Here is a 576,716-nt window from a genome sequence, read left to right as displayed (position 1 = left end):
TCGAACAATTGTGCGCCCACAAAAACCCACCCAAAAAAGTCCTATCAAAAATTTACAACCTTCTGTTGATGGATGGCGCCGATGTCAAAAGAGCCTTCATAGGTCTCTGGGAGAGAGATCTCACCATCTCTTTCACGGACGACCAGATTGCCTCTATCTACAACAAATCTCACGGACCCTCACAATGCGTAAAAATACAAGAAAACTCATATAAGGTAATATCTAGGTGGTACCGCACTCCAACCCAACTCCATCATTGGCACCCCTCCACTCCCGATCTGTGCTGGAGATGCCGTTCAGACTCAGGCTCCTATCTGCACATCTGGTGGTCTTGCCCAAAAATTGTCCCCTTTTGGCAAATGGTCTCGAACGTAATCTCTAAGGTGCTAGATCAAAACACTCTCTTACTTCCTCAATCTACTCTCCTTAACCAACCCCTATGGCCCGAGAATTCCCCGGCCTCGAAACTAGCAAGCAACATAATAGCAGCCGGGAAATATCTAATCCCCACTTTCTGGAAATCTACTCTCACACCCACCAAAAGACAAGTACTAGATAAAATTGACCTTCTATACCACACTGCTGAGTTAGTTGCCAATACACAAGAATCCCTCACCTCGTTTAGACTTACCTGGAAACCGTGGATTACCTTCCGCTCCAGTCCTGACTTCTTATCAACATTACCGGAGGATACCTGAATCCACCTCAACCCATCAGATCCTATATGCCGAGCCCCCCCTCATTATCATTCTCGACTTCATCTTTTAATTTCATCTCCACCATCGGTCCTTTTTTCCCCCTCCCTCCTCCAAGCCCCCCCCTTCAGCTCCCTCTCCCTCCCCTTTCTTACCTCACCCCCCCTCTTTCCTATAACCCTCTCAATCTTTCTATTACTATCTTAAAACTTTACTCATGTTTCCACTGTTTCTCTAATCACCTTTGCTAGTTTCCCTTTCTTCTGAATTTATGTCAAAGTTTGATCCAGAACCCTTTTCCAGTTCTTCAAATTTATTGTATTCCTACATCTTGTTGGACTTTTGTTATTGTCCCATTGGATACCTAATGTTGTTTGAAACTTCCTCTGGCTATTTTTCAATTCCTGTTCAATTGTGATTCCTTCTTCTTCAATAAAAAGAAAATTGAAAGAAAGAAAGAAAAGAAAGGAACAAATGTCAGCAATCTCGCTTGTCTTTGGTAATTTCATAAGATTCCTTGTAGCTGTAAGCAATGACAGCACAAAATTAAATACCATTTAATTACCAATAATATTAATGGAGTCCTGGGTTCAAATCCCATCAAGGACAACATCTGCAAGGAGTGTGTATGTTCTCCCTGTGTTTGCGTGGGTTTCCTCCGGGTGCTCCGGTTTCCTCCCACATTCCAAAGACCATACTGATAGGGAATTTAGATTGAGAGCCCCATTGGGGACAGTGATGATAATGTGTGCAAACTGTAAAGCGCTGCGGAATATGTTGGCGCTATATAAAAATTAAGATTATTATTATTAACATATTCTGGGAACAGCAATTCATTGTGCCCTAAAATCTACTATATAAAGCTGAATGTGTGTATGTGTGTGTGTATGTGTGTGTGTATGTCCGGGATTGGCATCTGCACCGTCGCAGCTACAGCCACAAAATTTTGCACAGTCACACGTCTGGACCCTGAGAGCGTCATAGGCTATGTTGTGAGGTGAAATTTTAACCCCGCGCTTTCCAATTCACCAAACAATTTTGCCCCTATCTACATAATGGGGAAAAAGGTGAAAGGAAAAGTGTTGGAGGCGTTGAAGCTACAGCCACAAAATTTTGCACAGTCACACGTCTGGACCCCGAGAGCGTCATAGGCTACGTTGTGAGGTGAAATTTTAACCCCGCGCGTTCCAATTCACCAAACAATTTTGCCCCTATCTACATAATGGGGAAAAAAGTGAAAGGAAAAGTGTTGGAAGCGTCGCAGCTACAGCAACAAAATTTTGCACAGTCACACGTCTGGACCCTGAGAGCGTCATAGGCTACGTTGTGAGGTGAAATTTTAACCCCGCGCTTTCCAATTCACCAAACAATTTTGCCCCTATCTACATAATGGGGAAAAAAGTGAAAGGAAAAGTCTTGGAGGCGTCGCAGCTACAGAAACAAAATTTTGCACAGTCACACGTCTGGACCCTGAGAGCGTCATAGGCTACGTTGTGAGGTGAAATTTTAACCCCGCGCTTTCCAATTCACCAAACTATTTTTCCCCTATCTACATAATGGGGAAAAGTGAAAGGAAAAGTGTTGGAGGCAAATTGACAGCTGCCAGATGTGAACAAGGGGGACTTAAAGAATGAGAGCGATGGCGCCAAAGAGTATATACCGATCAGTTGCTAAGGTGGGGCCCCGACATGAGATACTCACCACACATGGGGATATGAACACACACACAAAATGCGCCACACACTACCACGTGCTTGAACACATATACCACCCTCAGCACACATTTCACCACACATACACCAACCTCGCCACATAAAAGTCGAAGCACAAAAGTCGCCGCTCAAAACTCAACACGCGCAAAACTCGCCACATGCAAAAACTAGGCTCACGCAAAACTCGCCACAAGTGCAAAACTCACCTCATGGAAAACTCGCCACACGCAAAACTTGCACACGCGGAAAAATTGCCACATGCACAAAATTTGCAACACATGCAAAAGTTGCCTCACACAAAACTTGCACATACTCAAAAGGCACCAGACATAAAACTCACCACGTGCAAAACTCGCCATGCGCAAAACTTGCTGCACACAACTTGCTACACTAACCTGTCACATGCAACTCGACACACAAAAAGTTGCTACACGCATGTTGCCACACAAAACTCATCTCACAAAAGTCGCTACATGCATGTCGCCACACACAACTCAACACACACAACTTGACAGACGAAACTCGCCCTAAAACACACACAAGTCTGGTATTAGCCTTCAAAAATAAAAATCTGATTAATAAGCAGACAAACTACAAGAGCAACAAATGTACCATATAGGAAATACAGCAGCTGTCAGTCACATGACCTGTCTATTATGTGTATGTGTGAGCTAATATATACTGCCAGGGGGAGGGCTTCCTGTTGGCTGGGGATTTATCAGGCTGCCAATTTATCTTACAAATACTGAGGTAAAAATACTGAGCAAATAACGTGTTAACGAGGTCTAATACAGGAGATCACACAGGTATATACTATATACAGGGGAGATGACACAGATATATACTATATACAGGAGAGATGACACACAGGTATATACTATATAGAGGAGGAGATGACATACAGGTACATACTATATACAGGAGGAGATGACATACAGGTATATACTATATACAGGAGGAGATGACACACAGGTATATACTATATACAGGAGCAGATTACCTACAGGTATATACTATATACAGGAGGAGATGACATACAGGTATATGCTATATATAGAAGATGACATACAGGTATATACTATATACAGGAGGAGATGACACACAGATATATACTATATACAGGGGAGATGACACACAGGTATATACTATATACAGGAGGAGATGACATACAGGTATATACTATATATAGAAGGAGATGACATACAGGTATATACTATATATAGGAGGAGAGGACATACAGGTATATACTATATATAGGAGGAGATGACATACAGGTATTTACTATATATAGGAGGAGATGACATACAGGTATATACTATATACAGGGGAGATGACACACAGCAGGTATATACTATATACAGGGGAGATGACATACAGGTATATACTATATACAGGAGATGACATACAGGTGTATACTATATATAAGGGAGATGACAAACATGTATATACTGAGGTGAAAATGAGAGGTGTGAGGTGAAAATGAAAAGGTGTGAGTGCAAAATGAGAGGAGTGAGGGAAAATAGTGTAGTGATCGGAAAATGACAGATGTGAGGTCGAAATGACAAGTGTTAGGCGGGAATGAGGAGTGAGGGAGAAAATGAGAGGTGTGAGGGAGAAAATGAGAGATGTGAGGGGGAAAATTAAAGATGTGATTGGGAAAATGAGAGGAGTGATGGGAAAATAAGAGAAGTGACGTGCTATAACTAACCACAGATATTTACTATGCCCAGGCAACGCCGGGCTCTTCAGCTAGTCTGTTATAAAAGTAGAAAATAAAGTGCCAGTGCTTTGTATATATGGTCTAAAAGGCCCCTTTCACACATCAGTTTTTTGCTATCAGTCGCAATCCGTCGAATTTTGAAAAAAACAAATCCAGCGACTGATGCCACCAGATCCGTTTTTCTCATAGACTTGTATTAGCGACGGATTGTGATAGATGGTCTCATGTTTCATCCGTTGTTTGCCGGATCCATCAAAAATTGTCCGGCGGCCAGAGACAACGGACGAAGTAACGTTTTTTGTGTACGTCGAAAAATCAGACAGCGACAGATCCGTCGCCGTCCGTTGTTTGCTCAAGTGGAAGCCTATGGGTGCCGTATCCGTCAAATGATGGAATCTGGCGACAGATTGCATTGTTTTTTAGCTCAGCATGCTCCGATTTATTTAGGATCCAATTAGCCAGATCCGCTAGTCAGATCCGTTGAAAACATGAATCCGTCGCATCAGGTTTTCACAATCTGCAACAGATCCGTCGATCCATCGAGCCAACGGATTGTGACTGATGGCAAAAAACTGATGTGTGAAAGGGGCCTAAGATAAAGGTTACCTATTCATAATTGATGTCCTAGATAAGCCCTTCCTGCCTCAACGCGTTTCCCCAAGGATGGTTCATCAGGAGGCCCGATAGCACAATATCTTACTTCAGATGTTTGAGGAATACTGTGATCTGTACCCTGTTTGTCTCTCTTTATACCTAGCCTGGTTATCTACACATATTTCATATCCGTTTCCCCTGTAGATTATACTGGTGGGTACAAATGACCCCTAATAATTCCTATTAATATTCAGAATGAACAATATCCATACCTTTTCTGGGTCTTTCTGTATGTTCCCACTATTTACGTCATGTCACATCCAGTTAAATATATCCCGCGAACTCTCATGTCTTAAAACACTTTTATATGTGCACACGTCTTTGCAGAAATTTCCTGACCCAAACTGGATTTTTTCCACAGGAAATCCGCATGAGTTTTTTGTGCGTTTTTATCACGTTGTTTGCGCGTTTTTTTCCGGAGCTTCACCAATGCAATATATAGCGGCAAAAAATCCACAAAATTAATGAACATGCTGCGTTTTTTACCGCGATGCATTTTTTTGTAGAAAAAAACGCAACATGTGCACAAAAATTGCGGATTGCATTCTATTAATAGGATGCTTAATGGATGCTTTTTTTTGTTTTATCGTGTTTTTATAGTAAAAAAAACGTGAAAACAACGTGAAAAATCCGGAACATGTGCACACAGCCTTAGACTTGTAAGTCTAACTAGTTGCCACCAGTTAGTTAATTTACTTTGCACATGAAATTTGTGGCATAATTCTGGTGTATATTGTCATTTTAGGTCACACTTTTCTGCTAAGACATTATCACTTGTGGTGCAAGTCATCGTAAATGTCTAAACATGGTGGCACCGTTTAGCATATTAAATCTCCCCATTTGCAAAGCATTAAGCAAAAAAGTTTCTTTTTATAAAAATTAAAAGAAAAACAACAAATCTCAAAAACTCGCTCAATACAAATTCACCATGTCACCACCAATGTCTATTAAATTTGTGAATGTACCGTATAAATGATTAATCAAAGCTAATAAAAATATACACTACACAAAATTCAATTTCTAAAAATAAAAAACCCAGTTGGGAAAACGCTTATTTCTGGTAAGTAATGCTATCTTTGTAATATTTCAGTATTCATTTGCCAAGTTGGCTACATCTTAATGATACAATGAATCTCGGATCTTTTATGTGTCCTGATTATTTCAATTTCATTTTATTAGACTCAGAATGAGACCAATTTTTTTTGTCGTAGATTTTATAATCACTTTTGGTACATTTTTTGTGAGACTTGGGATTCTAAAGTGGCTATAATGTGCACTTTTAATGCCTTAATGGATCTGTTGTAATAAAAACAGAGAAAAATAAAATTGAGCTGCTGCTGAATCACAGAGAAACATATTTTTCTTTCTTGCTGTAGACATTTTTTATGTGCTAAATGGCATGGTAACATTTATGCTTCATATAAAAAAATGGGAAAAAAAACAAATATAATTTTGAAATAAATTTGTGAAATTTAAAAGTAACTCAGTGGAATAAACTTTGAAAAAAAGATATATCATAGAAATTTTATAACAAAAATTCAAATAAATGTAAAAAACAGTTTGTAACAACAAACACATCTTTATGGCACTGAATTATTTTAGTTAATTAAATGCATACTTTTTTTTAGCTAATCTAATATTAATTCTTTACAGAATCCCCTTTAAAAATTATTACTTAAAGAAAACTAATCCCCCCGTTGCCCCCCTGATTAAGCCATTTTTTTTTAAGTTCGCAATAGCCATACAGTTCCAGAAATATTGACATTTTGATATATTGGTAAGTTTTATGGTCTTTACGAAGGGGGTATTAGTCACAGGATAATAATGCAGCGCAGACTAAAGACCCCCCCCCCCCGATAATCCTGTGAGCTGTGCCTCCTTGGTAAATACCATAAAACTTAGCCCTATATTAAAAGGAGGGTATCTCCATACAGGATGGCCATCAGTGCATTACAGCCCTTACTGCTTTATGGGAAACAGTGAGCAGCAGTACAGAGGGGGGCCCGGGCTCACCTCTCAATGCTTCTGCTCTCAGGGCCCCATTGTGCAACAAAGATCTGTGTGCGGCGCACAACTCGGCGGTAGGAGCTTTCTTGGAGCTCCACGGCTGATTAACCTGGACGGCTGCGCAGCTCCTGCTCCCTCCGACCTCTGGACTTCCAGTCAGGTGACGGCGCATACACGATGATGTCATCGTGTAAGTGCTGTCCTGTACGAGGACACCAGAAGCGAGGCTGCACCTGTAGGGAATTGTCAGTGAAGTATGAAAAATGTTTTTGTTTTTTTTTTCTTTATAAAATTAATTAAATGGGTGGGTGGGGAACTGCAAGTGATGGAGGGGGGCTGCAAGTGATTAAGTGAAGGGGAGGGGGACCGCACATGATGAAGTGAGAGGGGGAGGGGACTGTACATAATGAAGAGAGTTGGGGATTGTGACTACAAATGATGAAGTGAGTGAGGGAGGGGGACTGCAAATGATTAAATGAGTGGGGAGGAGAATGGCAAATGATGAAGTGAGTGGGGGAGGGGGACTGCAAATGATTAAGTGAGTGGGGAGGAGAATGGCAAATGATGAAGTGAGTGGGGGAGGGAGACTGCACATGATAAAGTGAGTAGGGGATTGGGACTGCTAATGATTAAGTGAGAGGAGGGAAGGGGACAACAAATGATGAAGTGAGGGAGAGGGACTGCACATGATGAAGTGGGGGGAGTGCAAATGATGAAGTGGGGGGACGGGCAACCATCACCGCAAAGGACAGACGCACGTAGCGTGATTAGTACACAAGTATCGACGCTACTAATGACTATGAGACATGGATATATGTGTCTCTTGCTGCATAAGGCACCTAGACAAATAAAATTATCTCTTTTGACAGCCCCATAGACTGGAAATATCGGCTTGACCGAGCGTTCCTGCAAATGAGGAATTGAGGGTGAGGAACTGCAAATCATGAATTGAAAGTGGGGACGGGGACAACTAATTAGGAGGCCATTCATTTCTATCCTGTGGGTCCACCATTCACTACAATTGGTTTTATATTATCTTTTTATATATAATGCCTGTATTAAATGTCCTGATACGTGCACACATTTCATTTTAAGTATAACTGTTGCTATCAAATAACGATATACAGTGGGGCAAAAAAGTATTTAGTCAGTCAGCAATAGTGCAAGTTCCACGACTTAAAAAGATGAGAGGCGCCTGTAATTTACATCATAGGTAGACCTCAACTATGGGAGACAAACTGAGAAAAAAAATCCAGAAAATCGCATTGTCTGTTTTTTTATCATTTTTTTTTGCATATTATGGTGGAAAATAAGTATTTGGTCAGAAACAAACAATCAAGATTTCTGGCTCTCATAGACCTGTAACTTCTTCTTTAAGAGTCTCCTCTTTCCTCCACTCATTACCTGTAGTAATGGCACCTGTTTAAACTTGTCATCAGTATAAAAAGACACCTGTGCACACCCTCAAACAGTCTGACTCCAAACTCCACTATGGTGAAGACCAAAGAGCTGTCAAAGGACACCAGAAACAAAATTGTAGCCCTGCACCAGGCTGGGAAGACTGAATCTGCAATAGCCAACCAGCTTGGAGTGAAGAAATCAACAGTGGGAGCAATAATTAGAAAATGGAAGACATTCAAGACCACTGATAATCTCCCTCGATCTGGGGCTCCACGCAAAATCCCACCCCGTGGGGTCAGAATGATCATAAGAACGGTGAGCAAAAATCCCAGAACCACGCGGGGGGACCTAGTGAATGAACTGCAGAGAGCTTGGACCAATGTAACAAGGCCTACCATAAGTTTCACACTACGCCACCATGGACTCAGATCCTGCAGTGCCAGACGTGTCCCACTGCTTAAGCCAGTACATGTCCGGGTCCGTCTGAAGTTTGCTAGAGAGCATTTGGATGATCCAGAGGAGTTTTGGGAGAATGTCTTATGGTCTGATGAAACCAAACTGGAACTGTTTGGTAGAAACACAACTTGTCGTGTTTGGAGGAAAAAGAATACTGAGTTGCATCCATCAAACACCATACCTACTGTAAAGCATGGTGGTGGAAACATCATGCTTTGGGGCTGTTTCTCTGCAAAGGGGCCAGGACGACTGATCCGGGTACATGAAAGAATGAATGGGGCCATGTATCATGAGATTTTGAGTGCAAACCTCCTTCCATCAGCAAGGGCATTGAAGATGAAACGTGGCTGGGTCTTTCAACATGACAATGATCCAAAGCACACCACCAGGGCAACGAAGGAGTGGCTTCGTAAGAAGCATTTCAAGGTCCTGGAGTGGCCTAGCCAGTCTCCAGATCTCAACCCTATAGAAAACCTTTGGAGGGAGTTGAAAATCCGTGTTGTCAAGCGAAAAGCCAAAAACATCACTGCTCTAGAGGAGATCTGCATGGAGGAATGGGCCAACATACCAACAACAGTGTGTGGCAACCTTGTGAAGACTTACAGAAAACGTTTGACCTCTGTCATTGCCAACAAAGGATATATTACATATTATTATTGAGATGAAATTTTGTTTCTGACCAAATACTTATTTTCCACTATAATATGCAAATAAAATGTTAAAAAAACAGACAATGTGATTTTCTGGATTTTTTTTTCTCAGTTTGTCTCCCATAGTTGAGGTCTACCTATGATGTAAATTACAGACGCCTCTCATCTTTTTAAGTGGTGGAACTTGCACTATTGCTGACTGACTAAATACTTTTTTGCCCCACTGTATATCTTGTACTATGTTATCTTGTCCGGAATCTAGAGCTCTGGTGGTTGGTCTTTTTCAGTCACTATGTGGCAGTAATAGGTGGTCTGGTCATGGTGTGACTGTATTTGTCCCTTGGTATGGTGGTATTATTGGTATTATTGGTCATTTTTAAAAATGCACGTGACTCATTCCCGTAAAGAAAATTAAATAAAAATATACCTAAAAAGAAGTATTGGATATTTTAAGAAATGTTTTACAAGTTAGAGTAGAGTAGGGTCCAGCCAAAAGAGTCTACCTTGTCATGGTGGTGGCTTAAAAATATATTTTGGCCAAAACAAAAGCTGATGGCTATATATGTGATTTGGTGTTCGATAGGAAGTGTTAATGTGTGATTGTTGAGGACGTGGTGCAGAAGAGGAGTTTTTCCAAGAGTGGGCTGTAGGACTGTGGTAGGTTCGAGGAGTGGATGAGGGGCTGGGGTAAAGCCTGGGCAGGGTCTCAAGGGGGCCCGAAAATTTTGCCAGTATGGGGCCCTGAAATTCCTAGTGGCAGCTTTGTCTCCGTATGCCAGATTTAGAAACAACAAAAAAAATAATACAATACTTAGCGGACCAATGGGAACAAAATATGAGCAGAAACCAGTTGATTCTTGACAGGTCTTCTTTAAGTTGGTTTACTTTTCTCTTGTTTTGTAGAATATAACTGTAGTAAAAAAAATCCCTTTTACTTAATCTTACAGATTTCTCTTGTTACGGGATAAACCCAGTTGTATCGGCCTGTAACACTAAAGATACACTTACTCATAATAAAACAATACATAGTTCCTATGAAGTTGCTGCCCTTTCGGAGAAAAGGTTATTGACTGAGTCCCTTGATAATATGTTTTTAATAAAATACTTTCTATACAATACCTATTTTTTTATCATCCCAGGATTTGTAAAAGAATAAAATTTCATCATATTCTCCAACTTACTTCATGAAACAAGTATATACAGTATATCTTTATAGACTTTTAAGCCTTAAACACTTCTTCTTTTTATAATTATTATTATGATTAGCCAATGATTATGAACAATACTACTGTATATATGTAGCGCAGACATATTCTGTAGTAACAAACTAGCAAATTGAGAGGATAGTCGTTGATAAGTAGAAAGGAATAGATTTCTCTACTCGGACTACAGCTAAAGCAATGTTTTCTTTTAATCAATTTTTATTACAGTGAGAAGTGCAAACATTTCCCAATACCGGCCGTTCTTGTCCACCGTGTCCTAGCAACGACTTTAAGATAAATATAAAATTGGTGTTATCAAAGTACAATCTGAACCACGAGGAAAGAGGTTTAGCTTAGAGAAATGACTAAATTAGTTATTAACGGCTATATGTTAGGTTTATGTTCAGTAAAAGAAGTAAGGTTTATTGGTGACAACGATGACCCGAATATTAATACTGCTATTGGGAAAAGCATGCGATCTATCTATCTACATTGGCATGTAAAAGTTTGGGCACCCCTGGTCAAAATTACTGTTAATGTGAACAGTTAAGGTACCTTCACACATAACGATATTGTTAACGATATCGTTGCTATTTGTGACGTAGCAACGATATCGTTAATGAAATTGTTATGTGTGACAGCGACCAACGATCAGGCCCCTGCTGGGAGATCGTTGGTCGCTGAATAAAGTCCAGAACTTTATTTCGTCGCTGGACTCCTGCTGACATCGCTGGATTGGCGTGTGTGACACCGATCCAGCGATGTCTTCACTGGTAACCAGGGTAAACATCGGGTTACTAAGCGCAGGGCCGCGCTTAGTAACCCGATGTTTACCCTGAATACCATGCTAAAAGTTAAAAAAAAAAAACACTACATACTTACCTAACGCTGTCTGTCCTCCAGCGCTGTGCTCTGCACTCCTCCTGTACTGGCTGTGAGCCGGAAAGCAGAGCGGTGACGTCACCGCTCTGCTTTCCGGCTCACAGACAGTACAGGAGGAGAGCAGAGAAGCAGAGCGCAGCGGTGGAGGACAGACAGCGGTAGGTAAGTATCTAGTGTTTGTTTTTTTAACTTTTAGCATGGTATCCAGGGTAAACATCGGGTTACTAAGCGCGGCCCTGCGCTTAGTTACCCGATGTTTACCCTGGTTACCGGCATCGTTGGTCGCTGGAGAGCGGTCTGTGTGACAGCTCTCCAGCGACCAAACAGCGACGCTGCAGCGATCCGGATCGTTGTCGGTATCGCTGCAGCGTCGCTTAATGTGAAGGGGCCTTTAGGCAAGTTGAAGATGAAATGATCTCTAAAAGGACTAAAGTTAAAGATGACACATTTCCTTTGTATTTTAGGCAAAAAAAAAAAATCAATACATAAATTGTAATTTTTTTTACATTTTAAAAATTACTAAAAGGAAAATGGGCCAATGCAAAAGTTTGGGCACCTTTGGAGATTTGTGTGCTCAGATAACTTTGACCAAGGATTCAGACCTTAGTTAGCCTGTCAGAGTTATGTTTTTGCCATTATCATCGTTAGGAAAGGCCAGGTGATGCAAATGTAAAATCTTTATAAGGCTATGTGCACACGTTGCAGATTATTTGCGGTTTTCTAGCGTTTTTGTGCTATAAAAACGCTATAAAACCGCAAATAATCTGCATACATTAAGCATCCTATCATTTTTAATGAAATCCGCAATCTCTGTGCACATGATGTGCGTTTTTCCGCATGAAAAACGCATTGCGGAAAAATAATGAACCTGCTCATTAATTTAGCGTTTTTTTTCGCGGTTTTCCCACTGTCTAATGCATTGGGAAATGTCCGGAAAAAAACGCGCAAAAAACGCATCAAAAACGCATGCGGATTTCATGTGGAAATCTGCCAGAAATGTCCGGATTTTCACAGGAATTTTCTGCATGAATTCCTGAACGTGTGCACATAGCCTAAAACTCAGCCTCTTCTAACCTTGTTCTAAAAAACTGTAGCCAAGGGTTCTTCTAAGCAGCTGCCTAGCACTCTGAAAATGAAAATGGTGGAGGTGCATCTGATAGATGCTACTGCACAGGTGAGGCTGATGCCATTTTGAGAATGAATTTTTCTTTCTGAATCCATGTTTATCACCAAATATTATAATTAGATGGACATTATACATGTGATCATGCTACAGCACAGTTCCTGATTTTTTTCAAAGCATATTATATTTAGTACATAAAATAGGGGCAGGTGACTGAGGGATCAGTGACCTGTCAGATGCCATACAGATAAATATGTAAGCAAAGTACCACATGAAGAACCCCCCAACAGCATCACCCTCCAGGGTGTGTATGTGCAGAGAGGTGAATGGTGCTGTGTGTGTATGTGTGTGTGCAGAGATTTGAATGGTGCCGTGTGTGTATGTGTGTGTGCAGAGAGGAGAATGGTGCTGTGTGTAGGTGGAGGAGAGGGCAATTATGGGGGTGATGGGGCAGAAGGCAATGATTGGGTTGACAGAGAGGGCAATGATGGGGGTGATGGGGCCGAAGGCAATGATTGGGTTGACAGAGAGGGTAATGATAGGGGTGGTGGGGGAGGAGGAAATGATGGAGGTGATGGAATGGGTATTGATGGGGTGGTGGGGGAGAAGGCAATGATGGTGGCAGTGGAAAGGACTATGATGGGGTGGTGAGGAGGAGGCAATGATGGAGGTGGTGGAATGGGCAAAAATGGTGCGGTGAAAAGGGCAATCATGGGGATGGGGGAGAGGGCAATAATGGGATGTGGGGATTTATAATGGATTTAAGAACGGGGAGGTGGAGGAAGATGTTATTATCGATTATTATGTCTAACACAGTCCCTTAGTACAAAGTGTACTCTGTTACGTATAGCACAGTCCCTTAGCTTTGTCATCTTAAAAAGGAAAATATATATCTTTATAAAGATTTTATACACCTTCTATGCGCCCTGTATATGTGCTGAACCGTATTGGTCTTTACAAAGCACTTATTCACTTTATATGAGCAGATTTTGCACATTATTCATTTTATTTTATTTCCCCCCCCCCCTCCCCAACCCTCCCTCCTTTTTCTTATGCAATATATAGTGCTTCTTGTACAGCCTAAATATTTGAATCCTGGTAAAATTGGAGATTAGAGTGCTGGTTAATATATATAGTCGTATAATCCTCTTGTCACGCGGAAGTGTTTATGTTTTTATATATTTTTTGTTTATGTAACATTTGGCATTCCTTTTAATAAAGCCATATTTTAATATTCCCGTGCCTTGTATATATTTTCCTTTTTTGGTCCGTGTGGTATTGCCTTGTCTTTAGCCTCATTTATGTAGTGGTTTCCACTACAATCGGGCACAGCGCACCCTGGTGGTTTACTATATTCTTTTATTTTATTATTTTTTTAATCTCCTATATAAAGGGATAAGAAAATCATTTTAAACCTACTGTGGGTGTACTGTGTTATTTTATTAAAAGGAGGAGGGCCCAGACACATTTCCTGCACAGGGGCCCCAAGCTGTCTGTGTCCGCCCCTGCTCCAGGCCCACCCAGGAGCAAGAGAATCTCATTAACTGAAAACTGAAAATAAAGATTAAACAACAACCACAAGACCGATTTCATCAACCAAGGTAACATTTTAATCAGTATAACGGCACCAAACTGACACTGTAGGTTACTGTGCCCAATCCTGCTGACAGGTTCCCTTTAACCTCATAAGGAACCAACATTTTTCAGAAAACCCTTTAAACCTGCAGTGGAATGCCTTACTGAGTCACTCTCCAAAGTCACATCTATAGCGATCTAGTTCTCACTTCTACAGCTTTCTCAATGCTCCTGCTAATAAAGCTTCTCAGTTAATAGATGCCTATTTTGTCTCACCTGGTGAGCTAGATCCTCCAAGCCCAAGTTCTGGATGAGCACACAGGCTATGGGCATCAGTGAAGCAGCAGGCAGGTGAGACATACGAGAAGCACTGGAGGTGGCAAGCAGACAGAAGACCAGAAGGCAGACAGCAGAGGTACTGGAGGGTGCAGGCAGACGGGACTCAGGACCACTAAAAGTCTTAATACCAAAACACATGTGTGTGTCTTAGTAGGCATTATATGAGCCCAGGCAAACGATCACATGGGAGCACGCCAAGACACTTGCAAAGCTCAACGTGGAGCACAACAGAATTCAGCAGACTAGAATGAGGGTAGCAAAGCCCGGATCTGGGACAGGTGTGTAACAATGCCATTCCTTGCTGTCTCTGTTTTTACAGCCTCTCCATTAGTTACTATTATATTGTCATACTGTTTTCATACGCACTTATCTCTTATGTCTTCTCTTGGAAAATCTGAAGGTATAAGTTAGATTATGCTACAAGTTACTACTCTTCTATTTTCTTTGAGATTTTCTCCCATTGAAATGGATGACCATTAAGTGCCTCATGCTGTCCATATAAACAAGGTAGGCTGAGTCCCATCATGTAACTAGTAAGCAGTGTCACAGTCTATTGATACTGTAGATAGGCTCATGTATAGGTAGAGTAAGAAAAGTGACAATACCCAGCCAGCTGTCTTAGGTCTCAAGTCATATGCAGTTACAATTAATTTTTAAATATGATTTTATAAAACCATTTTTCTTGCATTTGCAAAAACATGTAGTGGTGTAAATTGCTGTTCTGATAAGAAAAAAAAACACAAAAGTGTGAGTACATCTCCTTAAAAATTGTTAGTTGCAATCAAAAGTATTCAACTCCTGTTGCAAATAAGGTTTATTAGCAACATTTACAAACTTTCTGCTGTTTGCAATAAACCAATGAAAACAGAACAATTTAAATAGCTCAATACAACTAATAAAAACAAGTGGTATCTCAGAAATCAACACAAAATGCCACTTTTACTGACTACTGCAGTCTCAGAATTATTACATTCCTTTATAACATGCATTTTTCTTACTTAGTAGAAGACTTATTTGCTGTTATGACTTCCTTCAAATGTGATCCATAACCAGTCACCGCCTACTGGCAGCGTTCCTGAGGAATCTTCTTACGCTCGCACATATCATGGACCCACTGTTCCATGGACCGAGGAGAGCATGGAGCCCATGATGGTGGGATTAGACTTGGCTCTGGATAGACTACAGGCTCTCCATGCATGTGTTGTGACAGTGAAACAGCCACGACACATGCAGCTGTGGCGCTGGACAGCTGATTAGCAGGAGCGATCCAGGTATTTGGGTTCCCTCTGCAGCTTATTCGGTAAGCGCTATAGCCGAACGTATTCGCTCATCTCTAGTAGACAGGTGCTGTGGGCACCACTGATTTAAAGGCAGGCAGGTGCTGGCAGGCACGGCTGATATACAGGCAGGCAGATACTGGCAGATACTGGCTGGTACAAGTGAAATACAGGAACAGATAAGACCAAGTTCTGACTGGAGGGACATGAACTGCTTCAGGAAGAATTGGGTCACTGGCAGGAAAGGTACTGGACAACAAGTGCAGACAGTCAGGGAACCGTAGATGAGGACAGGCAGGGAACCACAGATGCGGACAGGTACGGAATCGCAGTTGTGGACAGGTACGGAATCGCAGTTGTGGACAGGTATGGAACCGCAGCCGCGGACAGGTACGGAACCGTAGATGTGGACAGGCAAGGAACCGCAGATTCGGACATGCAAGGAATAGGCAGGAAACCCAAGGGGAAGACAGGCACATAACCATTGGTTCTCACAGGACAGACAGGACCAGGTTCACGCAGGACTAACACAAGGACAAGTACATACAGGACAGATAGGATTGGATTCACACAAGGCAAATACAAGGACAGGTACACACAGGACAGACAAAGCCAAGTACACACAGGACAAATACAAGGACAGGTGCACACAGGTCAGATAAAGCCAAGTTCACACAGGGCAAATACAAGGACAGGTGATCAAAGGACAGACAGAGACAAATTCACACAGGGTATTTTCAATGAAGTAGCAAGTGTTCACCCTAACCATTGATGTTGCAGAGCGACAACAGATTAGAGATAGGTACAGATTCAGACACGGCAGATTTAGGAAAGGGAACTGCTACAGCAGGTTTAGGGTAAGGACTGATTCAGATAACAGGTTTGGAGGGAGGAACTGAAATCAGACACAACTGGTGTGGAAACAGGTGCTGATTCTGACCCATTAGGATTCAGAGACAGGTTCTAATACAGACAAGTACAGGTTGAAGGTTCAAGCCTGAGCATACAGACCAAGGGAAGCAGGTTCAGACAAGATCAGTCACAGGTACAGGTTCACAGTTCAGGCCTGGGCATACAGACAGCAAATCCTAACTGGAATTAACCAGCGGACCAAAGTAAGAGAACCGAGGTATCCTTAAAATATCTTACTTTATTGATAAAGTTATTGATAATTGATAAAAGATAAAAGACACAGTACATAATAATAAAAGAAATACCCTGAAGGGGACCCAATAACCAACCTGAAACCATTCAGATATATGAATACAAAAACAGCTCCCCAATGTTTAAAAATTATCCACCCTGGTGCTTAGATAAACTTGATTATATACCGCTATGAATAAGCTTGTAAACAAAGACACAGGGTACTCTGAATAGATACTAATTATCTGTCAGTGCCCAAAGCATTTCTAAATAATTGCCATTCAATAATGTAAAGCCCTGCATAAATGCATTACACACCAGGTATATTGATATTACCTTATCACATAGAGCCGCAGGTGAATCAAATGGTAAGTAGCATAATAAAGGGTGGTTAGGTTGTCCACTCTCGCCCTGACGCGCGTTTCGCCCTTAACTTCTTCCGGGGCCACCATTTGCCAAGTCAGAGTGGTAGCACCTGACATTGATGCTGAAGGAAAGGTGAGTATGAGACAGATCGTTGTTATAGATGCTGCTCATAGTTAGATTGACAGATACTCAGTAGACAAACAGATGGAAAAGAGGGAAGAACAGAAGGACAAAAAATGGAGATAGATAAAAAATAAAAATTAGTCAGCACTTCAATTTAGCAAAGAAAAACAGACCTTTAATAGCCCATGTGGCATGGCAACGTTTGGGTTCCGCAGAACCTTTCTTTTTCTTTCTTGAGAAAGATTCTCTGTAACTGAAATGTCGTCACACCATATGGGCTATGAATGGTCTGTTTTTCCTTGCTAAATTGAAGTGCTGCCAATTTTTTTTAACCTATTTGCAACTAGATAATTTTATGGGAGGCCTTGTGTTATGAACAGGTGTTTCAGAACCACAATGGACCTAGTGGTTAAGAGCACACAAAGTGACCTGATAGTTACTAACATAGGACGAGCTCTGAGACGTGGGAACTCTGCTGACCGCAATCCCTAATCCTATCATACCACACTAGAGGTAGCCGTGGATTGCGCCTAACGCTCCCTATGCAACTCGGCACAGCCTGAGAAACTAGCTAGCCCTGAAGATAGAAAAATAAGCCTACCTTGCCTCAGAGAAATTTCCCAAAGGAAAAGGCAGCCCCCCACATATAATGACTGTGAGTTAAGATGAAAATACAAACACAGAGATGAAATAGATTTTAGCAAAGTGAGGCCCGACTTACTGAATAGACCGAGGATAGGAAAGATAGCTTTGCGGTCATCACAAAAACCTACAAACAACCACGCAGAGGGGGCAAAAAGACCCTCCGCACCGACTAACGGTACGGAGGTGCTCCCTCTGCGTCTCAGAGCTTCCAGCAAGCAAGAAAAACCAATATAGCAAGCTGGACAGAAAATATAGCAAACAAAAGTAACACAAGCAAAACTTAGCTTATGCAGGGCAGACAGGCCACAAGAACGATCCAGGAGAAAGCAAGACCAATACTGGAACATTGACTGGAGGCCAGGAACAAAGAACTAGGTGGAGTTAAATAGAGCAGCACCTAACGACTTAACCTCGTCACCTGAGGAAGGAAACTCAGAAGCCGCAGCCCCACTCACATCCACCAGAGGAAGCTCATAGACAGAACCAGCCGAAGTACCACTCATGACCACAGGAGGGAGCTTGACCACAGGATTCACAACAGTACCCCCCCTTGAGGAGGGGTCACCGAACCCTCACCAGAGCCCCCAGGCCGACCAGGATGAGCCAAATGAAAGGCACGAACCAGATCAGCAGCATGAACATCAGGGGCAAAGACCCAGGAATTATCTTCCTGACCATAACCCTTCCACTTAACCAGGTACTGGAGTTTCCGTCTCGAAATACGAGAATCCAAAATCTTCTCCACTATATACTCCAACTCCCCCTCAACCAAAACCGGGGCAGGAGGATCAACGGATGGAACCACAGGTGCCACGTATCTCCGCAACAATGACCTATGGAATACGTTATGGATGGAAAAAGAAGCTGGAAGGGTCAAACGAAAAGACACAGGATTAAGAACCTCAGAAATCCTATACGGACCAATGAAACGAGGCTTAAACTTAGGAGAGGAAACTTTCATAGGAATATAACGAGATGACAACCAAACCAAATCCCCAACACGAAGTCGGGGACCCACACAGCGCCTGCGGTTAGCGAAATGTTGAGCCTTCTCCTGAGACAATGTCAAATTGTCCACCACATGAGTCCAAATATGCTGCAACCTATCCACCACAGTATCCACACCAGGACAGTCAGAAGATTCAACCTGCCCTGAAGAGAAACGAGGATGGAAACCAGAATTGCAGAAAAACGGCGAAACCAAAGTAGCCGAGCTGGCCCGATTATTAAGGGCGAACTCAGCCAAAGGCAAAAAGGACACCCAATCATCCTGATCGGCAGAAACAAAACATCTCAGATACGTTTCCAAGGTCTGATTGGTTCGTTCAGTCTGGCCATTTGTCTGAGGATGGAAAGCCGAGGAAAAAGACAAATCAATGCCCATCCTAGCACGAAAGGCTCGCCAAAACCTCGAAACAAACTGGGAACCTCTGTCAGAAACGATGTTCTCCGGAATGCCATGTAAACGAACCACATGCTGGAAGAACAATGGCACCAAATCAGAGGAGGAAGGCAATTTAGACAAGGGTACCAAATGGACCATCTTAGAGAAGCGATCACAAACAACCCAAATGACCGACATTTTTTGAGAGACGGGGAGATCCGAAATAAAATCCATAGAGATATGTGTCCAGGGCCTCTTCAGGACTGGCAAGGGCAAAAGCAACCCACTGGCACGAGAACAGCAGGGCTTAGCCCGAGCACAAATCCCACAGGACTGCACAAATGAACGCACATCCCGTGACAGAGACGGCCACCAAAAGGATCTAGCCACCAAATCTCTGGTACCAAAGATTCCAGGATGACCAGCCAACACCGAACAATGAACCTCAGAGATAACTCTACTCGTCCATTTATCAGGAACAAACAGTTTCTCCGCTGGGCAACGGTCAGGTCTATTAGCCTGAAATTTTTGCAGCACCCGCCGCAAATCAGGGGAGATGGCAGACAAAATTACCCCCTCTTTGAGAATACCCGCCGGCTCAGACAAACCCGGAGAGTCGGGCACAAAACTCCTAGACAGGGCATCCGCCTTCACATTTTTAGAGCCCGGAAGGTATGAAACCACAAAGTCAAAACGGGAGAAAAACAGCGACCAACGAGCCTGTCTAGGATTCAACCGTTTGGCAAACTCGAGATAAGTCAAGTTCTTGTGATCAGTCAAGACCACCACGCGATGCTTAGCTCCCTCAAGCCAATGACGCCACTCCTCGAATGCCCACTTCATGGCCAGCAACTCTCGATTGCCAACATCATAATTACGCTCAGCAGGCGAAAACTTCCTGGAAAAGAAGGCGCATGGTTTCATCACCGAGCCATCAGAACTTCTTTGCGACAAAACAGCCCCTGCTCCAATCTCAGAAGCATCAACCTCGACCTGGAACGGGAGCGAAACATCTGGTTGGCACAACACAGGGGCAGAAGAAAAACGACGCTTCAACTCTTGAAAAGCTTCCACAGCAGCAGAAGACCAATTGACCACATCAGCACTCTTCTTGGTTAAATCAGTCAACGGTTTAGCAATACTAGAAAAATTATTGATGAAGCGACGATAAAAATATGCAAAGCCCAGGAACTTTTGCAGACTCTTCAGAGATGTCGGCTGAGTCCAATCATAAATGGCCTGAACTTTAACAGGGTCCATCTCGATAGTAGAAGGGGAAAAAAATGAAACCTTCTGAACACCAAAGAGACTCTTTGACCCCTTCACAAACAAAGAATTCGCACGCAGGACCTGGAACACCATTCTGACCTGCTTCACGTGAGACTCCCAATCATCCGAGAAGACCAAAATATCATCCAAGTATACAATCAGGAATTTATCCAGGTACTCTCGGAAGATGTCATGCATAAAGGACTGAAACACTGATGGAGCATTAGAAAGTCCGAATGGCATAACCAGGTACTCAAAATGGCCCTCGGGCGTATTAAATGCTGTTTTCCATTCATCGCCCTGTTTAATACGCACAAGATTATACGCACCACGAAGATCTATCTTGGTGAACCAACTAGCCCCCTTAATCCGAGCAAACAAATAAGACAGCAGCGGCAAGGGGTACTGACATTTGACCGTGATTTTATATAGAAGGCGGTAATCAATACAAGGTCTCAGCGAACCATCCTTCTTGGCCACAAAAAAGAACCCTGCTCCCAATGGCGACGACGACGGGCGAATATGACCCTTCTCCAAGGATTCCTTTACGTAACTCCGCATAGCGGCGTGCTCAGGCACAGACAAATTAAACAGTCGACCTTTAGGAAACTTATTACCAGGAATCAAATCGATAGCACAATCACAATCCCTATGCGGAGGTAGGGCACTGGACTTGGGCTCATCAAATACATCCCGGTAATCCGACAAGAACTCTGGGACTTCAGAAGGAGTGGATGATGAAATAGACAGAAATGGAACATCACCATGTACCCCCTGACAACCCCACCTGGACACAGACATTGATTTCCAATCCAATACTGGGTTATGGACTTGTAGCCATGGCAACCCCAACACGACCACATCATGCAGATTATACAACACCAAAAAGCGAATATCTTCCTGATGCGCAGGAGCCATGCACATGGTCAGCTGGGTCCAGTACTGAGGCTTATTCTTGGCCAAAGGCGTAGCATCAATTCCTCTCAATGGAATAGGATACTGCAAGGGCTCCAAGAAAAACCCACAGCGCCTAGCATACTCCAAGTCCATCAAATTCAGGGCAGCGCCTGAATCCACAAATGCCATGACAGAATAGGATGACAAAGAGCAGATCAAAGTAACGGACAAAAGAAATTTCGACTGTACCGTACCAATGGTGGCAGACCTAGTGAACCACTTAGTGCGCTTAGGACAATCGGAGATAGCATCAGTGGAATCACCACAGTAAAAACACAGCCCATTCTGATGTCTGTGTTCTTGCCGTTCAGCTCTGGTCAAAGTCCTATCGCACTGCATAGGCTCAGGTCCATGCTCAGATAATACCGCCAAATGGTGCACAGTTTTACGCTCACGCAAGCGTCGACCGATCTGAATGGCCAAAGACATAGACTCATTCAGACCAGCAGGCATAGGAAATCCCACCATGACATCCTTAAGGGCTTCAGAGAGACCTTTTCTGAAAATTGCTGCCAGCGCACATTCATTCCATTGAGTGAGCACAGACCACTTCCTAAACTTCTGACAATATATCTCCACCTCCTCCTGACCCTGACACAGAGCCAGCAAATTTTTCTCTGCCTGATCCACTGAATTAGGTTCATCATACAGCAATCCGAGCGCCAGAAAAAACGCATCAATATTACATAATGCAGGATCTCCTGGCGCAAGGGAAAATGCCCAGTCTTGAGGGTCGCCACGTAATAAAGAAATAATGATCTGAACTGGGTCACCAGAGGAGCGGGGTTTCAAAGCCAGAAACAGTTTACAATTATTCTTAAAGCTCAGAAACTTAGCTCTATCTCCAGAAAACAAATCAGGAATAGGAATTCTTGGTTCTAACATAGAATTCTGAACCGCAAAGTCTTGAATATTTTGTACTCTTGAGTGAGATGATCCACACAAGAAGACAGATCTTTAATGTCCATTACTACACCTGTGTCCTGAACCACCCAAATGTCTAGGGGAAAAGAAAGACAAAACACAGTACAGAGAAAAAAAAATGGTCTCAGAACTTCTCTTTTCCCTCTATTGAGAAGCATTAGTACTTTGGGCCTCCAGTACTGTTATGAACAGGTGATTCAGAACCACAATGGACCTAGTGGTTAAGAGCACACAAAGTGACCTGATAGTTACTAACATAGGACGAGCTCTGAGACGTGGGAACTCTGCTGACCGCAATCCCTAATCCTATCATACCACACTAGAGGTAGCCGTGGATTGCGCCTAACACTCCCTATGCAACTCGGCACAGCCTGAGAAACTAGCTAGCCCTGAAGCTAGAAAAATAAGCCTACCTTGCCTCAGAGAAATTTCCCAAAGGAAAAGGCAGCCCCCCACATATAATGACTGTGAGTTAAGATGAAAATACAAACACAGAGATGAAATAGATTTTAGCAAAGTGAGGCCCGACTTACTGAATAGACCGAGGATAGGAAAGATAGCTTTGCGGTCATCACAAAAACTTACAAACAACCACGCAGAGGGGGCAAAAAGACCCTCCGCACCGACTAACGGTACGGAGGTGCTCCCTCTGCGTCTCAGAGCTTCCAGCAAGCAAGAAAAACCGATATAGCAAGCTGGACAGAAAATATAGCAAACAAAAGTAACACAAGCAAAACTTAGCTTATGCAGGGCAGACAGGCCACAAGAACGATCCAGGAGAACGCAAGACCAATACTGGAACATTGACTGGAGGCCAGGAACAAAGAACTAGGTGGAGTTAAATAGAGCAGCACCTAACGACTTAACCTCGTCACCTGAGGAAGGAAACTCAGAAGCCGCAGCCCCACTCACATCCACCAGAGGAAGCTCATAGACAGAACCAGCCGAAGTACCACTCATGACCACAGGAGGGAGCTTGACCACAGAATTCACAACAGCCTTGCACCTGCTTCATTTTGGTGCTGTTCCATTCTCCTTTCGATAGATAGATAGATAGATAGATAGATAGATAGATAGATAGATAGATAGATAGATAGATAGGAGTGGTGTTTAAAAGATTTTTTATAATTGATCATTAGTCCTGAGGGGAATTTTAGACGATTGTTCCATACAAGACATACATGAACTGCTTGCTTCAGGTCCTTCTACAACATTTCTATAGAATTATGGTTAGGCTTTGACTTGGCCATTCCAAAACGTTCACTTTATTCTTCTTTAATCATTCTTTTACAGAGTGACCTGTGTTCTTTGGGTCATTGTCTTGCTGCATGACCCACATTCTCTTGAGAGTCAGCTCATGGACAGATGTTCTGAAAATATCCTTTACAACTTACCCACGGTATGCAGTATCATCTACAGTCATGGCCAAAAGTATTAACACCCCTGCAATTCTGTCAGATAATACCCAGTTTCTTCCGGAAAATGATTGCAATCACAAATTCTTTGGTATTATTATCTTCATTTAATTTGTCTTAAATGAAAAAACACAAAAGAGAATGAAGCAAAAAGCAAAACATTGAACATTTCACACAAAACTCCAAAAATGGGCCAGACAAAAGTATTGGCACCCTCAGCCTAATACTTGGTTGCACAACCTTTAGCCAAAATAACTGCGACCAACTGCTTCCGGTAACCATCAATGAGTTTCTTACAATGCTCTGCTGGAATTTTAGACCATTCTTCTTTGGCAAACTGCTCCAGGTCTCTGATATTTGAAGGGTGCCTTCTCCAAACTGCCATTTTTAGATCTCTCCACAGGTGTTCTATGGGATTCAGGTCTGGACTCATTGCTGGCCACCTTAGAAGTCTCCAGTGCTTTCTCTCACACCATTTTATAGTGCTTTTTGAAGTGTGTTTTGGGTCATTGTCCTGATGGAAGACCCATGACCTCTGAGAGAGACCCAGCTTTCTCACACTGGGCCCTACATTATGCTGCAAAATTTGTTGGTAGTCTTCAGACTTCATAATGCCATGCACACGGTCAAGCAGTCCAGTGCCAGAGGCAGCAAAGCAACCCCAAAACATCAGGGAACCTCCGCCATGTTTGACTGTAGGGACCGTGTTCTTTTCTTTGAATGCCTCTTTTTTCTCCTGTAAACTCTATGTTGATGCCTTTGCCCAAAAAGCTCTACTTTTGTCTCATCTGACCAGGGAACATTTTCCAAAACGTTTTAGGCTTTTTCAGGTAAGTTTTGGCAAACTCCAGCCTGGCTTTTTTATGTCTCGGGGTAAGAAGTGGGGTCTTCCTGGGTCTCCTACCATACAGTCCCTTTTCCTTCAGACGCCGACGGATAGTACGGGTTGACACTGTTGTACCCTCGGACTGCAGGGCAGCTTGAACTTGTTTGGATGTTAGTCGAGGTTCTTTATCCAACATCCGCACAATCTTGCGTTGAAATCTCTTGTCAATTTTTCTTTTCCGTCCACATCTAGGGAGGTTAGCCACAGTGCCATGGGCTTTAAACTTCTTGATGACACCGCGTAGACACAGGAACATTCAGGTCTTTGGAGAGGACTTGTAGCCTTGAGATTGCTCATGCTTCCTCACAATTTGGTTTCTCAAGTCCTCAGACAGTTCTTTGGTCTTTCTTTTCTCCATGCTCAATGTGGTACACACAATGACACAGGACAGAGGTTGAGTCAACTTTAATCCATGTCAACTGGCTGCAAGTGTGATTTAGTTATTGCCAACACCTGTTAGGTGCCACAGGTAAGTTACAGGTGCTGTTAATTACACTAATTAGAGAAGCATCACATGATTTTTCGAACAGTGTGAATACTTTTGTCCACCCCCTTTTTTATGTTTGGTGTGGAATTATATCCAATTTGGCTTTAGGACAATTAATTTTGTGTTTTTTTCATTTAAGACAAATAAAATAAAGATAACAATAACAAAGAATTTGTGTTTGCAATAATTTTCAGGAAGAAACTGAGTATTATCTGACAGAATTGCAGGGTGTCAATACTTTTGGCCATGACTGTACGCTGATGGCACGCAGATCTACCTATCTGGACCTGACCTCACCTCCTCACTCACCGAAATCCCACACTGTCTGTCTGCTATCTCGGCCTTCTTTTCTGCTCGCTTTCTAAAACTGAACATGGACAAAACAGAATTCATCATCTTTCCCCCATCTCACTCTACCCCTCCACCAGACCTATCTATCAATGTCAATGGCTGCTCACTTTCCCCAGTCCCACACGCCCGGTGCCTCGGGGTGATCCTCGATGCTGCCCTCTCTTTCAAGCCACATATCCAAGCCCTTGCCTCCTCCTGCCGTCTCAAACTCAAAAATATCTCCCGTATCCCCGCATTTCTTGACCGCCACACCACAAAAACACTAGTGCATGCCTTTATCATCTCTCCCCTCGACTACAGCAACCTCCTACTCTCTGGCCTCCCCTCAAGCACTCTGGCACCACTCCAATCCATCCTACACTCTGCTGCCCGACTAATCTACTTTTCTCCCCGCTATTCCCCAGCCTCTCCCCTATGCCAAGCCCTTCACCGGCTTCCTATCACTCAGAGACTCCAGTTCAAAACCCTCACAATGACATACAAAGCCATCCACAACCTGTCTCCTCCGTACATCTGTGACATGGTCTCCCGGTACTTACCTACACGCAACCTCCGATCCTCTAAAGATCTCCTCCTCTTCTCCCCTCTCATCTCTTCTCCCCACAACCGCATTCAAGACTTCTTTCGTGCTTCCCCCATTCTCTGGAACTTTCTATTACAACACATCAGACTCTCACCTACCATAGAAACCTTCAAAAAGAACCTGAAGACTCACCTCTTCTGACAAGCCTACAGCCTGCAGTGATCCTCAACCTACTGAACCGCCACACAACCAGCTCTACCCTCTCCCTCTCCTAGTGTATCCTCACCCATCTCCTGCAGACTGAGCCCTCGCGGTCAGGGTCCTCCCTTCTTATGTACCTGTATGCCTTGTGGTTTTTTTTGCTCATGTTTAATTGTATTTGTCTATATTTACCCCCTTTTCACATGTAAAGCGCCATGGAATAAATCTAATATATAAAGCTGAATATGTGTGTGTATGTATGTCCGGGATTGGCATCTGCACCGTTGCAGCTACAGCCACAAAATTTTGCACAGTCACACGTCTGGACCCTGAGAGCGTCATAGGCTATGTTGTGAGGTGAAATTTTAACCCCGTGCTTTCCAATTCACCACACAATTTTGCCCTTATCTACATAATGGGGAAAAAGTGAAAGGAAAAGTGTTGGAGGCGTCGCAGCTACAGCCACAAAATTTTGCACAGTCACATGTCTGGACCCCGAGAGCGTCATAGGCTATGTTGTGAGGCAAAATTTTAACCCCGCGCGTTCCAATTCACCAAACAATTTTGCCCCTATCTACATAATGGGGAAAAAAGTGAAAGGAAAAGTGTTGGAGGCGTCGCAGCTACAGCCACAAAATTTTGCACAGTCACACGTCTGGACCCTGAGAGCGTCATAGGCTATGTTGTGAGGTGAAATTTTAACCCCGTGCTTTCCAATTCACCACACAATTTTGCCCTTATCTACATAATGGGGAAAAAGTGAAAGGAAAAGTGTTGGAGGCGTCGCAGCTACAGCCACAAAATTTTGCACAGTCACACGTCTGGACCCCGAGAGCGTCATAGGCTATGTTGTGAGGTGAAATTTTAACCCCGCGCTTTCCAGTTCACCAAACAATTTTGCCCCTATCTACATAATGGGAAAAAATGAAAGGAAAAGTGTAGGAGGCAAATTGACAGCTGCTAGATGTGAACAAGGGGGACTTAAAGAATGAGAGCGATGGCGCCAAAGAGTATATACCGTACAGTTACTAAGGTGGGGCCCCGACATGGGATACTCACCACACACGGGGATATGAACACACACACAAAATGCGCCACACACCACGTGCTTGAACACATATTACCCTCAGCACACATTTCACCACAAATACACCAACCTCGCCACATAAAAGTCGAAACACAAAAGTCGCCATTCAAAACTCGTCACGCGCAGAACTCGCCACATGCAAAAACTAGGCTCTTGCAAAACTCGCCACAAGTGCAAAACTCACCTCATGGAAAACTCGCCACACGCAAAACTTGCACACGCGGAAAAATTGCTACATGCACAAAAGTTGCAACACATGCAAAAGTTGCCTCACACAAAACTTGCACATACTCAAAAGGCACCACACATAAAACTCACCACGCGCAAAACTCGCCATGCGCAAAACTTGCTGCACACAACTTGCTACACTAACCTGTCACATGCAACTCGACACACAAAAAGTTGCTACACGCATGTTGCCACACAAAACTCATCTCACAAAAGTCGCTACATGCATGTCGCCACACGCAACTCAACACACAACTTGACAAACGAAACTCGCTCTAAAACACACACAAGTCTGGTATTATCCTTCAAAAATAAAAATCTGATTAATAAGCAGACAAACTACAACAAATGTACCATATAGGAAATACGGCAGCTGTCAGTCACATGACCTGTCTATTATGTGTATGGGTGAGCTAATATATACTGCCAGGGGGAGGGCTTCCTGTTGGCTGGGGATTTATCAGGCTGCCAATTTAGCTTACAAATGCTGAGGTAAAAATACTGAGCAAATAACGTGTGAACGAGGTCTAATACAGGAGGAGATGACACACAGGTATATACTATATACAGGGGAGATGACACACAGATATATACTATATACAGGAGAGATGACACACAGGTATATACTATATAGAGGAGGAGATGACATACAGGTACATATATATACAGGAGGAGATGACATACAGGTATATACTATATACAGGAGGAGATGACACACAGGTATATACTATATACAGGAGCAGATGACCTACAGGTATATACTATATACAGGAGGAGATGACATACAGGTATATGCTATATATAGAAGATGACATGCAGGTATATACTATATACAGGAGGAGATGACATACAGATATATACTATATACAGGGGAGATGACACACAGGTATATACTATATACTGGAGGAGATGACATACAGGTATATACTATATATAGAAGGAGATGACATTCAGGTATATACTATATATAGGGGAGATGACACAGCAGGTATATACTATATACAGGGGAGATGACATACAGGTATATACTATATACAGGAGATGACATACAGATGTATACTATATATAAGGGAGATGACAAACATGTATATACTGAGGTGATGAGTTGAAAATGAGAGGTGTGAGGTGAAAATGAAAAGGTGTGAGTGCAAAATGAGAGGAGTGAGGAAAAATAGTGGAGTGATCAGAAAATGACAGATGTGAGGTTGAAATGACAAGTGTTAGGGGGGAATGAGAGGAGTGAGGGAGAAAATGAGAGGTGTGAGGGAGAAAATGAGAGGTGTGAGGGAGAAAATGAGAGATGTGAGGGGAAAAATGAAAGATGTGATTGTGAAAATGAGAGGTGTGATGGGAAAATAAGAGAAGTGAGGTGCTATAACTAACCACAGATATTTACTATGCCCAGGCAACGCCGGGCTCTTCAGCTAGTGGCGCTATAAAAATGAATAATAATAATAATAACTTGCTGGTAAAATTCTAAATTAATTTTTCCATCAATGATGGCTAGCCAACCTGGACCAGAGGCAGCAAAAGAGGCCCAAATTATGATACCAACTTGTTTCACAGATGGTATGACATCTTTATATTGTAATGTAGGGTTTTTCTTTTTCCAAACCTATTGCGTCTCATTTAACCCAAAAAGCTCTATTTTGGTCCCATATGTTCACAAAACATTAGTCCAATAGCCTTCTGGTTTGTCCAGGGGATCTTTTGCAAAGTGCTAATGAGCAGCAATATTTGTTTTGGAGAGCAGTGGCTTTCTCCTTGAAATGCTGCCATGAACACTAGGTCGCCCACCCACACCTCATCGTCATCCCATTGACTGAAAACACCAGGCTCTAATTGCACCTTGAATTTATCTTCTATATGTAATCGTAAAGGTTCACATATTTTAGCCACACATGATTTTAGTATATTTTCTTCAATTAAGAAAATGACAACATTTTACATTGTGTTTGATTTGGTTCTCTTTATTTACTTTTAAGACTTTTGGGAAAATCTGTTGTAGTTTTAGGGTAAACTTTCAAGGCCTGCTGTAGATAGATATAGAGATAGCTAGATATACATATAGATTGATGGACGGATGGATGGATGAATGGATGGGTAGATGCTGTATTTTAAGTCATGTATTCACATTGTAACCTATTGACCTGCCCATGCTATGGTCACTTTACTCTAAGTCATATGAATTAAAGACTGAAGTATGGATGTATCATCATCAGCTCGGGTTCCAGTATCATTTGTGCTACTCAGTTTACATATTTGACTCTGTGGGCTATTACTGTGCAGTTTTGGACCACTAACCTGGCATCTCTGACAGAATTACTAATGTAGATAAATTGCAATTATTTTCTCAGCCAGTTCTAAAAATTAATATTTAATTTTTCCATTCCGTTTCAGTCCTGCACATTGGTTGCTGAAGCGGGTTAATTAGCTGTCATTTTCCCAATATATCGTATTACTGCCCTGTTCTAGTTCTGTTCTGTTTTAAAAATTCTCCAGACAGATTGAACTATCCTTGTATTACACTTCATTCTTCTACCTTATAATCTCATTATACATTCTCACTTGAGCTATGGCAGATTTTACTAACAGATTTATTACAGAAAAGAAAGGTTTGGACGATTTATTTTGTATTAAAAATATACAAATTAGGGCAATACCGCTAAATTCTTATATATGGAACATTGACATTTTGCGTAAAACATTTCATAGAAGTCTAATTCCTTATTTAAAAAGAATGGTCAGATTGGACAGTCAAATTTTATCAGAAGGGTAACATGAAGGTCATTTTATAAAAGGGTCCCTATGCCCAATCAATAAAATATGCTGGGGAACCACAGAAAAAAATGAAGAATTACATGGTTGACATTAGTGGTCAGAATGACTTGTAGAAAGACTTGGTCTTCCAGTGGTGGAAAGAAGCTTTTTGTAGCTGCTTTCCACTTTGATTAAGGTCCTAAATCAGCTTCATCTCTGCTATAGATAGCTTGTCTTCTACGGGAGATTTGAAACTAATACTGAACTTTTGAAACTTTGCATGTCCTAAACCTGTCTAACTTTATTTTAGTGTACTGTGTGCTAATATACTCACTTATAGGTGTCTTCTCTGGTTTCCAATGCTGCTCTGGTTTTCTTCTGAGTCATGTGACGGCTATTCCGAATTGATGGCTTACACTGGGTTTTATGCGTGAGCCTGAAGTTGCTTTTACAATTTAAGCCTGTGGAGTGTCAGAACGAGGTTCCATGGATTTATGTAAAAACAACTTCCAGCTTACACATAGATTAGTGTAAGCCGACCAATCAGAATAGCCGTTACTAGACTCAGAAGAGCGGAGTGGCGCTGTGAACTGGGGAAGACAGCGATCGGTCAGTATATTACCGTACTTCCACTAGACTACATACACGTTGTGGTAGGTCAGCTCACTCAGCTGCTCCCCAAGGTAGACACAGGAATACTTGATATTAAAGTCTATGGGTGGTTTATTGCTTCATAAACCATAAAGCCAAAATATTAACACAAAACAGCCTTTCTGGCACAAATGAAAATAAAAAGTCCATCCAAAAGTCCTCCCCAGTATGGCTCCAGCCTTCTGGGACAAAAACACACTGCAGCTCCCACTGGAGCTTGAGCCTGGAAACTTCCTCCCTCCAAACACACCTGAGGAAAAAAGAACTGTAGCTGGATATATAACCCACAAACCACACCCTTGAAGTAGAGATATTGTGAGGAGGCGTCTCCCCTCCCCCCCCCCCCCATCTTTTGCACCTACTCACAAAAAAAACAAACCCAGATATCTTCTGATTAAGCCCTCAGCACATAGCATGCTGGAGAGAAATTTATGGGTTTTCATATGACGCAGGATAACAATCTTCGAAACACATATCTCCCCCTCCCCTCACATACAGCGCCAGTGACCCTGTCACATATCCCCACATCTGCCCAAAGCCAGGGGTTTTGGCACCTTCAGACACCAAACAGAAAATTTGGGAGAGGGCATCTGTGTTACCCTGTAACTTCTCGCGTCTATGTTCTACATGGAACCTGAAACCCAGGAGGCCTAAGAACAACATTCTTAACCTTCTTTCCCCTTAACCATCTCAGAGACGCATGGTCAGACACAAGTTTGAACCTCCAAGTATAGTAGGTAATACTTTAGCATATCCACGACACATTTTATATTTAAACGCTCCTTCTCGATAATGGCATAGTTTTTCTCACATGACGAGAGCTTTCGGCTCAGATACAGGATGTGTTGTTCTGCTTCATTTACTTCCTGAGACAGCACAGCTCCCAAGCCGCATTTCAAACGCATCTGTCTGGACCAAAAATTCTTTGCTGAAGTCTGGTGCGATAAGACCTGGAGGTTAACAATGGAATGCCATCTCTTCCTCAGCAGTCCAATTAATTATTGCCAGTTTGGTGCCTTTAAGGAGATCCGTCAATGTTGCAACAATTATGGTGAAACTTGGGATAAATCGCCAGTAACATCCCACAATTTCAAGAAATGCTCTTGCGGCACCCCAGGAGTCCAGATGCCACAGTGGCAATGCCTCCCTCACAGAGGGTGATGACATGCCTGGAAGCCTGAAGTGATTCCCTTAGCAGGTACATCAGCAAGCAACACTTTCCTGACTCCAGACCAGAAGGGGGAGCTCTAAACCCAGTTTCAGGGGAGCTTCCCTGATAAGTTCTGGTCTGGAGGCGGGGTTAGTCAGTCAGAGCTAGTCTGAGGAAGACGAAGCAAGTGAGGAGAATCTGGGGGATAGGAGCTGTGACTGAGCTCACCCCAGGACTGAGTCCCAAAGATCGGACACCGGAGTCCGTGGTTGTTTGGGAACTGCAGGCCCAGCAACTAAAACTGGAGGATCAAAGATTGCAGGTCTCCTGGTCCCTTCTGACACCTGAAGGCACAGCAGCAGATCAGGGCCCAGAGTCACGACGAGGGAGTGACATCTGAACAGGCTGAAGCTGCCTGCCATGCGGGTAATGTACCATTTAATGGACAGACAGTAAGAGGGACTTGAATAGAGCATAAAGCATCAGGAACCCTGAGAACAGTGCATCAGGGAGGCTTCCATCCCCACCTGGCTAGAGGAATTCCTAATTGCTTTCAGGCTGCCTGGATCTCCAACACCACCTGTTACCTGTGCTCCGGACTGCACCTTTGACCAGGAATTAAAGGTAAAGAAAACTGTAGCCCTTGTGTCCTCTACTCCTTTTCCTGCACCCTCAGTCCTGCACCCCAACGTCCACCATCTCTCATAAACTGTACCGGTAGCCCTGGGGCCCTGCTCCGCCTGTGGAGAGCAGAACCATCCCAGCTGCATCACCATCGGCCGCAGCAGACTCCCTAAGCAGCGTTGGCCATTTATAGCTGAATACCCCAGGTGAAGTCACGAACAATCCCCTACAAACATTATTGCACGCCCAGGGCCACGGACCGGGTCACTGCTGCCGTGACCACCCTTTTAAGAACTATGTGACCCAGTTCCGAGTGCTCCACGACCCTAGCCGGTGTTGCACTCACTTGCTTCTTGGAAAGCGGTTGCAGCCACTTCTGAATCTCCTCGACCTTGTTTATTTGTGGCTTGATTTTGCCCCTCCCGATGACATAGCCTAAGTGCTTGGCCTCTTCCTTCCCTATGGCACATTTTTTAAGATCTATGGTGAACCCCACATTTCTCAAAGCATACAGAATCACCTGTACCTTTGTTAGATGACTACCCGGGTCAGGGCTGAAGACCACAATGTCATCAAGGTGCGCTGCGGCATACTTCTTATGCCAAGCGGGGATCCGATCCATAGCTCTCTTTAAGGTTGCAGTCCAAAGGGCATTCTGGTGTATTGAAAACACCCATCAAGCATCGAGAATGCCGTCTTCTCCTTGGCACTCTGGGACATGGCAATCTGCCAGTAGCCCTTCATCTGGTCGAGGGTTGTAATGTACCTCGCGGGTCCACGTCTCTCAATGAGTTCATCCAGAATCGATATGCATGAAAATTGGAGACCTCATTCAGCCTGCGGTAGTCATTATAAAACTGCCAATCACAGTCGGGCTTTGGCACGAGGATGATGGGACTCGACCATCCACTTTTTGACCCCTGTATCATACTGAGGTCTAGCATCCTCTTCACTTCATTTGATATCACCTGCTGACGTGCTTCAGGAATTCTATAGGGTTTGAGGTTCACTGTTATGATACGGTGGTCTAGGAGCAACATGGAACGAGCTCCGAAAAAAGTGGGAACTGTACTGACCGCAGTCCCTAAGCTCAACACAACACTAGAAGTAGCCGTGGAATGCTCCTAACTCTCCCTAGGCATCTCGTCACAGCCTAAGAGCTAACTACCCCTAAAGATAGAAGCAGGAAAGCTATCTTGCCTCAGAGAAAATCCCCAAAGGATAGATTAGCCCCCCACAAATAATGACTGTGAGTGGAGAGGGAAAAGACATACACAGAATGAAACCAGGATGAGCACAGGAGGCCAGTCTAACTAAATAGATAGGTCAGGATGGAATACTGTGTGGTCAGTATAAAACACTACAAAAATCCACGCAGAGTTTACAAAAAATCTCCACACCTGACTAAAGGTGTGGAGGGCAAATCTGCCTCCCAGAGCTTCCAGCAAGACAGAATTAATTCACACTGATAAGCTGGACAAACATAGAAAGCACAGAATGGATAAGTCCACAATCTATGGACAGAAAAGGGCAAGCAAAAACTTAGCTTAGCTGAACTGGTCAGGATAACAGGGAACTCCAAAGAGATGTGAATCCAACCAGGAACCATTTACAAGTGGCACTGGCTGAAGATAGAGCCAGACTTAAATAGCCAAGCAGAAGAGACGATAAGTGGAGGCAGCTGATGACAGCTAACTCCAAGGAGCAGCCATACCACTAGAAACCACAAGAGGGAGCCCAAGAGCAGAACTCACAAAAGTGCCACTTACAACCACCGGAGGGAGCCCAAGAGCGGAATTCACAACAGTTCACCCATACATGCACTTCTGTCAACACGTCATGCTCCACCACCTTCATATGCCCTGTCAACTCCGAACTCTGAGAACAGGTCACGGTTCCACTGCAACAACTCTCGACATTGTTACCTCTGGGCCAGCGTTAGCGTCTCTGCAAAGGTGACATCGTCCAATGTGGTTTTGGGACTGGCTCCCAGCCAAGGGGTTACCAGTGATTTCCGATCTCGCCATGGCTTGAGCAAGTTCCCTGTTGTGAATTCTGTGGCAGAGCTCCCTCCTGTGGTCACAAGTGGTACTTCGGCTGATTCTCTCTGTAAGCTTCCGTTGGTGGAGGGAAGTGGTACTGCGGCTTCTGAGTTTCCTCCCTCAGGTGATGTGGTGAGGTTGTTAGGTGCTGCTCTACTTAACTCCACCTAGTGCTTTGATCCTGGCTTCCTGTCAATGTTCCAGTATTGGACTTGTTTTCCTCCTGGATCGTTCCTGTGGCCTGCTGCTCTGCATAGCTAAGTTTTCCTTTGCTATTTTGTTTGCTTTTCTTCTGTCCAGCTTATCTATTTGTTTGCTGGAAGCTCTGGGACGCAGAGGGTGTACCTCCGTGCCGTTAGTTCGGTACGGAGGGTCTTTTTGCCCCCTTTGCGTGGTTTTTAGGGTTTTGTGTTGACCGCAAAGTTACCTTTCCTATCCTCGCTCTGTTCAGAAAGTCGGGCCTCACTTTGCTAAATCTATTTCATCTCTACGTTTGTCTTTTCATCTTACTCACAGTCATTATATGTGGGGGGCTGCCTTTTCCTTTGGGGTATTTCTCTGAGGCAAGGTAGGCTTATTTTCTATCTTCAGGCTAGCTAGTTTCTCAGGCTGTGCCGAGTTGCATAGGTAGTGTTAGGCGCAATCCACGGCTGCCTCTAGTGTTGTTGGATAGGATTAGGGATTGCGGTCAACAGAGTTCCCACGTCTCAGAGCTCGTTCTATGTTTTTGGATTATTGTCAGATCACTGTATGTGCTCTGACCTCTATGTTCACTGTGGTACTGAGTTGCCTAATCATAACAGTACAGGAAGCCAAAGTACTAATGATTCTCAATAGAGGGAAAAAAGAAGTTCTGAGACCATTTTTTTTTCTCTGTACTGTGTTTTGCCTTTTTTTTTCCCTAGCCATTTGGGTGGTTCAGGACACAGGTGTAGCAATGGACATTAGAAGTCTGTCTTCATGTGTGGATCAGCTCTCGGCAAGAGTACAAAAGATTCAAGACACTATTGATCAGAAATCTATGTTAGAACCAAGAATTCCTATTCCTGATTTGTTTTTTGGTGATAGAACTAAGATTCTGAGTTTCAAAAATAATTGTAAACTATTTCTGGCCTTGAAACCTCGCTCCTCTGGTGATCCAGTTCAACAGGTTTTGATCATTATTTCTTTTTTGCGTGGCGACCCTCAGGACTGGGCATTTTCTCTTGCGCCAGGAGATCCTGCATTAAGTAATATCGATGCGTTTTTCCTGGCGCTCGGATTGCTGTACGATGAGCCTAATTCTGTGGATCAGGCAGATAAAAATTTGCTGGCTCTTTGTCAGGGTCAGGATGAGATAGAGTTATATTGTCAGAAATTTAGAAAGTGGTCCGTGCTCACTCAATGGAATGAATCTGCGCTGGCAGCTATGTTCAGAAAGGGTCTCTCTGAAGCCCTTAAGGATGTCATGGTGGGATTTCCTATGCCTGCTGGTTTGAATTAGTCTATGTCTTTGGCCATTCAGATTGGTCGACGCTTGCGTGAGCGTAAATCTGTGCACCATTTGGCGGTATTACCTGAGCTTAAACCTGAGCCTATGCAGTGCGATAGGACTTTGACCAGAGTTGAACGGCAAGAACACAGACATCTGAATGGGCTGTGTTTCTACTGTGGTGATTCCACTCATGCTATCTCTGATTGTCCTAAGCGCACCAAGCGGTTCGCTAGGTCTGCCACCATTGGTACAGTACAGTCAAAATTTCTTCTGTCCGTTACCTTGATCTGCTCTTTGTCATCGTATTCTGTCATGGCCTTTGTGGATTCAGGCGCTGCCCTGAATTTTATGGACTTGGAGTATGCTAAGCATTGTGGGTTTTTCTTGGAGCCCTTGCAGTGTCCTATTCCATTGAGAGGAACTGATGCTACGCCTTTGGCCAAGAATAAGCCTCAGTACTGGACCCAGCTGACCATGTGCATGGCTCCTGCACATCAGGAGGTTATTCGCTTTCTGGTGTTGCATAATCTGCATGATGTGGTCGTGTTGGGGTTGCCATGGCTACAAGTCCATAATCCAGTATTAGAATGGAAATCCATGTCGGTGTCCAGCTGGGGTTGTCAGGGGGTACATGGTGATGTTCCATTTCTGTCAATTTCGTCATCCACCCCTTCTGAGGTTCCAGAGTTCTTGTCTGATTACCGGGATGTATTTGATGAGCCCAAGTCCGATGCCCTACCTCCGCATAGGGATTGTGATTGTGCTATCAATTTGATTCCTGGTAGTAAGTTCCCAAAAGGCTGATTGTTTAATTTATCTGTGCCTGAGCACGCCGCTATGCGCAGTTATGTGAAGGAGTCCCTGGAGAAGGGGCATATTCGCCAGTCATCGTCGCCATTAGGAGCAGGGTTCTTTTTTGTAACCAAGAAGGATGGTTCGCTGAGACCTTGTATAGATTACCGCCTTCTAAATAAGATCACGGTTAAATTTCAGTACCCCTTGCCGTTGTTATCTGATTTGTTTGCTCGGATTAAGGGGGCTAGTTGGTTCACCAAGATAGATCTTCGTGGTGCGTATAATCTTGTGCGAATTAAGCGAGGCGATGAATGGAAAACTGCATTTAATACGCCCGAGGGTCATTTTGAGTATCTAGTAATGCCATTCGGACTTGCCAATGCTCCATCAGTGTTTCAGTCCTTTATGCATGACATCTTCCGAGAGTACCTGGATAAATTCCTGATTGTGTACTTGGATGACATTTTGATCTTCTCGGATGATTGGGAGTCTCATGTGAAGCAGGTCAGAATGGGTTTTCAGGTCCTGCGTGCTAATTCTTTGTTTGTGAAGGGATCAAAGTGTCTCTTTGGTGTGCAGAAGGTTTCATTTTTGGTGTTCATCTTTTCCCTTTCTACTATCGAGATGGATCCTGTTAAGGTCCAAGCCATCCATGATTGGACTCAGCCGACATCTCTGAAAAGTCTGCAAAAGTTCCTGGGCTTTGCTAATTTTTATCGTCGCTTCATCTGCAATTTTTCTAGTATTGCTAAACCATTGACCGATTTGACCAAGAAGGGTGCTGATGTGGTCAATTGGTCTTCTGCTGCTGTGGAAGCTTTTCAAGCGTTGAAGCGTCGTTTTTCTTCTGCCCCTGTGTTGTGTCAACCAGATGTTTCGCTTCCGTTCCAGGTCGAGGTTGATGCTTCTGAGATTGGAGCAGGGGCTGTTTTGTCACAGAGAGATTCTGATTGCTCAGTGATGAAACCGTGCGCCTTCTTTTCCAGGAAGTTTTCGCCTGCTGAGCGAAATTATGATGTGGGCAACCGAGAGTTGCTGGCCATGAAGTGGGCATTCAAAGAGTGGCATCATTGGCTTGAAGGAGCTAAGCATCGCGTGGTGGTCTTGACTGATCATAAGAATTTGACTTATCTCCAGTCTGCCAAGCGGTTGAATCCTAGACAAGCTCGTTGGTCGTTGTTTTTTGCCCGTTTTGACTTTGTGATTTCATACCTTCCGGGCTCTAAAAATGTGAAGGCGGATGCTCTGTCTAGGAGTTTTGTGCCCGACTCTCCGGGTGTATCTGAGCCGGCGGGTATCCTCAAAGAGGGAGTAATTGTGTCTGCCATCTCCCCTGATTTGCGGCGAGTGCTGCAAAAATTTCAGACTAATAAACCTGATCGTTGTCCAGCGGAGAAACTGTTTGTCCCTGATAGGTGGACGAATAAAGTTATCTCTGAGGTTCATTGTTCGGTCTTGGCTGGTCATCCTGGAATCTTTGGTACCAGAGAGTTAGTGGCTAGATCCTTTTGGTGGCCATCTCTGTCGCGGGATGTGCGTACTTTTGTGCAGTCCTGTGGGATTTGTGCTCGGGCTAAGCCCTGCTGTTCTCGTGCCAGTGGGTTGCTTTTGCCCCTGCCAGTCCCGAAGAGGCCTTGGACACATATCTCTATGGATTTTATTTCAGATCTTCCCGTTTCTCAAAAGATGTCAGTCATTTGGGTGGTCTGTGATCGCTTTTCTAAGATGGTCCATTTGGTACCCTTGTCTAAATTGCCTTCCTCCTCTGATTTGGTGCCATTGTTCTTCCAGCATGTGGTTCGTTTACATGGCATTCCAGAGAATATCGTTTCTGACAGAGGTTCCCAGTTTGTTTCGAGGTTTTGGCGAGCCTTTTGTGGTAGGATGGGCATTGACTTGTCTTTTTCCTCGGCTTTCCATCCTCAGACTAATGGCCAGACCGAACGAACCAATCAGACCTTGGAAACATATCTGAGATGTTTTGTTTCTGCTGATCAGGATGACTGGGTGTCCTTTTTGCCTTTGGCTGAGTTCGCCCTTAATAATCGGGCTAGCTCGGCTACCTTGGTTTCGCCATTTTTCTGCAACTCTGGGTTCCATCCTCGTTTCTTGTCAGGACAGGTTGAGTCTTCGGACTGTCCTGGTGTGGATACTGTGGTGGACAGGTTGCAGCAGATTTGGACTCAGGTAGTGGACAATTTGACCTTGTCCCAGGAGAAGGCTCAACGTTTTGCTAATCGCAGACGCTGTGTGGGTCCCCGACTTCGTGTTGGGGATCTGGTTTGGTTATCTTCTCGTCATATTCCTATGAAGGTTTCCTCTCCTAAGTTTAAACCTCGTTTCATTGGTCCATATAGGATTTCTGAGGTTCTTAATCCTGTGTCTTTTCGTCTGACCCTTCCAGATTCTTTTTCCATACATAACGTATTCCATAGGTCATTGTTGCGGAGATACGTGGCACCTATGGTTCCTTCTGTTGACCCTCCTGCCCCGGTTTTTGGTGGAGGGGGAGTTGGAGTATATTGTGGAGAAGATTTTGGATTCTCGGGTTTCAAGACGGAAACTCCAGTATCTGGTTAAGTGGAAGGGTTATGCTCAGGAAGAAAATTCCTGGGTCTTTGCCTCTGATGTCCATGCTCCCGATCTTGTTCGTGCCTTTCATGTGGCTCATCCTGGTCAGCCTGGGGGCTCTGGTGTCATGATTCCAATGGCAGGGAATCACAAAAGGACAAGCACCACCGAGCTCTAGGGTGATGGAACCTGAGCTGACCGCGACCCTAAACCTGAACACACAAATAACAATAGCCGGGGAACGTGCCTACGTTGATCCAAGACGTCTCGCACCAGCCGAAGATCTAACTTCCCCTATTAGAAGAAACACAGACCTCTCTTGCCTCCAGAAAAATACCCCACAGAAATAGCAGCCCCCCACATATAATGACGGTGAAATGAGAGGAAGGCACATACACAGTATGAAAACAGATTCAGCAAAATGAGGCCCGCTAAAACTAGATAGCAGAGGATACAAAAGTAAACTGCGCGGTCAGCAAAAAACCCTTCAAAAAACCATCCTGTAATTACTTGAACTCATGTTCCAACTCATGGAACATGAGGAGCAATTACAGCCCACTAAAGCAACCAGCAGCAAAGAGACAATTATATGCAAGCTGGACAAGACAAAAATAAAGCAAAACGTGGACCAAGAAAATCAAAACTTAGCTTGTCCTGAAGATTACTGAAGCCGGAAGCTGAGGTAACAAAACACTCTGATAACCTTGATAGCCGGCGGGGAAATGACAAGAAAGCCCGGTTAAATAGGAAACTCCCAAATCCTAATAGAACAGGTGGACACCAGAGACAGCAGAACACAAATCACCCAGTACCATCAGTAACCACCAGAGGGAGCCCAAAAACAGAACTCACAACAGTACCCCCCCCTTGAGGAGGGGTCACCGAACCCTCACGAGAACCACCAGGGCGACCAGGATGAGCCCTATGAAAAGCGCGGACCAAATCATCAGCATGAACATCAGAGGCAACCACCCAAGAATTATCCTCCTGACCATAACCCTTCCACTTGACCAAATATTGGAGTTTCCGTCTGGAAACACGAGAATCCAAGATCTTCTCCACAACATACTCCAATTCTCCCTCCACCAGCACCGGAGCAGGAGGCTCAAGCGAAGGAACAACAGGTACCTCATACCTCCGCAACAACGACCGATGGAACACATTATGAATAGCAAACGATGCCGGGAGATCCAAACGAAACGACACAGGGTTAAGAATTTCCAAGATCCTATAAGGACCGATGAACCGAGGCTTGAACTTAGGAGAAGAGACCTTCATAGGAACAAAACGAGAAGACAACCACACCAAGTCCCCAACACGAAGTCGAGGACCCACGCGGCGACGGCGATTAGCAAACTGCTGAGCCTTCTCCTGGGACAACTTCAAATTGTCCACCACATGACTCCAAATCCGATGCAACCCATCCACCACCATGTCCACTCCAGGATAATCAGAAGGCTCCACCTGACCAGAGGAAAAACGAGGATGAAACCCCGAATTACAAAAGAAAGGAGAAACCAAGGTAGCAGAACTAGCCCGATTATTAAGGGCAAACTCGGCCAGCGGCAAAAAGGTAACCCAGTCATCCTGATCAGCAGAAACAAAACACCTCATATAAGTTTCCAAGGTCTGATTAGTTCGCTCCGTCTTTCATTCGTCTGAGGATGGAATGCAGACGAAAAGGACAAATCAATGCCCATCTTAGCACAGAACGTCCGCCAAAATCTAGACACAAACTGGGATCCCCTGTCAGAAACGATGTTCTCCGGAATCCCATGCAAACGAACCACGTTCTGGAAAAACAGAGGGACCAACTCAGAGGAGGAAGGCAACTTAGGCAAGGGTACAAGATGAACCATTTTAGAAAAGCGGTCACACACAACCCAGATGACAGACATTTTTTGAGAGACAGGGAGATCCGAAATAAAGTCCATGGAAATGTGCGTCCAAGGCCTCTTCGGGATAGGCAAAGGTGACAACAATCCACTGGCTCGAGAACAGCAAGGCTTAGCCCGAGCACAAACCTCACAAGACTGCACAAAAGAACGCACATCCCTCGACAAGGAAGGCCACCAAAAAGACCTGGCCACCAAGTCTCTAGTACCAAATATTCCAGGATGACCTGCCAACGCAGAAGAATGGACCTCAGAGATGACTCTACTGGTCCAACTATCCGGAACAAACAGTCTCTCAGGCGGACAACGATCAGGTTTACCCACCTGAAACTCCTGCAAAGCACGTCGCAAGTCTGGGAAGACGGCCGACAAAATCACCCCATCCCTAAGGATACCAGTGGGCTCAGAATTTCCAGGGGAGTCAGGCACAAAACTCCTAGAAAGAGCATCTGCCTTCACATTCTTTGAACCTGGCAGGTATGAAACCACAAAATTGAAACGAGAGAAAAACAGTGACCAACGAGCCTGTCTAGGATTCAGACGCCTGGCAGACTCAAGGTAAATCAGATTTTTGTGATCAGTCAAGACCACCACACGATGTCTAGCACCCTCCAGCCAATGACGCCACTCCTCAAATGCCCACTTCATGGCCAAAAGTTCCCGATTACCCACATCATAATTCCGCTCAGTGGGCGAAAATTTTCTAGAAAAGAACGCACATGGCTTCATCACCGAGCAATCGGAGCTTCTCTGTGACAAAACCGCCCCCGCTCCAATCTCGGAAGCATCAACCTCAACTTGGAAAGGAAGCGAAACATCAGGCTGACGCAACACAGGAGCAGAAGAAAACCGGCGTTTAAGTTCCCGAAAGGCCTCCACAGCCGCAGGAGACCAATCAGCAACATCAGCACCCTTCTTAGTCAAATCCGTCAAAGGCTTAACAACACTAGAAAAATTAGTTATAAAACGACGATAGAAATTAGCAAAGCCTAAGAACTTCTGCAGACTCTTAAGAGATGCAGGCTGCGTCCAGTCACAAATAGCCCGAACCTTGACGGGATCCATCTCAATAGTAGAAGGGGAAAAAATATACCCCAAGAAAGAAATCTTCTGGACTCCAAAGAGACACTTTGAGCCCTTTACAAACAAGGAATTAGCCCGCAGGACCTGAAACACCTTCCTGACCTGCTGAACATGAGACTCCCAGTCATCAGAAAAAACCAAAATATCATCCAAATACACAATCATAAATTTATCCAGATATTCACGGAAAATATCGTGCATAAAGGACTGGAAGACTGAAGGAGCATTAGAAAGTCCGAAAGGCATTACCAAATACTCAAAATGGCCCTCAGGCGTATTAAATGCTGTTTTCCACTCATCACCTTGCTTTATTCGTATAAGATTATACGCACCCCGAAGATCAATCTTAGTGAACCATTTAGCCCCCTTAATGCGAGCAAACAAATCAGTCAACAAAGGCAAAGGATACTGATATTTTACGGTAATCTTATTCAAAAGACGATAATCTATACAAGGCCTCAAGGACCCATCTTTTTTGGCCACGAAAAAAAAACCTGCTCCCAAAGGGGATGAAGATGGACGGATATGTCCCTTTTCCAAGGACTCCTTAACATAATCCCGCATAGCAGTATGCTCTGGCACTGACATATTGAACAAACGACCTTTAGGAAATTTACTACCAGGAATTAAATCTATAGCACAATCGCAATCCCTGTGAGGAGGAAGCGAACTGAGCTTAGGCTCCTCAAAAACATCCCGATAATCAGACAAAAATACAGGAACCTCAGAAGGAGTAGATGAAGCGATAGAAATCGGAGGTGCATCATCATGAACCCCCTGACATCCCCAGCTTAACACAGACATTGTTTTCCAGTCAAGGACTGGATTATGAGTTTGTAACCATGGCAGACCAAGTACTAGAACATCATGTAAATTATACAATACCAGGAAGCGAATCACCTCCTGATGAACGGGAGTCATACGCATGGTCACTTGTGTCCAGTACTGAGGTTTATTCATAGCTAAAGGTGTAGAGTCAATTCCCTTCAAAGGAATAGGGACTTCCAGAGGCTCAAGACTAAACCCACATCGCTTGGCAAATGACCAATCCATAAGACTCAGGGCAGCGCCTGAATCTACATAGGCATCGACGGAAATGGATGATAATGAGCAAATCAGAGTCACAGACAGAATGAACTTAGACTGTAACGTACTAATGGCAACAGACTTATCAACCTTTTTTGTGCGTTTAGAGCATGCTGATATAACATGAGCTGAATCACCACAATAAAAGCACAATCCATTTTTCCGCCTATAGTTTTGCCGTTCACTTCTAGACTGAACTCTATCACATTGCATTGTCTCAAGTGCCTGTTCAGAAGACACCGCCAAATGGTGCACAGGTCTGCGCTCCCGTAAACGCCGATCAATCTGAATAGCCATAGTCATAGACTCATTCAGACCCGTAGGCACAGGGAACCCCACCATAACATCTTTAATGGCCTCAGAAAGGCCATCTCTGAACTTTGCAGCCAGGGCGCACTCATTCCACTGAGTAAGCACTGACCATTTCCGAAATTTTTGACAATATATTTCTGCTTCATCTTGCCCCTGAGAGAGAGCTAATAAAGCTTTTTCAGCCTGAATCTCCTGGTTAGGTTCCTCATAGAGCAAACCCAATGCCAGAAAAAACGCATCCACATTAAGCAACGCAGGATCCCCTGGTGCCAATGCAAATGCCCAATTTTGAGGGTCACCCCGCAGGAAAGATATAATAATCTTAACCTGCTGAGCAGGGTCTCCAGAAGAGCGAGATTTCAAAGAAAGGAACAGCTTGCAATTGTTCCTAAAATTCAGAAAACTAGATCTATCTCCAGCAAAGAACTCTGGAATAGGAATTCTAGGTTCAGACATAGGAGCATGTACAACAAAATCTTGTATATTTTGAACCTTAGCAGCAAGATTATTCAAGCTGGAAGCTAAACTCTGGACGTCCATGATAAACAGCTAAGGTCAGAGCCATTCAAGGATTAAGAGGAGGAAAAAAAAAAAAAAAATCAGCCTGGCTGCAATTAAGGCTAGGCAGCAACCTCAGAGGAGAGAAAAAAAAAAAAAAAAACTTCCTCAGACTACTTTTCCTCCTACTTCAGCCCAAACATTTTGGCCGGCTATACTATCATGATTCCAATGGCAGGGAATCACAAAAGGACAAGCACCAACGAGCTCTAGGGTGATGGAACCTGAGCTGACCGCGACCCTAAACCTGAACACACAAATAACAATAGCCGGGGAACGTGCCTACGTTGATCCTAGACGTCTCGCACCAGCCGAAGATCTAACTTCCCCTATTAGAAGAAACACAGACCTCTCTTGCCTCCAGAGAAATACCCCACAGAAATAGCAGCCCCCCACATATAATGACGGTGAAATGAGAGGAAGGCACATACACAGTATGAAAACAGATTCAGCAAAATGAGGCCCGCTAAAACTAGATAGCAGAGGATACAAAAGTAAACTGCGCGGTCAGCAAAAAACCCTTCAAAAAACCATCCTGTAATTACTTGAACTCATGTTCCAACTCATGGAACATGAGGAGCAATTACAGCCCACTAAAGCAACCAGCAGCAAAGAGACAATTATATGCAAGCTGGACAAGACAAAAATAAAGCAAAACGTGGAACAAGAAAATCAAAACTTAGCTTGTCCTGAAGATTACTGAAGCCGGAAGCTGAGGTAACAAAACACTCTGATAACCTTGATAGCCGGCGGGGAAATGACAAGAAAGCCCGGTTAAATAGGAAACTCCCAAATCCTAATAGAACAGGTGGACACCAGAGACAGCAGAACACAAATCACCCAGTACCATCAGTAACCACCAGAGGGAGCCCAAAAACAGAACTCACAACAGTACCCCCCCCTTGAGGAGGGGTCACCGAACCCTCACGAGAACCACCAGGGCGACCAGGATGAGCCCTATGAAAAGCGCGGACCAAATCATCAGCATGAACATCAGAGGCAACCACCCAAGAATTATCCTCCTGACCATAACCCTTCCACTTGACCAAATATTGGAGTTTCCGTCTGGAAACACGAGAATCCAAGATCTTCTCCACAACATACTCCAATTCTCCCTCCACCAGCACCGGAGCAGGAGGCTCAAGCGAAGGAACAACAGGTACCTCATACCTCCGCAACAACGACCGATGGAACACATTATGAATAGCAAACGATGCCGGGAGATCCAAACGAAACGACACAGGGTTAAGAATTTCCAAGATCCTATAAGGACCGATGAACCGAGGCTTGAACTTAGGAGAAGAGACCTTCATAGGAACAAAACGAGAAGACAACCACACCAAGTCCCCAACACGAAGTCGAGGACCCACGCGGCGACGGCGATTAGCAAACTGCTGAGCCTTCTCCTGGGACAACTTCAAATTGTCCACCACATGACTCCAAATCCGATGCAACCCATCCACCACCATGTCCACTCCAGGATAATCAGAAGGCTCCACCTGACCAGAGGAAAAACGAGGATGAAACCCCGAATTACAAAAGAAAGGAGAAACCAAGGTAGCAGAACTAGCCCGATTATTAAGGGCAAACTCGGCCAGCGGCAAAAAGGTAACCCAGTCATCCTGATCAGCAGAAACAAAACACCTCATATAAGTTTCCAAGGTCTGATTAGTTCGCTCCGTCTTTCATTCGTCTGAGGATGGAATGCAGACGAAAAGGACAAATCAATGCCCATCTTAGCACAGAACGTCCGCCAAAATCTAGACACAAACTGGGATCCCCTGTCAGAAACGATGTTCTCCGGAATCCCATGCAAACGAACCACGTTCTGGAAAAACAGAGGGACCAACTCAGAGGAGGAAGGCAACTTAGGCAAGGGTACAAGATGAACCATTTTAGAAAAGCGGTCACACACAACCCAGATGACAGACATTTTTTGAGAGACAGGGAGATCCGAAATAAAGTCCATGGAAATGTGCGTCCAAGGCCTCTTCGGGATAGGCAAAGGTGACAACAATCCACTGGCTCGAGAACAGCAAGGCTTAGCCCGAGCACAAACCTCACAAGACTGCACAAAAGAACGCACATCCCTCGACAAGGAAGGCCACCAAAAAGACCTGGCCACCAAGTCTCTAGTACCAAATATTCCAGGATGACCTGCCAACGCAGAAGAATGGACCTCAGAGATGACTCTACTGGTCCAACTATCCGGAACAAACAGTCTCTCAGGCGGACAACGATCAGGTTTACCCACCTGAAACTCCTGCAAAGCACGTCGCAAGTCTGGGAAGACGGCCGACAAAATCACCCCATCCCTAAGGATACCAGTGGGCTCAGAATTTCCAGGGGAGTCAGGCACAAAACTCCTAGAAAGAGCATCTGCCTTCACATTCTTTGAACCTGGCAGGTATGAAACCACAAAATTGAAACGAGAGAAAAACAGTGACCAACGAGCCTGTCTAGGATTCAGACGCCTGGCAGACTCAAGGTAAATCAGATTTTTGTGATCAGTCAAGACCACCACACGATGTCTAGCACCCTCCAGCCAATGACGCCACTCCTCAAATGCCCACTTCATGGCCAAAAGTTCCCGATTACCCACATCATAATTCCGCTCAGTGGGCGAAAATTTTCTAGAAAAGAACGCACATGGCTTCATCACCGAGCAATCGGAGCTTCTCTGTGACAAAACCGCCCCCGCTCCAATCTCGGAAGCATCAACCTCAACTTGGAAAGGAAGCGAAACATCAGGCTGACGCAACACAGGAGCAGAAGAAAACCGGCGTTTAAGTTCCCGAAAGGCCTCCACAGCCGCAGGAGACCAATCAGCAACATCAGCACCCTTCTTAGTCAAATCCGTCAAAGGCTTAACAACACTAGAAAAATTAGTTATAAAACGACGATAGAAATTAGCAAAGCCTAAGAACTTCTGCAGACTCTTAAGAGATGCAGGCTGCGTCCAGTCACAAATAGCCCGAACCTTGACGGGATCCATCTCAATAGTAGAAGGGGAAAAAATATACCCCAAGAAAGAAATCTTCTGGACTCCAAAGAGACACTTTGAGCCCTTTACAAACAAGGAATTAGCCCGCAGGACCTGAAACACCTTCCTGACCTGCTGAACATGAGACTCCCAGTCATCAGAAAAAAACAAAATATCATCCAAATACACAATCATAAATTTATCCAGATATTCACGGAAAATATCGTGCATAAAGGACTGGAAGACTGAAGGAGCATTAGAAAGTCCGAAAGGCATTACCAAATACTCAAAATGGCCCTCAGGCGTATTAAATGCTGTTTTCCACTCATCACCTTGCTTTATTCGTATAAGATTATACGCACCCCGAAGATCAATCTTAGTGAACCATTTAGCCCCCTTAATGCGAGCAAACAAATCAGTCAACAAAGGCAAAGGATACTGATATTTTACGGTAATCTTATTCAAAAGACGATAATCTATACAAGGCCTCAAGGACCCATCTTTTTTGGCCACGAAAAAAAACCCTGCTCCCAAAGGGGATGAAGATGGACGGATATGTCCCTTTTCCAAGGACTCCTTAACATAATCCCGCATAGCAGTATGCTCTGGCACTGACATATTGAACAAACGACCTTTAGGAAATTTACTACCAGGAATTAAATCTATAGCACAATCGCAATCCCTGTGAGGAGGAAGCGAACTGAGCTTAGGCTCCTCAAAAACATCCCGATAATCAGACAAAAATACAGGAACCTCAGAAGGAGTAGATGAAGCGATAGAAATCGGAGGTGCATCATCATGAACCCCCTGACATCCCCAGCTTAACACAGACATTGTTTTCCAGTCAAGGACTGGATTATGAGTTTGTAACCATGGCAGACCAAGTACTAGAACATCATGTAAATTATACAATACCAGGAAGCGAATCACCTCCTGATGAACGGGAGTCATACGCATGGTCACTTGTGTCCAGTACTGAGGTTTATTCATAGCTAAAGGTGTAGAGTCAATTCCCTTCAAAGGAATAGGGACTTCCAGAGGCTCAAGACTAAACCCACATCGCTTGGCAAATGACCAATCCATAAGACTCAGGGCAGCGCCTGAATCTACATAGGCATCGACGGAAATGGATGATAATGAGCAAATCAGAGTCACAGACAGAATGAACTTAGACTGTAACGTACTAATGGCAACAGACTTATCAACCTTTTTTGTGCGTTTAGAGCATGCTGATATAACATGAGCTGAATCACCACAATAAAAGCACAATCCATTTTTCCGCCTATAGTTTTGCCGTTCACTTCTAGACTGAACTCTATCACATTGCATTGTCTCAAGTGCCTGTTCAGAAGACACCGCCAAATGGTGCACAGGTTTGCGCTCCCGTAAACGCCGATCAATCTGAATAGCCATAGTCATAGACTCATTCAGACCCGTAGGCACAGGGAACCCCACCATAACATCTTTAATGGCCTCAGAAAGGCCATCTCTGAACTTTGCAGCCAGGGCGCACTCATTCCACTGAGTAAGCACTGACCATTTCCGAAATTTTTGACAATATATTTCTGCTTCATCTTGCCCCTGAGAGAGAGCTAATAAAGCTTTTTCAGCCTGAATCTCCTGGTTAGGTTCCTCATAGAGCAAACCCAATGCCAGAAAAAACGCATCCACATTAAGCAACGCAGGATCCCCTGGTGCCAATGCAAATGCCCAATTTTGAGGGTCACCCCGCAGGAAAGATATAATAATCTTAACCTGCTGAGCAGGGTCTCCAGAAGAGCGAGATTTCAAAGAAAGGAACAGCTTGCAATTGTTCCTAAAATTCAGAAAACTAGATCTATCTCCAGCAAAGAACTCTGGAATAGGAATTCTAGGTTCAGACATAGGAGCATGTACAACAAAATCTTGTATATTTTGAACCTTAGCAGCAAGATTATTCAAGCTGGAAGCTAAACTCTGGACGTCCATGATAAACAGCTAAGGTCAGAGCCATTCAAGGATTAAGAGGAGGAAAAAAAAAAAAAAAAATCAGCCTGGCTGCAATTAAGGCTAGGCAGCAACCTCAGAGGAGAGAAAAAAAAAAAAAAAAACTTCCTCAGACTACTTTTCCTCCTACTTCAGCCCAAACATTTTGGCCGGCTATACTATCATGATTCCAATGGCAGGGAATCACAAAAGGACAAGCACCAACGAGCTCTAGGGTGATGGAACCTGAGCTGACCGCGACCCTAAACCTGAACACACAAATAACAATAGCCGGGGAACGTGCCTACGTTGATCCTAGACGTCTCGCACCAGCCGAAGATCTAACTTCCCCTATTAGAAGAAACACAGACCTCTCTTGCCTCCAGAGAAATACCCCACAGAAATAGCAGCCCCCCACATATAATGACGGTGAAATGAGAGGAAGGCACATACACAGTATGAAAACAGATTCAGCAAAATGAGGCCCGCTAAAACTAGATAGCAGAGGATACAAAAGTAAACTGCGCGGTCAGCAAAAAACCCTTCAAAAAACCATCCTGTAATTACTTGAACTCATGTTCCAACTCATGGAACATGAGGAGCAATTACAGCCCACTAAAGCAACCAGCAGCAAAGAGACAATTATATGCAAGCTGGACAAGACAAAAATAAAGCAAAACGTGGAACAAGAAAATCAAAACTTAGCTTGTCCTGAAGATTACTGAAGCCGGAAGCTGAGGTAACAAAACACTCTGATAACCTTGATAGCCGGCGGGGAAATGACAAGAAAGCCCGGTTAAATAGGAAACTCCCAAATCCTAATAGAACAGGTGGACACCAGAGACAGCAGAACACAAATCACCCAGTACCATCAGTAACCACCAGAGGGAGCCCAAAAACAGAACTCACAACACTCTGGTGAGGGTTCGGTGACCCCTCCTCAAGGGGGGGGTACTGTTGTGAATTCTGTGGCAGAGCTCCCTCCTGTGGTCACAAGTGGTACTTTGGCTGATTCTCTGTAAGCTTCCGTTGGTGGAGGGAAGTGGTACTGCGGCTTCTGAGTTTCCTCCCTCAGGTGATGTGGTGAGGTTGTTAGGTGCTGCTCTACTTAACTCCACCTAGTGCTTTGATCCTGGCTTCCTGTCAATGTTCCAGTATTGGACTTGTTTTCCTCCTGGATCGTTCCTGTGGCCTGCTGCTCTGCATAGCTAAGTTTTCCTTTGCTATTTTGTTTGCTTTTCTTCTGTCCAGCTTATCTATTTGTTTGCTGGAAGCTCTGGGACGCAGAGGGTGTACCTCCGTGCCGTTAGTTCGGTACGGAGGGTCTTTTTGCCCCCTTTGCGTGGTTTTTAGGGTTTTGTGTTGACCGCAAAGTTACCTTTCCTATCCTCGCTCTGTTCAGAAAGTCGGGCCTCACTTTGCTAAATCTATTTCATCTCTACGTTTGTCTTTTCATCTTACTCACAGTCATTATATGTGGGGGGCTGCCTTTTCCTTTGGGATATTTCTCTGAAGCAAGGTAGGCTTATTTTCTATCTTCAGGCTAGCTAGTTTCTCAGGCTGTGCCGAGTTGCATAGGTAGCGTTAGGCGCAATCCACGGCTGCCTCTAGTGTTGTTGGATAGGATTAGGGATTGCGGTCAACAGAGTTCCCACGTCTCAGAGCTCGTTCTATGTTTTTGGATTATTGTCAGATCACTGTATGTGCTCTGACCTCTATGTTCACTGTGGTACTGAGTTGCCTAATCATAACAGTTCCCATGATATGTTTGGTGCGACTTCCTTCAACCTGACTGATGTACCTTGTAATTCACCTCCCCCAGTTTTTCGACCACCTTGTATGGGCCTTGTCACTTGGCTAGGAACTTGTTCTCTACCATGGGAATAAGCACTAGCATGTGGTCCCCAGGCCGGAACTGCCTCAGCCTCGCTATTCGGTTATACACCCTTGCCAGTGCCTCCTATTTTTGGAGAAGGTGTTCCTTCACAATAGGCATTACTTTCGCTATCATCTCCAACAATTGGGCGGCATTCTCTATGATGCTCCGGTGTGGCATGACCTCGGTTTCCAAGGATTCCTTGGCAATGTCCAGGAGGCCTAGCTAATGTCGACCATAGAGGAGCTTGAACAACAAGAAGTCAGTGGAAGCTTGAGGAACTTCTCTGATGGAGAAGAGCAGAAACGGAAGAAGATAGTCCCAGTCTCGACCATCCTTCTTAATTACCTTCTTGAGTAAAGCCTTTAAGGTTTTATTGAAGAGCTCTACTAAGCCATCTGTCGTCTGTCTGCAGATGATCGACTGAGTTTAGCAACTGGGTAATCTGAAGGACCGTACACAACTCCCTCATCACCTTGCTTATGAAAGGGGTTCCCTGATCTGTCAAACATCTTCTTCAGCAGGCCCATCCTAGCAAAAATATGGACAAGTTACCGGGCAATACGCTTGGCCGATGAGATCCTTAGTGGTACTGTTTCAGGGTAATGGGTCGCATAGTCCGTGACCACTAGGATGTATTGATGCCCTCTTGCAGACTTAACTAGAGGATCTACAGGGTCTATGGCAAGCCTCTCAAATGGGACCTCTATTATCGGTAAGGGGAATAGGGGACTTCGGAAATGAGTAGACGGAGTGGTTATCTGGCAGGTGGGGCAGGACCTACAATAACTCAGGATTTCCTGGTAACATCCCGGCCAATAGAACCTGTGCATTATTCTCTCCTGCATTTTCTCTACCCCTAGATGTCTCCCCAAAACATGCGAATCGGCCATGTCTAAAACCCTCCACCGGTAGGGTCCTGGAACCAACAGCTGCTCCACTATCTCACCTCCCCTCAGTGTGGTCACCTGATACAATAACTCACCATTGGCTGCAAAGTGTGGGAACCTAGTGTCAACCCATGGCTCTTGAGCAACCCCATCTATCACAGACACATTTCCAAATGCCCCTTTGAGCAGTGCTCCTGATACTGATGCTCTTGGCGCTGATGCTGCTCTTGATGCTGCTGGTTTTGCTGCTGTTGACTTAGGATCAGGCTCTTGAACAGCTCTTCCATTTTGTCTCACTGTTGTTCCATCCCTGTAGCCGCCTTCACCTAGGACATATGATTTGTCTTGCTACCCATGTTCCTGAAACATTGCCTGCAACCACTGTTGAGCAATAAACCATAAAGGCTTGTCTCAGTTTTGCCAGAAAACATCGTGAAAATCTTCAAGACTATTGGGAGAATACTCTGTGGACCGATGAGCTAAAAGTTGAACTTTTTGGAAGGTGAACGTGTCATTACATCTGGCGTAGAAGTAACACAGCATTTCAGAAAAGGAACATCATACCAACAGTAAAATATGGTGGTGGGAGTGTGATGGTCTAGGGCTGTTTTGCTGCTTCAGGACCTGGAAAACCTCCTGTGGCAAATGGAACCATGAATTCTGATGTCTACCAAAAACTCCTGATGGAGAATGTACGGCCATGTGTTCGTGACATCAAGTTAAAGTGCACTTGTTTTATGTAGCAGGACAATGATCCAAAACACACCAGCAAGTTCACCTCTGAATGGCTTAAGAAAAACAAATTTAAGCCTTTGGAGGGGTGTAGTCAAAATCCTGATCTTAATACAATTGAGATGCTGTGACATGACCTGAAAAAGGCGGTACATGTTCGGAAATCCTCCAATGTGGCTGAATTAAAACAATTCTGTAAAGATGAGTGGGGCAAAATTCCTCCAGAGTGTTGTAAATGACTCATTGCTAGTGATGAGCGAGCACTAAAATGCTCGAGTGCTCGTTGCTCGGGTCGAGCAGATTGGAATACTCGGGTACTCGGCCAGAACAATGAGCCCAATGTAAGTCTATGAGAGACCCGAGTATTTTTACCGCAATCCCCCCGGGGTCCTTTTAAGGTCTAAAAACATCTGAAAGTGATGGAAACACTGCTCAAATGTCACAGGGATATCATGGGGGTCACCCCTGGAAGAATTTCTAACTCCTAGTTCATAGCTTTAATCGATTGTTTCTGAGATTCATGCCATTTCTGCTCCTTGTATGCACCTATTCACACTAGTTTGGATGTGCCAGTCGTTTTTCTGTCATTTCTATGTTAGCTTACTGACTGCGCACTCCTCCCATCACCATGTGGTTTTTAATTACATCTATTCACACTTGGTTCCGGCCAACCCATATGTAGGCCTTGCTGACAGAGGTGTCCACATTCACCCAGACATACAGACATTGGCCTTCGGTAAGTGTTCACATTTGGACAGGTAGGTCAGGGACCCATCAATTTTAATGAGACTACCTTGACGATGGTTGATGTGCTCATACTATTTGATCAAATTCTGTGCAAAGCATCTCTCAAATATTTTCCTAATGTTCCAAAGCCATTTTGCTATTCATATTTCATGTATTCCATATTAGACATGCTTTGGCACGATAGAGTTCAACCTTTTTTTGGATATTGTGTATGGAGGTAGCTGCTCCTGGTATGCACCTATTCACACTAGTTTGGATGTGCCAGTCGTTTTTCTGTCATTATACAGTATGGAGCGCTGTGGGGCCATTATATGGTATTGAGCATCATGTGTGGCCATTATACAGTATGGCGCATTGTGTGGCCATTATACAGTATTGAGCATCATGTGTGGCCATATTTTTTGTTTATAATTATTATTTATCAAACAGTGTGATCAGCAGTGCTAAATGAGTGTGGTTGGGGCGTGGATGGGTGTGACTAGTTGTGAAATGGGTTTGGTCAGAGGCGTGGCCTAAAATTTGCCACGGCGTGCTGCCCTCTCCGCAAGCTTTGTCCCTCTTTGCCTTCTTCAAAAGTTGGGATGTATGATTAAACACAGCTGGCCTCCAATAAAGGAGTAGAAACATCTCAAGGAGGATCACAAGGAAATGGACAGCATGTCTCTTAAATATGAGTGTCTGAGCAAACGGTCTGAATACTTATGACCATGTGATATTTCAGTTTTTCTTTTTAATTAAAGGGAACCTGTCACCTGAATTTGGCGGGACTGGTTTTGGGTCATATGGGCGGAGTTTTCGGGTGTTTGATTCACCCTTTCCTTACCCGCTGGCTGCATGCTGGCTGCAATATTGGATTGAAGTTCATTCTCTGTCCTCCATAGTACACGCCTGCACAAGGCAAGATTGCTTTGTGCAGGTGTGTACTATGGAGGACAGAGAATGAACTTCAATCCAATATTGCAGCCAGCATGCAGCCAGCGGGTAAGGAAAGGGTGAATCAAACACCCGAAAACTCCGCCCATATGACCCAAAACCAGTCCCGCCAAATTCAGGTGACAGAGTCCCTTTAAATAAGCAAAAAATGTCTACATTTCTGTTTTTTTCAGTCAGGATGAGGTGCAGAGTGTACATTAATGTGAAAAAAGAACTTTTTTGAATTTACCAAATGGCTGCAATGAAACAAAGAGTGAAAAATTTAAGGGGGTCTGAATACGTTCCGTACCAACAGTATATGGAGATGAGGACAAATCTGCAAATACTAAACCTAAGCAACAAGATTGTTTGATCTCTTAGGCCAGAGTCACACTTGCGAGTGCAAAGCGAGAAACTCGCACGAGCCTCTCGCATCAATACCTGGAACTGCCGCCGACACTCGGGAACGGAGCATTCAGCTGCATAGAAATACATGCAGCCGCACGCTCCGGGTCCGAGTGCCAGCGGCAGTGCCGGGTATTGATGCGAGAGATTCGTGCGAGTTTCTTGCAATGCACTCGCAAGTGTGACCCCGGCCTTACCTATATCTCCGCATGTGGGACACTGTACCTGTAGCTTAGGTTTAGCATTTTCAAATTTGTGCGCAGCTCCATATATATTACCTTTTTAATGATGTTTTTAGTGAGAGCATAGTATTGTTTGCTATATATGGATTGGATACTAAATGATCTTTTTTTACTAGATTTTCTGTATGAACTCTATGCTATGAGACTTTCATATACGCAATTTGATCAACTCTTCCCTCCCTATTATTTACGTGTGGACTACATGCCATAAATACCTGAGTCTGTTTACTATTGACATTATAATATATATATTTTTATGCCATATTTTGCTATAAATATAATAAACTTTTAAAATCTATATTGGTGGACTTTTGACTTGATGTTTATGTACAAATTTCCATGTTGGGAGTGTCCATGGTGGTAATTTAAACAGGCTTTTTTATTTTTTTACATATGGCCTTTCTAAATTGTCTGATTATAATATGTTTTCGGTTCAGGTGATATTGTTTCAATTAGGCATTTTCTTTGCGTGATGATTCTCCAGTGTTTTCCTCTGTTGATTCTTTTCTCTCTGAGCTGGGACTCATTTATGATGGCCCAGATAAAGTTGCGATTGTTGAATTAATGATCCATAGGTTGATTCAGCGAAATCGAAAAGTGGAGAACTACTGATCTCTGTTCAGACGCTGGGCAGAGGAGACCTCCTGGAATGACCCTGTAAAATACTTGATATGATGATTTATAAACCCTCTACATGGTCCCTAGATGAGGCCAGGTTCCTGGTGGTGCACCTGGACCGAAGTCTTAGGGATACGGACAGATTTGAGACTGTTTCTGTGATTACCCCCTCTCATCCTATTGATGCAGAAAAGAATCTACGCAAATTGGGGCCTGCAAAGAGTTCAAAGAGGGAGTTGTATGTGAATCATCTGTTCGTTTCTGTTTATATTGCGTTCAAACGGGTCATGTAATGATTCAGTGTTTCAAATACAACAATGAATTTCTTAAAGAAAAAAGAGTATATAAATAAAAAGGCACTGAGAAGGACACTGATCCTGACAGTTTGAGGTTGTTTCTCGTGCATACTACTGGTTGTTTTTTCAAGTTATTTTGGTTACTAAATCTGGAGTTATAATTACCTCTGCATTTGTTGACTCAGGTTCTGCCTTAGATCTCATCGACAGTGATTTTGCTATTGAGTGTTTGTACATAGTGTCAACTCTTGGTCATCCTATTCAAGTATTGATAATTCTCCTCTTACTTCACGTCATGTTACTCCTAAGGATGACAATGTGTGCATGAGAGTGGAAGTGTTACACACAAAATCTATGTGTCTTTCCTTCATTAACAGCTAAAGTAGTGTTAGGTATTCCCTGGCTGGTGAAACACAATCCTTTCATCATTTGGGAGAGTCACGAGGATAAGTCTTGGGGGAATTTTTGCTTTTCTAATTATTTATCTGATTCCCTGGCATCTATGAGATCTCTTCTTCCAGCTTTAATTCAGGATTTTGAAGGTTTTTTTTTCTGTGCTATCGATTTTAACCCTGGGGTCAAATTGCCTAAATCTTGTCTGTTTAATATCTCTCATCTGGAGAGAGATACCTTGAAAGAGTATATTCAAAAGAAGCTCTCCAAGGGTCAGATAAGGCCTTCCACCTCACCAGTTGCCGTGAGATTTTTCTTTGTTAAAAGGAACCTGTCACCCCCAAAATCGAGGGTGAGCTAAGCCCACCGGCATCAGGGGCTTGCAGAATGCTGTAGATAAGCCCCTGATGCTGGTGGGCTTAGCTCACCCACAATTTTGGGGGTGACAGGTTCCCTTTAAGAAAAAAATGGAGATTTGCATCATTGTTTGGATTTTAGAGACATTAATAAGATTACTGTATGTAACCTATACCTGTTGCTTCTTATTCCTGATCTGTTTAATGAACTAGCAGAGGACAAGTGATTTTCTAAACTGGATCTGAGAGGGGCATATAACAATAAAGTTGAAGACTGCCTTCAATACTCCCAAGGGTTAGAATTTGGTGATGCCATTAGAATTGACCAATGCTCCTCCTGTGTTTCAGAACTTCAAAAATTATATTTTTTCTTCTTTCATGGGTAGATTTGTGGTAATGTACTTGAATGATATTTTGATCTACTTAGGTTCTCGTGAGGAGCATCAGGAGCATGTTAGACAAGTGCTTCTGGTTCTTCAAGACAATCATTTGCTTGCCAAACTAGAGAATTGTCAGTTTGAGGTCCAGCAAATTCAGTTTTTGGGTCATTTAGTTTCTGATGAAGGTTTTCAGATAGATCCCGTTAAGGTACAGGCCATCCTTGATTGGGTGCAACCTGCTAATCTTAAAGTTTTACATAGGTTCTTAGGTTTCGCTAATTATTATCGTAAGTTCATTAAAAACTTCTCAGTCATAGTCAAATTTCTTACTTATACTGTATGACTAAGAAAAGTGCTGATTTTACCTCTTGGTCTTCTGAGGCAGTTGATGCTTTTGCTGCTCTCAAGTTAGCCTTCTCAAAAGCTCCTGTCCTCAGTAAAACCAATGTTAATTTGCCTTTTGTGGCTGAGTTAGACACCTTTTCTGTAGAGATGGGTGCTGTTCTTTTACAGAATAAGGATGGTTACTTTCATCCAGGTGCTTTTTTCTCGTGGAAATTCTCACAAGCAGAGTCCAGCTATAATATAGGCGATAAGGAACATTTGGCTGATAAGCGAGCTTGCGAGAAATGGAGACATTGGTTGGAGGGGGTTAGGCCTAGATTAACAGTCTTTACTGATAACAAAAATTTTCTGTATGTTGATGCTGCTAAGTGCCTGAATACTAGACAAGCCTGGTGGGCTCTCTTTTTCTCTTGACTTGATTGCTCTGTGAAATATCTCCCTGGTACTAAGAATGTTAAATTGGATGCCTTATCATGTAGTTTCATTCCAGAGTTAAGGGACAAAAATCCAGTCAAAATTCTTGTGAAGGGGTGGTGGTGGGTGTTTTGGGTATCGGTCTCAGACAGCGCATTATGGAGGCTCAGGATGGTGCACCGGAGGACTTACCACCCAGCAAGCTTTCATGCTTTCCTCGCTTTGTGTTGATCTTAACGAAGTACATGACTTGATGTTGGCTGGACATCCGAGTTCTTCTGCCACCTGGAGAGCTGTTTCCACGTTCATTTGTATGTCCGTAAGTGGAGGATTTGAGCCAGGTCTAAAACCCCTCGCTAAGCCCAGGCAGGGTTTCTTTCTTTTGCCTAATGAGGTTCAGTCTCCACCTTGGACCCTTGTCTATGGATTTTTTCATGGATTTGCCTAATTTTGCCTAATTTGCCTTCAGTGTTCTGTTCTCTGGCTCCACTTCGTCTCCTCGTTCTCTCACTGTCGGGGTACTTCAGGGCTCAGTCCTTGGCCCCCTTCTCTCCTCTCTCTACACGGCCCCAATTGGACAGACCATTTCAGTACCATCTTTATGCCGACGACACACAACTATACACATCATCCCCTGACCTTACTCCCGCTGTACTACAGAACACCAGTGACTGTCTGTCTGCAGTCTCCGAAATCATGTCCGCTCTCTATCTGAAACTCAACCTCTCCAAAACTGAACTTCTTCTGCACCCACCATCTACTAACCTCCCTAAACCTGATGTTTCCCTCTCCGTGGGTGGCACCATAATAACACCCCGGCAGCAGGCGCGCTGTCTGGGTGTTACGTTTGACTCCGATCTCTCCTTCACATCCCATCTACAATCTCTTGCCTGCTCGTGCCCCTTACACCTAAAGAACATCTTTAGAATCTGCCCTTTTCTTAGTATGGAAATAACAAAAACCCTCACTGTTGCCCTGCTCCACTCCCGCCTGGACTACTGTTGTGAATTCTGCTTTTGGGCTCCCTCCGGTGGTTGTAGGTGGTAATGCAGTTGTCCCTGGGCTGCAGTCCTGGACAGGTGTATCTACTGATTGCAATTCTGACTGGGGTATTTAGGTTTGCAGGACTCATTAGTCCTTGCCAGTTATCAATGTTTCTTGGGAAGTGTTTGACCTCTGTCTGGCTTCTCCTGCTTAGCTGCCAATTCAGCAAAGATAAGTGTCTGTTTCTTTTTCTATGGCACACAAGCTGTGTGCTTGTTTTTTGATTGTATTCCTGCTCTGAGTGTAGGAGTCTCTGGAGTTGCAGATATACGTTCCACGTCTTTAGTTAGATGGAGGAATTTTTTGTATAATCTGCTGTGGATATTTTTGGAAGGGTTATAATACTGACCGCACAGTACTCTGTCCTATCCTTTCCTATTTTAGCTAGAGTGGCCTCTTGTGCTAAATCCTGTTTTCTGCCTATGTGTGTCTTTCCTCTCCTACGCACAGCCAATATTTGTGGGGGCTGCCTATCCTTTGGGGTTCTGCTCTGAGGCAAGGTAGAATTCCTATTTCCATCTATAGGGGTATTTAGTCCTCCGGCTGTGACGAGGTGTCTAGGGTTTGTTAGGTACACCCCACGGCTACTTCTAGTTGCAGTGTTAAGATCAGGATTTGCGGTCAGTATAGTTACCACCTACTCCAGTGAAAGTTTTCATGCTGCTCCAAGGTCACCGGATCATAACAGACTACTGCAACACTCTATTAATTGGCCTTCCCCTTACTCGACTTTCCCCTCTCCAGTCTATCCTTAATGCAGCAGCCAGGGTTGTCTATCTAGCTAATCGTTACTCGGAGGCGTCCGCTCTTCGCCAGTCGTTACACTGGCTGCCCATTCATTATAGAATCCAATTCAAAGTACTTGTTCTCACTCACAAAGCTCTTCACAGTGCAGCACCCCCTGACATCTCCTCCCTCATTTCTGCCTATCGGCCTAACCGACCTCTGCACTCTGCAAATGACTTTCGACTAACCTCTACACTTATCCGTACCTCCCACTCCCGAGTCCAAGACTTCTCCCGTGCTGCACCAACCCTCTGGAATGCTCTACCCCAAGATATTAGGACCATTCACAATTTGCATAGTTTTAGGCGCTCCCTCAAAACATATTTGTTCAGAGCAGCCTATCACGTTCCCTAATAAGTCATTTTATGTTTGTGTGTAGCCCATCTACCCCCACTCCCTGAAGATGGCTGGACCATCATTGTAAATACATCATTGTAAATGCACACCTGTACTTTGTATCTCCCCCACCTCATCATAGATTGTAAGCTCTCACGAGCAGGGTCGTCTTATTGTGCTTTAATTATTGTATTGTTAACGTTGCTACTTATGACTGTTGTGTTTGAAACTGTTAAGCTGTAAAGTGCTGCGGAATATGTTGGTGCTATATAAAGATTATTATTATTATTATATATTATTAATTCTGTTGGTAATATTGTGATGTTGGTGGTAGTTTACCATTTTAGCAAGATGGTTAATTTGGTTCCGCTACCAAAATTGCATATAGCTAAGGGTTTAGCTACTTTGCCTATCTCCCACGTCATTAAACTACATTGTATTCCTGAAAACATTATTTCCGATAGTGGGGGTTCAGTTTGTGGCTAGCCGTTGGCTTGGCTTTTGCTCTAGGTTGGGAATTAAGCTTTTTGTTCTCCTCCGGTTATCATCCTGAGACTAATTGTCAGACAGAGAGGATGAACCAGGAAATGGAACAATATTTAAGATGTTTGCTCATCTAATCAAGAGGATTGGGTACATTTTCTTCCTCTGACTGAGTTTGCACTCAATAACTGCACCTCAACTTTTATATTTGTTGTGGGGCTTTTCAGCCAGTTTTCGAGAATTTTCTGGTTTGCAGTCTGCGGTTCCGGAAAAAGAAAGATATTCTTCTCCTTTGGTTGAGGTTTGGAGAGAAGTTTAAAGAGGTCTTTTGATAACTTGCAATCAGACCAAGAGAATTGCCAACCGCAAAAGTAGGAGGGCTCCTGTCTTTGGGGTGGGAGATTTTATCTGGTTAACCCCTAAAAATCTCTGTTCTAATGTTCCATCCAGAAAATTTTCTCCTAAATGTGTAAGACTACATAAGATAATCAAGATCATTAATCTGGTGACTGTAAAGCTCCAACTCTCAGTTGCATGGAGGATAAATAGTTCCTTCCATGGCTCTTTACTTAAAAAGTTTGAAAGGATGTCGGGTCCTCAAAATAGTATTCAGGTGGATGTGGAGAAGGACAAGGAGTGTGAGTTGGAATGAGACTTAAAATCCAGACGTGTCAGATGGCGACTTCAGTTTCTCTCTAAGTGGAAGGGAAGAAATACATGCTGATTGCCTAGTGAGGGAGTTCTATCTACGGCGTCAGCAGTTGGGGATCTTGGTGGGTCCAGTGGCCACTCCTTGAAGGGAGGGTATGGTCATGCTACTGGATTTGAACACTTGATTATGTATTCTGTATTCTGCATCTCTTTCCGCTGAGCCACAACAGATATACCTTTTCTTTGGGTGTTATAGTTCTGTAATATTTATTTCTGTCAGTTGTGGGTAACAGGTATTTTTCATTTACTCTGTCTGTCCTATCACCTTTTGGGTGCAGCTTTAAATACCTTCAAATACTGATGTGCTAATGTTTCCTGCTGGTGATCGACTTTGTCGGATTAATTCACTTTGCTGTAATTTGTGTTGGTTGCAGCTGTTTTGTGTGTGATTCCTTTATTACTTAAGGAACTGCTTTCCTAGGAGCTTCTAAGGACATCCATGGTAAGCCACCATTGAGTGTGACCACAATGGTGTTATCTTAGGGTGCCAACCTCTGCGGTCAAGCAAAGATAGACGAGGGTTTGAGAAGGGCTTTTTCTTGTCTGAACAGGGACCTGTCAGGTTCAGGTATTTTTTCTTCCCAGTTTGTACATTACCCGTGTGAATGTGCTTTCGCAGTCATAACACAGTGTATGTGTCTTATTCTAGTACCTTGGCTATGTTTTTCTGACTTAACCACTAAAATTCTTAGTTGGCTAAATAAAACGTATGTATTAGATATCGGCAAAAATATTAGCCGTTAATAATAACATAGTTCATATAACAGAGTACTGTTTAAAGGGAATCTTTAACAAGGATTTCACACCCCAAACTATTTTTATGTGCATTTAGCTCTTTAGAAGACAAATCCAGCAATAGCTTTACTTGGCGAATCGATTCCACCATTACTGAGAAATAATAGCTTGAATATTCAGTTAAGCCTAAAAAGCTATTTGTACATCTAAAGCCTCTGTCGCTCCAGTTCTATTTCCTGCCTAGTGTTATCTCCTCCTGCTTGAATGACAATACCCTTGCCTGAAATCATACAGCATAATGTCACTATTCAGCTGTCAGGTGACCGGGGCCTGGGGCTCTTTCCCTGTCCCTAACAATGGTGGGTGCCTTAGCTTACCCTATTCCCCATAATACCTCTGAAGGTGAAGATGCCAGGGCCACCATCCATGCCTTATCTCCTGAATCAGCCCTCTGTCTGTTCCCTTCTCCCACCCAGGGAAGAGGGAAGGTGCTGTGCACCGCAGTACACCAACCCGACGAACAAGGTAACATGAACAAGGGTAAATAAAAGCACCAAGCATACAAATATTCACTTGCATACAACAGAGGAATGCAACGGAGTGTGGAGAATGAGGAAAAACCAAAGTACGAGGAGGGAAGGTAATTACAACACTTACAAACCCACACAACAGTCACACATAACTCCTCCAAACTCCTCATATAAACACCTCTCCTCCAAGCCATGCAGCATAAGCTAGCTCTGAAATGGGTTTGAATCAGGACCCAGATTATATAGGGGATGGGAGTGGCTAACCAAGCTCAGCTGAGAGCTCATACTCCCAGAGCTTCCAACATGGCTGATTAACCCCTGTTCTGCCAAAAGAAATATAAACATCATTTAAAAAGAAGGTGAAGTGCTTCTTTTCAGCGAAGGAGTAGGAGCAATCAGATGCTGCGGACTTCTCGCTCCTCTCTATTGCGGTAACCCTGTGACACATAGAGGCTGTCAAACAGGAGGAGGTGGAGCCTGACTGACAAACAGCTCTTCAGCCTTATTTGCATATCAATTTAAACTCTGATTTCTGAGTAAAGGAGGAACGGACTGGCCTTGAACAGGTATGGCCGCACTTGTCTTTGTATAAGTTACATGCACATATAAATAGTTTGAGGTGTGAAATCATACTGATAGATTTCCTATGTTCAAATAAACAAGTTTTTACAGGAGTATATACAGGTTATTTACATGTGTATTACCATTGTGTGAGCTTGTGAAATATATAACATTTGTGTAATAAGTATTATTGGTCTATTACTGTGATGTGTCATCTATGTATTCATCAGAATGCAGGAAAATCCTAGTCAACCACTCTTTCACTAACAACAAACACTAAATTTATCTCCAAAGTGTGGAATGTTGAAAGATGGGTGTAGTTCATGGATTTGCCATTCTAAGAAAATCACAATATGCTTTTTTGAATAGTTGACCTGTATGAAGTGACTCATGTGGATGTCATTTGTTTGCACAGTTTAAATGAGCATTTTAGACTACATTTATGTCATTGAACAAGTTCTGCTTCTGTTTGTCAAAAGAATATAAATCAATTAGTAAAATGGAATTTTTACATTTTTTTATCTTGAGTTACTTTAGGAAAGGTAAATTGTTGTTGTCTAGTATACAAGGAAACCTATCATCACATCTATAGACAGAGTGGCGAATCTACTTACTGCTTCATCAAATATATCTTTATAATGCAGAAAGACTGCTAAATTTGACAGTGTTTGGGTATGTGCACACTTTGCGGATTCTACTGCGGATTTATCCGCAGCGGAATTCCAAAATCCGCAGTGAAAACCCATTGCGGTTTTTACTGCGGATTTATCGCGTTTTTTACTGCGGATTCTTATGCGGATTTTCATCTGCATTTTCCTATTGGAGCAGGTGAAAATCCGCAGAAAAGAAGTGACATGCTGCAGAATGTAATCCGCAGCGTTTCCGGGCGTTTTTTTCCACAGCATGTGCACAGCGTTTTTTGTTTCCCATAGGTTTACATGGTACTGTAAACTCATGGGAAACTGCTGCGGATCCGCAGCGGTCAAATCCGCTGCGGATCCGCAGCAAAATCCGCAAAGTGTGCACATAGCCTAATGGGCAGAGGTGAATTTAGAAACTCTTGGGTCCCAGTGAAAAATCTATACCATGGCCCATCCATTACTGTGAGCTATATCTACTATATAATTGTCACTTCCGTCTTTCTGTCTGTCCTTCTGTCTGTCACGGATATTCATTGGTCGCGGCCTCTATCTGCAGGGGCTGGCTGGCAAATTTTAGCCTGGGGGCAAGCACACAGCAGTGGCCCATGAGTAGCGGCCCATCCTTAAAGGGGTTGTCAGATTTTATGCTACATGTCTACAGTCACTATGTGTGAATCCTCATATCGTGCGCACTGTGCGCTGTGAAGATTCTCTGGTGCCGGCACTGGGAATCGGTGGTCTTGTGACCGCAAGTATGCGATCTATATATTCCGAGCCACATTCCGACTAGACTGTTTCTGGCCTTGCTCAATACAGTTGCATTAGGCCATGCAAGTCTAGTTGGCATGTGACCACATGTATGCAAATCACAAACTTGCAGTCACAAACCCGCCGAATAACCACAGCACTGCAAGCAATGTGAGGATTCACAAGTCTGCATTCACATATGCACAGCCCCACTGTTTAATGACACACACACCACAGTCCTTATATCTGTGCTAGCAGTAAAACAATTTGTCCAATACTCCCTTCCCTCCTCTCCACGTAGCATATAACAGCCCATATAGTATATAGCATAGCCACATAGTATATTACACGGCCTACGTAGTATATAGAACAGCCATGTAGTATATAGCACAGCCCACATAGCATATAACAGCCCATATAGTATATAGCACAGCCACATAGTATATAACACGGCCCATGTAGTATATAGAACAGCCATGTAGTATATAGCACAGCCCACATAGCATGTAACAGCCCATATAGTATATAGCAAAGCCCATGTAGTATATAACACAGCCATGTAGTATATAGCACAGACATGTATTATACAGCACAGCCCCCCTCCCCCCAAGAATGGCCCCATAGTCCAGTACTCACTGTTATAGTTACAAAAAAAAACACTCCTCACCTCTCAACGTGCCCACGCTGCGTGCTGCTCCCTGCTCCAGTCTCGGCGGATGCCGCTGCACTGCCTGACACACGACAAGTGCACGATGACGTCATCGCGCACCCGCAGCGGCAGTGTGAGAGGCAGAGTGCGGAATGATGGGAGAGGGAGCGTCAGGTGACACTCTCTCCTCCATCATTTGCTTTGAACTTTACCGGCAGACGCCGGTATAGTTCAATGCGGCGGCGGGGGAGTTGGCCCTGGCGACAGGCAAGCCCCCCTGCCTCACAGAGGCCCCATAGTGGCTGCTGATGTGCCGCTAGCTGAGGGACCCTGGGGGAGCGGGTGCCCTGTTGTGAATTCTGTTGTCGGGCTCCCTCCTGTGGTCATGAATGGTACTTCGGCTGGTTCTGTCCATGGACTTCCTCTGGTGGGTGTTTCTGAGTTTCCTTCCACAGGTGACGAGGTTAATTCGTTAGTGGGCTGCTCTATTTAACTCCACTTAGATCTTTGCTCCTGGCCACCTGTCAATGTTCCAGTATTGGTCTAGTTCACTCCTGGATCGTTCTTGTGACCTGTATTCCCTGCAGCAGCTAAGTTCCAGCTTGTATTTCTTTGGTTTGCTATTTTTCTGTCCAGCTTGCTATTTTTTGTTGTCTTGCTTGCTGGAAGCTCTGGGACGCAGAGGGAGCGTCTCCGCACCGTGAGTCGGTGCGGAGGGTCTTTTTTGCACCCTCTGCGTGGTCTTTTTGTAGGTTTTTGTGCTGACTGCAAAGTAACCTTTCCTATCCTCGGTCTGTTCAGTTAGTCGGGCCTCACTTTGCTAAATCTATTTCATCTCTGTGTTTGTATTTTCATCTTACTCACAGTCATTATATGTGGGGGGCTGCCTTTTCCTTTGGGGAATTTCTCTGAGGCAAGGTAGGCTTTATTTTCCTATCTTCAGGGCTAGCTAGTTCCTTAGGCTGTGCCGAGTTGCATAGGGAGCGTTAGGCGCAATCCACGGCTATTTCTAGTGTGTTTGATAGGATTAGGGATTGTGGTTAGCAGAGTTCCCACGTCCCAGAGCTCGTCCTTAATTATCAGTAACTATCAGGTCATTCCGTGTGCTCTTAACCACCAGATCCATTATTGTCCTGACCACCAGGTCATAACAGTGCCCTAGGCAGCTGCCTGCCCCTAACGCCGGCCCTGAATGGGCCCCCCTGTCTCGCCAGGGCCCCGGCACTTGCCCGGGTACTCCGGGTGCTGACGCCGGCCCTGACACCACCATACAGTGCCTTCATAACACCATCATACAGTACCTTCAAAATACCACCAAACAGTCCCTCCATAACAGTACCATACATTACCTCCATAACACCACAATACAGTCCCTCCATAACACCATCATACGGTCCCTCCATAACAGCACCATACACTACCTCCATAACACCACAATACAGTCCCTCGATAACACCACCATACGGTCCCTCCATAACAGCACCATACAATACCTCCATTACAGCACCATACATTACCTCCATAACACCACCATACGGTCCCTCCATAACACCACCATACAATTCCTCCATTACAGCACCATACATTACCTCCATAATACGACCATAGAGTACCTCCATAACACCTTGTCCACCACACAGTTTCTCAACAGAACCGGACACTGCCTCACTAACCAATGAACAATGCTTTACTAATACCATCATAATGTGCCTCAGCAAAACCAACAGTGTCTGAACAGTACCACACACACATATCCATATGTACACGCAAGGTCATAAAGTGTGTGTGAGTGTGTGTGAGTGTGTGTGTATGTGTGTACACACACACACACACGGAGAGGTAAGGAGACAGATGGTCTTATCAGTGGTGCTCTGCTGCCCGGGTCACAGTTCTCAGTCCAGTGCAGGATTCTGCTCTGCGGTCGGTCGCTCGCTCTGTCCAAGGCCGGACTGAGACAAAAAAGCAGACTTGCCACACAAATCTCACCAGCACACATACTATAACACGTCCCACCCCCGATCAGTGGATTTTTATTTACCGTATATATAAAATATGCAATCTGCATTATGAATACCTAATCAGAGCACCACAAGAAGACCCCCCCCCACAGGCCGCCCCGAAGTACGAGCATGTCATTATCACAAAACTGAAAATAAAGATCAGATAACAACCACAAGACGGATTTCATCACCAGGTATCATTGTAATCAGTATAACGGCGCCGAGCTGACACTGTCTGTAGGTTACGGTGCACAATCCTGCTGACAGGGGCACTTTAATTATGCCGTTTATGTCACAAGGGATACGCCGGGGCCGACAACTATCCACCAAGCTGGTTCCAGAGGGGCCGACCACTATTCACTACGCGGGATACACCGGGCCGATCACTATTTGCTACGCTGGATACGCCGGGGCCGATGACTATCCGCCATACAGGGTACTCTGGGACTGATCTACTATATAATTGTGTAAGGGTCACTTCCGTCTGTCCTTCTTTCTGTCGCGGATATTCATTGGTCGCGGCCTCTGTCTGTCATGGAAATCCAAGTCGCTGATTGGTCGCGGCAAAACAGCCACGACCAATCAGCGACGGGCACAGTCCGGAAGAAAATGGCCGCTCCTTACTCCCCGCGGTAATTTTCTCTGCTATTGATTGACCACATGGTCAGTTTACCAGCACCTCATTTGTCCCTGACCTGAGTGCACACCATTTTTCTTATTTATTCACCTTACTCCCCGCAGTCAGTGCCCGGAGTCCGCATACTCCCCTCCAGTCACCGCTCACACAGGGTTAATGCCGGTGGTAACAGACCGTGTTATGCCGCGGGTAACGCACTCCGTAACCACTGCTATTAACACTGTGTGTCCCCAACTTTTTACTATTGATGCTGCATATGCGGCATCAATAGTAAAAAGATCTAATGTTAAAAATAATAAAAAAACAAAAAACCTGCTATTCTCACCCTCCGTCGTCCGACGATGCGTTCGCGCCTGTCGCCATCTTCCGTTCCTGGCGATGCATTGCAAAATTATCCAGAAGACTTAGCGGTCTCGATGGCGGCAGCCGCGCGTGTATCGCCGGAGCTTCGCTGGATCCCAGGGTGGTAAGTATATAACTATTTTTTATTTTAATTATTTTTTTAACAGGGATATGGTGCCCACACTGGTATATACTACGTGGGCTGTGTTAGATACCGTGTGGCTGCTATATACTACATAGGCAGTGTTATATACTATGTGGACTGTGTTATGTACTGCGTGGGCTGTGCTATATATTATGTGGCTGCAATATACTACATAGGCAGTGTTATATACTACGTGGCTGCTATATACTGTGTGGGCAGTGTTATATACTACGTGGCTGCAATATACTGCATGGGCTGTGCTATATATTACGTGGCCAGTATTATATACTGCGTGGCCTGTGTTATATACTACGTCGCCTGTATTATATACTGCGTGGCTGCTGTATACTGCGTGGGCTGTGTTATATAGTACGTGGCTGTGTTATATACTGCGTGGCCACTGTTATATATTTTGTGGCCTGTATTAATACATCGGGTATTCTACAATATGTATGTATATAGCAGCCACATAGTATATAGCACAGGTCACGTAGTATTTGTCTGCTATATACTACATGGCTCCTATATGCTACGTGGCCTGTGCTATATACTATGTGGCTGCTATATACATACATAAATACATATTCTAGAATACCCGATGCGTTAGAATCGGGCCACCATCTAGTATAAGGCATAATTGTGTTCCATGTGGTACAGGCACCTTTGGGATCCCTTAAATGAAATCTGTCAGAAGGATTTCACACCTTAAACTATTTATATGCGCATATAGCTCTTTCAAAGACAAAACTTTTACATGGCCATACTTTTCCTATGATATTGAGAAGATAAAGAGCTATTTGTAGATCTGAAGCCTCTGTCACTCCAGCTCTATTGCCCGCCCAATCCAGCCTCTCCTGCTTGACTGATGGATCCTTTACGTAAGAGGATCTCTTCTAAACGCCCCTGTGAACGTATCCCATTTGTGTCAACCTACAATTCAGCTAGCAGTCAGGTTGATAGGATTCTAAAGAAACACTGGCCCTATTTACAGCGTGGTTTACCGTTAGTTTCAGCTTTTGAACATTACCCTATGATGTCATACAGAAGGGGACGTAATTTAGGTGATAGTCTGGTTAAATCAGATTTTGGGACATCTAAAATCTCAATCCAACAGACCTTGAGCACACCCAGGAATGGAAATTTTCCATGCCTGGGTTGCGCTAGTTATAACAACATGCTTAAAGGGGAATTTTTCTATCACCCGCATACGGGTAAAAAGATTTTCTTAAAGGAATGGTATACCTGCACCTCGTGTTTTGTTGTTTACATGATTACGTTTGGTATACGTGGGTGAGACCACGATGGAGGTTTGGCCCGTATCAGTAAACACAAAGGTACCATCAGGACAGGGCTTACTGATTTGCTAATCCCTAAACATTTTCTGGATAACAAACACTCAGTAAACCAATTGTGTTTTACGGTGATTGACAGTGTCCCGACACTAAGAAGAGGAGGAGATAGATTATTGATACTTAGAAAAAAGGAGATGAGATAGATTTATACATTGGGATCTTTACAACTCAGGGATCTAAATTTGGACTTTAAGCTGCAGGCATGCATCCCTAAATAATTCTATTTCCCCTCTAGTGTATAGCTGAGTCATCAGTGTTTTGTTTTTATAGTACTTGATATTTTATTATGTGTTTTTTATATTTTTCTGCTTTTCTCCTGATATAGGTAATTGATGTGACAGTCGGTGGTCCATGGGAGATTCTTGGAAAATGCTATTATGTTTATGGCCTTTTTGGAAATAAATAATACATGGATATGGTATATATATTTATGATCCATTGTCTCCCGACTGCCCCATTATATATGCTTATTGCTTGTTTGGTGTTCCTCCATTTTCTTTTGTAAACTAATTTGCTTGTTTAGATCAGCACGGTAATAGAGGATGGATTTGCTTTGTTTTTTCTCTCTGTGCAGGTTACCTTGGCAACCTGATAAGTGGCCGTATCGGATATATTTTTTCTCCAATCGTCACCTTGGTAACCGGCTGAAGCCGCGCCTTGTGAGTCTGCTGTGGGAGGAGTCGCATGTGCGTCAGTACTGGGCGTACCCATATTGCGGTCATGTGATGTGGGCGGGTCTGATGTGCGACGCATGTGCGCCTTTTGTAAGACCTGTGACCCGGCGGTGAAACCGATGGGGTGACGTGGAGTTATGATGTAGGCATGGATGTACTATGTAACTTAATCTCTGATTGGCTATATAGGGCGCGCTGCAATATATGACATGAAGGGATTGGTTGTCCCTATTTTTGGCGCTGATGCCTTGGATATACCGGATTGGTCTGGAGGATTACCATAAGGGTATATTGATTCGTGGAACATCACTATGGATATGATGATGTCGGACCTTGATAAACACAACACTAATCTTGCATCTTTGTTTAGTTTCACAATTATCTATATTGTGGGTGGTATTTTATTGGTTATTAATCATTCTATGTGTATTTGATGTGTGTTATGTGCTGTATTTTTGTAATAATTAGCGGCCTGGTGGTGATTGGTGCCCTGCGTGGTATCCACACTACTTAAGCCGGCATTTTGTACTGCTGTATATGCTTCAAAAAGACCATATTTTGGTCGAAACGTTGCTGTACCATGGCTAAATAAATACCCTTTTTGATACTATTACACCTGGCTGGAGCGCTGTTCATCGATTTGTGGACTGATGGATCCTTTACCTGAAGTCACACAGCATAGAGGCAGTCAGTCAAGCAGGTTGGGGAAATGGAGCTGAAGTGATAGAGGCTTCAGATCTACAAATAGCTCTTATACCTAATTTAAATAACAATTTAAATGCTGACTTCCCAGTAATGAAGGATCAGACTGGCCATTTAAAGGTATTGACAATGAACAGAGCAAAGGTCTGATCATGCACACTTTTGCTCTATTCAAGATGAGGCTGGATTGCCTCATTTTCGGCATCACTGTGGGTCCTAACCATCAGCTATGTGTTGGATAAGGGATAACTTACTATCTTGGGCATAACGCTTTGAGACCTCATTCAGATATCCATGCTGCACATACATGTTCTGTCCTTGTTTTCCACAGATAAACCATGTACCCATTACGGTCTATTTCACTGTTCACATGTCCATGTTTTTAACTTACCGTGTGTTAATGCAAAACTCATGGAGACATGTCCATTTTTTTCTGGTATCACGGATGACAAGGACCTATACAAGTTTGGGTCCGTGAAAAACATGTAAGGCTGCCGTCACACTAGCAGTATTTGGTCAGTATTTTACATCAGTATTTGTAATCCAAAACCAGGAGTGGGTGATAAATGCAGAAGTGGTGCATATGTTTCTGTTATACTTTTCCTCTAATTGTTCCACTCCTGGTTTTGGCTTACAAATACTGATGTAAAATACTGACCAAATACTGCTAGTGTGACGGCAGCCTAAAGCACACGGATGGCGTCAGTGTAGAGTTAGTGTGCTGCCAGTATTTAAACTCTGAAGTGGATAGGAGAAGCTTTGTAATTTATTTATTTTTCCTTACGTGAAAAATAATGATGACACACTGACCAAACGCTGATCACACACGGTTCCAAAACACTGATGACACACTTATTATTTTTGTGTGTATGGGAAAATACTGACGTCTGAATGAGGCCTAAGGTTCAAAGGAATCTGTCACCTCATTTTTCGCATAGAAGATGCGGCCACCGCCATTAGGGGCTTATCTACAGCATTTTATAATACTGTAGATAAGCCCCCAATGTAACCTGAAAGATTTAAAAAAACAAGTTAGATTATACTCAGCCAGGGGCAGTCCGGGTCCGGCGCCACCCATCTTCATGTGATGACATCCTCTTCCTTGATTCTGTCGCTGCTCATGCGCAGGCGTAATTCTCTGCCCTTTTGAGGGCAGATCGAAGTATTGCAGTGCGCAGGTGCGGGAAAGCTCAGAGAGGCCCAGCGCCTGCGCACAGCAGTACTTTACTCTGCCCTCAACAGGGCAAATCAGTACGCCTGTGCAGGAGCCGAGACACAAAGCAAGGACGATGACGACATCGTATGGAGATGGGAGGCACCGGACCCAGACCGGTGACTCCCATCGGACCCGGAGAGCACCAGACCGCCCCTGGGTGAGTATAATCTAACTTGTTTTTCTTATCTTTCAGGTTACATTGGGGGGTTATTTACAGCACTACAGAATGCTGTAGATAAGCCCCTGATGGCGGAGGCCGCAGCTTAAATGCGAAAAATTAGGTGACAAATTTCCTTTAACTTCCCACAAGGAGTTTTTGACACTTTGTTTTCACTGCGCAAGAAAGTCTCAATTCCAGCAAAATGAATGGGATTTAAAGAAATCTCGTGCTCATTTTGCTTTTCCTATGTAGCGTAAACTGACCCACGATGCGTGTTTGAAATCCGCAATGTCAATATCTTTATAATATGCAGTTGTGCTCAAAAGTTTACATACAGAATTTTTGCTTTTTCGGCCTTTTTTTCAGAGAATATGAATGACAACAACAAAACTTTTTCTCCACTCATAGTTAGTGATCAGGTGAAGCCATTTATTGGGAAACAACTGTGTTTTCTCTTTTTAACCCCCTTCATGACCTTGGGATTTTCCGTTTTTCCATGTTCTTTTTCCGCTCCCTTCCTTCCCAGAGCCATAACTTTTTTTTATTTTTCCATCAATATGGCCATGTGAAGGCTTATTTTTTGTGGGAAGAGTTGTACTTTTGAACGACTTCATTGGTTTTACCATGTCGTGTACTAGAAAATGGGAAAAAAATTTCAAGTGCGGTGAAATTGCAAAAAAAAGTGCAATCCCACAATTGTTTTTTGTTTGGCTTTTTTGCTAGATTCACTAAATGCTAAAACTAACCTGCCATTTTGATTCCCCAGGTCATTACGAGTTCATAGACACCAAACAAGTCTAGGTTAATTTTTATCTAAGTGGTGGAAAAAAATTCCACTCTTTGCTTAAAAAAAAATTGTGCCATTTTCCGATACCCATAGCGTCTCAATTTTTTGTGATCTGGGGTTGGGTGAGGGCTTATTTATTGCGTGCCGAGCTGACGTTTTTAGGAATATCATTTTGGTGCAGATAAGTTCTTTTGATCGCCCGTTATTGCATTTTAATGCAATGTCGCTGCAACCAAAAAAAACGTAATTCGGGCGTTTTGAATTTTTTTCTGGTTAGGCCGTTTAGCGATCAGGTTAATCCTTTTTTTATTGATAGATCGGGCGATTCTGAATGCAGCAATACCCAATATGTGTATATTTTATTTTATTTTTATTGTTTTACTTTGAATGGCGCAAAAGGGGGGTGATTTAAACTTTTATATTTTTTTATTTTTTTCATATTTTTTTAAACATTTTTTTTACTTTTGCCAGCTTTTGCCTCCATGGGAGGCAAAAGCTGACATAGCCTGATCGGCTCTGCTACATAGCAGCGATCATCAGATCGCTCCTATGTAGCTGAATTATAGGCTTGCTATGAGCGCCGACCACAGGGTGGCGCTCACAGCCAGCTGGCATCAGCAACCATAAAGGTCTCAAGGAGACCTCTGGTTACTATGCTGATGCATCGCTGACCCCCGATCATGTGACGTGGTTGGCGCTGAGCGCATTTCCGGCCGCGAGGCCGGAAGCGGTAGTTAAATGCCTCTGTCAGCGTTTGACAGCGGCATTTAACTAGTTAATAGCGGCGGGTGGATCAAGATTCCTCTCACCGCTATTGCACGCACATGTCAGCTGTTCAAAACAGCTGACATGTCGCGGCTTTGATGTGGGCTCAACGCCGAAGCCCACATCAAAGCAGGAAATCTGACCTCGGACGTACTATCCCGTCCAAGGTCAGAAAGCGGTTAAATCATAGTGGCAACCCAAATCATCCAAATGACCCTGATCAAAAGTTGGTATACCCCATTTCTTGATACCGTGTATTGCCCCCTCTAACATCAATGACAGTTTGAAGTCTTTTGTGGTAGTTGTGAATGAGATTCTTTACGTTCTCAGATGGTAAAACTGCCCACTAGTGATGAGCGAATATACTCGTTACTTGAGATTTCCCAAGCTCGTTCGGGTGTCCTCTGAGTATTTTTTAGTGCTTGGAGATTTAGTTTTCATCGCCGCAGCTGAATGATTTACATCTGTTAGCCAGCATAAGTACATGTGGGGGTTGTCTGGTTGCTAGAGAACCCTCACATGTACTTAGCCTGGCTAATAGCTGTAAATCATTCAGCTGAGGTGAGGAAAACATAATCTCCGAGCACTAAAAAATACTTGGAAGTCACCCGAGCGTGCTCGGGAAATCTCGAGTAACGAGTATATTCGCTCATCACTACTGCCCACTCTTCTTGGTAAAATGCCTCCAGTTCCTGTAAATTCCTGTGCTGTCTAGCATGAACTGCGCGCTTGTGATCTCCCCAGAGTGGCTCAATGATATTGAGGTCAGGAGACTGAAATGGTCACTCCAGAACCTTCACTTTGTTCTGCTGTAGCCAGATCTCTCTCCAAATGTAGCGTTTATGGTTGTAGCCAAAAAGTTCAATTTTGATCTCATCACTCCAAATTACCTTGTTCCAAATGTTTTGAGGTGTGTCTCTGTCCTGTTTTGCGTTTTGTAGGTGAGATACTTTGTGGCATTTGCGCAGTAATGGCTTTCTTCTGGCGACTCGACCATGCAGTCCATTTTTCTTCAAGTGCTTCCTTATTGTGCATCTTAAAACAGCCACAACGCTAGTTTTCGGAGAGTCCAGTATTTCAGCGTGGCTTTGTTTTTACAGAGCTCCTGATTTGTTAATCACAGTTTGAACGCTGCTGACTGACATTATCAATTCCATGGGTATCTTTTTGTATCCCTTTCCTGTTTTATACAGTTCAACTACTTTTCCCGTAGATCCGCTGACAATTCTTTTGCTTTCCCCATGACTCACAATCCAGAAACGTCAGTGGCTGGGAGAAGGATGCAAAGGTCTGTCTGGATCCCAGAAACTCATTCAGCTTTTATGCACACACACTGATTACAAGCAAACAGGTCACAGGTGAGCATGTTACCTTTAATAGCCATTCAAACCCATTTGTGTCAAATTTTGTGCATGTTATCAGGCCAAAATCACCAGGGTATGTGAACTTATCGCCCTATATCACTTCTCCCCTTTGCCTCAAAACTACTGGAACAACATGTCCATCTTGAACTGTCCTCCCATCTATCTTCCTGCTCCTTCTTCGACCGCTTTCAATCAGGCTTCCGGTCACACCACTCCACTGAAACTGCCCTAACTAAGGTCACCAATGACCTATTAACCGCCAAGAGCAAGCGACACTTCTCTGTCCTCCTCCTCCTGGACCTGTCCTCTGCCTTTGACACAGTGGACCATTCCCTGCTGCTGCAGACCCTCTCATCCCTTGGAATCACAGAATTGGCCCTATCCTGGATCTCATCATACCTAACTGACCGTACATTCAGCGTCTCCCACTCACACACCACCTCCTCACCTCGCCCCCTATCTGTCGGAGTCCCGCAAGGTTCAGTTCTAGGACCCCTGCTCTTCTCCATCTACACCTTTGGCCTGGGACAGCTCATAGAATCTCACGGCTTTCAGTATCATCTCTATGCTGACGACACACAGATCTACATCTCTGGACCAGATATCACCTCCCTACTAACCAGAATCCCTCAATGTCTGTCTGCTATTTCATCCTTCTTCTCCACTAGATTTCTAAAACTTAACATGGACAAAACAGAATTCATCATCTTTCCCCCATCTCACGCGACCTCCCCAACGAACCTATCCATTACAGTAAACGGCTGCCCACTCTCCCCAGTCCCACAAGCCCGCTGTCTTAACCCTTGACACTGATCTCTCCTTTAAACCACATATCCAAACCCTTTCCACTTCCTGCCGCCTCCAACTCAAAAATATTTCACGGATCCGCACATTCCTAAACCAAGAATCTGCAAAGAGCCTAGTCCATGCCCTCATCATCTCCCGCCTTGACTACTGTAACCTCCTGCTCTGTGGCCTCCCCTCTAACACTCTTGCACCCCTCCAATCTATTCTAAACTCTGCTGCCCGACTAATCCACCTGTCCCCCCGCTATTCCCCGGCCTCTCCCTCTGTCAATCCCTGCACTGGCTCCCCATCACCCAGAGACTCCAGTACAAAAACCTAACCATGACATACAAAGCCATCCACAACCTGTCTCCTCCATACATCTGCGACCTTGTCTCCCGGTACTCTCCTGCACGCAACCTCCGATCCTCACAAGATCTCCTTCTCTATTCCCCTATTATCTCCTCTTCCCACAATCGCATACAAGATTTCTCTCGTGCATCCCCCCTACTCTGGAACGCTCTACCACAACATATCAGACTCTCGCCTACCATCGAAACCTTCAAAAAGAACCTGAAGACCCACCTCTTCCGACAAGCCTACAACCTGCAGTAACCACCGATTGACCAAACCGCTGCACGGCCAGCTCTACCCTCACCTACTGTATCCTCACCCATCCCTTGTAGATTGTGAGCCCTCGCGGGCAGGGTCCTCTCTCCTCCTGTACCAGTTGTGACTTGTATTGTTAAAGATTATTGTACTCGTTTTACTATGTATACCCCTCCTCACATGTAAAGCGCCATGGAATAAATGGCGCTATAATAATAAATAATAATAATAATAATAATAATAATAACTTTTGATCAGGGTCATTTGGATGTTTTGGGTTGTCATTATGATTTAAAATGAGAAAACACAGTAGTTTGACAATAAATGATATTGTTCAGTGTAACGGTACCTTAACCCCTTCCCGACCCATGACGCCACGTAGGCGTCATGAAAGTCGGTGCCATTCCGACCCATGACGCCTATGCGGCGTCATGGAAAGATCGCGTCCCTGCAGATCGGGTGAAAGGGTTAACTCCCATTTCACCCGATCTGCAGGGACAGGGGAAGTGGTAGTTTAGCCCAGGGGGGGTGGCTTCACCCCCTCGTGGCTACGATCGCTCTGATTGGCTGTTGAAAGTGAAACTGCCAATCAGAGCGATTTGTAATATTTCACCCATTATAACGGGTGAAATATTACAATCCAGCCATGGCCGATGCTGAAATATCATCGGCCATGGCTGGAAATACTAGTGTGCCCCCACCCCACCCCTCCGATCGCCCCCCCAGCCCTCCGATCTGGCCGGTACACTGCTCCGGCTCCCCTCCGTCCAGTGCTCCGCTCCCCCCCGTGCTCTTGTCCGCTCCCCCCGTGCTCCAATCACCCCCCCGTGCTCCAATCACCCCCCCTGCACTCCGATCCACCCCCCCCGGTGCTCCGTTCCACCCCCCCGTGCTCCATTCCAGCCCCCCCGTGCTCCGTTCCACGCCCCCCGTGCTCCGTTCCACCCCTCCCGCACTCCGATTCCCCCCCCGTGCTCCGATCCCCCCCCCCGTGGTCCCCCCCCCCGTGGTCCCCCCCCACCCCATCATACTTACCGATCCAGCCGGGGTCCCGTCCGTCTTCTCCCTGGGCGCCGCCATCTTCCAAAATGGCGGGCGCATGCGCAGTGCGCCCGCCGAATCTGCCGGCCGGCAGATTCGTTCCAAAGTGCATTTTGATCACTGAGATATAATCTATCTCAGTGATCAAAATAAAAAAAATAATAAATGACCCCCCCCCCCCCCTTTGTCACCCCCATAGGTAGGGACAATAAAAAAATAAAGAATTTTTTTTTTTTCCACTAATGTTAGAATAGGGTTAGGGTTAGGGTTAGGGGTAGGGTTAGGGGTAGGGTTAGGGGTAGGGTTAGGGGTAGGGTTAGGGCTAGGGGTAGGGTTAGGGCTAGGGGTAGGGGTAGGGTTAGGGCTAGGGGTAGGGTTAGGGTTAGGGCTAGGGTTAGGGTTTCGGTATGTGCACACGTATTCTGGTCCTCTGCGGATTTTTCCGCTGCGGATTTGATAAATCCGCAGTGCTAAACCGCTGCGGATTTATGGCGGATTTACCGCGGTTTTTCTGCGCATTTCACTGCGGTTTTACAACTGCGATTTTCTATTTGAGCAGTTGTAAAACCGCTGCGGAATCCGCACAAAGAAGTGACATGCTGCGGAATGTAAACCGCTGCGTTTCCGTGCAGTTTTTCCGCAGCATGGGCACAGCGATTTTTGTTTCCCGTAGGTTTACATTGAACTGTAAACTCATGGGAAACTGCTGCGGATCCGCAGCGTTTTCCGCAGCGTGTGCACATACCTTTAGAATTAGGCTATGTGCACACGGTGCGGATTTGGCTGCGGATTCGCAGCAGTGTTCCATCAGGTTTACAGTACCATGTAAACATATGGAAACCAAATCCGCTGTGCCCATGGTGCAGAAAATACCACGCGGAAACGCTGCGTTGTATTTTCCGCAGCATGTCAATTCTTTGTGCGGATTCCGCAGCGTTTTACACCTGTTCCTCAATAGGAATCCGCAGGTGAAATCCGCACAAAAAACACTGGAAATCCGCGGAAAATCCGCAGGTAAAACGCAGTGCCTTTTACCCGCGGATTTTTCAAAAATGGTGCGAAAATATCTCACACGAATCCGCAACGTGGGCACATAGCCTTAGGGTTAGGGTTGGAATTAGGGTTGTGGTTATGGTTAGGGGTGTGTTGGGGTTAGGGTTGTGGTTAGGGGTGTGTTGCGGTTAGGGTTGTGTTTAGGGTTATGGCTACAGTTGGGATTAGGGTTAGGGGTGTGTTGGGGTTAGTGTTGGGGTTAGTGTTGGGGTTAGTGTTGGAGGTAGAATTGAGGGGTTACCACTGTTTAGGCACATCAGGGGTCTCCAAACGCAACATGGCGCCACCATTGATTCCAGCCAATCTCGTATTCAAAAAGTCAAATGGTGCTCCCTCACTTCCGAGCCCTGACGTGTGCCCAAACAGTGGTTTACCCCCACATATGGGGTACCAGCATACTCAGGACAAACTGCGCAACAATTACTGGGTTCCAATTTCTCCTGTTACCCTTGTGAATCAAAAAAAATGCTTGCTAAAACATAATTTTTGAGGAAAGAAAAATGATTTTTTATTTTCACGGCTCTGCGTTGTAAACGTCTGTGAAGCACTTGGGGGTTCAAAGTGCTCACCACATATCTAGATAAGTTCCTTGGGGGGTCTAATTTCTAAAATGGGGTCACTTGTGGGGGTTTCTACTGTTTAGGCACACCAGGGGCTCTGCAAACGCAACGTGACACCCGCAGACCATTCCATCAAAGTCTGCATTTCAAAAGTCACTACTTCCCTTCTGAGCCCCGACGTGTGCCCAAACAGTGGTTTACCCCCACTCATGGGGTATTAGCATACTCAGGAGAAACTGGACAACAACTTTTGGGGTCCAATTTCTCCTGTAACCCTTGGGAAAATAAAAAATTCTGGGCTAAATAATTATTTTTGAGGAAAGAAAACGTATTTATTATTTTCACGGCTCTGCATTATAAACTTCTATGAAGCACTTGGGGGGTCAAAGTGCTCACCACACATCTAGATAAGTTCCTTTCGGGGTCTAGTTTCCAAAATGGGGTCACTTGTGGGGGGTTTCTACTGTTTAGGCACATCAGGGGCTCTGCAAACGCAACGTGACGCCCGCAGAGCATTCCATCAAAGTCTGCATTTCAAAACGTCACTACTTCAATTCCAAGCCCCGGCATGTGCCCAAACAGTAGTTTACCCCCAGATATGGGGTATCACCATACTCAGGAGAAACTGGACAACAAATATTGGGGTCAAATTTCTCCTGTTACCCTTGGGAAAATTAAAAAATTCTGGGCTAAATAATTATTTTTGAGGAAAGAAAACGTATTTATTATTTTCACGGCTCTGCATTATAAACTTCTATGAAGCGCTTGGGGGTTCAAAGTGCTCACCACACATCTAGATAAGTTCCTTTCGGGGTCTAGTTTTCCAAATGCGGTCACTTGTGGGGGGTTTCTACTGGTAAGCCACATCAGGGGCTCTGCAAACGCAACGTGACGCCCACAGAGCATTCCATCAAAGTCTGCATTTCAAAACGTCACTACTTCACTTCCGAGCCTCGGCATGTGCCCAAACAGTGGTTTACCCCCACATATGGGGTATCAGCGTACTCAGGAGAAACTGGACAACAACTTTTGGGGTCCAGTTTCTTCTGTAACCCTTGGGAAAATAAAAAATTCTGGGCTAAATAATTATTTTTGAGGAAAGAAAACGTATTTATTATTTTCACGGCTCTGCATTATAAACTTCTATGAAGCACTTGGGGTTCAAAGTGCTCACCACACATCTAGATAAGTTCCTTTGGGGGTCTAGTTTCCAAAATGGGGTCACTTGTGGGGGGTTTCTACTGTTAAGCCACATCAGGGGCTCTGCAAACGCAACGTGACGCCCACAGAGCATTCCATCAAAGTCTGCATTTCAAAACGTCACTACTTCACTTCCGAGCCCCGGCATGTGCCCAAACAGTGATTTACCCCCACATATGGGGTATCAGCGTACTCAGGAGAAACTGGACAACAACTTTTGGGGTCAAATTTCTCCTGTTACCCTTGGGAAAATAAAAAATTGCAGGCTAAAAGATCATTTTTGAGAAAATAATTTTTTTTTTTTTCATGGCTCTGCGTTATAAACTTCTGTGAAGCACTTGGGGGTTCAAAGTCCTCACCACACATCTAGATTAGTTCCTTTGGGGGTCTAGTTTCCAAAATGGTGTCATTTCTGGGGGATCTCCAATGTTTAGGCACACAGGGGCTCTCCAAACGTGACATGGTGTCCGCTAATGATTGGAGCTAATTTTCCATTTAAAAAGCCAAATGGCGTGCCATCCCTTCCGAGCCCTGCCGTGCGCCCAAACAGTGGTTTACCCCCACATATTGGGTATCTGCGTACTCAGGACAAACAGGACAACAATATTTGGGGTCCAATTTCTCCTATTATCCTTGGCAAAATAGGAAATTCCAGGCTAAAAAATAATTTTTGAGGAAAGAAAAATTATTTTTTATTTTCATGGCTCTGCGTTATAAACTTCTGTGAAGCACCTGGGGGTTTAAAGTGCTCAATATGCATCTAGATAAGTTCCTTGGGGGGTCTAGTTTCCAAAATGGGGTCACTTGTGGGGGAGCTCCAATGTTTAGGCACACAGGGGCTCTCCAAACGCGACATGGTGTCCGCTAACAATTGGAGCTAATTTTCCATTCAAAAAGTCAAATGGCGCGCCTTCCCTTCCGAGCCCTGCCGGGTGCCCAAACAGTGGTTTACCCCCACATATGAGGTATCGACGTACTCGGGAGAAATTGCCCAACAAATTTTATGATCCATTTTACCCTACTGCCCATGTGAAAATGAAAAAATTGAGGCGAAAAGAATTTTTTTGTGAAAAAAAAGTACTTTTTCATTTTTACAGATCAATTTGTGAAGCACCTGAGGGTTTAAAGTGCTCACTAGGCATCTAAATAAGTTCCTTGGGGGGTCTAGTTTCCAAAATGGGGTCACTTGTGGGGGAGCGCCAATGTTTAGGCACACAGGAGCTCTCCAAACGCGACATGGTGTCCGCTAACGATGGAAATAATTTTTCATTCAAAAAGTCAAATGGCGCTCCTTCCCTTCCGAGCCTTACCATGTGCCCAAACAGTGGTTTACCCCCACATGTGAGGTATTGGTGTACTCAGGAGAAATTGCCCAACACATTTTAGGATCCATTTTATCATGTTGCCCATGTGAAAATGAAAAAATTGAGGCTAAAAGAATTTTTTTGTGAAAAAAAAGTACTTTTTCATTTTTACGGATTAATTTGTGAAGCACCTGGGGGTTCAAAGTGCTCACTATGCATCTAGATAAGTTCCTTGGGGCGTCTAGTTTCCAAAATGGGGTCACTTGTGGGGGAGCTCCAATTTTTAGGCACACGGGGGCTCTCCAAACATGACATGGTGTCCGCTAAAGAGTGGAGCCAATTTTTGATTCAAAAAGTCAAATGGCGCTCCTTCCCTTCCAAGCCCTGCCGTGCGCCCAAACAGTGGTTTACCCCCACATATGAGGTATCAGCGTACTCAGGACAAATTGGACAACAACTTTCGTGGTTCAGTTTCTCCTTTTACCATTGGGAAAATAAAAAAATTGTTGCTAAAAGATAATTTTTGTGACTAAAAAGTTAAATGTTCATTTTTTCCTTCCATGTTGCTTCTGCTGCTGTGAAGCACCTGAAGGGTTAATAAACTTCTTGAATGTGGTTTTGAGTACCTTGAGGGGTGCAGTTTTTAGAATGGTGTCACTTTTGGGTATTTTCAGCCATATAGACCCCTCAAACTGACTTCAAATGTGAGGTGGTCCCTAAAAAAAATGGTTTTGTAAATTTCGTTGTAAAAATGACAAATCGCTGGTCAAATTTTAACCCTTATAACTTCCTAACAAAAAAAAATTTTGTTTCCAAAATTGTGCTGATGTAAAGTAAACATGTGGGAAATGTTATTTATTAACTATTTTGTGTCACATATCTCTCTGGTTTAACAGAATAAAAATTCAAAATGTGAAAATTGCGAAATTTTCAAAATTTTCGCCAAATTTCCGTTTTTATCACAAATAAACGCAGAATTTATTGACCTAAATTTACCACTAACATGAAGCCCAATATGTCACGAAAAAAGAATCTCAGAACCGCTAGGATCCGTTGAAGCGTTCCTGAGTTATTACCTCATAAAGGGACACTGGTCAGAATTGCAAAAAACGGCAAGGTCTTTAAGGTCAAAATATGCTGGGTCATGAAGGGGTTAATAGAAATCTAAAGGTACCGTCACACTGAACGATATCGCTAGCGATCCGTGACGTTGCAGCGTACTGGCTAGCGATATCGTTCAGTTTGACAGGCAGCAGCGATCAGGCCCCTGCTGTGCCATCGTTGGTCGTTGCAGAAAGTCCAGAACTTTATTTCGTCGCTGGACTTCCTGCAGACATCGCTGAATCGGCGTGTGTGACGCCGATTTAGCAATGTCTTCACTGGTAACCAGGGTAAACATCGGGTTACTAAGCGCAGGGCCGCGCTTAGTAACCCAATGTTTACCCTGGTTACCAGCGTAAAAGTAAAAAAAAAAAAAACACTACATACTTACCTTCCGCTGTCTGTCCTCGGCGCTGTGCTTCTCTGCACTGGCTGTGAGCGCCGGCCAGCCGGAAAGCACAGCGGTGACGTCACCGCTGTACTTTCCGGCCGCTGTGCTCACAGTCAGTGCAGGAAAGCACAGCGCCAAGGACAGACAGCGGAAGGTAAGTATGTAGTGTTTTTTTTTTTTTTACTTTTACGATGGTAACCAGGGTAAACATCGGGTTACTAAGCGCGGCCCTGCGCTTAGTAACCCGATGTTTACCCTGGTTACCGTCATCGTTGGTCGCTGGAGAGCTGTCTGTGTGACAGCTCTCCAGCGACCAAACAGCGACGCTGCAGCAATCGACATCGTTGTCGGTATCGCTGCAGCGTCGCTGAGTGTGAAGGTACCTTAAGGAGGTTATTTGTACAGTTCTCTCTGAATAGAGCTTTCTTCCAATCAAAAAAAAATGTATAGTTCTATACTAAAACATAAATTGCCTTGGAAGATTAATAGCACTGTACCAAAAAACATTAGAAATCTCATTAAAGCAAAAATCGGATTAATTTGCTGAAAGCTGTGCATGCTTTATAGCCTTGATTTATCAAATTATCCTAAGACATTTTCAAAGTAGAACAAATGGAAGTTCCGGCAAATCATGAAACTATTATAGTAAGTAAAGTGTACATGATGATAACACAGTTTTCACCTTGAATCTTTTTAAAATGACTAGTAATTAACCCTCATGATTGTATTTATAGCACTGCTGTCTTATAATGTCACAGTTGGAGCATTGGGTCTTTTCAGGTACCTGGGTCCAGATGTAATATCAACCTCTGTGCTGTCAATTCTAATGTCTCTGGGGCAACATTTACAGATGGTCAGAGTCACTTGTAAGCTAGAAAAGGGGTGCACATTGCCCATGAATCCTTTGTGATCCCACACATCCCTCGTTCTTCATAAAAATATATTTTGTTTTACATTGCATTTTTACCCCCTTTACCCCCTGTACCCCTTTACGTGGTTTGCACGTTAATGACCGGGCCAATTTCTGCAATTCTGATTACTGTCACTTTATGAGGTTATAACTCTGGAAAGCTTCAACTGATCCCGGTGATTCTGAGACCATTTTTTCGTGACATATTGTACTTCATGATAATGATAACATTTCTTCGGTAGGACTTGCGTTTATATGTAGAAAAAACAGAAATTTAGCAAAAATTTAACAATTTTCAAACTTTGAATATTTATGCCCTTAAACCACAAAGATATGTCACACAAATTAGTTGATAAATAACATTTCCCACATGTCTACTTTACATCAGCACAATTTTGGAACCAAAATGTTTTTTTTTTTTGCTAGGAAGTTATAAGGGTTAAAAGTTGACCAGTATTTTTTCATTTTTCCAACAAAATTTACAAAACCATTTTTTTTAGTGACCACATCACATTCGAAGTCACTTTGAGGGGTCTATATGACAGAAAATACCTCAAAAGTGACACCATTCTAAAAACTGCACCCCCCAAGGTGCTCAATACCACATTCAAGAAGTTTATTAACCCATCAGGTGCTTCACAGGAATTTTTGGAGAAAAAAAAATTAACATTTAACTTTTGTAACAAAAAATTGTCTTCAGATCCAATTTTTTTTTTATTTTGACAAGGGTAACAGGAAAAAATGGACCAAAATTTGCTGTTTAATTTCTCCTGAGCATGTCGGTATCCCATATGAGGGAGAAAACCACTGTTTGGGCACATTGCAGAGCTCGAAAGGGAAGGAGCGCCATTTGACTTTTTGAATGCAAAATTTGCTGGAACAATTGGAGGACGCAATGTTGTGTTTGGAGAGCCCCTGATGTGCCTAAACAGTGAAAATCCAACACACGTGACACCATTTTGGAAACTAGATCCCTCAGGGAACTGATCTAGATGTGTAGTGAGCAAATTGAACCCTCAGGTGCTTCACAGACGTTTATAACGTTGAGCCGTAAAAATAGAAAAAAAATCCAATTTTTCCCACAAATATGTTTTCAGCACAAAATATTGCATTTTCATAAGGGTAACAGAAGAAATTGCACCATAACATTTGTTGTGCAATTTCTCCTGAGTACGCCAATACACCATATAAGGGGCGCAAGGCAGGGCTCAGAAGGGAAGGAGCATCATTTGACTTTTTGAATGTAAAATTTCCTATAATCAGTAGTGGATATCTTGTCCCATTTGGAGAGCCACTGATATGCCTAAAAAGTGGAAACCCCCCACAAGTGACCGCATTTTGGAAAATAGACCCCTCAAGGAATGTACTTAGATGCATGGTAAGCACCTTGAACCCCCAGGTGCTTCACAAAAGTTTTGAATGTTGAGCCGTTTAAATAATAAAAACACATTTTCCTCACAAAGGAAGTTTGTTTTTAATTTTTCTAAGGGTTAATAGTAATTTTTTTTACAACAAACTGAGGTCTATTTTTTCCTTAGTGCACCAACACCCTACATGTAATTGGGAAGTATTTTTCAAGCACAGTTCAAAGCTCACGAGCAAGGAGAGCCAGATTTTACTGTTATGGTTTGCAGGTACCATGACACACTGGGAGAGACCATGAGGTACCAGAACAACAGAACCCCCCATATATGACCCCATTTTACAAACTACACCTCTCAACAACACGGGTGTGTCACAGAAATTTATGCCATTGAGCAGTTATGAAAAAAGAAACTACAATTTTACCATCAAAATTTAGTTTATCCTCAGATTTTACATATTCACACAAGAAGTGGGTAAAAATGGAAACAAAATTTGTCCCATAATCTCTACTGAACATGTCAATACCCCATATGTGTATGTGCAGTGCTGCTTAGCCATATGGAGAGACTCAGGAGACATGGACTGCTATTTGCTTCCTGGAGAGCAGATTTTCCTAGAAGAGTTTGAGGACTCCATAAATAGAGCTCATAATTGCGAGAAGAGCAGAATCCCCCCTCAAGTGACCCCATTTTGGAAATTATAACCCTTTGAGAATTTATCTACAGGTGTAGTGCCGATTTTGACTCCATGTGTATTTTCCAGATACAAGCAGCAATGAATGTTGCCAAGTGAAAATTGCAAATTGCTGCTGTAGTGACCAGTACGTTGCAGTCACCAGTACGTTATGCCCATGCCGTGCTTCTGGAGGCATGCACCCATAAGTTGGGCAGGATCTCATTGCTTCAGAAATGCTAATCGTGAATGCTATATGTGGTTTAGGTACATTGTGAGGCTCAGAAGGAAGGGGGGCATTTGGATTTGGGAGCACAGAATTTGCTGAATTTCTTTTGGCGAGTGAGGAGCCATTTCACATTTCTAGAGCCTTCGTGCCACAAGTAATGTGGAAGCCCAATATATTTCCGTTAAAGGATGTCAGACCTGAGTGAGGACTTGCTTTTATTGTAGATTGAGTTGAAGCTTTTAATGGGAACAATTTACATAATGTTTGGGATCACATTTATCCGGCGCTCTGCGCTGAGCACTTACTATGGGGTTTGCATCTAAATCTCTGAGTGACGTGATTCAGATGAAACTCCCGAGCGATCCATTCACTATAATGAGGCAGCAGAGTTTCTCTGGACTCAGTCTGGCCTCTGTTTAGTGGTGCCCTTCTTTTCAGAAGTGGACAAAACTGTGGCCAACAGCACTTTTATGCAATGCTAAAAAGACGGACAACGGTCAGACGTCATCCAGAGTGCCTCCATCTGACTCTTTACAGGGAATCTTTCGCCCGAGTTTCTGTCTGAATCACGTATTTCAGAGATTTACATGGAAACGGTGTAAGCGCTCAACGCAGAGCACAGAATAAATGTGCGCCGAGCCTTAGTGCGATCTTTGGGAGGCAGAATGAAAAAATGAACAGTAGGTGAAGAATAGGTTTTATTTACTTTTACGCTATGATTAGGCAACTTTTTTCTTTGGGTCACTGCGATTATAGTGATACCAGATTTAGATCGGGTTTTTATGTTTGGCTGCCATCACACACTAAAAGACGCTTTTTATTGCAAAAAATAGCTTTTGCATCACCACATTTTGAGAGCTATAATTTTTCCATATTTTGGCCCACAGAGTCATGTTATAGCTTGTTTTTGCGGGACAAGTTGATGTTTTTATTGGTACCATTTTCTGGCACATGACATTTTTTTATTGCTTTCTATTCCGATTTTTGGGAGGCAGAATGAAAAAAACCAGCAATTCAGGAATTTCTTTTTTTTTGGGGGGCGGGGGGGAGGGCGGGAGTTTATGCCGTTCCATGTGTGGTAAAATTGATAAGGCAGTTTTATTCTTCGGGTCAGTACGATTACAGCGATACCTCATATATATCTTTTTTTATGTTTTGGCGCTTTTACACAAAAACTATTTTATAGAAAATAAATATTTTTGTATTGCTTTATTCTGAGAGCTATAACTTTTTTATTTTTCCGCTGATGGAGCTGTATGGCAGCTTGTTTTTTGCAGGACAAGATGACGTTTTCAGCGGTACAATGTTTATTTATATCCATCTATTTTATTACGTTTTTTTCCACTTTTTGTTCGGCAGTATGAGAGTAAAGTATTGTTTTTTGCCATTTTTTTCTATTGTGTTCACCAAAGGAGTTAAATAGTGGGACAGTTTTATAGGTCGATTCGTTGCGGATGTGACGATACCAAATATGTGTACTTTTATTGTTTATATTTTTTTATTCAAATATTTATTTGTAGATACAACATCTTTTGATTCTTAAAAGAAACATTTTTACCATTATTGTATTTTACTTTGTTCCAGCCTGGGACTATCATTTTTTGCAAGTTGATGGCTTCTACAGCTTGGAGGTGCAGCAGCATCCCCATGCTGTAGAAACTGTCAGCTCTGCACTGACAGAGACTTGCTGATCATGATCATCACTGCGCAAGATCAGTATGTTTCCTACCTCTCGTGACCCAGATGCTGTCATGACAACATCCGGTCACCATGGCAATGATCGTGACCTCAAGGTCTCCGATCCAAAGGCAGAGGGGCTGTCATCCCTCTGTTGGCACCCGGAATGTTGCGATCGTGTTTGATCGCAGCATTTTGGGGGTTAAAGTGCCCGGAGCAGTCTGTGACTTAGTGGCGGATGTCAGCTGTCAGAATCAGCACCCCCGTGTGCGCGTGAGAATTGCGCAGACGTAATAATCTGTTCATGGTCAAGTAGGCCCAGGTCTCATGGATTATTACGTCTGATGTCAGAAAGGGGTTAAAGCACTGTCTCATAATAACATCAATGAAAGATGGATGGGCAAATAGCTGATTGCAGCCTCGAATTAGCTGTTATTGTTGGGAAAATTACATGCAAAATATAGCGTTATATACAGGTCAATTAATAGAATGGATGCTTATAGGGCAGGCTTAAAGAGAGACAGAGTCCTGAGTGGAGCTCATATATTTGTGAGACAACCCATTTTACTAAATGGAAACTGGTCAGTTCTATTTTGCTCCAAAACTGGGACTATGCTTTATTATATTTCTAAAACATGGCCATGGATGCTACATCTGATCTAGCCAAATTGTAAAAATCAATTTATAAAGCATTGTGCGCTGTATGTAAATACCTCTAGAATAGTTGCATGACTCATGTCCACGTCATGAGCAGTCCACGCAGTCGCGTTCCAATCTACCCTTCTTGAGCGGTGGCCCAAAACCAAACATTAATTACTCCCTCTGCACATTTTATAATATAATGAACCAAGTAGAAAGTGTGCAGGATGTAAGAAATCCAAAATAAAACATACAAAGTTTTATTAAGTCTTATTATTGTATATATAAATAAATGTGTAAAAAATGGCAAAATACACAAAAGAGATGGTGGGTGACCAATAAATATGTATTTAGCCTGGTAGAGACGTCTTTAATCCCAGCTCTGCAGGGTTTGATTAGATGCACCTGCCTAGTTTTGCTTTGAACCAGGAAATAAATGTGCTGGGGAACAGAGCAATGTGTGGATTATTCTGGAAGCTGCACAGTATTGATTGGTGCTAACTAAACTGAGCCAGGGGAAGCACCATGGTCTGTGTCTGGGAGGAGACATGAAGAGACCTCTTGATGCAAGTCTTTCTCACAGGACTTGAGAACCTGTATGTGCTTGGCCTGTATATGGACTGTTTATTTTGTTCCTTTATGCTAGAGAAAGGCTGCTTGTTTTCCATTCTGCTAGTAGTTTATAAACTTCAATAACCCTCCCTTTTTGACCTGTGTGAACACTACCAGCTGCCTAAAAGTGAGTGAATCCCTACAATTGGTGAAGAATGTGGGCATGAAGTTCAAGAAAGCACAGGCAATTGGAGGAGCATAAGGGGTATTATACAAGGGGTATAGTCAGTTAACTAGAGTGAAACAGTTTAAACCTGGAGATCGGGTGTTGGTGCCCACAGTAGAGAGCAAGTCCCTTGCCAAGTGGAAAGCACCCTATGAAATGGTGGAAAGGGTTGGTGAGGACATAAATCCTATTGAACCCCTGTGGAAAATTTTAAAATTACTGTTGGAAGAAGACACCCTTCAAATATGAGAGACCTGGAGCAGAAGATGAGTGATCCAAAATTCCTGTTGAGAGGTGTAAGAAGATTGTTGATGGTTATATGAATTAATTGATTGCTGTTGTTTATTCCAAGGGGTGTGCAACCAAATATTACGTTAAGGATGACAACAATTTTGTTCTAAATATTTTTGGGGTTTTGTGTGAAATGATGTCTATTTTGCCTTTTTTTCTCTATTGGAACAACACAAAAAAAAACACAAATGAAATAAACGTGTATAACAAATCATGGCAAGGCTTGATAGAGGATCGATATTGACTTTAGGATTGCTGCTTCCAATAGTTGGCGCTGGAATTCTAGTCCTCTTCCTCTCTGAAGAGACAATTAACATAACTTGTAATTGAAATAATTTTCTGGCAGAAATAATTCATTTTCTGGAACAATTTCAAGGATGCCACCATTTTCGGCACGGACAGTATATCTCGTGTAAACATTAATAGTATAGTATAAAGCAGGTAAATGACAGAAAAAGTATGTAAAAAGATAAGGGAATTGATAATAGATCACAGGGTGAAAGAATAAATAGTAAATAGTAAACCTTCTTTCCTTCTCTGTCAAGAATTGTCTCCTCACCTGGGACACCCCCACTTACCACACTTATCGTAATACATATATTATTAATACCCAGCAGCTTATGGACAACCTCCACACATCTTTAGCCCCCAACTCTCCTGTCCAGACTTAGCATTGTCACACTTCAATAATACACTGAAGAATGCCCTGGATGAAGCAGCACCTTCTACACGCAGAAAGACCCGACACAGACAATGGCAGCCCTGGCACACTATGCAAACACGCTTTCTTCAGCGCTGCTCAAGGTGTGCAGAGCGGCAGTGGAGAAAATCTCTCTTAGCAGAAGACTTCACCCACTATAAGTTCATGCTCAAAACCTATAACTCTGCCCTTTCTCTGGCCAAACAATCCTACTTCACCACCCTCATCACCTCACTTTCCAACAACCCAAAACGACTTTTTGAAACCTTAAACTCCCTCCTGAAACCTAAAGTACAGACCCCCATCTCCAATCTCAGTGGTGAGGATCTGGCCACTTATTTCCTAGAAAAAAATCAACCACATCCATCAGGATTTCTCAGCCCAATCTCCTCAGTGCCTGGATCCCCTTCCCTGCCGCACCTCAAGCTCATTAGACATCTTTGAGCCTGTTTCAGAAGAAGAAGTTTCCAAGCTCCTCACTTCTGCTCGGCCTACAACCTGCAATAGTGACCCCATTCCTTCACCTCTCCTGCAGTCTCTCTCACCAGTGGTCACCACTCACCTGACTAAAATATTTAACCTCTCTCTTTCCTCGGGCATCTTTCCCTCCTCATTTAAACATGCCATCATTACCCCTTTACTTAAAAAGCCATCCCTGGACCAGAACTGCACGGCTAACTACAGACCTGTCTCTAACCTTTCCTTCATCTCTAAACTCCTGGAACGCTTGGTCCACTCTCGTCTAATCCGCTATCTCTCGGATAACTCTCTTCTTGACCCCTTACAATCTGGTTTCCGCTCTTTACACTCCACTGAAACTGCCCTCACTAAAGTCTCTAATGATCTAATAACAGCTAAATCCAAAGGTCATTGCTCTCTGCTGATTCTCCTGGATCTATCTGCTGCATTTGATACTGTGGATCACCAGCTCCTTCTCACCATGCTGCGCTCCATAGGCCTCAAGGACACAGCCCTCTCCTGGTTCTCCTCCTACCTCTCTGACCGCTCCTTCACTGTATCTTTTGCCGGCTCATATTCCTCTCCTCGTCCCCTTACTATCGGGGTTCTGCAGGGCTCAGTCCTGGGCCCCTGTTGTGAAAGGTAATTCAGTACCACAATGGACATAGAGGTCAGCGCACATACAGTGACCTGGCAATAACCCAAAAAACAAGAACGAGCTCTGAGACGTGGGAACTCTGCTGACCGCAATCCCTAATCCTCTCAAACCACACTAAAGGCAGCCGTGGATTGCGCCTAACGCTCCCTATGCAACTCGGCACGGCCTGAGAAACTTGCTAGCCTGAAGATAGAAAATAAGCCTACCTTGCCTCAGAGAAATACCCCAAAGGAAAAGGCAGTCCCCACATATAATGACTGTGAGTTAAGATGAAAAGACAAACGTAGAGATGAAATAGATTTAGCAAAGTGAGGCCCAACTTTCTGAACAGAGCGAGGATAGGAAAGGTAACTTTGCGGTCAACACAAAACCCTACAAACACCACGCAAAGGGGGCAAAAAGACCCTCCGTACCGAACTAACGGCACGGAGGTACACCCTCTGCGTCCCAGAGCTTCCAGCAAGCAGAAAAAAAAAATGACAAGCTGGACACAAAAAAACAGCAAATAAATAGCAAAGAGGAATTTAGCTATGCAGAGCAGCAGGCCACAGGAACGATCCAGGAGGAAACAGGTCCAATACTAGAACATTGACTGGAGGCCAGGATCAAAGCACTAGGTGGAGTTAAATAGAGCAGCACCCAACGACTTCACCACATAACCTGAAGAAGGAAACTCAGAAGCCGCAGTACCACTTTCCTCCACCAACGGAAGCTCACAGAGAGAACCAGCCGAAGTACCACTTGTGACCACAGGAGGGAGCTCTGCCACAGAATTCACAACAGTACCCCCCCCCTTGAGGAGGGGTCACCGAACCCTCACCAGAGCTCCCAGGACGACCAGGATGAGCCATATGAAAGGCACGAACAAGATCGGGAGCATGGACATCAGAGGCAAAGACCCAGGAATTATCTTCCTGAGCATAACCCTTCCACTTAACCAGATACTGGAGTTTCCGCCTTGAAACACGAGAATCCAAATTCTTCTCCACAATATACTCCAACTACCCCTCCACCAAAACCGGGGCAGGAGGATCAACAGATGGAACCATAGGTGCCACGTATCTCCGCAACAATGACCTATGGAATACGTTATGTATGGAAAAAGAAGCTGGAAGGGTCAGACGAAAAGACACAGGATTAAGAACCTCAGAAATCCTATACGGACCAATAAAACGAGGTTTAAACTTAGGAGAGGAAACCTTCATAGGAATATGACGAGAAGATAACCAAACCAAGTCCCCAACACGAAGTCGGGGACCCACACAGCGTCTGCGATTAGCGAAACGTTGAGCCTTCTCCTGGGACAAGGTCAAATTGTCCACTACATGAGTCCAAATCTGCTGCAACCTGTCCACCACAGTATCCACACCAGGACAGTCCGAAGACTCAACCTGCCCTGAAGAGAAACGAGGATGGAACCCAGAGTTGCAGAAAAACGGTGAAACCAAGGTAGCCGAGCTGGCCCGATTATTAAGGGCGAACTCAGCCAAAGGCAAAAAGGACACCCAGTCATCCTGATCAGCAGAAACAAAGCATCTCAGATATGTTTCCAAGGTCTGATTGGTTCGTTCGGTCTGGCCATTAGTCTGAGGATGGAAAGCCGAGGAAAAAGACAAGTCAATGCCCATCCTACCACAAAAGGCTTGCCAAAACCTCGAAACAAACTGGGAACCTCTGTCAGAAACGATATTCTCTGGAATGCCATGTAAACGAACCACATGCTGGAAAAACAATGGCACCAAATCAGAGGAGGAAGGCAATTTAGACAAGGGTACCAAATGGACCATCTTAGAGAAGCGATCACAGACCACCCAAATGACTGACATCTTTTGAGAGACGGGAAGATCTGAAATAAAATCCATAGAGATATGTGTCCAAGGCCTCTTCGGGACCGGCAAGGGCAAAAGCAACCCACTGGCACGAGAACAGCAGGGCTTAGCCCGAGCACAAATCCCACAGGACTGCACAAAAGTACGCACATCCCGCGACAGAGATGGCCACCAAAAGGATCTAGCCACTAACTCTCTGGTACCAAAGATTCCAGGATGACCAGCCAACACCGAACAATGAACCTCAGAGATAACTTTATTCGTCCACCTATCAGGGACAAACAGTTTCTCCGCTGGGCAACGATCAGGTTTATTAGCCTGAAAATTTTGCAGCACCTGCCGCAAATCAGGGAAGATGGCAGACACAATTACTCCCTCTTTGAGGATACCCGCCGGCTCAGATACACCCGGAGAGTCGGGCACAAAACTCCTAGACAGAGCATCCGCCTTCACATTTTTAGAGCCCGGAAGGTATGAAATCACAAAGTCAAAACGGGCAAAAAACAACGACCAACGAGCCTGTCTAGGATTTAACCGCTTGGCGGACTCGAGATAAGTCAAGTTCTTATGATCAGTCAAGACCACCACGCGATGCTTAGCTCCTTCAAGCCAATGACGCCACTCCTCGAATGCCCACTTCATGGCCAGCAACTCTCGATTGCCCACATCATAATTTCGCTCAGCAGGCGAAAACTTCCTGGAAAAGAAGGCGCATGGTTTCATCACCGAGCAATCAAAACTTCTCTGCGACAAAACAGCCCCTGCTCCAATCTCAGAAGCATCAACCTCGACCTGGAACGGAAGCGAAACATCTGGTTGACACAACACAGGGGCAGAAGAAAAACGACGCTTCAACTCTTGAAAAGCTTCCACCGCAGCAGAAGACCAATTGACCAAATCAGCACCTTTCTTGGTCAAATCGGTCAATGGTTTAGCAATACTAGAAAAATTGCAGATGAAGCGACGATAAAAATTAGCAAAGCCCAGGAACTTTTGCAGACTTTTCAGAGATGTCGGCTGAGTCCAATTATGGATGGCTTGGACCTTAACAGGGTCCATCTCGATAGTAGAAGGGGAAAAGATGAACCCCAAAAATGAAACCTTCTGAACACCAAAGAGACACTTTGATCCCTTCACAAACAAAGAATTAGCACGCAGGACCTGAAACACCGTTCTGACCTGCTTCACATGAGACTCCCAATCATCCGAGAAGATCAAAATGTCATCTAAGTACACAATCAGGAATTTATCCAGGTACTCTCGGAAGATGTCATGCATAAAGGACTGAAACACTGATGGAGCATTGGCAAGTCCGAATGGCATTACTAGATACTCAAAATGGCCCTCGGGCGTATTAAATGCAGTTTTCCACTCATCGCCTCGCTTAATACGCACAAGATTATACGCACCACGAAGATCTATCTTGGTGAACCAACTAGCCCCCTTAATCCGAGCAAACAAATCAGATAACAATGGCAAGGGGTACTGAAATTTAACCGTGATCTTATTTAGAAGGCGGTAATCTATACAAGGTCTCAGTGAACCATCCTTCTTGGCTACAAAAAAGAACCCTGCTCCTAATGGCGACGATGACGGGCGAATATGCCCCTTCTCCAAAGACTCCTTCACATAACTCCGCATAGCGGCGTGCTCAGGCACAGATAAATTAAACAGTTGACCTTTTGGGAATTTACTACCAGGAATCAAATCGATAGCACAATCACAATCCCTATGCGGAGGTAGGGTATCGGACTTGGGCTCATCAAATAAATCCCGGTAATCAGACAAGAACTCAGGAACCTCAGAAGGGGTGGATGACGAAATAGTCAGAAATGGGACATCACCATGTACCCCCTGACAACCCCAGCTGGACACAGACATGGATTTCCAATCTAATACTGGATTATGGACTTGTAGCCATGGCAACCCCAACACGACCACATCATGCAGATTATGCAACACCAGAAAGCGAATAACCTCCTGATGTGCAGGAGCCATGCACATGGTCAGCTGGGTCCAGTACTGATGCTTATTCTTGGCCAAAGGTGTAGCATCAATTCCTCTCAATGGAATAGGACACTGCAAGGGCTCCAAGAAAAGCCCACAACGCCTAGCATACTCCAAGTCCATCAAATTCAGAGCAGCGCCTGAATCCACAAATGCCATGACAGAATACGATGACAAAGAGCAGATCACGGTAACAGACAAAAGAAATTTTGACTGTACCGTACCAATGGTGGCAGACCTAGCGAACCGCTTAGTGCGCTTAGGACAATCAGAGATAGCATGAGTGGAATCACCACAGTAGAAACACAGCCCATTGAGACGTCTGTGTTCTTGCCGTTCAACTCTGGTCAAAGTCCTATCGCACTGCATAGGCTCAGGTTTAAGCTCAGGTAATACCGCCAAATGGTGCACAGATTTACGCTCGCGCAAGCGTCGACCGATCTGAATGGCCAAAGACATAGACTCATTCAGACCAGCAGGCATAGGAAATCCCACCATGACATCCTTAAGGGCTTCAGAGAGACCTTTTCTGAAAATAGCTGCGAGCGCACCTTCATTCCACTGAGTGAGTACGGACCACTTTCTAAATTTCTGACAATATACCTCTATTTCATCCTGACCCTGACACAGAGTCAGCAAATTCTTCTCTGCCTGATCCACAGAATTAGGCTCATCGTACAGCAATCTGAGCGCCAGGAAAAATGCATCGATATTACTTAATGCAGGATCTCCTGACGCAAGAGAAAATGCCCAGTCCTGAGGGTCGCCACGCAAAAAAGAAATAACGATCCTAACTTGTTGAACTGGGTCACCAGAGGAGCAAGATTTCAAAGCCAGAAATAGTTTACAATTATTTTTGAAACTCAGAAATTTAGTTCTATCTCCAAAAAACAAATCAGGAATAGGAATTCTCGGTTCTAACATAGAATTCTGAACCACAAAGTCTTGAATACTTTGTACTCTTGCCGTGAGCTGATCCACACATGAAGACAGACCTTTAATGTCCATTGCTACACCTGTGTCCTGAACCACCCAAATGTCTAGGGGAAAAAAAAGGCAAAACACAGTGCAAAGAAAAAAAAAATGGTCTCAGAACTTCTTTTTTCCCTCTATTGGGAATCATTAGTACTTTAGGCCTCCAGTACTGTTGTGAAAGGTAATTCAGTACCACAATGGACATAGAGGTCAGCGCACATACAGTGACCTGGCAATAACCCAAAAAACAAGAACGAGCTCTGAGACGTGGGAACTCTGCTGACCGCAATCCCTAATCCTCTCAAACCACACTAAAGGCAGCCGTGGATTGCGCCTAACGCTCCCTATGCAACTCGGCACGGCCTGAGAAACTAGCTAGCCTGAAGATAGAAAATAAGCCTACCTTGCCTCAGAGAAATACCCCAAAGGAAAAGGCAGCCCCCACATATAATGACTGTGAGTTAAGATGAAATGACAAACGTAGAGATGAAATAGATTTAGCAAAGTGAGGCCCAACTTTCTGAACAGAGCGAGGATAGGAAAGGTAACTTTGCGGTCAACACAAAACCCTACAAACACCACGCAAAGGGGGCAAAAAGACCCTCCGTACCGAACTAACGGCACGGAGGTACACCCTCTGCGTCCCAGAGCTTCCAGCAAGCAGAAAAAAAAACTTGACAAGCTGGACAGAAAAAAAACAGCAAACAAATAGCAAAGAGAAACTTAGCTATGCAGAGCAGCAGGCCACAGGAACGATCCAGGAGGAAACAGGTCCAATACTAGAACATTGACTGGAGGCCAGGATCAAAGCACTAGGTGGAGTTAAATAGAGCAGCACCCAACGACTTCACCACATAACCTGAAGAAGGAAACTCAGAAGCCGCAGTACCACTTTCCTCCACCAACGGAAGCTTACAGAGAGAACCAGCCAAAGTACCACTTGTGACCACAGGAGGGAGCTCTGCCACAGAATTCACAACAGGCCCCCTCCTCTTCTCTCTATACACTGCCCCTATTGGACAAACAATCAGCAGATTCGGGTTCCAGTACCATCTCTATGCTGACGACACCCAATTATACACTTCTTCCCCCGACATCACCCCTACCCTAATTCAAAATACCAAGGATTGTCTGTCTGCTGTCTCTAACATCATGTGCTCCCTCTATCTGAAACTAAATCTCTCCAAAACTGAACTACTTGTGTTTCTCCCTTCTAATAACCTCACTCTACCCAACATCGAAATTACCCTGGAGGGTTTAACCATAACTCCCAAACAGCATGCCCGCTGTCTTGGGGTGATATTCGACACCGAACTTTCCTTTACTCCCCATATCCGATCACTCACTCGCTCCTGTCACCTGCATCTTAAAAACATCTCAGACTCTTACTGTTGCTCTTATTCATTCTCGTCTGGACTACTGCAACTCTCTTCTGATCGGTCTCCCTCTTTCCAAACTTTCTCCTCTCCAATCCATCTTGAATGCGGCAGCCAGGGTCATATTTCTGTCCAGCCGCTTCACCGATGCCTCCATCTTGTGCCAGTTATTACACTGGCTACCTATTTGTTACAGGGTCCAGTATAAACTCATCTCTCTCACCCACAAAGCTCTCCACAGTTCTGCACCTCCTTATATCTCCTCTCTCATCTCCGTCTATCGCCCTACACAAGCCCTCCGTTCTACAAATGACCTAAGACTAACATCCCCCCGTAATCCGAACCTCGCACCTCCGTCTCCAAGACTTCTCTCGTGCTGCGCCAGCTCTCTGGAATACACTTCCCCAGACGATCAGACTGATTCCTAGCCCCGACCTATTCAATCGCGCTTTAAAAACCCATCTCTTCAAACAAGCCTACCACATCAACCACTCAGTAAACTAACTTTGTCCTGTTCCCTCCTTCCAAATATTATCTGCATGTGAATCAGCACCCTACTATTCATCTGTCTCCACACCCTCCATGCACACGATAACTGCACTTGATACTTGACTATTGCACTTAAACACACGGGCTGATGACCGGATCATGCAGCTTTATATGAAAATCCCTATTTATTATAATTGACAGACCTGAAATAAAAAGCACTTTTCACCTATTGTGTCCCCCCATTTCCTTGTAGATTGTAAGCTTGCGAGCAGGGACCTCACCCCTAATGTCACTGTTTAAATTGTCTTAACTTGTACTGAATTTATTGTCTGAACATGTCCCAGCTTAATTTTAAAGTGCTGCGGAATATGTTGGCGCTATATAAATAAAAATTATTATTATTATAAGGTCACTGTGGACAAAATAGAGTAACCCTCATAAAGTACGGATTTCATAGGTGTCTAAGGGAACATGAAACAGTGAAGTGGCTCACCCACCATCCACCCAATGCGTGTTTCACAACTGCTTCGTCCGGGGTCCTAGCTTGATTAAAATTTCACTGGTGGTGGTTGCTGGTGAATTACAGGGGCTGAGATGTCAATCAAGCCAAGAGAGGCGGGGACGAAGTGCTGACTTAATGACTGTTGCTGTTCTAGGTGGGATTTTAGGGTGAGCGTTGAAACAATAAATGACTGCAAGCTATTCAAATAGTACACTATATTGATATTATGACATTTCTCATTATTATACAGAGCAAAAAAAATGTTTTTGTATTTTGTAAGGGTGGGAATATAATGTATTACATCATTAAGTAATAATAACCTGGGAGACAGATCATGGCATATCGAACCATTTGCATGCATATGATCAGTGATCTTCTTTATGATCTTTTTGACAGATTGCTGCTTGTAATGAGGTTTCTGGCCTCGTTGCAGCAGATGTCAGATTTTGAGTTCTCTGAGATTTTGTCAATGTTACACCGCTCTTGCAGAGTTAAAAGCCGCATGTGTTGTAATTTGCGTTGCCCTATAGGAATGTGTTTTTGTGTTTCTCAATTGACATTACTTTGATCAGTTTTATTTCTGGTTGAGGAGAATCTGTTGAATCATGAAAGCATGAGCCCCTAAGCAAAACCTGAGATACATCAGTAACAGGCAGCATTTTAGAATATACCAGGCCTTTTCTAGGAAATGAGTGACCTGCATTAAAGTTCTACTCTCATTTGTAACTTTATGTCAGCCTCTAATTTCATTTTTCAAAATTGCTATGAGGATTTAAATGATTGTTTTAACATGGAAAATGTCATTTGCTATTAAAGCGAAAAGGACAACTTCATCACTGGCGGATTTTCTATTAATGATATGTATTCCCTCTCATCTGATAAGCAGCACTAAGGATATCTGTACAGTACGCTTATTTGCTGATAATATTGCCACAGGGTAAATGAGCAAATTTGAGAGCAAAGCCATTACAATTAGCTTTGCAGAAATAGAAAAAAAAAATCAAGCATGAATCTATTTTAGATGAAAATATCAGATTTTCTGGATTTTGGGTAATATTACATAACGCTTACTGTACTACATTGATTCATACTCGTGCGGCCAAATTCACAAATCTGTGAAATACGGATCGTACTCGGGCTATACAAAACGGGACCTGACCTTTGGGCGTGATCTGAACCAACTATATGAGGGGCATATATATAGCAGGTCGCTCAGATAAGAAGACCCTGGGGCCAAGCTGGGTATTGTCAGCATAGTCCGTGTTTCATTGATCTATGCATATGGCCTAATTCTTGCATATATTTATAAAATTAAAGCTCTGATTCATCAAAGTCTTTATGCCAGAAAACTGCTGTAAAACACTTTTAAAAGTGGCAAATTTTTTGTGCAACGCAAAGTTGCACAAAAAATGTTACGACTTTTGGTGTTTTCATGCCAGTTTTGGCCAGTTCTGACAAAATAGGTGGATCTGGGGAGGAGTTAGGGTGGGATGGGGTGTGGCTATGGTCACAGTGAAAATTTTTCAAAAGTGGCGGTATTTCTTATGACAGAAATTTTACACCAGCTCCTCACCGTAGTAACATTTCTGGCAAGACTCAAGCCACTGAAAAGGTGCGCCAAATATATTAAGTGACGTGCGCCTTAAAATGAATTGGCACATCTTATTCATGCAGGCCCATCATTAAGAATAGCATACAAAATGGAAGTCTTAATGAATCAGGGGCCCATGAGTTTAAAATAAATTAAAGATGCAATTACTTAACGATGGCATATGCACAAGCATTTCTATATAAATTACAAAATCCTTTACTCGGCCAGCCACCAAATTAGCAGGACATTAACAGTGATTGTCCAATCTCTCTGACTAGATAGTAATTGTGTGCCATGTATATAATTATACATACTTGGCTGCCCATTAAAAATAAATCTATACCTAATATTGCAGAAGTTTCTCAATTACATTGTGCTCTTCTTCCTCTCTGATGCTGCAGACAAGAGTGGAACAATTGAAAATAAGGGTACCATCACACAGTGGCATTTTGATCGCTACGAAGGCACGATTCGTGACGTTCCAGCGATATAGTTACGATCTCGCAGTGTCTGACACGCTCCTGCGATCAGGGACCCCGCTGAGAATCGTACGTTTTTTGAAACTTTCTTTTGTCATCTAGTGTCCCGCTGTGGCGGCATGATCGCATGGTGTAACAAAGGTGTGCACGATATTGTATACGATGTGCCCATAGTAACCAACGGCTTCTACATCGCACATACGTCATGAAATTATCGCTCCAGCATCGTACATTGCAAAGTGTGACATCTAGTGTTGAGCGATACCGTCCGATACTTGAAAGTATTGGTATCGGATAGTATCAGCCGATACCCGAAAAGTATCGGATATCGTCGATACCGATACAAGTCAATGGGACACCAAGTATCGGAAGGTATCCTGATGGTTCCCAGGGTCTGAAGGAGAGGAAACTCTCCTTCAGGCCCTGGGATCCGTATTAATGTGTAAAATAAAGAATTAAAATAAAAAATATTGATATAATTACCTCTCCGGAGGCCCCTGGACATCACCGCTGGTAACCGGCAGCCTTCTTTGCTTAAAATGAGGGCGTTTAGGACCTGAGAATGACGTCGCGGCTTCTGATTGGTCGCGTGCCGCTCATGTGACCACCACGCGACCAATCAGAAGCCGCGACATCATTCTCAGATCCTAAATTCCTAGAAGGAGGAGTTTAGGACCTGAGAATGACGTCGCGGCTTCTGATTGGTCGCATGGCGGTCACATGAGCGGCACGCGACCAATCAGAAGCCGTGACGTCATGGAAGTCCCTAAACGCACTCATTTTAAACAAAGAAGGCTGCCGGTTACCAGCAGTGATGTCCAGGGGCCTCCGGAGAGGTGAGTATATCAATATTTTTTATTTTAATTCTTTATTTTACACATTAATATGGATCCGATACCGATTCCCGATACCACAAAAGTATCGGAACTCGGTATCGGAATTCCGATACCGCAAGTATCGGCCGATACCCGATACTTGCGGTATCGGAATGCTCAACACTAGTGACAACAGTCTACGACGCTGGAGCGATATTGTTACAATGCTGGAGCGTCATGGATCGTGCCGTCGTAGCGATCAAAATGCCACTGTGTGACGGTACCCTAAGGCAAACAGAACAGGCAATAGTATAAATAAGAAATCATATTACAAAAGGGAAAACATCCCATAAGTAGGGCCTGTGCATGGAAATGTGTAGGACACACTAATACTGACTACAAACAAAACCACAGAATAAAACTAGTGCCATTGTCCAAAGTATATATACCGGTATATGTCCCTGCATATACCGCTATGTTTAAACTGCTGCTCTATATGGCATGTTTTCCACTTGGATTAACCCTTATTGTACTACTGTCTGTATAGATCTTGGTATGTATTTAGCCCACTATGTATCACCTGGCAGCACATACTTAAGTTATATGGAGTGCTTACCACCTGGCTTTTTTGCTTCCATGTCACATGTTGCTACGTACCCCCCATGTTTATGTCCACATCCTTTGTTGTTCTGTATTTATAATACATTTTCTATTATTTGCATATACTTTGGACAATGGCACTAGTTTTATTCTGTGGTTTTGTAAGAGTGGAACAAGCAGATGCAAGCAAGTGACATCAACAACCTCCTGGCCATTCCATTTGTGCTGACGTCTAGGGTTAGGCACTAGGTTTACATTCTTTCTCCTATGGCACATATAGTAAAGAAAGTTGTTGAATGTCATGGCTACATTTATTTAAATGATTATTTAAATATTCATAAGCAGCCTTTAATGGAATTCTAGCGAAAGTTCTATGTCATAAAAGGTTTTCTAAAGCTTAGTGTCTTTTTAACACAGGGGTGGACTGTCATCTGGTCCAGCTCTCAGGCAAATTCCTGATGGGCCACAGTGCTTGGTACACTGACCCTAATTTTCTGACCACCCGCCCTTTAATTTTCCTGTAGATCGCAGCATTTACTTCTGAATGTCACTGCTGCGCACACAACGCTGGATTAATGCTGGCCAGTGCCAGGAAATTCTGGTAGGCGGAGTTAGGTCTGCACTCCTGCATCTTATGCAGCAGTCATAGAGTCTCCTATGTAATATATGTAGTAGCCGCAATGTCTCCTATGTTATATATGCAGCAGTCTGTGTCTCCTATGTGATGTATACAGCAGTCTCAATGTTTCCTATGTGAAGTACATACACCAGTCTCTGTGACTCCTATGTGAAGTATATACAAAAGTCTCAGTATCTCCTAGGTGAAGTGTACAACAGTCTCAGTGACTCCTATGTGTTGCAAACAGCAGTATCATTGTATCCTGTGTGATGTATATACAACAGTCTTGAGGCTCCTATGTGATGTATATACAGTAGTCTCAGTCTTTATTGGCAATGCTGTCTTACTTTGCAGTATCAGGAGCTCACAGTTACAATAGATCACTACTAGTAGTTTGACTAACAGCTGAAAACAAACAGATTACTTAGTATTAAATTTGCACACAAAAAAGGCTTTTATAGGGCGCTGCTCACACACATGTAGTTCACAATAACTGGTTCATTGCCTAATAGTGACGCCCATTCTATTAGATTAGGTGGGCTGCCCAGCACTATAAAGTTCTACAGTTGTGACTCTGTACAGGTCACAATATGACATCATGGTAAGTCATTAGATGCAAGGTCGCAATGTAACACTATGATCTCAGTATTGCGTGAAGCCATAGTTTAAATGATGGGGGAGCTTCATTCATATTTAAAGAGGAAGGTCGCTGTACTCTTCAAGAAGAGATTCTGCTAAAAAAAAATTAGAAACAGAAGTGTGCTTTTAGAAAAGGTGATCTTCAATAGTGATATAATTTATAATTTTAGAACATTATCCCTTATAACTCAGATATACAGAACTGGAACCTATAGTATTTTTAGTCTTTATTTTAAAAATGTAGTTAATTATTACAATATGAAAGACTTATTTTGATTACCTAAAACTAAAGCTCGAAATTGCAGAATTATTTTATTTCCAAGGAAACTATGAGATCTTCGTACAATCCTCTACTTAAAACATAGTTGGTATTTGACATTGAAAATTGAATAAAGGAATAAATCTGGCAGTTTACCATCAGAAGTTATTCGTTGCTTAATTATATTCTATTTCACTCTGCATCCCACCCACGTATAACTTTATATGTTGTGATGTAGCGATGTCCTTGCTGTGCAGTGAATAGGCAGTGACCCATATAAAGTTCAAACAAAGTCTTGTTTATTTCATAGCATACTCACAAACAGGGAAAGAAAGCAAATAAGTCCTTCGGTATGCAGCCGGGAAAAAATAACAACAGTCCACAGTCCGCTGCCGTGAGCGTATTACACCCCCCGTGTACGCTGGGGTGTCTGGCTTTTCAGGCTCTGCCTGGCCCGTGTTTCTCCACACGGAAGGAGCTCTGCACAAGCCTCCTCCTAGGTCTGACTCCCAGACCAGACTGACACACCCAAACTCTCTTGCTGGGTTTTTTTTTCTATCCTCCAGATTCTATGGCCATGGGCCACTATAAGATCTGGGCTGGAGGAAACGGACCGGCCCCACTACCATCCTGCAGTCCGTTTCAAAATAAAAGCCCATACCAGGTTTTCCTGAATAAATTCTGGGACAAATAACTTGACCCAGTTCACACTTACTTTTATTCTTCCCTGTGTCTCACAGGCAACCTGCTGTGAGCACAGGGCACTCCAGCGGATCTAATATGCTTCCAAGCACATCCTGGGGGACACATAGCGACCCTCGCATATGACACCGGTCACTGCCTCACATACCCCCCCCTCTGATCAGACTTGTGGGGTTGAACATTTGTCAGCATACATGGTGCCCGTGACAGGGCATCTGCATTTCCCTGTGATTTCCCAGCTCGATGTTCCACAGAGAAGCTGAAATTTTGTAGTGACAAGAACCATCTGGTGACTCGGGCATTCCTTTCCTTTGCATTTCTCATCCAGACAAGGGGTGAATGGTCTGTTACCAACCGAAACTGACGCCCGAACAAATAGTAGCGTAGGGACTCCAAGGCCCATTTGATCGCCAAGCACTCCTTCTCCACTACGCTATAATTTTTCTCTGCCGGGGTCAGTTTCCTGCTGAAATAGGTGACTGGATGCTCATCCCCGTTCACCTCTTGCGACAGCACTGCTCCTAAGCCTACCTCTGAGGCATCGGTTTGCACAATAAAGGTTTTCTTGAAGTCGGGGCTGATGAGGACCGGCTGTCCACACAACGCCGACTTCAGGGACTGGAACGCTTCCTCTGCTTGAGGATTCCACTTGACCATCACCGTTTTCTTCCCTTTTAACAGGTCCGTTAGGGAAGCCGATTTACCAGCAAAATTGGGTATAAACCGACGGTAATACCCAATGATGCCAAGGAATGCCCTCACTTGTGTGGAACTTAAGGGCTTGGGCCAGTTTTGAATGGCCTCAATTTTGTTCACTTGAGGTTTGATAACCCCCCGGCCGATCACGTATCCCAAGTACCAGGCTTCCGTGAGACCTATCGCACATTTCTTTGGGTTTGCTGTAAACCCTGCGGCTCTAAGAGACTCTAGCACTCCTTGCACCTGGGACAGATGGGTATCCCAGTCGGTACTAAAGATGACTATGTCATCCAAATAGGCCGATGCGTAATCTCTATGTGGTGCTAACACAATGTCCATCAGCCTCTGGAATGTGGCCGGAGCCCCATGTAACCCAAAAGGTAAGACAATGTATTGAAAGAGACCCTCTGGGGTTATAAAAGCAGTCTTTTCCTTCGCTGACCTTTCGTGAGATCCAGCGTGGTGAAGTACTGGGCCTTCCCCAGTCTCTCAATTAGCTTGTCCACCCGTGGCATGGGATACAGGTCAAATTTTGACACTTCATTTAACTTCCTAAAGTCATTACAGAAGCGTAATGACCCATCAGGTTTTGGTATAAGTACAATGGGGCTAGCCCACTCACTTCGGGACTCCTCAATGACTCCCAACTGAAGCATTTGCTTTACCTCGGCCGCGATGGCTTGCCTTCGGGCTTCTGGCACTCGGTACGGTTTCATCCGCACCTTTACCCGGGGCTCAGTGACAATGTCATGCTGAATCACTGAGGTTCGCCCCGGCAGCTCTGAGAATACATCCATATTCTGCTGTACCAAAGCTCGAGCCTCCCGCCGCTGCTGTTTTGTGAGGGCATCATTGACCTTTACCTCACACCTGGCTGTGTCCTTGGCCAGGGCCAGAGGGACCTCCGATTGTATGACCGTAGTTGCATCTGTGACCAAACATTCTCGGTCCTTCCAGGCCTTTAGCAGGTTTACATGGTACAACTGCTCGGGTTTTCTTCTCCCGGGTTGGTACACTTTGTAATTCACTTCCCCCACCTTTCCCCGTATCTCATACGGCCCTTGCCACTTGGCCATGAGTTTACTCTCTGGGGTGGGCACTAGTACCAACACCCGGTCTCCTTCTTTAAAGGACCTGACCGTGACCTTTTTATTATAGGTACGGCTCTGAGCGGCCTGGGCATCCAACAGATGCTCCTTTACGATGGGTTGCACGACTGCAATCCGATCCTGCATACTTGCCACATACTCGATAACACTCTTATGTGGAGTGGGCTCCTGTTCCCATGTCTCTTTGGCTACATCCAGCAGCCCCCTCGGGTGCCTGCCATACAATAGCTCAAATGGGGAGAACCCCGTGGACGCCTGCGGTACCTCGCGTATGGCGAACATTAAATATGGCAACAACATATCCCAATCCTTCCCATCCTTGGCGACCACCTTTTTGAGCATGGCCTTGAGGGTCTTATTAAACCTCTCGACCAACCCATCGGTTTGTGGATGGTACACTGACGTACACAACTGTTTAATTTGGAGCAATTTACATAGCTCCCTAGTCACTTTAGACATAAAAGGGGTTCCCTGATCTGTAAGGATCTCCTTGGGGAGCCCAAGACGACAAAACATGGCAAACAGTTCACGGGCTATTAGTTTAGCCGAAGTGTGCCGGAGCGGTATCGCCTCTGGATACCTGGTGGCGTAGTCTACGACTACTAATATGTGCTGATGGCCCCGGGCGGATTTTACTATTGGTCCCACCAGATCCATCGCTATCCGCTCAAAGGGTACTTCTATGATGGGCAGAGGTACTAACGGACTCCGGTAGTTCGTGGTGGGTGAGGTTAGTTGACACTCAGGACATGTGTCACAGTACTTTGTAACCTCAGCGTAGACACCAGGCCAAAAGAACCTCTGTAATATGCGCTCTAACGTCTTTTTGGCCCCCAAGTGCCCCCCCAACATGTGAGTGTGAGCCATGTCGAGCACCGCCCGACGATAGGGTTGGGGCACTACCAGTTATTCCACCACCTCATCCCGGATTTTATCAACCCTGTACAGTAACTCCTGGATGACCGCCATCCGGGGAAATTCCTTTTCTGCACCAGGTTGTTGTGCCACCCCATTTACCTCGATTACTCTTTCCCTTGCCCGGGTCAGAGTGGGATCCTGGAGCTGGGCAGTCCCAAACTTACCAGGTGACACCTCCAGCTCATGAATTGGTGGATTCTCTTCCACTTCCCCTGCCAATACCTCTAGGGGAAACCTATCGGGATTACACACTGTCCCTATCGTGGCGACCCCTACGGCAGGTGTCCCTGACTCGGGATCTTCGGGTTCTGCACCCGGAATGCTTTTTACCCTGAGAGGGTTAACTCTGGTCTCCCAGAGGGACCAGAACAATGGTAAGTCTCTACCCATCACAGTCCCATATGGAAGAGTTTTTACCACTCCCACCACATGTTTTATCTCTCCACATGGGGTGGAGAACGTGACCTCCGCAGTCGGGTACTCTCGGAGGTCCCCATGTATGCACACTACCCCCACCTTTCGTCCATTAGGACTGTCCCCAGCAACCAGGGACCCGTGTACCAGGGTCACCAGGCTCCCCGAGTCCAAGAGCGCATCTGTCTGGTACCTGTTAACGAGCACTCTGCACAGCTGAGGTTCGGTAGCGGCAGGGTCTGTAGTGGCAATGCAGACTGGCTGGGCATACATAGACACGCGGCGGGTATACCCGCAGTCCATGGGTTCTGTTGTTAGGGGACAATTAGCAACCACATGTCCAGGTTCTTGGCACCGCCAACACGTAACGACTGTGGCACGAGGTAACCTTGGAGCCAGTTTAGGGGACACAGGTCTGTGGTCACTCTCTTTCCGAGACAACCCCTCAGCACGGACTCGGTCCGGTCTTGTCCCAGTGGAGGGCCGTGGACTTTTCTCAGACTCCTGAGCTGGCGGAGCCTTACGTGACAGCCGAAGCGGAGCAGTGTCCCGTATAAAGTCCTGGGTGGCCTTATATCGCTCTATCAGGCCTACAACCTGGTCTAGGGTACCCGGGTCCCCTTGACCCACCCAACGCTGAATGGCCGCTGGCAGAGCCCTCACCAGTCGGTCGACCACCACCCTCTCCACTATCTGACTTGTGGATAAAGTCTCAGGTTGGAGCCACCGTTTCACAAGCTGCAATAAGTCAAAAATCTGAGACCGGGCAGGCTGGGCTTCCACAAAAGTCCAAGAAAACACCCGTTGAGCTCTCACATAAGTATTAACCCCCAGTCGGGCAAGGATCTCACCTTTTAACTTGGAATAGTCCTGGGCATCCTCCCAACTGAGGTCAAAGTAGGCCTTTAGCGCATCACCCCTCAAGAACGGAGCCACAACTTCAGCCCACTGTGCTGCTGGCAGATTCTCCCGTTCTGCCGTGCGCTCGTAGACGGTGAGGAAGGCTTCCACGTCATCTTCCGGACTCAATTTCCTCAAAGCGGAACGGACCTTGTCACGGGCATCGCGACGTTCCGGGGTCGGTGCTGGAGGTGCCTCTCGCAGGGCTGTAATTTGCTGCAGCAACAGATTATTAGTTTGTTGCTGTTGTTGCTGTGTGAGGACTAGCTGCCTCAGGATCTCCTCCATTTTGTCTGTAGGCCTGAGTTGCAATGTAGCAGGCTTAATAACAGACATGCAAATGGTGTTGGGGTATGCCTTAATTCACACTGCTCCGCATTCTCCAACCAATTGTGATGTAGCAATGTCCTTGCTGTGCAGTGAATAGGCAGTGACCCATATAAAGTTCAAACAAAGTCTTGTTTATTTCATAGCATACTCACAAACAGGGAAAGAAAGCAAATAAGTCCTTCGGTATGCAGCCGGGAAAAAATAACAACAGTCCACAGTCCGCTGTCGTGAGCGTATTACACCCCCCGTGTACGCTGGGGTGTCTGGCTTTTCAGGCTCTGCCTGGCCCGTGTTTCTCCACACGGAAGGAGCTCTGCACAAGCCTCCTCCTAGGTCTGACTCCCAGACCAGACTGACACACCCAAACTCTCTTGCTGGGTTTTTTTTTCTATCCTCCAGATTCTATGGCCATGGGCCACTATAAGATCTGGGCTGGAGGAAACGGACCGGCCCCACTACCATCCTGCAGTCCGTTTCAAAATAAAAGCCCATACCAGGTTTTCCTGAATAAATTCTGGGACAAATAACTTGACCCAGTTCACACTTACTTTTATTCTTCCCTGTGTCTCACAGGCAACCTGCTGTGAGCACAGGGCACTCCAGCGGATCTAATATGCTTCCAAGCACATCCTGGGGGACACATAGCGACCCTCGCATATGACACCAGTCACTGCCTCACAATGTAGAATACATTATTATTATTATTAGTTTCAATTTATGGAAAACTGACTATCATTATAAATATCCTCTTCTATCTAACCCAATAAATCCTTGCATAATAAAATTACAAGCCAAAAATGGTAAAGCAGGACTCTTTTACTCCTTTTCTGTACATTTATTATCTTCTGCTTTTGTTAAATAAACATACTGCCTTTTGTGTAATGCCACCTTTTTTACTTTCCAATCAGGTTCAATTAAACTTATATTTCCTGCTCCTTTTGTCCGGTATATTTTCAATGAGTGTCCACAAGAAGAAAAGCCGAACACTGCGTCATAAGGAAACAAGAGTGGAGAGGCACACAATCCAAGCTGCTTGAGGTGTAGTGTGAAGTTTCCACAATCAGTGATGGTTTGGGGAGCCATGTCATCTGGTGGTGTAGGTCCACTGTGGTTTATCAAGACCAAATTTAGCGCAGCCGTCTACGAGGATATTTTAGGGCACTTCATGCTTCCCTCTGCCTACAAGCTTTTTGGAGATGGAAATTGTATTCTCCAGCAGGGCTCTGCACCTTTCCACACTGCCAAAATTACCAATACCTGGTTTAAAAACAGCAGTAGCACTGTGCTTGATTGACCAGCAAACTCGCCTGACCTTAAACCCATAGAGAATCTATGGGGTATTGTCAAGAGGAAGATGAGAGACACCTGACCCAACAATACAGACAAGCTGAAGGCTGCTATCCAAGCAACCTGGGCTTCCATAACACCTCAGCAGTGCCACAGGCTGATCACTTCCATGACACGCCACATTGATACAGTAATTGATTCAAAAGGAGCCCCAACCAAGTACTGAGTGCATTTACTGAACATACATTTCAGTAGGCCAACATTTTGGATTTTAAAATCATTTTCAAGCTGGTGTTATAAAGTATTCTAATTTACTGACATAATGACTTTTGGGTTTTCATTGGCTGTAAGCCAAAATCATCAACATTAACAGAAATAAATACCGTATATACTCGAGTATAAGCCGAGAATTTCAGCCCATTTTTTAATGCTGAAATTGCCCTTCTCGGCTTATACTCGAGTCATTCCCAGGGGTCGGCAGGGGTGGGGGAGCCGCATGTCTAATAATACTCACCTACTCCCTTGACTGCGTTCCAGACTGGATCTATTCATTGAGCGCCTGTGCTACCCTGCTCACCTATTGTGCGCACTCTGTCTGCGCTTATCCTCGGGTGCTAGATAAAGCGCTGCTAACCTATGGTTATTCTGGGGCTGAATGCAGTCAGCCACAAAGGTGTAGAACATTAATGAATATGGATATAGGATGACATTGGGCTGTATAGGCGCATTTAGCTGCATATAGATATGTGTAATAGTAGCTTGATAGATGGCAGCGCTGTAAAGTAGCGCTCCACGTGGCATCCGAATATGAGCGCAGATGCAGTATCCTGCTAGATGGCAGCGCTTTGAAGCAGCGCTTTATCTAGCACCCGAGGATAAGCACAGAGTGCGCACAATAGGTGAGCAGGGTAGCGCAGGCGCTCATTGAATAGATCCAGTCTGGAACGCAGTCAAGGGGGCTGCATTCCACTGAGAGCAGGCGCAGCTCAGGCCACGTTAAGGGTGAGCAGAGCAGCGCAGGCGCACAAAGGCTAACCGGGTTGGAACGCAGTGCGCTCCATACAGAGCAGGCGCAGATTGGACTAGAAACCCAGAATGCATCGGAAAGGGTTGCCTTCCTGCTAAATGAACCAGAAGTAAATTAGCGGCGTACGCACGGAAGCGGGTCTTTTTAAACCAAGGTCAGTGAATAGTTTGGTAATGCATCACTCTATATCGAGACACATGATTGAGGAACGGGCCTCCTGATGAGCCAGAGGAGCGAAACGCGTTGAGGCGAGAGAAGGCGGGCGGCACAGCATACCTCGCTATGATAAGTATCACTGATAATGTATAGTCGCACATGACAAGCTGTGACACCCTGCACCACAGGAAATCAATGTGGGAAAATCCCTGTAATATTAATAAGGGATTGAGGTGCTGGGGTTGATCAGGTGATCAGATGGCTCAGAGACATTCATACTGAAGAAGTTAAAATCAAGAGTATGCATAATTTATATATAGTGCCGACGAGAGCCGAAACACATGTTCTCTATTGTTTTTAAACAGGTTTGGGGGATAAGGTTTTCCTTAGTAATAGCATCGATCTTTGTATAGACGTGAGGGGACCCTTTAGAACCGTATCCTGGGTAGAAGGGCTACTATCCACTGCAGGGTGTATCTAGGGATCCTAGGGTAAGCCATCGTTGAGCGGGGGCGCCACAACGCTCCCCCTAGGGTGCCAACCCCCGCAGATAGGCAGGTATCAGCATAGACAAATTAATAGGATCCAGTAAAATCCTCCCCCAACCTAAGGGTTTTTTTCACCGGATATTTTTTCACTTTTGTTTGCACGTTCTGTTGTGTTCACGGTGATTTAGAGTGTCAGTAGCCACAGGTTGGTCGCATTTTAAGAGTTATATAATAAAAATTGAGTTTTATGGGGAATTCTATGATTAGTGCTATTAATATTTACCCAATTGATAGTATTTGGATTATTGAAAGTTCAGCATTATATGGGCAAATATCTGTATGGGGCCATCTGCAGCATTATATGGGGCAAATATCTGGAGCATCTTATGGGGCCATGTGCAGCATTATATGGGGCATCTTATGGGGCCATAATCAGCCTTTGTGGAGCATTATATGGGGCAAATGTCTGTATGAAGCATCTTATGGGGCCATAATCAGCATTTGTGGAGCATTATATGGGGCAAATGTCTGTATGGAGCATCTTATGGGGCCATAATCAGCATTTGTGCAGCATTGTATATTTTAAGATGGGGCATCATATGGGGCCCATCATTAACTGTATGGAGCATTATATTGGGCTTATTTTGTATGGAGCATCTTATGGAGCCCATCATGAACTGTATGGAGCATTTATGGGGCTCCTGATTCAATATGAATATTCAAAAACACTTAAACTACTGATGTCTCAATTAATTTTACTTTTATTGGTATCTATTTTTATTTTTGAAATTTACCAGTAGCTGCTGCATTTTCCACCCTAGGCTTATATTTCAGTCATTAAGTTTTCCCTTTTTTGTGGCAAAATTAGGGGTCTCGGCTTATACTCGGGTCTGCTTATACCCGAGTATATACGGTACTTGAAATAGATCACTCTGTTTGTAATGACTCTGTATAATATATGAGTTTCACTTTTTGTATTGAAGAACTGAAATAACTTAACTTTTTGATGATATTCTAATTTGCTGAGATGCATTGTATATGCCAATAGAATTACTTGTATGACTAACTGTACGTAATAAAATTTCTACTATTTGATATATATTATCTGCCTCCTTGTCCAGTACGTTCTCCAATTGGCTATATTTTCAATGCAACTGTGTTTTCTGAACATGCTGGCATTTTTTGCTTGTATTTGCACCTTCTGTAGGGACATCACACATGTACCTTTGAATAACTGGGGGAGACTAGTGGAGAACAAAACATCTCAGCTAAAAGGAATGTTTACACTGCTTTCTCCTGTGCGTTCATGTCTCCTTCTCAATCACTGAAAAAAGTATGAAACTGTGGGCTCCATTTATGCCCCTTTCCGAAGATGCCGACTTTCAGATGTACCCATCTGGAGAGACAGGAGGAAAAAGGAGACACCAAGAGCAATAGGGCCTTATCCAGGAGAGGAAATAATTTAGGTGAGAGTAACCCCTTCACCCCATCCTGTTTTCTCCTTCCTGACCAGGCCAAATTTTACAATTTTGACCAGAGTCAATTTATGTGGTAACATCTATGAAATGCTTTTATGTGTCCCAGTCATTTTGAGAATGGTGTTGTAAAAATGAGAAATTGCTGGTCAACTTTTAACCCTTATAACAAAAAAAACCATGATGGTCATGATTAAGGGAGCCTAGTCTCCAGAAACGCGTTGAGATTCTTACCCATATGGTTGTGCTGAAGTCTGTATCCTCCATGTTTAAAGTTTGTTAATAAAGAAATCGCTTTTTTACGGACTCGGTGAAGCTGGACATTCCTTTCTTTTTTTGGATCAGGAAAGTAACCATAGAGGTCCTTGAGACCTCTATGGTTACTGATGCCGGCCTGCTGTGAGCGCCCCCCTGTGGTCGGCGCTCACAGCACACCTGCATTTCAGCTACATAGCAACGATCTGATGATCGCTGCTATGTAGCAGAGCCGATCAGGCTATGCCAGCTTCTAGCCTCCCATGGAAGTAAAAAAAAAAATGTTTTTAAAAATATGAAAAAAATATAAAAAATATAAAAGTTTAAATCACCCCCCTTTCGCCCTATCCTAAATAAAACAATTAAAAAAAAAAGCTTACACGTATTTGGTATCGCCGCGTTCAGAATCGCCCGATCAATCAATAAAAAAAAAGCATTAACCTGATCGCTAAACAGCGTAGCGAGAAAAAAATCCGAAACGCCAGAATTACATTTTTTTGGTCGCCGTGACATTGCTTTAAAATGCAATAACGGGCGATCAAAAGAACGTATCTGCACCGAAATGGTATCATTAAAAACGTCAGCTCGGCACGCAAAAAATAAGCCCTCACCCGACCCCAGATCACGAAAAATGGAGACGGTTCGGGTTTCGGAAAATGGCACTTTTTTTTTTTTAAGCAAAGTTTTGAATTTTTTTTCACCACTTGGATAAAAAATAACCTAGACATGTTAGATGTCTATGAACTCGTAATGACGTAGAGAATCACAATGGCAGGATAGTTTTAGCATTTAATGAACCTAGCAAAAAAGCCAAACAAAAAACAAGTGTGGGATTGCACTTTTTTTGCAATTTCACCGCACTTGGAATTTTTTTCCTGTTTTCTAGTAAAAGACATGGTAAAACCAATGGTGTCATTCAAAAGTACAACTCGTCCCGCAAAAAATAAGCCCTCACATGACCATATTGGCGGAAAAATAAAAAAGTTATGGCTCTGGGAAGGAGGGAAGTGAAAAATGAAAACGCAAAAACGAAAAAGGCCCACGACTTGAAGGGGTTAAAACTGCTACTCTCAAAATGCTCAAAACCACATTCAATAAGTTTATTAACACTTCAAGTGCTTCACAGGAATTAAAGCAATGTGGAAAATAAAATGAACATTTTCCTTTTTTTTATTTAGCACCAAATTTTTTATTTTCACAAGTAACAGGAAAAAATGGACTGTACAATTTATTGAGCAATTTCTCCTGAGTACGCCGATACACCATAAGTGTTAGAAAACTACTGTTTGGGACAGAGGTGTCAAACTGCATTCCTCGAGGGCAGCAAACAGGTCATGTTTTCAGGATTTCCTTGTATTGCACAGGTGATAATTTAATCACCTGCACAGAATGATTCCAGCACCTTGTGCAATACAAGGAAATCCTGAAAACACGACCTGTTTGCGGCCCTCGAGGAATGCAGTTTGACACCTCTGGTTTGGGGGCACAGCAGGGCTGGGAAGGAGAGAAGCACCATTTGACTTTTTGGAATGCAAAATTTGCTGGAATCAGTAGTAGATGGCATGTTGTGTTTACAAAGCACATGATATGCCTAAACAGTGAAAACCTCCCATAAGTGACCCCATTTTGGAAACTACACCCCTCAAGAAACCTTTCGGGAGGTGTGGTGAGCACCTTCAACCCACAGGTGCTTAACAGAATTTTATAATGTTACGCCATGAAAATGAAAAAAATAATTTGTTCCCGCAAGAATGTTGGTTTTGCACCAAATGCTTCTTTTTCACAAGGATAACAGGAGAAAATGGACCATTCTATTTATTGTGCAATTAATCCTGTTTATGCCAAAGCCCCGTATGTGGCGCAAAACTATTGTTTGAGTACAAGGCAGGGCAACTGAATTCTGGAGCTCAATTTTGGCTAGCATATATTGCAGATGCCATGTCACAAGTGACCCTAGTTTGGAAAACTACACCTCTTGAGGATTAATCTATAGTGTAGTGACTATTTTTTTTATTGTATCACATTGGACTGAGTAAATGGAAAATTACAATTTTTTTCTACTAGAATAATGCTTTGTACGCAAGTTTTAATTTTTAAAAGATATAATATGAGAAAATAAAGTGGCACCATTTGTTAACCAGTTTCTACTGAGTAAACCAATACACCAAATGTGGTCAAAACTACTTTTGAGGCATAGTGGAAAGCTAAGAAGGGAAGAAGAGCCATATCTGAGTTCAGATATTGTTGGAATGGTTTGAAGGTACAATGTCACATTGGCAAAGCCCCTTAGAAACCAGAATAGCAGAGCCCCTCCATAAGTGACCACAACTTACAAACTACACCTTGAAATGTCTTAATATAGGGGTGCAATGAGCATGCTGACACCATGTGTCTCACAGAATTTTATACCAATTGGCTGTGAAAAAATAATATTTACATTTTCACTAAAATATTGTTTTAGTACCAAATTATTAATATTTATAAGGGCTAATAGGGAAAAAAATGGCCTCTCAGTTTGTTGTGTAATTTCTACTTAGTACGCCAATACCCTACATGAAATCGGGAAATACCTTCTCAGACATACTGAAAAGCTCAGAAGGCAAGGAGCGCCATATTGTAGTACAGATTTTGGTTTGCTGGAGCCATAAACCACTAGAGAAGCCCTTTAGGTGCCAGAACAGCAGAGTCCCCCCAAATCAAGAAATGACCGCATTTTATAAACTACACTTCTCAATGAATTAATCTAAGGTTGCAGTAATCAGATTGACACCATGGGTGTGTCACAGGATTTTATACCACTGGGTATTGAAGAAAAAATAATTTAATTTTTACCACAAAAATTTAGTTTTAGCCCCAAAATTTACATTTTCACATTAGAAAATGGGTAAGAATGGCACTAAAATTTGTCACATATTTTCTGCTGAACGCAATACCCCATATGGGGCTGTACAGTACTGCTTAGCTGTACGGCGAGACTCGGGAGACCAGGAGCTCTGACTCTTGGAGACCAAATTAGAATAGTTTGCGGACTGCATATATAAAGCCCTTATGTGCCAAAAGAGCAGGATCTCCTCTCACATGACCCCATTTTGGAAATCAGATTTATCCTGCGCTCTACATTGAGCACTTACATCAGGGTTTCTATCTACCGTATATACTCGAGTATAAGCCAATCCGAGTATAAGCCGAGACACCTAATTTTGCCACAAAAAACTGGGAAAACCTATTGATTCGAGTATAAGTCTAGGGTGGGAAATGCAGCATGCTACATAAAGGTTGATGATGGCCCCATAAGATGCTCCTTAGAAAAATATGCCCCATATAATGCTGCATTAAAGGTTGATGATGGCCCCATAAGATGCTCCATAGAAAAATATGCCCCATATAATACTGCGTAAAGGTTAATGATGGCCCCATAAGATGCTCCATACAAAAATATGCCCCATATAATGCTCCATAAAGGTTGGTGATGGCCCCCATAAGATGCTCCATACAAAAATATGCCCCATATAGTGCTCCATAAAGGTTGATGAGGGCCCCATAAGATGCTCATCATATCAGTGGAGATTATGTTGGTATGACTATATCCTATATGCTGCTAATGTTGCAATAAAAAAAATAACATACGGTACTCACCTCTTGTTGCTGGCCGCTGCTCCTCAGTGTCGCCTGCTCTCTGCAGTGACTGTTCAGGCAGAGGGCACACACTAATCACATCATCACGCCCTCTGACCTGCACGTCTCATTCAGAGGACCCGTAAGACACAGCACGGGGGTGGAACGGGGACAGGTGAATATCGCAAGTGCCGGTGTCCTGAACAAGCAGCGGCACAAGCACATGGCCCCTATAGCGCACCGGTGTCCCCGCCAACTCAGGACATCGGCACTTGACCCAGTGCCAACATCGACGGCCGACCCTGTCAGCAGCCACCAGAATACTTACTAAGGCTGCAGGGGAGCGTGGACATGTTCCGGAGATACCGGGGACCTCCGCACTGGGACCGTGACTCATGTATAAGCCGAGGGGGGTCTTTTTCAGCCAAAAAAGGGCTGAAAAACTCGACTTACACACAAGTATATATGGTAAATCTTCAAATTACGTGTTTCAGATGAGACCCTCAAGCGATCCATTCTCTAAGAGGCAGCAGATATACTCTGGATTCTGTCTGGCATCTGTTCAGTGGCGTCCTTTTCAGAAGCGCACAAAACTGTAGCTGACCGCGCTTTTATGCACACTTATAAAGACAGACACTGCTGAAACATAGGCCAGACGGCATACACAGTTCCTCCATCTGTATCAGTATAGAATAACTTCCGCCGGGGATTCCGTTTGAATCACGTAATTCCAAGATTTACACAGAAACCTCGATGTAAGTGCTCAGCGCAGAGGGCAAGATAAATGTGAGCTGAGATTTACTGCAACCTTTGGGAGGCAGAATTAACAAATCAAATCAACATCAAGTGACTTTATTCTTCGGGTTGGTGCAATTACAGTGATACCAGATTTATATTTTTTTATGTTTGACTGCTGTCACACTAAAAAAAAGTGGTTTTTTTTTTCAAAAAGTTTTTGCTTTGCCATATTTTGAGAGCTATTTTTTTCTTTATTTCTGCAAACAAAGTCACGTGACATCTTGTTTTTGGGGGGGAGGTTGACGTTTTTATTGGTACAATTTTCAGCATATAACATTTCTTGATCGCTTTATAGTCCAATTTTTGGGAGGCAGAATGAACAAGAAACAGTAATTCAGGATTTTTTAAAAAAAATTTTCATGCCGTTCACCGTGTGGTAAAAGTGATAAGACAGCCTTATTCTTTGGATCAGTACGATAACAATACAACATTTATATCTTTTTTTATGTTTTGCCGCATTTTCAGAATAAAAACTATTTTATGGAAAAAAATAATTGTTTTTGCATCATAATATTCTGAGAGTTATAACTTTTTTATTTCTCCACTGACGAAGCTGTGTGGCGGCTTCTTTTTTACAGGAGAAGATCAGTGATATCATTTTAATTTACAATCAACATTTTGATCACATTTTATTCCACTTTTTGGTGGCATGATGAAAATGAATAGGTTTTTTGTAACTATTATTTTTTTTGATGGCCTTCACTGAAAGAGTTAAATAGTGTGAGATTTTTATAGGCTGGGTCCTTCTGGACGCGGTGATACCAAATATGTATTTTATATTTATTTATTTTTTACATACATATACCTGTTTATTGGTTTAATATTTATTCTTTTATTTTATGTCCATTTTATAATTTTTAAAAAAATATTTTTTCACCTTTTTTTTTTACTTTTTAGTATAAAAAGCACTTTTAGCACTGCAATGCATTATAACTGAAATTGCTACACTCACAGAAGCCTCTTAGACCATGCTCTGGGCATGCTCTAAACAGGCCTCTATAGCTGGCAAACCTGGAGGTTGTCTTGACGTTACCTTGGCAAAGATCTGGGTATCTCGATGAAGTCGTGGGGGTGCCGATCACATGGGATAGGGAGCGCCCACCCTCTACTAGTCTTAAAAATGCTTGCGATCTCTATTGTTTGGAACATTTAGGGAGTTAAATGGCTCGGCTCTGTGCAGGCACCGCTCTTGGCCATGGCAGGTGGAGCTTGGCTCCTGGCGGTGATCATCCTGCCACTGCTACTGTGCCCGCATGATCGCCTTGACTTAAATTTACATTATTTTGCGGGAACCGCTTCCCGACCATGACGTAAATTAATGTCAAATGTCACAAAGGGGTTAAGAGAACTGCTCACCTGTCAGGGTTGTTTTGACCCACAAGGTAGTTTAGCTGCTGCAGCACCCTCAGACAGGGAATTTGCGTCCTGTAGATTATATAGTGGTAGAATGAGGGTAGTAGCCTGCGCTGCTGATGTTGGACGGAAGAAACCAAGAGACAGTGGTGAAATTAACTAAGCGATTTATTCTCTACACATTTCGAAGTTGGAGCAACTTGTTCTTCAGGAGAACCATAGCAATACATCTGGAAAGATGGACACAGTGTTGATAGATCATTAGTTAATGGACATATGTTGAGCTGGTTTTATTTGGGTCACTAGCAGATGAAAGGATAGCTATTATGGATTAGCAAATAGCTTTGGATAGCTCCTTATCTGAATAGCTATAGCGCTTACTGAATAGCTGCCTCGGTAACCTTGATACCTGGAGTACTCACGATAATCAGCTTTTCGGCGCTGCAGCTGCATGTGTCACGGCTATGTGACAGTCACAACACATGCATGGTGTGTGTTGGGCTATCCATGCATGTGTTGTGACTGTCACACAGCCGTGACACATGCAGCCGCGGAGCTGAACAGCTGATTATCGGGAGTGCTCCAGGTATCGGGCTACCGATGCAGCTACTCGGTAAGTGCTATAGCTATTTGGATAAGGAGCTATCCGAAGCTATTTGCTCATCCCTAATAGCTACATTATATATATATATATATATATATATATATACTGTATATATATATCAAGAAGGACAATTGAAATTGGTGTGTATACTATAGTGAACCTTACCAAAAAGAGAAGATCATTATATGATCAATGATCTCATGAAGTCACTCAGAAAATGGGTCTGATGAACACAGGTTGCAAAGGTCTAGCAAAATTACTGTCACTAAAGCTTCTAGTTCCAAAAAAAAGGTAAAATACTAACAGTGAATAGAAATGATCAGACTTGAAAAGTGCTTCCCCTCATTGATTTGGTGTCACACATTCTCAGTCTCCTCACGATTTTCCATTTAAAGATAAATATCTTTCTGCTCATAACATGGTCTATCAATACCACATGAGTCACTGTCTTGGTGTTAATGAAAGTATAGATTTGTCGCGCTCACAACTTACCTTTTGCATTGCATCTGAGATTCACTTCAGGGCTATTCATGATCTATGCATACGGTATATATGTACAGTATAAATGCATAAATGCTTGAGTTTAGTAAATGACCAGTTGCCCATTCTGGTTATGTGAATTAAAAGATCAAATAAAACAACAGTAAAAATATACTACATACTACAATCCACCATGATAGAAGATGAAACATCAAGTAATTTGCTATGACTGGTTGACTTAACGAATGAGCCATGGAATCATTATAATTTTATTTATGCCTTTAACAATAGTAAACCAACAATTAAAAGTTAAAATCCTAATGGTTCCATCATTTCCTCAACTGAAATCTTAGATTTTCCCATTACAGTCAATTAAGGCTTCAATAGTGGTAAGTGGAGGTGTCAGTGCACGGATAATAATGATTTCGTCTGATATGCCTTAATAATGAATTTAGGGAGTCATTACATTCTAGGAAGGAACAAAGAATAAATGATGCTAAGCAGGCAGTCATATCACGCCACTGGAGTTAACATTACATTATACAAACAAATTGTTAAACTCGCTAATATTCAGGAAGTATAATCTCCTTTCAACTCTGATCGGCTTTTTCAATTCCCAAATTAAGCTTAACAGAAATTTAAACAGATCTCCCTAAACATTCTGGCAGCTGAGCTTATGATTGACTGATTTGGTATTATGTGGTTGTGGAGCAGAAGGTAACAGTACTTGTCAAAAGTTTGGACACACGTGTTCATGCAATGATTTTCCTTGTTGTTAATGGATTGTGCACATTGCAGATTCAGACTGAGGCAGCAAAACCATGAAGGGGAACAAAATGAAGGGGAACAAAAGGAAACGAGGAGCAAGGAAACACGTTTGAAACAAAACAGACTCCTCCAAGTACCCCCATTCTACTCTGATGACAGCTTTAGACAACCTTGGCATTCTCTTAAGCAGCTTAATGTGGTACTAAATATATTACGTTCCAACAAACCTTCTTGTTCTATTGAATAGCAAAATAATTGAAAAGCGGGGTGCAGAATGCCACAGTGATTGCCATGCTAACCTCGCCACTGTGTACCTTCACATGTATTAGCAGCAAGAGGCAATTGCCAAATAAATAGTTATAAATTGCAATGTTATTGTTGACTATCAATTTTTACCATCTTGCAACAGTATATATGATAAATTCATCTCTAGAACGTAAAGCATACTACTGATTTGATAACAACACGACCCAGTGTACTGGCGCACATTGCAGATGGGTGACGTGAATGCTCCTTTTAAATTGATGAGAATGAGTGATAAATAGCGTAGTGCACATTAAATGAATGCTAAACTACACTGGTTATACCAAACCAAAGCGAGAACAGGAGGAATCAGACAGTCAAGGTTGTTTAGATTAGAATCACATACCATAGCCAAGTAAGATATACATCAATGTCATAAAACCTAGCCCATTTATACAGGGATCGCAGCTACATTTACAAAAAAAAATGTCTGGTCTTATAGCAGCGGTGGCTTTGGGGCTGGGAAAGCAAAATGTACAAAAACCATGCAGGGTCTGGTATGCTGCAGTGTAAGAAAACCATATTGTGCGACTGTCTTTTGCTGTGGCCACTGCAGTGCAATAGTGCTTAGGCATTGTGCCACTCAATAACATTTCTAGTTTATTGTTGGCCTACCTCCTGTGGTTATTTTCCAATCTGGCCAGATTGTCAGATATTATTGTGGAGTATCAGCGATTTAAAATGTTATTGGTGACAACCACTGTCTTACTCATGAATATGGATGATAACTTGTCTTTTTATTAGCATCAGTGTATAGTAACAGCATCTTGTTAAATGGACATGCTGCACAACTGTCACTGATTTAGGCCTCTTTCACACGTTCTTGTCTCCGGTACGTGTGGTGACAGTTTTCACACGTACCGGAGACACGTGCACACGTAGACCCATTCAAATGAATGGGTCTGTGCACATGTCAGTGTGTTTCCATGGACCGTGTGTCTGTGAGCATAACACCCTGACGTGTCCGTTTTATACCGTCAGCACAGACAGTAAAACATCCCACACACGTGCACGCGGAGAACACACGTTGATGTCCTTCCTCTGTGTGACACGCATCGGCACAGAGGAAGCGCTACTGTAAGCGTTGTTTGCCGGCAGCAGGTGCTGAAGACAGCTCTCATCATTTTCCCCTGCTCTGAACGACAGCAGGCTTTTTCCCATGGTCCTGAGGTCACCGCAGTTCAGCCTGGCCTCAATGATGGTGAATGATGCTGCGCTCTCAGCAGCTCATTCACCAGTGGTTTTCAGCAGGGATGGTTGCATCTTGGCACCGTCCAGGTTGAAAACTATTTAGCCCCCAGACATGGATTACAGCGTGGGACACAACGACAGACAGGTATGGTATATTGTTGGTTTATTATTTTACTTTTATTACAGGAGATCAAGGGCATCGGGAATTAGGTGTTGCAGTAAGTATGGCTTAATTTAGAATATTAAAGGAATCTGTGTAATTTTTTCAAATAAAGGACTTTATTCTGGCCATGTCTTACAACTATAGGATTAGTAATGGATAGGTGTCTTATAGACGCCTCTCCATTACTAAGCCGTGAGCTTGATGTCACCTAAAAGGTGACATCAACCCCACAAATATTACCTGTTATGACCTGGTGGTTAAGAGCACATGGAATGACCTGATAGTTACTGATAATAAAGGACGAGCTCTGGGACGTGGGAACTCTGCTGACCGCAATCCCTAATCCTATCAAACACACTAGAAATAGCCGTGGATTGCGCCTAACGCTCCCTATGCAACTCGGCACAGCCTAAGGAACTAGCTAGCCTTGAAGATAGAAAAATAAAGCCTACCTTGCCTCAGAGAAATTCCCCAAAGGAAAAGGCAGCCCCCCACATATAATGACTGTGAGTAAAGATGAAAATACAAACACAGAGATGAAATAGATTTAGCAAAGTGAGGCCCGACTTACTGAACAGACCGAGGATAGGAAAGGTTACTTTGCGGCCAGCACAAAAACCTACAAAAAGACCACGCAGAGGGCGCAAAAAGACCCTCCGCACCGACTCACGGTGCGGAGGCGCTCCCTCTGCGTCCCAGAGCTTCCAGCAAGCAAGACAACAATAAAAATAGCAAGCTGGACAGAAAAATAGCAAACCAAAGAAATACAAGCTGGAACTTAGCTTCTGCTGGGAAGACAGGTCACAAGAACGATCCAGGAGCGAACTAGACCAATACTGGAACATTGACAGGTGGCATGGAGCAAAGATCTAAGTGGAGTTAAATAGAGCAGCAAGCTAACGAATTAACCTCGTCACATGTGGAAGGACACTCAGAAACACCCACCAGAGGAAGTCCATGGACAGAACCAGCCGAAGTACCATTCATGACCACAGGAGGGAGCCCGACAACAGAATTCACAACAATTACCCCACTTGCTACCACTACAGGACAAATGGGAAGAGCCAGGCAAAGTGCCGGAAAAGGCGCATCTAATAGATGCGCCTTTTCTCGGCTGACGCAGGCTGCTGTTTTCAGGCTGTGGAGGCCTATATCAATAACCACATACTAACCTGAGAATAGTAGCCACCAGCTGTGAGCTTTAGCAAGGCTGGTTGTCAAATATGGGGGGACCCCACACCGTTTTTTAAATTATTTATTTAAATAATTAAAAAACAGCATGGGGACCCCTCTATTCTTGATAACCAACCTTAACAGAAGTTGACAGATGGGGGTTGCAGCCCCCAGCCGTGAGTTTTGTCTGGTTGGTTAAATAAAATAGGGTGAAACCCACATCTGTTTTTTCATTCATTTATTTCTGGCAGCTGTGGAATAACCCTATCATCTTCACCTACTGTCACTGTTATTAGCAGCAGCAGGTGTCGGATGATGGGGGTAACAGTCCCAAAAGCCCCCACCTGCTGTCGTACAGACTTTAATATAACGCTCATCATTCTTCTCTGCTTGCCGGCAGAGCAGGGGAGAATGATGAGATCCGGCTTCAGCACCTGCCTCCATTGAACAGCGTTTACTGTAGTGCTTCATCCCTGGCGGCCGTCCGTGTGGTACTGATGGCGTACACGGGTGGCAAACGGTTGCCACACATGTGCCACACGTAGTACACACACGGACACACATATCTCCGGTACCGTTTTTTCTGGTACCGGAAATAAACGGACATGTGAAACCAGCCTTAGTAATAGTCCTGGGATGACATTTTCCGTAGTCTGCACTGTTCTAAGATGCCGTCCCATTATTGCCTTAGAAGGGGTTGTCCAGGTTTTTCACAAACTTCTACAGTTACGCTATGTGACTGCAGACTTGTGAATCCTCACATAGCACATAATGCGCGCTATGAGTATTCTCCTGTGCCAGCATGCACGATGTGTTTCTGTAATCAGATGGCACTCACACATACAGGTGCTTCTCACAAAATTAGAAAAAAATCATCAAAAAGTTAAATTAATTTCAGTTCTTCAATACAAAACGTGAATCTCATTTATTATATAGGGTAATTACAGAGTGATCTACGGTACTTCAAGTGTTTATTTCTCTTAATGTTGATTATGGCTTAGGCTGCTTTCACACATCAGGTTTTCGCCGTCAGGCTAAATCCGGCCAATTTAGGAAAAAATGGATGTCGCAAATTGTGAAAAGCTGATGCGATGGATCCATTTTTTTGCCTGATCCGACTAGCTGATATCCGGAGAGATAAAAAAAATTGGAGCATGTTCAGTTTCAAAACACAGAATCCGTCGCCGGATTCCGTCAGTTAACGAATCCGGCGCCATAGGCTTCCATTATAGCAAAAGCGCATGGCGCTAGATCTGTCGCTGTCCGTTTTTTTAGATGGACACAAAAAACGTTCCTCTGTGCATTCTCTCCTGCTGCCGGACTGACAATTTTTGATGGATCCGGCGAAAAACGGATGAAACGTGGGGCCATCGGTTGCAATCTGGCGCTACTACAAGTCTATGAGGAAAAAAAAATCTGGCGGCAACTTTTGAAGGATCCGTTGTTTTTCAAAATTCACTGGAATGTGCCTGACGGCAAAAACCTGATGTGTGAAAGCAGCCTTACAGCCAATGAAAACCCAAAAGTCATTATCTCAGTAAATTAGAACTAGCTATTGAACCCGTTCTACGCCCGGGTGGCGAGCATTTATATTGGTATATGGTCTCCATCCTGGTATGTGCTGCTTCATCCTGCGTCCCCATCCTGTCATGTGCTGCACCCATCCTGCGCCCCCATCATGTCATGTGCTGCACCCATCCTGCGTCCCCATCCTGTCATGTGCTGCACCCATCCTGCGCCCCCATCCTGTCATGTGCTGCACCCATCCTGCGTCCCCATCCTGGTATGTGCTGCACCCATCCTGTCATGTGCTGCACCCATCCTGCGTCCCCATCCTGTCATGTGCTGCACCCATCCTGCGTCCCCATCCTGTCATGTGCTGCACCCATCCGGGGGCCTGAGCAGGCGGGGACACCGGCGCGCTGTGGGGGTCAGGTGCCGATATCGCCGCCAGCTCAGGCCCCCCAGCACTTACTATATTCACCTGTCCTCCATTCCACCACTGGGCGCCGCCATCTTCCCGGTCTCCTGGCTGTGACTGTTCAGTCAGAGGGCGGCGCCGGCGCGCATTAAGCGCGTCATCGCGCCCTCTGAACTGAAGGTCACAGGCCGAAGACCGGGAAGATGGCGGCGCTCAGCGGTGGAACAGAGGACAGGTGAATATGGCCGATACTCACCCTCCTGGCGGTCCCTGCTTCTCTGTTGGAGATCGCGGTGTGCGTTCAGTGTGAACGCATACCGCGATCTCTCGGGAGCGTCACTCTGTGAGGCCCAGACTGCGCCGGCGCTTGCGCAGTCTATAAAGGCTTCGGACAGAGTGACGCTCCCAGCGTTATATTATAGATACTTTATAACATCAGCTTGAAAAATGATTTCAAAATCCGAAATGTAAAAAATGATTTCAAAATCCGAAATGTAAAAAATGATTTCAAAATCCGAAATGTTGGTCTACAGAAATGTATGTTCAGTAAATGCACTCAGGACTTGGTCACGCGTGAATCTAGTCTGTGAAGGATAACCTGGATTTCCCAGTGACGCCTCAGGATGTGATTTCTGGACGTCGTTCACACTCTCAGTACAGACTATGCCATCACCTGACACAAACTCTGCCTGACGCCTGTGAACTCGTCAGGGCTGGAAGTGCTGACTGCAGAATACACGTCAGTGACAAGAGAGGCAGCTGGTCTATGTGCCCCTCTCCATGCAGAGCCCGCCACATCTCATCTCATTATTACCCAGCGCACAGCACACAACACTTATGGCAGACGCTTCCCTTTTGTTCGTTTTCAATAAAGTTTTGTCTGACTGTGCGTGAAGCATTGTGGGAGCTGTAGTCCGTTTCTCTTCCTGTCTGTCTGTGCTTGGGCTGCGCTGTGTTACACACGGTGTCTCCGGCTGCTGTGGGGGTAAAGCTGATTGTTTGCGTAGTACCCGGAGCCATATTCGTGCTACACAGGAAGCAGGAACAGCATCCAGAGGGGGCGCCACTGGTCAGCGACAGCTACACAGGCCAGGTGGGTAGTAAGGAGCAGTGACAGCTCTCGTGTGCACTGCTGGACGGAGGTGGCGCTGTGTGGGCAGGTGCTGGACGGAGGTGGCGCTGTGTGGCCAGGTGCTGGACGGAGGTGGCGCTGTGTGGCCAGGTGCTGGACGGAGGTGGCGCTGTGTGGCCAGGTGCTGGACGGAGGTGGCGCTGTGTGGCCAGGTGCTGGACTGAGGGGGCGCTGTGTGGCCAGGTGCTGGACGGAGGTGGCGCTGTGTGGGCAGGTGCTGGACGGAGGGGGCGCTGTGTGGCCAGGTGCTGGACGGAGGGGGCGCTGTGTGGCCAGGTGCTGGACGGAGGGGGCGCTGTGTGGCCAGGTGCTGGACTGAGGGGGCGCTGTGTGGCCAGGTGCTGGACGGAGGTGGCGCTGTGTGGCCAGGTGCTGGACGGAGGTGGCGCTGTGTGGCCAGGTGCTGGACGGAGGGGGCGCTGTGTGGCCAGGTGCTGGACGGAGGTGGCGCTGTGTGGCCAGGTGCTGGACGGAGGGGGCGCTGTGTGGCCAGGTGCTGGACGGAGGTGGCGCTGTGTGGCCAGGTGCTGGACGGAGGTGGCGCTGTGTGGCCAGGTGCTGGACTGAGGGGGCGCTGTGTGGCCAGGTGCTGGACGGAGGTGGCGCTGTGTGGCCAGGTGCTGGACGGAGGGGGCGCTGTGTGGCCAGGTGCTGGACTGAGGGGGCGCTGTGTGGCCAGGTGCTGGACGGAGGTGGCGCTGTGTGGCCAGGTGCTGGACGGAGGTGGCGCTGTGTGGCCAGGTGCTGGACGGAGGGGGCGCTGTGTGGCCAGGTGCTGGACGGAGGTGGCGCTGTGTGGCCAGGTGCTGGACGGAGGGGGCGCTGTGTGGGCAGGTGCTGGACGGAGGGGGCGCTGTGTCGCCAGGTGCTGGACTGAGAGGGCGCTGTGTGGCCAGGTGCTGGACGGAGGGGGCGCTGTGTGGGCAGGTGCTGGACGGAGGGGGCGCTGTGTGGCCAGGTGCTGGACTGAGGGGGCGCTGTGTGGCCAGGTGCTGGACGGAGGGGGCGCTGTGTGGCCAGGTGCTGGACTGAGGGGGCGCTGTGTGGCCAGGTGCTGGACGGAGGTGGCGCTGTGTGGCCAGGTGCTGGACTGAGGGGGCGCTGTGTGGGCAGGTGCTGGACGGAGGGGGCGCTGTGTGGGCAGGTGCTGGACGGAGGGGGCGCTGTGTGGGCAGGTGCTGGACGGAGGGGGCGCTGTGTGGGCAGGTGCTGGACGGAGGGGGCGCTGTGTGGGCAGGTGCTGGACGGAGGGGGCGCTGTGTGGCCAGGTGCTGGACTGAGGGGGCGCTGTGTGGGCAGGTGCTGGACGGAGGTGGCGCTGTGTGGGCAGGTGCTGGACGGAGGGGGCGCTGTGTGGGCAGGTGCTGGACGGAGGGGGCGCTGTGTGGGCAGCTGCTTGACGGAGGTGGCGCTGTGTGGGCAGCTGCTTGACGGAGGTGGCGCTGTGTGGCCAGGTGCTGGACTGAGGGGGCGGTGTGTGGGCAGGTGCTGGACGGAGGTGGCGCTGTGTGGCCAGGTGCTGGACGGAGGTGGCGCTGTGTGGCCAGGTGCTGGACGGAGGTGGCGCTGTGTGGCCAGGTGCTGGACGGAGGGGGCGCTGTGTGGCCAGGTGCTTGACGGAGGGGGCGCTGTGTGGGCAGCTGCTTGACGGAGGTGGCGCTGTGTGGCCAGGTGCTGGACGGAGGTGGCGCTGTGTGGCCAGGTGCTGGACGGAGGTGGCGCTGTGTGGGCAGGTGCTGGACGGAGGGGGCGCTGTGTGGGCAGGTGCTGGACGGAGGGGGCGCTGTGTGGCCAGGTGCTGGACGGAGGGGGCGCTGTGTGGGCAGGTGCTGGACGGAGGGGGCGCTGTGTGGGCAGGTGCTGGACGGAGGGGGCGCTGTGTGGGCAGGTGCTGGACGGAGGGGGCGCTGTGTGGGCAGGTGCTGGACGGAGGGGGCGCTGTGTGGGCAGGTGCTGGACGGAGGGGGCGCTGTGTGGGCAGGTGCTGGACGGAGGTGGCGCTGTGTGGCCAGGTGCTGGACGGAGGGGGCGCTGTGTGGCCAGGTGCTGGACGGAGGGGGCGCTGTGTGGGCAGCTGCTTGACGGAGGTGGCGCTGTGTGGCCAGGTGCTGGACGGAGGTGGCGCTGTGTGGCCAGGTGCTGGACGGAGGTGGCGCTGTGTGGGCAGGTGCTGGACGGAGGGGGCGCTGTGTGGCCAGGTGCTGGACGGAGGGGGCGCTGTGTGGCCAGGTGCTGGACGGAGGGGGCGCTGTGTGGCCAGGTGCTGGACGGAGGGGGCGCTGTGTGGGCAGGTGCTGGACGGAGGGGGCGCTGTGTGGGCAGGTGCTGGACGGAGGGGGCGCTGTGTGGCCAGGTGCTGGACGGAGGGGGCGCTGTGTGGCCAGGTGCTGGACGGAGGGGGGCGCTGTGTGGCCAGGTGCTGGACGGAGGGGGCGCTGTGTGGCCAGGTGCTGGACGGAGGGGGCGCTGTGTGGCCAGGTGCTGGACGGAGGGGGCGCTGTGTGGCCAGGTGCTGGACGGAGGGGGCGCTGTGTGGCCAGGTGCTGGACGGAGGGGGCGCTGTGTGGCCAGGTGCTGGACGGAGGGGGCGCTGTGTGGCCAGGTGCTGGACGGAGGGGGCGCTGTGTGGCCAGGTGCTGGACGGAGGGGGCGCTGTGTGGCCAGGTGCTGGACGGAGAGGGCGCTGTGTGGCCAGGTGCTGGACGGAGGGGGCGCTGTGTGGGCAGCTGCTGGACACATTTCTGACAACGTATACTGTAGTGAGAAGTTGTCAGGGTACAGGAATCATTGGTAACTTCCTGAGTTTTTTTTTTTCAGTCTTCTGCAAGCTCTCAAATCTGTGGACCCCATTTTGGTCTGGTGGGTGTCCGTTGCGGCACAAGTTGGTAACCAGAGGTGCTGGAGCAGCAGAGAATATAGATGTAGGCAGACATATGCTCGCTTTTCGCTTTTGAAGTCTGGGACATTTTTCTGACCTGCAGCATGACCTAAGTTTCTTTTTTTTCTTTTTCCTTTGGCATTAATGTCTCACAATTTTTGGTATTTGTGATAAGTCTGAAAAAAAAAAGTTACAAAAATGAGTTTGAAAAAAAAAATCCTCTGCTAAAGCAGCCATTAACCTCCAGACGGTGTGGTTATTAACAAAACTGCAGACATTTGTTAGCTGATAATGGACTGGTTTTCAGCCACATGGCAGATATTGCGCTTGAGCTAAAGGTTTATGGGACGATCTTAGAGATGATCCTGGTCGCCTGCCCTTATAATGCGTCATCGCTATTCGACCAGTGGGGGTCTGACACACAGCATCAGCTGGCCGTAACCAGTACAATGGAGCTGAGCGCCGCCGCTCCATCACCGCCGGGTTCTGCAGATCGGCTCCTGTTTATTTGACTAGTAGTGGACGACGCCTCCCTACATGATGGGCGATGCAGAGGCCGTGGTCACCTGATGGAAATTGGCTGTGATTGACAGTCACCCTCCAGGACTAAAGGTACCGTCACACTAAGCGACGCTGCAGCGATACCGACAACGATGTGGATCGCTGCAGCGTCGCTGTTTGGTCGCTGGAGAGCTGTCACACAGACCGCTCTCCAGCGACCAACGATCCCGAAGTCCCCGGGTAACCAGGGTAAACATCGGGTTACTAAGCGCAGGGCCGCGCTTAGTAACCCGATGTTTACCCTGGTTACCGTTGTAAATGTAAAAAAACAAACACTACATACTTACATTCCCGGTGTCTGGTCATGTCCTTCGCCTTCAGCTTCCCGCACTGACTGAGCGCCGGCCGTAAAGTACAGCGGTGACGTCACCGCTGTGCTGTGCTTTACGGCTGGCCGGCGCTCACCAGTCAGTGCGGGAAGCTGAAGGCGAAGGACATGACCAGACACCGGGAATGTAAGTATGTAGTGTTTGTTTTTTTACATTTACAACGGTAACCAGGGTAAACATCGGGTTACTAAGCGCGGCCCTGCGCTTAGTAACCCGATATTTATCCTGGTTACCAGTGAAGACATCGCTGAATCGGCGATTTAGCGATGTCAGCGGGATATCCAGCGACGAAATAAAGTGCTGGACTTTCCCCAGCGACCAACGATCTCCCAGCAGGGGACTGATCGTTGGTCGCTGTCACACATAACGATTTTGTTAATGATATCGTTGCTACGTCACAAAAAGCAACGATATCGTTATGTGTGACGGTACCTTAATGGTGGGAGTGAAAGAAATCTCCATTCCCATCTGTTCATCCCATTCTACATATAAACATGTGATATAATATGATTTAGCAGAAATGATGATCGTGAAGAAATGTTAAACATAATTAAATGAATTTTTATAATTGAAGCGTCTCTCAAAAAATAGGAAATAATCCCCTGTCCATAAAATAGGCAATAACTCACTGATTCTTAGGACTCTCTCTGATCCCGAGAATGGAACTCTGGGACCTGACTGGAGAACCCTTCTTGAAGAAAGAGGAGATGCATATTCAAAAGTATCAGGCATAACGTCATGTTTTGGTAATGGCTCTTTAACGCGTAACTGTTATAATTTTTATTTTATAAATCAATATTACACATGAAAATATGCAACTTTGTAATGTATTATCAGAGAAATCTGCTTCTTTCTCTGTTAAAATTGATCGGTCATTATCAAAATTCTCAATTTTGAGGTAAAATCTGTAGTCTGTGCAGATAGACTTTCCCACTGATGAGATTCTATGTAGAATAGAAGTAGATCTCCTCTCCCTTCAAGAGGTTCTCCAATCATCAGGTCCCAGACTTCCATTCTCGGGATCACCGGAAGTCCCGAGAAGCCGGGTTCACACTGCGTTGGCACATACGGTAACGGGCTGCTGTAACGCAAGTGCCGACGTTTACATCACGCTAGCGCAGATAGAGCATCTGCTAGCTCTATCTGTGCTAGCAGTGACTGACCCGGAAATGCTACAGCCCGCGTCTCAGGGTCCGTCACTCAATGATGGCAGAATTGTATTTTTCATTCATTCTGCTTCTAAGATCTCACTCTAAATGAAAGGTGTCTTATTCCATAAAAGATTAAAAACCTAGAACAGCCTCTGTGTAGTAACGTTCCCCACGTCGGATAGTTCATAGATGAAGCTGTGATTGCTAGAATAACGGACCAGGGTTTGGTACCTGGTCCGCGTTACCTCCATGAATGTCCTGCATGGTTTAATGATATTCTAATAGACACTTTTGGGTTTTAAGCTATAATCCTTGTTATGTGTTGGACACAATTTACATTTTACTTTACAGTATATTGGGTAGAACCCAGACTGTTAACAAGTACAACTGTCGCTGAAGTCAAAGGGAAAACGTTATTTGATTAGTTTTTGCTATTCTCTATTTTGCACTTCTTCAGAGCCGAGGATGTGAAAAATCTCATGGGATCAAAAAAGCTTCATCTAAAACAAGACACTTTGTGGCAAATTTTAAAGCTGTTGTCTCATCTTATTTAATGAATAAAAGAAAATGCAAAGCATTGAATTTGACCTCTTTTTTTAAAGGGAACCTGATAGGACATTGGTGCACCTCAAACCACGGGCAGCATAAATCAGAGGCTGGCTGCTGTATGTTTAGGTGGCATTCTCACATCCGTGTGTCATGGTCCGAGTGATGCACACACTATCCGCTGGTCTCCTGACCTGAACTTGACAGCCTCATATATGTCAATAATAAGTAAGGGTACGTTCCCATAATAAGTTTTACTAGTGTTCTAGACGCAGTGTATTATCGCTGCGTCTAAAATGCTGCATTCAGTACAATTACAGTGGATCGGATTAATAGAAATCTCGTGCACACTGTGCTGCATAAACTCACCTGTGCTGCTTGTTTCCAATCTTCCATATCCTTTTCTCTTGCGGGAACGCCCCCATAGACTTGCATTAGATGCGGAAAATCTGCAGATTAAATAAAAAAAAATAAAAATAAAAAAAAAAGCACATGCGTTATAAGTGTGTTTATGCAGGTGTGTTTAGCCTGGTTTAGCTTAATAAGTAATTTTTAAAACTAACATATGGTTCCTCTATTTTTGATAAACAGCCAAGGTAAAGCAGACAGCTGCGTGCTTATATTATCAGGGTGGGAATGTCCCTGGTTCTTCGACCCTTCGCAGCCTCAAAATACCAGCCCGCAGCCACCCCAGAATTGGTGAATCACATGAGATATGTAAATTCTGGCGATTTGCCGGGTCTTCCTGATTTCCCTGGTATGATGGCAATCGGGGTAATGGCAGATGGGGTTGGACTACTGCGGAGCTTTGTGGGAACATTTTTACAAATAATTTGGTGAACAAGGGACTGACTCCTGTCCCTACATTATGCTGCTCTCAGATTCCATATAAAATAAACCTACTGACAGATTCCCTTTAAGCAGTCGAAATTTTGGCATATTGACTCCATAGTCGTGCTGATGAGATGCCATCTCTAATAAGCTCAGTACCTGGCAGATTATACATGCCGGGGTCTGTCTGACTAGCCTCCATGTTCAGCTATGTCCCTCGTGACTATCAAACTGGTTTTCCCTCAAACGCTGCATCCTCTCAGAACTAATACATGGCTGAAATTATACAGCCAGTATCTGATAAAGATTGTTTGTGGCTCGGGCAGCATGTATCAGCTGTCACATTCCCTTAAAGGGAACCTGTCACCTGAATTTGGCGGGACCGGTTTTTTGTGATATGGGCGGAGTTTTCGGGTGTTTGAGATTGCCTTGCACAGGTGTGTACTACGGAAGACAAAGAATGAACTTCAATCCAATATTGCGGCCAGCATGCAGCCAGCGGGTAAGGAAAGGGTGAATCAAACAACCGAAAACTCCGCCCATATGACAAAAAACGATCCCGCCAAATTCAGGTGACAGGTTCCCTTTAAGGTGTTTATATTAACAGCAATGTCCTGAGTGCATACACAGGGGTGTAACTACAACAGGTGCAGAGGTTGCAATCGCACCCGGGCCCTGGAAATTAAAGGGCCCTAAAAGTCCCTTTTGGCCTATAGAAAAAGACTATTGCTATTAAAGATTTAAATTATTTGGGGGCCCCGTTGGAGCTTTCGCATCGGGCCCATGAGTTTCAAGTTACGCCACTGTGTATACATGTGTTTGTGTATATACCGTATATATATTTTTACTCCTTCTACATAACTGCTGCTCTCTTTGGAGATCCTGAAGCTTATCTGCATGTGTTACCTGTTCCCCGTTGGCTTTTTGCATTTCTTAACCGCTATTACAGCGATGACTTTGGGATATTGCATCCTCAAGCGTGTCTTGTTGAGCTTGCTGTGAAAAGCAGTTCTCATTAAAATGCTGACATCTCACTATTATAAACTGTCCTAGACCATAGTGCGCATAGGTGCCAGCAGCAAAGCAAATTATCTCTGCTGTATGAAGTCTTACTGATAGCTCCAATTCCCACCCTTCACAGAGCCACTCCACTTAACTTATCCATTAGGGAAATCCCTCAAAACCTCCATTAACCTTTACAGCAAGAACAACCTTTTCAAGAATATGTCTTACCTGCTGTGCATGACAATATCTCAGGCTGTCTAAGTGAGGAATCGCTATTCTCAAATGTTTCCATGCATTTTTTTTTTTAAAGACTATATTCTCTTTTCCCATAATTTGTAGGACTGTATAGGGCTGCGTTAAAGAACGTTAGGAAGCAACATAGCAAATTCACGCTGAAGAAGAACTCCAGCAATGATGAGAAAACGCTGGACACCAGACCTCTGATATCCCTCCCCCACTAGTGATAAGGCAAGCACAAAAGCACTTTGGGTCCAATTCATCAAGGTGTTTTCGGTAGAATTCTGGTGTAAAACGCCTTTTAATGTGGCAGCGTTTTTGTGGAAATTGGAGATGCACAATCATTTTGTGACTTTTGGCATTTTTACTCCAGTTTAGCAAAAGTGTACAGAGCTTAGTTGGGGTGTGGTGAAGCCTGCCTGGAAAGTTCATATACATTTATGATAAATTTCCGGCTTACACTTGTTAGTGCCGCTTTCCGCACAGACGGCACAGTTCTGACCATGCAATGACTGACGCTTGATGGAGGAACATGTGACCAGACCTGTCCAATCAGCCTCCAATTATAAATCAGCTTTCCTAAGTACAGTGTTTTTCAATTGGAGGAGATCTGGTCACATGCAGTAATTTTGAGAATAGGAGTCTTTGGCTACTTTCACAATAGCGTCGGAATCTCCCCGTCGCAATGCGTTGGGCAGAGATTCCGACGCTAGCGTTTAACGCACTGCACAACGGAGGCAGCGGATGCATTTCTCCGGCGCATCCGCTGCCCCATTGTGAGGTGCGGGCGGAGTTCCGCGCATGCTCGGTCGGAAAAAGAGGTCCGTCAGGAGCAGAAAACGTTACATGTAGCGTTTTTTGCTCCCGACGGTCCGCCAAAGCACGACACATCCGTCGCATGACGGATGCGACGTGTGGCAATCTGTCGCAATGCGTCGTCAATACAAGTCTATAGGGAAAAAACGCATCCTGCAAGCACTTTTGCAGGATGCGTTTTTTCTGCAAAACGACGCATTGTGACGGATTGCAGAAAACGCTAGTGTGAAAGTAGCCTTTGAGGTAGAAGGACAACGGTTCACAAAGGAGAACATGTATTACACTGATGGCCGGCACCTAGGATGCTGTGACGTAATCTTACATAGATGGACAGCTGTTATGGGGAGACTCTTATGATACTTTGAAAGGGTTTGTCTGTGGCAGAATCACACTTAGTAGTCATCCAGCCGTACTGGATTTTGTTCCAGTAGAGCCAATTGCCTTTTAAGGCCCTGATGCTTTTCTTCTGTACGGCTCCATGTAATATATCTGGCACATGTATGGCATTCTTTCCCCTGTTTACTAAAATGGTTAAGAAGGCATCTGGTTAATATTAAAGGGGTTTTCCCACGAACAAAAGTGAATTTTAATCAATAGATCTTGGAGTAATAATAACTTCTACAATTTGATGTGATTAAATAAAATGTCCCTGTGCTGAGATAATCTTATAAATGTGCCCCTGCTGTGTACTGTGTAATGGCTGTGTTTACCCGTGCAGAGACATGGTCTCAACATACCACAGGTCCTGGGCGGGGGAAAGAAAAAGAGAGTATACAGACAGGACAGCATGGGCTTTGGGAAAATGGCCGCCGCGATCTCTTCTGCGCACGCGCGGCATCCCGCGGCCATTTTCCTGAAGCCCCGTGCAGCAGAGCACTACATCTGCGCACGCGCGGCCCCAGGAAGATGGCCGCCCGCACCGATGAAAGGAATGACAGCGCAGATCGCGCGCTGTGTCTTCACGTGGGCACAGGGAATCCGGACCTTGGACATGCGCACACCACTACGCCACCAACGGAAACCTGGGGAAGAAAAGAACGCTGTGAACACGCCCACCTGACCAGACCAGCCTGATTGACAGGCGAAAACGCCGACTTTGGTAATGTACAGTGGGGCAAAAAAGTATTTAGTCAGTCAGCAATAGTGCAAGTTCCACCACTTAAAAAGATGAGAGGCGTCTGTAATTTACATCATAGGTAGACCTCAACTATGGGAGACAAACTGAGAAAAAAAAATCCAGAAAATCACATTGTCTGTTTTTTTAACATTTTATTTGCATATTATGGTGGAAAATAAGTATTTGGTCAGAAACAAAATTTCATCTCAATACTTTGTAATATATCCTTTGTTGGCAATGACAGAGGTCAAACGTTTTCTGTAAGTCTTCACAAGGTTGCCACACACTGTTGTTGGTATGTTGGCCCATTCCTCCATGCAGATCTCCTCTAGAGCAGTGATGTTTTTGGCTTTTCGCTTGGCAACACGGACTTTCAACTCCCTCCAAAGGTTTTCTATAGGGTTGAGATCTGGAGACTGGCTAGGCCACTCCAGGACCTTGAAATGCTTCTTACGAAGCCACTCCTTCGTTAACCTGGCGGTGTGCTTTGGATCATTGTCATGTTGAAAGACCCAGCCACGTTTCATCTTCAATGCCCTTGCTGATGGAAGGAGGTTTCGACTCAAAATCTCACGATACATGGCCCCATTCATTCTTTCATGTACCCGGATCAGTCGTCCTGGCCCCTTTGCAGAGAAACAGCCCCAAAGCATGATGTTTCCACCACCATGCTTTACAGTAGGTATGGTGTTTGATGGATGCAATTCAGTATTCTTTTTCCTCCAAACACGACAAATTGTGTTTCTACCAAACAGTTCCAGTTTGGTTTCATCAGACCATGGGACATTCTCCCAAAACTCCTCTGGATCATCCAAATGCTCTCTAGCAAACTTCAGACGGGCCCGGACATGTACTGGCTTAATCAGTGGGACACGTCTGGCATTGCAGGATCTGAGTCCATGGTGGCGTAGTGTGTTACTTATGGTAGGCCTTGTTACATTGGTCCCAGCTTTCTGCAGTTCATTCACTAGGTCCCCCCGCGTGGTTCTGGGATTTTTGCTCACCGTTCTTGTGATCATTCTGACCCCACGGGGTGGGATTTTGCGTGGAGCCCCAGATCGAGGGAGATTATCAGTGGTCTTGTATGTCTTCCATTTTCTAATTATTGCTCCCACTGTTGATTTCTTCACTCCAAGCTGGTTGGCTATTGCAGATTCAGTCTTCCCAGCCTGGTGCAGGGCTACAATTTTGTTTCTGGTGTCCTTTGACCGCTCTTTGGTCTTCACCATAATGGAGTTTGGAGTCAGACTGTTTGAGGGTGTGCACAGGTGTCTTTTTATACTGATAACAAGTTTAAACAGGTGCCATTACTACAGGTAATGAGTGGAGGAAAGAGGAGACTCTTAAAGAAGAAGTTACAGGTCTGTGAGAGCCAGAAATCTTGATTGTTTGTTTCTGACCAAATACTTATTTTCCACCATAATATGCAAATAAAATGTTAAAAAAACAGACAATGTGATTTTCTGGATTTTTTTTTTCTCAGTTTGTCTCCCATAGTTGAGGTCTACCTATGATGTAAATTACAGACGCCTCTCATCTTTTTAAGTGGTGGAACTTGCACTATTGCTGACTGACTAAATACTTTTTTGCCCCACTGTATTTCTCGGCATACATGGGGAATCAGGGTACACTACATACACTATAGTAACGCACAGCGCAGGCCCTATTTAACAGTATTTATATCTCAATCTCAAAAAACGGGGTGACAGGTTCCCTTTAACGCATTTCACTATGTAATGAATAAAGATTTTCAACTGGAATTTTTCATTCAGTGATATTTAGGATGTGGTATTTGTGTTCCCTTTATTTTTTTGAGCAGTGTATATATGATGTAATTTATCTAGGCCCACCATATCAATTTGGATCATTAGATGTATAATACTATTGTTACCGAAAAGGTCATTCACTGTGCAGTCCCTCACACAAGAGGCGTTTACTTTTTTTTAATTATTATATGTTGTTTTGGCTGCAGAGGAAAAAAAATGCAGTAAAATCGCTGCTTGTGAACATGGCCTTTCTTTATTTTTTACTCTAGGAATTTTTCTACTTTTTCAAAACCAGTCGGAGAGCTGCTTGCATGAAAGGTTCTCGTTACTACTCCTGTCTTGTCTCTTCTGATTATTCTGCCATGTAACATTCTCTTTTTTATTCCTCTTGGAAATTAATATGTTGACAACTGGCAATATGCTGACATTCTCTTATTTTTGCAACTGGAAACAGCTGTCTATTCAAGTTTCTAGTAGGAAAAACATAGCAGCAGACCGCGTTCTAAGAAAAGATGTTTCAGAATTATTTCATCGCACATACAAATATTTACTAAAACGGACAAGTCCGGGGACCTGACCTGTCGCCTATAATGCCTGCTCTGTGATAATGCTATGCATAGGGTAGTGTATTATTATTACTGAACGCCATCCTAAGCGTGGAGTGAGCTCCTTATCATGTCCTTCATTATAGTGGATCAGTGAACTTCAGATCCCTCATATGCGCTGTAGTTATCAGATGGATATTTTGACCCGGATCATATTGATGGGAAATGTACTTGTTGTATTTAAAGCTATAAAAGCATTCCTGTTAGACACTCATAGTAGCTGTCCAACGCTGCCCCGTGTTTGGCTTAGCTGTGGTCTTTACTGCATTGCAGAAATTGCTACCAACTAGCAGCTGCCAGCAAATAAATCTGCCGGCGTGTTGAATTACTGGATGAGACTGAAAGGGAGATTCCAAGCTGGCGAGAATGACATTGACAAGTAAAGGGAGAGCGCTGGATGCGTTAATAAAAGCTATACGTCTACGGCTAAAAGAATGGGACTGTGGACACGGAAACTGCTGTAGCTTTCATATAGATCATAGCCATAAACGCTGCATTATTTGCGGTACAGGGTATTTTAGCAGAGAAATGACATACTGTGCACGGAGACCTTGCTTGTTAATTAACCTCTTTATAGTTTATATGATTAAAAAGTTACTTAGAATTGTTATATAAATTAATCCCATTAGGAAAGCGGATTTATCATGTAAACCGTATCATGCAGTTATATAAAATGCCTAAATACGGTATGATATGATTGGAGCACATGATGCCATCTTTCACTAAATACTACAACCAAAGTTAACCATAGACTTCACGGTTTTGTTGCCCTTATTACATCACCTGCCTCTGCGGATCCCTCTACTAAATCCATGGGATCACATTGACCTTAGAAATACAGAAAGCCCGGATTTCCTATTCAGAGCAACCGGTGTAATAATGTATGGCCACATCAAGTCTGTTACAATGCGAACCTTTTGCAGGGTTAATTTAGGGCTTAAAGATGAGGTTTGTCAAGATGAGGCAACTGTTCTTAAAGGGGTAAAAGCCTGTAGCTATATATTGGCAATTGTTGAACAGCTATCAACATCCAGACATCCCCAATAATCCTTTCAATGAAGGGGATACATCACTGCTGTATTACTGCATCCCTTTGTTTTTTCAGTGTACCGCAGCTCCGGCGGCTAGAGATGAGCGAATTTGCTCGGGTTCCCTCTTATTCGGCAAGCTGCAGAGGGAACCCGACTTCCTGATTCACGCTGGCTGATCAACTGATCAGAGCCGCAGCCACATGTGTCGCGGGTGTGTCACAGTCATGAAACATGCATGGAGAGCCGGTTTATGTGGCGCAGTTTGGACGCAGGGGACCGCGGTGGCGCAGTTTGGACGCAGGGGACCGCGGTGGCGCAGTTTGGACGCATGGGACCGCGGTGGCACAGTTTGGACGCAGGGGACCGCGGTGGCGCAGTTTGGACGCAGACGACCGCGGTGGCGCAGTTTGGACGCAGGGGACCGCGGTGGCGCAGTTTTGACGCAGGGGACTGCGGTGGGGCAATTTGGATGCAGGGGACTGCGGTGGGGCAATTTGGATGCAGGGGACTGCGGTGGGGCAATTTGGATGCAGGGGACTGCGGTGGGGCAGTTTGGATGCAGGGGACTGCGGTGGGGCAATTTGGATGCAGTGGACTGCGGTGGGGCAGTTTGGATGCAGGGGACTGCGGTAGGGCAATTTGGATGCAGGGGACAGCGGTGGTGCAGTTTGGACGCAGGGGACTGCGGTGGGGCAGTTTTGACACAGGGAATAATGCTGATTATCATAGGAAGGTGTCGGAACACTGATGACGATAGAACTTCCTGCATATAAGGCTGTATAATCGCTGAAGAGTCGGAGACCACGCTGACCTCCGTCCATCAATTAAGGCCACAACTGGACCATGTATCAATGAGAAAAGGTGGCCTGATCTAGAGAATATTGTTTTTGTTTTTTACATTGTGTGGACTGCTGGCTGCTGTGGTGTATTCATTACCTGGAAAGGATAGTGCACCAGACTTCATTAATGGAGTAAGGAAAGTCATGGAGGCAATGTGATGCTCTGCTGGATGGATTGTGGCCATCATGTGGATGTTCTTTTCAGTTGCGTTATTAGCTCAGTTTAAGGAGTTCAACCCGATCAGACATCTGTGTGATGTATTGTATTGGAAATTATGTCAAATCCTTTTCTGTCCCTCCACAATATACAGGACTGCAGTGTCAGGCTCCAACTCAAGAAGTGCAGCAGCAGCAAATATGTAGAGAAGATCACCGCACTCCAGTAGAAAGTGATATTGGCTACAAAGGCTCTTTACTCATCAAACACATTTTCCACTGTTAGACTGCAGAAACGCTAAACCTGCGACATACTTTTACAGTGGCTGAAGTTTAAAGCTTTGTACCTTAACAGTTAACATATATTTGGCCGATATATATTCTATACATATCTATATCTAAGTTTTCAAGATGGAGGCATATACCGTACTTAGTTTTAATAAACATGTATGACTTTGGTTAAAAGGTGGTCTGGCATGGGACTCTTCCTGTGATATGTGCATAATACAAAATGCTTCTTTCAAACTTTGTGTGTTTAATAGGATGTTTCGTCTTCGCTTCTTGCCTGCGGTGGCAGGATTGGCAACTGTGTCCCGTCGGTACCATGGAGTAGCTAATCCAGTGCGCAGCAGACGGAGATTAATGCTTGCTGCTTTTGTGGGAGCAACTGCAGTATCAGCCAGTGCCGGATTACTCTGGAAGAGGTGAGAGGATGCTAAAATATTTTGTCCTTATTGCTGTGTGTCTGTATTTTTATCTGAAATCTTAATTTGATATCAGGAATCATTGCCAGTAGTCCAAACGATTTGGCGTTTTTGTTAATCTAACTTATAAGTTAACTAGATGGTGGCCCGATTCTAACGCATCGGGTATTCTAGAATATGCATGTCCACGTAGTATATTGCCCAGCCATGTAGTATATTGCCCAGCCATGTAGTATATTGCCCAGCCACGTAGTATATTGCCCAGCCACGTAGTATATTGCCCAGCCACGTAGTATATTGCCCAGCCACGTAGTATATTGCCCAGCCACGTAGTATATTGCCCAGCCACGTAGTATATTGCCCAGCCACGTAGTATATTGCCCAGCCACGTAGTATATTGCCCAGCCACGTAGTATATTGCACAGCGACGGAGTATGCAGCACAGAGCCATGTAGTATACAGACTTAAAATAAAAAATAAACATATACTCACCCTCTGAAGTCCTGGCCCTGTGTGCGGTGCACCCGGCAGCTTCCGGTCCCAGGGTTGGTATGGGCGCAGGACCTGTGATGAGGTCGCGGTCACATGACCATGACGTCATGGAAGGTCCTTGTCGCATACCATCTTTGCCACCGGAAACCTGCCGCTTGTATCGAGCGGTCACCGGAGCATCGCGAGGAGCGGGGAAGGCGCCAGAATGTGAGTATATGATGATTTTTTATTTTTTTAATTATTTTTAACATTAGATCTTTTTACTATTGAGGCTGCATAGGCAGCATCAATAGTAAAAAAAAAGTTGGTCACACAGGGTTAATAGCAGCGTTAATGGAGTGCGTTACACTGCGGCATAACGCGGTCCATTAGCGCTGCCATTAATCCTGTGTGAGGGCTGACTGGAGGGGAATAAGGAGAGGGAACTGACTGCGGGGAGGAAGGAGCAGCCATGTTGCCGCCGGACTGCGCCCGTTGCTGATTGGTCGTGGGCGTTTTGCCACAACCAATCAGCGACTTGGATTCCATGACAGATAGAGGCTGCGACCAATGAATATCCGTGACAGAAAGACGGAAGTGACCCTTAGACAATTATATAGTAGATTGAACTTGTATTTTTTTCCATAATTTTGCCCTAAATGGAAAGTTTTGAAACTCTGCAAATCACTTTATTAGATGTAAGTGGCAGTAACCCCTGCTTTTCCCCAGTCTGTTTACCCTTTCAGCTGCATTGATATCAGAATCTACTGGAGAGTACAGATGATGGCAGTGCACATGACACTTTGTGCTCAGTGAAGGAAATACACATCATGTTGGTCACTCAGTACATCTTCGGTACCAATGTGATCAGCTGCAGGAGAATCCTCACCCCACTTTTCAGATGTAAGAAGATGTGCACCTAATGTATATTCTGAATAGATGTGCGAGACACTAGTGGTGACAACCTGCTGTCTAAAATCTTGCAAAATCACCATCCCCATCTCAGGAGTGGTTTCGGAGCAGTTGTCCTAATCCTGGCTCTCACTGCCCCAGTGCTTGTGCAGGTGCCCTGTTATCTCTGTAAATACCGTAATAGCAGCGTTGCCTCAGAACAAACACCGAGGGCAGAATGTGTTACAGCAGATCTTGTGCTGAGCTTTATAGCCCTAATACTACAGCTCTGCTTCTCAACAGAACGGTCACTCAAGTAGGAGTGTCTTCCTTTCTAGGAACCAGCAACTGAAATTACATGCAATAATGTTATTTTTCTGTCTTTTTTTTTATAAGCAAGATAAAATACCCTGCTTGAAGTAATGCGTGAAAATAGTGTATTACTGTAAAATAGAGCAGGTTTACTGGACAGAAAGTCCTCTGCAGTTGTTGGTTGTTTCTGAACCACAAACCAGAAGGCTGCTATAAAGTTTGCTCTGTTCTGTTAGTAGAGAGGACAGATGCGTATTATTGTTTTTTGTGTTTAACACTTGACGTCTTTGTTACTTTGGTCGGCCCCTCTAGGCTCAGAATGACATTTGAATTGATCATACGGTAACTAGAGTATAGAAAGTTGTTAGGTTCACATTGAACATCTACTTTAACAGAACCTGAGACATGGGGTGAATTTATTGTTCAATGTCACTGAAAAATAAAAGCCTGAGTGTTCTCTCGTCTCCAAGCCACACACATCTCGGCTGTCTGGTCTGTGCACAGCTGTGTGACTCCTATTAACCTTCATATATGCCCCCTGGTGGTGGCAGCTCGCACCTACACGATTATTACCCTCACTAGAAACTGGAACATCACATCCTTAGACCTTATTCAGATGTCTGCGTTGAATGGACCTGCTCTGTGTTTTTAACGTATAGAACACGTAAACCTTAATCTAATCCTAGTTTATGCAAAAATCTAAGAGACAAGTCGTTTTTTTTTTTTCCTGGACCACTGATGGAAAATGCCAATACAAGTCTATGAACCTGTGATAAACTCTTGGGATAAGCCGACAGGATCAGAATGATTTCTGATCTGACTGCTGCAAGTGGATGGCATCTATGTAAAAAAACAAAACACAAAGTCATAACCCTTTAGGATGCGACCAATGATGGATCGATCTGTCAGTGGGCATTTAAAGGGTTATTCCAACTTTGCTCATTTCCACATGGTGATGCGAGCAGTGTCTGTGACGGCGTCACTTCTGCAGATGCCTGCTGGGACGTGTGCGAGGAGCAGTTATTGTACACCTGCTGTATTCCTGTGGATAGGACAAGTGCACCATACCTGCCAATGATGCACGTGTCCCAGACGGTATCTGTAAAATGACCATCTCCAGTGCTGCTCACTTCTCTACTGGAATAATCCTTTAAGACCGACCTAATGTTCCAACACTAGAATAAGGGAAACTTAGATTAGATTAGGGAGCAATGGGGAGCCATGTATGTGCATACTCATATCAAGGACTATAATATCAAGTTCACAGGAATAGTGAATGTAAAGTAGGCTTGGTGCATGTTGTTTAAATCAAGCAGGGTGGGACCAATAAGTTAAAATGTAACCTTTAATCGTTATACTAAAAACTGCGGAACAACAAAAGTCCAACTGTGATTACACTCAAACGTGTGCAGCCGATAACATATTTGCCAAAGTGATGAAAACTACCAACTAATATCACAAATAGACAAATCCACGAACAAGTACGTATATCCAAATAAATACAAAAATAGAAATCTTACGACCAATTTAAGAGGACTTGTAAATGGTCCTTCATATTCAGCAACATTTATACGACAATGTGTTTAAACTGTATATACATCAAACAGGAACAATTTCCATTACCAATATAAAGAAAAGGGAGCAATCTCACCTCATATTCTTTTGTTCATTTAATAGAGCGAGAATAGCCCTTAAAAACTGGTGCCATACGAGTAGGGGAGGCACTTCTTCTGTCCATACATTACCCCACGTAGATCACCAGTCTGTAATCATAGCGTCACCCCAAGGTACTAGTTCATGGATTTGTCTATTTGTGATATTAGTTGGTGGTTTTCATCACTTTGGCAAATATGTTATCGGCTGCACACGTTTGAGTGTAATCACTGAGTTGGACTTTTGTTGTTCCGCAGTTTTTAGTATAACAATTAAAGGTTAAATTTTAACTTATTGGTCCCACCCTGCTTGATTTAAAATTTTTTGGACTGGTGGTCATAGTCTTATTTTGGTGCATATTTTTTACCCACACATATGGTCCCCCATTCACTCTTCTTTCTTTATAGTGAAAGTTAAATTGATATTACTAATAAACTCCTCTGGAATATCCCACCAAAATGAAAAAATTGTAGTAGTTTACTATTTTTTTAATTTATTTTACTCGCTTATATAGCACTATTAATTCCACAGCGCTTTACAGACCTTATCATCGCTGTCCCCATTGCTGCTCACAACCTAAATTCCCTATCAGTAAGTCTTTGGCGTGTGGGAGGAAACCCACGCAAACACTGGGACAACATACATCTCCTTGGTGGGATTTGAACCCAGGACCCCAGTTTGGCAAGGCTGCAGTGCTAACCACAGGGAGAACTTTTGAAAACGTTACCACGAAACGAGGATTCTTACCTGGTTCTGTGCAATACAAGGCCAATATGGGTAATTGCTTTATTTAAATTGGGTCCGTATTTTGAGTATGACAATGGGGTGACTCTGTGACATTATTGAAGATTGTCTGATATACTATTTTATCCTCCTGTTGTAGTGAAGGTGGTTTATGACTTGTGTACTTATTGTATGGACCACATTCAACCATTTATTCAGTATGACATGGTCGGTGACTAGATGACACTTTTTTACTTTGCCTGATAAACTAATTGATTCTAAATTGATACTGAAATACTGATTTGATACTGAAACGTGTACTTATTGTATGGACCACATTTAAAGGGAACCTGTCACCCCCAAAATCGAAGGTGAGCTAAGCCCACCAGCATCAGGGGCTTATCTACAGCATTCTGTAATGCTGTAGATAAGCTCCCGATGTATCCTGAAAGATGAGAAAAAGAGGTTAGATTATACTCACCCAGGGGCGGTCCCGGTCCTGTCCGATGGGTGTTGCGGTCCGGTGCTGCGCCTCCTATCTTCATCAGATGACGTCCTCTTCTTGTCTTCATGCTGCGGCTCTGGCGCAGGTGTACTTTGTCTGCCCTGTTGAGGGCAGAGCAAAGTACTGCAGTGCGCAGGCGCTGGGCCTCTCTGACCATTTCCGGCGCCTGCACACTGCAGTACTTTGCTCTGCCCTCAACAGGGCAGACAAAGTACACCTGCGCCAGAGCCGCAGCGTGAAGACAAGAATAGGACGTGATTGTAAGAAAATGCGACGCCCATCGTACCGGGACCGCCCCTGGATGAGTATAATCTAACCTCTTTTTCTTATATTTCAGGTTACAACGGGTGCTTATCTACAGCATTACAGAATGCTGTAGATAAGCCCCTGATGCTGGTGGGCTTAGCTCACTTTCGATTTTGGGGGTGACAGGTTCCTTTTAACCATGATTAGTATGGTAGGTCATGTTTATTGATGAATACTTACACCGTATCTATATTATACATTGATGTTCTATAACGTTTTTTGCACAGGACTGGGACGTTTTCACTCTTCCTTTTAAGTCTTTTGCCATTGTAATTGAGATTTTTATTGTTTTTTCTCTTTTCAATAACAATTAAGAGATTATAGTAAATTATTCCAATTTGTTTTCGCTTTGGTGTCCTATCATGGACTAGTGGAGTAGGCCGCCTGGGAGCAGCCATGCTATGCTGAGGATGACTGTGCGGGACAAGCTTGGAGGAGGTGGAGGCTGCTGCACCAGATCATAAACAAGGACGAGGCATTGGCTGTGTTGTATGCTGCAGACTTTTTGCTGCTGCTGCTTCTCCTCCACTTTGTTTTGACCACGGCTGTCAACTATACCCAGTGTAAATGCGCAGTGCTAGTAGGTAGCAGTGAGCCATAGGCTGGGTAACCATGGCCTAAGGCATTCTTGCTGCAATTACATGCAATGCCATTGTGGTATACAGGAGATTTACTGTAAATTGTTGCTTAATGTTTCAAGTTCTAGCATGTTATGTGCAACCATAATATTAAAAGTCTATCTTCAGGATAGATGCTAAAAATATCGGATCGGTGGAGGTTTGATCCCAGCAACCACAGCGCTCGGCTGTCAGAAGCGGTGTGGACTCCTTTGCTTGCTACATTATCGGGCACAGCTTCCTACCTCTGGTAGTGTCTGTCCCTGGTATTGCGGCTTAATCCTATTCAATTGAAGGGGCATATTTTGCAGTGAGCTACAATAACAGTCACTACCAAAAGTATGGAGTTACAACTGGTTAACAAATAAATGGTATGGTGGAGCCAGTAAGTAGTCGGACCCCTATCAATTTGATATTGATGGCCTATCCCAGGCAGGCAGTCTTTGTTTCAAAGAACCCCTGTAGATTTAAAGATTGGTCTTCATTCACTTAAATGTTGTAAGTTTATAGGTTTAGCAAAAGTCTTGAACCATGAACATCTAGATTTCACAGTTATGCTTGCACAGGTTCCACTGTGTTTTTTGAAGAAAGTTGTGGAAAGGTCTCATCGGTAGGTTTATTATGAAGACTATTTACTCTGTTGTTGGAGCGTTTTAGCTGCTCAGAGGGTAGTTTTCCAGCGCTGGTGTCCAGATCTGACCAAAGACAACCTCTGCATGTTGTTTGTATGTTCTTCCCCTATTTGTGTGGGTTTCTTCCTGCTACTCCAATTTCCTCCCACACTCCAAAGACATACTGATGGAGAATTTAGATTGTCCTCACTCACTGATCACTTTGTGGCTCGCATTCTCTGTAAAAACATAGGCCTATAATAAGTGTTTCTCAACTCCAGTCCACAAGGCCCCTCAACAGATCATGATTTGAAGACATCCTATAGAGATATTTCTGATGCCTTGCAAATAATTCTATCACCTGTGCAATACTAAGGAAACCCTGAAAACATGACCTGTTATGGGGCCTTGGAGTTGAATCACTTGGCTAAATAAGCAATAAAAATCAGTCCTAACAGTCCTAATGATAAATAACTGAGAACTCAAGATATATACTGTACCTGGTGTAGTGGAACCACTGTGCTATGGTCCGAGGAGAGCCTGGAGGGGCATAACTAGGCGAACACCTGACTCCTCAGTAGAGCCCCTGATGGTGGCGTTGGACTTGGCTTCAGAAGGACACCAGATGCTACACCAGGACAGACCACGGACTCACTGCAGCTGACACCAAGGGGCAGGTAGCTGGAAGAAGCAGGCACGGCAGGGACACAGGAACCACAGGTGCTTGCTTCAACGGCTGGTAACTAGGCAGGCACTAGCAGGTGCAGGCTGCAATCCAGGTAGTCACTAGTGGGTGCGGGCTGGATCGCCTGAGAAACAGGTGAGCACGGCTGGTACAGCTGGTATATAGGTGAGCGCTGGCTGGTGCAGGCTGGTATACAGGCAGGTACTGGAAGACCAACTAAAACATAGGACCTGAGAACTAATAAATGTGCAACAAACAGACTATACATGTTGCTCAGGCACCTCCAAGTGTCTCCCAGCCATTGGCTGGGGACACTTAAGGACAGCACGCACTGTCCCTTAAAGAGGATGGGAGTGAGCGCCTTAAGCTCAGTGCTCAGGGATCTTTGAGTCTTGATCAGACCCCGGGCAGCAGGAGGGGATGGAGTAAGTGTGGGACTGGGGCCGCTGTGGTGAGTAAGTCAGCGTTCCCTACTAGGGGAAGTGTGCAGGGACACCGGCGCTACATATACTTTGCAAAACAATACATTATGTTTTAATAGTCCTAAGTTTTTTTTCCCAGCTCTATATAAGGTTATTAAATACTAAGAAACATGGAGTCAATGCAGTCTGTCTATAAATGTACACATAGTTCAGGAATGATTCTTACCCATATAGATCCCTGTAGGACTCAGGACCCACATTCCTGAACCACGTAGTTCACACTTATGTCCCTTATAGATTTATTTGAGTCTATTAACATGCATTAAGGTGAACTGCACTTTAATGATTAATGGTGCTGACACTTGTCCTGATATGTAGACTTTCCAAGGTGCACTCACATACTCTCACTGGGATAGGAATTTTTCTGCTTGATTCAGGAACACTATTCCTCCGATCCTTATACTGTTATGTTGACCCTTGGACTCTTCTTACCCGAGTCCTTCATTATTAACCTTGATTTTTCTCTGTTGCTTTCTGTTCATACTGATGTCTAAATTATGTTGTTATATGATGAAATAATAAAAATATTTTTGTACATTTTATAGACAGATTGCCTTGACTCTGTTTCTCAGCATGTAATCGCATTTATAGGAGTGTTCTGTTGCCAAATGATAATTTTGAGAGCGGCTATTGGGCCTCCATTCACATTTTTTGTGACGATTGTTGTTCTGACATATGAGTTTCTATAAAAGTTTACGTTGTTGCCTTCTGTGACAGGCACAGGGAATTGCACAAAATGAGTACAACCAGCTATGCAAGTCACTACTCTAATGATATTTTGAGGACAGGTTTGGCATGTGGGTCTACATATTCAGTCAATGACCTATGAACCAATGTCTCCAAAGATTCTCATTTTCTTGTTAACCCTCCGTCACATACAATATTCGGACTAACGAGCTCACATACAATGTGCCTGTCAGGCGCCTGCTGGAAAAATACCTATAATATCTAATGTTTGCAATTTCAGTGCTCTAAAAGTGATCAGTGACCTTCATAGGGATGTAATAAAAGAGACTACACATAATCAGTTGCAAAAAAAAACATTTACTTAACATAAAACTAATAACTATGAAATACAAACTTTTCAAAACTCCCGCCAAATAGTCCCCAGTTCGACTCTCTCAAAAAAATGTACAAAGAAAATTTTTGAACACAAACTTAATTTTAAGGTACCTTAAGTACTATTAAAAACATATTCAATCAGAAGTAGATGCTGAGGTTTCCCCAGAAAAGTCACACTTGCAGAGCAAATAGCAAGAATTACACACCATTTTTGCATGTGTCAGGCAAATTGCTTTATGACATTTGAGACATTCATAATTTGAAAGCCTTCTGGTTCCGCTTTCCGTTTGGCAGGTGGTGCATCTCCTTCTTTTGTGAGGTGGTGCAGATGGTGACTTTTCACCATCATCTTCTGGGCGGAACCTTTTGAGCTGAACTTGAAGGCGAGAGGGGATACCGATTGTTTTCATGCTTCTCCTGCGTAGCTCTCCAAGTACTAGTTCTTTTCCAATATAATATGATCCAACTTCTTCATCCTCACCACTGTCTGTTTCAGAATCCAGGACACATTCTTCCACCTCATCATGAGAATCAATCTCACTTTCCTCTCCTAAATCCTCATTCAGTGTGAGGTCTCTATCATCTAACAGCATGTTTGTTACTTCCTCAACATCAAGTTGTTTGGATAAATTGTACATTTTCCTCTCCATTTCAGCAGATAATCTGAAGCAAGAGAAGGAATATGTTAGGGAACTACTGTATATGCCTGAGCAGCACACTTTCTTTTATAAAATCTCCCTTATTTCTATGAAATATCCTCACATTTTGTTCTATACATTCATAAAACAAGCTAAATAAACTATTGTGATGAATAAAAACATAAAATACCAACCTTACTGAATGTGACGTATTCACATACAATGAGCCTGAGAGATCTGTGCAGCTATATCCTCTCCCCTGAAGCTCTGAAATCCAACTGTGATATCAGGTTTCACAGACCTTCAAGAGACAGGAGACTACCTGGAGGGAGGGGGTTTCCTCACAATCTGGTGAGGAAGGAGAAATGAAAGTAAAAGAGAAGCGCCTGTCAGATCAGTTGTATGTGACGGAGGGTTAAGGGATCACCTTTAGTTTATTGCTAACTGTGCTCCCGTCAGTAGCCGTCATTATTCTGAACACTGGCCTTTGTTAATTATTCATAAGGGATTTTGACATAGGCTAGATGACCATCAGGAAGATTTATTAGATCTGTGTTGGCCACCTAGCCAGGGGGTTAAGGAGGTTCAATAGTGTAATTACATTAATAGAGAGAGTCGCATTTAGTGCTCTGCCTGTGTAATGTAACCTTTGATCGGAAGTGGTCCTGCACAGATCCCCAAGATGGCAACATCAACATTTGTCTGTTCATCTGGTGAAAGCAGCTGCCAAGCATAGACTTAATTACAGTGTTCATGTGATTATTCACATGCTGCACAGTCAGTTGCCAATATTTGGGAATATATAACTAGCAGTAGTTGCACAGTCTGAACATACGGTATATTATAGGGGTGCTACATCAACACAATATTTAATGACCAAAAGGGGAAGAAGAAAGCAATACAATATCGATGTGCACATCTGTGTGTAATATCAAATTTATTTTATTGAAAACGTTAATACTCCATAAAAACAACTATAATTCAAAAGAAAAGAAAATACACAACAATGATGTTCCATAAGTATGCATATACATAACATACAAAAATAATAGATAAATCCCATACACACATATGGGTGACAAAATATTCAAGAGTAAACCCTAGGTATGTGAAAAAGGTGCAGGATATTGAGCAAGTTGAAAATACCGTATATGCTCATATTAAAGTGCAAACTTTAAAGCTAATAAAATGGTGATTAAACCTAAAGGCTATGTGCACACGTTGCGGATTAGCCTTAGGAATTTCTGGTGCGGATTCTGCCTTTCCTGGCAGAAAACACACCTGCGGATTTGTCGCGTTTTTTGTGCGGTTCCGCAGCGTTTTTTGTGCATTTTTGCTGCGGTTTTCTTGCGGATTTGCTGCGTTTTTTTACCCCTGTGGTTTTCTATAATGGAATGGGTACAAAAACGCTGCAGATTCACAAAAAAGTGACATGCTACGTCTTTTAAACCGCAGTGTTTCCGCAGCGGATTTTCCGCAAAGTGTGCACAGCATTTTTTTTCCCCATTGATTTACATTGTACTGTAAATCAGTTGCGGATCTGTAGCGTTTCTGCACTGCAAAAAACGCTCCGGATCCGCAGAGAATCCACAATGTGTGCACATACCCAAACACTTACTGTGTATAATATACAGTAGGGAAAATGAGTATTTGATACTTCTGATTTTGCAAGCCTTTCGTAGCCTTTCAGAGTAGCAGAAAGGGGTACGGGTTATTTAAGTGTATCATTGCCATATGGATCAGGGAGGCCATTAGTTTGTCTTACACTGCGCGTGGTACTGAAGGAATCAAGGCTCACTCCACCAGAGCTGTGGCAACCTCCAGGGCAGAAAATGCGGAGGTATCAATTGATCAAATGTGTAAGGCCCCAACCTGGTCCTCACCATCTGCCTTCTTTAGGCACTACAGACTATATCTGTCCTTCTTCAGACTTATCCTTTGGTAGAAGGGTGCTGCAAGCATTGTTCCCTCGCGGTGGTGTTTTAATTCTCCAAAATTCTTTCAGGTGTGCTGGCATGGGTGAAGGGGAAACACAAAGGATACTTACTGGTGGCTGTTTTTTCCAGAAACCATAACAGCACCCTTTTATATCCCCCCCCCCTTTCTCACCAAATGTGTGTGTGTGCACTATAGTTTGGGTGTTTAATGCTGTGATATTGATTGTGTATAAATTAACCTGGAGGTCCTCTCATACTCTGTAACCCAACTGATGCAGGGGAGAGGTACCACCCTTTTATTTCAATAGGTTTCCTGTCATTGCTGGGCGGATCCGTCTCTCAAGTGTGCTGTCATGGGTTCTGAAAAAAACGGCAACTGGTAAGTAACCTTAGTCTTTCAGCAGTGCATCGTCCTTTATATGGAGGACCTATACTACCAAAAACAATGGCTGACTAATACTATACACACTGGACGATCTATTTACATTTTGCTCAGGGTGTATCTGAAGTGCTGTCTGCCTGTGTAAGCCGGCTATTAAATGACTGACTATCACTAAATATTTACCGGTCATTTAACACTGAAACATTGTCTTGAGTAAGCAGACTTTTACTGGCCAATAATTGGTATACAGGCGATCCTTGGGATGCTTGTTTTTTGACCTTTTGAAAAAACAAAGCTTTCATTCATCTGCTGAATGTTTTCAGCCGCACATTGTCCATTGTAAACAGGTAGAGTTCTTAAGAGAACAGTGTTATTCTGTAGACACAGAACTATCATATTACCGATCGTACTGTGCACATGAACTTGTGGTCGGCTCGACCATACAGGTTATTAGATTACCCCGATAAGCTTACATTAAGACTATTGGCGTTCTTTTAAATGGCTGCGATCGGCTAGTCTAATTGCACCCCTGTATCTGAATGGGGGATATGTTGGCATCATCAGACTGTCGAATGTCTAAGAATAACCTCCACAATAAAACATCTCAGATTGTTAAGTTAAAGACAAGTGTTATTCCTCATTGACTTGTAGCAATTTATCTCATCATATATATTTTAGGATTTATTAATGTCACGTAAAGAGGTGATTAAATTGTAATTACACGGGACATTTCATGTAAAAATAAATCTCAGCAATTAGAAATAAATACAGCAATTGTTACATCTTACCCTTCTATTAGTAAAAAATAGTCATACTTCAAATCATTTTAACCGGTGTCGGTCAGTGGCACTGATGTGTAGGTGTGTATTATGTTTCAATTACTCTATGGCACTCTGCAGATATATAATTTCCAAAGATTTCCGCACTTTACCAGCATTCATCTAAATTAGCTGGCCCCGAATGCTGTCTGAAATGACATTTATACAGCCGGAATTCATTTTGCTTATAACGAGTAACATTTGCATAGCAGTTGAAGCAATCTTTTTAGCACCCGTCACCAAATATCATATTAAAACTTTAGGAATATGAGGTTAAGAGAGTTAATCTGAAGCATGAAATGAATACGGAGAGCTCATTTAAAAGGAAAATAATTTAGCAGATTCTGAAATGGAGACAAACACTTGCGTTTAAAAAAAAAAAAAAAAAAAAAAATTGAACCTGTAGTGTTCGGTTTGACTCGTGATATTGGCTCCCGTCTGTCGGAGCACTTGTGGGCCGACCTAGTTCCTGCATCAGAAATTAGCGGTAAACCTAAAGGTACCGTCACACATAACGATATCGTTTACGATATCGTTGCTTTTTGTGACGTAGCAACGATATCGTTAACCAAATCGTTATGTGTAATTTTTTTGCCGGACGAGCTGACGTTTTTAATGATACCATTTTGGTGCAGATACGTTTTTCTCGCTATGTCGTTTAGCGATCAGGTTAATCCTCTTTTCTTTTTTTTTTTTGGATGATCCTGAACACGGGGATACCAAATATGTGTAGGCCTGAAATTTTTTTTTATTGTTTTATTTTGAATGGGGCAAAAGGGGGGTATTTTCAACTTTTTATATATATATTTTTTTTTTTTCATTTTTTTTGTTAAACTTTTTTTTTTTTTAAATTTTGGAATGCTTCAATGGCCTCCATGGGAGGCTAGAAGCTGCCACAACTTGATCGCCTCCGCTACATAGAGGCGATGCTCAGATCGCCCCATGTAGTAGAAATATAGCATTTCTAAGATCGCCGACCACAGGGTGGCACTCATAGCAATCTGGCATCAACAACCATAGAGGTCTCAAGGAGACCTCTAGTTGTTATGCCGATGCACCGATGACCTCTGATCACGTGACAGGGGTCACCGGTGCGCGCATATTCGGCCAGCATTTTTGCTGCATTTTCATTGAAAAAAGCATGTGCAGCAGGGTGTGAAATCTATTTTATTTTTGAGATTTTCCCAAGTTTAAATCAAAATGTCTTGGTATCTTCACATGAGAATGGCAGTTAGAATTAGTGCAATTCATTTACAGTAATGATGTGTTAAAGTAAACAATTGCCTAGGCAATTCAATGGCCGACCAATGTGTGAAACTAGACATTTCCTGACCAATGAGTGAAATTGAGCAATGCCTGACCAACCCAATGGCCCTGACCAATTTGGAGAAAGGTAGTTTTTCAGCACAACCGTCCTGGTAAAATCAAACCGCTTTTGTTGAAAAAAGTTAAAAGATGGTTAAAGGAGAAACCTCATGGCCTGAGGCATTGCTGGCATAGTAGGACGCCCTTAGTCATAAAAGCTATTTGTTGATTTTACCTGCTCAATTGTGCTGAAAAGCTACCTCTTTCTCCAAGTCCTTCCAGCTGCAATGAACAGCAGGTATGGCACCCGCCAGAGGCTTTTTTTTCAGTGCAACAAATCCTCACACATTTGCAGCGTGACCAGCTCCAAACAACCCCACTCTCCCATACCTTTCAGGCCCTGGCCAATGTGTGAAACTAAATAGTATACAAAAAAAGGTTGCACTTTATCGTGCCAAAGCATGTCTAATATGAAATACATGAAATATGAATAGCAAAATGGCTTTTGAACATTAGGAAAAATATTTGAGAGACACTTTGCACAGAATTTGGCCAAATAGTGTGAGCCCATCAACCATCGTCAAGGTGGTCTCATTAAAACTGATGGGTCCCTGAACTCCCTGTCCAAATGTGAACACTTACCGAAGGCTAATGTCTGTATGCTTGGGTGAATGTGGACACCTCTGTCAGCAAAGCCTATATATAAGTTGGCTGGAACCAAGTGTGATTTTTTTTTTTTTTTTGTATATTGTGTATGGAGGTAGCTGCTCTTGGTATGCACCTATTCACACTAGTTTGGATGTGCCAGTCGTTTTTCTGTCATTTCTATGTTAGCTTACTGACTGAGCACTCCTCCCTTCACCATGTGGTTTTTAATTACACCTCAAAGCCGCGACATGTCAGCTGTTTTGTACAGCTGACATGGGCGCGCAATGAGCGCGAGCGGAATCGCGATCCGCCCGCGCCCATTAACTAGTTAAATGCCGCCGTCAAGCGCTGACAGCGGCATTTAACTAGCGCTCCCGGCTGGGAGTGCTCGCACTGCTGACCCCCGTCACATGATCGGGGGTCAGCGGTGCATTGCCATAACAACCAGAGGTCTCCTTGAGACCTCTATGGTTGTTGATGGCAGATTTCTTTGAGCGCCACCCTGTGGTCGGCGTTCAAAGCAACCCTGCATTTCTGCTACATAGAGGTGATCTGTACTTCACCTCTATGTAGCAGAGGCGATCGAGTAGTGCATGCTTCTAGCCTCCTATGGAGGCTATTGAAGCATGCCAAAATTAAAAAAAAAAGTGTTTAAAAATATAAAAAATATATAAAAGTTCAAATCACCCCCCTTTCGCCCCAATCAAAATAAAACAATAAAAAAAATCAAACATACACATATTTGGTATCGCCGCGTTCAGAATTGCCCGATCTATCAATAAAAAACAAAGGATTAACCTGATCGCTAAACAGCGGAGCGAGAAAAAAAATCAAAACGCCAAAATTACGTTTTTTTGGTCGCCGCGACATTGCATTAAAATGCAATAACGGGCGACAAAAAGAATGTATCTACACCAAAATGGTATCATTAAAAACGCCAGCTCGGCACGCAAAAAATAAGCCCTCACCTGACCCCAGATCACGAAAATTGGAGACGCTACGGTTATCGGAAAATCGCGCATTTTTTTTTTTTTTTTTTTTTTAACAAACTTTGGAATTTTTTTCACCACTTAGATAAAAAGTAACCTAGGCATGTTAGGTTGTTAGGTGTCAATGAACTCGTAATGACCTGGAGAATCATAATGGGGGTCAGTTTTAGCATTTGGTGAACATAGCAAAAAAGCCAAACAAAAAACAAGTGTGAGATTGCACTTTTTTTGCAATTTCATCACACTTGGAATTTTTTTTCCCGTTTTCTGTTACACTGCATGGTAAAACCAATGGTATCGTTCAAAAGTACATCTCGTCCTGCAAAAAATAAGCCCTCACATGGCCAAATTGACGGAAAAATAAAAAAGTTATGGCTCTGGGAAGGAGGGGAGCGAAAAACGAAAATGAAAAAACGGAAAAAGCTCCGGGGGTGAAGGGGTTAATAAATTGTCAGCTTTTGAGACCTTTGTGTGCGCTCGTTTTCCTATGTAGGTTGGTACATACACGCAGAGCGAGCTGCTTGTGAAGGGGTAAGAGCCCTGAGTTGTAGGCTCTGAACATAGAAAGCCACTCTTCTGTCAGCTGTAGTCACTCCTGCTAGCTTTTTTCCAAGTCACTTAACCTTTCCTGCCTCTTTGCCAATGTGATTGTTTCCAGAGTATTTTGTTCTCCAGACTTTTACTGTAACTACTCTGCAGTGTTGGGTTAAAGCCCGAGTGCCCTAAAGAAGAAATAAATCCTGCTGTACGATCATGATTATCTAGTATTGTGAGCTAGGTTAGAACCGTAACGTTTATTTGGCTGGGGCAACATGTGGAGAAATTGAAGTCATCATTGGATTTTACAGTAATTCCTTGTAAATGAAAATTATTGTGTAGTCTAAACCTTTCTTTTACACCAAGGCTGGCTTTAGAGGTTTGCTATCAGACTTCAATTTCCGGGCCGACCGCAGTCTTCTGATCCGAAATAAGTCTATGAAGCTGGGTCAGCAGACCTATAGCAGGTTCTTCAGCGAATGAGAAATGTGCATGTGTGAAGCTGGCTTTACTCATTGAATAATTTTAAACCATCTTCATTAAAGGAAAAGTCCAGCATGTTTTTTCCCCCCTTTTATTGCCCTCTTTATTAGCCATCAATGACGTATGTGTGATGTCTTCCTTTCTATACGAGAACCACATTCTGAGACTCATCGACTTTCTTTAAGCCGGTTGGTCACAATATGATACTGGAGGCGCGAGAAAAAAAAAATGCTGGAGTTGCCTGTAATTATTTTAGCAGTATGAGGGAGGTTGTCAGACTTTAGAAAATCAGTCATTTCCCCAAAAGCTGTGCATATCTTGTCTGGTATTGCTCCTCAGCCATGTTCATTGATTCACATCTTGGATGTCTACTGTTTCTGAGGTGATACTACCTTTTTTTTTTTCTAATACCCTCACTTTAATGATTTTTCTGTATGCCAATTTGGCTGGATTAGAATGTGAAGACATGCAATGCAAGTCAAAAACTGGATTTCAAACAAAATTTCAAGCAAGTAGAGGTGAAGGGGACTGAAAGGTGTGGTGGCCCTGCCTACATCAAGCTTTAAAGAGTACCTGTCACCAGTCTGGGGCTGCAATTTTTATTGCCTAAAAAATGAAGATCTCCAGAATGAGTTTTCTAAATATCTATTCACAGAAATAGTCAGAAGTATCCCCAAATGCCCCTTGAAAGGGCCTACATTTTTAGCAATCTAGCAAGAGTCCAGACTTCTGGATTGTTAAACCATGGTATGTAAAGTGAAGACATACGCCCCCACACTCCACAGCCCACACAACCGTTCTTGCCGTGAAAGAGCGAGCGCTCATTCTTTGCACTAACCCCACTGCTGCCATGTTCTTCACTGATTTAACATTGTTACCCTTCAGAATCCACTTACGGTAGTAAAGTACATAGTACCGATGCCCCCGCCAACCTAATTATCAATATCTTTATAGTTGTAAGCCTGCTTAATATATTTCAAGACAGAAACAGAATAAACATATAACCTGCTGTACGTAAATTATTAAAAGCAATAGTACATATAAATAACATAGGGTACTTGTTCAACCCCGTTTTTGATTTAAAAAAAAAAATAAAATAAATCACGTGTGAAAGCCATCCCACCAGCGTCGGTATACCACAATCGAGATGGTCCTAAACCTTATTTTTTTGTTGTTGTTGTTGTTGCGTTTCAGGTTTCTGTGTTTAGTGCGGGTAAGGTTGTAGCCTCCCTTTCTTTGAGCTGGACATAATGTTTGTATAGCTTCCCATTTGCTGAGTATCCATTTGGGACCAGGTCCTGCTCTGCACTTACTAAGTACCCTACGTTATGTATATGCGCTATTGCTTTTACTTATTTACGTACAGCCGGGTATGGGTTCATCTTCTTTCTGTCCTGGGTTTTGTCTTTTTAATAGCCAGTGTGAACATGCTCCTATTTTGCACGCATGCCACCTTATACTCCAAGACATCTACCTCAAATAGGTGTATATGGCCAAATATTTTGTGTAACAGAGCTCTTAGCGATGCCTTCTGCATTGTTAAAGTCCGCTTCTGTTCACATTAATTTACATCCAGCCACCGACCGAGTGGAGACAAGCTTTTATTGCTGGGGATGTTGGCTGTAGGACTCCCATTGATCAGCCAATTATGGCATATACCATGGGTAGGCCATCAATATCATAGCAGTAAAACAATCCTTTAAGACAGGTATTTGAAGTTCTGGCCTAAGTAAATTTCCCCCATGTATCTAGTGTGTCGTTGTCTACTTTGTGCGCATACAGCTGGGATTTGGACCTCTTAAATTCAGGATAAAAAAGTACAAAACAGCCAGCTCACCCATCAACTCATCCAGGACTCCAAGCACGGAAACTGCAGTGCGGCAGGAAACTGCTATCGATCGAATAGATAATCCAGCTTAGTCCGTCCCGTGAAAACTTTTGAATTTTATTGAAAATTTTCTTTTAAGATTAGTAATCAAATATGTGTAAAAGTCACAACCCCCATGTGGGAAGAGTAGCAGGGGCAGACGCGTTTTGAACCTTGCTCTTCTTAGTCCTTGCATTGTATTTTTTTATTATCTATTTTTTGTATTCGGGAGGTGCAAGGGATTTCTGTAACCCCTGGTACCAGATTTTGCGGTCTGGTTTGCCGCTTTCCGGTCATTACATATAGCATTTAGGTGTGATATAAATCCAGGCTGCAGATTTTCTGTTGAAGCCAGACGGCCGCTAAAAAGATGATTTGTCAGGAAAACAAATCCTTTCATAAATGTTCTGCCTGTGTTTTTTAGTATTTTGACGGCTGACATTTGGTTATAAAATAGATGTGATCCATAGCCATCAATCAGTCACTGCTCACACCTACGTGATTTGCTTGAGAGACCATAAATCTCACCCAGTAAAACATAAACATACAAATCATTTCTTGGATTTCTTAAAGTAATGTGAAAAGAAACAATCTCTAGGAGCATAGCACAAGCTGGAATTCTAATGGGAAATAGAGCTAGGAACGGTAAATGTCGACATTACTGCTATAGAAGAGCCTAGTACACAGGGTGACTACATAGAGAAGGACACTTGTACTTAGAAATGCTGCTGGCCCCTCTCGGGGTATGTCCACAGGGGTCAGATACTCGGGTCTTACACAGACCTCTGTGATTTTTCTTGTATGTAAAATAACACGGACCCTTGTTCATCAGTGTTTGACCTGAGTTTCATCAGTTTTTGGTCCATGTCAGTTTTCACCATCAGTGTTTCATCAGCGATATTCACTGTTGAGAAGAAAAAATAAACCTCAAGGTCTGATTTCATTAGTTGCTACTAAATTTAAGTTGAAAATTACTCTTCTCAGTTAAGTTATTTCAGTGACTATTGTGGGTTTTTCTCACTTTGTCAGACGGATACTAAACATTTTGGCCACGTGTGTAATGGACTACTCTTCTTTGTCCCACTAAAATTACACCAATGTAAAGGAGATCCAATCCAAGTGTTCTTCTGGACTCTGATGCATCAATGTCTGATACCTATGTTTTGGGTGTAAAACGTAACCTTCCCCCCTCCATTAACACAGTGGCCTGAAATGTGTGAATTCTACATTCTTCCAGCTCAGTTTCTGCATTACATTTATATGTGTCGTGGTGGAGTGTCATGGTGGTGTTGCCTGCAGCAGGCAGTTTCTGGCCACTTTAGTTACATATAACCCATACAGATGATTCTGCTGCGGATAACAGTGACTACCACAGGTGAACTTCGTATACGCCTTAGTCCTGAGGACCAAGAAAATGTCTTGGGGTGGACTACATTACTGGTAGAAGTGGCTCAGATCTTAACCCCTTCCCGACCTGTGACACAGCGTATGCGTCATGAAAGTCGGTGCCAATCCGACCTGTGACGCATATGCTGTGTCACAGAAAGATCGCGTCCCTGCAGATCGGGTGAAAGGGTTAACTCCCATTTCACCCGATCTGCAGGGACAGGGGGAGTGGTAGTTTAGCCCAGGGGGGGTGGCTTCACCCCCTCGTGGCTACGATCGCTCTGATTGGCTGTTGAAAGTGAAACTGCCAATCAGAGCGATTTGTAATATTTCACCTAAAAAAATGGTGAAATATTACAATCCAGCCATGGCCGATGCTGCAATATCATCGGCCATGGCTGGAAATACTAATGTGCCCCCACCCCACCCCTCCGATCGCCCCCCCAGCCCCCCGATCTGTGGCCCGCTCCCCTCCGTCCTGTGCTCCGCTCCCCCGTCCTCCTGTCCGCTCCCCCGTGCTCCAATCACACCCCCCCGTGCTCCAATCAAACCCCCCCGCACTCCGATCCCCCCCCGTGCTCCGAACCACCCCCCCTGCACACCGATCCCCCCCCCCTGCACACCGATCCACCCGCCCGCACACCGATCACTCTCCCCCATGCTCCGATCCCTCCCCCCCCGTGCTCCGACGCCCCCCCGTGCCCTGATCTCCCCCCCCTGTGTCCTGATCTCCCCCCCTTATACTTACCGATCCTGGCGGGGTCCGTCAGTCTTCTTCCCCGAGCGCCGCCATGTTCCAAAATGGCGGGCGCATGCGCAGTGCGCCCGCCGAATCTGCCGGCCGGCAGATTCGTTCCAATGTGAATTTTGATCACTGTGATATAATCTATCACAGTGGTCAAAATAAAAAAACAGTAAATGACCCCCCCATTTGTCCCCCATAGATAGGGACAATAATAAAATAAAGAATTTTTTTTTTTTTTCACTAAGGTTGGAGTTAGAACTAGGGTTAGGGTTAGGGGTAGGGTTAGGGTTAGGGTTAGGGGTAGGGGTAGGGTTAGGGGTAGGGGTAGGGGTAGGGTTAGGGGTAGGGGTAGGGGTAGGGTTAGGGGTAGGGGTAGGGTTAGGGGTAGGGTTAGGGTTAGGGTTTCGGTATGTGCACACGTATTCTGGTCCTCTGCGGATTTTTCTGCAGCGGATTTGATAAATCCGCAGTGCTAAACCGCTGCGGATTTATGGCAGATTTACCGCGGTTTTTCTGCGCATTTCACTGCGGTTTTACAACTGCGATTTTCTATTGGAGCAGTTGTAAAACCGCTGTGGAATCCGCAGAAAGAAGTGACATGCTGCGGAATGTAAACCGCTGCGTTTCCGTGCAGTTTTTCCGCAGCATGTGTACAGCGATTTTTGTTTCCCATAGGTTTACATTGAAATGTAAACTCATGGGAAACTGCTGCGGATCCGCAGCGTTTTCCAAAGCGTGTGCACATACCTTTAGAATTAGGCTATGTGCACACGGTGCGGATTTGGCTGCGGATCCGCAGCGGATTGGCCGCTGCGGATCCGCAGCAGTGTTCCATCAGGTTTACAGTACCATGTAAACCTATGGAAAACCAAATCCGCTGTGCCCATGGTGCGGAAAATACCGCACGAAAACGCTGCGTTGTATTTTCCGCAGCATGTCAATTCTTTGTGCGGATTCCGCAGCGTTTTACACCTATTCCTCAATAGGAATCCGCAGGTGAAATCCGCAGGTGAAATCCGCAGGTAAAACGCAGTGCCTTTTACCCGCGGATTTTTCAAAAATGGTGCGGAAAAATCTCACACGAATCCGCAACGTGGGTACATAGCCTTAGGGTTAGGGTTGGGTTGGAATTAGGGTTGTGGTTAGGGTTAGGGGTGTGTTGGGGTTAGGGTTGTGGTTAGGGGTGTGTTGCGGTTAGGGTTGTGGTTAGGGTTACGGCTACAGTTGGGATAAGGGTTAGGGGTGTGTTGGCGTAAGAATTGAGGGGTTTCCACTGTTTAGGCACATCAGGGGGTCTCCAAACGCAACATGGCGCCACCATTGATTCCAGCCAATCTTTTATTCAAAAAGTCAAATGGTGCTCCTTCCCTTCCGAGCCCCGACGTGTGCCCAAACAGTGGTTTACCCCCACATATGGGGTATCAGTGTACTCAGGACAAACTGGGCAACAATTACTGGGGTCCAATTTCTCCTGTTACCCTTGAGAAAATAAAAAATTGCTTGCTAAAACATCATTTTTGAGGAAAGTAAAATGATTTTTTATTTTCACGGCTCTGCGTTGTAAACGTCTGTGAAGCACTTGGGGGTTCAAAGTGCTCACCACATATCTAGATAAGTTCCTTGGGGGGTCTAGTTTCCAAAATGGGGTCACTTGTGGGGGGTTTCTACTGTTTAGGCACACCAGGGGCTCTGCAAACGCAACGTGACGCCCGCAGACCATTCCATCAAAGTCTGCATTTCAAAACGTCACTACTTGACTTCCGAGCCCCGACATGTGCCCAAACAGTGGTTTACCCCCACATATGGGGTATCAGCGTACTCAGGACAAACTGGGCAACAATTACTGGGGTCCAATTTCTCCTGTTACCCTTGAGAAAATAAAAAATTGCTTGCTAAAACATCATTTTTGAGGAAAGAAAAATGATTTTTTATTTTCACGGCTCTGCGTTGTAAACGTCTGTGAAGCACTTGGGGGTTCAAAGTGCTCACCACATATCTAGATAAGTTCCTTGGGGGGTCTAGTTTCCAAAATGGGGTCACTTGTGGGGGGTTTCTACTGTTTAGGCACACCAGGGGCTCTGCAAACGCAACGTGACGCCCGCAGACCATTCCATCAAAGTCTGCATTTCAAAACGTCACTACTTGACTTCCGAGCCCCGACATGTGCCCAAACAGTGGTTTACCCCCACATATGGGGTATCAGCGTACTCAGGACAAACTGGGCAACAATTACTGGGGTCCAATTTCTCCTGTTACCCTTGAGAAAATAAAAAATTGCTTGCTAAAACATCATTTTTGAGGAAAGAAAAATGATTTTTTATTTTCACGGCTCTGCGTTGTAAACGTCTGTGAAGCACTTGGGGGTTCAAAGTGCTCACCACATATCTAGATAAGTTCCTTGGGGGGTCTAGTTTCCAAAATGGGGTCACTTGTGGGGGGTTTCTACTGTTTAGGCACACCAGGGGCTCTGCAAACGCAACGTGACGCCCGCAGACCATTCCATCAAAGTCTGCATTTCAAAAGTCACTACTTCCCTTCTGAGCCCCGACGTGTGCCCAAACAGTGGTTTACCCCCACATATGGGGTATCAGCGTACTCAGGAGAAACTGGACAACAACTTTTGGGGTCCAATTTCTCCTGTAACCCTTGGGAAAATAAAAAATTCTGGGCTAAAAAATTATTTTTGAGGAAAGAAAACGTATTTATTATTTTCACTGCTCTGTGTTATAAACTTCTGTGAAGCACTTGGGGGTTCAAAGTGCTCACCTCACATCTAGATAAGTTCCTTTCGGGGTCTAGTTTCTAAAATGGGGTCACTTGTGGGGGGTTTCTACTGTTTAGCCACATCAGGGGCTCTGCAAACGCAACGTAACGCCCGCAGAGCATTCCATCAAAGTCTGCATTTCAAAATGTCACTACTTGACTTTCGAGCCCCGACATGTGCCCAAACTGTGGTTTACCCCCACATATGGGGTATCAGCGTACTCAGGAGAAACTGTACAACAACTTTTGGGGTCAAATTTCTCCTGTTACCCTTGGGAAAATAATAAATTGCAGGCTAAAAGATCATTTTAGAGAAAATAAAATTTTTATTTTATTTTCATGGCTCTGCGTTATAAACTTCTGTGAAGCACTTGGAAGTTCAAAGTCCTCACCACACATCTAGATTAGTTCCTTTGGGGGTCTAGTTTCCAAAATGGGGTCATATGTGGGGGATCTCCAATGTTTAGGCACACAGGGGCTCTCCAAACGTGACATGGTGTCCGCTAATGATTGGAGCTAATTTTCCATTTAAAAAGCCAATTGGCGTGCCTTCCCTTCCGAGCCCTGCCGTGCGCCCAAACAGTGGTTTACCCCCACATATGGGGTATCAGCGTACTCAGGACAAACTGGACAACAACATTTGCGGTCCAATTTCTCCTATTACCCTTGGCAAAATAGGAAATTCCAGGCTAAAAATCATTTTTGAGGAAAGAAAAATTATTTTTTATTTTCATGGCTCTGCATTATAAACTTCTGTGAAGCACCTGGGGGTTTAAAGTGCTCAATATGCATCTAGATAAGTTCCTTGGGGGGTCTAGTTTCCAAAATGGGGTCACTTGTGGGGGAGCTCCAATGCATAGGCACACAGGGGCTCTCTAAACGCGACATGGTGTCCGCTAACAATTGGAGCTAATTTTCCATTCAAAAAGTCAAATGGCGCGCCTTCCCTTCCGAGCCCTGCCGTGTGCCCAAACAGTGGTTTACCCCCACATATGAGGTATCGGCGTACTCTGGAGAAATTGCCCAACAAATTTTAGGATTCATTTTATCCTATTGCCCATGTGAAAATGAAAAACTGAGGCGAAAAGAATTTTTTTGTGAAAAAAAAAAGTACTTTTTCATTTTTACAGATCAATTTGTGAAGCACCTGAGGGTTTAAAGTGCTCAATATGCATCTAGATAAGTTCCTTGGGGGGTCTAGTTTCCAAAATGGGGTCATTTGTGGGGGAGCTCCAATGTTTAGGCACACGGGGGCTCTCCAAACACGACATGGTGTCCGCTAACGATGGAGATAATTTTTCATTCAAAGAGTCAAATGGCGCTCCTTCCCTTCCGAACCTTACCATGTGCCCAAACAGTGGTTTACCTCCACATGTGAGGTATCGGTGTACTCATGAGAAATTGCCCAACAAATTTTAGGATCCATTTTATCCTGTTGCCCATGTGAAAATGAAAAAAATTGAGGCTAAAAGAATTTTTTTGTGAAAAAAAAGTACTTTTTCATTTTTACGGATCAATTTGTGAAGCCCCCGGGGGTTCAAAGTTCTCACTATGCATCTAGATAAGTTCCTTGGGGCGTCTAGTTTCCAAAATGGGGTCACGTGTGGGGGAGCTCCAATTTTTAGGCACACGGGGGCTCTCCAAACGTGACATGGTGTCCGCTAAAGAGTGGAGCCAATTTTTCATTCAAAAAGTCAAATGGCGCTCCTTCCCTTCCAAGCCCTGCCGTGCGCCCAAACATTGGTTTACCCCCACATATGAGGTATCAGCGTACTCAGGACAAATTGGACAACAACTTTCGTGGTTCAGTTTCTCCTTGTACCATTGGGAAAATAAAAAAAATGTTGCTAAAAGATAATTTTTGTGACTAAAAAGTTAAATGTTCATTTTTTCCTTCCATGTTGCTTCTGCTGCTGTGAAGCACCTGAAGGGTTAAAAAACTTCTGGAATGTGGGTTTGAGTACCTTGAGGGGTGCATTTTTTAGAATGGTGTCACTTTTGGGTATTTTCATCCATATAGACCCCTCAAACTGACTTCAAATGTGAGGTGGTCCCTAAAAAAAATGGTTTTGTAAATTTCGTTGTAAAAATGAGAAATCGCTGGTCAAATTTTAACTCTTATAACTTCCTAGCAAAAAAAAATGTTGTTTCCAAAATTGTGCTGGTGTAAAGTATACATGTGGGAAATGTTATTTATTAACTATTTTGTGTCACATAACTCTCTGGTTTAACAGAATAAAAATTCAAAATGTGAAAATTGCGAAATTTTCAAAATTTTCGCCAAATTTCCGTTTTTATCACAAATAAACGCAGAATTTATTGACCTAAATTTACCACTAACATGAAGCCCAATATGTCACGAAAAAACAATCTCAGAACCGCTAGGATCCGTTGAAGCGTTCCTGAGTTATTACCTCATAAAGGGACACTGGTCAGAATTGCAAAAAACGGCCAGGTCATTAAGGTCAAAATAGGCTGGGTCATGAAGGGGTTAAAGAGTAACTTTTGTTTAAAATTTTCCTTACAAAAATTAACAATTCACATGAAAATGAGACCCTTTGTAATCTATCTTATCAGAGAAATCAGTTTCATTCTCCTCCTAGATTAAACTTTTAAGGCCCCTTCACATTAAGCGACGCTGCAGCGATACCGACAACGATCCGGATCGCTGCAGCGTCGCTGTTTGGTCGCTGGAGAGCTGTCACACAGACAGTTCTCCAGCGACCAACGATGCCGGTAACCAGGGTAAACATCGGGTTACTAAGCGCAGGGCCGCGCTTAGTAACCCGATGTTTACCTTGGATACCATCCTAAAAGTAAAAAAAACCAAACACTACATACTTACCTACCGCTGTCTGTCCTCCAGCGCTGTGCTCTGCACTCCTCCTGTACTGGCTGTGAGCACAGCGGCCGGAAAGCAGAGCGGTGATGTCACCGCTCTGCTTTCTGGCTGACCGACGCTCACAGCCAGTACAGGAGGAGTGTAGAGCACAGTGCCGGGGACAGACAGCGGTAGGTAAGTATGTAGTGTTTGTTTTTTTTCACTTTTACGCTGGTAACCAGGGTAAACATCGGGTTATTAAGCGCGGCCCTGCGCTTAGTAACCCGATGTTTACCCTGGTTACCAGTGAAGACATCGCTTGATCGGTGTCACACACGCCGATCCAGCGATGTTAGCGGGAGATCCAGCGACGAAATAAAGTTCTGGACTTTGTTCAGCGACCAACGATCTCCCAGCAGGGGCCTGATCGTTGGTCGCTGTCACACATAACGATTTCCTTAACGATATCGTTGCTACGTCACAAAAAGCAACGATATCGTTAACGATATCGTTATGTGTGAAGGTACCTTAACTCTCAGTTCACGGGTAAAATCTGTGTTCAGTGAAGATAGCAGATGTTAGTTGGTGCTTGTAAAATTCTAAAATTCAGACATTCTGCTGCAATTTCTCTTAAAGCAAAATATTCAGTGTTCCATAGAACTCTGTGCACAACTGCCGTCTCCTATCTCAGTACTGGAAAACCTATATTCACTGAAGACAGATTATACCCATGAATTGAGAATGAATGATCAGTCTGGGACCAGAAAGAAGCAGATTTCTCTAATAAGACATAGCTTCTTATTTTCGATAATTTTATTAAAACGTCGGTTACTCTCTACCTATTTTGCGTCCTACACCTGTTCCATTCTAGTAATGGCAATGTACATAGCTTACCACAAGCTTTGGCAAATGTTATCAGTATGGTTGACAATTTACCTTTCTGCTTTCCCTCATGTACTTGGCATTTTGTTTCCCTTTGAAAGCTTCTCATAGTTCACAAGAATTAAAACATTTACATACCCGTAGTTTGATCTTTGTGCAATGCAGCTTAATAGAATTACATCATACTAGATTAATGTAAAACCTTTTTAGAACTCTATTAATTATCTCCAACCCTCATTCACATGAAACATAAAGCAAGTGTATTAAAAGCCTGTTGGAACGTCTCTAGCTTTTACCCTCGCCAACTGTGACCTGAAAGATTCTTGAGTTCTAACATTAATATGATTGTTTATGCTGAATATTCAGAAAGCTAGATAAATCCACATGGAGAAAGCAGTAACTTTTCTGATAAGATATATTACAGAGTTGCCTATTTTTGTGTACAATTGATTTCTGAAATGGAAATTAGAAAAATAGTTACTCTTTAAGTTTATTTTATTTATTTTTTGAGTGTCATTACTTCCATTTCTCCTTTTCTTGCAACTTTACAATGATGACACTGTCTGTTTTGTCTTGTGCTTAATACAATGTGTTAAGGGAATATAAAAACAGAATAGGGAATATTTGTGTATCATGAGAATTTTTTTTGTATTATTTCACCAGAGCCAATGCTGAAGCACAGTCTTCAGTGAAACACAACTTGAGAGAGGAGAACAATGCCAAGGCGAAGGAGGCAGAGGACCAAGAGAACAGTGATGACCAGGCTGTGGAGTCAAGTGAAGAAGACCAGCAGCCGGAAGGAAAAAAGAAAAAGCAACGTGTAGGATTTAGGGATCGGAAGGTATGTGGACTGATGGTGACAGACCAATGATGAGATTATCAGGTTGAAATATATTTTCTTGTTTGCTAAATATCTCATTTTGATATACAGTCAGAATTTAATATGCGCATTTACGCTTTTCAAATTGCGTTCTGACCACAAGCAGCGCTGGCTTCTCTCTTTTTGTAATATATTTTCTTACATGAAGTATCCTTTAATTTACTAGGGTTATTATTTGATACAAGCCAGTTTGGTGACTTCTTCAAACACTTCAGTATAGTGAGGATCTGGTTCCTCAGATTCATTTGTGTTATCCTTTTCATTTTGATTCCCTTCCCCTTTTATAGCAGAGACTGAAGCTTTGCTGGCTGTCATGCCTCTCCAAAGAGTCTGATTATTTAGACTACCTTATGCACATAGCATTATGTCAGCATTGGTAAGAAACTCACAGTAGTTCTGTTGAAGTCAGCAAAGCTTGCTAATTAAAGATGGAGTACAGCAGTGTGTGAACGGATCAGAGGTTCTGCTGTAGAATACTGAAGTCTGTGTTTGAGACTGTACTCTGGTAGATTGTATGAGGTATATCTCCAATAGAAATATGTTGGTTTACCACCGTATACATCATCGCCCATAATTTTGCGAAGGACCTCTATAACAATGCTCAGTCTGCTAAAAAAAATCAGCATGCCACCGTGATATAGGCCAAAAGGACATTCTTGTGGCTTCTCTTTGGGAAATAGAACTATATCAATATGTTGGGTTTATGGTCAAAGAGCTTTTCCCAGTGCGGGACTCAAGCACAATTGTCAGAGCGCCTCATAGAGCCCACAACTCTTGTGAACCACCTTTTAGATCATAAGTCCTACAGCTGCTTCAGAAGCTCCTATTCGAAAGGCGCAGGGCATTCTGGAGACATTCTGACAGCTATATTAAAATGCATTGGTTTGCAGGGTATTGGTGGCATGCATACATACACTGACACTCACTCTTTCACTCAGTCCTCCGCTTCCAACCCCAGGAGAACCTCTCTCAAATTTGAATATTTCATGGACATATAAAGTGCTTTTGTAGAAGGGAGTATATTTGTTAACTTAAGTAGACCATTGATACACCGGTGGAATTTTTTTCGACTTCTAGATCATTATATAACCATTGTCATGGCACAGAAAAGAAATATGCGAAGGAGTCGTATGTAGGAATTTTTTATCAAATCATCCAAGACCCCCCCCCCCCCTTGCAGACCACACTTGTGTGAAGAGGACCCACAGGACCTGCAAATAGGTTTGCATTAAAATGACTGTCTCTGACCATAATGGCGAGAGTTTGGGACTGGTCCAGACAACATTTATTAACTTTTCTTGAGCTGTTACACATGAAAAGCAAAGATCCAAATCAGAGATGCCCATATTCCGCAGTCTAGTGGTGTAGTAAACTGTGTAGGAATCTATATTGTGTAAGAATAACTTTTGAGCTTTTGAACCAGGACATTTGCAAAGGGCTTAAGGGAAGATGTAGAAAACAATATATACTGTAGGTAAAGGCATGTCTAAGTTAAAAAAGGTCATAGCGAGATTTAAGAGAGTCAAAGGTTTGGAAGCTGGATGAATAGTTTGCCCAAATACTGCAAAGCCAACTCTTGAATGTACCTGAGCTTTGCTCTAGTAAATAGGGAAGATGGCTGTTGTACCACACTGGAGTATTGAAGGGAAATAACAGTGATATCAGGGAAAAGCATGGTTATTTGTAAGTTTCAGGTGATAAAGGCTTTTATATCTGTAAGTGAATTAGATAAAGTCTCATAAGTGTTAATACGGGTTCCATATAAAGCGGAGGCTGTGTTACTCATATCTAAGTCTAGCGACCAGTTTGCATACACTGCTAGATACTGTATTTTCTGGCGTATAAGACTACTTTTTAACCCTTGAAAATCTTTTCAAAAGTCGGGTATCGTCTTATACGCCAGGTGTCGTCTTATAGGGCAGATGCGGAGTAATCTGCGGTCGTCGCATATTGTGGGGGGAGCGACCCCAATGACAAGGTGAGGGGGCACCTCACCGGGAAGGTGTAAGTGAGGCAGAGAAGGAGATAATCGGATACAAGGGTGAGCCAGATGAGTGAAAGAGGAGTGTTTTTCTAGGCACAGCACCACTCTCTCTCTTTTTTTGCATAACCCTGGCATCCCAGACGCTGACAGTTTGCTTCACTTACACCTACCTTGTGAGGTGCTCCCTCACCTCGTCATCGGGACCACTCCCCCGCACTATATACTTCGACCGCAGATTGCTCCGCACCCACCCTATAAGACGACACCCGGCATATAAGACAACCCCCGACTTTTGAGAAGATTTTATATTTTAACTGGAAAAGTTGGGGGTCGTCTTATACGCCCAGTCGTCTTATACGCCGGAAAATACGGTAATTACATATACGAGAAGCTGATACGCCTCCAGAATCCATTGAGGTCAGCAATGTAGCTAGCTTGAATTCAGGGGAGCTTCTTTGCAAAAATTGAGCATAAAAACTTTACAAGGCCTTGGAAGAACTCTTAACGGGAGAAAAATAATATAAGTATGAAACAAACATAGGAATTTGGGAAGATATATAATTTTAAAACTATTAATTCTACCTAACAGGGATAAATAAAAATGTCTATTCTTTTAGTTTCTCCTCTGTACGTTCTATCAAAGGGTTCAAGTTGCCTACACTGCACTAGAATAGTGGAGCTCTGTACGAGAGACACAGTCCAGCTCACCCTTGAGATTCTGTCTAGCAGGTGGTTGTGAGCCGGCATTGGAAAGAGGGCCAGTATTCCCTGGCTAGCGCTAAAGCTAGAGAATATTTCAAATTTCTCCACAAGATCTAGAAAAGCAGTCATTGAAGGCCGCAAATTAGTAAAACTAATGTGTTGTCCGTATTTAAAGATAACTTTTCAACTTTGTCAACCCTCTGGAACACTTCAGTAGAGCAATATTAACATATAGCAACCGCCAAGGGCTCAATTGCCAGTTCAAGGAAGAGAAGGGACAGAGGGCAACACTGTTTAATACCTCTTCCTTTGGGAAATGAGCTAGCTCTATTTAAGTTTGTATGGATTTGAGCTAGCTGTGAGTCATACAATAGCTAAATCCAATATAGAAACTTGAGACCCCAAAGGTAAGACAACTCACCAGAGTCAAAGGGCTTACAAGTATCAAGGAATGCGGCAAAACCCAGGTCTTGTGTTATTCTGTTCGACTTGTGGAAAGAATTTTGGCAACATTTAAATATCAAAGTTAAACAAAGCGCAACCAACTGGGCCTTCCTCATTGAGGCTGGAAGAGCATCCAAATACTGCATAGAGGTAAGTTTTAAGAAGTAATGGCAACAACTCTACTAGATAAAGTTTATGTTGTTTATTAGGCAAGCCAATAAGCCCAGGGATCCTACCTGAAAAAAGGAACTTGCTAGCCTCCATTATCTCATTTTCAATAATAGGGGACTTACACAATGTTGCGTGCTCCTCAGGCAATCTCGAAAGTGACAGATCATCTAAGAAAGTGGCTGCCTCACCTGAAGCAGTGTCATATTTGGTGTTATAGAAATTATAATGGTCATTAAATACTTTAATATCCATTAACTGATCAAAACAGAACCAAGCCTCTGCATTTAACACACCCAGGAAACATAAAAAGGATGTGCTGAATCGGCTAGAAAGTCCAACGTCTTCCCATGTTTATCCCCATTTCAAATAAGATTGCCTAGTCCTTGCCTTTTTTAATACTAACATTTATCTTTGGGCTTCTAAACAAAGACTGCTATTTAAATGAGTAGAATTCATTTGTTTGGTCAGATCAAATTCTTGCTGGATTAAATTTCCTCTATGCACAGCCATCCCATTAAATTGGTTGTCCAGTCTTGGGACATGACTGCAGACTTGAATCTTCAGTGCGCGCTGTCACTAATCTCTAGTGATGATCGTGGGCAGTCATTTGACCACAAGTTTACGATTTGTATACATGCAGACACATGCCGACTAGATGTGCACAGCCTCGCTCAATACAAGTGAGTTGTGAGAGGACGGACAAAACTAGTTGGGATGTGACCACAAATAAGCAGTCGCATACTTGAAGTTGCATGACCGGTTGAACTCGCCACTGACACCAGAGAAATGTGACAGCACATGCTGTGTAGATTCACCAGTTTGCTGTCACATAGAGTGACTGCATTCTTGAGCCCCAAGCCTAGACAACCCCTTTAATTAGGAAAAAAAACACTTTAATAGTTTCTTTATAGGCATCGCATCCTACTAGAGGATCTGGATGCTTTAGAATTTGTCCCCAAAATCCGAATGAATAGAATTAAATTTCTCTTTCACTAAGAGGGACTGCAGCCAAGCAGGGTGTAGTGTCTGTAAACTTTGCCCTGGTCCCACCCACACCAAAATTAAAAGTACCATAGCTGAGTGGTCAGAAATACTTTGTCGGGTATATTTGGTATCTGTAGGAGAAGGTATAAGGAGCACAAGGCCAAATCTTTACAAGACAGATGTATGGGAGCCGAAGAAGACTGTTTAATTGGAAACCTGGATCTCTAGTTTTCTACAATGGTTTGCGAAAGTGTTCACCAACCTTGGCGTTTTTTGTTTTTTTCTACTTCACAACCTGTGATTTCACTGTTTGTGAGGGTTTGCATCAGTTCATGTAAAGAACATACCTACAACTGTGAACATTTTGGTTTTCTTTTTATTGTGAAGAAACATCAAATTAAACAAAATAACTGAACTTCAGTGTGCATAACTACTCACTCTCCCTACAGTCAGTACTTTGTAGAGCCTCATTTTGCGGTTATTACAGCTGCAAGTCCCTTTGGATAAGCATCTATGAGCTTTCCACAGCTTGCCACTGGGATATTTGCCCATTCTTCAAGGCAAAACTGCTCCAGCTCCTTCAAGTTAGATACTTTCTTCTGGTGAACCGCAATCTTCAAGTCTGACCACAGATTCTCAATTAGTTTAAGGTCTGGGCTTTGACTAGGCCACTCCAAAACATTTACACATTTCCCCATAAACCACTTGATTGTTGGTTTAGCAGTGTGCTTTGGGTCACTGTCTTGTTGGAAGGTGAACCTCCAAACCAGTCTCAAAACACTGACAGACTGAAAAAGGTTTTGCTCAAGAATATCCCTTTATTTCTCACCATCTTTCTTCCCCTCAACTTGGACAATTTTTTCTGTCCCTGCTACTGAGAGACATCCCCACAGCATGATGCTGCCACTATCATGTTTCACTCTGGGAAACTTTTTGGAAGTGCATTGAACAGCAAGGTGGATTGCTGCTGAGGGGAAAGAGAGAAAAAATATTCTTTAAATCTTCAGCTTAGCGAGTGTGAACAAGCTGAGTGTGACCTGAGCGTAAGTGTGAACGGCGGTAAGTGTGACTTGTGATTCAGTGAATTTGGATTCAGGGAGTTTCCAAGAGAGGAATTACTGAATTGCTGTCTGTGTTTTATTGATACTTTTGAATTTATTTTTTATTTAACGTTTCTGTCTGGTGCAATCCCCATTAGGAAATGTGCTCTACTATTGTTAATGCCATCCAGTGCACATCTTGCCACATGTATGCAGTCCTTGATCAGCTGGTCGAGGGTGCATTCTGCTGTGCGAGATGTGAGCACGTTGTGCATTTGGAAACCCAGATTCTGAATCTAAATGTGCAGCTGGCAACACTGAGATCCGTTGACAATATGGAAAGGAGTCTTCTGCTCACTGAGCAGACGCTCAATGGGATAGAAGAGGGGGGGATGGTAGGATGGGGCCGCAGGACAGTAGAGTAGCAAGCTGGGTGACAGTTAGAAGGCCGGGTAGAGGGAAGAGTGCCAGGGAGGCTAGTCCTGATCTGGCACACCCCAATAAGTTTGCTGAGTTGGCAGATGAGGGGGGTGCCAGAACAGGGGTAGGACTGCTGCAGCCAGGCATGTCCTCTGAAAGCCGGAGGAGTGACTGCTCCAGTAAGGAGGGAAATAGGAGAGCAGGGCAGGCCAGACAGGTGCTGGTAGTGGGGGAGTCAATTATTAGGGGAACAGATAGGGCAATCTGTCACAAAGACAGGGATCGTCGAACGGTGTGCTGCCTACCTGGCGCTCAAGTCCGACACATCGCTGATCGGGTGGACAGATTACTGGGAGGGGCTGGTGAGGACCCAGCCGTCATGGTGCACATTGGCACAAATGACAAAGTTAGAGGTAGATGGAAAGTCCTTAAAAACGATTTCAGGGAATTAGGCTGCAAGCTGAAAGCAAGGACCTCCAACGTGGTATTTTCCGAAATACTGCCTGTGCCACGCCAGAGAGGCAATGGGAGATTAGGGAGGTTAATAAGTGGCTCAAGAATTGGTGTAGGAAGGAGGGGTTTGGGTTCCTGCAGAACTGGGCCGACTTCTCATTTGGCTACAGGCTCTACGCTAGGGATGGGCTGCACCTCAATGGGGAGGGTGCAGCTGTGTTGGGGGAGAAAATGGCTAGAAGGTTGGAGGAGTGTTTAAACTAAGGAATGGGGGGAGGGTATTCATTTTATAGGAGGGGAAGATAGTGCAGATAGAGACCTGGGCACAAATAAGGACGTTGGGGGTGGCGGTGGCATGGGGGGTTGGGTTAAATCAATTAATTTAAGAAAGAATAGAGGTGCAGAGAGATACATAAAATGTATGTATACTAATGCCAGAAGCCTTGCCTACAAAATGGACGAATTAGAATTAATGTTGTCGGAGCATAATTATGACATGGTGGGGATATCTGAAACGTGGCTGGATGAGAGCCATGACTGGGCTGTTAACTTGCAGGGTTATAGTCTGTTCAGAAATGACCGAATAGATAAACGAGGGGGAGGTGTGTGTCTATTTGTAAAATCATCCTTAAAACCCATCCAGCATAATAATATAGGTGAACTTAATGAAAATGTGGAGTCCCTGTGGGTGGAGATAAGGGGAGGAAAAAATAATAAATTACTGATCGGGGTTAGTTATAAGTCTCCAAAAATAATGGAAGCAACGGAGAATATCCTCATAAAGCAAATAGATGAAGCTGCGACACAAGGAGAAGTCATTATTATGGGGGACTTCAACTACCCTGAAATAGATTGGGGAATGGAAATCTGCAGTTCCAGCAAAGTTAATCGGTTTTTGACAACTATGAGACACAATTACCTTTCACAACTGGTTCAGGACCCAACAAGTAGGGGGGCACTGCTAGACCTAATATTAACCAACAGGCCAGACCGCATAGCAAATATAAGGGTTGGGGGTCACTTGGGGAATAGTGATCACAAAATAATAAGTTTTCAAGTATGCTTTAATAAGATGTGTAGTAGAGGGGTTACAAGGACACTAAACTTCAGGAGGGCAAATTTCCAATGGATGAGAGATGATCTTAGTGCAATTAACTAGGACGATATCCTGAGACATTAAAATACACAAAGAAAATGGGAGACATTTATTAGCATCCTGGATAGGACCTGTGCACAGTATATACCGTATGGGAATAAACATACTAGAAATAGGAGGAAACCAATATGGCTAAATAGAGCTGTAAGGGGCGCAATAAGTGACACAAAGAAAGCATTTAGAGAATTAAAGGAAGTAGGTAGTAATGTGGCATTAAATAAATACAGAAAATTAAATAAATTCTGTAAAAAGCAAATCAAGGCAGCAAAGATTGAGAGAGAGACTCATTGCCAAGGAGAGTAAAAATAATCCTGAAATATTCTTAAACTACGTAAATTGTAAGAAGCTAAAAAAATATTTTTGGCCCCCTTAATAATAGTCTGGGTGAAATGGTGGATGAGGATAATTAAAAAGCCAATATGCTAAATGACTTTTTTTCATCAGTATTTACACAAAAGTTCCCCATTAAGTGTCACCTGCTTAACCCAGCAGGAAGTACGTCGGTGTCTAGAAATCACTAAAATTGACAAATCTCCGGGCCCGGATGGGATACACCCCCGAGTACTGCAGGAATTAAGTACACTCATTGATAGACCATTATTTTTAATCTTTAAAGACTCCATAATAACAGGGTCTGTACCACAGGACTGGCGTATAGCAAATGTGGTGCCAATATTCAAAAAGGGGACAAAAACTGAATTCGGAAATTATAGGCCAGTAAGCTTAACCTCTACTGTGGGTAAAATCCTAGAGGGCATTCTAAGGGATGCTATGCTGGAGTATCTGAAGAGGAATAACCTCATTACCCTCACCTACTGTATCCTCACCCATCCCTTGTAGATTGTGAGCCCTCGCGGGCAGGGTCCTCTCTCCTCCTGTACCAGTTGTGACTTGTATTTTTCAAGATTATTGTACTTGTTTTATTATGTATACCCCTCCTCACATGTAAAGCGCCATGGAATAAATGGCGCTATAATAATAAATAATAATAATAATAATAATAATAATTACCCAATACCAACATGGGTTTACTAGGGACCGTTCCTGTCAGACTAATTTCATCAATTTAAATGAAGAGGTAAGTTACGGATTGGACCAAGGGAACCCAGTGGACGTAGTGTATATGGACTTTTCAAAAGCTTTTGATACGGTGTCAGACAAAAGATTGATCCATAAAATGAGAATAATGGGGATAGGGGAAAATGTGTAAGAGCTGGCTCAGGGATAGGAAACAAAGGGTGGTTATTAATGGAGCACACTCGAATTGGGTCACGGTTAGCAGTGGGATATCACAGGGGTCAGTATTGGGCCCTCCTTTTTAACATATTTATTAATGATCTTGTAGGGGGCATTCAGAGTAGAATTTCAATATTTGCAGATGACACTAAACTCTGCAGGGTAATCAATACAGAGGAGGACAATTTTATATTACCGGATGATTTATGTAAACTAGAAGCTTGGGCTGATAAATGGCAAATGAGCTTTAATGGGGATAAATGTAAGGTCATGCACTTGGGTAGAAGTAATAAGATGTATAACTATGTGCTTAATTCTAAAACTCTGGGCAAAACAATCAATGAAAAAGACCTGGGAGTATGGGTGGATGACAAACTCACATTTAGTGGCCAGTGTCGGGCAGCTGCTACAAAGGCAAATAAAATAATGGGATGCATTAAAAGAGGCATAGATGCTCATGAGGAGAACATAATTTTACCTCTATACAAGTCACTAGTTCGATCACACTTAGAATACTGTGCACAGTTCTGGTCTCCGGTTTATAAGAAGAGATAGCTGAACTGGAGCGGGTGCAGAGAAGAGCGACCAAGGTTATAGAGGACTGGGGGGTCTGCAATACCAAGATAGGTTATTACACTTGGGGCTATTTAGTTTGGAAAAATGAAAGCTAAGCGGTGATCTTATTTTAATGTATAAATATATGAGGGGACAGTACAAAGACGTTTCTGATGATCTTTTTAATCGTAGACCTGAGAAAGGGACAAGGGGGCATCCTCTACGTCTGGAGGAAAGAAGGTTTAAGCATAATAACAGACGCAGATTCTTTAAGGGTATGTTTACATCTTCAGGAAACGCTGCGTGTTTGACGCTGCATAGATACGCAGCGTCAAACTCGCAGCGTCCAGATGTTACAGCATAGTGGAGGGGATTTCATGAAATCCTGTCTCCACTATGCGTGGTAACACGCATCCGGCGGCTCTGCGATTCCGGACATGTGGCGCGTCTTTTTAGATCGCAGCATGTCCTTTTACCTTGCGGCGGCGCTGCGCCGCCGCAAGGTGTAACACAGGGTCCTATGTGTGGGGTACGATGATTCCGGATGTGTGCAATGAACACATCCGGCATCATCGTGTCTCCAGAAGGGGGCGGGGCTTTGGGCGGAGCGAGTTGGCCTCTCTGCCAAAACCGCCGGCCGTCCTGAACGTGGACACGTACCCTAACTGTAAGAGCAGTGAGACTATGGAACTCTCTGCCGTATGATGTTGTAATGAGTGATTCATAACTTAAATGTAAGAGGGGACTGGATGCCTTTCTTGAAAAGTATATTGTTACAGGATATATACACTAGATTCCTTGATAGGGCGTTGATCCAGGGAACTAGTCTGATTTGCCATATGTGGAGTCTCTGTAAGAAAATGTTTTCCCCAATGTGGAGCTTACTCTTTGCCACGTGGGTTTTTTTTTGCCTTCCTCTGGATCAACATGTTAGGGCATGTTAGGTTAGGCTATGGGTTGAACTAGCTGGACTTATAGTCGTCCTTCAACCTTAATAACTATGTTACTATGAGAGACATCCCCACAGCATGAAACTGCCACTATCATGTTTCACTCTGGGAATAGTGTTCTTGCGGTGATGAACTGTTGTCTTGGTGCTAGAAAATACATTCACCTTGATGGCAAAAAAAGTTAAATTTTGTTCTCCCTTGATCACAGCACCTTCCTTCATACATTTGGGGAGTCTTCAACATGTTTTTTGTCAAACTAAAAATGTTGTAACTATGCTGACCTGGAATATCTTGTTGCTGGGTAATTTTAATCCCACAAAGAATGGTGGTATTGGTTATGTAGAGGGTTGTTTTTTAGACAAGGAATATGGTGTGCACTCAGGTCAGGGACAAGGAGGTGCTGGTAAACTGACCGTGAGGTCAAGTCAATCATTCAAAAAAGATTACCGCACACTCTAGACTGGTAAGATGCAAAAGGTGTATGCCAATTTTATTGAAGAAAACAAAACAAAAGAGAAGTGGTTGCCACATTCATATTCATTTGAAATAGACAAAAAACCGACGTTTCGACCCTCCCGGGTCTTACTCATGGGGTTACTCAAGTCCTTTGACATAGATGCATAATAGTGGCAGTGGTAGGGGGTGTACGACCGATCCCTTGTTAAGGCACAACCTTATAATAAAGCCAGTCCGGGCAGAAGTGTCCTGGGAGCACAGAATCTGGGTGGTGAGGGCCGTTAGACACCTAGTGGGTCTGAAAAGGGTCCCTGGGAGGATTAGCGGCGCATCCCGCGCCTTGCTGCGATGTCCTGGGGGGAGACCCGGTAAGTCAGGTTGTGCCTTAACAAGGGATCGGCCGTACACCCCCTACCACTGCCACTATTATGCATCTATGTCAAAGGACTTGAGTAACCCCATGAGTAAGACCTGGGAGGGTCGAAACGTCGGGTTTTTGTCTATTTCAAATGAATATGAATGTGGCAACCACTTCTTTTTTTTTTTTGTTTTCTTCAATAAAATTGGCATACACCTTTTGCATCTTACCAGTCTAGAGTGTGCGGTAATCTTTTTTTGAATGAGGGTTGTTTTTTGTTCATTATATGGAAAAGTGAATAATGCCGTTCAAAGCTAGAACTCTTCCAATAAAAGCAAACCCTTGTATGGCAGTGTTGATGAAAAACTTAAAATAATTTTGCAAAAGGGTGGTTAAAAAACCCCTAAAAATCTGTCTGCGACAGGAAGAGTTTGCAAATGCTTTTTTATTTTAGTTGAATGCATTGACATAGTCATTATTCTAATGTACATCTAAATGTTTGTTTGAATTATGGTGAATTGAAGAATGAGAGCTTGAATAGCCTCTTCTAGTCTCTTATAGCGGTATTATTCTGTTCTGAAGGGTCAGCTGTACAATTATAAGACGCGTCATCTAAGAGAAGCATAAATGGCCCCATACTCTTCCTTGCTGCAGTACATAATCATCGTATCTTAAGAATGGAGATTGAAAATGCAGTCATTCTGGTTTATGCTCTCGAGTTACTTTACATTGTAAGGCTGTTGATAGAAACAGGAAAATTCCAGATAAATCTTAGGCTGAAATTACATTCTGTGGAAAGAACATTCTGCAGGATTTTTATATTAATTTGTTTCAAAGCCATTTCACTTGTTCCATGTTTATTGCGGTATGCTTTATGCATTGTATTTGCTACACCATGCATATGCCTTTTGTGTATTGATTTCAATATGTGAATGTAATACGCATAACATAATAAAAAACTAGCGTGTCGTGCTATGCACATTGTACTGTATTAAAATTACAATAGAACACTCCAGAGAAAAAATAAAAATAGATTGTTTAGTTTGTTGCAAAGTCCAGCATCCATTGCTGTTAGAGGGCATGCATGCTCATGGAGCACAATCATACACCTCTTGTTTTGTTGAGTGTGTTTAGATATGTAAGTCTATGTTCACATGTGGTGTTTTTGCAGCATTTCTTTCTGCACTCCAAACTTGCTCTTGGCTGTAAAAAAAAAAAAAAAAAAAAAGCTGCTTACAAAAAGGCTTGTTTTGCTGTGTTTTTCAGGATCCCAAAGTTCATCTTTGCTTTCACCATGGAAGTATGAACAATAAAGGTGTTATACCACCAAAGCAAGACATGTGATACCATAAAACCATTTTGTAAAAAAGGGCAATTGATCAAATTATTTAGTGGTAAAATATAGCTGCAGATGTTATTGTCTCATTTTATCCTAACTGGTTAAGAGACTCATTGCTTGACATCGCAAGGGAACCAAGGTTCCTCTCTTCTCGGTACGGCCTCTTGATATTCTACAGAGATCTGTGTAGGGACACCTTACAAAAACGAAGAATGTTTCAGCACACTACCCATAGACTGAAACAGGCTGGAATACGGTATAATTGGTACCAGTTCTCTAATCTGAGATTCTTCTTTGCGGCAAAATGGCGCACCTTCTCTTCTCCGGAGGAGGCAGCGGTCTTCCTGAATCGTGCGGGTATAAATCCTCGCGGGCCTTCTTCTGACTCCACTTCCAAACTCAAACCAAACTTTTGTTGAAGATCTTGAGGAATATTTCTCTTTTCTTCTCCATATAATCCACGTCACAGCATGTGATTTGAACCGAACATTTCGCCCAACAAAGTCTGAGGGCCGTCTGAGATTGTCTGGACTTGACAGGCACTTCATATAGCTTCAGCTGCTGTTTTAACCCCTTAGTGACAGAGCAAATTTGGTACTTCATGACCAGGCCAATTTTTGCAATTCTGACCACTGTCACTTTATGAGGTTATAACTCTGGAACGCTTCAACGGATCCCGCTGATTCTGAGATTGTTTTTTCGTGACATATTGTACTTCATGTTAGTGGTAGCATTTCTTTGATATTACTTGCGATTATTTATGAAAAAAACGGAAATATGGCGAAAATTTTTAAAATTTTGCAATTTTCAAACTTTGTATTTTTATGCCCTTAAATCAGAGAGATATGTCATGAAAAATAGTTAATAAATAACATTTCCCACATGTCTACTTTACATCAGCACAATTTTGGAAACAAAATTTTTTTTTTTGTTAGGGAGTTATAAGGGTTAAAAGTTGACCAGCAATTTCTCATTTTTACAACACCATTTTTTTTTAGGGACCACATCACATTTGAAGTCATTTTGAGGGGTCTATATGATAGAAAATAATGAAGTGACGCCATTCTAAAAACTACACCCCTCAAGGTTCTCAAAACCACATTCAAGAAGTTTATTAACCCTTTACGTGCTTCACAGGAACTGAAACAATGTGGAAGGAAAAAATGAACATTTAACTTTTTTTTGCAAACATCTTAATTCAGAACCATTTTTTTTATTTTCACAAGTGTAAAAACAGAAATGTAACCATAAATTTTGTTATGCAATTTCTCCTGAATACGCCAATACCCCATATGTGGGGGTAAACCACTTTTTGGGCGCACCGCAGAACTTAGAAGTGAAGGAGCGCCGTTTGACTTTTTCAATGCAGAATTGGCTGGAATTGAGATCGGACGCCATGTCGCGTTTGGAGAACCCCTGATGTGCCTAAACAGTGGAAACCCCCAACAAGTGACACCATTTTGGAAACTAGACCCCTTAAGGAACTTATCTAGATGTGTGGCGAGCACTTTGAACCCCCATGTGCTTCACAGAAGTTTATAACGTAGAGCCGTGAAAAAAAAAAAATTGCATTTTTTTCTACAAAAATGATTTTTTGCCCACAAATTTTTATTTTCACAAGGGTAACAGGAGAAATTAGACCACTAAAGTTGTTGTGCAATTTCTCCTGAGTATGTCGATACCCAATATGTGGGGGTAAACCACTGTTTGGGCGCACCGCAGAGCTTGGAAGAGAAAGAGTGCCGTTTTACTTTTTCAATGTAGAATTGGCTGGAATTGAGATCGGACGCCATGTCTCGTTTGGAGAGCCCCTGATGTGCCTAAACAGTAGAAATCCCCCACAAGTGACCCCATTTTGGAAACTAGACCCCCCATGGAACTTATCTAGATGTGTGGTGAGAACCTTGAATGCCCAAGTGCTTCACAGAAGTTTAGAATGCAGAGTCGTGAAAATAAAAAAAAAAAATTTTTTCCACAAAAAAGATATTGTAGCCCCCAAGTTTTTATTTTCACAAGGGTAACAGGAGAAATTGGACTGCAATAGTTGTTGTCCAATTTATCCCGAGTACGCTGATGCGCCATATGTGGGGGTAAACCACTGTTTGGGCGCACGGCAGAGCTCGGAAGGGAAGGAGTGCCTTTTTGGAATGCAGACTTTGATAGAATGGTCTGTGGGCATTATGTTGCGATTGCAGAGCCCCTGATGTACCTAAACTGTAGTAACCCCCCACAAGTGACCCCATTTTGGAAACTAGACCCCCCAAGGAACTTATCTAGAAGTGTGGTGAGAACTTTGAATGCCCAAGTGCTTCACAGAAGTTTAGAATGCAGAGTCGTGAAAATAAAAAATATTTTTTTTTTTCACAAAAAAGATATTGTAGCCCCCAAGTTTATATTTTCACAAGGGTAACAAGAGAAATTGGACCCCAGAAGTTGTTGTCCAATTTATCCCGAGTACGCTGATGCCCCATATGTGGGGGTAACCCACTGTTTGGGCGCACGGCAGAGCTCAGAAGGGAGGGAGCACCATTTGACTTTTTGAGCGCAAAATTGGCTGTCGTGTTTTGAGACCCCCTGATGTACCTAAACAGTGGAAACCCCCCAATTCTAGCTCCAACCCTAACCCCAACACACCCCTAACCCTAATCCCAACCTGATCCATAATCCTAATCACTAACCCTAACCATAATCACAACCCTTACCCCAAAACAACCCTAATGTCAACCCTAACCATAACCCTAATCAAAACCCTAAATCCAACACACCCCTAATCCTAATCTCAACCCTAACCTCAAACCTAACCCTAATCCCAATACACCCCTAATCACAACCCTAACCTTAAACCTAATCCCAAACCTAACCCTAATCCCAAGCGTAACCCTAATGCCAACCCTAACCCTAATACCAACCCTAATCCAAACCCTAACCCTAATCCCAGCTCTAACCCTAACTTTAGCCCCAACCCTAGCCCTAGCTTTAGCCCCAACCCTAACCCTAGCCCTAAGGCTACTTTCACACTTGCGTTGTTTGGCATCCGTCGCAATCCGTCGTTTTGGACAAGAAACGGATCCTGCAAATGTGCCCGCAGGATGCGTTTTTTGCCCATAGACTTGTATTGCCGACGGATCGTGACGGATGGCCACACGTCGCGTCCGTCGTGCACTGGATCAGTTGTGTTTTGGCGGACCGTCGTCACAAAAAAAGTTCAATGAACCTTTTTTTTGTACGTCGCATCCGCCATTTCTGACCGCACATGCGTGGCCGTAACTCCGCCCCCTCCTCCCCAGGACATAGATTGGGCAGCGGATGCGTTGAAAAACTACAGCTGCTGCCCACGTTGTGCACAATTTTCACAACGTGCGTCGGTATGTCGGGCCGACGCATTGCGACGGCCCCGTACCGACGTAAGTGTGAAAGAAGCCTAACCCTAAATTTAGCCCCAACCCTAACCCTAAATTTAGCCCCAACCCTAACCCTAAATTTAGCCCCAACCCTAGCCCTAACCCTAGCCCTAACCCTAGCCCTAACCCTAGCCCTAACCCTAGCCCTAACCCTAGCCCTAACCCTAGCCCTAACCCTAGCCCTAGCCCTACCCCTAGCCCTAGCCCTAGCCCTACCCCTAGCCCTACCCCTAACCCTACCCCTAACCCTACCCCTAACCCTAATTTTAGCCCCAACTGCTGTTCTCCTGCCGGCCGGCAGATGGAGACAGATGGCGGGCGCACTGCGCATGCGCCCGCCATTTTCTTCTGCCGGCGGCCAGGAGGAGCAGCAAGAGGATCCAGGGACACAGGTGAGTATGATAGGGTCCCCGAATACCCCTATTTCTCTGTCCTCTGATGTGCGATCACATCAGAGGACAGAGAATTACACTTTACTTTTTTTTTTTTTTTGCGGTCGCCGGTAAACAGTTAATTACCGGCGATCGCAAAACAGGGGTCGGTAAAACCGACCCCGATCATGCTCTTTGGGGTCTCGGCTACCCCCGGCAGCCGAGACCCCAAAGATTCTCGCGGGGCCGGCCGGCGGGCGCACTGCGCATGCGCCCGCCATTTTGAAGATGGCGGCGCCCACCGGGAGACACGAGGAGCATCGGGGGAGATAGGTGAGTATTGGGGGGCTACCTGGGACCCCTTTTCTCTGTCCTCCGATGTGCGATCACATCGGAGGACAGAGAAATTAAAAAGAGATTGCGTTTTTTTTTTTTTTTTGCGATCGCCGGTAAACGGTTAATTACCGGCGATCGCAAATGCGGGGTGGGTTAAAAACCCCCCGAATCATGTTCTCTGGGGTCTCGGCTACCCCCGGCAGCCGAGACCCCGGAGAAAATCCGACTCTGGGGGTCGCTATTCACTTTTTCCACAGCGCCGTTAATTAACGGCGCTGTGGTTTAAGTACCCTTAGCGGCCGCCGTTAAAAGGCGTATCGGCGGTCGCTAAGGGGTTAAAACTATTTCACATGTAGCATTACTTCTGTTATTTCACAGCCTACTACATCCTTCCACGCAGCTTCACAGTTGATATAATCATCCGATATCATCTATACTAATGTACACTTAGCAATATGTATCTTACTTAATTCTTTTTAGGTATGTCAATCTCTTAGCCCACTACGTTACTTCATGTCACCAAATTTACATGCATATTCAACTATGTCATTTTATGCCAAAGTATTATATGATTGCCTCTCCCCCCTATTACTATAGGGGTTTACTTTTCCCACCTCCATATCCCTCCCTTTCCCCTCTGTCCCTTCCTTGCCTTACCTACCCGGTTAAAAGTTAAATTCCCAATAAAGACCTTTAAAAAAGAAATGAGTTTATGAAAAAATACACAATTGCAAATGTGACAGCAGGGGTAGTTGTCGGGTAATTTGTCGGGAATAGTTTACCTAAGACATTAGCAGATCATTGAATATGTAGGACACAGTTTACTTTCACACTTTGGTCAGCCCTTGAGTTAGTGGGGTATTGTTCAAACTCACTCCTTGATCAGCCAATGTTTACGTTACACATATCACTAATTTAATTAAATAATTAAACTGTACCTATCTGCCATTCTAAAGGTGAGGAGGCCAGACATTATGGTTTAAACTTGGGAAAATCACATATTGCTGTACCTGCTTTATTTTCACTAAAAACGCAGCAAAACCTGATAATTGCTTTTTTTTTGCACTTATTTTTTTTCTATGGGTGAAAAAAACGCTGAAAGAAGTGACATGCTGCAGTTAAAAAAAAAAAAAAAAACACTAGTTTTTCAATTGTCAGTGATAAAAAAAAAAAGTATGTGCATGAGATTTCTGAAGTCTCAGCTTTTGCTGGTACTGTAAAATGCAGCTTAAAATTTGCATTAAAAAGCAACAAAAATGCAAAGTGTGAACATAGCCTTAGGGTTTATTCTCATTTCTCACAAATTTATATATTTTATGTGATATTTTTACTTTGTATGATTTTTTTGTTTGTTCCTACAAAGCTGGAAGCTGCCCTTTGTTTATTGAGATGTGGCTTGTTATAAATTTGTGGCATCTTGCTCCAGAAGACTTTTGATCAAGACTGGGCATGATGAATTCCCCCAGTTTTATTTTATATACGTCCGAATTCATCTGTGACGTGAAGTTTCCCTTTTGAGTATGCTTGCACCCCTTTCTTTTTTTTCAGCTGTACAGAGCTGAAGTTATTAGTGTAGTGTCGCACTACAAAGAAACATACCACACTGACACTATTGGTGGCACAGTTAAAGGGATTGTCTGGTCACATCACATCGATGACCTATCCATAGGTTAACAATATTAGATTGGTGGAGATCTGAGATTCAGCACTCCCATGTAAGCTGTTATTTGCTCCGGCAGCCATTGGAACGGAGCTTTAATACATGGCTCTATTCTATATGTATTGGGTCACTGATGGCTGCTGCTGAATAGCTCCTGTTCAAAAGAATAGTAGTACCGTACTTGATTTTCTGTTTGAAATTCAATTGGTCATATCGGGCAAATTTACCAGCAGAACCTTAGTAGTTATTTTCCCCATTTCCCTAGTAGTTCCAAATTCTTCCCCTTCCTAATCCTCTCCTCCTTCCTTACCCCACCTTCTTCCCTCTCTTCTGTTAGTATTTTATTGTATTGTATTGTAAAGACTTCAATAAAAATTAGGTGGAAATAGGCAAAAAAAGAGAGAAGAATAGAAGTTGTTCTGCAGTACCAAGCAGCAGTTGCTACACATTAGATGGAGCTGTGCTCCTGTTTGTAGCTCCATTCAGAGTCTTTACCTCCAGGATGATCCGATCAAATAATAGCTGATTGGTGTTGGATCTGCCTGCTCTGATAGAGATGACCTATCTTGTGAATAGATCGATATGATACAACCAGACAACCCCTTTAGCAGTGTGGCATACAGTTGCATATTTGGGTTTTACGGTACTTTCTGTGCACAAATCTTCCAAAAGTAATAAAGAATGCAATATAAATGGATCTTATATTTTGAACTAAATAAAGAAATATAGAAGAACTAGAGATTGGCTTCTGGGTTTCATGTCTTTTCTTTTTCGTATCAGGTGATGGAATATGAAAATCGGATTCGAGCCTATTCGACTCCAGACAAGATTTTCCGGTATTTTGCAACGTTGAAAGTCATCCATGAGTCTGGAGAAGCAGAAGTCTTTATGACTCCTCAAGATTTTGTGAGATCCATAACGCCCAACGAGAAACAGCCAGAAAGTGAGTGCTAGACACTGATGAGTAAACTGTATGTAACCGCTCTTAGTTATTCCCCAAATGGGATTTCTTCAAATCTACACGTTTCGTAACCCTTCCATTGATATGACGGTGGAGTGCTCTTCTAGGAGCTGACACCGCCAGCGCAGGTGAATATGCCTTTCTATGACCTATTCACATTCTCTGGGAAAAAAAACTACACTAAAGATAATCCGTAGGCAAATCTGTATGTCGGTTCACTGCAAAAATCCAAGGGTAATCCTTGGATTACTGTCACAGATTATCTTCAATCTATGTTGGTTTTACCTAACAGCCATGGCTTACGCTAATAGTAACATAGTAACATAGTAACATAGTTAGTAAGGCCGAAAAAAGACATTTGTCCATCCAGTTCAGCCTATATTCCATCATAATAAATCCCCAGATCTACGTCCTTCTACAGAACCTAATAATTGTATGATACAATATTGTTCTGCTCCAGGAAGACATCCAGGCCTCTCTTGAACCCCTCGACTGAGTTCGCCATCACCACCTCCTCAGACAAGCAATTCCAGATTCTCACTGCCCTAACAGTAAAGAATCCTCTTCTAAGTTGGTGGAAAAACCTTCTCTCCTCCAGACGCAAAGAATGCCCCCTTGTGCCCGTCACCTTCCTTGGTATAAACAGATCCTCAGCAAGATATTTGTATTGTCCCCTTATATACTTATACATGGTTATTAGATCGCCCCTCAGTCGTCTTTTTTCTAGACTAAATAATCCTAATTTCGCTAATCTATCTGGATATTGTAGTTCTCCCATCCCCTTTATTAATTTTGTTGCCCTCTTTTGTACTCTCTCTAGTTCCATTATATCCTTCCTGAGCACCGGTGCCCAAAACTGGACACAGTACTCCATGTGCGGTCTAACTAGGGATTTGTACAGAGGCAGTATAATGCTCTCATCATGTGTATCCAGACCTCTTTTAATGCACCCCATGATCCTGTTTGCCTTGGCAGCTGCTGCCTGGCACTGGCTGCTCCAGGTAAGTTTATCATTAACTAGGATCCCCAAGTCCTTCTCCCTGTCAGATTTACCCAGTGGTTTCCCGTTCAGTGTGTAATGGTGATATTGATTCCCTCTTCCCATGTGTATAACCTTACATTTATCATTGTTAAACCTCATCTGCCACCTTTCAGCCCAAGTTTCCAACTTATCCAGATCCATCTGTAGCAGAATACTATCTTCTCTTGTATTAACTGCTTTACATAGTTTTGTATCATCTGCAAATATCGATATTTTACTGTGTAAACCTTCTACCAGATCATTAATGAATATGCTGCAGCGTCGCTGTTTGGTCGCTGGAGAGCTGTCACACAGACGGCTCTCCAGCGACCAACTTTCCCGAGGTCCCCGGGTAACCAGGGTAAACATCGGGTTACTGAGCGCAGGGCCGCGCTTGGTGACCCGATGTTTACCCTGGTACGAGGGCAGCACGGTGGCGCAGAGGATAGCACAGCAGCCTTGCAGCGCTGGAGTCCTGGGTTCAAATCCCACCCAGGACAACATCTGCAAAGAGTTTGTATGTTCTCTCCGTGTTTGCGTGGGTTTCCTCCGGGTACTCCGGTTTCCTCCCACATTCCAAAGACATACTGATAGGGAATTTAGATTGTGAGCCCCATCGGGGACAGTGATAATAATGTGTGCAAACTGTAAAGCGCTGCGGAATATGTTAGCGCTATATAAAAATAAAGATTATTATTATTATTATGTTGAAGAGAACAGGTCCCAATACTGACCCCTGCGGTACCCCACTGGTCACAGCGACCCAGTTAGAGACTATACCATTTATAACCACCCTCTGCTTTCTATCACTAAGCCAGTTACTAACCCATTTACACACATTTTCCCCCAGACCAAGCATTCTCATTTTGTGTACCAACCTCTTGTGCGGCACGGTATCAAACGCTTTGGAAAAATCGAGATATACCACGTCCAATGACTCACCGTGGTCCAGCCTATAGCTTACCTCTTCATAAAAACTGATTAGATTGGTTTGACAGGAGCGATTTCTCATAAACCCATGCTGATATGGAGTTAAACAGTTATTCTCATTGAGATAATCCAGAATAACATCCCTCAGAAACCCTTCAAATATTTTACCAACAATAGAGGTTAGACTTACTGGCCTATAATTTCCAGGTTCACTTTTAGAGCCCTTTTTGAATATTGGCACCACATTTGCTATGCGCCAGTCCTGCGGAACAGACCCTGTCGCTATAGAGTCCCTAAAAATAAGAAATAATGGTTTATCTATTACATTACTTAGTTCTCTTAGTACTCGTGGGTGTATGCCATCCGGACCCGGAGATTTATCTATTTTAATCTTATTTAGCCGGTTTCGCACCTCTTCTTGGGTTAGATTGGTGACCCTTAATATAGGGTTTTCATTGTTTCTTGGGATTTCACCTAGCATTTCATTTTCCACCGTGAATACCGTGGAGAAGAAGGTGTTTAATATGTTAGCTTTTTCCTCGTCATCTACAACCATTCTTTCCTCACTATTTTTTAAGGGGCCTACATTTTCAGTTTTTATTCTTTTACTATTGATATAGTTGAAGAACAGTTTGGGATTAGTTTTACTCTCCTTAGCAATGTGCTTCTCTGTTTCCTTTTTGGCAGCTTTAATTAGTTTTTTAGATAAAGTATTTTTCTCCCTATAGTTTTTTAGAGCTTCAATGGTGCCATCCTGCTTTAGTAGTGCAAATGCTTTCTTTTTACTGTTAATTGCCTGTCTTACTTCTTTGTTTAGCCACATTGGGTTTTTCCTATTTCTAGTCCTTTTATTCCCACAAGGTATAAACCGCTTACACTGCCTATTTAGGATGTTCTTAAACATTTCCCATTTATTATCTGTATTCTCATTTCTGAGGATATTGTCCCAGTCTACCAGATTAAGGGCATCTCTAAGCTGGTCAAACTTTGCCTTCCTAAAGTTCAGTGTTTTTGTGACTCCCTGACAAGTCCCCCTAGTGAAAGACAGGTGAAACTGTACAATATTGTGGTCGCTATTTCCTAAATGCCCAACCACCTGCAGATTTGTTATTCTGTCAGGTCTATTAGATAGTATTAGGTCTAAAAGTGCTGCTCCTCTGGTTGGATTCTGCACCAATTGTGAAAGATAATTTTTCTTGGTTATTAGCAGAAACCTGTTGCCTTTATGGGTTTCACAGGTTTCTGTTTCCCAGTTAATATCCGGGTAGTTAAAGTCCCCCATAACCAGGACCTCATTATGGGTTGCAGCTTCATCTATCTGCTTTAGAAGTAGACTTTCCATGCTTTCTGTTATATTTGGGGGTTTGTAACAGACCCCAATGAGAATTTTGTTACCATTTTTCCCTCCATGAATTTCAACCCATATGGACTCGACATCCTCATTCCCTTCGCTAATATCCTCCCTTAAAGTGGACTTTAGACAAGACTTTACATAGAGACAAACCCCTCCTCCTCTCCGATTTTTACGATCCTTTCTAAACAGACTGTAACCCTGTAAGTTAACTGCCCAGTCATAGCTTTCATCTAACCATGTCTCGGTTATTCCCACTATGTCAAAGTTACCTGTAGATATTTCTGCTTCTAGTTCTTCCATCTTGTTTGTCAGGCTTCTGGCGTTTGCGAGCATGCAGTTTAGAGGATTTTGTTTTGTTCCAATCTCCTCACTGTGGATTGTTTTAGAAATGTTCTTACCTCCCTTCTGAGTATGTTTTCCTGGGTCGTCTTTGTTCGAGTCTAATGTTTTTCTTCCCGTCCCCTCTTCTTCTAGTTTAACGCCCTCCTGATGAGTGTAGCGAGTCTTCTGGCGAATGTGTGTTTCCCAGGTTTGTTGAGGTGTAGTCCGTCTCTGGCGAGGAGTCCATCATACCAGTAATTCACACCGTGGTCCAGGAATCCAAATCCTTGTTGTCTGCACCATCGTCTTAGCCAGTTGTTTGCATCAAGGATCCTGTTCCATCTCCTGGTGCCATGCCCGTCTACTGGAAGGATAGAAGAAAAAACTACCTGTGCATCCAGTTCCTTTACTTTCTTCCCCAACTCTTCAAAGTCCTTGCAGATTGTCGGTAGGTCCTTCCTTGCCGTGTCATTGGTGCCAACATGTATCAGAAGAAATGGGTGGACGTCCTTGGAGCTGAAGAGCTTTGGTATCCTATCGGTCACATCCTTGATCATCGCACCTGGAAGGCAGCATACTTCTCTTGCAGTTATGTCCGGTCTGCAGATGGCTGCTTCTGTGCCTCTCAGTAGTGAGTCTCCCACCACCACCACTCTTCGTTGCTTCTAGTTGCTAATAGTCATGGCACAGAGGAAGAAAAGCATGGGTGTAGGGACTTGTAAGGAGTGCAGCAGGGACCACCTTGATCAATGTGGAATACATTGCTGGAAAATCAATGGCTACTCTTTTATTTAGCGATTTTATTTATTGAGACTTTAATAGAGGGTGCTTTAATGAAAAAAAAGATTTACTTTAACCCTTTCATGACATCCACTGTACATGTAAGATGCAAGGAAGATGTGGATATAAGGATCGGGCTCACTGGGTGAGCCCACACCATGCCTGGCAGGTCATGGCGATCACATGATCGCATCTCAAAGTCGATTAATAGGTGTGTAGAAAAAATAAAATGTAAATTGTTCTTTTATTCTATAAACTTCTGACATGTCTCCGAATTCTCAAGCAATGAATGTTGTATTTTTTTTCTGACAAAGAAAAATGGTCGAAACTAAAAAAAAAATAATAATAAAAAAAAGAAACAACCCCCCCCCCCCCCCAGGGCTTTCAGACCTCAAGTAATGCAAAGAAAACAAGTTCATAATCATTTAGAAACAACAACACTAATGTTTTATGTTTTAACCAGGGCTATGGAGTCGGTAAGCCAAACCTCTGACTCCAACTCCGACTCTTCAATTTCCATGACACCGACTCCCTCATACATGGCTCATGTTTAAGTTTAAGTGATAAATTTACTGTGGTAAAATGGTAACATCAGGCTTTTAACCATTATGATACAATAATCAAGCCATTTAAATAGAACATAAAATATATTTATTGGAATGCAACTTTAGAACAAAATTTTTAATTTGCATATTTACTATTTATTATACACTCTGCAGTAAGTGGGGAAAAACGTTTTCAACAAAAACATACTGAATAGAATTTGTGCAGTGTATGAATTTGTTCTGAAAAATAGTATCGCCTTCATCAGATCCTCCTTCATAGATGACCTCAAATCTGATCTAATTATTTTAAGGCTATAGAATAACTTCTTTGCACTAACTTGGGTTGGTGGAAAAGCAGTAGCCACATGGGCAACATATCTAACAATTTCAGGGTATAAAGGAATTGCCTCGTGCACAGTCAGTTTTGATGAACGATTGAACTCTTCTACTTCTTTGATAGCATGTGAAACATTTTGTTGAAATATGGTCAATCTGTTTTCTATGGGAGTGGAATCTTTTTCCCTGCAGCAACGCTTTACCTGCTCCATGTCGTCCAAATACTTGTCAAAATCAAACTCCTCATCTGATGAGGATGAAGGAACGGCTAATGCTAATGTAAAAAAAAACCCAAACACTACATACTTACATTCCGGTGTCTGTCCCCCGGCGCTGTGCTTCTCTGCACTGTGGCCGGAAAGCACAGCGGTGACGTCACCGCTGTGCTCTGCTTTCCGGCCGGCACTTACACAGTGCAGAGAAGCACAGCGCCGGGGGACAGACACTGGAATGTAAGTATGTAGTGTTTTTTTTTTTTACATTAGCACTGGTAACAAGGGTAAACGGCACTCCAGCGACCACACAGCGACGCTGCAGCGATCGAGATCGTTGTCTAGATCACTGCAGCGTCGCTAAATGTGACGGTACCTTAAGAGCTGTAAAAGCTGGTCGTGCAGATAATGATAATGGTACACAGTCCTTCACAACAAGCTCGATGAGCTGTCTTTTAAACACATCTGCTGTCATTGTTACAGTAACTTTGTCACTTACAAAATATCTTGTAACTGATGTCGGAGACGCTCTTTGCTCCTTCTTTGCCTTGCGGGAAGTGCTGGTCTCTGGTTTCTTAGTGCTGCTGTGATCTTTTTAAGTCACAGCTTTGTAAACTTCTGGGTGGAAGCGTTGTAAATGTCTTTTTAGATTGGAAGCTCTTGAAGGAGTATTTTTACCACTGCCTGAGTATGCACTGATTTTGGCATCACAGCATTTGTTTTCATCTGGGTCACTTATGCACTGACACAGAGAATGTTTATTATCTTGAGTCACTGTTAAATTCTCAAATACAGCTGACTTCATAAGATGCTTCTTAGACATTTTGTAATTATGTAAATTCACTCTCAAAATAATTTTGTCCTGTAAAAAAAAAGTATATTGTAATTCTTGCAAGAATAGGGAATCATGCAATGTATAATTTGAGATGGAAATAAAACAATATTTCCATAAATCAATAGAACAGATGATAAGTATAAAATTTGTAAAATGTGTTAGGCTACGTTCACATTTGCGTTGTGCCGGGCTGCGTCGGGCGCAGCCGCGGCGACGCATGCGTCAGGCGCCCCTATATTTAACATGGGGGCGCATGGACATGCATTGCATTGCGTTTTGTGACGCATGCGTCTTTTTTGGCGCACGCGTCAGGGCACAGAGGACGCAGCAAGTTGCATTTTTTTTGCGTCCAAAATCATGCCAAAAAAGGACGCATGCGTCACAAAACAATGCGTTTTGCATGCGTTTTGGTTTGCATTGTGCGTTGACTCGCCGACGCAGCACCGCACAACGCAAATGTGAACGTAGCCTTAGATGGCTTTACTCTGAACTTTCCAATCTCAAGGCTTGTCTCAGCAGGGTAAAGCTCACTGAATGGTTCACATCATATGTCTTCACAGTCTATGAAGAGGGGAGGCGGGAGGGAGCATGTTTGTGCTGAATCACATTCCAGAACACACACACACACACACACACACACACACACACACACACACACACACACACACACACACACACACACACACACACACACGTCCTCATTGATCCTGTTTCCAAATTTGAGATGTTAGAAAACAGTTTTTCCCCTTATATTCTATGTATAGTTTATATAAGTCTTCAGAGCTAATTTCTCCAAACATGAGCTAATAGGAAAAACAAACTAAAACATCAAGCATACAGAGACAACATATACTGGACTATTGATTTATGCACAGTTTATTGAAAGTTTAGATATGCTTTAAGAAGTACTTACCTTCCTTAATCCTGCTTTCCTGTTTACTCCAGAATTTCTGAGATGAATGTAGGCTTTCCTTCCCTGTGTGTTTATTTTTTCCCCTTATCTGTAGAGGAGGAGCTTCACTACTTATCATGAACATAAACTGCAGCACAGATTCATCTCAGCTAAAAGTCTAGACCTTAGATCAGGAATAGGACAGACATTTATAGGACATTTCATAACTTTCCCAAATGCTTATGAAAAATGCATTGAACTACTGTACTCAATTTATTATATATTTTAGGAGTCAGTCCATTTTATACCAACTCCAACTCCACCAAAATGGGCTCTGACTCCACGAATTTGTCTCCATAGCCCTGGTTTTAACTCGGGAAGAGTTGAGAAATCAGTATTTTGTGGACTAACTATGATTTTTAATCACAGCTTTCATGCGTCTTGGCATGCTTTCCACCATTCTTTTACACTGCTTCTGGCTCAAAAATTTAAGCAGTTTTTCTTTGTTTGATGGCTTGTGACTATCCATCATCCTCTTGATTACATTCCAGAGGTTTTCAATGGGGTTCAGGTCTGGAGATTGGGCTGCCCATGACAGGGTTTTGATGTGGTGGTCTCTTAATTTTTGTCAGAGCTGTAGTTAAAAAAAAAAAACAACATAAGTTCAAATCACCCCCTTTTCCACAATTAACGGTATCGCCGTGTTCAGCAAAGTCAGATCTATCAAAATATAAAAATAATTAACCCGATCGGCAAAAAAAAAAAAAAAACATTGTCAGCATTGTGATTTTTCACAATTTCTTCGCATTTGAATTTTTTTTTCCATTTTCCAGTACACTATATGGTAAAATGAATGGTGTCATTCAAAAATGAAACTCGTTCCACAAAAAGCAAATCACTCATATGTCTGTGTGGACAGATAAATAAAAAAGTTATGGCTCTTGAGAAGAAGGGGAGGGAAAAATGAAGACACAAAAATGGAAATTGGCACAGTGGTTAGCACTGCAGCCTTGCAGCACTGTAGTCCTGGGTTCCAATCCCACCTCGGACAACATCTGCAAGGAGTTTGTATGTTCTTCTCGTGTTTGCGTTGGTTTCCTCCGGGAACTCCGGTTTCCTTTCACGTTCCAAAGACATACTGATAGGGAATTTAGATTGTGAGCCCCATCAGGGACAGCAATAATAATGTGTGCAAACTGTAAAGCGCTGCGGAATATGTTGGCGCCACATAAATGTAAAGATAATTATTATTAGAGGGGTTAAAGTAGTTGTTTGAAAATCTAAACTTATTTCGTATCCTTACTATGATTGATTGATGAGTTCCTTTTTGAGGGTGGTGTAAACCCTCGCCCCCCAGTGATTTATAAGAACAGTGGTCCCCTTGGTTAATAGCGTGGCGTGCAGCTCACACGGGTGTGCGGCTCCATCATTCAGTCTCCTTGGGAGTGTCGGGCACAGCTGAGTACAGAACAGAATTTTCCTTAGTTCAGCTGTTCACACTTCAAGATTGATAGTACATTATTTTACATTTGTGCTTCGTGTCTCCAAAACTGTTCTTATTCAGGGTGTTGTCTGAAGTTCATAAATAGGTAAAATTGCGTAATGAAAAGGAGAAACATTGCTCTTAACCCCTTAAGAACAGAGCGATTTTATTTATTTATTTTTTAAGTGTACAGCTCATTGCTTAGTTTACCAGCCACCCTGGAGGCCCAGGTTATATAGGCAAGGACCGTGCTGCCCAAGCGGGCTGCGTTCTTTCCACCCTGCGCGTGGCTCTACAGCAGGCTGGATCCGGCCATCTTCAGTGCTTCTCCCATGCGGTCAGTGGAAAGCTGCCTCTGCTAGCAACCTAGAAGAGAGCACTGTACAGACCAGCAGTGCCACCATGTCACCGGTGCGAGTTGTCAATATTCAAGAGCATACCATGCCCCGGCACAGCAGAGGAGGAGCTGGGAGTGTTGAGCTCCTGAAGCGGCATCTTGAGACCAGCCCTTTACATGTTTTTTGGATAGACCTTTTTTCCCCCCACATAATCTGAGATAGATATTATTTGTATGGAGAAACACAGAATGTTTCAGATCTCCAATATGTCCATTATTAACACAATAGAAGTTTATTTCATTCGTTCACAAAGAGAAAATGAAGAAGCCTTTCTAAGGCAGTTGAGTATTTTCATTGGAAGTGACATCGCCGAGTGAGGAAAGAAAGCGGGCACAGCAGCAGCTTCATCATCAGGCAGAAAGTGACAGGTGAAACCCGTAAGAGAGAGACGGGCACAGGAAATATAACAATTATCTCAGCTATCAGCACCGCAGAAGAGCAAACAGACAGCAATTTGTCAGCTTGTGTCCATTCATCCACGCAGGCAGTGTTCCAGCAAACGGCCCAGCAGCTACATTTTAGGAAAGCCTAGCTCCAATACTATTTCTCCAGCTTCTAAGCTGCTGCTTATCTGTCAGCGTCGACCTCTTGGCCTCTCAGCCAGGTAACATTTACTTGATACTAGATTCATTTATGTCTTTAGAGTGGAAAACCCAATCAATCTGTTATCTGTTGACACAACTTTGTAATTATTCCTGTACAGCTAAATGATGTATCCATTTGTTTCCACCTCAAGTAACTAGAGACCAGTTGGGTCCTTCCAAGGTCATTTGGGAATGTCCAAGTGTTATAGTCCCAGTGCATTGTGAAATACAAGAGATCTTGAAGCACTGTGCTTTTGAGACCTTCAGGATGTCTCCTCTATTTTCTCTCAAACTGAGTGCATGGTGTAAGTCCGATTTATTTTGAGCTCAACATAGAAATACCTTTTCCTTGGGTATTAATCAAAGATGGCAAAATGATAGAGGTGTCGCTGAGCAGACAGAATGGCGTGGAGGCAATTCTCTACCCTCTCCCTGTGTATCCTCACCCATCCCCTGCAGACAGTGAGCCCTGCGGGCAGGGTCCTTATGTACCTGTGTGCCTTGTTTTTTGCTCATGTTTAATGTATTTGTCTATATTTGCCCGTATTCACATGTAAAGCGCCGTGGAATAAATGGCGCTATAAAAAATGTATAATAATAAAAAATAATAGTAATTGTCTGCTTACTTGGGTGCATATTCTGTGTCCAGGTGACTAAACATCTAGTAGCTTCAATATGACATAGGTTTCTTGCTTGCATTTAGGGGAAAAAGTGACTTGAAATCTGAAATGTCTTTTACAATTGATTACATATATTTTATATACACATGATGTAGTTGTTGATTCACTTTAATACAAGGAGGCCTAGATGCTTTTCTTGTGAAATATAATATTACAGGTGAGGGGCGCTGGATTCTGTGATGGGAACTAGTCTGATTGACCTATGTGAAGCCCTTATATTGGGTTTATTGGTATCCATGGGGTTTATGCCGTCCTCTTGATCAGCATTGTTAGGTTATAGGTTGAACTCGATGGAATTGTCATCCTTCAGCCTAAAGACTATGATGACAAGTGAAATGCTGTGGACACTTGGACACATTTAGCAATATTTTTTGTTTTCATCTTTACATCCAGTCATAATATTTAGTACATATAAAAGTTATTCGAACCATTTTGCAACGGAAATGAATACTATACTGAGATCACTAGCACAGAGACCATTACATATCTGTCCCCCTTTAATCTGCAGACTATCACACTGTGTTGCCTTGACAACTGATGTGCGTGGGTGAGGTCATCATTCGGGGTGCTAGTTATCACCGCAATTGAATATTAATCATTCCTAGTGGCCTATTGAAACCAGAGAAGGACCTCCTGACCCTGCCTGAGTGCCATTTGTCCTCCTAGAATCTATCTCCTGCCTCTGTGTGGCCCGTCCTGGTTTTCCTGACCTTCCGTTTGCTCCATTCCATGCATTACTGGTAACTTTTGGACGCTCGCTTGCTTGTTTTGCAACATAAGCTATGAAAAACCCGCTTAATTATTGCTCAGAGGAGGAAGACTGCAAGTTGTGTTATGACACAGTCCATTATATTCTATAGAGGGGAAGGAGGAGTGAGCAGCAGAGATGGGAACTCGGAGAGCTCTGTAAACTATTATTCTGTCTGCCTCCAACAAGTGTTTTACCTCACATCAGAGCTTGATTCAGATCAAGACAGCTGAGCTCTGCTGTATAATGCCCTGCATGCTGCTGTAGCTTGTGTCTGAGCTAAAAAGTGAGTGAAGAGCAGGCACGCTCCTCTCTGTGCTGTTTTTGGGTGAGATCATTTCAGCTCATCTCTTCCCCTTGCAAACTTTGAATTGCATTTATAGATACAGTATGGGGAGGGGAAATCCGGTCAGAATACAAAATACAAATCTGGTCAGAAATAATGTTATTTCTCATGTTTACACTCTGGACTTGTTACTTAAAAGCACGGTTGCCCTTCAAAGGGAACCTGTCAGCAGGATTGTGCTGAGTAGCATACAGGCAGTGTCAGGTAAGCGCCGTTATACTGATTAAAATGATACCTTGGTGGATGAAATCCGTCTTGGGGTTGTTGACTGTCAGAAGCCTTCAGTATGAATTCCAAATTAGAGCACCACATGAAGACACTCCCCCCAGCGACCCCATTGGCCACCCCAGAGCACGGGCATATCATTAACTAAAAATTGAAAATAAGGATTACCACTTAACCCCCGGAGCTTTTTTTGGTTTTTCATTTTTTCGCTCCCCTTCTTCCCAGAGCCATAACTTTTTTTCATTTTTCCATCAATATGGCCAAGTGAGGGCTTGTTTTTTGCGGGACGAGTTGTACTTTTTAACGACACCATTGCTTTAACCATGTCCTCGACTTGAAAACGGGAAAAAAAATCCACGTGCGGTGAAATTGCAAAAAGAGTGCAATGCCACACTTGTTTTTTGTTTGGCTTTTTTGCTAGGTTCACTAAATGCTAAATCTGACCTGCCATTATGATTCTCCAGGTCATTACGAGTTCATACACACTGAACAAGTCTAGGTTCTCTTTTATCTAAGTGGTGAAAAGAAATTCCAAAGTTTGCTAAAACAAAAAAAAAAAAAACCCGAAATTTTCCGATACCCGTAGCGTCTCCATTTTTTCGTGATCTCCGGTTGGGTGAGGACTTATTTTTTTGTGCGCTGAGCTGCCGTTTTTAATTACGGTATACCATTCTTGTGCAGATACGCTCTTTTGATCGTCCATTTCAATGCAATGTCGCGGCGACCAAAAAAAACCTTAATTCTGGCTTTCTGATTTTTTTTTATGTCGCTGCGCCATTTAGCAATCGGGTTAATCCTTTCTTTTTTTTTGTGGTCCCATTTTCATGCCATGACTAAGACCTGATGGTCGAAACGCGTCGGCGTTGACCACCTGGACCCCCATCTCTTTTTTGCAAATGTTTGCATTTTAAAGTGTTTTCAATAAATTGACTTTTTAGAAGATCCATGCTGGAGATTATTTTTTCTTTCTTTTTTTTTAATTGATAGATCGTGCGATTCTGAACACGGCGATACCAGATGTGTAGGATTGATTTTTTTTTTTTTTTTTTTTTTGATTGGGGTGAAAGGGGGGTGATTTGAACTTTGTTTTTTATTTTTTTAAATACATTATTTTGTTAAATTTTGGCATACTTCAATAGCCTCCATGGGAGGCTAGAAGCTGCCATAATCTGATCGCCTCTGCTACATAGAGGTGATGCACAGGGTGGTGCTCACAGCTATCTGGCATCAACAACCATGGAGGCCTGTTGTTGTGATGGCAATGCACTGATATTGGATATGCACTGGTATTTCCGGCCCGGTGGCCAGTGGCGCTTGTTAAATGCCGCTGTCAGTTTGACAGTGACATTTAACTAGTTAATAGGCGCGAGTGGATCGCGATTCTGCTGGCGCCCAATGCTGGCACATGTCAGCTGTTCAAAGCAGCTGACATGTCGCGGCTTTAAGGTGGGCTCACCGCCGGAGCCCACATCAAAGCGGGGGATACTGCCAGCTGACATACTAATCCGGCAGCTGGTAGAAAGTGGTTAAACAACCACAAGACAGATTTCATCACCAGGTATCATTGTAATAATCCATATAACGGCGCCGACCTGACACTGTCTGTAGTTTACTCAGCACAATCCTGCTGACTGGTTCCCTTTTAAGAATGAAGGATCCTTGAGACTCCATACCTGATTTTAGTTATCATAAGATCTAGTGCTCAAGGTTTCACTCCTATATGCACCATGTAACCAACATCAGAAGGACGTATGTAATGTTAATATATCTGCATATACATCCTGGAAATATACCCGCCAGTGTCATTTTATGTTGTTACATTTCTTATATTGTGACAATGAATAAAAAAGTCTTATATTTTCTCTTATATTTCTCTGTACAAATAATATTGTGAAAATAAATGTATAACCATTCCCGGCTACAGTATCACTGGTTAAACCACTCACCTTGTAAAACCATTATTTTTTAAAATAACCCAGTAACTAAAAACAAGACTCCCAGCTCCTGAGTGCCGTGTTGGGAAAAGGTCAGGCATGTTACCTGTTAAGAGATGACAAGGTCATTAGTTGTGTCCCTGAGCCCGGTACTGCTCTTCTAGTACCGGTGACAAGTGAAATGCTGCGGCACGGTGAGGAAATGGCCCAGAATACTTTGTATCATTTTGTCAAGGAAGAAATGGCCACCTGTCAGCTGATGGACCGAGCACCTGAAGGATTATGTTCTTGGTTACACATACAGTTGTTTGAATGTTTTGTTTTGCAGGATAGTGTCAACATCTAGTGGGATTAGTGGTCTATTTCACTATCCAGTGACACAATGAAATCTTCTAGGACACTTACATGTAGGCACGGGTAGTTGTTTGACAAAGTCCTTTCATTTACAATATATTGGTCACCAGGGAATTTCTTTTGAAGAATAATAAAATCTCTGAATTAAAATTTTTAAGATTTTATTTTATATTTTTTTATTTTTTATTTTTTTAAATAAAATTAGCAATGAAAAGCCCCTCTTCCATGTAAGGACCGTGCAAAACAACTGGCAGATTCTCACCTTGTGCAACCAAGAGGTGATGGATATTGAGGTTTATTTATGTGTTACTGTAAGTTTATAGTAAATTTAGGCTGATGGCCCTGAATGATCACACTTTCTATTCCAAAAGTGCTTTTCTGTTTTAATTTTCTCAAGAACGCTATAGCATTGGTTGATACAATGCTCTGCCATAGATAAACATGTGAAGGTAACATAACCAAAGTTTGATTGAAATGCATTTTTCAAAAATAGCAAAAAAAAAAAAGCATATATACTCTTTTCAATATTGACCACCAAGAAGAAAAAGTAGTGAAATTATGGAAATCACCGGATTGATAGACATATAATAATGAGATGAAAAGATGGAAGCAACATTTTCAGAATGTTTCAAATTCAGTATAGTGAATGAGCACGTGCAGAGATCCCCCACTTACAGATCTTAGCTGCTATCACTGAGGTTATTAATGGTTGTCTGAGGAATGTCCTGCAATGCTGAATGTACTTGGGCACACAAATCAGCATAATCTGCTGCTGGCAGCTCCTTTTGCGCCTTCAGACCAATGATGTCCCAGATGTACTTGATGGGAGAAAAGTTTGGAGATGCTGCAGGCCATGTTAGGACATTGAGGCCAATCAGGTTGCTCATAAGTTAGTATAAGAAACATGCAGCCTGGTGTTGAATTGGAAATCAGCTCCTGGAACACTTTCAAGGTTCCTGGTGAAGGCCTCTAAATGATTTTGGCTTGGGATGTGACATCCAGTTTCACTTGTAGTACAGAATGGATCACTACGCGCCATTCTTCAGATCCCATTCTTAAGATCTGATGAGACCTTGTGGGCAACACCATGAAGAGGAACATCTTTATCCTACTCTCGGAATTATGTGGCATAACGTCAGGTTGACTGACCCCTCTTGTCTTCTTTCCAGCCTTGGTATTACTGTAGTGGGATGGCTGCTTCTCCAAAAGACCCATCTTTCAACATGACAATGCTATGCCGCATATTCATGCTACTTTGAATGGCCTGCAGGCAGAGTCTGCGGACTTATCCTCATCAGGCACATCTGGGACATCATTGGTCGGCAGTTGCACAGAGAGCTTCCAGTAGTGGACTCCGGCAAATCATCAAGATCTCTTCAGGGTGGCAGAAAATTCCCAACATAATCATTAAAGGGGTATTCCCATCGCCAAGTTGCTATCTCAGTATGTAGTAGCTGTAATCATATTGGCAAATACCTCCAATTAGAAATGTACTATAGTTCTTCTGATAAGCTTGGTCACTTACCCCATATGAAGGGTATTGTAGTAGCATAGGTGTCCATGGTTACGACCACTAATTAACTCACGATATGAGTAGTTGTAACCATGGATACCGAAGGACACATGATGTAAGCGACATAGCTTATCAGAAGAACTATCCTACATTTCTAATTTAATTTGCTAATATTATTATTATTATTACACCTACTACATATTGGGATAGAATATTGTAGATGGGAATACCACTTTTAATAAATTAATTAATTGATGGCATGACAGCCAAGGAGTGTAACCGCATGTATTTGTGTGAGGTGCTTATACTCGCTACTGAATAACACGAAATGTTTTAAAAATTATGATTTCCATAAGTTCACGTCTTTTTCTTGTTGGATATATTTCTTGGGTTGACAGAGAGATGAATGTATACTATAATATTACAATAGTGTAATATATGTGTGTTTAAGCACGAAAACATCTGGTTAAAAACTCCAAAGCTTACATATGTGATCTGGAACATAGTGCAAAATCATCGAAAAAGATCTCTGAATTGGTGACAGATGGATTAGCTTGTAATGAGGGAAATTATTGCATCATTTAGCTAATATTTCAGTGTGATAACTCACCAGATGTTGCTTAAAATGGCGCACCTTATTCCCAGCAGTTATTTATGTAAACTGAATATTTGTTTTACAGTCATATGTAAATCCCAGTTAGCAAACAGAAGAAAGAATACTTTTTATACACAGCAGCTTTGTTTTTATTCTTCCACTGATCAATAGTTTAGCCGGGGTCTTTGAGACTTAGCAATTACTTTGTGTGGTCCTTGATGCTTGGAAATCCTGCCAGGGTCTCTTAGGTCATTTTCACACATCCATGTTTAAACACGTACTTGAAAAAATAGTATCGTTGTCATCAGTGTTTGTCATCCATGTATCCATGTTTCCGTTTTTACCATCAGTGTATCACCGTGTGTTCATTTTTACCATCAGTGTGTCATCCATGTGTCTGTTTTTACCATCTGTGTCATTCATGTTTCCGTTTTTACCATCAGTGTATCATCCATGTGTCTTTTTTCACCATCAGTGTGTCATCCATGTGTCTGTTTTTAAAATCCGTGTATCACCGTGTGTCCGTTTTTACCATCAGTGTATCATCCATGTTTCCATTTTTACCATCAGTGTATCATCCATGTTTCCGTTTTTACCATCAGTGTGTCATTCATGTTTCCACTTTTACCATCAGTGTGTCATTCATGTTTCCACTTTTACCATCAGGGTATCATCCATGTCTCCATTTTTATCATCAGTGTGTCCGTTTTTACCATCAGTGTGTCATCTGTGTGTCCATTTTTACCATCAATGTGTCATCCATGTGTCCGTTTTTACCATCAGTGTGTCTTTCATGGGTCCGTTTTTACCATCAGTGTGTCTTTCATGGGTCCGTTTTTACCATCAGTGTGTCATCTGTTTCCGTTTTTACCATCAGTGTATCATCCATGTATCCGTTTTTACCATCAGTGTATCATCCATGTTTCCATTTTTACCATCAGTGTATCATCCATGTTTCCATTTTTACCATCAGTGTATCATCCATGTTTCCATTTTTACCATCAGTGTATCATCCATGTTTCCATTTTTACCATCAGTGTATCATCCATGTTTCCGTTTTTACCATCAGTGTGTCATCCATGTGTCCGTTTTTACCATCAGTGTATCATCCATGTTTCCATTTTTACCATCAGTGTATCATCCATGTTTCCGTTTTTACCATCAGTGTATCATCCATGTTTCCATTTTTACCATCAATGTGTCATCCATGTTTCCATTTTTACCATCAGTGTATCATCCATGTTTCCGTTTTTACCATCAGTGTATCATCCATGTTTCCGTTTTTACCATCAGTGTATCATCCATGTTTCCGTTTTTACCATCAGTGTATCATCCATGTTTCCATTTTTACCATCAGTGTATCATCCATGTTTCCGTTTTTACCATCAGTGTATCATCCATGTTTCCGTTTTTACCATCAGTGTATCATCCATGTTTCCGTTTTTACCATCAGTGTATCATCTGTGTTTTCCATGAATTGATGGAGAAAGATAGTAGCTTCTCTTATACTTTGCAATGTTAAACTTGACAGATGTCATCCTTGTGCTGTATGTGTTAATCACAGACCCATTGATTTGTATTGGCCCTTGTCATCTGTCAATAAATGGACATGTCTCTGGGTGTTTTGCACGGACACATAATTTGTATAAAACACGGATATGTGAGTAGCACTATAGGATATAGTGGAAACATGTGGAATGCACATAGATATCTCACAGGACGACTGAATGAGGCCTTGGGCATGGCAATTTGTCTTGGGTCCTTTAGGCTGAGCTATGAGGCAGTGGTGCCGGCTACTTAATATTTTTAGTGGATTCTTTGCCTCTTGATTCTCCTCATTGGCTTTTACCCAGTGGACAACTGCAGGCAGTTAAAACGATTAAATACATTTTCTTAACCAAATACTCCAAATTTCTAGCAGAAATGATGCCCCGTATGCCATAGATCAGAATAATGTATTTTTATTACTTTTTACACAATTTTCAGCAGTTTTGAAAACTGCTTTAAAAGAAGGGTGGGTTAGGTAAATAAAAATATTTTGCCTATTTCCCTGCTATTCTGCTTCTGATCAGATTTCAGGTTGGTTTATTTGCTGAGATATAACTTGTGATACCAATCCATGATGCCTAAGCACAGCATCACATGAGCAGGTGGAATAAGTACCATATCTATCCACAAACTCGGCTCCAAGTTATCCCTCGTCAGTGGCTTTAATAAAGTGATTAAACAGTATGAGAGGCTGAACTGTCTTAATTTTTACAGTAGTCTGTTCAAAGACCATTAAAATTCCTTGTTTCTTGTTAATTAACAACAGAGTGACATGAATTCTGTATATGGGATTTACATCTATCAATTTGGTTTTAGCGCTTTATTTCTTTACCAGATGTCAACAGAAAACAAGTCAATAGTTAATGTCACATTTCTGCCTTCTCTTAAAATCTATAATCTAGCAGAATGTGTACGCCAGTTTTTGTTTTAAAGTTTATTGCCTTTTTCTCAATACATATATATATATTTTTTTTTTTTACAGATTTGGGCCTGGATCAGTTTATCGTAAAACGATATGATGGAAAGGTGGGTAAAATCTACGTACTTTTCTAATTCATACGATTACTGATCACTTAAAACAATGCTGGGTAACTGCAGAATATTAAGGATGTCTTTAACCCTTGCAGGAGAATTTATCAAATATGCATATGCTCCATAAAGGCTCCTCCTGTGGATACAGTGTGGCCAGGTAGAGAAAGTCCTGGCTCACATTGTCCCCATCACTTTCTATATGGTTGGTGGTAACCTGCGGAGCGTTAGTCTAATCATACAAGGGGTGGTCTGATACCTAAATTGTTATTTTATAAATGTCTGTGTTTACACCCTAAGTACTTTTACACCCTATCCTGCACTCTGTTTCTGTACCCGCCGGCTGCAGCGTCTTAATGTGAAAGGAGACGTAGTTATGGGGCAAAGATAGAAGTGGAGTGAGTGACCCCCAACTTCGGCCCACAGCTTCTATTACTGCCTTGAAATATGATGTCAACAGGGGGCTGTGATAGAAGATGTATGCGTGACACCAGCCCTGTTCTCTGATGACTGTACATTATAGAGCATGACTGAAAAGGTGAAGTGGCGGTGCTGGTGTCACTCACCCTGCTTCTATCTCTGCCCCCTGATGACCTCTCCTAACACAGTAAGACACTGAATGGTGTTGCTTCCATCACTTCTCCCAAAACTTCTATCAGTGCCATGGATTCAGGACATCTTCAAAGGGCGGTTATGAAAAAAAAATAGTGTAAGTAACCTCACCGATGATGTCCTGCTCCAGGGGTGGTGATAAACGCTGGGGGGAAGTGAGTGCAGCCCCAGCTTTCTGTGATGTCCTGTTTGAGACTCCTCTTAAGCGAAACGACACAAAAAGTGAAGTAAGAAAAAGCATATAAGGATTAGCAGGTTAGGGAGAATCGTAGGCCATTTTTTAATAAAGCTAATTACAAAAGTGCTTCGTGTCTAAAAATAGATATTTATAAATAACATTTTAGGTATCGGACCACTCATTTAATATTTATTTGTATGGTTTTCCAACTTGATATGCTCACATGGAAGTTTCCTTTTTTATTATTATGCTCTGTTATTATTGCATTAGTTTACGCATAAAGGTAAATTACATGTATATTTATAACATAGACTAATTGTATAAGTGTAAACTTCAGTCTGTTAAAGGGTGTTATTACCAATGGTGGCACACGTGGATTTGTGGACCCACTGTGCCACAGGACCGGGCCTGCTTAGGAAGGGGCAAAGCTAAGCAGCTACAAGGTGTTCACTGGAGCTATTGATGGTGGAGACAGACTGGTTGCAGGTATCCACCAGGTACCACTCCTAGGCAGATCCCGGTACTGAAAGTGCTGACCCCAGGGGTCAGGTTCACTGACATGGACTAAGGCTATGTTCAGATTCACCGGTCTAGGATACTGAATCAGGGACTCGCCGCACACAGACCGGGGACAATGTTCAGGCGCTGGCCGCACTGGGACCAGAGGACTTGGGGAACAGGACTGGCTGCCCCACTACTAGGGGAATTCGGGGACAGGACTGGCTGCACCAGGACCAGGGGACAACTTCCAGGTACTGATCGCACTGGGACCAGGGGATGGGTTTCAGGACTTTGACCGCTCCATGACCAGGGATTCGGGTTCAAGACACTGACCTCATCGGGACCATGAGACCTATCAACTGCACTAGTAGAACACCAACTACCTAATGACTCTAGTTGCTTGGCGACTCCCTAAGGGAGAGAGGGCCTTTTACACAGGATGACTCCAGCAGTTGGCTGGAGCCATCTTGCAGGTGTACACATTATGATAAATGCCTCTCAGCAACAGGCTGAGGGCACTTTACAAAATGCGTGCGCTGCCCCTTTAACACTAACAAAAGCGGGAAGCATGCCGGGACCACGCCGAGGGCCGGAGCAGTGAGTAAGCTGGCATTCCTGCAAGGAGGGAGGAAGGGGACACCATGGAGGGGGAAGTAGACACCATGCACGGGCTCCTGCAATAGAGCTGCAAAGAGATTCCATATTTGTATACAATGCTGTTCACACCAGACGTTGTGTGGACATCTCACCCATAGTGCTGCTTGGTGGACAGACTATGTACATAGTACTTTATGCACTGTGTGAAAATTGAAAAGTCTCTGGTATGGAAATTGGGAAATTGTATCTTGTCATCTGTTAGTTGCACTGCAGTTGTTGATGGGACGCAGCCTTTTATAAACTCTCCATGTTTTATTTCTCCTCCTAGTTATATTTAGAGTAGGGTTTCACTTGAGCGCCTTCAGCTGTCATCAGAGTAAATGTGGTGGCCAGTCAGTGATTAAGCTCTACATATCCTTCAGATGATTTGTCCCTGTGATGTGTTACACGGAATCATATTAATCTACTAACATGGCTACAGTGTAAATAAAAGCTGATGACATCACGGTGAAAGCTGTTCATTAATTTGGAAAAGATGGATTAGCTTCTCAATTAGGCAATTATTTGGAGTCTCTGAATTAAAGGAGCAACGTTAGTGATAGAAGTATCATTTATGGTTGTATTATTCCCATTCCCATATTAAGGAAGGTTGTCCTGGGTTAAAGAAACAAAAATGGACAAACAGGAAATGTGTTGAAGTAACAAAACTGTTCCAGTCCAGTGATCACGTGCTGTACTATACTGACGTGCTGACCTCAGCCGTCATGTGCCATCATAATTACATCATTGTGGGGATTATGGTTACATGAATATTGGAGGTGATATGGTCTCTGAAGATACAGAGAGGATGATCAGCAGGGGATTGAATACTAAATTAATGGAGTTTTTCCTATTTTAACACCTTCTATACTGTCTTTTTTTCCTTTTTTAAATACCAAAGAATTTCTTTCAGATCACTGACTTCATTTGTCTATCCATCACTATTTAAGTAACTTTGAGATGTTTGAGGATTAAGAAAATATTTTTATGTTGACATAACTAGGATCCCCACCATTTGTAAATTGTAATAATTATGCACATCAATTAATCTCAGTATCTTCATGGAAAAGCCATGCTATGGGCCAGCTCTTAGTAGTTGTCATAAAGGCTAGCCCTTCCTATGAAGAATACCTGATGAGCTTTTCTTTGTCTTAGATCGGTGCGCACGGTCAGTAATTGGCAGCGCTTTGGACGCAGCACAGGTCCGCTGCCGGCTCTTGAGCGCTGGTGATTCTGCATGTGTTCATTGAACCGTGCGTAATCACAGCGTCCAATACATTGTATGGGTGAGATTTATCTTGTGGAGACTCACGTCCTCACAGACACGGGGAGAACATACAGACACGGGGAGAACATACAAACTCTTTGCAGATGTTGACCTTGGTGTGATTTGAACCTAGGAACCCAGCGGTTCAAAGTATCAGTGCTAACCACTGAGCCATCGGACAAAACTGTTTAATGAAATAACTTTTACCGTTTCTTGGCAGTTTTCAATTAACCAGCTTAACCCTGTATGTTATGTTCACTTACGTGTTTATTCACGGATTTTGATGCCGATCTGCTTCAAAGTCTATGACCAGATCAGCTTCAATTACTCTTTGAATACTCTTTAATTTGGGTTTAAAAACTTTGTGAACATAGCCTTTCTATGTAATTATGAGTTGAGCTTTCTTACCCATCCCATAAATGCAACTCCTCATAACAGCAGCCTATCATTTGTTTCTAAGTCAGTGACCGGCTACAGTTGCCCACGTTTACATGGTGTAAATGTCATATGTCTAATGGCTTATTGATATACTGTATGTCAACATTTAGCCATTAGCACAGATTAAAACTGTACTGAGTCTAAGCTCCCTGACACCCTAGTCCATTCTGGCAGCTGTCAATGGCATTCATTTAATTTTGTATACAAATATACATGTCTGCTATTTAGTAACAGTCAAACGTTTGGACATACCTGTTCATGCAGTGGTTTTCTTATTCTTATGTTGCATGTACTTTCTAGCTTAAGACTGAAGGCAGAAAAAAAAAACATAAAGGACCACGTATGGAAAAAGTAAAAATCACTTGCAAAGCAAAACAGGATGTGTCTTAAACCTCAGATCCCACCTTGTACTTTCATGGCAGCTTTATACACCCTTTACATTCTCTCAAGTGACCAGGAAAGGCTTCCATTGAACAGTTACGTCTCGTCAAGGGTTCACTAGATGTGATTTGCAGAGGCAATGCTGGTATACATTTCCATAGAGCGCTGAGCCTTATTTCACAACTATTCTAAGCCAGAGTATGTCAAATAGCCCTCAATTATGTAAAGGGAAAAAGCATGGCATAATTACCGTACTTTAGGATATGAATATCCGTCGGTCTGGAAATATTGCTAGACCCCTGACGGTATCCTTAGTTGCTGTCATGAAAACCATCAATCTCTATGATGATACTGGCTCTCATGAGGACCTCCTAAAGAAAGGAAGACCAAGAATTACCTCAGCAGAGGATAAGTTCATCAGTTACCAGCATGAAAACTGCAAAATGATAGCACCTCAGGTAACAGTGCTCCTAAATAATGCACAGACATCAAGTAGCAGACATATCTCAACATCAGCTGTCCATAGGAGACTGCAAGAAGCAGGGTGTTATGGTCTATTTGCTGCAAAGAAACCACTACTGAGTACTGTAAGCTAGAAAAAGAGACCTGTTTGGGCCAAGTAACATTTGGACTAAGGATTAGATCAGTGAAAATCTATCTTGCGATTTGATGAGTCATAATTTGAGATAATTTATACCAACTGACATGTTTTTTACACACAGAAAAGGTGAGTGTCTGGTTTCTACATGTGTAGTGCCCACCATGAAGTGTGAAGTGTTATGGTATGGGCGTGTTGCTGGTGACTTTGCCATGATGGGTTATTGCACCTTGGTTTTGAAAAAAAATCAACAACCACAGCGTTCTGCAACTACATGCCATCCCATCTTGTTTGCATTTCGTGGGATGATTATTTGTGTGTCAAAAAGACAATGAGCCAAATCATACCTTTGGGCAATGTGACAAAGAAAGATGGACATGTTTTTGTGTCAGATGATGTGGCCTCCACATTCACTCGACCTCAAGTCAATTAAAAGGGTTGTCCGGGCAAACCGATAAGTCTGCAGTCACTGTGCACTGCGGATATTCGCCGTTTTCAGACCCGAGTCCAGAGGGCATGTATGAGTTATACATACCCATGGCCAGTGGGTGCGGCTTCGCTCTCTGCTAGTTTTTCTCACGGTGCTAGCAGGGATCTACACAGAGGTCACGGCAGTTCAGCCCGGCTTGGAACACAGCCTCAGTGACCGGAAGTAACCTCGATGACGTCACCGCCGGACACTGAGGCTGTGCTCGCAGCACCTCATTCACCAGTGTTCTCAGCCTGGACGATCACATCTTGGCACCGTCCAGGTTGAAAGCTGTTTATTCCCCAGACATGGATTACGCCATGGGACAGAAGGACGAATAGGGAAGGGATATTGTTGTTTTTTATTTTTGTTTTCTTACAGAAGACGATTGCTTCAGTGGAATAGGAGTTTGGTGAGTATAACTGTGTTTATTTTGAAGTAAAAAAGTAAGTGTGTTTGTTTTAAAGCTAATAAAAGACTTTATTCTGGCTGTGTCTTTATGTACCATATAACTATAGGATTAATAATGGATAGGTGCCTTATAGACGCCTCTCCATTACTAAGCTGTGGGCTTGATGTCACTTGACAATACAAAGGTGACATCAACCCCACAAATATTAACTCCACTTACCACCGCTACAGGGCAAGTAGGAAGAGTCAGACAAAGCACCAGAATTGGCGCATCTAATAGATGTGCCTTTTCTGGGCAGCTGCGGGCTGCTATTTTTAGGCTGGGGGGCAATATCCATGGCACCTTACCAGCCTGAGAATACCAGCTCCCAGCTGTGTCCTTTAGCAATGCTGGTTCCCCCCATTTTTGACACCCTAGCCATTTGTTAAATTATTTATTTAAATAAAATATACGGCGTGGGTGCCTCTCTATTCTTGATGACCAGCCTTGTTGTAGCTGACAGCTGAGTGTTGCAGCCCTCAGCTGTGAATTTTGCCTGGCTGGTTATCAAAAATACAGGGGAACCCATGCCGGTTTGTTTTATAATTACTTATTTACAGCGCAGGAGCGGGCTAATGAATCCGCTGACACCAGTGACTGGAGTTAAACTTTATACCTCCGATCACATCTGAGTGCTTGTGCTGTCTTTTGACAGCATGGGAACCGCGGTTCTCTGAACGGCGGGGATGATTTCACCGCAGATCAGAAGCGGTGTTTGCCGCGCTGTGATGCACATGACAGCGTGGCAAACACTGGATGTTCGGGCCCCCATTCAAGTGAATGAGGTCCCGGTACTGTTCTTACCCGAACTTTTTGTAACTTTTCGGCTGACCCGCCGGACCCGAACATCCAGGTGTCCACCCATCTCTATTCATAAGTCTACAGTAACACAGACAGACTGCAGACTTATTGGCTTTGACTGGACAACCCCTTTAAGATGGCTTGGGATGAGTTGGACTGCAGAGTGAAGGCAAAGCCGCCAACAACAGGTGCTCAGCAGTTCTGCGAATGCCTTCACGGCTTTTTGAAATCCGTTTCATCTGACAACCTGAATACAATTGAGAGAATGCCAAGGATGTTTATAGATGTCATCCGAGTAAAACGAGGTTATTTTGAGGAATCAAAGATTTTACCCACATTCTGTTTTTTTAATGAGTGTTTCTTTATACCTTATTTCTAAACGTTTCTCAATGGTTTTGATGCCTTTAGTCCGAATTTACAACTTTAACCTTTCCAATAAGAACAAGGAAAATCATTACATGGAACCGGTGTATCAATTCTTTTGACCGGTACTGTAAGTGAGAGAAAAGCTCCACCAAATCCAAAGCTTCAGTTTCTCTTCAAAATTTCTAGTCTTTGCAAGTCCATAAATGCCATTTTGTTGGATTGCTCATAGATTGTAGGTGGAAATGGATTCCGTTGTAAACATTGATCTTTTTTTGTTTTTGTTCCTACTAAATACTTTGAAGACCCTTGAGCTGCTACATCTCACTGCGGTGCCATACAGAGTGTCCTTGAAGGAACGCTGCTTCTTCTGCAGTCCTCATTAACATGTACATGCATCTCTTCCCTTGAGCTAGTGGGAGACCTCAGGTTTCGTATTAGAAACGTACGCTGCGTCCTCTTTATCGGCGTATATTAAGGGCTAATTACTGAACTTGCTGTCTGCTCTGCACCTCTTTTTATTTTTTTACTGTGTTTTGTAAAGCTGGCATCAAAAATGTAACCAGCACAAAGGAGAATAAAAAACCCGTAACATTTATATTCAAATAACTTCTCTAGAGAGCAGAAGAATGACGAAGCCCATGATTTGCAAATTATTCAGTGCAATCAGCTTTTCCTTACCCAAAACAAATTTTACATTTAGATTGTAGCTGGATATGTGCAGGCACACACACAAGGGAACGCAGCGGCAGCCCACCATATATTGGTGTATTATAAAATACATTGTGGTCTCTTGCAGGATAGAAACAGTTGTATGCAGTGCAGAGATTTCCTACCTATTTCGATTCACATTTCCCTCATTGATCACTGTATTACAGCGGCTAGTTTGGGGCTAGTAGAAAGTTTGAATTTGGCCAGACCAGTTTGGAAAGTTTTCACTCCTAATAAAATCGGTATGTCCTCCTAAAATGCTAATTCTAATAGGCGGTAAGACTTTTTAAAAATCATTATACTTACATTTTGACTGGGTGTTTGCAAAGTAAGTACACCAGCCTCAGCAGGTCTAAGATGCATTTAATTAGGCTTGCAGCTTGAATTGTGAAAATAGTTAGAAAATCTGCATGAAGATTGATTATATTGCTGGCACGCCAAGACTAGGTTATAGAGAATTATTGGGGTATGGTGACTTAAATATTGTTACCTAATCTATTCATTATGATTAGTGATGAGCGAACGTGCTCGGATAAGGTGTTATCTGAGCATGCTCATGTGCTAATAGAGTATCTTTGCCGTGCTTGAATTCTATATTTAAAGGCTGTTCGACAGCCACAACACATTAATGGATCACCTGTTAAGGAATCCCTGCATGTGTTGCGGCTGTTGAACAGCCGTGAGATTTGCAGCCGCAGGGACTTAAACATAATTATTTGAGCACACTGGAGACACTCTGTTAGCACCTGAGCATGCTCAGATAACACCTGATCCAAGCACGTTCGCTCATCACTAATTATGATAATTTAAGGTGATCCTACTTAGTGGTTACTATTGTGTGGTGTGAACCTTTGAAAATCCCATAGGAAATTTTCAATTATTGCGTGCGAAAGTCTGCTAATTTCTTAAGGGAAAAACTGAATTAAATATTTTCCAAGATTTAAATAGGTTAACCACCTCTTCTTCTGAGTGTCAAGCTGTTATATATTGAGGAAGTTTCAAAAGTTAATATATGCAATTACCTTTGTCCCAAATGTTATTACTATTCCTCTAGGTCTCTGGCTGCTGGTAATTATTCCTTGATTATACACTTTACTTTTGGACCTATCTGACATATTAATTTGAATAATTTCCTTATTATACTCACTGTCCTAGCTTGGACTGCATAAAAGACACAATGCACGAGAGTAGCGATTCCAAAGTGAAGTATTGGTAATGGCACATAATAGAGCACATTGACGATGCAATCCAGTATTTCATATATGTCTTCTACTTATAAGCACAGCGGCATGTAAAAGTTTGGGCAATGTTTCTGTAAACAGTTAAGCAATTGAAAATGAAATTATCCATAAAAGGGCAAAAGTTCACGATGACCTATTTCTAGGGTTGAGCGAAACGGGTCGTTCATTTTCAAAAGTCGCCGACTTTTGGCAAAGTCGGGTTTCATGAAACCCGATCCGACCCCTGTGCGGGGTCGGCCATGCGGTACGCGACTTTCGCGCCAAAGTCGCGTTTCAATGACGCGAAAAGCGCCATTTCTCAGCCAATGAAGGTAAACGCAGAGTGTGGGCAGCGTGATGACATAGGTCCTGGTCCCCACCATCTTAGAGAAGGGCATTGCAGTGATTGGCTTGCTGTCTGCGGCGTCACAGGGGCTATAAAGGGGAGTTCCCGCCGACCGCCATGTTACTGCTGCTGATCTGAGCTTAGGTAGAGGTTGCTGCCGCTTCGTCAGAAGCAGGGATAGCGTTAGGCAGGGTCCATTAACCACCAAACCGCTTGTGCTGTAGCGATTTCCACTGCCCAACACCACCTTCGGTGTGCAGGGACAGTGGAAGCTACATTTTTTTTTTTTTTTTTCCTCAGCGCTGTAGCTCATTGGGCTGCCCTAGAAGGCTCCCTGATAGCTGCATTGCTGTGTGTACGCCGCTGTGCAAACCAACTGCTTTTTTCAAAGCACAAATCCTCTTGTTCCTTCCTTTCTGCACAGCTATCTTTTTGGTTTGTACACACTTTTTATTTAATTTGTGCATCAGTCCACTCCTTATTGCTGCCTGCCATACCTGGCTGAGATTACTGCAGGGAGATAGTAATTGAAGGACACTCCCTGTTTTTTTTTTTTTTGTGGGAGATTAAGATTGACATTTCTGCTAGAGTGCCATCCCTGTCTGTATCATCTCTCACTCAGTGGGCCATAGAAAGCCTATTTATTTTTTTGCTTGATTTGGGTTATAAAATCTACCTGAAAAAATCACTACATCAATCAGTGGGAGAAAAATATTGGCCTCAGGGCTTGTGTGCCACTCTTGACTCCTGTGTGCATCATCACTCACTCAGTGGGCCATAGAAAGCCCTTTTTTTTTTTTTTTTTTTGCTTTATTTGGGTTCTAAATTCTACCTGAAAAAATCAATAAATCAATCAGTGGGAGATTAATATTGGCCTTTGGGCTTGTGTGCCAGTCCTAAGCGTGCCATCTCTCTCTCTCAGATAGTGGGCCATAGAAAGCCTATTTTTTTTTTTTTTTTTTTATTGGGTTTATAAATTTGGAAAATTTGGAAAAAAAAAAAAAAAAGTGGGAGATTAATATTGGCCTCTGGGCTTGTGTGCCAGTCCTGAGCGTGCCATCTCTCTCACAAATAGTGGGCCATAGAAAGCCTATTTATTTTTTTTTTTTTGGTTTTATAAATTCTCCCTTAAAAAAAAAAGGGAGATTAATATTGGCCTTTGGGCTTGTGTGCCAGTCCTAAGCGTGCCATCTCTCTCTGTCTCTCAGATAGTGGGCCATAGAAAGCCTATTTATTATTTTTTTTATTGGGTTTATAAATTTTCCCTGGAACAAAAAAAAAAAAGTGGGAGATAAATATTGGCCTCTGGGCTTGTGTGCCACTCCTGACTCCTGTGTGCGTCATCTCTCACTCAGTGGGCCATAGAAAGCCTTTTTTTGTTTTATTTGTTTTCTAAATTCTCCCTGAAAAAATCATTTTATTTTATTTGGTTTCTAAATTCTTCCTGAAAAAATCATTTTATTCTATTTTTTTTTTCCTAAAGTCTCCCTGAAAAAATAACAAAAAAAAAAAACAAATCAGTGGGAGATTAATATTGCCCTTTCTGCTTGTGTGCCAGTCTTGACTCCTGGGTGTGCCATCTCTCTCTCTCTCCAATTGTGGGCCATAGAAAGCCTATTATTTTTTTAGCTTGATTTGGGTTCCAAAATCTACCTGAAAAAATCACTACATCAATCAGTGGGAGATAAATATTGGCCTCTGGGCTTGTGTGCCACTCCTGACTCCTGTGTGCGTCATCTCTCACTCAGTGGGCCATAGAAAGCCTTTTTTTGTTTTATTTGTTTTCTAAATTCTCCCTGAAAAAATCATTTTATTTTATTTGGTTTCTAAATTCTTCCTGAAAAAATCATTTTATTCTATTATTTTTTTTTCCTAAAGTCTCCCTTAAAAAAAAAAAAAAATCAAATCAGTGGGAGATTAATATTTACATTTGTGCTTCAGTGACAGTCCTGCGTGTGTGGCATCTCTCTCATTTGTTGCCACCAACAACAGAGTGTGTAACATTGTGCCTGATTTTCGTTGTGGTCTCACTCACCTGTAAAGGGGTAGCTAAATCATACTGAAGTTATAGCTCACCGTGTAATTTGTGTGACAGCAACAAATACCGTTAGTTTGTTTACGTTTTTAAAACAATGAGGAAGTATGGTGGAAGAGATCGTGGCCGGGGGCGTTCATTGTCAGCTGGTAATGAGGGTAGTGGTAGTGGTGGAGCATCAGCTGGTCGTGGGAAAAAAAATATTGCACCTAAGTCTGGAGCTGTGGAGCCAGGTTCGTCGTCTGGCTACACAAGACCTCGAACGCTCCCTTTTCTGGGAGTAGGAAAACCGCTTTTAAAGCCGGAGCAGCAAGAGCAAGTTTTGGCTTATCTTGCTGACTCAGCCTCTAGCTCTTTTGCCTCCTCTCGTGAAACTGGTAAATGTCAAAGCAGCGCGTCGTTAGTGGTTCACGGTGAGGGACAAGTCGCTTCCTTGTCCTCTTCAGCAAAAACAACAACAGAGAAGAATGCAGCAGGCGACACAACGGGTTACTCCATGGAGCTCTTTACACATACCGTCCCTGGCTTAGAAAGTGAAGCAGTTAACAGTCCATGCCCATTACAAGTTGAATCTGACATGGAGTGCACTGATGCACAGCCACAGCCAGACTACTATGCTGGTCCTTTGACTCAGACCACAACATTGCCCTCGCAGGGTGCTGATCAAGAATCAGACCCTGATGAGACTATGTTGCCCCATCACGAACGCTATACCACCGACCGACACGGTGACACAGACGAAGTTGCACACGAGCTACAAGAAGAGGTAATAGATGACCCAGTTCTTGACCCCGATTGGCAGCCATTGGGGGAACAGGGTGCAGGCGGCAGCAGTTCTGAAGCGGAGGAGGAGGGGCCGCAGCAGGCATCAACATCGCAACAGGTTCCATCTGCCGGGCCCGTATCTTGCCCAAAACGCGTGGCAAAGCCAAAACCTGTTGGAGGACAGCGTGGCCATCCGGTTAAAGCTCAGTCTGCAATGCCTGAAAAGGTATCCGATGCTAGAAAGAGTGCAGTCTGGCATTTTTTTAAACAACATCCAATTGATCAGCGCAAAGTCATCTGTCAAAAATGTTCAACTACCTTAAGCAGAGGACAGAATCTGAAAAGTCTCAATACAAGTTGCATGCATAGACATTTAACCACCATGCATTTGCAAGCCTGGACTAACTACCAAACGTCCCTTAAGGTTGTAGCACCCTCGGCCAATGAAGCTAGTCAGCAATGCAACATCCCTTCCGGCAGTGTAGGGCCACCATTTTCCGCACCACCTGCAGTATCTGTGCAGGTTTCTTTGCCAGGCCAAAGCAGTCAGGGTCAGGGAATCACCAGTTTCGTAGTAGGAAACACTGCATCTAGGGCACCGGTGGCAACAATACCATCTCCCACCGTCTCTCAGTCTGCCATGTCCACCGGCACCCCCGCTAGTTCCACGATCTCCAGCTCTCCAGTCCAGCTCACCCTACATGAGACTATGGTTAGAAAATGGAAGTACTTAGCCTCGCATCCGCGTACACAGGGTTTGAACGCACACATAGCTAGACTAATCTCGTTAGAGATGATGCCCTACCGGTTAGTTGAAAGCGAAGCTTTCAAAGCCCTGATGGACTACGCTGTATCACGCTACGAGCTACCCAGTCGACACTTTTTTTCCAGAAAAGCCATCCCAGCCCTCCACCAGCACGTTAAAGAGCGCATCGTCCATGCACTCAGGCAATCTGTGAGCACAAAGGTGCACCTGACAACAGATGCATGGACCAGTAGGCATGGCCAGGGACGTTACGTGTCCATCACGGCACACTGGGTAAATGTGGTGGATGCAGGGTCCACAGGGGACAGCAAGTTTGGGACAGTTCTGCCTAGCCCACGGTCTAGGAAACAATTGGCTGTAGCCGTTCGCACCCCCTCCTCCTCCTCTTCGTCCTCCTGCAGAAGCGAGAGCTCGTCCACAGACCGCAGTCGCACAACCACTCCATCCGCAGCTGCCACTGTTGCACACCAGGTCTCACATTATGGGGCAGCTACTGGCAAACGTCAGCAGGCTGTATTGGCTATGAAGTGTTTGGGCGACAACAGACACACCGCGGAAGTTCTGTCCGAGTACTTGCAGAAAGAAACGCAGTCGTGGCTGGGCACTGTAGATCTTGAGGCAGGCAAGGTAGTGAGTGATAACGGAAGGAATTTCATGGCTGCCATCTCCCTTTCCCAACTGAAACACATTCCTTGCCTGGCTCACACCTTAAACCTGGTGGTGCAGTGCTTCCTGAAAAGTTATCCGGGGTTATCCGACCTGCTCCTCAAAGTGCGTGGACTTTGCTCACATATCCGCCGTTCGCCCGTACACTCCAGCCGTATGCAGACCTATCAGCGTTCTTTGAACCTTCCCCAGCATCGCCTAATCATAGACGTTGCAACAAGGTGGAACTCAACACTGCACATGCTTCAGAGACTGTGTGAACAGAGGCGGGCTGTTATGTTTTTGTGGGAGGATACACATACACGGGCAGGCAGTAGGATGGCAGACATGGAGTTGTCAGGTGTGCAGTGGTCGAAGATTCAAGACATGTGTCAAGTCCTTCAGTGTTTTGAGGAATGCACACGGCTGGTTAGTGCAGACAACGCCATAATAAGCATGAGCATCCCCCTAATGCGTCTGCTGATGCAAAGTTTGACGCACATAAAGGATCAGGCGTCTGCAGCTGAGGAAGAGGAAAGCCTTGATGACAGTCAGCCATTGTCTGGCCAGGGCAGTGTACAGGACGAGGTAGCGGGCGAAGAGGAGGAGGAGGACGAGGAGGTTGATGGGGATGATTATATTTTTAATGAGGAAGCTTTTCCGGGGCCACTGGAAATTGGTGGTGCGGCAAGGCCGGGTTCTGGTTTTTTGAGGGACACAAGTGACGTGGATTTGCCTGAAACTGCCCCTCAACCAAGCACAACCGCAGATTTGAGAACTGGAACTTTGGCCCACATGGCGGATTATGCCTTACGTATCCTCAAAAGGGACACACGCATAACTAAAATGATGAATGATGACGATTACTGGTTGGCCTGCCTCCTTGATCCTCGCTATAAAGGCAAATTGCAAAATATAATGCCACATGAGAACTTGGAACTAATATTAGCAACCAAACAATCAACTCTTGTTGACCGTTTGCTTCTGGCATTCCCTGCACACAGCGCCCGTGATCGTTCTCACACGAGCTGCAGGGGCCAGCAGACCAGAGGAGTTAGAGGGGCAGAAATCAGAAGTGGCGTTGGCCAGAGGGGTTTTCTGACCAGGTTGTGGAGTGATTTTGCTATGACCGCAGACAGGACAGGTACTGCAGCATCAATTCAAAGTGACAGGAGACAACATTTGTCCAGTATGGTTACAAACTATTTTTCATCCCTTATCGATGTTCTCCCTCAACCGTCATTCCCATTTGATTACTGGGCATCAAAATTAGACACCTGGCCAGAATTGGCAGAATATGCATTGCAGGAGCTTGCTTGCCCGGCAGCTAGTGTCCTATCAGAAAGAGTATTCAGTGCTGCAGGTTCAATACTAACAGAAAAAAGGACTCGTCTGGCTACCCAAAATGTAGATGATCTAACCTTCATTAAAATGAACCACAACTGGATTTCGAAATCTTTTGCCCCACCTTGCCCGGCTGACACCTAGCTTTCCTATGAAAAGGTCTTGCCTGTGGACTATTCTGAATGCCTTTTCCAATCTCGTAATTTTCTGCACCTGATTGTCCAGCATACGACATGTTTACACCTCACTAAATGGCCAAACTCCCCACACGGGGCCGTGGTATCGACACTTGGCGAAAGCACCCGTGAGAGTGCAGTTTGTCTGAAGAGGTGGGTGAGCCCGCTTTTGGTCGACGGCACTGCCACTGGGTCCCTCCTAGTACAATAAAGTGTCTCTGGCGGTGGTGGTGCGCACCCAACGTCAGACACACCGTTGTAATATGAGGGGCCCTGGGCCTGTACCGCCGGCCACAAGACAGTTTCCCCCCACCCCAGCTCAAACAGTGCTCTACCACTTGCAAAATTATCTCACAGCTCCACCAATGTTTAGTCTATGCGCTGACATCCTTCAATGCCTGCCACTGACAATACCATTGTATTGACATTTTTGTTATGTTAGGCCTTCGATGCCTGTCTGCGGTCACTCCTTCCACTAGGCCTCCACTGACCACACCACTGCTGCCCGTGTACCCCTGTAACCAATTTAAAATTGCCTACAGCCATGTGTTATTATTTTAGGCCTTCGATGCCTGTCTGCGGTCACTCCTTCCACTAGGCCTCCACTGACCACACCACTGCTGCCCGTGTACCCCTGTAACCAATTTAAAATTGCCTACAGCCATGTGTTATTATTTTAGGCCTTCGATGCCTGTCTGCGGTGACTCCTTCCACTAGGCCTCCACTGACCACACCACAGCTGCCCGTGTACCCCTGGAACCAATTTAAAATTGCCTACAGCCATGTGTTATTATTTTAGGCCTTCGATGCCTGTCTGCGGTCACTCCTTCCACTAGGCCTCCACTGACCACACCACTGCTGCCCGTGTACCCCTGTAACCAATTTAAAATTGCCTACAGCCATGTGTTATTATTTTAGGCCTTCGATGCCTGTCTGCGGTCACTCCTTCCACTAGGCCTCCACTGACCACACCACTGCTGCCCGTGTACCCCTGTAACCAATTTAAAATTGCCTACAGCCATGTGTTATTATTTTAGGCCTTCGATGCCTGTCTGCGGTGACTCCTTCCACTAGGCCTCCACTGACCACACCACAGCTGCCCGTGTACCCCTGGAACCAATTTAAAATTGCCTACAGCCATGTGTTATTATTTTAGGCCTTCGATGCCTGTCTGCGGTCACTCCTTCCACTAGGCCTCCACTGACCACACCACTGCTGCCCGTGTACCCCTGTAACCAATTTAAAATTGCCTACAGCCATGTGTTATTATTTTAGGCCTTCGATGCCTGTCTGCGGTGACTCCTTCCACTAGGCCTCCACTGACCACACCACTGCTGCCCGTGTACCCCTGTAACCAATTTAAAATTGCCTACAGCCATGTGTTATTATTTTAGGCCTTCGATGCTTGTCTGCGGTCACTCCTTCCACTAGGCCTCCACTGACCACACCACTGCTGCCCGTGTACCCCTGTAACCAATTTAAAATTGCCTACAGCCATGTGTTATTATTTTAGGCCTTCGATGCCTGTCTGCGGTGACTCCTTCCACTAGGCCTCCACTGACCACACCACTGCTGCCCGTGTACCCCTGGAACCAATTTAAAATTGCCTACAGCCATGTGTTATTATTTTAGGCCTTCGATGCCTGTCTGCGGTCACTCCTTCCACTAGGCCTCCACTCAGGGGCGGACACTAATAGCTTGGGGCCCCTGTGCAAGAAATGTGTCTGGGCCCCTCTCCTTCTATGGCGACAAAGCTACATTATATATACATAGAGAATGAGAAGAACTATACTATATTTCTAATTGGAGGTATTTGCTAATATTTCTGATATTATACCTACTACATATTAGGATAGGATGTTGGAGATGGGAATATCCCTTTAAGTTACCATCAGTCAAACATTTGTTAGGACCCCAGCTATTCCAATTCTCTACTATATATGAACACTGAGCTGGCCTAGGAACATACACGCTTCCAATAGGAATGGGGAGTAAATCATTACCAGACACTGATGGTGGATTATCTCACAGGAGAGGAAGATTATCAGTAGTGGACGTTCAAAGAGCCTGATCCTTTGCTCCACCTCTGGGAAGATTCGGGAGGTCCGGTTATACATTAATTGTTGTCTTGGACCGGCAGAAATGATCAAATTGTGTTGACTTCTCTCTAATGTGCACAGAGGCCTTTAGTGTGAGTCTCATAGCTGGTCCAGTGAGTCTTATTGCCCAAGATTCCAAATACACCAGGAGCTGTCATTGTTGGGGGTAGATAGATAATAGATAGATAGATAGATAGATAGATGATAAATAGATAGATAGATAGATAAAGAACACAAAAAGCAGCACCAAAAGAAAACAAGGGGTGCAAAAAATCCTTCCAGGCATGTACCAAACCTCATGCTATTATCCAGAAAAATGAAGGCAGCACTCCAATAGAAAAAATAAAAGTGGTTTATTGGCCCATGTGTGACCAATAAGCCACTTTTATTTTTTTTACTGGAGTGCTGCCTTCATTTTTCTGGACAATAGATCGATAAATCTATAGGTAGATAGACATGAGAGAGATAGATAGATGTGAGATAGATGATAGATAGATAGATAGATAGATAGATAGATAGATAGATAGAAAATAGATAATAGATGATAGATATTAGATAGATAATAGATAGACAGATAGATAGATGATAGATAGATAGATGATAGATAGATAGATGATAGATAGATATGGTATAGATAAATCTATAGACAGACATGAGAGTGATAGATGTGAGATAGATAGATAGATAGATATGGGCTAGACGGACAGATATATGGACAGATAGTAAAATCCCATTTATTTTGCATCTTATTCTCTGGTTCCTTTCCTGCCATTAAGAGTGCAGCAGGTCGCAGAGGGGATGCTCTGCAGTGGACGACCCCCTGCACCTATAGGACTGGAGACCCTGCACACAGCTCCCCTTGAGGACCTGCTGCCAGCCTCCTCCACAGCTGCTGCATCTCCTAGAAGGAGCCTGACCATGCTGGATATGACTGCTACAAAGCTTTGTTTGTAAAGTTTTCCTCTGGCAACAATTTGTCTGTTCTTTGCTATGGCAAGCTCAGTAAAGTGAATAATCCAGAGGGAGTCCCCTTTTCTCCTCACCTCCCCCCAGTACATTCTCCTAATGCCTTCACTGTCCTGTGATTGGCTTCAGCACATCCAGAGCAGGAGTTTGTCTTGAGTTAAAGTGAAGTACAGATTTCAGTCCGGAGTCCACAATCACTGGTGTTTATTGTGCTGCAGAGCAGCGCAAAGGGAAGACGAGCGCACACAGGGGAAGAAGACTGCAGAATCAGCAAACACCTACCTCTCTGTGGATCGCTGGAAGCTTCCTCTCTCTGGCACAGAAGTGCCCAGCCGTGCTGCTGCTGTGTGAGAGACAGGAAGTGCAGGACAGATCACTGCAGCCCTGTTGCCACTTTCTCTTTGAGACAGCGGAGCTGCAGGTATCTCTCCCTGCCCGCCGCACATGAGGGCAATCCGGACAGGGGCCCCCCGGAGCCTTGGGGCCAGTTTGCCCTCACTATTAGCTGTCCTGTAGGGGCCCCCCCTCACCCTCTGGGCCCCTGTGCAGCCGCACCGGCTGAACATGCGGTATGTCCGCCCCTGCCTCCACTGACCACACCACTGCTGCCCGTGTACCCCTGTAACCAATTTAAAATTGCCTACAGCCATGTGTTATTATTTTAGGCCTTCGATGCCTGTCTGCGGTCACTCCTTCCGCTAGGCCTCCACTGACCACACCACTGCTGCCCGTGTACCCCTGTAACCAATTTAAAATTGCCTACAGCCATGTGTTATTATTTTAGGCCTTCGATGCCTGTCTGCGGTCACTCCTTCCACTAGGCCTCCACTGACCACACCACTGCTGCCCGTGTACCCCTGAAACCAACATCAGAAAATATAAAAATAAGTATTTTGCTTATAAAAAAGAAAATACTGGAGAGATATCAAATGCAGACATTTTAACATTAAAAACAAACACATACAACAAAAATCTGGTACAGTACTAAAAATGGCCACCAGCTACAATAACTTTCTCCTGCAAGTAGTTAACTGAAAGGTTTTTTCAATTTTAAACACAGATATGGCATCCACCGAGTGTTGTCCTGTCGCGTCTTCTTTATATTATTGCCAAGAAGATGCAAAACAATGAAAATAATAAAATCATTATTTACCAAAAAAATAGAGTAAGTCAAAACCACATTGCAAATAAACATTCATTACAAATAAAGAAGCAGGGCGCGTCCGAGGGTGAGTATATACCTAATGAGAATATAATCACCCTCGGACGCGCCCTGCTTCTTTCCGACAGCCTTCCTTCCTAAGAATCAGCCCTTCCGTGGTGTAGAGAGAGGGTTTGTTACACTCCAAGGTGTTCCCCAGGTTGCCTTTCCTGAGCTTCGATCTTCCGGCTCTCGTTTAGTAGTTGTTGGAAACTACGCTGCATTGGGCCTACAAATTGGGTATGGGGTGTAGAGAGATGGTGTGTTCCACTCCAAGGTGTTCCCCAGGTTGCCTTTCCTGAGCTTTGATCTTCCGGCTCTCGTTTAGTAGTTGTTGGAAACTACGCTGCATTAGGCCTACAAATTGGGTATGGGGTGTAGAGAGATGGTGTGTTCCACTGTAGAGAGATGGTGTGTTCCACTCCAAGGTGTTCCCCAGGTTTCCTCTCCATTGCTTCGATCTTCCGGCTCTCGTTTAGTAGTTGTTGGAAACTACGCTGCATTAGGCCTACAAATTGGGTATGGGGTGTAGAGAGATGGTGTGTTCCACTCCAAGGTGTTCTCCAGGTTGCCTTTCCTGAACTTCTATCTTCAGGCTCTCATTAAATTGTGGTTAAACGGAACAACTGCATTTGGCGTACTAGTTGGTTTGGGGCCCACTATCGGTGTCTGCCGCTCCTTGCTGTTCTCCTGGTTTCCTGTCCTGAAATTCCGTTTTCAGGCGCTCGTTAAGTAGTTGTTAATGTTAGACTGCATTTGGCCTACTAGTTGGGTTGGGGCCTACTATCGGTGTCTGCCACTCCTTGCTGTTCTCCTCCACTGAACAAAGCTGTGCCGCCTGTTTACTACTGTTGCCAATTTTGAACTGCATTTCGACTACTTACTGATTTGGGCCTACTCTCTGTGTCAGCCTCTCCTTCCAATTGTCCTCCACTGCAATGCCCCCTGATTAGTCCTGTGTTACCAATTTTGAACTGCATTTAGCCCACTTTATTCTTTGGGCCTATATCTGTGTTTCCTCCTCATCCTGCCCATTGCCCAGCCAGTGATAGATGAGTCTGCTGGTACATTGACCCATAACGCAACATTTCCCGTGCACGCTACACTGCAAGATTGTGACCCTGCTGAAAGTCAGGTCCCCCTTCCCGCATACCATACCACCTTACACGGGGACAAACAGGAAGGTGCAGATGAAAGTGCAGGTTCCTTCATCAGGTGGGGGGAGGAATACTAGTTGGCGACGTCACTGGCACAGGGCCTCTCATGGTACGCAAAAGTGTTGCTGCCGGTGGGAGGCGCCCCCGCCGTGCAAACACACCGCTGTACTTTGAGGGGCCCTGTGCCAGTGCCAATGCCAACGAGTGGGCCCCCCCTGCTTGCTCAGGTTCACAGCACTTGCAAAGTTGAAATACTTACCTCTCCCTGCTCCACTGCCGTGACGTGGTCCAGATTTCCTGGGCCCACTAATTACTTGAACCAGCCCTACCCACCACAACTTTAGCCAAATGACCCCCAATTTCAAATGCCTTCCAATTATTATAAGGTAAATTACGCTTGACAAGCTTCATTAAGAAGAATGGATGGTTTTGACATTAAAATGGGCACTCTAGGTGTTTTCCTGGCCCCCACTCACTGCCGACTATGCTGCCCCATTGACTTGCATTGGGTTTCGTGTTTCAGTCGATCCCGACTTTACGTCATAATCGGCCGATTTCACTCGACCCGACTTTTGAGATAGTCGGGTTTCGCGAAACCCGGCTCGACTCTAAAAAGGTCAAGGTCGCTCAACTCTACCTATTTCCTTTGTGTTTTAGGCAAAAAAAAGTCATTTTTTTGCTTACTAAAAATTTACAAAAAGGAAAATGAACCAATGCAAATGTTTGGGCACCCTTGGAGATTTGTCTGTTCAGATAATTTTGACCAAGGTTAGACTTCAATTAATTAGGGTTTTAATAATAATAATAATAATAATAATAATCTCTATTTACATAGCGCCAAAATGTTCCGCAGCTCTTTACAGTTAAACAATTTCAAACACAACAGTCATAAGTAACAGCGTTAACAATAATATAGTGATTAACCCCTTTCTGCCATTGGACGTACTATTCCGTCCATGTGGTGTGGGCCCTACTTCCCATGGACGGAATAGTATGGCATAGGCGATAGCTGATCGTGGCCGGGCGTCAGCTGATTATCGCAGCTGACATCCGGCACTATGTGACATCCTGGCACATTAACCTCCGGAACACTGCGATCAAAGATGATCGCAGCGTTCCGGCGGCATAGGAAAGCATCGGGCAGGGAGGGGCTCCTTTATGTGCTTCCCTGAGGCCCTCGGAGCAACGCGATGTGATCGCGTTGCTCCGAGGGTCTCCTGCCTCCTCTTCCCTGCAGGCCCGGATCTAAATTGGCCGCAGGGGGCCTTCCGGCTCCTGCAAGGAGGTGGCTTTCAAGCGCCTGCTCAGAGCAAGGGCCAGGAAGCCTCCCTGCAGTGCCTGTGTGATCGCTGATCTGACACTGTGCACTGCAAAGTGTCAGATCAGTAATCTGTCACTATAATGTGATGCCCCCCCCCCCCCCCCCCCGGGGTTAAGTAAAAAAGTAAAAAAAATTATATTTACATGTGTAAAAAGAAAGAAATAAAAATCCTAAATAAAGAAAAAAAAGTATTGTTCCAATAAATACATTTCTTTATCTAAAAAAACAATAAAAGTACACATATTTAGTATCACTGTGTTCATAACGACCCGACCTATAAAACTGTCCCACTAGTTAACCCCTTCAGTGAACATCGCAAAAAACAACGCTTTATTGTCATACCGCCGAATAAAAAGTGGAATAACACGCAATTAAAAACACGGATATAAATAATTATGGTACCACTGAAAACATCATCTTGTCCCGCAAAAAACGAGCCGCCATACAGCATCAACGAAAAAATAAAAAAGTTATAGTCCTCAGAATAAAGCGATGCAAAAATAATTATTTTTTAAATAGTTTTTATCGTATAAAAGCGCCAAAACATAAAAAATGACATAAATGAGGTATCGCTGTAATCGTTCTGACCTGAACAATAAAACTACTTTATCAAACGTGCAACAGTATAAGCGCCCTCCAAAAGAAATTCATGAATAGCTGTTTTTTGTTAATTCTACCTCACAAAATAAAAAGCGATCAAAAAATTTCACGTGCCCGAAAATGGAACTAATAGAAACATCAACTCGTCCCGCAAAAAGCAAGACCTCACATGACTCCCTGGACCAAAATATGGAAAAACTATAGCTCTCAAAATGTGGAGACGCAAAAACTATTTTTTTTTGCAATAAAAAGCGTCTTTTAGTGTGTGACGGCTGCCAGTCATAAAATCCGCTAAAAAACCCGCTATAAAAGTAAATCAAACCCCCCTTCATCACCCCCTTAGTTAAGGAAAAATAATAAAATTTTAAAAAACGTATTTATTTCCATTTTCCCATTAGGGTTAGGGTTGGGGCTAAAGTTAGGGTTAGAGCTACAGTTAGGGTTAGGGCTGGGGTTAGGGTTGGGGCTAAAGTTAGGGTTTGGATTACATTTACAGTTGAGATTAGGGTTAAGGGTGTGGTTAGGGTTATGGTTGGGATTAGGGTTAGGGGTGTGTTTGAATTTGGGTTTGTTATAATTGGGGGGTTTCTACTGTTTAGGCACATCAGGGGCTCTCTAAACGCGACATTGCATCCGATCTCAATTCCAGCCAATTCTGCGTTGAAAAAGTAAAACAGTGCTCCTTCCCTTCCGAGCTCTCCCGTGCACCCAAACAGGGGTTTACCCCAACATATGGGGTATCAGCGTACTCAGGAAAAATTGGACAACAACTTTTGGGGTCCAATTTCTCCTGTTACCCTTGGGAAAATACAAAACCGGGGGCTAAAAAATAATTTTTGTGGAAAAAAAAAAAAAGAATTTTTATTTTCACGGCTCTGCGTTATAAACTGTAGTGAAACTCTTGGGGGTGCAAAGTTCTCACAACACATTTAGACAAGTTCCTTGGGAGGTCTAGTTTCCAATATGGGGGTCACTTGTGGGGGGTTTCTACTGTTTAGGTACATCAGGGGCTCTGCAAATGCAACGTGATGCCTGCCGACCAATCCATCTAAGTCTGCATTCCAAACGGCGCTCCTTACCTTCCGAGTTCTGCCATGCTCCCAACCGGTGGTTCCCCCAAACATATGGGGAATCAGCGTACTCAGGACAAATTGGACAACAACTTTTGGGGTCCAATTTCTCCTGTTACCCTTGGGAAAATACAAATCTGGGGACTAAAAAATAATTTTTGTGGAAGAAATAATTTTTACTTTCACGGCTCTGCGTTATAAACTGTAGTGGAACTCTTGGAGGTTCAAAGTTTTCACAACACATCTAGATAAGTTCCTTAGGGGGTCTTCTTTCCAAAATGGTGTTATTTGTGGGGGGTTTTAATGTTTAGGCACATCAGGGGCTCTCCAAACGTGACATGGTGTCCTATCTCAATTTCAGTCAATTTTGCATTGAAAAGTCAAAACGGCGCTCCTTCCCTTCCGAGCTCTGCCGTGCGCCCAAACCGTGGTTTACCCCCACATATGGGGTATCAGCGTACTCAGGACAAATTTTACAACAACGTTTGGTGTCCAATTTCTCCTGTTACCCTTGGTAGCATAATGCAAATTGGAGCTGAAGTAAATTTTTTGTGAAAAAAGTTCAATGTTGTTTTTTTTTTTTTTTAAACATTACAAAAATTCCTGTGAAACACCTTGAATGTGGTTTTGAGCACCTTGAGGTGTGCAGTTTTTAAAATGGTGTCACAGTTGGGTATTTTCTATCATATAGACCCCTCAAAGTGACTTCAAATGTGATGTGGCCTCTTAAAAAAAAAAAAAAAAAAAAAAAATGGTGGTGTAAAAATGAGACATTGCTGGTCAACTTTTAACCCTTATGCCTCCCTAACAAAAAAAATTTTGGTTCCAAAATTGTGCTGATGTAAAGTAGACATGTGGAAATGTTACTTATTACGGTAAGTATTTTGTGTGACATATCTCTGTGATTTAAGGGCATAAAAATTCAAAGTTGGAAAATTGTAAAATTTTCTAAATTTTCGCCAAATTTCTGTTTTTTTCACAAATAAACGCAGGTAATATCAAAGAAATCTTGCCACTATCATGAAGTACAATATGTCACGAGAAAACAATGTCAGAATCATCAGGATCCGTTGAAGCGTTCCAGAGTTATAAACTCATAAAGGGACAGTGGTCAGAATTGCAAAAATTGTCCCGGTCATTAACGTGCAAACCACCCTTGGTGGTAAAGGGGTTAAAGCAAAATAAAACAACCCTGCTTGTGAGAGCTTACAATCTACAATGAAGTGGGGGACATACAAAGTACAGATGTGTATTTGCTATGATGTATTTACAATGAAGGTCCAGCCATTTTCAGGGGGTGGGGGATAGATGGAGATAGTGAATGGGCTACACACACTTACACATCTAATGACTTTGATTAGTGAATGTGATAGGCCGCTCTGAATAAATGTGTTTTGGGGGAGTGCCTAAAACTGTGCAAGTTGTGGCTGGTCCTAATTTCTTGGGGTACAGCATTCCAGAGGATTGGTGCAACGCCGGCGAAGTCTTGGAGTCGGGAGTGGGAGGTACGGATTAGTGCAGAGGTCGAAAGTTGTTTGCAGAATGCAGCGGTTGGATAGGCCGATAGACAGAAATGAGGGAGGAGATGTAAGGGGATGCCGCACTGTGGAGAGCTTTGTGGGTGAGAACAAGTACTTTGAATTGGATCCTATAATGAATGGGTAGCCAGTGTAATGACTGGCGAAGAGCGGATGCGTCCGAGTACCTATTAGCCAGATGAATGACCCTGGCTGCTGCATTAAGGATGAACTGGAGAGGGGAAAGTCGAGTTAGGGGGAAGTCAATTAATAGAGCGTTACAGTAGTCAAGGCGGGAGTGGATCAGGGCGATAGTGAGGGTTTTTTGTTGTTTCCATGGTGAGAAAAGGGCAGATTCTAGAGATGTTCTTTATGTGTAAGGGCAAGAGATTGTATATGGGATGTGAAGGAGAGATTGGAGTCAAACATAACACCCAGACAGCGCGCCTGCTGCCGGGGTGTTGTTATGGTGCCACCCACGGAGAGGGAAATGTCAGATTTAGGGAGGTTAGTAGACAGCGCGAGTAAAAGAAGTTCGGTTTTGGAAAGGTTGAGTTTCAGATAGAGAGTGGACATGTTGTTGAAGATGGCGGACAGTCACTGGCGTTCTGTAGTATAGCGGGGGTAAGGTCAGGGGATGATGTGTATAGTTGTGTGTCATCAGCATAAAGATGGTATTGTAAGCCAAATCTGCTGATGGTCTGTTCAATTGGGGCCGTGTAGAGGGAGGGGGCCAAGGACTGAGCCCCCCTGAGGTACCCCAACAGTGAGAGGAAGACGAGATGAAGTGGAGTCAGCGAACAAAACATTGAAGGAGGAGAGGGAGGGATTAAAGATTGTAGTTAGGTGAGTTGTGACGACTGGAGGGAATGGGGTCAGTAGTGCATGTAGTCGGACGAGAAGAAGAGAGGAGCTTGGAGACTTCTTCTTTGATGGGATCGACTGTGGAGAGTGAGCCAGGGGAAATGCAGGGAGGGATGGGAGTCACTGCACTTGGTGGCTGGGAGCGGATTTTCTATCGGATAGTATCTATTTTCTCTATAAAGTGAGATGCCAGGTCATCAGCACAAATGTCTGTGATAGGGGCTTATGCTTTTGGTCTGAGGAGGGAGTGAAAGGTGTCAAAAAGTTTCTTGGGGTTGTTGGATAGTGAGGAGATCAGGGTGGTGAAGTAGGTCTGTTTAGCGAGGTGAAGGGCAGAATTATAGGTTCTTAACGTAAATTTGAAGTGGAGGAAGTCTTCTGGTGTGCATTATAGCTTGTTCACCATTATTGTTGGGAAAGGCCAGGTGATGCAAATTTCCCAGCTTAATAAAAACCCAGCCTCCTCTAACCTTGTGCCAAAAACTGCAGCCATGGGTTCTTCTAAGCAGCTGCCTAGGTCTCAGAAAATGATGGAGGCTCACAAAGTAGGAGAAACCCATAAGCAGATAACAAACCTTTTTCAAGTTGCCCTTTCCTCAGTTGGAAATTTAATTAAGAAATGGCAGTTAACAGGAACAGTGAGGTCAAGATAAGGTCTGGTCGACCGAGAAAAATTTCTGTGAGCCTTGCTGGTAAGATCTCTAGAGAGTCAAATCATAACCCCCTCTTGACTGCAAAATACATCCAGAAAGATTTAGCATTCTCTAGTGTTGTGGTAGATTGTTCTACTGTTCAGAGATACTGGCACAAATATGACCTTCATAGAAGAGTCATCACAAGAAAACCTCTCCTGCGTCCTCACCATAAAATGTCAGTGTCAGAAGTATAAGAAAGAATATTTAAACAAGCCTTTCACCTTTTGAAACGAGTCCTGTGGACCGAGGAGGTTAAAGTAGAACTCTTTGGCCACAATGTTGAAAGGTACAGTACGGTAATAAGTATTTGATACGGTGACGATTTTGCAAGTTTTCCCACCTACAAAGAATAGAGAGAGCTGTAATTTTTATCATAGGTACACCAACTGTGAGAGACAAAATCTTTAAAAAAAAAACTCCAGAAAATCACATTGTATGAATTCTACATAATTAGTTTGCATTTTATTGCATCAAATAAGAATTTAATTCAATAGAAAAGCAGAACTTAATATTTGGTGCAGAAACCTTTGTTTGCAATTAGAGGTCAGACCATTCCTGTAGTTCTTGATCAAGTTTGCACACACTGCAGCAGTGATTTTGTCCCACTCCTTCATACAGATCTTCTCCAGATCTTTCAGGTTTCGGGGCTGTTGCTGTGCAACAATGAGTTTCTGCTCCCTCCAAAGATTTTCTATTGGGTCCAGGGCTGGAGACTGGCTAGGCCACTCTAGGACCTTGAAATGCTTCTTACGGAGCCCCTCCTTAGTTGCCCTGGCTGTGTATTTTTGGTTGTCATACTGGAAGACAAAGCCACAACCCTTAAATTCTCTTACTGAGGGAAGCAGATTGTTGGCCAAAATCTCATGATACATGACCCTATCCATCCTCCCTTCCATATGGTGCAGTCATCCTGTCCCTTTTGCAGAAAAGCACCCTCAAAGTATGAAGTTTCCTCCACCGTGCTTCACGGTTGGGACGGTGTTCTTGGGGTTGTGGTCATCCTTCTTCCTCAAACATGGCTAGTGGAGTTGATACCAAAAAGTTCCATTTTGGGCTCATCTAGCCACATGACCTTCTCCCATGCCTACCCTGGATCATTCAGAGGGTCATTGGTGAACGTCAAACAGGCATGGACATGTGCTGGTATGAGTAGGGGGACCTTGTGTGCTCTGCAGGATTTTCATCCATGACTGCATAGTGTGTTACTAATGGTAATGTTTGAGACTGTGGTACCAGCTCTCTTCACGTCATTGACCAGGTCCTCCTGTGTAGTTCTGGGCTGATTCCTGATCTTTCTCAGAATCATCATTACCCCACGAGGCGAGATCTTGCATGGAGCCCCAGATCGAGGAAATTGAGAGTAGTCTTGTATTTCTTCCATTTTCTAATATTTGTACCTCAGTTGTTTCCTTCTCACAAAAGGTGCTTGCCTGTAGTCCATCCCAGCAGGTCTACAATATTGTCCCTGGTGTCCTTAGACAGATCTTTGGTCTTGGCCATGGTGGACAGGTTGGAGTGTGATTGAGTGTATGGACAGGTGTCTTTTATACAGGTAGTGAGTTCAAACAGGTGCAATTAATACAGGTAATGAGTGTAAAGTAGGAGTTTTTCTTTAAAAAGCCCTAAAAGGACCGTGAGAGCCATAATTATTGCTGGTTGGCAGGTGATCAAATACTTATTTAATGAAATACAATTCAATCATTTAAAAATCATGCATTGTTGTTTTTTTTTTGGTTTCTACTTTTAAAAAAGGGCACAGAATTTCAGGAAAAAATATTTTGCCAACTGTTAGGCATGGCGGTGGATGAATAATGCTATGGGGTTGTGATGCAGCCAATGGCACAAGGAACATTTCACGGGTAGAGGGAAGAATGGATTCAAATACATTTTGACAAATTCTTGATGCAAATATAATATCTGTAAAAAAAAGCTGAAATTGAAAAGAGGATGGCTTCTAGAAATGGATAATGATCTTAAACACACATCAAAATCCACAATAGACTATCTCAAAAGTCGCAAGCTGACGGTTTTACAATGGCCCTCACAGTCCTCTGGTCTGTACATCATTGGAAATCTGTGGCTAAACTTCAAAAAAGCAATGCATGCAAGACCAGGAATCTCACAGAATTGGAAGAATTTTTAAAGGAAGAATGGATGAAAATCCCACAAACCAGAATTGAGACCCTTAGCTAGCTACAGAAACAGTTCCCAAACTTTTACATGCCACTGTATAGTAGAAAAAAAGGCAATAGTTTCTAACAGCCCAGGTCCTAGAAATGAATGCAAATACCAGGATGCATTAGTAAAGGTGGAGGTAACACAGGTGAAAAATAGTGAAGTAACAACCACTCACAATCTACATTTATACAGCTGACGTGCCTGCAACAGCCGCAGGTGGAATCACGATTCACCTGCAGCTGTTAACTAGTTAAATGCCGCTGTCCATCTCGTGCTTACAGGAAGCACGTCACTAATCCTGCCCATTGGTGACCCCATCACATGGTCGCGGGTCACCGATGGGTCGGCAGGACAAACATAGGTCTGCAGCAGACCGCTGTCGTTGTCATTGCCAGATTGCTATGTGCGCTGCCCTGTGGTCGGCACTCATAGCAAGTGAGCATTTCTGCTACACACAGGCGATCAAAGTACTGCATCTCTTAGTCTTTTGAAGCATGCAAAAATTAAAAAAAAAAAAGTTTAATCAAATATAAACATATTTGGCATCGCCGCATTCAGACTTGCCTGATTTAATATAAACAAAAATTAACCTGATTGCTAAACGGCGTAACAAGAAAAAAATTCAAAACGCCAGAATTGTGTTTTTTGGTCGCCGCTACATTGTATTAAAATGCAGTAATGGGCAATCAAAAGAACGTATCTGCACCAAAATGATATTAATAAGCTTGGCGCGCAAAAATAAACCCTCACCTAGCCCCAGATTACCAACAATGGAGACGTTTTCTCGGAAAATGCAGCATTTGTTTAAAATAAATTTTGGATTTTTTTTTTATAGAAAAAAACATGTTTGAGGTCTGTTAACTCGTAATGACCTGGAGAATCATAATGGCGGGTTTGTTTTATCATTTAGTGAACATTGTAAAAAAAAAATAAAAATAAAACAGCTGTGGAATTGCACTTTTTTTTGCAATTTTATCACAATGTTAAAAAAAAAAAAAAAGTACAACTTGTCCCGCAAAAAAAACCAAGACCTCACATGGCCATATTGGCTGAAAATTTAAAAAAAAAATGATGGCTCTGAAGGGGAGCAATAAACGAAAACGCAAACACGGAAAATGGCTCGGGGGTTAAGGGGTTATATCAGATTGTGAAATGTAAAGTAAATAGCGATTCTCCCAGTGGCCACTAGGCCTAATATTAGACTTGTGTTTCCTGCTGTTTTTCTTGGTGAAAGGTCCTCTTTTAAGGTGTTAAACAATGTCGTTTTCTGGTTATACGTTATGTAACGCGATCATCTGTAAGCAAGCAAGAAGTATATAAAAATGGAAATAAGTTATATTTCATCTCCATTTATCTGCCATAGAAAAGAGCCAGGCACCGCTCAGAGCATTAAACACATTCCACAGTGTCCCCGAGGGCTATCCACCAGCATTAGTATGTGTGATGCAAACACTCCTGATGATGGGCAGCGCACACATACAGCGCCTGCAGAAACACAGGCCACATGTGAATAATTCAGTACCTCCAAATACAAGAGCACCAGTCAACCAATAGTCTTTACTTCTGCCCATTGTCATAAGGCAAGCAAATATTGCATTTCATTCTGAGCACCTCCATGGGGCAGTACTATGCACGTGAAGTGTAATAATCCTGAGTGGTTTCTCCAGCCTTTTATTAGACTGCACCCCGAGAGCAGCTGTGTGCATAATCAATGGTTTATCCGCTAATTGTTTTCCCGATAAACTATTCCTTCAGCATTATTAGGTCTTCCCACTGGCCAGAGAGGCCGCGCTCTAGACAACCAGCTATCCATCTTCTTCTAGCTGCAGGGAAGTGGAAATGTTATTGATTCTGTCTGTGGCCCATTACCCATCTGTAATCTGCTCTGACATTGTACTTGTGCAGCCGGCTGCAGCTGCTGTGTGCCCACGCACCGAAAGGGCACAGATAGAGTGGAAGTTACGCTTCTTTTTCCCTGGTATTCTCTGCCAAGTATTTAATAACCTCATTCTTTGGGCTTTGACAGAAATTAAACAGGATTATTACAGTGTAGGAAATTACATTTTGTTGAAAGGCTAGCCACTTATATACCGTATATATCGTGTTTTTATTCCAAGAACTCTCAGGCAATTAAAGGCTGGTGACATTCATAGTGTTTCTGAATGCTGCTATAATGCTCATATGGGTAAGAGGTACCTCCATGACCCCATCTCCAAGTTTAAAGAAATATAAAAACTACAGTCATAAGCGAAAACTTCTAGATTTAATTTAAACTGGTGAAAATGGGAAGAATTATTTTGTGATGTTGTTTTATTGAACCAGTAGTGATAATTTTTTCCAGTATATATTAGGTTTCTTCATAAACAATGAGAGGACTCGTGGAAGTTCAGGTTCATCATGTGCGACCGAACTTTAGTTCAAAGTTCGGTTTGGGTACCAGAATTGTACCTGAACTTGGACCTGAACCCAAACCCCTTTTTCTCTTTTTCTCTCCCACCTCTCTCTCTCTCTCCCACTTCGGTCTCTCTCTTTCTCCCCCTTTCTCTCTCCCATCTTTCTCTCTCTCCCACCTCTGTCTGTCTCTCTCTCTCCCCACCTGTCTTTCACCTCTCTCCCACCTCTCTTCCCCCTCTCTTCCCCTCTCCCACTTCTGTCTCTCTCCCCCTCTCTCTTCCACCTCTCCCACCTTGCTCTCTCTCGTTGTCTCTCTCCCTCTCTCACCTGTCTCTCTCCCACTTCGGTCTCTTTCTCTCACCCACCTCTCTCTCCCCCTCTCTCTCCCACTTCTGTCTGTCTCTCTCCCACCTCTCTCCTCCACCTCTCTCCCATCTGTCTCTCTCCCACCTCTCTCCCATCTGTCTCTCTCCCACCTCTCTCCCATCTGTCTCTCTCCCACCTCTTCCCCTCTCTCACCTCTGTGTCTCTTTCCCCCTCTCTCTCCCACCTGTGTCTCTCCCACTTTGGTCTCTCTCCCACCTCTGTCTCTCTCCCACTTCGGTCTCCTTCTCATCCACCTCTCTCCCCCCTCTCTCTCTCCCACCTCTCTTTCTCTCTCTCCCACCTCTCTTTCTCTCTCTCCCACCTCGCTCTCTCCCACCTCTTTGTTTCTCTCCCACTTCGGTCTCTCTCTCTCTCCCACCTCTCTTTCTCTCTCTCCCACCTCACTCTCTCTCGCTCTGTCTCTCCCACCTCTTTGTCTCTCTCCCACTTCGGTCTCTCTCTTTCTCTCTCTCCCACCTCTCGCCCCCTCTTGTCTCTTTCTTTCTTTCTCCTTCTTTCTCTCTCCCACCTCTCTCTTGCTCTCTCCCACCTCTCTCTTGCTCTCTCCCACCTCGCTCTCTCTCGCTCTGTCTCTCCCCCTCTCTCTCTCCCACCTCTGTCTCTTGCTCTCTCCCACCTCGCTCGCTCTCTCTCGCTCTGTCTCTCCCCCTCTCTCTCTCCCACCTCTTTGTCTCTCTCCCACTTCGGTCTCTCTTTCTCTCTCTCCCACCTCTCGCCCCCTCTTGTCTTTCTTTCTTTCTCCTTCTTTCTCTCTCCCACCTCTCTCTTGCTCTCTCCCACCTCTCTTGCTCTCTCCCACCTCGCTCTCTCGCTCTGTCTCTCCCCCTCTCTCTCCCACCTCTGTCTCTTGCTCTCTCTCGCTCTGTCTCTCCCCCTCTCTCTCTCCCACCTCTGTGTCTCTCTCTTCGGTCTCTCTCCCACTTCGGTCTCTCTCTTTCTCTCTCTCCCACCTCTCGCCCCCTCTTGTCTTTCTTTCTTTCTCTTTCTTTCTCTCTCCCACCTCTCTCTTGCTCTCTCCCACCTCGCTCTCGCTCTGTCTCTCCCCCTCTCTCTCCCACCTCTGTCTCTTGCTCTCTCTCGCTCTGTCTCTCCCCCTCTCTCTCTCCCACCTCTGTGTCTCTCTCTTCGGTCTCTCTCCCACTTCGGTCTCTCTTTCTCTCTCACCCACCTCTCTCTCCCCCTCTCTCTCTCCCACCTCTGTCTGTCTCTCTTTCTCTCTCTCTCCCACCTCTCTCCCCTTCTCTCTTCCAGGAGAAGTCCGTGTCTGTTGTCCGGTATGAACCAAGAACTTTAGATTTCTGCTTCACTTATCTCTATTCATTATATAGTTTTGGCTACTATAATTAAATCATGGTATTCGAGCTCCCGTAGGTCTGATATTTCTGCTTCTCTGACATCAGCGATCTAGTAGGTCTGACATTTCTGCTTATCTGACATCAGCAATCTACAAACAAAAAAAAACACGCTTTTTTTAGAATATGGATTTTTGTAAAATTTGCTTTACATGGATACTGCAAAATGGCAGCTGCCATTTTGCTAACACGAAGCCAGCCAGCAAAAGTTTAGGAAAAATAATTATGCTCTCCTCACCCCTCATCTGTCTGACCCCTCCACTACCTGCTATCTGGTCGTCACCCGTCCTGTTCATTCTTGGCTGGGATTTCCGGCCATAACCTACGAAGCCAGTCACAGATGGAAGTCATGGTCTGGGGTGAACAGGGCGGGAGATGCGGCTCACTATGGGGAAATAAGAGGCTGTTCTGATGACCAGATAGATGGAAGTGAGCAGCTGCAGGGCTGGACAGGAGAGTGGTGAGGTGGGTACGTTTTTTTTTTTTTTTTTCACATCTTGTGTTTAATATGCTCTAGGGCAGCGGTTCCCGACCTTTCTCACTTTAAGAGCCGCATTTAACTCTGAGAGATGGTCGTGAGCCACATCCAAGCCCACCCACCCTCAGTAGTGACACTCAGAGCCCCCAGTTATCGGTATGATGACATTCAAAGCTTTCCCGCACAAGCACACTGAGACGCTGTGCCCATATAGGCAGAATAATTACACCCAAGGGTTTCCATGTTGCCCTCATTTGGTAGTCTTATATCCAGCACACCCTTAATACTATCACATCACGTCCAGTATAAGCTTCCCTCTAACACTATCCTATCTTCAGCTTACTACATTTATATCTGACCCCATCCCCTACCCCCGCAAGTGTATGCACATCCAGAACTTCTCTTCTATGGGGGCCTACTCGTAAGTCACACTTAATCTTCTCTTCATAGCTGGTTGCTAGACCAGGTGCTAATGCCCACAGCTGGCAGACAGTGGCGAGCCACACATGTTGGGCCTGCAAGCCACCTGTGGCTCCCGATCTACAGGTTGGGGGGCACTGCTCTAGTGTCTAGAGCAGGGGTCAGGAACCTTTTTTCTGCCAAGGGCCATTTGGATATTTATATCATCCTTTGGGGCCAAAGTATGTCCTCACGTTGGCACTAGCTTCAGGACATAATCTTTCATTGTGTTCAGTAGTGAACACCGTGTGCGTGTACTCTTGGAGCGAGAGGAAATTAAAGGCTGGGGGCAGTTGATATACAGCCTGCGGTCCGAGCACTGTGGTTCCCGGCAGTCTGCCCAGAGCCGGAGATAAGGTCGTATACAACCCGAGGGCCTGAGGTTTCCCACCATTGGTCTAGAGAGACCCCAGAGCATAACAATCAGTGATATCCAATTTGTGGAGTATAACTTCAATGCAGGCGCCGGGAAAGGTCAGAGAGGCCCGGCACCTGCGCACTGCAGTACTTTGCTCTGCCCTCAACAGGGCAGACAAAGTACACCTGCGCCAGAGCCGCAGCATGAAGACAAGAAGAGGACGTCATCTGATGAAGATGGGAGGCCCTGGACCGTGACACCCATCGGACCAGAACCGGACCGGGAACGCCCCTAGGTGAGTATAATCTAACCTCTTTTTCCTCATCTTTCAGGATACATCGGGGGCTTATCTACAGCATTACAGAATCCAGGTTCCCTTGAATTATATTGCTAAAACAATTTTGTGCAAAATTGCTAAAAAAAAAAGTGGTCTATCATAAAAGTGGAAAGTTAACATTTTTGGGTGGTCAATAACAAAACCTCTGTATGAGACGTAGGATCCAGCGGATGAACAGCTTAAATCTGTCAGATTCCCATTGTAGTGCAGTGGCTTAGACTGAGCGATGGCGACTAACATACTAATGTTTTTAGTTTGGTTCTTGTGGCATAATTTTTGATGAAAAAGTTATAATGGGGAATTTGTGATTTATACATGGCCAGCATGTATAGATTGCTGGCTAAAGAAAAAAATATTATAGTTTATTTATTGTGCGAAGCGTATAGCTATAATAAAGTGATAACCGAACCCGATATATCCTCTGAAACTCAATGTACAGTAGTTAAATGGAATGTGTCATCAGAAAATGACCTGTGGGTGGTGTAAATCAGGTTTTTGTGTTAAATATACTGTACTTTATAATAAAATTAGACAGTGTGGTTTCCAGTATCATAATTTGTATTGCAAATTAGATCTTGTAATTTTCACTCTGTATAAGATTCTGACTTCCAGTTCTTTGTGTGGATTTCCTGAAATATTAATAACAATCTCTTCCTGAAATCATAGGAATTATGGTCTAAATTCACCTTAGTGGTCACTGTGAACATTTCAAGATTACCCAATTTTTATGTTTTAATACAGATCATGACATGAAAAATAAAAAACCTTTGCCAATAAGTTTTATAAAATGTATGTAACACAAATTCCTGATTTAAACGATTGGTGTTTTTACGATGACACATTCCCCTTTAAACTGTGGTTATTCTTATGTGAAAATTTGATGTGAATTTTTCAGAGAATCAACAGCAGAACTCCAAAAGTCAAAACTCTTGTTTCTGCCAAAGATGTGACAGTGGATCTACACGTGGATTAGCCTACAATCATTGGTGCTAATCCGCGCTGTGACCATGCAGAATTTACTGCAATTATAAATTATAGGTTTTAAAATTGTCATAGCTTTCATCATTCTGGGATGATATTTTCCACTGTTTCAGTAGGGTAAAAATACATTTGCTTCCACTTACTGCTGAATGTTAGTGGATTCTGTCAGGATGTAGGCAAGGACCTTGCTTGTAAATCCTGACAGTATCCTCAACTGAATGTAGCCCTATATGTGGATATGAATGTGTTCTTAGTAGATTTACCGGTAAGTAAAGATCAGATTGCTGGATAGTTGTATTGACGTATTTGTAAATGTGGTTTTGGTACTTCGCATTAATGAGAAAATGGGATACTCCTTGTTACAGGTCCTGAATACACTTTCCTATTAAACCATCTCTTTAGTTGCCTTGTGTTGCTGTGATTTAATTGACTTATCTGTCATTTATAACCCTTTATCATCATTTATTATGGATGTATATGTCTTTACCCTGTGTTTATAACCAAACATTACCTGGTTCTCTTTATCTTCTTTCTAACCTTTACCACATCCCCAACTCCCTCATCAGGATTTCTGGCAGGTACTGACCACAATAGCATGTGTTTGCTTCTGAACATCAATACTGTGCATCATTATTAAGGGACCGGCTGCCTGTGCTCGACCAACAGAGTTGACCCCACTAGAGTGGCGCCATTGGGTTGCCAGTTACACATATGGATAACTTTTTGCCTGAGATCATTTTTTTCATTTACATGGTCATTGCCCAGTATTAAAGAGCATTTCTAACCCAAACTGGTAAATGCCATGATTTTTGTAAATCAGAGGTTAGATCGATATCCAGAGGTCATTTCAGAACGTTTTATTTTATTTTTTTTATTACCCTTCTATTTTTCTATTAGTTTGCAATAGCTTTATACTTTCTCATTGTGAACAGCTGATAAAGTGTTGCAAAGTGTCATTAGCTGCTAAAAAGATCATGTGGAAGTAGAAGCTACTGCCAGTTTGGCTACAGAATACCTGGTTGCCTACTTTGCAATTTTTTTTATCTACATCAAAATAGAGAAAAATTGATTATTATAAGTAGGTCATCAATATCTGATCAGTGGGGTGCAACACCCAGCGCCCTCACTGGCCAGATGTGCTGAGTTAAGGAGCTGGATAGCACAGCTCCATCAACTACATAGTGAGCACAGCCGGGTACTACACATCTGCCCCCAATTTAAATCAATAGGGGGCAAATGTGTAGTACGTGGCCACCGCCACTATTATGTGTCACACCCCCACCAATCAGATATTAATGACCTACCCTAAGGATAGGCCATCAATTCAGTTAGCCCAGACAACCTTCAAATGATCTGTTGGATATTGTTCTAAATTCTGTTATTAATACTATCTGGTCGTTTTTCAGTTTTGGATGGAACTAGTCTTTATTTTGCCTGCTAAGACTTGCTATGTAATATAGTTGCCTTGCTTGCATGAAATCCGAAGCTTGGGACTGTTACTTGAGTAAATAGGCCTGAGTATTAAAGTCAATAGATTTCACAATTTTATTTGGTTTTGGATACTGTTTGTAAAAGACATGTTTTGCACACACATAGATGTTTTATGTAAAGAGATCCTGCCTGCTTTAATTGTGTATTTGTTCACAGTCCGCAGCCTACTGTGATTTTTATAGAAAGCTGTAGGAGTTATTATATATAGGTCGGCATGATGTGAATTTTTTTTTACACTTTATGTTCACAAAAATTCTAAATTGGAGACACAATGAACATGTCATCAGCATGCCTCTTTTTCACCTTTAAAATACTTGTTTTGCAGTGTGAGCAGGTTTCTGTAACTTATTCACAATGTAGATTCCTAAGCATAAATTAAATGGGTTGTCCAATGAAGACCAGACAAGTTGTCACCTATCTGTGGGATCGGTGACAACTTGCTGATTGGTGACAACTTGCTGATTGAGTCCTGCATCGATCGGCAGAACAGAATTTTTATCGCCCGACGGGAATGTCTTGTCCTTGTTAAAAAAATGGAACATCAGGTTGGATGGCTGACCGACCACCGATCCATTAATTTTCAATGGGGTTGCTTCAGAAAGCTGAGCACAACACTCGTCAGCCTTCTAGGCCAGGCAAAGGATGGATGGCGGTCAAGGGTGTGCACTGCTGTCCCATTATAACGTGGATAAACTTGGCAAACGGAGCGGGCCCCAGTCTGCCCCCATTCATCAACAAGTTATAATCTAACCTATGGAAAGGTGATATTTTGTTTTAATTGGACAACCTTGTTAAATTATTATTTCTTTATTATTTTTTTTTCTTTTTCAAATGCTGGGAACTTTACCAGCTTTCTGCATACAGTTCTATGAAGCAGGTTAGTTTCTGTTTTTGAGAGAAATAAAAATGTCCACTTCCACTGGGGAAGAATTTTTTTTATTAGAGATATGTATTCATGCATGAAATACTGAGAGAATCTGGCGATAGAATAGATGTGTGTACATAAAGGGACTAGGTCAGAAGGTTTTTGCTATGTAACCTGATGACATCATGATGTTGGGGTTAAAACACTGAATACAGGGATGTGTCACTTATTGGGATTTTTGATGTTGTTTACTTACAGTTAAGTAAGGTTTTATCACCAGGAAATTATCACTGCGGACTAGGTCTCATACACACTGCTAGACCAACCATGCCTCCTCATCTGATAGCAGCTTATAATGCACATAGAAAGTTGTAGTGTGGGCGGGATTCGCTTTCTGAGCGCTGCTGCATCTAAAAAGTCTGTCACAACGGCTGCACCCATTAAACAAAGTGATACATTGTTGGAATCAGATTCTGTTTTGCTACATTATACTACTCTCAGATGAGGTAGCAAAACCTTAAAAGTAAAAGTTCGTGTTGGTCACACACTTTTACTTGTCAACCAAATGACTTGGCTAACATTTTTTTCCCAACCCCACCTTACACATTGTTTAATATATTTCTTCATTTTTGATAGTTGGCTTGATCGTAGACGTTTTTAGAAGTAGTACCTGTGTATTGCCATTTTAAAGGTTGATTGTTGCCATTTGAAATCTAAAGATCTGTTTGGAATCTAGTAACGCAGCCAGACATTGTAGAATAGTCTAGTAATTGTGTGTGTGACGCAGTGACACTAATGTGCTCTTTATGCTGGATAGGTAGTTGCACTTAGTTAATCTTGAAAATACTGTTTTGCGTAGTACTTGCTTTTAAAAATAAAAGTGCAGTGACAGATTTATGACCAAATAGTTTTTAATATAGTAGGACTTCCCATTCTATAGATCTGGTTTTAGTAATGGTGATTCATATAGCTTATTACTTCTATACTTCATTTTGTGTTGGACTATAAAGATTGTGAATTTGGACAGACGGCCATTAATAAACATTGCCTGAGAAAGCAATGACACCGGGCATAAATGAACTGCTTGAATGCCTTTTAATTTAGTTACTTAAAGGGAATCTGTCAGCAGGATTTCACACCCCACACTGTTTATATATGCATGAAGCTCTTAAAGACAAGTCCAGGAATACCTTTACATGGCCGGTCTGTCCCTCTATTACTGGAAAATCAGTATTTGAATTGATATGCAAATGAGGCTGAAGAACTATTTGTATATCTGAAGCCTCCGTCATTCCAGCTCTATATCCCACCCAGCACTGCCTCCCTCCACTGACTGCTTTTTTTCTGGAAATCACCCCGCACAGAGGCCGTCAGTCAAACAATAGGAGGCAGCTGAGGGGGAGGGATAGAGCTGGAGTGACAGAGGCTTCAGATCTATCATGGTCCTTCTCCCTTATTTACATAAATTCAAAAGCTGATTTCTCAGTAATGGAGGAACGGTCTGGCCATGTAAAGGTATTGCTGGACTTGTCTTTGACGGAGCTACATGCACATATAAATATTTTGGAGGGTGGAATTGCTGATAGAATCCCTTTTAAAAAGCAATATCAAATATCTAAGGCAACAGTGTCAAAATTTATCAAGAAAACAGGCTAAAATGTACCCCTTTTTTATTAGACATGTCACTGATCAAGCTTTGGTACGACATTGTAGCAACAAAAAAAGAAAACTTACTGTATGCCATTTTCAGTCTTTTATTTTCTTTGTTTGTTACCTTCATAGATTAGTGCCTCCCATAGCTTTGGCATAGAGTAGAGCACAATAAGGCCACATGAGAGAAGTGATATATTATAGGATCCAGTAGTGGGAAAGAAACCTTTATTGATCGTGTATTACTCTGCCTGTCATTCCCAACTTTATTACTACAGGGAAAGTCCTGAAAAATATTGTTTCTGGTCCTGGAGAACGGCTAATATCATTTCTACCTCCAAGAAGCTGGATCGGGGGCTGGAAATGAGGAGTTTTCCCTTTTTGTGACAGTGCCTAGTGATGAGTGAATATACTCGTTACTCGAGATTTCCCGAGCACGCTCGAATATCCTCCGAGTATTTTTAGTGCTCGGAGATTGTTTTCCTCAGCTGAATGATTTACATCTGTTAGCCAGCATAAGTACATGTGGGGATTCCGTAGCAACCAGGCAACCCCCACATGTACTTATGCTGGCTAACAGATGTAAATCATTCAGCTGTGGCGATGAAAACTAAAACTCCGAGCACTAAAAAATACTCGGAGGACACCCGAGCATGCTCGGGAAATCTCGAGTAACGAGTATATTCACTCGTCACGAACAGTGACCCATCTTGTTGCGGTGGTCTACAGAACTTCTGTTGGGAAATCTATTGTACAAGATGATGTCTCTGTTTACATGGTGGGAGGACGGATCACATTGCCCTGTGCGGGCACTGAGGTTGGCATGCTATCCCGGAAGCTGAATGGATCAACATGTTAGGGCATGTTAGGTTAGGCTATGGGTTGAACTAGATGGACTTAAAGTCTTCCTTCAACCTTAATAACTATGTAACTATCATCTTTGGAGATGTGGTTTTAATGACTGCAGAATCCAACCCTTAAAAAAAATTATTCTGCATATTTCAACCAAGAAATGCCCAGATGTTAACTTGTGTAATTCGTTATACTGCAGTCGGTCTGAGAGATGAGGCTGAGAAGTCACTTCTTTATTCGTACAATTTTTAGGTGACGGATGTTCATTGTGGCATCATAGAGTTGTCTTAATGAAAGTAGTAGAACATGGCAGGTAAATAGAAGGGGACAAAATAATTTGTAGGCTATGTTCCCGGCACAAAGGGTAGTATTAATAGATGGAGTTGTAGCCAATTCCAAGGGCTGGACCATGTAGTATTGACTACATTTAGTTGACACATTTCTGCTTTTCCAGTGGGGTTACTCTGTGCATGCCTGCCTCCTTTTGCCTGGGGCTCGGGTGCTTGCTCCTATGGAATTGCTATAGAATCTATAGAATGCTGTTCTGTAATTCTGGGCAGTGCTGGTGGTGTGATGGTGATGGATAGCTTCTTACATTGCAAGGTCCAGAATGTAAATTTCCCTTTCCAGTCCAAAGGTCTCTAGGGACAAGTAGGATAGTCATCGATTGCTAGGGGATTAGGGGAAAGCTGGCGTGTGATGGAGATTATGTTCTTGTGTGTGGGCATACAGCCCCCCAGTATAAAGTATGTAAGAATTATTCTTCGAAGATGTCTGTATGATGAATGTCTGTCTTGGCATGTTTTATAGGTCAGACAGGCTTACACATCTTATGGTATTTATTCATAAATATGTCTAGACAAATATTTGTTTTTTTCAACAGTATATACCGTACATTAATTATAATAGATAGCTGTAGATGTCAGAAAGGCGGACCAGGGAATGGCGCTGTCTATGCCACCGAGAGAAATCAAGGTGCAGAAGTTTCAGGCTGCTTGTAGGTAAAAAAATGTTCTTATTTAAACTGATAAAAACTATATACACAACGCGTTTCGGCTGTTTGCAGCCTGCTTCAGGTGTGAGGGCTGCAAACATCCGAAACGAGTTGTGTGTGTATAGTTTTTATCAGTTTAACTACAACATTTTTTTACCTACAAGCAACCTGAAATTTCTGCAACTTGATTTCTCTCGGCGGAAAGACAGCGCCATTCTCTGGTCCTCCTGTCTGGAATCTGCTTTGTGGGATCCTCCTGTTTCAGGGTCCAGTCCCTCCCCACCAGGTTGGCAGCAGCTCAAGCGGGAGTTGTGCCTCAGTTTGCACAACTGTATCAGGCGGGCAAATTCTTATAGATACTCACCAACTCACTTTTGATTGTCTCACTACGCTTAGATAGCGCCACATTTTTCTCCTTTAGGAACTTCAAGGGTAAGTTCACACAGGGCGTTTTTGCTGCTTTTTTTCTGCAGCAAAACCTGATCATCTTGGCAGGAAAGAAGCTGCATCAAAAACGCAGGTTTAGGTGTGTTTTTGTTGCATATTTGGTGCGTTTTTTGGTGCATTTTTTTTCTCTTTGTCCATGCTAATGTCCTTGGATTTTCAGCAGCAAATAATGATACCTGCGTTTTTGCTGCGTTTTTTTCATCACCCATTCAAATCAATGGGTGAAAAAAGCAGCAAAACGGCTGAAATAAGTGACATGTCGTATGTCCAAAAAAGGCAGCAAAGCACAAAATACTGATAAAAAACACCAATGTGTGGGCATGAGATTTCTGAAATCTCATAGGCTTTGCTGGTATTGTAAAAAGCAGCTGAAAATTTAGCATAAAAAAGGCAGCAAAAACGCCCTGTGTGAACTTACCCAACACTGTTCACAAAAGACAGCTGTAGATTTAGTTGTGCATATTGTGCATTGTTGGCTCTCTGCATATTGTTTGTTTTTGAATTACAGCACTCCTAGATTTTAGGTACTCTAATAGGGTCCCACTCCAGAAATGCAAGTTCATGAAACGATTCTGCCACTTTTTAAAGGGAATCTATCTCATTCGGCCTATCTGAACTATTACCGTAATTTTTGGCATACAGGTCACAGAAGGCTGAAAACAGTCCTCCCTGTGTGTCTCATATCAGATGCCTTGTGTTGCTAAATCCTCTTTCATCACTTTATATAAATGACCTCTTCCAGGTTCTGGGGCGGATGGTGCCTGGAGATGACTCTGCCCCCAGAGATTATTTTACATGAAGAGGAGTTACCAGTGTGATGTGTGATGGCCGCTCTCTGCTCTCTTGGTCTCACAGCAGAGCTGTGTGTGATTATACCTGACACATCTGCAGGTTCCTCTCAGCCTCCATCTCACAGGCAGCCAGCATTGTAATATTGTTGCAATATAGCAGAGCTCCGAGAGCTGCAAAAGATGTGTTTGAAGAAGACAGTTTATTTCTCCTTGTCTGTTGGGGCAGTGCTTTAGAAGCAGCAGATATGTGCTGCGTCCAAAACGCTGCATATTCCTGACCATGTGCATGTACCCTTACTGTATTTTGCGGACTATAAGACACACCCCAAATTTTGGGGAGGAATTTAGGAAAACTTTTTTTTTTTAATAAAATGGTGCGACTTATAGTCTGATTTTACGGTAGCTTATTGGGGGCGCCTTGGGTGGAGCGTGGTCACTGGAGGCAGGGTCGCTGCTGCAGGTCTGGGACAATGCTGCAGGCCCTTGGGTGGAGGGGGTGTCCTGGCGATGCGAGGCAGCGGGTCCTGGACTTTCATAAAATGTTGACTGTAAGTGGAGTTCCCTTCGATTTCTCTGCAGTGGGCTTCCAGAAAATTGATGCCAGAAGTGGCACATATTCAGTTTGAGATTTCGTCTCCTGCAGGGAGATCAAAGGGAAGTGGATTCCACTGACCATCAACATTTTATGAAAGCCCAGGGCCACAGCCTCGCATCACCTGGACACCTCCCTTCCTCCCAGCACGGAACCTGCAGTATTACCCCATTCCTGCCGCCCCCGGCCTTCTGTGACCCCGCTCCACCGCATCTGCCCCTCCTTCCCACGGGAAGATACATTCGGGTTATAAGACACACCCCCATGTTCCTCCCAAATTTGGGTGTTACAATAGTGTGTCTTATGATCCAAAAATACGGTACTTGCCTCACACAGGTAACTCTCTCTTCATTTAAAATAATCTCTGGAGGCTGAGTTATCCTCTAAGCTGCATCCTCCCCATAACCTGGAAGAGGTCATTTTCATAAAGTGATAAAAGATGATCTATCCACAACAACAAACCTGATATGAGACACAGAGGGAGGAGTTTTCAGCCATCTGTAACCTGGATGCCAATATTAATAGTATTAGTTAGGTCAAATGTGATGACAGATTCCATTTAAGTTGCGAAGATAATGCTATTGTATTTATGCCCTACAATTCAAAGTGTAATGTGTGATGTTTGTCGTAAACACTAGACGTTCATCAGATCCATGCATTGTGAATAGGCCCAAGGGAAGTAGATAGGAATGGATGCAATGGTGCTAATTGTAATACAATAGCCATGCACCTGCTGTCAGGTTACACTTGGTGCCGCTGTCAGTCTTAACTACTTTCCTCTGAGCCGTTCACAATCCATCTGTCTGATGAAGGTCTAATGTTTAAACAGTAACCATTGTTTTAATTTCTCTTTCATAAATCAAAAGAACATGTAGAAGTAAGAAACTTTGTAATATATTTTATCAGATAAATCTTCTTTTTCCTTCTAGAATAATCATTCATTCTCATTTCTTGGATAAAAACTGTCTTCGTGGAATACAGACTTTCCCATTACTGAGATAGGAGATGGAAATTGGTGCTTATAAAGTTCTATGGATGACTGTAACTGTCATGTCTGCCTCTAGCTCCTCCCTCCATAGAACCTTATGAGCACCAGCTGTCCTCTTCTATGTCAGTAATGGGAAAGTCTGTTTTCACTGTATACAAATTTGATTCATGAGTCAAAGCTCAGTCCTGGAGGAGAAAGAAACAGATTTCTGTGATGAGATACACTTCTGTGATACACATACGATTGTGGGGCATAAATAAAATTTCACCACCGTGGCAACTTACACAGTGCCGAATTCTTTTTGTGTCATATTTGTCTTGGTTGCACCCTGCTTTGTGCTATAATGTTAACTCTTTTTATAGACTTATTTATATCCTATAAAGTGATGGCATCACTTTGTGATTGTTGGGGTTCTGACAAACAATTCTGAAAATGAAGGGGCAACAGCGGTGGTTTAGGCCCATCTGCCCCTCACTGTTTTTCTGTAAACAGCAGCACTTCAACTTTCCCTATTTAATTTGTGCAATTTTATTCTCAAAAATGTCACCATTCATCTCATGATTAAGTCCCAGATATACACACTAAACAAACGGTCCATGGACAGCCTTAGATCTTGGTGACTTATAGTCTGCAGATCAGCCTGTGGGCATCTTTTCCCAAGGTTTAACCACCACTTTCTGGCACATTTTCAAGTTTGGATTGCCACTGCTATGTACTCATTATCGGGCCTAAGGTACGTCTGCCTGCTAACATGGCACCTTGGTATCTGCAATATGTCCTTCACACATCCAACTCATCCACGTACAGTGCTCCCTGGGAAGGGCAACGGCCAGAATGGGCAACGTATTTAGCGTGAAGCCCCTTAAGCCCTTTTGGAGCCATCATAGAAGCTAAGGTGAGAGAGCAGGGAATAGGAGAGCAGGGACAGATGGACCTACCACCTGTGCGAAGACTCAAATTAAGTTAAAAATGGCACTTTGATCTGAAAATCTACTTAAGATGGATAGGTTATTGACCTCTCATATAGCCCCTTCATCGGCTAAGGACTGGAAAGGGAACTACTGTTAAGAATGGAATGAGTTAACAAACTCTTAAGCAGTGACTAAAGAAATGCCCTTCCATGATGTCTATGATATGAGTTAAAATGAGTCCTATCAAAGATTTAAGCCTTGTTTATTATTAATGCCACTATTGATCAGTTCTGTAAAAATTACTATACAAATAGTGACTGCTTAAGAGAAGCATTTTAACGCTTCATGAATGATACAACGTTGCCTTGTCTTGTCTAGTCATAAAAGTCTGCTGTGGTTGCATGGGATGGAAATGGACTTCGTTGTTTTCATTTTTTCCCTGTTTGACTCTACACTTTTAAAGAAATGTTATATTACCCCCAAACTATTTATCTTGTCATTTTATAAAGCTCTCTGCCTCTATGAACTAGGAAAGCTCAATGTCCAATGATCACTATTGACCTTAAATTGTGCCGTAATTTATGTATATAATCCATTATATATTGTATTTAAGAGGTTTTCATCTAATTCTCTTTTTGAAGAAATTCCCTTCGCACCCATGGAATATGTAATTTTATATCGAAACAATTACGAGAGTCACAGTCTAGTTAGACCCTCATGGGTGAGAACAAAAAAATAGCCCAGTTTTCACTGGCTAAAAAAAACAGAATTGGAATTTTGGGGCATGGAAAACAGTGGCATGTAGTACAATCAATATGAAGAAAATCACATGAGGAAATGTTTTCTGTGACAGTACAGCTTTTAGTTGATGTAATAAATGATTTTGGACACGGTTTCAAAATTTCCGGATTTGTGTCGTGTAACCCTGTGTGATCTTCCAATTCCAAGGAATGTGCAGTTTATTTCAGGTGGATGATGATGTTTGCAATTTGTGATGAAATAAGAAGATACACATGTTTTTCTCCATCTTTAAAGGGCCAATATTTGATCTCCTGAACTAATATTCCTACAAATGCTCTTTCTTTTGTCTGTGGTTTTATCGCCTTTTTATGTAGATATAAAAATTGCCCTCGGTCAACAACACATTACATTCAGTATACTACAGACAATAATGGAAAATGTTTGGTAGGAAGGGGAAACTAACAATCAGACTCCTCTCTCGACCATTGTCGGGCCACGTTCCCACTGTGAGTTTTTAGTGATTTTTGGATATTCCAGAATTTCTGTACCAATTAAGTAACTTGGGTTACTTGCTTTTTCTATCATTTTTTTTTTACATGTTCAGTACAGAGCAAAAGTTTGGACACACCTTCTCATTTAAAGATTTTTCTGTATTTTCATGACTATGAAAATTGTAAATTCACACTGAAGGCATCAAAACTATGAATTAACACATATGGAATTATATACTGAAAGGGAACCTGTCACCCCGTTTTTTCAGTAGGAGATAAAAATACCATTAAATAGGGCCTGAGCTGTGCTTTACAATAGGGTATTTTTTGTCCCCTGATTCCCTACCTATGCTGCCGAGATACCTTACAAAAGTGTCCTTTTTCGCCTGTCAATCAGGCTGGTCAGGTCAGATGGGCGTGGTCACAGCGCTGTTTCTCCCCCACATCTTGCTTATGTTCCCGTTGGTGGCGTAGTGCTTCTCGCATGCGCAAATGCCGAATGCACTGCGCAGCTGTAGATAAAGAGCGCGCTCGCCGCTATTCAGCGGTTTCTCGGTGGGCGCGGCCATCTTCCTGAGGCCGCGCGTGCGCAGATGGACATCGCGGCGGCCATTTTCCTGAAGCCGAGATTCGAACTCGGCTTCAAGAAAATGGCCGCCGCGATGTCCATCTGCGCATGCGCGGCATCCCACGGCCATTTTCCTGAAGCCCCAGGAAGCAGGAGACTCCATCTGCGCACGCGCGGCCTCAGGAAGATGGCCGCGCCCACCGAGAAACCGCTGAATAGCGGCGAGCGCGCTCTTTTTCTACACCTGCGCAGTGCATTCGGCACTTGCGCATGCGAGAAGCACTACGCCACCAACGGGAACATAAGCAAGATGTGGGGGAGAAACAGCGCTGTGACCACGCCCATCTGACCTGACCAGCCTGATTGACAGGCGAAAAAGGACACTTTTGTAAGGTATCTCGGCAGCATAGGTAGGGAATCAGGGGACAAAAAATACCATATTGTAAAGCACAGCTCAGGCCCTATTTAACGGTATTTTTATCTCCTACTGAAAAAACGGGGTGACAGGTTCCCTTTAACAAAAAAGTGTGAAACAACGGAAAATATGTCTTATATTCTAGGTTCTTCAACGTAGCCACCTTTTGCTTTGATGACTGCTTTGCACACTCTTGGCATTCTCTTGATGAGCTTCAAGAGGTAGTCACCGAAAATGGTTTTCACTTCACAGGTGTGCCCTGTCAGGTTTAATCAGTGGGATTTCTTGCCTTATAAATGGGGTTGGGACCATTAGTTGTGTTGTGCAGAAGTCTGGTGGATGCACAGCTGATAGTCCTACTGAATAGACTGTTAGAATTTGTATTACGGCAAGAAAAAAGTGGCTAAGTAAAGAAAAACGAGTGGCCATCATTACTTTAAGAAATGAAGGTCAGTCAGTCCGAAAAATTGGGAAAACTTTGAAAGTGTCCCCAAGTGCAGTTGCAAAAACCATCAAGCGCTACAAAGAAACTGGCTCACATGAGGACCGCCCCAGGAAAGGAAGACCAAGAGTCACCTCTGCGTCTAAGGATAAGTTTATCCGAGTCATCAGCCTCAGAAATCGCAGGTTAATAGCAGCTCAGATTAGAGACCAGGTCAATGCCGCACAGAGTTCTAGCAGCAGACACATCTCTACAACAACTGTTAAGAGGAGACTTTATGCAGCAAGCCTTCATGGTAAAATAGCTGCTAGGACACCACTGCTAACGACAGGCAACAAGCAGACGAGACTTGTTTGGGCTAAAGAACACAAGGAATGGACATTAGACCAGTGGAAATCTGTGCTTTGGTCTGATGAGTCCAAATTTGAGATCTTTGGTTCCAACCACCGTGTCTTTGTGCGACGCAGAAAAGGTGAAGGATGGACTCTACATACCTGGTTCCCACCGTGAAGCATGGAGGAGGAGGTGTGATGGTGTGGGGGTGCTTTGCTGGTGACACTGTTGGGGATTTATTCAAAATTGAAGGCATACTTAACCCCTTAATCCCATATGACGTACTATCCCGTCCAGGTGACCTGGGACTTAATTCCCATGGACGGGATAGTACGTCATATGCGATCGGCCGCGCTCACGGGGGGAGCGCGGCCGATCGCGGCCGGGTGTCAGCTGCCTATCGCAGCTGACATCCGGCACTATGTGCCAGGAGCGGTCACGGACCGCTCCCGGCACATTAACCCCCTGCACACCGCGATCAAAGATGATCGCGGTGTGCCGGCGGTGCAGGGAAGCATCGCGCAGGGAGGGGGCTCCCTGCGGGCTTCCCTGAGACGATCGGTACACGGTGATGTGCTCACCGTGTACCGAGCGTCTTCTCCCTGCAGTCCCCGGATCCAAAATGGCCGCCGGGCTGCATCCGGGTCCTGCAGGGAGCACTTCCGGGTCAGGATCAGGCTGCAGCTGCAGCTCTAATCCTGCCCGGCTGTATGTCAGATCACCGATCTGATAGAGTGCTGTGCACACTGTCAGATCGGTGATCTGTGATGTCCCCCCCTGGGACAAAGTGAAAAAGTAAAAAAAAAAATTTCCACACTTGTAAAAAAAAAAATAAAAAAAAAATTCCTAAATAAAGCAGAAAAAAAAAAATATTATTCCCATAAATACATTACTTTACATAAAAAAAAAACAAAAAAACAATAAAAGTACACATATTTAGTATCGCCGCGTCCGTAACGACCCGACCTATAAAACTGGCCCACTAGTTAACCCCTTCAGTGAACACCGTAAGAAAAAAAAAAAAAAAACGAGCCAAAAAACAACGCTTTATTATCATAACGCTGAACAAAAAGTGGAATAACACGCGATCAAAAAGACGGATATAAATAACCATGTTACCTCTGAAAACGTCATCTTGTCCCGCAAAAAACGAGCCGCCATATAGCATCATAACCAAAAAAATAAAAAAGTTATAGTCCTCTGAATAAAGCGATGCCAAAATAATTATTTTTTCTATAAAATAGCTTTTATCGTATAAAAGCGCCAAAACATAAAAAAAATGATATAAATGAGGTGTCGCTGTAATCGTACTGACCCGAAGAATAAAACTGCTTCATCAATTTTACCAAACGCGGAACGGTATAAACGCCTCCCCCAAAAGAAATTCATGAATAGCTGGTTTTTGGTCATTCTGCCTCACAAAAAAATCGGAATAAAAAGCGATCAAAAACTGTCACGTGTCCGAAAATGTAACCGATAAAAACGTCAACTCGTCCCGCAAAAAACAAGACCTCACATGACTCTGTGGACCAAAATATGGAAAAATTATAGGTCTCAAAATGTGGAGACGCAAAAACTTTTTTGCTATAAAAAGCGTCTTTTAGTGTGTGACGGCTGCCAATCATAAAAATCCGCTAAAAAACTCGCTATAAAAGTAAATCAAACCCCCCTTCATCACCCCCTTAGTTAGGCTAGGTTCACATTGCGTTAATGGGTTAACGCTAACGGACAGCGTTGCACGGCGAAAATGTCACAATTAACGCCGTGCAACGGGTCCGTTAGCACAACCATTGACAGCAATGTGATTTTCAGGTGTAGCGCATCGCTAGAGCGTGCCATTTTCGGCTCGCGCTAGCAAGGTGCCATTCTTTTGTGGCGCGCCTCAGACGCTGCTTGCAGCGTCCGCGGCGCGCCCGAGGTCCGATCCCCGATCTTCCAGAGCGGGGACGTTAACGCGACCACTAAACACGACACCTAAAAAGACATTGTGTTAGCGCAATCCGCTAGTGCTAAACGGATTTCCCTAACGCAATGTGAACCTAGCCTTAGGGAAAAATAATAAAATAAAAAAAAAATGTATTTATTTCCATTTTCCGGTTAGGGTTAGGGTTAGGGTTAGGGCTAGGGTTGGGGCTAGGGTTAGGGTTTGGATTACATTTACGGTTGGGATTAGGGTTGGGATTAGAATTAGGGGTGTGTCTGGGTTAGGTGTGTGGTTAGGGTTACAGTTGGGATTAGGGTTAGTGGTGCGTTTGGATTAGGGTTTCATTTATAATTGGGGGGTTTCCACTGTTTAGACACATCAGGGGCTCTCCAAACGCGACATGGCGTCCGATCTCAATTCCAGCCAATTCTGCATTGAAAAAGTAAAACAGTGCTCCTTCACTTCCGAGCTCTCCCGTGCGCCCAAACAGGGGTTTACCCCAACATATGGGGTATCAGCGTACTCGAGACAAATTGGACAACAACTTTTTGGGTCCAAGTTCTCTTGTTATCCTTGGGAAAATAAAAATTTGGGGGGCTAAAAATCATTTTTGTGGGAAAAAAAAGGATTTTTATTTTCACGGCTCTGCGTTGTAAACTGTAGTGAAACACTTGGGGGTTCAAAGTTTTCACAACACATCTAGATAAGTTCCATGGGAGGTCTAGTTTCCAATATGGGGTCACTTGTGGGGGGTTTGTACTGTTTGGGTACATCAGGGGCTCTGCAAATGCAACGTGACTCCTGCAGACCAATCCATCTAAGTCTGCATTCCAAATGGCGCTCCTTCCCTTCCGAGCTCTGCCATGCGCCCAAACAGTGGTTCCCCCCACATATGGGGTATCAGCGTACTCAGGACAAATTGGACAACAACTTTTGGGGTCCAATTTATTATGTTACCCTTGTGAAAATACAAAACTGGGGGCTAAAAAATTTTTGCGAAAAAAAAATAAATTTATTTTAACGGCTCTGCGTTATAAACTGTAGTGAAACACTTGGGGGTTCAAAGCTCTCAAAACACATCTAGATAAGTTCCTTAGAGGGTCTAGTTTCCAAAATGGTGTCACTTGTGGGGGTTTTTAATGTTTAGGCACATCAGGGGCTCTCCAAACCAACATGGCGTCCCATCTTAATTCCAGTCAATTTTGCATTGAAAAGTCAAATGGCGCTCCTTCCCTTCCGAGCTCTGCTATGCACCCAAAAAGTGGTTTACCCCCACATATGGGGTATCGTCGCACTCAGGACAAATTGCACAACAACTTTTGTGGTCTAATTTCTTCTCTTACCCTTGGGAAAATAAAAAATTGGGGGCGAAAAGATCATTTTTGTGAAAAAATAAGATTTTTTATTTTTACGGCTCTGCATTATAAACTTCTGTGAAGCACTTGTTGGGTCAAAGTGCTCACCACACATCTAGATAAGTTCCTTAAGGGGTCTACTTTTCAAAATGGTGTCACTTGTGAGGGGTTCCAATGTTTAGGCACATCAGGGGCTCTCCAAACGCAACATGGCGTCCCATCTCAATTCCAGTCAATTTTGCATTGAAAAGTCAAATGGCGCTCCTTTCCTTCCGAGCTCTGCCATGCGCCCAAACAGTGGTTTACCCCCACATATGGGGTATCGTCGCACTCAGGACAAATTGCACAACAACTTTTGTGGTCTAATTTCTTCTCTTACCCTTGGGAAAATAAAAAATTGGTGGCGAAAAGATTATTTTTGTGAAAAAATATGATTTTTTATTTTTACGGCTCTGCATTATAAACTTCTGTGAAGCACTTGTTGGGTCAAAGTGCTCACCACACCTCTAGATAAGTTCCTTAAGGGGTCTACTTTCCAAAATGGTGTCACTTGTGGGGATTTCAATGTTTAGGCACATCAGGGGCTCTCCAAACGCAACATGGCATCCCATCTCAATTCCAGTCAATTTTGCATTGAAAAGTAAAATGGCGCTCCTTCCCTTCCGAGCTCTGCCATACGCCCAAACAATGGTTTACACCCATATACGGGGTATCAGCGTACTCAGGACAAATTGGCCAACAATTTTTGAGGTTCAATTTCTTCTCTTACTCTTGGGAAAATAAAAAATTGGGGGCGAAAAGATCATTTTTGTGAAAAAATATGATTTTTTATTTTTACGGCTCTGCATTATAAACTTCTGTGAAGCAATTGGTGGGTCAAAGTGGTCACCACACATCTAGATAAGTTCCTTAGGGTGTCTACTTTCCAAAATGGTGTCACTTGTGGGGGGTTTCAATGTTTAGGCACATCAGTGGCTCTCCAAACGCAACATGGTGTCCCATCTCAATTCCTGTCAATTTTGCATTTAAAAGTCAAATGGCGCTCCTTCCCTTCCGAGCTCTGCCATGCGCCCAAACAGTGGTTTACCCCCACATATGGGGTATCAGCGTACTCAGTACAGATTGTACAACAATGTTTGGCATCCATTTTATCCTGTTACCCTTGGTAAAATAAAACAAATTGGAGCTGAAATAAATTTTGTGTGAAAAAAAGTTAAATATTCATTTTTATTTAAACATTCCAAAAATTCCTGTGAAACCCCTGAAGGGTTAATAAACTTCTTGAATGTGGTTTTGAGCACCTTGAGGGGTGCAGTTTTTAGAATGGTGTCACACTTGGGTATTTTCTATCATATAGACCCCTCAAAATGACATCAAATGAGATGTGGTCCCTAAAAAAAAATGGTGTTGTAAAAATGAGAAATTGCTGGTCAACTTTGAACCCTTATAACTCCCTAACAAAAAAAAATTTTGGTTCCAAAATTGTGCTGATGTAAAGGAGACATGTGGGAAATGTTACTTATTAAGTATTTTGCGTGACATATCTCTGTGATTTAAGGGCATAAAAATTTAAAGTTGGAAAATTGCGAAATTTTCAAAATTTTCGCCAAATTTCCGTTTTTTTCACAAATAAACGCAAGTTATATCGAATAAATGTTACTACTAAAATGAAGTACAATATGTCACGAGAAAACAATGTCAGAATCGCCAAGATCCGTTGAAGCGTTCCAGAGTTATAACCTCATAAAGGGACAGTGGTCAGAATTGTAAAAATTGGCCCGGTCATTAACGTGCAAACCACCCTCGGGGCTTAAGGGGTTAACCAGCATGGCTACCACAGCATCTTGCAGCGGCATGCTATTCCATCCAGTTTGCGTTTAGTTGGACTGTCATTTATTTTTCAACAGGACAATGACCCCAAACACACCTCCAGGCTGTAAAAGGGCTATTTGACCAAGAAGGAGAGTGATGGGGTGCTACTCCAGATGACCTGGCCTCCACAGTCACCAGACCGCAGAGTGAAGACTAAAAAGCCAACAAGTGCTAAGCATCTCTGGGAACTTCTTCAAGATTGTTGGAAGACCATTCCCGGTGACTACCTCTTGAAGCTCAACAAGAGAATGCCAAGAGAGTGCAAAGCAGTCATCAAAGCAAAAGGTGGCTACTTTGAAGAACCTAGAATATAAGACATAATTTCAGTTGTTTCACACTCACATGAGAGTTTGAGATGTTGCGGATTTCAGAAGCGCATCACAGGTCATTTTATTCAATGGAACAAAGAAAAAAAAACCACTTTGCTGAAACTGTAAGACCCCTCTTTTTGTGTATTTTTGTTGTGTATAAAAATAAATAAAAAAATCAAAAACTCACCATGTGGGAACTTAGCCCTACAGGTAAACCAAGGTAAACAAGTGCCGATTTGAGTTCTTGATCAAACTGTGCTCAGTATAGGCCGCGCCTCTGACTGAAGGCTGGATTCTGCCTGGAGCAATAAAGTTAATTTGTTCCTGTAGCCGGGCTTTCAGTGCCGCACTTACACAGTTTTAAAATACTATTAACCTTCCGATTACCACATTTTATTTTACGTGACTGGTTCTCTTTAAACCTTGCTAGCTTAGAACCCATGGTCTCCAATACATTTAGTAATTTTCACCAGTTTTCTGTCATAAAAATGCTTGAAATGTTTAAACATTTTTTTCAAAATTCATAGCTGCACAAAAAAGTCTAAAACTTTTGTCATTTTTATGCCGATAGGCAGAGCTCATCAAGGATGGGACTCTAGGAACAGCCAACAAATGCATCATAATTTTCTAAAAAAAAATTTGAGTTCATCCTTTGTGGTGGTTTATTAACAGACACACAACTGTTAGTGAATTTGGTGCATCTTTTGCCAACACGCTGGTCATCAAATGTTAATGAATTAGTGATTGAGAGAGTATAATCTGACTTGGATCTTTACGTAGAGCCACAAAGCCACTCCAAATACTATTTGAATACTAAATCGGAAATCCACATTGCTGTTCGAAAAATTATTTTTTTCCAACGAGGCTTTGAAAAAGTCACTGATAAAAAAATGAAATGTAATTTCATTGTGGCTGGCTCTTTGTGAAACTTCCTCCCAACTTGACACTGTCAAGTGAAAGGCTGCAAAAAAATTATTAATGCATGGAATATAAAAATCTTAAAAAAAAAAAAAAAAAAAAACCCTCACCAGAGCTTAAGATGTTGTCAGAGTAACCTTTTTCATGTGAATTTTTCTTTAAAATCACTTAAAAAAAACTTTGTGAACATTAACTCAAACACTTTTAATATACCACAATGAAAATCATTCCTTTTGCTGAATTATCCTGGGTTGGTGAAAATAAGCATTGTCTTGGTCTCGTGGTTTATTATGACTATATCCCGTAATTGCTGATTCTTTTTTTAGTAAAGAATGTTTGTGGACATGAAAGGGTTCCTATGTCCCATTTTCTTTTTCTAATGATCGCATTAAAAGATTATTTTTAATGTCAGGTCTTGTTCTTCTGCCAACGTTTCTATGCCTTGCAGGTGCTAAGGGAACATAGCCATCATAGATTACATCTAAAGCAATGGAACCACGGGGTCCTACAAATACCCGGCCCGCACAGTGCAATAAATCTTCTATATCTACAGTTTTGTTGGATGATGATTATAAATGCGGAAAGGTTTCTTTTCACAGCAAAGCTATTCATATTGCTTATAGACCTGATTTATACAGCGACCTCTTATATATAAAAAAAAATACATTTTCAACTGTAGCAGAAATGGTCTGCCCATAATTCCAGATTTTAAGAGGTAGTTTTGCTAAATTACGAAAGCGCTCTGATATGACGTGGTAGCACTTCACTGCATGGTAAGTCTGCTAGGTATTTTAATAATCAGATAAGACATTTGTGCTCCAGAGCCGCTGTTCTTTTCAGAACTATGGTCACCTAGTCTAAAGAAGCTGCATTTCCTGGCTAGGTATAGGGCGTTAATAAAGGACAGACATTCAAATACAGGACAGGGTTGCATTGCAGAATAGGGGTAAGGTCAAAAAGAAAATCAACCTGGTGGCCTGAGAATAGGCTACAATTTTGCCAAAAATTTTTCTGGTGTTCCATGTAATAAAGGCCTTACAGTGTTGCTGTTTTCCGGTCAAATTGCATAGATATGGGTCTGTTGACAGCACTTCTACCCATAAATCCTCTTGGCCATTACTAATCAACTCTGAACAGCATGCTGCATTGGTATTTAGCCTAATTTTGGCCCTCAAGTACCAGTTTGTGTTTTTTCCATTGTATGTATATGTGTGTGTGCGTGTGTATATGTATGTATATGTGTGTGTATATATATATATATATATATATATATATATATATATATATATATATATATATATATATATATATATATATATATATATATATATATATTCTCAAATGGTCATATAAAGCAGTTAATACATTTGACATCCAAATATGTAAACGCCGTGACGGTCTTTACGCAAGCTCTGATGAAAACTCCTGCCGATGCTGCATATTGAAGCCGCTCTGGTGCCATTTGAAAGTGTAAGCCTTCTTTTATATCTGCAGGAAAGCCGCGGATCAAAGGCTTTCGTGTAATTCAAATAGTGATAACCTTCTCCATTGTCACGGCCGCTTCTCTTGGCTTACAACAAATAGCCTGAGCAATAATGAAACTGATTGGATTGGATTGTCGAGCAACTCCAGCCATTGTTAGAGAATCCATTCCAATGCTTGTTATTCGGAGCCGTCCGCGAAGCTCTCATAACTTTCACTAACTGATTTATCATCAAGATAAAACTTTACAGCCAGTCTGTTCTAAATGACATGCCAAAGCCAAACTAGACGTCAAGTAACAAATCGTTCTGTTCTCTTTAAGGATTAATTTTTTCATTTTATCTACCTAATAAGAAAGATTATTATAAATTAATAATGTATTTTACTAGTTGTAGTGGCATCATGTAGTTTCAAGGGTAAAGTCCTCATCCGTCATTTCAGGATACAGTTTTGTTACATCTGGATTAATTATTTTTTACCCCAGCCCATTGTAAGCATAGGATGGCAGATGAAAGAAAGAAACAGATGGAAACACCGATAAACAATTCCCTTGATGCAGTTTGTTAAAAAGAAAGATGATTTTTAACCAGATCAAATCGTGCAGCAGACTGCTTTATTTTATTGTTATTGATAAAGTTTTCAGTTGGAATGGAGCAAAATGGATTTGCAAAACTTGCTTTCCCCTCCCCCATCAGTGAAATTTTCACTGGAATCAGAGCTGTTTCAGAGTAAATTCACACATAGGAGATTTGTTGCATAAATTCCTTTTTTTTTAATCTAATAGGTTGCCTAAAATTAGATGTACCGTAAGTTGTTTGATAGTTGATAAGATGTTAGACTGGTTTGCCATTACCAAATGTTTTGCCCAGAGATTTGTCCTTATGAAAAATATCAGAATTAGCGGTACTTCTCCTTTGCAGGTCCAGTGAGGATACTCCACCACTGTGACCTGTCTGTGCCATTCCTGGCTGCATCGGTTACATACCGTAGTTTATATTTATACCGTTAAAAAAGACACATGGCCATAGCGTTCAACAGAGAGATGAGAAATGGTAAAGGGGATCGGTATATGCCAACTATAATTTACCAATTGATGATCCACTGGAGCAAACCTTCAGAAAAGAGCTTTACATATTTACATAAATATATATTTTCTTCTATAAAAGCATCTGACCCCTTTTTTGAAATCCTCAATTGCTATGACCAGCTCTTGAGGTTGACTGTTTCACTAATTAATAGTTCACATGAAAAAGAAGTCTGGTCTCATGTAAAGATTGAGCCTGACTTTCTATAGACCCAGGGACAGACGCATCACTACAATGCACGTGATGACAGCTGCTAATCACTGGACCTGTCGAGGGGGAGTACCTCTAGTTTTATTATTTTTCCCTAGCGCAAGCATATGAACAAAACCTAACAAAATTAAATGGAAATGTGACTTAATTGGATGTTTGCCTGGTGAATGACCGCTCCCCTAATACAGTCAAAAATAGCAGTAGATCTGCAATCCCTGGCAGCAGCAGTCACTAAAGCCGACAGATATGCTATTCAGCTATTAGTCTTTGACATAGTCAAAGGTTGTGTCAACCATACCTTTTTTGTTCATGCAATCTGTTGCTCCATTACTGAAAAAGCACTGTTTTAATTCAAATGCAAATATGGCTTGCGTTCACTGGGTGTGGTCAGAGCTCTTCCCGAGCCTCTGCCTCCCTGGCTCTATTCTTCTCCCATTCCCACGTTTCTCTGTTTGACAGCTCACTGGCTGTTTAATCAAGGTGGTGTGCTGGCAGGCGAGCAGCAGAACATGGTGTTGGGTGGAGACAAGAGATGGGCAGGCAGAGGCTTGTGAAGTGCTCTGATCACGCCCAGACACTTAGCCATCATTTGCAGATGAGTTAAAACATCGATTTTTCCAGTAATGGAGCAACAGGTTGCATAAACAAAGGTATGGATGATATCTTTCACAGAGCAACAGGACCTCATAGATAGTTGATCAATTTCTCACATTTTTTTTTAAAGGAATGTCAGCGTGAGGCGCCCCCCATGATCTATCCACATAAATAACAATTGTGCACTAGTGATGAGCGAGTGTACTCATTGATTGGATTTGCCCGAGCACGTTTGGGTGGTCTCCGAATATTTATGACAGCTCGGAGATTGCGTTTTCATCGCCTCAACAGCATGATTTACAGCTTTTAGCCAGCTTGATTACTTGTGGGGATTCCCTAGCATCCAGACAACCCCCACATGTACTTAGCCTGGCTAATAGCTGTAAATCATTCAGCTGCCGTGATGAAAACTAAATCTCCGAACACTAACAAATACTCGGAGGTCACCCGAGCAACGAGTACACTTGCTCATCACTATTGTACACGTAACAAAAAAACTGACTCAAATTTTTTTTGTGCAATTCAAAAAAGCTCTATTTTCTGGAAGTAGAATGCTCCTTTAAAGAAATATGTCAACGATCCATCTGCTTTTTTTTCTTAGTAAATACATTTGAAAGAAAATGACATTGCTGTGCGGTGGAGCCAATGAATTAGGGTCTTGCCAATGTGATAGTTAGAAAAAATATTGATGAGGCAACCATAGTGTTGGCAAAGATGAGGAGTTTTCATTAGAGATTTACTTTGCTATGGGCCATTCAATGAAGGATTTTATAAGTTTTTCAGTTCCTGCCCCCAAATAGCCCTGCACTTTGACACGGACTACACCTTACAGCTTGACTTCTTCAGTAATGATTGGACTCACACAGCTCTCAGCTCATTTACTGCTGCGCCATTCTTTACACCTACATTCTGCAGTTAGAACATCACTCTCTCGCTGTTCATTAGCGGATAATGGTCGGTTTGTGCAAACTTCTGTTATAAGCACATCACAGAGCGGAACACAAGTCTCCCATCACCAATCACTGCTAACTACCTTGTCCATACACCATGGATCCTGCTAATAATCACTGCAACAATCAATTTCTTTTCCTTTTTACAACACTACAGAAATGACCATAGACCAAATTCTGAGCAAAACCATTACATGTTCAGGCATAGAAAAAGGAGACCTACTCTGCTTGGGAATGCAAGTTATCATTGTGGGCATGTTCCTCATGCAAAGTCAGTGTCATAATAGTTATTCAATATCTTTTCACTGGAGATATTAATAGATTGGATTATATATATTTTTTTCGGTTATCAGTTCTTTATGAACTAGTATTGCCTCTCTATAAAGATACTGATCAGTGTTTCCGGTAGTGGGAACATGGGACTCAGAGCCTTGGCATCACACTGTCAATATTGCATATACAAATTTGATATGTTGGCACGGTGCTACTTTCACAAACAATGATGTGGCAGATATGTCCATCTGCTGACAATCCTTAAAGAAGCACTCCCAACAAAGTTTTTATCCTTAATAAATTGCAATAATGAAATTACCGTATGTAGCACTTTGTGCTTACAATTGCTCATTTTGCCTTTCTACCCTATTTAATTTTGTCTTTTCCATTAGGTCTATGACATCACGTGATTAAGAATTTACTGGCTGAATCCTTGTGAGCTCCATGTGGAAACAAGAGGTCAATTTTCCCTTTATGACTCATAAGTCACTGCAAAAATCCCTGGCGAGGGAGTATGTTGCAGTTGGGTCAGTAGTTGAAGAGGGGAATGTTTTTTCAGGGAAATGGGACGTCCTGTTTCTATATAGAACAGAGGAAAGAGAACAATTAGCTGGGTAGAAAGGCAAAATGAGCAATTGTAAATACACAGCGCTATATAATATGATGACTGCAGTAAATTAAGAAGAAACTTTGATCGGAGTGGTTCTTTAAAGCACGGGCTTATAGAAAAAACATACCATAAAAAAATAAAAATTTTTATGGTATTAGTTTTTTCTATAAGCCCATTCTATAACTAATCCTCTTTACCTGCTTCTTTAACCCCTTACCGGCATCGGACGTACTATACCGTCCGATGCCGGCTCCCCTGCTTTGATGCAGGGCTCTGCGGTGAGCCCGCACCAAAGCCGGGACATGTCAGCTGTTTTGAACAGCTGACATGTGCCCGTAATAGGCGCGGGCAGAATCGCGATCTGCCCGCACCTATTAACTAGTTAAATGCCGCTGTCAAACGCAGACAGCGGCATTTAACTACCGCTTCCGGCCGGGCGGCCGGAAATGACGTCATCGCCGACCCCCGTCACATGTCCGGGGGTCGGCGATGCGTCTCCATTGTAGCCATAGAGGTCCTTGAGACCTCTATGGTTACTGATTGCCCGTCGCTGTGAGCGCCACCCTGTGGTCGGCGCTCACAGCACACGTGCAATTCTGCTACATAGCAGCGATCAGCAGATCGCTGCTATGTAGCAGAGCCGATCGGCTTGTGCCTGCTTCTAGCCTCTCATGGAGGCTATTGAAGCATGGCAAAAGTTAAAAAAAAAAGTTTAAAAAAATGTGAAAAAAATAAAAAAAACATAAAAGTTTAAATCACCCCCCTTTCGCCCCAATCAAAATAAATCAATAAAAAAAATATCAAATCTACGCATATTTGGTATCGCCGCGCTCAGAATCGCCCGATCTATCAAATAAAAAAAAGTATTAACCTGATCGCTAAACAGCGTAGCGGGAAAAAAACTCGAAACGCCAGAATTACGTTTTTTTGGTCGCCGCGACATTGCATTAAAATGCAATAACGGGCGATCAAAAGAACGTATCTGCACCGAAATGCTATCATTAAAAACGTCATCTCGGCACGCAAAAAATAAGCCCTCAACCGACCCCAGATCACGAAAAATGGAGACGCTACGAGTATCGGAAAATGGCGCAATTTTTTTTTTTTTTTTTTTTTTTAGCAAAGTTTGGAATTTTTTTTCACCACTTAGATAAAAAATAACCTAGTCATGTTTGGTGTCTATGAACTCGTAATGACCTGGAGAATCATAATGGCAGGTCATTTTTAGCATTTAGTGAACCTAGCAAAAAAGCCAAACAAAAAACCAATGTGGGATTGCACTTTTTTTGCAATTTCACCGCACTTGGAATTTTTTTCCCGTTTTCTAGTACACGACATGTTAAAACCAATGATGTCGTTCAAAAGTACAACTCGTCCCGCAAAAAATAAGCCCTCACATGGCCAAATTGACGGAAAAATAAAAAAGTTATGGCTCTGGGAAGGAGGGGAGCGAAAAACGAACACGGAAAAACGAAAAATCCCCTGGTCATGAAGGGGTTAAAGCACCACTGGCTGCCCCCTTCCCCTGATTCCTTTGTTAGGTATTACGTATGTAAGTGTAATGCATGTAGTCACATACTCACCGGTCGGCATTTTCATCTGTTTTCAGCCCCACTCCTGTCTCTTTGGCATCACGTGATGGCTTTTGTAAGCCGCTGGTTCACTGACTGTTCCGGAAGTCATTTTTCTCAATACAAGTCTGTGGGACTCATAATAAGGCTACAGAGCCTTGTTCTTAATTCTCATCATAGACTTGCATTGGGAAGATGTTAAAAGTGACTTCTATTTCACAACATACCGCTATGTGATTTGGCCGGTCACAACTGGAGTCACTGATGCTGGAGCGCGGCTGAAAATGGCAGAGGATGGCGAACTGTGAATATTAGACTACATGCATTACACTTATATATGTGATTCCTAGCAAAGGGGTTGAAATCTCTCCCATCCCCACAATGCTGGATTGGTTATTCTCCTTATGCTAAATAGGTTAGAAAAAAAACCTTTGCAACGTGCAGAAATCTTGGATCTCAAAACTGGTGTGATTTTTACATTTTATTATTTACTGCCTGTTGGCCTCGGTTATTAGCCACCGCTACAGTCCAGTTTGAAACGTAATATAATATCCATAGAAATGGGTATGGCACTCATAGAAAATAAAAATCCAAATTTTATTCCATAGGTAAATAGTGATATAGGCATGAGCACTACTACAGCTAGAACATGGCGGCCTTTTTCCTCTTACTTGACTCTTCTTCTGTAAAAAGCGTCATGTGAGATATTTTCATTGAGAGCCATATCTATTTTTATTTCTGTGGATATTACTTGGCGGACTGTGCTGTTTTGTTTATATGTAGGGACGAGTGAATCCGTGGATGTTCGGGATCTGGTACCTGGCCAGAACTTTATTCTAAAGTTTGGTTGGGGCACCAGAACCATACCCAAGCTTGAACGAGAACCCAACGATGGGGACCCAAACTTTGGATCTGGAAAATATTCTGTCTATGAATCTTGTCTTTGTTGAATGCATAAAGCCTTATAAATATCAGGAACTTTCAGCAGACGCATGGCTCCAGACTAACGTGAAACGAGTCCAATACTAACTTCCCTGCTCCCTAACCACCTTCTCATTTTCATTACACAAACATAAGTTACCTAGGATCTATGACGCCGGCTAAACTGTTGATGATTGCAATTTCCTCCTTTGGATAAGTATAAAGATAATACAATTTCATGGACTCCGTGCTGAAACTATACACATCTCGAAGGCTTGCTTGTTTTCCTTCTTCGCACCTGCTGTCACTATGACCCTTTTGTGGTTTCCTATTGTTTTCCTTCATTCCTTGTGTGTCTTACCTTTGCATAACAATAGAAATTTGACGTATCCACCATTACGTTTTCTATTTGTTATTTAGACATTACGTGAAGAACTTTAATAAAACGGAAGTTAAATATATAGTCCTTTCCTCCTCTCACCATTAGTGGTGTATCACACGGTCATTAGAGATGTATCACGGTCTGTTCTCATAGATCATATGCACATGTGTTATCCCTGGAATTCCCTGTCTGCACAGCGATAACATCACTCAGTTTAGAGGTAGCAACACATTCCCCGGTGTAACCCAGCCATCTGGCCAAGACAGCTGCAGGCTTTGAGAATTTCTTGGGTCCAGCCTCCTGGATTTCTGCATCGGTGCTGATTATGTCATAATTCTCTGCCTTCATGTTTAACCAATTTTCTTTCCTTTATCTTGTATATGATTGGATCTCCGCTAGACAGAGGTAACCAAGGGCACAGTTAATGGACTGGACCCTAATGTGATGGTGTTTCTGTTTTGTGTTCATCTACTGGATTCTTCCGTGCTTGTGATGTATAAACATTTCCTGCTCTGGCAGTTGCATGACTTTTCCATTTTACGTTTGCAAGATCCTTTTGATTTTTTTTATAGACCTCCTTTTTTGTATATGAAGTGTGGTTTGTTCTACAAATGTCTATATCTATATGTTTGTTAGTCTTCAAGTAGTCTCTGTCAGAGTTTCAGGATTTAGTTCTTTCTTAGTTTTCAGAGCTTTCTGTGTCTAGTCCTAATTTTTTATTATTGTATAGATGTCCCTATAATGTTACATTACTTTTTTTTACTTATAAAAATGGGAACCTAGCTAGTGTTTATTAGTTCTGGAGTACATCCAATGTTTTATTTTTTTCATAGAAAGCTTTGAAAGCTAAAATGTTACCATTATTCAGTGTAGTACCACGGGACTGGCCTTGCTTTGTGTCCATTTCTAATGCTTGTGTTTTCATTTTATAGAAAATTTCTCAAGAGCGAGAGAAGTTTGCAGATGAGGATAGTATTTTCTACACGTTGGGTGAATGTGGCCTGATCTCATTCTCAGACTATATATTCCTTACCACGGTTTTATCAAGTAAGTATGCCTGGTGAATAAATATGAATAGTATAAGCTCTTGAGTTTTCAAATTGAAAAAAAAAAAAGTTTGAATAATAATGATAAGTGGGAAGTCCGTTAGACTAATATTTTCTTAGGACTCAATGTTGTTCCTAGGTTATTCCACTTTGAAGTGTATGAAACAATTTGACAACTGTGTGTTACGAGTTGGGGGAGTATCTTTGCACACTGTCCAATCATTGCAGACAATGTCAGAAACACCTATTTGGCAAAGGGAATACTAACACCCAACTGTTAATTTATTAATACAGTTCTTGGAGGGGTAATAGATGAGCAACACAACACAGAGCCCCTGATACATCAAAGCAATTTTGCCAAATTTCTGGTGTAACTTGCTTTGAAATTTCACAAAATTTGTGTTCAATTTGAAGTTGCTCAAAAATTTAGCGACTTCTGACCTTTTCACGCCAGTTGCTCCCAGCACCGCCAATATGGGCAGAGCTGGGTCCGGAGGGGCATGCTAAAGAGACATCTCGTCTAATTCTTGAAATAACCCTAATTCAGTCAAGTTTGTGGCGAGGTGCATGGCATTCGTCAGACGCTCCTGATTCATCAATAGGTGTGCGCCTATTAATGAATCAGGAGCATCTGACTCTTTCATGCCCCATCACCAAGATCGGCAAGAAAATCTTTGGGCTTGATGAATTGGCCATTGTTATATGAAGATATGTTCAAGCATGTACTACTGGGTGGTAACCTTTTATGGATTGGCATATTAGGAATTTTTTATCCATGACGAGGAACTTTTATTCTTGTTACAAACAAACAGAGCAACAGACGGAAGGCCTATCGCTGCAACATTCATTGTCTATTGTGCTACTGGAAAGAGCCAAGCGCAGCACTCGGCACCCCCATAGGGAATAAATAAAACAGGTTGAGCTTGCGCACTGCATCGGCAATTTACCATTTAACAGTAGAAAAGGTTTGCCCATTCTACCAATCTGTAAGGATCAACAAGTTCTGTGAATAGGTGATAAAGTGGTTGTCCAGCGACAAAATGTTTTTTTTTTTTCTACACTTTTCTCCTAGAGTTGATTTAAATATGTACATTTTCATGTGCCAAATCTTACTGTTACTTTTTCCAGCTAACATGCAGGTTGTGGTGTATGGATTGTCTATTTCCTGCATGTTTGCCTGATTCATTCGTAGCTAAGGCTCCTTTAACACTAGCGTCGGATTCGGCCTGTCGCATTGCGTCGGGCCGAGATTCCGACGCTAGCGTTTGATGCGCCGCACAACAGGTGCAGCGGATGCATTTCTTCGGCGCATCCGCTGCCCCATTGTGAGGTACGCGGAGGTGGGGGCGGAGTTCCGGCTGCGCATGCGCGGTCGGAAAAAGCAGTCCGTCGGCAGCAAAAAACGTTACATTTAACGTTTTTTGCTCCCGGCGGTCCGCCACAACACGGCGCAATCGTCGCACGACGGCTGCGAAGTGTCAATACGTCGCAATGCATCGGTAATGTTACTCTATGGGGCAAAAACGCATCCTGCAAACAACTTTGCAGGATGCGTTTTTTCCCCTAAACGACGCATTGCGACGTATGGCAAAAAAGCCAGTGTGAAAGTAGCCTTAGAAAGGTTTTGCCATAAATTATGGGCAGAAGCTTTGCTCAGCCCGTGCTTGTCTAATGCTGTGTCTGAGAACTGGAATCCAGATGCGTTTACAGACCGCTAAGGAACATCAAGCTAATGAACTGTATGTAAAAGGGAATGAAAAGCAATCTGCTATTGTCCTCAAGCAGTGACAGCCTACATCCGCTGCCTAATAGCCTGCTACTTATTCTCTCCTGTGATTATTTGTTTTTCTTCAGCATTAAAATATAACAGGTCTGTTCATACTCGGGGTTTACAAGACACCTTGGAGTTCTGTTATTTGCTGCTAAATCAGTGGCTGGTTATAAAATTGACAATATAACCTAATGATAAGGGCCTTGTTGAAAATAAAGACATATTTTTTTTTTTTTAAATATTACAAAAGGTATGCAGACATACATGCAGACATACTGTAGTTATCCCTATGAAGAAACTGCATTTGGGCATACAAATAAGTACTGTATAAAGAATGCAATAGTCATATACTGTATCGGAATGGGGTAACATTGGCTCTGGGGTCATTGTTCATTTACATACTAATATAAAATTTCCCTAATTCATAAATTGGCCTTTGCTTCTATATTATTATAATCCCTTACCGATACATGACATATAGCTATGTCATGTGTTGGCTCCCTGACTTTGATGCGGGCTCAGGAACTGAGCCTGCATCCTTCTCAGCAGATGATGGCTGTGAGTGATGTTCAGCCATCATCTGCCTCTAACAGCTGCCCGTGGACTGCAGCTCCACCCTTGACTGCTGACCTGTTGAATGCCGCTATCATTTAAAAGTACGGTAAATATCCCGAACGGTTAACGGCATAATGAGAATAAAATCTAAACATTGAAAGTAAAAAATATATTGAGACTGTCAAAAATGACAGGTCCCAATCCTTGCTTCCTCCAAACGTATCCATGTTTCAGCGATGGTCAATGGAGCAGATCTGTATCCTTCCAACCGGAGCCGAAGGCTCCATCACAAGATACAATGTATAAGGAAATGGGGGGACACAATAGGTAGAACGTGCTTGTTAGCTATGGTCCAGCCTTTATAATATTAGGGCATTTCAGAGAAGCTGGCAAATCCGCTCATCAGTGGTTTGTTAAATAAGTTGGATAAAATGAAATTGTAACATGACTTTTTAGACACTTTGTAGCGTAGATTTTGGACCATGTGCTCAGGTTGGCCATGAATTTGGTCTCATATTGGTTTTTAGCTGTAGATTGTAATTAGGAACGGTGACATGGCGTACAGAAATACTGCTTCACAGCTCGTATAACGAGGTCTTTGCTTTCTTACATTGCCATTATGTAGTGGAACACTGTGCTGTGGCTGTGAATTATGAAAGTTGTAATAATCATGGTGGAATAATGATTGGCCGCCTGGTGCTTTTTACATCCCGCAGTGCTGAAAGCTGCTTCTCTGAAAGGAATGATGGCATTGTGGGAATAGGCATCCCGGCAGTGACGGAAAGTGGAGAATATACGAGGCGGTGCGGGCTTGTTTCATATGTGCATGCTGTGTGCAATTACCCGTACAATACCGTCACGGGATCCCTTTCGTTTGTAATCCAGTGTGATCATGAGCATTTGTATTCTTAGCTCATATTTCTGGTAAACTCTCCAGGTGACTAAAACATGCTTTCTTGTATTATTATACTGCATGTTTCCGGATCTTGAGCCCTTTATTGTCTTCATTGAAAAATCAGGTGATGTCCCTTCTGACACCATTACTTTGCTTTTTTTTAATCTTTTAACAATGTTTTTTTTTTCTTCTTTTTGTATCTTTGTTGATTTGCATGGTACTTTGCACATGACTGGAGAACAACTCTTGGAACAGGTGATGGATGGGCTTATATCAGTTGAATGATGTCTCTGATGATAGAAAAGTAGAGTTATTTGCTTAGCAATCTACCCTACTATAAAAAGACAAACCCCCAACATGAAGCAAAATGACAAAAAAATCCTATTTTCTGACATCCCATACATCATTATCGAGGCTCCTTGAAGACCTGGGCTGTCATCTGTGATGTGGTATGATCAGACCATGTCCCTGTACAGTCAGACACGGCCATTACACAGTACACAGCAGGGACACATTTATAAGATTATCTCAGCACAGGAACATTTTATTTAAACACATCCAATTGTGGAACTTATTATTATTCAAAGATCTGTTGATTAAAATCAACTTTTGTTAGTGGGGAAAGCCTCTTTAAACTTTTTAAAGAGGACCTATCACCTTTACACATGTTAGCATATATCATAGTAAAGAGGCTGTATGTAAATATAAACATGGAATAATTCACCTTTGAAAGCACAATATCTGTGAATTGAAGAATTATGCAACATTAAATGGTTCTCTGGTGACTTTAAAATTTGGCAGGTTTGGCTGACTCATGTTTTTAACCTTCTCCAAATCTTTTTAAATAACGCTAACACTATCAGAAGGCAGAAGTATATACAGTACCACAGAATAGGGTCACTGTTTGGTTTAATATATATTTACGTCTGCATTTCTCAGACCTGAATATAATGAAATGATTCTAGTATATAAAGAGGAGCTGTGCAGAGAAATAAGAATGTATGTGCTTATGTAAATATGGAAGATCCATCTGACCAGATCAGCATGTCTCATCCCTTTCTGCTTTTGGTACTAAGCAAACCGCTGTGGCCAAATAATTATTTAAAGGGAATCTGTCACCAGGTTTTTGCACCTAATATGAGGGCAGATATCATGATTCTAGTGATGTCCCTTACTGGGCTGCTTACTGTAGTTTTGATAAAATCACAGTTAAATCAGAAGGAGTTTATCACTAGATGACTAATAAATGTGCTGCGCGGTATTTCTGCCTATCCACAGTGTACACAGAGCTGTCAATCAGTGGTTGTGTCAGGGTTATACAGCATTAAGTGAACTGGTACATCTGCAGTAGAGGAAACAGTGATTTTCTTCAAGCTTCAGCAAACATCACAATAAGTCACACACAACTGGGATCAGGGTCTCGGCCCCTACATCTTGCTGGTCTTAGCTGGTTAGCTAAAACGTAGTGACTGAGTCCTATCAGTAATGATTGTGAAGAATTTCCTAATGAATAATTACATTGGAACAGGTCAGCTGAGTTTTCTTTTAGACTTGTCATTGATTTCTGATGTATAAAACTCTGTGCCTCGTTAGTTATTTTTCGCTATTTGATAAAATCCTTTCTGCCACTTTCCTAGCAATACTTGAAAAAAGCATCATAATGATGTGATCAGCTCATTTACTCAGGACCATGAGATCTTTCATATCGTGTCACCTTCTTTAAATCGAGTGTCTCCGTTTTACTGCATAATAATGCTGCGCTCAGCATTTTCCTCCGAGGTGGGCTACGAAATCAATAGCGTGACCTACAAGAGCATTGATTGATTGTAATGTAACAGTGTTTGACTAGAGAAGTCCTGAGATTAAACGCACTGAGAAAATCTCCCATGTTACAGACAATTGAATTTCCATTTTGAAGACTCTTAGATCTCCGTTCGAGATTTCTTAATAAAATACAATTCAATGTGTCTTGGTAATTTCAGTGCCTTGCGAAAGTATTCGGCCCCCTGGAACTTTTCAACCTTTTCCCACATATCTTGCTTCAAACATAAAGATACCAAATGTAAATTTTTGGTGAAGAATCAACAAGTGGAACACAATTGTGAAGTTGAACGAAATTTATTGGTTATTTTAAGTTTTTGTGGAAATTCAAAAACAGAAAAGTGGGGCGTGCAATAATATTCGACCCCTTTCCTTTCAGTGCAGCAAACTCACTCCAGAAGTTCATTGTGGATCTCTGAATGATCCAATGTTGTCCTAAATGCCCAATGATGATAAATATAATCCACCTGTATGTAATCAAGTCTCTGTATAAATGCACCTGCTCTGTGATAGTCTCAGGGTTCTGTTTGAATCACAGAGAGCATCATGAAGACCAAGGAACACAACAGGCAGGTCCGTGATACTGTTGTGGAGAAGTTTAAAGCCGGATTTGGATACAAAATGATTTCCAAAACATTAAACATCCCAAGGAGCACTGTGCAAGTGATCATATTGAAATGGAAGGAGTATCATACCACTGCAAATCTACCAAGACCCGGCCGTCCCTCTAAACTTTCATCTCAAACAAGGAGAAGACTGATCAGCCAAGAGGCCCATGATCACTGGATGAGCTGCAGAGATCTACAGCTGAGTTGGGACAGTCTGTCTGTAGGACAACAATCAGTCGTACACTGCACAAATCTGGCCTTTATGGAAGAGTGGCAAGAAGAAAGCCATTTCTCAAAGATATCCATAATAAGTGTTGTTTAAAGTTTGCAACAAGCCACCTAGGAGACGCACCAAACGTGGAAGAATGTGCTCTGGTCAGATGAAACCAAAATCGAACTTTTTGGCAACAATGCCAAACGATATGTTTGATGTAAAGGCAACACAGCTCATCAGCCTGAACACACCATCCCCACTGTCAAACATGGTGGGGGCAGCATCATGGTTTGGGCCTGCTTTTCTTCAGCAGGGACAGGGAAGATGGTTAAAATTGATGGGAAGATGGATGGAGCCAAATACAGGACCATTCTTGAAGAAAACCTGTTGGATTCTGCAAAAGACCTGAGACTGGGACGGAGACTTGTCTTCCAACAAGACAATGATCCCAAAGATAAAGCAAAATCTACAATGGAATGGTTCACAAATAAACGTATCCAGGTGTTAGAATGGCCAAGTCAAAGTCCAGACCTCAATCCAATCGAGAATCTGTAGAAAGTGCTGAAAATTGCTGTTCACAAACGATCTCCATCAAACCTCACTGAGCTTGAGTTGTTTGCCAAGGAAGAATGGGCAAGAATTTGTCTCTCGATGTACAACACTGATAGAGATATACCCCAAGCGACTTGCAGCTGTAATCGCAGCAAAAGTTGGCGCAACAAAGTATTAAGTTAAAGAGGCCGAATATTATTGCACGCCCGACGTTTCAGTTTTTGAATTTCCACAAAAATTTAAAATAACCAATAAATTTAGTTCAACTTAACAATTGTGTTCCACTTGTTGATTCTTCACCAAAAATGTACATTTGGTATCTTTGTTTGAAGCACGATATGTGGAAAAAGGTTGAAAAGTTCCAGGGTGCTGAATAATTTCGCAAGGTACTGTATATGTTCCATTTGCAGTCAAAGTATAAAATAATCCCATATTTGGTCAAATTGTGTCCTCCTGGCAGCCAGCGGGCTGAAATCTAATGCTACTAAGCGGCAGCAATGTCTGCAGCAATGCAGTCCGCACCTGACCTGCTTAGATCTGCGCTTAGAGAGCGGGATTGTTACAGAAACCAAAAACAGAGATTGACATTGGGACAAGAACAGAGACCATGGGGGCAGATCAGAGTAAGGATTGCAGCCCACAAGGTTCTTCTATGCATTTTATATTTAAAGGGCTTTTCCGGGTTTGAAAAACTCCTGTGCCCCTCTGCCAACCAGCTGCCTTTTTGTTCTTGTTTGAAAAAAACAAACAAACTGCAGTCACGAAACAGGAGTTTCCCAAAACCAGAAAATCCCTTTAAGGTTGAATAATAGATGCGGTATGATTTACTGATATTTATAACATTTATAATAAACTAGATGGTGGCCCGATTCTAACGCATCGGGTATTCTAGAATATGTATGTATGTTCGTCGCGCTTAGCACAGCCGTGTAGTATATAGCACAGCCACGTAGTATATAGCTGTATAGCAGCCACATAGTATATAGCAGCCACATAGTATATAGCACAGCCCATGTAACACAGACAGCCATGTATGTATGCATGTCGTGCTTAGCACAGCCACGTAGTATATAGCACAGCCACATAGTATATAGCACAGCCAATTAGTAGGTAACACAGCTACGTAGTATATAACAGACAGCCTCGTAGTATATACCACAGCCACATGGTATATAGCACAGCCGCATAGTGTATAGCACAGCCACGTCGTATATAGCACAGCCACATAGTATATAGCTATATAGCAGCCACATAGTATATAGCAGCCATATAGTATATAGCACAGCCCACGTAATATATATCACAGGCCACGTAGTGTATAACACAGCCCACGCAGTATATAATACTGCCCACGTAGTATATAGCAGCCAGGCAGTATATAACACAGCCCACATAATATATAACATGCATCGTGTGTTCTAGAATATGTATGTATGTACGCCGCAGTTAGCACAGCCATGTAGTATATAGCACAGCCACGTAGTATATAGCACAGCCACGTAGTATATAGCACAGCCACGTAGTATATACCACAGCCACGTAGTATATAGCAGTCACGTAGTATATAGCACATCCACGTAATATATAGCACAGCCACGTTGTACATAGCAGCCACGTAGTATATAGCAGCCACATAGCAGCAGCTACATAGTATATAGCACAGCCCACGTAACACAGACAGCCAAGTAGTATATAGCAGCCACGTAGTATATAGCACAGCCCACGTATATATAGCACAGCCCACGCAGTATATAACAGGCCACGCAGTATATAAAACAGCCCACGTAGTGTATAGCAGAGGTCCCCAACTCCAGTCCTCAAGGCCCACCAACAGGTCATGTTTTCAGGATTTCCTTTGCATTGCACAGGTGATGCAATTATTACCTGGGCAAGACTAAGGAAATCCTGAAAACATGACATGTTGGTGGGCCTTGAGGACTGGAGTTGGGGACCTCTGGTGTATAGCAGCCAGGCAGTATATAGCACAGCCCACATAATATATAGCACAGCCCACGTAGTATATAACAGCCCACGTAGTATATAACACAGGCCACGCAGTATATTACACTGCCCACGTAGTATATAACAGCCAGGCAGTATATAACACAGCCCACGTAATATATAGCACAGCCCATGTAGTATATAACACAGCCCATGTAGTATATAACACAGCCCATGTAGTATATAACAGCCCACATAGTATATGACACAGCCCACATAGTATATGACACAGCCCACGCAGTATATGACACAGCCCACGCAGTATATGACACAGCCCACGCAGTATATGACACAGCCCACGCAGTATATAACACAGCCCACGCAGTATATAACACAGCCCACGCAGTATATAACAGCCCAAGCAGTATATAACACAGCCCACGCAGTATATAACACAGCCCACGCAGTATATAACACAGCCCACGCAGTATATAACACAGCCCACGCAGTATATAACACAGCCCACGCAGTATATAACACAGCCCACGCAGTATATAACACAGCCCACGCAGTATATAACACAGCCCACGCAGTATATAACACAGCCCACGCAGTATATAACACAGCCCACGCAGTATATAACACAGCCCACGCAGTATATAACACAGCCCACGCAGTATATAACACAGCCCACGCAGTATATAACACAGCCCACGCAGTATATAACACAGCCCACGCAGTATATAACACAGCCCACGCAGTATATAACACAGCCCACGCAGTATATAACACAGCCCACGCAGTATATAACACAGCCCACGCAGTATATAACACAGCCCACGCAGTATATAACACAGCCCACGCAGTATATAACACAGCCCACGCAGTATATAACACAGCCCACGCAGTATATAACACAGCCCACGCAGTATATAACACAGCCCACGCAGTATATAACACAGCCCACGCAGTATATGACACAGCCCACGCAGTATATGACACAGCCCACGCAGTATATGACACAGCCCACGCAGTATATGACACTGCCCACGCAGTATATAACACTGCCCACGCAGTATATAACAGCCCACATAGTATATGACACAGCCCACGCAGTATATGACACTGCCCACGCAGTATATAACACAGCCCACGCAGTATATAGCACAGCCCACGCAGTATATAACACAGCCCACGCAGTATATAACACAGCCCACGCAGTATATAACACAGCCCACGCAGTATATAACACAGCCCACGCAGTATATAACACAGCCCACGCAGTATATAACACAGCCCACGCAGTATATAACACAGCCCACGCAGTATATAGCAGTGTGAGCACCATATCCCTGTTAAACAAAAGAATTAAAATAAACAATAGTTATATACTCACCCTCCGTCGTCCACCGAAGCTGTCCCGACGCACGCGATGCGGCCACCAGCTTCCGTTCCCAGAGATGCTTATTGTAGATTAAAGGGGGAATTACCAGTGTGAGACATGAAATGACTGACGGTCTGCTCTCCTGATCTACATATCTCACACTGGTAATGCCTCTTTTCTTTTAAAATCAGCTCTGGAGGCAGATTCTTAAGGAGATCTATGTCCAGACCATAGATCTTAACAGATCATTTACATATAAGAAAACCAGAGATTTCTCAGGAATCGTGCACCAGATTGTAGAAATTAAGCTATCATTTTATTCATCTTTCTGTTCTGCTTAGGAGGAGGTCTTACACTAAATTTAGAGAGAAAGCTGTATTCACTGTATGTCAGAGCCTCCATTTCACATTGTCACATTTGATAGAAGAAATCGTTCTGAAGTCCCCGGACTCTGATCTGTAGCTGTGCCTGTACTTCATGCAAAGGTTACACATTTGAAGACCTATATGTATTCCCTTGGTATAGATAAACCTTTTGACAACAGGCAATAGTTTATTGTGGATTCTACAACTAACGAAAAAGGCCGACACCACAGATATTAGCATTCACACTTGGGCAGGAGTCTCCATTAAAATGACAGCCTTCTGGACGGAAACAAAATGGACCCCATTTGAGTAAGAGTATGTGCACATGTTAAGTGTTTGGTGCAGAAGTTTCTGCATCTCTTGGCAGGAAAAACGCGGATTAAAATATGTGCTTTTTGTCTTGTTTTTTTACATATATGTTTGGGTTTTTTTTAAATATTTTTCCCCAATTATTAACATGGCTGAAATCTGCAGCAAAAGTACTAAAAGAATTGACGTGCTGCAGATTTACGGTAAATCTGCAAGTCACAAATAAGCAACATGTGCATGACACTTCAGGAATCTCATTCTCTTTGCTGGCATCAGAAAAGCCTTCAGGTTTTGTGACAACTTCTCAGAAAAGAAACCCGCAACAAAAAAGCAACGGGCGCTCATAGCCTACATGGATACAGTCTGCCGTTGTTGGGATTCCTTATGTGATAGCTGTGTTTTTTTGGGGGGTTACATTTTTCTGTTCCTATAATGAAACAGAAAAATGGAATGGTAACTCTACTGGTGTCCTAGGATAATGTGTTCTATACCAATATGGGCAATTTAATGTTCCTAATGGGCCACATGAGAGACCATGAGAGGGTCCGAACCAACAGACCATGAGAAGGTCCGAATAAAATTCTATTTATTATTATTGTTATTATTGCTGTTATTATTTTTATTACTATTATTTTACCTCTTAATCTTGAGCAGAGTTTAGTTTGTTGACTAGCTGATACTGTTAATACTATATCTTACAATAGGACATAAAGTAACATATTTTTATCTGGCTGGTAAGGGACCATTGACATTGGCCCCCCCCCCCAGCCTAAAAATCGCAGACGGCAGCCGCCCTGAGAAGGCACATCTATTAAATGCGCCCATTCTGGCACTTTGCCCGACTCTTCCCACTTGCCGTGTAGCAGTGGCAATTGGGGTTCATATCTGTGGGGGTGATGTCAGGTGACATCAAGCCCACGGCGTAGTAATGGAGAGGTGTCTAAGACACGTATCCATTACTGATCCTATAGTTATGTTGTAAATAGAGACACAACCAGAATAAAGTCCTTTATTTGAAATAAAAACAAAACACATCCTTTTTTATTTAAAAATAATAAGCACAGTTATACTCCCCTAATGCCCATTGAAGCCCTCGTCTCCTGTAATAAAGCAAAAATAAAATACAACCATATTCTTCACCTCTCCTTTGTTCTGTCCCACGCCGTAATCCATGTCTGGAGATAAATAGTTTTCAACCCGGACGGTGTCTAGATGTGACCGTCCAAGATGCAACAATACAAAAGTGACCTCAAACTCACAGATATGAACCCCACTTGCTACTGCCACAGGGCAAGTGGGAAGAGTCGGGCAAAGCACGAGAATTAACCCCATATCTGCAGATTAATAGCATTTTTTTCTGGTTACAGGTTCCCTTTAAGTGTGTTTTATGCCCTACTGTTTCCACCATATTATATGGAATCCTACACCCTCTTCAGTTAACTCCTTTTCATTATCAGCTGTAAGCTAACATTTCTTTTTTAACCCTTAGCTCCTCAAAGAAACTTTGAAATTGCTTTTAAAATGTTTGATCTGAATGGAGATGGAGAAGTCGACATGGAAGAGTTTGAGCAGGTGAGTCAGTGTTTCTTCCATGTTTAACAAACTATTTTAGCTGTATTGTCCATTTTTTTTGACCATACATTATTACCATGTATCCTTTTCCAGAACATGCAGTTAATTTAATGAAAGTGCTCTATAATATGCCAGTAGTATGACTTTATTTAACGTAATCACCGAAATTTTAGCAACCGACATAGGAGTGCCCAAAAAAATCTTTTATTTTTAAAATAGCTTATGTTACCACCTTGATAATAAATAAAACCATTAGCTTGTCTTGTTTAGTTCACTCTGGTTTTAATGTTTTAACCACATCCAACACACAGGAACTTCTGACAGGTACTCATGTTTCACTCGAGGTTTCATATTCGATGAAAAGAACAATCTATTCAATTTTTCTGCTGCCATGATAAACCATCATCGTTTAAATGGAAGATGGCATCTTGTCATGTAATGGGTCGTTTGTTGTAGTGGATGTGATGGTTAGGGTTATTTTTTGAGTTGTATTAAAGGATCAATCAGTGATTCTTGTTCAGCTTCATACAGATTCAGTTAACCCCTTCCTGACTGGGCTATTTTTTTTCTCCTCTTTTTATCGTTTTGGCGCTTTAATTTTTTTCCTTCCCCTCTTCCAAGAGCCTAACTTTTTTTCCATCCACATAGCCGTATAAGAAATTGTTTTTTTTGTTTTTGTTTTTTTTTGCGGAACAAGTTATAATTTTGATTGGCACTGTTAATATTATCAAGTGATGCACTGAAAAGTAAAACAAATAGAATTCCAAGTGTGTTGAAATTGCAAAAAAAGTGCTATTCCAATATTTATTTATTTTTTTGGGGGGGTTCTATTTACCATGTTCACTTTATGGTACAACTGACTTGGCAATATGATTCTCCAGGTCAATACGATTACGCAGACACCAAACATGTATAGATTTTTTATTAAGTGGTGAAAAAAACCCTGGAAATTTGTAAATGTAAATACAGAAATTTGCGTATGATGCCGTTTTCAAAAACACGAAAGGTTTTTCATTTTTGGGATATGGAGCGGTCAGGGATTATTTTTTTGTGCCCTAGATTAACATTTATATGTTTTTGGTATATGAAGTCTTTTTCCATGTAGTTTGTATTATTATTGTTATTACTACTGTTGTTATTTTTAGAGCACCTTTGATTCCATGGTTCTGTACATAAGAAGTTGTTGCATACAAAATACGAATCTAAATAGCGGTGAACAAGCTACCAATGACAGACTGTTGCAGAAAGGAGAGGACCCTTTTTTCCAGGCTCACATTCTACAGGATAATGAGGAAGCAGGCAATAGGGTAGGGGGTTGCAGCAGCTCTGGTGGTGGTGAAGTGGCAGTGTGGTCATTGCAGGTTGTAAGCTTTCTTGAAGAGATGGGTTTTTCAAGTTCCGTCTGAAGATTGAGTGTAAACACGTGATGGTGTCTCCGCGGCTTTTCTACATGCATGAAGATTGAGTGTGGCGGATAATCGGATGTGTTGCGGCACAGAATTCCAGGATGGGGTACAACCAGGAGAAGCCTTAGAGACGATTGCGTATGGAACGTATGAGTGTGGAGGAGAGAAGGAGGTCATGGGAGAACCGGAGCTTGCGTGTTTGAAGTTCTAGTGAGATCTGTTCAGAAATAAGTGAAGGAGACAGATAATGGACGACTTTGTTACAGTTAGGTGGGAGTTTATGAATAGTTATTAATCTCAGTATTGCTAGCATTTCTTGCACTTTATTGCTTCATGCCCTAGGCTACTGTGTTTTAACCCTCACAGTATTTCTGTTGTATCTCAAGGCTTATATAGTGTCCCTTTATTGAAGCCTTCCCTGACATTTTACATATATACTTTTTATGTAAAGTTTTAATAACTGGTGCATGAATCTCTCGTGTCTGGGGATTACACACCCATTTTCCCCAGTCTGAAAGTATTATATATTTAGTGAAATGTTGTCCATTTAATTAGAATTTTTAGGACTACCATGTATAATAAGTAAACATTATAACATTGTATTTTACTCTTCACTTTTATTGAGGTGAGCAAAATGCCATAATAAAAAAAAGTTTAGCCCAATTGCGTAGTTAATGGGCACCTTATCTGTATTCTAAGAGCATTTGTTGATCAGTGGGGGAGCATTCCTCTGATGGAGTCTCTACTGTACGTATTGATTGCACCGATTACCATTATTGATCCAGCCAGTGTGTTGCACATATTAATGTTGGCTGCCCCACATGATAAATGTGCCTGGTCATGACTGATGAAACGGTGACTCTGCATCTTGTTTTCTTGAGTATTAACTTGTAGCCAATTCTCAGGTCAGAAGATTGTGTTTGACTAGGAAAACGTCCCAATCAGTAGAGTAAATTAAATATTACTGGTTACTTAGACGGCAACCATTATTATAACATTTTTCAAACATGTTGCGGTCACTAAGGTGGAGGTAAGATCCGTGCGTTCCAACTGTCCTGGTTTCTACTGATTAGACGCTTGATTGATCAGAATAATAATGTACTCTTCTGGACTGGTCCCCTACACATTTGAAGCAAAAGCTAACTTCAGTTTTTTATCCTCTTAATGGGGCTGTCCTGTATAAACCGCCAAGTCTGCAGTCACTCTGTGTGACTCCAGACTTATGACTTCTCCCAGCGCACGCGCTGTGCACTGCTGTAATTCGCTGATTTCTGAGCTGGAACTGGCGGGTATGTATGAGTTATGCATGTTCCCGACAAAATTCTTTGTTGTGGGCTTTGCTCCATTTCTATAGAGCGAGGCCGCATCCACTAGGATTTATAAATCTGCAGTTAAACTCCGTGGCTGCAGACTTATTGATTTTTAGACCAGACACCCCCTTAAATATATTTGTCATCATATTATATAGCACTGCGTACTTGTAATTGCTTATTTTGCCTTTCTACACAGCTAATTGTTCTCTTTTCTATGCTCCGTGTAGAAACAGGAAATCTCTTGTCCCTGCAGAAGTCATTCTTTCCTCAACTCTTGAGCCAGATGTTCCACTCCTTCCCTTGCTATTGCCTTTTACAGTGATGCCTCGCGCAGGAATGAGACTTCCTGTTTCTACATAGAGCTTAAAAGGATTGAGCCAATCAGTTATTAATCATGTGATATCATAAACTTAATGGCAAAGAGAAGAATTAACTGCGTAGTAGGGCAAAATGAGCAATTGTAAGTACACAGTGCTATATAATATGATGATTGCAATATATTAAGAGGAGGAAAATGTTGATGGACATGCTTCATTAGCTTTCATTGCATGGGTATTCTCAAAAGTTTCTGTAATTTATAAAAAGTTTAGGCAGCTTTAAATGGAGGAAATAAAAGTTAGGGCATTTTGGACATCCTGTTCTTGCAGAATCAGTGGATAAAAATGCAATAAATATTTTTTTCATTGTATTTTTATATTCTCTTTTTAAGTCTTCCATTTCTTTTATGGGTGAGATAAGAATCCTTTAGTCATAGTAAAACACGTTGTACAGGTTTTTTTAATGTGAACTTTTATCTTTTTCATTGATATAGTACACCTAGAATATTTTAGTAAATCTATAACAAAACATGACATTTTGTTAAAGGATGCTGTTATGGCCCATCACTTACAGGTTTTATGAGTCACATTAGCTTGCTGAACATTTTGCACTTTAAAGGGAAAGTGTTTGAGTTGCTGGCATGCTTCAAAATATCATTTTCCCAATTCAAGCCAACTCTTAAAATCGTATTAGGTCTGTCTGTGCCCCTTCAGTTCATGTGCTGCTTTAATTAATAACCCTATAATCTTTGAAGATGATCTAAACAATGTCTTCTTATTCTTCAGACTCCTCTGGAATCTTCCGATAGATAATATAATGATTTCAGTAAGGCCATGTTCACACGTTCAGTATTTGGTCAGTATTTCACATCAGAGTATTTGTCATCCAGAACCAGGAGTGGGTGATAAATACAGAAGTGGTGCATATGTTTCTATTATACTTTTCCTCTGATGTAAAATACTGACCAAATACTGAAGGTGTGAACGTGGGCTGAAAGTATTACATCATTGGAAGGGTGTATTAATGTGAACAGGCTGAGGAGCTGAACCCTCTCCACACAGTGTAGGTGCCTGCTGTCTTATACAGCCACCACCTACCTCTAACAGCAGCAATCAGAGATGGCTCCAAATGCTCCTATTTAACCATATAAATGTAGCAGCCAATCTCTGACAGCAGCAGTTTAACTCCTTTTATGAAGTCCTAATTTTCATCATACCAACACTTGAATAAAAGGCAACTGTAGTACCGTATATACTCGAGTATAAGCCTCCCCCCCCTCCCCCCCCCCCCCTAATTTTGCCACAAAAAACTGGGAAAACTTAACCACTCGAGTTTAAGCCTAGGGTGGGAAATGTCAAAAGTAAAAATAGATACCAATAAACGTAAAATTAATTGAGACATCAGTAGGTTAAGTGTTTTTGAATATCCATATTGAATCAGGAGCCCCATATAATGATCCATAAAGTTTATGATGGGCCCCATAAGATGCTCCATATTAAAATATGCCCCATATAATCCTGCATAAAGGTTAATAATGGCCCCATAAGATGCTCCATAGACACATTTGCCCAATATAATGCTGCACAAATGTTGATTATGGCCCTATAAGATGCTCTATAAAGATATTTGCCCCATATAGTGCTGCACAAACGTTGATTATGGCCCCATACAGACACTTGCCCCATATAGTGCTGAGCAAACGTTGATTATGGCCCTATAAAGACACTTGCCCCATATAGTGCTGCACAAACGTTATGGCCCCATAAGATGCTCCATACAGACACTTGCCCCATTATAGTGCTGCACAAACGTTATGGCCCCATAAGATGCTCCATACAGACACTTGCCCCATATAGTGCTGCACAAACGTTATGGCCCCATAAGATGCTCTATACAGACACTTGCCCCATATAGTGCTGCTCATATGTTCTGGCCCCATAAGATACTCCATACAGACACTTGCCCCATATAGTGCTGCACAAACGTTATGGCCCCAGAAAATGCTCCATACAGACACTTGTCCCATTTGCTGTTGCTGCGATAAAAAAAAAAAAATCACATACTCCCCTCTCCGTCGCTCAGGCCCCCGGCACTTTCAATATTCACCTGCTCCTCGTTCCGGCGCCTCCCAATCTTCACTGACATTCAGGCAGAGGGCGCGCACTAACCACGTCACCGCGCCCTCTGACCTGAGCGTCACTGCTGAAGACAGAGCGGCGGCTGGAACGAGGATCAGGTGAATATCGTGCAGCACTCCCCTCCCCGTTTTACTCACCTGCTCCTGGTGCGGTGCAGTCCCTGCTTCCCGGCGCTGCTGCTTCTTCCTCTACTGAGCGGTCACCGTTACCGCTCATTACAGTAATGAATATGCGGCTCCACCCTTATGGGAGGTGGAGCCGCATATTCATTACTGTAATGAGCGGTACCATGTGACCGCTTAGTACAGGAAGAAGTTGCCGGCGCCGGGGAAAAGACGTGCAGGGACCGCGCCAGGAGCAGGTGAGTATAATTAGACAGCCCCCGCTCCCCCTCCCCTGCTGACCTCTGGGTATGACTCGAGTATAAGCCGAGAGGGGGACTTTCAGCCCAAAAAATTGGCTGAAAATCTCAGCTTATACTCGAGTATATACGGTAATTCATTTTTGAGCTCCTTGTCACTTTTCTTGAATCTGCAATGCTCGAATAAGGGGTTGAAGATTGTGTCCCAATAAATTTGCCACATACAAATTAAAATTGTAAGTAGTAACATGTTTAAAGTACCACTTCAGCATATTGTTTTTATTGCCGCACTGAAATGGTGCTACTAATTTTGAGTTCCTCGCCTCTAGTATTGTACTTAACATACGCTGTTGTCTGCGCTGTTCCGGTCGGTCTTCAACAGTTTGTGACCTTCTGTATCAGTCCAGTGTTTGTTGGGTAATCCGGACATCAGAACTCATTATAAGTCTATGAGAGCCAGAACAAGCTAGTTGTAGACTTACATTGCAAACTTGTGACCGTTACCTCTTACCTCTGGTCAGTCAAAGGTTGCTCTAACAAAATGACGGCGCAGGACCAGAGTGGTGGCTGGTAAGTATAGTAATGGGGACAGTGAACGTAGATTAATTAGACCACTCGAGTGCTGAAATAATAGTGATAAAAAAATGTTGGCGTGATTCTTTTAAATAAATCCTTAATATGTAGGTACAAAACCTGGTACTTTAGCATAGTTCCCCTATTTCCTAGACCACTCTTCATGCTGTAAAATGGTGATAGCTTTTCAGACAAGTTTCCGCACACTAATATTTGGTTGCATGATTGTTGCCTCGTCCATTGAATAGTAAAACTACACTATGCACACTGTGGAATACATTTACAAAGTTAGTCACCAAAATTCTGGCACAATTTGAGACAAAACATGGCCTTGAGTGACTCTTAGGCCATGTTCACACAATGCGTTTTTTACTGCGGAACCGCCGCGATTTTGCCGCTGCGGGTCCGCAGCTGTTTTCCATGCAGGGTACAGTACAATGTTACCCTATGGAAAACAGGAACCGCTGTGCCCACATTGCGGAAATTCACAAAAAAAGCCGCGCTGAATTGCTGCGGTAAAAAAGAAGGACCATGTCACTTTGTGCGGAACTGCAGCGGTTCTGCACCCATAGACCTCCATTGTGAGGTCAAACCCGCAGAAAAACCCGCAGACGAAAAAAAAATCTGCGGGTTTTCTGCGGTTTGTGGTGCAGAAACCGCTGTAGCAGGAAGTGCGTGGGCGGAGTGTGGCTGTCCCCCCGTGCTCCAATCCCACCCCCCGTGCTCCGTGTAACCTCACAGTGATCAAAATAAAAAAAAAGTAAATGACCCCCCCTCCTTTATCACCCCCATAAGTAGTAACAATAATAAAATAAAGAATTTTTTTTTTGTCCCCCACTACAGCTAGAACTAGGGGTGGGGTTAGGGGTAGGGTTAGGGCTAGGGTATTTTCAGCCATTTTAACCCTTACTTCCTAGCAAAAAAAACTTCCTAGCAAACACACAGACAATCTGCAGAGAAAACTGCATAAAAAACGCACTAAAAACCGCACCAAAAACGCACCAAAAAAACGCACCTGCGTTTTCTGCCAAGAGCTGCGGTTTTTAGTGCAGAAAAAACAGCAGGGAAATCAGGAACGTGTGAACATAGCCTTAGGCTGGTTTCACATTTGCGTTTTTTGCCGCTGCGTTTAAACGCATATTAACGCATGTGTTTTTTTCCCCTATATTTAACATTAAAAACACATGCGTTTTTTTTTGTACGCATTTGGCCGCGTTTGACGACTCATGCGTCGTTTCTATGCTTGCGTTTTTTTGCGGAAATGCAACATGTAGTAATTTCTAGAGGCGTTTTGTTGCCACAAAAAAACCGCATGCTTTTTTTGCGGCAAAAAAAGTATTGCTGTCTATGTAAAGGCATGCGTTTTTAAGCACATGCGTTTGGTTGCATTTTTAAACGCATGCGTTTCAATAGAAAAAAACAAGTCTACACACTGATAAGCCACCCCCCACCATCAAGGTGATAAAGGGATCCAAACCCTAACCCTAACCCTAGGGATCCAAACCCTAGCCCTACCCCTATCCCTAACCCTAGGGATCCAAACCCTAACCCTACCCCTAACCCTAGGGATCCAAACCCTAACCCTAGCCCTTGCCATTTCTATTTATAGTGGGTTTTCTACTTGATTTTTATGATTGGCAGCTGTCTGTCACACACTAAAGACGCTTTTTATTCCAAAAAATATTTTTTGCGTTACCACATTTTGAGAGCTACAGTTTTTCCATATTTTGGTCCACAGAGTCATGTCGCACGCCCTCTGTAGTTGGCGGTGTCTGGATCTTGATTTTTCTCTTGTGAAATTTCTCATCATGCGTATCAAAAACGCAAACGCAGGAAAAAACGCATGTAAACGCGTAAAAACGCGGCTTTTTTTACCGCATACGAAAACGCATGTGTCTAAAAAACGCAGAGTTTGCACGCGTTTACATGCGTTTTTTTCACCATCTGCGGATGCGTTTTAAACGCTGCGTTTTTAAACGCAAATATGAAACTAGCCTTAGACACTCTGCGTCTTGCCTGACAAGTATGTGTGGTTCCATTGGAAAGGTGTATTGTTTGGCAGATAGAGGCATTACATAAAAGGGGTTCTCCAAGAATTTGATAAAATGGGCCCCCATCACATATTTCACATTTCATAGCTGGTTGCAGTTTAAATGCACACTGCTCGAGGCATGTATCTCAATGACAGAAGAGCGTTATAGTAAAGACACATACCTCACTCAGGCGCCATTCCAGAACTGTGATAGGAGTTGAAAAAAATCTTCTTCTTTGACTGAGCCAAAGGATTTTTTTTCAACCAACTTAGTTCTCTGTGTGTAGTCAGTCTCTGCGGCCTGCTATTCAAATGTCATTATGACCCAGAAGCATGGGGATAGAAATAAGAATAGAGGGGGATTTAGCAGGAGAGTAGAACCTTTCTCGTCTCATGTAACAGCCCTGTTTCATGGCTGACTGAAGTATGTGTGTTTACTATACTGATCTCCTGTCAGTTTAGACCAGTGTTTCCCAAACTCCAGTCCTCACTGACCCCACAGGTCATGTTTTCAGGATTTCCTTAGTATTACACAAGTAGTGGAAGTATCATCAAGCCATCAGGAATTGTCTCACCTGTGCAACCCTATGGAAATCCTGAAAACATGACCCGTGGGGTCCGTGAGGACTGGAGTTTGGGAAACACTGGTTTAGACACACATCTCGACCTGTGAAATCATCAATAGCGTAGGAGGCATAACCCTTAGAGAATAGTATATCTTGTGTAGGGTGCTATTTCCCTTTGAGCCAACCACCAAACTCCTGTAAGACTGTAGCAGATGGGAAGGAACTGTAAACCAATGGCATGGTCACATACTTTAAATAGGATTTGCTATGAATAGCTCATATCCACTGATTACACCACAGTAAGTACAGAAATAATTAATTTTTCAGGTATAACACCTTTAATCAGACCTATAATCAATGGTCACTGCTTCCCTTCCTGGATATATAATTGGGTACTGCTTGCTCTTTTCATAAGGAAGCCCACCACTTACCCTGGACCTCTCTAACATATGTACATTACTTGCATGTCTGATGAAGGATGTTATACTCCTTACTTATTTCTGTACCTAATGCGGTGTAATACTTACAATAAATCCTATTTAAGGCATCTATACATAATTTTTGGTGTGCTATCTGCTGCGTCTCAAGCTTTGCCTATTCAGACTGCTACCCATCCTGACACGTGACTCGGATGGGTTGCAGTTCGACATGGGAGACAGGGACCGTTTGTCATATTCTTGGAGAACCCTTTTAATGTGCAACACCATGCACCAAAAAATGTTCCAAAATTTGAAAGCAAAGTTCTGGTTTAAAGTAAGCCATTTATTAGGTGTATAAAATTGGAATGGACAGTGCACCAGATTTATTAAACTGCATTCACCGCTCTCATAAATCTAGCACATTTTAAGTCTGTTTGCATGAAGCGTTAGACACTGTTGATAAATATGCCCCAGTGTTTTGTAGATTGAAACCTTGTCCTTTAGTTCTTGATTGGTCCATCCATGAGCAAGGGGACGGTCTTTGACTTAAAAGAGAACGATGTTGCTGTTCCTGGCAGGTGACGTGACTTGTATAAGTGCAGACTGCAGCTTATTGTTTTGTCAGATTGGACGACTGCTCTGACAGAATATTGATGAGCTGCAACCTGAACGTGACACAACAGTATCACGTCATTTCCCAGGAACAGTGGCATCGGCGTTGGAACTGTACCATTTTGGGAGGTTGACTATACACAGTTATTTTAAGTAAGGCATTAACTTGATAAATCTGGCATGTCCATCAGTGGTAAACCCCTTTAACTTATGAGTTTTAATAAATTTCTCCTTTAGTCCAATGTTGCAAAATGACAACCTAAATAGGCCGAAAACCAAAAGGTGTAAACTTCAAAAATGTTTGTATACTGTTTTAATCTTTCTTTTATTAAGCCGTGTCCTATACATTTTGTGGGTGTAGTTGAGCAATGTGTTGTGCATGAAGTTATATTTTTCTTTATTAGTATGCAATTGCACTATGTAATTTCTATAGATGTCTACTCTATTGACGTTGATACCAATTGCCGGTCATTTGATTTCCTGTTTACACAGGCAGGCCAAAGTTGCCTAATCGCTTATACCGCATGGGAAATAGTGTAAAATTTTTAAAAAAATCTATTGTAATCCCACTGTTGATTTGTTCGCTCTGCTTCCCAAATATCGCAGTAAGGCTAGGATCACATTCATTCTGCTCTCTACCCTGAGCGCTTACATCGGGGTTTCCTTGTAAATCTCTGAAATACATGATTCAGATGGAACCTCCAGCGGAGGATTACCTACAATGAAGCCGATGGAGGCACTGTGGACACTTTCTGGCAGCATATGATCTTGCGGTTTCCGTCTTTATTGAGGTGTGCATAAAAGCACGGTCCACCACAGTTTTGTGTACCTTTCGAAAAGGACATCGCTGAAAAGAGGCCAGACAGAGTCCAGAGTAACTCTGCTGCATATTATAGTGAATGCATCCATCTGGGTTTCATCTGAATCACGTCACTCGGAGATGTAGATGTAAACCCCAATGTAAGTACTCAGCGTAGAGCGCCGTATGTATGTGAGCCCAAATATTATGTAAAATGTTCCCAGCAAAAACTTCAATCCAAAAAGAAGCAAATCCACACTCGGATCCATCATCTGTTAATGTAAATATAGGGGGCTTCCACATTACTGGTAGTACAAAGGCTCTGGAAAAGTGCTATAATTTCCAAAATGGGGCACTTGAAGGGGATTCTCCTCTTTTAGCACTTAGGGTCTCTGTATATGGAGTCAACAAACTATTCTAGCAAAATCTACGATCCAGAAGGGAAATAGTGCTTCGTCCCTCTGAGTCTCACCGTATGGCTAAGCAGTACTATACAGCCACATATGCGGTATTTCCACATTCAGCAGAAAATGTGGGACAATTTTTGGTGCAATTTTATCCATTTCCCACTGTGAAAATGTAAAATCTGGGGCTGAAATTAATTTTAGTGGTAAAAATGTAATTTTTTTCTTCACTGCCCAATGGTATAAAATTCTGTGTCTGTGAAACACTTGTGGTGTCAATATGATTAGTTCACCAGTAGACGATTTAATTTGAGAAGTGTAGTTTGTAAAATGGGGTTATTTATGGGGGAGTTCTGCTGTTCTAGCATCTCAGAGGCTCTACCAATGTGGCATGGCACCCTTAAACTAGCTCAGCAAAATCTTAACTCCAATATGGCTCTTCCCTTCTGAGATTTGCACTGTGCCTCAAAAGTAGTTTTCAACCACATATGCGGTATCGTTGTCGTCAGGAGAAATTGCACAAGAAATTTCTCCTTCGCCTCATTGGGGGACACAGAACTGTGGGTGTATGCTACTGCCGCCTGGAGGCTGACACTAAGTAAACATAAAAAAAAGTTTAGCTCCTTCTCTGCAGTATACAACTCGACACTGGCCGCAGGCGAACCCAGTTCATGCTTCGTGTCTGAAGGAGGCACACGTCTGGTTCCCATACCTCCTGGACCCTTTTTTTGGAAGCGAGACAGGGGTGACGGACCCTATTGAAGGGGTCCGATCTCCCCAAACCATCAACGGGCAAGCACGTGGAGTGTCGTCTCCATGTATCTTCTTCCGCGACGTGGGACTTGCCGGACTAAGCCCTGAGAACCCTAAGGCAATGGAACCCTAGGCTGTACAGGTGTGTAAGGATTGTCCGTGCGGCCCCCACTGCATCAACAATGCTAGACAGCAGTGATAAAGGGGGGCGGACGGTCCCTCTCCTCATCCTATGGAAAGGAAGATTGAGTTAGGGTGCCTGCACCGTCTTTTGGTTACACACAGCCCCCTCACACGGGCGCCGGCATTCAAGAAGGGCTGCCTGTGGGGGGCTATGAGGGCTCCTGAGGCGCGCATCTTACCGGGGTTCTGGAGGGCAGAACTGCTCTGCGGGCTCCTCGCTTTCTTGGACGACGCTGCAGTCTGGCTGCAACTGGCGGCCAGAGTTTTTTTTTTCTGCCGGTGGCGCCGTGGAATATATATATATATATATATATATATATATATATATATATATATATATATATATATATATATATATATATATATATATATATATATATAATATACTGCTCAAAAAAATAAAGGGAACACTTAAACAGCAGAATGTAACTCCAAGTAAATCAAACTTCTGTGAGATCAAACTGTCCACTTGAGGAAGCAACACTGATTGACAATCAATTTCACATGCTGCTCTGCAAATGGAATAGACAACATATGGAGATTATTGGCAATTATCCAGACACACTCAATAAAGGAGTGGTTTTGCAGGTGGGGACCACAGACCACATCTCAGTACCAATGCTTTCTGGCTAATGTTTTGGTCACGTTTCAATGTTGGTTGTGCTTTCACACTCGTGGTAGCATGAGATGGGCTCTGCAACCCACACGAGTGGCTCATGTAGTGCAGCTCATCCAGGATGGCACATGAATGCAAGCTGTGGCAAGAAGATTTGCTGTGTTTGTCAGCAAAGTGTCCAGAGGCTGGAGGTGCTACCAGGAGACAGGCCAGTACACCAGGAGACATGGAGAGGGCTGTGGGAGGGCAACAACCCAGCAGCAGGACCACTACCTCAGCCTTTGTGCATGGAGGAACAGGAGGAGCACTGCCAGAACCCTGTAAAATGTGCATGTGTCTGCACAAACGGTTAGAAACCGACTCCTTGAGGTAGGTGTGAGTGCCCGATGTCTACAGATGGGGGTTGTGCTCACAGCCCAACACCGTGCAGGACGCTTGGCATTTACCACAGAACACCAGGATTGGCAAATTCGCCACTGGCGCCCTGTGCTCTTCACAGATGAAGGCAGGTTCACACTGAGCACATGTGACAAACGTGACAGAGTCTGGAGATGCCGTGGAGAGCGATCTGCTGCCTGCAACATCCTTCAGCATGACCGGTTTGGCAGTGGGTCAGTAATGCTGTTGGGTGGCATTTCTTTCGAGGGCCGCACAGCCCTCCATGTGCTCGCCAGAGGTAGCCTGACTGCCATTAGATACCGAGATGAGATCCTCAGACCCCTTGTGAGACCATATGATGGTGCTGTTGGCCCTGGGTTCCTCCTAATGCAGGACAATGCCAGACCTCATGTGACTGGAGTGTGTCAGCAGGTCCTGCAAGATGAAGGCATTGAAGCTGTGGACTGGCCTGCCCATTCCCCAGACCTGAATCCGATTGAGCACATCTGGGACATCATGTTTCACACCATCCACCAACATCACGTTGCACCACAGACTGTCCAGGAATTGGCGGATGCTTTAGTCCAGGTCTGGGAGAAGATCCCTCAGGAGACCATCTGCTGCCTCATCAGGAGCATGCCCAGGCATTGTAGGGAGGTCATACAGGCACGTGGAGGCCACACACACTACTGAGCATCATTTCCCTGTCTTCAGGCATTTCCACTGAAGTTGGATCAGCCTGTAACTTCATTTTCCACTTTGATTTAGAGCATCATTCCAACTCCAGACCTCCAAGGGACATTAGTCGTGATTTACGTTGATCATTTTTAGGTTTTATTGTTCTCAACTCATTCCACTATGTAATGAATAAAGAATTAGAACTGGAATATTTCATTCAGTGATATCTAGGATGTGGGATTTTAGTGTTCCCTCTATTTTTTTGTGTGCGTGCGTGTTTGTGTGTGTGTATATATATATATATATATATATATATATATATATATATATATATATATATATATATATATATATATATATATATATATGTATGTACATATAATATATATATATATATATATATATATATATATACACACTCTTGAAATTGTTCCAGACAAATCACAAATAAAACAACAATTTTTTTTTAAATGAGCAACCTCTTTTAGTCTGAATACAACCAGTGGCGGCAGGGCAGATTTTAGCTGATCAGTGGTGGTGCAAGGTGTTCAACCCACATCAGTCTCAGATGTTAGGTAAAGAGTAGTGATGAGCGAGTATACTCGTTCTTCGGGTGACCTCCGAGTATTTATAACCGCTCGAAGATTTAGTTTTCATCGCGGCTGCTGAATGAGTTATAGCTACTAGCCTGCTTGTTTATATGTGGGGATTCCCTAGCAACCAGGCAACCCCCACATGTACTCAGCCTGGCTAGTAGCTGTAAATCATTCAGCTGAGGCGATGAAAACTAAATCTCCAAGCAGTCATAAATACTCGGAGGTCACCCGAACTTGCTCGGGAAAACCCGAGTAACGAGTACACTCGCTCATCACTAGTATAGAGTATACTTTACACAGTTGCATGCTTTTCTTTGATGAACCTCGTTTGTATGGGTTAATTTTTATGCAATTTTTTTGTTTTATATGTATTATGCTGTTTTCCTATAAGAGCGTAAACCAGGACAGACCCCATTGTACACTGATTGTTAGAAAATTCTGGTGGTTAAGATGCATCTCAGAATTGAAGTTTAGGTAATTCTGTATGACATATTTGACAATATTATACCTCTTTGACTCTAGGTACAAAGTATCATCCGATCTCAGACCAGTATGGGCATGCGCCATCGAGATCGATCCACTACCGGGAACACACTAAAAACGGGATTCAGCTCCGCTCTTACCACCTATTTCTTTGGAGCAGATTTGAAAGGGAAATTAACCATTAAGAACTTCTTAGAATTTCAGCGTAAGCTCCAGCATGATGTGCTTAAATTAGAGGTAAGCCATTTTTCTTTTAAAGTGTATAATCCAGTGCTCATGTTACTCTATGCATTACTGTACAGCGAACATATTAACTTGTATTATTCCTTCACCAATGTTGTAATCTAATTTCTCCTTTTGAAGCACAAAAATTTTTCATCAGTATCCACTTGGCCTCTCCTGGAAAACCTTACCCTGGCGGAGTGATGCTGTCATTTTATGCCCTTTAGAGCGATATTTATCCTTAGGGCAGTAAGCACATTCCTATGGGAGAACTTAGAGGAAGGAAGCCTGCTAGAAGGAGAATCTTCCTATGAGTGCACTTATGAACATTCTATGCAACATCCTGTCACATGACCATTGCAGCCAATTAGTGGCCACTGATGGGCTACAGCTTATCAATATTCTGCATCTGGTCACCAGCTGCTGATTGGCTGCAGCAGTCATGTGACACGACAATGTCCTCTCACCCATTGGGAACACACTGGGAGGGCACTCCTGTGGGAGGTGAGCATACATTGTTTTTCTTTTCTCTCGCCCTTCCCCCATAAAGGACTTGAATCTGCACTACTGTATTGCAGTGCATAGACAAAATGATGCTGTCTTTGAAGCCAAAGCTTGTCTCATCTGAGACAATCGGACTGATTATGCAAATGATGCAAATAAGATCTGATCCTTATTTTCTCAGAGGGTCAGCAAAGTGTGATCTGATTGTCTTGGTGATGAGAGAAGCGGAGCACACTGTGAGGAGAAGATGGAGAACACACTCCATTCTGTCAGTGTAAGTCTGATGTCATCTGAGTGCAGTCTGATGTTTTCCACAAACCCATAGACTTGAATGGGCAAGTGGAATCCGATTTCATAGTGAAATTGCAGCTTGCTGTGATTTTTTTTTTTTTCTGACCAAAACAATTATGCATCAGCAATGCCCCATTATATATAACATTGGTGTGAGTGCTATCTTGTGATAAATCCAATAGTACTCCTCTGATGAGTACACTCGTGTGCGTGAGCCCTTAGGCTGAGCGTCATAGGAGGACCAAGACGGCTGTCCCACCACCACGGCCATTACAACCCATTAGTGCCCCATACGCTGGTCGATGCTGCTAGGTTAAAATAACAAACTCAGATGTTAACTTGTCCAAGTCCAGCTTTGCCTTTCTGCTGCTGCTCTTATGCTTCTTTACAGACTGCAGGAGTGAAATTATATCTACAAGGCACGTAACCGCTGCAGCCAATCACAGGGCTCTGCAATGATGCTTATGCTGTAGACTTCACAGGCCAAATGCCATATGGATTTCCTCCTGGTCCCTTGTTACAGTCTGCCATAGCGATGTCACCAATGCTATGCACATGCGGCATCACAATAGCATAGAAACATTGCACAATTTATTTATTATTAAGAATTTTGAAAAGTTGTTTTCTTGTCTGCGTTTTCTTTAGAGATTTTCACTGATATTATGGGCTGTTTTATGATTTGCTAGAATCACCAAAACCTCTAAGTTTTAGCATCTTCCTTGCAGTAAAAAGTCTCCCGACTGTGACGCAGTGCGGTCTGTTATGTCAGTGTGGTATAATGGGTACCCCACAGCTTGTACCTCTCTAATATTGGAAGCTTGTACGTGATATCTGCAGTGGTGGTCCTACTGTGAAGGTCTAAATGATTAGGGTCATTCCTCTATTAAATGTAATGGCTGCATTTGATTTTTCTGCTTTTTTCAAGATCACATACTAGGAAGCCATTCTTTGAATTTTAGTATCTATTTTTAAAACCACTGTAGGCACGTTTTGTTTCCTCTCCTCCAAAAGTGTCCAAAGTAACGACGCTCGTCTCTGTACCTCAAATCTTGGGGGTATTAACGTTTTCTGCATTCAAGTGGATTGAGGCATTTTAGAGACAATCAGAATTAATACAATTCCTTCTGACACACTCTGAAAACAGAACTTACCTTACTAGCCGAGGCGTAAGTTTTCTGCTAGATTCCTGGTTAGAGAAGCTTAATATGCAAAACTATTGGTTTAATATCCATTCCAGTTGTCTTTCAGTCCGGACTCATTACTGACTTGCTGCCATTAGTCACAGTGGCTCTCCATAGACGTTAGTAAGGCTTCACATGGCGACCATGGTTCATCCAGAGCGTGCTCTGGCAGAATAGGCAATGACTACACCTTACACGTTTACTGCTGGTTAGTGGACACTTAAAAAGTTCTTGGTTACGTCTGCATGACAAAAAAATGTTGTATAAGTAAAAACGATGCAGACATATATGAGTAACTGTGGAACAGTAAAATATATATATACTAGATGGTGGTTCGATTCTAACGTATCGGGTATTCTAGAATATGTAGGTAGTATATAGCATAGGCTACGTACTATATTGCACAGTGACATAGTATATAACACAACCGACGTAGTATATAACAGAGCTACGTAGTATGTAACACAGCATACGTAGTATATAGCAGAGCCACGTAGTATATAACATTGCCACGTAGTGTATTGCACAGCCACGTAGTATATAGCAGAGCCACGTAGTATATTGCACAGGCACGTAGTATATTGCACAGCCACGTAGTATATAACACAGTCACGTAGTGTATTGCACAGCTATGTAGTATATTGGTCAGTGACGTAGTATATAGCAGAGCCACGTAGTATATTGCATAGCTACGTAGTATATTGCATAGCTACGTAGTATATTGCATAGCTACGTAATATATTGCATAGCCACGTAGTATATAACAGAGCCACGTAGTAAATTGCACAGTCGACGTAGTATATAACAGAACCGACACAGCCACGTAGTATATTGCACAGCTACGTAGTATATGACACAGAGCACGTAGTATATTGCACAGCCACGTAGTATATTGGACAGTCACAATGTATATTGCAGTCACGTTGTATATTGCCCAGCTACATAGTATATAGCACAGAGATGTAGTATATAACAGAGCCCACGCAGTAGGTAACACAGCCCACGTAGTATATAGCAATGTGGGCACTATATGCGTGGTTAAAAAAGACTTAAAATAAAAAATAAACATATACTCACCTTCCGAAGGCCCCTTGAAGTCCTGGCGCCTGTGTGCGGTGCACGCGGCAGCTTCCGGTCCCAGGGTTGGTATGAGCGCAGGACCTGTGATGACGTCGCGGTCACATGACCGTGACGTCATGGCAGGTCCTTCTCGCATAGCATCCTTGGCACTGGAACCTGACGCTTGCACTGCCGAGGACAGCGCGCGACATCGGAAGGTGAGAATAACCTTTTTTTTTATTATTATTATTATTATTATTTGTAACATTAGATTTTTTATACGCAGCATCAATAGTAAAAAGTTGGTCACACAGGGTTAATAGCTGCGTTAACGGAGTGCGTTACACCGCGGTCCGTTAACGCTGGCATTAACCCTGTGTGAGCTCTCAGCGCTAACTGCAAGGCAGTAAAGCTGCGGCCATTTCGCTGCCAGACTATGGCTGTCGCTGATTGGTCGTGGGCGTATTGCCACGACCAATCAGCGACTTGGATTTCCATGACAGACAGAGGCCGCGACCAATGAATATCCGTGACAGACAGAAGGACAGACAGAAAGACGGAAGTGACCCTTAGACAATTATATAGTAGATTTTTTTTTTTTTCAAACGCCCTAAATGGATAAATGACTGGTTCACCAGACACTAATCTTGTAGCCCAAATACTCAAGGATATCTTATGTTTATACATACAGGTAATTATCATTTCTCATCAAATGATAAAATACCAAAAAATCCAACCAAAGGGCTTCTTGCACTGGAAGATTATTGTGACTGATTGTTCAACAGATGACTGGGAGCCTAGGAACAATCAAAACGCTGGTTTGGTGAAATAATTTTTTGTGCTGCACAAATGATCATTGTTCTCGGCAGCGCATCATAGTGTGTAAACAGAACAATGGGAGCCTATGCGCCCTGAACTCTTTACTGCAGATTGTTCAGTGCACATCGACAGTACTGATTGGCATTGTTTACTTCCACCGGTCATTAGGTGGAAACTCACCTTTAGGCTCTGTTCAGACCAGTTGTCATACATTTCTAACAAATATAGTATTAAGTAAAACTGTTTGAGTTCATCCATTTATAATTAAAGAACGGGCGCTTTGGTTTATGTTTTGCATTGTTTTTAGCAGTTCGACTCATTACTACAAGTGCTGGGGGTTCATGTTCTGAGACTTCACCGATCTTGCAGGAGACCCCCAAGAAGCGCATAGCTCAGCGGGCAGGGCTGACAAAGCCTGTGCTTTCTACTGATCTGCACTGCTAGTCTGTGTGTGCACTCATACATGAGCTGTGCGCAGTCAGCTGAGCTCACTTCTCAGGGGTATATTGCAAGATCGGTGGGGTCTCAGAACCCGAAACCGCACCCGTCTGCAGGCAATTCAAGAGCCTAATAAATAAGAAAAATAAGTTTCAAAGTGTAGGTACTCTAACCAATGACATAACAGATGACCAGCCATTATGACATGTTTCCCGTAGACTTCGCTGTAAAAAAGAAAAAGCATCCAGTTATGAGGTTTATTTATGGTTAGAAAAAAAAAAGTTGTGCAGACTACATTTTTTTTTTTTTTGTCTTTTTTTTTAATCCAGCTGACAATTTTTTTTACAAGCAAGTGAAAGACATTTTAGTGCATATACAGCCCCATTGACTCCTTTATATGTTTTTTTTTTTAAGTTAATTTTTGGCATCTCAAAATGGAGCTAAAAAACCTGAAATTAACCAGCAGATGTGTGAACATGGATGTATTGGAAACTCTTTGTTGACTTTTTTTCATTTTAGTAATAAGTTCTTTTGTGGCATTGCATTTATGATGTGATTGTCAGCAGATGGTGGCAAAATTAGATACTGTACAAAATTTCATCAAAAACATTGAGGTTTACTGGAAAAAAATAAGATTTGCTCTAATTTTGCTTAACCCTCCTTTGTTTTGGCTGTGTGGCTTTAGACTGGGCTGACAAATCTTTACAAATTATTAACCATTTCTCATTGTATATTATCCTTTTAATGCACTTAACAGTTTTGCAGCTGACCTGTTTCTTTCTTTTTGTTTTTTTTTTTTGGTATTTTTGAGGCATAAAACAATAAATGAATAATTGAAAAAAATCCAGTAGACATTCTCGTCTACCCAGCATTATTCTTTTGACATTGTTCACGTCTGTTTTAATATATGCAGAGTCTGTTAAATATTCTCATGTTCCTTTTCTTCTTTGATGAAGGTTTCTGTCAGAGCAGGTATAAATATGAATGATACCATGGTCTTTACTATTGAAGTAACAAGACGGTTATTAAAATCATCTGAAGATGGATATTAAATTGTGTTATTTGACAAATGGAGTAGAATAATTCTCCAGTCATTACATGGAATCCGTCAGCAGGATTTGATATGTAATCTTAGAGCAGCATCAGGTAGGGGCAGTGAGCCTGATTCCAGTAATGTTTCACTTACTGGTCTGCTTGACGTAGTTTTGTTAGATTCCCTGTTTTTTCTGCTGTGGATGTAGCAGTGCTCAGAATGCTGAGCTTTTTGTAACCCCTCCCCCACCACTGATTGGCAGCTTCATTTATGCCAATATTCACATCTGGAGAATGTTTTACACGTCTTATTGCTGCTTGTTGATCTTTGACAGTGGTTTATCAGCATGATCAATTACGGTACATTGACGTCTACCCGTCACATTGATGTCCCACATAGGAAGAATAACGCACACAGAATCCTCAGGAGCCCATTGACTGACCTGTCGTTTACATCATTAAACATGTCCATATAATCCATGAAAATCACCTTTCCTTAAAGTACTGGTGGATCATTTTTAAGCAATTGGGAGTACCGGATCTCAGCAATTTGATACCATTGCATTGGACACATCCCACCCCAGCGTACCCCTTATTTATTTTTTATTTCCTTTTTGTGCTTTAATTTATTATTTCCTATTTTCACCACTTTAATCCTATTTTTTTTCTTTTTCCTTTATTGCTCCTTTTTCCCCCTTAATATTACTATACATTTCTGTTAAGCATTGATTGGATGTCCAAGATCATGAAAATATTTGCCAGGAAAAGGTGCACAAAATAACAGCATTGACACCCTAAACTGCCTTAGTAATTGCTGCAGCTAATCATGAGATTCTAACTCTGGGATTGTATCTTGTGAGTAATGTGTTTTTTTTGTTTTATACCATTTCTCCCCCTAGCCCATTTTTATCAAAACTTGTTAAAACCAAATTGGAAATTTTAGATTTGCCTTTATTTTTTTTCTGCTGCGGTTTGTTCGCTGGTGTATGGCAGCAGAAGACTACTCCTATCTTTAAATTGTTAGTCTTTTTCCTTTGACATTGTTCATACATGGACATTTTTAAAGGTAATCTGTCAGGTTTTTGCTATGTCATCTGAGGGCAGCATGAGATAGGCGGTGAAACTGCATTCTGTGATGGGTCACTTATTAGGCTCAGTGCTGTTGTTTCAATACTTTGAGTGTTTATCTACAGAAGTGCATCCTAGTAAATAGAAATCTGCTAATCAGGGGTTTGGACGAGGTCAGCTTTCTGAGCTCTGCTACATCTGAAAACTCTGATTATGTGACAACTGTTGCATCCAGAAAGCTATGTCCTGTATTATTGCTTTATATAGAGAAGTAGGAGCTGAGGATAAGAGTGCCAACCTCACTAGCTTGGGACTGTTTTATCTTCTAGAGTGCTTTCAGCTTAACCATTCATTGCACACTCCTTTAAGCTCTGCAGTCTTGAATGTCTTCCAAATAAACATTACTGTTTTGATCCTACAATTTCCATGGTGGTAATGGCTGCACAGCCTAGGGAACCGTAAGAAAATGTACATATGATGCAAGCAGCCCTTGAGTGCAGAGTGTAGAGTCTGAATGGTGGCTGCAAGATGCAGTTTATTTGCCAGCAGCCCTGGCACATCATTCAGAACACATATTTTTATATAAACTTTTTAATAGCTAATTAAGATAGCAGAAACTGCCTGAGGATCACATTTCCATAACCCCCTCCCATCTTCTGACTACTGCAGTGTAATGCTACATGTAGTGATTTTAGAATAATATAGTCTATGCATTTTGACTGTATCTGCAAACATTCTTAGACTAGTGTGGAAAATCTGCTGTAAAAATGATTTCACAACTACAGCAGTTGAAATAAGTATTGAACACATCACTAATTTTCTAAGTAAATATATTTCTATAGGTGCTATTGACATGAAATTCTCACCAGATGTCGGTAACAACCCATCCAATCCACACAGACAAAGAAATCAAACCATCGATATCCATAAATTAAGTTGCTTCATAAGGAGAAATGACACAGGAAAAAGTATTGAACACATGAAAGAGAGGTGTAAAAAAAGCCAAGGAAAGTAATGACACCAGCAGAAGTCTATAAGTAATTAGAAAGCAATCCTGCCACTTAGTGAAAAATAACATCAGCTGGTTCAACTGATGGCCTATAAAAAGGTGCCACACAAGAAACATCTCATGATGAGTAAAACCAGTGAGCTGTCTGAAGACCGTTGCAACCTTATTTTTGCAAAGCATACTGACAGCATTGGTTACAGGAACATTTCTAAACTACTGAACTTTCCGGTGAGCACTGTTGGGGCCAGAATCCGGAAGTGCAAATGTCATAATTTCACCATCAATCAGTTTTGACCAAGTGCTCTCCCCACAAGATATCAGACAGAGAAATGAAAAGAATAAAAAGAAAAAGCAAATTAAGATCACCTGTGAGAGCTACAGAATGATCTGGAATCCACGGATACAATTGTTTCAAAGAAAGCTTCAAATAATGGATTCAACCTCCGTGGCCGTTTTGCACGCTCACAACGCAAAGCTCCATTGCTGAACAAAGAGCAGGTTCAAGTGCATTTAAAGTTTGCTCAACAACATTTAGACAAGCCTGTGAAATACTATAGTCTGGTCAGATGAGACCAAAATTGAACTCTTGGAATGACATAATACACACCATGTTTGGAGGCTAAGAAGCACTGCATATGACCCCCAAAAACACCATACCAAGAGTGACGTTTGGAGGTGGGAACATCATGGTGCAGGGCTGTTTTCCAGCAGACGGCAATTGCAAACTTCATGTGATTGAAGGATGGATGAATGGACAAATGTATAGATACATTCTTGGAAAGAAATCTGCCATCTACCAGGATGATGGAGGTAATACAAGGTGGACATTTCAGCAAGACAATGATCTCAAACACAGAGCCAAGGAAACTCAATTGGTTTCAGAAAAAGAAAGTAAAGCTGCCTGAATAGCCCAGCCATTTACCGGAGCTTAATCCAATAGAAAATTAATGGAAGGAACTAAAGCTCAGAATTCATAGAAGGAGCCCATGGGACCTTCTGGATGTGAAGAGTGTGTGAAAGAATAGGCCAAAATCACACCTGAGCAATGCCTGCGACTAGTTGCTCCATACAGGAAGCGTTGTGAAGCTTTCTTCCCCAACAAAGGCTTTTGTACAAAGAATTAGATTTCAAGTTAGCATGTTAAATACATTTTCGGTGTAATTTCTCATTATTACACATAACTAAATTTATGGACATTTGTGGTTTGATTTCTTTGTGTGAATTTGATGGGCTGTTAGCGACCTATGTGAGAATAGCCAATAGCACCTTTACAAATATATTGCTTAAAAAATTGATATTCAATACTTATTTTATGTTACTAGTTTTTTATCAAATAAAAAAATGTTAAAGAGAAATCTAAATCACATCAATATTTGGTGTGGACACCCCTTTGCCATCAATTCTTCTAGATACATTTGAAGTTTTTGAAGGAACTCTGCAGGAAGGTTGTTTCAAACAACATGGAAAACCAACCACAGATTTTCTGTGGATGTAGGCTTGTGCAAATCCTCCTGTCTCTTCCTGTAATATAAAAAAAAAACCACACACAAACTGTATATTATGGGTTTATATCAGGGGTGGGGAACCATTTACGGCCCTCAGTGACCTTTTATCAGGCCCCAGGGCAGATTCTCAGGGACCACATTCTAGGGTAGGTAGCTGTATTTCGATTGGCACCAGCTCATTAATTTCTTCTTGCTCTGTTAGCACACACACACACACACACACACACACACACACACACACACACACACACACACACACACACTGTTCACTACTGAACACTGAAGGGCATGCAATGACAGATCACGTCCTGACACCAGTGCCAGAGTCAGGTTGTACTTTGTGGGCGGAGATTGTACGGCCCCCGAAGGATGGTATAAATAGCCAAATGGCCCTTGATAGAAAAAAAGGTTCCCCACCCCTGGTTTATAAGTCATATTCTGGAGGCGGAATGGCAACACAGGTATGTATTGATTTGAGACGGCCGCCTGAAACGAGTTTGCTTGTGATAGTCTGTATTGGACTTGTGACTTTTTCAATAAAATATTTTCATAAAGATTTGGATGCTGGAACAATTCCTTCCCCTATTTTCTTGCGGCTGCAAGTTTTCCCTGCAGCGATTGATATATGGGTGAGCTGACCTTTTTCTTTCTATACTCCGTTTAGTGCCATTTGTATTTCTTTTAGATTCCCATTTAATGCAGCAGAAATAATGGATAACACGCAGTTAGTGTGTATTTCTATTAGGCCCCTTTCACACATCAGTTTTTTGCCATCAGAATCTGGCGAGTTTTGAAAAAATGGATCAGGCAAAGGTTGCGACGGATGGCCTCTCGTTTCATCCATTTTTTTCTGGATCCGTCAAATTCGTTTTCCGGCGGCCGGAGAAAATGGACATAGGAACGTTTTTTGTGTCCGTCGTTTGCTATGGCGCAGGATCCTTCAAATGATGGAATCCGGCGACGGATTCCGTTTTTTTAAACTAAGTATGCATTCTCCATTCTGGGTCTCTATCTCTCTCCCTCTCTCTCTCTCCTCCCCAGAATCCAATTAGCCAGATCAGCTAGTCAGATCTGGCGAAAAACCGGATCTGTTGATTGTTTTTCACAATTTACAATGGATCCGTTTTTTCAAAATTCGCCGCATTGAGCCTGATGGCAAAAACCTGATGTGTGAAAGTAGCTTTAGTGGCTTCTCATGGCTCACTGCTTGAAGCCTTACAGATCTAGTTAATAAGCTATATACAAATATCTCATTGAAAAAAAGACTCCTCCAGCTAGTTCAACCTCTTCTAATCATTTATTCATCATTAATTGATTGATAGGTTAATTACGACCCTCAATCCTATTTGTCATTGGATTAGCATTCTTCTTTAAATGCTGACACATCTGCCATTCCTAGGTCTTGTTGTAAGGCGTTTCACCGGACCTACCCTGTAAAGTATTCTTGTATTGATAACTACATTGCATTTCCTTAAAAAAGATTTAAAAAAAAAAAAAAAAATTAAAATAAAAATTTTTATTACCGTATATACTCTTGATAAAGCAACCCGACTGTAAGCCAAGGCAACTAATTTTACCACAAAAAAACTCGGAAAACTTATTGACTCAAGTATAAGCTGGGTATGCATTGTACTCTCATCCCTGTCCTTGCATGCATGGCTCCTCATCCCTATCCTGGTCAGCATGGCCTTCTCATCCACATCCTGGTCTGCATGGCCTCCTCATCCACATCCTGGTCTGCATGGCCTCCTCATCCCCATCCTGGTCTGCATGGCCTCCTCATCCCCATCCTGGTCTGCATGGCTCCTCATCCCCATCCTGGTCTGCATGGCTCCTCATCCCCATCCTGGTCTGCATGGCCTCATCCACATCCTGGTCTGCATGGCCTCCTCATCCACATCCTGGTCTGCATGGCTCCTCATCCCCATCCTGGTCTGCATGGCCTCCTCATCCACATCCTGGTCTGCATGGCCTCCTCATCCACATCCTGGTCTGCATGGCTCCTCATCCCCATCCTGGTCAGCATGGCCTCCTCATCCACATCCTGGTCTGCATGGCCTCCTCATCCACATCCTGGTCTGCATGGCCTCCTCATCCCCATCCTGGTCTGCATGGCTCCCCATCCTGGTCTGCATGGCTCCTCATCCCCATCCTGGTCTGCATGGCCTCCTCATCCCCATCCTGGTCTGCATGGCCTCCTCATCCCCATCCCGGTCTGCATGGCTCCCCATCCTGGTCTGCATGGCTCCTCATCCCCATCCTGGTCTGCATGGCTCCTCATCCCCATCCTGGTCTGCATGGCCTCCTCATCCACATCCTGGTCTGCATGGCCTCCTCATCCACATCCTGGTCTGCATGGCTCCTCATCCCCATCCTGGTCTGCATGGCCTTCTCATCCACATCCTTGTCTGCATGGCCTCCTCATCCACATCCTTGTCTGCATGGCCTCCTCATCCCCATCCTGGTCTGCATGGCCTCCTCATCCCCATCCTGGTCTGCATGGCCTCCTCATCCCCATCCTGGTCTGCATGGCCTCCTCATCCCCATCCTGGTCTGCATGGCCTCCTCATCCCCATCCTGGTCTGCATGGCCCCTCATCCACATCCTGGTCTGCATGGCCTCCTCATCCACATCCTGGTCTGCATGGCCTCCTCATCCCCATCCTGGTCTGCATGGCCTCCTCATCCCCCATCCTGGTCTGCATGGCCTCCTCATCCCCATCCTGGTCTGCATGGCTCCTCATCCCCATCCTGGTCTGCATGGCCCCTCATCCACATCCTGGTCTGCATGGCCTCCTCATCCCCATCCTGGTCTGCATGGCCTCCTCATCCCCCATCCTGGTCTGCATGGCCTCCTCATCCCCATCCTGGTCTGCATGGCTCCTCATCCACATCCTGGTCTGCATGGCCTCCTCATCCCCATCCTGGTCTGCATGGCCTCCTCATCCCCATCCTGGTCTGCATGGCCCCTCATCCACATCCTGGTCTGCATGGCCTCCTCATCCCCATCCTGGTCTGCATGGCCTCCTCATCCCCATCCTGGTCTGCATGGCCTCCTCATCCCCATCCTGGTCTGCATGGCCTCCTCATCCCCCATCCTGGTCTGCATGGCTCCTCATCCCCCATCCTGGTCTGCATGGCTCCTCATCCCCCATCCTGGTCTGCATGGCCTCCTCATCCACATCTTGGTCTGCATGGCCTCCTCATCCCCATCCTGGTCTGCATGGCCTCCTCATCCCCATCCTGGTCTGCATGGCCTCCTCATCCCCCATCCTGGTCTGCATGGCTCCTCATCCCCATCCTGGTCTGCATGGCCCCTCATCCCCATCCTGGTCTGCATGGCCCCTCATCCCCATCCTGGCCCCTCATCCCCATCCTGGTCTGCATGGCCTCCTCATCCACATCCTGGTCTGCATGGCCTCCTCATCCCTATCCTTGTATGCATGGCTCCCCATCCTGGTCTTTAGTAGTGTTATGCCTATTGGCTGCATCCACTTGTACTTTGTATTATTTCTGTTCTTTTCATCCAGACATACTAGCACAATATAGCTCCCGCACTTTTTTTTTTTCCTCCCTCATTTGTTCCTAAAACAATTCTCATTCAGGATGTGGCCTTACTTGCCTTTATAGAAAGGTAACATTACGTTGGAGTTAAAAGATTTGTCTGGTTGTGGTTTTTCACCCGGAATGAGTCACCAAGTTTCTTTCACCGATTCTGAGAGCAGCACTATGTAGGGACATAGACCCTTCTCCCAGTGGTGTCACTTACTTCAATACTTCCTGTAGTTTTTATAAAACCATTCTTTTATGAACAGGAGATTGTCACTAGAGGACTAGTAATACTGTTGCCAGCTAGTCCAACTACGCCCTTCACCACTGATGGCAGCTTTTTGCCTATGCACAGTGCACGCAGCTGCCAATCAGTGATGTGGGCTGGGTTATATAGAGCTCAGTATTAGAGAACTGCTAGATCTGCAGCAGAGAAAACAGTAATTTGGGCAAAAATACAACGTACAGCACTGGAATCGGTGTCTCTGTCCTTTAAATCTTGCTTAGATGGGCTTGCAAAAATCTGATGATGGATTCCCTTATTTGCTTTTGCAGATGCTGCTGGACGGTACAAGAAAATCTAAGCCCTTATAATCGTATCTCCAGTTTCTAATTTTTAATTTATACAATGCAATAACATTTCTGAGGCCTATGATCATCACTTTACATTCATAAGCATTAAAATTCATCGGCCATGTTCTTGCCCGTGCTCCCAACTAAGCTAAGCCGTTCCATAATATTTTACAATTAGGGGGACCGATGCATCATCAGCAAAATCGGACTGTTTATTTTCATTCTCATCCACAAGGTCATTCATAAAGTGAGAAAAAAGAATTTCTGCCTAACTCTGATCTTCGTGATGCACACTATTGACTTTAACCCATTGTTAATATATACCATTTACATGGACTTTTTTTTTTCCTTTCACTAAACCTTTTTTTTCCGCATGTGTTCTAGTGTACCCTAGTCCTTGCTGGAGCTTCAGTAGCTGTGTGCGTGGTACAGTACAGTTTTTGGTAATTCTAGATGTATCACATCAGCCGCGTGATCGTCATTCAAACTGCAGAGGCGCGACCTGTTTTTCATGCATCTCTTCTAATTATCAGATATTAATGTATCCTCTGCCCCATATTTTACAGGTCAGTTCTTAGAACTCTGTGCCTGATGAAGAGACCGGAGTAGTCTCGAAAACTTGCAATTTGTTACCATCTTTTCGGTTAGCCATTAAAAGGTATCAACCACTGAGGACTCCCAATTCTAAATATTTTTCTAGAACTCTTTTGAACATTTTGCATATCACATGTGTGAAACCCTAGTAAACGACTTTCTTAATATAAGTTAATTGACCACAATAAAACTTTAATTATCTTCATTGCACGTTGTTAATACTGTACAACATGCACATATGCATTTGTCCTCCATTGGAACCTCACCCATATGTGGTGCCCCAAGAATGGAAGACCTGTTGTATGCAGCCTCTGTTCTTGACCTATTACTCCAGTTTCTGCTCTTGATCGAGGACAATAACTGCTGTATGAATGTATTAGTATTACACTTATGTAGGAGATTGCAATTATTTTTTCACATCATGAAAGATGTTAAAATGTATGTAAGAAAATACCTTTAAATCTCTATGGCACTCAGTGTACAATTTAACATTATGGAGCAGAAAGCCGGTATATATCCTTTATTTTAGTTTGCTGCTGTCTTTTTGAGGATTTCCGACTGACATTAGACTCTCAAAAAAACAGATGCAGCTTGGCAATGGTTTCATTTGTAAATCCCATTTGTTTTCCTTGGGTCCATAGATGAATGACGGATTCTGCTTTTTAGAACCTCTCCATCGTAAGCGCTTTATGTATCTTTATTGTTCAGGTGCCTGATCCATATATTGATTTGCTGTGCTACTAGATGCTACAGCATGTTATAGTTAGGCTAGCCTCTGCTCCAGCAGGATACAAAACTATTTGTTTGTATGCCATGAATTTCATCCAGGTGTTAATCGAGGAACATAAAATCCTTTTCCCACTCAGGCTAAAATAATTAGAGCAATTCTTGTGTATAGTGCGAGAATCCACAATAGTCCAGAACCCGCTCTGCCATGTTTCCAAACGAAATTTGGATGCTTCTAAAATAAAGGTGTCAAAATGACTTTTGTTAGTCCAGATCTCAAAAGGGCAGCTTTTTTATTGAGGTACAAATTGGACATGTACAGGCAGGCACAGATGGTAACAAGCACATTTTGGCTAATGACTGACACGTACCAGCTATCATTTGGATTTGCCGCAATGGTTCAGTAATTAAAGAAGCTTGTAGGCGTCTCGATCGTAAAAAGTATGTATTCCTGACCAGCATAGTATACCTCTAGTATCCATAAAACAATCAATATGCACTTTGAGCAGCTGTATTTCTTAGCTAACCACTTTAATTCCCCAACATAGCTCATATGCTAATATTATACTTCATATGGAATTGTACTTTGTCATGGTTTACTGCTCTGCGCTTTACCAATGACTGTCAAATAGATACAGTCCCATGACACTCAGCATTAACACTTAAAAAAAACATTCAGGGATTAAGAACCTCATAAATTCATTGATCCGTGGCTTGCAAATATAGGCTCAACAGAATAGCTGTCTACTGACGGGTGGGAGAGAAAGGCTTATTCATAGTTCCAGTTTAATGAAAATGACATGTTTCTGTTCTAAAGCTTGTGTGACGTGTCCTCTAGAGTACTCGCCCCGATTAGTGTGACAATTCTGGCCTCTAACAGGTATCCCACAACCAACAATTTATTGTACTACTGGCTTATCCAGGGAGTAGCCTTAAGGAATTGATTAGTAGCCTTAAGGAATTGATTTCCAAACTAGCACAAGAAAATATAATTTAGGAAGACAAATTCTAACTGTAAACTGATCTAGGTGCCAGCTAGTATTGTATACTTTGTCATTAGCCCTGAATGAACGAAATGTCGGATGGAGCACAGGTCCCCTAGTAGGTGAAGCATTATCTCTATATAGTTGCTATGCTACCTTATCTAAGCTTTTTGCACTACAATAGAGTTGTCATTAATGCCTTACCCACTGCTAACCATTTTTGACCACATGGTCTGAGGTGCAAGAGAAAAGGGATTGCTTACATTCAAAATGTATTTTGCTCTATAGATTAGCAAAAAGAATGGAACATATGAATGGTAGTAACACATGACTGTCAAAGATCACCGATAGGTTTGTTTGAGTATGAAGAAACTGTCTCCTAACAGACAATTTTTTAAGATGCTGCAGGGCAAGGGGTAGGAACCTTTTTTCTGCCAAGGTCAATTTTGATATTTTACCATGCTTCAGGGATTACAAAATTACCAACTTGAAAATGACCTTGCTATATTTTAGTTAGACTATGGATGATAATGGCTGATAATGCTACTCGTAACTGCTTTTCCATTTTTGCTTCAATATGAAGGGGACTCTTTGCGATATGAACTCGCAGCAGTAAGTTGTAGTTAACACAGATGTATTTTACACTTTAGGTCTTGTCTTATAATGGGAAGTCACTGCTCACATTACATTTACAGAAATCAAGCAGTAGGAGATCTGCTGTATGCACCACATAGGAGACACCAAGACTGCTGTGTATACATCACATAGGAGACATCCGGCCTGGAGTGTTTACTTCACAGGAGACATGGCGCTGCGGCATAGACACAAGAGACGCTGGATCTGCTGCTGCTGCCATTGTCTTCTTATTTGGGGCTGGAGTGTATCACGCGATAAGTCCGACAACAGAGTGCGTTCTAAGACTGCTACTGGCCTGCATCCGTATGCAATCTTTCATTGCATGCGCTGCAGCGTTCAGTAGTGAAATTAAAGGTCTGGCAGCCATTAAAAGGAACCTGTCAGGTCCTCTTACCCCAAGGACCACCAGCAGTTTTCTGCATGTATAAATCCCCTGCCTAACAGGCCCTTAATTACATTACACACAAAAAAAATCCAAGCATATTAATGGAAAGTTGAGTGGAAGGAAAAAGTGGGGTAGAAAAAGGTGCATAAGCAACCGGGATAACCACAGCCTAGAAAGGATTGTTAAGAATAGGCCATTCAAAAATTTGGGGGATATTCACAAGAGGCGGACTGCTGCTGCATTGCTTCAACTGCCACCACACGCGCACACACACACACACACACACACACACACACACACACACACACACTCACACACACTGTTGGACTGTTGCTCAGTTGTCCAATGTGTTGTTTTCAGACTAAAGTAAATTTTACATTTCATTTGGAAATCAAGGTCCCAGAGTCTGGAGGAAGAGTGGAGAGGCCACAATCCAAGCTGCTTGAGGTCTAGTGTGAAGTTTCCACAATTGGTGATGGTTTGGGGAGCCATGTCATCTGCTGGTGGAAGTCCACTGTGTTTTATAAAGACCAAAGTCAGCGCAGTCGTCTACCAAGAAATTTTAGAGCACTTCATTCTTCCCTCTGCCAGCAAGCTTTTTGCACATGGAAATTTCATTCTCCAGCAGGATATGGCACCTGTCCACACTGCCAAAAGTAGCAATAACTGGTTTACATACAACAGTATCACTGCTTGATTGGCCAGCAAATTCGCCTGACCTTACCCACATAGAGAATCTGTGGGGTATTGTCAAGAGGAAGATGAGAGACACCAGACCTAACAATGCAGACGAGCTGAAGGCTGCTATCAAAGCAACCTGGGCTTCCATAACACCTCAGCAGTGCCACAGGCTGACCGCCTCCATGCCACGCCGCATTGATGCAGTAATTGATGCAAAAGGAGACCCAACCAAGTATTGAGGGCATTTACTGAACATACTTTTCAGTAGGCCAACATTTCGGATTTTAAAATCATTTTTTCAAGCTGGTGTTATACAGTATTCTAATTTACTGAGATAATGACTTTTGGGTTTTCATTGGCTGTAAGCCAGAATCATCAACATTAATAGAAATAAACACGTGAAATAGATCACTCTGTTTGTAATGACTCTATATAATATGAGATTCACTTTTTGAAGACCTGAAATAAATTATCTCTTTGATATTCTAATTTTGTGAGAAGCACTTGTATATGCAGACACAACTTCTGGGGGTACGGGGGACCTGACAGGTTCCTTTTAATGTTTAATTTATAGATTGTCTAACATTCTGATAATATATCTTTCACCATTTTTCTTTTGGTTTCTTTTTCTACCTTTTTGCTCAACTCTTAGCACAGCATTTCCTGATAGACTGTCTCTTTTTTGCTGCAATATAATATTGTACAGATTATTCTTGATATTTCATGATAATAGAAGCACAGGATGAATGTTTTGAAATCCCACTGGGTCGTCTATTTTTTATTTTGCAGGGTGAATTTTAAAAGTGATAGGCGTTCTGTGCCATAGAAAATCTATACACAGGAGAAGCATTTGTCCTGTTTAATGTTTGGGTGGTACAATTCATAGCTGTGCGGTACGTGTCTAGGGAAAATGTTTGACAGCAGGTGTCAAATAGTTAAGTAAACTGCATTACCTGTTCTGGTGTCTGGATTAGTAATATAGAAACACGTTTTTGAACGCATCGGTCAAATGGCATATCTCCCCAGCTATATGGTAGGAAGAAATGGTAAACCTGCCCCTTAATAGATAGGGATTACTTCCATTTTCTTTGAGGCCTAAAATCAGAATATAAAGAAATATTGTAGGAAACTGTTAAGATTGGTAACAAAAGACTGTATAATGGTGTGCAATTTAATCTAATCTTTCTTTTGGTCAATTGAATATATCCATTAAAATAACTGTAGCTTCAAAAAAGACTTCAGGGATAAGAGGTAGGGTGGTGCCTGGGGCTGCCTCTCCTGGGGCATTGCTCGCCCTTCATATTAAACTATAGAGGGGGGACAGATTTATTAAGGCTGATAAAGGGACAGATTTATCAAGACCAATTGTGCTGAATGAAATTGAAATGTACACCTAATTTGTATCAGTTTTTGCCCCATTTTTGTTGTTTAGAGTTGTTACATTTTTCCAAAAATGTATTTAAAATTTTATTGCAAATATTACATGTGTTAAAATAATCTTAAACTGTTAACAACCACCTCCCCCCCCCCAGAGAACTTGTAAGGTGAAGCTAGTTTCTGTGTTCTTAGTTGTATGTTAGGTGCAGATAATCTTATGGTTTCGAAGTCCTTGAGCTGAGACCTCAGGGTACCAGAGCTCTGTGATTTTAAAGGGGTTATTCAATACTTTTTATTACTGGTGCTCTAGAATTTAAAAAAAATAATATATACTATAGTTCTGGTATGGCGCCACTCCTGCACTCTGATCACATGACATAAAAAATAATGTCACATGACTGCTGCAGCCAGTTCGCGCCTGCTGATCAGCTACATCCTTCATAATTCTGTCTGCGCAGAAAAGGACCTGAAGATAAATATTTACTTACTTCACAATTTATACAGTGCTCTGGGGTCATTTTTAAAGAATTGCCAGATGTAGACAACCCCTTTCTGTTTTCAGTATAAGAAGTCACTTTGCCTTGTTCCACTGCTTGAGTGATTTCTTTCTGCTGGTTTTGCTTCCTCCTCGCAATGAAGACGCACACAGGACAAAACCATCGTTGCAATTACACTAACAAAAAAACTGAAGCTTTCTCGTGGCTGATGCAGTTGTACATGATCAGATTTTTTGGGGGCATTCTTACATCATGTCTGTGTCATGTATAATTTTATCACCGCCATATCCTGTCTTACTAGAATATTTTCAATGATACATTTATGCTCGATTGTGCTAAAAAGTTAATTTTAGCTTCAGTTGTTGGCAAGAAATGTAAGGATGCAAATTTCACATCCCTTTGCAGCCTTTTTTATTTTGCATGTGTGCCTGTCTAGCTTGATTATTGTTTCCATCACAGTTCTTTTTTTCTTAGGTTTCTACAGCAAATGTAAGCTTCTTGGGGAATAATCACTTGTCCCATTGCAGAAACCATAAGAATATTTTTACAATAATCTACTATTACTATGAGCAGAATATTTTTTTTTCTAAATATCAGTTAGTTTTATTCTGCACATTATTTATTTTTTTAATTGTTCTGCTTTCCGGATATGTACAGTTCATATGGAAATTAGTCATCAAATTGTATTTTCCATTTGTTTAGTCCATTAGCAATCATGATACATGTAGTAACCCCTTCTATACCCTTTCTACAAAAGTCTAATATTGAATTAGCAAATGTGCTGCGATCTGACTCCATCTGCCATTCAGAAGCACTCATGGAAGCATATGTTTGACCGACATTTATAGGGTAAAAATGGCTAGTTGTATGCTAATTCCGGCCCTCCTCATTGGATAACGAGGCATCCTACCGCCAAGGCAATAGTATCCCAAAAGGAGTTGAAGCAGTGACCACCTGATCGTTCTTGTTCATTTAGGATTCGGCTTTAAATGGCGCCACCACAGTACCATAAGCATCTTATAGATGCTCTTTTGTAAAGCCGTCTGTCCAGTATGTGTTTGCTATGTGTCTGGTATTTGAATTCTTACGACTTCATTGTCCAGACTTTAAAACCGTTCTTATAATTCAGTGGGAGTCACTGCTGCTCTCAATATGTTCTTCTCCGAGCCGGACGTGATTGAACTTAAGATTCTTTTCCTGTCTTTGCCCAGAGGAGCTCGGCAGACAGATGTGTGTTATTGGTAAAGTTTAGGGATTTTTTGTTATATTGTATAAGCTTCATTTTATGTGAAAGTGTATACCCGGGAGTCTGGTGTCTTTATTCTAGAAGAATAGGTGTCTGAGAAATAGATAAGAAAGCCTGTGGACAGGGATTAATGGCTGACTGCCTTATCAGACAGTAGTAAATGGACACACTGTGAATTGCATTTTGATAAGAAATTGTCTTGTCCCTTTACTTCTAGCAACAGGCTGAGGAGAACATTTAGAAGATCAGTAACATCTCCCTATAGTCCCATAAATAAGCTGCAACTATTTAAACTTGGATGTCAGGAGGCTGCACTTCTTCCCTATCAGACGCTGTAGGATTTGTGTTGCACAACCGGATTCATCAGACACATCCGTAATCTGTGGCCTCCGGACGGGAGCCCTGAGAACTGCCCCCTAACTCCCAGCAGTTGTACGGGAGCTCTAAGTACTGCCCCCTAACTCCCAGCAGTTGTACGGGTGCCCTGAGAACTGCCCCTAACTCCCAGCAGTTGTACGGGAGCTCTAAGTACTGCCCCCTAACTCCCGGCAGTTGTGGCTCTCCTTTTGGTTAACCAGCCTGGCTCAAACTCGAGAGGTGTCAGTGATGCCGTCAGGTAAGAGGTGGTCCTCGGGGCTTCCATCTAGCGGACAAAGATCAATGATGTGGCCGAGGTCCTGCAAATAGATTCCCACCATCCCTATTCCCTATCCAGGACAGTCGGTCAGGCCCCATTATATATTTATAGGCAGGTTATATATTCTCAATTGTGTCCAGGTCAACAGAACCAGGTTTTGGTCTGCTCATAAAATGACTAAAAGTCCATTTGTGTCTTAACCAGAAAGATCAAGATGGCTTGGTTTGTAATTTGTTTCGCTTGTCATGCAGTAGTACTCATCAATAGTTTTCTGTTTTATTGTTCATCCTCTATTCTGTAAAATGACAGAGGACTTAATAAAACCTGCAAGACATTATTACAAGGTAGCGGCATTGTGCAATTAGTTTGGATTCCTGTGAGAAATATTTTGTGCTGTTTTGCATTGGCTTCTGTTCTTATTGCCGACCACTTAAGAAGCAGAATTATCTCCTGGAGACTTTATAATCTCCTTATATCTAAAGTGTTTAATCCATTCCTGTCTGTACAGTAGTTTGGTTATGATTAACAGGTTAAAGCGATGTGTCATTTTGCTTGTAATACTTTGCTTGTATTTCTATGTTCTGGATACAATTGTAGGTCTTTCTATAATTATGCACAATACATCCATTGCTATTAAAATGCCGCTTGCTTAGAGAGTATATAATCTATCCATACAGTGATACATGTCTTAGTATCTGGGATTTAGTCTACGTGCCAGCAGGATGCAGAGCGCTGAGCTGCCAGCGTGACTTTGATATATTACTCGGCTTTGTGTAACACTATTATAGATTGAATTATGCGTTTTACATGAATACTTTTTAAGAATTTTCTCCTATCCTTATCTCCTGTACCTACGTCTTCTCACATGCCTCAGCTAACAGGTCAAATACAATTGATTTTAGTGACTTTTCAGTAGGTCTATTCTGCTATAATTCTGCCTTCACATATTGCCTTTGTCTCTATAATACATGATTACTTTTATCAAACCCCTGAAATCTTCCCAACCTATAAACCTATGCAGGCTTAATTTGGGGAAGGATGCATGTGTTATGAATAGTGAGAAGGTAATAAGCCGTTATTGGAATCTTTGGCCTTATTCCCTTTCCTTGCCTTTCATTATGTGTCAGAGGAAGTCACGAGACCTCCATAATATTAGATGGTCGGATGGTCCCATGGTGGTTCATATTAAATGGTTGTCTACCCAACGTTTTGATTTTAGTGGGACAGACCAATACAGTGATGTGTATTGGGGTGTGTGGACGGAGTAAAGGCTTGGGAGGTGGCTTGTTTTGATGATCTGGGCATGCATGAGTATGGGGCGATTGGAGGATTATTTGACTGATTGATAACTAAAGCCGCTGGTGCACAATAGGTAGCTGTGCAGAATCTGATTTGATCGATCCTTCTCTCCCCCAACATCTGCAGGATCGGCTGATGTTCATCTAATGGGTATGAGGGCCTTACTGTGTATGACCACCCTAACAAGGTTAAGGGCATTGTTCACTACTTGGTCAGCCCTTTCTTAAATGCTATACTTCCCTGGGTAAAATAAAAAAAATAGCCTCGTACTCCTCTCTCTCGGGCTTTCACCGTTTCAACAATGTTGGCGCCAAGTACTGGACAACAGTCCATCCAGTGGTAAATTATGTACATAGGACAATAATGTCATCCGTTTACAGGGATGAAGACAATTTGTTGGCAGACCCTTACATAAACCACTTGTTAGTGACTATAGTGGTCGCGTGAGGTTTTCTCAGATTGTTAGGTTTTATTGCTTCACGTACAGTAATAAATTCACAGTTGTCTTTATGACATGCTTCATCATCATGTCCTTGTGTTTTTGTGTTTTAGTTTGAACGCCAAGATCCAGTGAATGGTCGCATCACCGAGCGTCAGTTTGGCAGCATGCTCCTGGCATACAGCGGGGTGCAGTCCAAGAAACTCACTCAAATGTTAAAGCAGCTGAAAAAACGATTCAAGGATGGAGAAGTGAGTACTATCGTCAGTGAGCCATATATGCGCCTGGCCTATAGTAATGAATACCGATTTATTTCGCCACAATCGAGTGGGGGCACACAGATCCTAGAATCTCCACCTTTTATCAATGTAGGAGCTCTGTAGCAAATACTGACTAAAAGGATATATGAAACTCCATTCTGGGGAAGTTGTTGACTTGTTTTTTTTTTTAAACACTCCAACATGAAAGACATATGTTAAAATCTGCGCCGCAGTTCAGATTCTGAACAGATAGGTCTTTTCGAGAGCGTGCGGATGAGATAATTTATGTCATTCACTTTGCTGCTGATTTTCTGCCAGTATATCTGGACTGATAATCTGCAGATTGTCCTCCCCACGTGAACATGGCTTTAAAGCAGATCTGTCATTGGATTTTACAATACAAACTGCATGTGTTGCTGACTAGATCTCTTAGAGACAATGTACTTACCGTAATTTAAAGTCCATGTCAGGATGGCTATACGTATAATTATTTTTGAAAGTTTAAACTCAATCTCTGCCCCTCCTAGCCTGTTTCTCCACTCCTCAGTGTCACTCCTCCCTGCTGCTGAAATCTCACACTGCTCAGTATAAGCTGCAGCTTTCAGTCAGGCTGGGTGTGCAGAGACAGAATACACTCGAACTCCTGAGCTCCTTCATTTAAGCTGGACTGACTTAAAATGCTCTTTTTAATATCTGGATAATACAGTGATTTTGACATGGATTTTCAATGTAAGTACACTAGTCTCATTAGGTTGAAGAATCTACTTAATGATGCATGACAGATCCACTTTAAATAAATATTAAACTGAAGTGTAGGACTTTTTTTCCATTACAACTCTCTGCTCCAGGGATGCTCTTGGCGCCTATATTAAACAGATCAATATGCTTCAATTCACTGGATGGTATTTGTTGCGGTTTCATTTTTCTGTATGGAGTGGTGTAGCAGATCATGTGTGCTGTTCCTTACAGAAGTATCTAGTTGAAAATTATATAAAATGTGATGTGTTTATTTTTGTTTTAAATATATAAATTGGACCTTTGTATGGCATGGATGACAACCGCCTAGAACTTGCAGAGCAAATGAGGTTTTGATGAAGCCTTAAAGGGGTTGTCTGGTGAAAACAAACTATCACCTATCCACAATATAGATAATACCTGGCGGGGGTCTGACTGCTTTAACCTGCAACGGTCGGCAGAACGGGGCAGTTATGCCCAATAGGGAGCTTTTATTATTGTTTCAAACTGGAGTAATGGGTCTGAAGCTCCCGACTGCCACTCCATTAATTTTCTATAGTGCTGCTGGGAAAGGCTGAGCTCAGCGCTCGGCAGCTCAGCAGGGAATAAAGCTGTCGGACCCCCACCAAACAAGTTGGTTGAGGATAGGTGGCACCTTGTTTTTTACTGGACCACCCTTTGAGGGTATGTGCACACGTTCAGGTTTTTTCGCGTTTTTTCCCCGCGTTTTTTCGCGATAAAACCGCATTAGAACCTGCAGACATATGCATCCTATCATTTAGAATGCATTCTGCAATTTTTGTGCACATGGTAAAAAAGCAGCATGTTCATTAATTTTGCGTTTTTTTCGCGTTTTCCCTGCTATTCTATGCATTTGGAAAAAACGCAAAAAAAAAAAAACGCAAATGTCAGGTTTTTGTCAGGAAAATTTCTGCCAGAAATCCTGACGTGTGCACATACCCTCAAGGATGATCATAAGAAACCGCTATATTGAGCAAAGGACTGGCAAAGAATTTCGGTTTTCATGGTATTCCCTATTTCATTTTCATAGGCCTCCAATTCACTAAAGAATTTGGAAATATATTGTCATTAAAACCACAGGGACTTAAAGTTCTCTCCTCTGTATGTGATGAACTGAATTTAAAAGAATAAGGTGGATTTTTGTACAGTGCTAGGTGTGTGCCGCAGCAGCTTAGCCCCCACTTTCTACACTGTGTGTAATAGTGGAGTTGGAGCTGCCGGGTTATAGCAGGACTGATATTTCTCTTTATAGAGATTGGCGTGGCTCCTGTAAATCGCTTTATGTTTGCACTGTATCCGATTCTGGGGCCTGTGCAGACTGTCACACATTCCACATTACAGTTCAGAATCCGTTTTTACCATTTGTGTAGGATTATTAGAGGATGCTCATAAAAAAGCCAAAATCCTATAAAAAATGAAATAAATCTATAGAGTCTTGTCTAATAAATTAGAATAATATTATTAATAAAAGGGTTATTTCCATATTAGATGTTAACGGCTGAGATGGGAATAACCGCATAAAAATATTGGCCACAAGAGGTAATTTTAGGGAAAAAAATTGTGGTTTTTTTTTTTACATGTTTGGGGCTATATAAGTTTTGGAATTAATGTAGTAATTTTTTGTAGTTTTTTGCACTTTGAGTCTATTCTGTTGTACTCATATCACATACCCATATTTTCTTTTTCTTGTTTGGTTTTGCACGTTATTTTGATGTACAGTAAGTTATATCTAGTATTTGCTTCCCAGCTGCTTCCAATTTGTTCTTTAAACTTTTTCCATTACTCCCATTAGCTTCAATGGGAGTTAAGTAAAAAGCATACCTACTGTGGCCGTCACTTGGACACTTAACATTCCTGTCTGTGCTATGAAGAGGAGAGGAGAAAAAAAACCTTTAATAAACTATTAAGCAATATATTGATGATATTTTATATTAACACATCTGATATTTTCTTTGTATTAAAGAGAATCTGTCACTAGGTTTTTGCTACTGTGAGACCTGCATGATGTTGGGGCAGAGACACTGATTCCAATGATGTGTCACTTACTTGGCTGCTTGCTACAGGTTTGATAAAATCACTGTTTAATGTGCTGCAGATCTAGCAGTTCTGACCCCACTCTCACCACTGATTGGTCGCTTTCTGTATTACGTGGTGGTGGTGGTGGGATTATATAAAGATCGTGAATATGGAGGACTACATGCCAACAGGTCTTCTAGTCATCGAGTTATAATCTCCTGATAAAACAGTGAATTTATCAAAATTGCAGCAAGCAACTCTGTAAGTAACATATCGCTGGAATGTCTCTGTTTCTACATGTTTCTACATTGTGCTGCTCACAGATTAGGTGGTAAAAATTTGATGACCGATTCCCTTTAATACTATTAGCAACCATTCAAGCTGCCAACTTCCCAAATATAGAGAAATATTAAGGAGTGCCATGCAGCCTGGGGTGAGACATGCTTGTGTTTTGTGTACTATTTATGACCAGCAGCTTTCATGTAAGATTGCTGCGTTTTCCTTAAGGCTTGGTGTTAAAAGACCCATCGAATTCCACGATTTCATTACCGCGGCTCTATAACTCTTGGAGTTCATTCTCAGTCAATTTGCAGCATAGCATGCCGAACCAAACATTTCTTATCTCCTATTGTAGCAGTTTCATGAAGTAGGAAATAGCATTTACAAACATAATTAGTTCCATGTTCACAGTAATTCATTTTTTTTTCTTCTTTTAATGATCTGAAACTCTGCATTAACGTGATGCAGTTGTTTGCCCAGAGCAGCATGACTCTGCTTTTCACAGATCTAATTTATCCAGGGAGTGGACATGGGGGGATAATCCACGTGATTAAACATTGAATACTGAAATCTACCAATTATTTGATGCCAATATCCCCACAACGACAGGGCAGCATATTGAAAATGTAACTAGCAACTTTCTAAAATGTTGCAAAATAGTTTTGACAGTTTCTGACTTCTATCAGATGAATTTTTCAACAAGATGACGTTTCTTTTTTGATCCATATTTAGTAGAAAATAGTCTGAAGCCTAAATGTTTGGTCCGAAACTAAAATTTATTTTAATCCTTAATGCCTGTCTATTTTAAAGAAGCCCTCCTCCCATCAACATTTTTATCCTCAATATATTGCAGTCCTCATATTATATAGCACTGTGTAATTACAATTGCTCATTTTGCCGTTGTACCCAACTAATTCTTCTCTTTTCCATTAGATCTGTTACATCTCTAAAAATGTAATGTTTTCCTGTTAAGTGAGTTAAAAATATTTTACTAAATTAAATGAACAAAAAAACTCCTGCAATTGCAAAACATTTATTGAGAGAAATTAAGAGGAGTATCTTGTCTTAGAGAGCTATTTTGAGTGTTTTTTTTTTCATCTATTTTGCCTGTTTTCTGTACAAATCTGGATAAATCAGATACAAGTTGTGTTTCGATACCTAACCAAAAAAGAAACAACGGGATATAGCATAAATAATAAAAAAAACTTTTAGGCAAAATATATAAATAATCATAGGTCATAATATATGAATAATATGAGAAAAAAGAAAGGGGATTGGGCAATATTGCTGATAGCCCATATATAATATATTGAGAGACAAGGTGGTGGATTCAGGTATAATAATTAATGTACCGTATATACTCGAGTATAAGCCGACCCCCCCTAATTTTGCCACAAAAACTGGGAAAACTTAATGACTCGAGTATAAGCCTAGGGTGGAAAATGCAGCAGCTACCGGTAAATGTCAAAAATAAAGTAAAATTAATTGAGACATCAATAGGTTAAGTGTTTTTGAATATCCATATTGAATCAGGAGCCCCATATAATGCTCCATACAGTTTATTATGTGCTCCATAACATGCTCCATATTAAAATATGCGCCATATAATGCTGCACAAATGTTGATTATGACCCCAGAAGATGCTCCATACAGACATTTGCCCCATATAACTCTGCACATGGCCCCATAAGATGCTCCATACAGATATTTGCCCCATATAATGCTGCACATGGACCCATAAGATGCTCCATACAGATACCTGCCCCATATAATGCTGGACATGGCCACATAAGATGCTCCATACAGATATTTGCCCCCATATAGTGCTGCACATGGTCACATAAGATGCCCCATACAGATATTTGCCCCCATATAGTGCTGCACATGGTCACATAAGATGCCCCATACAGATATTTGCCCCCATATCATGCTGCACATGGCCACATAAGATGCCCCATACAGATATTTGCCCCCATATCATGCTGCACATGGCCCCATACAGATGCGCCATACAGATATTTGCCCCCATATCATGCTGCACATGGCCCCATACAGATGCCCCATACAGATATTTGCCCCCATATCATGCTGCACATGGCCACATAAGATGCCCCATACAGATATTTGCCCCCATATCATGCTGCACATGGCCCCATACAGATATTTGCCCCCATATCATGCTGCACATGGCCACATAAGATGCTCCATACAGATATTTGCCCCATATGCTGTTGCTGCGATTAAAAAAATAAAAAAATTACACTCACCTCTCAGATCCCCGAAACTTCGTATACTCACCTTTCCCGTTCCACCGCTGACCGCCGCTGTGTCTTCCCATCCTCTGTGCCGACGTTCAGGAAGAGGGCGGCGCGCACTAATCACGTCACCGCGCCCTCTGACCTGAGCGTCACTGCGGAATACACAGCTGCGCCGACAGTGGAACGAGGAGCAGGTGAATATCGTGCACTGCCCCCGTCATACTTACCTGCTCCTGGCGCCGTCGCTGTACGTCTGTTCCCCGGCGCCGCATTTTCTTCCTGTAGTGAGCGGTCACCGTTACCGCTCATTACAGTAATGAATATGCGGCTCCACCTCTATGGGAAGAAGAAACTTATCGAAACGCGCGTAGGGGTACCTTACCTGCTCTGTGAGTGTTCAGAGGTAACTATGGAATTTGATTAGGTTGCTGTTGGGGCTTTGTGTGCTTTTCCTTCACTACTTAGGGGAATAGTATCTGGATTCCAGTGTACATAGGGTTCCCTGATTAATTATCAAAATTATGTTGTACTTTTGTGATTGTCATTTTTATTCATTCATACCCTGGTAGTGGTGAAGTGCACACAGTCTGGGAGCACATATATATAAGGCATAGTGGCCAAAAATACAAAAAAACAACATCTATATATGCAATAGGCTTGTTTTAGTATTTGCATATAGCCTTATTAGCACCAGAATATAGTAATCTCCCCCCAGCAGCCTACTCTATCATAGATATACTCCTCTAGCCACAAAAATATCAGTCACATGACTACAATGGAAATGTTCCTTATATATTTTGTTTCAAATTAATATTGGCTATATACCTGCTAAACACTTTCAGTGCCGGCTTTTGGATTGGAGGCATCCTGTTATATTATTGTGTGTATATTTTATTCTATTTATGGCTAATAAAGTTTTCCAGTTTTTGAACAAAAACATTCTGTAGCCTGGTTTATACATCCACTAGGTTTTTTTTGAGGTATTGTCAGAGATGTTACCCGAGTGGTTACTGCTTTACCACCAACCCAAGTTAGTGTAGAGAGGTTGTTCTCTGCTCTCAAAATAATTAGATCAGATTTGAGGGCATCCATGAAGGAGGATCTGACAGAGGCAATACTTTTTCTGAGGACAAATTTATAGATTTCTTATTAACGGCATAACAGTGTTTATTGCATATTTACTTACAAGAGTTTAGAAAAGTTTATAAAAGTTATTTGCTATATTCTAATTGTATTCTAATAAATATAGTTTTGTCTCTAAGTGGTCTGATTACTTATATGATGGTGAGAAACTGAATAAGCACGATAATATTTGACAACAGTAAATTTATTTTTACGAAGTGGCCATTTATGAAGGAGCCGGAGTCGGAGTCGGAACCTGATAAAATCCAGGAGTCCACAGTCCTGGTTATAAAAGTACAAAATAAATAAAAATCACTGTTAAACTGTGTTTTCAAAAAAAAAAAAGTAGAGGATGTTTCTGATTTTATGTAAATTAGGCTCTGTCAAGGTCCCATGGTCAGATGACATGCCAATAGAACGCTATATGCGGTTTGAGGATTTGTTGGGGCAAAAATACCTAGATATGATATAACAATGCATTCCAGTCAGGGAGCCTGACTGAAGCAACAATCATAGAGATTCCAAAAGAGGGGAAGGAGAAAGATCTCCCAGACTCATATTGGCCTATATCATTGCTGACATCCGATGTCAAGATTCTAGCAAAAATCCTGACCACCTGGTTGAATTTGGTCATCGCCTCAGTTATCCACTCTGATCAGGCCGGGTTCATGCCTTCAAACTCAATGGCCATTAACCTGCACAGGGTATTTTTTTAGACCTGCAAGCAGCACAAGATATATGTCACAAGATGTTACTATGGGTATGGTTTTATTGTAATACACAACGTGGGAGAGGGTGGGGAGTGTGAATGTTAGTTCTGAGTTGGGAAGGGGAGATCTGTATGGTGGTTATTTGAATGTCATTGAATTACCGTAATAATTTCTTTCTGCTGACATACCCACCATCATCATGGGACGACTTAAATATCCCTACTGACACCCGCCAGTCAGGAGCCTCCAAACTCCTGTCGCTCACATCATCTTTTGGACTTATTCAGTGGTCCTCCTGAGCTACCCACACAGACGGCTATACATTAGACCTGGTCTTCACCCGTCTCTGCTCCCTATCTAACTTTAGAACCATTCCTCTCACTCTCTGACCATCATCTTCGCATGCTTTCATCCCTGTCCTCCTCACCTACGACTCAAAGTCCAACAACTAGTGCACACCGCAGAAACCTCACACATCTAGACACTCACACAGTCTTTGTCTCAATTCTACCAATGGCATCCATATTCTCATGACCCAGACACTGCCTCTAGTTTCTACAATGCCACTCTCGCATCGGGTATCAACTCAGTCGCTCCTCACATGCATAGCGGGCGATGAAACAATAGATAACCTTGGCACAATAACATCACTAAAAAAGCTTTGGCAAATATCAGAATTGAAGATCAGCGTTTGAAGAAAACGCATTCGCAGGACGACTTCACCGCATTCAAATAAGCAACATTAGCATTCAAATCAGCACCCTCCTGTGGTAAACAGGCCTACTTTACATCCATCATATCTTTCTTATCCTACAACCCCAAACAGTTATTCAACACTTTTAACTCACTCCTCTGTCCACCACTACCACCTCCGACTTCCATGATCTCTGCCGAGGGCTGTGCCATTCACTTCAAAAATAAGATGGACCAAACAAGAGAAGTCTTTATTGTTCGACTCTCACAACTCCTTTGTATACAAGACCAATGACCTTACCCCATAACCTCCCTCTCCAACATCACTGGAGAGAGTACTCATCTCCTCTCCAAATCACGCATCACGACTTGTGCACTTGACCCCATCCCACCTCCTCCCCAATCTCACCTCCACACTTATCCCATCCCTAACCCATCTCTTCAACCTATAATTAACTTCTGGTACCTTCCCCTCTGCTTTCAAACATGCCACAATCACACCCATCCTCAAAAAGCCATCCCTTGACCCAAGCACTATCCCCAGCTATCACCCCATATCGTTGCTCCCATTTGCTTTCAAATTTCTTGAGCAGCACATCCACGCTGAACTTTCCTCTCACTTTGCATGCAACTCACTCTTCGACAACTTACAATATTGCTTCCGGCCCCGCCATTCCACTGAAACTGCCTTGACCAAAATTACTAACGACTTACTTAAGGTACCTTCACACATAACGATATTGTTAACGATATCGTTGCTATTTGTGACGTAGCAACGATATCGTTAATGAAATCGTTATGTGTGACAGCGACCAACGATCAGGCCCCTGCTGGGAGATCGTTGGTCGCTGAATAAAGTCCAGAACTTTATTTCATCGCTGGACTCCTGCTGACATCGCTGGATCGGCGTGTGTGACACCGATCCAGCGATGTCTTCACTGGTAACCAGGGTAAACATCGGGTAACTAAGCGCAGGGCCGCGCTTAGTAACCCGATGTTTACCCTGGTTACCATGCTAAAAGTAAAAAAAAAAAAACACTAGATACTTACCTAACGCTGTCTGTCCTCCAGCGCTGTGCTCTGCACTCCTCCTGTACTGGCTGTGAGCCGGAAAGCAGAGTGGTGACGTCACCGCTCTGCTTTCCGGCTCACAGCCAGTACAGGAGGAGAGCAGAGAAGCAGAGCGCAGCGCTGGAGGACAGACAGCGGTAGGTAAGTATCTAGTGTTTGTTTTTTTTTTACTTTTAGCATGGTAACCAGGGTAAACATCGGGTTACTAAGTGCGGCCCTGCGCTTAGTTACCCGATATTTACCCTGGTTACCGGCATCGTTGGTCGCTGGAGAGCGGTCTGTGTGACAGCTTTCCAGCGACCAAACAGCGACGCTGCAGCGATCCGGATCGTTGTCGGTATCGCTGCAGCGTCGCTTAGTGTGAAGGGGCCTTTAGAGCCAAAGCTAACAGACAATTCTCTATACTTTCTAGACCTGTCCTCCGCTTTCAAACACAGTTGACCACTGCCTCCTCTTACAGATCCTCTCTTCCTTTGGCGTCAAATACCTTGCTCTATCCTAGATCTCATATCTTACCAACCTCACATTTAGCTTTTCCCGCTCCCACATTACCTTCTCATCCCACCCTCTCTGTGTTGGTGTCCCTCAATGCTGTGTCCTAAGACCCATATTCTTCTCCATCTGTACCCTTGGTTGGGACGACTCAAAGTCCTATGGCTTCCAGTACCATCTATATGCAGATGCAACTCAGGTGACATGTGGGCCAGAGAGGTAGATTTATCAGCCATATTCTCCATCTTCTCTCACTTCCTCAAGCTCAATGTGTACACACTTTACCCTGTCCCGGAAATCCACTGCCTCGGAGTAAACCATGACTCTGCCCTGTCCTTCAAACCTCAAATCCAAGCTCTCGCCAACTCCTGTCACCTCCAGCTCAAACATATTTCCAGAATCCATCCTTTCCTCAACCCTCAATCTACTAAAATTCTTGTGCATGCCCTCATCATCTCCTGCCTCGACTAGTGCAACATCCTCCTCTGTGGCCTACCTGCTAACAATCTCGCACTTTTCCAGTCCGTCCTTAACTCTGCTGCCCGACTAATTTATCTCTCTCCCACTACACTCCTGCTTCCCTCCTCTGAAAATCCCTTCACTGGCTCCCAATTTCCCAATGTATCCAGTTCAAACTACTAACATTGACCTACAAAGCCATCCATAAACTGTCTCCTCCGTACATTTCCAAACTAATCTCTCAATATCTTCACTAGCATAATCTCCGGTCCTCCCAAGACCACCTTCTCTCCTCCATGCTTATTCGCTCCTCACCCAATCATCTCCAAGACTTCCCCCAAATATCCCCCATCCTCTGGAATTCTGTGCCCCAATATGTCAGATTATCCACCACATTTGTAACCTTCAGACAGAATCTGAAAACCCACCTCTTCAAGATGGCATACAGACTGTAATGACCACACAGCCACCTCAACACCATCGGAGCGACTGCAACCCCCAACCTACTGTCTCCTTCACCATAATCCTGTAGAATGTAAGCCTGCAAGGGCAGGGTACTCACCCCTCTGTACCAGTCTACCTTTGGTAATTTGTGTACTGTAAGTGATATTTGTATTTTGACGTAACCCCTTCTCATGTACAGCACTATGGAATCAATGGTGCTATATAAATAATAATGGATTATATAGACACTAGTCCTGTATATGTACTGTATGACCACATGTAAATTAATTCTGCTGTAAACTATGTTGCTTGGCATTCAATACAAGTTTGATTTAAAAAAAAAATTGGGCTGAATCAATAAATAAAAACTACAGCTTCTAATATGTGTTATATTTTCTAAAATTGCAAACCTTGACAGTATTCTTCCTCCCAACTGAGTAGTGTTTGCAATTGTATCCAGTCTCTGCAATGCATTAAGAGTGAAATACATTATCAGCAGCTGCACAAATCTTTGCTAATTTGCTACAATGTATCATCTGCAGTGCAGGCTGTTTTGCTTGCAGATCACTGCCTGGAACAAATAGAACTGTTCTCTACTCGCAGCCTGGGAGTATAAATAATAGTGTGACAACAAACAAGTATCTTGAAAATGGTGAGCAGTTAAAATGCAAAGTATGTTACAAAATTGTAGTTTTGGATTATTATATTATAATGTATATATATTTTTACTAAACTTTATTGGGATAATATTTTAAAGCTTTTTTAGGCGTCTGAAGATCTGGACCCAAAAAAAGCCAGAATATTTGTGGTAAGTTGGTATTACTAGGCTTTTGTGCAGATTCCCTAAAGCAGTTAGGCCAGAGTTCTGACTTACGGTTAATTGTTTTGTAAAGTTGTTAAAATTTGTGGCAAGTCACACGGAGGTCCACACCAGCTGCTCCTAAAGGTACTTTCACACTGAGCAACTTAAGAACGAGAACGACAGCGATCCGTGACGTTGCAGCGTCCTGGATAGCGATCTCGTTGTGTTTGACACGCAGCAGCGATCAGGATCCCGCTGTGACATCGCTGGTCGTAGCTAGAAGTCCGGAACTTTATTTGGTCGTCAGGTCGGCCAGATTTCTTCATGTTTGACAGCAAAAGCAATGATGCCTGCAATGTTTTTTCATGGAGCTAACAACCAGTGAGAACAATAAGTACGTCACTGGATTGCTCCTGCATCGCTCAGCTGTTGCCCGTGTTTGACGTCTCCTAGCGACATAAACAGCGACGCTGCAGCGATCGGCTCGTTGTCTATATCGCTGCAGCGTCGTTTAGTGTAACGGTACCTTAATTCATTAATAAGTGTTCGCTTCTTATTGAATCAGGTACATCTGACTCCCAACAAACCCCATCATCAAGACTGCTGTGAAACTTGATGGTTTTGTTGAATTGAAGCATATGTCTTTGTAATGGTGCTTGTTATAAGTGTTAAGGAAAATAACCATATGAGTTACATAGGGTAAAAGATGTAGCCTAAACAACATATTTGTTTTCTAGGGCCTGGAATTTGAGGAAGTGGAAAACTTCTTTACCTTCCTGAAGAACATTAATGATGTGGACACAGCCCTGAGCTTCTACCACATGGCAGGAGCTTCTCTTGATAAAAGTATGTGAATTTTGAAGTTAGTACTGGGTATGTTGAATGATGAACAGTTTTCCCTTCTTAGAAAGGTTCATCGCTCTTTTCTAAATAACAAGACTCGGGTTATGCTGGTGCCTAGTCCAGATTCAGAGTCTTGTCATTTAGAAACAAGTGATTTTCCCCTTTGGCCAGCTCTACTGGCTTCTCTTTGACTTCTCTTGAAACAGTACTGTGAAGTCTAACATGAAACCTATGGAAGTCTGCGTAATCAAACAGCAGGTATTAGTTGATGTGAACATATCCTGGAGCTGGCAGTGTTCATTAGATGAAGACCAATAGAACTAGAGGATTTTAGTAAGAGAATTGACCACAATTTAATATGTGCATGGATCTTACTGGAAGTCGTCTAATGGCATATGTCCAGGCAGAAAAGAATCGTACATATTGGATTTCCACATTCTCAAACCTTTGTTCCTACAGGAGACAAGCCCTAGCCAAAAATGACAGACGTATACTTGGCTGGGCAGTGTTTGGGTATGTTGGGATAATACAGCTTTGTAATTTATATGGCTGGATTCATTTTGCAAATATCTGTGCTGTTGGTTTAGTAATGTTCATACATACCATAGCTGTAGAAAAAGGCATGTGTCGCACATCCAAAAATCGTATCTATTGCGGCAAAGCGAAAATGAACAAAACTGAACACAAAGTTCTTAGTGTAGCATTCTGATCAGACTGTATGAAGCTCACTACCACGTCACAGCAAACTTCTTAGTGAGACCCTGACCTTAAAGGTGCGACATCATGTGCCAACCACCGCTGAAGCAATGGCGCACCTGTAAGGGGAGCGACTTGATGCCCCACAACATCCATGCTGCAAGAGAAAGTTCTCCTGGCTCTTGGTCGCGCCATCCCACAGGCACAACACCACAGGAACAATGGCCACAACACCAGAACCAAGTGAAAGTAGCTGAATTACTCAACTTTCACATAATTTCTGATCAAAAAAAGAAAAAATAGGCGAAACCTCTCTTGCAGTCTCCTTCTTAAACACCAGTACTTTGCAGTAGCCATACTTTCAATCTCATTAGGCTCTCATTAGCAAACATTGGATGTCCATGAAGGTGTTCTGCTGATGTATTATCTAATTTGTAAAGGAAAGGAAGTCCTATGTAAGGCCACCTTACCTGTTACCATTTTCTCCATGTGCAATACTTCCAACACCTGTAGCTATAACCTGATTTTTTTATGTTCAAGTCAAGTGTCCTGCATCCTTGCATTTTTGGTGTTTTTAAGTGTTACCAGGACTAGAATGTATTAGTTAGTGTTAACACAGCTGCTTACATTTTAAGAAAAACCCTCTTTTTAATATTCTATTCAACCATTTTTGCATCTTTGCATAGAAGTAAAAATGGTGCTGGATATTGCGGCAGTGCAGCTGTCATCAAGGAATCTCAGAATACAGGAGTGGCAAAGAGTCTTTGTTCAGATGTGGAAAATTGTGTTTCTGGACCGGACTGAACACTTGTCGGGTATAGTACAGCACTATACATATGTCAGGGCTGCGGAGAAGGAGTCATTGAGTCGGAAGTCCATTTTGGCGGAGTCAGTAAAAAATGGACAGTCTCCGACTCCTAAAATATATAAAACATTGGGTTCAGTAGTTCAGTGCAGGATGTGCTGTAAATGTTTTCAGAAGAATATGGGAAAGTAATGAAATGTCCTATCAATGTCTGTTCTGTTCCTGATCTAAGGACCTCGGCTTTTAGTGGAGATGAACTTGTGCTGCACTTCATGTACATGCTCAGTAGTGACCAGTGCGGTAGGGTTGGAGTCGGGGAAATTGAGGAGTCTGAGTGGGAGGTTTGGCTTACCGACTCCGCAGCCCTGCCATATGTACTTTACCTGACTAAAGGTTCATTTCGATCCAGAAATGCATTATTCTACATCTGAGTAAAGACTTATCACCTGTATTCTGAGATTGCTTTATGCCAGGTGCACTCCCGTGAAATCCAGCATCATTTTTATTTGCGGAATAGGCTGACTCACGACCTCTCCAGGACTGGCAGCAGCAATTGGCTATTTGTCTACCTAGAAAGGTGTCGTTCCTTTACACAACACCTCTGAAGGTGAAGGCACAATTTTTACATTTTTTACATTTCCATTTGTTCCAATCATTACGTTATCAACCTATGAGCGCTGTTCTTCCTCTATACTATCTCCACTATTTCTGCATCTTTAAAACCCAAGACAGTAGAAGCTGCTAGGTGACAAACGGTGGGCTCCACCACCCTTTGGATGATTCATCATACTCTCTAACTACAACCTAGGATGTGGGTTCTGTTCTCTCGGCATCATGTAGCAATTTAATTGGGCTAGTGCCGGTCAGTCTTCATGGAGCTCAATATTATTTAGCCACTATATACCTCTGATATTTGGGCATTGTAGTGGCAATATTTTTGTTCACTTATCAGCACTATGGCTCTTCATTGGATGTTGAGTCAAGTTTTTTGTCCTTTTTAATACCATCGAAGCAAAAAAAGCTCAGAAAAAGAAACCCCTATTGTAAGCCAACACAGTAAATTGATCAATGTCTGGATCTATCGTATAGTGGATCTGTTATTGCATCTGAGCTGCCATTATAAGCATAAGCCATCATGCTAGTGATAAAGCCCAATGTATAGCTCTGGTATGTGATCGCCTTATGGTGGCAGTTCCTACAATGCTAGGCTTTTATAGGCTTAGATCCGGGCCTGCTGCTTTCCATTACTGTAACTGCTGTTGCTCCAGACCTTCATTGGCATATAAAACTGCTTTTTGATTGAATGTAAGATCGAGCCCTGTAGTCAAAGAATATACGTTCGGTAACTCGTAGTGACAATTTACTATTAGTTCTGTGTGGTTGAGTATTGCCTAAGTAGTACAACCTGACTACAGGGGTCTACATAGTTAAGGAATTTGGATGAAGAAAGATAAAGTGCTGTGGGATATGTTGGTCCTTTAGAAATTTAATTATTAACCAGAATAAAGAACACTGCAGGTCGTGATAGAAAGACCTATGTATTTCAGGCCCATGAACTGCTGGTAGCACAAGTTCTACATTATTCCTCTACCTTTTTATTCTGCACTATAAAATGTCAGTCTAGGAAATATCTACATGCTAAACATTTGTTTTCATAGTTCTTTTAGGAAGCGGTCTACATTTTCCATTTTATGCAAGTTTACGCCTAGAATGACCAACTGGCAATTTTGAAAATTGTGACTTGTACTCGAACTCTAAGATTTTAAAAGAAAAGCAGTGATTAAAACATTCCTGACATCACTTATTTCAGACTTGTACTATAACGTTGCTACAGTAAAGGGCTTGTCTGAAGAGGACAAATCTTTTTTTCCTTGAATGCTGGAAATCAATCGGGAAACAAAACAAAAAGATATGTTCCCTTCACCCATATTTCGGTTCCTATTCGAATACTGTCTGGTCTCTCGTTCTGGCTACAGTGATGTGACCTGATGCAGCTAGTGATCGGACGTAGCAAGCAATGATTCCTGTGCCAAACATAATGGCTGCAACTGGTAGAACCCCTTTAAAGGAAACCCATTATCTGGTTTTCCCTATAAAATCCATTGCCACTGCACTCTTCAGGCACTGACTGACAGCCGGCTCTAATGCGAAGCTCTATTGATGAACCAGCTGTCAGTCAGTGCCAGGGGCTTGGTTACAGCCGCCAATCTCTATGCCTTTACATGACAGGTTCCCTTTAAATTCTTCCTAAGGTGATGGCTGACTGTTATGATTGCTATACAATTTGCATGTCCCTTAAATCCTTAAATTGTACCAATCGAAAGCCATGGGCACTTTAAAACTGTACGGCTGTCACTTTTCCTGCCTCCTAGAATGAAATGTTTGCACTGGTGATATTGACGTTGGAGCTTCCTGAGGCTATGTGTACATGTTGCGGAAAGGTGTGCGGATTTTTCCGCACTGATTTTGGGAAATCCACAGGAAATCCGCACTGCGGAATTACCACGGTTTTTGTGCAGATTCCACCTGTGGTTTTACACCTGCGGATTCCTATTGAGGAGCAGGTGTAAACCGCTGCGGAATCTGCACAAAGAATTGACATGCTGCGGAATAAACAATGCAGCGTTTCCGCGTGTTTTTTTCCGCAGCAAGTGCACTGCGGCTTTTGTTTTCCATAGGTTTACATGGTACTGTAAACTCAGGGAAAACTGCTGCAAATCCGCAGCGGTAAATCCGCTGCGGATCCGCAAAAAAAAATCCGCACCGTGTGCACATAGCCTTAATCCCCGATCTTCTCAGTTATTATTGCTCCCCTTTATGTCCCACCCCAGAACTAATCTGTGACACCCCTGCATGTAATATTTTGGTTGGGCCCTAGTGAAACCTCGCCACAAGGTACCGCGTTTGTAGATCATTAATAAATCACTGTAATGTAGCATAACATGCTGCTATAACCAAGTTTTAAATGCATGTAAAACAGATTACGTGTGTAATATGAGTTTAAAGAAGGCACTGGGGGCTGACATCTTGGTTTCACAGCAGTTCACGACACTATCAGTGTCATTTTACGGCACCCCATGGACATTGGAGATAATAGACCGGCGCTGACCCTATCTCTAACATTGTAGCTGCTTTAGTAGTGAGCTGGGCACGCCTCTGTGGGCTGCACAATTCACTGCTGTAGGTGTGACTGGCCGCCATTTTATTATAGCCCAGTGCTATCTGCTGAGCTCCACTTACTTTCTATCGCAGGAGAGAAGCACTCACTGGAACCGGAGGATGGGGAGTGCGGGTGATTTATCTCCATGCTCCTCTGTACTTCAGGCATGTCCTGGGCAGACATCCTCTGCTCTCACACGCTGCCCTCCCTGTGTGCTTCTCCTGCTCTGTCTCTGCCTCCTCACACACAGACCCTGTGATCTCCGGTAAGCTGCATTCACAGCCTGCCTCTCTCTCTGCCATACAATGTATCTCTCCCCTCCCTCCACAATGCCTGGCCATTCTCTGCAGACCTGGATCTCCTCCTTCTTATCTTACTGAGGGATGAGTCACAGACAGCTCTGTTCAGATAATGCTGCTCCATACATAAACACCACATGTCTTCACTTTTCCTCCAGTCAACCATGCTGCTGAGCCAACTGTGTTCTGCTTTTTTGTAAACTCTGTAGCTGTGTTTCTGATGCAGTAACTGCTGGTGATAGTAGGTCGCAGGGCAGTCACACACAAAATGGCTCTGCCCTGTGATGCTGCTCTTCATTCTGCCCCAGGGATATTAGACCACCCAAAAGGGGAGGGAAATGGTGATGTCAGCAGTTACTGCCCCAATTTTCCAGCTAACAGTAAAGCTGGTAAGTCTTACTATAGCTGCTTGAGGTCTAAAACGGAAAATGCTCCCCCTAGTGGTAAATATATATATTTGTAAGAAAATATATAATATTTTTCATATAGAAATGTTTGCAAACAGTGCAAACATTGCATTAATACATTTTATTTACGATTTTAAGCTTAATTTCACAAAAAAACAAACTACAAAAAAACTGGTGGCACCTTCCCTTTAAGAACATTCAGTTACAAAATATAAGATCTGATGCAGGATTTTTAGAAAATGCAGCACATTTATACTGTTTTCTCCCTATAAGGTTTTACACATTAGAAAATCCTGTAAGTGTAGTGTTAAAGAAAGACGAGGACCTTGTAACTACAAAATAGTATATGTTAAGATTAACTAGAAAATTAGAAAAAGTAATAATCATAATAATCTTTATTTTTTTTATATAGCGCTAACCTATTCCGCAGCTCTTTACAGTTTTGCACACATTATCAAATTAGAACCTATTTATTGCGTTTTTTATATGAGGACAAATGAATTTTATATAATAGACTCATAGATAAAATATAGTCCACAGTGTAAAAAAAAAAAAAGAAAACCCTCCAGAATTCCATATGTATAGAGATCATAAAAAGAGCAATATCCCGGCCTCTCAGTGCTGTAACATTATTTGTTTTAGGAGCCCCAGGTTAGAGAATTTGCTGAGATTCATACAAAACCAAATCATCCATATTCTATTGGTCTACAGTGTTGTAAAGACTGAGAGATGAAGGATGGAGGTAAAGTGCAAACAGAAAACCGTTTATAGTGTGAAAAACCGTAATATTGGGGGAAATATCAAGCATGGACCTGAGGCATCACAGAATTTTGCATGTTCAGTGAATGGAGCTCAACCTACTGCAGATCTAGGGGAAAATATACTAAAATACCTGTATATATCCTCAGTGAGTCACTCATTCTGATATGGAAGGCGGACATAGTAATATTGTGTATTTGTACGGTCGGAATGACAAAATGTCAAGTGATCCTGACATAACAGTTACAGTGGTGTAATTCTTACATTTTGATATTTCTCAAGATCATTGTGAATTGGGTTATATCCACTTGCATAAGAAAACTATGTCTTATATGCAGTAGGGTAACAAAATGTGTTCTAGTCAAGCAGATTCCTGTACATAAAAGAGCACTTATATACAAATTGATCCGTGCTTGCTTAAAGGAGTTGTCCATTCCAAATCAATAAGTCTGCAGTCACTCTGTGTGACTGCTGTGACAGGGTCACTGGTACCATATGTGAGGGGAGATATGTAACATAGTAACAGTATTTAAGGTTAAAGGAAGACTTTAAGTCCATCTAGTTCAACCCATAGCCTAATCTAACATGCCCTAACATGTTGATCCAGAGGAAGACAAAAAAAAACCCATGCGGCAAAGAGTAAGCTCCACATTGGGGAAAAAAAATCCTTCCCGACTCCACATACGGCAATCAGACTAGTTCCCTGGATCAACACCCTATCAAGGAATCTAGTGTATATATCCTGTAACATTATACTTTTCAAGAAAGGCATCCAGTCCCCTCTTACATTTTAGTAATGAATCACTCATTACAACATCATACGGCAGAGAATTCCATAGTCTCACTGCTCTTACAGTAAAGAATCCGCGTCTTTTATTATGCTTAAACCTTCTTTCCTCCAGACGTAGAGTATGCCCTCTTGTCCCTGTCTCAGGTCTATGATTAAAAAGATCATCAGAAAGGTCTCTGTACTGTCCCCTCATACAGGTCCTTCTCAAAAAATTAGCATATAGTGTTAAATTTCATTATTTACCATAATGTAATGATTACAATTAAACTTTCATATATTATAGATTCATTATCCACCAACTGAAATTTGTCAGGTCTTTTATTGTTTTAATACTGATGATTTTGGCATACAACTCCTGATAACCCAAAAAACCTGTCTCAATAAATTAGCATATCAAGAAAAGGTTCTCTAAACGACCTATTACCCTAATCTTCTGAATCAACTAATTAACTCTAAACACATGCAAAAGATACCTGAGGCTTTTATAAACTCCCTGCCTGGTTCATTACTCAAAACCCCCATCATGGGTAAGACTAGCGACCTGACAGATGTCAAGAAGGCCATCATTGACACCCTCAAGCAAGAGGGTAAGACCCAGAAAGAAATTTCTCAACAAATAGGCTGTTCCCAGAGTGCTGTATCAAGGCACCTCAATGGTAAGTCTGTTGGAAGGAAACAATGTGGCAGAAAACGCTGTACAACGAGAAGAGGAGACCGGACCCTGAGGAAGATTGTGGAGAAGGACCGATTCCAGACCTTGGGGAACCTGAGGAAGCAGTGGACTGAGTCTGGTGAGGAAACATCCATAGCCACCGTGCACAGGCGTGTGCAGGAAATGGGCTACAGGTGCCGCATTCCCCAGGTAAAGCCACTTTTGAACCATAAACAGCGGCAGAGGCGCCTGACCTGGGCTACAGAGAAGCAGCACTGGACTGTTGCTAAGTGGTCCCAAGTACTTTTTTCTGATGAAAGCAAATTTTGCATGTCATTCGGAAATCAAGGTGCCAGAGTCTGGAGGAAGACTGGGGAGAAGGAAATGCCAAAATGCCTGAAGTCCAGTGTCAAGTACCCACAGTCAGTGATGGTGTGGGGTGCCATGTCAGCTGCTGGTGTTGGTCCACTGTGTTTCATCAAGAGCAGGGTCAATGCAGCTAGCTATCAGGAGATTTTGGAGCACTTCATGCTTCCATCGGCTGAAATGCTTTATGGAGATGAAGATTTCATTTTTCAGCACGACCTGGCACCTGCTCACAGTGCCAAAACCACTGGTAAATGGTTTACTGACCATGGTATTACTGTGCTCAATTGGCCTGCCAACTCTCCTGACCTGAACCCCATAGAGAATCTGTGGGATATTGTGAAGAGAAAGTTGAGAGACGCAAGACCCAACACTCTGGATGAGCTTAAGGCCGCTATTGAAGCATCCTGGGCCTCCATAACATCTCAGCAGTGTCACAGGCTGATTGCCTCCATGCCACGCCGCATTGAAGCAGTCATTTCTGCCAAAGGATTCCCGACCAAGTATTGAGTGCATAACTGAACATTATTATTTGATGGTTTTTTTGTTTGTTATTAAAAACACTTTTATTTGATTGGATGGGTGAAATATGCTAATTTATTGAGACAGGTTTTTTGGGTTATCAGGAGTTGTATGCCAAAATCATCAGTATTAAAACAATAAAAGACCTGACAAATTTCAGTTGGTGGATAATGAATCTATAATATATGAAAGTTTAATTGTAATCATTACATTATGGGAAATAATGAAATTTAACACTATATGCTAATTTTTTGAGAAGGACCTGTATATTTATACATTGTAATAAGATCACCCCATAGCCTTCGTTTTTCCAGACTGCTTTCCTCCGTGATCTAGGAACCCATAATTGTCTTTTCAGCATGATATGTGCTGAAGGAGTTAATCGGCCATGTTATGGGTGGGTTTTTAGGTGAGTAGGTAAGGCTAAGATCACATTTGCATATATGTGCGCAGCGTATCATCTGCATACAAAAACGCATGTTTCCGCAGTATTTTTTATCCGCATCAGCATGATGGCAAAAAAAATGCTGCATGTGCATGCGTTTGTATGCGTTTTTTCCTTGCGTTGGCCTTTTCTATGTGCATGCGTTCGATATTTCCTGGAGTGCGTGTCTCAATCAGTTCCTGGACATGCGCAGTCCGAAGTATGCAAGCGCATCGAACGCATGCGTACGCAAGGACATGCATATGCATGTATTCCTATAGACAGTAATGCGTTTTTTTAACGCACTCATCCGCATCCGCATGCGCATGTCTGTGCATATTTGATGGCTTTTTGACACTTCCAAAAATGCAACATGTTGCATTCGTCGCACACCATGAAACGACGCATGCATACACTAAGGCTATGTGCCCATGTTGAGTTTTTTAAGCATTTTTTTCCTCGTTTTTCCGCTGCGGAACCGCTTAAAAAATGCTTACAAAATGCATCCCATTATTTTTAATGGAATTCCGCATATGTGTTGGCCCAGAAGTGCTTATGAGCTTTTTATTTCCCTTTGAGCCAGAAAGGCTGTTATTCTGTTACCATTTTTGGGTTTATGATGCAATAAACCACCCAGAGACTTTAACCCACGTGTGCCTGTGTCTACCTCGAGGAGCAGCTAAGTGAGCCAACCTGCCACGCTGCAGACTTCCGAATCTCCCAGTGCACGCACTGTTTGCAGGGATTCGCTGGTTTCCGTTGCGGGACTGGAAGAAATGTATGAGTTATACCCCGGCCAGTGGGCGCAGCCTTGCTGAGTACACTTGTATTAAGCCGAGACCGTGCCCCGCTTATGCCACGGCTGGACAGTTGGCGTGTCTCCGTACAAGTGTATGGGAACAAGGCCGTGCCCACTGCCCGGGAGTATGTATTAGGCTAGTTTCACATTTGTGTTAGAATCCGCAGCATTTAATCCGCAACCGCAAATGAAGGAAAAAAACGCATGGAAACGCATACAAACGCAGCGTTTTTTTAGACGCATACAATTACCGATTGGACAAACAAAACACAGGGTAAGAAAAAATTAGCACCTGTGTCCGTCAGGAGATGATTACACCATAATGGTCCCGTACAAACAAATATATAAAACCTATAATAAATTGCACGGGTCGAACCTCAAAATACGAATAATACCAAACTTTATTAAGATTAAAAAACAGCAAAAGACAACAATGATGGTGATATGTACCAATGATAGGGCACCATAGACCAGAGGCACACTTGTTACAAATATCCTTACTGCCACATTATATAGATCTCCCATGGATTAACAACCCATTACGCCAAGTGGCATGATAACACTACATCCCATAGTTTTCCATCACAAATGTGGCGAAGTAAAACATAAATAATAAGTCACGCACTACATTACCTCAGGTCTGATGGTGCCAAAGCCCCTATGCGCGTTTCGGCCGCATGTTCCTTCTTCCGGGGGAGTCAATACAGTAACGCATGTGGTTTAAAAAACGCGGCATTTGCATGCGTTTGCGTTTTTTGTACGCATGGTGGAAAATTTTACAGGAGAAAAATCTAGATAACCAGACACCGCCAATGAGACTACAGAGGGCGTGTATTATGGGATATCTATATATAGACCCTAGGACTGCTGAAATCTTAACAGTTTGCTACTGTATCCTGTGTCATGATGGCTCTTCGCAAGGAGAGCTTTTATTTCAACCTGGATTTAACCCCTTCATGACCGGGGGATTTTTCGTTTTTCCGTGTTCGTTTTTCGCTCCCCTCCTTCCCAGAGCCATAACTTTTTTATTTTTCCGTCAATTTGGCCATGTGAGGGCTTATTTTTTGCGGGACGAGTTGTACTTTTGAACGACATCATTGGTTTTAGCATGTCGTGTACTAAAAAACGGGAAAAAAATTCCAAGTGCGGTGAAATTGCAAAAAAAGTGCAATCCCACATTGGTTTTTTGCTTGGCTTTTTTGCTAGGTTCACTAAATGCTAAAAATGACCTGCCATTATGATTCTCCAGGTCATTACGAGTTCATAGACACCAAACATGACTAGGTTATTTTTTATCTAAGTGGTGAAAAAAAATTCCAAACTTTGCTAAAAAAAAAAAAATTGCGCCATTTTCCGATACTCGTAGCGTCTCCATTTTTCATCATCTGGGGTCGGTTGAGGGCTTATTTTTTGCGTGCCGAGATGACGTTTTTAATGATAGCATTTCGGTGCAGATACGTTCTTTTGATCGCCCGTTATTGCATTTTAATGCAATGTCGCGGCGACCAAAAAAACGTAATTCTGGCGTTTCGAGTTTTTTTCCCGCTACGCTGTTTAGCGATCAGGTTAATACTTTTTTTTATTTGATAGATCGGGCGATTCTGAGCGCGGCGATACCAAATATGCGTAGATTTGATATTTTTTTTATTGATTTATTTTGATTGGGGCGAAAGGGGGGTGATTTAAACTTTTATGTTTTTTTTTTTTTTTTCACATTTTTTTAAACTTTTTTTTTTAACTTTTGCCATGCTTCAATAGCCTCCATGAGAGGCTAGAAGCAGGCACAACCCGATCGGCTCTGCTACATAGCAGCGATCTGCTGATCGCTGCTATGTAGCAGAATTGCACGTGTGCTGTGAGCGCCGACCACAGGGTGGCGCTCACAGCGACGGGCAATCAGTAACCATAGAGGTCTCAAGGACCTCTATGGTTACCATTCACAAGCATCGCCGACCCCCGATCATGTGACGGGGGTCGGCGATGACGTCATTTCCGGCCGCCCGGCCGGAAGCGGTAGTTAAATGCCGCTGTCTGCGTTTGACAGCGGCATTTAACTAGTTAATAGGTGCGGGCAGATCGCGATTCTGCCCGCGCCTATTACGGGCACATGTCAGCTGTTCAAAACAGCTGACATGTCCCGGCTTTGGTGCGGGCTCACCGCGGAGCCCTGCATCAAAGCAGGGGAGCCGGCATCGGACGGTATAGTACGTCCGATGCCGGTAAGGGGTTTAGCATCATGCTGTTTCTTGCCTGTGCGTTTGCTTGGGAGCAACAAAGAAATCGAGAAAGACAGAGAAGGACATGGTGTTGGCGTTTTTGGTGACACCCCATTATCGAACTCCGGGAGAGCCGTGGAGCCTATCGCACGCTATATGGCGAGCATAATGCCATCCCAGACAAATTCCCAGAATATACCCGATGTCGCAAGACTCTTTTCGGGATTTGCTTGGTCGTGTCCAAGTAGCCATCCGGAGACAGGACACCCAGCTTCATAGAGCGATTCCTGCGGAGGAACGTCTGCTGGTTACATTAAGGTACGCAATAATTCTAAACAAATGCTTATAATTATTGTTGGTCTGACATGTATTCTTTGTATTTTCCTTTTATGTCTTTGGCAGAACAACACCATAAATAGAATTGATAGGAATTTATTTTTTATTTATTTTATTACAGATTTATGGCAACCGGAGAGAGCTTATCATCCCTCCACTTCCAGGAGCGGCTAGGAATGTCCACCCTGTCTGGAATAGTTGCAGACACCTACTGGGCTTTGTGGAACGTTCTCCGGGATGAATTTATACCCATACCCACCGAGGACATGTAGATGGGAATTACAGAGAAATTCTGGAGTGTGTGTGATTTCCTCAACTGTTTTGGTGCGGTGGATGGAAAACACATACGCATTATCAAACCCGCCAGAACTGGATCGGAGTACTTCAACTACGAAAAAAAATATTTTTCTGTTGTGCTCATGGCAATAGCAGATGCGGACTGTCGCTTCATCGCCATGGACATTGGAGCTTTTGGCCGTGGCAATGAGTCCCAGACTTTCAAGAACCTGGATATGGGCCGACATGTGTATGGCAAAAATTTTAATTTTCCATGGCCACACCCTCTCCCCAACACTCAAGGCCCACCAATGACATGTGTTATGGTTGGGGATGAGGCCTTTCAGATGTGTGAAAACCTACTGAAGCCATGTTCCAGTCGGGACTTGAACCACACTAAAAGCATCTTTAACTACAGACTGACCAGGGCCCGAAGAACAGTAGAGTGTACCTTTGGATTCTAGTCTCTAAATAGCGCATTCTTGCAACAGCCATTAATCTAAAAATGGAGACCGTCGATGAGGTGGTCAAAGCCTGTGTGGTTCTCCACAATTACATTATGGCTAAGGAGTGACCCAACATTGAACTGGATGAACCAGTTGCAAACCCATTGCCAGATTACCAGCATCACCCGCTGTGGTCAACTGTTGAAGTTGGCCACATGCGGGACCATTTTGCAGCCTTTTTTGATTCTGATATTGGACGTGTGTGTGGCATGGCAGGGCAATATTGTGTAAAATGTCCTGTTGGGTTTGGGTCTGTACCAGTTATGTTTTAAATGTTACTAATATATGTTAATGAACTTTTTTGTTTTGTTATCTTGACCATGTCTCCTATGTATTTCCTCTACAAACCACTTAGGTTGTTAGTGGTAAGGTTGTTGACGTCATTGCGTCCTGATTCTGTTCTGCAGTATCTATTGGACGCAGACTGAAGAGACGATGGCTGTTTACAAAACAGATCTATACTCATCAAGTCAGGTGTCAGAAATAATGAATTCATGATGCACAAATAACAGCCTCATGAATTAACTATTTCTGGCACATGTCCAGGTGAGTATAGATATGCCTTGTTTAACCTCCATCGTCCCTTCACTTTGTGTGAAATAGATTACGTACACAGGAGAAAAAATGGAGGTTATACAGGGCAGTTCTCTACTCCCCATGTCAGGTGTCATAACTGAGTTTTTGGACACATGACCTGTTGAGTATAGTTCTGCTTTGTATTACCGCCATTTTCTCTTCAGTCTGCAACACAAAGTCGCAGAGTAAGCAGAAGGAAGAGATTATGGAGAAAATACAAGTATTATTTTTTGGGCCACCTCATATCTCTATACCAAACACACACAAAGCTGCAGTGTTGTATTTGCTAACTACTGGAGCTATGAGGTGGCAAAAAAATAAAGTGTGCGGCGCAGTGTTTTATTTGGCGCACGATGTGTGTTGCTGGTGGCGAAAAACACAATTATCCAAACATTATTGGGGGTAAAAAACATTATTATTTATTTTTACACAAAAAAAAATTAACTGCGCCTGCTTGGGGTAGAGTGCCGGAAATGGGGGGTATGTATCTGTGAAGCTTGACTAACTGTGGAGGGACGCAGGGCTGGCTGGAGAAGGGGCAAACCTTTACTGTTCCACCACCCCAACCACTCCATATACCAGACCTCTGCCCTTCCCTAATAACCTCCTTCTCCAACATCACTGAAGGAGAACTTACTCTCCTCCTTTCCAAATCACACCTCACCACCTGTGCACTTGACACCATCCCTTCCCACCTGCTCCCCAACCTCGTTAACATGCTCATTCCAGCCCTAACCCATCTCTTCAACCTATCGCTATCTTCTGGTACCTTCCCCTCTGCCTTCAAACATGCCACCATCACACCCATCCTCAAAAAAGCTAACCTTGACCCAACTGCTATGCCCAGCTATTGCCCCATATCACTGCTCCCGTTTGCTTCCAAACTCCTTGAACAGCATGTGCACGCTCAACTTTCCTCCCACCTCTCATCTAACTCTCTCCTTGACAGCCTCCAATCTGGCTTCCGCCCCCACCACTCCACCGAAACTGCTCTGTCCAAAATTACTAATGACTTACAGCCAAAGCTAACAGACCGTTCTCCATCCTCCTCCTTCTCGACCTGTCCTCTGCTTTCGACACAGTCGACCACTGCCTTCTGCTACAGATTCTTTCTTCCCTTGGCGTCAAAGGCCTTGCCCTGTCCTGGATTGCCTCATACCTTTCCGACCGCACATTTAGAGTTTCCCACTCCCATACTACCTCCTCACCCCGCCCTCTCTCTGTTGGAGTCCCTCAAGGCTCTGTCCTAGGGCCCCTACTTTTTTCCATCTATACCCTTGGCCTAGGACAACTCAAAGTCTCATGGCTTCCAGTACCACCTATATGCGAACGATATTCAGATCTACCTCTGTGGCTTAGATGTCCCCTCTCTGCTGTCCAGAATCCCGGAGTGTCTGTCAGCCATATCCTCCTTCTTCAACTCTCGCTTCCTAAAACTCAATGTAGACAAAACCGAACTCATCATCTTTCCCCCATCTCGCGTATCCCCCTTACCTGATCTATCTATTATGGTAAACGACATCATGCTCTCTCCCGCACCTGAAATCCGTTGCCTTGGGGTAACTCTCGTCCCTGCCCTGTCCTTCAAACCGCACGTCAAAACTCTTGCCACCTCCTGTCGCCTCCAACTATACTCCAAAATATTGCCAGAATCCATCCCTTCCTCAACCCACAATCTACTAATACTCTTGTGTGTGCCCTCATCATCTCCCGCCTGGATTACTGCAACACCCTCCTATGTGGCCTCCATGCTAACTCCCTTGCACCACTCCAGTCTGTCCTCAACTCTGCTGCTCGGCTAATCCACCTCTCTCCTCGCTACTCCCCTGCTTCTCCCCTCTGCAAATCTCTCCACTGGCTCCCAATTCCCCAACGAATCCAGTTCAAACTACTAACACTGATCTACAAAGCCATCCACAACCTGTCCCCTCCCTATATCTCTGAACTAATCTCCCACTATCTTCCCTCACGTAATCTTCGATCCTCCCAAGACCTCCTACTCTCCTCCACACTTATTCATTCCTCACACAACCGCCTCCAAGATTTCTCCCGAATATCCCCCATCCTCTGGAATTCCACGCCTCAACACGTCCAATTATCCACCACCCTTGGATTCTTCAGACGCAACCTGAAAACCCATCTCTTCAGGAAAGACTACAGCCTGCAATAACCATTCTGCCGCCTCACCAACCAGCCGAGCTGCCGCCTCACCAACCACCCGAGCTGCCGCCTCACCAACCACCCGAGCTGCCGCCTCACCAACCACCCGAGCTGCCGCCTCACCAACCACCCGAGCTGCCGCCTCACCAACCACCGAGCTGCCGCCTCACCAACCACCCGTGCTGCAGCACCCCGACCTCCTGTCTCTTCCCCATTATCCCGTAGAATGTAAGTCCACAAGGACAGAGTCCTCTCCCCTCTGTACCAGTCTTGTAAATATATTTTCTGTTAACAATATCTATAACCCTGTATGTAACCCCTTTTCTCATGTACAGCACCATGGAATTAATGGTGCTATATAAATATAAATAATAATATTGCTTTCATTATGGCTTTGTCATGTTGGATGCAAACAAAGGTAATTCCTGGACCCATAAGTGACACTTGCATGTATTGCAGGATTTTTCAGTAGCAAATGTGTAACTTTACCCATATAGTGTTATAATATAACTCCTCGACTACTTGCTTGTTATTTGTGGTCATCTGCCTGTCACTTTATTCTAAAGGTCAGTGAACGGATAAGGCCTATTTGTATACACATTTTTCCCAAGGCCCATTCCTTCCAGTGTTCTGTCTCACTGGGTAAACACATACTGAGAAGTGACTTTACAAATGCTCCGACAGCTGCCTAGTCCTGGACTACATCCAAGAAGCGCTCAGCTTATAGCATAAATTATACAGCACGTGCACTGGATGTAGTAGTTCTGGCAAGAATCCTTCTCTGTGGCACTTCAGGGAGAAGGAGGAGTTCCCATCTTGGCTGAGGCTACGGAAAATACTGCATTATCACTGCTCCATTAGATGGAAGGGAAGTGCTTAGAACAAAATATTAATTACCTAACTACTAGTAAACATTCAGTAAGTCACAGTAAGGGTTTTTTGGGTTAAAATAATTTATCACCTATCAGTAGGATATATCATAACTTGCTGTTCGGTGAGTGTCTGACCCTGGAGTCTACATAAATCATTAGAACAAACAATGCAAAATGCATCTTTAGAGAGGAAGAGGACTAGAACTGTAGTGCCACCTACTGGGAGCAGCAATCCTACAAGATAATATTGACCCTTTGACAAGCCTTGCAATATGACGTCGGATAAATGCCAACCCAGAATCTGCTTGTTAAAAGGTCAATATTGACTTGTAGGATTGCTTCTTCCAATAGGTGGCGCTATAGAGTTCTAGTCCTCTTCCTCTCTGAAGATGCAATTTGCATATTTAATTTCCCAGAGGAGCATTGCATGGCTTATAAGTCTCTGTACATTAGAATGCCAGGCCTGGTATATCACTCTCCACAAGGAGAAATGTTACCCTATAGACCCCAGGACAAACGAGGAACTTTTGTCTCTGTTGGAATGGAGCGGCATTGTGCATACTTAATCTGCACTCCATTCATTATGGAGCTACTGGGAAAAGCCGCATAGCATTTCCATCGGGAATGAATGGAGTGGCGGTCAATCATGTGCACTGCCGCTCCATTCTAACAGGGATAAGGGTATGTGCACACGCTGCGGATTCCATTGCGGAATTTTCCGCAGCGGATTTGATTAAAGCCGCAGTGCAAAAAGTACTGCGGATTTATCGCGGTTTTTTGTGTGGTTTCCACTGCGGTTTTAGACACCTGTGGTTTTTTAATATGGAGCAGGTGCCAAACCGCTGCAGATTCCGCACAAAGAATTGACATGCTGCGGAAAATAAACCAGTAAGCATTTTTTGTTTTCCATAGGTTAACATTGTACTGTACACCTCATGGAAAACTTCTGTGGATCCGCAGCGTCAAAACTGCAACGTGTGCACATAGCCTAAAAGTTCCCAGTTCTACCGGATGGTGCGAGTTCCAGAGGCTGGACCGCCACCGATCAGCGAGTTATCACAAACCGCGTGCATATCCATTGGACTGTTACCTTAATCCACATTGCACTGTCCATGTACAATGATCAACCCCAATCTGTCTTGTGAAGGGCCGAGTGACAAACTGAAATGTTGCACATACCGGATTGTGGTTCCAATAAAACGGTTATCTTCTTGTCTTTAAGTGACGGACTCTTTTATATACTGTGGATAATTGATGACTTGTTTTAATCAGTTAACCCCTTCAAGTATGTCCTTTTATTGGCTTAAGAAAATCTTTAAAATTTGCTGTTAGCATTTGTTCTTTTTGCATTAAGTAGCTAGCTGACACCGAGCCATTGTTACAGAGCACATGATGTTCTTTTTAGGTTTGTCTTTTGTTTATTATTGACCACAAATGGGGGCATGCTTACTCAGTGCAAGTGATATAACCTAAAAAATAGCTAGGTGGTTGAAGGTTTTTGCAGTATTACATAATCATACGATGTTACGGTAATGCTTCTGGGCTGCAGCAGCTACAGGAAAGGGTCTTGTACCGCGCCAACTGGAAGGCACTCAGGACAGTTTGTTGCTGCTGGAATATATATTAAGCTGTCATCGATTCTTTATTATTGTGCTGCATTAATTTCGGTTTGGGTATGACTTCTCAACAGGCTGCAGATTGTACCCTGTGGAGGTATAATCATGTGTATCTGATATGATTTTAGAATAGCTAATTATTGCCACAATGGTTTCTAATTAAATATGGCTTGTCACTGAGACGGAGGCAAACCAGCCATAAAAACAATCTATGACCAGCTGACGTAGGTTTTCCCAGCAAGTTTTTAATATACGGTAGTAAGTTTCTGATTCTGTGATTGTGCCATGCTGCGCACTGCTGACATGCGATATTATCGAGTACACACATACCGGCGTCCTACCTCCGTGACATGACCGCTCCTGAAGATTGCCGCCATGTCCCTTAAGTAAGGACTGGTACATTCTCCCGCATACTAGTGTCAACATGTCATCTCTTGTGTTGTGGACTTCATTGTGATCTTCAAATGCCGCAAGGTACGACTTGAAACTGTTCCTATAGAAATAAAGAAATCGCAGGGAAGGTGAACAACAATGATACCTAATGGCCTCCCAAAAAAGGCTGAAAGGACTATGTGCCTCACTACTGAACCAGCCTTCCCTATAGGAAGTTAGAATGCCTATGGTGTTTAATTTAGATTATAGTAAGCTTGCCACAAGAAAGTTTATTAAAGGGGTTCATGGTCCAGCTGCACAGGAGCTGAGTTGGGGTGGTGATTAATTTCCGCTGTACTGCACTGCATCGGTACAGCTGAGCAAAAAATACCACTGCAGTCACAGTGAGTGGGAGGGGCATACCAATGGGCGTGGCAGAAGTGGGTGGGGCTATATTTTGAATTGCTACCAGCACAGAAGTTCTTTATGGGTGACCTGCAGAGGGCTGGTACGTATAACGGTGTAAGTGATGTCCAGTGTATGAATGATGTCTGCTGCATTAGTGGGTGACAGGCATATATGTATCATATGCCTAGTGTGTAAGCGATGTGTATGTAGCATTGGTCTTGCGGGTGACTGGCATTAGGTGCCATGTGTCTAGGGGTCTGATGGACTCCAGAGCTCCACCACACAGTATGATGGCCCCCAGAGTTTCCAACAAGTATCAACTGATAATTTAAAAAAATAAAGCTACTCCCCTAACGCCATTCCCCAATTGCGCCTCTTGACTGGGCTAAAGTGACTTACGAAAGTTTTCACCCCCTTGGCTTTTTATATAGTTTTACATTTTTATTTTTCTACAATAATGAATACCAGCAAACCAAAACCCCAAAGCAAATGTTTTCTTTTTGTATTTTTACCGCACTTGGATTTAAAAAAAAAATAATAATAAGTAAATTTTATGGCAAAATCAATGGTGTAATTTAAAACTACATCTTGTTCCGCCCAAAAAAAAAAAAAAAGAAAATTGGCTGCATCCGGAAGGGGTTAAACAGAACAATTAAAATTCTAGCTGACAGACTGAAACTGAAGAGTGAACCCCACTTTGTCCGGTGAAGCGGTTCTCTTATGGAGGATGCACCACGCACACGGTATACGTTGTGTACTCTGAGATTGTGCAAGAGAATACGGGGAAATGTGAGGATCAATTTGTAATGAGAGAACTGTGCAGTATTAATAAGATATGATATCATAATTTTGACTTGAAGATACAAAAAAAGCCATAATATCCCCTGCTGTGAAAGATGTGTTTATATTGAATGCTAATTCAGAATGAATGTCACATTTTCAGTGATTGTTATGTAGAGCATTTTTATAAATCATTATTTTATTGCCTAAAAAATCGACATTATAGTATTCTTTCTAAATTTATATACCCCATTTATATTTCTCCATATATTCACCAAGATCTAAGAACTCTTAATATTATATTTATTTTACCCTGTTCCAAGGTTGTATCTTCCCTCGTCTTCCTGTAGCCTACCCAACATTTATAATGACAACCCCAACCTTCTGCTTAGATATGAGTCTACTTTGGCCATATCCGATTGGTTTTTAGGTATTTTGTCAACATGAGGAGCCTTACGCTGAATCTTTCATAAAGGAACATAATTTGATACTTTCTATATACACACCATCATCCACATTATGTCCTCTCCGTTAGGCCTTATTCACACCTGCTTGTCCATTCTGAATCTCCAAAACACCATTTTTCATTCTTTTAATGGGTTTTACCATCCATGCATCTGCATTTTTCACATACTCAGAGGCCAGTTCCTGCCAAGCCAATTAGCAGAAGGTTTCCTAGCATATGTATGGTGTCCACATAAAACAGGTCTGTGACTTTTTTTTTTTTTTTTCCATGTGCCCGTTGGTATATGTGAAAAATCTGAAGTGTGAATAGCACCAAAGACTTAATGGTCTGCATGCCGTCTGTAGGAAACGCCAATTGTATGTGTGAAAAATACTGACGTCTCAGTAAGGCTACGTTCAGACTAGCGTTGTGCTAGTGTGCGTCGGGTTAGCGTCGGGCGACACAGCGGCGACGCACGCGTCATGCGCCCCTATGTTTAACATGGGGGACGCATGCGTTTTTGTTTGTTGCGTTTTGCGACGCATGCGTCTTTTTTGCCGCAAGCGTCGGACCAAGAAAACGCAACAAGTTGCATTTTTCTTGCGTCCGATTTTCGGCAAAAAACTATGCACGCGTCGCAAAACGCAGCGTTTTTGCGTGCGTTTTGCCGCGTTTTTGCGTGCGTTGTGCGTTGCGTCGCCGACGCAGCGGCGCACAACGCTAGTCTGAACGTAGCCTAAGGCATTATGGTGGCTGCCACTGGGAGCGCTGACAGGTGATATTTGCTATGAATCTAGTTATGGCTCGTTTTCTTAAGTACCGTATATGTTGGGAAAATTTCCATTGTGTATGGCAATCATGTAACCCCAATGTATGTGTTTGTATGCATACTGTTGCTTAAGTTGCCCATTGATTGTGATGGTTAAATCTGTGTACCACATGCCAAAGGGACATACTTTGGGAGATTTTGTATGCACCATGGAGTAAACTTATGGTACAGTTACACTGCAAGAGTAATGTGAATGAGCATTATTTAAAAGCGATTGTTTTATGATTATCTTGCAGTATGAACAGGCTGCCGATAAATGAGCAAAATGCTCACTCATCAGGTGAATTGATCTTTTTCGCAGTGCAAAACAATCACCGTTCTCGGCGGTGCATCAACCAGTGTAAACAGGACTATCGAGATCCATGGCATCCTAGTACAGATAGCGGAGTGTGCGTCAGTTACTTTGGTCTGCCTGTGTAAATAGGCATTTAAATGACCATCGATCAGTAAACGTTTTCCTATCAGCAGTCATATCATGCTGCTGGCTGGTCCATGAAAACTGACTTTTAGCCTATTCTCTACATCTATCTGCATTTTTCCATTATCTTTAAGGAAGCACTCCTCCTCCCATCAAATCGTTATTCCACTAAAATATTGCAGTCATCATATTGTATAGCACTGTATACTTACAGTTGCTAATTTTGCCTTTCTACCCAACTAATTCTTCTCTTTGCTGTATGTAAAAACAGGAAGTCTCTTGTCCCTGCATTTATCATTCCCCTCTTAAACTGATACCGCTGCTCCATCCTCCTTATACCATGGACCTCCTGTTTCTACATAGAGCTTAGGCCTCTTTCACATTTCCGTCGGTATGGGGCCATCGCAAACCGTCAGCCCGACAGACGTTGTGCAAAATAGCGCACAACGTGGGCAGCGGATGCAGTTTTCAGACTTCAGACGCATCCGCTGCGCATTTTGAGTTTAAGGAGGAGGGGGCGGAGTTTCGGCCGCGCATGCGCGGTCGAAAATGGCAGACGCTACATACAAAGAGAAAAGCTGCAGACCAAAAATTGGGGATCACCAAACATGAATACAAAAAATGATAATTTTATTGAATACAAAACCAACAAACTTTTTAAAAACAATTAAAAGTCAGAAAAAAAATTGACATGAATACACCTGAACAGCTTATAATAAAGCCTAAGGCTGCCTCTCCCAAGGCCAATGAAAAATCACAATGACAAATATAGTGCCATATATAATTAAGACAGTTGCTGATGGTGGTCCAAATAATACATGTATGTATCAATAGTGATGTAAATCCCTATAACACACTAATATGCTGTACATGGATACACACCTACAACATAGCAATAATCATACTTATACCATAGCTGCTGAGCACAAATACTGCCTGGTCGTTAGCAATATAGACACTATATACACTGGCTACAAAATGCTGGTGTCACTGATAGTGCTCGCACAAACCATGTAATCAAGCTGTGCAGCATGACCGAGTAGCTAATACAGACCCAATGCAGCACATGGTATATGAAAATAAGCCTAGGAGCAGGGGAGCCCGTGGAGATGCCCGAAAATGGCGGACGCGTTGCACAAAAAAAGTTACATTGAACGTTTTTTTGTGACGACGGTCCGCCAATTACCGACGCATCTAGTGCACGACGTATGGAACGCGTGTCCATACGTCGCAATGCGTCGGTAATACAAGTCTATGTGCAAAAAACGCATCCTGCGGGCAACTTTGCAGGATGCGTTTTTTGCACAGAACGACGCATTGCAACATCTTTATAAAGACGAAAGTGTGAAAGTAGCCTTAGAAGGATTAAGCTATTCAGTTTTTAATCACTTGATATCATAGACCTAATGGAAACCAGAAGAATTATCTGGGTAGAAAGACAAAATGAGCAATTGTAGGTACACAGTGCTATATAATATGATGATTGTAATATAATAGAAGGATATATATTGATGGGCGTACTTCTTTAAGTAAAATAGGAACAATCTTTGTCAAAAACTCCTGATCCAGTCCAGTAGATAAAAATTTGCAGATATAACAAAAAAAAGCACAAAATGTCTGCTATACTGTAATACTTAGCAGCATCTGAAAGATTGACTCTGACATATAATCCAATTACTGTATTAATATTGGGTTCACTCATAAATCTAAGTAACTGGTCATACAGATGGCGAGAATAGCTCTACAGCTGGCCGGAAACTTGTCTATTACATTATCCGTGTGACATTTGCAGACTGCTGAGCAAGCTCATAAATTACAGTGACCTTAGTATATTTTGTTAATATGCACTGAACACAACTCTGATATTCTACAGTCCAGGGCGTTTCTTACAAGCAAACGAAATAGAGATGATTGCAGGCATGCAAAGACTGTGCAGCCGATCACAGCTCACATACAGGTATCTTAGGAGGATAGGGTTATGGATATTGTTTAACACTTTGGTACATTGTGAATTGTCTCTTCAGAGAGGAAGAGGACTAGAAGTCTATAGTGCCACCTATAGGCAGTATAAATCCTAAAAGTCCATATCCACCCTTTTACAAGCCTTGTCACGGGACTTGGGATAGAAGCCAAAATCTCAATTTGCAGACGCTGTGTTTCTGTGTTCTGCCCCTAGACACCTCTCCACTAGCCAAACCAGACCTCACACTTTATACTGGCTAGGGGCAGTACTGTGAAGCACTGTGTTTGCAAATTACGATTTTGGTTTGGCTTTTATCCTAAGTCCTATGGCTAGATTAGTTAAAGGGTTGATATTGACTTGTAGGATTGCTACTTCCTATAGGTGGCACTAGAGTTCCACTTCTCTTCCTCTCTGAAGAGACAATTTGCATATTTCCCAGAGGAGCATTGTGGCTTAAGTCTCCTCACCTCGGCATGTCAGGCTTGATATGTCGCTCTCCCCAAGGAGAAATGCTATATTGTGAAGGATTTATATAGTAGGTTATTTCATACGGATTACTCCAAAGGGCTTCTCAAAGCCTAAGACGCTGATTTGCCAAATCCTGGAATCCGTCACCCTGCAGCACTTGAATAAGGCTAGTGGCCACATGTACGGACAAGAATCTATGTCTGGGTAATCATTGAAGGGGCCGGGGGACATTGCTCTACAAACCCCAACAATCATGTATCTGAAGAAGACTTCAATGTTACAGTCATAGGTCATCAACAGTAGAAAACCTTTCCCAATAGCCATGTATTCTGTGTGAAACATACTGCACCTTTTGTCATGTGGCATAAAATATTTGCCTCACGTTGGCATCTTTCCCTCCCTCTTTTCCCCTTCACTTTTCTCCCTCTCTCTTCCTCTCTCCCTCTCTCTCTTTCCTTCAACTGTTAGAAAGGATGTGTCAGGTCCTGATTCTTGGTGTCTAATTAGTTAGGTTGTATAGCCATTTGACTTGTATCCTGCATTTTTAAGCGGTTTTCCTCTTGTCATTACAATCTTCAGGAGTCTCTCCATGTATTTCTGTGTTTCTTGTCTTTCATCCAGCTTTTCCCCTTACCATAGACTGTCTAATAAGAAATATTACTAAGTGTCTAATTTTGGCATGTAGTGTTCATTTATGTAGAACAGGGGTGGGCAATTAAATTTCTCAAGTGACCACATGAGAGACAGTGATTGTGGAGGGCTGAAACAATAGGCTGAAAATAATTGTAATTAATATTAACATATTGATTATAATTATTCAGTATTAATTGCATCACTTAATATTGAACAGAATTAAGTATGCAGATGTCCACCTGTATGAGCCTGCCTCCCTATATACCATATGAACCAATACATAGTGCCCCTATATGCCCTATGAGCCTACACACAGCCCCTACAAACAGCATGAACCCCACATTGCCCTTCTACATGCAGTATGAGCCTCCATATATCCCAGCTCTATACAGTATGAACCGCCACATAGCCCCTTGTATACAGTTTGAGCACCCACATAACCTATGTACAATGAGTCCCCATATAGCCTCTTAATGTATGACCCCCACATAGCTGCCTATATACAGTTGGCGCTCCCGCATAGCCTCTATATATACAGTGAGCCCCCACATAGCCTTTCAATATACATTATGAGCCCCCACATAGCCTCTATATACAATGAGCCCCCACATAACCCTTCTATATACGGTATGAGCCCCCACATAGCCTCTATATACAATATGAGCCCTCACATATCCACTATCTACAGTATGATCCCCCACATAGCCTCTATATACAATATAAGCCCTCACATATCTACTATATACAGTATGATCCCCCACATAGCCCTTCTATATACATTATGAGCCCCCACATAGCCCTTCTATATATGGTATGATCCCCCACATAGCCCTTCTATATACGGTATGATCCCCACATAGCCCTTCTATATACGGTATGATCCCCCACATAGCCCTTCTATATACATTATGAGCCCCCACATAGCCCTTCTATATACGGTATGATCCCCACATAGCCCTTCTATATACGGTATGAGCCCCACATAGCCTCTATATACAATATAAGCCCTCACATATCCACTATACACAGTATGATCCCCCACATAGCCTCCTATATACATGCTAACATCCCATACATATTATTGTTCCCATTCCCCCACGCGCTGCTCCTGTGTCAGTGCACTAAGCAAAGGCGATGTAATGACATCATTGCGTCTGCTGTCTGATGCTGATTGGTGGAAGAATGGTCCGGCCTCTCCTCCACCAATGCACACTGCTGTGTGCATCCTGAAGATGCGGGTAGTGGTGACAGTGGGCAGTGGTGGGTGGGTGAGGTCATTGTGCGGCCCAAGAGCCACTGTTTCCGCTGTCTTAGGCCATGGGCTGGACTAGAACAGGCAAAGTGCCGGAGGTGACCTGCAGGCCTCAGTTTGCCAGCTCCGATGTATAAATTTAAAAGGTCACTGTTTAAGTGACACATTTAAAAAAAAAAAAAAAAAAAAAAAACTTCTGATAGGATAAGATTATATTTGTGACATTTTTTTTCTTGTCATGTTCCTTTATATTGTCACAAAAATATGAATGCTATTCCCCTAGCAAATAGAGAACTGTTTTACGATATTATCCTCTGCCATGTAGTAAGTTTTACAGTGCGGAAAGAGAGGTCAGTTCTTGAAAGTGCATAGGATCTTTTTGGAACAAATTTTTAAACTTAGAGGAATGGACCAAACTAATGCAATATGGGTACAGGAGTGCTTTAGAGACTTGAGATTATCTCATTTAAAGAAAGGATAGTGTAAAAATGACCTACTAAGTGTGTATAAACATATTTAAGGGTTCTAAGTAAAGTTCTCATATTGGACACATAACTTAAAAATTAATGGTGTTTCCTCTTCTTTGGGTCAATAATGCATAACAGGTTGCCTTGTGTCTTTTCTCCCTATATACTGTATCCACTAATAGGCAAGCATTAGTGATCTATGTTCATAAAAAAATACTTATTTTCATTAGGTTCTTGGTTCTCAACACAAGAAGCTTTAATAATGGAAAAGGTGTCCCCTAAATCTGGTGTAAAGCTGTCCATGCACAAGAGATTTTATTATCCAAAAATGCCAATTTAGACCAGCTTTTGTCCTTCACCTACAGTTTATGCTCCTTAACAGCTTGAGAATGAATGCAGATATTGTTGGATGCTGTAGTTGTAAAGTCAATCGAGCCGTATAACAGATTTTATTTATTTAGGGATTTATTTTTTCAATGTGGGTGTTTTGGCTTCGCAGGCCTGATGTGGACATAATGAACAGAGCTGCAAAGCTCCGCTCCATTCAAAGTGTAGCACCCACTGCTGGGTACTGCAGAACAGCTTCTATCAAACGCTGGCTTCTACACATTAAATGGAGTTGCACTTTGCAGCTCTGTACAAACTGTTTATGTTCGGCCAGGCAAATTACAGCTGATCAATGGGGGTTCCAGATGTCTTGGCCCCGTCATCCTTAGATTGATAACCATCCCGTGGATACACCATACATGTGCTGTGAGTGGGCAACCCCTTTAGGAATAATACCTTCTTGTCAACTTGTGTGTGTGGACACATTTGTATCTGTTTTTCTCCGTTTTATCTGCAGTTTCCACAGCAGGCGTGTATTCCATACTGCAGACAATAGAGAAGATGATTGCAGGCACGGACAGCCCTGCCAGAGGCACATTATTCTCTCTGGCATATTCACGCTAGGCTGAAGCTGGTATTCCAGACACATTTGTATGGGACGCATTAGACACAGGAGCTGAAGCAGTTGTCAGTCCCATTTCTTATTGAAATGTCATGCAGGTCGTCCAGCCTGTTGGCTCCTGTGTGCATCTGTCTGGGGTGAGACAAACTGTGAGGCAGCGGATGGCAGTCTGCTAGGACTCAGCGATATCTGTGCCGCTGCCCAGATCTTAGCGAAATGGCCTTCACATTCACGCATCTGCAACTTTTAATTAACGCTCAGGACCCTCAGATCCAGCGGGATTATAGGTCAGCACAGTATGGGAATATTAATATTGATTCGATTCATAAATGGATAGTTTTATGAGGGCGTACAGACATTTCTTTGTTTGCTCCACAACACCTGCTATTTCTGTGGTGTGTGTCCATTTCTGATGATGATCATTGCCAAGTCACATAGGTTTGTTGTCTGGATAAAAGAGACTTACCCCTATGTTTGCTCCTGGAAACTGTCCATAAGCAGGGCTCGCTAACTGATTCCTATGGCTTTATTATTACATGTATGGTTTGTGTTAATACACCTAGAAGTCAGCTTATTGGCACATGAACTGAAAAATAATCTCATTTATAAAAATAAACGTGTGAAAGGAGAAGGAAAATCGTCTCTAAACAAACTCTCATACCTCCACGCAAGCATAGGGTTCAGCTTGTGGACAGATTGCTTCTTACAGCAGAGACGCAGAGGTGCATGTGAGCACCCCGGCAGACGAGCTCATTCAGATACACAGGATAGAAGGTGAAGGGTGGCACTCCGCTCACCTACGCTCCCCCGCCTCCAAGTCTTTATGTAACTCATAAAGAGGTTATTTTCACTCATCAATGTCCACGGAGTGCCACCCTTCATCTTCTCTTCTACTTATATAAACACTAAATAGAGGCCCGATGCTATCGCATTGGGAGAGCGGTAATGTCACGATGGGGGCAGGCTTTGCAGCGTTGAGAATCTCTCCCCCATGTGCTCACCCACCTATCCACTCTCTCTTTCCCCATGTGCTGACTTCTCTCGTCTGTGCTCTCTTCTTTGACCTGTCTACCCCATGTGTTATCCCCCTTGTCTGCTGTCTCTCTCCTTCCTGTGCTGTGTTCTCCCCTCATGTGCTGTCCCGTTTGAGCGGTCTCCCCCCTGTGCTCTGTCTCTCATGTGTGTGGTGCGTACGGCATATACACTGTGTGTGTGTGGTGCTTATGGCGTATACAGTGTGTGTGTGGTGCGTACGGCATACACAGTGTGGTGTGTATGGCGTATACAGTGTGTGTGTGGTGCGTACGGCGTATACAGTATGTGTGTGGTGCGTACGGCGTATACAGTGTGTGTGTGGTGCGTACGGCATATACAGTGTGTGGTGTGACGGTGTTCCGCTGGTAGTGCCATGCAAGAGGCTGGTACCACCAGCAGTTTCCATACTGAGACACCCATCACTTGGGTGTCCCAATATGGCAGTCGGTGAACTTCCGCCGCTTGGAATTCTGGGATCCGGACACATCTGGACAGAACAGCATGTGAAGACATTACAAGGTAAGTATATATTAAGATGTACTAAGTATATGTGGTCATGAGTGCAACCACAGTAATTAAAGGGTTACTCTACTACTTTTGCATTGATTAAGTGTCCTATGGATATGTCATCGATATCATATCAGTGAGGGTCTGACACCTGGCATTCCCACTGATCATCTGTCCTTGATGATGGCGGCAGCTGAATATTGGTAGCTCAGGAGATGAACAGCATTACTCTGTCAGCTCTGTAATGTCCATCTCCTGCTCATTCGATTAAGGGCAGATGAGATGTGCAGTACCCTATGTCTCAATTACACAGTTGTCCAAGTTGTGTTGTTCAGCTCTGCAGCTGCTAACATCTGGCCAGCACCGAGAACAGCTGGTCAGTGAGGATGCCGGGTGCTGGACCCCATCGATATAATTTATTTACCTATCCTTAGGATAGGTCATCAGTATAAAAGTAGCGGAGAAACCCTTTAATGTAGGTAGTGAGACGCAGCTTGTAGAAATGCATAACATCTATAAACAGCATCTTTTTAGTTTCTGGTAACAGGAGATTTTATAGATTTTTCAGACTGGAAAAAAATGTCTGTCATAAAGGTGGACAATTTTAGATGTGCATGTTACAGATGATTTTCAGAATATACCATCTTGTGTGTGTACATGAGAAGCCACACTGTTTCTTCCCATATGACTTGTAGGAAGTAGCTACAGGTAGACAAGTGGCTATGGGTTTACCATCCTCTCCCTCTTTATGAACTAAACTCTGCAGTAAGGGACAGAAAACAAAGTTGGGTAGTCCTTTACCTAAAGTATGGAGGTCGAAAAGAAATAGTAATAGACATATAGTATGTGAGTTGGACCTTAAAGATTATGCATTGTGTGAAGTGTAAAATGGGACACTTAGAAAATAATCATAACTGAAAATGGCCAATAGTTTCGTGTCTCTTTCTCCTAACCAGATAAATGTGTGTCTATGGTTACAGCCTTCAAATACATTTTGTATTGTCTCATCCTTTAGTCAAGTAGAAGAAGTATTGAAATAGGATACAGCAGAGGGACAGGTTTGAAACGCCTTACAACAGTCTTCTGGTGTTAAAAAAAGGAAAAAAAGTAGCAAAAAATGATGTAAAAAGTAGAAGAAATATTAGATGGATTTATGTGTATTATATGGGGGAGGAGAAGACTAGAAACAGTAACTCCGGTAAATCCTGTCACAGCCTTCTTTGTGTTGTGGCTGACTATCTGTGTATAATATTTAGTGAGTGAGACTGATTAACTCTTTACAGGCATCAGATTCTGTCTTTTGCAGCTTAACCCTTTACAAGCTGCTGTGTCCTCCTCTTCATGATTGATTAACCATTTAGAAGTATCTCTGCCCTCCTCCTTCATCTGGTCTGCGTATTACATAGGGACATCTTACTACATGGCATTACAAAACGATTTACCGTATGTTGTTAATTTCAGTCTCCTTGTTGGAGCTGAGGGAAATTTAATCAGGATTGGTTTTTCGTTGATTGCCATTTGGCATTCATTATTTTTTAAAAATTACCATGTTTGTTATTCTCTTTTGGTGACTTGGTATGAAAAATAGGTGAATCAAGTCTTCCATTAAATTCTATGGACTAGCGAGTCAACCAAATGGCTAAACAGACCAAACCCTCTTTAAGTTTTCCAATAAATTGTACTTTGCCCTCCTACTGATGTTCCAGCGTCTTATCTCTGCTGCAGCCAATCACTGAGCTCACTGCTGAAGTGTACAGACAAACAGCGGAGGAGGCAGCATAGTGCCTGTGCAGTACAACAATACTTACTGGGGGGCGTGGCCTGACTTCTGATGGTGCAGGTTGCATAGTGTGGGAGCTCCATTCCCAGGACTCATAAAGCGGCACACAGCAGTGCACAGACGGTGCTTTCTCCTCCAGAACTCCCCACTCCTGCTCCTTACCGTTCGGTGAGTGTATGGGGAAATCTAAAGCCGGCGCAGGGGACCCTTCCAGGCGCATTGTGGACTTCTTTGCAGCCACCCCTCAGCAGCCTCAGAGGCCCAAGATGGCGCCGCTTTCTCCTAGATCCTCCAGAGCTGCACGCCGAGGCTCTCAGTCTTCTGCCTCAAGCACAGCAGCAGCTGATCTCTCAGAGGCTCCAGTTACAGCAACGCTGCTCAGAGACATGCTTGGTGACCTCCGTACCTCCCTGCAGGAGGATATGCGTTCCATGATGGCAGAGCTCAGGGGGGAGGTGGAGGAGCTGGGAGGCCGCACGGATCATCTTGAAAATAAAATGTCCGAACTGGTAGCTTCTCACAATGATTTGTGGGAAGCTCATGATAACCTGCAGCTGCTTGTTACCAAAACTCATGCTAAAACCCTGGATTTGGAAGACAGATCCAGGAGAAATAATGTGAAACTAAGAGGCATTGCTGAATCAATTGGGGCTGATGATCTCAGAGCCTTTCTACAAGACTTTGTCATATCTGTTCTCCCACTTTATTCCAAAGATGAAGTTGTGATCGACCGTATTCATCGGATCCCTAAACCCTCAGGCCTTGACCCTGCGGTACTCAGAGATGTACTAGCTCGCATCCATTTTTTTGTTATGAAGGAGGAATTTCTGCAAGCACTAAGATCGAAGCCGTCGCTACCTGAACGATTTGCTACCATTGCAGTTTTCCCTGATCTGTCTCCAGGAACTCTAGCCCTCCGCAGGGCTTTTGCACCATACACCTCAATCCTGAGGGAAAAGGGTATATTATACCGCTGGGGTTTCCCCACCAAACTTTGCATTCGTAAAGACGGTTCATTTACCACGTGCCTATCCCCGTCGCAAGCAGCCAAGACCCTGTCCCAATGGGGTTTTGACCCTCCTGCGCCCACTCCTGCCTCTGCTTCCACCAAACCTGGAGGATCTGGTCCCCGGAGACGCCGTATTACCCCTGACTGGAAGGTCGCCTGAAGTGTCTATTTTAACCATTTCCTGGCTGGAAGAATTTATTTTTTCCTTTTTCCCACTCAGTTCTAGTTCTCGTTTTTTTTTTGTTTTTTTTCTCTTCTTTTTGCTTGCTGAGTTTTTTGCTGAGGCTGGTTCCTGGCAGGACTCCGCTCAGCATATTGCCCCATTGGTGAACTGTTTTCTATTTTCACCTCGGACTCAGGATTTCCCTGGATGTTCCCTTGTTTAAATGTTTGGATTTTGTATGTTTGTTTTTCCCTTCTCCCCCTTCCCTCCCTCTCCCCCCTCCTTTCCCTCTTCCCCCCCCCTCGTCGCAGATGGAGTTTGCGAGGTATCCCACGACATGTTTATGCTTTTTTTCTGGGTAATGGGTTTGCATATCTTCTTCAGCAAATTGTGTAACATATTACAATGAGTGTTTCTTTATATTCTATTAATGTTAACGGCCTCAACTCCCCTGGTAAGAGATCGATTGTCTGGCGTCAGCTCGCTAAATCCAAACACGATATTATATGCTTACAGGAGACTCATTTACTAGAACGGGACAATATAAGAATGTATTCGAATCTATACCCCCACCAATTTTTTGCGAATGGGAAGACCAAAAAGGCTGGGGTGGCAATTTTTTTTAGCAAGGCTAACTCTTTCCAGCTAATTAGTTCTACAGCCGACCCTGCGGGCAGATACATTATAATTTTATGTTTAATCAACAATACCCCTTACACCATTGCCTCTGTGTATGGCCCAAATTTTGGTCAGGTTAAATTTCTAAATAATTTATTTCAAATCTTAGGTAATTATCAGCATGGTCATAAATTAGTTGCCGGAGACTTCAACATTCCAGTATCCAAGAATCTGGACTGTTCATCGTCGGCCGTGGCCAGGGGTGATGCGGCCCAGCTGATTAGCTCCTACAATTTACACGATATCTGGAGATATCTCCATTGTAATGAGAGAGACTACACATTTTGGTCCCCTCGTCACGGTTCTTACAGTAGAATTGATTATATTTTAGTAGATGATGTCGCTCTCCCCCACTGCATGTCTGCAAATATAGGTAATATCACTTGGTCTGATCATGCTCCTGTGTCAGTCTCCCTAGAAGACCCTCTTGCAATCAGACCCCCTTCACACTGGCGCCTTAATGACCACCTTCTCTCTGAGCAAGCAAACTTTACACTAATTGAAAACTCTTTGCAGGAATTCTTTGCCTTTAATGACTCGGCGGATGTGCGTGAGGACTCCCTCTGGTTCGCTCACAAGGCAGTGGCTCGTGGCCTTTTCATTAAGATGGCTGCGACAGCTAAACGCAAGTATAACTTAAATCTTCAATCTGCCTTGGCTGAAGTGGCCCGGCTGGAGTCTTGCCACAAAGCCTGCCCCTCCCCTCAATTATTTTCCAATCTTTCTGATGCACGCCTGCGCCTTCGCCAGCTCCTCCTCCATAGAGCAGAAAATTCGCTCAGGAAATCGAAAGCCAAATTCTACTCCATGGGTGACAGGGCAGGCGCCTTACTAGCTAAACGCGTTAAAAAAAAAAAAGAAGCCCAAACCAAAATTGCTTATCTTCTTAAGTCAGATGGTTCTCGGATTTACAACCCAATTCATATTGCTGAAGAATTTGCCTCATACTACTCCTCATTATATAACCTAGATTCTGACGTAAATACTCCTCAACCTTCTCAGGACTCAATTAACGCTTTTATGAATAAAGCGAATCTCACCACTGTTAATCCGGAGCAGTTGTCGCTCCTTAACGCCCTATAGAAGCAATTGAAATCTCCCAAATAATCAAAGAGGCCAAAAAACGCTCTGCCCCGGGTCCAGACGGCTTTTCCTTCTCATACTACTCTCATTTTCTCACTATCCTCTCTCCTTTTCTCATTCGTTTATTTAACTACTGGCGCTCTATGGGTACTATTGAGAGAGAGGGTCTGGAGGCTTGTATTTCGACACTTCCTAAACCTGGGAAACCTATGACCTCTCCTGGCAATTTTCGTCCCATCGCCCTTTTAAATTGCGATGTAAAAATATATGCTAAGGTCTGGGCCAATAGGTTATTATCGGTGCTCCCATCCTTGGTTCACTCAGACCAGGTTGGGTTTGTCCCGGGTAGGCAAACTAGAGATGGTACGAGACGCTTGATCGACCTGCTGGATGTGGTGGAGAGGTGGAGCCTCCCCAGTGTGTTCCTATCTCTCGACGCGGAAAAGGCGTTCGATCGGGTGCACTGGGGCTATATAGCATCTACATTGCACAAATTTGGTCTTACTGGACAGATTTTTTCAGCTATTATGGCTTTGTATTCCAATCCTTGTGCCTCAGTTCACTCAGCCGGCTTTAAATCCCGTATATTTTCTATTTCAAATGGGACCCGGCAGGGTTGCCCCCTCTCCCCCATCATCTTTGCTTTAGTCATGGAGCCCCTGGCGGCGGTGTTTCTGGTTCGCTGGCTCATGTATGGTGGAGTTGCCCTAGTGTGCAAATATTTTGGCGTCAGGTTGAAGCGATTCTTTCAGAGGTGACCCATCTTCCTATCAACCTAACTGGCCCTTTAGCAATATTGGGTATATCTCTCTTGGACTTCCCATCTTCCCTTCAACCCATTATTTCTAATATTCTTGTGGCGGCCCGACAATGTATTGCAAAGCATTGGAAATCTTCTAATATTCCCTCCAGACCTGAATTGATATCCAAAATTAATCTGCACTTTAGTTATGAGTCGATTACTGCGGACTGTCTTGCAAAAAAGAATAAGTTCCTTACGTGGTGGGACCCTTGGGTCTCCTCACCCTTTATTTCCTCGCCTGACCACCATCCCCCTTCTTCTGCCAGCTGACTCAATTGTTTGATATCATAGCTATGTATGCGCCCATGTATTGTAATTTTTGTTTTGTTTCATTCTTGATCGTGGATATTTACATTTATGTCTGCCTCTTCCCCTCCCCCTCCCTCCCCCTTTTTCCTTCCCATGTTGCATTTTAATTGTACTCTGTTTTCTCAATAAAAATTGAATGGTTAAAAAAAAAAAAAAAAAAGACAATACTTACTGTAAGGCTGTGTGCACACGTTGCTGATTTTTTGTGTTTTTTAGCTATAAAACTGCAAAAAAAAACAGCATACATTATGCATCCCGTCATTTAGAATGAATTCCGCAATTTTTGTGCACACGATGCGTTTTTTTCCACGAAAAAAAAAGCATTGCGGTAAAAAACGCAGCATGTTCATTAATTTTGCGGATTTTTTTGCAGATTTCCCACTATATAATGCATTGGGAAATGTCCGGAAAATCTGCACCAAAAATCTGCAGTAAAAACGCGCAAAAAACGCATGCAGGTTTCTTGCAGAAAATTTCAGGTTTTTCTCAGGAAATCTCTGCAGGAAATCCTGAACGTGTGCACATAGCCTAAAACCCCTTGAAGTAAAAGACCGCCTGGTAAAAATCTCTTGTGGCTCCTTTTCCCTAGTGTATGTAAAACTTTTCAGACCCTCACCATCAGTACCAGCCCAATACATAATTTATTATAAGCACACAGACAACTGCCAAGGGGAATGTATATTATAAATAAACATTAAACACGTCTAATATCAAAGACTCTAAATATCGCTGTTTGTATCATTTATTTCTAACTGTAATATGTAAAAGATCTTGAGAAGTATTTAAAATGTGTAGTTTTATCTCCAAACACAGGAAGGCAGGGTAAATAATGATTAGAGAAGTGCTGGAAAGGAAATGACTTGCCATATACCGTAGTCGGTGTTAAGTGCTTTTGTGCATTTCATGTATTAAGAGACCTCCTGAAATTATAGTATAATTATTTTCAAAATTCTGACTTTTTTTTCCAAAGACCCTCATGTCCCCAGTGAGCTTAACAACTTCATACTCTCTTCTCCTGGTGCCTTGCAAGCTTGAGAGATACTATGAATGTTAGTAGTCTGCTTTTCAATAGCTCCGCATAAGGATTTTTTTTTCTGCATAGCTATAATTTAAATGTTTTTGTAGTTTTTTGGCTTGAATTGAATATGTTATTATATTTGCAGTTAGACTGGAGTTGTTTTGGACTAAAGAGGAGTTGATTCTGGTGGTCACTCACCATCAATACAGAACATATCCCATAGAACGGGACTATGGGATGGAGGATGTGTATGATGGGTATATGGGCACGGGACTATGGGATGGAGGATGTGTATGATGGGTATATGGGCACAGGACTATGGGATGGAGGATTGTGATGGGTATATGGGCACGGGACTATGGGATGGAGGATGTGTATGATGGGTATATGGGCATGGGACTATGGGATGGAGGATGTGTGATGGTTATATGGGTATGGGATTGGAGGATGTGTATGATGGGAATATGGGCACGGCACTATGGGATGGAGGATGTGTATGATGGGTATATGGGCTTGGCTCTATGGGATGGAGGATGTGTATGATGGGTATATGGGCATGGGACTATGGGATGGAGGTTATTTATGATGGATATATGGGCACGGGACTATGGGATGGAGGATAATCATAATTTGTTATAACTAACCACAGTTAGTTACTATGCCCGGGCAACGCCGGGCTCTTCAGCTAGTTATACTATATGAAGGACTATGAGGAATCCATTATACAGGGTGGTTCATTTACAGTGGGGCAAAAAAGTATTTAGTCAGTCAGCAATAGTGCAAGTTCCACCACTTAAAAAGATGAGAGGCGTCTGTAATTCACATCATAGGTAGACCTCAACTATGGGAGACAAACTGAGAAAAAAAAATCCAGAAAATCACATTGTCTGTTTTTTTATCATTTTTTTTGCATATTATGGTGGAAAATAAGTATTTGGTCAGAAACAAACAATCAAGATTTCTGGCTCTCACAGACCTGTAACTTCTTCTTTAAGAGTCTCCTCTTTCCTCCACTCATTACCTGTAGTAATGGCACCTGTTTAAACTTGTTATCAGTATAAAAAGACACCTGTGCACACCCTCAAACAGTCTGACTCCAAACTCCACTATGGTGAAGACCAAAGAGCTGTCAAAGGACACCTGAAACAAAATTGTAGCCCTGCACCAGGCTGGGAAGACTGAATCTGCAATAGCCAACCAGCTTGGACTGAAGAAATCAACAGTGGGAGCAATAATTAGAAAAAGGAAGACATACAAGACCACTGATAATCTCCCTCGATCTGGGGCTCCACGCAAAATCCCACCCCGTGGGGTCAGAATGATCACAAGAACGGTGAGCAAAAATCCCAGAACCACGCGGGGGGACCTAGTGAATGAACTGCAGACAGCTGGGACCAATGTAACAAGGCCTACCATAAGTAACACACTACGCCACCATGGACTCAGATCCTGCAGTGCCAGACGTGTCCCACTGCTTAAGCCAGTACATGTCCGGGCCCGTCTGAAGTTTGCTAGAGAGCATTTGGATGATCCAGAGGAGTTTTGGGAGAATGTCCTATGGTCTGATGAAACCAAACTGGAACTGTTTGGTAGAAACACAACTTGTCGTGTTTGGAGGAAAAAGAATACTGAGTTGCATCCATCAAACACCATACCTACTGTAAAGCATGGTGGTGGAAACATCATGCTTTGGGGCTGTTTCTCTGCAAAGGGGCCAGGACGACTGATCCGGGTACATGAAAGAATGAATGGGGCCATGTATCGTGAGATTTTGAGTGTAAACCTCCTTCCGTCAGCAAGGGCATTGAAGATGAAACGTGGATGGGTCTTTCAACATGACAATGATCCAAAGCACCCCGCCAGGGCAACGAAGGAGTGGCTTCGTAAGAAGCATTTCAAGGTCCTGGAGTGGCCTAGCCAGTCTCCAGATCTCAACCCTATAGAAAACCTTTGGAGGGAGTTGAAAGTCCGTGTTGCCAAGCGAAAAGCCAAAAACATCACTGCTCTAGAGGAGATCTGCATGGAGGAATGGGCCAACATACCAACAACAGTGTGTGGCAACCTTGTGAAGATTTACAGAAAACGTTTGACCTCTGTCATTGCCAACAAAGGATATATTACAAAGTATTGAGATGAAATTTTGTTTCTGACCAAATACTTATTTTCCACCATAATATGCAAATAAAATGTTAAAAAAACAGACAGTGTGATTTTCTGGATTTTTTTTTCTCAGTTTGTCTCCCATAGTTGAGGTCTACCTATGATGTAAATTACAGACGCCTCTCATCTTTTTAAGTGGTGGAACTTGCACTATTGCTGACTGACTAAATACTTTTTTTCCCCACTGTATATGGATACACCTAAATAAAATGGGAATGGTTGGTGATATCAACTTTCTGTGGTGATGTGGTGGTGCACCATCTTGGGTGTCAGGTCCGAGCATTCCTACATGAACAGTTTCCTGGAAAGTGGATTGGTCATCGTGGGCCAGATGAATGGCCACCAAGGTCTCCCGATCTGACCCCCTTAGACTTTTATCCTTGGGGTCATCTGAAGGCAATTGTCTATACTGTAAAGATACGAGATGTGCAGCATCTGAAACAACTGATACTGGAAGCCTGTGCTAGCCTTTCTTCTGTGGTGTTGCCATCAGTGTCAAGAATGGGAGAAGAGGGTTATATTGACAATCCAACACAATGGGCAGCACTTTGAACACATTTTATAAGTGGTAATAGACTTGTAAATAACTCATGAAAGAATAAAGTTACATTAAAACCAAGCACACCATTGTTTTTCTTGTGAAATCCTCAATAAGTTTGTGTCACATGACCCTCTTCCCATTGAAAAAAAATAGTTGGATCCAAAATGGCCAACTTCAAAATGGCCGCCATGGTCACCACCCATCCTGAAAAGTTTTCCAACTTCCATATACAGTACTAATGTGCCACAAACACATTCCCCATTTTATTTAGGTGTATCCATATAAATGGCCCACCCTGTATTATATGGAGGCCTATGAGGAGTCCATTATATTATATAGAGGCCTATGAGGAGTCCATTATATTATATGGAGGCCTATGGAAAGTGCATTATTTCCCCTCTCGTATGCCATGTTTCTCTCCCTCTTCTCATATGCCATGTCTCTCTCCCCCCTCTCTTATGCTATGTCTTTCTCCCCCCATCATATGCCATGTGTCTCTACCTCCTATCATATGCCATGTGCCTCTCCCCCTCTCATGTCATGTCTCTCACCCCTCTCTCATGTGCCATGTCTTTCCCCCGTCTCATATGCCATGTCTCTCACCCCTCCTCTCATATGCCATGTTGAGAAGAGACCCCATCCTTGCTCTGTTTCTCACAGAAACTAAGAGCAAGGATGAGGTCTCTTCGCCACCAAATTACAGATGAAAACAATTTTTAAAAATGTATCGGTGGCCAAACATTTCTGTGGTCCAGGACAAAACAAGAACAATATGAAAGTTGTCATATTAGAGGGCAACTTTAAATCATAAAAACATTGAAGGGTTTGGGAATACAAACTCATTACAGTCTTTTATTTACTTTACACAACTAAATAATGACTGTCTACAAAATCTGAGGAATCTGCCCCAGAGACAGTGAGGGCACCAGCCCTCTGATCTCACTTGGATATTGGGATTATACATTTTTCACACCACTAATCTAATCCAATTAAGGATTCATTCTCTTAGCTCAGTGTTTATTTAAATTTCCATTTATTACGCCATGCACACCAGGGGCGTGGAGTAAGTGTGCATTTTGATTGAGTCTGTATAAAATGGACAGACTCCGACTTCTAAAATATATATAAAATTGGGTAGAGTAGTTCAGTGCAAGATGTGCTATAAATCTTTTCATAAGAATTTGTGAAAGTTATGAAATGTCGTATAAATGTCTGATCTAAGGATCTCTGCTTTTAGTGGAGATGAATCTGTGCTTCACTTTCTGTACATGCTCAGTGACCAGTGCTGTGGAGTTAGAGGTTTGGCTTCTGACTCCACAGCCCTGAACACACCCATCATACAGATCTGCATTGTAGGCTGCTATGGACCAAAGCTTCCTACTAGGAAACAGTGAATACAAATATATTGAAGATTCCTGACACGTCCGCAAAGCAACAAAACTATAAACATAAGTAACTTAGGAAAATTGCTTTATTGTGCATCCAGTATTGAAAACATAGGTGTGGCAGATGTGGAGGAACTCTTTATGGGTAGCCATTAGGTCCTTATTGATCTAATGTGCAGGTTCTGCGTCTTCATTCTGATTTTTTGGAAGGCTTCAATTCTTCCAGCGTTTTAAGACATTGAAAGTTGTAAAATCAATAGTCTTACTTTACATAAGTTATTTCTTATGACATGCAGCGCTCACAAACGCTAATAAGAGCTAAATCACACCCAGCTCCCTTGTTGTGTGTACCCTTGGGATTTGTATTTTAATGGCCTTCATTTATGACTCTGCTCCCTTGTTGTTCTATCTCCAGTTACTATGCAGCAAGTTGCCAGGACGGTGGCGAAGGTGGAGCTCTCAGACCATGTTTGTGATGTAGTCTTTGCTCTCTTCGACTGTGACGGTGAGTATGCATAATCATTTCTATTTATTCATGGCTTCTCAACCACAAGGTTCCCTACAGTTGCACTCAGGGGAATTTCACATGGCCATTCTACATGGTAATAATTTATTTTTTTTTACCTCCGAGGCCTGCTTCATTACTGTTATGCGCTTTATTTTACCCTTCTCGATCGTTTGATATTGACAGACCTCTTTAAGGTGTATTGTTTATTTCAAGACAATAAATTTTAGAGTTGGGTTTGCTCATACAGTGGTGCTTGGACTGCACACATATATATATATATATATATATATATATATATATATATATATATATACCGTATACCACAATATACATTATATACAGTGGGGCAAAAAAGTAATTAGTCAGTCAGCAATAGTGCAAGTTCCACCACTTAAAAAAATGAGAGGCGTCTGTAATTTACATCATAGGTAGACCTCAACTATGGGAGACAAACTGAGAAATAAAAATCCAGAAAATCACATTGTCTGTTTTTTTAACAATTTATTTGCATATTATGGTGGAAAATAAGTATTTGGTCAGAAACAAACAATCAAGATTTCTGGCTCTCACAGACCTGTAACTTCTTCTTTAAGAGTCTCCTCTTTCCTCCACTCATTACCTGTAGTAATGGCACCTGTTTAAACTTGTTATCAGTATAAAAAGACACCTGTGCACACCCTCAAACAGTCTGACTCCAAACTCCACTATGGTGAAGACCAAAGAGCTGTCAAAGGACACCAGAAACAAAATTGTAGCCCTGCACCAGGCTGGGAAGACTGAATCTGCAATAGCCAACCAGCTTGGAGTGAAGAAATCAACAGTGGGAGCAATAATTAGAAAATGGAAGACATACAAGACCACTGATAATCTCCCTCGATCTGGGGCTCCACGCAAAATCCCACCCCGTGGGGTCAGAATGATCACAAGAACGGTGAGCAAAAATCCCAGAACCACGCGGGGGGACCTAGTGAATGAACTGCAGAGAGCTGGGACCAATGTAACAAGGCCTACCATAAGTAACACACTATGCCACCATGGACTCAGATCCTGCAGTGCCAGACGTGTCCCAATGCCTAAGCCAGTACATGTCCGGGCCCCTCTGAAGTTTGCTAGAGAGCATTTGGATGATCCAGAGGAGTTTTGGGAGAATGTCCTATGGTCTGATGAAACCAAACTGGAACTGTTTGGTAGAAACACAACTTGTCGTGTTTGGAGGAAAAAGAATACTGAGTTGCATCCATCAAACACCATACCTACTGTAAAGCATGGTGGTGGAAACATCATGCTTTGGGGCTGTTTCTCTGCAAAGGGGCCAGGACGACCGATCCGGGTACATGAAAGAATGAATGGGGCCATGTATCGTGAGATTTTGAGTGCAAACCTCCTTCCATCAGCAAGGGCATTGAAGATGAAACGTGGCTGGGTCTTTCAACATGACAATGATCCAAAGCACACCGCCAGGGCAACAATGGAGTGGCTTCGTAAGAAGCATTTCAAGGTCCTGGAGTGGCCTAGCCAGTCTCCAGAGCTCAACCCTATAGAAAACCTTTGGAGGGAGTTGAAAGTCCTTGTTGCCAAGCGAAAAGCCAAAAACATCACTGCTGTAGAGGAGATCTGCATGGAGGAATGGGCCAGCATACCAACAACAGTGTGTGGCAACCTTGTGAAGACTTACAGAAAACGTTTGACCTCTGTCATTGCCAACAAAGGATATATTACAAAGTATTGAGATGAAATTTTGTTTCTGACCAAATACTTATTTTCCACCATAATATGCAAATAAAATGATAAAAAAACAGACAATGTGATTTTCTGGATTTTTTTTTCTCAGTTTGTCTCCCATAGTTGAGGTCTACCTATGATGTAAATTACAGACGCCTCTCATCTTTTTAAGTGGTGGAACTTGCACTATTGCTGACTGACTAAATACTTTTTTGCCCCACTGTACATGTAATGTCAATCTGTACCCATTGCATACTCACCAGATACATTCTCGCTGGCCCATACAATAGTACACTAATATGTGCCATTTCTCTCGCGTTCAGGTATAGTATAATGGACAGGAGATAGACGAGTGTCCTATCAACGCCTGAGGACCTTTCTATTCCTACATTTTGGGGAGTATGGAGGCCCACAATCAGTTGGGGTTCTTTTTGAATTTTCTATCTTTCTTACCATGTTTTTTCCCCATGTAAAGCTCAAGTCATGGTTCCGCTGGTCAGATTTCTAGGATTTAAGATGTTTTTTTAGTTTTATTATTTGAAATCACAAAAATAGTAATAACTCACAAGTAGAGTTGAGCGAATATGTTCTGATTTGGTCGCCGAATCTGAATTTGCCATATTCGTGCCATATTGGTTTTTCCAAACAATTTTATTAACATTTTAAACCAAAACAAGACATAGGGAGAGCAAGGTTAACATAAATGCAATGGCATGAAGCATAAGGCTATGTGCACACGTTGCGGATTAGGTTTAGGAATGTCTGGTGCGGATTCTGCCTCTCCTGGCAGAAAACGCACCTGCGGATTTGTCACGTTTTTTGTGCGGTTCCGCAGCGTTTTTTGTGTGTTTTTGCTGCAGTTTTCTTGCAGATTTGCTGCGTTTTTTTACCCCTGTAGTTTTTTATAATGGAATGGGTACAAAAACGCTGCAGATTCACAAAAAAGTGACATGCTACTTCTTTTAAACCGCAGCGTTTCCGCAGCGGATTTTCCGCAAATTGTGCACAGCATTTTTTTTTTCTCATTGATTTACATTGTACTGTAAATGAATTGCGGATCTGCAGCGTTTCTGCACCTCAAAAAACGCTGCGGATCCGCAGAGAATCCGCAACGCGTGCACATACAGTACCCTAAAAGTAAAAATAGAATAAAATAAAATAACAAAACAATAAATACAGTAAATTCTTATGGAAATATTTCCAGCCAGCGAGACCATTTTTTAAAAAAAAGGAAGGAAATGAGCCATTCAGTAACGCCAATTTTTGTTCATAGGATTTATGCAAAGCCAGTTTGTCAATAATTTCTTGTGAACAGGGTATTTTAGAAGATTTCCAAAAAAAGCAATAGCATTCTTAGAAACTAAAAGCATATGTATAACAAGTTTCCTAAAAGGTGGAGTCAATTGATCTGCATTCAACAAAAGCAGGGCCAACTGAAGAGACAGAGAGAAATCCGAACGTTTAATAGAAATAAGAGAAGGGATTTTGTTCTGTCTTCCTCCACGTAGGATTCTGTGTGGATTCCAACATACGGCTAAACCTTCATCCACATCCCAGTAAACAGACTGTGTTGATGCTTAAGTCTTATTTATTAGGGTGATGATAACCAAAACTATAACGTTGAACAACAATGGTGGACAGTATTCGTAGTAGATGATCGAATAGTGAATGATGTTGATGTACAAAGTGGATGTTCAGTGAATAATCATAGTGGATGACTGATCATAGTGGATGACTGGTGAAAAACTGTAAAGAATAACAGCATTTCAGTATATGCACATACAAGGTGCAATCACATAAATAACTGGGACATAACAGCAAGAATTATACAGAGTGCATTACACAGTAATTCTAACAGCACTGCCCTATTCTATACAAGAATGCATCTATCTAAATGCAGAGTACACATTAACCTAACTGCAAGCTGCAAAGCACATCTGCCTAACTATATCTGACTATAGGAGCTGCATAAGGCTTAAATACTAACACAAACATAAGATGCATTAAACCTTTATAAACGTACCGAGATCCGTTAGGACAGGGGTAAGAAAGTAAGCGAGACAGGAGCACGTGTGCCTCTCTGCAGATCTGAGGAAAAATGGCTACTGAAGCTTGTCTTCACAAGAAGAATGTGGGCGGAACTAACCCATAAGACATTGCTCTTAGGAGGGAAAGGTTGGTAAACAACATGAAAAGTAGGCAACTGATGACCTCCAGTGGCCACAACTTGAATAACATGATTAACTCTCTGCACATTAAGATGGGCAGAACACTCCCCGCTTGGCGTCAACAGATGCTACAATTAGGTTCTTTTGGGGAAAATAATAATACAAGCTCGGTAACGGGTCTGAGGAACAGTTTGTTTTCTCTAAGCTTGCACACTCTGACCTCTACTTTCCGCACTTTCCCATCTTTACTGGGCAGGGTCTTAATGACTAGGCCGAGTGGCCACTCGTTCCGATGTGACTGACTGTCTTTGACGAGTACAACATCGCCAGATTGAATGTTTGGGCGGTCTTTCTGCCACTTTGTCCTGCTTTGCAGAGTGGAGAGATACTGTTTCCTCCATCTATTCCAGAAGACGTTGGACACGCTTTGTACTTGCCTCCATTGTCGTCTGTAGAGGTCTTTGTCATTGAATTCTCCGAGTGGAGCTTTCGGGACACAGGTTTTCTGTGTGAGTAACATTGCAGGAGTAAGGATGGATGGATCTCCAGAATCACTAGAAAGTGCTGTCTTGTAGGACTGGGTTACATGAAATAGACAAGCTATAGCTCGAACAAGTGACTTCCATGTGGAGAACCTGCTGAACCGGTGAGATTCGAGGTGGCAGCTTGAAATCTCTGTATGTAGAGCAGACACTTGAGGTCGGATCTCTTCATCTGTGTCTGGACCCACTAGTTCGAAAGTTTCAGGCCTGCTGATGTGGGACATCGAACGGTACAAAGAGGTAGGACCTGTGAACCATGAAGTGTCCTTCAGATGACTGGGTGCAACGGATCTAGTCGCGTGGTCCGCAGGATTGTGGTGAGTAGGTACATAGTGCCACTGATTAGGGTCGGTGGATCTTCTTACCCGAAGTACCTGGTTGCTGACGTAGACGTAGAAGCGTCGTGTCTCGTTACAGATGTACCCCAGTACCACCTTGCTATCGGTGTAGAACTCTGCATCCCCGATCTTCAGGCCCATCGCATCCGAGACCAGCTCGGCCAACTCAACTGCGAGGACAGCAGCACAGAGTTCCAGTCTGGGTATCGTGTGTTCACGAAGTGGCGCCAATTTCGTCTGGCTCATAACGAACCCGATATGGCATTGTCCGCTTACGTCTGTGGATTTGAGGTACGCTACTGCTGCAATCGCTTTGACTGATGCATCACAGAAAATACAAAGTGTTTTGCATTTTGACCTCTGTGGATGGCACAGGAGCATACGGTCGTTTCACACGAAGGTTGGTCAGGGCTTCAAGAGACTTCCTCCACTCTGCCCACAGGTCAGCCTTTCCCACTGGAAGTGGATCATCCCAATCAGTAGTGTCTTGGGTGAAGTCCCTGAGCATCAGCTTTCCTTGGATGGTTACTGGAGCTACGAACCCCAAGGGGTCGTATAAACTATTCACGAAGGAAAGAACTCCTCTGCGCGTGAAGGGTTTCTCATCCTTGCTGATCTGAAAGGTGAAGGTATCTGTCTTCAGGTCCCACAGCAATCCAAGGCTCCGCTGCATAGGAAGGGGGTCGATGCTGAGGTCTAAATCCTTTAGATCGCTGGAATAGTCTTCAGAGGGAAAGGCTTCCATCAACTCTCGGCTGTTGGAAGAAATATTGTGTAACCTTAGGTTAGACTGAGCGAGCATGTCACGAGTCCTCTTTAGTAGACTGATTGCGGCCTCACTTGTCGGTGTGGACTTCAAACAGTCATCCACGTGAAAATCCTTTTCCACAAAGGACCTGATGTCCGAGCCATACTCTTCTTCACCCTTTTTGGCAGAATGTCGGAGGCCGTAGATTGCGACCGCTGGGGAAGGACTGTTCCCAAAGATGTGTACCCGCATCCGGTACTCTGCGATGTCTTCGTCCGGGTCGTTGTCACGGTACCAGAAGAACCTCAGGTAATTTCTGTGTTCCTCTTTGACGAGAAAACAGTGGAACATCTGTTGTATGTCGGCCATAAATGCCACTGAATCTCTACGGAAACAGAGTAATACTTCCAGAAGTCTGTTGTTGAGGTCTGGGCCCGACAGTAAGACATCATTCAATGACACGTCTTCGCATTTGGCACTTGAGTCGAATACCACTCTAATTTGACCTGGCTTCTTAGGATGGTACACTCCGAAGATGGGCAGGTACCAACACTCCTCTCCGTGTCGAAGTGCAGGTGCAATCTCTGCGTGGTGGTTCTGGAATATCTTTCCCATGAAGGTAAAGAAATGTTCCTTCGTCTCAGGTGACTTCTGAAGCTTGTGTCTTAGGGAGATGAATCTGCTGTAGACCAATTCCTTGTTGTTGGGTAGGCGTCTCCTCTGAGGTCGAAATGGTAGAGGTGCGACCCAACTATTCGCCGTATCCTTGACAATTTGTTCGTCCATGATGTCCAGGAATATCTTGTCTTCTATAGACATCGCTACCTTGTTGTCTTCCTTCGTCCTGTGGAAGACTGTACATCCTATGTGGTCTTGTTTACCTTCACAGGCGTGGTCTTCGTTGATAGGAACTGAGAAAGGGCAAGGTAGGGGAGTGCTGCTCGGTAGTTCCTTTACCAGCAGACTATTGTGACACGGCTGGAAGAGAGATGGACGTCCATTTTCTAGTGTGCTGGTAAGCATACTGTTGACTGAGACCGGCTTGTGTGCTCCTCCTAGACAGACATCTCCTACAATGACCCATCCAAGGTCTTGCCTCTGCGCGTATGGAGCATTCAGTGAGCCGTTGATATATTCTCTAGTCTTGTGGACTCGTAGTATATCTCTTCCCAGAAGTAAAGCTATTGGCGCTTCTGGTTCCAACTTAGGTATCAGGTGGGCTATACGCTTCAGGTGGGGGTGATACGTTGCCACCTCTGGTGAAGGTATCTCAGACCTGTTGTCAGGAATCTGGTTGCACTCCAGGATGGTCGGTAGTGACAGACAGGTCTGGCCATCCATGGACTCCACTTTGTATCCGGTTGCTTTCCTCCCCGCCGTCTCGACGGTACCTGAACATGTCCTAAGGGAGTAGGGAGAACCGGGGCCTACAATGCTGAAGTTGTCAAAGAAGATGGACCTGGCTAAAGACCTATTACTTTGGTCATCTAGGATTGCATATATCTTGAGCGCTTTGTCTCTGTGGCCTGTTGGATAGACTCGGACAAGGCAGATTTTTGAGCAGGATCTTCCTCCCTTGAGTCCCTTACAGATCTCCGTACATTGAGAGGTGACCGCAGTGGTGTCTTCGTCGGTGTTCTTCTGTTTCTCATCGTGCTCCTCTGCTTGTGACAACACTCCTGGAGGTGGTCCAGGATGCAAGGCTGTATTGTGATCCGTGCTGCTGCATTCTGCACATTTCACACTGGCTCCACAGTTCCTGGCGAAGTGAGAGGTCGTAGCACAGCATTTGAAGCAGATGTTGTTTTCCTTGAGGAAACCTTTGCGATCCTCTAAAGTCTTCTCCCTGAAGGCTCTGCTCTTTAGTAGAGGATGTGGTTTCCTGTGTAGAGGACACTGCTTACTGACATCCTGAGGTTCGCTCTCTTCCGTAGGGGGCTTAGTTGTCTTGTGTGGAGGACCTGTGGAATCAATATCAGTTTTATGGACTGCCACGGGTGTCTTACTGGGTTTGACACCAGGGGTAGTGGAACATGACAGAGTGAAATCAAAACTAGGGTCATTTCTGATCTTGGCTTGCTGGGTGACAAACTCAACAAATACAGTAAAAGGAGGGAATGGTACGTTATGAATTTGTTTATACCGTGAACCATGTATAATCCACCTTTCTTGAAGATTGTAAGGAAGTTTTTGTACTATTGGATTGACACCCCTAGCAGTGTCTAAGAATGCCAATCCAGCCAAGTGACCTTCCTTCTGGGTGACCTGTAACTCTATCAATAAATCATTCAATTCTCTAAGTCTTTGATAACCCTTGGGCCCTATCTTAGGGAAATCATCAATTCTTTTGAATAAAGCATTCTCTATTACTTCTACGGACCCATAGCATTCGTCAAGTCTTTCCCACACTTTATGTAAACATATGTGTGGGTATTCTATGTTAATGTCTCTTAGCCTTTTAGCATGCTTGACCGATTCAGTTCCAAGCCACTTTACCAGGAGATCTAACTCCTCACTACTAGAAAGGTCCAGTCCCTGAATGGCGTTCTGGAACGAAGCTCGCCACGACCTGTAGTTTTCGGCTTTGTCAGTGAACTTTACAAGTCCTTTTGTTACCAGTTCTCGGCGGGCAAAGAACTTTGCCAAGTCTATGGTGGCTTGATCAGTGTTGGTACGAGCCGGTATGTTATAGCCATGTCTAGTGTGTGGTGCGTCACCATACCTGTGAGACGCTCTTGGCTTCGGACAGTCTGCATAGTACCTTTCTGGTGAAGAAGATGTCTCTTTAAGGTGAGGTGGGAGCTGTACCTTCTTCTCAGTGGAACGGTAGCTGTGGTCGACTCCTCTGTGTTGGACGTCTTCTTGTTTGTAGTAGTGAAGTTCGGGGTTGGATCGATGATAATCGGCGTAGGCTGATCGTTGTAGTCTGTCGAGGGTGTTGTCCATGCTGGAGTGTCGATGAACGTACTCTGCAACGCGCTGAGCTGGATCTTGCTGCTCTAGATCTGTTCCAAGAACGTTGCTGCGTCTCTCATAATCAGGATCCTTCATGGCTTCCAAGTACTCTGCCTTAGCTATTGCAGCTGCTGCCTCTTTGTCTACCATAAGTCTTTCTAGAGACACTTGCAGGCGCGCACCTTCTGCTTCTTGCTCTGCCCGCAAACGTGCGGTTTCAGCCTGCAAACATGCATTTTCTGCTTCATGCTCTGCCCGCAAACGTGCGGTTTCGGCTTGCAGGCGTGCAGTTTGTTCTGCCTGCAAACGTACCTTTTCTGCCTCATGCTCTGCTTGTCTCAGCTTTAGATGCATTTCTTTCTCGGCAAAGGAGGACCTCGCTTTGGCTGCTTCAGCTTCAGCACGAGCGACAGCAGCCAGCTCTGCTAATGATGACCTGTTAGTGCTTGCTCGTGACCTCGTCTTGAGTGAGGATGTGCTGTTTCGAGACATTGTGCGCTTAGCTGCGTACTGCTGAGTGTTTTGGCGGGAAACTGAGTCTAGGTGCGGTGAGCTTCCGCGTGGCGGGAATGATGTAGCTCCTCTTGGCGGGCTGCAGTATAGTCCCACGGCTGCTGTGATACCCGAATGCGGAGCAGTGTGGGTGTTAGCGGTTCCGTACAGTCTGAACAACTACAGCCTGCGACAGGCTATCAGTTTCACTGAAGGCAGTTAATCTGTTCTTACTTTACAATCACCGCCTGCGACTGGCGGTCTCGTTTTTCACTGTTCTGTCTTCCTCTACGTAGGATGCTGTGTGGATTCCAACATACGGCTAAACCTTCATCCACATCCCAGTAAACAGACTGTGTTGATGCTTAAGTCTTATTTATTAGGGTGATGATAACCAAAACTATAACGTTGAACAACAATGGTGGACAGTATTCGTAGTAGATGATTGAATAGTGAATGATGTTGATGTACAAAGTGGATGTTCAGTGAATAATCATAGTGGATGACTGATCATAGTGGATGACTGGTGAAAAACTGTAAAGAATAACAGCATTTCAGTATATGCACATACAGGGTGCAATCACATAAATAACTGGGACATTACAGCAAGAATTATACAGAGTGCATTACACAGTAATTCTAACAGCACTGCCCTATTCTATACAAGAATGCATCTATCTAAATGCAGAGTACACATTAACCTAACTGCAAGCTGCAAAGCACATCTGCCTAACTATATCTGACTATAGGAGCTGCATAAGGCTTAAATACTAACACAAACATAAGATGCATTAAACCTTTATAAACGTACCGAGATCCGTTAGGACAGGGGTAAGAAAGTAAGCGAGACAGGAGCACGTGTGCCTCTCTGCAGATCTGAGGAAAAATGGCTACTGAAGCTTGTCTTCACAAGAAGAATGTGGGCGGAACTAACCCATAAGACATTGCTCTTAGGAGGGAAAGGTTGGTAAACAACATGAAAAGTAGGCAACTGATGACCTCCAGTGGCCACAACTTGAATAACATGATAATTAACTCTCTGCACATTAAGATGGGCAGAACAGATTTCATCCCAAAAAGGTCTAATACGTGGACAAAACTAAAACAAATGGGAAAGGCTACCATAATGTCCACAATCCCTCCAGCAGAGAGGGGAATTGGAAGGATTAATAAATGCTAAGCGAGACGGTGCATAATACCACCTAGAGATAAGTTTAAAATAAGACTCATGAAGGGCCATGGACACGGTAGCAGAATAAGGACATGGCCAGTTCCCAATCATCTAGGCCAGTGGTCCCCAACCTGTATGACCTTGAGAGCCACATTCAGCTTAGAGAGATGGTCACGAGCCACATTTAGCACTGAGAGAGGGTCGCAAGCCACATCCACCTCCCACCCTCTTCAAAAGTAGTGTCAACTAAAGCCCCCATTACAGGTATAATGATAACCAAAGCTTTTCCACAGAAATCACTCCAGAGCAGTACACTGAGATCCAGGGGTTCCCACAATACCCCCATTCAGTGTGACACACTGTCACATCCAGCTTTGAGCACCTCCTCTAACAGGTAGTACAAACCTCCAGCGTACCATGCCTAAAACATCTCTAAACCCCTAAGACCAGTAAATGTGCATCCATATCTGCAATTATGTGCAGGGCTACTCACAAAATTCACCATTTTGAGATGCGGTCTTCATACCTGTTTGCTAAATCTGGACCTAATGCATCAAGCTGGCAGACAGTCGCGAGCCACAATCCATTTGGTCATGTATGGGGATTTTATAATTTTGAAATCATTATTAAACCACTGGTAGATATATTGAGTAGACCAAAATATGCTATGACCGGAGTTGCATAAAATATTAATCGCCTTCGTGCCATATTGGTACCCTATTCGTGCCGAATTTATGTTTGATGATTGGTTCTGAACATACTCGGTAATTTCTACTCCCATTGACTCCAATGATGTTCAGCTGTATTCATTTTTGCAATATTCACTGCCGATCATAATCGGAGCCAAATTTAGAAAAAATGTAACTCTACTCACAAGCTCTGATCCAATAGGATAGACTTTTCCACTACATTTGCTTAGTTCAGTATATCCTCAATTCGATCTGTTTTGTAAGTTGCCACATACAGTGCAGTGTTTTGTAAATTGGGTTTCGGTGGTAAGGACTCTACAATACTTACTGCAAAAGTTTTCTACATTAAAAGCCTTTTTTATCCATTGTAAAGACGCAGGATTTCCTTCTACATTTTATAATTTTGATGTCTTGTATATAAAGTAAGTTATGTTCTCTATTGAATCTTTTTATTCTTCAGTAAATGGAGTTTTCAGCACACATGCTGTGCATGTAAGTGGTCCCTGCCTGCTGCGTATGCCCCATAGGCTACTTCATGGTTTATTGCGATGTATCTAATTACCGTCCTGCCCTCAGAGCACAAACTATAAGCCCGTTATGTAAAGATTGCCTCTATGTGACTAATTATTATTGCTGCTTTCAATGACCAGATCATATGTTTGCTTTTATTAATTGGTCATATACCAGATATTTAATTCCGTGACACATGTAGACTAGATATTAGGAAGTCCTGTAGCTCAGTATAACCCTTGTATGTGACTACTAAGTTCCAAGTTTGTTTTTGGAATGCCTTTAGTAAAATGATGTAGTGATAAAGTCATAAAATCAGATGCGTCCATGGCCAAAAACCTCCCCAGATCTCAATCCTGTTGAGAACATGTGGTCAATCCTCAAAAAGTACGTTGACAAACAAAAACATAGAGGCTCTGATAAACTCCAAGCACTGATTAGACAAAAACTGGTTGTCATTAGTACTTCGTCCAGAAGCTGATATTCAGGTGCCAAGGCGAATTGCTGAAGTCTTGAAAATTAAGGTTCAATGTTGTTAATATAGAGTTTTATGACATTGGGAAACATAGAAACATCTGGCTAAAAGATCTAAAAATACAGTGAAAACCAAAAGTAGTGTTAGTCTCAAAACTTTGGCCACAACTGTACATTTATCTCAATTTAAAACCATCAGTTGTATGTGTAGTGGTGGCTACATGAAGCCTAAATTTTGTGCTTAATATTTGCTTCTACACAGATAATTTGGAGCGGTTGAAGCTTTGTTTTCATAATACAAAAAAGTATTAAAAAATGAGTTGGTTAAGAATTTTGGGACCAGAAATAACATGATGATAGAGGTAGAGAGTCACTTTATAACAAGGGCCATCCAGAGCGAATTTCATTTTACTACTAGAAGTCTGCAAATGTAGAGCTGTGTTCTCTTTCAATCTTGTGTTTGTAACACTTTGGGGAGACAGGCAGTTGTCTAAAAATAATCAAAACCTGGAGAGACCACATTCTTAAAAATGAGAGTAGTTGTAGATATTGAACGTCTCTTATGGCCGGAGTACATCTGCAATGAGTCGTATGGAGACACTTTGAGGAATTAATGTATTTGAGGCGAGGACATTATGTTCCTATGTTCTTTTTTGCTACCTCCAGACAATTGCCAAGTACTGCAGCATGGATTTAGCTGCCTGTCAGTTGCGTTATCTCGCTTTCTCTGAGAAGGGGAGTCTTTTTACACCATAATATTCTGGTCCTTGTTTCGCTAATGAAGCATAGACGTAAAATCTGGCCACTTTTGAAGTTTTGACAGGTCCTTCTCATATAGTATGTCTGGTCTATAAAACACATTTTTTAAATACTGTATTAGTGAATTTCATGTACAAGTTATAGTGAAAAGTAGCACCTTTCACTCTGGAATACATCTGTGAATTACATAGACTGCCTACTGATTTCAATGGAAGCCATGGAAAGTGAAACTTCAGGATATTAATAAGTCTTATACAGAATTTTTTTTCTTTGTACTGTGTTGGCCAGTAGATAGACAAAAAAGAAAAAAGCCATTAAAACCTATCAACCACTGAGGACTCTCAAATATTAATGTTTTCTAAAAGACTTAAAGATATTACATTTGATAGTTGAGAGGGGGTGAGTCTCAGCGGCCAGAAATCCTATAATTAGGATTGTGCTGAGTAACCTACAGACAGTGTCAGGTCGGTGCCGTTATACTGATTACAATGATACCTGGTGATAAAATCCATCTTGTGGTTGTTGCTTAATCTTTATTTTCAGTATTGAGTTAATGATATGCTCGTGCTTCGGGGCGGCCTGTGGGGCGTCTACATGTGGTGCTCTGATTACATATTCATAAGGCAGACTGATGACAGGTCACTGATCCCTCACAGACCTGCCCCCTAATTTACATACTGAATATAATATTGGGGGGAAAAAAATCACATTCAGCAGGCAGGCGTCGACGCCTACACTGCAGCATAATGGCATTTATAATATGCATTAAATTATTTTATTTAGTCATATACATGTATTCAGAAAAAAATAAAATGGTGGGGCCAATTTTTTTTTCTAGCAAAATGGCGCCGGCAGCACCTGCGCAGCAGCAGCATCTATCAGATTGTCAATAGATGCTCCTGCGCAGGCGCCATTGGCTCCATGTTGAGAAAGATTTTTTTTTCCCAGAATAAATGTGTATGATTTAAATAAAATAATTTAAATCATACACTTGCTGAATGTAATTTTTTTTTTCAATACATGTTATATTCAGTATGTAAAATAGGGGGCAGGTCAGTGAGGGATCAGTGACCTGTCATAAGCCATACAGATGAATAGCTATGCAGAGCACAACATGAAGACCCCCAGAGGCCGCCCTGGAGCAGGGGCATATCATTAACTCAAAACTGAAAATAAAGATTAAACAACAACCACAAGATGGATTTCATTAACCAAGGTTTCATTGTAAGCAGTATAACGGCGCCGACCTGACACTGTCTGAAGGTTACTGTGCACAATCCTGCTGACAGCTCCCTTTTAACACAGATTAATAGTGGACAGCGCCTCTTAAGAAATTGCAGGTCTACTATTACCTGTTATACAATGTTATAAATTTTGCTTGATAATGACACCATATATTTCCTTATGCTATAAAAAGACCCTTATTGTGTACAATATATGCTATTGTATGCTATATCAGGCACCCAGTGATTCACTTCCAGACTTAAAAGGGTTAATCACTTTCAGGTAAAATATCTGAAATATTCTCTGACAGGAAGCATTAAATCCCTTCTTTGATTTCTTTAATTGTTTGTTTTAGGGACTCCATTTGCCCATGGATGGCCTAGACCATGGATATGGTGCTTTTCACGTCCATGGGTATCAACATAGCAGTAGTCAAGAGATTTACTCACTTGACTTCTTTCTGTGTTCAGCTATGAGGAAGAATATGTGGCTGCATCCATTGCTTACAAGTGCTATCCATGGGCAGCATTGGGCCTTGATATCAAGAGCCAACGTAATTGATGAGGCGTTTACTGTTTTATGGCATTTTACAAATTTTACCTGAAAGTGGCCAACCCCTTTAATATTGACATTAGCACCGCATAGGAGAGAATTGCCTGGAGACTTCAGGAGAAAATAATTTTATTGATAAAGATATGAAGGGAGCCTTAGCAAATCTCTGTTAAGTGCAGCAAAAATAATACAGAAATTCAAAAGTGGTCTTCTGATAAGCTCCCTAAAATATTCTGTCCATCGCTGTAAGATTTCACCTTGTGATATGTGTGCCTCAGAACTGGCAGAGCCATTGTAAATATTTAAGGGAATCTGTCAACAGGGTTTTGCTACATCATCTGAGAATAGCATGATGTAGGCAGAGAGAAACCAGATCCAACCAGGTATCACTTAGATTGCTGGGTGCAGCCGTTCTCACACAGAGGATTTAGATTGAAGCGGAGCTGAGAAAGCTAACCCCACCCACCCCTGGCTCTCTGGGTACAAAGTCCATAGACAGTGAGCTGCTTATCACAGGAGGGGGCGTTGCCGGACTAGTAATGTTAATCTCTAAGGCCTCTTTCACACTTCCGTCTTTCAGCTCCCGTCGAAATCCGTTAGTTTTGATAAAACAGGATCTAGCAAATTTTTCTGCCGGATCCTGTTTTTTCCCATAGACTTGTATTAGCTATGGATTGTGATGGATGGCCATCTGTTTCATTCGTCATGCACTGGATCCGTCGGAAATTTGCTGTCCGTCAGGCAGAGAAAACGTTCAGAGGAACGTTTTTCTGCACGTTGGAAAATCGCTCAGCGACAGATCCTGCGCTGTTTGTCGTTGGCTATAATGGAAGCCTATGGGTGCAGGATCTGTCACTGACCGTCAAACACTGGAATCCAGCGACGTATGCCTTTTTTGTATTGTGACCAAGCCTAGAAGGATTTTCTAGTTAGGAAAAATCAATCTCTCTCTCTCTCCCCCCCCCCCCCCCCCCCCCTCTCTCTCCCCCTCTCGTCTCTCTCTCCAGAATTTTATACATTGAAATTCAGGCAGCGCCTAATTCGACGCATCCGTCAGGAAACTGGATGCGTTACATCAGTTATTCACTATTTTTAAGACCTCCGTCGACATGTCGCATCGACGCATTCTGACGTCCGCCTGCCGACGGAAGTGTGAAAGAAGCCTTAGTGATAAATCCTTCACAGTAAATAGCACACACCTTGACAAGTGACACATGCCTGAATTCTGTGTTTCAGTCTATCTCTTGCTGTCTTTAGATTACATAGCAAAAAACCTGCTGACAGATTCCCTTTAAGAAATATCCCAATTTAAAAGTGAAATGTATGGTTACTGTATCTTCCATAGAGGAAGCCACTGCTAAATTCAAAGCACAAGGAAGCCATCATAGCTGGTATTGTTCAAGGTCGAGAATGGGAATCTGTCAGCAGGTTTTTGCTATGTACTCTGAAGACAGCAGGAGATGGGGGCGGAAACACAGATTTCAGGGATGTATCACGTTTTGCCTATGTGCTGTTGATATACTTACAGGTGTACTCCTTTATTATACAATTTTCAGTGTACTTTGCGTTGATGTCGCCACTATCCTGCACTGCTTCACATACATAGTGCACTGCTGTACTTGTCAGCTCTGATACATAATGCTCGTCTGCTGAGCTTTCAGATCTTTTGTGTAGATGAACATGGCTGTATTGAGGTATTCTGCCTGCACATAAATTGTATCCGGTGTGTACTATGCTCCGGGGAGCGCTGCACAATAATGATGGTCATACATGGTGCTTACAATTTCTCTCCTTCATGACAGTAACATTTTGTTTTGCTGTCCAGTCATTATTTTAGGTACCGTGTGTAGACGGCATAGTTTTCTTTAGCGGGTGTACATAGGTACGGATGTGTATAATGTATATATTCTGCTTCTGTCTTTATGCCTCACTACCATTATCTTCTGTTGGATAAAGTGCAATATCTAAGGTGCCGTTTTGTGCTTAGTCTTTGGTTGGTGGCTGTTAATCTTGCTGGCGGATGTCATATAATGATGTATGGGCCATAAGCTGGCAGGAACTTTGCAGTCATTCTGTAACATAAAGTGATCTTTCTTTAATATTTCTTGACAGGGAACGGGGAACTGAGCAATAAGGAGTTCATCGCCATCATGAAGCAGCGTTTAATGAGGGGGCTGGAGAAGCCAAAAGACATGGGATTTACTCGCCTTATGAGAGCCATGTGGAAATGTGCCCAGGAGACCGCCTGGGATTTCGCCTTACCCAAGCAGTAGGAGGAGGACAGAAGCTCATCCCATAATAATCCAAAGATGATAAAGACTTGTGTGTGCACCGACTGTTGTAATAAGAGAAGTTAAAAGGATCATCCTGAGGAACACGCAGAAAATGTTACCAGTCTAGCAATACTATGAGTTATTAGTCAAGGACTTTTTTGTCATTGCTGAATGGTAGTAATTTACCCAATTTCTGAAAGCTTAGTTGGTTATAGACAAGTCCTATCCATGTACGTAACCGTACATTAGCCCTGAATTTCATCCTATGCTAAAGAGGAGGCCATGAATAATTCAGGTTCAATCCAGTAACGAATCATTAGAATAATTAACAATGGATCTAGGCCATCAGAAACATCATTGTTTTATAGTTAGTGTTTTCGACCACCTGGCTGATTAAATTGTAATCCATCTGGACAAGACGCCATCTAAATCAAAGTTGCGCTAATGCGAAATTCCCACTAAGAGCAGAGACAGACTGCGGTATTTCTCGCGCGATAATCGCATCGTAAACCTCGTACTGGCTGTCGGTTCCCTGACCCGAGCTTGACAACTGCATAGAAATTCATCATACGGTCTTGCTCGGGTCAGGAGAGGTGCCGGCCAGTCCGTGCAGTGCCATGCGATCAACGTATGAGTTATACAGCAATCTGGCTCAGCCTGAAATGTCCATTTCCCCAGCAAGATTATGGAGAACGAGCGTTCTTACTAATGCTCACTTCACGGTAAGTTTTCAGTATGAACAGGCTGCCGATGAATGTGCAAAACGATCATTCATCAGATGAAATGATCTTTTGTGCTGCACAAAAAAAACAAAAATCTTGACATCCTGTGCTCACTGAATGATCTAAGAAATGGTTTTAGTTGTATTGTGCAAGAACAACCAAAGGGAAAACTCCCTGGCAGCAGACAGCCTATGATGGTTTCAGTCTAGGGCTGTGAAATTAATAAAGTTTATGAAAAATAACTTTTACATGGAGAATTACAACACTAATTATCTTCCTTCAATCGGAATATTTTTATGAGGAAAACCTCCCATTATTTTGAAGTGTCAGACCCTGGTTAGGCCAAGGAGAACATGCATTGGTTTTGTTTTTCTTGGTTTCATTTGCTTTTCCATGCTTAGTGTAGCACCCGGTCTTATAATATATTCTTACTATTAGTATAGTGGTGCACCCACTACCATTTTTGTAGGCCAAGGAGAACACTGACTATCTATGGCCAGCATTACCGTTCACAAGGATTAGTAGACACAGGTTGGGTCAAATGGAGTCTCTCACCAGGTTTTTGCCACCAAATCTGAGAGCAGCATAACATAGAGAAAGAGACCCTGATGTGTCACCTAATGGGCAGCTTGCAGTACTTTACAGAAAATTAATGTTTTATCAGCAACAGATTAATAAACCTGCTGCTTTGTAGTCCTCCATATTAATGAGTTCTGTATAGCCCTGTCCCCACCACTGATTGGCAGCTTTCTGCCTATGTACAGTGTACACATAAAGCTGCCAATCAGTGGTGTGGGCGGGGTTATACAGAGCTCAGCATTCAGAGCACTGCTAGAGCTGCAACAGATTTAACAATGATTTTAGAAAAACTACAGCAAGCAGCCCAGTAAGTGACAAATCACTGAAATTAGCGTCACATCATGCTGCTCTCAGATGTAGTAACATAAACGTGGTGACAGATTCCCTATAACATTTCCCCTTTTTTTCCCAGCTTGTTGCCAGCTGAACGGCTTTAGCTATTTTCATACTTTGCTGTAGGGTCCCTATGACAGCCCCAAAGGTCACAAGTCTGTTGTTAGTTTTCAGCCTCTAAAATTAGTAAATGTTTCAGAGCGTTGGTGTAGGGTGTAGACATGTGTGAGGCTAACCATTAGCGGTGACTAATATACAGAGTAATACAGTACAACATAAGGCCGGAAAAACACAACTTTGTTTTGATTTCTGATGGAATTTTCATGCTGCATCATTTCACTAAACCCCAAAATAAAGAGATGAAACTAAGAAACGTGTTCAATCTAATAATAACATATTTCACGCTATATATGTAGATGTTTGGTCTCATCTGGTGAAAGGGAAGTAACGGGTATATGCTTGTAAATAAAAAATAAAATGTTTTTTTCTTGAAGCTGTTGTGGGTCATAGTGTGTGATTTTCCATACAGTTGCCGGACCGCCAATGGCCTGAAGGATTGGGTGACGTAATAAATTTTGGTTCCTGTGGAGACCACTAGAGATGAGCAAATTTGATCAGGTCATGGCTTATTCAGCAAACTATAGCGCTTACCGAATAAGCTGCAGAGGGAACCCGGCTTCCTGGATCGCTCCAGCTGATCTGCTGTTCAGCTCCGCAGCTGCATGTGTCTGCATAGAGAGCCTGTTGCTAAAGAAGCCGGCTGTTCAAAGTTGAGTGGAAGGAAAAAGTGGTAGAAAAAGGTGCACAAGCAACTGGGATAACTGCAGCCTTGAAAGGATTAAGAAAAGGCCATTCAAAAATTTGGGGGCGATACACAAGGAGTGGACTGCTGCTAGAGCCATTGCTTCAAGAGCCACCACACACAGACTTATCCAGGACATGGGCCACAAGTGTCGCATTCCTTGTGTCAAGCCACTCGTGACCAATAGACAACGCCAGAAGCGTCTTACCTGGGCCAAGGAAAAAAAGAACTGGATTGTTGCTTAGTGGTCCAAGGTGTTGTTTTCAGATGAAAGTAAATTTTGCATTTAATTTAGAAATCAAGGTCCCAGTGTCTGGAGGAAGAGTGGAGAGGCCACAATGCAAGCTGCTTGAGTGCTTGAGGTCCAGTGTGAAGTTTCCACAATCAGTGATGGTTTGGGGAGCCATATCATCTGCTGGTGTAGGTCCACAGTGTTTTATCAAGACCAAAGTTAGCGCAGCCATCTACCAGGAAATTTTAGAGCACTTCATGGTTCCTTCTGCCAACAAGCTTTTTGGAGATGGAAATTTCATTCTCCAGGAGGACTTGGCACCTGTCCACACTGCCAAAAGTACCAATACCTGGTTTAAAACAACAGTATCACTGAGCTTGATTGGCCAGCAAACTAAAGTAACCCGGGCTTCCATAACACCTCAGCAGTGCCACAGGCTGATCGCCTCCATGCCACGCCGCATTGATGCAGTAAGGCTGGTTTCACATTTGTGGATGGAGGGCTGCGTATGTCCTCTGTGAAGCTCCGCCCACCGCCGCACCTCCTCCGGTCAGCTCCGCCTACGTCGGCATGCAGCGTGCATACCCTATTTTTACCATTAGGTACGCAGGCCATGCCGATGTATGTGGATGCCTCCGCATGAGCCATTTTGATGGTGTGGAGACCTGCGCCGAACGCAACGAGTTGCAATTTGGTGCAGTCACCGCACCTTCAACACGACGCATGCGGAGGCATCCGCATGGCCTGCGTACCCAATGTTAAAGATAGGGTACGTATGCAGCCGCAGGCGGAGTTGAATGAAGAGGCGCGGCAGTGGGTGGGGCTTCACAGAGGAAGTCCACAGCCTTGCTGAACGCTAGTGTGAAACTAGCCTAATTGATGCAAAAGGAGCCCCAACCAAGTATTGAGTGCATTTACTGAACATACAGTGGTTACGGAAAGTATTCAGAAATGTAATTTTTGCAAATTTATTAAAAAAGAAAAACTGAAATATCACATGGTCATAAGTATTCAGACCCTTTGCTCAGTATTGAGTAGAAGCACCCTTTTGAGCTAGTACAGCCATAAGTCTTCTTGGGAATGATGCAACAAGTTTTTCACAACTGGATTTAGGGATCCTCTGCCATTCTTCCTTGCAGATCCATCCAGGTTGGATGGTGAACCTTGGTGGATAGCCATTTTCAGGTCTCTCCAGAGATGCTTAATTGGGTTTAGGTCAGGGCTCTGGCTGGGCCAGTTAAGAAAGGTCACAGAATTGTTCTGAAGCCACTCCTTTGTTATTTTAGCTGTGTGCTCAGGGTCATTGTCTTGTTGGAAGATGAACCTTTGGCCAAGTCTGAGGTCCAGAACACTCTGGAAGAGGTTTTCATTCAAGATATCTCTATACTTGGCCGCATTCATGTATCCTTCAATGACAACCAATAGTCCTGTCCCTGCAGCTGAAAAACACCCCCATAGCATGATGCTGCCACCACCATGTTACACTGTTGGGATTGTATTGGGCAGGTGATGAGCAGTGCCTGGTTTTCGCCACACATGCTGCTTAGAATTATCACCAAAAAGGTCTATCTTCGTCTCATCAGACCAGAGAATCTTCTTTCTCATTGTCTTGGAGTCCTTCATGTGTGTTTTTTTTTTTTTAGCAAACTCTATGCGGGCTTTCATATGTCTTGCACTAAGGAGAGGCTTCCGTCTGGCCACTTTGCTATAAATGCCCGACTGGTGGAGGGCTGCAGTGAGAGTTGACTTTGTGGAACTTTCTCCCATCTCCCTACTGCATCTCTGGAGCTCAGCCACAGTGATCTAGGGGTTCTTCTTTACCTCTCTCACCAAGGCTCTTCTCCCACAATTGCTCAGTTTGGCTAGACGGACAGGTCTTGGAAGACTTCTGGTGGTCCCAAACTTTTTCCATTTAAGGATTGTGGAGACCACTGTGCTCTTAGGAACCTAGAGTACTGCAGAAATTCTGTTGTAACCTTTGCCAGATCTGTGCCTTGCCACAATTGTCTCTGAGCTCCTTGGCCAGTTCCTTTGACCTCATGATTCTCATTTGGTGTGACATGCACTGTGAGCTGTGAGGTCTTATATAGACAGGTGTGTACCTTTCCAAATCAAGTCCTATCAGTTTAATTAAACACAGCTGGGCTCCAATGAAGGAGTAGAACCATCTCGAGGATCACAAGGAAATGGACAGCATGTGACTTAAATATGAGTGTCTGAGCAAAGGGTCTGAATACTTATGACCATGTGATATTTGTTTTTCTTTTTTATTACATTTTGAAAAATGTGTACATTTCTGGGGGGTTTTCAGTCAAGATGGGGTGCAGAGTGTACATTAATGTGAAAAAAATAAACTTTTGAATTTACTAAATGGCTGTAAGGAAACAGAGTGAAAAATGTAAAGGGGTCTGAATACTTTCCGCACCCACTGTACATTTAAATAGGCCAACATTTCGGATTTTAAAATAATTTTTCAAGCTGGTGTTAGGCTGGTTTCACACTTGCGTTTTGAAACGCATGCGTTTAAAAAAAACGCATGGTGGAAAAACGCATGTAAACGAGTGCAAACGCTGCGTTTTTTAAACGCATGTGTTTTTGGATGTGGTGGAAAAAAAACGCAGCGTTTTGACGCGTTTACATGCGTTTTTTCATGCGTTTGCGTTTTTTAAACGCATGATGAGAAGTGTGTGACAGCTGCCAATCATCAAAATCAAGTAAAAATTCCACTATAAACAGAAATAGCTAGGGTTAGGGGTAGGGATCCTAACCCTAAAGGGACCCTAACCCTACCCGTAACCCTAACCCTAGGGATCCTAACCCTAAAGGGATCCTAACCCTTAGGGGTAGGGTTAGGATCCCTAGGGTTAGGATCCCTAGGGTTTGGGGTAGGGTTAGGATCCCGTTAGGGTTAGGATCCCTTTATTGTTAGGGTTAGGATCCCTTTATCACCTTTATGGTGGGGGGGTGGCATATCAGTGTTTTCTGTTTTTTTTTCTATAAAAACGCATGCGTTTTTAATGCAACCAAACGCATGTGCTTAAAAACGCATGCGTTTCTATTGACTCCAATGCATTTTTTGCCGCAAAAAACGCATATGAACGCATGCTTTTTTTGCGTCAAAAAAAGCCTCTGAAAATTACTACATGTTGCATTTCTGCAAAAGAACGCATGCAGCAAAAAAACGCATGCATTAAAAAACGCGACCAAACGCGTATAAAAAAACGCATGCGTTTTTAATGTTAAACATAGGAAAAAAACGCATGCGTTTTTTTGCGATACAAACGCTGCAGATAAAAACGCAAGTGTGAAACCAGCCTTATAAAGTATTCTAATTTACTGATATAATGACTTTTGGGTTTTCATTGGCTGTAAGCCATAATCATCAACATTAACAGAAATAAACATTTGAAATAGATCACTCTGTGTGTAATCACTCTATATAATATGAGGTTCACTTTTTGTATTGAAAACCTGAAATAAATTAACTTTTTGATATTCTAATTTTGTGAGAAGCCGCTGTATGTATAGAACACATATATGAGAATAAGTGATTATTGGGGCAGGGCCGGCTCCAGGTTTTCATGGGCCCCATGCAAACGTCTCAGTGGGCCCCTTTAACACATAGATATAGTACATTGCCAAAGATTTTGCATCTTAAATTTCATGAGTTATATCTGTTGTAAATTCTACAATAGCTCAGAAACCGGCGAATCCTCGCAGTACACACTGCGTGCCCTGGAAAGCTTCAAAAGGTTTCATTTTAGACTAGACAGTATGGGCACCACATAGTCCTGCATACAGTATCATGGACACTACATAGTCCTCCATACAGTATTATGGGCACCACGTAGTCTTCCATATAGTATTATGGGCATCACATAGTCCACCATACAGTATTATGTAAAATAGATTAAAAATAGATCTCTGTGTAATGACTTTATATAATGAGTTTCACTTTTTATTGAAGAACTGAAATAAATGAACTTTTTGATGATCTAGTTTTGTGAGAAGCACCTGTATACAAATATTCCATGCTTTTCAGTCAGATGTGTATATACTATACTTTCACTGTGAGTTCCCCAATAACTGGCCTTGTAGTGAAAACAGCCATGGCCTCATCTATCACTCATAAGTCAATTGCTCAATTGTCCTGAAGATTGGAGGGAGCGGTGTTTTGTTCCCTGACAAATTGGTGGCAGAGCTGGGATCTACGTGATCTCCCTGTTGTATTATCCCTGACACTTCTCTTCTCCATTACAAAGTTAAAATTGGACATGTGCATTTTACACACAGTAGATGACATTCATGCACTGTTTATGATTTTCATGGATCCGTAAACATGTAGGTGATTTTGATCCATGATTGAGATGAAAAGCTAAGATATCGTGGTTACATTTTTTTTTTTTGCAAACATGCAGTAGGCAAAAAAAAAAGAATGTGAACAGCCCCATAGACTATAATGGGTTCAAGAACTATCTAGGAAAAACATGGATAGAACAATTACGTGAAAAACTGGCATCTGAATGAGGCCCAAGCAATGGTCTTATATTTTAATAAGCACATTTGGCATTAGCAGAGGCTGTAATTGTGCTGTATTAGACCCTCATTTTTGAATGCCTTGGACAATAACTTGACGCATAAAACACAATCACATGCTTCAGTGCACTTAATTAACTATAAAACAAGTAGTAGAGTCAGGTCATCTTTTTCTGCTCACGTCCTCATTCACTTAGTCAATGCATTTAAGGCATCAGTAGTAACCTTTTATGCTCAGCCCTCTAGTGCTTCTTATTTTTTTATGTTTCATATTTTTTCAGTCACATTATTCTTCCCTATGTGCTCATCCACGGAAAACTTGTATGAAGGATTTTATATGTCGTGCGGCTTAGATATAATGCTACATAATACACTAGAGTGTATGTGTGTGTGTATATATATATATATATATATATATATATATATATATATATATATATATAATCTTTTATTTTTATATAGTGCTAACATATTCCGCAGCGCTTTACAGTTTACACACATTATCATCGCTGTCCCCAATGGGGCTCACAATCTAGAATCCTTTTTAGTATGTCTTTGGAATGTGGGAGGAAACCGGAGTGCCCAGAGGAAATCCACGCAAACACGGGGAGAACATACAAACTCCTTGCAGATGTTGTCCTTGGTGGGATTTGAATATATTCATATATGCATACACACAGTCATGTCAGAAAGTGTTGGCACTCTTGAAATTGTTCCATAAGTAGTACGAAGTATTTCTTCCAGAAAATTATTGCAATTACACACGTTTTGTTATACACTTGTTTATTTCCCTTCTGTGTATTGGAGAAACAAAAAAAGAGAAAAAAGGCAGATTGGACATAATTTCATACAAAGCTCTGAACCAGACAAAATTGCTGACTATACTACTTTGTTTCAGTCATGTGATGCTCGTTCAAAATCACCTGTGGCATGCAACAGGTATGGACAATATGGAAATCACACCTGAAACCAGAAAAAAAAGGTGGACTCAATCTCTGCAGCACGGTGGTGTAGTGGTTAACACTGCAACCTTGCAGCGCTGGAGTCCTGGGTTCAAACCCCACCAAGGACAACATCTGCAAAGAGTTTGTATGTTCTCTCTGTGTTTGCGTGGGTTTTCTCTGGGTACTCTGGTTTCCTACCACATTCCAAAGACTTACTGATAGGGAATTTAGATTGTGAGCCCCAACGGGGACAGTGATGATAATGTGTGCAAACCTGTAAAGCGCTGCAGAATATGTTAGTGCTATATAAAAATAAAGATTATTATATTATTATTATTATCTCTGCATTGTGTGTCTCTGTGCCACACTAAGCATGGAGAACTGAAAGAGGAGAAAAGCACTGTGAGGACTTGGGAACCAAAATTATTTAAAAATATCTACAATTTCAAGGTTACAAGTCCATCTCCAGAGATCCTGATGTTCCTTTGTTGACTGCAAAACATAATCAAGAACTTTACAACCCATGGTAATGTAGCTAATTTCCTTGGGAAAGAAAAATGATGAAATGTTGCAACTCGGGATAGTCTGGATGGTGGATAAGCAGCCCCAATCAAGTTTCAAAGAAATTCAAGCTATCCTGCAGGCTCAGGGTTCATCGGTGTCAGTGCGAACTATCCATTGTCATTTGAATTCAATGAAACGCTATGGCAGGAGACCCAGGAGGACATCACTGCTGACACAAAACTCTGGGTTTGCCTCCTAGATCTTAAGTCTTCCGGCAGGACAATGACCCCAAACATACTTCAAGATGCACCCAGAAATTGATGGAAACAAATCGCTGGAGCGTTCTGAAGTGGCACCATGATCTAAATCCCATTGAACACATGTGGAGAGATCTTAAAATTGCTGATAGGAGAAGCACCTTCAAATATGATAGATCTGGAGTAGTTTGAAAAAGAAGAGGGATCCAAAATTCCAGCTGAGGTGGACTCTAAAAAATGTGTAGGAGCTATATATTACACAGACTCCCATTGATTTTAATGTACATTTTTTCATTTCCTTATTTCCTCATGCTGGATTCCTCAAGTCATAACAGCTGATTGCAAGGAGTCTCTACTGGGTGTCCCCGCCAAAAAAAAAAAAAAAAAATGCTAAACCTCTATTAGTAGTGGGCACACGTGATCACCTAGCTGCTGCAGGAAGCCGTTGGGAATATTCACTGCTCTCCACACCAATAGTCTCTCCCACCTCTCAAAGCTGGTCTCAGTGCATGGAGGTGGGAAGGACTATGGGTGTGGGGAGCAGTGAATACACATACTTTCTCTTTCCATCAATTATAGGCTTTGATTGCATAGAATTGCTAGATCAGTGACATACACATGATAAACAGATATCTTTTTGTTCCTAGTAAGACATATACAGTGGTGTGAAACTGCCCCCTTCCTGATTTTTTATTCCTTTGCATGTTTGTCACACTTAAATGTTTCAGATCACCAGATTTAAATTTTAGACAAAGCTAGCAAAAGTAAACACAAAATGCAGTTTAGTTTTTAAATGAAGGTTTATATTTTTAAGGAAAAAAGAAGTCCAAATCTACAGTGCCCTATGTGAGATTTCCATCCCCCCCCCCCCCCCCCCCCAAAAAAAAAAGAAAAAAACCATAAATTAGCTGTGGGTGATCACCTCTTTGGGAAGCTGAGTTCAAATTCCCTAGCCACACCCAGGCCTGATTATTGCCACACCTGTTTTTAATCAAGAAATCACTTAAATAGGACTTGCCTGACAAAGTGTGAAGTAGACCAAAAGATCCTCAAATTTTGACATCATACTACTATCCAAAGATATTCTGTGACAAATGAGAAACAAAGTAATTGAGGTATATCTGTCTGGAAAGGGTTATAATACCATTTCTAAAGCTTTGGGACTCCAAAAAACCACGAGTGCCATTATCCGCAAATGTTGAAAACATGGAACAATGACGAACTTTCCCAGGAGTGGCCGGCAGACCAAAATTACCTCAAGAGCACAGCAGTGATTCATCCAAGAGGTCAAAAATGACCCCACAACAGCATCCAAAGCACTGCAGGCCTCACTTGCCCCAGTTAAGGTCAGTATTCTTGATTTCACCATAAGAAAGAGACTGGGCAAAAATGGTCTGTGTGGCTGAATTCCAATGTGAAAACCACTGCTGAGCAATAATAACATAAATGCTTGTCTCAGTTGTACCAGAAAACATCTTGATGAAACCCAAGATGTTTGGGAGAATACGAAACAAAAGTTGAACTTTTTGGAAAGTGTATGTCCCATTGCATCTGATGTAGAAGTATCACAGAATTTCAGAAAAGGAACATTATTTGAACAGTAAAAATGTGGTGGTAGTGTGATGGTCTGGGGCTGTTTTACTGCTTTAGCACAGGATGACTTGCTGGGGTAAATGTAACCATGAATTCTGCTGTCTACTAAAAAATCCTGAAGGAGAATGTCCGTCCATCTGTTCATGATCTTAAGCTCAAGCACACTTGGGTTATACAGCAAGACAATGGTTCAAAACACACCAGGTCCACCTCTGATTGGCATAGGAATAACAAAATTAAGACTTTAAGTCCTGGCCTTAATCCGATTAAGTTGCTGTAGCATGACCTGAAAAAGACGGTTCAAGCTCGGAAACCTTCCAGTGTGGGTGAGCTACAACATTCCAAACAACAGGCCAAAATTCCTCCAGAGCTTTGTAAAGACTCATTGCCAGTTATTGCAAACGCCTGAATGCAGTTGTTGCTGCTAAGGGTGGCCCAAGTAGTTATTAGGTTTAGGCGGCAATCACTTTTTCACACAGGGCCCTGTAGGTTTGGATTTCTTTTTCTCTTAATAATAAAGACCTTCATTGAAAAACTGCGTTTTGTGTTTACTTGTATTATCTTTGTCTAGTATTTACTTTTGTTTGGTGATCTGAAACATTTAAGTGTGACAAGCATGCAAAATAAAAGGAAATCAGGAAACACTTATTTACACAAATATACATATATACGGTATTTTTTTTTTTTTGGGTGAGTCTGCATTGTTACCTAGCATGTCATCACTTTGTGTAAGTTTACTGAAGTTTACAACATGCCAGTGTAATAAATGTCATATGTACACCAAGATTGCATCAATAAAAACTACAGCTCGGCACACAAAAAATAAGTCCTTACACTGCTCCATCTTGAAAAAAAAAAAAATACGGGTCTCAGAATACAAAACAAACATTTTTTATTTCAGATTTTTTTTTTTTTTTGCTGCTAGAATATAAAAAAAGACAACTGTAAGGTTTGGTATCGTAATAGTTGTACTGACCCGTTGAATTATGCTGCCAGGTCATTTTTACTACACTATAAACTCCGAAAAACAAAACCCAAAAATAATGGTAGAGTTGCAGATTACACTTGGAATATTTTTCCTGTTTTTCAGCATGTCTTTACCATACATACTGAAAAACAGGAAAGATATTCCGAGTGAATGGTGACATTCAAAACTACAACTCGCCCCGCAAAGAGCGAGCCCTCATACATCTATATCGATGGAAGAATAAAAAAGTTATGACTCTTGTACCAAGGGGAGGAAAAAAAATGAAAGGGCAAAAATAAAAAATTGTCCTAGGGAGTAAGAATGGTGCTGTATCTGAAAATGAAGCTTGTTTAATTATTATTGTGAAGTTGTATAGGCATTTGTTAATTATTGGCCATGTATTTTAATGTTTTAGGCATGTTCCATCATTTGACAGTAAACTTCTTTTTATTTGACACTGTCTTTCAATTGTGTTATAATAATCAGTCTTAAAGCCCATAAGATCAGCCATACTCTACACCTAGGCAATCCCTTTAAGGTTCCAATACATCTTTGATAGTTGTGCGCTAACGGCTACCTCCCCTGACTACCCCATACTTATGAACAGTTGATTTGACCAAGTAATCATGTGTTTCATTGGTCAGAGGGGAAAATTCCCTCGGATGTTTCTAATCCAACTGCCCAATCTGGTAGGGAAGAGTCAGGAGCAACGCACATTAGACGAAATTGGCGGATTTGGACGACTTTTAATGTTTCCTTAAATTGTTGGAAATCTAGATTCAGGACTTTCAATAATTATAGTTGGGGCTCATTCACAAGATCGTATTTTCGCTCCAAGTGCTATCGGTGAAAAAACTCGGACCGATGTTATTCAGTGGGGCAGTGCAGATGAGTGATTTTTTTTTCACTGACCGAATCTTCATGTGAAAAAAAAAATCACAGCATACACAAGTTTCTACCATGACTCAACCAATCAATTCTATGGGTTTTCAAAAAAATTGGATACCCTAGGGAGCCACAGTGTAGTATCAGTCTATTACGGATACATTGCAATTCTGCATCATAAATAACTGTAAATGGTCTCTCAAATTATTAATAGCTGCTGTTAACATGGATGAGAAGTGAGCAAAAAATTGTATCTGGATGAAACTGGTTTTGTATACTCTCGTGAGCCTGCCCTTACGGAGGACCTCGCCTTAGTCTCTAGGGGGAACTTTACAGATCGGCGATCAATCATGCGTGCTGCAGCTCTGACAGACGTGGAAAGAACAGTCCTGTTGCTGGTTGACAAAATGACCTGTTACAGAACGATGCCCCCTGTTGAAGGGTATGTGCACACGCTGAGTATTTGCAGCAAATTTTTCTGCAGCAAAATCCATCGTTGGCAGGAATAATGCTGCGTTTTCATGACTTTTTGACACTTTGCGCTTTTTTTTACCCATTCATTTAAATGGGTTAAAAACAGTGCAAAAATGCTGAAAGAATTAACAAGTTGCATATTTGAAAAAAAAAAAAATGCTTTGATGGTCCAAGTCCGCAAGGAAAAAATAAGCTGCGTGTGCACAAAATTTCAGAAATCTAATTTGCTTTGCTGGTACAGTAAAATGTTCATTTTTCCTGCAGCACAAACACTATGAAAGAAATAGCATTGTGTAAGCATATATATAAAAATATCAGCTACTTGTTTTTTGTTTTTTTTGAAAGCTGAAAAGTTCTCAGTATTGGTATATATGACTTTTCTGTCCTCGCTTGCAGTGGTAATATGGGCTCAGTGTAATATTCTGCAACATGAGGATTTTCTTGCATTTGCTACACATTTACTAGGTGTCTTTAGGTGGTCTTTGGCATGAGATTAACAGACAGATATGACCACATGAAACAATGTAACATGTTTACACAGGATGGAGTCGAGAAAGCATCACAGAGGCCCAACAATTATACAATGCAGGATTTTAGCCTCTTCCCATTTTTCCTCCCTCCCCTAACAGATCGTTGCTGGTGGGCAGATGGCTGCTATATAGACTTTACATTAGCTGTAACATGTGGGAAAAGTTTGGGCAGTGAAGAAACAAACCGACCCTTATAAAACATTGTTCCAGCTGTGGACAGTGACATTGTCCAGCGCTGCAGCTGTAAAGTCTATCACTGATCAAGGGAAAATATCATGGTTCGCCATCATAATAAAACGCTTCATTCCATGTTGCGTGCCCTGAACACCACATTTCATACAGGAGCTCACAGACATATTTTCCGCCAATGGCTCTTACACTGAAGGGTGTTGCTGCCACCTACTGGAATCAAAGTGTACCACAAACTATTTTAAAAGAAATGATATACTAATAGTTTTTATATTTTTTTTTTTTTTTTTTGAGGGTGGTAGGATAGAGGCAGGCTTACTAAAATGTACCAATTTTTTTTACAGTGTCAAATTACAATAAACATTCTTAACATATGGCAAATTCATCACAGTCATTAGACCCTTTTGGTTAACCCCTTAACGACTGCCGATACACCTTTTAATGGTAATCATGAAGGGGTCTTGCTCTTCAGTGCCACTTTTTTAATGGCATTGAGGAATAAGTAAATGGCATCCTCCACTAGATGCAAATCCTGCGAGTGACAGTGAAAAAATGTAAAGTAAAATAATAAATAAAAAAAAGATAAAAAAAAAAAAGCACACCAAATTTCTCCACTACAAAGGTAATGTTTTGTTTTAAAACAAAAAAAAAAAGTACACATACTTGATATCCCACATCTGGAATGACCCGACCTGTAAAAGTCACATTATTTATTCCATACGGTGAACACCGTAAAACAAAATAACAAAAAACACTCCAAAAATGTTGTTTTTTCGTCATACTGACACACAAACAATTGAATAAAAAAAAAATCACGTTGAAAAAATGGTATAAATGAAAACTCTAAACTGTCGCTGTAATCATACCGACCTGACAAATCAGTCTTATCACTTTTACCGCAGAGTAAACCGTTGAAATTTTTTTTAAAACAGTTACTAAATTGCTGGTTTTTGTTTACTCTGCATCTGAAATATCTGATTTAAAATCGATCAATTGATCACGTTATGTGCTCAAATAAATCTCGTTGCTCAAAAAATATATATATAGCTCTCACACAGTACTATTGGCAAAAAATTGAAAAGTTACATCTCTCCGGATATGGAGACCAAAAAACATTTTTTTTAATGAAAAAAAAATGGTTACTGTGTGATAGCAATGGGGCTGTGGAGTCAGACTCGTGGAGTCGGAGTCTGGGTGTCCATTTTGTTGGAGTCGGTATAAAATCGACAGACACCAACTCCTAAAATATATAATAAATTGGGTACAATATTTAAATGCAGGATGTTTTTTCATAAGAATTTGGGTAAGTTATGAAATGTCCTATAAATGTCTGTTCTGTTCCTGATCTAAGAATCCCAGCTTTTAGTTGAGATGAATCTGTGCTGCACTTTATGCACGTGCTCAGTACTAAAGCTCCTCCACTACAGATCAGAGCAAAAAAGCACTGCTAAAGAATGGCTGCAGCCCTACACTCATCTCATGAACTACAAACTTGAACAGCATTAAGGCTACTTTCACACTAGCGTCGGAATTCGGCCCGTCGCATTGCGTCGGGCCGAGATTCCGACGCTAGCGTTGTTAGCACCGCACAACGGGTGCAGCGGATGCATTCTCCGGCGCATCCGCTGCCCCATTGTGAGGTGCGGGGAGGTGGGGGTGGAGTTCCGGCCGCGCATGCGCGGTCGGAAAAAGCGGTCCGTCCGGAGCAAAAAACGTTGCTCCCGGGGGTCCGCCACAACACGGCGCAACCGTCGCACGACGGTTGCGACGTGTGTCAATACGTCGCAATGCGTCGGTAATGTTACGCTATGGGGCAAAAACGCATCCTGCAAACAACTTTGCAGGATGCGTTTTTTCCCCTAAACGACGCATTGCGACGTATTAAAAAAAAACGCCAGTGTGAAAGTACCCTAAGGCAAGTACTTAAGCATATCTAAACCTTCAATAAACTGTGCATAAATCAATAGTCCAGTGTATGTTTTCTCCGTATGCTTCATGTTGTAGTTTGATTTTCCTCCGAGCTCATGTTTAGAGAAGTTAGTTGTTCTGGTGCTCTTCATGTTATTAGCACTGCTAGCAGTTTGTTTCTTTTTCTTTCTGGGGTATTATTCAGCACAAACTTGCTTCCTCCCTCCTCCCCTTTTCATAGACTGTGAAGCATCATGATGTGAAACATTTACTGAGCTGTACCCTGAGAAATGCCTGAGATTGACAGTTCAGAGTAAAGCTATCTAATAACATATATTACAAACTTTTGATTTGTCATAATAATCTGTACTGTTGATTTATGCAAAGTTTGTTTTATTTCTATCCTAAATTTTACGAATGAATGACAATATACAGTTGTGCTCAAAAGTTTACATACCCCGGCAGAATTATTGCTTTCTTGGCCTTTTTTCAGAGAATATGAATGATAACACCAAAACTTTTTCTCCACTCATGGTTAATGGTTGGGTGAAGCCAGGGCCAGACTGGCCATCGGGCAGTTCTGGCAAATGCCAGAAGGCTGGTGCCAGTAGTGGGCCGCTGCACGCCGACTTACCCTTCCCCCCCAGCGCCGACGCTGCCGCATTCAACTATACCGGCATCAATGACGCCGGTACAGTTGAATGCAATGATGGAGGAGAGAGCATCACCTGACGCTCCCTCTCCCATCATTCCCCGCTCTGCCTCTGACACTGCGGGTGCGCGCGCACTCACTGTGTTCCAGGCAGTGCAGCGGCAGCCGCCGAGACAGGAGCAGGGAGCACCGCAGGCACGAGGGGAGGTGAGGAGTGTTTTTTTTTTTATTGGACTCTGGGGCCATTTTAGGGGGGGAGGAGAGATGTGGGCTCTGCTGTATACTACTATGTGGGCTGTGCTATATACTACTGTGTGGGCTATGCTATATACTACTATGTGGGCAGTGCTGTATACTACTATGTGGGCTGTGCTATATACTACTGTGTGGGCTCTGCTATATACTACTATGTGGGCAGTGCTGTATACTACTATGTGGGCTGTGCTATATACTACTGTGTGGGCTCTGCTGTATACTACTATGTGGGCTGTGCTATACACTACTATGTGGCCTCTGCTGTATACTACTATGTGGGCTGTGCTACACACTACTATGTGGGCTCTGCTGTATACAACTATGTGGGCAGTGCTGTATACTACTATGTGGGCAGTGCTGTATACTACTATGTGGGCAGTGCTGTATACTACTATGTGGGCAGTGCTGTATACTACTATGTGGGCTGTGCTATATACTACTATGTGGGCAGTGCTGTATACTACTGTGTGGGCTATGCTGTATACTACTAGGTGGGCTGTATTATATATTACTATGTGGGCTCTGCTGTATACTGCTACATGGGCTGTGCTGTATACTGCTACGTGGACTGTGCTGTATACTGCTACGTGGACTGTGTTATTTGCTATGCGGGTTGTGCTATATACTATGGGGGTATATTATATTCTATGGGGGAGGCCGTGTTGTATACTTTGTGGCTCTTATATACTATTGTGGGGGAATATTATATTCTATGGGGGAGGCTGGGTTATACTATGGAGGCTGCATTATATTCTATGGGGGCTACATTATATATTATGGGGAGGTGGGCTGTATTATATTCTATGGGGTGGCTGCATTATATTCTGGGGTGGCTGCATTATATTCTGTAGGGTGGTGGCTGCATTATACTATATGTGGGCTGCATTATACTGTATCGAGGATTATGGGGAATACGTTATACTATATGAAAGACTATGGGGTGCATTATACTATGGGAAGTGAATTGTACTACATGGATGACTATGGTGGTGCATTATACTATATGGAGCACTATGAGGAGTGTATTATGCTATATGGAGGACTATGAAGAGTGTATTATACTATATTGAGGACTATGAGGAGTGTATTATGCTATATGGAGCACTATGAGGAGCGTATTATACTATATGGAGGACTATGAGGAGTGTATTATGCTATATGGAGGACTGAGCAGTGTATTTTAATACATGGAGGACTATAGGGAGTGTATTATACTATATGGAGGACTGTGGTGCACATTATAATATATGGAGGACTATGGGGTGTATTTTACTAAACAAGTAAAATGCTGCATATTCAGATTGTTTTTGCTGGAACAAAAATCATTGTTCTTAGCAGCGCATCGCCAGCGTAAACTGTAGATGTGCTGCTGACAACATGATACTGTATGGTGATCTGTTAGTGAACTATTAGTGATCGTTCTGTCCCATCATTATTCCTCAGCTGGTGGAAAGAGGCCGGGAAACAAGTGTTGAACAACTTCAGTATTGTTGATCAAACTCATTTAGCGGCCTGAACTCAGCGCTTGTAAATACAACCGAAATGCTTTTGTGTGATGTGCAATATGTTAGCATTTGGGGCCCCATTTTAAACTTTGCCTAGGCGTAGGTCCCCACTTTGCCTAAAACTGGCCCTGCCTACAAGTGTACAAAGATATTATACAGTTACCATGTGACAAGTGGGCCTGTGTAACTTCAAATGCCAGGGCTGAATTTTAGTCCCAGTCCGGCCCTGGTCAGTAGGTTTTAGTTCTGTAATCTGAGAACAGCATGATGTAGGGGTTAAAACACTGAATTCATTGATGTGTCAATTATCACACTGTGTGCTGTTGTTTACTTACACTGAAGGCTTTATCAACAGGAGATTATCACTGCCAGGTCTGAGGTGCATGGAACTGCTAGACTAACTCCGCCCCTCCAGTGATAAGCAGCTCACTGTCAATAAACAATGTACATAAAGAGCCTGGTGTGGGCGGGCTAGCTTTCTCAGTTCTGCTTCATGCTGCATCTAATAAATGTGATTGTGTCAGAACTGCTGCACCCAGTAAACTAAGTGATACATCATTGGATACAGGATCTCAGGCCCTTTATCATGCAGCTCTCAGATGAGGTAGCAAAAATCTAGTGACAGGTTTGCAGCGCCCCAGGGTCCTAGTTGTTGCAGTAATGTTATTTTCCTCTACGGGAGAGTGGTATTACGTTTGGAGGCAAAGAAAGACAACTGCATCCACGTATCACAAAACTGCAACACATTTCACACTTCAGGCCACCAGGGGGAGCTCTGTTCCTATTTATTAGGTCACTCCCCACACTTAGGTAAAACTGGTGACCTGTAGCGAAAGTTAGTTAGTTGCTGGCTGAGCTTCGTTCAGGTAGTTGGTCCCTGGCAGGGGTGGAATCCTGTCAGAGATTGAGGAAGAAGGACACGGAGCTGTGCATGCCCTGAGAGCTGCAGGTTCCAGAAAGAGACGCTGAAGGAGAACTGTATTGCAGAGAGGGTGAAAGAAGTCATAGCAAAGGAGTGGATACCAGGAGGGGATCAGCCCTACACAGGCTGCCTCCTTCTGAGGCGCAGGATCCCGGTAGCCGGAACACTGAGGGAATAACGATCCTTTATGTCTTGCTCCAGAGACCGGCAGGACAGCTAATTTCACGTTATCTGCCCGCCCCTACACCCAGGAGGCAAGGTGGCACCCCTTAGAGGCTGAGGCATGATAGAGTCCCTGTAAAACGCCTCAAGCCACCGGTCATACGGGTTTGTCCTATCCATCTGGGGGACAGAGAGAGAGAGACATAACATCTGTGAGGACCTTATGAGAAGCTTAGCAGTAAGGAACTACAACACCGCAGCGCTAGAGGAAGGCTACTGATTTCTACCTGGACAAGGGAACTCTGGACTTGCCTCCAAACCGGCCGGACTCTGTCTGCCCTGTGATCTAGTGCTCTGGACTGTGGATGCTGAAGTGTAAAGGTAAAGAGACTGCAACCTTGTGTCCTCGTTCTTCACTGTGCCGCTCACCATCCATCATCTACACACTGGGAAGCCCTGGGGACATACTTCACTTGTGGGAAGGTATACCATCTAGCTGCCATAACATCACCCCAGCGGACCCCTTAAAGCAGCGTCGGTCATCCAGACCGAATACCACAGGTGGCGTCACGAACATTTTCCCTTTTAGAGACCTTTCCCCTTTTAAACGGACATCCCAGGGCCACGGACCGGGTCAGCCACCGTGACATCCCCCTGTGAACCGAAGGACCCGGTACCAAGTACCCCGCTGCCCTTGGGGGCGCTCCAAACTTTGGCATCATGAACAGGATCTACTAAAGCCTGAAAATCGGGTCATGTGCGCCTAGAGACTGTGCCAGAATCCTGCTTGAACTGTGATTTATTGAAGGACTGTGTATTGAAAAATCTATAAAGGCACGGATGATTGACCTTGTGGAGACCAAAACATCCAACACCACAGAGACACCATCACGTGTTTTTCAACGCAGTGATCCAGAACACTGCCCCCAAATATGCAAATGCATGTAGAGCAGAGGTCCCCAACTCCAGTCCTCAAGGCCCACCAACAGGTCAAGTTTTCAGGATTTCCTTTGCATTGCACAGGTGATGCAATTATTACCTGGGCAAGACTAAGGAAATCCTGAAAACATGATATGTTGGTGGGCCTTGAGGACTGGAGTTGGGGACCCCTGATGTAGAGGAGCTGCGGAGACACCATCACGTGTTTCTCAACACAGGCAGTGAATAGCCAGGCCTTTCCCCGGGAAGGAACAACCAAGGGAAGGGCAGCATCCAATAAAGGAAAAAAAAAAATAAAGGAAAACCACCTATGTCAAGCATGGTATCCATCCAAAGACAGCTGTTTCGGGGTTTTTGCCCCTCATCAGTGTGGAGTAGGAAACTGGCTATCAGGAGCAGTGCCTAGTAGAAAGTCTATAAAGGCACGGATGATTGACCTCGTGGAGACCAAAACATCCAACACCGCGGAGACACCATCACGTGTTTCTCAACGCAGTGATCCAGAACACTGCCCCCAAATATGCAAATGCATGTAGAGGAGTTGCGGAGACACCATCACATGTTTCTCAACGCAGGCAGTGAATAGCCAGGCCTTTTCCCGGGAAGGAACAACCAAGGGAAGGGCAGCATCCAATAAAGGAAAACATCCTACTCCACACTGATGAGGGGCAAAAACCCCGAAACAGCTGTCTGTGGATGGATACCATGCCTGGCATAGGTGGTTTTCCTTTATTGGAAACATCTCTGACAATGTCAGGATACAGAGGAATCGCTTGTTGCACTGTTATTTTTGATGAACGGTCAAATTTCTCAATTTCTTTTAGTGCACATGAAAAATTCTGCTGAAATGTACTGGCTGTGTTCTTTGGGGATGACTCTTCTATGCGGGAACACTTTTCACGGTCCTTGTGATCCAAATATTTTTCGAAATTAAATTCTTCATCAGTTGATGAGGGTGAAGATGTGGCAGGACGACCAAATTCTTCTTGTTCCTCCTGACTGTTCTGCAACCCTTTCATCCTTACTGCTATTTCAAACAGAGCTTCTTTTCCTTTAGTTAGCTGTTGATCATCTAGAAGAATCCGATGCATTGGGTCTACATAAACAGCTACCAAAAGAATGTTATTTTGTAATAGTAGCTCCTCTCTCCGTTTCATTGATGTAGCAATGCCACTTGCAATTAACCCTCCTCTTTGGGACAGGCGAAACATCAGGTTCTTCCACTCCTTTAACCCCTTCAATCTCAGCCCTTTTTCGTTTTTGCGTTTTCATTTTTCACTTCCCTCCTTCCCAGAGCCATAACTTTTTTATTTTTCCGTCAATACGGTCATGTGAGGGCTTATTTTTTGCGGGACGAGTTGTACTTTTGAAAGACACCATTGGTTTTACCATGTCTTTTACTAGAAAACGGGAAAAAAATTCCAAGTGCGGTGAAATTGCAAAAGAAGTGCAATCCCACACTTGTTTTTTGTTTGGCTTTTTTGCTAGGTTCATTAAATGCTAAAACTAACCTGTCATTGTGATATTGTGATTCTCTAGGTCATTACGAGTTCATAGACATCTAACATGTGGTGAAAAAAAAATTCAAAACTTTGCTTAAAAAAAAAAAAAGTGCCATTTTCCGAAACCCGAAGCGTCTCCATTTTTCGTGATCTGGGGTGAGGGCTTATTTTTTACGTGCCGAGCTGTCGTTTTTAATTATACCATTTCGGTGCAGATACGTTCTTTTGATCACCCATTATTGCATTTTAATGCAATGTCACGGCGACCAAAAAAACGTAATTCTGGCGTTTCGGATTTTTTTCTTGCTAAGCTGTTTAGCGATCAGGTTAATGCTTTTTTTTATTGATAGATTGGGCGATTCTGAATGCAGCAATACCAGATACGTGTAGGTTTTTTTTTTTTATTGTTTTATTTATGATGGGGCGAAAGGGGGGTGATTTAAACTTTTATATTTTTTATATGTTTTTCATATTTTTAAAAACATTTTTTTTTACTTGTGCCATGCTTCAATAGCCTCCATGGGAGGCTAGAAGCTGGCATAGCCTGATCGGCTCTGCTACATAGCAGCGATCATCAGATCGCTGCTATGTAGCTGAAATGCAGGTGTGCTGTGAGCGCCGACCACAGGGGGGCGCTCACAGCAGGCCGGCATCAGTAACCATAGAGGTCTCAAGGACCTCTATGGTTACCTTCCTGATGCATCGCCGACCCCGATCATGTGACAGGGGTCGGCGATGACATCACTTCCGGCTGCCCGGCCGGAAGCGCCGGTTAAATGCCGCTGTCTGCGTTTGACAGCGGCATTTAACAGGTTAATAGCGGCGGGTGAATAGCGATTTCACCCGCCGCTATTGCGCGCACATGTAAGCTGTACAAAACAGCTGACATGTCGCGACTTTGATTTGGGCTCACCGCCGGAGCCCACATCAAAGGGGGTGACACGGCATGCGCAGTAATAGTACGGCGCATGTCGTGAAAGGGTTAAGAAAATACCTGGAGTTAAGTCCTCTGCTTGTAATTTTTTAGTCACTGTAAATGGGTTCTCTAGCAATTTTTCCAGCTCAGTCACCTGATTCCACTGACTTTCATTTAGCTTCAGTTGAGGGTTAGCCATGTCTACAAGAAAGGTTTTCAGTTCAACCAAGCGCTGAATCATTAAGTAAGTACTGCCCCATCGTGTGGCTTGATCAATAATTGCCCCTTTTCTTCAAAATTGAGTCAACTTTAGGGGTTCTGGCAACAGTAGCCAATTTTCTCACCTTGCCAATCAGTGCAGCAGCATGTCCTTCTTGCAGACTGTCCCTTATAGCCAGCTGTAGCGTATGCACAACACAGCGCATGTGATGAATGAAAGAACGTATTGATGGTTTCAACAAGATCATCTAAACTATCATGTTGCTGTTCATCTGAAGCAACTTCAGTTTGCTCCTCAGTTACAATACTGTGTTCCTCTATTTCAAACATTTCTGTGTCTGTGGACTCAGAATGTTCTTCTAGCTGCTGGTCACCATCATTACTCTCATTCATTAGCTTAATAGTACTTCTCATATTTGATGCATTGTCAGTTATGACAGAAAGAACTTGCTCTTTTTTAAGTTCATAGTCTTGCAGAACCTTTTCCAAAAAGACCTGGAGAAGCTCACTGGTGTGATGAGCTTTGGTGTCTTTTACTGCCAATGTCTTGGTAACGACTTGGTAAATAGTTCACTCTGTGATGTGTGCAGGCATCCATTTTAAGAAACAGAAAGCGTCACTTGAGAGTTTTTTAAAGTTCTTCCTTTTGTTTAAAAGCTTCTTCGATTACTAATTTTCTAATACTCTCTCTCTCCAGAGAAACACCAAGCTTGCAGGCCATTTCCCCATTCAGACACATAAAAGCTGGTCATAAAAATAATGAAATAGGCACACTATCCTTTACAACAAGCTCTATGATCTGTTTTTTAAATGTATCTACTGTCATTGTCACAGTAACTTTATCACTGACAAAATATCTTGCAACTGATAGCTGCAAAGTTCTCTGCTCCTTTGTTTGGCTGGAAGAGCTGGGCACTGGTTCATTGGTTTGGATGCAGTCTTTCTCATCCACTGCTTTCAGTACTTCTGGATGAAAGCGCTGTAAATCTCTCTTTAGATTAGAAGCTCTGGTAGGAGAATTTTTATCTTTGCCTGAATATGCACTGATCTTGGCTTCACTGCATTTGTTTTCATCTGGATCATTTGTCATACACTGACAGACATAATGTTTTCTATCTTGAATGATGGTGAAATGTTCAAATACAGCTGATCTAATGTGACGCTTCTTTGACATTCTCAGGTTTTTAATTCTGCATTCACAATCCAAATGACAATTGTTTTTTCCTAAAAACAATTGTACAAAATTATTGCCAGGTCGTACAACTGATATAGTGGTCAGTAATACTGTTATTCCTCATGTACTCACAGTTAACTGATGGGGCGGCACGGTGGCGCAGTGGTTAGCACTGCAGCCTTGCAGCGCTGGAGTCCTGGGTTCAAACCCCACCAAGGACAACATCTGCAAAGAGTTTGTATGTTCTCTCCGTGTTTGCGTGGGTTTCCTCCGGGCACTCCAGCTTCCTCCCACATTCCAAAGACATACTGATAGTCTTTAGATTGTGAGCCCCATCGATGATAATGTGTGCAAAAATGTAAAGCGCTGCGGAATATGTTAGCGCTATATATAAATAAATATTATTATTATTATTATTAAAGTTTGTTGAACTTTCTGCCAGAAATCCGCATGCATTTTTACCGCGATTTTGATGCGTTTTTTGTGCGCTTTTTCCCAAATGCATAGAATTGCGGGAAAAACGCAGAAAATACGCAAAAATAATGAACATGCTCATTTTTTTTACCGCGATGCGTTTTTTTGCGGAAAAAAATGCATCCATGTGCACAAAACATGCAGAATGCATTCTAAATGATAGAATGCATAATGTATGCGTTTTTAATGAGTTTTTATAGCGTTTTTAGCGCGAAAAATACACGAAAAAACCTGTACGTGTGCACATAGCCTTAAGTCTTCCTCTTCTGAGTAGCAGCTGTGAGATGCTTGGAAGACACACACCAAACATCTAGTCTAGAGGAGGAGCTTTACTACTAAGAATTTGCAACACATTTTCACTTTCAGTTTCATACATTGTAAGTAGGGGGGTTGGGGCAGCATGAGGTTAACCAAGTATAAGATTAGATAAGGGCAGTGGAGAACAGTGACACACAAGAAGTAGGAAATGTCTCTATCTCCAGCAGAACTGCTTATCACTGTTGTTCATAGTTTGATAGAACATATATATTTGAGTAACATTTATAAAATTCATATGAAAGTTCAATTATGAAATATTAATACATTTTTTTAAAAGTTGGAGTCGGTACATTTCTACCGACTCCGACTCCAACCAAAACTAACTCCGACTCCACGACTCCGACTCCACAGCCCTGGTGACAGGTTCCCTTTAAGTTATTAAAGGCTTGGGATAATTGTCTGCAGTCACTCTACAGACTGCCAAATCATGATGGGGTGCACCTGCCGTCATGAGACCCCAAGACCACTGGTGTGATCAGGCGGTCGTGCGACCACGTTTGCTATTTGCACATGTTGACTAGACATGTTGACTTCTCTGTTATGATCCGGTGACCTAGGAGCTGCATGAGAACATTCACTGGAGAAAGTGGCCACTGTACTGACCGCTATCCTGAACGTAACATCACAACTAGAAGTAGCCGTGGAGTGTACCTAACACAGCTAGACACCTCGTCACAGCCGGAGAACTAAATACCCCTAAAGATGGAAATAGGAATACTATCTTGCCTCAGAGAAAATCCCCAAAGGATAGACAGCCCCCCACAAATATTGGCGGTGAGTCGGAGAGGAAAAAACATACACAGGCAGAAAAACAGGATTAGCACAGGAGGCCACTCTAGCTAGATAGTACAGGATAGGACAGAGTTCTATGCGGTCAGTATAAAAAACCCTTCAAAACATCCACAGCAGAATATACAAAAACTTCCTACATCTTTACTAAAAGATGTAGGAGCGTAAATCTGCAACTCCAGTGAATCCTACAATCAGAGCAGGAATAAAACTGAAACAAGCACACAGCAGTGTGCCACAGAAACAAAAACCAAACACTTATCTTTGCTGAAATAGGCAGCGAGCAGGAGAAGCCAGAAAGTGATCCAACACTTCACAAGGAACATTGACTACTGGCAAGGGCTAAAGGATCCTGCCCACTTAAATATCCCAGTCAGAATTCTAATCTTCCGATACACCTGGCCAGGTCTGTGACTCAGAGACAACTGCATTCCCACCTACAACCACTGGAGGGAACCCAAGAGCAGAATTCACAACACTTCTCTCAATAGAAGAAAATCGTCACATGACCTCCTGCTCTCATCAGCGATGCTGTGGCCAGTATTACTGTACATACTCCTAAATATTAAGTAGGCACTTACGAAGCACTGAAGCCTAACTACTAGGTGGCAGATAGTGCTGTACCGGCCGTCAGTCTGTCCCCGGGGCATCAGTTACAGCCGCCACTCTCTATACACAGAGCGGTGACTGAAAAATGTTGAAGTAATAGCATACACAGTATGTCGGTCTGGGCCAGGTGGAAAAGATGGGAAAAGTGAATGGCTCCACCGGAATGAACGTCCTCTGTAAGTCACCATCTATAACTGTACTGTGATCTCTCTATCATGCAGGACTGGTATCTACCACTATATAGTATTACCGTATGGCGGTAATATCGGTGCTGGTTATTGCATAGAGATTTATTTTCAATAACAGTGCGGTCATCTCCTGAGGTTCCCCTATACCCACCGTAGTTACAATCATGGTTACCTGGTGGACACAGACAGAAAAGGGCCCATGTGCAAGAACAATATATGGGCCCTTTGCAGCCCAAGAACTTCTAAAATACAAAATTGCACCTTATTTAGAGGTAGAAATGGGCCTCCTTAACTCTTGGGCCCATGTGCTGCCACATAGTTTGCACTAATGATATGTCCGCCTGTTAGGGGCTCACTCACATGTTTCGCCCCCCCCCTGAGCTGAACCCCTAGCTACGCCTTTGACGCTACCGTAAGAAAGGAGGTAGCATGTTCTCATATCTGCAATGTTATAGCTTCCACCAAACAATGGGACCTCTTATTAGTAGATCAGGGTGTGTGGGGGGATTTCATTGGTTAAACTACCATCAATCATATGTTTACAGTATATATCTCATTAATAATATGTATATGTGGGGATCAGTATAAAAATAGACTGACCTTTTAATTCTTGGAAGTTCAAGCTGATTATCTGAAAGAGATATCCATAAAAATGATTACAGAAAAAACTATAACCAATATGGTGTCAATGAAAGACTTACCGTCAGACTGTACTTAATCACAGTTGCATCTTTATCTGTGGCTTCTACTTTTAGTATTGTAGTATTTACTTCACAAGTCTGAGAAGGAAACACATAATAACTAACATTACTTGCCCCTTCCTTAAAGGGGTATTCACAAGTTTGTAAGTTATCTCATATATCAAAATTTCATTTATATATATATTTTTTTTTTTTTGGGGGGGGGGGTGAGGGGGTATAAATTGAGATGACCAGAAACAATTCAGAAATTACCTATAGTGTTTGTCTAAAATAATAATAATTTAAAAAAATTACATGGCTGGTTACAGATTTAATAGGCGGTAACTGCTTTCTGAAGCCAGACTAGTAAGAGGTGATTATAAGACAGACTTCAATTTACAATATAAGGGTTCAATTTCTAGGATGCTTTCACACTGCATTTTCTCTTAGGTGGCCCCAATCAGGGCTTACATCCAAACTCCCTGGCAAAACCAGATATGGACGTAAACACCGAAGGGGCCATTGAATAACGATGTAGATGGAGTCACTATGTGCTTTGACGTGCATCGTTTTCGGACATATAAACCTACTGGAGTTGGACTGCTAAGGAAGGATATACCTCCGAGGAACGTCGAATTGCTTGATCATCATAGCGCCCGCATCATATGATGGCCAAATCTAAGTACTTTTTACTTTGTTCTACTGGGGAACCTTTCTAATGAAAGGCGAAACGCGTCAAGTGTATTGTATATGTACTGATCAGGGAGCTACATATGTGTCAATGAGTTGAGCTTATTATTATTCATTGTTTGGTTTAGAGGGCAATTTAGGCACTACCCAGAATGCCACATATATACTGATTATTCCAGCTTATTATTACTTATTGTTTGGTTTAATGGGCAATTTAGGCACTACCCAAGATGCCACATACATACTGATTATTTAGTCCTATAAATCTATCAAGAGCATGATGCCCCGTGAAAGCATATAACGTCATAAATTTCTTATAAAGTGTCTAAACTTTATTTAGGTGTGATACACAAAAGTACAAACATCTGTATAAAAATAACATAAACGATGAGGATCAATAGATGAATAATAGACACCTACAGCGTAAAAAACACACACATTTAACGCAAGTGAAGGTGCAACCCAGAAATAGCACTAGTATGTACATTGGGATAAACCAATGTGCACCAACTATATTTAGATAGGAGGGAGTGATCGGATTTAAAAACTGATCATAGCCAAATAGCAAACAAGTAACGGCAATAGTTCCATATCACAGCACGACCCACCCCTATTGCACAGAGCCCATATACCGTAATAAAAAAATCAATTTAGAGAAAGTGCCGTGGGTTAAGCTTACCCATGTGTGGTTTTCTTTGCTGGGGGTGTCAGTAAAATAGCCTCGACGCACGTTTCATGTGCTGAGCTTCCTCGGGGGGCTCTATGCGTTATGGTGCAAAAAAGGTTTTATATATCCTTGCCACATGTTTCCAATTAACGCTGCAGTGATACGGCGCATGGAGGCGGATCATCCCCTCAGCACTACGCTACTTCCAGCAGTCAGAACGGCGCACAGAAAGGGGAAAAATCCCCCGTGATGTCAGTAATCTGCGCGACACTCCAAAAGATGCCTTTAGGGGCGTGGCCAAACTGGGAGTCCACGCGCATGCGCACCACTGCGACGGCCATTTTGGAAAAAGGACAGAGTACTGGCAAGTTCAAACTGAGAAGGAAAAACACCCAGGGTGCAGAAACCAACACGTATGATACTACACATGAGCAAAAAATGGCATGTAAAGCACCATATACAGTATTTGTGCCCAGGTGAAAGATGGAAACTACATTACTAATGAATAGTAATGAAAAACATAATAAAGTAATTAACATACAAATAAACAAATATATAAACATTATGTATAAATAATACAATGTCTTCGTTGGGTCCATGTCCACAAGAGCTCCCGGGACCACGGATATCAAAAATCCCTGCGACGACAATAGTCAGAGATTCCATCCCATATCTTCTTTAACTGTCGGTCCATACTGATTATTCTACCTCTTGTGAACATAACAATGGCAAATTGCCATCATATTTCTGTCTTTGTACTTGTCTGTGCATTTGCCCTTATATTGTTTCTGGTGCTTAACCCCTTTCCCCCCAAGGGTGGTTTGCACGTTATGGACCGGGCCAATTTTTACAATTCTGACCACTGTCCCTTTATGAGGTTATAACTCTGGAACGCTTCAACGGATCCCGGTGATTCTGACATTATTTTCTCGTGACATATTGTACTTCATGATAGTGGTAAAATTTCTTTGATATTACCTGCGTTTATTTGTGAAAAAAATGGAAATTTGGCGAAAATTTTGAAAATTTCGCAATTTTCCAACTTTGAATTTTTATGCAATTAAATCACAGAGATATGTCACACAAAATACTTAATAAGTAACATTTCCCACATGTCTACTTTACATCAGCACAATTTTGGAACCAAATTTTTTTTTTGTTAGGGAGTTATAAGGGTTAAAAGTTGACCAGCAATTTCTCATTTTTACAACACCATTTTATTTTAGGGACCACATCTCATTTGAAGTCATTTTGAGGGGTCTATATGATAGAAAATACCCAAGTGTGACACCATTCTAAAAACTGCACCCCTCAAGGTTCTCAAAACCACATTCAAGAAGTTTATTAACCCTTCAGGTGCTTCACAGGAATTTTTGGAATGTTTAAATAAAAATTAACATTTAACTTTTTTTCACAAAAAATTTACTTCAGCTCCAATTTGTTTTATTTTACCAAGGGTAACAGGAGAAAATGGACCCCAAAAGTTGTTGTACAATTTGTCCTGAGTACGCTGATACCCCATATGTGGGGGTTAACCACAGTTTGGGCGCATGGCAGAGCTCGGAAGGGAAGGAGCGCCATTTGACTTTTCAATGCAAAATTGACTGGAATTGAGATGGGACGCCATGTTGCATTTGGAGAGCCACTGATGTGCCTAAACATTGAAACCCCCCACAAGTGACACCATTTTGGAAAGTAGACCCCCTAAGGAACTTATCTAGAGGTGTGGTGAGCACTTTGACCCACCAAGTGCTTCACAGAAGTTTATAATGCAGAACCGTAAAAATAAAAAATCTTTTTTTTTCACAAACATTATCTTTACGCCCCCAATTTTTTATTTTCCCAATGGTAAGAGAAGAAATTGGACCACAAAAGTTGTGGCACAATTTGTCCTGAGTACTCTGATACCCCATATGTGGGGGTAAACCATTGTTTGGGCGCATGGGAGAACTCGGAAGGGAAGGAGCGCCGTTTGACCTTTCAATGCAAAATTGACAGGAATTGAGATGGGACGCCATGTTGCGTTTGGAGAGCCACTGATGTGCCTAAACATTGAAACCCCCCACAAGTGACACCATTTTGGAAAGTAGACCCCCTAAGGAACTTATCTAGAGGTGTGGTGAGCACTTTGACACACCAAGTGCTTCACAGAAGTTTATAATGCAGAACCGTAAAAATAAAAAATCATTTTTTTTCACAAAAAAAAATCATTTCGCCCCCAATTTTTTATTTTACCAATGGTAAGAGAAGAAATTGGACCACAAAAGTTGTGGCACAATTTGTCCTGAGTACTCTGATACCCCATATGTGGGGGTAAACCATTGTTTGGGCGCATGGGAGAGCTCGGAAGGGAAGAAGCGCCGTTTGACCTTTCAATGCAAAATTGACAGGAATTGAGATTGGACGCCATGTTGCGTTTGGAGAGCCACTGATGTACCTAAACATTGAAACCCCCCACAAGTGACACCATTTTGAAAAGTAGACCCCCTAAGGAACTTATCTAGATGTGTGGTGAGCACTTTGACCCAATAAGAGCTTCACAGAAGTTTATAATGCAGAGCCGTAAAAATAAAACAAAATTTTTTTCCCACAAAAATAATTTTTTAGCCCCCAGTTTTATATTTTCCTGAGGGTAACAGGAGAAATTGGACCCCAAAAGTTGTTGTGCAATTTGTCCTGAGTGCGCTGATACCCTATATGTGGGGGAGAACCAGCGTTTGGGCGCATGGGAGGGCTCGGAAGGGAAGGAGCGCCATTTGGAATACAGACTTAGATGGAATGGTCTGCAGGCGTCACATTGTGTTTGCAGAGCCCCTAATGTACCTAAACAGTAGAAACCCCCCACAAGTGACCCCATATTGGAAACTAGACCCCCCAAGGAACTTATCTAGATCTGTTGTGAGAACTTTGAGCCCCCAAGTATTTCACTACAGTTTATAACGCAGAGCCGTGAAAATAAAAAAAAAAATTTCCCCTCAAAATTATTTTTTAGCCCCCAGTTTTGTATTTTCTCGAGGGTAAAAGGAGAAATTGGACCCCAAAAGTTGTTGTCCAATTTGTCCTGAGTGTGTTGATACCCCATATGTGGGGGGGAACCAGCGTTTGGGCGCATGGGAGGGCTCGGAAGGGAAGGAGCGCCATTTGGAATACAGACTTAGATGGAATGGTCTGCAGGCGTCACATTGTGTTTGCAGAGCCCCTAATGTACCTAAACAGTAGAAACCCCCCACAAGTGACCCCATATTGGAAACTAGACCCCCCAAGGAACTTATCTAGATCTGTTGTGAGAACTTTGAGCACCCAAATATTTCACTACAGTTTATAACGCAGAGCCGTGAAAATAAAAATAAAAATTTCCCCTCAAAATTATTTTTTAGCCCCCAGTTTTGTATTTTCTCGAGGGTAAAAGGAGAAATTGGACCCCAAAAGTTGTTGTCCAATTTGTCCTGAGTGCGTTGATACCCCATATGTGGGGGGGAACCAGCGTTTGGGCGCATGGGAGGGCTCGGAAGGGAAGGAGCGCCATTTGGAATGCAGACTTAAATGGAATGGTCTGCAGGCGTCACATTGCGTTTGCAGAGCCCCTAATATACCTAAACAGTAGAAACCCCCACAAGTGACCCCATATTGGAAACTAGACCCCCCCACGAACTTATCTAGATGTGTTGTGAGAACTTTGAGCCCCCAAGTGTTTCACTACAGTTTATAACACAGAGCCGTGAAAATAAAAAATCTCTTTTTTTCCCACAAAAATTATTTTTTAGCCCCCAGTTTTGTATTTTCCCAAGGGTAACAGGAGAAATTGGACCCCAAAAGTTGTTGCCCAATTTGTCCTGAGTACGCTGATACCCCATATGTTGGGGTAAACTCCTGTTTGGGCACACGGGAGAGCTCGGAAGGGAAGGAGCACTGTTTTACTTTTTCAATGCAGAATTGGATGGAATTGAGATCGGTCGCCATGTCGCGTTTGGAGATCCCCCTGATGTGCCTAAACAGTGGAAACCCCCCAATTATAACTGAAACCCTAATCCAAACACACCCCTAACCCTAATCCCAACGGTAACCCTAACCACACCTCTAACCCAGACACACCCCTAATCCTAATCCCAATCGCAAATGTAATCCAAACCCTAACCCTAACTTTAGCCCCAACCCTAACTGTAGCCTTAACCCTAACCCTAGCCCTAACGCTAGCCCCAACCCTAACCCTAACCCTAGCCCTAGCCCTAACCCTAGTCCCAACCCTAGCCCTAGCCCTAACCCTAGCCCTAACCCTAGCCCTAGCCCTAGCCCTAACCCTAACCCTAGCCCTAACCCTAGCCCTAACCCTAGCCTTAACCCTAGCCCTAGCCCTAACCCTAGCCCTAACCCTAGCCCTAACCCTAATGGGAAAATGGAAATAAATACATTTTTTTCATTTACTTTTATAGCGGGTTTTTTAGCGGATTTTTATGATTGGCAGCCGTCACACACTGAAAGACGCTTTTTATTGCAAAAAATATTTTTTGCGTTACCACATTTTGAGAGCTATAATTTTTCCATATTTGAGTCCACAGAGTCATGTGAGGTCTTGTTTTTTGCGGGACGAGTTGACGTTTTTATTGGTAACATTTTCGGGCACGTGACATTTTTTGATCGCTTTTTATTCCGATTTTTGTGAGGCAGAATGACCAAAAACCAGCTATTCATGAATTTCTTTTGGGGTAGGCGTTTATACCGTTCCGCGTTTGGTAAAATTGATAAAGCAGTTTTAATCTTCGGTTCAGTACGATTACAGCGACACCTCATTTATATCATTTTTTTTATGTTTTGGCGCTTTTATACGATAAAAACTATTTTATAGAAAAAAATAATTATTTTTGCATCGCTTTATTCTGAGGACAATAACTTTTTTATTTTTTTGCTGATGTTGCTGTATGGCAGCTCATTTTTTGCAGGACAAGATGACGCTTTCAGCGGTACCATGGTTATTTATATCCGTCTTTTTGATCGCGTGTTATTCCACTTTTTGTTTGGCGGTATGATAATAAAGCGTTGTTTTTTGCCTCGTTTTTTTTTTTTTTCTTACGGTGTTTACTGAAGGGGTTAACTAGTGGGCCAGTTTTATAGGTCGGGTCGTTACGGACGTAGCGATACTAAATATGTGTACTTTTATTGTTTTGTTTTTTTTATTTAGATAAAGAAATGTATTTATGGGAATAATATTTTTTTTTTTTTTTCATTATTTAGGATTTTTTTTTTTTTTTTTTTACACACTTGGAATTTTTTTTTTTAACTTTTTTACTTTGTCCCAGGGGGGGACAATACAGATCGGTGATCTGCCAGTTTGCACAGCACTCTGACAGATCACCGATCTGTCTGAGAGCAGTGCAGCGTTACCAAGTGCCTGCTCTGAGCAGGCACTTGGTAAGCCACCTCCCTCCCTGCAGGACCCGGATCCGCGGCCATCTTGGATCCGGGACTTACTGCAGGGAGGGAGGTAGGAGACCCCCGGAGCAACGCGATCACATCGCGTTGCTGCGGGGGTCTCAGGGAAGCACGCAGGGAGCCCCCTCCCTGCGCGATGCTTCCCTGCACCGCCGGCACATCGCGATCATCTTTGATCGCGGTGTGCCGGGGGTTAATGTGCCGGGGGCAGTCCGTGACCGCTCCTGGCACATAGCGCCGGATGTCAGCTGCGATAAGCAGCTGACACCCGGCCGCGATCGGCGGCGCTCCCCCCGTGAGCGCGGCCGATCGCGCTGGACGTAATATTCCGTCCTTGGGAATTAAGGCCCACCCCACATGGACGGAATATTACGTCCAATGGCAGAAAGGGGTTAATGTGCACCTTCTCTAGTACCAGAGACTAAAGGGTCTACCAGGGAACATAAGGGCGAGTCTACATTGAGAGGGGAACCATTTGCATATGTAGTCCATCTACCAAAAAGACAAAAAATGGCATTGTCTGAACAAAGCCAAGGCCGCTCCACTCCTGGAGCCAGGTGTTAATCAACATTCATTACACTGCCAGCCACATATGCTCAGATCGGGTGCTCTTCAGAATGAAGCAGACAATTCCAATAGTACAGGCAAAAAAAAAGAAGGCACTCACCGATCTAAAAGTTGGCAATCTTTATTAAATCTTCATATAAAAACTTCATGGCCGGGGAGTGAGGAAAGAACGGCCGTTTCGCGCTGTGCTTGCGCTTCTACAGGTCAGCATGAAGTGGTTTGGACATAAACCCCTACTGAACGTCGGAGAAAATACAGTGTGAAAGCACTCATCTTAAAAAAGATGGCATTATGGCAAAAAAAAATGACAAAAATAAATTAATACACAAACTGCTGTATTTCATAAAAAATCTATAGCATACCTCTAGAATGGAGGTTCTGTAGCAGTCCTGAACAAACACTGGTTCATAGTCACGTTTGTCCTTGATGGCAAGAAAATAACATGTGGTTACATTTTGCACACATTTTCAATATTAAAGAGGCTATATCACCATGTCAAAAGTGGCCAGGTTTTGCTGTTACTTTATTCCTGAGTATTACGTTAGTTTTCTTTTTTCAATCGGCAGTATGGTTCCAGGGATTTGGGCCTTTTTATTTAGTGCTTCTTTTTATATTTTACTAAATGGGCATGGTTTACAGGGTGATTATGCAAGCATGCCACACCCCTTTTAAGGACAATTAAAATTGTCAATAAGCAAAAAGGCCCATATCCCTGGAACTGTATGGTGGATTATAATAAAACAAACTGGATTACTCAGGGGAGCAGAAGGAATAAAACCACAGCAAAAACTGGCTACTCTTACATGGTGACAGGTTCTCTTTAAATATTATGACACTTGATATTTATCACCTATATACACGATAAGTAATAAATGTCATTGGTGTCACTACCACTACAACCACTGCAAGACCCCAGTAAGGAGGAGTTTGAATGGAGTTTGAGCTTGCATGGTGCTGCTGCACGCAGTGTCAATGGAACTGATGACAATAACTAATAGTGCTAACTCAGTTTTGTAGACATAGAATGGAGGAGGAATCTCAAGAGCCATGCTCCATTCAAGATGGTGTTCTGCAAAGCTGGGTTCTTGAATTTAGTAGCCCTCTTTTCCGAATCACTGGTGATCTCAGAAGTCAGACCTTCAGAAACCAGTAATTTATTCCCTATTTTATGGAATAACTGTTTTGACATGGATTTTCATTATTTAAGGGGAACCTGTCACATGAATCATGCGGCCTGAACCACAGGCAACTCGAATTAAAGACATGACACCTTCGTTATGCTTGTTTTACAATGATATGCTGCAGCAGAGTTGAAAACGGAAAGGTAATCTGTCACCTCAAATTGGCGGGCTATGTAAATGCCCTGTGTCCGGTCAGATGGGCAGTGATTCGTCTTCTTTCCCCCACCCCATCCTTCCCCTCTGTCTGCAATATTTTTGGGAATTTGAGTAGGTGTCCTCCATAGTTCGCGCGTACGCAATGCAATCTTGCCTCGTGCATACGCAGTATGCTCTGCCCAATTGCGGGCAAAGCCGAAAAGCATTACTGCGCATGCGCCCGCGTACTATGTCCTGGTACACAGCTAAATACTTCTGGGATATATTGCACCGGCACATGCTCATTCTCTTTAAACAAGGTGACTGGTAAAATAAGTGTGTCCCTGGCAGCTTCTCCCCACCCACTCAAGTAGATTAACAGGTCTCTCCATGTACATACAAGTAGGGAGAGAACAGTCAGTCTGTTCATGGCATTGAAGCCGGGAGGACCTGCGTCCTGGACTCGTCATCCTAGTCACTTCGTCCCAGGCTATTTTTCAATTACATTTTCCTCTCAAAAGCAGCAGAGTAATCATATTTATAATGACGGAGACTGTCTCCGACTCACACTGCTTATAGTTTGGGCAGCAAGAATAATGTGACAGGTTCCCTTTAAAGAGCTACTATGATTTACACTATTTTTAAATGATCAGTACAACCTAATGCATACATCAGATCAGTGGTGGTCGAAGTACTGACACTGATTGTAAAAACCAAACAGTCTGTATTGCGTGCTCAGCAGACTGAACCGCTGACCTTCTGTCTGAACAGCGCCACAGAGTGGTGCACAGGCTTAATAAAAAGTCTATGAGTCAGGCAAAAGCTTAGCACTCCTGGACCCAGACCCTTACCAGTCTGATGGACATATTAAACAGTACCTGACATATTAAAAAAATGAAATGATAAGTACGTACTCATTTCATAATGTGAATTTGGTTGCCAGATCAATTTTAAATAGTGATGAGCGAAAGTGCTGGGATAAGGTGCTATCTGAGCATGCTCGTGTGCTAACAGACTATTTTCAGTGTGCTCGAATACTATGTTCAAGTCCCCGCGGCTGCATGTCTCAAGGCTGTTTGACAGCTGCCACCCATGCAGGGAGTTCATGTTTTTTAGGCAATCCCTGCATGTGTTGCGGCTGTTGAACAGCCGCGAGACATGCAGCTGCGGGGTCTCGAACATAGTATTCGAGCATGCTGAAAATACTATATTAGCACATGAGCATGCTCGGATAACAACTTATCCAAGCAAGTTCGCTCATCACTAATTTTAACGGGTTATTCCCAACAAGTTTATCATCTATCAAAAATCAATGTGGACATAAAGTTTTCAAGCAATATGGGAAATAAAAAGGATCTCTCTGCTGCTGAAAAGCGTTAAATATTGCAATGCCTTGACAAGGTATGAAAACATTAGATATTCCACGAAAACTTAAGAGTGATCATCATACTGTGAAGAGATTTGTGGCTGAAACAGAGCACAGACAGCGTTCATGCAGATAAAGGCATAATGAGGAAGGTTTCTGCCAGGCAAATTCATTGGATTAAGAGAGCAGCTGCCAAAAAAACATTACAAAGCAGCAAACCGTTATTTGAGGCTGCTGGTGCCTCTGGAATCCCTCGAACCTCAAGGTGTAGGATCCTTCAAAGGCTTGCTTTGGTGCATAAACCTACTATTCGGCCACCCCTAAACAGTGTTCACAAGCAGAAACGACTGCAGTGGGCCCAGACATACATGAAGACTAATTTTCAAACAGTCTTGTTTACTGATGAGTGTCGAGCAACCTTGGATGACCCACATGGATGGAGTAGTGGATGGTTGGTGGATTGCAACCATGTCCCAACAAGGCTGCGACGTCAGCAAGGAGGTGGAGGAGTCATGTTTTGGGCCAGAATCATGGAGAAACAGTTGGTAGGTCCCATTAATGTTCCTGAAGGTGTGAAAATGACCTCTGCAAAGTATGTAGAGTTTCTGACTGACAACTTTCTTCCATGGTATAAAAAGCAGAAACGTGCCTTCAGGAGCAAAATTGACAATGCCCCATCTCATGCGGCAAAGAAAACCTCTGAGTCATTGGCTGCTATGGGCATAAAAGGAGATAAACTCATGGTGTGGCCACCATCTTCCCCTGACCTCAACCCTATAGAAAACCTTTGGAGTATCATCAAGCAAAAGATCTATGAGGGCGGGAGGCAGTTCACACCAGAACAGCAGCTCTGAGAGGCAATTCTGACTTCATGCAAAGAAATACAAGCAGAAACTCTCCAAAAACTCACAAGTTCAATGGATGCAAGAATTGTGAAGGTGATATCAAAGAAGGGGTCCTATGTTAACATGTAACTTGGCCTGTTAGGAGGTTTTGGAGTTAAATAGCTTTTTTGCTCATTGAAAGTGACCTCCTAATGCTGCAAATTCAACAAATGAGCATTTTCAGTTCTTTAAAACACATCAAATGTTTCGGAATTCTACTTTGCCTAATAACTTGGAACAGTGCATTTTGAGGTTTTATTCATTTTGGAGATTATACTGTTATCATTGGGAGGTTTCTACAATAAAATTCGATGTATACTCTAACGAGTTATGACTTTTATTAGACTGACGGTCATTTGCACCGACCATTTAGGAAAATCCGAGAAAAATATAATTTGCATTATAATTTGGAACATGGTGTATGGACATTGTAATATTCTGCTTTGTGATGTTTTATATAATTGTCCAGAGTGATTAAGCAGAAAACTGTGAAAATGTCAATGAAAGCACAATAGGAAAAAAAATACAATATGAAATGCGGCAAAGTTTCTCATGGATTTTGTATAATTTCCTTCCTCCACACACACATATTAAGTATCGGCACAAAAATTAATGCATAGAGATCTTTTACACCTCAGGTTTTTTCTCTGCACGTGTGCTATTTGTAATTATTGAAAATAGACCACGGACTCATTATAATCATCGTGCTTTTTAACAATGTTGTTTTATTTTGCAGGCCAAAATAAATAACAAAAAGCATAAGCATAGCCTACTGTGATCAAGACTATAAGAATGCAAAGAAACACAGATTAGGAAGGCACTAGGGCGGCTAGATATCAGACGTTTCCATTGTACACGTTGGATTCAATTCAGGACGTAGGTCGGCACACAACTTATATCAGCAATCAATGGGTGGTGCTCTACCGTAGAATGTATTATGATATCGATCCACAGAAACAAAGAAAGAAGGTGGCACTCACCCCGATATTGCTTGGTGGTGATGTCCTTTATTCAGAAAATGAATGAATGAACATAAAGCAGAGAGCCGGCTGGTAGCAGATCGGGTGCGGGAAGGAGGTGAGGGACGACGGCCGTTTCGCGCTTGCGCGCTTCTACGGGTCCAGGACCCGCAAGCGCGAAACGGCCGTCGTCCCTCACCTCCTTCCCGCAACCGATCTGCTACCAGCCGGCTCTCTGCTTTATGTTCATTCATTCATTTTCTGAATAAAGGACATCACCACCAAGCAATATCGGGGTGAGTGCCACCTTCTTTCTTTGTTTCTGTGGATCGATATCATAAGACTATAAGAATGTTTTCTTTCTTCATACCAGATAAAAAATGCAACAGGTATTGCAAAAACTGATGCATGGACAAAAATACGGGTCCAGCTCACTGAAGGAACGATCCATTTTTAACATACAGAAAAGTTCCAAAAATTGTAGAGGTATCAAGGTGGTTTATTCTACGCGTTTCAGGGTTCAGGTGACCCCTTCATCAGGACATACCACAAATATTGACAATAACCACAAATATTGACAATATTTGTGGTATGTCCTGATGAAGGGGTCACCTGAACGCTGAAACGCATAGAATAAACCACGTTGAAACCTCTACAATTTTTGGAATTCTTCTTGCGGCAGCGCGGGGATGATCCTTTTTTCTCCTACCTATGTGTGTGTTTCAATCAGGTCCTGCACTGACCTGTGGATCTGCAGCAGCCGCCATTAATATATGTCCTTCCTTCAATCTCACCAGGTGAGTAGTTCTCTTGGTGGGCAACTTTGTGTAACGTTTGATAAGACCCTATTTGCGATTTTGTGTCTCCCTCTTTTCTCTAACATACAGAAAAAAAAGACGCTTGAACCAGCGTTTCAGAGGTCCAGTATGAGCTGCTGTATTATGGATCGGCACAACATAAATTCATACCGCCTTGGATTCACATTTTCATTGTGGTTCTTAACAACTTTAACCAAAAACAGCTTCTAAACTGTCACTGGTAAGCTTGCCCAATAATATCCTGCAGATTGCTTTACAATGGGAAAGAATGTCGCCTTGAAGTAAGACACCACTGACCTCTAGTGGGAAATATTGAGAATACATTATCTTTTCTTCCTCATTTTCCCTTCACTCTTATGACCATGACTGCTAAGTCCAGTGACTGAGTCCACCAGAAATTTCAGGGCCCCATACTGGCAAAATATTTGGGTTCCCTTGAGACTCCGCTCAGGTTACACGACAGTTCCATCTCTCGAACCTTACACAGTCCCACCACCCACTCTTGGAAAAACTCCTCTTCTGCACCACATCCTCACCAATCCCACATTAACAGTTCCCATAGAACACCATATCCCATACAGCCAGCAGCTTTTGTTTTGGCCAAAAGACTTTTTAAGCCACCACAATGACAATATAGACTCATCTGGCAGCACCCTACTCCACTCTAACCTATTAAACATTTTTTAAAATACCCAATACACTTTTAAGATATATTTTATTCATTTTTCTTAAGGGAATGTGTCACATACATTTTTTAAAATGACCAATACCACATACAAGGGACAAATACTGTCACCATTTGTGACCAGTGTTCAAGAACTTTATTGTTCGAAACGAGTTTGGTTCTTCTTGTACATCACCCCCTATTTTATATTTGCAATGTTGTCTGAGACGTCCTAATTGATGTTGTACCATTTTAAAAAGAATTCTTCAACATAAAGCAGAATGAAAGATTTTTATCAACACCCTGGTGTGTGAGCTGGATCCATTTTCACACTGTTTAAGTTGCCAAGTGCTGTTCAGCAGCAGGATTCCTGTGCTCCTATCCTGGACTGGACTTTCACCTCAGGGGTGAGCTGATTTTCCATTTATTTACAAATACCGCCACACCATGACCAGGTTACATATTATCGCCACATCGTGACCTATAATACCACAGACAAGGGACAAATACCTCCACACCATCACCAGACCAAATATTACCACCATATAGTGACCAAATAATACTACATACATGGAACAAATACCACCACACCATGACCAGACCACATATTCCCACCACACAGTGACCTATAATACCAACTTACAAGAAACAAATACCAGCACACTGTGACCTGACCACATGTTACTACCACATAGTGACAGAATAATACCACATACAAGGAACAAATACGCCACACCATGACCAGGTTACATATTACCACCACATAGAGACCTATAATACCACATACAAGGGACAAATACCACCACACCATCACCAGACCAAATATTACCACCATATGGTGACCGAATAATACTACCTACATGGAACAAATGCCACCACACCATGACCAGACCACATATTACCACCACACAGTGACCCATATTACCAACTTACCACTTGTTACTACCTTATAGTGACAGAATAATACCACATACAATGAACAAATATGCCACATCATGACCAGACCACATATCACAGTTATATCAAACAAAATAGTTAATAAATAACATATCCCACATGGTAGCTTTACTGTTGTGAATTCTGTGGTCAGGCTCCCTCCTGTGGTCATGAGTGGTACTTCGGCTGGTTCTGTCCATGAGCTTCCTTTGGTGGATGTGAGTGGGGCTGTGGCTTCTGAGTTTCCTTCCTCAGGTGACGAGGTTAAGTCGTTAGGTGCTGCTCTATTTAACTCCACCTAGTTCTTTGTTCCTGGCCTCCAGTCAATGTTCCAGTATTGGTCTTGCTCTCTCCTGGATCGTTCTTGTGGCTTGTCTGCCCTGCATAAGCTAAGTTCTGCTTGTGTTACTTTTGTTTGCTATTTTTTCTGTCCAGCTTGCTATATTGGTTTGTTTTGCTTGCTGGAAGCTCTGGGACGCAGAGGGAGCACCTCCGTACCGTTAGTCAGGGCGGAGGGTCTTTTTGCGCCCTCTGCGTGGTTGTTTGTAGGTTTTTGTGCTGACCGCAAAGCTATCTTTCCTATCCTCGGTCTATTCAGTAAGTCGGGCCTCACTTTGCTAAAATCTATTTCATCTCTGTGTTTGTATTTTCATCTTTACTCACAGTCATTATATGTGGGGGGCTGCCTTTTCCTTTGCGGAATTTCTGAGGCAAGGTAGGCTTATTTTTCTATCTTCAGGGCTTGCTAGTTTCTCAGGCTGTGCCCGAGGCGCCTAGGTCTGGTCAGGAGCGCTCCACGGCTACCTCTAGTGTGGTGTGATAGGATTAGGGATTGCGGTCAGCAGAGTTCCCACGTCTCAGAGCTCGTCCTATGTTATTAGTAACTATCAGGTCATTTTCAGTGCTCTTAACCTCCAGGTCCATTGTGGTTCTAAATCACCAGTTCATAACACTTTACACCTGCACAATTTTTGAAACATAATTTTTTTGCTAGGAAGATAAAAGATTACCAGCAATTTCTCATTTTTCCAACACAATTTACAAAAACCTTTTTTTAGGGACCACATCACATTTGAAATGACTTTGACAGGAAGTGACACCATTCTAAAATCTGCTCCCTTCAAGGTGCTGAAAAAACACATTGATGAAGTTTATTAACCTTCAGGTGCTTCACAGGAATTTTTGGAATGTGAAAGGAAAAAAAACATTTAACTTTTTCTCACAAAAATGTTACTTTAGAGACAATTTTGTTTTATTTTTGCAGGATAACAGGAAAAAATGGACCCAAAAATGTGTTGTTCAATTTCTCCTGAGCATGCCGATATGCCACATGAGGGGGGAAAACCACTGATTGGGCACACGGCAGGGCTCGGAAGGGAAGGAGTGCCATTTGACTTTTTGAATGTAAATATGTTGGAATAATTAGCAGATACCATGTCGCTATTGGAAAGCCCCTGATGTGCCTAAACAGTGGAAACCGCCCACAAGTAACACCATTTTGGCACCTAGACTCCTCAGGGAACTTATCTAGATGTGTGGTACACACCTGGTACCCCCAGGTGCTTCCTGTTAGGACTGGCGGAACGCACCAAGTACAAGATGAAATGGAACTAGGTGCGTTCGCAGTCCGAGGTCCACCGTGCAGGTAAAAACCCTGCTGCTAGTAAGACGGACTATATGGCGGTACTACAAGTATACACGCACGGGTTAACTGCACCCTGCGTGAAGGAAGCGATCCTGTTGCGTCACAGGACCGCGGTACCGCACATAGAGCGCGAGCAATAAGTCAGCGAACTCAACCCCAACTAGGATTGAAGTCCGATTAGACACTTGCTGGCACAACACCGCAACTGGGTGTGTAAGGAAACTAAATAATAATATAAAGGCACAAGAGTGCGTGCGGTGCCGCACAGACGGACGCCACTAACCACCCAGGCTTGGGTCAGGAAAGCGCAGAGCAAGCGCACGGCGCCGTACAGGCGGACACAGCAATTGGTAGCTGTAATGTGTGTTACGTGCTGTTGGATAAGTCGGGCGCTAGATAGCAAACATACACCTTCCGCGAACAGACATTCAATAGGGAGGGTATTTAAAGAGCGACTTTCACTCACAACACACACACATATTTACAAGACAATACTAGCGCATGGCCGTGCGGTCATGCGCAGTTTATATAGCTGCAGCACAGGAAACAGCTACAGAAGTTTTGCCCTTTCAGGACCTGCCAAAAGGACCAATGGGATGTGCTGCAGTACCTGAGCATGTGACCCTCGATCTCCAACAGGAGATCTTGCCCTGGGCATGCTCAGTGTGTGCAAATAAGGACTTAGATCCAGAAACGTCCACTCGCCGCTGCCCAGCACTGGCTTCAATGGCAGAAGCAGGAAAAGCAGCAGTAACTCTTCGCACAGAGTCAGACTGAGCGAGACGCTGGGATCAACGTCCCTGCTGAGCAGACTCCACTGCGGCTGGAGGAGAATGGGAGACCGCAGCGGAGACGGATCGAGATTCCCCCTGTGCAGCAGAGGAAACTCGACTCCTAACATTACCCCCCCTCCTAGGGCCCCCCCCTCCTTGGGCCTCGGTACGTTCGAAGGCAGCAATGAGCTGCGGGGCCCGAATGTGCTCAACAGGCTCCCAGGACCTGTCCTCGGGGCCATAACCCTTCCAGTCTACCAAATAAAAATTTTTGCCACGTACCACCTTGCACCCCAAAATAGCGTTCACCTCATAATCGTCCGTAGACGAACCCGATGTCCCAGCAGATGACTCGGAGAACCGGGACATATACACGGGTTTCAAGAGGGACACATGAAAGGTGTCGGTGATACCCAGGCGTGGCGGAAGGGCCAAACGATAGACCACAGGATTAACCTGCTCGAGGACCTTGAATGGGCCCAAGTAGCGAGGAGCAAATTTAGTGGACTCAACTCGCAGCCTGATGTTACGGGCGGAGAGCCACACCAAGTCGCCAGGAGCAAAGGTCGGAGCGGGGCGCCGATGAGCATCGGCGGAGGACCTCATTCTCTCCTTAGAGGCCCAGTCTGCCACCCTGGAGTCTGCGGAAGACACGGGCATAGGCACAGGTACCCGTGGACGCTGACCATAGTTGAGGAGGAATGGGGTTTGTCCAGTGGAGTCGGCTACAGCGTTGTTCAGTGCAAACTCTGCCCATGATAGCAAGGATGCCCAGTCATCTTGCCTGGCTGAAACAAAATGTCGCAGGTATGTGACCAAGGTCTGGTTGGCCCTCTCTACCAACCCATTCGTCTCGGGATAATATGCGGAAGAGAGATTTAACTCAATGCTGAGAAGACGACAAAGCTCTCTCCAGAACCGAGACACAAACTGGGGACCCCGGTCACTGACAATTTTGTCTGGCATGCCGTGTAGGCGGAAGATGTGTCTTATGAACAACGCTGCCAAGGCCCGTGCAGAAGGTAACCGTGGGAGCGGCACCAAATGCACCATTTTTGAGAAATGATCAGTAATAACCCAAATGACGGTACAGCCGCGAGACTTGGGCAAACCCACTACAAAGTCCATCCCGAACATCTCCCAGGGCCTGTCTGCCACCGGCAAGGGATAGAGTAACCCAGATGGCCGTTGTCGAGGAGACTTATTTTTGGCGCATGAGACACACGCCAGAACGTAATCTCTGACATCTCGGACCATATGCGGCCACCAGTACGTCCTCGCCAGTAGCTCAGATGTCCTCTTTGTCCCAAAGTGTCCACCCACCCTGGACGAATGAGCCCAAGAGAGAACCTCCGGTCGCAAATTAATGGGCACAAAAGTCTTGCCCGGAGGCACAGACTCTAGCGAAACCGGCGCTACGGTTCTCAGACTCTCGGAAGGGACAATAAGCCGAGGCTCCTCTTCCTCCTCCTCAGTTGACATAAGGGAGCGAGAGAGAGCGTCAGCACGGAAATTCTTCTCCCCGGCGAGAAAATGAAGGGAAAAGTGGAACCGGGAGAAGAACAGGGACCATCTGGCCTGGCGAGAATTTAGCCGCTGGGCTGTCTGCAAATAGACCAAATTTTTGTGGTCCGTGTAAACTTGGAAGGGAAACCGCGCACCTTCCAGAAGGTGTCTCCACTCCGAAAAGGCCAACTTCATTGCTAGCAACTCCCTGTCCCCGATGGAGTAGTTTCTCTCCGCTGGCGTGAAGGTCTTAGAGAAGAAGCATGGATGCTTCCGACCTTGAGCATCCTTTTGATAGAGGACTGCTCCAGCACCAACGGATGAGGCATCCACCTCCATTAGGAATGGCTTATCCACATCGGGACGATGTAAGATGGGAGCGCTAGCAAAGTGGGACTTAATAGAAGTGAAGGCCTTGGAGACCTCTTCCGACCACAATTTGGGATTCGCTCCCTTTTTGGTGAGGGCTACCAAGGGAGCTACCAGAGTTGAGAAGTGGGGAATGAACTGGCGGTAATAGTTTATGAACCCCATAAAGCGCTGCACCGCTTTAAGAGAATGGGGCTCTTGCCAGTCCATCACAGCCTGTAGTTTGGCAGGATCCATAGCCAATCCCTGGGCGGAGATGATATAGCCCAGGAAAGGTAAAGACTCCTGCTCAAACATACACTTCTCCAACTTTGCATAAAGAGAGTTTGCCCGTAGGAGGTCGAAGACTCTGCCAACATCTCTCCGGTGGGAGTCAATATCTGGAGAAAAGATGACAATATCATCCAGATAGACTACAACTGAGGTGGAAAGCATATCCCGGAAGATGACGTTGACAAAGTCTTGGAAAACGGCTGGGGCATTACAGAGCCCAAAGGGCATTACCAGATACTCATAGAGCCCATCTCTGGTGTTAAACGCCGTTTTCCATTCGCCCCCCTCACGGATGCGAATCAGGTTGTAAGCACCCCGCAGATCTAGTTTAGTAAACACCCTTGCTCCCCGAAGCCTATCGAAAAGCTCAGATATCAAGGGCAAAGGATACTTGTTCTTAACGGTGATAGCGTTAAGACCCCTGTAGTCTATGCATGGACGTAGTTCCCCATTCTTCTTCTGCACGAAAAAGAACCCTGCCCCAGCAGGTGACACCGACTTCCTGATGAACCCTCTTGCCAGATTCTCTTGAATGTACTGAGACATTGCCTCCGTCTCCGGGAGAGATAATGGATAGACTCGACCCCGGGGAGGCTCAGCACCAGGCAAGAGATCAATAGGACAGTCATAGGGGCGATGGGGCGGAAGGGTCTCCGCCGCCTTTTTGGAGAACACGTCTGCATAAGACCAATATTGCTTGGGGAGAGAGGATAGATCTGCGGGTACCTCTGTAGTAGCAACCTGAACGCACTCTCGGTGACACCTACCCCCACAAGATTCACCCCATCCCAGAATTCTGCCTGGGGACCACTCGATGTGAGGAGAGTGGTACCGTAGCCAAGGTATCCCCAACAGGACCTCATCAAATCCCTCAGGAATGATGAGCAGAGATATAATCTCCTGATGGGATGGCGACATGGACAGAGTAAAAGGGATGGTCTGATGTGTTATCTGTGAGGGCAGTGTCGACCCATTCACCACTCGTACCGTTACTGGTTGAGGTAGCATAACCAGGGGTATTGCATGACGTTGGGCGAAGGCAGAAGACATAAAATTGCCCTCCGCCCCAGAATCCACGCAGAGCTCTACCGAGTGGGAGGATGAGCCTAATGTTATTGTACCCTTAAAGGACAATTTGGAGGCAAACGTTGCCGTGTCTAGTGTACCTCCACCTACTACCACTAGACGCTGACGTTTCCTCGTCCGCTGGGAACATCTGGTGGCAAGATGTCCTGACTGCTGGCACACATGACAAGCCTGGAGTGCACGAGCGGTCCGGGACTTAGATCCCGCTCATGACACTACCATAGGCTCATGGGACTCAGGGTCCTGGACTGGAGATTCCAAAGGTTTGGCGAAGGTGGGAGCCAGCCGAAACCTCTGCCTACACTGGGCTCGCTCTAACCTCCGCTCGTGAAAACGGAGGTCAATACGAGTGGATACTGTTATTAATTCCTCCAGTGTGGCGGGAATCTCCCTAGTGGCCAGAGCGTCCTTAACGTGGTCAGCCAGCCCCCTACAAAATATAGGAATAAGGGCTTTATCCGACCACTCCAGCTCAGATGCTAGGGTGCGGAAGTGTACGGCAAAATGGCTGACCAAGGACGAGCCCCGAGTCAATGCCAACAGTTGGAGCGCCGTATCATGGGTGACACGAGGTCCTAAAAAGACCTGTTTCAGAGTGCTCAGGAATAACGGAGCACTCTGCACCACATGATCGCCACACTCCCACAGCGGCGTAGCCCACTGCAACGCCCTGTCCGACAGGAGAGACACGATAAACCCCACCTTTCCCCGCTCTGTAGGGAAACGAGAGGCCAGAAGCTCGAGATGTATAGAGCACTGACTCACGAAACCCCTACAAGACTTACTGTCACCAGAAAATTTCTCTGGTAGCGGGAGGCGAGATAGTCGGAACAGGGATGGCAGTGGACAAGGTTGCTGCAGCCACGCTAGCAGCCTGAACAGCGACAGCAGTGACATCCACAGCTGAGGTTGAACGCTCTAGAGCCGCCAACCTTCCCTCCAGTTGCTGAATGTACCGCTGTAAACGCTGATCGTCCGCCATTTACTAGCCAGACCTTGGCGCTAGTATTATGTTAGGACTGGCGGAACGCACCAAGTACAAGATGAAATGGAACTAGGTGCGTTCGCAGTCCGAGGTCCACCGTGCAGGTAAAAACCCTGCTGCTAGTAAGACGGACTATATGGCGGTACTACAAGTATACACGCACGGGTTAACTGCACCCTGCGTGAAGGAAGCGATCCTGTTGCATCACAGGACCGCGGTACCGCACATAGAGCGCGAGCAATAAGTCAGCGAACTCAACCCCAACTAGGATTGAAGTCCGATTAGACACTTGCTGGCACAACACCGCAACTGGGTGTGTAAGGAAACTAATTAATAATATAAAGGCACAAGAGTGCGTGCGGTGCCGCACAGACGGACGCCACTAACCACCCAGGCTTGGGTCAGGAAAGCGCAGAGCAAGCGCATGGCGCCGTACAGGCGGACACAGCAACTGGTAGCTGTAATGTGTGTTACGTGCTGTTGGATAAGTCGGGCGCTAGATAGCAAACATACACCTTCCGCGAACAGACATTCAATAGGGAGGGTATTTAAAGAGCGACTTTCACTCACAACACACACACATATTTACAAGACAATACTAGCGCATGGCCGTGCGGTCATGCGCAGTTTATATAGCTGCAGCACAGGAAACAGCTACAGAAGTTTTGCCCTTTCAGGACCTGCCAAAAGGACCAATGGGATGTGCTGCAGTACCTGAGCATGTGACCCTCGATCTCCAACAGGAGATCTTGCCCTGGGCATGCTCAGTGTGTGCAAATAAGGACTTAGATCCAGAAACGTCCACTCGCCGCTGCCCAGCACTGGCTTCAATGGCAGAAGCAGGAAAAGCAGCAGTAACTCTTCGCACAGAGTCAGACTGAGCGAGATGCTGGGATCGACGTCCCTGCTGAGCAGACTCCACTGCGGCTGGAGGAGAATGGGAGACCGCAGCGGAGACGGATCGAGATTCCCCCTGTGCAGCAGAGGAAACTCGACTCCTAACACTTCCCAGAAGTTTATAATGTTAAGCCATGAAAATAAAAAAAATCACATTTTCCACACAAAAATGTTTTTTAGCCCCACATTTTGCATTTTCACAAAGGTAACAGGATAACGTGCACAATGCAATTTGTGGTGCAATATTTCCTGAGTACTCCGATATCCCATATGTGGAGGAAAACTACTGTTTGGGTGCACAGCAGGGCATGTAAGGGAAGGAGCGCAATTTGACTTTTTTTAAAATTTGCTGGAATAATTAAAGGATGCCATGTCCCAATTGGAGAGATTCTGATGTGCCTAAACAGTAGAAAAGTGATTCCATTTTGGAAATTAGACCCTTTAGGGAACTTATCCAGATGTGTGGTGAGCACCTTGAACCCCCAGGTGCATCGCAAAAGTTTATAATGTTGAGTTGTGAAAAAAAAAATCCCACAAAAATTTTATATTAACCCTACATTCTTTATTTTCACAATGATAGCAGGAGAAAATGGACCTCAAAGTTTGTTGTGCAATTTCTCTTGAATACGCTGATACCCTAAATGTGGTCGAAAAGTACTTTTGAGGCACAGTACAAAGCTCAGAAGGGAAGTAGTGCCATATTTACGTTCAAATTTTGCTGGACTGGTTTGAGCGAGCCATGTTACATTGGTAGAGACCCTGAGATGCCAGAACAGCAGAACCCACCATTTTACAAACTACACCCCTCAATGAATTTATATAGGGTTCCAGTGATCATATTGACACCACAGGTGGGTCACAGAATTTTATACTATTGGGCAATGAAGAAAAAAATAATTATATTTTAACCACAAAAAAATGTTTTTAGCCCCAGATTTTATATTTTCACACTGAGAAATGGATAAAAATGGCACCAAAATGTGTCCCACAATTTCAGCTGAATGTAGATATACCCCATATGTGGTTGTACAGTACTGCTTAACCATACGGCGAGACTATGGAGGTACCGAGCAATATTAGCAAATAGCGCTCCATCCCTCCTGAGTCTCGCTGTATGGCTAAGCAGTACTGTTACACAAGAGGCATCCTGGAGCGCAGAACTTTCTGTAATAGTTTGCAGACTCCATATACAAAGCCACTAAGTGCTAGAAGAGCAGAAAAATCCTCAAGTGACCCCATTTTGAAAATTATACCCCTTTGGGAATTTATCTACAGGTGTCGTGACAATGTTGACTCCATGGGTGTTTACCAAAAAAAACAAGCAGAAGTGGATGTTGCTGAGTAAAAACTGCTAACTTTCGCTGTAGTGACCAGTACAGTGTAGTGCCCGTACATTGTGCCCAGCTAATGCCCAGGTAAATTAGGAGGGCTCTCATCGATACAGAAATGCCAAACATGTGGACACTAACTGCGGTTTAGGCACACTAGGGTTCAGAAGGGAGGGGGGGCATTTGGATTTGGAGCACAGACTTTGCTGAATTTCTTTTGGGGGACAAGGGCCATTTTGCTTTTCCAGAGCTCTTGTGCTACTAGTAACTTGGAAGGCCCCTATACAGGTCCTTCTCAAAAAATTAGCATATAGTGTTAAATTTCATTATTTACCATAATGTAATGATTACAATTAAACTTTCATATATTATAGATTCATTATCCACCAACTGAAATTTGTCAGGTCTTTTATTGTTTTAATACTGATGATTTTGGCATACAACTCCTGATAACCCAAAAAACCTGTCTCAATAAATTAGCATATCAAGAAAAGGTTCTCTAAACGACCTATTACCCTAATCTTCTGAATCAACTGATTAACTCTAAACACATGCAAAAGATACCTGAGGCTTTTATAAACTCCCTACCGGGTTCATTACTCAAAACCCCCATCATGGGTAAGACTAGCGACCTGACAGATGTCAAGAAGGCCATCATTGACACCCTCAAGCAAGAGGGTAAGACCCAGAAAGAAATTTCTCAACAAATAGGCTGTTCCCAGAGTGCTGTATCAAGGCACCTCAATGGTAAGTCTGTTGGAAGGAAACAATGTGGCAGAAAACGCTGTACAACGAGAAGAGGAGACCGGACCCTGAGGAAGATTGTGGAGAAGGACCGATTCCAGACCTTGGGGAACCTGAGGAAGCAGTGGACTGAGTCTGGTGTGGAAACATCCAGAGCCACCGTGCACAGGCGTGTGCAGGAAATGGGCTACAGGTGCCGCATTCCCCAGGTAAAGCCACTTTTGAACCATAAACAGCGGCAGAAGCGCCTGACCTGGGCTACAGAGAAGCAGCACTGGACTGTTGCTAAGTGGTCCCAAGTACTTTTTTCTGATGAAAGCAAATTTTGCATGTCATTCGGAAATCAAGGTGCCAGAGTCTGGAGGAAGACTGGGGAGAAGGAAATGCCAAAATGCCTGAAGTCCAGTGTCAAGTACCCACAGTCAGTGATGGTGTGGGGTGCCTTGTCAGCTGCTGGTGTTGGTCCACTGTGTTTCATCAAGGACAGGGTCAATGCTTTATGGAGATGAAGATTTCATTTTTTCAGCACGACCTGGCACCTGCTCACAGTGCCAAAACCACTGGTAAATGGTTTACTGACCATGGTATTACTGTGCTCAATTGGCCTGCCAACTCTCCTGACCTGAACCCCAAAGAGAATCTGTGGGATATTGTGAAGAGAAAGTTGAGAGACGCAAGACCCAACACTCTGGATGAGCTTAAGGCCGCTATTGAAGCATCCTGGGCCTCCATAACATCTCAGCAGTGTCACAGGCTGATTGCCTCCATGCCACGCCGCATTGAAGCAGTCATTTCTGCCAAAGGATTCCCGACCAAGTATTGAGTGCATAACTGAACATTATTATTTGATGGTTTTTTTGTTTGTTATTAAAAAACACTTTTATTTGATTGGATGGGTGAAATATGCTAATTTATTGAGACAGGTTTTTTGGGTTATCAGGAGTTGTATGCCAAAATCATCAGTATTAAAACAATAAAAGACCTGACAAATTTCAGTTGGTGGATAATGAATCTATAATATATGAAAGTTTAATTGTAATCATTACATTATGGTAAATAATGAAATTTAACACTATATGCTAATTTTTTGAGAAGGACCTGTATATATTCCATTAACAGATGATGGACCTGAGTGGGGACTTGCTTTTTTTGTGGATTCAGTTGAAGCTTTTACTGGGAACATTTTATATCACATTTTGGATGACATTTGTCCAGCGCTCTACGCTGAGCACTTACATCGGGGTTTCCATCTAAATCTCAGAGTAACATAAATCAGATGAAATCCCAGAGGGATCCATGCACTATAATGAGGCCGCAGAGGTCCTCTGGATTCCATCTGGCCTCTGTTCAGTGTTGTTCTTTTTTTCAGAGATGCACATAACTGTGGCCGACGGCACTGCACTCCTAATAAAAAGACGGACACCGCAGTATCATCACCACAGCGCCTCCATCTGCCTCATTATAGGGAATCTTCTACCATATTTCAGAGATTTACATGGTGTGAGACAGTGACCAGCGTCACTGGGAATGGCCAGTACGTGTCGCAGAGACAGAGGTTGTCCTCTGCGCTGTTAGCCCGAAATGTTGTTGTTCTGGGACTTGTAGTTCCACAAGTGTTTGTTTAGTTATAAGGAGGGCTTACAGGGTTAGTTGGAGAGCTGGGCGGGACTGACTAACCACACACCTACCATTTATGGCGGTGGTTACAAGTACATAATGTGACCATGGTTTGGGTCACATGTTCAGAGTGTATAGACCTGAATGGTCAGAAGGTAAGGTCCTGGATGGCCTGTGTTGGAAGATCATGGGAGTAGGATCGAATTCCTGGAAAGCACAAGGTGAGGCCATGGACCTGAAGGCCTGTGTTGGAAGGTCCAAGGAGTGGACTTCCTGAATAGCACATGGAGATGTTGTATGTGCAGAGTATGTGACGGCACTGCATCAGGGAAGCTACCGTTCTTTCTGTGGGTCTGGACTGTCATGAGTGCCCTGGTCACAAGGACGGTGATCCCAGTAAGGCAGCTTTCCCCAGGAGAGAGGACTGACAGGAGTCAGTGTGTGGAGCAGGAGCTCCTGTAATGTAACTCCAGATAAAGGGGTTATGGTCACACGAGTATCTGCCAGTGGAACAGACTGTTAGTGCTTATGATGTTCCATGGATGTTTATGAACGGTGCAGTCACCCATGGTAACTGGACCAAGTGAGAAGTTAAGCGTGTTTAGTGACTATGAGTTGAAGTCGTATAAAATGTGATGAAATGGACTTTACGTTATGCAGTTTAGGAGTCTAAATAAACTGGAATAGACTATTTATGTGAGAAACCGTGCCTGTGTGCTTTAATCCCATTGCCAAGCGAGTGTCCCCCAACACACTCAGGGAGCGTTATCTCACAATAGAAACCCCACTGTAAGTGCTCAGCGTAGAGCACAGGATAAATGTGAACCAAGCCTTACTTGGATCTTTGGAAGGCAGAATGAACAAATCAAGAGCAGGTGAATAATTGGTTTTATTTTTTACGCCATTCCTTGTGGGGTATGTGATTGAATGACTTTATTCTTAGGATCGGTGCAATTACAGCAATACCAGATTTATATTGGGTTTTTATGTTTGGCTGCTGTCACACACTAACAGAGGCCTTTCTTTTCAAAAACCAGTATTTGCATCACCATATTTTGAGAGCTATAATTTTTCCATATTTCTGCTGACAAAATCATGTTATAGCTTGTTTTTTTGTAGGACAAGTTGACGTTTTTAATTGGTACCATCTTCGGGCTCCTGACCTTTTTTGATCACTTTGCATTCCGATTTTTGGGATGCAGAATAAACCAAAACCAACAATTCAGTAATTGTTTTTTATGCTGTTCCATGTTTGGTATTTGGTAAGGCAGCTTTATTCTTTGGGTCAGAACGATAACAGCGATACCCCATTTAAATCTTTTTTTTTCACAATAAAAAAAAATTATGTTTGCATCGTTTTATTCTGAGAGCTATAATTTTTTTATTTTTCTTCTGGAGCTATATGGCGGCTTGTATTTTGCAGGACAAGATGATGTTTTCAGTGGTACTGTAAGTACTCGGGCAGAAATCCGAGAGTGGACCCTCTGGGTCGTGACTCTAGAGCCCCCGGGGTCGAGCGGACCAGATGGAATCACCCCCTATACAGGGAATGTTAGGAGCAGGACCTCGGGGGAATGGAGACACAACAGCTAGAGCCAAAGGGGCGACCCAAGATAAAGAAGGAAACCAAAGGCTATAAGGATGGCAGGGAATAATAGGAAAACAAGACTTAACTGAAAATGACTGGAACACGGAACGGCAGAACACAGCAGGAACACGGACTGGCAGGACTCAGCAGGAACACGGACCGGAAGGACTCAGCAGGAACACGGGCTGGCAGAACACAGCAGGAACACGGACTAGCAGGATACAGCAGGAACACGGACTGGCAGGATACTGCAGGAACACGGACTGGCAGGATACTGCAGGAACACGGACTGGCAGGATACAGCAGGAACACGGACTGGCAGTATACAACAGGAACACGGACTGGCAGGATACAGCAGGAACACGGACAGGAAGGATACAGCAGGAACACGGACAGGCAGGACACAGCAGGAACACGGACAGGCAAGACACAGCAGGAACACGGGCTGGCAGGACACTAAGACAAAGTAAAGACTGGGCTGAGAGAAGACACTGGTGCAGGGGAGCCTAGGGCATAGGGACACTGACGTCAGACAGTGCACCTACAAAGCAAAGGCGTCTTACCTAGGGAGATGCCGGGAAGAAATACCCGATGGGTATTATATGCGCCACGTAGATCTAATTTGGTAAAAATTTGCGCACCCCGAAGACGGTCGAAGAGTTCCGGAATGAGTGGCAGAGGATATTTGTTCTTCACCGTGATGTTGTTTAGGCCTCGATAATCAATGCAGGGACGGAGAGAACCGTCTTTCTTCTTCATGAAAAAAAACCCTGCTCCGGCCGGAGAAGAAGACTTGCGAATGAATCCTTTAGCAAGATTTTCTTGAATGTACTCAGACATAGCTTGAGTCTCAGCAGGAGAGAGAGGATAGATCCTGCCCCTGGGCGGGTTAGTTCCAGGCACGAGATCTATGGGACAATCATAGAGCCGGTGAGGCGGAAGACCCTCAGCCTCCTTCTTGTTGAAGACATCAGAATAAGCGCTGTAGACACAGGGTAAGGCGGGAAAAGAAGAGGAAGGAGAAGAATAATAATAATAATAATAATAATAATAATTTTTATTTATATAGCGCCAACATATTCCGCAGCGCTTTACAAATTATAGAGGGGACTTGTACATACAATAGACATTACAGCATAACAGAAATACAGTTCAAAACAGATACCAAGAGGAGTGAGGGCCCTGCTCGTAAGCTTACAAACTATGAGGAAAAGGGGAGACACGAGAGGTGGATGGTAACAATTGCTATAGTTATTCGGACCAGCCATAGTGTAAGGCTTGGGTGTTCATGTAAAGCTGCATGAACCAGTTAATTAATTTTTTTTTTTTTTTAATATAGGCCACACAGGGATCGTTAGGTTAATGCATTGAGGCGGTAGGCCAGTCTGAACAAATGAGTTTTTAGGGCACGCTTAAAACTGTGGGGATTGGGGATTAATCGTATTATCCTAGGTAGTGCATTCCAAAGAATCGGCGCAGCACGTGTAAAGTCTTGGAGACGGGAGTGGGAGGTTCTGATTATTGAGGATGCTAACCTGAGGTCATCAGCGGAGCGGAGGGCACGGGTAGGGTGGTAGACTGAGACCAGAGAGGAGATGTAGGGTGGTGCTGAGCCATGGAGTGCTTTGTGGATGAGGGTAGTAGTTTTGTACTGGATTCTTGAGTGGATGGGTAACCAGTGTAATGACTGGCACAAGGTAGAGGCATCGGTGTAACGGTTGGTGAGGAATATGATCCTGGCAGCAGCATTCAGGACAGATTGGAGCGGGGAGAGTTTGGTAAGAGGGAGGCCGATTAGTAGAGAGTTACAATAGTCCAGACGAGAATGAATAAGTGAAACAGTAAGAGTTTTTGCAGAGTCGAAAGTAAGAAAAGGGCGAATTCTAGAAATGTTTTTGAGATGCAGGTAAGAAGAGCGAGCCAGTGATCGGATGTGGGGGGTGAATGAAAGGTCAGAATCAAGGATGACCCCAAGGCAGCGGGCATGTTGCTTTGGAGTAATGGTGGAACCGCAAACGGAGATGGCAATGTCAGGCAAAGGTAGGTTAGTAGAGGGAGAAAACACGAGGAGTTCAGTTTTTGACAGGTTTAGTTTCAGATAGAGGGAGGACATGATGCTAGAGACAGCGGTAAGACAATCACTGGTGTTTTCTAATAAGGCAGGCGTGAGATCAGGAGAAGAAGTGTATAGTTGGGTGTCGTCAGCATAGAGATGGTACTGGAAGCCAAATCTACTGATTGTTTGTCCAATAGGGGCAGTATACAAAGAGAAGAGGAGGGGGCCTAGGACTGATCCTTGAGGAACCCCAACAGTAAGGGGAAGGTGAGAGGAGGAGGAACCAGCGAAACATACAGTGAAGGATCGGTCAGAGAGATAGGAGGAGAACCAGGAGAGAACGGTGTCCTTGAGGCCGATGGAGCGGAGCATAGTGAGGAGGAGCTGATGATCCACAGTATCAAATGCTGCAGAGAGATCCAAGAGGATTAGCATGGAGTAGTGACCATTAGATTTAGCTGTTAGTAGGTCATTAGAGACTTTAGTGAGGGCAGTTTCAGTAGAGTGTAAAGAGCGGAAACCAGATTGAAGAGGGTCGAGAAGAGAGTTATCTGAGAGATAGCGGGTAAGACGGGAGTGGACCAGGCGTTCGAGGAGTTTAGAGATGAAGGGAAGATTAGAGACAGGTCTATAATTAGCGGCACAGTTTTGGTCGAGGGATGGTTTTTTAAGTAATGGATGTATGATGGCATGCTTAAATGAGGAGGGAAAAATACCGGAAGTGAGGGAAAGGTTGAATATTTTAGTTAGGTGAGAGGTGACAGCCGGGGAAAGGGACTGGAGGAAATGTGACGGAATGGGGTCACTGGTGCAAGTAAGAATTAGAGGAAGATCCCACAGGACGCACCGGCAGCAGACAACGTTCCCGACAAAGCTCACCCCAGCGCAAGATATTACCATTGCGCCAATCTAAAATGGGCTCGTGGTTCCGTAACCAAGGAAGACCTAAGAGCATAGGATGAGACAGACCCGCTAAAACATAAAATGCAATTCTCTCCTTGTGTAGAGCCCCAACCTGAAGTTCCACCTCAAGTGTTACTTGAGTAATGGTCTCCTGTAACGGTTTACCATCCACAGATGCAAGAATCACAGGAGCCTCTAAGGTTTTGACTGGAACGGAGAATTTCAAAACCTCCTCCAACCTAATAAAATTCCCTGCTGCGCCTGAATCCACATACGCATCCAGAGAAATGCCTTTGCCCGCAATATGCAAAAGAACGGACAAAGTAAGGGGTTGAGAGGGATCACACACACCTAGGGAGGCCTCTCTTACCTGACCTAGGCGGAGGAGTTTTCCGGACGTTCAGGGCAAGAGCGTAATAAATGAGCAGCACTCCCGCAGTAAAAGCATAACCCCTGAGTGCGCCTCTCTTTACGACGTTGTTCGGACATCTTAAGACGGTCCACTTGCATAGGTTCCGGTGCGGACGCCTGAGAGGAGGTTCTAGGCTGAGGACTGAGTGGCTTACGGGTGGCAGAAGAAGGACGAAGAGACCTCCGCTCACGGGCGCGTTCTTGGAACCGAAGGTCAATACGGGTAGCTAAGGAAATTAATTCCTCCAAAACAGTAGGGGTGTCCCGACCGGCTAACTCATCTTTTATGCGCCCAGAGAGACCCCGCCAAAAAGCACCCACCAACGCCTCATTGTTCCAGCCCAAGTCAGAGGAGAGTGTGCGGAACTGAATAGCGTACTGGCCTACGGATAACGACCCCTGATGGAGAGAAAATAGAGCTTCAGTTGGAGAGGCCAGACGTCCAGGTTCGTCAAAGACAAGATGGAAAGTCTCCAAAAATTCAGACAACCGGGAGACTAGAGGATCGTCTCGCTCCCAGAGTGGATTAACCCATGCCAAGGCGTCACCCTCCAGATGGGAAATCAAAAACGCAACTTTGGACCGATCCGTCGGGTAATGCTGGAGCAGAAGCTCAAAGTGAAGACGGCATTGGTTTAGAAATCCTCGGCAGGACTTAGGATCCCCATTGTACCGAGGCGGTTTAGCCAAGCGGGGTGGAGGGTGGGACGCAGGAGCAGACGTAGAAGCGGCTGTCTGGATGGAAAGCAGCCGATCGTCAATAGAAGACATATAACTAAGTATATGGGCCTGGGTGTCACGCTGCTGAGCTAACTCTTGCTGTAAGCCAATGAGTAGAGCGGCGTTGCCAGGATCGGAGGACTGGAGCGTGGACAAATGAGAATCCATAGCTTTCATAAAAGACATCATGTGGGACTGATTCTCTCGCAAAAAGAGTAGCTCTTTCTGCGCAGCAGAGGCCCCAGCGGGGTCCATGGCCTTTGCTTACTGTAAGTACTCGGGCAGAAATCCGAGAGTGGACCCTCTGGGTCGTGACTCTAGAGCCCCCGGGGTCGAGCGGACCAGATGGAATCACCCCCTATACAGGGAGTGTTAGGAGCAGGACCTCGGGGGAATGGAGACACAACAGCTAGAGCCAAAGGGGCGACCCAAGATAAAGAAGGAAACCAAAGGCTATAAGGATGGCAGGGAATAATAGGAAAACAAGACTTAACTGAAAATGACTGGAACACGGAACGGCAGAACACAGCAGGAACACGGACTAGCAGGATACAGCAGGAACACGGACTGGCAGGATACTGCAGGAACACGGACTGGCAGGATACTGCAGGAACACGGACTGGCAGGATACAGCAGGAACACGGACTGGCAGTATACAACAGGAACACGGACTGGCAGGATACAGCAGGAACACAGACTGGCAGGATACAGCAGGAACACGAACAGGCAGGACACAGCAGGAACACGGACTGGCAGGATACAGCAGGAACACGGACAGGCAGGACACAGCAGGAAGACGGACAGGCAAGACACAGCAGGAACACGGGCTGGCAGGACACTAAGACAAAGTAAAGACTGGGCTGAGAGAAGACACTGGTGCAGGGGAGCCTAGGGCATAGGGACACTGACGGCAGACAGTGCACCTACAAAGCAAAGGCGTCTTACCTAGGGAGACGCCGGGAAGAAATACCCGATGGGCGCCGCCATGTTGGGGCGGAGCCACCGGGTCGCGACCTCCCAGAAGGCTCGGCGATGGAGGAGACGCGACCGCGCATGCGCAGAGGGACCGGACGCCGTGAGCCGGCGAAGGAGGAAGCAGAGCGGCGCTGGACAGGATCGCGAGTGCGCCGAGGGACGGGAGAAGCCGGGTAAGTATGCGCAGCGTGCGCAGCGTACGTAACAGGTACCATGTTTATTTATGTCTTTTCTGCGTCTTATTCCACATTTTGTTTTGCAGCATGATGATAAAGCATTGATTTTTACCTCTATTTATGTTGTTCACTAAAGAGGTTAACTATTGGGACTGTTTTATAGGTCGGGTCCTTCTGGAAGCGGCAACACCAAACATGTATAAAAAAATTTATTTTTTTCATAATCATTTATTTATGGGTACAAAATATATATATATTGTATTTTGTGATATTTTTAAAAATATTTTTACAACATTGTTCACTTTTTTACTTATTCACACTATGGGACTTTCACTTTCTGCAGTCTATTCGCAGCTACAATTGTAAAACTGACTGATATTTGGAAATGCACGATTCCCTTTACATTGAATAAAGCCACAGTTCAGGCTGCCAAAGAACAGCCCCAAAGCATAACCCTTCACTGGGGGATGGTGTTAAGTGATATACAGTTGTGGCTTTGAGCCAAATGTACCTGGCTCAACCAAATGTAGAATTACGGCCAAAAAGTTCAACCTTGGTCTCATCAGACCATAACGTTTTTCCACATGATTTTGGCAGACTTGATATAGGTTTTGACAAAACATAGCTGGGCTTGGATGTTTTTCTTTGTAAAGAAAGGCTTCCATTTTGCCATCCTACTCCACAATCCAGATGCATGAAGAATATGGGAGATTGTTGTCCCATGCAGTACAACCAGTACTTGCCAGAAATTCCTGCACCTCCTCCAATGTTGCTGTAGGCTGATTGGCATCCCACTGGAACATTTTTTTTTGTCTTTTCATCAATATTTGATGGACGTCCAATTCTAAGTAATGTGATTTGTGTGCCAAACATAAGCCAGCTATTGATGACTGTCTTCATAGTGTTCTATGGTAATGCTGGGGCATGTATTGCTTATGTGATTATTTGGGGGGTCTGTGTATTCTTGGCTAGTGGCATGTATTATTTATGTGGTGATTATTTGGAGGTCTCTGTGTTCTCGTCTCAGTGGCATGCATTACTTATGCAGTGATTATTTGGGGTCTTTGTAGCCTTGGCTCAGTGGCATGCATTACTTACAGTGCCTTGCGAAAGTATTCGGCTCCCTAGAACTTTTCAACCTTTCCCCATATATCATGCTTCAAACATAAAGATACCAAATGTAAATTTTTAGTGAAGAATCAATAACAAGTGGAACATAATTGTGAAGCTGAACAAAATGTATTGGTTATTTTAAGTTTTTGGGAAATTAAAAAACTGAAAAGTGGTGTGTGCAATAATATTCGACCCCTTTTGCTGCGATTACAGCTGCAAATCGCTTGGGGTCTGTCTCTATCAGTTTTGTACATCAAGAGACTGAAATTCTTGCCCATTCTTCCTTGGTAAACAGCTCGAGCTCAGTGAGGTTTGATGGAGATCGTTTGTGAGTTTTCAGCTCTTTCCACAGATTCTCGATTGGATTGAGGTGTGGACTTTGACTTGGCCATTCTAACACCTGGATACGTTTATTTGTGAACCATTGCATTGTAGATTTTGCTTTATGTTTGGGATCATTGTCTTGTTGGAAGACAAATCTCCGTCCCAGTCTCAGGTCTTTTGCAGACTCCAACAGGTTTTCTTAAAAAAATGGTCCTGTATTTGGCTCCATCCATATTCCCATCAATTTTAACCATCTTCCCTGTCCCTGCTGAAGAAAAGCAGGCCCAAACCATGATGCTGCCACCACGTTTGACAGTGGGGATGGTGTGTTCAGGGTGATGAGCTCTGTTGCCTTTACACCAAACATATCATTTGGCATTGTTGCCAAAAAGTTCGATTTTGGTTTAATCTGACCAGAGTACCTTCCTCCACATGTTTGGTGTGTCTCCCAGGTGGCTTGTTGCAAACTTTAAACACCACTTTTTATGGATATCTTTGAGAAATGGCTTTGTTCTTGCCACTCTTCCATAAAGGCCAGATTTGTGCAGTGTACGGCTGATTGTTGTCTTATGGACAGACTATCCCACCTCAGCTGTAGATCTCTGCAGTTCATCCAGAGTGATCATGGGCCTCTTGGCTGCATCTCTGATCAGTCTTCTCCTTGTTTGAGATGAAAGTTTAGAGGGACAGCTGGGTCTTGGTAGATTTGCAGTGGTATGATACTCCTTCCATTTCAATATGATCGCTTGCACAGTGCTCCTTGGGATGTTTAAAGTTTTGGAAATCATTTTGTATCCAAATCCGGCTTTAAACTGCTCCACAATAGTATCACAGACCTGCCTGTTGTGTTCCTTGGTTTTCATGATGCTTTCTGTGCTTCAAACAGAACCCTGAGACTATCACAGAGCAGGTGCATTTATACGGAGACTTAATTACACACAGGTGGATTATATTTATCATCATTGGGCATTTAGGACAACATTGGATAGTTCAGAGATCCACAATGAACTTCTGGAGTGAGTTTGCTGCATTGAAAGTAAAGGAGCCGAATAATATTGCATGCCCCACTTTTCAGTTTTTGAATTTCCCAAAAAATTTTAAATAACCAATAAATTTCGTTCAACTTCACAATTGTGTTCCACTTGTTGTTGATTATTCACCAAAAATTTACATTTGGTATCTTTATGTTTGAAGCAAGATATGTGGGAAAAAGTTGAAAAGTTTCAGGGGGCCGAATACTTTCACAAGGCACTGTATGAGGTGATTATTTTGGGGTCTCTGTGTTCCCGGCTCAGTGACAGGCATTACTTATACAGTGATTATTTGGGGGTCTCTGTGTTCTCGGCTCAGTGACAGGCATTACTTATGCAGTGATTATTTGGAGGTCTCTGTGTTCTCGGCTCAGTGACAGGCATTACTTATGAGGTGATTATTTAGGGGTCTCTCTGTTCTCGGCTCAGTGGCAGGCATTACTTATACAGTGATTATTTGGGGGTCTCTGTGTTCTCGACTCAGTGGCAGGCATTACTTATGAGGTGATTATTTAGGGGTCTCTGTGTTCTCGGCTCTGTGGCAGGCAATACTTTTACAGTGATAATTTGGGGGTCTCTGTGTTCTCGGCTCAGTGGCAGGCATTACTTATACAGTGATTATTTGGGGGTCTCTGTGTTCTCGGCTCAGTGGCAGGCATTACTTATGAGGTGATTATTTGGGGATCTCTGTGTTTTTGGCTCAGAGGCAGGCATTACTTATGAGGTGATTATTTGGGGGTCTCTGTGTTCTCGGCTCAGTGGCAGGCATTACTTATGAGGTGATTATTTGGGGGTCTTTGTGTTCTCGGCTCAGTGGCAGGCATTACTTATACAGTGATTATTTGGGGGTCTCTGTGTTCTCGACTCAGTGGCAGGCATTACTTATGAGGTGATTATTTAGGGGTCTCTGTGTTCTCGGCTCAGTGGCAGGCAATACTTTTACAGTGATTATTTGGGGGTCTCTGTGTTCTCGGCACAGTGGCAGGCATTACTTATGAGGTGATTATTTAGGGGTCTCTCTGTTCTCGGCTCAGTGGCAGGCATTACTTATGAGGTGATTATTTAGGGGTCTCTGTGTTCTCGGCTCAGTAGCAGGCATTACTTATGAGGTGATTATTTAGGGGTCTCTCTGTTCTCGGCTCAGTGGCAGGCAATACTTATGAGGTGATTAATTAGGGGGTCTCTGTGTTCTTGGCTCAGTGGCAGGCATTACTTTTGAGGTGATTATTTGGGGGTCTCTGTGTTCTTGGCTCAGTGGCAGGCACTACTTTTGAGGTGATTATTTGGGGGTCTCTGTGTTCTTGGCTCAGTGGCAGGCATTACTTTTGAGGTGATTATTTGGGGGTCTCTGTATTCTCGTCTCTGTGGTAGGCATTACTTATGAGGTGATTATTTGGGGGTCTCTGTGTTCTCGTCTCTGTGGTAGGCATTACTTTTGAGGTGATTATTTGGGGGTCTCTGTGTTCTTGGCTCAGTGGCAGGCATTACTTTTGAGGTGATTATTTGGGGGTCTCTGTGTTCTCGGCTCTTTGGTAGGCACTACTTTTGAGGTGATTATTTGGGGGTCTCTGTGTTCTCGGCTAAGTGGCAGGCATTACGAGGTGGTTATTTGGGGTCTTTGTGGCCTTGGCTCGGTGGCAGGCATTACTTATGCGGTGATTATTTGGGGTCTTAGGTGACTGACTGTACTTGTCTGCTAAGCATTCTTGTTTTCTAACTGGAATAGGTGTAAAAAATGAATATTGAAAACAACTTTAGTCATGATCACGAATGCTAGACTTTTAGCTGCAGGCTGCTCAGACCTGTACAGAGCGCAAAGAATGTCGCGTCATCACCCGGCGCCAGACTCCTGATGACGCGCTTGAGGAGCGCCGCCCACTAGTTCCCATTAACAGTGATTCCGCAATGGAATCAAACCGGGACGAGGCGCTCCGCTGTATAAGCATCGCCGTAGACGCCATCAAACATCAGAACAATGAAAAGGCCCTCCGGTTCCTGGAGAAGGCTCAGAAGCTATTTCCTACCGACCGCGCACGGGGTAAGGAGCAGTAGAGGGAAACCGGAGAATCGACGGGTGGGGGAAGAGCTGGGTTTGGGAAAATTATTGCGTCACATCTCCTGAGTGCGCATGCGCATATGACGTAAGCCGCGCAAAGGCTTCTAGGAATTGTAGTCTGTTGATGACTTTTGGGTGCAGATTGTGGTAGAAATGAGAGCGCTGCTCTGTCACAGAGCGGGTTAGTGGTATGGGCCAGTGTCAGGCAGTGTAGTATTGTGGGGAAGTCGGTGGTCGAAAGTGCGTGAGGTCTTGTAAGCGCGTCTGTGGTAAAAAGAGCGACTACGCTGCGGAAACATGGCAGCTGTGCGCTGCATGCTGGGAGTTGTAGTTTCATCAGCGGATATTACTTGGCACGGTGGATACATACAACTGTGTCCGTGTTCTGCTGGCGGCTGCCCGTGTACATAACGTGTCTGAGGCCTGGAGCTGCCGCTTGTCCTGCGCTCTACCTCAGAAATGATGGCTGTAGTGCTGAGACATGAGTACGAGCGGACTACATCCCCCACAATCCTCCACGGCTGAGAGCTACTGAGCAGATACTACCTCGGCATATTTCCGGGCCTGTGCGAGTACAGCAGGCCGGACTGTCCTACCCTGCCCCCATACACTCGTCATGTGTAAGCCTTCTACATGTCCATGCTGTTATTGAGGGGCTGTGGACCCCCAGAGTAGTCACTGCTCATAGTCTGTGTATTGGGACAGCTTGGTCAGTTTTGTGCACTTTCCCTATAAATAGCTGATAACAGAGAGCACTAGACATGTATCTCATGTAATAAAGCATTGGAAGATTGCACCCAGGCACAGCAGTCGGCATCTGGTCTGCGCCTCAATATAGTAGGCTCCAGACCTGTATGTAGCGACTGCTGCGGCCCCTCACTGGGCACAAACCCCACATTGTATAATCCTTCACCCACTCTGTAGGACGGGGTGACTGGGCATTCCCCGAAATGGCCGATCAGTGGGCGCCGCACTGCTGGAAGCCAAGTCCTGCACCTCTATCACAGAGGCGGCCATGCTGGAGGGTCCTATTCATTTCTATGGGCATCTGCCATAAAGGAGAACCAGGGAATAGCCCTGTCTAAGTGTCTGCAGTGATTGTTACAATGGGTCCCTGCTCCCCTTTCTGACTCCAATGCTGCAGGACTTGTAAGGGTATGTGCACACGTTGCGGTTTTTGCTGCGGATCCGCAGCGGATTTGATGCTGCGGATCCGCAGCAGTTTTCCATGCGGTGTACAGTACAATGTTAACCTATGGAAAACAAAAAAGCAGTGCACATGCTACGGAAAAAAAGAAGTAGCATGTCACTTCTTTCTGCGGATTCCGCAGCGGTTTTCAACCTGCACCAATAGGAAAGTGCAGTTGAAAACCCGCAGTGGAATCCGCAGAAGAAACCGCGTGAAAACCGCAGTGATTTTGCACTCGTGATCCGCAACGTGTGCACATACCCTTACTGTCCTGAAAGGACATGAAGGCACCTAGACCGTACAATACGAGGTCACATCTTCAGAAATTGGACATATTTCATTCCGTGTACTCTGAAAATTACTGGAGGAGATGTACTACGTCTGTGTGACTTTAAGACCTTGCAAATTTAGTCTTAGAGTTTACCGAGATCGGTTTGCACCAGTATTTTTCAGACCCTTAATATACTTCCCCACTTGTGAGTGGAGAAACGAAGGGATGAGCTTGCTGAATTCCACACATGGCTTTTACTGTTGCTAATTCCACTTACCGAGTACTTGTCCAATCTCTAGATACACCTTTTGATCCCGAGGATGGAGAGATGAGGGTTGCGGGGGTATTTTTCCAGTCTTCCACAGTGCGGGGAGAATAATCGTGTGGAATCAGGCAGTCCCAGCCTCCATAGATCACTTGGTTTATGGTGAAATAATGTCTCCTCTGATGAATAATTAAAATGTCTTTTTCACTATGAGCAAAAAAACCTTGCGGGTCATTTAGCCATGTCCATTTCTGCTTCAGACGTGAGCGATGCTGATGATGTCTCGACCACTTCCGCCTATTCAATAGAATAGGACGCGTGCACAATATCTGCCATTCGGTAGGTGTGTGGGTTATTGCAGATGTGAGAGAATCTGGTCATCAGTGGATAATTGATTCATTGTAGACCAGTGAACCGTAAAGTGTAGCCCTGTACTCTAGTTTGACTCTTCAAAATGTGTAACCAAAACAGGTGTAAAAATTCTAATAATATAGTCATGCAGTATTGTATGTATTTTCCTTGGGCTCTTAAAAAATCTAAAAACATGATTTATCAAAAAATGGCAATTTGTTTTGCACCTTAGCTCTTGACTTTGCGCCCCCCCCCTCGCTCTGTTTTAATAGATGGTGTGTGGGCAAATAGGAAGTAATACATAACTGTAGGATAAATTAGACTTCTCACCCGTTTTGCATGCAGTCTGTACACACACGATGGGATAGTTTTTCGGTCACCATTGATCCTTAGGCCGGCGTCACACTCGGCGTAAGACAATACGGTCAGTATATTACGGCCGTAATACACTGAAAAGTCCCCAAAATAGTGGTCCGTAGCTCCTCCGTAGGCGGGGTGTGTCAGCGTATTTTGCGCATGGCATCCTCCGTATGTAATCCGTATGGCATCCGTACTGCGTGTTTTTCTCGCAGGCTTGCAAATCCCACATACAAGGATATACAAGGGATCCATGTGTTTAAAAAAAAAAAAACATATACACACTCTCTCTCTATGTATGTATGTGTATATATATATATATATATATTATAACGCTGGGAGCGTCACTCTGTCCGAAGCCTTTATAGACTGCGCTGGCGCAAGCGCCGGCGCAGTCTGGCCCCCACAGAGTGACGCTCCCAGGAGATCGCGGTATGCGTAAGCACTGAACGCATACCGCGATCTCCACCGGAGAGTCAGGGACCGTGGACGCGCCAGGAGGGAGGCTAAGTATATTCACCTGTCCTCCGTTCCAGCGCTGCGTGCGGCTCTGTCTCCCGGCTCCTCTGCTGTGACAGAGTCCAGTCACAGGCAGAGGAGCCGGAGTGTGTGTTCAAGAAAATGGCGCCGGAAAGCGCGGACTGCGCAGGCGCCGATTCCTGCTGCCGGAATCGGCGCCTGCGCAGTCCGCGCTTTCCGGCGCCATTTTCTTGAAGACACACTCCGGCTCCACTGCAGGTGTGTCTTCAAGAAAATGGCGCCGGAGAGCGCGGACTGCGCAGGCGCCGATTCCTGCTGCCGGAATCGGCGCCTGCGCAGTCCGCGCTTTCCGGCGCCATTTTCTTGAAGACACACTCCGGCTCCACTGCAGGTGTGTCTTCAAGAAAATGGCGCCGGAGAGCGCGGACTGCGCAGGCGCCGATTCCTGCTGCCGGAATCGGCGCCTGAGCAGTCCGCGCTTTCCGGCGCCATTTTCTTGCAGACACACCTGCAGTGGAGCCGGACGATAGGTGAGTATGGTATTTTTTTTTTTTATATGGCAGCAGCATACGGGGGCATACACACTGGAGCGTCTTATGGGGGGCATATAATACAATAGTGGCGCAGGATGGGAGCAGCACATGACAGAACGGGCGCAGGATGGCAGCAGCACATGACAGAACGGGCGCAGGATGGCAGCAGCACATGACAGAACGGGCGCAGGATGGCAGCAGCGCATGACAGGATGGGAGCAGCACATGACAGAACGGGCGCAGGATGGCAGCAGCACATGACAGAACGGGCGCAGGATGGCAGCAGCGCATGACAGAACGGGCGCAGGATGGCAGCAGCGCATGACAGAACGGGCGCAGGATGGCAGCAGCGCATGACAGAACGGGCGCAGGATTGCAGCAGCACATGACAGAACGGGCGCAGGATGGCAGCAGCACATGATGGAGACCATATACCAATATAAATGCTCGCCACCCGGGCGTAGAACGGGTTCAATAGCTAATATATATATGTATATATATATATACAGTTAGGGCCAGAAATATTTGGACAGTGACACAAGTTTTGTTATTTTAGCTGTTTACAAAAACATGTTCAGAAATACAATTATATATATAATATGGGCTGAAAGTGCACACTCCCAGCTGCAATATGATAGTTTCCACATCCAAATCGGAGAAAGGGTTTAGGAATCATAGCTCTGTAATGCATAGCGTCCTCTTTTTCAAGGGACCAAAAGTAATTGGACAATAGACTCTAAGGGCTGCAATTAACTCTGAAGGCGTCTCCCTCGTTAACCTGTAATCAATGAAGTAGTTAAAAGGTCAGGGGTGGATTCCAGGTGTGTGGTTTTGCATTTGGAAGCTGTTGCTGTGAGCAGACAACATGCGGTCAAAGGAACTCTCAATTGAGGTGAAGCAGAACATCCTGAGGCTGAAAAAAAAGAAAAAATCCATCAGAGAGATAGCAGACATGCTTGGAGTAGCAAAATCAACAGTTGGGTACATTCTGAGAAAAAAGGAATTGACTGGTGAGCTTGGGAACTCAAAAAGGCCTGGGCGTCCACGGATGACAACAGTGGTGGATGATCGCCGCATACTTAATTTGGTGAAGAAGAACCCGTTCACAACATCAACTGAAGTCCAGAACACTCTCAGTGAAGTAGGTGTATCTGTCTCTAAGTCAACAGTAAAGAGAAGACTCCATGACAGTAAATACAAAGGGTTCACATCTAGATGCAAACCATTCATCAATACCAAAAATAGACAGGTCAGAGTTAAATTTGCAGAAAAACACCTCAAGAAGCCAGCTCAGTTCTGGAAAAGTATTCTATGGACAGATGAGACAAAGATCAACCTGTACCAGAATGATGGGAAGAAAAAAGTTTGGAGAATAAAGGGAACGGCACATGATCCAAGGCACACCACATCCTCTGTAAAACATGGTGGAGGCAACGTGATGGCATGGGCATGCATGGCTTTCAATGGCACTGGGTCACTTGTGTTTATTGATGACATAAGAGCAGACAAGAGTAGCCGGATGAATTCTGAAGTGTACCGGGATATACTTTCAGCCCAGATTCAGCCAAATGCTGCAAAGTTGATTGGACGGCGCTTCATAGTACAGATGGACAATGACCCCAAGCATACAGCCAAAGCTACCCAGGAGTTCATGAGTGCCAAAAAGTGGAACATTCTGCAATGGCCAAGTCAATCTCCAGATCTAAACCCAATTGAGCATGCATTTCACTTGCTCAAATCCAGACTTAAGACGGAAAGACCCACAAACAAGCAAGACCTGAAGGCTGCGGCTGTAAAGGCCTGGCAAAGCATTAAGAAGGAGGAAACCCAGCGTTTGGTGATGTCCATGGGTTCCAGACTTAAGGCAGTGATTGCCTCCAAAGGATTTGCAACAAAATATTGAAAATAAAAATATTTTGTTTGGGTTATGTTTATTTGTCCAATTACTTTTGACCTCCTAAAATGTGGAGTGTTTGTAAAGAAATGTGTACAATTCCTACATTTTCTATCAGATATTTTTGTTCAACCCTTCAAATTAAACGTTACAATCTGCACTTGAATTCTGTTGTAGAGGTTTCATTTCAAATCCAATGTGGTGGCATGCAGAGCCCAACTCGCGAAAATTGTGTCACTGTCCAAATATTTCTGGCCCTAACTGTATATGTATATATATATATATATATATATATATATATATATATATATATATATATATATAATCTATCTTATATATATATAATCTATCTATCTTTAAAGCCGGTAATTCAATTACCGGCTTTTGCGATCTCCTTCCTAAACCCGACATATGAGACATGGTTTACATACAGTAAACCATCTCATATCACCATTTTTTTTTGCATATTCCACACTACTAATGTTAGTAGTGTGTATGTGCAAAATTTGGGCGTTCTACCTATTAAATTAAAGGGTTAAATGGGGGAAAAAATTGGCGTGGGCTCCCGCGCAATTTTCTCCGCCAGAGTAGTAAAGCCAGTGACTGAGGGCAGATATTAATAGCCTGGAGAGGGTCCACGGTTATTGCCCCCCCCCCCCGGCTAAAAACATCTGCCCCCAGCCACCCCAGAAAAGGCACATCTGGAAGATGCGCCTATTCTGGCACTTGGCCACTCTCTTCCCATTCCCGTGTAGCGGTGGGATATGGGGTAATGAAGGGTTAATGCCACCTTGCTATTGTAAGGTGACATTAAGCCAAATTAATAATGGAGAGGTGTCAATTATGACACCTATCCATTATTAATCCAATAGTAGTAAATGGTTAAAAAAAAACACAGGACAAGTCTCTACTGGATGTTCTATATATGAGATTGTTGCATTATATATTCTCTTCTGTTTTGTTTGTAACCAGTTTTACGTAGATACGTTTATTTAATATATTTACTGATTTATGTAATATTATTTTCTAGATAAGTGCCTTGATAAAGGCCTATGGCCGAAACGTTGGCAGGCATCCTGTATGACTGGTTATCTTGAATAAAATAAATCAAGTTTGATCTACATTTTTCTCTGTGGTCTCGGATTAATCTATTCACTATTTGTAATTTTTTCTGAGGACCAATTTATATGTAGACTGAGATCCCCTTGATCATTTTTATTAAAAAAAACCACAAACATATTATTTAAAAGTATTTTAATGAAATAAAAACAAAGGTTGTAATATTTTATTCTACGCTCAATCCTTCTGAAGACCCTCACTCTGTAACAAAGGAAAAATAATAAACCAACAATATACATACCTTCCGAAGATCTGTAACGTCCCACGATGTAAATCCATCTGAAGGGGTTAAAATATTTTACAGCCAGGAGCTCTGCCAATGCAGCGGTGCTCTTGGCTGCAAAACCCCGGGGAATGAAGGTAAAGTAGGTCAATGACCTATATTTACCTTCATTTGCGGTGAGGCGCCCTCTGCTGGTTGTCCCTCGATCGTGGGAACTTTCCTAGAAAGCTCCCAGGCTCGAGTTCATAGGAGGGCGCCCTCTGCTGGTTGTCTCATGTCTCATATTATGTCGGGTTTAGGAAGGAGATGGCAAAAGCCGGCAATTGAATTACCGTCTTTAAAGCTATCTAGCGCTGTATGAAATAATAATATATATACATATACAGTGGGGCAAAAAAGTATTTAGTCAGTCAGCAATAGTGCAAGTTCCACTACTTAAAAAGATGAGAGGCGTCTGTAATTTACATCATAGGTAGACCTCAACTATGGGAGACAAACTGAGAAAAAAAAATCCAGAAAATCACATTGTCTGTTTTTTTATCATTTTTTTTTTTTGCATATTATGGTGGAAAATAAGTATTTGGTCAGAAACAAACAATCAAGATTTCTGGCTCTCACAGACCTGTAACTTCTTCTTTTAGAGTCTCCTCTTTCCTCCACTCATTACCTGTAGTAATGGCACATGTTTAAACTTGTTATCAGTATAAAAAGACACCTGTGCACACCCTCAAACAGTCTGACTCCAAACTCCAATATGGTGAAGACCAAAGAGCTGTCAAAGGACACCAGAAACAAAATTGTAGCCCTGCACCAGGCTGGGAAGACTGAATCTGCAATAGCCAACCAGCTTGGAGTGAAGAAATCAACAGTGGGAGCAATAATTAGAAAATGGAAGACATACAAGACCACTGATAATCTCCCTCGATCTGGGGCTCCACGCAAAATCCCACCCCGTGGGGTCAGAATGATCACAAGGACGGTGAGCAAAAATCCCAGAACCACGCGGGGGGACCTAGTGAATGAACTGCAGAGAGCTGGGACCAATGTAACAAGGACTACCATAAGTAACACACTGCGCCACCATGGAATCAGATCCTGCAGTGCCAGACGTGTCCCACTGTTTAAGCCAGTACATGTCCAGCCCCGTCTGAAGTTTGCTAGAGAGCATTTGGATGATCCAGAGGAGTTTTGGGAGAATGTCCTATGGTCTGATGAAACCAAACTGGAACTGTTTGGTAGAAACACAACTTGTCGTGTTTGGAGGAAAAAGAATACTGAGTTGCATCCATCAAACACCATACCTACTGTAAAGCATGGTGGTGGAAACATCATGCTTTGGGGCTGTTTCTCTGCAAAGGGGCCAGGACGACTGATCCGGGTACATGAAAGAATGAATGGGGCCATGTATCGTGAGATTTTGAGTGCAAACCTCCTTCCATCAGCAAGGGCATTGAAGATGAAACGTAGCTGGGTCTTTCAACATGACAATGATCCAAAGCACACCGCCAGGGCAACGAAGGAGTGGCTTCGTAAGAACCATTTCAAGGTCCTGGAGTGGCCTAGCCAGTCTCCAGATCTCAACCCTATAGAAAACCTTTGGAGGGAGTTGAAAGTCCGTGTTGCCAAGCGAAAAGCCAAAAACATCACTGCTCTAGAGGAGATCTGCATGGAGGAATGGGCCAACATACCAACAACAGTGTGTGGCAACCTTGTGAAGACTTACAGAAAACGTTTAACCTCTGTCATTGCCAACAAAGGATATATTACAAAGTATTGAGATGAAATTTTGTTTCTGACCAAATACTTATTTTCCACCATAATATGCAAATAAAATGTTAAAAAAACAGACAATGTGATTTTCTGGATTTTTTTTTCTCAGTTTGTCTCCCATAGTTGAGGTCTACCTATGATGTAAATTACAGACGCCTCTCATCTTTTTAAGTAAGATTGTGGCCCGATTCTAACGCATCGGGTATTCTAGAATATGCATGTCCCCGTAGTATATGGACAATGATGATTCCAGAATTTGCGGCAGACTGTGCCCGTCGCTGATTGGTCGAGGCAACCTTTATGACATCATCGTCGCCATGGCAACCATTATGACATCATTGTCGCTGTGCCCGTTGCTGATTGGTCGAGGCCTGGCGGCCTCGACCTATCAGAGACGCGGGATGTCTACGTCCTTTATGACATCATCGTCGCTGTGCCCGTTGCTGATTGGTCGAGGCCTGGCGGCCTCGACCAATCAGAGACGCGGGATTTCTACGTCGATGCTGTGCTGGTCTCTGATTGGTCGAGGCCTGGCGGCCTCGACCAATCAGAGAGCCGGGATTTCCAGGACAGAAAGACAGACAGACGGAAAAACCCTTAGACAATTATATATATATAGATACACACACACACATTTATTCTACTGTAAGCTGTCAGTGTGATTTTACTGTACACCGCACTAAATTGCCGGCTTTTCTCTCTAACACCGCTGCGTATTTCTCGCAAGTCACACTGCTGGTCCGTGTGTAATCCGTATTTTTCTGGCTTCCATAGACTTTCATTGGCGGTTTTTTTTTTTTGCGCAATACGGTGACAAACGCAGCATGCTGCGATTTTCTACGGCCGTAGAAAGCCGTATAATACTGATCAGTAAAATACGGCAGATAGGAGCAGGGGCATAGAGAATAATTCGGACGTTTGTTAGGCGTGTTTTACGGACGTATTTTATGCGCTCTTACGTCCGTAAAACTCGCTAGTGTGACGCCGGCCTTAGAAGGAGGGATGGTTTTTGAATCTACAGAAAGAGTTAAGTTTTCTCTCTACTCTGTAGGTATCATTCATAATCTTGAAATGTGATTGCATTGTGCACCCCTCCAACCAGACGTTTGAGTTCACCAATCTAAGATACAAGTCCCTAGTATTATAATGTTTCCAAAAAGATCATTTGTGACCAATAGAAATGTTTGATCAGTTGTATTGGTATTGGCTCTGATGAGAGCCATCTTTAGGCATCCGGGGATTGATGTAGCCCTGTCGTACATTGTGGGATAGCTCATTGCCACCTCTGATGAGAGTCATCTTTAGGCATCCTGGCCCGTGGCATTGATGTAGCCCTGCCGTACATTGTGGGATAGCTCATTACCACCACTGATGAGAGCCATCTTTAGGCATCCGGGGATTGATGTAGCCCTGCCGTACATTGTGGGATAGCTCTTTACCACCTCTGATGAGAGCCATCTTTAGGCATCCGGGGATTGATGTAGCCCTGCCGTACATTGTGGGATAGCTCTTTACCACCTCTGATGAGAGCCATCTTTAGGCATCCGGGGATTGATGTAGCCCTGCCGTACATTGTGGGATAGCTCTTTACCACCTCTGATGAGAGCCATCTTTAGGCATCCTGGGATTGATGTAGCCCTGTCGTACATTGTGGGATAGCTCATTGCCACCTCTGATGAGCCATCTTTAGGTATCCTGGCCCGTGGCATTGATGTAGCCCTGCCGTACATTGTGGGATAGCTCATTACCACCTCTGATGAGAGCCATCTTTAGGCATCCGGGGATTGATGTACCCCTGCCGTACATTGTGGGATAGCTCATTGCCACCTCTGATGAGAGCCTGCTTTAGGCATCCTGGCCCGTGGATTGATGTAGCCCTGCCGTACAATGTGGGATGGCTCATTGCTACCTGTGATAGGAGCACATTGCTCTTGTCTGAGCTTCTATGGTCTCTCATCAGCAGTGATTTCCGTACCACAGCAGACATTACTCAGGCTTATCCTTTCTTACTACATTTCCATGTGAAGTCTTGTATTGCTTATTCCTGCTTGTGTGAACCTATTGCTCGTCGTTACATCATGCTGTCATAGAACCTTTGTGCTGCTTCATTTACTTCTGATCAATTTTGTTTGTCTCTGTATTTTGGTAATTATTCTTCTGTGTGCTATTTAGAGAATCCACATCCTCGATGTTCATGGTACTTGGTTTTCACCATCTTCTTTGGGAGCTCTATCAATCGTTAGTCTATTCCTCTGTCAACAATTAGTATGTTGGTGGAAGGACCTAGCAATTTGGCTGGACCAACGTCTAGTCTGAAGCTGGCTGTAGACAGTGATCCTGCCTAGCTCCTCTTCTACCATGCTTGTGTTAGCCGGGATCGGCACAGTAGAAGGGTTGTCTGACAAGTGTATACAAAAGAGTGGAATGTCACAAAATACTAATGAATCCTTCACAACCTATACTTGCTGATTACTATGAAGCGATGGTGGTCCATCTACCGCATGTATACCACGTACTGATAGGGAATTTAATAATCTACTCACATGGTAAACCCTAACCCCCTTCTTTTTGCTACCACCGCAACCAGTTCTACATACATTGGATGTCCTGTTGACTGAATCCATAACACTCCAGGTGCCACTTATCATGCTTTGTATTATAACCCTGTATCCTCCTCTGTGCTGGGGTTAGGAGGTTCAGTGCGTACATGGATATGGGCAGCTCTTCTGTATCTACATGTGCACTAAATGATTTCTGCTCCTGCCCATATGTGCACATGGCACTCACTAGATCCGTAAGCAGTATGAGGCCTAGAACTAGGGCAAAATGATAAGAAAAGAAGCCGTTGGTTGGGTCTCTAACATGTGTACATGTCAGGTTATGGGGTTTTAAAGATCTTATCAGAAATTAGCCAGTGACTAAGGGGCCCACACAGACCGACGCAGCGGGCCCACACAGACCGACGCAATACTGCCTTGTGCATAGGCCTAGGAGGTAGAGGACTTCTGCTGTTGGAGGAAGGGTTTGTTGGGCAGGCTGGTTGTGTGCTGATCTCTACGCTCCCAGAGAAGTACCGTAAGTCCGTATAAATGAGTTTCTAGGACCATAGAGAGCAGCACAGTAGTAGGTAGATGGCAGAGGAGCTTGGGAAGTGTAGTCTCCACTGCAGCACTTTAATTAGGGAGACTGACCACTGAAATAGAAGAGAGTGGAACCATCTGGGGCCAGAGGGGAAAGAAGACAACCTAATGGTATTTGTAGTCCGCTGGTGCAGGCATGCCTCGATTACTTGCGTGTCCTTGATGCAGCAGTTTTCTGACTTTCACTAGCCGTCAGAATACAACTTTAAGTTGCAGTATTTGCAGCTTCCCCCATGCACTGTGCTGCTAAGATGTGGCACATGGGATTAGATGTAACATTTTAAGTGGTGAAAAGCTGATCTTGTTATCAAAGCGAATGCAGTTCTGCCCACTTGTGTGGAATAATGGGATGTGGGTCACACTTGCTGATGCTAGGCTTAGATTTCATTTCTGCATTTTAGTACTGAGTCAATCAGCAGTTTTGCCCCTGCAGAAATGCTGACAGATCTTGATAGGAGGCATTATATAGTCCTTTCTGTAGTTGGTTAGTAGCAGCAATGAACGAGACTGTGAAATATTTACTTGGTGTGAGCCATTTCCACAAGTGCTAGATCAGCATTCCCGAACCCTGCAGTCAGCGCTCCAGTCTGTCCCCCTGCTTGAGCGCTGGATGTAGGGGGCTTCTGGCTGGATGCTACATCCGTTACTCAGGAGCGGAGGGGGGATTGTGTAGGTGCAATGGCACTTCACTGCTGGGGATTGCACAGGGGAACCTACCACTCACTTTCTCATTCAAGCTTAAAGAGATTGCAGACTTGTAGTGTAAGAACAGACAGTCACGTTATGTGACTGCAGAACTGTGAATCCTCACATCGCACGCACTGCGAGGAGTCTCCAGGGCAGAGAACAGCGGTCAGGTGACCACAAGTGCGCAATCTGAATACTCCCGGCCACATTCCTACTAGATGGGTGCAGCCTCATTCAGTGCAAGTGTATTGAGTGAGGCCGGACGAGTCTAGTCAGAATGTGGCCAGGAGTATGCAAATCACGTACCTGTGGTCACATGACCACTGTTCTCTGCTCTGGAGACTCCTCGCAGTGCGTGCGATGTGAAGATTCACAAGTCTGCAGTCAGATAAAGTAGTTAAAGAATGGACTAGCATTTAATAGCATATTGAAAGGGAACCTATAACATTGTACATACAGTCTTATCTGTGGACAGCATGCTATAGAGAAGGAGAAGCCGTGCAGAATGATATAGGTTTGTGGGAAAAATAAAGATTAACTTGTGTATTTTTATTTTCTTTTTTTTTTTTTGCATTGAAATCCCTTGGGATCCAGTGTATGCCACCCTATTAGTGATTGACTGCTATTAGTAATGAGCGAATATACCTGTTACTCGAGATTTCTCGAGCATGCTCGGGGGTCCTCCGAGTATTTTTTTTAGTGCTCAGAGTTTTAGTTTTTCTTGCCGCAGCTGAATGATTTACATCTGTTAGCCAGCATAAGTACATGTGGGGGTTGCCTGGTTGCTAGGGAATCCCCACATGTACTTATGCTGGCTAATAGCTGTAAATCATTCAGCTGCGGCAAGACAAACTAAAACTCCGAGCACTAAAAAATACTATGAGGACCCCCGAGCATGCTCGAGAAATCTCAAGTAACGGGAATATTCACTCATCGCTAAATGCGATCTCTGCAGGCACATGCATACAGAGAAGACTGTCAATCATTGAGTAGGAACGCCCACTGAACTCGTACACATATAAACACCAGGTAATTCAGTAAAAAAAAAAAAAAACAAGTTTTAGTGAAACTTTTCCGACAAAAGAAATGTTATCGAACTATGGTAGCTCCTCAAGCTCTATAACTTCCTGCCTGCAGATGGGATATCCTTTGTGCCATCACCGGTTCCCTTTAACACCCCACACCTTTCCTGTCTGGAGCTGTTTGCAGGGTCAGAACTGCTGACAGAATCCTATGAAGTTAAGTTGTGCGCAGATCACTCGTACCGCCTCTTAGACTTAGGGCTCATTTCCACTTGCGAGACATACGTCCGTGTCTCACAGGTTAAAACCCTCTTCTGGCGCCGGCACTCTTGAGCGGAGCGTGCGGGGCTGCATAGCGACACATGGAGCTGCACGCTCCGCTCCCAAATGCCGGCGCCAGAAGAGGGTTTAACCTGCGAGACACAGACGTATGTCATGCAAGTGGAAATGAGCCCTAAGGGTATGTGCACACGTCAGGATTTTATACAGAAATTTCCTGAACAAAACAGGAGATTTTCTGCAGAAAATCCGCTCGCGGTTTTCATGCGGATTTTTCGCGATTTCCCACCCCCACCCCCCCTTCCCAGCACTTCCCAATGCATTAAATAGCAGGAGATCCGCAAAAAATCCGCAAAATTAATGAACATGCTGCATATTTTTCCGCAATGCGTTTTTATTGTGGAAAAATATGCAGCATGTGCAGAATGCATTCAAAGTGATGGGATGCTTAATGTTTTAAGCGTTTTTTTTTGCCGGCAAAAACCGCTGACAAAACGAGCAAAAAAACGTGAAAAATCCGGAACGTGTGCACATACCCTTACATAAAAGATGCGGGTGTTGGGAAATATGCGCTCGTCTCGCCAGAGACGCAAATTTCTCCATGTGATGTGTGCACCGATCAGAAGAGCAGCCGTCACAAGTAATCCCTCAGAGAAGAGCGTTTGCTGCCTGGAAATATTCCACGCCTCTACAAGCATGGGCGTCTGTGAGATGGATATTAATAGAGCAGAGATATCAATAGGTTCAGGCAGCACCTTGGTTCCCTTCCTCTTGGGTTTTTCCCAGCACTGGTCTATTCGCATATGAAGACCATTCAAAGTTCGGTTCCCCCAGCATAACTACAATAATTATACACAGCGCTACCGGAAGATGACAGCTGCAATGCAAACCTCAGATCTAAAGGTGGCCGAAGATGTCAGCAGAAGGCTAGTGTGGCCATGGGCTGTTCCTCCTGGCCATCCCCATACACACCCATCTTCACTGTGCTTTTTCTGTGCATAAATCTCATACCCACCTATACCACAGGTCTGGTATAGGGGTTTCAAAAGTATTCACCCCCTTGGCTATTTACCTGTTTTGTTACATTATAACCTGTGTTTAAATATTTTTGTAATCCAATTTGTGTGATGGGTGCTGATCAGTTGTGACGACACCTGGGGGTCTGCAGAAGACACCAGTGCTTGTAATTGACGATCTGCTAAGAGCGCCGCCCCGTGGCCGACGTTCACAGTAGATGAGGTTTTCTGCTGCACATAGCAGATCGCCCCCCTCTGTTGCCCCTTTCAGAATAAAACAAAAATACACATATTTGGTATCGCTGCGTTCAGAAATGACAGATCTATCAAAATGTAAAAATGAATCCGATTTGGTATATGGCATAGCATGAAAAGAAAATCCAAAACTGCAGAATTACATTTTTTGGTCTCCGCAACATTGCAATAACAGACAATCAAAAGATCTTCTCTACCCCAACATAGTAGGAACAAAAACGTCAGCTCGGCACACAAAAAGTAACCACTTACCCAGCCCCAGATCCCGAAAATTGGAAACACTACAGGTCTAGGAAAAAATGGTGCTGTGTTTTGTTTTTTTTTGTTTTTTTTTTCACCACTCAAATGAAAAATAACCTATACATGTTTGGTATCTAGGAACTCGTAATGACCTGGAGAATCGTAATGGAAGGTCAGTTTTAGCATTTAGTCAATATGGTTAAAAGAAAAAAACCTAAACAACAATTGTGGAATTGCACTTTTTTTGCAATTTCAATGCACTTGGAATTTTCTTCACGTTTTCCAGTACATTTTATGGTAAAATCAATGTCGTTCAAAATCACATCTGGGAAAGCCCTGGGAAGAAGGAGAGCAAAACAAAAAATTGGCCCTGGGGTTGAAGGAGTTAAGCAAGAAGCACCTCTAACCAAACACCATGAAGACCAAGGAAATCTCTAAACAAGTCAAGTACAAAGTTGTTGAAGTAAAAGTCAGGGTTGGGTTAAAAAAAAAAAAAATCCTCAACAAATCCATTATCTTCAAATGGAAATAACATGGTACCATAACAAACCTCCCAAGAGAGGGCCACCTACCAAAACTCTCAGCCCGGGCAAGGAGGGCATTAATCAGAGAGGCAGCACAGACACCAAAGGTAATCCTGAAGGAGCTGCAGAGTTCCCAAGCAGAGACTAGAATATCTGTCCATATGACCACAAAAAACGTACACTCCATAGAGGTGGCCTTTTTTGGAAGAGTGGCAGATAAAAGCCTTTACTTACACACAAAAAATTGTAAGGCTCAATTTCAGTTTGCCAAAAGACTTGTGGGAGACTCCCCAAACGTATGGAGGAAGGTGCTGTGGTCAGATGAGACCAAAATTGAACTTTTTGGCTACCAAGGTAAACTCTGTCTAGCACCAAACAAAAACAGCTCACCATCCCAACAACACCATCCCTACAGTGAAACGTGGTGGCAGCATCATGCTGTGGGGATGTCTTTATGTCTTTCTGTAGCAGGGATAGGGTAAATGTTCTGTGTTGAGGGGAAAATGGAAGGTGTGAAATCCATGGATTTTCTTAAGTAAAACCCGCTTCAGTCTCGGTGGTCTCAGTGATTTGAGACGGAGATGGAGATTCACCTTCCAACAAGACAATGGCCCAAAGTTAATGCAAAACTTGTTGGTTTAAGGGGAAACGTGTAAATGTTTTGGAGTGGCCTAGTCAAAACCCAGACTTTAATCCAGTTTAGAATCTGTGGCCAGACTTGATGATTGCTGTTCACCAGAGGAAACCATCTTACTTGAAGGAGCTGGAGCAGTTGCCTTGAGGAATGGGCAAATATCCCAGAGGTAAGATGTTGAAAGCTCATTGAGACTTATCCAAAGCGACTTGCCACTGTAATTGCCGCAAAAGGAGGCTCTACAAAGTTTAGACTTTGGGGGTGAATAATTATGCACACTAAAGTTTTCAGTTATTTTGTCCTATTTGTTGTTTGCTGCACAATAAAAAGAAAACCAAATCTTCACAGGTGTAGGCATGTTCTTTGCATGAACTGATGCAAACACTCAAAAAAAAAAAAAAAACTGTGAAATTCCAGGTCGTAAGGCAGCAAAACACGGAACATGCCAACGATGGTGAATACTTTTGCAAGCCACTGTATGGCAATCATGGGTCTGAAATGCAACACTACTGTGCCTTCTGGGAAGCTTCTGCAGCGTGTACACTGCAATTATCATTATGGTAATCACCAGATCAGTTTGTAGACCCCAATTATACAAGCTACTTGGGGCTTTGACCTCTGAGGCCTACAGACTTCTGGAAGAGCACCAATGTGCCAAGAAACTGACTGCTGAACACTTTATTCAAAATCATCCTCTTGAAGGGGTTGTCCACTAATTAAAAAGGTTTTAAATACTTCTTCTAAGGCCGGGGTCACACTAGCGTAGAAAACGGAGTGCTATGCGAGAAAACATTGCATAGCACTCGGACCAGTGTTAATCTATGGGGCAGCTCTCATCCCCGTTTTTTTTTTTTCTCGGGCGTATTCAGTGTGCGAGTGAAATTGCCACATGCTGCGATTTTACACACATATCGCCCGAGTCTCGCCAATACAAGTCTATGGGTGTGAGAAAATATCAGACACCACATGGACCATCAGTGTAGCTTGCGAGAAATACACAAACATTTTCCTCATTAAAGCCAACTGAGCCGTAAAATTCAATGTGGAAAAGCAGTGAGAAATGTAAAGCCATACACGTATCATACGGATACATAGGTGCGAGAAAATGACATCATCCCATTGCAAACACATTACACACGGATGACCATACGGAGAACACTTGTGCGACTCTCAGCAGGGTGACTAGGTCCGATTTTTTTTTTTTTTCCATACGTTTAGTGTGACCCCAGCCTAAGGCCTCTTTCACACGTCAGTGTCTCTGGTACGTGTAGTGACAGTTTTCTCACGTACCGGAGACACTGACACACGTAGACCCATTAGCATCTATGTGTTTCTGCACATGTGCGTGTTTTCACACGGACCGTGTGTCCGTGTGCAAAACACGTAGACATGTCCATTTTTTACCGGCAGCACGGACCACACTACGGACAGCACACGTGCACACGGAGAACAGTGTGCACTCTCCTCCGTGTGCACGTACCACCCGCAGGAGAGACAGCGCTACAGTAAGCGCTGTCCCCACTGCGTGTGGTGCTGAAGCCGGCATTCATTCCTTCTCCCCAGCAGCGTTCGCTGGATAGAAGGAATGAAAAATCAGTGGTTTTTTTTTTTTATTTTCCCTTAAAAATAAAGTTTGTGCGTCCCCTCCCGCCTCCCATCCCCTATGCGATGTCTCCTCTCTGCGCCGGCAGCAGGTCCTGTGTGAGGGGTCACATGGTCCCGCTCATTACAGTGATGAATATGCACATATTCCTCACTGTAATGAGCGGTACCATGTGACCGCTCACACAGGACCTGCTGCCGGCGCAGAGAGGAGACATCGCAGGAGCTGGGTGAGTATTTCCCGGCAGGCAAGCGGGGGGGTGGGGGGGGGGGCGCACAGGGGATGGGAGGCGGGAAGGGACGCACAAACTTTATTTTTAAGGGAAAATAAAAAAAAAACATTGATTTTCCTATCGCCACAACAGCACCCCTACAAGAGAGGGGATCCGCCCACCTTCCGGACAGGAACCTATAGGATTTAAAGGGGCGGTCCCCCTCATCACTCCAGTCCAGTTTGGGTTCCTGTCCGGACGGCGGGAGCCTGCAGCAGCAGTCTTACCCGGGCCTCCATGCCTCTGCACGGTATCTTCTAGGAACGGCAGAATCGGGGGCTCGGAAGCAGCATCGGGGGTGTCCTGCGTGCAGACCCCCCCTCGTCTGGCCATGAGGAGCGCGTCCCAGGAGTCGGGCAGTGCCGTCCTGGTCCGCGGTTGAGCGCGGTGTGCAGCGTCCACACCGGCGCTGGTGAACCCGGAAGTAGTTGGTACGCGGGGTAAAAGAGCGGCGCCTATGGTAGGATGCGTGCAGCCATGTCCTCAGTAGGGGACGCCGAGCACCCTCATGGAGAGGGAACGGAACAGCGCAATAAGAGCAGTAGCGGCCGCCAAAGGAGAAGCAGCAGCAGCGTGGTACGGGGGCAGCAGCGTGCGAGCGCCCCAGCGTCACATTTGGATCCTACTCCTCCAGAACCGGTATTCACAGAATCAGCCTTATGGTGAGTGTTAAATCAGACACCTGGTGCTGATATGGTCTGTTATTTGTGCTTTGTTTTAGGGGAAAAAGACCACTAAATCTAAGCACAAGCAATGTGCTCTATGCATGACTCCAATGCCTGACAGTTATACCAAAAGGCTGTGTCAGGCTTGCATCTCTCAGACCTTAGAAGAGGAAGCTCCCCTTCGGTCATCAGACCTTAGAGCGGTCATCAGGGAGGAAATTAGCTATTCCCTTAGAGGCAGCCGCCAGGAAAGGTCGGGCAGGGACATATCGCCAGGATCTAGTCTGTCCCTGCAAGAAGGGGAATGTTCCCGATCTTCATCTCCATCCTCCTCAGATGAAGAGGGAAGGCCTTGTTTCTCGGTGGACAACATGGACATGTTAGTTAAAGGAGTCCGAGCTACCATGGGTGTTGCAGAGAGCAAGGAACCAAGGTCCGCACAGGACATAATGTTTGCGGGCTTGTGCGAGAGGAGTCGTCAGGCATTCCCGGTGGTGGATACGGTTAAGACTCTTATAAAGAGAGAATGGGATAAACAGGATAAAGGTTTCCTCCCGTCATCAGCCAAAAGAAGGTATCCCTTTGAAGACAATGATCTGGCAGAGTGGATGAAAGTCCCGAAAGTGGATGCAGCGGTGGCTTTTACGTCTAAAGCCGGTACTTTGCCGCTGGAGGATGTGGGCCTTCTGAAAGATCCGTCAGATAGGAAGGCGGACATGTTTTTGAGAAAAGTATGGGAATCAACTGCGGGGGCGTTCAAACCTGCTATCTCTAGCACGTGTACGGCTAGATCCGTCATGGTGTGGATATCCCAGCTGGAAGAACAGCTGAAGTCCAAGGTGCCCAGAGACAAGATGCTGAACTCCCTTTCGCAAATACGTGAAGGGGTGGCGTATTTAGCGGATGCATCAGTGGATTCTTTAAAATTGGCGGCAAGATCAGCAGATCTCTCAAACGCTGCTCGCCGAGCCCTATGGCTTAAGACCTGGAAAGGGGATGCCCAGGCGAAAGCTAAACTATGTACAATACCTTGTAGGGGTGAGTACCTGTTTGGCCCGGTATTGGATGATATCCTAGCTAAGGCTGAGGATAGGAAGAAAGGTTTTCCTAAAGCTTTCAATCCTACCTTTAGGAATACCTTCAGGAGACGCTTCCAATACAGAAGACCTTACCACAACCGAGACTGGGAACCATCAGACCCGAAAAAGAAAGGTTCGGACTTTAATGCTTCATCATCTTCCTCAAGAAGAAGAAGAAATTATCGTTAATAAAGATCTTCCAGTAGGGGGCAGGTTAAAATACTTCTATGCTCAGTGGGCCAAAATAACTTCGAGCAATTGGGTTCTGGGTATAATTAATTCAGGGTTAAAATTAGAGTTCCGGGAAAGACCTTCTGAATTTTATATCTTGACTGCCCCTGATTCCTTAGACCAACAAAAGACCCTTGAAAAAGAGGTCCAAATGTTAAGACGGAAGAAAGTCATAGTGGAGGTTCCAAAACATCAGCAGGGGAAAGGGTTCTATTCCCCATTATTTTTAATCTCCAAGCCAGATGGATCCTTTCGAACCATCATAAACTTACGGAGATTGAACAAACATCTAGAGTATCATGCCTTTAAGATGGAATCTATTAAAACTGCGACTAAACTTCTTTTTCCCAGATGTTATATGACAGTCCTGGATTTAAAAGATGCGTATTACCATCTGCCCATTCACCACGGTCATCAACAATTCCTCAGAATGGCGGTTCGCTTAAACGACCAGGTCAGACACTTTCAGTTTGCTGCAATGCCCTTTGGTCTATCTATGGCACCGAGGGTGTTTACTAAAGTCATGGCAGAAGTAATTGCCTATGTCAGGGAACAGGATACGTTAATTATACCCTACTTGGATGACTTCCTGGTAGTGGGGAATTCCTTTTGCCAGTGTAGTACTTGCCTAAATCATGTAATATCTTCCTTACAGGACTTGGGTTGGATAGTCAATATCGAGAAGTCAAGACTCGAACCATCAACAACTCAGACTTTCCTAGGTATTCTGCTGGATTCGGAAGTGCAACAATGTTTCCTTCCGGAAGAGAAAAAGCAGAGGATTGTGCACAAAGTCAGTACGGTAACAAGGAAGCCAGATCTGACTTTAAGAGACGCTATGTCCCTTCTGGGATCCCTAACGTCCTGCATACCAGCCGTCCAGTGGGCTCAATTCCACACTCGAGTGTTGCAGGCCCAAGTCTTGGATACAGAGAGGAGTCTTCAAGGGCAATTAGGCGGAAGACTCAGGCTGTCCACCGCCACTCTACACAGTCTGAGATGGTGGTTAAACAGAAGACATTTAGGGAAAGGAGTACGCTGGAGTGTAGTACCTGACAACACGGTCACAACCGATGCCAGTCCAATAGGTTGGGGAGCTCACATAGGAGATGTCTGGACTCAAGGGCAATGGGCTCTCTTAGAGGCTCAAGAGTCCTCAAACTGGAAAGAGCTCACGGCAGTAAAGAAGGCCTTACTCAGGTTGCTTCCATCTCTGCAGGATTCACATGTAAGAGTCCAGACAGACAACACAACAGTAGTGGCGTATCTCAACCATCAAGGGGGTACAAGGTCAAGATCCCTAATGAACACCGCCACAGACATACTCGAAATAGCCGAAGCCCACTTTCGCTCTCTATCAGCTGTTCACATTCGGGGAGAGCTCAACACAGAGGCAGATTACCTCAGCCGTCATTCTCTACGTCAGGGAGAATGGGTTCTAGATCGACGGGTGTTCAGACAGATAGTAGACCTGTGAGGATTGCCCGTTATCGATCTATTCGCAACGAGAGAGAACAGGCAGACCAGGAAGTTCGCTTCTCTTCGGGTGGCGCACAAGCCCTGTATAATAGACTCCCTTCAAATACACTGGGATTTCCCTCTGGCTTACGCGTTCCCCCCAATGTGTCTGATCCCGATAGTCCTCAGGAAGATCAGGGAGGAGAGGGCGAGAGTGATCCTGATTGCCCCCTTTTGGCCCAGGAGGGCATGGTTCTCGTTACTCAGGGCAATGTCTGTGTCCGACCCCTGGGTACTGCCGTCCAGCCCGGAGCTTCTTTCTCAGGGTCCATTCAGTTACCCCAATGTGGAATCCCTGCATCTGACGGCGTGGAATTTGAGAGGGAGTTATTGAGGAGAAGAGGGTTTTCAGAGGCTCTCATATCTACCCTTTTAAATAGCCGGAAAGAAGTTACCACTAAAATTTATGCTAAAACTTGGAAAAAGTTCCTTGCCTTCTACCAAAATCCCTTTTCTGGCAAGGTCCCAATTCCGGCTATTCTGGAGTTTTTACAGAAAGGCCGAGAATTGGGCTTGGCGGTAAATACCCTTAGAGTCCAAGTATCAGCTTTGGGAGCTTTATATAACAGTGATGTGGCGGGAAATAGATGGGTTTCCCGATTTATCAGGGCCACTGAACGTAGTAACCCAGTGTATATTCCTAGATTACCACCATGGGATTTAAATTTGGTTTTAGACCTTAACAGAACCCCCCTTTGAGCCATTAGATTCTGTCTCCATAAAAAATTTAACCTTAAAAACAGCCTTCCTAGTAGCCCTGACCTCTGCTAGGAGAGTGAGTGACTTACAAGCTTTGTCGATAGATCTTCTTTATTTAATGGTCTTTCAGGACAGGGTAGTGTTAAAACCTGATCCAGCATACCTACCAAAAGTAGCTTCCAAATTTCATAGAAGTCAGGAAATAATTTTACCATCTTTCTGTGACAATCCGAATTCAGCTGACGAGCAGAAATATCACATGTTGGATGTCAGAAGAACTCTATTAGAGTACCTACACAAAACAGAACCATGGAGGCAGAGTAGGGCTCTGTTTGTTTCCTTTCAGAATCCAAGGAAAGGGGCGAGTGTAACAAAAGCGTCTATCGCCAGATGGATAAGAGATGCCATATATCTTGCTTATACTGCTAAAGGCCAGACACCACCAGATGGCATCAGGGCCCACTCCACTCGAGCCATGGCCTCATCCTGGGCGGAAAGAGCGGACGTCTCCATAGACGTAATATGTAAGGCGGCAACGTGGTCATCTCCTTCCACCTCTTATAGACATTATCGTCTTGATTTATCTTCAGAGGCCAATTTAGTTTTTGGCCGTACAGTACTTAGTGCTGTAGTCCCTCCCAGGTGATTGATCTTTGAAAATCTCTTGTAGGGGTGCTGTCGTGGCGATAGGAAAACCGGTTTTTACGTACCGTTAATAGGATTTTACGGAGCCACGACAGCACCCGCACATTCCCCCCCGTAGTTATTCACTGGTTTCTGCACCCTTTGGGGAAAGTGTGCTGGTTAAAAAATCACTCTTTAGAAGGTGATGGTATTTAGTAATGTTTAAGTATATATGTTTATGTACTAACTCAATGGCGGTGTCCCTTATACTCTGAAACACAAACTGGAGTGATGAGGGGGACCGCCCCTTTAAATCATGTAGGTTCCTGTCCGGAAGGTGGGCGGATCCCCTCTCTCGTAGGGGTGCTGTCGTGGCTCCGTAAAATCCTATTACCGGTACGTAAAAACCGGTTTTTCATTCCTTCTCTCCAGCGAACGCTGCTGGGGAGAAAGAATGAATGCCGGCTTCAGCACCACACGCAGGGGACATCACTTAACTGTAGTGCTGTCTCCTGCATGGTCCGTGTGGTCCTCAGTCAGCACACGGGCGGCACACGGCTGCCGCACGTGTGCCGCACTGATGTGCTACGTGAGTACATGGACACACAGACATGGATAATTCCGGTACCGATTTCTCCGGTATCGGAATTATCTGGACATGTGAAAGAGGCCTAATGCTGTAAAACAAAAGTGACCTACGAAAAAATTATCATTGTATTATTTGCCAGTATCTGCCCAGTATTAGAGTGGAAGGGTAGAAATAAATTTATACCGACATAACCTATAGGTTTATACTTTGTGATTGACATTTCCATTTACCTATTGCATGTGGTTTTATGATAGTTATCAGAGTTATTGGATTGGCTGAAGTGTCAATCGTTCTGGTAGGATTTCCCCAACGACATCATGCACCAAACTTATATAAGTCATAGGGTCCCAGTTAATGACCATTTGCAGCCTCATTCCCTGAAGAAGCCAGCAATGGCAAAACATGTCGGGGAGGCAGCTGGTTAACTTTTTAGAGCAGATTGTCTATATTGGTAATATTTACTAAGCAGTGATCCACAGCCACTCTTGGCCAGATATTATTTAAATGGACAACACTGAATTAATGTACTATACTAGGCTTTACATATAGGGAAGTAATAACGCTTTCCCTAACTAATAGTCAGTGAACCATTGTAGTCAGTGAACCAATGATATCATTTATTTTTGATTATAAAAGTAATATTTTAATCTAAGACTCTTTAGTTGGGGTCTAGTTGCCATTGGCAAACTGTTGATTGTATTGTTAAACCTCACCCTAATTCATTTTTGAACAGTCCTCAACAACTTCTGTAATTTGTCACAGCATGCAGCAGTGATGTCAGTAGCGTTGACACGTTACTAGTGATTGCCTGCAGTGGTCACATGTCTATGTGGAAGAATGGGAACTGGTGAACTGTTGGCATAGGAGCAGCAGGGGATTGGTGAGTAGGGTGAGTTCACACAGGGCGTTTTTGCTGCGGTTTTTTTTTTTTTTGGTGCTAATTTTGAGTTGCTTTTTACAATACCAGCAAAGCCGATGAGATTACAGAAATCTCATGCACACACGTTGGTTATTTGTGTAATCAGTATTTTGTGCTTTGCTACGTTTTTTGGACATAGAGCATGACACTTCTTTCAGTGTTTTTCCAGCATTTTCCACCCATTGATTTGAAAGGACAGTGAAAAAAGGCTGCGAATACACAGGTTGACTCTTCTTGTAGCGTATTTGCTGCAGAAAAGTCAGTGACAGTTGGATGTGACGTCACACTCTGCTCTGCTACATCTAGATGGCAGTCTGCATAATACGTCCATACAGCCTGTCATCCAGCAGAGCGGACCCGATCCTCATTCGCTTTAATGGGGGGTCCGACATTACAGTGTTTGACACGCTGTCATATGCATGACAGCGCTGCAAACACCGCTTCTGATCGGCGGGGAAATCCTTCCCGCTGGTCAAAGGGCCACGCTTCGTACGCTGTCAGAAGACAGCAGGAGCGCTCCGCTGTGATCGGAGGTGTAAACACCTACAGCCGCTAATTACAGTGAGAGCAGGAGCGGCGGATGGGAATTGTCATCTGCTGCTCCTGCGCTATAAATAAAAAATTAAAAAAAAAAAAAACACGGCGTGGGTTCTGCCTATTTTTGATAACCAGCCAGACAAAACTCACAACTGGGGGCTGCAACCCCCAGCCGTCAGCTTCAGCAAGGCTAGTTGTAAAGGATAGAGGTGTCCTCACGCTTTTTTTTTTTTTTTTATTATTTAAATAGTAATTAAAAAAAAAAAAAACGGTGTGCAGTACCCCCATTTTTGGCAACCAGTCTTGCTAAAGCTCACAGCTGGGGGCTGGTATTCTCAGGCTGGTAAGGGGCCATTGATTTAGGCCACCCCAGTCTTAAAATAGCAGCCCGCAGTGCCAGAAAAGGCGCATCTATTAGATATATAAATACACACACGCAGAAAAAAGTATTTTAATTAACTAAAACACCACACAGTTTTGCCATCTTTTTATTGTTCTGCCATTCCAAGCGAAGCCATCGATCTTCTGAAATAAAAATAAAATAATAAACCAAGAGTACACTCCCTGATCTGTCGTAGTCTGATATAACGAGTGTCCTGCGCATTATCTGGGGGAGATAAAGCGTACAACTGGGAGCGCTGCTAATGCGGCCCCTCCAGGCTGTAAGTACTGGGGAATGAATGATACGCAGCGGCGCAGGCTCAGTAACTAGCGGTGACGTCACTGAGCCTGCGCTCCCTCACAGCCTGACCTGAGGTAAACTCTGGACCGTGGGAAAATGCCGGGGAAGAAAATTCCACATGGAAGTTTTTTTTTTTTTTTTTTTCTCTGTGTGCACTCAACTTTAAAAACGGCACAAAAACCGCACCTAAACCTGCATTTTTGCCGCAGCTTCTTTCCTGCCAAGATGATCCGGATTTGCTGCAGAAAAAAAAACGCAGCAAAAATACGGTGTGTGAACTTACCCTTACCTCTTGTTAGTTTCTGCATTTGTAAAGTACCTTTCACACATTGTATGTGATTGCGTCTATATGACAAGTGACATTGTTCTTTTACAGTTAATAATTGATCTTGGTTTCTGGGTCATGTAGAATTTTGGCCACATTGTCTGGCAGCCCGAGACTTGAATAATTAACTTGCACATTTGCCCAGTAAGGGATTATAGGCGTCATTCCTAAATCGGCTGAATAAGTGGCACTAAGCTGTGGAATGGCTGCTTATGTCACGGTGCACATTTTTGCTGACCCACATTTAGCTTGTCCAGCGCCCGATCTCACATCTGTATGTTTTTTTCTTCTTCCAAAACCAGAGCTCATCTCTGTAATTGTAACTTTAATTTATCAGACATTCTATCCTGAAATGAGACGCACAATGCTAGTCTGCCTTACGTCTCCCTGCGGCCAATGTCAACCTCTGCTTGAATTCTGCCGGCTTCTGCAATGTGATGGTTCCAGGTTTGAAACTGTTCAAGCATCGCTTCTAGGAGCCAGCAATGACCCTCTCTGCAGACAGCAAAGCCGTGCGTACACTTTCTGGTTGTGGTACATTCTATATACCCTCCCCTCTGACGCTTATTAGAAACCCATATGTCTCCTGTTAAACCTGTTCTGAACGTGTGAACTCTGCCCTAAAAGTCACAGCAGCCCAATCCTCACCTAAAAGTTCTCATTGGGTCATGTGAGAAGGCTAGTACTTTTTAAAGACCCGTGATACTTTGGGGCCCTGTTGAAAATGTATTGATACCCCATGATCTTCAATTTAGTAACAGCATTATAGGTCAAACATTAGAAAACAGATCCAACGTAGTTACTGTCTTGGCAGTGTGAACAGGTCCTACAAGGAGCTCTGATTGGAGGGGGCTGCTCTTCTACTTTACTTATAGAGTTAGATCCCATCAGGGTCACCTAAAACCTGCCTACATAAGGAATCCCTTTCATTTGAAGTATTTTCCTAATCTCAGACATGCAGCGTGGACTAAATTTTCTTTCTAAAGCCTGGTCTTATGGTCATAGAGAGCTGAGGCCCACTATGTTCCCTTACATTTTGTATCCCGGTGAGTGGCGGCAGCACGGTGGCTCAATGGTTAGCACTGCAGCCTTGCAGCGCTGGGGTCCTGGATTCAAATCCCACCAAGGACAACATCTGCTAAGAGTTTGTATGTTCTCTCCGTGTTTGCGTGGGTTTCCTCCAGGTTCTCCGGTTTCCTCCCACATTCCAAAGACATACTGATAGGGAATTTAGATTGTGAGCCCCATCGGGGACAGCGATGATAATGTGTGCAAATCTGTAAAGCGCTGTGGAATATGTTGGCGCTATATAAAAATAAAGATTATTATTAGTGGCGAATGAGTTTAGTTGTTGTACATTTATCCTGAGCCGGGTAGACTACATCAGAGACTCTCCTTGGGGACTATCTGTCATTCCTTCTGGGATGTTTCATGTATTTCTTCATAGTGAAGTAAGAAGTAACCTGTTTACCAGGGCCAGCCATTTCGGTAGGTCACACAATGAGCTGGATGTGGCTGCTGGAGTCATTGGATTAATATGTAAATGTGGATTGGCTCATTGGTTTGCTTGTTGTTGAGTTGTAAAGGGCTGGAAAATCGCTCCCACACTGGGACTTGGGCAACACTGCCATAAACTGAGACCTCTCCAGAAGACCATCCTTTTATCCAGGCCAAATTTCCTGTGGACAGTTTTCAGGTCCACCATTTCATATTTCTTTTGGCTAAGCCAATTCTCCGTTTTGTTTGGGTGGCTCAGCGGTGACATTGTAGTATCTGTGGAAACACCTCAGGTAAAATCAATACCATGATATCTATCCCTCTGCCATGTCCCACCACACTAGGCTCTGACGAGGCGTAAAGCAGAATATATGAGTTTTGCCCAGAGTTGCCCCCTCAAATTTTTTTTTTTTTTTTCAACTTAAACGCATGCAATCGCACTGTTTTCCTCCTATACTTGCTGTATTACATAGTCTGTGGCTGGCTGCAGAATAAGGTAACATGGTTGGCCACATTATCTTATGAGGCGTGTTGCACTTCCTATTATATAGGTATGACGGATCCTCCTGCACCTGTTTTTGCACATGTCCTCGCAGACTGCACAACTCTCCAGTCCATGCAATGGCTGCTGGTGGAGGAACATGTGACCAGACCTGTCCATCAGGCTTGTCTAATTAAACCTGCTTTTCTATTGGAGGAGGCTGATGGTCTGGTCACATGTTCCTCCATCAGCAGCCATTATATGGACTGGAGAGCTGTGCAGTCTGTGAGGACATCTGCAGTAACAAGAGCAGGAGAAGACCCTGTCCTACCGATATAATAGTATGTACCACAATATCATGTGCCCAACAAGTCTCCTAAGATAATGTGGCCAACCATGTTTCGTTATTCTGCAGCCAGCAATAGACAGTGTAATACAGCGGCAAAAAGGTGAAAAATGTTTAATGAAACCCAATTGCAAAAATGATTTTTGGCCCCAATGTCATGTATTTAAGTAAGAAAAACAAATTGTCTCCAAAGGTGGACAACCCCTTTAAAGACAAAGTAAGATTACGGTACATTTACACTGGTGTATTTTCTTTCCACCTGAGCAACAGAGCACACACAGACATCACAGGGACCAAGTGCGTACATTTAAATAGATGGCTATAGGTGTGTCTATTGTGGTAGATCGGCTCACTCATCTGCACATAGAGGTAGACACAGGAACACTGGCTCTTGAAATCTCCCACTGGTTTATTAAAAATCCTGCATAAACCAGTGCAACGTTGGTAAAACAAATCTGGCCCTACAGGAAAAAAAAAAACCCATAACATCTGGCACAGCCCTCATTGCTACAGGAATCCTCCCACTTCAGGAACAAGTAACAAAAGGATCATGAAACCACAGCTCCAGGGCTTGCACCTCCAGGCCCACCCCACACTGAATGCTCTAGAACAGGGGTCCCCAACTGCAGTCCTCAAGGCCCACCAACAGGTCATGTTTTCAGGATTTCCTTAGTCTTGCCCAGGTACTAATTGCATCACCTGTGCAATGCAAAGGAAATCCTGAAAACATGACCTGTTTGTGGGCCTTGAGGACTGCAGTTGGGGACCTCTGCTCTAGAAGGCTGGGTACTGTATTTATCCTCTGGACTCCTCCTCCTCTACAATCAATTAATTAATCAACCTCGCACTAAACATGGCTGTTACCCCTTCAGCACCAGGTGTGCTGGAGCATTTGCTAGGTTCCTATCACTGAGTTTAACACCCTTCGTACAACATATCTCCTCTCCAGTACTTTGTCTATCTATCTATTTATCTATCTATAGATATATCGATCTTCTTTTTTTTTTTTTTTTTTCTTTAATTTCGCCAACCAGCACAGCAAAGTAAGCAGAGTTCTAACATCAAATGAACTAATGAGTCATGTAATTGAGTCCCAATGGGCCGCTTTGTTTGTACTTCTGTTTTTATTGTCCTGCTTGTTTAGTCTGGTTGCTGTGTGTTATTTTTATGCCTTTGATGCACATATAGGAACATCGGATTTACTGCAGTACCAAAACATTTTCCACATTCAAGATTGATCTAATTTATTCAGTATAAGGCCTCGCTCACACGAACATATCAATCAAACAAGTGCAATCTGATAAAATCGGATTGCACTCGGACCAATATTACTCAATGAGGCAGTTCAGATCTGCATATATTTTTTTTTTCTCCGTTGTATTCGGTATGAGAGAATAATCTCTCTGAAATTGGCACAGTGTGAGAAAATAATAACATGCCACGCGGACCATCAGTATGTCCTCTGATTTATAAGGATGCATTGCAATTCTGTAGCATAGGAATGGTCTCGTGATTAATAGCTGCTGAGTAAAAAAAAAAAACAGATTGCATACGGATGAGAAGTGAGAGAAAATAATCCCTCTCTCCTGGATAAATATACCGGTAGGGTTGTTTTTAATTTTTTATTTATTTTTTTTCATATGCTAATGTGAGTGAACCCTAATGTTGTTTGTGCTCGGTGTGTGGTCCTTAAATGGGATATCTGGGAACTTTGTGGAAAAACAAAAAAATGTGCACTAACAGGCAGGTAGTTGCTTTTTACCTGCCTGTTGGACCTGGCGCTGTTCTTCACCAACACAGAGTGGTCACAGACTGCTTCTGCTGGCACTTCAGCTGCCTCTGGTGCCGTCACTTCGAAATCAAATGATACCTTGATAACTTATTCCTGAAAATCCTTGTTTTTCTTATATATGTGAGGTATTATAATCTATGGGCTAGACATTGATCTCCTCAAGATAAAAAATAAATAATAAATAATAATAAAACAAATCCCCCCCCCAAAAAAAAAAAAACAGGTATGTGTCGCATGGTCAAATTCTCCAAGGAACCCACTTGGAAATAGTCAAGTGTATACGTGCAGATAGACAGCGTCCAATACAGGGTGTTCAATCAAAAGTGAAATTTATTCCGCCGAAAGTGTGAACAATTTTTAGACCTGATACAGCTATTTATCAAGTACGGTATTTGATAAAGACCTATAATGGGTCAAAACGCTGTTCATACTTATGGCGGAATAAATTTCATTTTTGATTGAACACCCTTGACTGGACGCTGTCTATCTGCACGTATATGGATCTCCCTGAGAACCTGGCCCCATAGCTTATTTTAAAGGGAACCTGTCACCTGAATTTGGCGGGACTGGTTTTGGGTCATATGGGCGGAGGTTTTGGGTGTTTGATTCACCCTTTCCTTACCCGCTGACTGCATGCTGGCTGCAATATTGGATTGAAGTTCATTCTCTGTCCTCCATAGTACACACCTGCGCAAAGCAATCTTGCCTTGTGCAGGTGTGTACTACGGAGGACAGAGAATGAACTTCAATCCAATATTGCAGCCAGCATGCAGCCAGCAGGTAAGGAAAGGGTGAATCAAACACACGTAAACTCCGCCCATATGACACAAAACCAGTCCCGCCAAATTCAGATGACAGGTTCCCTTTAAATGAAAGGGTTGTTACCAGTGTGAGACATGTAATGGCTAACCATTTCAGTCACACTCTGCAGAACTGAACTTTGTCTCATTACAAACACTTTTGCAGCTGCATCTCTCCATCCCCCCCCACACTGACTGCCAGCTTTCTGTGGACACTCTGCATAGACAGGAGCCTGACCACCAGTGGTGTGGGCCTAGTTATACACAGCTCCATATTCATAGAACTGCTAGATTTGCAGCAGATAAGAGTTGTTAATTTAGAAGTGCGGGAATCAGCCCAGTAAGTGATACATCGCTGGAATCAGAGTCTTCCCCTATATCCTGCTGCTCTCAGCTGGGGCAGCAAAAACCTGGGGACAGATTCTGTTTTACACGTCGTGTTTTGGGCCTTCCATTGTGTGACCTTGTTTTTCCATCCAATTCTGGGGAAGTCACCATGTCCATGCCCCTTTTCAGCAGCTGAAATGAATGGCAGACAGTTGACACAGAAATCTAGGTTTCACTTACCTGAATGTATGGTAGATGGAGCCATAAAGCGATGGTGTTGAGATGAGTGCTGATTCTGTCATCCATACAGAAGGGCTGACATGTAAGCGTCATCCTATGGTGACTACACTAGTGTCAGTGTGAACACCGGCATGGCGTAAGGATTTTGATGTAGGTCTTTAAAATCTAAACCAGACCGATACTTTTCTGTATCTACATTTATTGATGCATTTCGGCCAGGCCAGGGTAAGTGGCATCACCGCCTATCTCCTAGCACTAATGTAATATGTTGCTCCAGCCGGATCTGCAGCATGATACGGCCTCAGCCGTGGGGCACCTAAGTAATGGAGGTAAGGCGAGGATTACATCAGATTCACACTTGGGTCTCCTGATGTGAATTCGACAGCCTCAAAGGCATATGTGAGATTGTTGTGTTTGGATCAGAAGAAGCCTGAAAGTGTGACTCCGGCCTTGGGAAGACCAAAGTGCAGAACGTGGTGCGGTGCTCTTTTTTATACAGTAATTCAGATGACGCAGAACACACCCCAGGGAAAGAACCCTGTTTTCTGGATCAAAGTAAAGAAAAAATGAGACATTGCACATTTGAGCAAAGAGATTCACGGGGAGCTCGTCTGGTGTCCAAGCTGATGCTCCGCGGCACCTGGGAGTTCCTTAGCCGAACCTCAAAAACGCCGGCATCTGGGGCGCCGCTTCTGATTTCTAAGCCCCCGGGGCGTCATTATGTGCGTCGCCCTGTGATTTCATGTTGTAGTGGGAGCAAAGGTTGTGCCCAGGATGCCAGCATTCGAGCATTGTTCGCGGACGTTTGCAGGACCCTGGTCCGGCTGCCACAGAGTACCAACATGGACCAGACCTGGATCCTGCAAATATTTCTGTTCAATTCTAATTGTAACACAGACGCAATTCAGTCCCTTTGATAAATGCAATGTGTCTCTCCAGTTCTATAGCACACAGCGTGCGGCAAGTATCTACCTTGTCTTGTTTGTTTTTTGATGGATAAAGGAAAAAATCCAAATTATTTGATCATGAAAATAGTAAATACACACTCTTTACAACTCGCAAAAATCAGTCAGGAAGAACCAGTTCATGGCGCCAAGCTGTGGGGACGGTAATGAGCTGCCTAGCTGGCCATAACAACAACGATTCTCTACAGTAAGAGATAATTGCTTGGCTTAGCCTGGAGTACATGATATCCACTCTGCTGCTTTCTGGTTGTCTTGTTAAAGAGCAGGATTCATCAGAAAATCACTTTGGGGTTTTATTGTAAATGTTTTTTTTTTTGTTTTTTTTTTGGGTAGGGGGTGTTTATGTAAAAGTTGCAATTTATTTTTCCTCTACATTACTAATACAAAATAATCAGAAGTCTAGCAATTCTCACACTGTCCACTAAACCTAATATTTGACTCCCACTTCCTGTTCTGTACAGGTTACTTTTCAGAAGTCTCATTATCTTCACAGACCACATGCAGATGACACAGCATCCACATATAACATATATAACACTGTATCTACCATTCACAGTAGGTGATGTCACAGCTCACCTCCCCCTTTTCCCTTCACAATGAGCTTTTCCCATATAATAATAGTAATAATAATCTTTATTTTTATATAGCGCTAACATATTCTGCAGCGCTTTACATTTTGCACACATTATCAGAACTCAAGCAGTGAGTACCTCTATACAAATGAGTCAGGTCAAAGCCAGACTGCTGCTGCACTCCATGTGGCAACCGGAATGTAGGAGTCTAATATTCAGCCTAGTGGCCACTGCAAAGATTGCAAAATATCTATATTTTTAGATAGTGATATGGTATATTGAAAAAAATTATTAAACTTAATCCTGCTGCCATTTTGTTCTAGTAATCCTTGTCTGGCCCCATTAGTCCTTTTAACATTCTCCAACAGCCTCTAATCTAATTTGGATGGATTCCCAGCTCTCTGGATAGAAGGAGTGATTTTTTTTTTTTTTTTTTTTTTTTCTTTGTCCACAAGTTTGTTCTAGATGAGGATGCGCAGCTCCCACCCACGCCTCCCTCCATATTAATAACGTGCACCTTTGATCAAGCTGAACGTGCATGTTAATGGGTAATCCAGTATAAAAGACTGATGACCACTTTCTTGACTAGTTTTCTAATTCTAATGTATTTTGCTGTTTGGCGTTATCTGATGATCCCATGAGTGAACTTTTCGATTTTTTTCTGGATTTTGTGTGTATTTTATGTACCTTCGTTTAAAGCAGTTGTCTGGTTCCAAAAAATGACCACCTATATGTACAGTAGGTGATAATATGCTGATCAGTGCACCGATCGGCAGGTCGGATTACCACCGCTCCATTCGTTCTCTATGGGGCTGTTGGAAAACAGAGCTCAGCGCTCAGAGGTTCCTCAAAAAATAAATGGGACAGTTTGAGGTTGCACTCTGCTGCTCGGTTCTGAAGGGAATGAAAGTTCCCCTTTCTCCCAGCTGTCGGACACCCACCCATCAGCAAGTTATCACTTATCCTGTTGCTGCAAAAGGTAAAAAATAAGGTGGAGATGTAGGTAGATTATTGGAGATGTGGCCTTCTTGGGTTGTACAATTACAGGCACAATCCTGGTAAAGGCTTGTAGAACTAGGCTCTGTCATCGATGGTGGACAACTAACACTGAAGGATTCACTACAATATAGAAAAATGTAGGACTCGGGTGATGCTGATAAAGACCATCCAAGATGATGTAGAAGATGTAGTCAAGGTTCCTTTCTTGGGAAGATATTCAGGCTATGCTCTTTGATATCCAGATGGTATCTTCATCAGGCCAAATGGTTTAAGAACTGCACGGTGGCTCAGTGGATAGCACAGCAGCCTTGCAGCGCTGGGTTCAAATCCCACCAAGCACAACATCTGCAAAGAGTTTGTATGTTCTCCCCGTGTTTGCGTGGGTTTCCTCCCTCACTACAAAGACATATTGATAAGGAATCTAGATTGTGAGCCAATAATGTTAGTGGGGACAGTGCCAATAATGTTTGTAAAGTGCTGTGGAATTGATGGCGGTATATAAATGAGTAAAATAAAAAATAAACTGGAGTTCTCGGGAGACTGGGCAGTGATCGTCTTTGTGAACGGGTTACTTTTGCTTCACTTGTTGCAATTTTTGTGTCTTCTGTAGAGCTCGTGGAAGCCCTCTCCAAAAACAGCCAGTCTAATGGCACACAGGCTCCAAATCCTCGGCACCGGAAAAATGTAGCCGAACCAAGCCCGTCTGCAAACGGAGAGGCCGGTGGGGAATCTGGCAAAAGTTGCTCCCAAGATCAGCTCGACGCCGTTAAGAGGTAATCCTAGGTTTCAGCCTTCTGCCGCCAAGCTTTATCTCACAAGCTAGAGCCCCATTGATTTAAAAGGGCAGACCCTTCATTCTAGTAATTATTGAGGGTTCCTGCTTGGCATTTTTCCAAGTCCTATGGGTAAAAAAAAAAAAAGTCATACTTAATTTTTAAAACCATGAAAAACAAACTTAGTGTTTTGAATCCTGCCTAGTTTTGGACTGAAAATTCAGCAATGACACTGATAGCAGAACATTTCCCCATCTAAAGAACATATAAGATTCAAAAAGTAAAAGTCCTAATGCCAGAAGCATGCCCCGCTCCACTATTTCACCGCCAACCCTAGTATTTTCTAGGAATCGTCTCCGGGATTAAATTGCAAAACAAAATCTTTAATAGTGATGATTACATCTTAAAGGGGTTGTCCACTACTTCAAATCCCTATATTTCCCAATTGTAAAATAATATAATTGATACTCCCCTCCAGTGCCGGCGCCATTCCAGCGGTGTCAGCACTAGTTCTCCCGGGATTCCTATGACATTGTCACACATTCCCTATGGCCAATCAGCGTTGCCTTCAATCTCCTCACCTTTGGACATATCACATACATCTGAGGAAGCTCACTTCCTTTGGATGTCTTTATTTGTCCAGAGGCGGTGAGAATGAAGTCAGCGCTGTCTGGCTGCAGGGATTGTATGACATAATGTCATGTGAATCCCGGGAGAACTAGTGCCGGCGCTGGAGGATAGTATTTTACAAGGGGGATACATAGGGATTGTCCGAGTAGTAGACAACGCCTTGGGTGTTATGCTCAGTGTATTGGTTGCACTTTGACGGGGCATGAGTGCAGAGTACTCCTCCATTTCCCTGCTACTGGTACTACAGTAGATGTACTCCATCCTCCACCACAGCAGAACATACCTCCCTCATGTTGCTGAAATGTGCCCTCTAGTCGCCGGCAGGTACATGCAGCAGATAATTTCTAGCTACCTATGTCGGAAACCAAAGATGGAAGAGCTGCCATTTTGTGACCGCCGCTGTGCCTTCTCCTGTCTGCCAAGTGGTAGATGTGAGTTGTCGGCTGCAGAACACACATTGTGTGGGAGAGAAGACCTGCTCAGGACTGATTTACCACCTAATCCGGGAACTGAATGCCTTCAGCTCTGCTGTAGATAAAGCGGTTATGTCTGGAGCATATAACCTCCATATGAGGAACCTGGAGGCACAGGAGCAGCTGCCATGGTATCTGGGCCACGTGCTATGGGGGCTGGTGCACAGCACACCTGTGCGTGCCATGAAGTACACCAGAGTACAGGACATCGTGTAGGTGGAGGATGCTGCGGTGGGGGCTGCCGTTCTGAAGGAACATTTTGTGGTTTGAGGTTTGTCATCACTTTGTTCTTTTGTGCTTCCTCGGTACAGTGTGTGGCTGGTTGTCTGCACTTATGACTGGCCTTCACTATGTAGAATAGAAAGCGTGGATCAAATAAATCCAGAACAGACGAAATAACAGAAATGCTGCATGAAAACATTCTGCTCTATGTAATGGTGCAAACAAGTGGTATACATTATATTCCACACAATGAAACTCTCCAAATAATGATAAAATAAGGAATACATTGACAAACAGAGAGAACATTGCTAGTAGGTCACGAGGCGGCTGACTTCAATCAGGACTTCATAATGGCAAGGCATTAATATGAAATGCATAGTAAAAATCTTCTAAGGCGTCCAGATCAGCTGGATATGAGACTATTTTGCCTGGATAATAATCATTTCCATTGTCTAATATATTGATTACTTACAGGATAAAGCAATGCAAAGATTATTATGAAATTCTGGGTGTAACGAGAGAGGCATCCGAAGATGACCTGAAGAAAGCATACAGAAAGCTAGCATTAAAGTTCCATCCAGATAAAAACCATGCTCCTGGCGCAACCGAAGCATTTAAAGGTACGGTACTGGGTATCCACATACCATGGCCATTTTGTTTCCTACCATAACCTCGGCACCTCTATTTTCCAAGTCATTGAGCTAAAGGGTGAAATGTACATAAGATTTCTATTCTTCAGACGTTCATATTTTCTTAATACACATTTATTACCACCCTTTTCTGTGGTTTACTGTCCTTCCTTAGACCATTTCTGGTAGGCAATTACCACAGTGGTATGGGAGTACCCTACAAGGCTGGCGGTTTTTGAGATCAGCATAATCCCCAGTGATCAGCATAATTTGGCACTTAGATTCCAAAATCTGCTTTCAACACATCAAATTATAAAAATTGATGCTTAAATTTTCCTTCTAATTTATCCCCATTTTGTCATTTTAAATATTATTCTCTTCACTTTAGTGGGTTTAATGTTATGGCTGACCAGTCTATATCCTCAGTGTAGCATGCCATCATGTAGTCATTGTCACCCGCAGTATCCCGAGGTCTGCGCACTGTTCATCTAGATCTGTTTCAAGCAGCCGATGAGCTGAAGTTCTGCCATATAGGATAAGCTCCTTGTAGCTATCATCTTCAGATAACGTCCAGTGTAAATCTGATTAGTGAGCTCTCGGCTTGTAGTACAGAAGATTTCACTAATCATGCTATAGGATTGACAGGCTGAAAGAATACCTAGGGGCCACGTTCACAAATGCTGATAGTGGCTGGATTCCTCATCACCCTTCAATAATCCGGACCTTATGTTAAGGTACCTTCACACTGAACAACTTAACAACGATATCGCTAGCGATCCGTGACGTTGCCGCGTCCTGGATAGTGATATCGTTGTGTTTGACACGCAGCAGCGATCTGGATCCTGCTGTGACATCGTTGGTCGGAGCAGAAAGGCCAGAACTTTATTTCGTCGCTGGATCACCCGCTGACATCGTTGAATCGGCGTGTGTGACGCCGATTCAGCGATGTCTTCACTGGGCAGCACGGTGGCGCAGTGGTTAGCACTACAGCCTTGCAGCGCTGGGGTCCTGGGTTCTAATCCCACCCTGGACAACATCTGCAAAGAGTTTGTATGTTCTCTCTGTGTTTGCGTGGGTTTCCTCCGAGCACTCCGGTTTCCTCCCACATTCAAAAGACATACTGATAGGAATTCTAGATTGTGAGCCCAATCGGGGACAGTGATGATAATGTGTGCAAAAACTGTAAAGCGCTGCGGAATATGTTAGCGCTATATAAAAATAAAGATTATTATTATATTATTATGGTAACCAGGGTAAACATCGGGTTACTAAGCGCAGGGCCGCGCTTAGTAACCCGATGTTTACCCTGGTTACCATTGTAAATGTAAAAAAAAAAAAAACAGTACATACTTACATTCCGGTGTCTGTCCCCTCGCCGTCAGCTTCCTGCACTGACTGAGCGCCGGCCGGCCGTAAAGCACAGCAGTGACGTCACCGCTCTGCTTTAAGGCCGGCCGGCGCTGACACAGTGCAGGGAAGCTGACGCCGGGGGACAGACACCGGAATGTAAGTATGTACTGTTTGTTTGTTTTTTTACATTTAAAATGGTAACCAGGGTAAACATCGGGTTACTAAGCGCGGCCCTGCGCTTAGTAACCCGATGTTTACCCTGGTTACCAGGGGACTTCGGCATCGTTGGTCGCTGGAGAGCTGTCTGTGTGACAGCTCTCCAGCGACCACACAGCAACGAAACAGCGACTCTGCAGCGATCGGCATCGTTGTCTATATCGCTGCAGCGTCGCTAAATGTGACGGTACCTTTAAATGACTACTGATTAGCAGGGGTCCTAGAGATGAGACCTCTATTGATCAGTCATTGTGCAGGCAACCAGCCTGTTAAAGCTTCTCCTTATTCCGACTGCCCAGTTGGCTGTAGTTGACACTATGCACACTACTTTACTTAATAGCAATGAATACTCACTGCCCTCCACGCACATAGTTCCAGCGTGGAGAGCAGTGAGTATTACGGCAGCTGTGCTCTGCTTGTAAGTAGCACACGACGTCACTGTCATTCGCTGCTTAGAAGCATAAAGCAGCTGCTTCCACCTGGAACAGAACGCTGCGATGAATGCAGGGTCATTAAGTAGGATGTGTTTTTTGTATTTTATGGGGGCCATGAAACAAGGACGAGGAGCCATGCATACCAGGATAGGGATGAGGGGGCCAATCATACGAGGGTGGGGATTAGGAGCCATGCATTCCTGGATGGGAATGAGTAGCCATGCAGACCGACCTGGGGAAGAGGGGGGCGTGCAGACAGGCCGAGAGGGGGGGGGGGGGTCCGTGTAGACCGGCCTGGGGGGGGGGGGGCCGTGTAGACCGGCCTGGGGAAGAGAGGAAGGGGGGCCGTGCAGACCGGCCTGTGGAAGAGGGGGGGGCCGTGCAGACCGGCCTGGGGAAGAGGGGGCTATGCGGGACCCAGCTTATTGTGTGTGTGTGTATGCATATATTTTTTTATATGTGTGATTATATATACACACATCTAATAAAAAACATGTAGATGGGAGTGCCTCTTTGACTATTATGGACTTCTGTGCTGTCTTTTTGTCACATAGACGGACATCTATATGAATGGTCACTATACATCATCAAATTTGCAATACAGTGGCTTTGGTAATAGAAGTATATTGCTGGCTGTAACTTTGCCTTATCGATAATGGCCAAGCTTTCAGAACACATGACCATCCCTCAGCTCATTGCCAAGTAATACAAAATGGGTTTTCTAAGCCAGGCAAGAAAACCATGACGAAAAGGCTGCTCAAAGCAGCATTGTTCAAATTTTTACTACAATATAAAGGTATGTGCACATGCTGCGTTTTTGTTACAATTTTTCCATACAGTTTTGTCACAAAAACTGAAGGATTTCCTAGTACCAGCAAAGTGAATGACGTCTCATGCACAGTTAGTTTACTTGTTTGTTTTTTTTTTTGTTGCTGATTTTCCGCAAATTCACATCTGCAGCATTTTTGCTGCAGATTTCACCCATATTAATAAGTAGGAAAAAATATGCAAACCAGTGCGCTTATTTTATGTTGTGTTTTTCCTGCCAACCTCAGGATTTGCAGCAGAGCTTTATGGTGCAGATCCTGAACCTCTGCACATATGTAACAGTAACCTGCCCAAAAAAAGTGAGTGTAATATACTGTGTAGTAAAATCTCACCTTTACTGTGTGAATTCCTGACCAAACAATCTTTTGGGTTTCCTCCATTTTTCTTATGTACCTTCCATTTTCTCCTGATTGAACAGGGATTACCAGAGGTGGATAGACCTTAAAATGTAGCTAGAGCACAAAAAATATTGATAATGGCGTGACTAAACATATGGTGAAAAATGGTAACTGCAATATTCATATTATGATTCCCTACCAGGATAATATCGTATCTGGAAACAACCAGCCACCTGATGATAAATTATAGCCAAGTGCTTTTAAGGTCCTCATACACATTAAAGTAAATTGCGCCTAACATGGAGGGCTGGGCACACAGTCTGTGTATGGCGGCCAGCAGCCCATCGTTCTGTTCTCTGGGAGGTAATGGAGAACACAGGAGCGCACGCACAGCTGAGTGCTCCTAGGTATAGAGGAGTCGGGCGATGGCTGACAGCCGAACCATTGATCTAATGTGAATAGGGGCTTTACTCCCACCAGCATCCCTATCCATATTCTCGATCTTCTGAAGAAAAACAATATCCCAGGCCCTGACAGTAAAGCAGGGCTAAGGCTGTACAGTGCAGTAGCCAGCACGTAATATTGTGCATTGTCTGTTTTCGGAGGGGTTTAGGTGGATTAATAGTTGAGGCTATTAAGCCATATTTGTCCTGCTCTGCAGTGTTCATGTGTTTGAGCACTGGTGGAATTATTCCCAGAGATGGTGACGTGTTTAGGTTTACTCTTATCTCACATTGACGTAGTGAGGGGACGTAATCCTGAGGTAAATGGTGGCTATCTGACTTGTGTGTTTACACTGAGCCACTGGCAAAATCTAGGATGTATATGAAGATGGTTACTACAATAAATGGCTGCAGGTTGTGATGACCGTGGGGAGGAGTGGTGGCTTGTTGTGTACAGGTAGGGTAATGTCGTCAGTCTATTTTGCCCGACACATGCACTGATGGAGGAAGCGCCCTCACACCGGAGGACAGTGGCTGAACGGCATATTGCTCTGATACACCATCACTGTATGTTTGGGGGGTCTGACCTCTAGGACCCCCAATAATCCTGTGAATGATGGGGGCACCGTACTCGTGTGGGACTCTATTTTTTTTATCCCACACAGCATTGCTCCAACAGAATGTGCACAGAACTTCTGCCAGCCCAGGAGACAGGGGCACCCCAGAATTTAGGAGGGTCCTAGAGGTTGGATATCACATGGATGGCACTATGCCATCAGTTTGAATAACCCTTTTAAGAAGATCAGCATAGTCACCTGCTGCAGCTCTACTCAAGATCCTGCTGTGATTTATCAATGAAGAGCAATAGAAACCTCACTGCCATAGCCAGCAACTAAAAATGTAGTTTAGATTTCCCCAGAAATTTTTTCACCACAGACTCCTGTGACATTTTTTGGCACGTTCACAGGCTGTCCAAATTATCAAGTATGAGAAGGTAGCCCATTGTGGAACTGCAGGTCTCAAACATGCTTCCTGTGCCCATCAGACATGTGACCTATCGTCTGGTTGGACCATGAGTATGTATGATGAGAATAACTCTGGAGACTTGTCTGGTTTCCATAACCCATTTTCACAGTGACCTTGATGCTTTGGCATTCAGACTTACCAGAGCTGGTGGGGTTCTCCATTGTGACCTTCATAAATAGATGGAGAAAACACTAGCTACAAAAAGCATCACTCTGGAGGACCCAGTCATCCTTGATCCATGCACACAATTTTTATTGTGGATCCGGTCTTGCCTAATTTCCCCTTTGGTGGGTTCCCTCGCATGGGGTCTAAGCAGCACGACACCCTGTGATCAGCTTATTTTCAGCAGATCCTTGGAGCAGTCTTGTTTTTGTTATAAGTATCCTCAGTTCAGGTTACATGTATAGATCCAGGTATCTCCCGATATTGGACGAGACATGGTTCCTAAACGCAAGACTAATAAATTAGGGTCACATTGCGTTAGTGCAACCCGTTTAGCGCTAGCGGGTTGCGCTAACGCAATGTTTTTAATGTGGCCGCGTCCCGGGGTCGCGGTAACGTCCCCGCTCTCGCAGAACCCCGATCTGCGAGAGCGGGGAACGGACCGTGGGCGCGCCTCGGACGCTGCAAGCAGCGTCCGCGGCGCGCCAGGAAACACCGGCGCATCGCTAGCGCGTGCCGAACATGGCACGCGCTAGTGCTGCACGTTCCCATTGCCGTGAATGGGCGCGCTAATGGACGCGTTGCACGTTGCTGTCCGTTAGCGCGTTCCCATTAACGCAATGGGAACCAAGGGTCCAATGTAAGCCGGTGTATAATAGGATGCTAAGGTTTCTTTGCTTATACTATGACACTATATGTTTAATTAGCTGAGGTTAAAGGTAGACCTAAATCAGTCAAGTCCAACCTATAACCTAACATGTTGTTGGGTTGCTAATTGCTCCACATTAGGGAAAAGATTCTTCCCCGACTCCACGTACAGCATTTAGACTGGTTCCCTGGATTAGCGTACCATAACCGGTATAGAAAAATCAAGTAAAGCCTGTCCTTCCAGAGAGCAGGTTGTATCCTCCTGTCACTGCGGAGCAGACATCACACATGGCCGCTATGTGACTGCCGGGTTATTGAGTTCAGGGCATGGTGTGGGTCCTTGAGTTCAGGGCATGGTGCCAGTCATCATCTGACCCTCTGTAAAGTAGGAGCATTATCTGCCATTTATTATGTGGTACAATTCAGATAAGAAGACATACTGATAATGAAGAGACAAACAACTCTGTGTCGTAAAAGCTGATTTTACCAGTGATCAAACGTATTTTTTAATCGCTGCGTTCTGCAGTATTCGGAATCTCAGGTGGTGTTCACTTCACACTACCATTAATAACGTAAGTCACAGCGCTCCGACGGATAAGTAGGGTGACGGATATCTCTGGTGGCAGACAGGCTTATAAACCGGCTCCTTCGATTTCCAGTTTGATACAATCTTTCCAGCAAAACTGTCCTCAGTGGCACATTGCATGGATGGCGATTTACATTTTGTGCGCATCATCCATGCCATATAATATATTGTTTGCAGTCTCTCTACATTTACACTCTCCCTTTTTTAACTCCTTTTTTTAGCCATTGGGAATGCATATGCAGTGTTAAGCAACGCAGACAAGAGGAAGCAGTACGACCAGTTTGGGGATGAGAAAGTCAGTGCATCACGACATGGACACTCCGACTTCCACAGAGGCTTTGAGGCTGACATCTCCCCCGAAGACCTCTTCAACATGTTCTTTGGTGGGGGATTTCCTTCTAGTAAGTGTTTTGTTTTTTAGCTGTAAGAAGGGCAAACCGATACTACCTCTGTAGAGAGAATTACTTGGCTTGACTTTTTTTTTTTTGTTTTCTTACTTTTAGATAATGTCCATGTATACAGCAATGGCCGAATGCATTACACATATTCTCAAAGACCAGATAGACGAGAACACCACCAAGGCGATGTAAGTGCTTTCCAGAAGGGGAATTGTCTTAGCCCTTCCAAAATGTCCAGGGATGATGAAAAGTCAATGGATTAGCCACTAGAGGGAGCCCTATGACTGATTCCTGTGTCTTTATAGCTAATATACACACATGCTGTATGTGTGATAGATATCATCTCAGATGGTCAGGAAAGTCACTTCGAATATAAATGTGGAAGAATGATGAGTAGATTGCACTACAACATGCCTCCATGACTATATATGATTTTAGTTTTCTGTTTTTAAATTAAATCATCAATAGTTACTGTAAAGGAATATTCTCAAGTTTGAAGTTCTCCACCATTCATGGGATGAGGAATAACTTCCTGATCGCAGTGATCCTGAGAATCGGGGCCTCGAAGAGCCCAATGTTCTTGGAGCGGAGGTCGATCCAGCGCTCCTCTCACTTTTAATGAGACCACCAGAGATCGCTGCGCTCGACTGGTCTCTGGCACTCCTGTAAGAATGAATGGAGCAGCGGTTCACGTATTTGACCTCCTCTCCATTCACACAGGGCTCTTCAGGGCCTTTGTTCTTGAATTCAGTGGGGGGAACACAGCGGTCGGACCCCCAGTGATCCTGAAGTTATCCCTTTCGGTCGGACCCCCAGTGATCCTGAAGTTATCCCTTTTATGCTAAGGACAGGGCATATCTTTTGAACTTGAGAATACCTCTTTAAATAAATTCATTATTGTATCATACAATGTCAGCGCAGATTCCATCGTTGAAATTCCACTACAAATATGCAACGTGCGAACTCGGTGTTAAGAAGTTTTCTCATCACGTAAATGCTAGCATATGCAATCACTTTTTGGGGTAAAGGTCCTAGTGCAGGGCCACCATCAGCTCTGGATTAAAGAGGCTGCAGTTGCCTGGCAAAATTTGCCTGCACTGGTTCTCCATAAAAAAAAAAAGGAACCGTCCTGGACCCTTTCATTCTAAAGATTGGTCCGAGTCCTTGCAGTCAGACCCTCTTAGTAATATGTCATTACTTTTTGTGACTGAGTCCAGAAAAAAAAAAACATACTTCAAAATATTGATGGAGAGAAAAATGAACATCACAGTGAATGAAGCTGGCATGGGTTATAGTCGGCTCACAGATAACATGCAGTTTTCAGTATCCAACTACTGTCTCAAAACTGCTCCTACTTGGTATTGCTGGTCCACTGAGGGCCTTAACCCCCCAAACTTGTTTTCATGTGCATGTGATGGCCAGTGCCTGTGAGAACTCCGACACCTGTAGATCCTGCCATGTGCTCTGCCAGGACTGGCAGATACTGAGGCTATTGAGGCGTTACTTCCCTGATGTACAGTGTTTTCACCAAGTGATCAGAACATGTCCATATTTCATGTACTAACATTATTTATTTTTCTTATTTTTGTCCAGGGAAGTCTGGGTATGTTCGTTCAGTTGATGCCTATTCTGATCCTGATAATTGTGTCTGCCCTGAGTCAAATGATGGTGTCCAATCCGCCTTACAGCCTGAGCCACAGACCGTAAGTACAGACAGTGGTGTGACAGTGGGCTGAAAAAGAAAAGTTTGCGGTCACTATGTGATAGTAGACTGCCATATTGTGTTTGCTATGTATGTACTGTCACGATTCCCCTGTACTCGCAGCACAAGTGGGTCGGCAATGTCACCGACTATATGGTGATTTGCTGATTAGTCTCATCATTGATCGTGGAGGTCTGTCTACCCCCTGGACCTCCAAGAGATCAGCTGTTACTACTAGGGGAAGATTCTGGGGTGGCAATATTCCCCCCAATATATTGTATAATTGTGCTGATGTACGGGGGTATGGGTATGACATATCTGCTATGTGGGGGTGTATCGACGACATGTCCTGATAAGTTGTACCCTATTAAATGACTTCCTGAAAGACTTTATAGCATATGTTTCTGGCTAACATCTCGGATAGGCTCAGTGCCACTTCTTTTGGAAGCCAGGCACTACACAGCAAGGGATGTGCCCATGAAAGTGGTCCGTGTCCATTTGTACAATGGGGCAGAGTTACAAGGCACTAGCCGTCCGGATCTTGGTGTGACCTGAATTATGCTACGCATGTATGCCTGTCCGTATAAGAAACAAGACAAAAGTGTTTCTTGATCCTTTAGTTGATGCATATAAGACACTAACTTGTGTTCTGCATGCTAGTAAATGTGGTGACTGAAGGCTTGCTTTTATTAGGAGACACCCGGGGTTATGTACACACACGAGACCTTACCTAATTACCACTGGAAGGTCAAATACACATTGGAAGTCATTGTAAATAACACTGCAATAAACGGGTTTGTACCTAGATAAGGGACAACTATTCAATAGAATTGGGGATAAGTTTGTATCGTGGTACAAATGCTTTAAAGGGGACCTGTCACCCTGTTTTTTCAATATGAGCTAAAAATAGCGTTAAATAGGGCCTGAGCTGTGCTTTACAATAGTGTCTTTATTGTCCCCTGATTCCCCACCTTTGTTGCCAAAGTACCTTAGTAAAGTCGCTGTTTTCGCCTGTCAATCACGCTTGTCCGGTCAAATGGGCGTTGTGAAATCGCTGTTTCTCCCCCACCTCTTGCTTTTCCCTAAGAAATTTCTTCCCGGCGTTGGCGTAGTGATTCGCGCCTGTGCAGTAAAGTCTAATCTCGCGCCTGCGCATTATGCTTTGCCCAACTGTGGGCATAGCATACAGCACATCACTGCGCATGCGCGGCTCTTCACTGTAACCTGTGTGCCCAAGAAGTCCAGAACAACACAATTTGCATATGATGACTTCCGGGGCACAGAGGTTACTGTGTAAAACCGCGCATGCGCAATGATGTATTGTATGCTTTGCCAACAGTTGGCCAATACATACTGCGCATGCGCAAGAACCGAATGCACTGCGCAACTGCAAAAAAACAGGGCGATCTGTGCTATTCACAGATCGGGTTACATCAGACACGCCGAGGAGCGGGGAGAGAAACAGTGATTTCACCACGCCCATTTGACCGGACCAGCGTGATTGACTGGCGAAAACGGCGACTTTACTAAGGTATTTTGGCAACAAAGGTGGGGAATCAGGGGACAATAAAGACACTATTGTAAAGCACAGCTCCGGCCCTATTCAACGCTATTTTTAGCTCGTATTGAAAAAATGGGGTGACTGGTTCCCTTTAATTACCAGGCCGATTTTCAGATTTTAGGACTTCAGAAACTTCCTATTTTGGGTCCTCTTGTTAAGATAGCCATAATTTAGTGTGTTCTTTTGGCATACCCAAAAGGTAGTTGACTAGAGATGAGTGGATTGTTATGCACGACCCCGATCCAGGTCAGTGAACAGGAGCTGTGTAAATTTGCTGGGTTTCTGGGTTTGCGGCGTGGTGTTGGACTCATCGTCGCCTGTGTGGTGTGCGGTGCAAAGATGTCTCTCCAGCCCGACCATTCATAAAGCATGGTTGTCCCACAGGGTAAAGAAATTTGCACATGGTCAGAGAATTCCAGCGCATCGCAGCCCAGTAATCTGGCGTCATACGTTTTATTTCACTACATAGGAAACGTCGTAGACTTCACTTTCCTATGCTGAAAGACACAGAAAAAAATGTGTAATCAGATGTATATCATTTATTGATTTAGATGCTTTTGTCAGTGGCTAAGATATCCTTCCTGCTAAAAATACGACTGTGGCATTTTTATTTTACCATCTGATATAAAAAGTCTACACACCCCTGTTAAAATGCCAGGTTGTCGTCATGTAAGGTTACGTTCCCACAGTAAACTTTTGGTGCATTTTGGATGCTGAAGATTTTTGCTGTATCAAAAACACAGCTTCTTCCAGTTTCATTAAAGTGTTTAGGATTTATAGAAATCTGCCCACTGTGCTTTTATTTAGCCTAATCTAACCTTGAGTGTGGCACGGCGTTTTGATCCATTTCAGCTGCAGAAACGTATTAAAAAACGCATGTAATCTTCCCGTAAATATATCCATAAAGGTTCGTCAAAGCCAAATACCAGTAGGTATCAAAAACAAAGCAGCCTAATTTTAAGCATTGACATGCCAAGAAGAGACAAAAACACGTAAAAAAAATGCTCACAGGCGCAATGAAAAACTGCAAATAACCCACTTTAAATAGGTGCAGAAGTTTATCGTGGGAACATGGCCTAAAAAAAAAACATACTAAGAAGAATCATTTTAGAACTTTTTCCAACTTTTAATGTCACTGATTGTTTGTACAAATCCATTTAGGAGCAAACTGAAATCATTTTGAGGAAGAAAATTAAAATAACAATTAAAATGTGATTATATTAGTGTGAACACCCTTTTGTGATTGGCTGATTCTGAACACATCCCCAATTATATTTATTCTCATGTTGCATAGTAGTCAGTATATATTGCTGCCATTATGATTAACCCCATATAAAGTTTAGTATAATTTCTGACATTTTACAGCAAAAGTCATAGTGTGTATGGCATAGCTTGCGTTAAAATGTATAAAAAGTTCTGAAATGATTTTTCTTGGTATGTGTTTTTTTTTTTTTTTTTTTTTTTTTTCTACATTTCAAAATCCTGGCATTTTAACAGGGGATGTGTAGACTTTTTAAATCTACTGTATCTGTACTGTATTGTTCAGGGTATGATTAAGAATACTCGCCAGTCGCTGCTCCGCACCTTTCCTACTTCATGTGACAGAAGTTGTGTCCAGCCGGCTCCCAACAGCATTTCTGTGTGGCCTGGACATCACTTTCTCATTGTAAGGCCGGCGTCACACTACCGTGTTTTACGGACGTAAGAGAGGTGCTGAAAATACGGATTGCATACGGTACAATGCTTCTCTATGCCCCTGCTCCTATCAGCCATATTTTACTGATCCGTATTATACGGTCCTCTACGGCCGTAGAAAATCGCAGCATGCTGCGTTTGTCACCGTATTGTGCAAAAAATCGCCAATGAAAGTCTATGGGGGCCAGAAAAATACGGATTACACACGAACCAGCAGTGTGACTTGCGAGAAATACACAGCGGTGTTAGAGAGAAAAGCCGGTAATTCAGTGCGGTGTACAGTAAAATCACACTGACAGGTTACAATAGAATAGGTAGAATAAATGTGTACACATAGAATAGGTTTATATATATATATGTAAGTGAGACACATATATGTATATATATTAATATTTCATCCAGCGCGAGATAGCTTAAAAGCCGGTAATTCAATTGCCGGCTTTTGCTATCTCCTTCCTAAACCCGACATGATATGAGACATGGTTTACATACAGTAAACCATCTCATATCCCCATTTTCTCTGATCGCCCATGACGGCACCACGGAGAGAGGGGATCCGCCCACCAAGGACAGGAAACCTACGGATAAAAAGGCGGTACCACTCTCCTGCATCAGTTGGTTTCCTGTCCTTGATGGGAGACCTACGGACTTACCAGTTCGTCGTTGGATCCGGGGCCAACCAGTCCGATTCAGGCAGCTGGGGTCCCTCTGCCTCGGCTAGGGTGGTGACCCGAAGCGCCACCGCTGGGAGCCAGTGGGCCGACAGGGTGTGCGGGGGAGGTGACAAGGAGTTCGCGGTCACCTCCCCAGGTAAGATGCAGCAGCGGCAACATCCAGGGGGGTCCCTCTGTGGTTGCGGGAGGTGCAGCGCGACCCTCCCTAAATCAAGCGTCAGTCTGCACACTGCATCGCCATCAGGCGTGCAGGTATTGCGCTACTGGGGCTGCATAGGACCGGGGGTGCCGGTCAGCAGCGCCATATCTGCTTCCGGGCGCTGCTTTGCGCAGGCCCGGTATCCAGCTGGTCTCGCGAGGTCTGCAGAGCGCCGGTATGCGCAGGCGCCGGCGGTGCTTCCGGCCGGGCACTTGGTGCGCTCTGCGCAGGCGCCGGCGTGGCTCCAGCCGGGTGCTTGGTGTACACTGCGTGGGCGCCGGCGGGGCTTCTGGCCGGGGCGCGCTCTGCGCAGGCGCCGGTGTGGCTCAGCCGGGCGCTTGGTGTGCATTGCGCAGGCGCCGGGGGTGCTTCTGAAGCCGCCGGTATGTTTCGGCGGGGCGCTTGATGCGCACTGCGCAGGCGCCGGCGGGTCTTCCGGTCGGACGGCGCAGATTACCGCTAGAGCGTGTTTTTGAGTCGGATTACTGCGCAGGCGCCGACCGCTCCTCCTATGATCAGTCGCTACTGCGCAGGTGCAGGGAAGCGGCGGGAGGGTTCAAATAGTAGAACCCTCATCCTCTTGGTGGCTCTGCAGTAATAGGCAGGAGCTTCAAGGGGAATAGGAGCGACAACTCAGCCGAGTTCAAGGCACGCAGACCAGCAGCAGTATGAGTGACCCAGCATCACCTCCGCCCGAATCACCTCCACCTGCAGTATCGCCACAGCAGCAGCAGCAGCAAAAAAGGCGGCAGCAGAAAGGGCACCAGGACACCAGCAAAGAACGCCAAAGGTCTCAACACAGTAAGGAGTCCAGTACGGCGTCGGGGAAAAAGCCAGAGGCAGAGAACCCCCAATCGGTATTTATGGGTCCTGGAGGTGGTAAGTGGATCTTCGTGAATGTCAGAGACAGTAAGATTGTTATTTGTCTCTTTTTAGGGGAGGAAAAGCGTAGCTAAAACTAAACACAAAAGTTGCGCCATCTGTAGAGAGGACCTTCCACCTACATGTGATAAAAGACTATGCAATACTTGCATTCAACAAACTGTGTCTGAAAACCTTCCAGGGTTTGCTTCAGATCTTAAGAGCCTAATTAAAGAACAAGTAGAGGACACTTTTAGGTCACTTAAAAGTGGAAACAAAAGGAGAAAGACCAGGCATAGGTCTCCATCTCCAGCCTCAAAATCCGAAAGTGGTAGTGAGAGTTCAGCGTCCTCCGTCTCCTCCGACTCATCTTCATCATCTACTTCTTCCTCGGGGGGACATAACTGTTTCCCACTAGAGGATACTGATGGCCTCATAAAGGCAGTAAGAAGCACCATGGGGTTGGTAGACTCACATCCTAAAAAAACAGTACAAGACATTATGTTTGGAGGCCTAGAACAGAAAAAGAGGAGAGCTTTTCCGCTTGACGAAGCAATTGCAGCCCTAATTAAGAAGGAATGGAAAAAGCCCATGAGGAAGACTCTCTTAACTCCAAAAAGGAAATACCCCTTCGAGGAAGAATCGTGCTCCTTTTGGGAGAAGGCCCCGAAATTAGACGTGGCAATTGCTAAAGCCTCAAAGAAATTCGCCCTCCCGTTTGAGGACATGGGGGTTCTGAAGGACCCAATGGACAAAAAGGCAGATGCATTTCTCAAGGGCTCTTGGGAGGCAGCGGGAGGAGGCCTGAAGCCGGCAGTTGCAGCTGCATGCACTTCGCGCTCCCTGATGATCTGGCTGAACCAACTAGAGGGTCAGTTAAAGGGGAAAACTTCCCGGGACTCAATTCTGGATACATTACCCGTAATGAGGGGGGCTGCGGCCTTCCTAGCCGATGCCTCGGCCGACTCCATCAGGCTATCCGCCAGAGCAGCAGTGTTTGCTAATGCGGCCAGGCGCGCCCTCTGGCTTAAGAATTGGCCAGGCGACCTACAAACGAAAATGAAACTCTGTACCATCCCCTGTGAAGGGGAGTTTCTGTTTGGGTCGACTCTAGACGACATCTTAGAGAAAGCCGGGGACAAGAAAAAGTCCTTCCCCTCTCTGGGTCTCCCCTCTTATCGGAAGCCCTTTCGGAACAAGAGGTTTTTCCGTAAGAACCCAGGGAAAGGCCAGGGGAAGTGGGACGATAAGAAAAATAAAAATAAAGGATTTATCTTCAATAAAAACCTCAATGACAGCAAGAAACCTCCACAATGAAGGTTCACCCCAGGTGGGAGGGAGATTATCTCTCTTTCTCCCAGCCTGGAAAAAGATCACCTCCAGTCATTGGATCCTAAACATCATAGAATCAGGACTGAGGTTAACATTCAAGAGGTACCCTCGTCCCTCCTTCAAGGTAACATCTACCAGATCCTCAGCAGAAGAACAGTTAACTCTAGAAAACGAGATTGTGGGGTTAGTAAAAAAAGGAGTACTCCTAGAAGTTCCCCCTCAAGAAAGAGGGCAAGGGTACTATTCCCCTCTATTCCTGAGGAAAAAACCAGATGGTTCCTTCAGGACCATTATCAATCTGAAGAATCTAAACAATTACTTAGAGGTTCAAGCATTCAAAATGGAAACGATAAAGTCATCAATCAAAATGCTGTTTCCTCAGTGTTTCATGGTGGTCCTGGACTTGAAGGACGCATATTATCACGTCCCAATACACAAGGATCACCAGAGATTCCTCAGAATGGCAATCCACATCAAGGGAGTCCTAAGACCCTTCCAGTTTACAGCTCTTCCATTCGGCCTAGCAATAGCCCCGAGGGTTTTTACAAAGCTGGTCGCGGAGGTAATGGCTCACCTCAGGGAAGAAAACACCCTGATCGTTCCATATCTGGACGATTTCCTGGTGATAGGCTCCTCCCAGCAACATTGCAAGAATCAGCTAGATTTAGTGATTCAATCTCTAAAAAACCTGGGCTGGCTAATAAACCTAGAGAAATCCAAACTGGTGCCTTCTCAGGTTCAGGAGTACCTAGGTCTCACTCTAGACTCCAGAAAAATGGAATGCCGGCTCCCAGAGGGCAAATTACAAAAGATAAAAAGCTTAGCATCGAGTACAATCTCTCCCCTCTATAACTCTCCGACAGGGCATGTCACTGTTAGGCTCTATGACCTCTTGCATCCCGGCAGTCCAGTGGGCCCAACTACATTCGCGGGATCTCCAATGGCAGCTACTGTCCGAGCAAATCCGCCTAGGAGAGCATTTAGACGGGCGGTTAACATTGTCTCCTCGCACCAATCTCTCTCTAACTTGGTGGACATTGCAGGAAAATCTTTCCCAGGGAGTTCCATGGGTAATCCCGATATCAAAGGTCCTAACAACGGACGCAAGCCCCTCAGGGTGGGGGGCTCATCTGGGCGACCTTGTAGCTCAGGGCATTTGGTCCCCGTCCCTTGCAAACAATTCCTCCAATATGAAGGAACTCCTGGCAGTGAAATTTGCCCTTCAGGAATTCCTGGGGGTCCTTCAATCTCACCATGTAAGGGTGATGTCGGACAATCAGGTGGTAGTATCGTATATAAACCATCAGGGGGGTACCCGTTCCAAAAGTCTAATGGAAGTGGCCAACTCGATCCTTCAGATAGCCGAAAACAACCTTCTATCCCTGACAAGTCTACACATAAAAGGGATAGACAATTACAAGGCAGACTTCCTCAGTCGTTCCAGCCTAAAACAGGGAGAATGGGAACTAAATCCAGGCATATTTACCCAGATCACTCAGAAATGGGGGGTTCCCAAAATAGATCTCTTCGCGAGCCATTTAAACAAAAAAGTAGCCGCCTTTTGCTCTCTATCTCCCATGGGGAACCCAGTAGCCCTGGATGCTTTCCTGATTTCTTGGGGTCACCATCTGGTCTATGTCTTTCCTCCTCTCATTTTGATTCCAGCAGTGCTGAGGAAGATTCGGGAGGACGGGGCGTTGGTCATCTTAATTGCCCCGTTCTGGCCGAAGAGACCTTGGTTCTCATGGATGAGAAAGATGTCAATATCCGACCCTTGGGTATTGCCAGACCTACAGGATCTGTTGTCACAGCGCCCAATCTATCATCCGCGGGTCAAGAACTTACACTTGACAGCCTGGCTCTTGAGAGGAAAATATTAGAAAGCAGAGGGTTCTCTTCAGGGTTAATTTCAACTCTGTTGAAAAGTAGGAAGCCGGTTACAACAAAACAGTACGGCAAAATATGGAAAAAGTTCCTGTCCGTTTCAGGCGCTAAAATAGGGAAAGAAATTCCTATTAATGCCATTTTAGAGTTCTTGCAAAACGGGTTGGAAATGGGGTTAGCCACCAGTACCCTAAAAGTCCATGTGGCAGCATTAGGTGCTCTATTTAATTTTGACTTGGCTTCAAATAGGTGGGTCTCTAGATTCATTAGGGCGGCAGGAAGATCTAGGCCTCTGCCAGTAAAAGTGGTTCCTCAGTGGGACTTAAATTTGGTCCTTAAAGCCCTGACTAGTCCTCCATTTGAACCATTACATGAATCTACAATAAAAACGCTATCCCTCAAGACAGCTCTTTTAGTCGCCCTTACTTCTGCCCGTAGGGTCAGCGACTTACAGGCCCTTTCAGCCAGGCCTCCTCACACACAATTTCTAGAGGATAGGGTTGTTTTAAAAACAGACCCAGCATATCTCCCGAAAGTGGCTTCAAAATTTCACAGGTCTCAAGAGATATCTCTTCCCTCCTTCTGTCCCAATCCTAAAAATAAAGAGGAACAAAATCTACATACACTAGATGTAAGGAGATGTCTTTTACATTACCTAGAAGTCACTAGAGAGAGTAGGGAGGATTCCTCTCTGTTTGTGTGTTTCCAGGGTCCCCGGAAGGGGAAAAAAGCATCTAAAGCCACCATAGCAAGATGGATCACGGACGCCATCAGCCTAGCATACTCAGCAAGTGGGATGCCCGTTCCCGGGGAGGTTAAAGCTCACTCAACAAGGGCAGTAGCAACTTCCTGGGCGGAGAAGGCCGGAGCTTCCATAGACCAGATATGTAGAGCTGCTACCTGGTCCTCACCATCCACATTCTATAGGCACTATAGATTGGACCTAATCTCCTCTTCAGACCTTACTTTTGGTAAAAGGGTTCTGGAGGCAGTGGTCCCTCCCTGAATGTACTATCTATGTAATTCTCTCCGTGGTGCCGTCATGGGCGATCAGAGAAAAATATAGTTCTTACCGATAACGGTATTTCTCTGAGCCCATGACGGCACCCGTACATTCCCTCCCTTCACTTATGGGTGCACACATGGAAATAGTGCCATAGTCTATTATAATTTAAAGTCACGCGGTATCTTGTTATGCTAAACAGTTAAAATTTTTACAAATGTCTTAGTAGTCTCCCATCATTATCTATGTAAACAACTGATGCAGGAGAGTGGTACCGCCTTTTTATCCGTAGGTTTCCTGTCCTTGGTGGGCGGATCCCCTCTCTCCGTGGTGCCGTCATGGGCTCAGAGAAATACCGTTATCGGTAAGAACTATATTTTTTTTGCATATTCCACACTACTAATGTTAGTAGTGTGTATGTGCAAAATTTGGGCGCTCTAGCTATTAAAGGGTTAAATGGCGGAAAAAATTGGCGTCGGCTCCCGCACAATTTTCTCTGCCAGAGTAGTAAAGCCAATGACTGAGGGCAGATATTAATAGCCTGGAGAGGGTCCATGGTTATTGGCCCACCCCCTGGCTAAAAACAGCTGCCCCCTGCCACCCCAGAAAAGGCACATCTGGAAGATGCGCCTATTCTGGCACTTGGCCACTCTCTTCCCATTCCCGTGTAGCGGTGGGATATGGGGTAATGAAGGGTTAATGTCACCTTGCTATTGTAAGGTGACATTAAGCCAGATTAATAATGGAGAGGCGTCAATTATGACACCTATCAATTATTAATCCAATAGTCTGAAATGGTTAAAAAAAAAAAAAACACATTATTACAAAGTCTTTTAATGAAATAAAAACACAGGTTGTTGGAATATTTTATTATCCTGGTAATCCACCTGAAGACCCTCGCTCTGTAACAAAGGAAAAATAAAAAAAACAACAATATCTCATACCTTCCGATGATCTGTCACGTCCCACGATGTAAATCCATCTGAAGGGGTTAAATTTTTTTACAGGCAGGAGCTCTGCTAATGCAGCTGTGCTCCTGGCTGTAAAACCCCAGCAAATGAATGTAAAGTAGGTCAATGACCTGTAGTTACCTTCAGTCACGGTGATGCGCCCCCTGCTGGATGTCCTCATATGACCTCGAACCTGGGAATTTTTCTGTTTTTTTTTTCCCCACGCTCGAGGGACATCCATCAGAGGGCGCATCACCGCGACTGAAGGTAACTACAGGTCATTGACCTTCTTTACATTCATTCGCTGGGGTTTTACAGCCAGTAACCAGGATGGCTTGTTTCACCTGCATGGAAAGCTTCTTTGACCGCATGTTTACTTCACAGCAAAACCTTCCAAATGCAAGCACCACACCTCAAATCAACTCCAGGCCTTTTATCTGCTTAATTGAGAATGACATAACAAGGGGATTGCCCACACCTGTCCATGAAATAGCCTTGGAGTCAATTGTCCAATTACTGTTGGTCCCTTTATAAACAGGGTGGCACATGTTAAGGAGCTGAAACTCCTAAACCCTTCATCCAATTTTAATGTGGATACCCTCAAATGAAAGCTGAGATTCTGAACTTCAACTGCATCTGAATTGTTTTCTTTAAAATTCATTGTGGTAATGTCTATAACCAAAATTAGAAAAATGTTGTCTCTGTGTGTGTGTATATATATATATATATATATATATATATATATATATATATATATATATATATATATATATATATATATATATATATATATAGACCTAACTGTATATGTATATATTATAATTATATTATTTTGAATAAAGCATCTTAACTTGCAGCTTGAAAGTGACCACTACTATTCCTTTTTATATGCAGGTCTGTGGGCCATATACACAGGAGAGTCACTGAGCACCTTAAGGTCCCATATTTTGTGTCAGACAGTTTTGATGAAGAATATTCTGGCAATAATCTAAGAAACGTAGAACGAAGTGTAGAAGAAGATTTCATAGCTAATCTAAGGAATAACTGCTGGAAGGAGAAGCAACAAAGTAAGTACAACATGTCATTACCATACCAGAGTATGAGAACACGCAGCTGAGCCAGCAGTCTTAGATGCCGCGTCCTAGAGGTCAGCAGCCTTGGGTGCTGCGTCCTAGAGAATGGGACAGGCTTGTGTGCCGTGTCCTAGAGAATGGGCAGCCTTGTGTGCCGTGTCCTAGAAAATGGGGCAGCCTTGTGTGCCGTGTCCTAGAAAATGGGGCAGCCTTGTGTGCCGTGTCCTAGAAAATGGGGCAGCCTTGTGTGCCGTGTCCTAGAAAATGGGGCAGCCTTGTGTGCCGTGTCCTAGAAAATGGGGCAGCCTTGTGTGCCGTGTCCTAGAAAATGGGGCAGCCTTGTGTGCCGTGTCCTAGAGAATGGGCAGCCTTGGGTGCCGTGTCCTAGAGATCGGCAGCCTTGGGTGCCGTGTCCTAGAAAATGAGGCTCCCATGGGTGCCACGTCCTAGAGAATGAGGCTGCCTTGGGTGCTGTGTCTTAGAAATTGGCAGGCTTGGATGCCGCGTCATAGAGAATGAGGCTGTCGTGGGTGCAACGTCCTAGAGAATGGGCTGCCTTAGGTGCCACGTCCTAGAGAATGGGCTGCCTTGGGTGTATACTGTGTTCTTTCAGCAGCTACTTGACCTGATAACACTTGCATGAGGATAATTGACCTCCATTGCTATATTTATGACCTTTTCTAAAGATAGTCCATCAATATCAAAGTCTTGGACAACCCCTTTAAGTTTTAAGGTAGGGTTTCGACCCGTCACATCCACTGTTGATCATCTATGCATGGAACGTCTCAGAGATCAGGACCTGGAGGACTGGCTGATGAATTTGTGCAAGCATTGATTGTAAACACTGGGAAAAATCCTCATCCTAGTGGGGAACAGTCCATATTGTTGTAAAATGACTGGTCCCAATGCACAGAAAGCCAACATGGTGGTGATAGACTGAGCTGCTCATATTGAATGACGATTCCTGCTCGATGTGTAGATTAATTCTCTTTCTTTTTTCAGAGGAAGGATTACTATACAGAGCTCGTTACTTTGGAGATGCTGAACTGTATCAGAGAGCACAAAAGATGGGCACCCCGAGTTGTAACAGACTGACCGAAGTCCAGGCCTCAATGCATGGCTAGTCTTTACTTAGCGCAGTGGAGTAAGCACAGGTACACACACAGCAGCTTTCTAGGTTACACTTGACTATGGCAGAAACGTTGTGTAGTGGATCGTGCACTGTCTTTCAGTGTTGCCGATACTTCCAGTGTGGAATCTGCATAAATAATAAGAACGCTGTGGATTTATAATCCGCACTCTGTTTATTATTCTGCCCTGACTTTCTTCTCCATGTGAATGATATAAAATAGCTCCTGGTTAGAATTTTCCCAGATCCGGTCAGGATTTTGGCGCAGGATCAACACCACCATTCTGAATCCTACTTTATGGGAACCTTACAATAGTTTTATGACTCCAAAAGTGCCATTTAGGGCACTGTAGATAATCAATGAGATATAGCTGACTATACTGCACCCCCGATCACCAATGTGTCCTGTGGTCTTGAGGCCAACCCCTCCCTGCTCATCCTGATTGACGGGTGAGATGTGTCCCACATCATGCTGCTAGTGTCGGTCAAGACAAGGTGGTCCTGATTATACTATATCTACTACTATTAGTTTTCTGTTATTATACTGCATGGAGAAGGTTAAAGGGGATGTCCAGGTAAAAGGAAGAGTTCCCCAGGAGATTGGAGCTATAAAAAATGAACAAAGGCCAATTTCAGACATCTGTGAAACCCAGCCGGTTCTCTTATCGGAAGACATGGGCCAACAGTCAGCTCTCCAGGCCTGAACTGCATATATGTCGTTTTAGTGATGCTCGTCCACTGGTCTACACTGCCTCAGGAAGAGGTTGTACTTCTGATGATGCTTTGATCAGGGATCTTACCACTGCAGCCAATCGCAGGTGGCAGCGGACCTGCTCCTGGTGGTGGAACAATGATGTTTCTTCTTCCTGTGTCAACGCAAACCACAGAGTGGCCTGTGCTAGATCTGGTTGGATGCTGGATGGCGAGTATCACTTAGTTTATTTATTTTACAGCTCCTAGCCCCTGGGGATCTTTTATTTTTGCCCAGACAACCTCTTTAAATTGTGTTTTTCCAAGTCCTATAGAAAAATCCATGGAAAAATAACCACTGACTCTAAACCAAGATGGCACAACGTAAATTCTCAGAAGTGTGGCGGGCGCTGTGGACCATTTTGGATGCATGCTTAGTTTGTGGTTTTTTTTTTGCAGATATTCAAAGTAGCTGGAAATCTTTGGCAATACACCTTGTTCCAAGAGAGACGCGGCCTCGTTTCCTGCTAGGGGGCCTGCAGCGCATTGTTTCCTAGTGCGTTACGGACTCTTTAACTCCAACGTGATTATAAATGTAGAAATGTCCATGCACAATCCTCTTGACGTTTCTCGGCACTGGTCGATATTGAAGAACTGCACCTCGGCTTCTTACAATCCTCACTATGATGCCCATAGACTTTACCCGATCTTCTAGGACATCCTAAGCCCTGCAACAGTTGGGATGAAACTCACGTTCTGTGCCCCAAGGATCGAAATCTACCCCCCAAGACTATGTCCTAATTATCACAACTAACCATCCCGGAATCTGAAGACTTTTAGAACAAAGAGATGAAACCTGAAAATCTATTTAGAATTAATTTATAGCTGTATATATGTTGTACTTTTCGAGAGAATTAATTCTGCAGATATTGGATGAAGCCGTTTAGCCAGTTTCTGCTCCTCTATTTAAACCGTTGTGTGAATCTTGTGTTGGCATTGGCCGCCAAAAGCTGAGTCTTTCATATTTAAAATAATTGCATCTGACAAATATATTTAATAAATTTAGAGACAATTTGAAGGTGTACTTTCTTACAAGGTTTGCTACTGGGAAATGGCATGAAATACTTTCTGATGCACTAGAACAGGTACTGCGTGAAATCCTGCATCTCTCTGTGTGTGAGCAGCTTTGTCATATCTCCTTCTGTTATGTTATGTTCTTCCACACATCAGTGATGGGCCATTACCCCAGTCCAGTATGGACTACTACATTGGAGGTTTAGGCAGAGAGGATCTGTCAATATATTCCTCTGATGGAAGGTAGCTGTGTATACCACATACAGTGGAATTCTTCCCTAATGGGCAAATTGCAAAAGCAAGTTTTGCTTTTATTGTTTTTCTTTTACATGAAATGTAAATCCGTATTGCAAAAAGTAAAAGTAGGCCCACAGGCCGAGTAGAAAAGATTGTAGTAATGTTGTGAACATAACCTGAGCTGCTTCAAATACTCTACCCTGTATTAGCACCTTCAATGTTTTAAGAATACGTTTTTTTTTTTTTTTGCTCAGCTGCTTGTATTTTTTTTCCATTGAGTTTGAATGGAGAACATCGACCACTTCTCCATTCTAATTCCCCTTTGCCATAATCCTGCAGCTGGGTTTCTCATTCTGGCAATCATTTGGGTCCTAATAGTGTTAACCCGCGACTAATGTAGCATATCCCACCTGATCTGTACTTGTCTGGGTGAGGAGCTGGCCACGGACTTTCTCCAGCACGGAGCACCGGTACATCTATCTGAGGCTATGTAGGCACACGTTCAGGTTTTTTCGTGTGTTTTTTCGCGATAACTCATTAAAAATGCATACATTATGCATCCTATCATTTAGAATGCATTCGGCATGTTTTGTGCACATGATGCGTTTTTTTTCCGCGAAAAAAACGCATCGCGGTAAAAAAAAAAGCAGCATGTTCATTAATTTTGCAGATTTTCTGCGTTTTTCTCGCTATTCTACGCATTTAGGAAAATGCGTCAAAAACGCGGGAAAAAAACGCATGCGGATTTCTGGCAGAAATGTCCGATTTTTGTCAGGAAAATTTCTGCAAGAAATCCTGATGTGTGCACATACACTTATTAATGTTGTGTTTATTGGAGATTTGCTTGCTCGTCAGTTTGGGGTACACTGATCTCTCCTGGACAGTGTTCAGCCTCAGGAGTCAGTGTTTACATTCAGTGACTGTAAGGCTAGGGTCACATTGCGTTATGCGACTGTGTTAAACGGACTACGTTACACCGCAGCAAGACGCGGTGTAACGTAGTCCGTTAACGCCGCCATTGCCTGTAATGGCAAATGCATCGCTAGCGCATGCCCACATTGGGCGTGCGCTAGCGATGTGCCGTCATTTGAGTCATTTGATCAGCTAACGCGATCCCTTTTGGGACATTGCGTTTAGCGCTATGCGCTAAACGGACTGCCCTAAAGGCCCCGTCACACATAGCGAGATCGCTGCTGAGTCACAAGTTTTGTGACGCAACAGCGATCTCAGTAGCGATCTCGCTATGTGTGACACGTACCAGCGATCAGGCCCCTGCTGTGAGATCGCTGGTCGTGTCGGAATGGCCTGGGCCATTTTTTTTGTATAAATCATTTTTATTGGTCACAGCAATAAAAAAAAACGAAGGCAAACGTTACAAACTGGTAAATCTGTGCAATGATAGGCAGTAATTTTAAGTCGAACAAGAGGAGCATAGTTACAGCATTTATGTCTTATGATTTAACTTTTCTGATCAGCAATGCTCCTGGCTATCCCGAAATCATGAGCTGATAACAATAAAAAACAGCCGGGATAGATGGTACCAATTGTTAGATTTCTTTGTGGATATTCAAAATACAATATGTATAATCGAACTAGTTATGAGGAGGACAAACATAGAAAGTAAGGAAGGGGAAAGAAAAGAGGGTGGGAAGAAGAAAAGAAGGATGGATGAGGGTGTGGGGAATTCAGGGAAGGAGTGTGGCTGCCCCCGCATCCCAGCGGACAGGACGCACGCCGAGGAACGGCCTGGAAGCATACGAGAATAGACTATAAAGTGCGTCGGGTTCTGGAAACCCAGAGATCTAGTTCAGGAGTTTCCCTAAAAGCGATCCAAGGGGCCCATATGTTGTAAGTTTTCTCTGCGCTACCTGGTGACTGATTTATCAACTGCTCCATTCTATAGATGTCATTAAGTTCTGCCACAAAATCTGTACGGGAAGGAAATTTTTCTTGTTTCCAAAACCTAGGGATCAGATTTCTGACTGCAGTAAGAAAGTGTCTGAGGATACCCCTCTTGAACCTAGGGCCTGGGCCATTTTTTGATCGTTGAGGTCCCGCTGACATCGCTGAATCGGCGTGTGTGACGCCGATTCAGCGATGTCTTCGCTGGTAACCAGGGTAAACATCGGGTTACTAAGCGCAGGGCCGCGCTTAGTAACCCGATGTTTACCCTGGTTACCATCGTTAAAGTAAAAAAAACAAATGCTACATACTTACCTACCGCTGTCTGTCCCCGGCGCTCTGCTTCTCTGCTCTGGCTGTGAGCACAGCGGCCGGAAAGCAGAGCAGTGACGTCACCGCTGTGCTTTCCGGCTGCCTGCCGCTCACAGCCAGAGCAGAGAAGCAGAGCGCCGGGGACAGACAGCGGTAGGTAAGTATGTAGCGTTTGTTTTTTTTACTTTAACGATGGTAACCAGGGTAAACATCGGGTTACTAAGCGCGGCCCTGCGCTTAGTAACCCGATGTTTACCCTGGTTACCGGGGACCTCGGGATCGTTGGTCGCTGGAGAGCTGTCTGTGTGACAGCTCTCCAGCGACGCTGCAGCGATCCGGATCGTTGTCGGTATCGCTGCAGCGTCGCTAAAGTGTGACGGTACCTTAACGCAATGTGACCCTAGCCTAAGCAGAGGAGGATGTGCAGGTTGGATCTCATGTATAGATAAGGCCTACATTACCATTTTTATCCTGCATCTGGTGGGGGCATGTGTGTCTTTGTTCCTCTCTGCAGGGGGCATCCCTAGTGCTTAGTACTGTGGACAGGCTGGAGCCTTGGCTTCTGGAACACTCTTCTTTCTTTGAGCTAACAGCAAATGTTTAATGTGTATGGTATGGACACATAAAATTTCTGCCAGAAATCCTGATGTGTGCACATAGCCTTAAGGTACCTTCACACTGACCAACTTCACAACGATATCGCTAGCGATCCGTGACGTTGCAGCGTCCTGGATAGCGATATCGTTTATTTGACACGCAGCAGTGATCTGAATCCTGCTGTGACATCGTTGGTCAGAGCAGAAAGTCCAGAACTTTATTTCGTCGCTGGATCTCCCGCAGACATCGCTGAATCGGCGTCTTCACTGGTAACCAGGGTAAACATCGGGTTACTAAGCGCAGGGCCGCACTTAGTAACCCGATGTTTACCCTGGTTACCAGTGTAAATGTTACAAAAAACACACACTTCATACTTACATTCCGGTGTCTGTCCCCCGGCGCTGTGCTTCCCTGCACTGTCCGTGCCGGCCAGCCGTAAAGCAGATTACAGCAGTGACGTCACCGCTGTGCTTTACGGCCAGCCGGCGCTCAGTCAGTGCAGGAAAGCACAGCGACGGGGGAAAGACACCGGAATGTAAGTATGTAGTATTTTTTTTTTTTACATTAGCACTGGTAACCAGGGTAAACATCGGGTTACTAAGCGCGGCCCTGCGCTTAGTAACCCGATGTTTACCCTGGTTACCAGGGGACTTCGCATAGTTGGTCGCTGGAGAGCTGTCTGTGTGACAGCTCTCCAGCGACCACACAGCGACGCTGCAGCGATCGGGATCGTTGTCTATATTGCTGCAGCGTCGCTAAATGTGACGGTACCTTTAGGAGACAGTGGGTATCGCCTGGTACAGGGGCAGTGGAACTACCGATTCCCGGGTTGAGATCTTGTGGACTGGGGATACTGTGACCACCAGCCTGGAATTACTGTGAGACCATGGACTTAAAGAATAAAAATAGTTATCGTTAAGCTGCCAAGGTGATTATTACAACCCACAACCTCACATCTTCACAGTCTGAAATACTCCCTTTTAATAGTGTTTTCATACTGTCTTTTCACTAAGGCTGGGGTCACACTAGCATGTAACATCCGATGCGAGAGAATTGGATGCGATATGCTAATGACACTCTGCTCAAACACTGCGGAGAGCGTGAGCCGAGTATCATTTTACCGTAATATGATCCTCTCGCATGTGAGAAGGAGAGATTAATCTCCCCAGCCTCTCCAGTGTCTGTCTCAGCATATATTGGACTGCACTCAGATGACATCCGAGTGCGGTTTGATGTTTTACATACTCCTATAGACTTGAATGGTTGAGTGCGATCCGTTTCTCAGATGCACTCTCAGCATGATGCGATTGTTTTTCATTCCAAATCAGCATGGGAAAATAATCACAGATCTGCACTGCTACATAGTATAACATTGCACTCGGCCCAATCAGATTTTTACTTGGATTGCACTCACCCGATTTCTATGCTTCTGTGGGTGAGCCCTAGGGTAAAGCCAGGATGCTGCTGACATTCCATCCGCTGGATGGCCCTTTGTTACTCTATTTTCCACAACTGTGTGGCCATTGGCCCACCATGGTTGGGCGGGATTTCGACAACGCTTTCACCCCACCATTTGGCTTGATCATAAACTATCTTTATGCAAAATGGTATAGTTCTATTATTTATTAAATGAAATGGAGGCCCGATGCTATCGCATCGGGAGGGCAGTAGTGTCATGATGGGGGCAGGCATGCTGCGCTGTTGTTGCCTAATGGCGTCCTGTGATAATCTAATGACTTTTGCATCAGGGCACTCATGTGCTTGATGCCTACGCTTACATGCATTGTTTTTGTCCCAGCGATGCTGTTGGTCTTCAAAAGTCTCATTTGCCCTTTGTTGTCTTCGACGTTCCTTTGCCTTTGCTGCTTTGCTTTTGTTGTCATTGGCATACTTTTTAGGAGGAGCCATGTTGGTGTTGATAATTGCTTTTTAAAGGGGTTTTCCCACGAACAAAAGTTCATTTTAAAAGTTGTCTGTGTCTGTGCACCAAACATACCACAGCTCCTGGGCAAGGGAGGAAGCAAAAGACAATACTGACATTACAGCAGGAGATCGCAGAGGATAAATTTTGCGGGGTGAAATATTTTTTAAAAACAGTCAGTTTTCATTCCAAGACGTCCTCTTCGGATCTTCAGCCACGGCTCCGGCGCAGGCGTACTTTGTCTGCCCTGTTGAGGGCAGAGCAAAGTACTGCAGTGCGCAGGCGCCGGGCCTCTCTGACCTTTCCGGCGCCTGCGCACTGCAGTACTTTGTTCTGCCGGAGCCGTGGCTGAAGATCAGAAGAGGACGTCTTGGAATGAAGATGGGAGGCGCCGGAGCGGACCAGAGACACCCATCAGACCTGACCAGCAGCGGGACCGCCCCTGGGTGAGTATAATCTAACGTCTTTTTCTCCTCTTTCAGGTAACATCGGGGGCTTATCTACAGCATTACAGAATGCTGTAGATAAGCCCCTGATGCCGGTGGGCTTAACTCACCCGCGATTTTCGGGGTGACAGGTTCCCTTTAAATATTTTACCTCACAAAATGAATCCACTATGATCCCCTGCTGTAATGTCAGTGTTAACTTTTGCTTCCTCCCCTGCCCAGGAGATGTGGTATGCTCCGTACATGGTCAGACCGTCAATTTTTAAAATGAACTTTCGTTCGTGGGAAAACCCCTTTATGTGACCGGCTTCCTCTGCCTGTAGACACATCCTGCATCTGTCGCCGGGATCAGCCGAATGATTCACTGCACCTGCATGTAATTCGCAGACAGTAATTGTGCAAACAGATAGCGGCGGTAACATTAAAACTGCACATGCTCTCCTCCTGGCGGTGGTCAGTGAATCATTCGGCTGATCCTCGCGGCGTGTTCGCAACGGTGTTCCACTGGTGGTACCCTGCAAGAGGCTGTGAGGTGCATATGGCGTATAGCGTGTATGTGTGGTGCAACTGTGTTCCGTAGATGGTACCGCGCAATAGGTTGGTACCAGCAGCAGTTTTCATATTGAGACATCCATCACTTGGGTGTCCCAATATGGCGGTCGGTGAACTTCCTCCGCTTGGAATTCTGGGATATGGTGACATCTGGACAGAACAGGAAATAAAAACATTACAAGGCAATTATATAAATAGATAGCCCCCATCTCTGTTCATGCCTGGCTTTGTACAATTAATAATTTAAAAAATATGTAAACTTAGTCTTTAAATGTTAGGCAACCTAAACTTTTTTTTTTTCTTAGAGCTTTTACATTGTGTAAATAACAAAACCTCATAAAGCTTTGCTGTAATATCTTCTGTGGTTTCAGGCCACTGGTGCGCGAGTCGGGACAAGCCTTCAGAATGGCACTCTGCAAACAATGCATACACCTGAAATACAGTTGCATAGTTAAATATGATCATGGAAAGGCAAGCGTAACTAATCTGGTCTATTTGTGTAAAAACAGAAGATGTTTCCCTGGTCAGCAGGTAAGGGTAAGCCTCCACTAGACGGCAATAACTCGCCACCAGTGCACTACTTTACTTTGTTGACCCTGCTGAAAAGATTGCAGTGACCCATCAAAAATAGAAAGCGTGAAGTTTGTAAATGATGAGGTGACATTGCTTCCGACATTTTCAGATTCAGATTCTCCTGCTCTGTGGCCTCCCCTCTAAGGCCGGCGTCACACACAGCGTATGAAAATACGGTCCGTATATTACGGCCGTAATACGCTGAAAAGTCCCCAAAATAGTGGTCCGTAGCTCCTCCGTAGGCAGGGTGTGTCACCGTTTTTTGCGCATGGCATCCTCCGTATGGCAGCCGTACTGCGTGTTTTTATCGCAGGCTTGCAAAACCAACATACGGCTATACAAGGGATCCATGTGTAAAAAAAAAAACAAAAACATATATACTGTGTGTGTGTATATATATATATTGTCAGTAGACACATATATGTATATATATTCTTACTTCATACAGCCGCGATATAGCAGAAAGCTGGTAATTCAATTACCGGCTTTTGCTTTCTCCTTCCTAAACCTGACATGATATGAGACCTGGTTTACATACAGCAAACCATCTCATATCACCATTTTTTTTGCATATTCCACACTACTAATGTTAGTAGTGTGTCTATGCAAAATTTGGCCGTTCTAGCTCTTAAAATAAAGGGTTAAATGGCGGAAAAAATTGGCGTGGGCTCCCGCACAATTTTCTCCGCCAGAGTAGTAAAGCCAGTGACTGAGGGCAGATATTAATAGCCTGGAGAGGGTCCACGGTTATTGCCCCCCCCCCCCCCCCTGGCTAAAAACATCTGCCCCCAGCCACCCCAGAAAAGGCACATCTGGAAGATGCGCCTATTCTGGCACTTGGCCACTCTCTTCCCATTCCCGTGTAGCGGTGGGATATGGGGTAATGACGGGTTAATGCCACCTTGCTATTGTAAGGTGACATTAAGCCTAATTAATAATGGAGAGGCGTCAATTATGACACCTATCCATTATTAATCCAATTGAATGAAAGGGTTAAAAAAAACACATTATTAAAAATTATTTTAATGAAATAAAAACAAAGGTTGTTGTAATATTTTATTTAACGCCCAATCCAATCACTGAAGACCCTCGTTCTGTAACAAAAAAAACATAATAAACCAACAATATACATACCTTCCGCAGATCTGTAAAGTCCAACGATGTAAATCCTTCTGAAGGGGTTAAAATATTTTGCAGGCAGGAGTTCTGCTAATGCAACGCTACTCCTGCCTGCAAAACCCCGGAGAATGAAGGTAAAGTAGGTCAATGACCTATATTTACCTGCATTTGCGGTGAGGCGCCCTCTGCTGGCTGTTCATAGATCGTGGGAACTTTCATAGAAAGCCTGGGAGCTTTCAAGGAAAGCTACCACTATCTATGAACAGCCAGCAGAGGGCGCCTCACCGCAAATGAAGGTAAAGTAGGTCATTGACCTACTTTACCTTCATTCCCTGGGGTTTTGCAGCGAGGAGCAGCGCTGCATTAGCAGAACTCCTGGCTGCAAAATGTTTTAACCCCTTCAGAAGGATTTACATCGTTGGACTTTACAGATCTGCGGAAGGTATGTATATTGTTGGTTTATTATGTTTTTTTTGTTACAGAACGAGGGTCTTCAGTGATTGGATTGGGTGTTAAATAAAATATTACAACAACCTTTGTTTTTATTTCATTAAAATAATTTTTAATAGTGTGTGTGTGTGTGTGTGTGTGTGTTGTTGTGAGTTCTGTTTTTGGGCTCCCTCTGGTGGTTACTGATGGTACTGGGTGACTTGTCTTTCCTGGGTTTCTGGGTTCCACCTGTTCCATCAGCATATGGGAGTTTCCTATTTAACCTGGCTTTGCTGGCATTTCCTCGCCGGTTATCAATGTATCTAGTGTGTCTTGTTACCTCTGCTCCCTGCTCCTAGAACCTTCTGGACAAGCTAAGTTTGGATTTTCCTGTTTTGTGTTTTGCTTAATTTGGTTTTTAGTCCAGCCTGCAGATATGTGATTCTCTGCTGCTGGTTGCTCTAGTGGGCTGAAATTGCTTTTCATGTACCATGAGTTGGCACATGAGTTCAAGTAATTTCAGGATGGTTTTTTGAAGGGTTTTTCGCTGACCGCGCAGTTCACTTTTGTATCCTCTGCTATCTAGCTTTAGCGGGCCTCATTTTGCTGAAACTGTTTTCATACTACGTATGTGCTTTCCTCTCATTTCACCGTCATTATATGTGGGGGGCTGCTATTTGCTGTGGGGTATTTCTCTGGAGGCAAGAGAGGTCTGTGTTTCTTCTGATAGGGGAAGTTAGATCTTCGGCTGGAGCGAGACGTCTAGGATCATCGTAGGCACGTTCCCCGGCTACTTTTATTTGTGTGTTAGGTTCAGGGTCGCGGTCAGCTCAGGTTCCATCGCCCTAGAGCTTGTTTGTATCTGTGCTTGTCCTTTTTGTGATCCCCTGCCATTGGGATCATGACAGTATAACCGGCCCACAAAGTGTTAATTGTATTGGCTGAAGTAGGAGGATAAGTAATAATAATAATAATAATAATCTTTATTTTTATATAGCGCTAACATATTCCGCAGCGCTTTACAGTTTGCACACATTATCAGTAGTCTGAGGAAGTTTGTTTTTTTTTTCCCCTCAGAGTTTGCTGCCTAGCCTTATTGCAGCCTGGCTACTTCCTCCTCCTCTTAATCTTTGAATGGCTCTGATCTCAGCTGTTTATCATGGACGTCCAGAGTTTGGCTTCCAGCCTGAATAATCTTGCCACTAAGGTTCAAAATATACAGGATTTTGTTGTACATGCTCCTATGTCTGAACCTAGAATTCCTGTCCCAGAGTTTTTTTCTGGAGATAGATCTCGTTTTCTGAATTTTAGGAACAATTGCAAGTTGTTTCTTTCTTTGAAATCTCGCTCCTCTGGAGACCCTGCTCAGCAAGTCAAGATAATTATATCTTTCCTGCGGGGTGACCCTCAGGATTGGGCATTTGCATTGGCACCAGGGGACCCTGTGTTGCTTAATGCAGATGCGTTTTTTCTGGCATTGGGTTTGCTCTATGAGGAACCTAACCAAGAGATTCAGGCTGACAAAGCTTTGTTGGCCCTCTCTCAGGGGCAAGATGAAGCAGAAATTTATTGTCAAAAATTTTGGAAGTGGTCGGTACTTACTCAGTGGAATGAGTGCGCTCTGGCTGCAAAGTTTAGAGATGGCCTTTCTGAGGCCATTAAAGATGTTATGGTGGGGTTCCCTGCGCCTGCTGGTCTGAATGAGTCTATGACTATGGCTGTTCAGATTGATCGGCGTTTACGGGAGCGCAAACCTGTGCATCATTTGGCGGTGTCGTCTGAACCGTCACCTGAGATAATGCAATGTGATAGAATTCAGTCCAGAAGTGAACGGCAAAAGTATAGGCGGAAAAAAGGGTTGTGCTTTTATTGTGGTGATTCAGCTCATGTTATATCAGCATGCTCTAAACGCACAAAAAAGGTTAAGTCTGTTGCCATTAGTACTTTACAGTCTAAGTTCATTCTGTCTGTGACTCTGATTTGTTCATTATCATCCATTTCCGTCGATGCCTATGTGGATTCAGGCGCTGCCCTGAGTCTTATGGATTGGTCATTTGCCAATCGCTGTGGGTTTAGTCTGGAGCCTCTGGAAGTCCCTATTCCTTTGAAGGGAATTGACTCTACACCTTTGGCTATGAATAAACCTCAGTACTGGACACAAGTGACCATGCGTATGACTCCCGTTCATCAGGAGGTGATTCGCTTCCTGGTACTGTATAATTTGCATGATGTTCTAGTACTTGGTCTGCCATGGTTACAAACTCATAATCCAGTCATTGACTGGAAATCAGTGTCTGTGTTAAGCTGGGGTTGTCAGGGGGTTCATGATGATGCACCTCCGATTTCTATCGCTTCATCTACTCCTTCTGAGATTCCTGTGTTTTTGTCTGACTATCGGGATGTTTTTGAGGAGCCTAAGCTCAGTTCGCTTCCTCCTCACAGGGATTGCGATTGTGCTATAAATTTAATTCCGGGCAGTAAATTTCCTAAAGGTCGTTTGTTCAATCTGTCAGTGCCAGAGCATACTGCTATGCGGGATTATGTTAAGGAGTCCTTGGAAAAGGGACATATCCGTCCATCTTTGTCCCCTTTGGGAGCAGGTTTTTTTTTCGTGGCCAAGAAAGATGGTTCCTTGAGGCCTTGTATAGATTATCGTCTTTTGAATAAGATTACCGTAAAATATCAGTATCCTTTGCCATTGTTGACTGATTTGTTTGCTCGCATTAAGGGGGCTAAATGGTTCCCTAAGATTGATCTTCGGGGTGCGTATAATCTTATACGAATAAAGCAAGGTGATGAGTGGAAAACCGCATTTAATACGCCTGAGGGCCATTTTGAGTATTTGGTAATGCCTTTTGGACTTTCTAATGCTCCTTCAGTCTTCCAGTCCTTTATGCACGATATTTTCCGTGAATATCTGGATAAATTTATGATTGTGTATTTGGATGATATTTTGGTTTTTTCTGATGACTGGGAGTCTCATGTTCAGCAGGTCAGGAAGGTGTTTCAGGTCCTGCGGGCCAATTCCTTGTTTGTAAAAGGCTCAAAGTGTCTCTTTGGAGTCCAGAAGATTTCTTTCTTGGGGTATATTTTTTCCCCTTCTACTATTGAGATGGATCCCGTCAAGGTTCAGGCTATTTGTGACTGGACGCAGCCTACATCTCTTAAGAGTCTACAGAAGTTCTTGGGCTTTGCTAATTTCTATCGTCGTTTTATAACTAATTTTTCTAGTGTTGTTAAGCCTTTGACGGATTTGACTAAGAAGGGTGCTGATGTTGCTAATTGGTCTCCTGCGGCTGTGGAGGCCTTTCAGGAACTTAAGCGCCGGTTTTCTTCTGCTCCTGTGTTGCGTCAGCCAGATGTTTCGCTCCCTTTTCAGGTTGAGGTTGATGCTTCCGAGATTGGAGCGGGGGCGGTTTTGTCACAGAGAAGCTCCGATGGCTCAGTGATGAAGCCATGCGCGTTTTTTTCTAGAAAGTTTTCGCCGGCTGAGCGGAATTATGATGTTGGTAATCGGGAACTTTTGGCCATGAAGTGGGCATTTGAGGAGTGGCGTCATTGGCTAGAGGGTGCTAGACATCGTGTGGTGGTCTTGACTGATCACAAAAATTTGATTTACCTTGAGTCTGCCAGGCGTCTGAATCCTAGACAGGCTCGTTGGTCACTGTTTTTCTCTCGTTTCAATTTTGTGGTTTCATACCTGCCAGGTTCAAAGAATGTGAAGGCGGATGCTCTTTCTAGGAGTTTTGTGCCTGACTCCCTTGGAAATTCTGAGCCCTCTGGTATCCTTAGGGATGGGGTGATTTTGTCTGCTGTCTCCCCAGACTTGCGACGTGCTTTGCAGGAGTTTCAGGTGGCTAAACCTGATCGTTGTCCGCCTGAGAGACTGTTTGTTCCGGATAATTGGACCAGTAGAGTCATCTCCGAGGTCCATTCTTCTGCGTTGGCAGGTCATCCTGGAATATTTGGTACTAGAGACTTGGTGGCCAGGTCTTTTTGGTGGCCTTCCTTGTCGAGGGATGTGCGTTCTTTTGTGCAGTCTTGTGAGGTTTGTGCTCGGGCTAAGCCTTGCTGTTCTCGAGCCAGTGGATTGTTGTCACCTTTGCCTATCCCGAAGAGGCCTTGGACGCACATTTCCATGGACTTTATTTCGGATCTCCCTGTCTCTCAAAAAATGTCCGTCATCTGGGTTGTGTGTGATCGCTTTTCTAAAATGGTTCATCTGGTACCCTTGCCTAAGTTGCCTTCCTCCTCTGAGTTGGTCCCTCTGTTTTTTCAGAATGTGGTTCGTTTGCATGGGATTCCTGAGAACATCGTTTCTGACAGGGGATCCCAGTTTGTGTCTAGATTTTGGCGGACTTTCTGTGCTAAGATGGGCATTGATTTGTCCTTTTCGTCTGCATTCCATCCTCAGACGAATGGCCAGACTGAACGAACTAATCAGACCTTGGAAACTTATTTAAGGTGTTTTGTTTCTGCTGATCAGGATGACTGGGTTACCTTTTTGCCGCTGGCCGAGTTTGCGCTTAATAATCGGGCTAGTTCTGCTACCTTGGTTTCTCCTTTCTTTTGTAATTCGGGGTTTCATCCTCGTTTTTCCTCTGGTCAGGTGGAACCTTCTGATTGTCCTGGAGTGGACATGGTGGTGGATAGGTTGCATCGGATTTGGAGTCATGTGGTGGACAATTTGAAGTTGTCCCAGGAGAAGGCTCAGCAGTTTGCTAATCGCCGTCGCCGCGTGGGTCCTCGACTTCTTGTTGGTGACTTGGTGTGGTTGTCTTCTCGTTTTGTTCCTATGAAGGTCTCTTCTCCTAAGTTCAAGCCTCGGTTCATCGGTCCCTATAGGATCTTGGAAATTCTTAACCCTGTGTCGTTTCGTTTGGATCTCCCGGCATCGTTTGCTATTCATAATGTGTTTCATCGGTCGTTGTTGCGGAAGTATGAGGTACCTGTTGTTCCTTCTCTTGAGCCTCCTGCTCCAGTGCTGGTGGAGGGAGAATTGGAGTATGTTGTGGAGAAGATCTTGGATTCTCGTGTTTCCAGACGGAAACTCCAGTATTTGGTCAAGTGGAAGGGTTATGGTCAGGAGGATAATTCTTGGGTGGTTGCCTCGGATGTTCATGCTGATGATTTGGTTCGCGCTTTTCATAGGGCTCATCCTGGTCGCCCTGGTGGTTCTCGTGAGGGTTCGGTGACCCCTCCTCAAGGGGGGGGTACTGTTGTGAGTTCTGTTTTTGGGCTCCCTCTGGTGGTTACTGATGGTACTGGGTGACTTGTCTTTCCTGGGTTTCTGGGTTCCACCTGTTCCATCAGCATATGGGAGTTTCCTATTTAACCTGGCTTTGCTGGCATTTCCTCGCCGGTTATCAATGTATCCAGTGTGTCTTGTTACCTCTGCTCCCTGCTCCTAGAACCTTCTGGACAAGCTAAGTTTGGATTTTCCTGTTTTGTGTTTTGCTTAATTTGGTTTTTAGTCCAGCCTGCAGATATGTGATTCTCTGCTGCTGGTTGCTCTAGTGGGCTGAAATTGCTTTTCATGTACCATGAGTTGGCACATGAGTTCAAGTAATTTCAGGATGGTTTTTTGAAGGGTTTTTCGCTGACCGCGCAGTTCACTTTTGTATCCTCTGCTATCTAGCTTTAGCGGGCCTCATTTTGCTGAAACTGTTTTCATACTACGTATGTGCTTTCCTCTCATTTCACCGTCATTATATGTGGGGGGCTGCTATTTGCTGTGGGGTATTTCTCTGGAGGCAAGAGAGGTCTGTGTTTCTTCTGATAGGGGAAGTTAGATCTTCGGCTGGAGCGAGACGTCTAGGATCATCGTAGGCACGTTCCCCGGCTACTTTTATTTGTGTGTTAGGTTCAGGGTCGCGGTCAGCTCAGGTTCCACCGCCCTAGAGCTTGTTTGTATCTGTGCTTGTCCTTTTTGTGATCCCCTGCCATTGGGATCATGACAGTGTGTGTGTTTTTTGACCCTGTCATTCAATTGGATTAATAATGGATAGGTGTCATAATTGACGCCTCTCCATTATTAATTAGGCTTAATGTCACCTTACAATAGCAAGGTGGCATTAACCCTTCATTACCCCATATCCCACCGCTACACGGGAATGGGAAGAGAGTGGCCAAGTGCCAGAATAGGCGCATCTTCCAGATGTGCCTTTTCTGGGGTGGCTGGGGGCAGATGTTTTTAGCCAGGGGGGTAGGCAATAACCATGGACCCTCTCCAGGCTCTTAATATCTGCCCTCAGTCACTGGCTTTACTACTCTGGCGGAGAAAATTGCACGGGAGCCCACGCCAATTTTTTCTGCCATTTAACCCTTTATTTTAAGAGCTAGAACGGCCAAATTTTGCATAGACACACTACTAACATTAGTAGTGTGGATTATGCAAAAAAAATGGTGATATGAGATGGTTTACTGTATGTAAACCAGGTCTCATATCATGTCGGGTTTAGGAAGGAGAATGCAAAAGCCGGTAATTGAATTACCAGCTTTCTGCTATATCGCGGCTGTATGAAGTAAGAATATATAGACATATATGTGTCTACTGACATATATCTATATATATCATTGTCTAAGGGTTTTTCCGTCTGTCTTTGTCTGTCTGTCTGTCCTGGAAATCCCGCCTCTCTGATTGGTCGAGGCCGCCGACCAATCAGCAAAGGGCACAGCGACGATGTCATAAAGGACGTAGAAATCTCACGTTTCTGATTCAGCGACGGGCACAGTATCGACGTAGATGTCATAATGGTTGCCATGGCGACGAATATTCTAGAATACCCAATGCATTAGAATCGGGCCACAATCTAGTATATATATATATATATATATATATATATATATATATATATATATATATATATATATATATATATATATATATATATATATATATATATATATATATATATATATATACCTATTCTATGTGTAGACATTTATTCTACCTATTCTATTGTAAGCTGTCAGTGTGATTTTACTGTACAGCGCACTGAATTACCGGCTTTTCTCTGTAACACCGCTGCGTATTTCTCGCAAGTCACACTGCTGGTCCGTGTGTAATCCGTATTTTTCTAGCTTCCATAGACATTCATTGGCTTTTTATTTGCGCAATACGGTGACAAACGCAGCATGCTGCGATTTTCTACGGCCGTAGAAAGCCGTATAATACTGATCAGTAAAATACGGCAGATAGGAGCAGGGGCATAGAGAATAATTGTGCCTTATGTTTTGCGAGTTTTACGGACGTAGTTTCTGCGCTCTTACGTCCGTAAAACTCGCAAGTGTGACACTGGCCTAACACTCTCGCACCCCTCCAATCTATTCTAAACTCTGCTGCCCGACTAATCCACCTGTCCCCCCGCTATTCCCCGGCCTCTCCCCTCTGTCAATCCCTTCACTGGCTCCCCATTGCCCAGAGACTCCACTACAAAACCCTAACCATGACGTACAAAGCCACCCACAACCTGTCTCCTCCATACATCTGTGATCTCGTCTCCCGGTACTTACCTACCCGCAACCTCCGATCCTCACAAGATCTCCCTCTCTACTCCCCTCTTATCTCGTCTTCCCACAATCATATACAAGATTTCTCTCGCGCATCACCCCTACTCTGGAACCCTCTACCACAACACATCAGACTCTCGCCTACCATCGAAACCTTCAAAAAGAACCTGAAGACCCACCTCTTCCGACAAGTCCTACAACCTGCAGTAACCACCGATCGACCAAACCGCTGCATGACCAGCTCTACCCTCACCTACTGTATCCTCACCCATCCCTTGTAGATTGTGAGCCTTCGCGGGCAGGGTCCTCATTCCTCCTGTACCAGTTATGACTTGTATTGTTTAAGATTATTGTACTTGTTTTTATGTATACCCCTCCTCACATGTAAAGCGCCATGGAATAAATGGAGCTATAACAATAAATAATAATAATAATTTTGTTATGGCTACATGGCAAGACCAATTCTCAGACAAGTCGTGCTACCAAAACCATCTCAGTAACTTTTCTGCGGTTTATATTTTAGAGCTGTGATTTGCCAAATTGCAGAGTTGCACCCAAGTTGCAGTCGCGTGTGACTTACATTGATGTCTTATGGCAAGTGAGCTGCAATGCGCGAAAACTCGCATCAATACCCGGCACGGATGCTGGCTGTTCGGACCGGAGCATTCAGCTGCATAGAAATACATGCAGCCTAACGCTCCAGTCCTGAGAGCTGGCGGCAGTGCCGGGTATTGATCCGAGAAACTCGCGCTGCACGTGCAAGTGTGGCCCCGGCCTAAACGTCAGGCTGCATTCCCACATCTGTGTGTCAACATCCAAGTCCGACAAACAAAGCAGTACTCTGTAGCGCTGTAGCATGCAAACGTGAAATATGAATTGCATTACTGCACTAGAAAATATGAAAAATTGGGAATACTTAGCGCATAAATTGGGCAATTCATGTGGACCCGGCAGCCGCGATAAGGCGATTCTCGTTGTTGTGAACCTATCTAATGTGAGTTTTTTCTTAGACTAAAGTCTACATTTTTATGGGAAGGCCGGATCCTTCTGTAAATAAAAACAACTGAGGCTAAGGGGTGGAGTACATAGTCAAGAGAGCCAATGCATACAAATATCAAAAGACTGATCGTCACTTCCAAACAAAAATCAGGTGTGAACAGTTGCTTACTAAGGTACTATCCAAGTCTGGACTGTGAATCATGGAATGGCTGTGGATCTTCTTACCCAAACTTGATAACCTCATGGGTATCTATGATGCTGGCAACTCCGGCTTGGAAGACCTGCAGCCCGTCCCTGAATCATAGTCTGTGCTCACACCGCGATGTGTGAATGCGGCCTTAATTTTATGGTAACACATAATTTAGCATTTAACTTCACACCAGTTTTGGCACTTTCTCCATTACATTAGGTAAGACTAATGTAGTTAAGGAGAGTGCAAAGTTACATAAGAGTTATCTCATGAAGATGTCCAATGTCTATATGGACATCTCAGTGCAGTGTTTCCCGAACCCCAACAGATCAGGATTTCTTTAATATTGCACAGGTGAGAGAATACTGGGTAGTTTCGGATGCATTAATAATCATTCCATCATCTGTGCAATATTAAGGAAATCCTGAAAACATTCTGAGGGCCGTGAGGACTGGAGTTTGGGAAACACTACCTTAGAGGAGGGAACCTCTACGAGATGAATGGAGAACCACTCATTAGGAACAGGTCCCACTCGGGCAGGCCCAGTCATGCATTAATTACACTATGTGGCCGGCCCCTGGGTAATCATAAATTTATGTCGATCAGCCAACTTTCATTTGAAAAAGAACTGGGAAAAAAAATCGCCTGTTGCTAAAAGTATTTGCTGCTGTTGATTTACCACCAATATTCTGCATCTTTTTCCATGAGTTGTCATCCAACCTTCTCACGTTTCTTAATGCGAACCTGTCAGGAGCGTTAGGGTACCGTCACATAGTGGCATTTTGATCGCTACGACGGCACGATTCGTGACGTTCCAGCGATATAGTTACGATCTCGCAGTGTCTGACACGCTCCTGCGATCAGGGACCCCGCTGAGAATCGTACGTCGTAGCAGATCGTTTGAAACTTTCTTTCGTCGTCTAGTGTCCCGCTGTGGCGGCATGATCGCATGGTGTAACAAAGGTGTGCACGATATTGTATACGATGTGCGCATAGTAACCAACGGCTTCTACATCGCACATACGTCAGGAAATTATCGCTCCAGCGTCGTACATTGCAAAGTGTGACAGCAGTCTACGACGCTGGAGCGATATTGTTACGATGCTGGAGCGTCACGGATCGTGCCGTCGTAGCCATCAAAATGCCACTGTGTGACGGTACCCTTAGAGTCACCAAATTAATTCTATTGCTAGTTAAAAACAGGTAGTAAAAACAAGTTCAAACAAGTCAGAAAGTGGCTATACCATCACTGTCTATCTAATTGAGGCTGCAAGTGGACCATTCATGGTCAGAGCACTGATTCTTCCCTTATCTCCCTCTTAGGCCGGCTTCACACTTGCGAGTTTTACGGACGTAAGAGCGCAGAAACTACGTTCATAAAACTCGCAAAACATACGGCACAATTATTCTTTATGCCCCTGCTCCTATCTGCCGTATTAAACTGATCAGTATTATACGGCTTTCTACGGCCGTAGAAAATCGCAGCATGCTGCGTTTGTCACCGTATTGCGCAAATAAAACGTCAATGAAAGTCTATGGAAGCCCCAAAAATACGGATCACACACGGACCAGCAGTGTGACTTGCGAGGAATACGCAGCGCTGTTAGAGAGAAAAGCCGGTAATTCAGTGCGGTGTACAGTAAAATCACACTGACAGCTTAGAATAGAATAGGTAGAATAAATGTGTACACATAGAATAGGTATATATATATATATATATATATATATACAGTGGGGCAAAAAAGTATTTAGTCAGTCAGCAATAGTGGAAGTTCCACCACTTAAAAAGATGAGAGGCGTCTGTAATTTACATCATAGGTAGACCTCAACTATGGGAGACAAACTGAGAAAAAAAAATCCAGAAAATCACATTGTCTGTTTTTTTAACATTTTATTTGCATATTATGGTGGAAAATAAGTATTTGGTCAGAAACAAAATTTCATCTCAATACTTTGTAATATATCCTTTGTTGGCAATGACAGAGGTCAAACGTTTTCTGTAAGTCTTCACAAGGTTGCCACACACTGTTGTTGGTATGTTGGCCCATTCCTCCATGCAGATCTCCTCTAGAGCAGTGATGTTTTTGGCTTTTCGCTTGGCAACACGGACTTTCAACTCCCTCCAAAGGTTTTCTATAGGGTTGAGATCTGGAGACTGGCTAGGCCACTCCAGGACCTTGAAATGCTTCTTACGAAGCCACTCCTTCATTGCCCTGGCGGTGTGCTTTGGATCATTGTCATGTTGAAAGACCCATCCACATTTCATCTTCAATGCCCTTGCTGATGGAAGGAGGTTTGCACTCAAAATCTCACGATACATGGCCCCATTCATTCTTTCATGTACCCGGATCAGTCGTCCTGGCCCCTTTGCAGAGAAACAGCCCCAAAGCATGATGTTTCCACCACCATGCTTTACAGTAAGTATGGTGTTTGATGGATGCAACTCAGTATTCTTTTTCCTCCAAACACGACAAGTTGTGTTTCTACCAAACAGTTCCAGTTTGGTTTCATCAGACCATAGGACATTCTCCCAAAACTCCTCTGGATCATCCAAATGCTCTCTAGCAAACTTCAGACGGGCCCGGACATGCACTGGCTTAAGCAGTGGGACACTTTTGGCACTGCAGGATCTGAGTCCATGGTGGCGTAGTGTGTTACTTATGGTAGGCCTTGTTATATTGGTCCCAGCTCTCTGCAGTTCATTCACTAGGTCCCCCCGTGTGGTTCTGGGATTTTTGCTCACCGTTCTTGTGATCATTCTGACCCCACGGGGTGGGATTTTGCGTGGAGCCCCAGATCGAGGGAGATTATCAGTGGTCTTGTATGTCTTCCATTTTCTAATTATTGCTCCCACTGTTGATTTCTTCACTCCAAGCTGGTTGGCTATTGCAGATTCAGTCTTCCCAGCCTGGTGCAGGGCTACAATTTTGTTTCTGGTGTCCTTTGACAGCTCTTTGGTCTTCACCATAGTGGAGTTTGGAGTCAGACTGTTTGAGGGTGTGCACAGGTGTCTTTTTATACTGATAACAAGTTTAAACAGGTGCCATTACTACAGGTAATGAGTGGAGGAAAGAGGAGACTCTTAAAGAAGAAGTTACAGGTCTGTGAGAGCCAGAAATCTTGATTGTTTGTTTCTGACCAAATACTTATTTTCCACCATAATATGCAAAAAAAATGATAAAAAAACAGACAATGTGATTTTCTGGATTTTTTTTTCTCAGTTTGTCTTCCATAGTTGAGGTCTACCTATGATGTAAATTACAGACGCCTCTCATCTTTTTAAGTGGTGGAACTTGCACTATTGCTGACTGACTAAATACTTTTTTGCCCCACTGTATATGTCAGTGAGACACATATATATATATATATATATATATATATATATATTAATATTTCTTCCAGCGCTAGACAGCTTTAAAGCCGGTAATTCAATTACCGGCTTTTGCTTTCTCCTTCCTAAACCCGACATGATATGAGACCTGGTTTACATACAGTAAACCATCTCATATCACCATTTTTTTTGCATATTCCACACTACTAATGTTAGTAGTGTGTACCGTATATGCAAAATTTGGCCGTTCTAGCTAGTAAATTAAGGGGTTAAATGGCCGCAAAAATTGGCGTGGGCTCCCGCACAATTTTCTCCGCCAGAGTAGTAAAGCCAGTGACTGAGGGCAGATATTAGTAGCCTGGAGAGGGTCCACGGTTATTGGCCCCCCCTGGCTAAAAACATCTGCCCCCAGCCACCCCAGAAAAGGCACATCTGGAAGATGCGCCTATTCTGGCACTTGGCCACTCTCTTCCCATTCCCGTGTAGCGGTGGGATATGGGGTAATGAAGGGTTAATGCCACCTTGCTATTGTAAGGTGACATTAAGCCAGATTAATAATGGAGAGGCGTCAATTATGACACCTATCCATTATTAATCCAATACTAGTAAAGGGTTAAAAAAATACACAAACACATTATTAAAAATTATTTTAATGAATTAAAAATAAAGGTTGTTTTAATATTGTATTGAACGCCCAATCCAATCACTGAAGACCCTCGTTCTGTAACAAAAAAAACATAATAAACCAACAATATCCTTACCTTCCGCAGATCTGTAAAGTCCAACGATGTAAATCCATCTGAAGGGGTTAAAATATTTTGCAGCCACGAGCTTTGCTAATGCAAGGTTGCTCATGTCTGCAAAACCCCGGAGAATGTAGGTAAAGTAGGTCAATGACCTATATTTACCTGCATTTGCGGTGAGGCGCCCTCTGCTGGCTGTTCCTAGATCGTGGGAACTTTCCTAGAAAGCTCCCAGGCTCGAGTTCATAAGAGGGCGCCCTCTGCTGGTTGTCCTCATATGAACTCGAGCCTGGGAGCTTTCTAGGAAAGTTCCCACGATCTAGGAACAACCAGCAGAGGGCGCCTCACCGCAAATGCAGGTAAATATAGGTCATTGACCTACTTTACCTTCATTCTCCGGGGTTTTGCAGACATGAGCAACCTTGCATTAGCAAAGCTCGTGGCTGCAAAATATTTTAACCCCTTCAGATGGATTTACATCGTTGGACTTTACAGATCTGCGGAAGGTAAGGATATTGTTGGTTTATTATGTTTTTTTTGTTACAGACTGAGGGTCTTCAGTGATTGGATTGGGCGTTCAATAAAATATTAAAACAACCTTTGTTTTTATTTCATTAAAATAATTTTGAAAAATGTGTTTGTGTATTTTTTTAACCCTTTACTAGTATTGGATTAATAATGGATAGGTGTCATAATTGACGCCTCTCCATTATTAATTTGGCTTAATGTCACCTTACAATAGCAAGGTGGCATTAACCCTTCATTACCCCATATCCCACTGCTACACGGGAATGGGAAGAGAGTGGCCAAGTGCCAGAATAGGCGCATCTTCCAGATGTGTCTTTTCTGGGGTGGCTGGGGGCAGGTGTTTTTAGCCGGGGGGGCCAATAACCATGGACCCTCTCCAGGCTATTAATATCTGCCTTCAGTCACTGGCTTTACTACTCTGGCGGAGAAAATTGTGCGGGAGCCCACACCAATTTTTTCCGCCATTTAACCCCTTAATTTACTAGCTAGAACGGCCAAATTTTGCATAGACACACTACTAACGTTAGTAGTGTGGAATATGCAAAAAAAATGGTGATATGAGATGGTTTACTGTATGTAAACCAGGTCTCATATCATGTCTGGTTTAGGAAGGAGAAAGCAAAAGCCGGTAATTGAATTACCGGCTTTCTGCTATATCGCGCTGGATGAAATATTAATATATATACATATATGTGTCTACTGACATTATATATATATATATATATATATATATAGACAGTATATATGTATTTTTTTTTTTTTATACATGGATCCCTTGTATAGCCGTATGTCGGTTTTGCAAGCCTGCGATAAAAACACGCAGTACGGATGACATACGGATTACATACGGAGGATGCCATGCGCAAAAAACGCTGAAACACCCTGCCTACGGAGGAGCTACGGACCACTATTTTCGGGACTTTTCAGCGTATTACGGCCGTAATATACGGACCGTATTTTCATACGCTGAGTGTGAAGCCGGCCTTAGTATAACCGCAGTGACTTTAGACTTTATTGCTGCCTGTTTTGTGATGAACCCTATCAAGCCACTAAATGGGAACTCACAGTAAAGGATTCTTTCAGGCTTAAGATATTGTTGACCTATGCGTTCAGACTTTTTGTAGGTCAGGCAATGTCCTGATGGAAACCATGAACGGAACTGGAATACCAGAGCGCCATAAACTGTAGTGGCCATTCCCAGGTACTGCAGCTTATCTCCTACTCATTCCAGTGGGAGTTGACCTGCATAATTCACACTATACAGCTTTTTGAGTAGTCCTATAAAAACATTTAAATATCTCATTATAGTTGACCTCTATTTTGGTTAGTTGACAGCTGTCCACACTGCATGACCTTCATTCATCAGATCCTAAGCACATAGCCAACATGTCAGCATAGTAAATGGCTGATCATTATGAAGAATTCATTGTCTGGATTCAACTTTATTTGAGAGCCAGATGGCCCAAAATAGAACCAGCCACATGCCATGCATGGTTTGTCCTGAGGTCAGACAAATCACATGGGGAACATAGGCCTATCTCACAGTGAGCCATCAGATCAAACTACGGTAATTATGTTTATTTATCAAGGCCGCAATATTCTATCTTACATGCCAAATAATAAAATACTAGCTGTTTCCAGCCAGCTAACGCTCGGCACGCTCATTGCTATCTAATATAAACCTTGTGATATCTCTCTCTGTCCTTATCAATCTGCTCAGGTGTTCGATGTTGATAACCAATCCTACGATTTTGTCGATATTGTTGTTGTCGATCAGCTACTGCATCGTTGTCCGGATTTTCCTGCGGCCTGTGAGATGGACCTGGCGACTTTTCTTGGCTCATTTTGTTTGGGAGAATGCGGATGCAATTAAATGTACGTTTACCTTGGCTGAAGTGGTTGAATTACATAGAAAGGAAGTGCTGCTTGTGGTAATGTGGGGGCGGAGCCTCGTGTGGTAATGTGTGGGGGTGGAGCCTCGTATGGTAATGTGTGGGGACGCAGTCTCGTGTGGTAATGTGTGGGGCCAGAGCCTCGTGTGGTAATGTGTGGGGGCAGAGCCTCGTGAGGTAATGTGTGAGGACGCAGCCTCATGTGGTAATGTGTGAGGACGCAGCCTCATGTGGTAATGTGTGAGGACGGAGCTTCGTGTGGTAATGTGTGAGGACGGAGCCTCATGTGGTAATGTGTGAGGACGCAGCCTCGTGTGGTAATATGTGAGGACGGAGCCTCGTGTGGTAATGTGTGGGGAGGCAGCCTCGTGTAGTAATGTGGGGGACGGAGCCTCGTGTGGTAATGTGGGGGGCGGGATTATGTGAAGGGTGGGATTATGTGGTAATTTGGGGGGGGCGGGATTTTTCTGTGGTAATGTGGTGGGAAGTGGGATTATGTGTGGTAATTTGGGTGGGGGGGCGGGATTATGTGTGGTGATGTGAGGACCGGATTTTGGGTGGGGATGGGGGCGTGATTATGGGTGGTGAAGGGGTGGGGGGCGGGATTATGGGTGATGAAGGGGTGGGGGGCGGGATTATGGGTGATGAAGGGGTGGGGGGCGGGATTATGGGTGATGAAGGGGTGGGGGACGGGATTATGGGTGGTGATGGGTGGGGGGCGGGATTATGTGTGGTGATGTGAGGGCCGGATTTTGGGTGGTGATGGGATGGGGGCGTGATTATGGGTGGTGAAGGGGTGGGGGGCGGGATTATGGGTGATGAAGGGGTGGGGGGCGGGATTATGGGTGATGAAGGGTGGGGGGCGGGATTATGGGTGGTGATGGGGTGGGGGGGCGGGATTGTGTGTGGTGGTGGGGGGCGGGATTGTGTGTGGTGATGTGGTGGGAGGCGGAGCTACTGTGCAGGGGCGGGATTAGCGAGTAATCACGATGCCTCTTATATATATAGATACTAGGATAAGAATAGTGTAATCAAATTAGTGAACAAGAGGGAGGACTTTGCTTTGTCAATCTCAATCTGTTAACTTACGCCCGTTATTGCTACACCCGCTCCTACAAGACAGAGGTGCACGGCCCACGACAGTGATTGGCAACAGTGGTCATGTAGGTCATGCGGTGGTCAGGGATGACATCTCAGGATAGACCAGCCGGAGGCAGCGGGCTTATCAGGTAAGTAATGCATCATTCAATTTTATTTTTTTTAAATTGTCCCCTCTTGGTACAATGTTTGAATAAGTTGGAGAATTTCTTTAATATTTTCTCAAAAAACTAAATATCAATCGTCTATAGCTTCTCCTGCTGATTCCGGCAAGAAGATAGCTTCCCTTTTAAATGCTTAAAATAAAAAAATTCTATTTTAATCACATTTTTGTGTCATGCATTTAAAAAATAGCAATTTATAATATAAAATTATCTATAGCCTGCATGGGTTTTTTTTATCAGTAGACTCAGGATCACAATGACAGGTAACACTTTTGTACCCAACTGATCACACAAGATCCACCAATCACACTAGGCAATGTCACAGTTGACCCTTCACAGTCACCTTGGCACAAGCTCATTAGACACTTTAACCCCTTTATGACCATGGGATTTTTCATTTTTCCGTGTTCGTTTTTCACTCCCCTCCTTCCCAGAGCCATAACTTTTTTATTTTTCCGTTAATATTGCCATGTGAGGGCTTATTTTTTGCGGGACGTGTTGTACTTTTGAAAGACATCATTGGTTTTAGCATGTCGTGTACTAGAAAACGGGAAAAGAATTCCAAGTGCGGTGAAATTGCAAAAAAGTGCAATCCCACACTTGTTTTTTGCTTGGCTTTTTTGCTAGGTTCACTAAATGCTAAAACTGACCTGCCATTATGATTCTCCAGGTGAGTACGAGTTCATAGACACCTAACATGACTAGGTTATTTTTTACCTAAGTGGTGAAAAAAAATTCCAAACTTTGCTAAAAAAAAAAAAATTGCGCTATTTTCCGATACTCGTAGCGTCTCCATTTTTCATGATCTGGGGTCGGTTGAGGGCTTATTTTTTGTGTGCCGAGATGACGTTTTTAATGATAGCATTTTGGTGCAGATACGTTCTTTTGATCGCCCGTTATTGCATTTTAATGCAATGTTGCGGCGACCAAAAAAACTTAATTCTGGCATTTCGAATTTTTTTCTCACTACGCTGTTTAGCGATCAGGTTAATGCTTTTTTTTAATTGATCGGGCGATTCTGAGCGCGGCGATACCAAATATGTGTAGGTTTGATTTTTTTTTATTGATTTATTTTGATTGGGGCGAAAGGGGGGTGATTTAAATTTTTATATTTTTTTCATTTTTTTCAAAATTTTTTAACTTTTTTTTTTTTACTTTTGCCGTGCTTCAATAGCCTCCATGGGAGGCTAGAAGCAGGCACAGCACGATCGGCTCTGCTACATAGCAGCGATCTGCTGTTCGCTGCTATGTAGCAGAAAATCAGGTGTGCTGTGAGCGCCGACCACAGGGTGGCGCTCACAGCTACCGGCGATCAGTAACCATAGAGGTCTCAAGGACCTCTATGGTTACAATGTACAAGCATCGCCGACCTCCAATCATGTGACGGGGGTCGGCGATGCCTTCATTTCCGTCCGGAAGCGGTAGTTAAATGCCGCTGTCTGCGTTTGACAGCGGCATTTAACTAGTTAATAAGCGCAGGCAGATCGCGATTCTGCCCGCGCCTATTACGGGCACATGTCAGCTGTTCAAAACAGCTGACGTGTCCCGGCTTTGATGCGGGCTCACCGCCAGAGCCCGCATCAAAGCGGGGCTTCTGACCTCGGACGTACTATCCCGTCCTAGGTCAGAAAGGGGTTAAGGGTAAGTTTCCACTGTCAGGAAACGCTGCGGATTGGATGCTGCGTACAGCCGTAGCTTCCAATCCGCAGCGGCCAGATGTTGCAGCATAGTGGAGGGGATTTTATGAAATCCCATCTCCACTATGCGTTCAGACGCAGGTGGCAGACCTGCATATATGTACATGCGGCGCGTCTTTATAGACCGCAGCATGTCTATTTAAATTACACAGTCTATGTATAGGATACGATATAAAATTATAGCCGTAGGCACAGCTTATGACAGTGGTGCTCAAGTAGGCGCCCAAACCATATAGTGTAGAAGATAGACTTGGCACACACGGACGCAGCTCCGCCCAAAACGCTGCCGGCTTTTGCATGCGCAGTGATTCCGCATGGGTTCATTGAACACATACGGAATCACCGTATCCTACACATAGAAGAAAGACTTGGCACACACTTAGTGGGATGCAGTGAAAATTTTTTTAATATGGAGAGTACATACAGTAGTTGACGTTTCGGTCAAGTATAGACCTTCATCAATGTACCTCTCATCAATCACAAGTTGTAATAGGTCACTAGGGTAATAGTCAGGAGAAAACCCTGCTTGCTGCAGTGGGTAGATAAGGAGGCCTAAACTGGCACAGGTGGCTGAGACTGTAATGGACGCGGTATCCGCCGCTGGTCCAGAGACTCTCTAGACCAGCGGCGGATACCGCGTCCGTTACAGTCTCAGCCACCTGTGCCGGTTTAGGCCTCCTTGTCTACCCACTGCAGCAAGCAGAGTTTTCTCCTGACTATTACCCTAGTGACCTATTACAACTTGTGATTGATGAGAGGTACATTGATGAAGGTCTATACTTGACCGAAACGTCAACTACTGTATGTACTCTCCATATTAAAAAAATTTTCACTGCATCCCACTAAGTGTGTGCCAAGTCTTTCTTCTATGTGTAGGATACGGTGATTCCGTATGTGTTCAATGAACCCATGCGGAATCACTGCGCATGCAAAAGCCGGCAGCGTTTTGGGCGGAGCTGCGTCCAAAGCGCTGCCAATCCGTACCGTGGAAACATACCCTTAGGCTGGGATCACAGGTGCGAAAAACTCGCACGAGTCTCGCATCTCAATAAGCGGCCCTGCTGCTGGCACTCGGTCCCGGAGCGTGCGGCTGCATGCATGCAATAAACACTCCGGTCCTGAATGCCGGCGGCAGTGCTGGGTATTGAGATGCGAGACTCGTGCAAGTTTCTCGCACATGTGGTCTCGGCCTTATACAAAAGATAGTGTTGTGATATGACCATTGTGACTATGTACATGTGTTGTTTCCTAAAACAAATGGATGTTAAAGTCTGTGACTAGTATGAAAATTGGAAGATTTCTATTTTTATTTATAATATAGATTGTTTACAAACTTTTTTGACAATATATGTACCACAAAAACATAACTTAATCAATAGGTATTTCCCTCCTCTGAAATGTGGATTTTTTTTCCAGAGGGGTCTGGAGTTGATACTGTAGATTTCCTCTGACACAAGCATGACAAAGTTTGTGTAACACTAATTACTGAATACCCAGACATCTGCCAAGCGTTAGAGCGTCCCCAGACCTGGTTTATGGAGGATATTCCAGCCAGGTCCTGATGCCTAAACATAGGGCAAGCAAAGTCCAAAAAATGGAGCACGTAAATTACACTCTAGTAAGCCCTGGCTATAAACAAGCACGAATACTACTCTGGGGTTCACATCCAGATATTAGTAGCTTTCCTATACCAGTTTAGTGTGAGCATAAATAATGGGACCTCTTAAATACCGTACTTGTCCGTGAGGACTTCTCTGTAATAAAAGTTTTGAAGCACAGACCTCTAAATTCTTAGATGGAAAACACTGCCCTAGGCTGGGATTCTCAAGGGCAACCACTTTCCAGGCAAGTTACCGTCTCATCCCTGGGGAGTCAAGATAATCTTTTTTCATACTAGCATATTAAAATGTGGAGGCAAAACAAATATCTGGTTCACATCACCATCACTATTTTCAATTATATATACAGCTCTGGCAAAAATTAAGAGACCACTGCAAAATTTTCAGTTTGTCTGATTTTTTTTATAGGCATATTTTTGAGTAAAATATAAATTGTTGTTCTTTTATTCTATAAACTACTGACAAGTCTCCGCTCTGAAGTTCCCAGCAATAAATTTTGTATTTATTTTCTGAAAATGAGAAATGGTCAAAATAACCAAAAAATGCATTGCTTGCAGACCTCAAATAATGCAAACAAAACATAGCTAATAATCATTTAGAAACAAAAATACTAATGTTTTAACTCAGGAAGAGTTCAGAAATCCATATTTTGTGGAATAACAATAATTTTTAATCACAGTTTTCATGCGTCTTGGCATGCTTTCCACCAGTCAAACACACTGCTTTTAGGTGACCTTATGCCACTCCTGGTACAAAAATTTAAGCAGCTCTTCTTTGTTTGATGGCTTGTGACTATCCAGCTTCCTCTTGATTACATTCCAGAGGTTTTCAATGATGTTCAGGTCTGGAGATTGGGCTGCCCATGACAGGGATTTGATGTGGTGGTCCTTCATCCACACCTTGATTGATCTAACTGTGTGGCATGGTGCATTGTCCTGCTGGAAATAAAAACAGTCCTCAGAGTAGGGAAACATTGCCTGAACAGAAGGAATCAACTCTTTTTCCAGAAAAACCTTGTATGCAGCTTGATTCATGCATCCTTCGCAAATATTAACCTGCCAAAATCCAGCCTTGCTGAAGCATCCCCAGATTATCACCGATCTTCCACCAAATTTCACAGTGGGTGCAAGACACTGTGGCTTATACGCCTCTCCAGGTCTCCGTCTAACCATTAGATGACCAGATGTTGGGCAAAGCTGAAAATTACACTCATCAGAGAAGATTACCTTACTTCAGTTCTCTATGGTCCAATCCTTATGGTCTTTGGCAAACTTCAGCATGGCTCTCCTTTGCTTCTCATTGATGAAAGGCTTTTTTCTAGCTTTACATGACTAGCTTTAGATGCCTCTAGGAGCCTGTTACAAACTGTTCTTGCCGTGCACTTCACCCCAGTTGCCATTTGCCATTCCTTTTGTAGGTCACTTGACATCATCCTGCGGTTGCTGAGTGACATTCGAATAAGATGACAGGCATCCTGGTCAGTGGAGAGCCATTTTCACCCTCTGCTGGTCTGTAGCTTTGTTGTCCTCAGTGTCTGCTGCTTGACCTTGTTGTAATGGACTGCCGTCTTAGAAATTTTAAGGATAGAGGCAACATGACTCTCACGGTGTCCCTCTGCTAGTAAAGCCAGAATTGAGCCTTTCTTTTCCTCACTCAAGACTTTTCTTTTCAATTTTGACATGGTTAAAAGTTATTTTTTCACTCCTATTACTTTTGGGATATTACTAGAACTTGATTTGCCATCCAGCTTGTCTTATTACAAGAGGATTGTGAACAACACAGCAGTGTTTTTTATACTTTCCTCCGTTAAATAAGATTTGGTTCAGGTGATCACCTAATCAGAAGCACATTAAGTAGAATGAGGTGTACTCTGGTTGGAATTCAACTGACACTGGAATGGAATGGCTGTCAGACATGTAGAGAAGTTGATTTTCATAAAACTCTGCAGTGGTCTCTTAATTTTTGCCAGAGCTGTATATAGTGGGGAAAAAAAGTATTTAGTCAGCCACCAATTGTGCAAGTTCTCCCACTTAAAAAGATGAGAGAGGCCTGTAATTGACATCATAGGTAGACCACAACTGTGAGAGTCAAAATGAGAAAACAAATCCCGAAAAATCACCTTGTCTGATTTGGCAAGATTTATTTTGCAAATTCTGGTGGACAATAAGTATTTGGTCACCTAAAAACATGCAAGATTTCTGGCTCTCACAGACCTGTAACTAGCATGGTGATGTGAGGAGAGCAGACGGCCAGTCCGAGGATTGTGATGCGAGTAATATGGCAGTCTGACTGAAACACTGAGGCGGGGGAAGGGGTGAATATTTATTACGCATTTATATATGCTTGACTTGTCGGTGCGTGACTAAATCTTTCGGACTTGGAGCAACGTACAAGATAAGTTACATATCCTAAAAGGACTTTCCAAGCATCTGCAGCATTAGTAGATTGAAGAATCTGTCTGCTATGTCTACAGTTACAAAATCAGTAAGAATAAAAGTAATATTTTATCCAGCTGCAATACAATCCCTACAGATCCAGCCTGCTTTTACTCTGAGAACTTTCTTTCTACATCTGGATTTCTCAAATTTTCGGGAGTAATTGCTTCACCCTCCCCCTCTTTTCATAATTCCTGTCTTTTTCGGCTCAGAAGGAAGGGCTGGTCTGTTTGCTGATTGGAACTGGTTTTGGCTGCTTCTGTCTCATGTAAAAGGCTGCCAAAGTGGGATTTGTATGGTAACAGAAAAAAGGTCCCATGGCAAAGCTGCCATCAATCATGCGGGAACTTGCTGAGTGTGCAGTTATGTGAGCTCCATTGGGGGAGTATTCATCTTGCAAGTGATAAGGGACGTTCAGTAATTGCTTATAGTTTTCTGTGCTCGGTAACTGGAGCTTATGTTTTCTCTTCTAAAAGTCCTTTTCTTATGTGAATTTAATATCTACACTCCTTTTTTTAACTTGTACTAAGACTTGGGGTACACTGCATTGACAGGCAGTGCTGAGTGCATGAGGATCCATTGTAAAAATAAAAAAAAAGCAATTTATAGTTTGTTTTTTTCTACGGTGGCTTTCTGTATAGGAAAGAGGGGTCTGCTATGTTTTCTTATATATTGATGCAAATGCACACCAGCAAGACAGAGGAGCGCTCATAGCGTCCTGATGTGCCTGATGTGCAGTCAGAGTAAACTGGCCCCATAATCTGGAATTATGACCCATATCTGGTGGGTTTTGTGCCATGTTCCAAACATCTGAATAATAATAATAATAATAATAATAATAATAAATAATCAGATCAGTCCAGAACCAGGCTCTCATAGACTTACATTGAAACTTGCGACCATTACCTCTGATTTCTGATCTGTCAGAAGTTGCAGTCGCAAGATGGCGTCAAGAAGAGCAGAAGACAGCTGCTGGTAGGTGTAGGGTCAGGGAACTTAGATTAGTAGCACCACTCCGGCGCTGAAATCTAAAAAAAAACACAGAAGTGGTGCTTTAACCTTGGAACCAGTGATGAGCCTGATCATATAACATCTTATCTGAGCACGTTTGCTCATCAGTACCTGGAACCTAGAATATAAGACATATCTTCAGTTGTTTCACGCTTTTTTGTTAAGTATATAATTCCACATGTGTTAATTCATAGTTTTGATGCCTTCAGTGTGAATGTACAATTTCTATAGTCATGAAAATACAGAAAAATCTTTAAATGAGAAGGTGTCCAAACTTTTGGTCTGTACTGTACATGATAAATACGGGGAAAGTCATGAAAGAGATTTTGTTTTGTTTTTTTCAAATATAGCAGAATTCTGGCACGTTTGACCTGATAAACAAGCCTCTCTTAAATGGGAGAAAGAAGAGACACAGAGGGACTATTAGTCTTTAGATTTCTTTGGTACCATATTATGCCAATATTGTCCACCGCTCACTAGAGGCCACATAATCTACACATAGCATTATAGATCTGTCTTCCAGAGTGTGCACAGACTTTAAATGGCTCATTCATGATTGTGTTTTGGTCCTAAACACCTGCACTATTAGTGATCCCAGGGGACAGGAGATGTGGGACACCTGGTGTAAGCGTGCGGCTCTAGTGAACAGTGCGTGCTTGTGTAGAAGGACACTTCTAGTAAATTGTCTGCACTTGTTTGTCAGTTTCGCAGAGACAGAGGAGATGTATAACGACTTTGTTTTTTTTGTTCTCACAAGTATATATATGTGAGCTTTTACCTAAAAATTCACAAATAAGGGGAACATCAATGTATCAGAAATAATTAATATGTGCATAGAAAATGTGGGGAGTTGTTCATAGTAACATATGACATCCAGTTGTTGATGTTCCAAGACCTTTAGAAAATGAGTCAACCTGTGTGGATGGTATTGGCAGCTACTTCTCAGGAGAACAGATTGTGCGCTCTGTGAGGCTTCCGTGATTTCTAAACTACTAATAGACATTGACTGGGATGTATATTTTGCAGTAGTGTAAAACACAAAAGAAATATTTAATATAACTCGCAGAAGACTGGTGAAAGACATTTGTCTTTTTGTCAACAGATTCTGAGAATTTTAATGGGATCCATCAAAAATTGAACAGTCCTCTACCTTCCCAGACACAAGGATCTGGCACGTTGGATTTGTCTCCTCCAGGTTTCAGGCTCTTCTGTTTAGTTTCCTACAAGACTTTACAATGTTCTCTTTTGCTAGTTGCTTCCTGCAGTCAGTTGTTGATTTGTGAAAATGTTATAGCATACATTAAAGGGGTATTCTCATCTACAAGATCCTATCCCACAATATGTAGCAGGTGTAGTAATAATAATATTAATAATAATATTAGCAAATGCCTTCAGAGCACCACCTAAGGGACATGCAGGAACTCTGCTCACAGACTAATGGGTTATATCTTCTGCTATCAGGTACTCATCCTGGATCATCAGGTATTTTAGCAGCAAGAAGTACACATCTTGGTATATACCAATAGATTAATTGGCAACACTCTGCACTCTATATTTATTGCAATGAATGTGAACATACTGTACATACTGAACATACTGTATTCATCTCAATACGTTTTATTACATGTATTGTTGATGCCCCATCTATTTCTATTAGTGCAAATACATTCTTATTACATGCATTACTAGTTGAAGTGTACCTATGATAAAAATTAACGTATAGGATAGAGTGCTCACTTTCTCAAAGGGGGATGGTTACCATGATTCTGTCTAAATTTTTTAGATTGTGGTGTTATATTAATAAAGAATCTTGTCTATTTTATATACAGTGGTTTGTGCTACTCCTTTCTTTGGTATGAATTTATGGGACTTTGTTATTTTCAGAGCTGCAATGATCATCATCACAAGACGAGTCATGGCTGGGAGATGTCGACATTAAGGTCTGAGCAAACGGAGAAGAAACAACAGAAAACAACTAATGAGACGAGACCTCAGCAGTCAGTGGATGTAAATATTAGTACTTTGCATCTGTGCTGTAGGACTTGGAGTGATAATGTTATCTGTAAAATCTCATACGCAACACTCTCACGTTTGTGTGATGTGTCCGTGTGCTGTCAGACTTTTTTTATCAGACGGTACACAGACTTGCAGAGTTTTATCTGAGAATGAGATTCATGAGGTTCAAAGAATGTTCTGTTCTGATTCGATTTTGAGGATCAGAATAGGACAGGCTCAATGTGTCTGTAAAAGCGGGCAGCGCACTGACACTGCACACAGATACGGGAATGTAGTTTTATTATGTATAGCACAGTCCTTTAGTATATAGTGTTCTCACTTATTATGTATAACACTGTCCCTAGTTACATAGTTTCCTCTTTCATTATATACAGTATAACACCGTTCCTTATTACGTACCATCCTCTCTAGTAATGTATGAGGTAGACCCTTATTATATAGCTTTCTTTGCTGTTATGTACAGCACTGTCCCTTACATAGCGTATTCTTGTTATTCACAGTGCCCTCTCTTTATTGCATAGAGTCCTCTCTTGTTAGATGTAAAATGACTGCTTATGACGCAGCATTAGTGATGAGTAGTGTTGAGCGATACCGTCCGATACTTGAAAGTATCGGTATCGGATAGTATCGGCCGATACCCGAAAAATATCGGATATCGCCGATACCGATATCCGATACCAATACAAGTCAATGGGACATCAAGTATCGGAATGTATCCTCATGGATCCCAGGGTCTGAAGGAGAGGAAACTCTCCTTCAGGCCCTGGGATCCATATTAAAGTGTAAAATAAAGAATTAAAATAAAAAATATTGTTATATTCACCTCTCCGGCGGCCCCTGGACATCAGCGGGAGGATCCGGCGTCCGGCACGGCTTCTTTCTTCAAAATGCGCGCCTTTAGGACCTGTGGAATGACGTCCCGGCTTCTGATTGGTCGCGTGCCGCCCATGTGACCGCCACGCGACCAATCAGAAGCCGCGACGTCATTCCTCAGGTCCTAAAAGGCGCTCATTTTAGGAATTTAGCTGAGGAATGACGTCGCGGCTTCTGATTGGTCGCGTGGCGGTCACATGGGCGGCACGCGACCAATCAGAAGCCGGGACGTCATACCACAGGTCCTAAAGGCGCGCATTTTGAAGAAAGAAGCCGTGCCGGACGCCGGTTCCTCGCGCAGATGTCCAGGGGCCGCCGGAGAGGTGAATATAACAATATTTTTTATTTTAATTCTTTATTTTACACTTCCGATACCGATACCCGATATCACAAAAATATCGGATCTCGGTATCGGAATTCCGATACCGCAAGTATCGGCCGATACCCGATACTTGCGGTATCGGAATGCTCAACACTAGTGATGAGCGAATGTGCTCGGTCATAATCAGATATCATTTGAATATCTGGGTGCTCGGATGTGCTCGTCACTCACCAAGCAATTACTGATGCTCAGTAGTGATGAGCGAATATACTCGTTACTCAAGATTTGACTGGCAGGGAATCCCCACGTTTATTAGCTGTGTAACAGGTGTTGAACATGCAGGGCAGGGATTTGAGCATTAAATCTGAGCATTAGTGATGAGCGAATATACTCGTTACTTGAGATTTTTCGAGCACGCTCAGGTGTCCTCCGAGTATTTTTAGTGCTCGGAGATTTAGTTTTCATCCCCGCAGCTGAATGATTTACATCTGATAGCCAGCATAAGTACATGTGGGGATTCCCTAGCAACCAGGCAACCCCCACATGTACTTATGCTGGCTAACAGATGTAAATCATTTAGCTGTAGCGATGAAAACTAAATCTCCGAGCACTAAAAATACTCGGAGGACCCCCGAGCGTGCTCGAGAAATCTCAAGTAACGAGTATATTCGCTCATCACTAATGCTCAGATTTAATGCTCAAATCCCTGCCCTGCATGTTTGGCACCTGTTACACAGCCAATAAACGTGGAGATTCCCTGCCAGTCACTGTATTGTTGTAGCCATCTTGGTAGTGGCATAACTGTGATTGGCTGGCTGCATTACCTCATCAGAGGTTATAAAAGGACTGACACTGCCACACTCGGCACACTGATGCTATTGCACAGCTCATGGAGAGTTCTGACTGGAGGGAGACAGTAGTTGTCCAGGCCTGTGTGTGCACAGTTTCAGGAATCAGAATCCTCTAGTGGTGATACTGCTTCTGAGCCACCACACAAAACTTCCTCCTAGGAACCTTGTGCTTTGCTGTTTTTATGCGATAGATTCTGCGTTTAGCTTATGGACAGCTGCTGGAGCAGGGACAGTGTCTGAACACAGCCTCTAAGGAGGGCTTAAGGATTTGTAGTCCATTGCTAAATATATAGCTGCTGCAGGGGACCGCATCTCTTTTTTTTTTTTTTTTTGGGGGGGGGGGGTTGGGGAGGGGGGGTTGACTGTATTGTAATTCAATACAGATTAACCTGCTTTGTGTTAAATTGTGGTGGTATTACACTAAATTAAAACCATCATAACTATTACCAGAGCTGGAAGAAGTGAGGGGAGAGGGTGACCATCTAACTCAAAGTCTTCCAGGGAATCGTGGCACACTTTTGACACAAATATAGTATTAGCCCGACTTTTCCACACCCCCAGATGACAGCAGCACATAAAGTGTTTTTAATATTCAATATTTGAATGAAGCCCTTCAGTTGTTGCCTTCAAGGGTCTATGGATGACCCTGCTCATAATTTCTATCTAGCTTTGCACTGTGTGCAGAGCCTTTGCGAGTGTAAGAGAACAGTTTGTTCACAATATTTGAATAAGGTGCAGAATGTGTATGAGGCCCTCCTTTATGTCAACTACAGGGTGTATCTGAGTCCCTCTAACATCTAGCTTTTGGCAGTTCTCGCTTCCTTCATAAATTACATCGAAATTTCCAATTTTTTTATAAAAATTTCAATTTTGGTTTATTTAAATTATTTTTCTGTAAACTCCAATTTATTTTCGATCATGAATGTTTTATTGTCAGAACTTAAAGTGTAGTAAATGTGCGACACCATTGTTTTCAGCAGCGATCTGGGAGTTACAGATGCTCCCAGGAGTCTTCCACATGCCATTCTTTTCCATTCAGCACTTTTGCCATCCATTTCAACATTTTCATTGCCACCCATACCTCTTTTGAGGGGACTGCCGGAAAAAAAGCTTGGATTTCTCATTGACTCCCATTATACTCATTACTCGAAACGAGCATCCGAGCTTTAGGAATTGCTTGGTTCGAGTAATGAGTATCTGAGCATTTTAGTGCTTGTTCATCACCAGGCAGCATCTGAACAGGAGACCAGTCCATCAGCCTCCTCCATCAAAAAATAAGCTTTTCCTATGTCCTACATGATCCTCATTTATAAGACGTTATATGAGGAGGTGAAAATTTATGATACAATTACATTGGACTGGATGAAAGGACTGTCTAATTTTACAGCCAGTTTATCTATAAATATTTACAAATCTGACAAATAAAGACGTTTGTTTCACTAAAAGCAAATAAAAAAAACGCATTTTATCGTTACTTACATGCACTAAAATCCACTCTAGCTATTACGTTTTTGGCATACATTCTAGTGAGTTTGTCAGGCTGGGTGTATGACCATGTCCATCCTGCTTTCTTTTTAGACTGGTGTAAAAATACCAAAAGACTTTTTGCATAACTATGGTCATCCAGGTGCGGTCAGACTGCCGTACAACACTGACAAAGTCGCAATATTCAGACTGGCTGGTGGCTATCCTGACCCAAGCATGACAGCATGTATGTCTATGCAGCTATCACACTAGGGCCAGGAGAGTTGCAGACCAGGCCATGCACTATGATCCGATCCTCGTCCGAGTTGTATGACCGTCAGACTACACCCTTACTTATAAATCAGAAAAACTAAAATAATTTTCAATTCCACCTTGTGAGATCCATGGACTTTTTGCAAAAAAAGAATTAAAGTAAAATTGAGAGTTACTGTATATATACTGATTGAGAAAAGAGCACAAATAGGATGGTAAATGTACATAAGAGCTGAAATACATAACGGTACAGCATTATGAAGAGTTGGGAATATAGTGCTACATACATCAAGTAGCCATTGGCACAAATGACAGAGAGAAGAGGGTTTTTTTTGCAATAGCAGCTAAAAAGGAACAATAAAATGCCATGAAATATCCCACTCCTGCACAAGTCATTATTACGAATGTCTGAATACAGTCTAACAAAGGTTCTGAGGTTTTCGGCTGCTATAACCATTCTGCTGATAGGAAATGACAGAAATAAAAAAGCTTAAGGAGCAATAATACAAGATTGTAACCTACGAATGTATTCATTTACAACATAGTGCCGTCTTTGCTGTAGTAAACCATTTACAACCATTCATACCAGTGTAATAAACATGATCATACAACACAAAGGTACACTATAGCAAGTTGTTCAGTAACTAAAAAGGTAAATAAACTGATGATGTTCCACATAAAAACTTACATAACATTACAACTTGAAAAAACATATATTTTCCAGAACACACAGTAAATGGATCCACGATGACATGAGTGATTTGGACCACCTTGGCCAACCATTGTTTGGAAATTATATGCAAAGCAAACCATCTTTTGCAACAGGTGACTACTGACAGCAAAAATCGTGATTGGTTGTTTTTTTTTTTGCTTTTTTTTAAATCATTGTTGATTAATAGGGTTGTCTAGTCTAAAAGGAAAAATCTGCAATCTCTCTGTGTGTCTGCAGACTTATGAATCCCCCATCTCACCCACTGTGCGCTGCAAGGGATGCACTGGTTTGTGAGCTGGTGATATACGAGGCGCGATCAAAAAGTAATGATAATCAATACTAAACACAATGAATATAGTCAAAAAATAAATTTATTTTTCTACATAGTCTCCTAACAAGTCTATACATTTAGTCCATCTCTTTTCTAAACTTAGAATTCCCTTCGAAAAAAATTCTTGATCTTGACCCTCAAAAAATCCCCAAGAGCGGTTATCACGTCGCTATTGTCGTCAAATTTCTTGCCCCGTAGGTGTTCCTTGAGCCGAGGAAAGAGAAAGAAGTCACTGGGAACTAGATCTGGCCAATAGGGGGGGTGTTCCACCAGTTCAAAGCCCGCTTCTTGAATGGTAGCCATGGCAACAGCAGCTTTGTGAGCCGGCGCGTTATCTTGGTGAAACAACACTCCAGCCCGCAGTTTGCCGCGCCTTTTCTCCTTGATAGCCTCCCGCAATCTTCTTATTTGTTCTGCGTAGTAGGAGCCCGTAACAGTGGCTCCCTTCTCCAAATAGTCCACCATAATAATTCCTTCAGCGTCCCAAAAAACGGACGCCATAGCCTTCCCTGCTGAGCTTGACACTTTGAATTTTTTCGGCGTCGGTTCGTTGGCTCGTTTCCATGTCATCGATTGTTGTTTAGTTTCGGGATCAAAGTGGTGGATCCAGGTCTCGTCCATGGTCAAAAAACGTGACAAAAAATTTTCCTTGTCTGCTTGGAACTTTTCGAGATTTGCTATTGAAATGTCAACTCGTTTCTTCTTTTGTTCGTCAGTTAACATTTTTGGCACCCAACGCGCGGAGACCTTTCTCATATGCAATTCTTTTGCAAGGATTCTTTGAATACTGCCATATGAGATCCCTGTGACCTCAGCTACATGCCTGATAGTCACTCTTCGATCTGCCAATACAACTTCTTCAACTTTTTTCACGTTTTCTTCACTGAGGGACGTGGATGGGCGTCCTTCACGATGTTCATTTTCTGTCGATGTTCTTCCCAGCTTAAATTCCTTGGCCCAGCGTGCAACTGTGGAATATGGAGGAGAAGAGTCCCCCAATGTTTCCACCAAGTCGCTGTGTATGTCTTGTATGCTCTGAGCTTGTTTTTTTCCATTTTGATGTTCACTCCTCGGCAGTTCATATTCAAATGAATGTAGCTCCCGGGAATCGTGGTCTATTTAAGTAATTTTTTTTTCCTGGACTAGTGGGTACCTAAGAGAGAAGAAAACATTTTATTTTAATTTCTGTGTGCAATAGAAATAACCGATTATCATTACTTTTGGATCGCCCCTCGTATGCACACTCTGAGCAGAGTATGGAGCAAGGCTGCACTCACTAGACGTTCTCTGCCCGGAAGTATGCATAACGCATACATACCCTACAGTCTCGGCTTGGAAAATGGGAAATCCTCGCATTGCACGGTGCATCCACTGGGGGGATTCAGAAGACTGCGGTCACACAGAGTGACTACAGACTTATCAGTTTAGAAGCACCAAAATTATCCTATATAGTAAGATATAAAGCATAAACATAAGAAACCACCAAAAAAAGGATGCTTTAACTAAGGCCACAGTAATAATTAAAAAGTACAAATTTTATTGATTGTTACATATAAAATAGTAATAAAAAATCAGACACAATATAACAGGTATCAGGAAAAAGAGGTGGGTACACCCAAACAAGTTACCGGTAATAGAAAACACCTGGTAAACCTACCAATCATAGAATCTTTAGTATGGCCAATGTATCAGAGTGCAAAAATTAGTGAGTCCATTATACTAGTGTATAAAAATAGATAAAGTGTAAAAAGTTAATCAAATGTGAACATTAATGTGCAAATGCATGTAGAAAAGCCGCGGAGACACCATTACGTGTTTCTCAACGCAAGCAATAAATAGCCAGGTCTTTCACCAGGAAGGAACAACCACGAGAAGGGCAGCATCCAAAAAGGAAAACCACCTATGCCAAAACATGGTATCCATCCAAAGACAGCTGTTTCGGGGTATTTGCCCCTCATCAGTGTGGAGTAGGAAACTGGCTAATAGGAGCAGTGCCTAGTAAAAGGACTATAAACATAAGGATGAATGACCTTGGGGAGATCAAAACATCCAACACTGCGGAGACACCATCACGTGTTTCTCAACGCAGTGGATGCTGCCCTTCCCATGGTTGTTCCTTCCCGGTAAAAGACCTGGCTATTTATTGCTTGCGTTGAGAAACATGTGATGGTGTCTCTGCGGCTTTTCTACAGGCATTTGCATATTTCCCATAAGGGATGGGAGCAGTGTTCTGGATCACTGCATTGAGAAACACATGATGGTATCTCCATGGTGTTGGATGTTTTGATCTCCCCGAGGTCATTCATCCTTATGTTTATAGTCCTTTTACCAGGCACTGCTCCTAATAGCCAGTTTACTACTCCACACTGATGAAGGGCAAATACCCCGAAACAGCTGTCTGTGCATGGATACCATGTTTTGGCATAGGTGGTTTTCCTTTTTGGATGCTGCCCTTCCCGTGGTTGTTCCTTCCCGGTGAAAGACCTGGCTATTTATTGCTTGCGTTGGGAAACACGTGATGGTATCTCTGCGGGTTTTCTACATGCATTTGCATATTTCCCATAAGGGATGGGGGCAGTGTTCTGGATCACTGCGTTGAGAAACACGTGATGGTGTCTCCGCGGTGTTGGATGTTTTGATCTCCCCGAGGTCATTCATCCTTATGTTTATAACATTAATGTGCAGTCACATAGGTTTAGAAAAATATACATTTACACTCCAGACCATTAGACCAATACCAAGAAAACGTAAACAAGATGCCTATTAGCACCCATAGCAAAGTAAGGTGCCCACAAATATAATAGCACAATGGTAAGTATGTATACAGTACACCAGTAAACCGAACACTACAACATAATAAAAGACCTAGAATGTAGCACATCCATATTGCAGAAAGGAGGTGTAATTACCTAGGAGAGATGTCCAGGGGTGAAGCATTTCCAAGCGAAACGCGTGGTGGGTCCCCATACATTTTATCAGTTTAGAGTAGACAACCCCTTTAAAGCTGAGTGCTTGTTTACACTCGTCAACGCACAGCCTTAAACTACCCCCGATTGGCTACATAGAAGCCAATTGGGGGCCATTTAATAACCCATTTATAGACAGATCGCTTCAGTATTAGATCGTTCAGTGCGCATAGGTTATCATTGTTCTCAGCAGCACATATTTAATTTACATAGGACGATGAATCATTTCACCTGATGAACGAATGTTTTGCTAATTCGTCAAGTAATTGGCAGCCTGTTTACACTGCAGGATTATCGGGAAACCAGAGTTTCTAGGAACCAGCAGCTCCATGCTTTGTTCTTGCTTTCTTTATAACTACAAAAAGATGTTACCTGTCCAAAATACCTGAGTGTGTTATGATACAACCACTGGTAGTAGTTTTGTGCATCTGAAATTGTTCCATCTCAAAAGTCTTTACCAATCCACCTAGACCTACCTAAAAACCTGAATCATGTCTGTAAAGCAAATGAATGCATAATACCTTTATAGACAATATATACACAAGCGGTCCTGGCAATCCCTTTAACAGACAGAGTGTCTCAGGCTTTCGGCACATACAGTGCATCTTATACTATGAGAAGAACAGCGGCCACGTTTGACATAATGTTGATTGACCGCTGGTTCTTCACTGCATTAGGCTGACCTAGTTGTCAATCAGCGTGACATCGGCAGTGATGCTCCGTTGACAAAGCAGAGAGGGAACTGTTCTGTTGGCTGTGATGTTAAAGGAAGCAGGAGCATTGCTGACAGGAGCAATCCGTGGCTACTCTAAGCCGGGAGCGATCGTTATAGGGCAGCACAAGCAGGTAATTAGCAATTTACTCCCGATGATGTTTAACCTCATGGGGAAAATAACAAGCAATGGACTAATTTTAGCCCTATAAACTGCGGCCACCGCATTCTATAATTCTGTAGATAAGCCCCCGATGTAACCTGAAAGAAAAGAAAAACAAGTTAATTACACTCACTCGGGCGGTCCGCTGCAGTCTGGGTCCGATGGGTGTCGCAGGACCAGGTCCAGTGCCTCCCATCTTCATGCGATGACGTCCTTTTCCTTGTTGCTGTCATGGCTCCTGTGCAGGCGTAATTCTCTGCCCTGTTGAGGGCAGAGCAAAGTACTGCAGTGCGCAGGCGCCGGGAAATGTCAGAGAGGCTCAGCGCCTGTGCACTGCAGTACTTTACGCTGCTCTCAACAGGGCAAATCAGTACTCCTGTGGGTCTCCCAAACATGAGCCATACTACTGGCATCTTGTCTCTGCAGCCAAGGAATAGTTGCAGCTGTGATTGATAGCATCAGGGAGGTAAAGGTGAAAGCGCCTGCCCCAAAAGAAGACTGAAGAAACACCCAGTTGGACTTCAAAGCTGAGATTCCACATACTCCACTCCAGGATAAGCAAATGTGAATATCTCTGCAGTTGGAGTGGCGCAAAAAGGAAAAGAGTGGCAGAATCAGGACATCAGGGATTTTTATAATACAGTGGGGGAAATAAATATTTCATCCCTTTCTGATTTTGTAAGTTTGCCGACTGACAAAGACATGAACAATCTATAATTTTAAGAGTAGGTTAATTTTAACATTGAGAGACAGAATATCAAAAATAAAATCCCGAAAATTACATTGTATAAATTATATAAATTTATTTGCATTTTGCAGTGAGAAATAAGTATTTAATCCCTCTGGCAAACAAGACTTAATACTTGGTGGCAAAACCCTTGTTGTGAAGCACAGCAGTCAGACGACGTTTTTGTAGTTGATGATGAGGTTTGCGCACATCAGGAGGAATTTTGGTCCACTCCCCTTTGCAGATCATCTCTAAATCATTAAAATTTTGAGGCTGTCGCTTGGCAACTCGGAGCTTCATCTCCCTCCATAAGTTTTCTATGGGAGTAAGGTCTGGAGACTGGCTAGGCCACTCCATGACCTTAATGTGCTTCTTTTTGAGCCACTCCTTTCTTGCCTTGGCTGTATGTTTTGGGTCATTGTCTTGCTGTAAGACTCAGCCACTACCCATTTTTAATGTCCTGGTGGAGGGAAGGAGGTTGTCACTCAAGATTGTACGGTACGTGGCTCCATCCATTCTCCCATTGATACAGTGAAGTAATCCTTTGCCCTTAGCAGAGAAACAAACTCAAAATATAATGTTTCCACCTCCATGCTTGACAGTGGTGACGGTGTTCTTTGGGTCATAGGCAGCATTTCTCTTCCTCCAAACTCGGTGAGTTGAGTTAATGACAAAGAGCTCAATTTTTGTCTCATCTGACCACAGCACCTTCTCCCAATCGCTCACAGAATCATCCAGGTGTTTATTGGCAAACTTCAGACAGCCCGGCACATGTGCCTTCTTGAGCAGGGGACCTTATGGGCACTGCAGGATTTTAAACCTTTACGGCGTAATGTGTTACCAATGGTTTTCTTGGTGACTGTTTTCCCAGCTGCCTTGAGATCATTAACAAGTTCCCCATGTAGTTTTAGGCTGATCTCTCACCTTCCTCATGATCAAGGATACCCCACGAGGCGAGATTTTGCATGGTGCCCCTGATCGATGTCGATTGACAGTCATTTTGTATTTCTTCCATTTTCTTACTATTGCACCAACTCCTTCTCACCCAGGGTCTTACTTATGGTTTTGACACCTACAACCAGGAGCCATATCTGATTCTGATGTCAGAATCACACAAACATTCCCATAAGCCTCCTGAAGAACTTTATCATGGGAGGGAAACGCGTCTAGGCGAAGTCTGATTACAGATAAGTTAGACCAACATGGATTGGCATTTTCATTGTGTCGGTTGTTGATTTTTCTGGGGCACAGTGCAATAGGTGTTTTTTCTTGTATATACATTTGTTAAAAACCTGTATATAGATAAGGTGAACCAACACTGATTGGCATAATTGTCTTGCTGGTTTTTGAGTAACTGTTTGGGGCACAGTGCAATAGGTGCGGACTTTGTGTCCAGGGCACGATGCAGTAGGTGCTTGCGTTGTATATACATATATTAAACCCTGAACCACTAACAGGAATAGGTATGATGCAGCTGTTGGGGCATTGAAGACGCTTTAGGACATCCGAAAAAAAACCTTTTTGTATACAAAAACTAATAACTGATATGTTATGATGCCTTTGGAGAGGGAATATAAAGGATAAATGGTATTATTACTGAATACATTAAAGTACCCCATACTTATTATACTTAAATGGAATACAAAAAGCATGCTTAGATAACACTGGAAATAAGCATGTTATTTTGAATTGGTTTCTGGGTTGGGCTGCAAATGGTTTAAACTCAGTGTTAAAGTCACTGGGGATACTATATCATTGGGACTTCAGTGACGTATTAATGAGTGTGGTTTTCATGCAGCCTTAAATATCCTGTTCACTGTGTTTTCATATTTTTGAGCTGGAGATCCCTGAGAGTTGTCTCTAATTTGTAATGCAGAAGACTGATGGCTTATGATTGCCTAGTTTCTGGGTGTATATTTGTTATTAGCTATAACCCAGGAGATTTTTAGGGACACGAGGGTGAGCCGCCGAGGAGCGGGGGCGCCATATTGCGTCCAAGAGGGTGCCAACCTCCACTGACAGGCAGGGATTACTCTAGGGATCTGGTAGGCAAGATATATCTATATTTATGCTCCCAGAATATCAGATTGGTTTTATTCACTGCACTAGTTTTTTGGTTGGTTTTGGATTTTTTTGTCCTACTTCCCCTGTTTTCTGGTTATTATCTAGATAAGTCATTGTGTGTTGAATCCCTGTGTAGGGGCATTTTTCGTGAATCCCCTATTAGTGTATATACTAGGGATTTGCTAGGGAGATAAGGGGGAGCCGCCGAGGAGCGGGGGCGCCACATTGCGTCCAAGAGGGTGCCAACCTCCGCAGACAGGTAGGGTTCAGGTAGGGATTATAAGGGTGTAACAGGGATATTCATCCCCCAGCCCACCCGTGAGTGTTGTCTAGGATAGTGAATTAATTATTGCTTGGTGTGGTTTATTTTTAGGTCATTTGATTATTTTTAAGAGTAAACTAATAAAAATTATTTTTATGGTATTAGTTTTTTTGGTGAGACGTTTGTAGCCCATTCCAGCTTTGTGCAGGTCTATGATCTTGTCCCTGACTTCCTTAAAAAGCTGTTTGGTCTTGCCCATGTTGTAGAAGTTAGAGTCTGACTGATTAATTGAGTCTTTGGACAGGAGTCTTTTATAAGGGTGACTATGTAAGTCAGCTGTCTTTAATGCAGGAAACAAGTTAATTAGGAGCGTCTAAATGGTCTGTAGGAGCCAGAAATCTTAATGGTTGGTATGGGATCAATTACTTATTTCTCACTGCAAAATGCAAATAAATTTATATAATTTATAGTATGTGATTTTCTGGATTTTATTTTTGATATTCGATCTCTCAATGTTAAAATTAACCTACCCTTAAAATTATAGACTGTTCATGTCTTTGTCAGTGGGCAAACTTACAAAATCAACAAGGGATCAAATACTTATTTCCCCCACTGTACTCAATTTTGGGGGCAAATGACTGATTCTCTCTAAAAATGGTTTTCTGCTACAATTTGTTTTAAAGAAATAAATTGCTCTTTACTCACCCTCCCCAGGTCCAGTGCTGAGTGTCTGCTGAAGCTAAATGAGTTTATGAGCTATAATATGTTTCCCAGTTCCAGTGCCGAATCTCCACTGCTGCTCCTGGTGTGTGTTACTGTTTGCAGTACTAACATCACATCGCCAGGCCTGCAGCCAATAGCTGAGCTCAGCAGCTTTGCCCGAGTCGACGGCACGAGCCACTGAGCTCACTGATTAGCTGCAGCTCTGTCCACATGATAGCAGCACTGCAGACAATTAATGAGGCAGTGGAGACTCAGCCAATTCAAGATAGCTTGTTTTATGTAAAAGAAACTGTAGCAGAGGACAGGGGTTTTTACCAAGTTGGAAAACCCCTTTCATTTTGTAACTCTGGACGACTGCTGCAAAGGCAATTTTTCAGAAGTAGTTGGCTGTAACTCCACACAAGTCTTCATTTACATATTCTATTTCTAACAAAAGCAAAAAAAAAAACAACAACGTCCACCCCCCATCAAACTACTGACCATGACCTGCATAAAGTACATAGAGTTAAAATGCAGAACCACAGCCCACATCGGTCACCGGGGTTTCCTAAAATAGAAAACATCTGCACCATATGAGTCCTCCACCCAAAACGTGCTGACTCCACCAAACCCGGCCTCCAGCTGCGAGCGCAGGACTCGTAGTCACTGTCAGCTGCTGCCTATAAAACGTGTGAACTGTATGTGCGAGAGTGTGTAGTACGTGACGCGAGTGTTCGGCACAGACTGAAATATACTTGGCTTCTGTTCACACACGTCATACAAGATGCTGTAATATGACTCACTGCTGTTCAGCTTTCCTTTAATCATAGTGTAAACTGTACAAACCCAAAGGCTTCCTCAATTATCAAAAGACGTTTTTGGTAGCTCACCGTATACTGTTTTCGCCATCAATGCCTATAATTCTGGAGATCCAGAAAGCCCGTCGGCTAGGGCAGACAATAGGGCCAATGTCGGAAAGAGGAAACTGGCATCTCCAGAAAAATTATCTTTGTCTTTATAATTATATGCTTCCTCAATTATACACGTCCAGAACATAAAAGGTCCAGTGGTTTTTTAAATACTTAAATGGATGGCTCCGAATTCATTAATTCATTAACGAATTTGGCATTTTTTATAAAATTTTGCCACTTTTCAAAGTTTTACACCACTTTTGTATGGTTTCAATGTAACCTATTGTCTAAATTAGGTTTTTGTGTTACACGTGTTTCTTTTTCCACACATAACCTTAGAATTTTTACACTTGTCAACGCGGCTATTTTATACTAATACTTCTTGCCCCTTCGGGAAGAGTTTACAGCGGTTTCCTTATCATCAGAGCCAGTATTAGGCCCCTTTCACACATCAATTTCTTGCCATCAGTCGCAATCCGTCGAATTTTGAAAACAAAAAAAAACGATCCGGCGACTGATGCCGCCGAAACTGTTTTTTTCTCATAGAATTGTATTAGCGACAGATGGCCTCACGTTTCATCCATCGTTCGCCAGATCTGTCGAAAATTGTTTGTCAGGCGGCTGGAGACAACGGAGAAAGTAACGGTTTTTGTGTACGTCGAAAAAACGGACAGCGGATCCATCGTCGTCCGTCGTTTGCTAGAATGGAAGTCTATGGTGCCGGATCCGTCAAATGACGGAATCCGGTGACAGATTCCGTTTTTTTTTTTAACTGAGCATGCTCCGATCCAATTAGCCAGATCCGCTAGTCGGATCCATAAAAAAACCAGATCCGTCACATCAGTTTTTCACAATCTGCGACGGATCTGTGATTGACAGCAAAAAACTGATGTGTGAAAGGGGCCTTACACATTAGATTCTACATCAGCCAAACCTACTGACCATCCATTGCTTGACGCTCCTTCAAAAGCAGATGTAAGGAGGAAAAAGAAAAGGTTTGGACATGTTTTATTTTAATCTACCCCATCCTTTTTTTCTCACAGGAGCTTATCTGTTCCTATAGAAGGCCTCACTGATATATGCTCACTCATTCGAAAGTAGCATAAATGTGTGAAGGGGTTGGCAGATTTTGTGGTCAGCCACATTCAGTCTTTAAGAAAAAATGGTCTTACAGGATAATAAAAAAGGGGTAGATTATTTCGATTTTCAGTGAATTTTGGCTTCTAATTACCGTATTTTCCGGCGTATAAGACGACTGGGCGTATAAGACAACCCCCAACTTTTCCAGTTAAAATATAAAATCTCAAAAGTCGGGGGTTGTCTTATATGGCAGGTGTCGTCTTATTGGGTGGGTGCGGAGCAATCTGCGGTCGAAGTATATAGTGGGGGGGAGTGGTCCCGATGACGAGGTGAGGGAGCGCCTCACCAGGAAGATGTAAGTGAAGCAAACTGTCAGCGTCTGGGATGCCAGGGTTATGCAAATATGAGAGAGAGAGCGGTGCTGTGCCTAGAAAAACACTCCTCTTTCACTAATCTGGCTCACCCTTGTATCCGATTATCTCCTTCTCTGCCTCTGCTTCACTTACACCTTCCCGTTGAGGTGCCCCCTCTCCTTGTCATTGGGGTCGCTCCCCCCCACAATATGCGGCCACCGCAGATTACTCCGCATCTGCCCTATAAGACGACACCTGGCGTATAAGACGATACCCGACTTTTGAGAAGATTTTCAAGTGTTAAAAAGTAGTCTTATACGCCAGAAAATACAGTATGTCTTTCTTATGGCTTTCTACTACCATGAGAGCAACTCAGCTTAAGCGCAAGAAAAAAAAAATTGGCTTGACTGTCTGCCTTTATTATCATAAGACACAGAGAATACAAACCCCAGAGAACTGTGCATGTTCTGCCAGCCAAAATTTTTATTTAGAACTGTGTATAAAAAAAATCCTGTCCCTGTCCCAAGGCAAACACACAAGCCCTGGCCAGAAGAGTAATCAGGTTAGAGGGCTCCAACCACAGACCACAAAGAAAAACAGCAAGAGGAACTTTGAGAAAGCTCCTCCACCGAGAACCCAGGTCACGGCGTGAAGCCACACATCTGACAGAGCAGTAGTCACAGCACAGTCAGCCATCGGACGAAAGTTTATTTCAGTCAGTCAGCATGACAGGCAACAAAAGTAGAAAAAGAACACGTGACCTGACGGCCGTCGTTTCCCAATATTGTACCGTACGTAAAAGCTGACATATTAAGTATACGTGAGAGACAGAACTGCAGATTGTCAAGTAATTGCAGACAGTGTGAATGACTACATGACAATCCAAAAATTATATGATGACTTCATGAAAATAATATTTAATATTGTATTTATTATTTCCTTAAAGGGAATGTGCCATCAATTTTTTTTTTACAACAGTTGAAGAAATGTAAAGTATTAACATTTTCATTAAAAAATATATATTTTTTTATTAGTATAAAATCCGAAAAATAATTTTAAAAGTTTTTATATTTTGCACTTTTAAACAATAAGGGAGGGCGGCTACTGACATTTGCCGTGAAAAATCTAATGTACTGCTAGCTCGCATTATGACTGCTGTAAATGTGGGCGGGATCTGATGTCACTGCTCCCAACCCCTTCTGGGAGTTTGCTCTGTGATCCTAAACTTCTTTCTCTTTTATCCTTTGACATTTTGTTGGTGACTGCAATCTGATACCTAATAAATAAACTTTGATTTTTATTTTAAATAATAATTTTGTCCGGCAAAGAAAGTTATGAATCTTTGTAAATCACTTTATTAGGAAATATGTCTTTATTATTTTAAACAGCTGACATGTGCCCACAATAGGCGTGGGTGGAATTGCGATCCACCCGCACCTATTAACTAGTTTTGCCGCTGTCAAACTCTGATAGCTGCATTTAACATACACTTCCGTCTATGCGGCCAGAAATGCGTGCATCGGTGACCCCGTTACATGATCGGAGGTCATCGGTGCATCGGCATGACAACCAGAGGTCTTCTTCAGACCTCTATGGTTGTTGATGTCGGATTGCTATGAGCGCCACCTTGTGGTCGGTGCTCATAGCAAGTCTGCAATTGTGTTACATAGAGGCGATCAGAGCATCGCCTCTATGTAGCAGAGCCGATCAAGTTGTGGCAGCTTCATGCGTCCCATGGAGGCTATTGAAGCATGCCAAAAGTAAAAAAAATGTTTTTAAAAATATTTAAAAAAATAAATAAATAAATAAAAGTTTAAATCACCCCCCTTTCGGCCCATTCAAAATTAAAAAAAAAAAAAAATCAAACCTACACATATTTGATATCGCCGCGTTTAGAATCGCCTGATCTATCAATAAAAAAAAGGATTAACCTGATCGCTTAATGCCAGAATTACATTTTTTTGGTCAACATGACATTGCATTAAAATGCAATAACGGGCGATCAAAAGAACGTATCTGCACCAAAATGGTATCCTTAAAAACATCAGCTCGGCACGCAAAAAATAAGCCCTCACCCAACCCCAGATCATGAAAAATGGAGACGTTACGGCCCGGGTATTGGAAAATTGCACAATTTTTTTTTTTAGCACAGTTTGGAATTTTTTTCACCACTTAGATAAAAAAGAACCTAGACATATTTGGTGTCTATGAACTCATAATGACCTGGAGAATCATAACAGCAGGTCAGTTTTAGTATATAGTGAACCTAGCAAAAAAGCCAAACAAAAAACAAGTGTGGAATTGCACTTTTTTGCAATTTCACCGCACTTGGAATTTTTTTTCCCGTTTTCTAGTACATGACATGGAAAACCAATGGTGTCGTTCAAAAGTGCAACTCGTTCCACAAAAAACAAGCCCTCACATGGCCATATTGACAGAAAAATAAAAAAAGTTAAGGCTCTGGGAAGGAGGGGAGTGAGAAACGAAAACGCAAAACCCAAAAAAGCATCGGTCATTAAGGGGAGTTATTGGACTGGTGGAATGGACTTAGGCTGTGCTAGTGGTCCTTGGATTAGATGGCATAAAATGCTTGTCTTCTTCTGGGTGCTGGCAACCCACGCTACACCACTGCGCCTTTGGAATAACAGACTGACCCACCTCCTTGTAGTAACATTAAAAAAGTGTGATGAAATCCAAAGTTTATTTTGCCTATTTATATTAGCTACAGCATTTTATAGTTTTCATTTAGGTTTGTACTTTTTACATTTTGTACTTTTGCTTTAGAGATTCTCTAAAAGATCATATACTGATGAATCCTGCATATATCATGTGTTAGAACATGAAAGTAGCACAAAAAGATCAAAAATAGATAATACGTGGTTAAATTGATTAAAATGTCACATGGCTGAAGAGCAACAAGAGCACAGTGTCCCACACCTCCAGCATGTCCAGGGTCAGGCGATATGGCCGCAGGTGTTTCCTGGTTAGACTTTCCCTGGCTTTTGCTCAGCACTTGGTTAAACTGCGTATAATAATAATAATAAAAAAAAGATAAAACAGATTGTTCCTGCTAAAGAACACATTGTCTATCAGGCAAAGGTGTGAATTATATCTTGTTTGGCCCTAACACAACTCACATAAAAAAAGAGACACACACGTCATTGTAACAATTCTGATATGAGTTGTATCCAAAAAACAAAGTAGTAAAAAAATCTAGATTTAATATGACCTCATTTACACTTTTATTTCATTGTAGATTGTGAGCCCTCACGGGCAGGGTCCTCTCTCCTCCTGTACCAGTTGCGACTTGTATTGTTCAAGATTATTGTACCTGTTTTTATTATGTATACCCCTCCTCACATGTAAAGCGCCATGGAATAAATGGTGCTATAATAACAAATAATAATAATTGTTGCTAGCTGCTTTTTATGATGTTGCCTTTGAAAAATTCCTTTATTCCAGCATTTTCATGTCCAACAGAAAATTCTAACGAAAAAAACACCAGAAAAACATGCCATGTCCTAAGCAAATGGAGTTGTTTTTTTTTTTTTAAAACTACGGGACCCTCCCCACCTCTCCTTCCTCCCCCCCAAAAATACAATGCAAAATTTTCAACCGTTCACCTTTAGGATTCTCCTCTGTTGCCAGAGCGAGTGCACAGTCACACTCCAACTAGATTCTCATCCCCTTCTCTCAATAGAACAATGAGAGGAGCGACGTGTGACCACCAATATGCAAATCTCATACTGGCAGTCATATGACCACCTGATCAATCTGGAAGTACAGGGGAATCCTGACAGTGTGCATACTTTTGGATCGCCAATAAGTAGTCAATTACCCCTTTGAAGAGAAGCCTACTGAAGATACTCAAAATGAGTTAAGAAGAGTATGCCTCTTAATTAATTTGGTGAACCTTAGGCTGTCCATGCAATATGAGCCATACACGCCCCACATAAAGCCGGTGTCACACATCGATGTACCATGGCCTGAATACGGACTGGTCGCAAGTGTCCTGCCTTGAACTCAACAGTTTCCCTATATCAGTTTGTACTCGGAACATGAAACCCGGATGTGTGGAATTGACCGTATGCTTCATCCAACAAGAAATCAATCAAAGCGGAGTCAGAGTGCTAATAGCGTGCAAACTCTGTAGCTTCACATAGAAGTCTGCAAGGAGAGGAGTACATTCAATAGTTTTGCAAGTAGTAGCCACAGACAATTACCATATTTGTTTTTATCTTTCCAAATTCATCTCTGCGTTTGCATATTGCTAATGTCCTTGTCACTACTGGTACCTTGAGGTAGTAGTTTCAGCCAAATCAGGTTGCACATGCTCCTCCAGGAAAGCACTTACATATGTGCCACACAAGAGGGTTTGCTGCATCTCCAAGCAACACTCAAGAGCATGGAGCAGATACCAGGACATAGGTCGTTCAATAAGGAGAACCGGAGAGGGTCATGGAAGGGCATCAAGCTTAGGCTAGGTTCACACTTGCGTTGTGCAGTCCGTTCAACAAATCCGTTAAACGGACTGCACTAACGCAAGTGCCGACTTTGGCACTGCGCTAGCGTAGATGGAGCATCTGCTAGCTCCATCTGCGCTAGCAGTGACGGACCCGGAAACGCTGCAGCCCGCGTCTCGGGTCCGTCACTCAATGATGGCACATCGCTAGCGCACAACCATTGTGGGCATGCGCTAGCAATGCGTCCACCATTGAAAGTAATGGCGGCGTTAGCAGACTACGTTACACCACGTTATGCCGCGGTGTAACGTAGTCCGTTAAACGGGTTCACACAACGCAGTGTGAACCCAGCCTTACCCAGTAGCAGGACCTGTTTTTTGTGAAGGCAGGAACAGAAGGAGCACTGCCAGAGCCCTTACAAAATTACCTTCAGTGAGCTATTTGGGTGCATGTTAGTGACCAAACTGTCAGAAACAGGCTCCATGAAGGTGGCAAGAGAGCGCAATGTCCTGTAATGGGATCTTTGACACATCTCAGTGAAGCGCAGCTCAATTGCCATTTGCCAGAGAATACCAGAATTGACACTCCATTCTCTTCACAGATGTGAACAGGTTCTTACTGAGATGGAAGTGAAAGAGACTGGAGAGGATGTGGTGAACATTAAGCTGCCTGTAACATGACTGGTTTGTTGGTGGGTCAGTGATGGTCTGCGGAGTCATATATTTGGAAGCTCACACAAACCTTCACAAGATATTCATCAATACCCTAACTGCTGTTATTTACTGTGACAAAATCCTCAAATAATGTCAGACCTTATGCTGGTGCAGAAGAACCAGGGTTCCTCTTGGTGCAGGAGAATGACTGACAAGTGGCCAGACAGCTCCTGGATGATGAGGGCATTGATGCCATTGACTCACCCTCACATTTCCTAGACCCGAATGCAACTGATAACATCTAGGACATTATGTTTCAGTGCATCCAACTGCACCAAGTAGCACCAGAAATTGTCCAGGAACTCAATGATGCCCTGATTCAGGTCTGAAAGGAGATCCTTCCAGGATACCATTTGCCTGTTTATCAAGAACACGCCCAGATGTTGTAACAATGGAATAACATGCACATGAAATTCAATTAATTTCATGCAAATTGAATCCACTTGTGATTCCAATTCCTTAGGACAAATTCAAGTGTGATTACTTCTGTCTGGTTGTTGTGATACCATTTTTATGTGATTTTAGTAAACCAGAAGCAAATGGTTGTCAGCTATAAGGATAAAATTGTGTTTGACACTGTTTTATCTCTTTGTGTACTAGTTTTTAACATTTGCTGGTCCAAATGTCTTGCATATTTTGTTTGTCATGGGTAGTTGAATTTTGTCTAATTTTTTTTTTTTTTTTGCTGGTGTGTTTTTAGGTTAATACATGGCCAAGACAAAGCCACATTTATCACCAGATGTCAGGAAGCTTATTTTTCCTCAAAAGTTGATCACATTATTAAGAAAAAGTCAGTATCTGATGTCCATAAAAGTACTGTACAGGTTTTTCATGAAATGAATAAAGAATATGGGGTCAAAGCGAGTCACCAAACAGGGGTGTAACAGCTAAGAGCAGTTAGGGTTGAATGCACATGTTCCAGCCAAGAAGAATTCAACTCTGCAAAGAACCAGAAGCTCTGACTTGAGTTTGCCAAAGAAATGGATCCAATGGAAAAAGATTTTTCTAAGGTACCAAATACCTACAGTGAAACATGGTGGTGGCAATGTCATGGTCTGGGACTGCTTTTCTGCATCTGCCATTGGCTCTCTGCATAGAATTGATAGAAATATGAATGCTACCATTTACAAGGATATACTGGAGAATGAAATGCTGCCACATGGTAAAAACCAAAGTAGGCAGGGGTTCTAAATTCCAGTAAGACAATGATTTTAAGCGCACATCCAATTTAGTAAAAAATTGGTTAGTAAAAAAAAATGTTTGCCTGTTGCAATGGCCAAGTCAATCACCTTATCTAAACCTTGCAGAGCACCTTTGGGATGAGTTGGAGGCAACGAGTTGGGGCCCGTAATAATAGCTATAAAGATGAATTGTTGGCAGACTTGCAAATTGAATGGAGCAAGAACCCTCAGGATGTCTTGAACACCCTAGTGGCTTCAATGCCCCGTCGGTGTAATGCAGTAATTAAAGCTAGAGCTTATGCTACAAAATACTGAGTTATGGCGTTGTAAACAATGAATTATTCTCTGTGTTGTGATCAATAAACAGTATATGCAAAACTTTTGGCAGCCAGATATCTTTAATTAAATGACTATTCCTATATTCTAAAGCATTTTGGTTAAAATTAAGGTCTTGCCTGATGACAACTTCATGCACTTTCAATTCATCACCAGGAAAATGGCATCACAACAACCAGACACAAATAATCACACTTTTAAACAAAATGCAAAACTTTTGGTTGCCACTGTATAAGGCTGTCAATGTCGGGTCAACCAGGAGACTCCTGGCCAGTCTGTGCATTGCTCTCCACATACAGACCGTGCTGCAAAGATATCTGAATCTGATCTTACTATGGTATGACCATTGATGCATTACTATGTTATTAACCCCTTCCCGACCTTTGACGCATACGCTGCGTCATGAAAGTCGGTGCCATTCCGACCCATGACGCAGCATATGCGTCATGGAAAGATCACGTCCCTGCAGATCGGGTGAAAGGGTTAACTCCCATTTCACCCGATCTGCAGGGACAGGGGGAGTGGTAGTTTATCCCAGGGGGGGTGGCTTCACCCCCTCGTGGCTACGATCGCTCTGATTGGCTGTTGAAAGTGAAACTGCCAATCAGAGCGATTTGTAATATTTCACCTAAAAAAATGGTGAAATATTACAATCCAGCCATGGCAGATGCTGTAATATCATCGGCCATGGCTGGACACACTAATGTGCACCCACCCCACCCCTCCGATCGCCCCCCCAGCCCCCCGATCTGTGGTCCGCTCCCCTCGGTCCTGTGCTCCGCTCCCCCGTCCTCCTGCCCGCTCCCCCCGTGCTCCAATCACACCCCCCGTGCTCCAATCAAACTCCCCCGCACTCCGATCCCCCCCGCACAGCGATCCCCCCCCCGCACAGCGATCCCCCCTGTGCTCCGATCCACCCGCCCGCACAGCGATCCCCCACTCCGTGCTCCAATCCACCCCCCCGTGTTCCGATCCACTCCCCCGTGCTCCGACGCCCCCCCCCCCGTGCCCTGATCTCCCCCCCCTTATACTTACCTGGCCTCCCGGGGACTGTCCGTCTTCTCTCCTGGGCGCCGCCATCTTCCAAAATGGCGGGCGCATATGCAGTGCGCCCGCCGAATCTGCCGGCCGGCAGATTCGTTCCAGAGTGAATATTGATCACTGAGATAGGTTATATCTCAGTGATCAAAATAAAAAAAGTAAATGACCCCCCCCCTTTGTCACCCCCATAGGTAGGGACAATAAAAAAAATAATTTTTTTTTCCACTAAGGTTGGGGTAAGAACTAGGGTTAGGGTTAGGGGTAGGGTTAGGGGTAGGGTTAGGGTTTTGGTATGTGCACACGTATTCTGGTCCTCTGCGGATTTTTCCGCTGCGGATTTGATAAATCCGCAGTGCTAAACCGCTGCGGATTTATGGCGGATTAACCGCGTTTTTTCTGCGCATTTCAATGCGGTTTTACAACAGCGATTTTCTATTTGAGCAGTTGTAAAACCGCTGCGGAATCCGCAGAAAGAAGTGACATGCTGCGGAATGTAAACCGCTGCGTTTCCGTGCAGTTTTTCTGCAGCATGTGTACAGCGATTTTTGTTTCCCATAGGTTTGCATTGAACTGTAAACTCATGGGAAACTGCTGTGGATCCGCAGCGTTTTCCGCAGCCTGTGCACATACCTTTAGAATTAGGCTATGTGCACACGGTGCGGATTGGCCGCTGCGGATTCGCAGCAGTGTTCCATCAGGTTTACAGTACCATGTAAACATATGGAAAGCCAAATCCGCTGTGCCCATGGTGCGGAAAATACCGCGCGGGAACGCTGCGTTGTATTTTCCGCAGCATGTCAATTCTTTGTGCGGATTCCGCAGCGTTTTACACCTGTTCCTCCATAGGAATCCGCAGGTGAAATCCGGACAAAAAACACTGGAAATCCGTTGTAAATCCGCAGGTAAAACGCAGTGCCTTTTACCCGTGGATTTTTCAAAAATGGTGCTGAAAAATCTCATACGAATCCGCAACATGGGCACATAGCCTTAGGACTAGGGTTGGGTTGGAATTAGGGTTGTGGTTAGGGTTAGGGGTGTGTTGGGATTACGGGTGTGTTGGGGTTAGGGTTGTGATTAGGGTTATGGCTACAGTTGGGATTAGAGTTAGGGGTGTGTTGGGGTTAGTGTTGGAGTTAGAATTGAGGGGTTTCCACTGTTTAGGCACATCATGGGGTCTCCAAACGCAACATGGCGCCACCATTGATTCCAGCCAATCTTGTATTCACAAAGTCAAATGGTGCTCCCTCACTTCCGAGCCCCGACGTGTGCCCAAACAGTGGTTTACCCCCACATATGGGGTACCAGCATACTCAGGACAAACTGCGCAACAATTACTGGGGTCCAATTTCTCCTGTTACCCTTGAGAAAATAAAAAATTGCTTGCTAAAACATCATTTTTGAGGAAAGAAAAATGATTTTTTTATTTTACGGCTCTGCGTTGTAAACGTCTGTGAAGCACTTGGGGGTTCAAAGTGCTCACCACATATCTAGATAAGTTCCTTGGGGGGTCTAGTTTCCAAAATGGGGTCACTTGTGGGGGGTTTCTACTGTTTAGGCACACCAGGGGCTCTGCAAACGCAACATGACGTCCGCAGACCATTCCATCAAAGTCTGCATTTCAAAAGTCACTACTTCCCTTCTGAGCCCCGACGTGTGCCCAAACAGTGGTTTACCCCCACGCATGGGGTATCAGCGTACTCAGGAGAAACTGGACAACAACTTTTGGGGTCCAATTTCTCCTGTAACCATTGGTAAAATAAAAAATTCTGGGCTAAAAAATTATTTTTGAGGAAAGAAAACGTATTTATTATTTTCACGGCTCTGTGTTATAAACTTCTGTAAAGCACTTGGGGGTTGAAAGTGCTCACCACACATCTAGATAAGTTTCTTTGGGGGTCTAGTTTCCAAAATGGGGTCACTTGTGTGGGGTTTCTACTGTTTAGGCACACCAGAGGCTCTGCAAACGCAACGTGACGCCCGCAGACCATTCCATCAAAGTCTGCATTTCAAAAGTCACTACTTCCCTTCTGAGCCCCCACGTGTGCCCAAACAGTGGTTTACCCCCACACATGGGGTATCAGCGTACTCACGAGAAACTGGACAACAACATTTGTGGTCCAATTTCTCCTGTAACCCTTGGGAAAATAAAAAATTCTGGGCTAAAAAATTATTTTTGAGGAAAGAAAACGTATTTATTATTTTCACTGCTCTGTGTTATGAACTTCTGTGAAGCATTTGGGGGTTCAAAGTGCTCACCTCACATCTAGATAAGTTCCTTTCGGGGTCTAGTTTCCAAAATGGGGTCACTTGTGGTGGGTTTCTACTGTTTAGCCACATCAGGGGCTCTGCAAACGCAACGTGACGCCCGCCGAGCATTCCATCAAAGTCTGCATTTCAAAACGTCACTACTTCACTTCCGAGCCCCAGCATGTGCCTAAACAGTGGTTTACCCCCACATATTGGGTATCAGCGTACTCAGGAGAAACTGGACAACAACTTTTGGGGTCAAATTTCTCCTGTTACCCTTGGGAAAATAAAAAATTGCGGGCTAAAAAATCATTTTTGAGAAAAGAATTTTTTTTTTTTATTTTCATGGCTCTGCGTTATAAACTTCTGTGAAGCACTTGAGGGTTCAAAGTGCTCACCAAACATCTAGATTAGTTCCTTTGGGGGTCTAGTTTCCAAAATGGGGTCATTTGTGGGGGATCTCTAATGTTTAGGCACACAGGGGCTCTCCAAACGCGACATGGTGTCCGCTAATGATTGGAGCTAATTTTCCATTTAAAAAGCCAAATGGCATGCCTTCCCTTCTGAGCCCTGCCGTGCGCCCAAACAGTGGTTTACCCCCACATATGGGGTATCTGCGTACTCAGGACAAACTGGACAACAACATTTGTGGTCCAATTTCTCCTATTACCATTGGCAAAATAGGAAATTCCAGGCTAAAAAATCATTTTTGAGAAAAGAAAAATTATTTTTGATTTTCATGGCCCTGCATTATAAACTTCTGTGAAGCACTTGGGGGTTTAAAGTGCTCAGTATGCATCTAGATAAGTTCCTTGGGGGGTCTAGTTTCCAAAATGGGGTCATTTGTGGGGGAGCTCCATTGCATAGGCACACAGGGGCTCTCCAAATGCGACATGGTGTCCGCTAACAAATGGAGCTAATTTTCCATTCAAAAAGTCAAAAGGCGCGCCTTCCCTTCTGAGCCCTGCCGTGTGCCCAAACAGTGGTTTACCCCCACATATGAGGTATCGGCGTACTCGGGAGAAATTGCTCAACAAATTTTAGGATCCATTTTATCCTATTGCCCATGTGAAAATGAAAAAATTGAGGCGAAAATAAATTTTTTGTGAAAAAAAAGTACTTTTTCATTTTTACGGATCAATTTGTGAAGCACCTGAGGGTTTAAAGTGCTCACTAGGCATCTAGATAAGTTCCTTGGGGGGTCCAGTTTCCAAAATGGGGTCACTTGTTGGGGAGCTCCAATGTTTAAGCACACAGGGTCTCTCCAAACGCGACATGGTGTCCGCTAACGATGGAGATAATTTTTCATTCAAAAAGTCAAATGGCGCTCCTTCCCTTCCGAGCCTTACCATGTGCCCAAACAGTGGTTTACCCCCACATGTGAGGTATCGGTGTGCTCAGGAGAAATTGCCAAACAAATTTTAGGATCCATTTTATCCTGTTGTCCATGTGAAAATTAAAAAATTGAGGCTAAAAGAATTTTTTTTGTGAAAAAATAGTACTTTTTTATTTTTACGGATCAATTTGTGAAGCAGCTGGGGGTTTAAAGGGCTCACTATGCATCTAGATAAGTTCCTTGGGGCGTCTAGTTTCCAAAATGGGGTCACTTGTGGGGGAGCTCGAATTTTTAGGCACACGGGGGCTCTCCAAACTTGACATGGTGTCCGCTAAAGAGTGCAGCCAATTTTTCATTCAAAAAGTGAAATGGCGCTCCTTCCCTTCCAAGCCCTGCCGTGCGCCCAAACAGTGGTTTACCCCCACATATGAGGTATCAGCGTACTCAGGACAAATTGGACAACAACTTTCGTGGTTCAGTTTCTCCTTTTACCATTGGGAAAATAAAAAAATTGTTGCTAAAAGATCATTTTTGTGACTAAAAAGTTAAATGTTCATTTTTTCCTTCCATGTTGCTTCTGCTGCTGTGAAGCACCTGAAGGGTTAATAAACTTCTTGAATGTGGTTTTGAGTACCTTGAGGGGTGCAGTTTTTAGAATGGTGTCACTTTTGGGTATTTTCAGCCATATAGACCCCTCAAACTGACTTCAAATGTGAGGTGGTCCCTAAAAAAAATGGTTTTGTAAATTTCATTGTAAAAATGAGAAATCGCTGGTCAAATTTTAACCCTTATAACTTCCTAGCAAAAAAAAATTTTGTTTCCAAAATTGTGCTGATGTAAAGTAGACGTGTGGGAAATGTTATTTATTAACTATTTTGTGTCACATACCTCTCTGGTTTAACAGAATAAAAATTCAAAATGTGAAAATTACGAAATTTTCAAAATTTTCGCCAAATTTCCATTTTTATCACAAATAAACACAGAATTTATTGACCTAAATTTACCACTAACATGAAGCCCAATATGTCACGAAAAAACAATCTCAGAACCGCTAGGATCCATTGAAGCGTTCCTGAGTTATTACCTCATAAAGGGACACTGGTCAGAATTGCAAAAAACGGCAAGGTCTTTAAGGTCAAAATAGGCTGGGTCATGAAGGGGTTAACAATTACACAATTTATATACCGTAAGTAGAGATTTCAAACGGAATCTTTCGGTCATGGAGATCCAAGGTGTGATTTACGTGTTTCCTTCATTGTTTTTGAGCAGTGTATTATGAGCACCACATTGTACTATTTTTTTATCACACCTGATTAATCATTTTAATATAAACTTCATAAACTTCAGTTAAATAAAGTTTATTTTCTGAACATCCAACTTGACATCCAATTTCTTGTGCTGAAAGTAATATAAAGAGCTTTTATTTTCCAAATGTTTTCATGCTTTTGCTTTAAAAAGAACAGGCTTTAGCAATTTAGCTGCCTTGAATAGAAAGGCCAAGGTTGGAACCTTGATTTCAATCCTTCACTGATTTTCTAAGACAAAAATAATAATAATAGAGCTGTGCTTCATTACAAGACAGCCGAAGCCCTAGTGTTCTTACCTCTTGCTCAACTCTGACCCTTAAACTTTTTTGTGTCTAAAAGAAAAACTCATAAATCTGGCAAATTGAAATTACTAGCGTCACAAAGCAGAAAAAAAACACTGCTAATGAGGCATAATTTGCTTATCTGTATAAGTAAAGTTTACAAACCCATCAAAACTGGGGACAAATGTCAGGAGAGACACAAGACCACCTAACATTCCCAAAAGGTAAAGAGACAATAAACAGAAATAAAATGGATTTTTTTTCAACCTTCAAAAACATATTAAGTATTCCCACAATCAATATCAAAATGTCAGCCGGCTTCATTGTGAACATCACTGCTTGCTTTTCATACTGGCATGTTGGGACTGAACACACTGATAATTAGCCCAATTTTTCAAGCCATCATTGACAAGTGCAATTTCGAGAAATCAACTTGAATAGTTAGATGTAGAGAAAATAACCAGTAATTTTAAACCCATAAGGACCAGGGGTATTTCCGTTTTTGCGCTTCCATTTTTTGCTCCCCTTCTTCACAGAGCCATAACTTTGTTATTTTTCCGTCAATATGGCCATGTGAGGGCTTGTTTTTTGTGGGATGAATTGCACTTTTGAACAGCACCATTGGTTTTACCATATCCTGTACTGGAAAACAGGAACAAAATTCATAGTGAGGTGAAGTTGCAAAACAGAAGTGCAATTCCACAATTGTTTTTTTGGATTTTTTTTTTACCATGTTCACTAAATGCTAAAACTGACCTGTCATTATGATTCTCCAGGTCATTACGAGTTCGTAGATACCAAACATATCTAGGTTCTTTTTTATTTAAGTGTGGAAAGAAAAGTCCAAAGTTTCTAAAAAAAAATAAAGTTGCCATATTCTGAGACCTGTAGAGTCTCCATATTTTGGGATCTTGGCCTGGGTGAGGGCTTATTTTTTGCATGCCGATCTGACGTTTTTATTGATACCATTTTGGTGTAGATACGATCTTTTGATCGCCTGTTATTGCATTTTATAGAAATGTTGCAGCGACCACCAAAAAAGTAATTCTGGTGTTTTGATTTCTTTTCTCGCTACGCCGTTTACGGATTGGATTAATTATTTCTATATATTGATAGATTGGGCAATTGTGAACTCGACGATACCAAATATGTGTATTTAAAAAAAAAATTTAATTGTTATATTTTGAATGGTGGGTGATTTGAACTTTTATTTTTTTTATATTTTTAAAAACATTTTTTTTACTGTTTACTTGCTTCAATAATCTCCATGGGAGACTAGAAGCTGTGATCATTCGATCAATTGTGCTACATAGAGTAGGGCTGCAGACCGCTGGGCGGCGCTCAGTTATCTGGCTATGACAACCACAAGGGTCTCCTGCAGACCTCGCATTGCCATGCCAACCTATTTGCGACCTGCGGTCATGTGACATGGGCGGGGTTAATGACGCGCTTCCTGCGAGTGCATGTTAAATTTAACATGTTAACAGCCGCGGGTGGATCGCGATTCCACCCGCAGCTGTTACGGGCATGTTAGCTGATCAGATCAGCTGTCATGGGCCCGGAAAAGATGCGGGCTCACATCGCCAGAGCCCGCACCAAGCAGGGGGAGGCGCCCAGTGTCTGATGTAGCCATCATTGGACGGTAAGGGGCTAAAGGATATATAACCTACTCTATAGGTTTTATTTGAGAAGAAAACTGATTTTCTACAGTTTTGTAATTAAGTGAATAAAATAATTGGTTGTATTGAGGATAGAGAAGGGTAATCCTACAAGCTATTCAATACAGAATTGATGTTCTCAACTCAGAAGAAGCAAGTTATTATCACAGTATAACAAGACGTTCACAGCAGCAAAAATGTACAAAGGAACTCACACTCAGTACTTCAAAAGCCTCAAGATATGTTACAGCCACCTACAAGACAGCTAAAAATAAAAAAAAGTCACTATCAGGCCGGCTTCACACTCAGCGTATGAAAACACGGTCCGTATATTACGGCCGTAATACGCTGAAAAGTCCCGAAAATAGTGGTCCGTAGCTCCTCCGTAGGCAGGGTGTTTCAGCGTTTTTTGCGCATGGCATCCTCCGTATGTAATCCGTATGGCATCCGTACTGCGTGTTTTTATCGCAGGCGTGCAAAACCGACATACGGATATACAAGGGATCCATGTGTTAAAAAAAATATATATATATATATATATATACTGTCTATATATATATATATATATATATATATATATATATGTCAGTAGACACATATATGTATATATATTAATATTTCATCCAGCGCGATGTAGCAGAAAGCCGGTAATTCAATTACAGACTTTTGCTTTCTCCTTCCTAAACCCGACATGATATGAGACATGGTTTACATACAGAAAACCATCTCATATCCCCATTTTTTTTTTGCATATTCCACACTACTAACGTCAGTAGTGTGTATGTGCAAAATTTGGCCGTTCTAGCTAGTAAATTAAGGGGTTAAATGGCGGAAAAAATTGGCATGGGCTCCCGCACAATTTTCTCCGCCAGAGTAGTAAAGCCAGTGACTGAGGGCAGATATTAATAGCCTGGAGAGGGTCCACGGTTATTGGCCCCCCCCTGGCTAAAAACATCTGCCCCCAGCCACCCCAGAAAAGGCACATCTGGAATATGCGCCTATTCTGGCACTTGGCCACTCTCTTCCCATTCCCGTGTAGCGGTGGGATATGGGGTAATGGAGGGTTAATGCCACCTTGCTATTGTAAGGTGACATTAAGCCAAATTAATAATGGAGAGGCGTCAGTTATGACACCTATCCATTATTAATCCAATACTAGTAAAGGGTTAAAAAAATACACAAACACAATATTAAACATTATTTTAATGAAATAAAAACAAAGGTTGTTTTAATATTTTATTGAACGCCCAATCCAATCATTGAAGACCCTCGTTCTGTAACAAAAAAAACATAATAAACCAACAATATCCTTACCTTCCGCAGATCTGTAAAGTCCAACGATGTAAATCCATCTGAAGGGGTTAAAATATTTTGCAGCCACGAGCTTTGCTAATGCAACATTGCTCATGTCTGCAAAACCCCGGAGAATGTAGGTAAAGTAGGTCATTGACCTATATTTACCTGGATTTGCGGTGAGGCACCCTCTGCTGGCTGTTCCTAGATCGTGGGAACTATCCTAGAAAGCTCCCTGGTTCGAGGGGAGGGAGGGAGGGAGGGAGGGAGAGATTTCCGCTTCACCCACGATTTTTAGAGGCAGCTCCTGGCTGTACCACACAGCCATGATCTGCCAGGTACACTTCTTCCAACTTGCATTGTATATACATAGCAAATGTCGTGAAGGGGTTAAGGTCATTCTTATTGTCCAATATTTAGATTAGATTAACATTAGTCAAACCATAACGTTTATGGGGTCCCCACACAGATGATTGTCGGGGGAGATAAAGATTGAGGTTGCCCAATTTTGGACTGATGATCCTTTTGTTCTCTAGTGATAAGCTGCCGCCAGAGAAGACTGGCAGAGGCTCTCTTAAAGAGAACACAAGAGCGCTCGGATTAGCGATTATGGAGAGCTCCTGTGTATGGCATGGGAGGGCGAGATAGCTGCTGGCCAAACGATGGAACAGCAATCCAAAGTGTATGAGGTAGGGGAAAGCTTTAGGCCTTATTCACACCAAATTAGAGCCCACAGGTTTAATGTATACAGAGGAAAAAGATCCAGCGGTACACTGCAAAAGGTATCCATAATGCTGCATTGAACTGGCAAAGGCCAAAATAATGCCGTTTGGCCTCTGTCAGGCCGTATAAGTCTTTTGGGTTCATTTACACCGGCATATGGAAGTATGAATGAATTTCAAATGTGTATTGTATTAAGCTTTGTTCGGTGTTTCATTATGGAGTTATCCATTTATCAACTGTATTTTATGTGTAAAAAAACCCTCTCTCTATGGGATACTGGAGGCAGCGCACAGATTTATAGGATCGCCACATTCTGAATCTGAGTGTCGCCCATATGTGAGCTAGCATTTCCACCACCCATCCTAGTACTAAGACCACGAGTGAGACAGGATAGCACAAATGCTCTATCACTGCCATTGTCGGAAAAAAAAAACCTTTTCTCATGTAGTTTATGTTGACGATTTATACCATGAATAGTCAAAATTATTTTTCACATGTAGAAGATTTCCAAAATGTTCATTTTGTTCCAGAAATCGTTTTGTAATATTTATAAGTTTTATTCACTTTTTTTGTGAAAATACATTAAAATACATTTCAGCATATCCCAGAGTAACAGCTGGAAGCGATTTGGTAACATCGGCTGTTTATATATAAGTGCAGATGTAGCCTAACTAATTACATGCACAATAAGTTGCTAATAAAATCTCAGGAGGTCGGTGAAATGTTAGGACTCAAAGTGATTAATGACGCTGCTGATGGATGTAGCCCCC

General features: G+C 43.4%; 3 protein-coding genes across 3 annotated transcripts; 2 read left to right on the top strand and 1 right to left on the bottom strand.

The window, feature by feature from the left end:
• The first annotated feature begins 127,245 nt into the window (after positions 1-127,245).
• On the top strand, positions 127,246-390,783 carry MICU1 (mitochondrial calcium uptake 1). The gene is made up of 12 exons (XM_069753326.1): positions 127,246-127,429; positions 141,879-142,040; positions 169,223-169,400; positions 188,236-188,398; positions 207,033-207,076; positions 270,158-270,272; positions 282,176-282,258; positions 296,926-297,123; positions 319,749-319,886; positions 331,735-331,843; positions 371,947-372,036; positions 388,496-390,783. Exons 2-12 carry the CDS (start codon positions 141,880-141,882, stop codon positions 388,654-388,656), a joined length of 1,440 nt encoding a protein of 479 aa, XP_069609427.1. The 5' UTR covers positions 127,246-127,429; position 141,879; the 3' UTR covers positions 388,657-390,783.
• On the bottom strand, positions 127,417-134,735 carry LOC138666808 (mucin-1-like). The gene is made up of 4 exons (XM_069754982.1): positions 134,671-134,735; positions 133,303-133,382; positions 128,777-130,222; positions 127,417-128,615 (listed from the first exon to the last, which is right to left on the bottom strand). The coding sequence occupies exons 1-4, from the start codon at positions 134,733-134,735 to the stop codon at positions 127,417-127,419; spliced, it is 2,790 nt and encodes a 929-aa protein (XP_069611083.1).
• A 61,303-nt stretch (positions 390,784-452,086) lies between the features above and the next one.
• Positions 452,087-511,278, top strand: DNAJB12 (DnaJ heat shock protein family (Hsp40) member B12). The gene is made up of 9 exons (XM_069753325.1): positions 452,087-452,267; positions 486,906-487,068; positions 488,868-489,013; positions 495,275-495,454; positions 495,557-495,639; positions 497,045-497,154; positions 508,207-508,379; positions 509,388-509,539; positions 510,664-511,278. Exons 1-8 carry the CDS (start codon positions 452,135-452,137, stop codon positions 509,507-509,509), a joined length of 1,110 nt encoding a protein of 369 aa, XP_069609426.1. The 5' UTR covers positions 452,087-452,134; the 3' UTR covers positions 509,510-509,539; positions 510,664-511,278.
• Positions 511,279-576,716: the final 65,438 nt, after the last annotated feature.

Source organism: Ranitomeya imitator, chromosome 2 (genome assembly GCF_032444005.1).
Source record: "Ranitomeya imitator isolate aRanImi1 chromosome 2, aRanImi1.pri, whole genome shotgun sequence".
Lineage (NCBI taxonomy): Eukaryota > Metazoa > Chordata > Amphibia > Anura > Dendrobatidae > Ranitomeya > Ranitomeya imitator.
The sequence above is the reverse complement of the archived record's forward strand: the minus strand, read 5'-3'. Positions and strand labels throughout refer to the sequence as shown.

What these genes read in the sequence shown, in the direction of transcription:
- DNAJB12 (XM_069753325.1), top strand. Translation starts at nt 452,135, where the DNA reads ATGGAATCAAACCGGGACGAGGCGCTCCGCTGTATAAGCATCGCCGTA. An exon ending in TCCTACCGACCGCGCACGGG is followed by an intron (nt 452,268 to 486,905) that starts GTAAGGAGCAGT and finishes TGTCTTCTGTAG; the next exon opens with AGCTCGTGGAAGCCCTCTCC. An exon ending in CTGGAAGGAGAAGCAACAAA is followed by an intron (nt 508,380 to 509,387) that starts GTAAGTACAACA and finishes TTCTTTTTTCAG; the next exon opens with AGGAAGGATTACTATACAGA.
- LOC138666808 (XM_069754982.1), bottom strand. Translation starts at nt 134,735, where the DNA reads ATGCAATATCCCAAAGTCATCGCTGTAATAGCGGTTAAGAAATGCAAA. An exon ending in AAAAAGCCAACGGGGAACAG is followed by an intron (nt 133,383 to 134,670) that starts GTAACACATGCA and finishes TTTAATCTGCAG; the next exon opens with ATTTTCCGCATCTAATGCAA. An exon ending in ATTGGAAACAAGCAGCACAG is followed by an intron (nt 130,223 to 133,302) that starts GTGAGTTTATGC and finishes TTCTCACTACAG; the next exon opens with TATACGTTGTCAGAAATGTG.
- MICU1 (XM_069753326.1), top strand. Translation starts at nt 141,880, where the DNA reads ATGTTTCGTCTTCGCTTCTTGCCTGCGGTGGCAGGATTGGCAACTGTG. An exon ending in TAAAACGATATGATGGAAAG is followed by an intron (nt 207,077 to 270,157) that starts GTGGGTAAAATC and finishes TTCATTTTATAG; the next exon opens with AAAATTTCTCAAGAGCGAGA. An exon ending in AACGATTCAAGGATGGAGAA is followed by an intron (nt 319,887 to 331,734) that starts GTGAGTACTATC and finishes TTTGTTTTCTAG; the next exon opens with GGCCTGGAATTTGAGGAAGT.